Consider the following 555,000-nt stretch of genomic DNA (forward strand, 5'->3'; position numbering starts at 1 on the left):
CCAGCTCATTAGCTACTAGCTAGTAGTCAGCTAACCACTGCTAGCGGTCATCAGCTAACCTTTAGCTCGGAACCGGAATCCCCCGACAGAAGCTAGCCAGCTCATTAGCTACTAGCTAGTAGTCAGCTAACCACTGCTAGCGGTCATCAGCTAACCTTTAGCTCTGAAAGCTCTCGCCAGTTTGTTCAACGCGACTCAAACCAGAGCATACCGGACCTATTTCCTCTCCATATCCCTGGATTCCTATCGCAAGCTCTGAAACTTTTCACCTGGATCATCGCAGCTAGCCAACTGCTATCCGTGTGACTACTCCTGGCTAATGTCTGTCCCAAAGCAAGCACCAATTAGCCTGGAGCTAGCCCATGCTAGGCCCATTCTCCCAGCTAGCTGAAAAGGCCCATCAGCCACTCCTGGGCTACAATACCGGGCCCCTTCTACTGCCGGTAGACTACGACGTAATCTGCTCGAGAGGGTACTCAACTGGACCCTACGTTGTGACGTCCCCTGAATGCCCATCTGCTAGCTGCTAGCCGTGGCCAACTAGCTGTCTAGAGCATATTGGGCTGTTAGCTGAATAGATCCATCGGCCAATTTCTTGGGCCACTATACCAATTGGATTTGGACCCCTCTGCTACTTGGAACCCTACTAATCCATTACAACTGGTCTATTGACGTCACCGCACGAGGAGGCTAAAACGAACTTTCCTCCGTCGTGAAGTCCCTCTAAGGCCCTTCTGCTAGTTTGCTATCCCCGGCCTGCTAGCTGTCTGAATTTAAACCAGGTGGTGTCTCCAGGCAGCCCAACCACTCACTGGACCGCTATGATCACCCGGCTCACTAACATCAATATGCCTTGTCCATTACTGTCCTGGTTAGTCTTATTTCACTGTAGAGCCTCTAGCCCTGCTCAATATGCCTTAACCAACCATTTAGTTCCACCTCCCACATATGCAGTGACATCACCTGGTTTAAACGTCTCGAGAGACAATATCTCTCTCATCATTACTCAATGCCTATGTTTACCTCCAATGTACTCACATCCTACCATACCTTTGTCTGTACATTATGCCTTGAATCTATTCTATCGCGCCCAGAACCCTGCTCCTTTTACTCTCTGTTCTGAACGTACTAGACGACCAGTTCTGAAAGCCTTTAGCCGCACACTTATTCTACTCTTCCTCTGTTTCTCTGGTTAATCCAGGCCCTGCAGTGCCTAGCTCCACTCCTACTCCCCGGGTGCTCTCATTTGTTGACTTCTGTAACCGTAAAAGCCTTGGTTTCATGCATGTTAAACATTAGAAGCCTCCTCCCCAAGTTAGTTTTTTCACTACTTTAGCACACTCTGCCAACCCGGATGTCCTAGCCGTGTCGGAATCCTGGCTTAGGAAGACCACCAAAACCCCTGAAATTTCAATCCCTAACGATAACATTTTCCGACAAGATAGAACTGCATAAAAAGGGGGCGGAGTTGCAATCTACTGCAGAGATAGCCTGCAGAGTTCTGTCTTTACTATCCAGGTCTGTACCCAAACAATTTGAGCTTCTACTTTTAAAAATCCACCTTTCCAGAAACAATTCTCTCACCTTTGCCGCTTGCTATAGACCACCCTCTGCCCCCAGCTGTGCCCTGGACACCATTTGTGAATTGATTGCCACCCATCTATCTTCAGAGCTCGTGCTGCTAGGTGACCTAAACTGGGACATGCTTAACACTCCGGCCATCATACAATCTAAGCTTGATGCCCTCAATCTCACACAAATGATCAATGAACCCACCAGGTACAACCCCAAATACGTAAACACGGGCAACCTCATAGATATCATCCTAACCAACTTGCCCTCCAAATACACCTCTGATGTTTTCAACCAAGATCTCAGGGATCACTGCCTCATTGCCTGCATCCGTAATGGGTCTACGGTCAAACGACCACCCCTCATCACTGTCAAACGCTCCCTAAAACACTTCAGCGAGCAGGCCTTTCTAATTGACCTGGCTTGGGTATCCAGGAAGGATCTTGACCTCATCAGTAGAGGATGCCTGGTTATTCTTTAAAAGTGCCTTCCTCGCCATCTTAAAAAGTGCCTTCCTCACCTCACCATATACACAGGCAGTTAGGAAAGCTACGGCTAGTTTTTCAAGCAGAAATTTGCATCCTGTAGCACAAACTAAAAAAAGTTCTGGGACACTGTAAAGTCCATGGAGAATAAGAGCACCTCCTCCCAGCTGCCCACTGCACTGAGGCTAGGAAACACTGTCACCAGCGATAAAGCCACTATTATTGAGATTTTCAACAAGCAATTTTCCACGGCTGGCCATGCTTTCCACCTGGCTACCCCTACCCCGATCAACAGCCCTCCACTCCCCACAGAAACTAGCTGATAGCTGATGTTCTGAGAGTTGCAAAATCTGGACCCCTTCAAATCAGCCGGGCTAGACAATCTGGACCATATCTTTCTAAAATTATCTGCAGAAATTGTTGCAACCCCTATTACTAGCCTGTTCAACCTCTCTATCGTATCGTCTGAGATTCCCAAAGATTGGAAAGCTGCCGCAGTCATCCCCCTCTTCAAAGAGGGAGACACTCTAGACCCAAACTGTTACAGACCTATATCTATCCTACCCTGCCTTTCAAAGGTCTTCGAAAGCCAAGTTAACAAACAGATTACCGACCATTTCGAATCCCACCGTACCTTTTCCGCTATGCAATCTGGTTTCAGCAGGTATATATCACTGGTCACCCCCAAAGCCAATTCTTCCTTTTGCCACCTTTCCTTCCAGTTCTCTGCTGCCAATGACTTTAACGAACTGCAAAAATCACTGATGCTGGAGACTCATATCTCCCTCACTAGCTTTAAGCACCAGCTGTCAGAGCAGCTTACAGATCACTGCACCTGTACATAGCCCATCCAACTACCTCATCCCCATACTGTATTTATGTATTTATCTTGCTTCTTTGGACCCCAGTATCTATACTTGCACATTCATCTTCTGCACATCTACCATTCCAGTGTTTAATTGCTATATTGTAGTTACTTCGCCAACATGGCCTATTTATTGCCTTTACTTCCCTTATCCTACCTCATTTGCACATTCTGTACATATACTTTTTCTACTGTATTATTGACTGTATGTTTGTTTATTCCATGTGTTACTCTGTGTTGTTGTATGTGCATTGCTTTATCTTGGCCAGGTCGCAGTTGCAAATGAGAACTTGTTCTCAACTGGCCTACCTGGTTAAATAAAGGTGAAATAAATAAATCAATACAGTTTTGAGCAAGTGTACAGTGAGCTGGGTGTGGGGGAATCATTGATCTCTCAGACAGGCTGATGAGGGAATGGTCTGGCCTGGTATGAGACACAGGCTATAGAGGCTGTTACTGAGTGACCCTGACTCTGTAGGTGGCTGACCTGGCTCAGTAGGTGGCTGACCTGGCTCAGTAGGTGTCTGACCTGGCTCAGTAGGTGTCTGACCTGGCTCAGTAGGTGTCTGACCTGGCTCAGTAGGTGTTTGACCTGGCTAAGTCGGTGTCTGACCTGGCTCAGTAGGTGTCTGATCTGGCTCAGTAGGTGTGCTGATCTGGTTCAGTAGGTGTGCTGATCTGGTTCAGTAGGTGGCTGACCTGGCTAAGTCGGTGTCTGACCTGGCTAAGTCGGTGTCTGATCTGGCTCAGTAGGTGTCTGACCTGGCTCAATAGGTGTCTGACCTGGTTCAGTAGGTGTCTGACCTGGCTCAGTAGGTGTCTGACCTGGCTCAGTAAGTGTTTGACCTGGCTCAGTAGGTGTCTGACCTGGCTAAGTCGGTGTCTGACCTGGGTAAGTCGGTGTCTGACCTGGCTCAGTAGGTGTCTGACCTGGCTCAATAGGTGTCTGACCTGGCTCAGTAGGTGTGCTGACCTGGTTCAGTAGGTGGCTGACCTGGCTCAGTAGGTGTCTGACCTGGCTCAGTAGGTGTCTGACCTGGCTCAGTAGGTGTGCTGACCTGGCTCAGTAGGTTGCTGACCTGGCTCAGTAGGTGTCTGACCTGGCTCAGTAGGTGTCTGACCTGGCTCAGTAGGTGTCTGACCTGGCTAAGTCGGTGTCTGACCTGGCTCAGTAGGTGTCTGACCTGGCTCAGTAGGTGTCTGACCTGGCTCAGTAGGTGTCTGACCTGGCTCAATAGGTGTCTGACCTGGCTCAGTAGGTGTCTGACCTGGCTCAGTAGGTGTCTGACCTGGCTCAGTAGGTGTCTGTGGCTGGGGGAGGTATTGACTAGGACATTGGCATTAACAATTCAGGTCAAATGCTTCCTCTCTCAGGAGGCACATCAAATCACATCAATATTTATTGGTCATCAACACATATTTAGCAGATGTTATTGTAGGCGTAGCGAAATGCTTGTGTTCTTAGCTCCACCACTGCAGTAGTATCAAAAAACGATTCAACACAATACACACAAATCTAAAAGTAAAAGAATGGAATTAAGAAATATATAAATATTAGATTGAGCAATGTCTGAGTGGCATTGACTACAATAAAGTATAATAGAATACATTATATAAATATGAGATGAGTAAAGCAGCTGTGGTGTAAAGCCCCTAAGTAAAAATCCTTTAAAGTACTACGTAAGTCATTTCATGGGGTATCTGTACTTTACTATTTATATTTTTGACTACTTTTACTTTTACTTCACTACATTCCTAAAAATATAATGTACTTTTTACTCCATACATTTTCCCTGACACACAAAAGTACTAGTTACATGAATGCTTAGCAGGACAGGGAAATGGTCCAATTCACGCACTTATCAAGAGAACACGTGGTCATCCCTCCTGCCTCTGATCTGGCAGCCTCACTAAACACAAATGCATCTTTTGTAAATAATGTCTGAGTGCTGTAGTGTGCCCCTGGCTGTCCATACATTTTAAAGACAAGAAAATGGTGCAGTCTGCTTTGCTTAAAATAAGGAATTTGAAATTATTTATACTTTTACTTTTGATACTAGTAGATTTTAGCAATTACATTTACTTTTGATATTTAAGTATATTTAAAACCAAATACTTTTCAAGTAGTATTTTACTGGGTGACTTTCACTTTTACTTGAGTAACTTTCTATTAATTAAGGTATCTGTACTTTTTCTCAAGTATGACAATTGTCTACTTTTTCCACAACTGTAAAGCAGTATGTAAACATTGATACAAATTAATACTATTCACTGTTTATTCAAACTATAGATCCTCAAACCACTTACACTACATCAAAAATCAAATCAAATCAAATCAAATTTATTTGTCACATACACATGGTTAGCAGATGTTAATGCGAGTGTAGCGAAATGCTTGTGCTTCTAGTTCCGACAATGCAGTAATAACGAACAAGTGATCTAACTAACAATTCCCAAAAAAAACTACTGTCTTATACACAGTGTAAGGGGATAAAGAATATGTACATAAAGATATATGAATGAGTGATGGTACAGAGCAGCATAGGCAAGATACAGTAGATGATATCGAGTACAGTATATACATATGAGATGAGTATGTAAACCAAGTGGCATAGTTAAAGTGGCTAGTGATACATGTATTACATAAGGATGCAGTCGATGATATAGAGTACAGTATCTACGTATGCATATGAGATGAATAATGTAGGGTAAGTAACATTATATAAGGTAGCATTGTTTAAAGTGGCTAGTGATATATTTACATCATTTCCCATCAATTCCCATGATTAAAGTGGCTGGAGTAGAGTCAGTGGCATTGACAGTGTGTTGGCAGTAGCCACTCAATGTTAGTGGTGGCTGTTTAACAGTCTGATGGCCTTGAGATAGAAGCTGTTTTTCAGTCTCTCGGTCCCAGCTTTGATGCACCTGTACTGACCTCGCCTTCTGGATGACAGCGGGGTGAACAGGCAGTGGCTCCGGTGGTTGATGTCCTTGATGATCTTTATGGCCTTCCTGTAGCATCGGGTGGTGTAGGTGTCCTGGAGGGCAGGTAGTTTGCCCCCGGTGATGCGTTGTGCAGACCTCACTACCCTCTGGAGAGCCTTACGGTTGAGGGCGGTGCAGTTGCCATACCAGGCGGTGATACAGCCCGCCAGGATGCTCTCGATTGTGCATCTGTAGAAGTTTGTGAGTGCTTTTGGTGACAAGCCGAATTTCTTCAGCCTCCTGAGGTTGAAGAGGCGCTGCTGCGCCTTCCTCACGATGCTGTCTGTGTGAGTGGACCAATTCAGTTTGTCTGTGATGTGTATGCCGAGGAACTTAAAACTTGCTACCCTCTCCACTACTGTTCCATCGATGTGGATGGGGGGGTGTTCCCTCTGCTGTTTCCTGAAGTCCACAATCATCTCCTTAGTTTTGTTGACGTTGAGTGTGAGGTTATTTTCCTGACACCACACTCCGAGGGCCCTCACCTCCTCCCTGTAGGCCGTCTCGTCGTTGTTGGTAATCAAGCCTACCACTGTTGTGTCGTCCGCAAACTTGATGATTGAGTTGGAGGCGTGCGTGGCCACGCAGTCGTGGGTGAACAGGGAGTACAGGAGAGGGCTCAGAACGCACCCTTGTGGGGCCCCAGTGTTGAGGATCAGCGGGGAGGAGATGTTGTTGCCTACCCTCACCACCTGGGGGCGGCCCGTCAGGAAGTCCAGTACCCAGTTGCACAGGGCGGGGTCGAGACCCAGGGTCTCGAGCTTGATGACGAGCTTGGAGGGTACTATGGTGTTGAATGCCGAGCTGTAGTCGATGAACAGCATTCTCACATAGGTATTCCTCTTGTCCAGATGGGTTAGGGCAGTGTGGTTGAGATTGCATCGTCTGTGGACCTATTTGGGCGGTAAGCAAATTGGAGTGGGTCAAGGGTGTCAGGTAGGGTGGAGGTGATATGGTCCTTGACTAGTCTCTCAAAGCACTTCATGATGACGGATGTGAGTGCTACGGGGCGGTAGTCGTTTAGCTCAGTTACCTTAGCTTTCTTGGGAACAGGAACAATGGTGGCCCTCTTGAAGCATGTGGGAACAGCAGACTGGTATAGGGATTGGTTGAATATGTCCGTAAACACACCGGCCAGCTGGTCTGCGCATGCTCTGAGGGGGCGGCTGGGGATGCCGTCTGGGCCTGCAGCCTTGCGAGGGTTAACACGTTTAAATGTCTTACTCACTTCGGCTGCAGTGAAGGAGAGACCGCATGTTTTCGTTGCAGGCCGTGTCAGTGGCACTGTATTGTCCTCAAAGCGAGCAAAAAAGTTGTTTAGTCTGCCTGGGAGCAAGACATCCTGGTCCGTGACTGGGCTGGGTTTCTTCCTGTAGTCCGTGATTGACTGTAGACCCTGCCACATGCCTCTTGTGTCTGAGCCGTTGAATTGAGATTCTACTTTGTCTCTGTACTGGCGCTTAGCTTGTTTGATAGCCTTGCGGAGGGAATAGCTGCGCTGTTTGTATTCAGTCATGTTACCAGACACCTTGCCCTGATTAAAAGCAGTGGTTCGCGCCTTCAGTTCCACACGAATGCTGCCATCAATCCACGGTTTCTGGTTGGGGAATGTTTTAATCGCTGCTATGGGAACGACATCTTCAACGCACGTTCTAATGAACTCGCACACCGAATCAGCGTATTCGTCAATGTTGTTGGCTGACGCAATACGAAACATCTCCCAGTCCACGTGATGGAAGCAGTCTTGGAGTGTGGAGTCAGCTTGGTCGGACCAGCGTTGGACAGACCTCAGCGTGGGAGCTTCTTGTTTTAGTTTCTGTCTGTAGGCAGGGATCAACAAAATGGAGTCGTGGTCAGCTTTTCCGAAAGGGGGGCGGGGCAGGGCCTTATATGCGTCGCGGAAGTTAGAGTAACAATGATCCAGGGTCTTTCCACCCCTGGTTGCGCAATCGATATGCTGATAAAATTTAGGGAGTCTTGTTTTCAGATTAGCCTTGTTAAAATCCCCAGCTACAATGAATGCAGCCTCCGGATAAATCGTTTCCAGTTTGCAGAGAGTTAAATAAAGTTTGTTCAGAGCCATCGATGTGTCTGCTTGGGGGGGGATATATACGGCTGTGATTATAATCGAAGAGAATTCTCTTGGTAGATAATGCGGTCTACATTTGATTGTGAGGAATTCTAAATCAGGTGAACAGAAGGATTTGAGTTCCTGTATGTTTCTTTCATCACACCATGTCACGTTGGCCATAAGGCATACGCCCCCGCCCCTCTTCTTACCAGAAAGATGTTTGTTTCTGTCCGCGCGATGCGTGGAGAAACCCGCTGGCTGCACCGCTTCGGATTGCGTCTCTCCAGTGAGCCACGTTTCCGTGAAACAGAGAACGTTACAGTCTCTGATGTCCCTCTGGAATGCTACCCTACATCACCAAAAGTATGTGGACACCTGCTCGTCGAACATCTCATTACAAAATTGCCCCTTTGCTGCTATAACAGCCTCCACTCTTCTGGGAAGGCTTTCCACTAGATGTTGGAACATTGCTGCTATAACAGCCTCCACTCTTCTGGGAAGGCTTTCCACTAGATGTTGGAACATTGCTGCTATAACAGCCTCCACTCTTCTGGGAAGGCTTTCCACTAGATGTTGGAACATTGCTGCTATAACAGCCTCCACTCTTCTGGGAAGGCTTTCCACTAGATGTTGGAACATTGCTGCTATAACAGCCTCCACTCTTCTGGGAAGGCTTTCCACTAGATGTTGGAACATTGCTGCTATAACAGCCTCCACTCTTCTGGGAAGGCTTTCCACGTGATGTTGGAACATTGCTGTGGAGACTTGCTTCCATTCAGCCACATGAACAGGTCGGGCACTGATGTTGGGCGGTTAGGCCTGGCTCACAGTCAGCGTTTCAATTCATCCCAAAGGTGTTCCATGGGGTTGAGGTCAGGGCTCTGTGCAGGCCAATCAAGTTTTTCCACACCCACCTTGACAAACCATTTTTGTATAGACCTCGCTTTGTTTATGGGGGCATTGTCATGCTGAAACAGAAAAGTGCCTCCCCAAACTGTTGTCACAAAGTTGGAAGCACAGAATCATCTAGAATGTCATTGTATGCTGTAGCGTTAAGATTTCCCTCCACTGGAACTAAGGGTCCTAGCCTGAACCATGAAAAACAGCCGCCGACCATTGTTCCTCATCCACCAAACTTTACAGTTGTTACTATGCATTTGATCAGGTTGCGTTCTCCTGGCATACATTAAACCCAGATTTGTCTGTTGGACCGCCAGATAGTGAAGCGTGATTCTTCACTCCAGAAAATGTGTTTCCACTGCTCCAGAGTCCAATGTCGGCGAGCTTTACACCACTCCAGCCAACGCTTAGCATTGCACATGCTGATCTTTAGCTTGTGTGGCTGCTCGACCATGGAAACCCATTTCATGAAGCTCCCGACAAACAGTTATTGTGCTGACATTGCTTCCAGAGGCAGTTTGGAACTCGGTAGGGAGTGTTGCAACTGAGGAGAGATTATTTTTACACGTTACAACCTTCAGCCTTCGGCGTTCTCGTTCTGTGAGGATGTGTGGCCCACCACTTCGTGGCTGAGCAGTTGTTGCTCCTAGACGTTTCCACTTCACAGTAATAGCACTTACAGTTGACCGGGGCAGCTCTAGCAGGGCAGAAATTTGATGAACTGACTTGTTGGAAAGGTGGCATACTATGACGGTGCCACATTGAAAGTCTAAGGCCATTCTATGTTTCTCTATGGAGATTGTATGGCAGTGTGCTCAATTTTATACACCTGTCAGCAACTGGTGTGGCTGAAATAGGGGTGTCCACATACTTTTGTATGTATAGTTTACGTTAGGGTGTATGTGTGTGTGTGTGTGTGTGCGTGTGTGCGTGTGTGCGTGTGTGCGTGCGCTGCGACGCATGTGTGTGCCAGTCCCTGGTGCTCATTGTGTTCCAGACCACCTGTTGGTGCCTCAGTTCTCCTGCTGGGCCTCTCGGTACCACCAATCACCCTGCTCTCTGATGGCACCGTAGGCACCAGGAGAGGGGCCAGCACGCCATGCTGGAAGGACAGATAGATATAAAATATAAAGCATGTTTGATGTGGTGTGGATAAGCTGCGGAGGCTGCAGTGGCAGTACCTTTGATGCTAGCATGCAGTAAACATCAATTGTATTCTCTCTGTACATTTCTTGTATAATCTCTGTTAAAATCTGAAAATCAGAGGGATGGAGAGAGAGAGCGGGGTGATGGATGGTAAGAGATAGCGAGATCAGTTCTCTCATTACTTCCATCTAGCTTTATTGCTACACGGCAGCCGTTTCTAAATCATTTTCATGCACAAGGTCATTAGGAGAACAACTCCCTGCTTGTAAAGGAGAGTCATTTGGAGAACGACTCCCTGCTTGTAAAGGAGAGTCATTTGGAGAACGACTCTGTGCATGTAAAGGAGAGTCATTGGGAGAACGACTCCCTGCTTGTAAAGGAGAGTCATTGGGAGAACGACTCTGCTTGTAAAGGAGAATCATTGGGAGAACAACTCTCTGCTTGTAAAGGAGAATCATTGGGAGAACGACTCCCTGCTTGTAAAGGAGGGTCATTGGGAGAATGACTCTGCTTGTAAAGGAGAGTCCTTGGGAGAACAACTCTCTGCTTGTAAAGAAGAATCATTGAGAGAACGACTCTGCTTGTAAAGGAGAGTCCTTGGGGGAACAAATCCCTGCTTGTAAAGGAGAGTCCTTGGGGGAACAACTCTCTGCTTGTAAAGGAGAGGCATTGGGAGAACAACTCTCTGCTTGTAAAGGAGAGTCATTGGGAGAACAACTCTCTGCTTGTAAAGGAGAGTCGTTGGACGAACGGATATCTGCTCGTAAGGGGGAGTTATTAGGAGAACAACTCTCTGTTTGTAAAGGAGAGTCATTGGGAGATCGACTTTCTGTTTCTAAAGGAGAGTCATTGGGAGAACAACTCTCTGCTTGTAAAGGAGAGTCGTTGGACGAACTGATATCTGCTTGTAAGGGGGAGTTATTAGGAGAACGACTCTCTGTTTGTAAAGAAGAGTTATTGGGAGATCGACTCTCTGTTTGTAAAGGAGAGTTATTAGGAGAACGACTCTCTGTTTGTAAAGGAGAGTTATTAGGAGAACGACTCTCTGTTTGTAAAGCAGAGTCATTGGGAGATCGACTCTCTGTTTGTAAAGGAGAGATGGGAGTGCTGCATTGTTTCAACTCTAGCTCTTCAAGCTATACAGCCCCTGCAGAGTCCAGACAGAGTTTATGAATCTCAGTGTTTCTGTAATAATACTGAATCATTGGAAAGATAACTGATTTGTGTGTGCAATTATTAAAGGGACATGTAACAGTATTGTCAAGTCCAGAGACACTTCAAGTGGCTCTGAATGATGCTGCATTGACATTGTATGGAAACTGGTTACTAGAAAATATATGACATTTTCTTTATTCAATATAAGAACAACCACATACTGTATTGCAGGATGGACCGGTTGCATAGTAACTGTATTATGATCAGAGTTGATGATGTTTGATTTACCTTGGCAGAGGAGAATGTTCCTGGTTGACTTATTTTCCCCACGAGGGGCTTTACCCTTGTCTGACCATAGGTAAACAGTGAGATAATATCCTCCAGCCCAGTGTGTGTGTGTGTGTGTGTGTGTGAGGTATAGAGAGAGCCGTCAACTGTCTATACTCTCTGAAGAAGCAGAGGCTCCTCTCACTCCTCTCCTGTCACACACAAAGCCCTTACCATCAGACTGATATACCTGGGATTCAAACTGTCCATTCCAACAGTACTTCTACTTTCTAGATTGCCTTTGACTTTTCACCTACAGTTAACTTTGTTCCACTTCAAGTGATTGCATTAACTGCGCCATTGACTGTCAAGAGGGTGTGACTGCATGGAGTTCTGGAGGGCTGTGAGCGTTGCAAACGCCTGCGCTCTATCTGTGCCTTCTCTGCACTAGTAATCATTCCCAAGGCCTAATCATTACAGGCTAGTTCTAATCAGAGCTTTATCAGAGTTTAATGTACAGGGGTTAATTATATCAGCAGGAGAGCAGCCCCTCAGGACCAGAACCTGGCTGACCAATAGGAACACTGTCGTTAGGCCTAGGAACACTGTCGTTAGGCACTCTGTTATTCACACAACTCATGAGGAAGGACACTGTCGTTGGGGGGGGGGGGGGGGGGGGTAGCTGCTGACACCTCCAGTCTCCCATGTTCCCCTGCTCTCACCTGCCTCCTGACAGACCGGGCCGCCGGAGGAAACAAGTGGTGTAACTCAAAACCCACAGTTGCTGAGCACGCTTTGTAATGAAATATACTGTGATTGTGTGTGTGTGTGTGTGTGTGTGTGTGTGTGTGTGTGTGTGTGTCTGAAACATATTCAAGGAAAAGCTCTTACAGCTTATGCGTGTTGTGTTACGTTTGTTCACTCCCTTTCTGGCTATTTGTAGGTCACCTCTTCTCCATAGTGTCACTGCCAGACTGACAGAAGTAGAACCCGTTTTGTGGTGCACATGGTTGCCTGTCTGCCTGTCTTCCTGTCTGCCTGTGAGCCTGTCTTCCTGTCTGCCTGCCTGTCAGCCTGTCTGCATGGCTGTCAGCCTGTCTTCCTGTCTGCCTGTAAGCCTGTCTTCCTGTCTGTCTGCCTGTGAGCCTGTCTTCCTGTCTGCATGCCTGTCAGCCTGTCTTCCTGTCTGCCTGTAAGCCTGTCTTCCTGTCTGTCTGCCTGTGAGCCTGCCTTCCTGTCTGCATGCCTGTCAGCCTGTCTTCCTGTCTGCCTGTGTGTACAGGTGTGTGTCGGGTAGGACGGCAAGCTGCTGCAGGAGATGTTTGCTCTCAGAGAGCACTGGATTAATCTGCTTGTGAGAACACACACACACACACACACACACACACACACACACACACACACACACACACACACACACACACACACACACACACACACACACACACACACACACACAGGTCATAGTTGTAGATAGATGGAGGATAATCCAGACGGAGAGCATCACAGAACAGACGACAGGACAAGAGATTCAGCACTTGTGAAATATCCATTCACAGCCCCCGCTCTAGTCTCTCTCTCTCTCTCTCTCCCTCCCTGTCTCTCTTTCTCTCCCTCCCTCCTTTCCTCTCTCTGTTACTCGTGGTGGTTCTCCCTCCCTCAGAGTCTCTGTTTGCAGTGTCAAGGCTGCTGTGTTGAGAATGCTCTCTCTCTCTATTGGCTCTCTCTCTCATGTATTTCTTATATTCATATCAACACTGTCTCCTGTGATGTAAGAAGAGGTGGGTGCTGTACGGAGGGGGAGGAGGGACACACAGACTGTTAGCCGTGGCCAGTAACTGCCTGAGAAAGAGCTGTCGGATCAATTGATGTGTCACTATCACTGTCACCGGACCTGACCGTCGCCGAAGTGTCTCTGCTCTGCTACTGCTCTCAGCAACTTGTCCATAGCAAGAGGAAAACACTTCTCTCCAGCACTCCTTGGGAAGTGTCTCTGCTCTGCTACTGCTACTGCTACTGCTCTCAGCAACTTGTACATAGCAAGAGGAAAACACTTCTCTCCAGCACTCCTTGGGAAGTGTCTCTGCTCTGCTACTGCTACTGCTCTCAGCAACTTGTACATAGCAAGAGGAAAACACTTCTCTCCAGCACTCCATGGGAAGTGTCTCCGGTGAAGCTGAGCCTATAAGCATTTCAGCAGGACTCCAATAAATACTCCACCAACTCTGAGAGGCAGAGAAAGAAGAGGAAGAGGGAAGAGAGAAGATGGATAGAAAAAAGCGGGATCAATATTTCAGAGCATAGTTGCAGAAATCCAGACTTTAATCTGCCTGTGTGCCCATGCTGGAATTATAGTCGGCCTTCCCAGCCACCTCGCCTCCCCAGCCAACTCGCCAACACTGCTGCTGCCTTCAAAGGAATCAGTCCAGTCCTGCAGGAAGAGGGGGGCTGTCAAGGTTGGCTGTGGATGGTGTGACCTGGGCTGAAACTGTGAAGGAGGAGGAGGAAGGGGAGGTGGTGTTGTTGTTGTACTCTGGTTCCCCCCCCCCACAGCTGTGTGTGATATGAGAGAACCAGGCACGTCTCTCCCTTCGGCCCTCTCCTCTGTTCTCTAACCCCAATGAGAGCTGTGGAGGCAGGCATGGCTGCAAGGCGGATGCCCCTGCTGCTGCTGCTGCTGCTGGAGGTGCTGAGTGGAGCATGTATGCCAGGGGATGGACAGGGGAGGTACAAGAGTGGCTGGAGGTGGAAAGGTGACAGGACCCGTGAGTAACCCCTCCTCCTCCAGCTCCCAAAACTACTACACTCCCTCTCTCTGTATCTCTCTTTCCCTCTGTCTGTCGCACACCCTCCCATGCACATCTCTCTCCCTCTTTTGCTACATTTTTCTCTCTCTCTTTGATATCAGTTTGATGAAGTTGAGCTCTAAGCTTCGTGTTCATTCAGACGTGTCGTCTCCGTCCTCTGCTGACAGACAGCTGCAAATGGGAGGCAAATAATTTATCAGTGAAAAGATGAAAGAACTGGCATTACCTGCCAGGCTTAGAATAGCAATGTGTGTGGTTCTGAGCTTTGTTAGCAGTTATTTAACTTTTTGTTATGACTACTTCTAGACATACTTTACCCTCACTCTCTTAATCTCGCTCACTCTAATTTTCTCTACACCTCTCTCCTACTGTATTTCCAACATGACTATTTCTCAGCCACTCCATCTCAGACAGTCATTAGTTGATCAGTGTTGAGTTGTTAAAAGCTGTTGAGCGAGGCCCGACTGGCAATTTCCTTCCTAGTAAAAAGCTGAGTGTCTCTCTTCAGGCGTGAGTGCATTATAGATGCTGAGATGTGGTCTGTCTGGAGGGAGGGAGGGATAGAGAGACCCCAGTAATGAGCAGGGAGAGCTATGGTTCACTGTGGCTACCAGCACTGTCTGTCCCTCAGCTTTTAGACTGCAAGGCTAATGTGATTGTTTGGCATGCGATCGCTGTTTGACACTGAGCGATGAACTGGCAGAGTGTCCCTAACTGTCCTGTCCCCTTCTGGAGGTTGAAGGGAGATAGAGAAGCCTTGATACTGTTCCAAGATTAAATGACTGACTGTGAAACGTACAAAGTCATGTAAGGTCTTCTGTCTTCTCCAAGGAGACCAGTTCAGTGTGTTTTAGCATCACTAGACAAGGCACACTTTTTAGTTACTTGTCTGAGCTTGTAAAATGTGAGTTTTTCCCTCCAATGTATTGGCACTGGTTTCTCTCTGTATGTAAGGAAACATTCAGAGGTTACACCTTAGCCAAATACATTTAAACTCAGTTTTTCACAATTCCTGGTAGAAATTCCCTGCTTTAGGTCAGTTAGGATCCCCACTTTATTTTAAGAATGTGAAATGTCAGAATAATAGTTGAGAGAATTATTTATTTCAGCTTTGATTTCTTTTGTCACATTCCCAGTGGGTCAGAAGGTTACACACACTCAATTAGTACTTGGTAGCATTGCCTTTTAATTGTTGAACTTGGGTCAAATGTTTCGGGTAGCCTTCCACAAGAATTTTGGCCCATTCCTCCTAACAGAGCTGGTGTAACTGAGTCAGGTTTGTAGGCCTCCTTGCTCGCACACGCTTTTTCAGTTCTGCCCACACATTTTCTATAGGATTGAGGTCAGGGCTTTGTGATGGCTCACTCCAATACTTTGACTTTGTTGTCCTTAAGCCATTTTGCCACAACGTTGGAAGTATGGTTGGGGTCATTGTGTAACGGGATTCTTCCATTGAAGGAGAGGCGGACCAATACGCAGCGTGGTTGAAGTTCATGGTTTTTTAATAAGAAAAACTATACATGAACAAACTACAAAACAATAAATGTGAAAACCCGAAACCAGTCCCGTGTGGTACAAACACTGACACAGGAGACAATCACCCACAAAACCCAACACCAAACATGCTACTTAAATATGGTTCCCAATCAGAGACAATGACTAACACCTGCCTCTGATTGAGAACCATATCAGGCCAAACACAGAAACAGACAAACTAGACATACAACATAGAATGCCCACTCAGATCACACCCTGACCAACCAAAACATATAAACATACAAAGCAAACTATGGTCAGAGCGTGACACATTGTCCATTTGGAAGACGCATTTGCGACCAAGCTTTAACTTCCTGACTGATGTCTTTAAATGTTGCTTCAAAATATCCACGTATTTTTCCTCCCTCGTGATGCCATCTATTTTGTGAAGTGCACCAGTCACTCCTGCAGCAAAGCACCCCCACAACATGATGCTGCCACCCCGTGCTTCACGGTTGGGATGGTGTTTGCAACCATCGTTGTTGGAAGGATGGTCGGACCAAGATGCAGCTTGGGGTAGGTTAATTATTTTTTATTTATGATAACCTGCACAAAACAAGAAAGAGTAACAAACGAAATGTACAGCTTCGTAGGGCTAAAAAGCAACAATACAAAATCAAGATCCCACACACAACAGGTGGAAAAGGGCTACCTAAATATGATCCCCAATCAGAGACAACGATAGACAGCTGCCTCTGATAGGGAACCATACCAGGCCAACATAGAAAAGAAAAGACTAGACTACCCACCCTAGTCACACCCTGACCTAACCAAAATAGAGAAGTAAAAGGTTCTCTAAGGTCAGGGCCTGACAGTGTTCTTCGGCTTGCAAGCTTCCCCCTTTTTCCTCCAAACATAACAATGGTCATGATGGCCAAACAGTTCTATTTGTTTTCATCAGACCATAAGACATTTCTACAAAAAGTACGATCTTTGTCCCCAACCGTAGTCTGGCTTTTTTATGGCGGTTTTGGAGCAGTGGCTTCTTCCTTGCTGAGCGGCCTTTCAGGTTATGTTGATATAGGACTTGTTTTACTGTGGATATAGATACTTCTGTACATGTTTCCTCCAGCATCTTCACAAGGTCCTTTGCTGTTGTTCTGGGATTGATTTGCACTTTTCGCACCAAAGTACGTTCATCTCTAGAAGACAGAAAGCGTCACCTTCCTGAGCGGTATGACAGCTGTGTGGTCCCATGGTGTTTATACTTGCGTACTATTGTTTGTACAGATTAACGTGGTACCCTCATCCATTTGGAAATTGCCCCCAAGGATGAACCAAAACTTGTGGAGGACTACAATTGTTTTATGAGATCTTGGTTGATTTCTTTTGATTTTCCCATGATGTCAAGCAAAGAGGCACTGAGTTTGAAAATAGGCCTTGAAAGACACAAAGTAGATGTCCTACCCGACTTGCCAAAACTAAAGTTTGTTAACGAGAAATTTGTGGAGTGGTTGAAAAACGGGTTTTAATGACTCCAATCTATGTGTATGTGTCACGACTTCCGCCAATGTCGGCTCCTCTCCTTGTTCATCAGTCGACGTCACCGGCCTTCTAGCCACCGCCGCTCCCTTTTTCATGTATCCATTTGTTTTGTCTTGTTCCCTGCACACCTGGTTTTCATTCCCCAATCAATCTACATGTATTTATTCCTCTGTTCCCCATCATGTTCTTTGTGTAAGATTGTTTGTGTTCCGTGTGTGTTGTTGACGCGGCTGACTGGCTTGTTTTTTCTGTGTTGTTTTTCACTAAGATGTCTATTGTTAAACTTTATCCTTGTGACTGTTTTGCGCGTTTTTCGCTTTTGCCTAAATAAAGTGTGCGCCTGTTCACAAATCTCTGCTCTCCTGCACCTGACTTCGCTACCAGTACGCACACATCTGACAGTATGTCAACTTCAGACTTCAACTGTACCTTGCTGATGACTTCTTGGTATGGTTCCAGTCCTGAAGTGTTGTGTTTCATGTCAGGTCAGTCAGTCCACCCTGTCTGATGGCCCAGTGACTAGGGCTAAGAGCTGCTGTGAGTCTGCAGTTTGGAGATATGTTAGCTGTCATGTGGTTGGAAGTAATGGGGTTTAACTTTTCATTCTGCAGGAGTTCTTTCTGTCTGAGTGGCTCACAGTCCCTAACACCTCTCCTGTGATTTCATCTTAGAATGAGAAAATAGTTTTTGCTGTGGCTGTAACACCAAGAGTTTGTTCAAAAGTGAATTCTCACAGGTTCTGTCTTTCACTTCACTTCACACACACACACACACACACACACACACACACACACACACACACACACACACACACACTAAAAGTAGGTGTACATTCTCTCTGCCAGTCAAAGCTATTGGTACCATGTGGGTTTTATAGTAGTAAATTAGGGACCCTGGTCTTGTCTGGTGTGATTTATCAGTCTGTGTTTCATATCTTATCTGACCCCTCACCTCTCTGACCAGAGACAGAAGACAATCAAACGCCTCTCACTGACCTGAGACAGAAGAGAATCACATACCGATGAATATTAATGCACATGTGCAAGACTAATTCTGCTAACTCCCATCGTAAAAAGTACAGATGGCTGCATTTGGGGATTACAACGATGTACTGAGAAGGGCAGGCCTATGTTTCATACCAAGGTTTAAAGTTTCACTGTGTTCTGTTGTCGCTACACACTTAAATATTGACATCTCTATAGGTAACTGCAATAACCATGGTCCTGCAGAATGTCTTTCAGTGTCCATGGGTTTGTCTCTTCATCATTTAGTAGCTGGATGTGTAAAGATAAACATGAATAAACGTTCCATTTGGCAGTGCCCTGTGAAAGACGCCGGTAATGATATGCATGATCACAGCTTGCCCATAAAAGTGATAATGTCATTCGAGAAACTCAGCCATTATTACCTGGGAGTAAATCTTCTCTGACTGGGCAGAGAGGAGCTCTCAGCTGGCAGGGCAAGGCACACACACACACTATAGCAGATACACACACACACACAAACAGGCACACACACAGGCACACACACACACAAACAGGCACACACACAGGCACACACAGGCACACAAACACACACACAGGCACACACACACACACAGGCACACACACACACAGGCACACACACACACACACACACACACACACACACAAACAGGCACAGACACACACTGCAGGCCTAGACCCAGAGTGCGCTGGAGGCCAGGAAGCGAGAGGATGTTAGTGTGTGTGTGATAAATAAAACACAGCTTTGTTTCTGGTGACTGAGTTGTCTCCTCTTGTTCTGTTCCACAGTAGATTGCTATTCCACACATTTTGCCATGAGGCTAAGAGAACATTTAGCAGTTTGAAAGCTAATTTATTGTCATTCAAAAAAAGAAATCATGGCTTATGGTGTGTTCATATGATATCTGGGGGGCCCGACCTTCAGAGTGTTGGGGCCCCCAAAGCTGTGGGGATGAGTGCAATAGGCTGCATCCTATGGAGAAGGGAGAGAGGACGTCTTTGTTTCCACAGCAGGGCTATTTCTACTGCGTGACACCACCTCATCCCTGTGATGGACCAGCCAGATTAGGGGATTTAGAGCAGATTTACACTGTTCTTTCCCACCATGCCAATAAGAGACAGATATACCTGTCTGGCCTGGCGAGCACTCCGAGGAGGAGGAGAGATAGAGGAGGAGAGATAGAGGAGGAGAGATAGAGGAGGAGGGATAGAGGAGGAGGGATAGAGGAGGAGAGATAGAGGAGGAGGGATAGAGGAGGAGGGATAGAGGAGGAGGCATAGAGGAGGAGGGATAGAGGAGGAGGCATAGAGGAGGAGGGAAAGAGGAGGAGGGATAGAGGAGGAGGGATAGAGGAGGAGGGATAGAGGAGGCATAGAGGAGGAGGGATAGAGGAGGAGGGATAGAGGAGGAGGGATAGAGGAGGAGGCATAGAGGAGGAGGCATAGAGGAGGAGGCATAGAGGAGGAGAGATAGAGGAGGGATAGAGGAGGAGGGATAGAGGAGGAGGGATAGAGGAGGAGGGATAGAGGAGGAGAGATAGAGGAGGAGGGATAGAGGAGGAGGGATAGAGGAGGAGGGATAGAGGAGGGATAGAGGAGGAGGGATAGAGGAGGAGAGATAGAGGAGGAGGGATAGAGGAGGAGGGATAGAGGAGGAGGGATAGAGGAGGAGAGATAGAGGAGGAGGGATAGAGGAGGGATAGAGGAGGAGAGATAGAAATATAGAAGAGAGAGAGAGAGAGTCTTATGAAAGTCAACTGATGTACCACAGATGGGAATGGCTTTTTACGAGGAAGGGAAGCAGAGTTGAGGAATGGAGCCTGTGTGGCTTTTATGAGCTGATATCTCTCCTCTCTCCTCTCCCCTTTCTTCCTACAGGGAGGGTTAACATTCTGCTAAAGGACTGAGAGATAATTGCTGTAAGCTGGAGTGGACTCTTCTCTTGGTTTATGACACCTGTTGTGAAGGGTGCTGGGTCCTCCAGACTGGCCTCTTCAATGGTGAAAGCTGGGCTGGACAGTGCTTTGTGTTGCTGCTAAAGAGGCAGTTCACAGTCTTTCTGTGTGTGCGTGTGTGTGTGTGTGTTTGTGTGTGTGTGTGTGCGTATGTGCGGGTGAAAATTGAGCCTTGACAGCCTGGCTCAGCAGGCAGTGAAATTTTTCTCCAAGGACATTTATCCAGGTCAGTATGAGACTCTGGCACTTGTCCACTATCAGACATGTTCGTGTCACATTGCTACTGCTTGATGTTAGTGATGCTCTTTTAATAGACTTTTAAATAGACCCTCTGTTCAATTAGCTGGATATGTATCCAATTCAACCCCATCACAGTATATGTACCAGATACTTTATATTTCACATTATTATTATTTTGTCCATCAATGCCTTACATACACTCTATAAGACACAGGTAGACAACCCTGTTCCTGGAGTGACGCAGCTACTGCAGGATTTGTTCCAACTAAATCAAATCAAATTGTATTTGTCACATGCACTGAATACAACAGGTGTAGACCTTACTGTGAAATGCATACTTACAAGCTCTTAATCAACAATGCAGTTTTAAGAAAATAGAGTTAAGAAACGATTTACTAAATTGACAGGGGGTACCGGTACCGGGTCATTTAATTAATTGTTCAGCATCTTATGGATTGAGGATAGAAGCTGTTAAGGAGCCTTTTGGACTATCTGGTACCACTTGCTCTGCGGTAGCAGTGAGAACAATCCATTACTTGGGTGACTAGAGTCTTTGATCATTTTTTGGGCCTTCTTCTGACACTGCCTAGAATATAGGTCCTGGATGGCAGGAAGCTTGGCCATAGTGATGTACTGGGCTGTGCGCACTACCCTCTACAGTGCCTCACGGTCGGATGCTGAGCAGTTGCCATACTAGGTAGTGATGCAATCAATCAGGATGTTCTAGATGGTTCAGCTGTAGAACTTTTTGAGGATCTGAGGACCCATGCCAAATCTTTGCAGTCTCTTGAGGGGGACAAGGCGTTGATGGTCCCTCTTCACAACTTTCTTGGTGTTTTTGGACCATGATAGTTTGTTGGTGATGTGGACACCAAGGAACTTGAAACTCTCGACCTGCTTCACTTCAGCCCCATCGATGTTAATAGAAGCGTGTTCGGCCCTCCTTTTCCTGTAGTCCGCGATCATCTACTTTTTCTTGCTCAGGTTGAGGGAGAGGTTGTTGTCCTGGCATCACACTGCCAGATCTCTGACCTCCTCCCTATAGGTTGTCTCATCGTTGTCGGTGATCAGGCCTAACACTGTTGTGTCGTCAGCAAACTTAATGATGGTGTTGGAGTCAAGCTTGGCCACGCAGTCATGGGTGAACAGGGAGCGCAGGAGGGGACTAAGCATGCACACCATAGGGGCCCCGGTGTTGAGGATCAGCGTGACAGATGTGTTGTTGCCTACCCTTACCACTTGGGGGCAGTCTGTCAGGAAGTCCAGGATCCAGTTTCAGAGGTAAAAGTTTAGTCCCAGGGTCCTTAGCTTAGTGATGACCTTGGTGGGCGCTATGGTGTTGAACGCTGAGCTGTAGTCAATGAACAGCATTCTTACATATGTGTTCCTTTTGTCCAGGTGGGAAAGGGCAGTGTGGAGTGCGATTGAGATTGTGTCATCTGTGGGTCTGTTGGGGCGTTATGCAAAATGGAGTGGTTCTAAGGTTTCCGGGAGGATGTTGTTGATGTGAGCCATGACCAGCCTTTCAAAGCACTTCATGGCTACTGACGTGAGTGCTACGGGGCGGTAGTCTTGTATGCAGGTTACCTTCGCTTCCTTGGGCACAGGGACAATGGTGGTCTGCCTCAAGGATATAGGTATTACAGACTCGGTCAGGGAGAGGTTGAAAATGTCAGTGAAGACACTTGCCAGTTGGTCCGTGCATGCTCTGTGTACACGTCCTGGTAATCAGTCTATGAATGTTGCTCACATCGGCTACGGAAAGCGCGATGACACAGTGCTAGCAAAACAGTTGTGTAGCTTAGTATCCGCGGCATCTGAACACTTAGTTTAGTTTTTGCTTGTAAGCAGGAATCAGGAGGATATAATTATAGTTAGATATTACAAATAGAGGGTGAGGGAAAGCTTTGTATATGGAGTAAATGTTGTCTAGATAATTTTTTCCTCTTGTTGCACATGTGACATGCTGGTAGAAATGAGGTAAAACGGATTTAAGTTTGCCTGCACTGAAGTCCCCCGCCACTAGCAGCTCCACTTCTGGATGAGCATTTTCTTGTTTGCTTATGGCCTTATACACCTCAATGAGTGCGGTCTTAGTGCCAGTGTCGGTGTTAAATAGATAACTCTCAAGGTAGATAGTGTGTACTACAGCTTATCATGAGGTACTCTACCTCAAGCGAGTAATACCTCAAGACTACCTTAATATTAGACATTGTGTACCAGCTGTCCACCACAAATACACACACAACACCACCCCTCATCTTACCGGACTAGGCACCACACCTGACCAACCAAGCTAATTGATCAGTTCAGTGATTGCCTAAATTCAACACCTGGTCTTCCAAGTCAGTTGAATCAAAAACATGAAGTGCCTTTGGCACTCCAGGACCAGGACTATTTAACAACATTATCAAATGGCACTGCCATACTATATACAGTGGGGCAAAAAAGTATTTAGTCAGCCACCAATTGTGCAAGTTCTCCCACTTAAAAAGATGAGAGGCCTGTAATTTTCATCATAGGTACACTTCAACTATGACAGACAAAATGAGAAACAAAATCCAGAAAATCACATTGTAGGATTTTTAATGAATTTATTTGCAAATTATGGTGGAAAATAAGTATTTGGTCACCTACAAACAAGCAAGATTTCTGGCTCTCACAGACCTGTAACTTCTTCTTTAAGAGGCTCCTCTGTCCTCCACTTGTTACCTGTATTAATGGCACCTGTTTGAACTTGTTATCAGTATAAAAGACACCTGTCCACAACCTCAAACAGTCACACTCCAAACTCCACTATGGCCAAGACCAAAGAGCTGTAAAAGGACACCAGAAACAAAATTGTAGACCTGCACCAGGCTGGGAAGACTGAATCTGCAATAGGTAAGCAGCTTGGTTTGAAGAAATCAACTGTGGCAGCAATTATTAGGAAATGGAAGACATACAAGACCACTGATAATCTCCCTCGATCTGGGGCTCCACGCAAGATCTCCCCCCGTGGGGTCAAAATGATCACAAGAACGGTGAGCAAAAATCCCAGAACCACACGAGGGGACCTAGTGAATGAGCTGCAGAGAGCTGGGACCAAAGTAACAAAGCCTACCATCAGTAACACACTACGCCGCTAGGGACTCAAATCCTGCAGTGCCAGACGTGTCCCCCTGCTTAAGCCAGTACATGTCCAGGCCCGTCTGAAGTTTGCTAGAGAGCATTTGGATGATCAAGAAGAAGATTGGGAGAATGTCATATGGTCAGATGAAACCAAAATATAACTTTTTGGTAAAATCTCAACTCGTCGTGTTTGGAGGACAAAGAATGCTGAGTTGCATCCAAAGAACACCATACCTACTGTGAAGCAAGGGGGTGGAAACATCATGCTTTGGGGCTGTTTTTCTGCAAAGGAACCAGGACGTCTGATCCATGTAAAGGAAAGAATGAATGGGGCCATGTATCGTGAGATTTCATCAGCAAGGGCATTGAAGATGAAACTTGGCTGGGTCTTTCAGCATGACAATGATCCCGAACACACCGCCCGGGCAACGAAGGAGTGGCTTCGTAATAAGCATTTCAAAGTCCTGGAGTGGCCAACAGCCCCAAAACACCACTGCCCTAGAGGAGATCTGCATGGAGGAATGGGCCAAAATACCAGCAACAGTGTGTGAAAACCTTGTGAAGACTTACAGAAAATGTTTGACCTCTGTCATTGCCAACAAAGGGTATATAACAAAGTATTGAGATAAACTTTTGTTATTGACCAAATACTTATTTTCCACCATAATTTGCAAATAAATTCATTAAAAATTCAATGTGATTTTCAGTTTTTTTTTTCTCATTTTGTCTGTCATAGTTGAAGTGTACCTATGATCAAATTTACAGGCCTCTCTCATCTTTTTAAGTGGGAGAATTTGCACAATTGGTGGCTGACTAAATACTTTTTTGCCCCACTGTATGACAACATTGATGTATGTATGGGGAAGTTGTATCTGTTGTAGCAGTGTTGGTTAAATAAGAGAGCGATGATGATGAGCTGTGCTCTGAGTATTGTGGTTGTGTTAGGGTCAGAGGCCAGCTGGGGCTTAGATGTTGGGACCACAGATCCTCTCTCATCACTGTTAGTTGCTCTGCTCACAGCCCAGCCCTCAGCCCTGAATCTGGCTGTTATTTTAAAAGGCTGAAGGCCTCTCTGTGTTCGGTGCAGAGGAGCATGCAAAGTAATGACAAATGTTGTACATAGCAATTATCATTGATTGAATCAGTATGATGATCCTCTGTATTTGGAAATAAGTTGGTTCTGTTCTGCCAATGGCTCACACACACACACACACACACACACACACACACACACACACACACACACACACACACACACACACACACACACACACACACACACACACCACACACGCACACACACACACACACACACACACACACACACACACACACACACACACACACACACACAGTGACTAATACAGCTGGTAATTAGAATTGGGAACCAGATGCTTTCTATATTTTCCTGTAGAGGTCATATTTCAAGTCCACTGCTTTCTCTCCACTCTCTCTCTCTCTCTCTCTCTCTCTCTCTCTCTCTCTCTCTCTCTCTCTCTTGCTCTCTCTTTCTCTCCCTCTCTCTCCTCAAGGCTCCAGAAGGTTTAAACACTTTTTAATTAGGTAACAATGAGCTGAAAATCTCAATTACTGTACCTCCCACAAGGTCAAAGGGGCGGGCGGTCGAAGGGATGGGTGGACTATCATGGGCCAGGGGTGGAGGAGGGGGGAAGGGGTTTGCAGGCATCCATCCTGGTAGATGATATCTGCATCTTTAATTTACTGCAGTGTACAGAATTGTAGACACCGTATTCCCTCTTTCTCTCTAACTCTGTCCATCCCAATGAACATGTGCAAACCTGTATCTAATTAATGCTGCAGCTCAGAATTAGAGTCTATTTGTACGCGGCTGTTTTGCTTCATATTGTTCATTATAGATTATTGTCTCCGTTTGAATGTTTTTCTGAGAAAGGCTCTTTTGAGTATCAAGGTTTTATTGGGTGGAAAAGGACATTGCAGGTTGTGAATTATGAGAGGAATTGAAACTTTTTTGCCAGGGGAAGTGAAAAAGCAGGTGGACAGCGCAGATCGGACACAGAACATAAACACTAGGCTCTGAAAGGCCTCAGGGCGGAGCTGAAGCTGTGTTTTCTGGGATTCTCAGGAACTCTAGAGGTCAGGGGACATTCAAGGTCTTAAGAGGTTAAAAATCAGATGAGACCGTCCCTTGAAGTTTAAGTCTCTTATTTGCATGCTACTTAGTTTGCTCTGGTGACATCATTTTAAACACTCAGACTAGCAAACATTTGCACACATAAACATTCTGGTTTCCACATCTGGAATCAAACATTATACGTTTCCCGTGACCTATAAAATTCTCTTGTGCTTCTTCTCATGCATTTCTCAGTTTCTAACACTAGGGACAGTAGTGGTCTTAACAAAGAACCTGGTGTAGACCTGGGTTTCTGGGACATGGGATACTGTTGTCTTTCCGACTGCTGTCAAATTTCGAGTGACTAAAATTAAACTTGAGAGGGAAATATTTTGTGTGAGTAAATAAGAAATGAGCCAGAGTGGTGTCGCCCTAGAACAGACAGATGAGATGGCTAAAAAGAGCCTAGGTGAACTAGAAAATTAGTTAGAAAAGGGTGATAATGGTATGCTAATGACTGACACTCCCTCTGATTTGAGACTTATTGAAGATGACAGTTGGATATCCTGTCGAGAAACAGTCCTGAACTAATTACCAGAGGCTGGGTGGATGGGGCAGAAGGGCCAGAGTCACAGCTGTGACAGTGATAAACATTCTAACTGACTAGGCTATACCAGTATCATTATCATTACCACCTTATTTCAATCAATTGACATCTATGATGTCTTAGAAGGAATATAACTTGTGACTATTACCATATACATTTAAACTTTAGTTCATTACATATGCCACAGCTATTTGGGGTCATTACTGTTGAAGAGCAGGCTAAATGTGAAAATCTCAGTAGAAGTGTTTGTTCTTCTCCTTAAAAGACAGGATGTCAGTTCTTTCATTACCACTTGAGCAGATGAAGCGCTGAGTTTATCCTCAAATATACCACCATTGCGTGGGCTCTCCAACAGGCCGACAGCAGCTGACAGCAGAGCTCCATCCAACCACACCAAAGCCAGGACAGACTGTTCAGCATCACAGGCACAATGTGCTGTGGCCCTGCTATGGCCACAGGGCCCTGCAGCGCCATATTTATCCCCTGATGAAGTGATAATTGGTCAGAGAGGCCTCACACCTCCCCTAACCAGAGGACTTTACACTTTACGATAGGCTGTTGTTAACCAACAGTGACACTGCTGGTCACGCTATTTGTACACATGCATCCCACAGATGTGCCCACGTAGGTTAGACCCAGTGAATCTCTGTGACACAGCTTTATATGTAACAGCATGGATACGGGGCCTGTAACAGCCTATTCATTTTGGTCTAGATGTTGACAGTATGGCTTCCTTGTGTTTACTCCAATGGCGTCCTGTGTTGTACAAAGGCCCAGTCTAGCTGTGTGAGAGGTTGCCTGGTGATGTAGTGAACCAGGGAGGTCTGTGCGTCATCAGCCAACCCGTACGCTGACACAGTATCTACACACAACATTTCCTCACAACAATCCCCCCTGCTGCCTCGACCATCAGCACCGGCACCGGCACACTAACCACACTCTTCACACTCCCAACAATCCCCCCTGCTGCCTCGACCATCAGCACCGGCACACTAACCACACTCTTCACACTCCCAACAATCCCCCAAATGCCTCGACCATCAGCACCGGCACACTAACCACAATCTTCACACTCACAACATACCATGTTAACTCTGAGTCGGCTATTCGTTTTTTGCCCCTGTGCCACATGTCAGGGGAGATATTAAACACAGCTGTTTCCAAACAACATATAAACAGAGTGGAGAATTTGTTTCCGCTTGAAGTCAATGTGTTCTGACATTACAAAAGGGGAATAAGCGATGAAGAAATCAGTATGGAGCATAGGACACAACCCTAATGCTAAACAGTCCTGCATCCTCACCACTACTATCACACCTCTCCTGAGGGGTGTAGTCTAAGGCCTGTCATCATGTGTACATGTTCTTGATTCCTCTCTTTTGTGGTTCCTGATGTTTTCAGAAAGATATTTCTGGAAAAGCCAGTGAGAACACCATGGAGGTAACTATATATGATCAAATATGTGGTTTATAAGTACTATGAATTTCCTGCACTGTGCAGTCTCAATCTGGACACACAAAACCATCTCTGACACTGCGATCTGTACAAAAGATGGAGCTGGCTGCAAGGTACTGGAGTGTACTGGAGAGTACTGAAGGGTGCTGGAGGGGGATGGAGGGTGCTGCAGCAAACTGCAGGGTGCTGAGGGTGGGTGCTGAAGGGTACTGGAGAGTACTGAAGGTTGCTGGAGGTTGCTTTTCAGGGTGCTGAAGGGAGATGGAGGGTGCTGAAGAGTGCTGCAATGTGCAGGAGGGTGCTGGAGGGTGCTGCAGCGAACTGCAGGGTGCTAGGGGTGGGTGCTGAAGGGTACTTCAGGGGATCATGGAAAGTATAAGTCAGAGTTGCCAGAGAGTGTAGTGGAACCAGAGCCAAATCTGGTGAGGACAACAGTGGTGCTGCGCTGAGGCTAATCATAGTTGATGAAGACTGGCAGTGGAGCTGCAGACTCAAACACAAATTGCCCTCTTTAATTAATCTACTAATTGGAAATCTGGAAAGAGACAAGGCTTCTGTTATTGTGCCCCACTCTCCCTTTGTGTCTTAATTTTGAAAAGAGGCTAAATTGAATGAGGCTTTTGTTTTGGCCAATCTTCCCTGCAGTTGTGTGGCTAATGAAATTACGAGTGTGAATAAACAGATGTATGATCATTCAGAGTGCGATCAAAAGCGTGGCACAGGAAGTTGAAATACAAAGGACCAAACAAACAAAATGATTATTTCATGTATTTGTTTGCCAAAATCAGCAGCACTATACTAGCAACACTATACTAGCAACACTATACTAGCAACACTATACTAGCACAGCTAATGTTGGACGCTGTGAAGATGCATCATCCAATCACATTTCTTCTTCTCTCCATCAGTTGTATGTTACTCAAATATCCGTTAGTTGCAGCTCCAGCTGAGAAGCCCCATGTGGTAACGTCACCTATGGAACCAGATGTAATGCTTCATACATATACTGGTATGCTTCAGCAGTTTCCCATCATTTTAACAGTGCATTTTTATAAGGCCAAGCTAAGCATGTTTGTCTAGTTCCATGTTATTTTCCTGCTGGCTGTGTGTCCTCTAGTCCCACGGCCACATCCCTAATGCTACTACCAGACTTGCATGGCGTGGATAATATACTACTGCTGTAGGATAAAAGTGGAAACAGGACTAAAATAGTCCCACACCACATAAAGGCAGTACTGGACATATTAGCACCAGATGTGTAACACCGTGACATGCATTTTCCTCTCCTAAAGCCCTTCTCGTTAAATACATGAATGTAACAAAATGTTGTCTATGTCTCATATGCTATACTGATTTACTGCAACAAAGTATGAAGGATTGCATTAGAGACAGTATGGTGCGTGACCCATTTTGACGCTCTCTACTTTCAAGGACGGCATGGTGATTTTCCTCAAAAAATGCACTTGATTTGGTTCGTTTTGTCTCGATGTGTTGAGACCTAGCAGATGGTAATGCAATATCCCTCGGCATGTTAGTACTCTGCCTCCATCCATCCAGTCACCTGCCACTAATACATTTGGGTGATTCAGTAGGGTGGTTCTGTAGGGTCTTTATGTGGGGTGATTATGTAGGGTGATTCTATGGGGTGAGTCTGTAGGGTGATTCTGTGGGGTGATTCTGTGGGGTGATTGTGTGGAGTGATTCTGTCATGTGATTCTATGGGGTGATTCTGAAGGGTGATAATGTGGGGTGATTATGTAGGGTGATTCTGTAGAGTGGTTCTGTAGGGTCTTTATGTGGGGTTATTCTGTAGGGTGATTCTATGGGGTGATTCTGTGGGGTGATTATGTGGGGTGAGTTTGTAGGGTGATTCTGTGGGGTGATTCTGTAGGGTGATTTTGTGGGGTGACTCTGGGGTGATTCTGTGGAGTGATTCTGTGTGGTGATTGTGTGGAGTGATTCTGTAGTGTGATTCTATGGAGTGATTATGTAGGGTGATTCTCTAGGGTGGTTCTGTAGAGTGGTTCTGTAGGGTCTTTATGTGGGGTGATTCTGTAGGGTGATTCTGTGGGGTGATTCTGTATGGTGATTCTATGGGGTAATTATGTGGAGTGAGTCTGTAGGGTGATTCTGTAGGGTGATTCTTTGGTGTGATTCTATAGGATGAGTCAGTAGGGTGAATCTATGGGGTGATTATGTGGGGTGATTGTGTGAGGTTAATCTGTAGGGTGATTCTGTAGGGTGATAATGTGGGGTGATTGTGTGAGGTGATTCTGTAGGGTGATTATGTGGGGTGATTATTTTGGGTGATTTTATGGGGTGACTTTGTGGGGTGATTGTGTGGAGTGATTCTGTAGGGTGATTTTGTGGGGTGATTCCATAGGGTGATTGTGTAGGGTGATTCTATGGGGTGATTATGAAGGGTGATTATGTGAGGTGATTCTGTCGGGTGATTCTGTAGGGTGATTATGTGGGGTGATTATTTGGGGTGATTTTATGGGGTGACTTTGCGGGGTGATTGTGTGGAGTGATTCTGTAGGGTGATTTTGTGGGGTGATTCCATAGGGTGATTGTGTAGGGTGATTCTATGGGGTGATTATGAAGGGTGATTATGTGAGGTGATTCTGTAGGGTGATTCTGTGGGATGATTGTGTGGCAGAGGGGGAGGGATCTGTGAGGCCTTGATAAGGGTGTGTGGAGAGACCCACTTTGTCTTTTGTTGCATTTCATGCCTTGGTTGAATTTGTGACCTGGCCCCTGGCCCCCTGATGACTCACAACTCACATCATGTTTCAAGTTATTGTTCTTTGGTAAACACAAACTATAGGCTGAAGCTTTAGCAACTCCTTCAGATGTTTTGGCTGAAATGTAACCATTTGTGCTGATAATAGGGTTCAGCCATCTTTGTTTATTGGCATCAGGATAAGAGAAGGAAGCAAGCCTTAGGCGTTGGTCCATGGAACAACCTGTATTTATATCTGGGCCAACTGTGTCAGGTTTAATATCAGACACTGATTTCACATAGAGCTGCATCAACCTGAAGATGAATGTCAAGAGTGTCAAATAATTATAATAATTATTTTAATAATTCCTCTCTGTTTTCTCTACTGCTTCTGTGTCTATCTGACACATGATCCATTGAGAGTGTCTATCTGACACTTGATCCATTGAGAGTGTCTATCTGACACTTGATCCATTGAGAGTGTCTATCTGACACTTGATCCATTGAGAGTGAAAACTGAGATGAGCTTGCCAAGTAATAAAGTGAAACTCAGCGGGTTGCACAAGTGCTGGACAGACGCCTGTGGAATAATGGTGATATTGTCAGGGAAAAGTAGGCTGCTATTTAAGGTTCACTAAGACATTAGATTAACACCAGATATGATTTCCATATGAGTTATATGAAATGCATGAATTTCAATGTGTATCGTTTTGGGTTCAGTAGTTCAGTAGTATATCATTGAGTAATGATGCTGTCAGAAGAAAATAGCTGCTTGATAGTTGCATGAATGATAGATATCTCTGTGAAAGCCAGTAGGATTGGACAGGAAATCCCTCTCTGACAATATTATATGGTTAAATGAGTTACAAGGAAAACCGTATGAAACTTTCTGAATAGTTTTATGGCCTATAATTACCCTGACATTAGTCTGAGGGCCCTCTGGCAGCATATCAAGTGAAAACAAGTCTTGATTTGGTCATGTGACAGAGTTGGACAGAGTGAGGTGATCTTATTCTTCAGGTTTACACAGGGTCATATAGTCATCAGACATGTTTAGAGTTGAGGGAGGATTGCCTAACATGGGACAACCTCTATTCCATGTAGATGGGTGGAAAGGAGATGTATCACAACAGAGTCACAGAGGTTATCCTTAAATGCTTTACCATTGATTCTACCAGTGGATGCAGCTCAAAATAATGTCTGGAACGGAGAAAATGGAATGGCATCAAACACATGGAAACCATTGGTTTGATGTATCTGATACCATTCCACTGATTCCGCTCCAATCATTACCACGAGCCCATCCTCCCCAGTTAAGGTGCCACCAACCTCCTGTGCAATCTACGCATTCCATGGGGACAGTGTAAACATATGATTTATCGGTCAAAGTGGGGAGATACTGAATTCTCACATTGTAAATCTTTCAGGATTACTTTGGAATTTTTACTCCCACTCACTCCTTCCCTCAGGTGAAATAGGTTTATTTTCTCACAACCCTCCAATTTCGTCAAAATCCCTCAATCCATCAAATGTGATTTGTACAGCGTTACTATTTTCTTACCAATACATTCGTCACCCAGTGCTTTACACAATCTAAACTTAAAATCCCTAAATAGTAAACCAAGGAGACAGTGCCAAGGGCAAGCTTGTAGGAAGAAACTCTGAAAGGGAATCCCATCCTCCTCTTGCTGGCAAAGAAGATTAATTTTCCTTTTTAGTGAGATAGTGTTGTCTTGAAACACTGATCCATAACTAACTTGTTTTAGCCAAACATGATGATACCACAAATAATCCACACAGTCATTTGAAGCACTTGTACAGAGCCCAGTGATCTCCTTTCAACGCCACTCTGGGGAACTCAAAGCAATTCCAAGGACAAAGCGAACTCTTCCCTAACTGTGTGTGAACCAATGTTCCCTGCCTAAAGTTAATCCAGTGAGAGAACATGGCTAGTTGTGTAAGACTGACGATTTAGCCTGTCTCTTTATGGCCCCTTTGTGGTTGCACCATCTATCTGTGGACACGTTGTAGCAGACATCATCAAGGTGTTGGCACAGCCTCTGGTAACTAAGCTATGGTATTGATCCACTCCTACACAGAGAAGATCATTAGAGAAGTTGGCCAGACGCCTGCCATGTTTTTTTTTCAGTCTTCACACAGGCTCATTTCCATCTCCTCTAAACAATGTTGTACAGATTGAGGACGTGAGTTGGTTTATCTGAGGACTCTCATCTGACTGTGAATATTCAGTCTGTGTTCCTCAGATTTGCATACACGTGTCCCCCAAACGACAAGCACAGATCTGTGGGAGCGAGAGAAGGTGCAGAGGGAGAGAAAAGTCTGGAGAGGGGTGATAGTGTCTGCTGTGCTGTTTGTTTCAGCCTGACTCCAGATCAGATGGTGACTGACATACAAGCAAAACAACTTGTCTGTGTGTTTTCCAACTGGAAATGATGGAGAGGTTCCTAGCAAGTACATGTTTATTGGCCATATTTGAATATTAGTCATTAGGTTTTGGTTCACAGGAATGTATGTAGAAATAACCACGGCCTGTGTAAACACTATAAGAGTCATATAATGGGTATACCATTAACTCGGTTACACAAACACCATCAGACCAACAACATTGCTTAACGATTGCGTGAGTATTGAAACAATTTTTTCTAGACATTGAAAATCTGAACATAGAAATGACATTGTGTTTGACATTGTGGTATTGTGGCATATTAGTCGAGTCATGACCCATGGACAAACAAATTACTTTTCCAGAAAATAAATGTTTATAGACCAACACATTTTGGGAGAGAACTGGGAATGAGAAAGCACACTTGTGGTATAGAGTTGGATTACACTTCTTTGAACAGCCCAGTAATTTGAGTTTGAGGACATGTCTGACACTCACTATGATATTAGCACACACATGGAAGTCTGGTCATCTGTGTTGGCCGACTGCAGTCTATGGAAAGGCTATGCTCCAGTTAAGACCACGATTATCCCGTTAAACTCAAGTCAGGAATTAACATACATTTGTCTGCCTCAACTAGAATAATGACCAGTTTGTTTTCATTCAAAGGTTGAGAGGAGCCACGGTGCAGTTCATGGACAAATACACGTCGACACTATTATTTACCCAACACTGCCCAATCAACGTACAGTACATGTGGTGATTCCTCATTTGTTTGCACCATAACACAGCCTCTCAGAAGTGGGAGATGTTTGTGCCAGCTTCACGTCATCACATCAGACAGATGAGGTTGTTTTCTCTTACTGCCTAATTAAAAGCTGTAGAGTTCCCCCAGATCCATCGTGGTCTTGACAGCAGCAGCTCCAGGGCATGGAGGTGGTGAGAGGCGGCTGTAGTACACCTATTTTATTTGTATATATATTTTTTAAATCTAACCTTTATTTAAGAACAAATTCTTATTTACATAACAGGCCTACTCCTGCCAAACCCTAAGCTGCATGACGCTGGGCCAATTTAGTGGCACCCTATTCTTTGTGCAGTCTTTGGTACATACACACCCTAAAAATGTGTCATTTAGCAGACACTCTTATCCAGAGCGATTTACAGGAGCAATTAGAGTTAAGTGCCTTGCTCATGGGCACATTGGCAGATTTGTCACCTAGTCAGCTCGGCGATAGAAACTGCAACCGTTAGGTAACTGGCCCAACGTTCTTAACTGCTAGTCTACCTGGTGCCCATTTACAAAAATCAACACCTTCATGGACATAGACATAGATTTTTGAACTCCTTTGACTCTCAGAGAGTTGTATGTGAGTCCGTGTGTGCATTCACGTCTGTGTTTGCCTGCAATGTCTGGCCGTCTGGCCCTTAGTTTGACAGTAAACAGGTAAAGAGACCATATGATGCAGAACTGCTAAATGCGGTTATCGTAGTTTGTCACAACGGGTGCCACAGTCCTGAAACGAGGTCTGAATGACACGCTCCACTGCCCCCTAAACTCATTTAATGTAGCAGGAAAAACCATGACTACACTTTCCCCTTCACGTGGGATCTACTGATTGGTTTACCGTAAGGAGGTTGGCAGTTCGCAGTTTGAAGAAAAATGAGGCACCCAAAGGGAATATTTATGAACTCCTGAAAAAAACTGGAACTTTTCAAAGCTGAGATGAGGTGGTGTTAATCCCATATATTGTGTGTGTGTGTTGGAAAGTAAGAGAAGGTCAGTGATTTGTCAGCTGTGGTGGAGTCTACGCTCTGCGACAAGCTGCACATTTGTCATGGTGCCTAGCTGTAACGCTGGCCGGCCGGCCGGCCGCCAAGATAGGACAGGCTAACGGACTGCAAGCTCTATTTTTACCACACCCCTCCAATCTCCTCGTCCCTGACGGCCCCCATCTGTTCCTGTTGAAGTATTCTCTATGGAATTCTCTCTCTTTCTCTCACACCAGTGCATGTTTAAACTGTGATGGGACATGTCATGTGGTATCACAGAGATGGACATATGTGGCTTTTGGCAGGACGTGCTTGTCTCAGCTTCCCAGCCTTGTCAGAGCAAGACCCCTGACACTAGTCACAGTGGTGTTTCAGTTCTCCGTAGACAGAGATACTCTTGAACTCAAGTGGGTCAAGAACATAACTGCAGTTTGGTTGGTTGGATATTGGCAAAATATGGAAATTATAAATATCTTCTTCAACTCACAGATGGTTATTACTGTAGTACTGTCAAAACTGTAGCACGGAAGACAAAACTGTTATTATGTGCTACTGTGGTGTCTGGCACTGGTATTTGAGTGAAAAGAGGTATTGCACTGTAGTGATCCTTAAACATCATGTACCACTCCACAAGCCAATCAGCTTTGTTTGTTCTGCAGGTTGACGTTTACTTTCATGAGTTTTGCCCTGGAGACAAACTGAGTGATTTCCCCTTAGATTGGGCAGCTGCAAAGTCAAAATTGTCTATATTGTAAAAACTCTGGAATACTAATATTTGCCGTTTGGTCTTAATCTAAGGTCAGGTTTAGGCGTCAGGGTTAGCAGTGTGGTTAAGGTTAGTGTTAGGATTAAAATGTTATGGTTTTATGACTTTGTTGCTGTGCTAGCTAGTGACCACTGCAGAACTGCCTCCAGAACAAGATTCATGATGAAAAACGCTAACCTGTATTATTCTTTCTGTGGTTACTGGATGCGCTCTGGAACAATCTGTCAGCAACACACAATTACATATTTTTCTTCCCTGGCACTTGTGCTTTTATTTAACCACAATTATCAACACATATTGTGAGAGGAAAGGAGTCAACTCCTCTGCCAACTTGGAAAACAGAGTGTGACAGGTTTATTCAGTTCTCTGTAATCCAAGTGATTCTGAATTAGATGAGAGGGAGCACAAAATTGCTCTATAACTGTCAGGACAGGAGAAACAACTGTCATGACAGGAGAAACAACTGTCAGGACAGGAGAAAACAAATGTTAGGGCAGGAGAAACAACTGTTAGGGCAGGAGAAACAACTGTTAGGACAGGAGAAACTACTGTTAGGACAGGAGAAACATCTGTTAGGACAGGAGAAACAACTGTCAGGACAGGAGAAAACAAATGTTAGGGCAGGAGAAACAACTGTTAGGACAGGAGAAACAACTGTTAGGACAGGAAAAACAACTGTTAGGACATGACAAACAACTGTTAGGACATGACAAACAAGTGTTAGGACAGGAGAAACAACTGTTAGGACAGGAGAAGCAACTGTTAGGACAGGAGAAACAACTGTTAGGACATGACAAACAACTGTTAGGACAGGAGAAAACAACTGTTAGGACAGGAGAAACAACTGTTAGGACAGGAGAAACAACTGTTAGGACATGACAAACAACTGTTAGGACAGGAGAAACAACTGTTAGGACAGGAGAAACAACTGTTAGGACATGACAAACAACTGTTAGGACATGACAAACAAGTGTTAGGACAGGAGAAACAACTGTTAGGACAGGAGAAGCAACTGTTAGGACAGGAGAAACAACTGTTAGGACATGACAAACAACTGTTAGGACAGGAGAAAACAACTGTTAGGACAGGAGAAACAACTGTTAGGACAGGAGAAACAACTGTTAGGACATGACAAACAACTGTTAGGACAAGAGAAACAACTGTTAGGACAGGAGAAACAACTGTTAGGACAGGAGAAACAACTGTTAGGACATGACAAACAACTGTTAGGACATGACAAACAACTGTTAGGACAGGAGAAACAACTGTTAGGACAGGAGAAACAACTGTTAGGACATGACAAACAACTGTTAGGACATGACAAACAACTGTTAGGACAGGAGAAACAACTGTTAGGACAGGAGAAACAACTGTTAGGGCAGGAAAAACAACTGTTAGGACAGGACAAACAACTGTTAGGACAGGACAAACAACTGTTAGGACATGACAAACAACTGTTAGGACAGGATAAACAACTGTTAGGACAGGAGAAACAACTGTTAGGACAGGAGAAAACAAATGTTAGGACAGGAGAAACAACTTTCAGAACAGGAGAAACAACTGTCAGGACAGGAGAAACAACTGTTAGGACAGGAGGAACAACTGTCAGGACAGGAGTTACAACTGTTAGGACAGGAGGAACAACTGTTAGGACAGGAGGAACAACTGTTAGGACAGGAGAAACAACTGCCAGGACAGGAGAAAACAACTGTTAGGACAGGAGGAACAACTGTCAGGACAAGAGAAACAACTGTCAGGACAGGAGAAAACAAATGTTAGGACAGGAGGAACAACTGTCAGGACAAGAGAAACAACCGTCAGGACAGGAGAAAACAACTGTTAGGACAGGAGGAACAACTGTTAGGACAGGAGGAACAACTGTCAGGACAGGAGGAACAACTGTCAGGACAGGAGATACAACTGTCAGGAGAGGAGAAACAACTGTCAGGTCAGGAGAAAACAACTGTTAGGACAGGAGGAACAACTGTCAGGACAAGAGAAACAACTGTCAGGACAGGAGAAAACAAATGTTAGGACAGGAGGAACAACTGTCAGGACAGGAGAAAACAACTGTCAGGACAAGAGAAACAACTGTCAGGACAGGAGAAAACAAATGTTAGGACAGGAGGAACAACTGTCAGGACAGGAGGAACAACTGTCAGGACAGGAGGAACAACTGTCAGGACAGGTGATACAACTGTCAGGAGAGGAGAAACAACTGTCAGGACAGGAGCACAACTGTTTGTACAGGAGAAACAACTGTCAGGACAGGATATACAACTGTCAGTACAAAAGAAACAACTCTCAGTACAGAAGAAACTACTGTCGGGACAGGAGGACAAATGTCAGGACAGGATAAACTACTGTCAGGACAGGAGAAACAACTCAGGACAGGAGAAACTACTGTCAGGACAGGAGAAACAACTGTCAGGACAGGATATACAACTGTCAGTACAGAAGAAACAACTCTCAGTACAGAAGAAACAACTGTCGGGACAGGAGGACAACTGTCAGGACAGGAGAAACTACTGTCAGGACAGGAGAAACAACTGTCAGGACAGGAGAAACAACTGTCAGGACAGGAGAAACAACTGTCAGGACAGGAGGACGGACAACTGTTAGGACAGGAGAAACAACCATCAGTACAGAAGAAACAACTGTCAGGACAGGAGAAACGACAGCCAGGACAGGAGAATCAATCTGGCCATTGAGCAATGAAGCAGTGACAAAACAGGAGTGTTTTGGAAAACATGATGTGAAATATTTTAATGTGAACTTTTCTGGTGCATTTTCCTTTACATTCCAGTAGGGTTTTCTCATTGGAAACCATTGGAACCAAATTACTTGTCAGCCTAAATACACTATATATACATACACACACACATATATATATATATATATATATATACTATACACTATACACTATATATACATACATACACACACTATATATACATACATTCACACACTATATATACATACAAATACAGTGGGGCAAAAAAGCATTTAGTCAGCCACCAATTGAGCAAGTTCTCCCACTTAAAAAGATGAGAGAGGCCTGTAATATTCATCATAGGTACACTTCAACCATGACAGACAAAATGAGAGAAAAAAAATCCTGAAAATCACATTGTAGGATTTTTAATGAATTTATTTGCAAATTATGGTGGAAAATAAGTATTTGGTCACCAACAAGCAAGATTTCTGGCTCTCACAGACCTGTAACTTCTTCTTTAAGAGGCTCCTCTGTCCTCCACTCGTTACCTGTATTAATGACACCTGTTTGAACTTGTTATCAGTATAAAAGACACCTGTCCACAACCTCAAACAGTCACACTCCAAACTCCACTATGGCCAAGACCAAAGAGCTGTCAAAGGCAGCTTGCAATCTACTGCAAAGATAGCCTGCAGAGTTCTGTCCTACTATCCAGGTCTGTACCCAAACAATTTGAATTTCTACTTTTAAAAATCCACCTCTCTAAAAACAAGTCTCTCACCGTTGCCGCCTGCTATAGACCACCCTCTGCCCCCAGCTGTGCTCTGGACACCATATGTGAACTGATTGCCCCCCATCTATCTTCAGAGTTCGTGCTGCTAGGCGACCTAAACTGGAACATGCTTAACACCCCAGCCATCCTACAATCTAAACTTGATGCCCTCAATCTCACACAAATAATCAATGAACCTACCAGGTACCTCCCCAAAACCTTAAACACGGGCACCCTCATAGATATCATCCTAACCAACTTCCCCTCTAAATACACCTCTGCTGTCTTCAACCAAGATCTCAGCGATCACTGCCTCATTGCCTGCATCCGTAATGGGTCAGCGGTCAAACGACCTCCACTCATCACTGTAAAACGCTCCCTGAAACACTTCTGCGAGCAGGCCTTTCTAATCGACCTGGCCGGGGTATCCTGGAAGGATATTGATCTCATCCCGTCAGTAGAGGATGCCTGGATATTTTTTTTAAATGCCTTCCTAACCATCTTAAATAAACATGCCCCATTTAAGAAATTTAGAACCAGGAACAGATATAGCCCTTGGTTCTCCCCAGACCTGACTGCCCTTAACCAACACAAAAACATCCTATGGCGTTCTGCATTAGCATCGAACAGCCCCCGTGATATGCAGCTGTTCAGGGAAGCTAGAAATCATTATACACAGGCAGTTAGAAAAGCCAAGGCTAGCTTTTTCAAGCAGAAATTTGCTTCCTGCAACACTAACTCAAAAAAGTTCTGGGACACTGTAAAGTCCATGGAGAATAAGAACACCTCCTCCCAGCTGCCCACTGCACTGAAGATAGGAAACACTGTCACCACTGATAAATCCACCATAATTGAGAATTTCTATAAGCATTTTTCTACGGCTGGCCATGCTTTCCACCTGGCTACTCCTACCCCGGACAACAGCACTGCACCCCCAACAGCAACTCGCCCAAGCCTTCCCCATTTCTCCTTCTCCCAAATCCATTCAGCTGATGTTCTGAAAGAGCTGCAAAATCTGGACCCCTACAAATCAGCCGGGCTAGACAATCTGGACCCTTTCTTTCTAAAATTATCTGCCGAAATTGTTGCCACCCCTATTACTAGCCTGTTCAACCTCTCTTTCGTGTCGTCTGAGATTCCCAAAGATTGGAAAGCAGCTGCGGTCATCCCCCTCTTCAAAGGGGGGGACACTCTTGACCCAAACTGCTACAGACCTATATCTATCCTACCGTGCCTTTCTAAGGTCTTCGAAAGCCAAGTCAACAAACAGATTACCGACCATTTCGAATCTCACCATACCTTCTCTGCTATGCAATCCGGTTTCAGAGCTGGTCATGGGTGCACCTCAGCCACGCTCAAGGTCCTAAACGATATCTTAACCGCCATCGATAAGAAACATTACTGTGCAGCCGTATTCATTGATCTGGCCAAGGCTTTCGACTCTGTCAATCACCATATCCTCATCGGCAGACTCGACAGCCTTGGTTTCTCAAATGATTGCCTCGCCTGGTTCACCAACTACTTCTCTGATAGAGTTCAGTGTGTCAAATCGGAGGGTCTGCTGTCCGGACCTCTGGCAGTCTCTATGGGGGTGCCACAGGGTTCAATTCTTGGACCGACTCTCTTCTCTGTATACATCAATGAGGTCGCTCTTGCTGCTGGTGAGTCTGTATACTTCCGGCCCTTCTTTGGACACTGTGTTAACAACCCTCCAGGCAAGCTTCAATGCCATACAACTCTCCTTCCGTGGCCTCCAATTGCTCTTAAATACAAGTAAAACTAAATGCATGCTCTTCAACCGATCGCTACCTGCACCTACCCGCCTGTCCAACATCACTACTCTGGACGGCTCTGACTTAGAATACGTGGACAACTACAAATACTTAGGTGTCTGGTTAGACTGTAAACTCTCCTTCCAGACCCATATCAAACATCTCCAATCCAAAGTTAAATCTAGAATTGGCTTCCTATTTCGCAACAAAGCATCCTTCACTCATGCTGCCAAACATACCCATGTAAAACTGACCATCCTACCAATCCTCGACTTTGGCGATGTCATTTACAAAATAGCCTCCAATACCCTACTCAACAAATTGGATGCAGTCTATCACAATGCAATCCGTTTTATCACCAAAGCCCCATATACTACCCACCATTGCGACCTGTACGCTCTCGTTGGCTGGCCCTCGCTTCATACTCGTCGCCAAACCCACTGGCTCCATGTCATCTACAAGACCCTGCTAGGTAAAGTCCCCCCTTATCTCAGCTCGCTGGTCACCATAGCATCTCCCACCTGTAGTACACGCTCCAGCAGGTATATCTCTCTAGTCACCCCCAAAACCAATTCTTTCTTTGGCCGCCTCTCCTTCCAGTTCTCTGCTGCCAATGACTGGAACGAACTACAAAAATCTCTGAAACTGGAAACACTTATCTCCCTCACTAGCTTTAAGCACCAACTGTCAGAGCAGCTCACAGATTACTGCACCTGTACATAGCCCACCTATAATTTAGCCCAAACAACTACCTCTTTCCCAACTGTATTTAATTTTTATTTATTTATTTATTTTGCTCCTTTGCACCCCATTATTTTTTATTTCTACTTTGCACATTCTTCCATTGCAAAACTACCATTCCAGTATTTTACTTGCTATATTGTATTTACTTTGCCATCATGGCCTTTTTTTGCCTTTACCTCCCTTCTCACCTCATTTGCTCACATTGTATATAGACTTGTTTATACTGCATTATTGACTGTATGTTTGTTTTTACTCCATGTGTAACTCTGTGTCGTTTTATCTGTCAAACTGCTTTGCTTTATCTTGGCCAGGTCGCAATTGTAAATGAGAACTTGTTCTCAACTTGCCTACCTGGTTAAATAAAGGTGAAATAAAAAATAAAAAATTAAAAATAAAAAAAGGACACCAGAAACACAATTGTAGACCTGCACCAGGCTGGGAAGACTGAATCTGCAAGTTGTAAGCAGCTTGGTTTGAATAAATCAACTGTGGGAGCAATTATTAGGAAATGGAAGACATACAAGACCACTGATAATCTCCCTCGATCTGGGGCTCTACGCAAGATCTCACCCCGTGGGGTCAAAATGATCACAAGAACCACACGGGGGGACCTAGTGAATGACCTGCAGAGAGCTGGGACCAAAGTAACAAAGCCTACCATCAGTAACACACTAATCCGCCAGGGACTCAAATCCTGCAGTGCCAGACGTGTCCCCCTGCTTAAGCCAGTAAATGTCCAGGCCTGTCTGACGTTTGCTAGAGAGCATTTGGATGATCAAGAAGAAGATTGGGAGAATGTCATATGGTCAGATGAAATCATAATATAACTTTTTGGTAAAAACTCAACTCGTCGTGTTTGGAGGACAAAGAATGCTGAGGTGCATCCAAATAACACCATACCTACTGTGAAGCATGGGGGTGGAAACATCATGCTTTGGGGCTGTTTTTCTGCAAAGGGACCAGGACGACTGATCCGTGTAAAGGAAAGAATGAAAAGAATGAAAGAATTGGGCCATGTATCGTCAGCAAGGGCATTGAAGATGAAATGTGACTGGGTGTTTCAGCATGACAATGATCCCGAACACACCGCCCGGGCAACGAAGGAGTGGCTTCGTAAGAAGCATTTCAAGGTCCTGGAGTGGCCTAGCCAGTCTCCAGATCTCAACCCCATAGAAAATCTTTGGAGGGAGTTGAAAGTCCGTGTTGCCCAGCAACAGCCCCAAAACATAACTGCTCTAGAGGAGATCTGCATGGAGGAATGGGACAAAATACCAGCAACAGTGTGTGAAAACCTTGTGAAGACTTACAGAAAACATTTGACCACTGTCATTGCCAACAAAGGGTATATAACAAAGTATTGAGATAAACTTTTGTTATTGACCAAATACTTATTTTCCATCATAATTTGCAAATAAATTCATTAGAAGTCCTACAATGTGATTTTCTGGATTTTTTTTCTCATTTTGTCTGTCATAGTTGAAGTGTACCTATGATGGAAATTACAGGCCTCTCTCATCTTTTAAGTGGGAGAACTTGCACAATTGGTGGCTGACTAAATACTTTTTTGCCCCACTGTATATATATACACTATACACTATATATACAAAAATATGTGGACGCCCCTTCAAATTAGTAGATTCGGCTATTTTATTCCACGCCTTTGCTGACAGGTGTATCTCCATAGACAAACATTGGCAGTAAAATGCCATGACTGAAGAGCTGAGTGACTTTCAACGTGGCACTGGCATAGGATGCCACCTTTTCAGTTTGTCAAATTTCTGCCCTGCTAGAGCTCCTCCGGTCAAATGTAAGTGCTGTTATTGTGAAGTGGAAATGTCTCAGCTGCGAAGTGGTAGGCCACACAAGCTCATAGAACAGGACTGTCGAGTGCTGAAGCGCATAGCCCATAAAAATCATCTGTCCTCGGTTGCAACACTCACTACCGAGTTCCAAACTGCCTCTGGAAACAACATCTGCACAATAACTGTTCGTCGGGAGCTTCATCAAATGGGTTTCCATGGCCGAGCAGACGCACACAAACCTAAGCTCACCATACGCAATGCTAAGCGTCGGTTGGAGTGGTGTAAAGCTTGCCACCATTGGATTCTGGAGCTGTGGAAACGCATTCTCTGGAGTGATGAATTACGCTTCACCATCTGGCAGTCCGACGGACGAATCTGGGTTTGGCAGACGCCAGGAGAACGCTACCTGCCCGAATGCATATAGTCAACTGTAAAGTTTGGTGGAGGAGGTTCATGGTTCGGGCTAGGCCCCTTAGTTCCAGTGAAGGGAAATCTAAGTCTACAGCATACAATGACATTATTGATGATTCTGTGCTTCCAAATTTGTGGAAACAGATTGGGAAAGGCCCTTTACTGTTTCAGCATGACAATACCCCTGTGCACAAAGCGAGGCCCATACAGAAATGGTTTGTCGAGATTGGTGTGGAAGAACTTGACTGGTGTCGTGTCTTGACTATCATTAATGTGCTTGACTATTATTTTCTATACTAATTACATATCACGTTAAATCATTACGCAATTAAATTACTCATGTAACAATTAATTAAGTAGTAATTTGGGACACAACAGAAGAAGTTATTTAACGAGTTACTATCTCCCTACTAAACTCTAAAGATATGAATATCTCTTATATTAGTCACAGTCAATTCATTCATTCTTATTTAACTTTAGTCTCATTGTGAATGTCGCAAAATCCTTGGATATCTGCACGAACCCTAGCATAAATGAAGAATCAGCGATATACAAATTGGCTTAATTATTTATTTACTAACTAACTAAATAATCACACAGAATTACATAAACACACAAACAGAATAGCTTACACACTGATTACTACATCATGCAATGGAAAGTCCCTAGTGGATTAAACACGATATGATGGCTTGGTAGACAATGGAAAGGGGTAGGGTTGATAAAGAGTGGGAAAGACAGAATGGACCCACTATATAGAGTTGATAACAATGCTCATGGAAATGCTAATACTTTGCACATGAACGGCCGCTCATTTGAAAATAATTGCAATTGTCACGCCCTGACCTTAGAGAGCCTTTTTATGTCTCTATTTTGGGTTGGTCAGGGTGTGATTTGGGTAGGCATTCTATGTTCTGTTTTCTATGTTTTTGAATTTCTATGTTTCGGCCAGGTATGGTTCTCAATCAGGTACAGCTGTCTATCGTCTCTGATTTGGAATCATACTTAGGCAGCCTTTTCCCCTTTTGTCATTGTGGGAGGTTGTCTTTGTTAGGGGCACTATAGCCCTTGTAAGCTTCACGGTCAGTTCTGGTATTTCTTGTTTAGTTGGTGACCTTTTACAAAATGTCACCATTTTGTAAAAAGCCCACCACGCTGCACCTTGGTCTTCCTTGAACGACGCCCGTCTCAGCAATGTACATATTTACACTTGTATGTCTTGTCGCCTCTTTCTGTTGAAATCGCAAGGTCCATTTACTCTGGAGAGTAATTCATCAGAAGACTCTGGTTGTGTTCCCCAGAGATCAAATCAAATTTATTTATATAGCCCTTCTTACATCAGCTGATATCTCAAAGTGCTGAACAGAAACCCAGCCTAAACCCCGAACAGCAAGCAATGAAGGTATAGAAGCACGTTAGCTAGGAAAAACTCCCTAGAAAGGCCAAAACCCAGGAATAAACCTAGGGAGAAACCAGGCTATGAGGGGTGGCCAGTCCTCTTCTGGCTTTGCCGGGTGGAGATTGTAATATAACATAGCCAAGATGTTCAAATGTTCATAAATGACCAGCGTGGTCAAATAATAATAATAGTAATCACAGTGAACAGGTCAGGATTCCATAGCCGCAGGCAGAACAGTTGAAACTGGAGCAGCAGCACAGCCAGGTGGACTGGGGACAACAAGGAGTCATCATGCAAGGTAGTCCTGAGGCATGGTCCTAGGGCTCAGGTCCTCCAAGAGAGAAAGAGAGAATTAGAGAGAGCATACTTAAATTCACACAGGACACCGGATAAGACAGGAGAAATACTCCAGATATTACAGAGCCCCCCGACACATAAACTACTGCAGCATAAATACTGGAGGCTGAGACAGGAGGGGTCAGGAGACACTGTGGCCCCGTCCGATGATACCCCCGGACAGGGCCAAACAGGCAGGATATAACTCCAACCACTTTGCCAAAGCACCTACTGAAGAGATGAGTCTTCAATAAAGACTTAAAGGTTGAGACCGAGTCTGCGTCTCTCACATGGGTAGGCAGACCATTCCATAAAAATTGAGCTTTATAGGAGAAAGCCCTGCCTCCAGCTGTTTGCTTAGAATTCTAGGGACAATTAGGAGGCCTGCGTCTTGTGACCATAGCGTACGTGTAGGTATGTACGGCAGGACCAAATCGGAAAGATAGGTAGGAGCAAGCCTATGTAATGCTTTGTAGGTTAGCAGTAAAACCTTGAAATCAGCCCTTGCCTTAACAGGAAGCCAGTGTAGGGAGGCTAGGACTGGAGTAATATGATCACATTTGTTGGTTCTAGCAGCCGTATTTAGCACTAACTGAAGTTTATTTATTGCTTTATCCGGTTAGCCGGAAAGTAGAGCATTGCAGTAGTCTAACCTAGAAGTGACAAAAGCATGGATGAATTCTTCTGCATAATTTTTGGACAGAAAGTTTCAGATTTTTGCAATGTTACGTAGATGGAAAAAAGCTGTACTTGAAACAGTCCTTCACAGTTTTATTTGAGACGACTGTACAACCATCAAGATTAATTGTCAGATTCAACAAGAGATCTCTTTGTTTCTTGGGAGCTAGAACAAGCATCTCTGTTTTTTCCGAGTTTAAAAGTAGAAAGTTTGCAGCCATCCACTTCCTTATGTCTGAAACACAGGCTTCCAGCGAGGGCAATTTTGGGGCTTCACTATGTTTCATTGAAATGTACAGCTGTGTGTCATCCGAATAGCAGTGACAGTTAACATTATGTTTTCGAATGACATTCCCAAGAGGTAAAATACATAGTGAAAACAATAGTGGTCCTAAAACGGAACCTTGAGGAACACCAAAATTTACATTTGATTTCAGACAAACTGATATCTTTCCGACAGATAAGATCTAAACCAGGCCAGAACTTGTCCATGTAGACCAATTTGGGTTTCCAATCTCTCCAAAAGAAAGTGGTGATCGATGGTATCAAAAGCAGCACTAAGGTCTAGGAGCACAAGGACAGATGCAGAGCCTCGGTCTGACGCCATTCAAATGTCATTTACCACCTTCACAAGTGCAGTCTCAGTGCTATGATGGGGTCTAAAACCAGACTGAAGCATTTCGTATACATTGTTTTTCTTCAAGAAGGTAGTGAGTTGCTGCGCAACAGTTTTTTTTTTTTTTTTGAGGAATGGGAGATTTGATGTAGGCCGATAGTTTTTCAAATATTTTCTGGGTCAAGGTTTGGCTTTTTCAAGATAGGCTTTATTACTGCCACTTTTAGTGAGTTTGGTACACATCCGGTGGATAGAGAGCCGTTTATTATGTTCAACATAGGAGGGCCAGGAAGCAGCTCTTTCAGTAGTTTAGTTGGAATGGGGTCCATTATGCAGCATGAAGGTTTAGAGGCCATGATTATTTTCATCATTGTGTCAAGGGATATAGTACTAAAACACTTGAGTGTCTCTCTTGATCCTAGGTCCTGGCAGAGTTGTGCAGACTCAGGATAACTGAGCTTTGAAGGAATACGCAGATTTAAAGAGGAGTCCGACATTTGCTTTCTAATGATCATGATCTTTTCCTCAAAGAAGTTCATTAATTTATGAAAGCCATCCTCTCTTGAGTAATGTTGCTTTTTAGTTAGCTTTGTGACAGTATCAAAAATACATTTCAGATTGTTCTTATTTTCCTCAATTAAGTTGGAAAAATAGGATGACCGAGCAGCAGTGAGGGCTCTTCGATATTGCACGGTACTGTCTATCCAAGCTAGTCGGAAGACTTCCATTTTGGTGTGGCGCCATTTCCGTTCCTATTTTCTGTAATCTTGCTTCAGAGCTCAGCTATTTTCTGAATACCAGGGAGCTAGTTTCTTATGACAAATGTTCTTAGTTTTTAGGGGTACAACTGCATGTAGGGTATTGCACAAGGTTAGATTGAGTTCCTCAGTTAGTTGGTTAACAGATTTTTGTCCTCTGACGTTCTTGGATATGCAGAGGGAGTGTGGAAGGGCATCAAGGAATTTTTGGGTTGTCTGAGAATTTATATCATGACTTTTGATGCTCCTTGGTTTGGGTCTGAGCAGATTATTTGTTGCAATTGCAAACATAATAAAATGGTGGTCTGATAGTCCAGGATTATGATGAAAAACATTAAGATCCACAACATTTATTCCATGGGACAAAACTAGGTCCAGAGTATGACTGTGGCAGTGAGTAGGTCCAGAGACATGTTGGACAAAACCCACTGAGTCGATGATGGCTCCGAAAGCCTTTTGAAGTGGGTCTGTGGACATTTCCATGTGAATATTAAAGTCACCAAAAATTAGAATATTATCTGCTATGACTACAAGGTCCGATAGGAATTCAGGGAACTCAGTGAGGAACGCTGTATATGGCCCAGGAGGCCTGTAAACAGTAGCTGTAAAAAGTGATTGAGTAGGCTGTAAAGATTTCATGACTAGAAGCTTAAAAGACAAAAACGTCTTGGGTTTTTTGTATATTGAAATGTGCTATTGTAAATGTTAGCAACACCTCTGCCTTTTCAGGATGCGCGGGGGGATATGGTCACTAGTGTAACCAGGAGGTGAGGCCTCATTTAACACAGTAAATTCATCAGGCTTAAGCCATGTTTCAGTCAGGCCAATTACATCAAGATTATGATCAGTGATGAGTTAATTGACTATAACTGCCTTTGAAGTGAGGGATCAAACATTAAGTAGCCCTATTTTGAGATGTGGGGTATCACGATCTCTTTCAATAATGGCAGGAATGGAGGAGGTCTTTATTCTAGTGAGATTGCAAAGGCGAACACCGCCATGTTTAGTTTTGCCCAACCTAGGTCGAGGCACAGACACGGTCTCAATGGGGATAGCTGAGCTGACTACACTGTGCTAGTGTGCTAGTGGCAGACTCCACTAAGCTGGCAGGCTGGCTAACAGCCTGCGGCCTGGCCTGCACCTTATCTAATCGTGGAGCTAGAGGAGTTAGAGCCCTGTCTATGTTGGTAGATAAGATGAGAGCACCCCTCCAGCTAGGATAGAGTCCGTCACTCCTCAATAGGCCAGGCTTGGTCCTGTTTGTGGGTGAGTCCCAGAAAGAGGGCCAATTATCTACAAATTCTATCTTTTGGGAGGGGCAGAAAACAGTTTTCAACCAGCGAATAAGTTGTGAGTCTCTGCTATAGAGCTCATCACTCCCCCTAACTGGAAGGGGACCAGAGACAATTACTCGATGCCGACACATCTTTCTAGCTGATTTACACGCTGAAGCAAAGTTGCGCTTGGTGACCTCTGACTGTTTCATCCTAACATCGTTGGTGCCGACGTGGATAACAATATCTCTATACTCTCTACACTCGCCAGTTTTAGCTTTAGCCAGCACCATCTTCAATTAGCCTTAACGTCGGTAGCCCTGCCCCCTGGTAAATAGTGTATGATTGCTGGATGATTGACTAGGGTTTTCAATTTGTCAGAGCTAATGGTGGGAGGCTTCGGTGTCTCAGACCCCGTAACGGGAGGAGTAGAGACCAGAGAATGCTCGGCCTCTGACTCCGACTCGCTGCTTAATGGGGAGAACCGGTTGAACGTTTCTGTCGGCTGAATGAGCGACACCGGTTGAACATTCCTATATCATTTCCCTCCAGAAGCCATGAGAAAGTTGTCCGGCTGCGGGGACCGTGCGAGGGGATTTATACTACTATCTGTACTTACTGGTGGCACAGACGCTGTTTTATCCTTTCCTACACTGAAATTACCCTTGCCTAACGATTGCATCTGAAGCTGGGCTTGCAGCACAGCTATCCTCGCCGTAAGGCGATCGTTCCCCTGTATATTATGAGTACAGCGACTGCAATTAGAAGGCATCATGTAAAGGTGAAAAAGTTTAATGAAAAAAAGTTGAGTGAGGGAAAAACAAAAAATATAAACGGTAATTAAAACGTAAACACCGTAAAGTTGTCAGGTAGCAAAGTAAGGTTAGCAACAGAACGCACAGCAGTAAATAAGTCTGCAAGTTGTGACCGGAAATTGAAAGATCAAAGTCAAAGTTCAAAGTCTTTCGTAGTCGTAGCTCTGTTATAATGGGTATGTCAGACGTACCAACGGTCGTTTGATAGGGAAATGTTTTTTAGATTGGATCTTTCAGAGTACTACCCAGTGGTTCTTGGTCGAGCTTATACTAAAGTACTTAAACAGCTGCAGACTGAATGTTCCCGTGTAGCCTTCATCTTCTTCACTCAAGAAAGAATTTCAAACCATTTTGTACCTTTTTAGCTCACGCTGTCCGTGTACTGGTCTTGTAGAGTCTAACCATTTGTGATGTCCGGTTTACACCGTCCGCCTGCTTGGTCTATAGTTTTAAACCATTTCTCAGCCATGTAGCCACCGCTTCACGCTGTCTGGTCTATAGAGATTTTCTTCTTCTCTGTTGAAAGTTTCAGAGTGCCTAACCATCTTGTACCTTCCAGCTCACGCTGTCGGTCCGCTGGTCTCTAGAGACTGCGTCCTCAAGTTCTCTGGTCTAATGTTAATTGTTCACGAGGGGTTTTATGCACTCTGGAAAAAGGGGCATTACATGACGCCGACATAATGTCTGTGCTCACGTGGGTGAGGTCACTGACTGGTTAAGACTTCATGTAAAAATCAATTCTCTCATTTAGAAGGCTAATATCACATTACGTCTTCTCACAAATAGTAGTCAGAGAGGGGAGGGATCTGGGGCCTATGATCCTCACCCAAAAGGGCAAGTCATGACACTGGCCTGCACAGAGCCCTGACCTCAACCCCATCGAACACCTTTAGGATGAATTGGAACGTCGACTGCAAGCCAGGCCTAAACACCCAACCTCACTAATGCTCTTGTGGCTGAATGGAAGCAATGTTCCAACATCTAGTGGAAATCCTTCCTAGAAGAGTGGAGGCTGTTATAGCAGCAATTTGTGGTCATGTTTGTGTATCTCATTATCATCACTCAAATCTTTATCTCGTGAAAACATCATCAGTTTAACGCTCTATGTAATGTCCCCGCTCCCACACACACACACACACACACACACACACACACACACACACACACACACACACACACACACACACACCACACACACACGTTTTGTTTGTAAAATACAAACAAAAAAATATCTTGACAAAATGTTACTCGTGTAGAGAATATATTGGTGTCTCAGTGTTTATCTCAAATGACTTGCTGATTTTGGTCAGAATAGAGAGAATCAAAGTTAAGTTCCCATCCACTTTCTCATCAAAACTGGCTTGATGATATTTGTCTCAGAAATATCCCATCTACTGTGTGATTACATTTTTTCTGCAATGAAGAGTAAAGAGGTCAGGATAGCATCTCTGTAGGGATGGAGAGAAAGTGGAGAAGAAGAGGATTCGTTAGGGGTGGCCTGGGGGAGTCCTCATAGACAGCACATCCTTCAGCCTGGGTCCAGACTACTCTGCTCTCTATTCACTCAGCACCTGGAAACTAGCTCTGCAAATACACTATAGACAATATACACCCATAGTATGTGTGCTGTAGATATACACACTTTGCACATTTCTAAGTTTAAAGACAGATACATTATTACAAATCCTTATGGTGCTTTCCTGTCCCAATTTAGTGTGTCCCAATCTGAGTTTTGCATTAGCCATACTGTTTACCAGTTGCTAACCACTCCACGGTCGCTGCCTCTCAGCAAACCATTTGATCCCTCTTGTGCGTTCTTTCTCACCGACTGTTTCCATAGATAACAGGGACACAAAAAGTATTCCCTAGCGACCCCTGCAAAATCCTCATTGTGGTAATTAATGGCGGACACACTGTGTGGTTTTGAGGTGGGCCAGAGACGCTTTCATATGCATAATCCTGAGTTGACAGGGTTATGGCTGGTGTGAGCCCCTCCCTCCTCCACAGGCCACACACTAGGATCCACAAGGGACAGACAGGGGCTACAGTGGTCTCAGTCCCTTAAACCATCTCTGGGTGATCATTGTCTGTCTTATTGTCTCTGCTAGGCCTTTACCCTGGGCTGACCCCTTTCAGTTATTCTCATAGTGAAATGACACACCTCTTTTACTCAGGAATTCTTCATTTCTAGTCTGGGCTTTGAAAGGTCTAAGTAGGTATGATGTTGGGGTTGATACATTGGAGTACAGTATGTGTGTTTATGATTTGTGTAAGACAGAACATATGTAGTCTAATGGCTGTCATTTGAGCTACTATCTTTCATTTGCACATTTGTCTATCAAGACAGGTAAACCTATCGTTTTTGCTCACGTGCTTTTCTTTATCTCTCTCTCTCTCTCCCTCCATCCCTCTCTCTATCCCTTCATCCCTCTCTCTCCCTCCGTTCCTCTCTCTCCCTCCGTTCCTCTCACTCTCTCTCCTTCCATCCCTCCTTCCATCCCTCCCTCTATCCCTTCATCCCTCTCTCTCCCTCCGTTCCTCTCACTCTCTCTCTCTATCTCCTTCCATCCCTCCCTCTATCCCTTCATCCCTCTCTCTCTCCCTCCGTTCCTCTCACTCTCTCCCTCTCATTCAGCGGTGTGTGCTCTTTGTGTGTTTCCTATCTCCAGGCTTGATTAAAAGTCCATTAGCGATGCATGGCCCTGGGTAAAACACAGAAAGTGTCATCAAAATGGAAATGAGAGAGACAGTGTGTAGAGGAGGGGTTTGGAGAGAGATGAAGCGAGCAGCGACTGTCTTCACCACAAAGTCTTTTCCACATTTTCTCTTTTGCCTCTATTGTTTTTGTAATACAGTAAGGCAGACATGATTGAACTGAGGCTCAGCATAAAGAGAATAAATCCTATCCAGAAACCTTCAGTTGACAGCTGTGATTGGGCTCTGTACAAAGCAAATAGATAGAGAGGAAGAAAGAAGTGAAAGAGAAAATGACGTTGTGTTTGGTTTTCAGTTAGCAGCTATAAATATCCCCATCCAACATTCCTCTCTTTAGTTTGCTTCTTGTCAATTCTTGTCAACCTACCTACACTTTAAGAAGACAAATATTTGTCACAAAGCAAATGTTGACAGTGTTGTTGCTAATGACAGCCTGATTCATCACTTCCTGTCAGACAGCGTGAAGGAACTCATCTAACTGCAAACAAGCATCCCTGCAGTTAACAAGCTCAGGGCCTGAAGTCAGACTCCACATACACAATCATCATTTAAACACCATCCATCACCTCCACTGTCTAGGCCAAACCACTGCTGCCAATTCACAACAAGATAACAATGACGCAGCAGCCAGCTCCTCCATTCACATCAACTACCTGCTCCTCCTCGTTTGTCGGCCTAAGCAATGAGAAACAATGAGAAGCACAAGGGCAATAACAAAGGCAATCAGGCTGACTGGGCTGCCATGTTTCACTATGTATGATCTGCTCTACAGCTGATCATTGCTGTTTGAGGGAGAAAGGGATTGTAAGTAGCAAAAATGTGTTTTGTAAAGTTTCTTAAGCTCTATTTAGTTGTTCAAAGTTGCAGAAAAAATGGTATAATTTAGAGCAGTATGATTGGTGAGTGCTGGGCACTGGGTTGAGGCCATCAGCTACAAAGAGATCCTATTGTCCAGCGCCCTGTGGCCAGGTCCATGTAGAGTGGAGACTGACCCAGAAAACAGACTGCTCTTTTGGTGTTAGACTGTGGAGATGACGACGAGAGGCTGGGGGATGAGAGGCTGGGGTACGAGGGCTGGGTACAAGAGGCTGGGGGATGAGTGCTGTGGGGATGAGAGGCTGAGGGATGAGAGGATGGGGGACAAGGGGTTGGCCGGGGAGGAGCAGGCTTGTCTTTGTATCTGTTTGAGAGCCATCGGTTATCAGCACATGGGCCATAGTAATTAGCCAACAGGGGAGATGAGATACGGCACAGCTCTGTGACTGGAGGGGTTGGAGGGGTCCAGAGGGCTCCTGTGTTTTTGTCCAAGAGCCCCGGGGCAGCTGGGTACACCACCTGTTAATTAACTCTGAAGTGGCCTTTAATTGGAGCCTGGCTATGGACCACCCATAGAACCACTGAGCGAGGAGGCCAAAAAAGAAAACAGGTGTACTACAGAGTTAGCAGGACGAGACCGAAAGCACATGGAAATGGACAATATGAGAATCCAGAACCTCTTGAAATGAAAGACCTACTGTACCCTGTTTTAAACAGTCAAGGTGTCTGGGTGACAGTGCTCTCTATAGGTAGTGAAATCACCTCTGGGTCTCTGCTGTTGTATGGGGCCTTCTCTTGCATATTCCTGGGGAACATATCATTATATAACCCTTTACTGGTGTTATGTTGACCTGAAACTGTTTCCTTTTTAAGGTCGAAGATGGTTAATGCTATTTAGAACAGATTGAACAAATGATTTGTTATGTTTTTTTCATTAGGTTATAAATGCCACCCATGTCTTTTGCTACATTCGCTGTCATTTTCCAAATGAAGATTTGCCAGAGGCAGGGTGTAATTAATCTGCTTTAGAAGTGTTGATGACAATGCAACAACAACGTCAGAGATCTTGTTTATCCTGGAACTGGTGCCATAATACAGTGTTTCCCAACCCTGGTCCTCGAGTACCTCTTACAGTAAACAGCTTCGTTGGAGCCCCTGAGAAACACACCTCATTCAACTCATTGAGGGCTTGATGATTCGTTCACAAGTTGAATCAGGTGTGATTGTCCAAGGTTACAATAAAAATGTGTAATGTTGGGGATACTGGAGGACCAGGTTTGGAAAAACACTGTCATAATATGTGTCATAATCTAAATCAGACAGACAGACAAGGAAACTCGTTCTGTTTTCCTGGATGTCTGTGTTCCATTCTGTGTTGAACATGCTTCAGAACCTTGTCTGTGTTCCATTCTGTGTTGAACATGCTTCAGAACCTTGTCTGTGATCCATTCTGTGTTGAGCCTGCTTCCGAACCTTGTCTATGTTCCATTCTGTGTTGAGCCGTGTCTGTGTATATATGTGTGTGGTTCTGTGTGTGTTGTTGCCTCCCCTCCTCTCTCCAGTAGTGTTGTCAGTTGGAGCAGAGCAGAGACACTTGTTTGCGTAAACAGTAGAGAGAGAAGTGTCTGATAATAGGATGGTTCCAGCATGGGGCCATTAAACTGTCCTAGTGTTGCTCTAACTACAACACTACAGGACTGGTAGTGAGCAGGACCACTCCATTCATGTGGAACGCCTCTCCAACATGTCTCTAGTATGTTGTTTTCTTGTCGTCAATTTGTCAAAACTGTTTTGAAGCCTTGTCATACTGTGCTGTATATATCGTGTTATTCAAAATGCTATGTTTCTTAATGCTGTCAGACTTCTGTAGAAATAGACAAAGGGAATAGGGGTCATACTGTTACACAGTCTAGTGATCCAAAGTGCTCTCCAATGATCTATTCAGTCACCCCGTCTGCTATTTATCCCCACTGATGCCAGATCCCATTGAGGATTCAGACACTTCCGACAGACTGCCTTTCAGTCAGCTGGGTGGTTTAGACCTCCTTTCATTAACCCCCCTCACCTCCCCCCAGCCCAAATTAACCCCCTGTCAGCGGCCCACAATGAGAGTGGGCATGTCCCGGGCTGATTTATCCCACGCCTACCCATCATGAGGGCACAGTGGCCCCCAACGGCCTCCATCTCCCCCATTAGCCATACGCCCAGCCCCCTTGGCCTCCCTAACCCCCTCCCCTCTCTCCTCCCCCCATCTGTCCCACCCTCACACAGCCTGTCACACAGCCAAAACCTGTCACCCTGTCTGCTGAGGAGACTGTCAGCCACAATATGATGTGATGGGAGAGGGACCACAATCAAAAGGACTGATTAGCAGTTAATTGGCTGTAAAAAGAAGTTTCAGCATCAGTATGTGTGTCTGCGAGTGTGTGTGTAGGTGTGTGTATGGTGGAGTCCTGAATCAGGGTAGGAGTGCCCTAATCCTCCCTACTCTGCCCTGCCCATATGGTCCCACAGGAGTGCAGCCAGTCATGGCTTTTGGGAGGATAGAGGGACTCCCATTCTGCACACACACCATAACCACCACAACGCAGCATGGGGACACACCAACCGAGATCCTAGGAGATAACAACCCTTCAGTCTCACAGCTCTCTCCCATTGAGGCTGACAGCCTGTGATTGACACACTGTGGCACTACTGTCCAGGTTTATAACTGTCTCAGTCAGAGTCTCACTGGATATTATTTTGAAGACTGTTGGATCTTGGATACAGCCAGGGATGTGGGTGGGTGGGCAGTGGCACCCTCTGAGCCTGGCACTGCTGAGTGCGTGGTGCTGCCTGTGCCAGATGGGCATAGGGTCATGGGCACTGGCGGTGTCCGGTGATGAGAGTGTGCCAGTGGTCTCAGTCCCTGTGGTGTTATTTCCGACAGACACGGGCGCGGCCACTCAGGAAGGGGCCAGTGAAGGGGCCACGCCGGCCCCCACCTCAGAACACGAGGATGACAACTCCCTGGGCTACACAGGTACTGATACTGCTGCTGTTTCCTGTTACTATGGTCAACTATTTCTACTGTGCGTGTGTGTGTGTGTGTGTTGTTAGTGAGTGTTACGGACAGGTTGGAGCTTTGGGAAAGTGAGTTCAGGAAGGGAATTGAAAGCAGTTCATGAATAATTCGGGATTCATGAATTGCTCTTCAAATCATCCCCTGAATTGACTGAGTTAAATGTTTCCAATTGCTCTGTCATGTCCAGTTGTCTTTCTCATTGCAACACATACCTTTCTGTCATAGGGTCTCTTGTCTTTTCAAATGTTCTCTCTATCCTATCCAGCCATCTGTTAGTCTTTATGCTGCTCAAAGTTGTCTTTGTAAAACGTTAGTCATGCATAATGTGAGGTTGGAGGAAATGATTACACTGGGTGAGGCACAATGGTGATTAATGGAAGGACGTGGGTTTGAACGTTTTAATCATGAGGTTATTTTCTGCATAGCAACTGTCACATTCATTCTAAACCTGGAGTGAATAAATGGCAGATCATATGAAATATGTTATGTCACACCTGGTATATAAATCTCCTATTCTCTATAGTAGGGATTACAATATGCATTTTTTGGGAAGATTTCAGTGCAGATATCTTCTATGGGGATGTAGAATTCCCCTGTTAGCTGTATACCATGTTAATACACAGAAAACAGAGAGTAACTGAATAAAGCAAACTTCCTGTGTCTCCCTCTGAGCTTCATCACAACATAAAGGAAATGTAATAAAACATGTTGTGAATATATCAGCAGAGACTACAGATTAAGTTCACATTCATGATTACAGAAAGAGGAGAATTGTGGGAGACGTAGGCTCGGTGTGCGGAGTGGGGTTTCAGTTGACATAGACAGTGTCTCCCAGGGCTAGAGGGCTCTGCGGAGAGATGAGGAACAGTACAAAAGCACATCCAGCTACTTACCTCAGCTGCTGGAGTTGTAGGCAAACTCATGGAAAATAAAAGGAAATGCTGCACACTGCTGCTCATGCTCCCTGGTGATATTTATTTACCACGTTTTGACCCTCAGGTTAGGCATCCATCTCCCAGGTGGAGGTGGAAGGTCCTACAGTTGAAGTCAGAAGTTTACATACACTTAGGTTGGAGTCATTAAAACTCGTTTTTCAACCACTCCACAAATTTCTTGTTAACAAACTATAGTTTTGGCAAGTTGGTTAGGACATCTACTTTGGACATGACACAAGTAATTTTTCCAACAATTGTTAAGAGACAGATTATTTCAGTTACAGTGAATTGTATCACAATTCCAGTGGGTCAGAAGTTTACATACACTAAGTTGACTGTGCCTTTAAACAGCTTGGAAAATTCCAGAAAATGATGTCATGGCTTTAAAAGCATCTGATAGGCTAATTGTCATCATTTGAGTCAATTGGAGGTGTACCTGTGGATGTATTTCAAGGCCTACCTTCAAACTCAGTGCCTCTTTGCTTGACATCATGGGAAAATCAAAATAAATCAACCAAGACCTCATAAAAAAAATGGTAGACCTCCACAAGTCTGGTTCATCCTTGGGAGCAATTTCCAAATCGCTGAAGGTACCACGTTCATCTGTGCAAACAATATGTGGCAAACCTCTTCAAGGTTAGGAGCATTTGTCACAAGTTAAGTGGTAAACTGTCACCAAATCACCCAAGAATAAGAGTTATTTCGAACAGGAAAGTACCTGTGTGTTTGTTTCTCCGTCCTGGTCCACCCAGGCCGTAGGGAAGGTCACACATAGCAGGGTTCGGTACATGAATCGGGTTCTCGGTAGGTCCAGGTCCAAACACCAACAGGTAAGTTCAAAACAGTCCAGCTCATACACGGTTAATCCAGCCAATCTCTATTGTCTCTTTCTCTATTGTTCATAGATCCTTCCAGCCCTCTCTCTCTCTTTCTTCCTAGTTTTTCTTGACCCTTTATCTGTTCACCTTGCTTCTGGGACTTGTAGTTTTGGTGGTCGCCCATTTTGTGATCTGTAGTTCTGATAGAGGTGGCCATTTTAGTGATCGGGCAGAGCCCGTTTATTAGTTCTGCTCTCACAAATCTGCCATTTATCACTCGACCCCCTTCTTTGCCACACATAGTACGCAAGTATAAACACCATGGGACCACGCAGCAATCATACTGCTCAGGAAGGAGACGTGTTCTGTCTCCTAGAGATTCTTTGGTGCGAAAAGTGCAAATCAATCCCAGAACAACAGCAAAGGACCTTGTGAAGATGCTGGAGGGAACAGGTACAAAAGTATTTTTATCCACAGTAAAACGATTCCTATATCGACAACCTGAAAGGCTGATCAGCAAGGAAGAAGCCACTGCTCCAAAACCGCCATAAAAAAGCCAGACTACTGTTTGCAACTGCACATGGGGACAAAGATCGTACGTTTTGGAGAAATGTCCTATTGTCTGATTAAACAAAAATAGAACTGTTTGAACATGATGACCATTGTTATGTTTGGAGGAAAAAGGGGGCGGCTTGTGTAACCGATGTGAAATGGCTAGCTATTTAGCGGTGGTGCGCGCTAATAGTGTTTCAATCGGTGACGTCACTCGCTTTGAGACCTTGAAGTAGTGGTTCCCCTTGCTCTGTAAGGGCTGCGGCTTTTGTGGAGTGATGGGTAACGATGCTTCGTGGGTGTCAGTTGTTGATGTGTGCAGAGGGTCCCTGGTTCAAGCCCAGGTTGGGGCGAGGAGAGGGACGGAAGCTATACTGTTACACTTGCAAGCTGAAGAACACCATCCCAACTGTGAAGCACGGGGGTGGCAGCATCATGTTGTGGGGGTGCTTTGTTGCAGGAGGGACTGGTGCACTTCACAAAATAGATGGCTTCATGAGGCAGGAAGATTATGTGGATATATTGAAGCAACATCTCAAGACATCAGTCAGGAAGATAAAGCTTGGTTGCAAATGGGTCTTCCAAATGGATAATGACTCCAAGCATACTTCCAAAGTTGTGGCGAAATGGCTTAAGGACAACAAAGTCAAGGTATTGGAGTGGCAAAGCCCTGACCTCAATCCTATATAAAATTTGTGGGCATAACTGAAAAAGTGTGTGCGAGCAAGGAGGCCTACAAACCTGACTCAGTTACACCAGCTCTGTCAGGAGGAATGGGCCAAAATTCACCCAACTTATTGTGGGAAGCTTGTGGAAGGCTTCCCAAAACGTTTGACGCAAGTTCAACCATTTTAAGGCAATGCAACCAAGTACTAATTGAGTGTATGTAAACTTCTGACCCACTGGGAATGTGATGAAATAAATAAAAGCTGAAATAAATCCTTCTCTCAACTCTTATTCTGACATTTCACATTCTTAAAATAAAGTGGTGATCTTAACTGACCTAGAAAGGGAATTTTTACTACGATTAAATGTCAGGAATTGTGAACAACTGAGTTTAAATGTATTTGGCTGAGGTGTATGCAAACTGCCTACTTCAACTGTGTATATAGTGACATCACTTCCTGAAACAGGAGGCAAAATTAGTAATATGAAATGGGACGAACCTGAGGGACTGAGCTAACACACACACACACACACACACACACACACACACACACACACACACACACACACACACACACACACACACACACACACACACACACACACACACAGGGACATGGTCTGGAGCAGATTACAAATGAGGCGTGTGTTTGGTTATATTCTGGATCTTCTTCCTGACATGAGGGGAATAGAATAGTGTCTCCACTGTGTTGTCGCTGTGTGTGAGGGGCCCTGGTTTCACAATTCCCGTGGTGATTTACTGGACCTCACACACAGCCTCTCTCAGCTCCAGGAAATCTTCTGCAGAAACAATAAGTTCAATATGAACTGCTAGAGCCATTACCAGGGTCCATCACTGTGTGGTGGAGAGAAGGATAGGATCCCGAGAAGGAAAGGTTTTTGTACCCCAGTAAATATGTGGATCTCTGCCAGTGTCACAGATGTAATCTAAAAATGATATAGCTTGCTATATCTGTATTGCTTCACAGTTTCTGTACCTTGACACACAGAACATGGACTAGCTAAAATCCACAGTTTCTGTACCTTGACATACAGAACATGGACTAGCTAAAATCCACAGTTTCTGTACCTTGACATACAGAACATGGACTAGCTAAAAATCCACAGTTTCTGTACCTTGACGTAGAGAACATGGACTAGCTAAAATCCCCAGTTTCTGTACCTTGACATACAGAACATGGACTAGCTAAAATCCCCAGTTTCTGTACCTTGACATACAGAACATGGACTAGCTAAAATCCCCAGTTTCTGTACCTTGACATACAGAACATGGACTAGCTAAAATCCCCAGTTTCTGTACCTTGACATACAGAACATGGACTAGCTAAAATCCCCAGTTTCTGTACCTTGACATACAGAACATGGACTAGCTAAAATCCCCAGTTTCTGTACCTTGACATACAGAACATGGACTAGCTAAAATCCCCAGTTTCTGTACCTTGACATACAGAACATGGACTAGCTAAAATCCACAGTTTCTGTACCTTGACATACAGAACATGGACTAGCTAAAAATCCACAGTTTCTGTACCTTGACATACAGAACATGGACTAGCTAAAATCCACAGTTTCTGTACCTTGACATACAGAACATGGACTAGCTAAAATCCCCAGTTTCTGTACCTTGACATACAGAACATGGACTAGCTAAAATCCACAGTTTCTGTACCTTGACATACAGAACATGGACTAGCTAAAATCCCCAGTTTCTGTACCTTGACATACAGAACATGGACTAGCTAAAATCCCCAGTTTCTGTACCTTGACATACAGAACATGGACTAGCTAAAATCCCCAGTTTCTGTACCTTGACATACAGAACATGGACTAGCTAAAATCCCCAGTTTCTGTACCTTGACATACAGAACATGGACTAGCTAAAATCCCCAGATTCTGTACCTTGACATACAGAACATGGACTAGCTAAAATCCCCAGTTTCTGTACCTTGACATAAAGAACATGGACTAGCTAAAATCCCCAGATTCTGTACCTTGACATACAGAACATGGACTAGCTAAAATCCCCAGTTTCTGTACCTTGACATAAAGAACATGGACTAGCTAAAATCCCCAGTTTCTGTATTGTTGTGTCTCTATTAGATTGTAACGGAATACAAATCAGAGTTATATTTTCTCCTTCAAAACATCCTGTTTTTCCGGATATATGTGGAGATTTAATCTGGAAAAATCATATAATTTCTACCTCGCTGCATATGGCTTCATGGCCACGGTGGGGGGCATTTAAATGTTTGAGTGCCCCCTCATTAATCTGCTATAATGACAGATCCAGGAATTCATCTTTAATCTGGCCTTTTAATCCCATCTGTGCATGGAATGAGGGAAATCGATCTGGCCCAGCCAGGGAATTGGAAATGAAGCTATTAGGTGACCTGGTGATACTTCAGTCTGCTGCTGATAGGACAGAGTGGGCTGCAACCAAGGACTCCATTTACACACAGCCTGCCTGGGTGGGACTGCAGATTAGTTTGACAGCTGCCACTTTTAGCAGAAGTAAAAATGAAGTTCACCTTGTGAAGGCCGCACGGTAAAGTATAGGATTCTTTTTGTGGTTCACTGCTTTTATTTTTGCCATTGAACCCCCTTGCGATCATTGTGTCCTTGATGGAAAAACAAGTTAATTGATTAAGAGGTAATTCTCACCATGTGGCTGAGGTAAGTGGCTGATCACAGCGGAGGACAGAGGACATTGAGCTGAATGAGGGCAGGGTGATATCTGTCCCCAGGGTCCCTTACATTACTGTGTCCCCTCAGGGGGAGGATGCATTTCCCTGTGACACCACTTCATACGGGGCCCCACTGAAGTATCATGTGGTCTGACCTTTGTGTTAAGGGTCTATCAGAGTACCAAATGTGTGTGCTTACACACAGCAGTGTATTGGACCGTTGGTTTGAATACTTTTCGAATTCTCAGTACATTTCCAAAAAGTTATCCAACAGTCAACGCATTCAAATGAATAGAGACGCGTATTGGAGACACGTTGTTTGGGAATTGTGGGGAGGTGTGTGTTCAGGCTGTGCATCCAGAGCCACGCTGTATGCATTAGGGTTACTGGATATAAATAACACCTTACTCATAGTTATAACACATATCTATCTAATATGAGCAGGTTGTATGTTCATTGTTACATGTCCACGGTTATAACTACTAGGATAATAACACAATGAACTTTCGTTGTATAATGCAGATTAGAATCTCTTGATATGATGAAGAATGACTATAAAGCCTTTCTTATGAGCCTAATTGTCACGAAATTATAAAGGCTCTTGGATTATCTCAAAACACCATAATATAACTTTCAATCTATGGCACGCTCTTGACCTGAAGTTTAGTTGGGTGTTAAGATAAGTGTTTTTTATGCTCCTCCAACAGACTCGCTTATTACTCTCAGCACCCAGGCAGCCAGCCAGGCGGCCAGCCAGGCAGCCAGCCAGGCAGCCAGCTCTCACAAATTGCTTCCTGAAATCAAAGTGGATTGCAAATGTATGTCCATAATAAATGAGAGCGACCGGTTTCAAAGCCGGTTTAACCTCTCTGGGATATGTGGGATGCTAGCGTCCCACCTGGCCAAAATCCAGGGGAAATGCATCACACATGCAAGATAGCAAATTAAAGCTACACTTGTTGTGAATCCAGCCAACATGTCAGATTTCAAAAAGGCTTTTCGGCGAAGGCATGCTATTATCTGAGGATAGCACCTATGTAAACAAAGAGAGAAAGCATATTTCAACCCAGCAGGCGTGACACAAAACGCAGAAATAAAAATATAATTCATGCCTTACCTTTGACGAGCTTCTTTTGTTGGCACTCCAATATGTCCCATAAACATCACAAATGGTCCTTTTGTTCGATTAATTCTGTCTATATATAACCAAAATGTCAATTTATTTGGCGCGTTTGATCCAGAAAAACATCGGTTCCAACTTGAGCAACGTGACTACAAAATAACTCAAAAGTTACCTGTAAACTTTGCCAAAACATTTCAAACTACTTTTGTGATACAACTTTAGGTATTTTAAATAAATGATCGATAAATTGAAGACGGGATGATCTGTGTTCAATACAGGAGGACAACAAACTGTAGCTAGCTTTCTGGTCACGCGCCTTTATCTAACAGTACACTTCAAGTTACCCTCGTTCAAGATGGCCGTACTTCTTCGAAAACCCATTGAAAAGAGAGTGACCTAAAAAAAAATCTGAATGGTTTGTCCTCAGGGTTTTCGCCTGCTAAATAAGTTCTGTTATACTCACAGACATGATTCAAACAGTTTTAGAAACTTCAGTGTTTTCTATCCAAATCTACTAATAATATGCATATCTTATCTTCTGGGGATGAGTAGCAGGCAGTTGAATTTGGGCATGCATTTCATCCAGATGTGAAAATACTGCCCCCTGTCACCAAGAAGTTGCATGCTAAACACCCAGCATCACTTACAGTATGTTAGCTCCCACACTGCACTGTAGTTGGCAGTGACAGACACCCAGACAGAGAAAGGAGAGGAGACAGGTCTGTGGTTCTCCTGCTGTAGCATGAAAGGCTGAGCATAACTTCAGAGCAGTCCATCTCAGCTCATCTGCCCCCTCACTGTGGACAGCTACCACTGTGTCTGTCACACATAACAAAGGATGACAGCGATCACAGCGCCGCCTGACAATCTATTTTTCAGTTTATGGAGATAAAGACACACAGGAAATTGAAGGTCGCCGTACTGCCTCTGTTGATTGGCTGTAGAACAGAATTGGTCTAGACAGCCACTATATTTCATATTCTCTCCATGCGTGTGACCCTCAATGTCTAGTGTCGGCCATTTACTGTAATGACCTATGGGCTGATAGGAAATAGAGTGCTGATGGTCTGAATGAGAAACAGTAGCTGCTTTTCTGACTGAATAGATTTAGATGGAGGAGGACAGGCTAGGCAAGCCTTCTCTACCACTGTACTTTTCCACCCTTACCTTTCTGGATCTAATATTTTATTGCAAGTGATCAAGGTAACGGCCCAGTGTCCTATGTTGTGTCCAAGGGGTCTGTGTTGGTATTCATGGTCCAATGTGTGTGGGTGGGGACCTTGCCTTGTTTATCCCTTATTGATGTGGGGGTGGAGTGGCTCTGTGCGGCTGGCTGGCTGCGTGGGCCTGGCTGACAGCTTAACCATGAGAAAGATGGAGAGCTCTATTCTCTGTCTGTCCTCTCCTCCCGTTAAAGGCCCTGCTCTGGCCTTGAGTCCCCACCCTGCAAACCAATCAGCCTACCTGCCTGTGTCACCCCACCCACATACATTACACCAGAGCGCTGTTGCTACGGTGCTACGTCTCAACACCGTCACTCGCTCATGCTCATCAGTGCAAGTGCCCCCCAAATGATGCAAGGAGAGAGAGGGGTGTAGCCGTACGTGTGTAGTCAGCCGCTCTCTCTCACGTCCCACTCGATTCAGAGCACCCATTTCCCCTCCAGAGTGACAACATAGCTGCAGAGCTGACGTAGCCTGGAGGAGTGAGCCCACTGCCTCTAACCTCAAATCAAATCAAATCAAATCAAATTTTATTTGTCACATACACATGGTTAGCAGATGTTAATGCGAGTGTAGCGAAATGCTTGTGCTTCTAGTTCCGACAATGCAGTAATAACGAACAAGTAATCTAACTAACAATTCCCCCCAAAAAACTGCTGTCTTATACACAGTGTAAGGGGATAAAGAATATGTACATAAGGATATATGAATGAGTGATGGTACAGAGCAGCATAGGCAAGATACAGTAGATGATATCGAGTACAGTATAACATATGAGATGAGTACGTAAACAAAGTGGCATAGTTAAAGTGGCTAGTGATACATGTATTACATAAGGATGCAGTCGATGATATAGAGTACAGTATATACGTATGCATATGAGATGAATAATGTAGGGTAAGTAACATTATATAAGGTAGCATTGTTTAAAGTGGCTAGTGATATATTTACATCATTTCTCATCAATTCACATTATTAAAGTGGCTGGAGTTGAGTCAGTGTCATTGACAGTGTGTTGGCGGCAGCCACTCAATGTTAGTGGTGGCTGTTTAACAGTCTGATGGACTTGAGATAGAAGCTGTTTTTCAGTCTCTCGGTCCCAGCTTTGATGCACCTGTACTGACCTCGCCTTCTGGATGACAGCGGGGTGAACAGGCAGTGGCTCGGGTGGTTGATGTCCTTGGTGATCTTTATGGCCTTCCTGTAGCATCGGGTGATGTAGGTGTCCTGGAGGGCAGGTAGTTTGCCCCCGGTGATGCGTTGTGCAGACCTCACTACCCTCTGGAGAGCCTTACGGTTGAGGGCGGTGCAGTTGCCATACCAGGCGGTGATACAGCCCGCCAGGATGCTCTCGATTGTGCATCTGTAGAAGTTTGTGAGTGCTTTTGGTGACAAGCCAAATTTCTTCAGCCTCCTGAGGTTGAAGAGGCGCTGCTGCGCCTTCTTCACGATGATGTCTGTGTGAGTGGACCAATTCAGTTTGTCTGTGATGTGTATGCCGAGGAACTTAAGACTTGCTACCCTCTCCACTACTGTTCCATCGATGTGGATAGGGGGGTGTTCCCTCTGCTGTTTCCTGAAGTCCACAATCATCTCCTTAGTTTTGGTGACGTTGAGTGTGAGGTTATTTTCCTGACACCACACTCCGAGGGCCCTCACCTCCTCCCTATAGGCCGTCTCGTCGTTGTTGGTAATCAAGCCTACCACTGTTGTGTCGTCCGCAAACTTGATGATTGAGTTGGAGGCGTGCGTGGCACGCAGTCGTGGATGAACAGGGAGTACAGGAGAGGGCTCAGAACGCACCCTTGTGGGGCCCCAGTGTTGAGGATCAGCGGGGAGGAGATGTTGTTGCCTACCCTCACCACCTGGGGGCGGCCCGTCAGGAAGTCCAGTACCCAGTTGCACAGGGTCTCGAGCTTGATGACGAGCTTGGAGGGTACTATGGTGTTGAATGCCGAGCTGTAGTCGATGAACAGCATTCTCACATAGGTATTCCTCTTGTCCAGATGGGTTAGGGCAGTGTGCAGTGTGGTTGAGATTGCATCGTCTGTGGACCTATTTGGGCGGTAAGCAAATTGGAGTGGGTCTAGGGTGTCAGGTAGGGTGGAGGTGATATGGTCCTTGACTAGTCTCTCAAAGCACTTCATGATGACGGATGTCGGTAGTCGTTTAGCTCAGTTACCTTAGCTTTCTTGGGAACAGGAACAATGGTGGCCCTCTTGAAGCATGTGGGAACAGCAGACTGGTATAGGGATTGATTGAATATGTCCGTAAACACACCGGCCAGCTGGTCTGCGCATGCTCTGAGGGGGCGGCTGGGGATGCCGTCTGGGCCTGCAGCCTTGCGAGGGTTAACACATTTAAATGTCTTACTCACCTCGGCTGCAGTGAAGGAGAGACCGCATGTTTTCGTTGCAGGCCGTGTCAGTGGCACTGTATTGTCCTCAAAGCGGGCAAAACAGTTATTTAGTCTGCCTGGGAGCAAGACATCCTGGTCCGTGACTGGGCTGGATTTCTTCCTGTAGTCCGTGATTGACTGTAGACCCTGCCACATGCCTCTTGTGTCTGAGCCGTTGAATTGAGATTCTACTTTGTCTCTGTACTGGCGCTTAGCTTGTTTGATTGCCTTGCGGAGGGAATAGCTGCACTGTTTGTATTCTGTCATGTTACCAGACAACTTGCCCTGATTAAAAGCAGTGGTTCGCGCTTTCAGTTTCACACGAATGCTGCCATCAATCCACGGTTTCTGGTTAGGGAATGTTTTAATCGTTGCTATGGGAACGACATCTTCAACGCACGTTCTAATGAACTCGCACACCGAATCAGCGTATTCGTCAATGTTGTTATCTGACGCAATACGAAACATCTCCCAGTCCACGTGATGGAAGCAGTCTTGGAGTGTGGAGTCAGCTTGGTCAGACCAGCGTTGGACAGACCTCAGCGTGGGAGCCTCTTGTTTTAGTTTCTGTCTGTAGGCAGGGATCAACAAAATGGAGTCGTGGTCAGCTTTTCCGAAAGGGGGGCGTGGCAGGGCCTTATATGCGTCGCGGAAGTTAGAGTAACAATGATCCAAGGTCTTTCCACCCCTGGTTGCGCAATCGATATGCTGATAAAATTTAGGGAGTCTTGTTTTCAGATTAGCCTTGTTAAAATCCCCAGCTACAATGAATGCAGCCTCGGGATAAATCGTTTCCAGTTTGCAGAGAGTTAAATAAAGTTCGTTCAGAGCCATCGATGTGTCTGCTTGGGGGGGGGTATATACGGCTGTGAATATAATCGAAGAGAATTCTGGCACGGCTGTCCTGCAGAAGGCTTCCCCACAGCCTGCTTTTTGTAGGGCCACAGAGCCTGGATGTGTGCCTGTTCCCTGTCCAATCTCTTTTCATCTCATTGATCCTCACAGCTTCATTTACCGCTGTCCCAGGAAATATCTGTAATAGTTATTCCACTCAGATTGGGTAAAATAAAGAGAGAGACATGGGGTTTGAAAAGAGAGAGAATGGGGTTATTATTCAAATCCAAATATCAAGTCTAAGTATTGGTCACGTACATAGTTTAACATAGCGTGTGTAGCAAAATGCTGGTGTTACTAACTCCTAACAGTGCAATAAAAATGTCAAACAGGTACACAAATAATCATCAAAAAGAAAATCCATGTTTGAGGTTTGATGAGAGGAATTAGATGTTATAATTCTCATGGAATAATCTCATGGATTATGATTCTCATGGAAGGAAAATACTAAAGTGGGTGGGATTTTGCTAAATGCTAATAACCAGCCACGCCTTCTGCCCTCCCTAACACCCCTCTCATATCCAAACAGAGAGACTCCTGGATAATCACAATGTAAATGGGCTACAATCTGCACCAGCTGTGTGGAGAGAGAGAGGGAGGAGGGCGTTTAATGTCTCCCTTTGTATTGTGCCTGGATGTCCATATGGTGTCTTCATGACTGTCAGCAGGTGCATTTTAATTACCCAAATTGAATGGGACAGCTTGTAATATTAAGCAAAGTAATCCGGTGATGAGGAATAAGAACTCTTTGTCCATATTGTTCTTAGTACATGACTGTCACTGCTGATTTCATTAGCTAGGTAGTTGCCATGGGTGGCATGTTCGTTCCCCGCCCTGTGTGGTCCTCTACCAAGATCTCCACTCTGACAGGAGGATTGTGGGGTGGGAGAGGATACCGCCTGTAGCCTCATCCGTAGCGTGAAGTTGTGCTGGTTGTATATTACTATATTTCATTATATTAGCTGATAAACTGGGTGGTTCGAGCCCTGAATGCTGATTGACTGACAGCCGTGGTATATCAGACCGTATACCACGGGTATGACAAAACATTTATTTTTACTGCTCTAATTACATCGGTAACCAGTTTATAATAGCAGTAAGGCAACTTGTTCTTTTTTGGTGTATGTCCAATATAGCACGGCTAAGGGCTGTATGCAGACACTCCACATTGTGTTGTGATAAGAACAGCCCCACGGCCGGTTGTGATATAGCCCGGGATCGAACCAGCATAGTATATTATAGTAACGTATATTACAGTTTATTACAGTTTAGTATATTGAAGTCTATTATAGTATAGTAAAGTATATTATAGTATAGTATTGTATTGTATTGCATAGTATATTATAGTATAGGGGTTGGTGTGGTGAGGCAGATGAGGCATGTGTTAGATCCCTGGCTGGCAGCAGTGAGACACAAGGAAGCCTCCAGAGACTGTAAAGATAGGCCCCGCCTCCTCAGGTTAGTACATACATGAATGGACTGTACAGGTGCAAGTATCCACCCACAAACCTGAGCCAGGTGTGTATTATGCAGGTAACACTGCTAGTGGAGTCGTCAGGGAGCCCCTTTCACACAGACTCACAGCTACATGGAAACAGGGCTGTACAAGTTGTAGCACTCAAAGCTCTCTGCCAGTATATGTGACAGTAAAGGACATAGTAAAGCTCTGAGAGTGCGGGGTGTATCAGCCAGTGTCACGCCCTGACCTTAGTATTCTTTGTTTTCTTTAATATTTTGGTTAGGTCAGGGTGTGACATGGGTGATATGTGTGTTTTTGTCTCATATAGGGTGTTTGCACTGTCTAGGGGTTTTTGTAGATTTATGGGGTTGTTTCCATCTAGCTGTTTATGTTGGTCTATGGTTGCCTTGATTGGTTCTCAATTAGAGGCAGGTGTTTATCGTTGTCTCTGATTGGGAACCATATTTAGGCAGCCATATTCTTTGGGTATTTTGTGGGTGATCCTGTTTCCTGTGTCAGTGTTTGTGCCACACGGGACTGTTTAGTTTCCATGTCACTTTGTTATTTTGTATTTGTGTCATGTTCAGTCTTTTCTATTAAAACATGGACACTTACCACGCTGCATATTGGTCCGATCCTTGCTACACCTCTTCAGACGAGGAGGAAATCCGTGACAGCCAGGGCTGGGATAAAGGACATGGTAAAGCTCTGAGAGTACGGTGTGTATCAGCCAGGGCTGGGGTCAATTTGAATAAATAAATAAAAAGCTTCTACTCCTCAGTTATTGAGAAGTTATTTAAAATAAATTCAGTTTTTTTTAAATGGTGAAGTGTTATTTAAGTTTACTTTTGAATTGACTGCCTTCAATTCGAATTGACCCCAGTCCTGGTATACGTAACTTGTCTGAAGTCCCAGCCGTCGGAGCACATGTCTGCTTAGCCTCCTGGTCAAAAGGGCCTGTTTATGAGTCCACACACACCCTTCATCTCTCCTCTGCCTTAAAGCTAGCATTACAGGAGAGATGAGTCCCATAACTGCTAGCTTCATGATTAGGACAACTGTTACTCATTTGAATGGATACTGTATGTATGACTCGCAGGGCACGACTTGTGCTAAGCTCAGATGAACACTGTACTCTATGTCTATGGCTCTCTGTCTGAGTGCTCTTGGGATGTAGGAGTCCTGGGAGAGGGGTGTCAGTGGTCACTGGCTGGGGTTCAGCAGATCTCTGTGTGACAGAGAAGGGGGTAGTCCATAAATCTGAGCAGCACCTGTTCTCAGGACATTGGCACGTGGTGTGAGGTCAACAGCACCAGATCTCCCATCGATAATATTTATTACGTTCATCACAGCGCCAGTTTGTTTTGGCAGCTGATCACAACAGGGAGAGAGAGAAGAGGCGTTCTATTTGAGAAATGGAGGGAATGCTTTTAGTATGAAGCACTGTGTTTGCGTTCTCTGCTCTGGGTCCATAGAGAGAGATCAGTCACTGTGCTTGGTCCCAGCCTTCCCCCAAACCATTCCCACAACCACTGAACAATGATATTATAAGTATGCAATTGGAAACATTCAAGGAGCAGTATAAAATCAATTGTAAAATCACAAACATAAAATGTTGCTTTCATTTCTCTTACTGTGGTAGAATAGGTCATAGGTTATTGATGTCATTTTGTTTTATATAATGGAAGAGACTTAGATTTTTTTTATGAAACCATGAGAAAACAAACACCAGGAAGGAAACAAAGTGAGTGGTTTGAATATTTGCTTTACACATTTGAGTTCCTTGGTCATTTGGAGGATAATGTGTCCCTATCCATTCATTCGTCCTTATGACTGGAGGTAGCTGAAGGGCATTAATCAAAAGGTACCCACTGGGCACAGACGTCAATTCAATGTCTATTTCACTTTGGCTCAACATCATTTTATTGAAATTACGTGGAAACCACGTTGATACAACCAGTGTGTGTGCCCAGTGGGTAATATTAAGTCCTGTCCTCCTAGTGGACACATTGAGAACGTGTCTTTATCCAACTGACCTTGACAAGCAATGGCTATGCCGCCGCACTCACAACATTTTAGTATCTCTTATCAAGGCTAGTTGATTGACAACCGATGCTGAATTTAAAAAGTATACTGCATATCTTCATTTCTGCACACACAGAACATGTAGAGCATGAATCAGCAATAGCAGAGGAATAACCTCATTGAGCACTAGCATTGTTTGCACACACACACTCCGCGCCCTCACACCAGGGTGGAGGCTACCCTGACAACATTATCATGAAGTTGTGGGGTTTTGTCTGAATAATTGACTTTTCCTCCTCTCCCTTCTCCTCCTCCCCCTTCTCCTCCTCTCCCTTCTCCTCCTCCCCCTTCTCCTTCTCCTCCTCTCCCTTCTCCTCCTCCCCCTTCTCCTCCTCCCCCTTCTCCTCCTCCCCCTTCTCCTCCTCTCCCTTCTCCTCCTCCCCCTTCTCCTCCTCTCCCTTCTCCTCCTTCCCCTTCTCCTCCTCTCCCTTCTCCTCCTCTCCCTTCTCCTCCTCCCCCTTCTCCTCCTCTCCCTTCTCCTACTCCTCCCATTTTACTGCCCATTCTCCTCATCCCCCTTCTCCTCCTCCCCCTTCTCCTACTCCTCCCATTTTACTGCCCATTCTCCTCATCCCTCTCTTCCTCCCTCACCACATGGCCTTTCAATTCAATTTCAATACAATTTAAGGGGCTTTATTGGCATGGGAAACATATGTTTACATTGAAAAAGCAAGTGAAATAGATAATAAACATAAGATAAATAAATAATAAAAAATGAACAGTAAACATTACACTCACAAAAGTTCCAAAATAATAAAGACATTTCAAATATCATATTATGTATATACAGTGGAAGTCAAAAGTTTGCATACACCTTATCTAAATACATTTAATCCTAGTAAAAATCCCCTATCTATTTTAGGTCAGTTAGGATCACCACTTTATTTTAATTAAGTGAAATGTCAGATAGTTGAGAGATTAGTTGAGAGAATTATTTATTTCATCACATTCCCAGTGAGTCAGAAGTTTACATACACTCAATTAGTATTTGGTAGCATTGCCTTTAAATTGTTGAACTTGGGTGAAACATTTTGGGTAGCCTTCCACAAGCTTCTCACAATAAGTTGGGTGAATTTTGGCCCATTCCTCCTGACAGAGCTGGTGTAACTGAGTCAGGTTTGTAGGCCTCCTTGCTCGCACATGCTTTTTCAGTTCTGCCCACACATTTTCTATAGGATTGAGGTCAGGGCTTTGTGATGGCCACTCCAATACCTTGACTTTGTTGTCCTTAAGCCATTTCGCCACAACTTTGGAAGTATGCTTGTGGTCATTGTCCATTTGGAAGACCCATTTGCGACTAAGCTGTAACTTCCTGACTGATGTCTTGAGATGTTGCTTCAATACATCAACATAATTTTCCTTCCTCATGAGGCCATCTATTTTGTGAAGTGCACAAGTCACTCCTGCAGCAAAGCACCCCCACAACATGATGCTGCCACCCCCTTGCTTCACGGTTGGGATGGTGTTCTTCAGCTTGCAAGGCTCCCCCTTTTTCCTCCAAACATAACGATGGTCATTATGGCCAAACAGTTCTATTTTTGTTTCATCAGACCAGGGGACATTTCTCCAAAAATTATGATCTTTGTCCCCATGTGCAGTTGCAAACAGTAGTCTGGCTTTTTAATGGCAGTTTTGGAGCAGTGGCTTCTTCCTTGCTGAGTGGCCTTTCAGGTTATGTCAGTATAGGACTCGTTTTACTGTCGATATAGATACTTTGTCCCTGTTCATTCCAGCATCTTCACAAGGTTCTTTGCTGTTGTTCTGGGATTGATTTGCACTTTTCGCACCAAAGTACGTTCATCTTTAGGAGACAGAACGCATCTCCTTCCTGAGCGGTATGATGGCTGTGTGGTCCCATGGTGTTTATACTTGTGCACTATTGTTTGTACAAATGAACGTGGTACCTTCAGGCGTTTGGAAATTGCTCCCAAGGATGAACCAGACTTGTGGAGGTCTACAATTATTCTACAATTTCTTTTTATTTTCCCATGATGTCAAGCAAAGAGGCACTGAGTTTGAAGGTAGGCCTTGAAATACACCAACAGGTACACCTCCAATTGATAGATATGATGTCAATTAGCCTATCAGAAGCTTCTAAAGCCATGACATAATATCTGGAATTTTCCAAGCTGTTTAAAGGCACAGTCAACTTAATGTATGTAAACTTCTGACCCACTGGAATTGTGATACAGTGAATTGTAAGTGAAATAATCTGTCTGTAAACAATTGTTGGAAAGATTATTTGTGTCATGTCCAAAGTAGATGTCCTAACTGACTTGCCAAAACTATAGTTTGTTGACAAGAAATGTGTGGACTGGTTGAAAAACGAGTTGTATTTGTGTATGTAAACTTCTGACATCAACTGTATACAGTGTTGTAATGATGTGCAATTAGTTAAAGTACAAAAGGGAAAATAAATCAACATTAATATAGTTTGTATTTACATTGGTGTTTGTTCTTCACTGGTTGTCCTTTTCTCGTGGCGACAGGTCACAAATCTTGCTGCTGTGATTGCACACTGTGGTATTTCACAAAATAGACCTGGGAGTCTATCAAATGTTTTTTTTTCTTAATTCTTTGTGGGTCTGTGTAATCTGACGGAAATGTGTGTCTCTAATATGGTCATGCATTACATTTGGAAAGAGGTTAGGAAGTGCAGCTATCAGCTATCCAACTAATTTTGTTGGCAGTGTGCACATAGCCTGTTTTCTCTTGAGAGCCATGTCTGCCTTCGGCAGCCATTCTCAATTGCAAGGCTATGCTCACTGAGTCTGTACATAATCAAAGATTTGCTTAGTTTTGGGTCAGGCACAGTGGTCAGGTATTCTGCCTCTGTGTACTCTCTGTTTAGGGCCAAATAGCATTCTAGTTTGCTCAGTTGTTTTGTAAATTCTATCCAATGTGTCAATTAATTATCTTTTTGTTTTCTCATGGTTTGGTTGGGTGTAATTGTGTTGTTGTCCTGGGGCTCTTTGGGATCTGTTTATGTTTGTGAACAGAGTCCCAGGACAAGCTTGTTTAGGGGACTCTTCTGCAGGTTCATCTCTCTGTTATGGCAGGTTTGGGAATCTCTTCCTTTTAGGTGGTTGTAGGATTTAACAGCTCTTTTCTGGATTTGGATCATTTGTGCATATCGGACTAATTCTACTCTGCATGCATTATTTGGTGTTTTACGTTGTGCACAGCGGATATTTTTTGCAGAATTCTGCAAGCAGTCTCAATTTGGTGTTTGTCCCATTTTGTGAATTCTTGGTTGGTGAGTGGACACCAGACCTCACAACCATAAAAGGCAATAGGTTCTATAACTGATTTTTAGCCAGATCCTAATTGGTATGTCGAATTTTAAGTTCCTTTTGATGGCATAGAAGGCCCTCTCAGATCGTTCACAGCTTTGTGGAAGTTACCTGTGTCACTCATGTTTAGGCCAAGGTATGTATAGTTTTTTGTGTACTCTAGGGCAATGGTGTCTAGATGGAATTTGTATTCGTGGTCCTGGCAACTGGACCTTCTTTGGATGACCATTATTTTTTTCTTACTGAGATTTACTTTCAGGGCCCAGGTCTACCCGAATCTGTGCAGAAGATCTAGGTGCTGCTGTAGGCCCTCTTGGACTTCAGATTCTAGTAGGCTGGATGCTGCAGACTGTTCTAGTGCCCTCGCTAATTCGTATATACAGTATATACATATTGAAGAGGGTGGGGCTTAAGCTGCATCCCTGTCTCACCCCCCGGCCCTGTGGAAAGAAATGTGTGTTCTTTGCCAATTTTAACTGCACACTTGTTTTTTGTGTACATATATTTTATAACGTCCTATGTTTTTCCCCCAACACCACTTTCCATCAATGTGTATAGCAGACCCTCATGCCAAATTAAGTCGAAAGCTTTTTTGAAATCAACAAAGCATGAGAAGACTTTGCCTTTGTTTTGGTTTATTTGTTTGTCAATTAGGGTGTTCAATTAGAATATGTGGTCTGTCGTATGATAATTTGGTAAAAAGCCAATTTGACATTTGCTCAGTACATTGTTTTCACTGATGATATGTACGAGTCGGCTGTTAATGATAATGCAGAGAATTTTCCCAGGGTTGCTGTTGACACATATCCCCCGGGAGTTATTGGGGTCAAATTTGTCTCCATTTTTGTCTCTAAATGCTAAGAGTGTGCAAAGATGTCATCAAGTCAAAGGGTGGCTACTTTGAAGAATCTCAAATGTAAAATATATTTAGATTTTTGTAACACTTTTTTGTTTACTACATGATTCCGTATATGTTATTTTATAGTTTTGATGTCTTCACTATTATTCTACAATATAGAAAATAGTAAAAATAGAGAACAACCCTTGAATGAGTACAAGCATCCAAACTTTTGACTGGTACTGTAGCACACATGAGGAAACGTTTCTCTGTTGAGATCATTTCCTTATTCATTTTTAGCCAGATGTAAAATGTTCCTGTTTTGACTAATTTAATAGAGTGGGTTAGGTCTGCTCTATACCAAATTAGCATACCCACTGAGTCTCTTTCCTGTTTCACACCTGGTAGTTTGGTGGATGGGACTAGCAGCTCTCTGTAACCTAGAGGGCAACCAGTAGGTCCATCTCCTCTATACCACCCACCTGGTAGTTTGGTGGATGGGACTACCAGCTCTCTGTAACCTAGAGGGCAACCAGTAGGTCCGTCTCCTCTATACCACCCACCTGGTAGTTTGGTGGATGTGACTACCAGCTCTCTGTAACCTAGAGGGCAACCAGTGGGTCCGTCTCCTTTATACCATGTTTCTTGTAGGATGACAATGTCTGTATTTCCAATTTCTTTGATGAAGTCTGGGTTCCTGCTCTTTATGCCAAAGACAGATGACCTCAGACCTTGTATATTCCAGTAGGAGATAGTAAAAGCTTTGTGTTCCGTAGTGTCTGGTGTTATTGTTCGTGTGATTTAGGCCAGGACTGTCACAGTAGGTGTGAGCAGAGTATGTTCTCTCTCTCTCTTTCCTCCTCTTCCAACCTTCTCCCCCACCCCCTCTTCCTCATCATATGGCTATAATCTCTCTCACTCTCGCTTTCTCTTTCTCTCTCCTTCTCTCTCTATTCCTTTCAGTCTGCTGGCCTGGCAGGAAACTCAGCTCTTTTGTCACAGATTTAAGATGTCAACGTTTCCTCAATTGTCTTTACATTTTTCTGACAATCTGGTAAAATGAATAACAATGCTAAGCTTAATCACAGGCTTCCAAAGCTAATCTATTCTTTAGCCCAATGTGCTGTAAAATCCATCTTTATAGTGAGATTATAAAATAATGAGTTGCTGGCAGACATTAAATAACATTTTTCCTGACAAAAAAAACAACAATTTGGTGTTGCTGCTACAGCAACCTGTTTCTATGTGTCAGCATAGTTAGTAATAACAACTTACTTGACTGTTACAAAGTACTGAAAAGAACAGAACACCGGTAATTGATGAATCATCAATGTAACTAAGAGGTAAATGACCAACGTTGTGACATCATTCACCATGAGGAAACTGGGTGTGTTTTTCTTATAGAGCTCCACTGCTGGTCAGGTTCTTGTCCAGCAGCTTGCCATGCTCTGATTGGCTGAGGAGGCCATTGTGACGAGGGCCCAATAAAGGTGAAGACAAAAAGCATCCTTGACTCAGTTACTGCTCTCCCTCTCTCTCTGTCATTAAAACCTCTCCAGCCACTAAACCGATTAAGCCAATTAAGCATGAAAACTCAATGCTACTTGTTTCTGCCACCATGCTTCTCTATGTGGGAGAGAGAGAGGAGACAGGAGCAGGGCGTCGGCCATTCAGCAAGCTGTGACATGACAAAGAGAGGAGAGAGAGTCCCAGGGAGAGTCAGAGGAGACACGGTTGTTTCTTGTCAGCCTGTTCTGCCAGTGCAGCCATGCATGACAACATACAAATTGGCTACTGTGGACTAGAGTACAGTCAGAGTGGAGATGTGGAGCATATCAATCTGTAATGTTGAACACCTTTATTCAGTACCCGGCAGTGTCTCGTAGTATTCATAACTCACACTGCGCAATGCACAATTGTATTCCTGATGCGTGAAACTAAATCTCTCCTTAGTGGGACACAAAAGTCTTATGAATAAACAAATACAGATGATAAAGGAATGACAGGGCCTGTAGCCTGGCCACAATAACAGGAGACTGACTGTGTTTTGTTGTTGTTTCCAGGACCTTCCATGATAGCAGGCTTATTTGAATCATTCTCCACAGGCCATGCGGGTGCTGATGCTAAACAGAAGCTAATGTGAGCCCCATTAAAAGACCCTGGGAGAGGGGGATTCAGTCTGCGCAGGCAAGCGGAAAAGCAACAGCCTGTTTATCACCCTATTGTGCTCCTAACCTCACTGTGGTGTCCCCCTCTCTCCCTCTCTCTATCCTCTCACCCTCTCTCTATCCTCTCCCCCTCTCTCTATCCTCTCCCTCTCTCTATCATCTCTCCCGCTCTCCCTCTCTATTCTCTCCCTCTCCCCCCTTTCTCTTTCTATCCTCTCCCCCTCTCTCTCCCTCTCTCGCTCTCTCTATCCTCTCCCTTACTCCCTCTCTCTGTTACTCCCTCTCTCCCTCTCTCTATCCTCCCCCTCTCTCCCCCCTCTCCCTCTCCCCCCCCTCTCTCTCTCTCTCTCTCTCTCTATCCTCTCCCTCTCTCTATCCTCTCCTTCTCTCTCCCTCTCGCTACCCTCTCACTCTCTCTCTCTGTCCTCTCCCTCTCTCTCCCTCTCTTTCCTGTCTGCTTTCTCTCTCTCTCTCTCTCTTTCTCCCAGTTCTTCGCAGTGGCATCATGCATGAGGGTACTCCTTGAATAACAAAACAGAAACAGATTTGTTTAGCTTGCCGTTGTGTCCTCTCTGAAGAGACCCTGTCTTTTTGTCTTCATGGTGAGGGGAGGAATGTCTTCACTGAGCTGTTTGTCTTTTCTTTCTCTCTGCTGTGCATCCTTTCCTTTATGTATCCCCCTCTTCTCTGGTGTTTACTCAATGTGATGTTGCATTTTTAAAACACTTTTTTGGCTTGTTTGTGCTGTGTACTTGTGCATGTTTACTGTATTCTGACCGGGCTGGAGCCCAGATGGCTAGCCTTCTTGGGTTGTGACACAGAGAGCTGGGAGACCAGAGAGTTGTCCATGGAGGAGAGAGAGATAGAGTCTGGCAGTCACTGTGAAGCTTTCTGCTCTGTGTCCAGAGAGATAACAGGACTACATTTAGTATTTCACATCCACTCCCTACTGAATCCCTGTCCATAACTCTCTCTATCTCTCTCTATGTCAGGGTTAGAACCCTCTGCCTGAGGCCTTAGACCTTCAGCATATCTTGTGTATCTCCTTGCCATATCTTCATTTAAGCCTATTAGAACGTGTGTGCCCTCGGGCATGGAGGGAAGCAAAAGCCATTCCTCTACCTAAGAATAGCAAAGCCTGGCTCAAATAGCCGACCAATCAGGCTGTTACAAACCCTGAGTAAACTTTTGGAAAGAATTGTGCTTGACTAGATACAATGCTATTTTACAGTAAACAAATTACCAACAGACTTTCAGCATGCGTATAGGGAAGGACATTCATCAAGCACAGCACTTAAACAAGTGAAATTGATGATAGAAAGATTGTGGGGGCTGTTTTGTTAGATTTCAGTGCGGCTTTTGATATTATCGATCATAGTCTGCTGCTGGAAAACGTATGTGTTATGGCTTTACAACCCCTGCTATATTGTGGATAAAGAGTTATCTGTCTAACAGAACACAGAGGCTGTTCATTAATGGAAGCCTCTCTAACATAATCCAGGTAGAATTAGGAATTCCCCAGGGCAGCTGTCTAGGCACCTTTCTTTTTCCAATTTTTAATAACGACATGCCACTGGCTTTGAGTAAAGCCAGTGTGTCTATGTATGTGGATGACTTAACACTATACATGTAAGCTACCACAGCAACTGAAATTTCAAAATTGGAGGCAAGGAATAACTTAGTCCTAAATATTTCAAAAATTAAAAGCATTGTATTTGGGACAAATCATTCACTAAACCCTAAACCTCAACTAAATCTTGTAATTAATCATGTGTAAATTGAGCCATTTGAGGTGACTAAACTGCCTGGAGTAACCCTGGATTGTAATCTGTCATGGTCAAAACACATTGATACAACAGTAGCTAAGATGGGCAGAGATCTGTCCATAATAAATCACCTTCTAAACAGCACTGTCAACAGTGTACATGTGGCGCTAACATGAATGATATGCCTGTCAATCTCTCGTGGCTCAAAGTGGAGGAGAGATTGACTTCATCACAACTTGTTTTTGTAAGAAGTGGTGACATGCTGAATGCACTGAGGTGTCTATTTAAACTACTAGCACACAGCTCAGACACCCATGCATACCCCACAAGACATACCACCAGAGGTCTCTTCACAGTCCCCAAGTCCAGAACAGACTATGGGACATGCACATTACTACATAGAGCCATGACTACATGGAACTCTATTCCACATCAGGTAACTGATTCAAGTAGAAGAATCCAATTTAAAAAATAGATACAAATACACCTTATGGAACAGCGGGGACAGTGAAGAGACACACACTCAGGAACAGACACACACACAGGAACAGACACACGTAGACACACGCTAGCACACACTCTCTACACCAACGAACGTTGTAATATTGTTGTATGGTGGTATATACATTTTGTATTGTAGATATGTTGTGGGGTAATAATGATGTACTGTTATATATTTTGTTTTATGTGTAATGTAAGTGTCTTAATGTGTTTGGACCCTAGGAAGAGAAGCTGCTGCCTTGGCAGGAACTAATGGGGATCCATAATAAACCCCAGGAAGAGAAGCTGCTGCCTTGGCAGGAACTAATGGGGATCCATAATAAACCCTAGGAAGAGAAGCTGCTGCCTTGGCAGGAACTAATGGGGATCCATAATAAACCCTAGGAAGAGAAGCTGCTGCCTTGGCAGGAACTAATGGGGATCCATAATAAACCCTAGGAAGAGAAGCTGCTGCCTTGGCAGGAACTAATGGGGATCCATAATAAACGCTAGGAAGAGAAGCTGCTGCCTTGGCAGGAACTAATGGGGATCCATAATAAATAGAAATACAAACTGTATGTGTCAGACTGTCAAGCGGTGGTGAAAGCTCAACGTCATGTTTCTGTGATTTACTATGTGCCTGAGAGATAAATCTTTACCATAACGACATGTTACTTCTACATAGTTCACACCAGTATGTTCTGATGTACAGGTATTAACAGATTGATTGCACAGTTGTTGCTTTTAAGAAACAAATGGAATGCATTTATACTGTTCACATGCCGTTTGTACATTTCTGAATTCTGAAATATTTAATTAGATCTAGTACGTTAGTGTTGCGTGATGTGAGCATCGATAGTCTCATAAGGATGGTTATAGTCTGTGTTGTGTGTTTAGAGCCGCAACGCTCCCTCAACGTCCAATCAGAGATGATTTGCGGGCTCCCATTGCACCTGGAGGAGTACAGTGACATCAGTATGATTTGTTACTTCCTCATGACCCCAGGTCATCTTGCTCTGAGTACAAATACTTAAGTCTAAGACAGCCTGAGATGTAGTCTGTCCTCCTCCATCACCCCACTTCCTACTCTGTCCTCCAGCTAATGCTAAGTACTGTATCTGTCATGCCACTGGATTCTGTATATCTCTCAAGAGGACCACAACGTAGAATAAATAAACCCACTGTGTGACACATGATGTACAGTATCTCTGTGAGTCATGTCACCAGCATGATATCACGTATCAATCATACAGTAGTTACCGCCTACAGGAAGTAGGGGAAAAGAGAGGAAGATCTGACATGATGGAATGTACGTAATAGGACAAGGGTAATCCTATCAGTCTGCACCACTGAGCTTCTGCTCATCCACTGGTCTAGTGTCTACAGAGAAGAGAGAGGAACCTGTACTAGGAGATGATGCTGATGTAAATTGATACTGTCAGCCAGACAGTCTACTCATTCCAGTCTCCCAACCTCTCTATCCCTCTACATTCCAGTCTCCCAACCTCTCCATCCCTCTACATTACATTCACTCAACCTCTCTATCCCTCTACATTCCAGTTTCCTAACCTCTCTATCCCTCTACATTCCAGTTTCCTAACCTCTCTATCCCTCTACATTCCAGTTTCCTAACCTCTCTATCCCTCTACATTCCAGCGTGTCCGTGAACATAAGAGGATCCTCTTTCCTTTAAAACTTCTTAGGGCTGAGATCCCGTTAACGGGATCGATATGACAACAGCCAGAAAGTGCAGGGCGCCAAATTCAAAACAACAGTGTCCAATTTCAAATAGGCTTTACAGTGAAAGCACCACAAACGATTATGTTAGGTCACCACCTACTCACAGAAAAACAGAGCCAATTTTCCAGCCAAAGAGAGGAGTCACAAAATAAATAATAGAGATAAAATGAATCACTAACCTTTGATGATCTTCATCAGATGACACTCGTAGGACTTTATGTTACACAATACATGTATGTTTTGTTTGATAAAGTTCATATTTATATAAAAAAAGTTTACATTGGCGCGTTAAATTCACTAGTTCCAAAAACATCCAGGAATTTTGCATAGCCACATCAATTTTACAGAAATACTCATCATAAATGTAGATGAAAATACAAGTGTTACACATGGAATTATAGACCTCTCCTTAATGCAGCCGCTGTGTCAGATTTCAAAACAACTTTCTGGAAAAAGCAAACCACGCAATAATCTGAGAACTGCTCTCAGAAGAAAAAAAAAATGATCCGCCATATTGGAGTCAACAGAAATCAGAAATAACATTATAAATATTCCCTTACCTTTGATGATCTTCATTAGAATACACTCCCAGGAATCCTAGTTCCACAATAAATGTTTGATTTGTTCGATAATGTCCATTATTTATGTTCAAGTAGCTACTTTTGAAAGGGCGTTTTGAAAGGGCGTACACAAATCCAAACGCCTGTGCAGGTCCAGCCAAACATCGGACAAAAAGTTCAAAAAGTTATATTACAGGTCGTAGAAACATTTCAAACTAAGTATAGTATCAATCTTTAGGATGTTTTTATTATAAATCTTCAATAACGTTCCAATCAGAGAATTCCATTGTCTGTAGAAAAGCCATGGAACGCAGGTCGCTATCATGTGAAATGCGTGTGACCAGGACCTGGCTCTCTGCCAGACCACTGACTCAAAGAGCTCTCATCCGGCCTCACATCACAGTAGAAGCCTCATTGAAGTTTCTAAAGATGGTTGACATCTAGTGGAAATGCAACATAACCAATATCCCACTGTGTATTCAATAGGGGCCGGGTTAAAAAACTACAAACCTCAGATGTCCCACTTCCTGGTTGAATTTTTCTCAGGTTTTTGCCTGCCATATGAGTTCTGTTATACTCACAGACATCATTCAAACAGTTTTAGAAACTTCAATACTACTAATAATATGCATATATTAGCAACTGGGACTGAGGAGCAGGCCGTTGACTCTGGGCACCTTTCATCCAAGCTACTCAAAACTGCTCCTGCAGCCATAAGAAGTTAAGGAGTTGTACCATCAGTCAGCTCAGATAGAGGCTCACATATCTGATGTACTTCCTTTGCCTGTAAACTGGTACACAGCCCCCAAGCGGACACAGAGACACATAAACCCTCCAGACATTTTGGAATTGTTTGGAAACCGTTGAAAGGCCTCTATCAAACACAAACCCTGGCTCTGACTCATAAACATATGTGTGTTTATCTCCTCTAAACACCTTGGAGACCCATCACCGCTTGACAAAAGCCAGGGAATTAGAATTCCTGTTTTGAAAAAAGAAAGAAAAGAAGCCTCTCTAAATAAATAAATGGATAATTCCTCCACCGAGGACAGAGTGTGAATGATAAAAAGATGAGAGGAGTGAGCAGGGTGAAGTATGGTCACGATCCAGAGACTCCTGTGCTTCAGTCAGCCCAAGGTGATTCTGCAACTGCTTCTTCACAACCTTTATTCTCATATTATACATTCCCAAGATGCATTGCTCTCTGGGGAGGAAGATAACTTTCTTGTATTTCTGTGTTTGGGCAGTGGCTCTGTTAGTCAGGGGGAAGAGAATGTGGACTCTCTCGCCAGGCCCCGCCTGTGTGTGACCCCTCCAGTCACCTCTGGGGTGGCCCGGGCTTTATGAAGGCTTCAACACGCCTGAAAGGGACAATCAGCATGCGGTCTGCAGGGCCCGCTCCACACACACACACACACACACATCACACACACACATCACACATCACAAGAAAAGAAGAAATGTCCACAAACTGGATTTGAATATTAAAAAGAAAAGCGAGTTATCAGGAAGAATAGGACGGAACGAGGAGAGGAGAGAGGAAGGACTGTCCATTGAGCTGGCTGGGGAGAGAGAGGGAGAGAGAGGAGAGAAGGCCTGTCCATTGAGATGGCTGGGGAGAGAGAGGGAGAGATAGAGGGAGAGAGAGGGAGAGAGAGGAGAGAGGAAGGCCTGTCCATTGAGCTGGCTGGGGAGAGAGAGGGAGAGAGAGGAGAAAGGAAGGCCTGTCCATTGAGCTGGCTGGGGAGAGAGAGGGAGAGAGAGGAGAGAAGGCCTGTCCATTGAGCTGGCTGAGGAGAGAGAGGAGAGAGGAAGGCCTGTCCATTGAGCTGGCTGGGGAGAGAGAGAGAGAGAGAGAGAGAGGAGAGAAGGCCTGTCCATTGAGCTGGCTGAGGAGAGAGAGGAGAGAAGGCCTGTCCATTGAGCTGGCTGGGGAGAGAGAGGGAGAGAGAGGAGAGAAGGCCTGTCCATTGAGCTGGCTGGGGAGAGAGAGGAGAGAAGGCCTGTCCATTGAGCTGGCTGAGGAGAGAGAGGAGAGAGGAAGGCCTGTCCATTGAGCTGGCTGGGGAGAGAGAGAGAGAGAGAGAGAGGAGAGAAGGCCTGTCCATTGAGCTGGCTGAGGAGAGAGAGGAGAGAAGGCCTGTCCATTGAGCTGGCTGGGGAGAGAGAGGGAGAGAGAGGAGAGAAGGCCTGTCCATTGAGCTGGCTGGGGAGAGAGAGGGAGAGAGAGGAGAGAAGGCCTGTCCATTGAGCTGGCTGGGGAGAAAGAGGGAGAGAGAGGAGAGAAGGCCTGTCCATTGAGCTGGCTGGGGAGAGAGAAGGCCTGTCGAGAGAGAGAGAGAGAGAGAGAGAGAGAGAGAGAGAGAGAGAGAGGAGAGAGAGAGAGAGAGAGAGAGAGAGAGAGAGAGGAGAGAGAGAGAGAGAGAGAGAGAGAGAGAGAGAGAGAGAGAGAGAGAGAGAGAGAGAGAGAGAGAGAGAGAGAGAGAGAGAGAGAGAGAGAGAGAGAGAGAGAGAGAGAGAGAGAGAGAGAGAGAGAGAGAGAGAGAGAGAGAGAGAGAGAGAGAGAGAGAGAGAGAGAGAGAGAGAGAGAGAGAGAGAGAACTGAGCAGCAGAATCACAGGACGGCGAATGAACTACACCATACACATTGTATGTGTGTTGATCACAGTGAGCTCCTCACTCAGATCCCATCGTACACTGGGGGAAACACTAGCTGTGAATGTGGAGATGGGGTTTGAGGAGAATGTGGTGTTACCAGAAGGTGATACTGATAGTCTAATTTGCTGTCCAGGGATACTTTGGAGCCTTTTCATCTCTCAGTTTAACCCTGAAATGCCATTGGATCATCTCTTTGAGTTTATCCCTGAAATACCATTTGATCATCTCTTTGAGTTTATCCCTGAAATACCATTGGATCATCTCTTTGAGTTTATCCCTGAAATACCATTGGATCATCTCTTTGAGTTTATCCCTGAAATACCATTGGATCATCTCTTTGAGTTTATCCCTGAAATGCCATTTGATCATCTCTTTGAGTTTATCCCTGAAATGCCATTGGATCATCTCTTTGAGTTTAACCTGAAATAGCATTGGATCTCATAGTTCTCTCTGCATGGTGCTTCATGATAGTTTTCTCAAGCTGAGCCTGTATTTGGAAGAATAGGCCTATCACAAATTAAGCCAAGGTGGATTCTTCTCTTTGTATTTAAAGTGGCAGGTGATGAAATGGATAGTGAACCGTATTTTGCATACTGGTACTGGATACATTGCTTGACATTGGGACATTAAACTACTGCTGGACTACTCATATTTGGGAATATCAGACTGGGACCTGGATGTGAGTTGTTGCTGATGACGTGGCTGTGAAAAGGATCTATCCCAGTGGGATTGGTCTGGTTCTGTGTTATTACAGCAGACACCATGCAGTCTGTATCTCTACTGGTGGTGGTACTGGCCATGCTGGGGGTCTGCCCTCATAAGGGTCCTCATCATTGGGCCCCTCGCCACACTGGTCTGCGGAGATCTCAATCCCACTGGTGTAAGAGACAGCAGGGGAAGACTCAGGGGCCCCACCAAGACCACTTGCCTCTGAGGTACCACAGCAGCAAGACAAACAAATGTAACCACTTCTTCCACAGTAAGTCTAATTAAATTATCTGTGCATTCTATCGAAAGGTGGAGAAGCCTGGAGCTTTGACAAATGAACGGATCCCAAACCTCTTCGGCTTGAATGTACTGACAACATTTGCATCCCTTTTCCTAGTAATTGGGGACAATGTTTGAGTTATTGTAATCATCACAAGTTGATAGTCTCCTGGAGTGGGATGCAGGGAAGGGTGGAAAAGTTGTCTGTACTTTCATGCTATATTTTCTCTTCATGGAGGCTGTGCCAAGGAAAGGAGAAATGGCTGTGGTGTTAAAAGCACTCTACTGTCTCCTCTCTTCTCACAGCTCGCAGCTGTCACAGTCAAGACAAATATGTTATTTTCTCTGCCTCTGTGCTGCTCTGATCAAGGCAACAACTCACATCCAGGTCCTCGCCTGCTCTGCGATAGAGAGGCGATATGCTCAGCTATTGAGAGGAGGATAGAGAGGAGATATGCTCAGCTATTGAGAGGAGGTAGAGAGGAGATATGCTCAGCTATTGAGAGGAGGATAGAGAGGAGATATGCTCAGCTATTGAGAGGAGGTAGAGAGGAGATATGCTCAGCTATTGAGAGGAGGATAGAGAGGAGATATGCTCAGCTATTGAGAGGAGGTAGAGAGGAGATATGCTCAGCTATTGAGAGGAGGTAGAGAGGAGATATGCTCAGCTATTGAGAGGAGGAGGATAGTGAGGAGATATGCTCAGCTATTGAGAGGATATAGCTCAGCTATTGTTATCTGATACTGCATGGATGGCTGTCGTAGGCAATGGAGAGGAAGCCGACTAAAACAGGCAACTGTTTGTATTCCTCAGGTCCAAATTCAATAGAAAAACAAAGAGAAAGATAGTGAAACCAAACAAAGATCTTTTCAGTATTTGTTTTAATAATATCTGAGCTATTTATTGGGGGATGTATTCATCCACTTGCTTTAGTCTGCTTGTGTTGTGAATGGTTCTGTACTTCTCAGAATGAAGCTCAAATCTTTTAAATCAGAGTTGTGTTCATACTCTGTTGGTCCCTCAAATTCAAATATGGACCTCAAAGACAGTTCCACTGATGTTTTTCATTCTTCCCCTCCAGTCAGGGACTGGTTTAGACCTGGGACATCAGGTTGGTGATGCTCGGAGGGAGTAGGGGGTGATGATGCAACATAGTAGACACAACATCACATTGTTACTGTAGCTACCTCTGTTTTGTAGGTTGATCCTTCTCCACTTTCTAAAAGAATGTACAACACATCTGCCTGCAGCCAGTGAATGCTTTCCACATGCCAGACCTCTCAGTCAGACCCCATGTTGCTTGTCTCAATGAGGCCAGGGTCCATAATCGCCCGTATGTTTCAGTCTTGTACTGTTCTCTCCTGTTGGTTCCAAGAAAAGTATAATTCCATTTGGAAGTATTCAGCTGACTAGCCATGGGCAGAACCAGGGCAATTAAAGGATTGGTGACAGCCTGGCAGGAGCGACACCTTGTAGAACACTGAGACACAGAGGCTGGTTCAAGAAAAGAGCAGAATCACATTTGAGACCTAAATGGAGAGGAATGAATGAGACTGAGAAATAGGGGAGATAATGCGATTGAATGACGTTTACCATAATCTGTATGTCAGTGTGACCTCCTGATCATTCTATTCCTCATCCTACATACAATGAGGCATAACTAATGAAGATCAACACATTGTACAAAAAAGGGTGGATAGGTGACAGTTTTTCTTATGGTATGATAATACATTTAGATTTTCAGGATTTATTTATTTGGCCTGTGTGTTGTCAATAACATCTCCATCGCAGATAAAGATGGCGATATGCCCATGATGGATGAGTTCCACTTACTCTCACTGGAGGGCGCTGTTGGGTAACTAATACAGCCTCAAAGGACAGGGCCTGAGCTGAAATTATAGGCTCTTTGTATGGGCTATGATATTACTTTTTATCAAGATTCTTATTTCATGTAATCAATGTCATTTTTTAATGAACCTTTTACATAAAACATTTACTCATAAAATTAATCAAATTCAACCATCTTTTTTAATGAATACCTGTCATTGCTGGAGTATTGTCTAAAATCACAGACTAGACATTTTTTTTAAACTAGAATTGATTAAATGCAAAAGAACTGCATTGAAAAGACAATGACAAAAGTTTTTCTCGTTTAGCAAATCTTACACATTTTAAAGTAGATTAGCATCTTTGATCATGGTTAAGAGAAACCTAGTTCCAAGATAATCGCCCCTAAAGTGAATTTGAATTGACTGATTAAGATTTGTATCTCACTCCAGCAGAAAGCCAAAGCATGAGCTTGGGAGTATAGAACAGATACACTACATGACCAAAAGTATGTGGACACCTGCTCGTCAAACATCTCTACCCAAAATCATGGGCATTAATATGAGGTTGGTCCCCCCTTTGCTGCTATAACAGCCTCCACTCTTCTGGGAAGGCTTTCCACAGATGTTCAAACATTGCTGCGGGGATTTGCTTCCATTCAGCCACAAGTCCATTAGTGAGGTTGGGCATTGATGTTGGGCAATTAGGCCTGGCTCGCAGTCGGCATTCCAATTCATCCCAAAAGTGTTTGATGGGGTTGAGGTCAGGGCTCTGCGCAGTCCAGTTCAGTCAAGTTCTTCCACACTGATATTGACAAAAGATTTCTGTATGGACCTCGCTACCTACCTCATCCCAATATTTGTTTTTGTTTTTCTGCTCTTTTGCACACCAGTATTTCTTCTTGCTATATTGTAATTACTTTGCCACTATTGGCCTATTTATTGCCTTACCTCCTTACTTCATTTGCACACACTGTATACAGATTTTTCTATTGTGTTATTGACTGTACGTTTGTTTATCCCATGTGTAACTCTGTGTTGTTGTTTGTGTCGCACTGCTTTGCTCTATCTTGGCCAGGTCGCAGTTGTAAATGAGAACCTTGCCAACCTGGTTAAATAAAGGTGAAATAAAAATAAAAATAAATAAAAATGCATGGTGAACTTAGGCTTGTGAGCGGCTGCTCGGCCATGGAAACACATTTCATGAAGCACCTGATGAACAGTTCTAGTGTTGACATTGCTACCAGAGGCAGTTTGGAACTTGGTAGTAAGTTTTGCAACCGAAGACAGAAGAATTTATACGTGCGGTGCGCTTCAGCACTCGGCGGTCCCTTTCTGTGAGCTTGTGGCCTACCACTTCGTAGTAACAGCACGTACAGTTGACCGGGGCAGCTCTAGCTGGGCAGACATTTTATGAACTGAAAGTCACTGAGCTCTTCGGTAAGGCCATTCTATTCAATGTTTTCTATGGAGATTGCATGGCTGTGTGCTCGGTTTTATACACCTGTCAGCAACGGGTGTGGGTGAAACAGCTGAATCCACTCATTTGAAGGGGTGTCCACATACCTTTTGTATAAATAGTGTAGTTCTGTTGCCACTAAAATAGGTCATTACTTGATATCCTATGGCTTCTGTGCATTGATTTTGAGAAAACATCTTATTCTATAGGTTGTAGGTTAATAGTTGTCATATTGTTTTTTTCTCTTCTAGAAGATGTTACATTTTTGGGAAACAGAAATTACTTTAAGTCAACCAAAACAGGGCTTGTGTTATTTTCAACTCTATATTCTATTCTATTATTATTATTACCATTATTATTATTGCATACTATTGCTTAGTATAACATCGGAATGTGTAAGAACAGGGAAAAGTCTAACGCGTGGCCTGTCTATCCTTCACACACATAGGCTACCTATAGGTTTACCACGTGGCCTGTCTATCCTTCACACACATAGGCTACCTATAGGTTTACCACGTGCATGGGGATTGTGAATAACAAACATAACTGTATTGTGGTAGGCAACATACATAAATGTTACCAGTCACCTCCGTAACTGAAAAGATTTGATCGCTCATCTGCGCTGCGCTCACCAATCCAGCCTGTAAGAGGTTAAATTTATTCTATGGAAAAACCAATTGTAAGCTTCTTGAAGGGGGGAGAATGGCACATACCATTTGACGAGGCATTCAACTCCAGTGAATGAAGGGCTGTGAATGTGAATTCGAATCCCCCCTGCCCGAGGTGAAGGGGTCCGCGGTGCACACAGGGGATTCGAAAACCCAAATACGCTTTTGTGGGTTGAAACTTTGGTAACCCAAAGGGCCACTGAATTGATGGAAAAGTAGTAGTGATCCACGACCGATGGATCCGGGTTACAAAGTGTCCAGCCTTTTGCCTATCTAAACCCGGAGAAAAGAAACTTCTGAAGTTCCCGTTGTCAAGTGACAGATTCAAAAACGGACCTAAATGATGTGACTGCAAGCATCGATTCTCTAGGAGGGGTTTACAACGGACCTCCACTGGTTTTTTGTTTCACAAATTACTTTGTGGTGTTTTCTCTCTGGATTGTTGCCTGTGATTTCCTTACTTTATTATCCATATAAATGGGAAGAGGATTATTTGAATTGGATTATACAGTTACCCGTTAAACGAGAACGCACGACTGAGACGTGATGACAAACTCCAAGAAGCGATAGAACTATTCTAAACGTGCCTAAATAACATGTAAAACATTTTTTTTTTAAAGATCGAAACTTGCTTCCATAGCTTTTGGATATCACGTCAGTTTATTACTATTGATACACCGCAGAGCAAGCGTCCTATTCCCATTTTGCGGGCAGTTTGTTCTCGGTAGATTTTTATATTCTCCACAATTCATGGAATACAACTTTTGAGACGAGATATTGGACTAACATTTTAAATATTAAAAAAAACATTATTTTATTTCGTAATTTTCTCGGTATTCTAAAACCAGTTTTGAAATTGACATCAAGATTATGAAGGAGTGGATTGTTGAAGTATTTCACGAATAATTTGGATTAATTAAGCAATATTCTCAGACGAGAGACGTTGAATAATGTCACCAACTTCTATTGGGATGTCGGTTTTACTTGGAATTCTCCATGTGTGCTCAGGTAGGCAACTGATCATTCACTTGATGCTTTGCATTTGGACACACCTGGGTTGGACATTTGGTATGAATATAAGATGTACCATTCAATTGCATATAGTAATGTACTTTTACTGCACAATCTATGCATTATATTCTATAATGTATGATAATACATTGTACCATCCCTCACTGTACTTACATAGCCAAGTAATTCGTTGCTAAGAAAAGTAGCCTAGATCTATACTTTTTCAATAGCAGGTCAATTATGAAAGTGTGAAACTGAGACCTGTGAACCTAAAAATGTATAATCAGTGCTGGGGCAAAATGTTTCGTTTTGTTTGCAAGGCTATACAATGTGAAGTACGACTACACATTTTAATATCAATTAGAGAATCCAGGAATAAATAGTCAATTCCTTTATTGTACAGAAGTGACAGTTAAATACACTTCAAACAACAAGAGCTTCAGAAGGTGTTTTCAAGTACAGTAGTACCTGTTCTTAATCCTCTTTAAGACTCCTGAGTGGTGCAGCGGTCTAAGGTGTCACTACAGTCCCTGGTTCAAATCCAGGCTGTATCAAATCTGGCCGTGGTTGGGAGTCCCATAGGGCGGCGCACAATTGGCCCAGCATCATCCGGGTTTGGCCGGGGTAGAATTTGTTCTTAACTGACTTGACTAGTTAAATAATTGAATAAAGACCAACTAAATCATGCAATAACATGCGAAGGGCTGAGAGGCCTATTGGACTACTTCTCCTGACATGAACAGCATGATCAATCAAAGGGTACTGAGAGTGCATCAGTATACTGTAAAAAGTACTTCTGCTGTTTTTGACTGCAAAAAGTCTACTTTCAGGGATGGGTGAGGGGGCGGACTAGCTTTCTAACCCGGAAATGCTTGAACAGTGCAGAGTGCAGTATGCAGGCCTATCACAGTGATTCCTGTGGGAGGCTTGGAGGGAGCTGTCCTCATCACTCAAACAGACAGTGGTGGACCCTGTGGATATTGGGCTGCAGTGTTTGTCCTGGTGATAGCGTGGTCCATTTCCAGTGGTGTAAAGTACTTAAGGAAAAATACTTTATAGTACTACTTAAGTATACTTTTTTGGGGGGGGTATCTGTACTTTACTTTACTATTTCTATGTTTGACAACTTTTAGTTTTACTTCACTACATTCCTTAAGGAAATATTGTACTTTTTACTCCATACATTTTCCCTGACAACCAAAAGTACTAGTTACATTTTGAATGCTTAACAAAACAGGAACATTGTCTAATTCACACACTTATCAAGAGAACATCCCTGGTCATCCACTGCCTCTGATTTGGCGGACTCACTAAGCATAATGCATCTTTTGTAAATAATGTCTGAGTGTCAGAGTCTGCCCCTGGCTAACAGTACATTTTTTAAACAAGAAACTTGTGCCGTCTACTTTGCTTAATATAAGGAATTGTAAATGAGTAATACTTTTACTTTTGATACTTAAGTATAATTTAGCAGTTGCATTTACTTTTGATATTTAAAATCAAATACTTTTAGGCTTTTACTCAAGTAGTGGGTGACTTTCACTTTAACTTGAGTAACGTTCTATTACCGTGTCTTTACTTTCTGTTAAGGTGTCTTTTCTTGTACTCAAGTACTGTATGTTTTCCCACCACTGTCCATTTCTAGAACAGGTGTGGTTTCCACTAGTTACCACAGCCACAAAGTCAAAATAGTCTATCTTAAAAATTCATGAAAACAAACCATGCTTGTTGGTCTTAATTTAAGCCTAAAGTTAGCACTGTGACAAAGCCCTGTCCTGAAGGTTAGGGTTAGGGTTAGGAGGATTAGGTTTAAAATCCCATTTTAAGAAGAGACATTTGAGAAATTGGCAGGGTTTATGACTTTGTCGCTGTGGTAACTACTGACAACCCAACACCAGCTCATCTGTGTTCTGTTTGGACATGAAAGAGATTGGTTCCCAGTTTTACATTCTGACGTATAACTACTCTTACTGTGTTGCAACTACTGTGTAGCTTTGTGTGGTGCTGTGGGAACTTGTTCTACTTGTCAAAATGGAAATGCATATACAATGTGGCATTCATTTCAAACATACACCATTTTGCTGGTGGCATTTTGGCATCAAAGACATTGTTCAGCAATCCATTACTCAGACGTAATCATTTTGTGGCTAATTTTCTTCCTCTATTGCGTGCTGTTTGGTTCGTGTCTCGCCAGACTCTCTCAACGTTGTGATGTACTAAAGGAGTGAACTCAGGAGTGTAATGCCAGAACAGCCACAACAACACTGCTGGGTTAGCTGAATGTACAAAACCAATATACTCTAAATCTACTTGTATTTTCTCTCTCTCTCCTCTCTCTCGCTCTCTCAATTCAATGGGCTTTATTGGCATGGGAAACATGTGTTAACATTGCAAAAGCGAGTGAGGTAGATAATATATAAAGTGAAATAAAAATGAACAGTAAACATTACACGTACAGAAGTTTCAAAAGGATAAAGACTTTACAAATGTCATTATGTATATAAAGTGTTGTAATGATGTGCAAATGGTTCTCTCTCTGTCTCTCTCTCTGTCCATTACTCTCTCACTCTCTGAGTCTCCCCCCTCTCCCTATCTCTCTATGAGTCTCTCTCTCTCTCTCTCTCGCTTTTCTTCTCTCTCTTTCTCTCTCTCTGAGTCTCTTTCTCTCTCGTTCTCTTTCTCCCCCTCTCTTTCTCTCTCTCTGAGTCTCTTTCTCTCTCGTTCTCTCCCTCTCTTCCCCTATCTTTCTCTCTCTCTGAGTCTCTTTCTTTCTCTCTCTCTCTCTCATTCTCTCTCTCTCTCTTTCTCACATTCTCTCACATCAGTGTCTTTATAGACCTGGGCCTATACTCTGGGCTTTCCAGGTCAGTTGCTCATACTCTATTATGAGGTGGCTAATGCCTGCCATCCCAGAGTGGATGTATAGCAAAAATCCACCTTATTCATTTTGACTCAACACTGATTTTAAATGTTTAGGTTCACAGTTCACAAGCTTTTCATAGCATAAAGCAGAGTTGTATGTATTGCAACTTTGATGTAATGACAGTTGATTGTAAACTCATGAAAGGTAGGTTACTATTGAAAGAAACAGTTATGACTTCCAGTCTCCTGTTGATTGCAGTGTATTATAGCTTCAGTTGGCCGATGTAATTACATCTAAGTCTCAGGGAATTGTTTTCCAGTTTAAACCTGGCAGAATATTATAGCCTACCTGTACTTAATGCTTAGTACTCTGGTTAATGTGCTTTAAAACACTTACTATTTCAGCAGATCATGAACAGAGTTAGAACAACTTAAAACTAAATGAAGAAATGATATGGCTGGGTATGATGGTGATTGACTCCATAAAACATGTATATTGTAATTGAAACTGAAATGTAAGTTGTGAAGTATGTATGTACGGGTCTAGTTGACAGAAGAGATGCCACCAACACTCTGTGAGCTGTGTCTTCTCACTCTATAGCAGGGTTCCCCAACTGGCGGCCCTCTGGTGGTTTTATTTGGCCCCCAAGAAATAAAATGTATTTATTGTTGGACAAAAAAGACTATAAAAACACCAGCACATTCAAATTATTCTCACATATAATAGAGCGAGAGAGATATACTGAGTGGACAAATCATTAGCAACACCTGCTCTTCCATGACAGACTGACCAGGTGAATCCAGGTGAAACTATGATCCTTTTTGATGTGACCTGTTAAATCAACTACAAATCAGTGTAGATGAAGGAGAGGAGACAGGTTAAAGATGAAGGAGAGGAGACAGGTTAAAGATGAAGGAGAGGAGACAGGTTAAAGAAGGATTCTTAAGCCTTGAGACAATTGAGACATGGATTGTGTATGTGTGCCATTCAGAGGGGGAATCAGTGTAGTGTAGCATCTGCAGGGATAGAGGTCAGGGGTCACATTTCAGCCTCCATGGCAGAGCAGACCAGGGCTGATCCTCCCTGGGTGGGGCTGTGTCAAGAATGCTCCTGTGTGAACTAGGAATTTGGTCAGTTACAAGTAATTCGATTTTTATTGTTTCTACATTATCAGTGAATCATCTTCATTACTTGCACTTTATGGTCATGATAAGGTGAGGCTTATCAGTGAGTGTATGAGTGAGAGGTGATCTTTACCCCTCTCAGACCTGTGATGACTTGCTGGTTTGCCGTCTGGCTCTTTCAGGGGTAGTACATTGATACCCATGTCCATCACGTGGTCCCCTGTTATCATGTGATTCATCCTGTTGCTAAACGCTAAATGGCTCCTATCTCAGCCTGCTATCGGTCCTCAGAGTTCTCCCCACCAGAACTTACTCACCTTGATGATACTGTAAACATCCTGCTGGACTGAAGGTCAAGAGCTTAATTTCCTTCATTTCAGCTGCATTGAAAACAATAAGTCGGAGTCATTTTGCACTAGGCTTATGTTGACTGAAGGGGAAGTAACCTAGTTATATTTCAATCAGTCATTATCAGTCAACTTTACTGTTTCACCAGTTGACATAAGGCCGGGTTTAAACCACATTTGTCCACGTGTACTAGTACAGGTATCTAAATGCACAAACTGTACAGGTATCTACATACACAAACTGTACAGGTATCTACATACACAAACTGTACAGGTATCTAAATGCACAAACTGTACAGGTATCTAAATGCACAAACTGTACAGGTATCTACATACACAAACTGTACAGGTATCTAAATGCACAAACTGTACAGGTATCTAAATGCACAAACTGTACAGGTATCTACATACACAAACTGTACAGGTATCTAAATGCACAAACTGTACAGGTATCTACATACACAAACTGTACAGGTATCTAAATGCACAAACTGTACAGGTATCTACATACACAAACTGTACAGGTATCTACATACACAAACTGTACAGGTATCTACATACACAAACTGAAGGTGCCAACTGCCAAGTCAAAATGAGTATTCAGTTTTAACAGACATGATGGACAGACTATAGTAGATGAATCACTCCTGCTTGCTTTCTCTCTCTCCAGTTGCCTCTCCTGTGTGATAATGTCTAGGTGTAGCCTCCCTGGTGTTTGTGTGTGTGTGTTTGTGTGTGTGTCAGAGCCAGGATGTTGGTTATAGGGCTGGGCAGTGAGAGTGAACCTCTTTTCATCAGCCTCAGCCCAGAGCAGTTGAGGTCTTGACAAATTGACTCCTAAATGTAGATAATAAATTGTAGCCCCCCCCAACTGGTGGTATGACAGGACACAGCAGGCACCACAGCCAATTAATGAGCACCAGAGCTCAGCTCACAGGTGAACCCTGTCTCCACCTCCACTCCTCTCACTTTCACATTCCTCCCTGTCTAATACCTGCAGTCATTATAGACTCTCCCACTCTGTACCAAACACACACTTTCATGGACTGTGTTTGATAGAAAAATAAAAAAACAACATCAGCACTCTGTGGTGTATAAAGGATACCTTTGTGTTTACTGCTGAGCTCAAGTAAGCACAAAGTGTGATTTAAAAAAAAAATCTAATCTGTGACACCAGTTTGAGATGACAGATTCCACACAGCTCCATGAACAGCTTTCAGACACCTAATCCCCATTACTCTAATCCTAATCAAGCACAGTTTACACCCTGAGATCCAGGATTAGTCCAACTCTGGTTTTAGCTCTATCAAACCACACTGAGTAGTTAGCAGAGGAATGCAGGAGGACGGCCCACATGATCTGTGTACATCTCGGAGGGAGGGAGGGAGGGATGGAGGGAGAGTTATGTCTAAATCACCAACTCACCCTGGTCATTAGTGACTGAGTAGATAAACATTTCATAGCGGTTTGTTTGACGGAGATAAATCTACAGTCAGTGACTCTTAATGAGCTACTTTCCCCTAAACCCTCTTCCTTTAATGGGCCTAAAATAACACTTTAATTGGATGAATTACCACATCCATTTGACATCAATAGTTGTGTAATTTGCAGACTCAGGCTGCAGCCGGACTAATAAGCACTTCTTATAGAGGACACTGAGATAGTTCTGATTGGAGGAAACGGAGGAAACCTCACTGTGCCCCTCTCTCCGTATTTTAAACCCCTGAAGAATGCAGTGGTACCTCTTCCCAGGCCGGGTTGAGGGGCGAGGGAGGGGTGTGTGGAGACACTGGGTATGTATGGTCACTGCACTGGTTAAAGGCTTAGTTAATGCATCAGTGTGCGTCAGGCTGTCTGTGGGGCTGAGCTGAGAGAAGACATAGTTAAACCCCGAGGAGAATAACAAGTCTCCAGCCCAACATGGCACTGGACTCTATAACCCCAACCCTAACCCTGTGGAGACACACTAGGAAGATATTAACAGGTCTACAACCCAACAACACTATGATGACATTAACAGGTCTACATCCCAACAACACTGTGATGACATTAACAGGTCTACAACCCAACAACACTGTGATGACATTAACAGGTCAACAAACCAACAACACTGTGATGACATTAACAGGTCTACAACCCAACAACACTGTGATGACATTAACAGGTCAACAACCCAACAACGCTATGATGACATTAACAGGTCTACAACCCAACAACACTATGATGACATTAACAGGTCTACAACCCAACAACACTGTGATGACATTAACAGGTCTACAACCCAACAACACTATGATGACATTAACAGGTCTACAACCCAACAACACTGTGATGACATTAACAGGTCTACAACCCAACAACGCTATGATGACATTAACAGGTCTACAACCCAACAACACTGTGATGACATTAACAGGTCTACAACCCAACAACACTGTGATGACATTAACAGGTCAACAACCCAACAACGCTATGATGACATTAACAGGTCTACAACCCAACAACACTATGATGACATTAACAGGTCAACAACCCAACAACGCTATGATGACATTAACAGGTCTACAACCCAACAACACTATGATGACATTAACAGGTCTACAACCCAACACCACTGTGATGACATTAACAGGTCTACAACCCAACAACACTGTGATGACATTAACAGGTCTACAACCCAACAACGCTATGATGACATTAACAGGTCTACAACCCAACAACACTGTGATGACATTAACAGGTCTACAACCCAACAACGCTATGATGACATTAACAGGTCTACAACCCAACAACACTGTGATGACATTAACAGGTCTACAACCCAATAACACTATGATGACATTAACAGGTCTACAACCCAACAACGCTATGATGACATTAACATGTCTACAACCCAACAACGCTGTGATGACATTAACAGGTCTACAACCCAACAACACTAGGATGTCATTAACAAGACACCTGCAAGTTCCCAGACATTTCTGGGGGGAATGGCCCTACCCCTCATCCTCCAATCCAACAGGTCCCAGATGTGCTCAATGGGATTGAGATCTGGGCTCTTTGCTGGCCAATGCAGAACACTGACATTCCTGTCTTGCAGGAAATCTCTCACAGAATGAGCAGTATGGCTGGTGGCATTGTTATGCATGTCAGGATGAGCCTGCAGGAAGGGTACCACATGAGGGAGGAGGATGTCATCCCTGTAACACACAGCATTGAGATTGCCTGCAATGACAACAAGCTCAGTCCGATGATGCTGTGACACACCGCCCCAGACCATGACGGACCCTGCACCTCCAAATTGATTCTGCTCCAGAGTACAGGCCTCGGTGTAACTCTCATTCCTTCGACGATAAACTTGAATCTGACCATAGCAATAAGGCACCTCTGGGTTTGTGGTATATGGCCAAAATACCACTGCTAAGAGCTGTATCCAGGCACTCCGTGTTGATTCATGCTTAAGAACATCCCTTATCCGTGGTATATATTGGTCATATACCACACTCCCTCGTGCCTAAATAAAACACACCCATAATTGGATGTGATGGAATCGTCTTTCTGAGCCGATGGATATGACACTCGTGTGTCAGTCACTATGGTTGTTTTAATAATAATTTACAAAGAAATCAAGCCTCTTCTGTTTGACCTGTGTGTGGAATGATAGATGTTGTGTCTACACTGGATGAATGATGTTGGCTGTTTCATTTTCCTTTGACAAGTCTAACATGTAGACCTCTCGGAGCTTGTAGCACAGACATATGGGATTACTTAGCAATTAATAACCAGACATTATGTGGGAAACATACAGTTGAATGTGATAAAACATTATTTCGTGGCAACTTGAAGCCATAAAAAGGTGTCCGACCACATGTTGTGTGACACATTTCTCTCCAACAGTTGTCCTGAACACAGCTGTGTTTGTTCCATTCTACTGTGTGGTTTCCTCACCAGTCCATTGGTATAAAGTGGTGTTGTTCACTCAGCAGGAGAGTACACAGCGCTCCCTTCTCCCTTTTCTCTCACCCCTATCCCCCCTTTTTGTTTGGGACCAGTTTTTAAAGACTTGTCTTTTTTAGTGTCTGGTCAGCAGAGAGCCTTGGACAGATAGAGCAGGCTGACGTGCAGAAAGGGACTGGGATGGGGAGGCAGCATTGTGTCGCCTCAACAGGGAGATTGTGAGGCGTGGAGGAGGGGAGGGGATATTTCTGAAGGACTGAGGGGTGGAGGGGGAGGTGGTACACAAAGGCTGCCCCAGGGTGTGGAAGGAAGGGGGACAGAGGGGTGGGAGGTTGAGGGGATGTGGACGGAGCAGTCACATGTACATGACAGTTGCTCGGGGACTGTTCTTGGTCTGACTCTCCTTGTTCACAGTGCGTGTTGTTTCCCCACAGCCTCATGGACAATGTGCTGAGTGGAGACTCCATGACAAGGACAGAGTTACTTTTTTATGTTTGAAGGTGGCCATATGGTGGCAGAGGAGACTGGCATTAGAACTGCTGAGTAAATGGGAGAAAGACTGGGTCTGTGGTGGTGGTCTGGCCAGGCAGCCCAACCCTGGTGGATCTAAATTCTGCCTGCTCAGGAACTAACTCCCAGTAGTCCAACCAACCCATTAAGCTTTTGTTGTGGTGAAGAAGCTGTGCTTTCATGGGGTGCTGTGCCCTGTGCATTTAAAAAAATATGTAATAATCCGTCCTCCCTCCCTTTAATTTCCTCCACTGGGGAGACTGAAAGATGGCATTGAAGACAGCCTTTATCTCTGTCTTACCATTTATTTCTCCACTTCTCCCCCCTGAGATCAGCCTGCCTCCCTGCCTTGGTGACCGCACTCCTGCTGGATGGCTTGGATACACTTTTGAAATGCTAAAACTGGTCTTTGGTTATGTCTGTCAGGGGAAAACACCATAAAGAGATTGAGTAGAAGGGATTCAATTAGCAGAAAAAAGAGAGGCCACTAATTAGTTGATTTATACTCATAGATCCTTCCCCTTACCAACTTGCCTTCTCAGACCATCCTCCATTGAGCCTTCTAAAACCTTTACATGCATTTTCTATATCCAATTAAAGCGCCTCAGCTTTTCTTCCTCTACTTCCTGAAGTGATGTTATAAACTAGCTAGACTACTTTTATGTTTAATGTTTATTGTTAATTTTTATTGTTCATTTCACTTTTAATTATTATCTATTTTTAATTTGTTTTAATTTAACTAGGCAATTTTTATTTAACTAGGCAAGTCAGTTAAGAACAAATTCTTATTTACAATGACGGCCTAGGAACAGTGGGTTCAGTTTCAGGGGCAGAACGACAGATTTTGACCTTGTCAGCTCAGGGATTCGATCTAGAAACATTTGTTTCCCATGCCAATAAAGCCCTTTGAATTGAGGGAGAGAGAGAGAGCAATAGAGAGAGAGAGAGAGAGCAATAGAGAGAGAGAGCAATAGAGAGAGAGAGAGAGAGAGAGAGAGAGATCGCTATATCTCTGGCAGACTTGCTTGAAAGCATAATTAACCACAAGGTGACCTTGAAATGTACCACTACAGACCTGCTATTGGATGGGCTCCCACCTTACAGCAGTAGCCATGGTGATGACATCTCAAGCAAATAGGTGAATTCAAACATGTAGGCCTAAGCATCTTGAACATTATTATTGAATGCCTTTCAGGGCTAAGATAACGTCCAACGCTAAGTCCCTCTCAGAGCAGCAGACAGACACAATAACCATTCACGTCTCCAGCCACAGGCAGCAGCCTGATACATTTACCCCATTACAGCTTTAGGATTTCCACATTTTCATGGAGCATTTTTACTGCAACTACCACTTTGTACTCCCCATGAAAGGCCTGTGATGTTGTTTATCACACATTACTGTCACCCCACCCAGTCTCCTTGAGCTGCTCTTAGGACTTCCTCCCCTCTACACACAGAGCTCAGAGCTGCAGCTTCCAAAGCCCTAATAGAATAACGATTCAGTTGGTGGCTATGAGCCAGATTCTTCATGCTTTTACGCTCAGTTTTTAGTGTGTCAACGTATCTGAACTATAAGCTTGACTCAATATAGGAAATGTGTAGCTGAGTTATAGAATCTTTCAACCCCTGCTGTAGATCTGGCCTCTGGTAGCTACATTAGAGTAAGCAGAGCTTCTGTCCTAGATCCCAGCGTGGCTACAGTATAACTATTCTGTCCTAGATCCCAGCATGGCTACAGTATAACTATTCTGTCCTAGATCCCAGTATGGCTACAGTATAACTATTCTGTCCTAGATCCCAGCATGGCTACAGTAGAAGTATTCTGTCCTAGATCCCAGCATGGCTACAGTAGAACTATTCTGTCCTAGATCCCAGCATGGCTACAGTAGAACTATTCTGTCCTAGATCCCAGCGTGGCTACAGTATAACTATTCTGTCCTAGATCCCAGCGTGGCTACAGTATAACTATTCTGTCCTAGATCCCAGTATGGCTACAGTATAACTATTCTGTCCTAGATCCCAGCGTGGCTACAGTATAACTACTCTGTCCTAGATCCCAGTATGGCTACAGTACAGCGTGGCTACAGTATAACTATTCTGTCCTAGATCCCAGCGTGGCTACAATATAACTACTCTGTCCTAGATCCCAGTATGGCTACAGTATAACTATTCTGTCCTAGATCCCAGCGTGGCTACAGTATAACTACTCTGTCCTAGATCCCAGTATGGCTACAGTACAGCGTGGCTACAGTATAACTATTCTGTCCTAGATCCCAGCGTGGCTACAGTATAACTACTCTGTCCTAGATCCCAGCGTGGCTACAGTATAACTATTCTGTCCTAGATCCCAGCGTGGCTACAGTATAACTATTCTGTCCTAGATCCCAGCGTGGCTACAGTATAACTACTCTGTCCTAGATCCCAGTATGGCTACAGTATAACTACTCTGTCCTAGATCCCAGCGTGGCTACAATATAACTACTCTGTCCTAGATCCCAGTATGGCTACAGTATGCTGTTACATTGCACAACCTTCAATGTTATTTCATAATTTTTACAATTCTGGCAAATTAATTGCTGTCTTTGTTAGGAAGAAATGGTCTTCACACAGTTCGCAACGAGCCAGGCGGACCAAACTGCTGCATATACCCTGACTCTGCTTGCACTGAACGCAAGAGAAGTGACACAATTTCCTTAGTTTATATTGCCTGCTTACATGAATTTCTTTTAACTACATGCAGGTTAAAAAAATATATACTTGTGTGTATTGATTTTAAGAAAGGCATTGGTGTTTATGGTTAGGTACATTGGTGCAACGACAGTGCTTTTTTCACGAATGCGCTTGTTAAATCATCACCCGTTTGGCGAAGTAGGCTGTGATTCAATGATAAATTAACAGGCACCACATTGATTATTTGCAACGCAGGACAAGCTAGACCTCTGCTCTGTATTACCGGTCGACCTCTGCTCTGTATTACCGGTCGACCTCTGCTCTGTATTACCGGTCGACCTCTGCTCTGTATTACCGGTCGACCTCTGCTCTGTATTACCCGTCGACCTCTGCTCTGTATTACCGGTCGACCTCTGCTCTGTATTACAGGTCGACCTCTGCTCTGTATTACAGGTCGACCTCTGCTCTGTATTACAGGTCGACCTCTGCTCTGTATTACAGGTCGACCTCTGCTCTGTATTACAGGTCGACCTCTGCTCTGTATTACAGGTCGACCTCTGCTCTGTATTACAGGTCGACCTCTGCTCTGTATTACAGGTTGACCTCTGCTCTGTATTACAGGTCAATCTCTGCTCTTTATTATCGGTCGACCTCTGCTCTGTATTACAGGTTGACCTCTGCTCTGTATTACAGGTTGACCTCTGCTCTGTATTAACGGTCGACCTCTGCTCTGTATTAACGGTCGACCTCTGCTCTGTATTACAGGTCGACCTCTGCTCTGTATTACAGGTCGACCTCTGCTCTGTATTACAGGTTGACCTCTGCTCTGTATTACAGGTCAATCTCTGCTCTTTATTATCGGTCGACCTCTGCTCTGTATTACAGGTTGACCTCTGCTCTGTATTACAGGTTGACCTCTGCTCTGTATTAACGGTCGACCTCTGCTCTGTATTAACGGTCGACCTCTGCTCTGTATTACAGGTCGACCTCTGCTCTGTATTACAGGTTGACCTCTGCTCTGTATTACAGGTTGACCTCTGCTCTGTATTAACGGTCGACCTCTGCTCTGTATTACAGGTCGACCTCTGCTCTGTATTACAGGTCGACCTCTGCTCTGTATTACAGGTCGACCTCTGCTCTGTATTACAGGTCGACCTCTGCTCTGTATTACAGGTTGACCTCTGCTCTGTATTACAGGTCGACCTCTGCTCTGTATTACAGGTCGACCTCTGCTCTGTATTACAGGTCGACCTCTGCTCTGTATTAACGGTCGACCTCTGCTCTGTATTACAGGTCGACCTCTGCTCTGTATTACAGGTTGACCTCTGCTCTGTATTACAGGTCGACCTCTGCTCTGTTCTAATGATAGTGATAAGGAAAGGGATCAGGATGATTTGTGTAGGTACAGTTGTCCATACCAGACATTCCACTGTCCTCTCATAGCTTGAATTCCTTCTCTCTACTGATCTAAATCATCCCTAGACTGGACCCATGCTTCTTATTCCCCTCAGCGAGGTCCACTATCAGTGACCTCTCTCTGGCAGCCAGGATCTGCCAGGATCACTGACTGACTCACTGCAGTATGACAGGCTGAGGCGGGGACAGGGACCAATGGCTATGATGCTAGATAGAAGAATGTTCTGCAATCTGTACCGTGGACCAGATGCCCCTTTTTTCATGCTCAACATACACCTGTCAGTGGTTTAGTACAGCATACTGTATGTTTATGCGTTGGGATTCTGTGTTAGTAATATAACACAAGTCTGTCACTACTATAGCCAGACTGTCTTCATGAGTGTGCCACAGCTGAACAGTAGCCTCAGTAGTGGTTATGTGTGTATGTAGAACATGTTAGAAGGGGGTCAGGCCAGAGTAAATAACAGTTACATTTCAGTGGACAGAGAGGACACGCCCCCTGGGACATATTGACATTTATGAAACACTTGTGAAGGGTTTTCCCAGGGGAAGGCTAATTACAATAATTAATATATATTAATTGACATTGCTGTGTTCTTGTGCAGAACTCCACCCACCCCCACCCTCCACTCTCCACCCACTCCATTTCTGGAAGAGAAAGAGCTTGTGTAAAGTAATGGGGCAGATGTCTGTCTGACCGTGCGTCTGCTTTCATCAAGTAGAACAGTAGGATGTCAGAACCAGATCTACAGTATGTACATGACAGGTCATTTACCATTTCTAGCGTGTTGGCTGCAGACTGGACAGGACAGGACAGTTGGTATGTGTTCATATGGTATGGTGGTTATTATAGAGTAGTCTGGCTCAGGAGCGGTCAGTTGTCAGGAGTAGGAAATTACTTTTTAATACCAGACTAGGCACACTCTCACTGCTGCGGATGTCTAGAAAAAGCCTCTTGGCAGAATTTTCCCCGTCATTAATTTGGACAAAATATTTACTGTGCATCACAAGGCAAGCCTTACATTCTGGTTTAGTTTTTCCAGACCAGGTTCCTTTGTTTTTTGGGGCTTTATTCCACTCTGCTGGAGTCTGGTCATGCCCCACTCCCCAGACCCATACTGGTGCCTTTGAGGCTTTGCCACAGGAGTTGTGGTTCCTCCGAGACTGAATCACATTCAGTTACCATAAATAAGACCTATAACTATATCCCTTTATGCATGCATATGCACACACACACACACACACACACGTCGCACACACACACGTCGCCCATACACACATGCACACCCTCACACTATCACACTGTTATGCCTTTGTGCCAAGTTATTACACCTTAACTTCTTGGCATCGATGGAGACGTGTTGAGATTCTTCACTCAGACATTACCGTTGAACCATTGACCAAACGCTGTAGCTGAAATTCCCCCTCAACGCCCAGCTGTCCAGAGATTTGTTTCAGAATGTGTTTGGCTGAACATTTAGAATAGCTAGGAGCTGTTACGGTCATCAGCTCAGCAGACAAATACTGAAACGTAACACGGCTCTAAACAGTTGAGCATATCTGTCTCTGCCATCTTCTAAATAACATTTAAAAAGCATTAGGTGTTTTCTGGCCTCCCTGACTGTCTGGCAGCCCTTCAGAGCTTTCTCTTGTTCTTGGCTCTCTGCCTAAGTGCCATACTCTCTGTGGCGGGCTGTGCCAGCTGAGCGTACTGGTCATGCCTGTCCCCCTCATCCTCCTGTCCCCTCAGACCCCCCTACCTCATCCCCTCACAGCGTGTCACAGGAACAGAAATACTGCCGGGAGGGAGGAGTGTGCTTGACCTTGGGGAGAGAGAGCACCAATACTGCCCCTCTATCAAGGTGTCATTGATCGTCCTGTAGTGAACACTGGCCAGGTCATGTCAGATAGATATAGGATACCCTGAACCAGCTACTGTACACCGCAGCATTATGTAGTGGTTAAGAACGTTGGGCCAGTAGCCGAAAGGTCGCTGGTTCGAATCCCCCGACTGGGTGAAACATCTGTCGATGTGCTCTTGAGCAAGGCACTTAACCCCAATTGCTCTTGTAAATTGCTCTTGATAAGAGAGTCTGAAAATGACGAAAATATATTTTTTTATTCAGCCCTCTGCACTTTTACAGTCAGTATGGCTAGAACACTACCGGGTATAATTGGCTAGAACACTACCGGGTATAATTGGCTAGAACACTACCGGGTATAATTGGCTAGAACACTCCCGGGTATAATTGCTAATCCCTGAAAGATATTTGTATTTTTTGTCCATTTGTTAAATCAGTCCTATGAATTTTCCTTTTGGGAATATTTGTTCTCTATCTACCAGTACATGAGAGCAGAATTCAGTGGAGAGAGCATTACGGTTGTGTTCAGTCAGAGAAGAGTTACTGTGACTGTAGTACTGGGGTTGTGTTCAGTCAGAGAAGAGTTACTCTGACTGTAGTACTGGGGTTGTGTTCAGTCAGAAGAGTTAGTTCTGACTGTAGTACTGGGGTTGTGTTCAGTCAGAGAAGAGTTACTCTGACTGTAGTACTGGGGTTGTGTTCAGTCAGAGAAGAGTTACTCTGACTGTAGTACTGGGGTTGTGTTCAGTCAGAGAAGAGTTACTCTGACTGTAGTACTGGGGTTGTGTTCAGTCAGAAGAGTTAGTTCTGACTGTAGTACTGGGGTTGTGTTCAGTCAGAGAAGAGTTACTCTGACTGTAGTACTGGGGTTGTGTTCAGTCAGAGAAGAGTTACTCTGACTGTAGTACTGGGGTTGTGTTCAGTCAGAGAAGAGTTACTCTGACTGTAGTACTGGGGTTGTGTTCAGTCAGAGAAGAGTTACTCTGACTGTAGTACTGGGGTTGTGTTCAGTCAGAGAAGAGTTACTCTGACTGTAGTACTGGGGTTGTGTTCAGTCAGAGAAGAGTTACTCTGACTGTAGTACTGGGGTTGTGTTCAGTCAGAGAAGAGTTAGCTCTGACTGTAGTACCGGGGTTGTGTTCAGTCAGAAGAGTTAGTTCTGACTGTAGTACTGGGGTGATGTTCAGTCAGAAGAGTTAGGTCTGACTGTAGTACTGGGGTTGTGTTCAGTCAGAAGAGTTAGCTCTGACTGTAGTACTGGGGTTGTGTTCAGTCGGAAGAGTTAGCTCTGACTGTAGTACTGGGGTTGTGTTCAGTCAGAGAATAGTTAGCTCTGACTTTAGTACTGGGGTTGTGTTCAGTCAGAAGAGTTAGTTCTGACTGTAGTACTGGGGTGATGTTCAGTCAGAAGAGTTAGCTCTGACTGTAGTACTGGGGTTGTGTTCAGTCAGAAGAGTTAGGTCTGACTGTAGTACTGGGGTGATGTTCAGTCAGAAGAGTTAGTTCTGACTGTAGTACTGGGGTGATGTTTAGTCAGAAGAGTTAGCTCTGACTGTAGTACTGGAGTGATGTTCAGTCAGAAGAGTTAGCTCTGACTGTAGTACTGGGGTGGTGTTCAGTCAGAAGAGTTAGCTCTGACTGTAGTACTGGGTGGTGTTCAGTCAGAGAAGAGTTAGCTCTGACTGTAGTACTGAGGTGGTGTTCAGTCAGAGAAGAGTTCGGTCTGACTGTAGTACTGGGATGGTGTTCAGTCAGAAGAGTTAGCTCTGACTGTAGTACTGGGGTGGTGTTCAGTCAGAGAAGAGTTCGGTCTGACTGTAGTACTGGGGTGGTGTTCAGTCAGAGAAGAGTTCGGTCTGACTGTAGTACTGGGGTGGTGTTCAGTCAGAGAAGAGTTCGGTCTGACTGTAGTACTGGGGTGGTGTTCAGTCAGAGAAGAGTTCGCTCTGACTGTAGTACTGGGGTTCTGTTTTAGTTACAGCTGTTTTAAAAGCACCTGTCTCTGCTGAATGAATGATATGCATATCTCCTATACCCTGCATTACTGTTGTCCCTGGATCAGACCTGTTTTCTCACCCTTCCACTGGCTCCAATCAGAGCAGTTATTAATATACATGTAAATGCAACGTTTGGGAGCTTGTTGTCAGACAGACATAGATGGTTGGAGAGAGTGACAGCTCTTCTGTCTCCCCACCCAATAGTCTGAACGTCCCTCCCATCTTCCTGTAATCCACACAGACCCATCATGACAGGCTGCTTCCTCTAACAAGGCTCTCATCAGTTAGTCAGTTCTGTTTCAGGGAATGTACATGACTAATAAAGAAGATGAACTGTATTTACCCTCCAGGAATCAGATGAGGTGGCCCTCGTGGCCCTTTGTGAATTTGACAGGTTTTATGAGTGTCTAATGACGTGTACTAGGGCAGCTTGACAAGGGGTACAGGAGAGCCACAACTCATCCTGAATGGAGTCACTTGGGCCTCGACAGAAAATTCATTGTTTTCCCATTTTCTCATTTTCCATTGTGCGGCTGACATACTTTATCAAGCTCACAATTGAAGACAGTGTTATAGGCCTTCCCCTTTGGGAAACACCTTGCTTGTATGTTCATGGTCTTTCCTCACATTTAGTGATGCACTTGAGAAAATTGCAATAAGAAGGAAAACCACTTCAAATAATTGAAAGGTATATTTAATTGAGCTCCTCTTCCCCCTGACTTACCACATGCCCTATCACACACCCCTCACCCTCACCTCCATGTTGTCATGCTTCCATCTGGATCGGCCCTGTGTGGAAAAAGCCTGGAGCCAGAGGGGGAAATACTGCTGCCATTGTTTTTTGCTCCAGACTGTGGCCCAAGAGCAGGATGGGCCCCAGCCTCCCAGAGGAACACTGTCCTGGGCCGCTTCACTCCCAACCTGGCCTCCATCGCCAGGGGAGCGCCAGGGATGGCTTTCCCAGCTGACAGAGTGAGGAGCTGGGGCTGGTGCTCCTGGCCTGAGGGTCTCCTCTGTGTCCTCTCCTGATGAGTGATAAGGATTATGCCAGCACCCTGGAGCCTCTACTGGCACCCTACGACCCCCCTGCTGAGTACTAGCTAGGGCAGCATGGTTTGAGTTCTGTCACCTGGATGTCTCACATCCAGACAGGCATCACATCAACATTCTGCTGAAAGGCTAAGGCCAGGATAATATTGTGATGACCATGGATGTTGTTGTTACGCTTAGTTAACATGAATGAGTGACATACTGTATGTGGCAAATTACATGAGAAGCCATTTTAACACCTGTAAACACACAGTACACACTAGTCTCTGTCATATCAACTACCCAACACATCAACCAAAGGAGCTAGACTTCTAGACGGTTCATTTGGGGCGATAGTAGTGTTGAGTTTCAGCTGTGTGTCTAAACCCTGAGGTAGGACTTTTAATGTTTGCTTCAATAAAAGTGGCAGTAATTTTAATGGTGGCTACATTTTTCGATCGGTTAGTGATACCTGCTTTTTTAAAGCGCTACAGTTGTATCACCACAATAACGGTAGCACTCTGTTTGGTCAAATGAAACAAAGGGAGCAGGATGAAAAGAGACCATTGAGAAATCAATCCTACTGTCCTCCTCCTCCACCCAGCCTCCCTATACGCACTCACACAGGGAGCCTTAATCCTGGCTCTCAGCGGTGTAAACGATAGCCTTGTGTGACATTAAAAACAGGCCCCTGATTTGATACAACTGGCAGAGTCATTTACACTGTGCATTCCAGGGTGGGATCCTAGCCATGAAACGACATTAAGATTCTGTTTCACTTTCCTGCCTGTAATTTCACCTCATCTGCAGGGCACAGGGTACCTGTCCTGTCTTTTCCCCCGTATTACTCCCTCTCTATTAGCCTGGGAATGTATCACATAGTCTTTAATCTAGTGGTATCTGTATCCTCCTTTTCCTGCCTCAGTTGGACCCATGTTCTCTTCATATTTCCTGTTTCTCAGCTCTTTAGAAAGCTCTTCCTATTCCTATTGCCTCTGTACATGCTGTCATTGGCTGGTGTGGTGTGGGCACAGTGGGTAAGGGCATTTCTCCCAGTCTCCTCCCAGCCTCCCCAGGGCCACAATCCTGCTGTTATCTCAGCCGTAAATCCCCCTGCAGTCCCCTAATCACACATTAATGGGCTGGCTGATAGGGAGAACCCCGCCACACTGTGCCTCGCTCTACCTGTATTATATCACAGCCGTAGCTCATATCACACTACAACTCCACAGCCCTCCTCTGCTGGAGGTCTGGAGGGACAGGCTCAGATTCTATAACAACATGGCCGACCCTTCAACTTTAACATCACTGTTTATGAGTTGATAGACCTTGAATGATAGTGTGAATTATGGTGGTCTACCCGTTATTACAGGTTTAAAGGGTAATGACACACACACACCTCGCTGGGTCATTAGGTTCCGAGGTGAGATTAGTTATGACCTGTTAAGGTCATAGCATTATCATATTTAGCTAGAGGCACAAACATGTCTATCATTGTCCCAATCTGGCCCAGAGGACAAATGGTAGTGACAACAGATCTAAATGTGCCTGTGTTGCTTCACTGTCCCTCCTGTAAGGTCTCTGGGGGAGAGGGCAGGCAGGCGGCTGGCTCTCCTCTTCCTCATTCCTTGCCAAGGCAGCAGCAGTGAAAATGACAGGAAGCGATGTGAAAGGCATATTTCCATTTCAAGTTAGGGAAGTCACTGGAGCTGAGCTTATTATACAGATACTGTAGGATCTTAATTTGATCACTATTTTCTTGCTGAGAATTTCCTGCAGTAACACGGTTAAATGATCAGTATTTCACTTTTCATGTATCCTACTTTTGTCCAGCTAATAGCCTAACCACTGATCAAACAACATTATGGACTAAGCATTCAAATCCGGTTGCTGAAGGATTATTTTACTACGACAATACTGGTGAAATTAAGATCTTACACCTGTAGCTGCTGGGTGATACTTTTTAATTCTCTCTCTTTTTCTCAATTCAATTCAAATGGCTTTATTGACATGGGAAACATATGTTTACATTGCCAAAGCAAGTGAAATACATAATAAACAAAGTGAAATAACTTATCTGTCATGGTTTGCAGATAGAGGTCTTGAGTATGGAGCGAGAGATTCAGTGATGAGATTTCTTCCTCTTGCTTAGAAATCAAGATTTCCATCTTCATCACCCGAGTTCTCTCATCTTTCATTTGGTCAGCGACTTCAATGAGTTCTGCTGATTTGTCATCCAACTTAGTCATTGTGTTCATCATTGATTGTCTTTGGTCTGTAGAATTTTGAGTAGAACTGTGTTACTCTCAAATTGCGCGCTCCTGTTTGTAGATAACTCAACAGATTTATCTAGTTTGGAGTGGACTACATCGTATTTAGTTTTGGCTAAATCGAGTTGTTCCTGGAGACAACGGTTTTGTTGAAGAGTTTGTGCTCGTTCATCGTCATCGTTCATAAGTATTTGCAATTACTTTTAATTGTTCAGATTTCAAACGCAGTTCCTCGACTAGCAGAATGTTTTCATTTCCTGCTTTTGTCAATAGTTTCACAGTTCTCTCCACCTGTCCCCTCATGCTAGCCATGTCTGGTACTGTGGTATTGGACCGATGCCACATTTTTATGGCGATACATCAGTGCAAAAGTGGGGAGAACCGTCACAAAGCCTGTGTTTGATGGTTGATTTTGGAGAGCGTTCGCAATTTCGGCTGTTTTTTCGCTAATGGCATAATTAGGGTTGGTATATAATGATTATTCCTACCTGGGTAGGCTATCTGGGTATTACACTTTAATTAACCCGAGATGATGCTTCATCCAGGTTAATAGGAGAAGATTAAATGTGTCTAATTTGATTGGAAGAACATTAAGGTATGTTCAACAATTTAATTTATTCAATTGAATGAGACGATAATCCATACATTCTCCATTGATTGGATATCATAAGTGTAAACAGTAAATCAAATGTTGGGAACATTCAACACTGGTGCACTTCTCCCTAAGGCCGAAACCACATGGGATTCCCGCTGGGGCGGGGCTTCTGTCAGTACTGGATTACTGAATGGTTTTGCAAAAACAAATTTTACTTGATTGATCAATTTAATGATAAATCAGACCTGTATAGGCTATTTGGGAATTCAACTTTAATTAACCTGAGAAGTTGCTTAATCTAGGTTAGTTTGGAAAAAAGTAAACTGTAAGCTTCCTCGCGTGTAGACCACGGCACATTTTGTTGTTACCGTGTGTTCCGGTTAAAACATCGTAAAAAAAAAACCCGGAAAGGGTTTGAACATAATATATTATGAGTAAAACCTTTCCATCTCCAAGTGCTGCATTTTCAGGCACAAATGAGGGTTTAGCTTGCATGCTAAAGCTAACAAGGGAAAATAGCCATTTTGTTTTCTTGTGCTACATTGAAATTCCTCCGCCTTGCGGAACGGAAGTCCCTCCCCGGGTAGTTCCGTTTGATTTCAGCATGTGAAATCATTGACCGCTGAAGTGTGCCTACTATATTCGTTCATGAAGAATTATTCAGGTCACACTCAAGTCATTACTTATGGTGTCCAGACGGATATCAATGTCTTATCCAATTGAACTAATAAGTGTAAATCTGGCAATTTACATTCTGAAATAGATATTTTAAATAATATCCAAATTGATGAGTTTTCTAAATAAGACATTTTAAGGGAAAGGTTTTTACTTATAACGTATTATGTTCAAACCCGGCAACAACGAAATGCACCGTGGTCTACTCACGAGGAAGCGCAAGAGAGACAGAGATATATATCGCTGGTCAAGCTTACATCTCCTCATTTCAATCTGCTGGCTCTTTGTCCTCGCTCGAGAAATTAATAATGACCGAGCCTACCTGCGTCTGAAACGCGCCAGGCAGAAATAGCGGCCAAACGCTCTATTTCTCAGATTTCTATAATTAGCTTTCTCAGCCCTCCTCCTGAAATGTATTCACTTCCGTTACCCACTGACTACGTCAGGGAACAACACGGTGGCGGGGAATCTGCAGCACACACACACACAATAATGCTTGTCTTTAACACTCCAAAAATGTGTACAATAACTTGGTATATTATGTCATCTGTTTTTCAATTTTATACAGGCTGAATCAAAATGAAAGCGTCATTCTATTTTAGATTCTGGTCAGGGGGCTCCAATAATGTTGTGTCTTTGGCTATGCCGGATTAAGTGATATGACATGCTATTCTATAAAATAATTTATCCATAATTAATATTACCTGATTGAGCTAATCATGTAAATGTAATTAACTAGAGAGTCGGCCACCACAAAATAATATTTATAGAGCTGTTATCTTCCGAATAAACTCTTAAAGACCTAGTAATATTTTACATGAATAGCAGTCAATATTAATTGTCATCTTAATTCAGTCTCATCTGAAAGTTGGAAATTCTTGGTTATCTTCACGAACCCTGGCTAACAAGTTGAATCAACAATACAAAATTGGGTTTAATTATTACACATGCACATATTTAAATCATAACTTGATTACAAATTACGTCATAACGGAAAACGACCCTAGCGGGCGGAACAGATATGACAGCTGGTTACACAAAAGAAAAGGGGCTGGGTTTGAGTAAAAGCGCGGGAAGACTGAGGAACAAATGGCAAAGCTGTGCTATCGTAAATACAGTATCTTATGCATTCTAAATTATCGCCCATTTGGAAAAGGAAAATGCAATAAATATTTACTCTGAGCTGCGCTTCGGTAGGTTGGTGGTAGATGGAAGGCCGGGTTGCCAAACCGAGTCCTTTGTCCTTTGAAGAATGTCTCTGCTGGTAAATTGAATACGTTGTAGTAACGTCATTGGATGGTAGACGGGATACTCTGTCTGTTCCTTCCTAAGCCTCGTTTGCAGCGGCTGTTGCTAACTCAACGGCTAGGAGGTATCACTTCTGTAGTGAATAAGAGTTCAAAGTTCATACCATTCGCAATCAAAGTTCTTATCTTAACCATTCTGACATCGGACCGTCGTCCTTATGTCCTCGGTACAGGAGGTTACATTGTCGTCAAGGCTTTATATAGGAAGGGAGAGGAGGGCGTGTTTGAAAAGTTTTATAGCCCATGTCTCTTCATAAGGTCGGGCCACTGATTGAGCAGAGCACTACCTTATGAAAACCCAAATCTCACATTTTAGAAGCTAAAATCACATTTCATCCCATCACGAATAATTTTATATTCAAAACATTTAAATTGAACAACAATTCCATGTGAATCCGATAACTCTGATGTGTAGACTTTCCACTGTAGTGTTTATGTCATCTTATCATTGATGAGAAGGTCTCAGATGACAACTGAACTGACATCATATTCATTAAGTAGCACCGCATATGTTCAATTGGTCGGATTACCAGAATATAGTTCACCCCACCCACCTTCTGATGTTCCCAGAATCTCTATGTTAACCAAAGGGTTTTGCAAATGTAATATCAGTAGGGTAGAGAGAGGAAAAAGGGGGAAGAGGTATTTATGACTGTCATAAACCTACCTCCAGACCAACGTCATGACAACAGCTATTTTCAGGTCTCACCAGAAATGTTTGAACGGGTTCATGTCCAGGCTCTGGCTGGGCCACTCAAGGACATTCAGAAACCTGTCCTGAAGCCACTCCTACATTGTCTTGGCTGTGTGTTTGCTGTTGGAAGGTGAACCTTCACCCCAGTCTGAGGTCCTGAATGCTCTGGAGCAGGTTTTCATCAAGGATCTCTCTGTATTTTGCTCCGTTCATCTTTCCCTCGATCCTGACTAGTCTCCCAGTCCCTGCCACTGAAATAAAACCATGCTTACCCTTAGGGATGGTGCCAGGGTTCTTCCAGACGTGTCGCTTCAGTCTTGGTTTCATCAATGTGTAAGACAGGACAGCCAACTTTATATGAATCAATAATATGCAGCCTTTTACTAGTTTGTTTTGTATTATTCCCATTGAGAGAGAAACACCATAGGAGTTACTCAGAGACTACTGGTGAGCAGAGAGTGTTTGAGGAAAGGTCTAGTAGACTGGGGCATGTTAGATCAGAAGGGGTTCAGACTGCTCTCTTCTCTGGGTGGATCTGGTAACAGTTACTGCTGGGTTCGTTGGTGTGTTGGTCATTACCAAGGAACTTTTTAAGTTAGAGAGCAGGATCATCACAGAGGATTTGAGTGTTTTTTAATTACCTCCATGTTGAGCCCCAGCCTCCCTCAAGCTCATCTCTAGTGTGTTAAATGTGTGTGTGCATGTGCGTGCGTAGGGTGTGTATGTGTTTGTGTGTGATTAGAGTAGAGTGTGTGCCAGAAAAAGAGAGTGTCAAAACAAAGAGAAGAATCTAGCCTGAGGCACCAATCGATCAGATGCTAGCAGCAGAATTCCCAGAAGCCCACTGGTGAAGCTGTGGATCAAATTAGTTCATCTCACATTCTATGTCAGGAGAGAGGAGAGGAGTAGGGGAAGAATGAAAGGAGGGGGGTAAGATGAAGGGAGAGGAGAGTAGAGGAGAAGAGGGTGGAGGAGAGAGGAGGAGAGAGGCGAGGGGAGGTATCCTTAAGAAAGAGCTGAATTGGCTGCACACACACACACACACACACACACACACACACACACACAGTGTTCACCCCTGGGGAGGGATTAGTGACGCCACCTCCCCCTCACCAAGGTGTCTGTCAAACATCTTTCCAACACTAATACTGTGTAACTGATATGTGAACAAACATACATGCACATGCACGTTCACACAGATGCTAATGGCCTCACTCACATCTCACTTGAATGCCTTTAGTCCAAGCATGAGTATACTCATGTTATCTTCCATTCAAATATCCCGAAAACAACTTGTTATTAAAAACATCAGATCAATTCTAAGCCTTAATCAAGAAGATTGAAAGTGAACTGCAGCTGTAAACAGCCAGGAAGCAAGGAGAGAAAAACACTAACTACCACACAGCTCTGTCCCACAGTTTGGCCAATCTAAATGGTTAATAGTACACCCTCAAACCCCTTGCTTCGGATGGCTCTAAATTAAGCAGGAAATAAATCAATGGGGGAGGGGAGAGCAGGCAGATAGACTGCAGAGCTCTTCAAAGGCCTGTTTAATAAAACATACTGGCATGCCTGTGTTCTCTGGTGAAGGGCTGTGCTGGTTGTTGGGCGGCGGCAGAGTCTTGGATGTATAGCCTAGCGAGGGGTGTTAGCGTACCGCTTACCCCTGATTATGTGCTGTCTGACCAAAGGGCTAGGCTGCGCTAGCCTGGTTAGCCACGCTGTCCTGGTTAGCATGCAGGCTGCAGGATCAAAGGGCTGCGATGGGAGCAGGTTACTAATGGTGGATAATTAGGAGTGGCTCAGACAGAAAGATGCAACGGTCTTAAACATCTGAGACGGACGCTTACATGTTTTACAGTGGGCTTCATAAAATGTGAGATGGAGGAATAGATTAGCTTTTTGCTCTGGATGTGGGTGTTTCTCTCTCTCTTCTCTCTGTATCTCTCTGTAACACCCACACACAGACATGCAGTAATAACTCCCTGAGCATCTCTTTAGAAGTGAAACTCTCTAATAATTACAGTAATATCCACTCATCAGTAAGAAACCAGTGTAGGAATTAGAGAACGACCGATAATTGACCGAGCCGATATGTTGGGCCGATATTGGCCTTTTCAAGTCTATCAGCTATCGACTCTTCAGCTTTCCCGATAGACCCTCTACGTAGCAGAACTGCAGCAGTAGCAAGCTAGTTCACTCTTAAACAGAAAGGTGTAGTATTGAGGGATTTATGAATTGACACAATGTCCAAAATCAAACTCCTGTTGCAAATATGATTTTATTGAATTCACTAATAAGGCTCATGTTGACCTGCCCAGACATGTTGACCTGCCCAGACATGTTGACCTGCCCAGACATGTTGACCTGCCCAGACATGTTGACCTGCCCAGACATGCATGCAATAAATAAGATAGCTAGTTAGCAGATAGCTATGTGACCTGTTAGCAGATAGCTATGTGACCTGTTAGCAGATAGCTATGTGACCTGTTAGCAAAGATTATGATAACTAACCTTTTTACGCCAATAAATGACATTTATCCAGCCGGTAATTTGTGTGACCAGACCTTCTCAAATAGTACTTAAGTACTCTGGCCTATATCATGTCCTTCCATACAAGCGTGACATGCTGAAGTGATGCTTCTATGCAAATGTTGTTGATCGGTAGGCTAATATAAGTCCCAAATGGAAGTCAAACATATTGTTTGTCACCTGTAGCACCGTAGACTGCACTGATCAGCCAAAACAAGCTCAATAATTCAATGCATGCACACACTCCTACCTGTATTGTGAATAGGGCTATGCTATCTTCATTTGCCCAATTCATCAAGAGATTTACCATTCAAACAACATTATTACCATTATGTTGGTGTATAGTTAAATAACAGACAAAAAGTCCAATCTATTGTTTGATTTTAAAATGTATGCATTAATGCGTACACGGCTGTCTGTGGGAAATTCCATCATCGGAATTTTCAAATGTAATGGTATTGACTATCGGCATAAAGTATCGGCCTCCTTGACTCCCAAAAATCGGTATAGGCATCCACCCTAACAAATCCATATTGGTCATTCTCTAGTAGGAATTACTTTCACAACACTGTTATAATGATATTGCTTCACCTTACTGCCTCATTATACAGACTTCACTATCACCATTTCCTCCTCCACTGTGGACAACCAATATTCCACATAAACATGAACAATAAAGACATAGTAGAAACAACATAGCACCATAATAAAGTCTGTGGTAAGGGAGTGACAATGAGTGAATGGGGTATAGTGAGTCTACTCTGTATTTTTGGGGTAGCGTGTTAATGATGTTCCATTGGCTCCTCTCCCTGTTTGAGTTGTAGTGGTTCATATTGACCCGGCATCGCCTGCCTCCAATTCTGCTGACTTCCCTCATGGCCCACCGCACGAAGATGCTCTCTCAGCACCATGTTCTAGGGGGAATGGGGGGATGAATGGGGGATGGGTGGAGTAGAGAGGGCACAGATGAGGCAGTGTGGCAAGTCCACGGGATGCTGGGTTAATTAATTGTGGCCCTGTACCACCAATTAGTCCCAGCTCCCTTTAATTGGTGCTGAATGGGTTCCAAAGGCCGATGTGGGGAGATACGGGGTGCAGGGTTGGAGACACACACAGACGTGCCATCTTCTATCCCTCAGGCATTATGACACCATGCTCATTTGCATTTAAAGCAGGTCTGATAACCACAGCTCACTGGTCTCAGAGCAGCAGTAAAGACCTGACATGTCATTAGCAATTATAGCCACTGGCTGCCATGTTGCTGCCTCATGTATTAGCTTCTAGTGGGTTCTACTGGGTCTCTACTGATGTGGTCCTGTGTGGCTCGGTCTGTAGAGCATGGTGTGTGCAACACCTTGGATTGTGGGTTCTGTTCCCACTGCTGCCATCCATTCATTTTGATAAAAGTTTCTGCTAAATGGATGTTGATTGACACAAAGCTGTAAGGTGTGTCTGTTCTTGCTCTTCTTATCTCTCCCCCTCTCATTTCTGCCTCATGTCTTTGATGTGGGAAATGACAGGGGTACATAGCTGGAGCATTGCGTTGCTCAACAGGAGACATTACTGTATGTAATGAAAGGCTTTAAAGGAGAAGTTACTGTATGTAATGAAAGGCTTTAAAGGAGATGTTACTGTATGTAATGAAAGGCTTTAAAGGAGATGTTACTGTATGTAATGAAAGGCTTTAAAGGAGATGTTACTGTATGTAATGAAAGGCTTTAAAGGAGATGTTACTGTATGTAATGAAAGGCTTTAAAGGAGACATTACTGTATGTAATGAAAGGCTTTAAAGGAGAAGTTACTGTATGTAATGAAAGGCTTTAAAGGAGATGTTATTGTATCATTGCTCAGCTCTTAAGGACAAGTTATTGTAGCATTGCTCAGCTCTTAAGTTACTGTATTATGTAATGACAGTGTGACATCACTCTGATACTGGTTGTTGAACTGCTCTCTGCTGCTGTGCGTATAATCAGCACCTGTCTAGGATTACTTACTTACATAACCTGCTACCGTTTCTCTCTGTTCCTATGCATCACAATTAATTTGTTGTCGTGTCATCTTCAGAGTTACACATACACATACAGATGATGTAATAGTGTTAAGGATAGTGGTGGAAAAAGTTCCCAATTGTCATACTTGAGTAAAAGTAAATCAAATTTGATGTAATTTGTCACGTGCCGAATACAACAGGTGTAGAACTTACTGTGAAATGCTGAATACAACAGGTGTATAAATTACTGTGAAAGGCTGAATACAACAGGTGTAGAACTTACTGTGAAAGGCTGAATACAACAGGTGTAGAACTTACTGTGAAAGGCTGAATACAACAGGTGTAGAACTTACTGTGAAAGGCTGAATACAACAGGTGTCGAACTTACTGTGAAAGGCTGAATACAACAGGTGTAGAACTTACTGTGAAAGGCTGAATACAACAGGTGTAGAACTTACTGTGAAGGCTGAATACAACTGGTGTAGAACTTACTGTGAAAGGCTGAATACAACAGGTGTAGAAATTACTGTGAATGGCTGAATACAACAGGTATAGAACTTACTGTGAAGGCTGAATACAACTGGTGTAGAACTTACTGTGAAAGGCTGAATACAACAGGTGTAGAACTTACTGTGAAGGCTGAATACAACAGGTGTAGAACTTACTGTGAAAGGCTGAATACAACAGGTGTATAAATTACTGTGAAAGGCTTAATACAACAGGTGTAGAACTTACTGTGAAAGGCTGAATACAACTGGTGTAGAACTTACTGTGAAATGCTTACTTGCAAGCCCTTAACCAACAATGCAGTTTTAAGAAAAATAAGAGTTAACAACATATTTACTAAATAAACCAAAGTTTAAAAAAGTAACACAATAAAATAACAATAACTGAGGCTATATACAGGTGTTACTGGTACCGAGTCAATGTGCGGGCTACAGGTTAGTCGATGTAATTGATGTAATATGTACATGTAGGTAGAGGTAAAGGGACTATGCCGCCCTAGAGCTTTGGACTAGTAATCAAAAAGTTGCACATTCAAATCCCTGAGCTGACAAGGTACAAATCTGTCATTCTGCCCCTGAACAAGGCAGTTAACCCACTGTTCCCAGGCCGTCATTGAGAATACGAATTTGTTCTTAACTGACTTGTCTACTTAAATAAAGGTAAAATAAATAAAGATAATGAACAGAGAGTCGCAGCAGTGTAAAAAAAGGGGGCCAATCCAAATTATCCAGGTAGTCCTTTGATGAACTGTTCAGGAGTCTTTTAGCTTGGGGATAGAAGCTGTTAAGGAACCTTTTGGTCCTAGACTTGGCCCTCCGGTACTGCTTGCCATGCGGTAGCAGAGAGAACAGTCTATGACTAGGGTGGCTGGAGTCTTTGACAATTTTTTGGGCCTTCCTCTGACATCGCCTGGTATAGAGGACCTGGATGACAGGAAGCTTGGCCAAGGTGGTGTACTGGGCCGTACACACTACCCTCTGTAGTTCCTTGCAGTCGGATACCGAGCTGTTGCCATACCAGGCGGTGATGCAGCCAGTCAGTCAGTCAAAGATCAGTCAGTCAAAGATACCTTCATAGAAAATGACTCAAGTAAAAGTGAAAGTAACTTTCACTACTTCAGTAAAGGTATTTGGTTTTAAAAATTAAAAGTATAAATGATTTCAAATACCTTATATTAAGCAAACCAGGCAGCACCATTTTCTTGTTTTTCTTATTTGACTGATAGCCAGAGGCACACTCCAACTCTAAGATATCATTTACAGTGAAGCATGTGTGTTTAGTGAGTCTGCCAGATCAGAGGAAGTAGGGTTGAACTGGGATGTTCTCTTGATAAGTGTGTGAATTAGACCATTTCCCTGTCATTCTAAGCATTCAAAATGGCTGTCAGGGAAAATGTATGGAATACAAATGACATAATAAATATAAAAGTTGTCAAAAATATAAATATTATAGAAAAGTACAGAACCCCCCAAAACGCCTTCAGTAGTACATTCAAGTATTTTAATTGAAGAACTTTACAGCACTAGTTAAGGATAGGGGGTAAAGAGTCCTAGCTGGCCTGTTGACCCCTAAAATATAGTGTTCTCAACTCTCTTTCCTCTTCTCTTCCCAGGATCCCGTCTGCGCCAGGAGGACTCCCCACCCCGGATCGTAGAGCACCCCTCTGACCTGATCGTGTCCAAGGGGGAGCCCGCCACCCTCAACTGCAAGGCGGAGGGGCGGCCCAGCCCCACGGTGGAGTGGTACAAGGACGGGGAGCGGGTAGAAACGGACCGGGACAACCCTCGATCTCAACGCATGCTGCTGCCCAGCGGCTCCCTCTTCTTCCTACGTATCGTCCACGGACGACGCTCCAAACCGGATGAGGGCTCCTACGTCTGCGTCGCCCGCAACTACCTGGGAGAAGCTGTCAGCCACAACGCCTCGTTGGAAGTAGCATGTAAGTGCAGCTCATGTTGGGGCTTTTCTTATTTCCTCTTGGGCCTCTGGGCCTCTGGGCCTCTGGGTTCGGTGTGAATGGAAGAGAAGGGGGTTTAGACTGGAGCTGGGGTTGAATATAAGACTCCAGTTTCCTACTCTATTTCCCCCTCAATGTGCTCATTGAGTTGGATAATCTCACAGGAGATGGTTCAGGATGTGTTTGGCCCATTTGCCTCAGTAGGCCTGGGGAGGCCTGGGGGCAGATTGGCCCGAGCATCCCAGGGGGGGGGGGGGGGGGTGCTCCTGTAAAGGGCCCTTGGTAGGGGGTCAGGAGCTACAATAGGAAGAAAGTGCTTTCTGTTGTCCTTCTAGCTCTGGTGTTTGTCAGGGAGATGGATCAGAGTTTTTATACACAAACCAGTGTTTGGTCATCTTTTAGTAGAGAGAGTTACTTACCTCAGTTGTGTCCTTGGTTGTAGACTAGACTAGTGGAGCTCCTCTTTATTGCCTGCTAGACGGTCTTAATGATGGACCTGCTTTGATGTGGAGGGGGCATTCCATCATTGTGAGGGTCAGTGACGACGCTGAAAGGTTTGGGACTAAAAGCTTTCAAACAAATAGACATTGAATAATATACAGTACATAGAAAGAGGACGGACACCGCTGCTTAGTCATTTCACTCTTAGCATAATGATTGTTGCTCTGTGTTGACAAATTTGTCCTCAAGGCTGGTTGGTTTCTGAGGTCAGATCTTAGACATGTTATCTGTACTGTGTCTCTACTGGCTGGTCTGAGGTCAGCTCTTAGACACATTATCTGTGCTGTTTGGAGAGGGAACGTTGAGAAGAGGATCTCAGATATCAACCGCTTCTCAAGCATGTCTAGGAGCTGTCACCAAGGCCCTCATTGTAATCTAATCGAAAGAGAGGGGTTCGGGGGATGGGCGGTGGTCTTTTTTAGGGTGCTGGTGACTGGCTGGGGCTGGAGGGGAGGATCTGATGGTGTGTAGGGAAGTGGGGATGAATACTAAAGGCCACATGAGCAGGCAATATACATTCTGTATGTCAGCTGTGGAGTTACTATACCTTCTTAGTATTTGGTTGTGGATGATGTGTATAGTTATAACTCTTGATGTACCATCAGGTGTGTACTACAACAGAGCAGTATTTCAAGATAATTGAAATAGCCATAATTAAAAAGATGAATAAAAAATGATTCAATTGTTGCTTTCAAGGCCTCTGCCTTTGAAATGAGAGAGCCTGGTACCATGGGAGGACCATGGGAATATAGTAGCAGTGGGTTGGTCACAGAAGACCGCAGCTGAAACCATACCCTGTGTGTTGGTGGTGGTGGGGACAGTGTCATGTCCTCATCTCTTAGATCTCACCCCAGAGTCAGGCTCTGCTGCCCCAAACTGATGACTGTTCCTCTGCTGTCTTTTATTCACTCAGGCACTCACCCTGCATGGTTAGAGGCCTGCCTTCAGAAAGACTGAAGGCCTCCCAATGAATACATCAAATAGAAATATCAAGGAAAATAAACAGAGAGTCAAACAGGGCCTCAGTTTCCATAAATTAGAATGCTAAAAATATTCCCCCCAAAAGTGGACGATATGGGATATTTATTTCAGAGGTGGGTTCTTCAAGTAGAAGAACAAGAGGTTTGGCTGGAGCAGGATGGTAGCAGGACTGGAGCGGTGCAGGCCAGAGTAGAGACAGTGGCTGGCCTGGCCCTGCCCACAGTACTGGGCTGCTTATTCTGGACCAGGTTCAGAAGGACCCATAATGACAAGGTTCTGAGAGCCCTCTCTCGCTGTCTCACTCTGTTTCTCTGACCCCCATTCTCTACCACTCACACTCCCCCACATATCATTTTGTTGTCGGAGCAGCCAGGATAGAACGCTGCAGGAGAGAGAAGGAGAGAGCAGAGAAAACTAAGCACTGAGCTTTTACAAGACCTTGTTTAAACTTCAGGACAGGGACAGAGTAGCCTACGTGCCATGGCCTGAGTATACAGGCCTTTTAAAAACATTATTTGGACTTTGTATGCTTGTGTTTGCTTAAAAATGTTAGCCGAATCTCAAATGTATCCTAGTTTATCCATTTGACATTTTAGCGTTTTATTCCAAGGATTTTTTGGCTAATTCCACGGTGAGTTCATGAAACTCCAGAGAAGGAAGTTAACGCATTAACAGTGTTTACTCTACCAAGCTCTCAGAGCCCTGCAAGAACACTGTTATTCTGACGACCTGGCTTTTACAGTTCTCCTACACTCGAGCGACTGTAAACATAAGTTACAACAAGTCATGTTTTGCCAGGTTGGGGCGAGCTAACCCAGTTTGTTTGGTTTATCATTAATGACACACAGTACAGAGCCGCAATCTCTCCATCCGACCCTCTTAATATAGACAAGGTTAATGCATTCACAATGAATCATGGTAGTCGTGTTTATTCTATACTATATTACTGTATACTATACTATACTTAAACAATAAGGCACGAGGGGTGTGGTATATGGCCAATATACCAGGGCTAATTGCTGTTCTTATGGATTGTTTTATTCTTTTTTTAATTAACCTGTATTAAGGGATACAGCCCTTAGCCGTGGTATATTGACCATATACCACAAACCCCTGAGGTACCTTATTGCTATTAAAAACTGGTTGCCAACATAATTAGAAGTAAAAATAAATGTTTTGTCTTACCCATGGTATAAGATATGATATACCACTGCTTTCAGCCAATCAGCATTCAGGGCTTGAACCACCCAGTTTATAATATACTGTAATTGCCTAGTTAAATAAGGTTAAATCCAAATAAATAAACAAGTATTTATACTATATATACTATATACTATATAATACTCTACTATAGTGTGCTGTACTACAGTACTATACTATATGTTCTATACTATACCATACTGTACTATAATATAATATACCGTACTATACTATACTATACTGTACTATACTATAGTGTACCGCAATGTACTGTACTATACTATACCATAGTGTACGCTACTGTAGTGTACTATATTATACTATACTGTGCTATACTATAATGTGCTATACTATACTGTACTATACAGTACTGTACTATACTATAGTGTACTATACTATACTGTGCTATACTATAGTGTACTATAATAAATAGTTATATACTATACTGTGCTATACTATAATGTACTATACTAGTATGTGCTATGCTATACTGTACTAAACTATACTGTACTATACTCTGCCTTGCTATACTATAATATACTATACTATGCTGTACTGTACTATGCTGTACTATACTATGATGTTCTATACTATAGTGTACTGTACTATACTATACTGTGATATTCTATAATGTACTATTCTATAATGTACTATACTATAGTGTAATATACTATACTGTACTGTACTATACTATAGTGGACTATACTATGCTATAGTGTACTATACTAGACTATACTGTACTATACTATACTGTACTGTACTATTCTATAATGTACTATTATCTCATGTACTATACTATAGTGTACTATACTACTATACTGTACTATACTATACTGTACTATACTATACTGTACTATACTATACTGTACTGTACTATTCTATAATGTACTATTATCTCATGTACTATACTATAGTGTACTATACTATACTATACTGTACTATACTATACTGTACTATACTATACTGTACTATACTGTACTGTACTGTCTATACTCAAACAGGGACAAGGTTGGATTAATTCTCTCTCTATTGATGTTTGCTTTGTATTTGTAATGGAGACGCCAAGTATTGAGACAGCTTTGTTCCTATTTAATAGCATGGAGAGCAAAGAGAGATAGAGATGTACTGTTTAACTACAGAGAGGACTGACTGACTGACTGGTTGGCTGACTGGCTGACTGACTGACTGGCTGACTGACTGGCTGACTGGCTGACTGGTTGGCTGACTGGCTGACTGACTGGCTGACTGACTGGCTGGCTGACTGTCTGACTGACTGGCTGACTGGCTGACTGGCTGACTGGCTGACTGGCTGACTGACTGGCTGACTGGCTGACTGGCTGGCTGACTGGCTGACTGACTGGCTGACTGGCTGACTGGCTGGCTGACTGGCTGACTGGCTGACTGGCTGACTGAACCTGCTCTCTAGCCGAGAGTCCTCTGACTGCACTGCAGGCTACATTAAGTCATGTACAGTATCCAGCTGCCTTTCAAAGAATGACAAAAATTCCCCACCCCAGTTTTTTATGCTTTCTTTACTCAAAACATAGAACTCTGGGATTTTTTAAACTGCAGCTGTTAAAACAAGGATCAAAGCCAGAAACAGTTTTAGACTTAACGAAATAGAAAACAAAGGTATTCTAGAGACAGTCTTCCAAAGGGCCGACCATTATCCTCATCTCTCACTTTTTACTGTGTGTTAATGTGTTAACACTGTGTAGGTGCCACTGTGTAGGTCTCCCTTTTCTCTCCTTCTCTGCCCTCTCTCTCTCTCTCTCTCTCTCTCACTCTACTTTCTCTCTCTTCCACTCACACACTAACACACACATGCAGTGCTGTGTACAGTTGACTATCAACCTTGGCTGTATCAAAGTAGTTTCCTCTTACCCATTGTACAGTACAGACTACAGAGTGCTGAGAGGCACTAAGAATAGCTTCCTGCTTGCCTGGAGGGTCGGTGGGTGAGATAGTGAAGTGAGGTAATGGACGGCACGCTGCTCCACTTGACAGAGATATAACCCTGGGGTCTGCTGTTTGTCTAGTGGCCTAGCTGGCTGGCTGGCTGGCTGCACAGAGCTACTGATCACACAAGCACAGCACAGCACAGGGCTCACTGCTGGGCTCATGAACACATGGATAGACATGGCTCTCTGGAGTTCTGAGTCACTCCATTGAGAAAGAGAACGAGAGATGTACAGTTGAAGTCAGAAGTTTAATTACACTTAGGTTGGAGTCATTAAAACAAATTTTTCAACCACTCCACAAATTTCTTGTTAACAAACTATAGTTTTGCAAGTCGATTAGGACATCTACTTTGTGCATGACGCAAATCATTTTTCCAACAATTGTTTACAGACAGATTATTTCACTTATATTTCACTGTATCACAATTCTAGTGGGTCAGAAGTTTACATACACTAAGTTGACTGTGCTTTTAAAAATATTTGAAAATTCAGGAAATTATGTCATGGCTTTAGAAGCTTCTGATAGACTAATTGACATCATTTGAGTCAATTGGAGGCGTACCTGTGGATGTATTTCAAGGCCTACCTTCAAACTCAGTGCCTCTTTGCTTGACAAGATCTCAGTACGCAAGTATAAAACACCATGTGACCACGCAGCCGACATACCGTTCAGGAAGGGAACGTGTTCTGTCCTAGAGATGAACGTACTTTGGTGTGAAAAGTGCAAATCAATCCCAGAACAACAGCAAAGGACCTTGTGAAGATGCTAGAGTGAACAGGGACAAAGTATCTATATCCACAGTAAAACGAGTCCTATATCGACATAATCTGAAAGGCCGCTCAGCAAGTAAGAAGGACACTGCTCCAAAACCGCCATAAAAAAGCCTACGGTTTGCAACTGCACATGGGGACAAATATCATACTTTTTTTGAGAAATGTCCTCTGGTCTGATGAAACAAAAATAGAACCGTTTGGCCATAATGACCATTGTTATGTTTGGAGGAAAAAGGGGGAGGATTGCAAGCCGAAGAACCCCATCACAACAGTGAACTGAACTGAAAAAGCACGTGCGAGCAAGGAGGCCTACAAACCTGACTCAGTTACACCAGCTCTGTCAATGGGCCAAAATTCACCCAACTTATTGTGGGAAGCTTGTGGAAGGCTACCTGACACGTTTGACCCAAGTTAAACAATTTAAAGTCAATGCTACCAAATACTAATTGAGTGTATGTAAACTTCTAACCCACTGGGAATGTGATGAAAGAAATAAAAGCTGAAATAAATCATTCTCTCTACTATTATTCTAACATTTCACATTCTTAAAATAAAAGTAGTGATCCTAACTGACTTAAAACAGGGAATTATATTAGGATTAAATGTCAGGAATTGTGAAAAACTGAGTTTAAATGTATTTGGCTAAGGTGTATGTAAACTTCTGACTTCAACTGTACATATACATTTATAGTATGACCATATTAGAGGCATATATTTCATTCAGATTTCCATATTTATGTTTTTTTATTTTCCCTTTTGTACTTTTGCACATTGTTACAACACTGTATATAGACATAATATGACATTTCACATGTCTTTATTCTTTTGGAACTTCTGAGAAAGTTGGATGGAGGGAGAGAGGGAGAGAGAGAGAGATCCTGTCAAGCTTATATTTGAATAGATCTCTTTTATAACACTTATGTAACATACTTGATATAGTCCTAGACACAATGTCAAGCTATCCTGCTCCTGAGTGGGGGAAGGTTATGACCCGGGGTGCATAGAGAGAGGGTTGATCCTGGAAGACACAGGGCCGTGCCTGGGGCTCATCTATGGAGCGGGGTGGGGTAGAACAGGGGGGGACAGTTGGCAAGTGCCAGTGTAAAGACTCCCACTGCTCTGAGTACCCGCCTGTCTCCCGAGCAGGAAATCCCTTGTACTACATCTGTTGGCCCTCAAAGAGCCAGGGTCTTTATGTTAACCCCCACACCCACTACCCAAATCCCAACGTATGAAATCCATCAGGATTCTGTTTCATACCGCTGTCCTCGCTCAGTCAGTGTCTTCTCTTCCCTGCCCCCTCATTTCTCCCCTCCTTCCCCTTCCCCTCTCTCTCTTTGCCACACATTGAAATATAATTAGTCTCAGTCCACTCCTGGCCTTCCTTCAACTACATTAATTATTTATTTGCTACAGTGTTTCATGAACTAGTTTTGACCCAGGGATGGCAGCTCTTGTCTGGTCTTCTTCTCACAGAGTTCCAGGAGAACCCTCTCACATCTTGTTCTCTCTTGACGTTGTTGTATAAATTCATTTTATCCCTCTCTTTTTTTCTGATGCATAAGAGTTGTACAATTTTAAGTTCTGTTAATTCCAATGACGGGGGAGAGGGAGAGAGAGAGAGAGAGAGAGAGGGAGGGAGGGAGGGAGGGAGGGAGGGAGAGAGAGAGAGGGTGGGTGGGATAGGGAGAGAGAGGGTGGGTGGGATAGGGAGAGAGAGGGAGAGAGGGAGGGAGGGATAGGGAGGGAGGGAGAGAGAGAGAGAGAGAGAGAGAGAGGGAGAGAGAGAGGGAGGGAGTGAGAGGGAGGGAGAGAGAGGGAGGGATAGGGAGGGAGAGAGGGAGGGAGAGAGAGGGTGGGAGAGAGAGGGAGGGAGAGAGAGAGAGGGTGGGAGAGAGAGAGAGGGAGAGAGAGGGAGAGAGAGAGAGAGAGAGAGAGCGAGAGGGAGAGAAGAAGAAGAAAAGAGCAGCCCAGTGGGTGTTGGTGTGTTGCAGCTCTGTAGCAGTTATTTGTCTCAGGGAGGTTCATGGCAAATTGGTGAAAACAGCCGAACCAGGGTCTGCTCTGTTAGTCAACATGAAGCTGAGATGTGGGTGAAATACCACAGTGTGCATCACAGCAGCAAGATTTGTGACCTGTTGCCACAAGAAATGGGCAACCAGTGAAGAACAAACACCATTGTAAATACAACCTATATTTATGTTTATTTATTTTCCCTTTTGTACTTTAACTATTTGCACATCACTACGACACTGTATATATACATAATATGACATTTGAAATGTCTTTATTCTTTGGAACTTTTGAAAGTAATTTTGTTCATGATCTATTTCACTGTAAACATGTGTTTCCCATGCCAATAAAGACCTTACATTGAAATTGAGTAGGTGAGTGAAGTGAGTGAGAGAGTGACGTGAGTGAACTTTGAACTCCAAGAAACCAGTAGTCTAAAAATGACTTAAATGTACCTCTCTACGCTATGGGTTTTACAGCATGTCCCTATTAGCCATGACATCATACTGTATGTTCCTGGAAGACTGTTGGCTTGTTTTAATTGGCTGTTGGGTGTGGATGTAGTTCAAGGCTTTTTCTCTGAAATACTCTTAATCCTTTAATGACATGGGAAAAAAACCATATAATTACGCTCCCCATAGTACATCACTGTCAGTCCTATCTCCGTTCTGTCGCTATGTATCCATAGTACATCACTGTCAGTCCTATCTCCGTTCTGTCGCTATGTATCCATAGTACATCACTGTCAGTCCTATCTCTGTTCTATCACTATGTATCCATAGTACATCACTGTCAGTCCTATCTCCGTTCTATCACTATGTATCCATAGTACATCACTGTCAGTCCTATCTCTGTTCTATCGCTATGTATCCATAGTACATCACTGTCAGTCCTATCTCTGTTCTATCACTATGTATCCATAGTACATCACTGTCAGTCCTATCTCCGTTCTATCACTATGTATACATAGTACATCACTGTCAGTCCTATCTCCGTTCTATCACTATGTATCCATAGTACATCACTGTCAGTCCTATCTCTGTTCTATCACTATGTATCCATAGTACATCACTGTCAGTCCTATCTCTGTTCTATCACTATGTATCCATAGCACAGGGTAGAGATGGAGGATAGAGGGGCTGGCCCATGGTATGACCAATCACTCTATGGCTGACCTGCGTCTGCTCTGACAGCCTGCTGGGTTAGCCAGCCAAGCCATTTTCACTTCATCCATCTCTCTATTCACTTCATCCATCTCTCTATTTTCACTTCATGCATCTCTCTATTTTCACTTCATCCATCTCTCTATTCACTTCATCCATCTCTCTATTCACTTCATCCATCTCTCTATTCACTTCATCCATCTCTCTATTCACTTCATCCATCTCTCTATTCACTTCATCCATCTCTCTATTCACTTCATCCATCTCTCTATTCACTTCATCCATCTCTCTATTCACTTCATCCATCTCTCGTTTCACTTCATCCATCTCTCGTTTCACTTCATCCATCTCTCGTTTCACTTCATCCATCTCTCGTTTCACTTCATCCATCTCTCGTTTCACTTCATCCATCTCTCGTTTCACTTCATCCATCTCTCTATTCACTTCATCCATCTCTCTATTCACTTCATCCATCTCTCTATTCACTTCATCCATCTCTCGTTTCACTTCATCCATCTCTCTATTCACTTCATACATCTCTCTATTCACTTCATACATCTCTCGTTTCACTTCATACATCTCTCGTTTCACTTCATCCATCTCTCGTTTCACTTCATCCATCTCTCTATTCACTTCATCCATCTCTCTATTCACTTCATCCATCTCTCTATTCACTTCATCCATCTCTCGTTTCACTTCATCCATCTCTCTATTCACTTCATCCATCACTCTATTCACTTCATCCATCTCTCGTTTCACTTCATCCATCTCTCGTTTCACTTCATCCATCTCTCGTTTCACTTCATCCATCTCTCGTTTCACTTCATCCATCTCTCGTTTCACTTCATCCATCTCTCGTTTCACTTAATGTATCTCTCTTTTCCTCTGAAATGAGAGGCATATGAAAGGGAGAAAGTCAGACAGTGGAAGATTTCTGTACCACCGACTGCAAAAATGCAGAATTTGCTCAGGATTATTTTCAGTGTGTATCCCACTCCAAAATCTGATTTCTCATGGTGGATTCCATCTCATTTCCACTGTCAACCTAGTATTCAACAGTGGATCCATCCACTATCTTCTCTAATCTATTATCAGATTGAGCAGGGTGAGGTTTAGGAGGAACCACAACCATAAAACAATGAAGAGACCATTGTTGGTTATAAAACAACCTCATAAATGATGGAATGATTTTGTCTACAGGATGAATTAAATCTCTTCAGCCCGATGGCCTTGCTGGTGTTTGATCGTGCTTGTAGGCAGGCTGTAAAGAGATGTAGAGCTAAATGTACTAGATGAGACAGGATGGAGTACTCCAGCCATAGTCAATCCCCCTCCATATCCATGCCTCGCGGCTCTACTTTGATAGAATACTTATGTAGGAAATGGCTTATTTCCTCAGACGAGGGTGGATAAATTGACTGGTATTCTGAGTCTGCTTAACACATTTTGTGTCCTTGGGTGTTTTCGTAGTCTGTCTTGGCTCCTCTGCAGGGTGACATTACACAGACATCCAGTGATCTGCTTTGAGAAACGACAGGGCTCATTCAGCTTTCCGGCTGAGTGCCTGTACACTCCTCTGAGCCCCTCTGTGTCGCACCCGGGTCTCTCGTCACCAGGGTGACCGCTGATTCATCACAAAGTAATCCCTGCCTGGGGTTGCTGGGGTCTGAGATGAGGAGGAGAGGATCATGGGTAGGATGGGTCCCACAGAGACCAGGAAGTGTCTGTGTGATATGACGATGACGTGTCTGAGCCAGGTCAGGCTAACCCAGGGGGCCAGGTCAGGCTAACCCAGCCTTCTGATTGGAGGAGGAAAGATTAGGTAATGCCAGGAGGCCTATAACCTCATAGCAGGCAGTACTATATAAGAGATGTGTGTGCTTGAGTCAAATGCCCCAGGCTAAGCCCTGATAGTAGAGTAGGTACTTCAACATGCATCCTTTTAGCAGGAGAGAGTGTGTGTGCATTTCCATGTTCTGTATGTGTGTCTATGTTTGGGTGTGTGACCCTATGTTCTTGAGCCCAATGTGTGTCTATGTGCGTGTGCGTGTGTGTGTGTCTCTCAGTGAGGGCCTGGTGAGTCTGTGTTATGGGGTCTAATGTCTGGTCCTCTCCAGTGGAGGGCTGCTGGTGTTAGTCTTGATGTGGGGTTTAATCCCCCTCTTGGTCTCTCCTGTGGGTTGGAGTAGAGTCTGTCTCCCTGGTGTCTGGATGCTGTTCTGCTGCTGTTCTGATGCTGTTCTGCTGCTGTTCTGACGCTGTTCTGATGCTGTTCTGCTGCTGTTCTGATGCTGTTCTGCTGGTGTTAGTCTTGATGTGGGGTGTAATCCCCCTCTTGGTCTCTCCTGTGGGTTGGAGTAGAGTCTGTCTCCCTGGTGTCTGGATGCTGTTCTGCTGCTGTTCTGATGCTGTTCTGCTGCTGTTCTGCTGCTGTTCTGCTGCTGTTCTGTTGCTGTTCTGCTGCTGTTCTGCTGCTGTTCTGCTGCTGTTCTGCTGCTGTTCTGATGCTGTTCTGCTGGTGTTCTGACGCTGTTCTGATGCTGTTCTGCTGCTGTTCTGATGCTGTTCTGCTGGTGTTAGTCTTGATGTGGGGTGTAATCCCCCTCTTGGTCTCTCCTGTGGGTTGGAGTAGAGTCTCTCTCCCTGGTGTCTGGATGTATGATGCTATTCTGCTGCGGTTCTGTTGCTGTTCTGCTGCTGTTCTGATGCTGTTCTGACGCTGTTCTGACGCTGTTCTGATGCTGTTCTGATGCTGTTCTGACGCTGTTCTGCTGCTGTTCTGCTGCTGTTCTGCTGCTGTTCTGCTGCTGTTCTGACGCTGTTCTGACGCTGTTCTGCTGCTGTTCTGCTGCTGTTCTGCTGCTGTTCTGATGCTGTTCTGCTGCTGTTCTGATGCTGTTCTGATTCTGTTCTGCTGCTGTTCTGATGCTGTTCTGCTGCTGTTCTGATGCTGTTCTGATGCTGTTCTGATGCTGTTCTGCTCTGCTGGAGTAGTCTGTTAATTAAACCTGGGCTAAGCCTTCACTTCACGTCTTCTATCGGAACTTCTCATTGCAAGACGATGGGGGCTAGAGAGGATTAAGATGTTTAGAATGTAGGAACATATGGATACTACTTCAGGATTTTGGCAAGGAACATATGATATTTAAAGGGATACTTCAGGATTTTGGCAATGAAGCCCTTTATCTACTTCCCCAGAGTCAGTTGAACTCGTGGATAATATTTGTATGTCTCTGTATGCAGAAGTTACTAACTAGTGTTAGTGCAAAGACAGGAAGTCTGTAATAACTGCTAGTATGCTAGTGGATGCCATAGACTTCCAGTCATTGCACCAGCGCTAGTTACCATTGGCTCGTGAAACTTCTTACTCTAACTTCTGTCATACAGAGACATAACATTTTAATACATGAGTTCATCTGACTGGGGAAATAGATAAATGGCTGTAAAAAACTGAATTATCCTGTTAAGTCAACATTTGGTCAAATAGGGATGGAAAACCCAAGGTGAACTCTCATTGAACTTGTGTTGCCATAGTTTTCTTGGCCACCTGCTATCATTATTAACTGACAAACTAGTTATATACTTCCTTCAGACTTTTCAGTGATACAAAACTTGGAAGATGGTACTGAGCAGATGTTTCCTATATTTAATTTAATTCCATTTGATGTAAGGATGGCTGGTTTGCATGCTGTGTGTTGTATGTGACTCTGGGGACAGTATGGGGTGTTGAAAGGGACAGTATTGGGAGATCATTGGGCTGTCCAGAGGTGCAGGCTGACTGAGTCTCTCCTTCTGTTCCATAGACAGATAAAGCAGGAAGCAGCTGCTTCTGGATAACTGCTGCTGATACCTACCTTACCCCCTATCTGATGTCTCTCTGCTTTCTATCCAACATTCTCTCTCTCTCTCTCTCTCTCTCTCTCTCTCTCTCTCTCTCTCTCTCTCTCTCTCTCTCTCCTCTCTCTCTCTCTCTCTCTCTCTCTCTCTCTCTCCTCTCTTTCTCCTCTCTCTCTCTCTCTCTCTCTCTCTCTCTCTCTCTCTCTCCTCTCTCTCTCTCTCTCTCTCTCTCTTTCTCCTCTCTCTCTCTCTCTCTCTCTCTCCCTCTCTCTCTCTCTCTCTCTCTCTCTCTCTCTCTCTCTCTCTCTCTCTCTGTCTGTCTGTCTGTCTGTCTGTCTGTCTGTCTGTCTGTCTGTCTGTCTGTCTGTCTGTCTGTCTGTCTGTCTGTCTGTCTGTCTGTCTGTCTGTCTGTCTGTCTGTATGTCTGTCTGTCTGTCTGTCTGTCTCTCTCTCTGTCTGTCTGTCTGTCCATCTGTGGGAATGAGGCTTCCAGGTGGCCAAGAGAGAGCAAGGGGGGGGACAGGGCCGGAATCTAGGGAAGGTATGAGAGAGAGATTGCATTTGACATAGTGCCTTTGTCACTGAGCCAAGTTGTCTTTCAAGGTGCATTGCAGAGCCTTGGGCTGGGGGGATGGAGGGAGTGCGAGGAAACTTTATCACAGATGTAGCATGTTGCACTGCCTGGAGTGTGACAGACAGGGAAAGGAGATGGTGAGGTAAGCAAGAAACACAGATACAGATCAGGCCTCTGTAAGATACATACAAATACATTCTCCTGTTAGTCTTCTAGTGTCTACTGAAATAGTCTCTCCTGTTAGTCTTCTAGTGTCTACTGAACAGTCTCTCCTGTTAGTCTTCTAGTGTTTACTGAAATAGTCTCTCCTGTTAGTATTCTAGTGTCTACTGAATAGTCTCTCCTGTTAGTCTTCTAGTGTCTACTGAATAGTCTCTCATGTTAGTCTTCTAGTGTCTACTGAAATAGTCCCTCCTGTTAGTCTTCTAGTGTCTACTGAAATAGTCTCTCCTGTTAGTATTCTTGTGTCTACTGAAATAGACTCTCCTGTTAGTCTTCTAGTGTCTACTGAAATAGTCTCTCCTGTTAGTCTTCTAGTGTCTACTGAAATAGTCTCTCCTGTTAGTATTCTTGTGTCTACTGAAATAGTCCCTCCTGTTAGTCTTCTAGTGTCTACTGAAATAGTCTCTCCTGTTAGTATTCTTGTGTCTACTGAAATAGTCCCTCCTGTTAGTCTTCTAGTGTCTACTGAAATAGTCTCTCCTGTTAGTCTTGTGGTTTCTACTCAAATAGTCTCTCCTGTTAGTATTCTTGTGTCTACTGAAATAGTCCCTCCTGTTAGTCTTCTAGTGTCTACTGAAATAGTCTCTCCTGTTAGTCTTCTAGTGTCTACTGAAATAGTCTAATCTCTCCTGTTAGTCTTCTAGTGTCTACTGAAATATTCTCTCCTGTTAGTCTTCTAGTGTCTACTGAAATAGTCTCTACTGTTAGGCTTCTAGTGTCTACTGAATAGTCTCTCCTGTTAGTCTTGTGGTGTTTACTGATATAGTCTCTCATGTTAGTCTTCTAGTGTTTACTGAAATAGTCTCTCCTGTTAATCTTATAGTGTCTACTGAAATAGTCTATCCTGTTAATCTTCTAGTGTCTACTGATGTAGTATAGTCTCATCTTAGTCTTCTAGTGTCTACTGAAATAGTCTATCCTGTTAGTATTCTAGTGTCTACTGAAATAGTCTCTCCTGTTAGTCTTCTTGTGTCTACTGAAATAGTCCCTCCTGTTAGTCTTCTAGTGTCTACTGAAATAGTCTCTCCTGTTAGTCTTCTAGTGTCTACTGAAATAGTCTCTCCTGTTAGTCTTCTAGTGTCTACTGAAATAGTCTCTCCTGTTAGTCTTCTTGTGTCTACTGAAATAGTCCCTCCTGTTAGTCTTCTAGTGTCTACTGAAATAGTCTCTCCTGTTAGTCTTCTAGTGTCTACTGAAATAGTCTCTCCTGTTAGTCTTCTAGTGTCTACTGAAATAGTCTCTCCTGTTGGTCTTCTAGTGTCTACTGAAATAGTCTAATCTCTCCTGTTAGTCTTCTAGTGTCTACTGAAATAGTCTAGTCTCTCCTCTTAGTATTCTAGTGTCTACTGAAATATTCTAGTCTTTCCTAATAGTCTTCTAGTGTCTACTGAAGTAGTATAGTCTTCTCTTAGTCTTCTATTGTCTACTGAAGTAGTATAGTCTTCTCTTAGTCTTCTAGTGTCTACTGAAATAGTCTATCCTGTTAGTCTTGTAGTTTTTACTGAAATAGTCTCTCCTGTTAGTCTTCTAGTGTCTTCTGAAATAGTATATCCTGTTAGTCTTCTAGTGTCTACTGAAATAGTCTCTCCTGTTAATACGCTGTGTGTACTGAAATAGTCTAGTCTCTCCTGTTAGTCTTCTGGTGTCTACTGAAATAGTCTATCCTGTTAGTCTTATTGTGTCTACTGAAATAGTCTCTCCTGATAGTCTTCTAGTGTCTACTGAAATAGTCTCTTAATCTTCTGGTATCTACTGAAATAGTCTCTCCTGTTAGTCTTCTAGTGTCTACTGAAATAGCCTCTTAATCTTCTGGTATCTACTGAAATAGTCTCTCCTGTTAGTCTTCTAGTGTGTACTGCAATTGTCTCTCCTGTTAGACTTCTAGTGTCTACTGAAATAGTCTATCCTGTTAGTCTTCTAGTGTCTACTGAAATAGTCTCTACTGTTAGGCTTCTAGTGTCTACTGAATAGTCTCTCCTGATAGTCTTCTAGTGTTTACTGAAATAGTCTCTCATGTTAGTCTTCTAGTGTTTACTGAAATAGTCTCTCCTGTTAATCTTCTAGTGTCTACTGAAATAGTCTATCCTGTTAATCTTCTAGTGCCTACTGAAGTAGTATAGTCTTGTCTTAGTCTTCTAGTGTCTACTGAAATAGTCTATCCTGTTAGTCTTGTGGTTTCTACTCAAATAGTCTCTCATGTTAGTATTCTAGTGTCTACTGAAATAGTCTCTACTGTTAGTCTTTTTGTGTCTACTGAAATAGTCCCTCCTGTTAGTCTTCTAGTGTCTACTGAAATAGTCTCTCCTGTTAGTCTTCTAGTGTCTACTGAAATAGTCTATCCTGTTAGTCTTGTAGTTTTTACTGAAATAGTCTCTCCTGTTAGTCTTCTAGTGGCTTCTGAAATAGTCTATCCTGTTAGTCTTCTAGTGTCTACTGAAATTGTCTCTCCTGTTAGACTTCTAGTGTCTACTGAAATAGTCTCTCCTGTTAGTCTTCTAGTGTCTACTGAAATAGTCTCTCCTGTTAGTGAACTTTCAGTGCTCTACTACTTCACTCACTGGTAATGGGTTTAGCCTAGAGGAGCAATACCTCGGGACATTCTATTGTCTTCTAATTGCCCTTGGTTGCTAATGCTAGCAGTGACCTATCTTATCATGGTGGTGCTATTTGAGAGAAGATGCTGCCGGACACTAGTGACAGACATTGGAGCCTCTGGCTGGTTGTACTGGAGCCTGGTCTAAATCAGGCCTGCTGGTATGAGAGAAATGGCTGCTGATTAACATTATGTTACTCTGAGGCAAACCTGTTATTCTAACCTCTCTGTCATGACGGGGGTCTACCTCTAAGCCCCATATACCCTACATGGGGGTAGGATTATTGGTACATGCCCAGCTCATTAGACCAAGTACTACTACTAGACCACTACAGTAATTCTCTCACAAAGCTGCTTACCATAAAATCAGTAGATGAAAGTTAAGGTATGTAATTGTAGCCGGGGCAAGGCAGGGTTTGGACTGTAGTGAACAGTGTCTTTGTTTGACCTATTATTATAAAGAATGTTATTTATGCCCCCACTGGCTTCAATGTAATCCATATATGTGTACTGTAGTGATTGTGCTTGAAGCTAGAGCAAGTCTCAAGGGACTCTATAGAAACTAGTCCCATAATAAGAACAGTTGCAAGAGAAGAGATATACCTCTACTTCCCCTTTGTCTCTCCGTGACCTTTCTGGAGAGGGTGTGGCTGAACCACAATAATCTCTATGTAACCAAACACTGCATAGCCTTACATAAAATAAGAGAGAGAGAGAGAGAAAGAGAAAGGGGAGAGATAGAGATAAAAGAAGGGGGTGATGGGCGTGTGGTGGTGTCTGTGTTGGTGTGTGTTTGGAGATGTGAGGGCCTGTCAGATGTCTGACCTCCTCCCGGGCTAGGGGTGGAATTCCCCCTTTCCACAGTCTCCGCTCATCCCTCTCCGCTCCTCCCTCTCATCTCATCCATCTCTGCTCCCCCTCTCCGCTCCCCCTCTCCGCCTTCCCTCTCCGCTCCCCCTCCCCACTCTTCTCTCTCCGCTCCTCCTCTCCGCTCCCCCTCCCCACTCTTCCCTCTCCGCTCCCCCTCCCTGCTTCCCCTTCCCCACTCTTCCCTCTCCGCTCCCCCTCTCCGCTCCCCCTCCCCACTCTTCCCTCTCCGCTCCCCTTCCCACTCTTCCCTCTCCGCTCCCCCTCTCCACTCTTCCCTCTCCGCTCCCCCCCTCCACTCTTCCCTCTCCACTCTTCCCTCTCTGCTCCCCCTCTCCGCTCCCCATCTCCACTCTTCCCTCTTCCCTCTCCGCTCCCCCTCCCCACTCTTCCCTCTCCGCTCCCCCTCTCCGCTCCCCCTCTCCGCTCCCCCTACCCACTCTTCCCTCTCCGTTCCCCCTCTCCGTTCCCCCTCTCCACTCTTCCCTCTCCGCTCTCCCTCTCCGCTCCCCCTCTCCACTCTTCCCTCTCCGCTCCCCTCCCCACGCTTCCCTCTCCGATCCCCCTCTCTGCTCCCCCTCCCCACTCTTCCCTCTCCGCTCCCCCTCTCCGCTCTTCCCTCTCCGCTCCCCCTCTCCGCTCCCCCTCTCCGCTCCCCCTACCCACTCTTCCCTCTCCGTTCCCCCTCTCCGTTCCCCCTCTCCACTCTTCCCTCTCCGCTCCCCCTCTCCACTCTTCCCTCTCCGCTCCCCTCCCCACGCTTCCCTCTCCGATCCCCCTCTCTGCTCCCCCTCCCCACTCTTCCCTCTCCGCTCCCCCTCTCCGCTCTTCCCTCTCCGCTCCCCACTCTTCCCTCTCCGCTCCCCCTCCCCACTCTTCCCTCTCCGCTCCCCCTCTCCGCTCCCCCTCTCCGCTCTTCCCTCTCCGCTCCCCCTCCCCGCTCTTCCCTCTCCGCTCCCCCTCCCCACTCTTCCCTCTCCGCTCCCCCTCTCCACTCTTCCCTCTCCGCTCCCCCTCTTCCATCCCCCTCTCCACTCTTCCCTCTCCGCTCCCCCTCTTCGCTCCCCCTCACCGCTCCCCCTCTCCACTCTTCCCTCTCCGCTCCCCCTCTCCGCTCCCCCTCTCCACTCTTCCCTCTCCGCTCCCCCTCTCCGCTCCCCCTCTCCACTCTTCCCTCTCCGCTCCCCCTCTCCGCTCCCCCTCTCCACTCTTCCCTCTCCGCTCCCCCTCGCCGTTCCCCCTCTCCACTCTTCCCTCTCCGCTCCCCCTCTCCGCTCCCCCTCTCCACTCTTCCCCCTCCACTCCCCCTCTCCGTTCCCCCTCTCCACTCTTCCCTCTCCGCTCCCCCTCTCCGCTCCCCCTCTCCACTCTTCCCTCTCCGCTCCCCCTCCCCACTCTTCCCTCTCCGCTTCCCCCCTCTGCTCCCCCTCTCCGCTCCCCCTCTCTACTCTTCCCTCTCCGCTCCCCCTCCCCACTCTTCCCTCTCCGCTCCCCCCTCTCTTAGCATCAAGTTCTAATGTGTATTTAGTGCCATGGTTCTATTTGTCAGATTGGCTCACCTGATTGATGGGCTAGTCAGTCTGTAGGTGTGAGTGTCTGCCCCAGTCCCCTTCACAGCCCCTGCCCTCTATACCTCTCCGTTCCATTTATTTTATTCCAGCCATTACAATGAACTTGTCCTCATTTAGCGTCTCCCACCAGCCTCCTCTGCTCTACACTGCACTTTCTCTACTATAATGAGGACAGACCAAGCCCCTTCAGTGGGACAGTTCTATCCACCTCATAGTGGACTGGTCTACTGGTCCTCATAGTGGACTGGTCTACTGGTCCTCATAGTGGACTGGCCTACTGGTCCTCATAGTTGACTGGTCTACTGGGCTACTGGTCCTAAAAGTGGACTGGCCTACTGGTCCTCATAGTGGACTGGCCTACTGGTCCTCATAGTGGACTGGTCTACTGGTCCTCATAGTGGACTGGCCTACTGGTCCTCATGGTGGACTGGCTTACTGGTCCTCATAGTGGACTGGCCTTCTGGTCCTCATGGTGGACTGGATTACTGGTCCTCATAGTGGACTAGCTTACTGGTTCTCCATGTTGGGGCAGGACCAGACCAGACATTGGTGTTGTGTTATTGAGATGATCCCTGAACCTCTCCTAGGCCCCATGTCTTTTTGGGCCCTGCCAATGGGATTAGGACAGAGTGCTGACTCTGCAGGTGGTGGCATAAGTTAATTTGGCCCACTGTTTAGAGCTATAATAGCTTATTGATTGGCTGACAGAGATGCAAGGAGCTGCATGGAAGGCCATAGAGAGAGGAGAGAATAAGTTAACCATCACTGAAAGTGCTGCCACAATTTAATCACTTTACCCAGGGTTCACCACTGCCATGTAAATTGTGTTCTTCCCTCTGATGTGTTTGACTGACATGGCTGAGAGTGAGACAGGGAGTAACTTGCTGATTCTTGCAAACCCTTCCTGTACTCCAGTCTGCCATGTTCCTGAGGGAGACAGGTATCCAGCCCCAGGGGCTGTGGCTAATTCATGCTAAGTGTGGGGTTAATTTCAGCCATGCTGCACAGTGGTGATCTCCATCTGTTTGTTCTGGTCAGGACGTCTCAGTCGCCCTCTCCAGCTCCACTGGCCAGACCCTGGCAACACCTGACAGCTGGTCAAGCCATCACTCCTTCAGTCTGCTCCAGTGTGTGTGTATTCTCAGAGGAACCCCGGCCCATTAACGTTGATGTCACATGCGCTGCGGACCGGTTACCTGGAAACTGCACGTTTCTTTCATTTGACTGGTGGCACTTTGGCTCTGCATGCTGCATGTAGTCCTACCATCAGCAGCGAGACGGAAAGAGAGCGAGAGTAAAGGGGCTCCCCTCTTCCAATGCGTGAAATGAGCCTATATCAACACAAATGTGTTTTAAGGCTATTATCTCCATTGGCCTTATTCTGACCATGTGGTGAAGCTCTTGTACTATGGCCTTTCTTGGTTGTGCTGTGTAGGAGAGCTGTGTGTTTAAAAATCAAATCAAATCACATTTTATTTGTCACATGCGCCGAATACAACAGGTGTTGACCTCACAGTGAAATGCTTACTTACAAGCCCTTAACCAACAATGCAGTTTTAAGAAAATACCCCCAAAAAAGTAAGAGATAAGAATAACAAATGATTAAAGAGCAGCAGTAAATAACAATGTGGAGGCTATATACATGGGGGTACCGGTACAGAGTCAATGTGGAGGCTATATACAGGGGGGTACCGGTACACAGTCAGTGTGGAGACTATATACAGGGGGTACCGGTACAGTGTCAATGTGGAGGCTATATACAGGGGGTACCGGTACAGAGTCAATGTGGAGGCTATATACAGGGGGTACCGGTACAGAGTCAATGTGGAGGCTATATACAGGGGGTACCGGTACAGAGTCAATGTGGAGGCTATATACAGGGGGTACCGGTACAGAGTCAATGTGGAGGCTATATACAGGGGGTACCGGTACAGAGTCAATGTGGAGGCTATATACAGGGGGTACCAGTACAGAGTCAGTGTGGAGGCTATATACAGGGGGTACCAGTACAGGGTCAATGTGGAGGCTATATACAGGGGGTACCAGTACAGGGTCAATGTGGAGGCTATATACATGGGGTACCGGTACAGAGTCAATGTGGAGGCTATATACAGGGGGTACCGGTACAGAGTCAATGTGGAGGCTATATACAGGGGGTACCGGTACAGTGTCAATGTGGAGGCTATATACAGGGGGTACCGGTACAGAGTCAATGTGGAGGCTATATACAGGGGGTACCGGTACAGAGTCAATGTGGAGGCTATATACAGGGGGTACCGGTACAGAGTCAATGTGGAGGCTATATACAGGGGGTACCGGTACAGAGTCAATGTGGAGGCTATATACAGGGGGTACCAGTACAGAGTCAGTGTGGAGGCTATATACAGGGGGTACCAGTACAGGGTCAATGTGGAGGCTATATACAGGGGGTACCAGTACAGAGTCAATGTGGAGGCTATATACAGGGGGTACCGGTACAGAGTCAGTGTGGAGGCTATATACAGGGGGTACCGGTAAAGAGTCAATGTGGAGGCTATATACAGGGGGTACCGGTACAGAGTCAATGTGGAGGCTATATACAGGGGGTACCGGTACAGAGTCAGTGTGGAGGCTATATACAGGTGGTACCGGTACAGAGTCAGTGTGGAGGCTATATACAGGTGGTACCGGTACAGTGTCAATGTGGAGGCTATATACAGGGGGTACCGGTACAGAGTCAATGTTGGGGGCACCGGTGTCGAGGTAATTGATGTAATATGTACATTTAGGTATAGTTATTAAAGTGACTATGCATAGATAATAACAGAGAGTGTAGCAGCAGCGCTCCAGAGGGTGGAGGGTGGGGGTAGAAGCTATTTAGGAGCCTCTTGGACCTAGACTTGGCGCTCCGGTACCGCTTGCCACGCAGTAGCAGAGAGAACAGTCTATGACTAGGGTGGCTGTAATCTTTGACAACTGACACCTCCTGGTATAGAGGTCCTGGATGGCAGGAAGCTTGGCCCCGGTCATGTACTGGGCCTTACACACTACCTTCTGTAGTGCCTTGCGGTCGGAGGCCGAGCAGTTGCCAAGCCAGGCAGTGATGCAACCATGCTCTCCATAGTGCAGCTGTAAGGTTTGAGGTTCTGAGGACCCATGCCAAATCTTTTCAGTCTACTGAGGGGGAATTGGTTTTGTCATACTCTCTTCACGACTGTCTTGGTGTGCTTGGACCATGTTAGTTTGTTGGTGATGTGAACGCCAATGAATCTCTCAACCTGCTCTACTGCAGTCCCGTCGATGAGAATGGGGGCGTACTCGGTCCTCCTTTTCCTGTAGTCCACAGTCATCTCCTTTGTCTTGATCACGTTGAGGGAGAGGTTGTTGTCCTTGCACCACACAGTCAGGTCTCTGACCTCATTCCTATAGGCTGTCTCATTGTTTTCAGTGATCAGGCCACTGTTGTGTCATCAGCAAACTTAATGATGGTGTTGGAGTTGTGCCTGGCGTGCAGTGAACAGGGAGTACAGGAGGGGACTGAGCACGCACCCATGAGGGGCCCCCGTGTTGTGGATCAGCGTGGCGGAAGTGTTGTTACCTACCCTTACCACCTGGGGGTGGCCCATCAGGAAGTCCAGGATCCAGTTGCAGAGGTAGGTGTTTAGTGCCAGGGTCCTTAGTTTAGTGATGAGCTTTAAGGGCACTATGGTTTTGAATGCTGAGCAGTAGTCAATGAATAGCATTCTTACATAGGTGTTCCTTTTGTCCAGGTGTGAAAGGGCAGTGTGGAGTGCAATAGAGATTGCATCATCAGTTGATCTGTTGGTGTGGTATGCAAATTGGAGTGGTTCTGAGGTTTCTGTTATAATGGTGTTGATGTGAGCCATGACCAGCCTTTCAAAGCATTTCATGGCTACAGACATGAGTGCCATGGGTCGGTAGTCATTTATGCAGGTTAAAGCCAGTGACTAATGTGGTGTACTCCTCAATGCCATCGGAAGATTCCCGGAACATGTTCCAGTCTGTGCTAGCAAAACAGTCCTGTAGTTTAGCATCTGCTTCATCTGACCACTTCTTTGTAGACCGAGTCACTGGTGCTTCCTGCTAAAAAATGTTCTTGTTTATTCAGGAATCAGGAGGATAGAATTATGGTCAGATTTGCCAAATGGAGGGCGAGGGAGAGCTTTGTACACATCTCTGTGTGTGGAGTGAAGGTGGTCTAGAATTTTTTTTTTCTGGTTGCACATTTAACTTGCTGATAGAAATGATGTAAAACTGATTTAGGTTCCCCTGCATTAAAGTTTTCGGCCACTTAGAGCTCCGCCTCTGGATGAGCGTTTTCCTGTTTGCTTATGGAGGTATATAGCTCATTGAGTGCGGTTTTAGTACCAGAATCGGTCTGTGGTGGTATGAAGACAGCTACGAAAAATACAGCTGAAAACTCTCTAGGTAGATAGTGTGGTCTACAGCTTATCATGAGGTAAAACCTTGAGATTTCCTTAGATGTTGTGCACCAACTGTTGTTTACATAAATGTATTGGTCACCGCCCCATGTCTTTCTGCTGTTCTGTCCTGCCGATAGAGTGTATAACCCTCCACCTGTATGTTCTTAATGTCGACATGCAGCCACAACTCTGCCGGGGCGGCAGGGTAGCCTAGTGGTTAGAGCATTGGACTAGTAACCGGAAGGTTGCAGGTGTGTGTGTGTATTATATCCCTCCTGTCCGACTCATTGAAAAATAACTCTCTGTCCAGTTTGAGGTGAGCAATCGCAGTTCTGATGTCCAAAAGCTCTTTTCGGTCATAAGAGACGGTAGCAGCAATGTTATGTACAAAACAAGTTACGAACTACGTGAAAAAACAAACAAAATGCATGGTTGGTTAAGAACTGATAAGACGGCAGCCTTCCCCTCCACGCCATTTTACGTAGGATCCCTCTCTCTACTGCCCACACTCCCCTACCCTGTGAGGGAATCACATGTCCTGCTGGGAGATATTCAGGGGGGAGAAGGCGTGAGCCCCATCCTGAGTTTTGGCTTCAGATAGGCTCACCTCAAATCCGGTCTGGCAAGTATCAATCTGTCTGCACTCCAACACTCAGTTATACCAGAGACAAACAGTCGCTGGGGGTGGAGAGAAAATGAGAGGGATAGTGTAAACAGAGAGACAAGAAGTAGTGACCTTGTCCTCCACACACACACACACACACACACACACACACACACACACACACACACACTGACCTGGTGGATGAGCCCTTATCTGGCATTTGGGAGACAACCGGGACAACATTGGGCATAACCTTCTCCTCACCCCTGGTCCTCCAAGGCCTCTCCTGACAGGCTTTGTCTGAAGACCCTGCCAAGGCCCTACTCAACCACTAGATTATTCCTTTGTCAGGAAGTGCCATGCTGCTGGTTAAAATAGCTTTTGGTCTCAGTGACATTAAGATCAGAGGAAGAAGAGGAAGGGAGAAGAAAGGAACGACAATTAAAGAGAAGTGTTAAAAAGGAGATGGGAAACAAGCTACTGCTAGAAGACGGGAGGAGAGAGAAGACTATAGAGGAGGTTACAGTTGGACAGGGAGCCTCTCTCTCTCTCTCGCTCTCTCTCTCTCTCTCTCTATCTCTCTCAGCTTGCATGGTGGAGATAAGAGGGACAGGTGGTTTTCTGTTCTCTTAAACAACTCAGACAGCTGGCAACTCTCTGGCTATGCACACGTTGGAGAATTTGTGTATGTATGTGCGTGTGCGTGCGTGCAAGTGTTTCTAGATCCATGTGTTTGTGTGTGGTAGTGCTCTGAGCCTGTGCCAGCTGAGACATCTCCCTGTAGTCTGTCTCAATTTTGCTACCCATGTTTTTCTTCTCTTCCTCCTTTCTTCTCTTCCTCATTTCTTCTCTCTCTTGCAGCAGTTGGCAGAGGTCCAGATTATGCCACTCTTCTGGAAGGTTTTTCTTCTTGTCACAGGACTCAGTAGTGTAAAAACTGTTCTGCTTTACAGCCTGACAGAGTATTTAGTGTTCTGGCCCAACACTCATGTTAATGAAAGTGTACCGTTTATTTTTCCATGGCATTTACCTACTTCTCCCTCTCGTTCCTGACTTTGGACTTGCTACTGATGTCTGTTAATATTTGTGTCATTACTTCAGTCTTGTAGAGTGATACAGTATCTTTAAACTGATATACAGAGTACGCATATAGGCATATGGCCTGGAATGTTCAGGTAACCTACTCAAAATGTAGCCTAAACAATCCATGGTATTCATTTGTGTAAGATGTTTGTGTAGTAAACTATTTACAACCAGTGAATACAGTATATTTCCATTCCAGGAAGATTATGAACGGCCCCCTCTCTCTCCACGAGGCATGGCAGACTGTTTTATTCATGTTCTCTGGTTAGTTTGTAGTGTGGGGCTTGTTTCACACACAGGCCTGTGTTTAATGGGATTGTGTAGTAGTGAGTGAAGAAGGCCCGTGTCCCCTGTGGCAGCGTGTTTTGTTTGCAGAAAAGAGGTACTAAATGGGCCAGAGGCGTTTATTTGCTACTGGCAAACATACACTGTCCTCTGTGGTTCAAACATACACTGTCCTCTGTGGTTCAAACAGACACTCTCCTCTGTGGTTCAAACAGAGCAGGCCTTTCTAATAGACCTGGCCCGGGTATCCTGGAAGGACATTGACCTCATCCCGTCAGTTGAGGATGCCTGGTCATTCTTTAAAAGTAACTTCCTCACCATTTTAGATATGCATGCTCCGTTCAAAAAATGCAGAACTAAGAACAGATACAGCCCTTGGTTCACCCCAGACCTGACTGCCCTCGACCAGCACAAAAACATCCTGTGGCGGACTGCAATAGCATCGAATAGTCCCCGTGATATGCAACTGTTCAGGGAAGTCCGGAACCAATACACGCAGTCAGTCAGGAAAGCTAAGGCCAGCTTCTTCAGGCAGAAGTTTGCATCCTGTAGCTCCAACTCCAAAAAGTTCTGGGACACTGTGAAGTCCATGGAGAACAAGAGCACCTCCTCCCAGCTGCCCACTGCACTGAGGCTAGGTAACACGGTCACCACTGATAAATCCATGATTATCGAAAACTTCAATAAGCATTTCTCAACGGCTGGCCATGCCTTCCGCCTGGCTACTTCAACCTCGGCCAACAGCTCCGCCCCCCCCGCAGCTCCTCGCCCAAGCCTCTCCAGGTTCTCCTTTACCCAAATCCAGATAGCAGATGTTCTGAAAGAGCTGCAAAACCTGGACCCGTACAAATCAGCTGGGCTTGACAATCTGGACCCTCTATTTCTGAAACTATCTGCCACCATTGTCGCAACCCCTATTACCAGCCTGTTCAACCTGTCTTTCATCTCGTCTGAGATCCCCAAGGATTGGAAAGCTGCCGCAGTCATCCCCCTCTTCAAAGGGGGAGACACCCTGGACCCAAACTGTTACAGACCTATATCCATCCTGCCCTGCCTATCTAAGGTCTTCGAAAGCCAAGTCAACAAACAGGTCACTGACCATCTCGAATCCCACCGTACCTTCTCCGCTGTGCAATCTGGTTTCCGAGCCGGTCATGGGTGCACCTCAGCCACACTCAAGGTACTAAACGATATCATAACCGCCATCGATAAAAGACAGTACTGTGCAGCCGTCTTCATCGACCTTGCCAAGGCTTTCGACTCTGTCAATCACCATATTCTTATCGGCAGACTCAGTAGCCTCGGTTTTTCGGATGACTGCCTTGCCTGGTTCACCAATTACTTTGCAGACAGAGTTCAGTGTGTCAAATCGGAGGGCATGCTGTCCGGTCCTCTGGCAGTCTCTATGGGGGTGCCACAGGGTTCAATTCTCGGGCCGACTCTTTTCTCTGTGTATATCAATGATGTTGCTCTTGCTGCGGGCGATTCCCTGATCCACCTCTACGCAGACGACACCATTCTATATACTTTCGGCCCGTCTTTGGACACTGTGCTATCTAACCTCCAAACAAGCTTCAATGCCATACAACACTCCTTCCGTGGCCTCCAACTGCTCTTAAACGCTAGTAAAACCAAATGCATGCTTTTCAACCGGTCGCTGCCTGCACCTGCATGCCCGACTAGCATCACCACCCTGGATGGTTCCGACCTAGAATATGTGGACGTCTATAAGTACCTAGGTGTCTGGCTAGACTGCAAACTCTCCTTCCAGACTCATATCAAACATCTCCAATCGAAAATCAAATCAAGAGTCGGCTTTCTATTCCGCAACAAAGCCTCCTTCACTCAAGCCGCCAAGCTTACCCTAGTAAAACTGACTATCCTACCGATCCTCGACTTCGGCGATGTCATCTACAAAATGGCTTCCAACACTCTACTCAGCAAACTGGATGCAGTCTATCACAGTGCCATCCGTTTTGTCACTAAAGCACCTTATACCACCCACCACTGCGACTTGTATGCTCTAGTCGGCTGGCCCTCGCTACATATTCGTCGCCAGACCCACTGGCTCCAGGTCATCTACAAGTCTATGCTAGGTAAAGCTCCGCCTTATCTCAGCTCACTGGTCACGATGGCAACACCCATCCGTAGCACGCGCTCCAGCAGGTGTATCTCACTGATCATCCCTAAAGCCAACACCTCATTTGGCCGCCTTTCGTTCCAGTACTCTGCTGCCTGTGACTGGAACGAATTGCAAAAATCGCTGAAGTTGGAGACTTTTATCTCCCTCACCAACTTCAAACATCAGCTATCTGAGCAGCTAATCGATCGCTGCAGCTGTACATAGTCTATTGGTAAATAGCCCACCCTTTTCACCTACCTCATCCCCATACTGTTTTTATTTATTTACTTTTCTGCTCTTCTGCACACCAATATCTCTACCTGTACATGACCATCTGATCATTTATCACTCCAGTGTTAATCTGCAAAATTGTAATTATTTGCCTACCTCCTCATGCCTTTTGCACACATTGTATATAGACCCCCCCTTTGTTTTCTACTGTGTTATTGACTTGTTAATTGTTTACTCCATGTGTAACTCTTTGTTGTATGCTCACACTGCTATCCTTTATCTTGGCCAGGTCGCAGTTGCAAATGAGAACTTGTTCTCAACTAGCCTACCTGGTTAAATAAAGGTGAAATAAAAAAAATAAAAAAACAGACACTGTCCTCTGTGGTTGAAACAGACACTGTCCTCAGTGGTTGAAACAGACACTCTCCTCTGTGGTTCAAATAGACACTGTCCTCTGTGGTTCAGACAGACACTGTCCTCTGTGGTTCAGACAGACACTGTCCTCTGTGGTTCAAACAGACACTGTCCTCTGTGGTTCAAACAGACACTGTCCTCTGTGGTTGAAACAGACACTGTCCTCTGTGGTTGAAACAGACACTCTCCTCTGTGGTTCAAACAGACACTCTCCTCTGTGGTTCAGACAGACACTGTCCTCTGTGGTTCAGACAGACACTGTCCTCTGTGGTTCAAACAGACACTGTCCTCTGTGGTTCAGACAGACACTGTCCTCTGTGGTTCAAACAGACACTGTCCTCTGTGGTTCAAACAGACACTGTCCTCTGTGGTTCAAACAGACACTCTCCTCTGTGGTTCAAACAGACACTGTCCTCTGTGGTTCAGACAGACACTGTCCTCTGTGGTTCAGACAGACACTGTCCTCTGTGGTTCAGACAGACACTGTCCTCTGTGGTTCAAACAGACACTGTCCTCTGTGGTTCAAACAGACACTGTCCTCTGTGGTTCAAACAGACACTGTCCTCTGTGGTTCAGACAGACACTGTCCTCTGTGGTTGAAACAGACACTGTCCTCTGTGGTTGAAACAGACACTGTCCTCTGTGGTTAAAACAGACACTGTCCTCTGTGGTTGAAACATACACTGTCCTCTGTGGTTGAAACAGACACTGTCCTCTGTGGTTGAAACAGACACTGTCCTCTGTGGTTCAAGTAGACACTGTCCTCTGTGGTTCAAACAGACACCGTCCTCTGTGGCTCAAACAGACACCGTCCTCTGTGGTTCAGAGTTGGGTTGCCGCTGTGGCCAGTCTGGATGACTGCAGAATGTGTTTTTTCTCATTGGTCAGTGGGGGTCACACAACTTTTAACCCTTTGTGTCCACCCTGTTCTGAAGGGAACATGAGAATAAAGTACAGATCACCCTCCCCTCCGGCCCTGCCACGCCCTGACAGACACCGGGATCTGAATAGAGAAGCATCTAAAACCCAGTGATTTACATCAACAGTAGATTTTCTATTCTCTCCCTCTCTGTTGTCTATCAATGCTTTCTTTGAACTTGGAGGCCTTTCCTTTCAACCTCCCCTTCCTCCTCTTCAATAGGACAGGAGGCCCTCACCTGTTCCATTGATGTTTCACGCCCTCAGGGGGTCTCCTTGTATGGGACAGCTTCCTCTTCTTTTGGGGAGAGATCTTTCATATGCAAAGCTGCATTGTTTTAGATGAAAGCAGTCTTTTGTGATCTCCAACACCACACCACCTGTCATTAATATTTCATTCTTTTCTTCTCAATATATTAGTCATCTGTAGTCCTCCATTCTTTTTCTGAGTTGATGAAACTGTTTTCCATACACTAATCTGCTGTTTAAGCAGGACCGTAATGGCACTGATTATCTCCTTAACACCACAATTACACTGTGATATATTTTATAATAATATATGCCATTTAGCAGGCGCTTTTATCCGAAGCGACTTATTGTCGTTTGCTGGTACATTTACGTGCATACTTGTTATGCTCCAGTCCACTGGATACACTCATTCTATCGTTTATACCCATAGACTGATAGTTTATACCCATAGACTGATAGTTTATACCCATAGACTGATAGTTTATACCCATAGACTGATAGTTTATACCCATAGACTGATAGTTTATACCCATAGACTGATAGTTTATACCCATAGACTGATCCTTTATCCTGTCAGGCTGATTGTCTGTCTGTGCTGTGCTGGGATTTCATCAGACCATCATTTAGACTTGAGCCCTCCTTAATGAACTAATGTATGCCTGGCTCTGGAGATCAATAACTCCTGATTGGTTGAGAGACGTTTGCACCCCCCACACCACTTTCATCTGTCAATTAGATTTTGGTGTGAAAATGAGGCCCTTCTAAACAAAATTGTAGATGAGAGTTTGACTTGCTACTCTGACTATTTCACAGCACAGTGGTTATGGCCAGAAAGTCTCTATCCAAGCATCTCAACATAAGCCCTTGTTACATTGTTGTGTGCATAAGCAAGTAGCCCCATTATCAGGCACAATAGAGAGTAGATAAACATTTTGAAATATGGGGGGTGGGGGTGCAACTCAATATTACCAAGTTGTTCTCAGTGTATATTGCAATGTGGCCTTAATGATCTGGTTGTGTAACACATAAATATGTCGGCTAGCTATATGCTCTCAGATGTTATACAGTCTTTTCCCATTCATCAATAATTACTACAGACACACACTCAGGTGTACATAGTGTTATACCTAGGCATCTCTTCCTAGCCGTCGCTCCACATAGGAGCTCTAAAGCACTTAATGTGTGTGTGTCCTTGTGTCTGTCCAGGGCATTTGGACAGCAGCACACACAGTCTATAGTTAATGATATTGGCTAAGCAAAGCTCTGAGGAAATACTCTCGCCTGAATGAACGGATTTCAAAATACAGAAGGGACCCTGTTCTGTTATGGTCATTTTTCAGACCCCCCCCCCCCCCCCCCCCCCCCCTAGTTGTTATAGGGATTTCTGCAGCCGAGATTACATCAACAATTCAGAAATATTGGGTTCTTTCATCCCACACAGTTTCGATTTTCGTTTTCTCCCCCAGGGCCTGGGCACTTAGAGCCAACTTTGTTCCCCTAAGACATTTCTCTTCCCAAGACTAAAGTTATTGCAGCTGTCTACGGGTCTAATAAATGCCCATTTGTTGGTCCTGTTATAACGGTTTAAGCAGAGCATATGCGATGGACTTTGTCATTTACTAGGCAGGGAAAAAAAGATCATCTCATGAAATGTTGTATTAGTCATGACAAGTAATAAGTAGTTATACTGCATGCTTTACATCGCATTGTCATCTCTTTGTTTAGTCGTTTACTGGCGCGATGCTGGCATCTTTCTAAGAGGATTCCTCATCTCTGCTCACCTGCTATAGATTAGCTCTATATTGTCGACTAGGCCAGTTTTAATCCGGTTTTGTCTGGATCTGAACGGTTTATTTGTTCATCTGGACAATCACATGTTGTTGTACTCTATCTCATCCTGTCTGGCGAACACAGCAGGTTGACTGATTGTATTTAGACCATAGCACAGCCACTGAGGCCCATGAGAAGCACTCTGGAAGAACCAGAACATCAGCCATGGTCAAACAAAAGAAGCAGGCACCCTTTGTCTCACGGTGTCTGGGAATCATCACGGGAGACAGGATCAAGGTGACCATTCTCGACAACCTTGGAGTTGTTGGTCGTTGGCGGCTGGCTAGTTCCTGGGTGCAGACAGACCAGAGCAGAGAGTAGTGAAGTGGGTGTAGCAGCCATACAGAAGGATCAGAACAAACAGTCTGGTTAAGAGCCTCTCTCTCTGTCATCTCTGTCTGTCTGTTCCTCTGTCTGTCTGTTCCTCTGTCTGTCTGTTCCTCTGTCTGTCTGTTCCTCTGTCTGTCTGTTCCTCTGTCTGTCTGTTCCTCTGTCTGTCTGTTCCTCTGTCTGTCTGTTCCTCTGTCTGTCTGTTCCTCTGTCTGTCTGTTCCTCTGTCTGTCTGTTCCTCTGTCTGTCTGTTCCTCTGTCTGTCTGTTCCTCTGTCTCGTCTGTTCCTCTGTCTGTCTGTTCCTCTGTCTCGTCTGTTCCTCTGTCTGTCTGTTCCTCTGTCTGTCTGTTCCTCTGTCTGTCTGTTCCTCTGTCTCGTCTGTTCCTCTGTCTGTCTGTTCCTCTGTCTGTCTGTTCCTCTGTCTGTCTGTTCCTCTGTCTCGTCTGTTCCTCTGTCTGTCTGTTCCTCTGTCTGTCTGTTCCTCTGTCTCGTCTGTTCCTCTGTCTGTCTGTTCCTCTGTCTGTCTGTTCCTCTGTCTGTCTGTTCCTCTGTCTGTCTGTTCCTCTGTCTGTCTGTTCCTCTGTCTCATCTGTTCCTCTGTCTGTCTGTTCCTCTGTCTGTCTGTTCCTCTGTCTGTCTGTTCCTCTGTCTGTCTGTTCCTCTGTCTGTCTGTTCCTCTGTCTGTCTGTTCCTCTGTCTCGTCTGTTCCTCTGTCTGTCTGTTCCTCTGTCTGTCTGTTCCTCTGTCTGTCTGTTCCTCTGTCTGTCTGTTCCTCTGTCTGTCTGTTCCTCTGTCTGTCTGTTCCTCTGTCTGTCTGTTCCTCTGTCTCGTCTGTTCCTCTGTCTGTCTGTTCCTCTGTCTGTCTGTTCCTCTGTCTGTCTGTTCCTCTGTCTGTCTGTTCCTCTGTATGTCTGTTCCTCTGTCTGTCTGTTCCTCTGTCTGTCTGTTCCTCTGTCTCGTCTGTTCCTCTGTCTGTCTGTTCCTCTGTCTGTCTGTTCCTCTGTCTGTCTGTTCCTCTGTCTGTCTGTTCCTCTGTCTGTCTGTTCCTCTGTATGTCTGTTCCTCTGTCTGTCTGTTCCTCTGTATGTCTGTTCCTCTGTCTGTCTGTTCCTCTGTCTGTCTGTTCCTCTGTCTGTCTGTTCCTCTGTCTGTCTGTTCCTCTGTCTGTCTGTTCCTCTGTCTGTCTGTTCCTCTGTCTGTCTGTTCCTCTGTCTGTCTGTTCCTCTGTCTGTCTGTTCCTCTGTCTGTCTGTTCCTCTGTCTGTCTGTTCCTCTGTCTCGTCTGTTCCTCTGTCTGTCTGTTCCTCTGTCTGTCTGCTCCTCTGTCTGTCTGTTCCTCTGTCTGTCTGTTCCTCTGTCTGTCTGTTCCTCTGTCTGTCTGTTCTATAGACTGTGCTATCTGGGCCGTCCATTCCCCTACAGAGCAGAGTGGTGTTATGAGCAGCTCTTTATGTCCCTGGTTGATTTATCACTGTGAGGTGAGATAAGGCTGTCTGCTAATCCCTCCAGATGAACCATGGCCCTCCACTCTATCTATCTATCTATCTATCTATCTATCTATCTATCTATCTATCTATCTATCTATCTATCTATCTATCTATCTATCTATCTATCTATCTATCTATCTATCTATCTATCTATCTATCTATCTATCTATCTATCTATCTATCTATCTATCTATCTATCTATCTATCTATCTATCTATCTATCTATCTATCTATCTATCTATCTATCTATCTATTCAATTCAAAAGAATAAAGACATTATAAATGTCATTATGTATATATACAGTGGTGTAGCGATGTACAAATGGTTATAGTACAAATGGGAAAATAAATAACATAAATATGGATTGTATTTACAATGGTGTTTGTTCTTCACTGGTTGACCTTTTCTTGTGGCAACAGGTCACACATCTTGCTGCTGTGATGGCACACTGTGGAATTTCACCCAGTAGATATGGGAGTTTATCAAAATTTGTTTTCTAATTATTTTGGATCTGTGCAATCTGAGGGAAATATGTGTCTCTAATATGGTCATACATTGGGCAGGAGGTTAGGAAGTGCAGCTCAGTTTCCACCTCATTTTGTGGGCAATGTGCACATAGCCTGTCTTCTCTTGACAGCCAGGTCTGCCTACGGTGGCCTTTCTCAATAGCAAGGCTATGCTCATTGAGTCTGTACATAGTCAAAGCTTTCCTTAAGTTCGGGTCAGTCACAGTGGGTTAGGTATTCTGCCTCTGTGTACTCTCTGTTTAGGGCCAAATAGCATTCTAGTTTGCTCAGTTTTTTTGTTAATTCTTTCCAATGTGTCAAGTAATTATCTTTTTGTTTTCTTTCTTTGTGAAGTCTTGGTTGGTGAGCGGATCCCAGACCTCACAACCATAAAGGGCAATAGGTTCTATAACTGATTCAAGTATTTTTAGTCAGATCCTAATTGGTATGTTGAATTTGATGTCCCTTTTGATGGCATAGAATGCCTTTCTTGCCTTGTCTCTCAGATCGTTCACAGCTTTGTGGAAGTTTTTGAACTCTGAGATTTTCAGGCAGCACAGGCTGGCTCACAGGCAGGCATATGTGTCTCTAATGTGTCTCTAGTGTGTCTCTAATGTGTCTCTAGTGTGTCTCTAATGTGTCTCTAGTGTGTCTCTAATGTGTCTCTAGTTTGTCTCTAATGTGTCTCTAGTGTGTCTCTAATGTGTCTCTAGTGTGTCTCTAGTGTGTCTCTAGTGTGTCTCTAATGTGTCTCTAGTTTGTCTCTAATGTGTCTATAGTGTGTCTCTAGTGTGTCTCTAGTGTGTCTCTAATGTGTCTCTAGTTTGTCTCTAATGTGTCTCTAATGTGTCTCTAGTGTGTCTCTAGTTTGTCTCTAGTGTGTCTCTAGTGTGTCTCTAGTGTGTCTCTAGTGTGTCTCTAGTGTGTCTCTAATGTGTCTCTAGTGTGTCTCTAGTGTGTCTCTAATGTGTCTCTAATGTGTCTCTAGTGTGTCTCTAGTGTGTCTCTAGTGTGTCTCTAATGTGTCTCTAGTTTGTCTCTAATGTGTCTCTAGTGTGTCTCTAGTGTGTCTCTAGTGTGTCTCTAATGTGTCTCTAGTGTGTCTCTAGTGTGTCTCTAATGTGTCTCTAGTTTGTCTCTAATGTGTCTCTAGTTTGTCTCTAATGTGTCTCTAGTGTGTCTCTAGTGTGTCTCTAGTGTGTCTCTAATGTGTCTCTAGTGTGTCTCTAGTGTGTCTCTAGTGTGTCTCTAATGTGTCTCTAATGTGTCTCTAGTGTGTCTCTAGTGTGTATCTAATGTGTCTCTAGTGTGTCTCTAATGTGTCTCTAGTGTGTCTCTAATGTGTCTCTAGTGTGTCTCTAGTGTGTCTCTAGTGTGTCTCTAATGTGTCTCTAGTTTGTCTCTAATGTGTCTATAGTGTGTCTCTAGTGTGTCTCTAGTGTGTCTCTAGTTTGTCTCTAATGTGTCTCTAGTGTGTCTCTAATGTGTATCTAATGTGTCTCTAGTTTGTCTCTAATGTGTCTCTAGTTTGTCTCTAATGTGTCTCTAGTTTGTCTCTAATGTGTCTCTAGTGTGTCTCTAGTGTGTCTCTAGTGTGTCTCTAATGTGTCTCTAGTGTGTCTCTAGTGTGTCTCTAGTGTGTCTCTAATGTGTCTCTAATGTGTCTCTAGTGTGTCTCTAGTGTGTATCTAATGTGTCTCTAGTGTGTCTCTAATGTGTCTCTAGTGTGTCTCTAATGTGTCTCTAGTGTGTCTCTAGTGTGTCTCTAGTGTGTCTCTAATGTGTCTCTAGTTTGTCTCTAATGTGTCTATAGTGTGTCTCTAGTGTGTCTCTAGTGTGTCTCTAATGTGTCTCTAGTTTGTCTCTAATGTGTCTCTAATGTGTCTCTAGTGTGTCTCTAGTTTGTCTCTAGTGTGTCTCTAGTGTGTCTCTAGTGTGTCTCTAGTGTGTCTCTAGTGTGTCTCTAATGTGTCTCTAGTGTGTCTCTAGTGTGTCTCTAATGTGTCTCTAATGTGTCTCTAGTGTGTCTCTAGTGTGTCTCTAGTGTGTCTCTAATGTGTCTCTAGTTTGTCTCTAATGTGTCTCTAATGTGTCTCTAGTGTGTCTCTTGTGTGGCCCCCATTGGAGACTATGAAGAATGAAGAAAACATGCATAGGAAGAAAAGATATATAAGAACAGCATTAGTGTAGTATAGTGTCATATTCTATTCACAGGTCATTTTATTATCATCTTTCCTGTTAGTCCTATTCCCAAAGTGGATGAGTGACTTTTCAGTGTTGAGTAGGGGTTATGCATTGGTTGTCCAAAGGCAACCAGTTTGATGTTAAGTCAGAGGAGTGCTGAATTGCAGCTTGTTCAGCACTAAGTTAAACAGACAGGGATTATTTCTGCAAACGGTCGAAGACGAGTTTGTTGACCGAAGTGAGACGAATGAGACCCTTGGGGAAATCTCAGCCTGGACAGAAGTGAATGGTATTGTTGTGTGTGTGTGTGTGTGTGTGTGTGTGCGTGTGTGTGTGTGTGTGTGTGTGTGTGTGTGTGTGTGTGTGTGTGTGTGTGTGTGTGTGTGTGTGTGTGTGTGTGTGTGTGTGTGTGTGTGTGTGTGTGTGTGTGTGTGTGTGTGTGTGTGTGTGTGTGTGTGTGTGAAAAGTACAGGCATGGTCATTGTGTTAATGAGATTGTGTTGTGCTCAGGGTGAAATTACCCTTGCCTCAGTGAAGGGTGAGAAGAGAACAGGGTAAATGCTGTACAGCTGTCCTGGGTACTGTCATTAGAGCGTAAATCTGGCAGGATATCATCAAGGTAATCAAATGAACCGTGTGATATAGCAGAGGCCGAATGAAAATGTTATTGTGTTATTGCCTGTCTTTTTCCATTCGGAAGGAATATATGGTTTCACCAGGCACTTCACCAGGCACAATTACTTATGGATTTCAACTTTGCCACATGTGTATGGCTTGATAGTCTAGATATGAAAAACAGGAAAGTTCATATAGTGTCACCCATCCAAGTAGACATCCTCCATTTAGACAGGCCTACCAATGTGCATATGTTTGGTTAGCTTCAGACAGTTAAACTTGCAACCTCAATAGACCTACTTACTCAAAGCAGTACCACGCAATGTACTTGAAGCCATGGAAATCACAGCACTTATCTGTTTGATGTGCCAGCCAGAATGCAGGGATAGGATCCCTGAAGAGCACTTATGTTCGGGCCACATCTCTCCAATTGGCTCAGCCACTCTCACATGTAAAACCTGTCTTTTATTATACAATAGCCATCATTTATATGATAATGTAAATGTCCCAGGGCATGAACACCACCACTCAAAATGCTATGCCTTTGTTGCTTGTTATTATTTGACCTTCAACAGTATAATATTTCAAACCAAAATAAATGAAGAAAATGTGTTTATTTTTTCTTGTCAACAAACTGAAACAAATGTCGCCTTTAGGTATAATTCCTCTCTAAGTATATTTCTCTAAAGAAGTGTGTCTTTGTGAACCACTTCATCTTTCAGCGGTCTCCGCTCCGTAGCGACTGGTATCTGTCAACAGGAGAGTTGGGGGTCCTCCATCTCCCCGTCCCCTCCTCTGTGACCTCCCTTCTCGCACCTTTTAACCCTGCATGTCTCTGTATATAAACTTTATACATCTTGACAACCGGTGCAGAAGGGAGGAGGGGAGGGGCAAATCCAGGTTTTATTCGGAAAGAGCCCCTCTTCTCTGTCAGCGGGGAGAGAGATGTTAAAGGCTTTAAAATAATCACAGGCCTTTTCACTGGGGGGTTCTCTAATTGAGCCTGGGCTGACCCCTGACCCTAGCATGCCGTCTGTTTTCTATCGCCAGGCTAGATTGAAATGGGAACAGTGGGTAGAGACCAGGAGAGACCAGGACTCATTCTTATTTATGAATGCAGGATTAGCACACTGAAGGTGGATCCACTGTGGAGGGGCCTACAATCTATCCTCCTGAGACCCGGGGAAAAAAACATGTTACAAAAATAAAATATGGAAAAGGTTGTTTACATGTTTTATTGTATTTACACTGTAGTGCCCATTATGACTCAGTTGATAGTATATATGAAACATGTAACATTGCAGTAAATGGGGACAGTAGGTAAACATCCTAGTTGATAGTATATATGAAACATGTAACATTGCAGTAAATGGGGACAGTAGGTAAAACACCTAGTTAGTGCATGATGAGGTCCACTACAGAGGACATGTATTTACTATCTCTTATTTGGCTCTTATTTAATGTAAACAAATATATATATATATTACACTGATATGAAAACTCACCAAACTATTCCTGAGATATTTACCTGTAAGAAACAATTAGTATTATAAATCTCACAAAAATGATAATTACACAATTATACACACTATCAAATGTTCTAATTGTGATGGTAGCCAAAAAATGGTAAAAAAATAAAAATACTGAAAGAAAGAAGGTGGCACCCCCACACACCCCCACACACCCCCACACACCCCCACACACCCCCACACACCCCCACACACCCCCACACATGTGATGTCATTGAAAAGCCCCGGATGTCCTCTCAAAGGTACAACAGGACCTTACACAGTGGTATGTATGGCCTTAGAGATACGGATCAACAACGAATGTCCATTAGAGAGGAAATAAATGAATTGTTGGGTCTCACGAGGCTATGAGACAAACAAAAGGGGAACAGGGGCAGTAGCTGGAATGTGCAACACAGAGGCCAGGATAATATAATCTGAGAGGTAGGGTGTATGACCTGTCCACATTAATATACCTCTGTTTGGGGACATTTTAATAATTTAGCAAATACTCTTATCCTGCGTGACTTACATGAGGGTTAAGTGCCTTGCTCAATGGCACATCGTGAGATTTTTCACTGAGTCGGCTCAGGGATTCGAACCAGTGACCTTTCACTCTACTGGCCCAACACTCTTAACTGCCTCATTCACTGGCTGGGGGGCTTTGTTTAGGATATGTGTCCCCTACTTCCTCACCTGGACACCGTAAAACGATCAGTGTAGCACCTAAACATCTCAAACAATGAATGTTGTTGTTTTTCCATCTTGAAAGACTAACACTGACAGTCTCTCAGAGCCTCTCAGGGCCAATCTATCAATGTGATATAGAGAAGTCGTCTGTAGATATTGACCAGTGCGTGTGGGAGAGGAAGTATTTTGACTGGTGCATTAGACGTCATGTAAACAAGGTTGACAGCATGCTTGTGTACCTGGAAATAGAGGCAGGATACACGATCTGTGTCACTCAAACTCGTCTCCTGAATACAACACAGGACCCATTTAGTTCTCCGTGATGTGGTACATGTTATCAAGCATGGGCTTTGTTCACCGAAATCTGTCAAGCTAGCCAGAGACTTCGCAGCCTGACATAGTGAACCAATGTGAACTGAATACCGATAATACCATGCTATTGTCAGAACAAGAAGCTTACAGTGACTTGCGAAAGTATTCACCCCCATTGGCATTTTTCCTATTTTGTTGCCTTAAAATTAAAATGTATTTTTGGGGTGTTTGTATCATTTGATTTAGACAACATGCCTACCACTTTGATGATGCAATACATTTTTTATTGTGAAACAAACAAGAAATAAGAGAAATAAAGAAGAAATAAAGAAGAAGAAATAAAACATAACTCTTGAGCATGCATAACTATTCACCCCCCAAAAAGCCAATGCTTTGTAGAGCCACCTTTTGCAGGGTTTACATCTGCAATTCTCCTGGGGTAGGTTTCTATAAGCTTGGCACATATAGCCACTGGGATTTTTACCCATTCTTTAAGGCAACACTGCTCCAGCTCCTTCAAGTTGGAAGGGTTCCGCTGCTGTATAGCAATCTTTAAGTCATACCACAGATTCAATTGGATTGAGCTCTGTGCTTTGACTAGGCCATTCCAAGACATTTAAATGTTTCACCTTAAACCACTCAATTGTTGCTTTAGCAGTATGCTTAGTGTCATTGTCCTGCTGGAAGGTGAACCTCTGTCCCAGTCTCAAATCTCTGGAAGACTGAAACAGGTTTCCCTCATGAATTACCCTGTATTTAGCGCCATCCATCATTCCTTCAATTCTGACCAGTTTCCCAGTCCCTGCCGATGAAAAAGATCCCCACATCATGATGCTGCCACCACCATGCTTCACTGTGGGGATGGTGTTCTCGGGGTGATGAGAGGTGTTGGGTTTGCACCAGACAGTGTTTTCCTTGATGGCCAAAAAGCTCAATTTTAGTCTCATCTGACCAGAATACCTTCTTCCATATGTTTGGGGAGTCTCCCACATGTCTTTTGGCAAACACCAAACGTGTTTGCTCATTTCTTTCTTTAAGCATTGGCTTTTTTAGCCACTCTTCCATAAAGCCCAGCTCTGTGGAGTGTGTGGCTTAAAGTGGTCCTATGGACAGATATTCCAATCTCCGCTGTGGAGCTTTGCAGCTCCTTCAGGGTTATCTTTGGTCTCTTTGTTGCCTCTCTGATTAATGCCCCCCTTGCTTGGTCTGTGAGTTTTGATGGAAGGCCCACTCTTGGCAGGTTTGTTGTGGTGCCATATTCTTTCAATTTTTTAATAATGGATTTAATGGTGCTCCATGGGATGTTCAAAGTTTCTGATATTTTTCTATAACCCAACCCTGATCAGTACTTCTCCACAACTTTGTCCCTGACCTGTTTGGAGAGCTCCTTGGTGGTGCCCCTTGCTTAGTGGTGTTGCAGACTCTGGATCCTTTCAGAACAGGTGTATATATACTGAGATCATGTGACACTTAGATTGCACACAGGCGGACTTTATTTAACTAATTATGTGACTTCTGAAGGTAATTGGTTGCAGCAGATCTTATTTAGAAGCTTCATAGTAAAGGGGGTGAAACAAGTACTTTTTTTCATTTCACTTCACCAATTTGGACTATTTTGTTTATGTCCATTACATGAAATCCAAATTAAAAATCCATTTAAATTCCAGGTTGTAATGCAACAAAATAGGAAAAACACAGAGGGGGTGAATACTATTGCAAGTCACTGTATATAAAAATGTGCAGTATGGTCAAAGTGGTCAGGTTCATTGACAGGTTCAGAGGTATTTTCTTCAGTCTCTCCAGAGAAAGTCTCTTTTAATAAGGACAAGGTAAGAAGTGCTGTCTTCATTGCTGAAGTTAATAAGCAAAGAAAAGTGTGGAAGTGTCATTCATTTCTAGTACCCCGTGGAGAATGCCACTTTAGACATCTCTCCTGTGTAATCTACCACTACAGTAGGCTGGATGATTTATGCAGTGGGGTATTTAAGAGGCACCGTGGAGGACACAGTCTGGAACTACTGAGGAGTTGTTTAATGAACATTCTCTAATTAGAATCTGTTTTCCTCCCTTTTGTTCTTTGTATATATTCTACATTTTTCTCCTCCGATCTCCGTGGAGCAAAGATAAATTACATGAATTAAGTTCTGCTCCAACTCGTTCAAAACGCCAGGAGGAAAGTTTTCATGAAAATAGCTTCACTTCCTCATCTATCCAAACGTCTTCTTCCCAAAGGATAGTTTGTATCTGTTTAGTGCTGTTTGTTGCTTTTTCTGTGGACTGCCAAGTAGTGCTAATTGAAAGGCTTGGCAGACAGGTAACAGCCAAACAGACGGTTTGAAAACCCCCATCTCTGCTATTCTGCACATCCCAGTCACTGTACTGTACAAATGTCCATGCGTTGTCCTCTGTTGGTCTGCAGAGGTATGTGTCCTTCAGCTTCTGCAGTGACGCAGGTACACAGGTCAGTGGTCTAAGCCCGCCTCCGGCTGCAGCGATAGGCCCAGCTCACCTGAATCCCTGTGGGTATGTGGGTGTGTGAGGGGGCAGGGGTAATGGAGGAGAATCGGTCACTGGAGCTAGTGGTAGTGATGGGGACTTTTAATCATTTTCTTATGTACCCTAGAGCGCCACAGCTCGATAGGGCCTCCCTGCGGACCCCTCTAGGACACTATAACCCCCCTACTCCCTCCTCTATTGCTGCCTCCTACCCTGCCCACGCTCTCCTGACTCAACCCTCTCTGCAGTAGTAAATTATACACTACAGCACGTTGATAGGATCTCACGGCTCACTGCAGTCTACTGGGTGTTGAGGAGCCACAGAGGAGAGATACTGGAGGGTAAGAGGAGGAGGGTGTAGAAGTAGTGGAGGGAGAAAGGAGAGAGAAAAAGACAGACAGACAGACAGACAGACAGACAGACAGACAGACAGACAGACAGACAGACAGACAGACAGACAGACAGACAGACAGACAGACAGACAGACAGACAGACAGACAGACAGACAGACAGACAGACAGACAGACAGACAGACAGACAGCAACAGTAGAATGAGACTCAATGAGCCATTCAGGTAATTTCGTGTGCTCTGTGTTAAAGAAGAAGTGAGGGGAGATGAAGTAAGAGAGGCAAGGTTTCATCTTAACTCTCAGCAGGGGAGCCAGATAATGCAGGCCACTTATGAACAGAACATGACACAAAACTGTTGTGTTTTTTCTATTGTTCAGTGATTCCCATCTGTTACAGTCACATTACTGAAGCGCTGGGTGCCATTACTCAGCATCCAGATTGGATTAACCAAAATAAGTGGCAAACTAAATGACAATAAAAATACAAATATTTACTGAAATATAGAAAAGTAAGGAAGATAAGAGGTATGATTAATAATTTAGTGGTGTGTCAAGTGGAAGCTGTAAAAAACATGGTAATGGAATGGAAGTCTCTGTATCCAAATCTCAATCTCTATACATTTCAAAAACATGGTATGGAATAGAAGTCTCTCTTTACAAATCTCGATCTCTATACATTTCTCTTCCTCTCTGTCTATCTCTGCCTCCCCCTGTCTGTCTCCACTGTCTCCCTCGATCCTTCTGGCTCTCTCTGGGCCCTGTCTGTCTCTCTCTGGGCCCCATCTGTCTCTCTCTGGGCCCTGTCTGTCTCTCTCTGGAACCTTTTTGTCTGACTCTGGAACCTGTCTGTCTCTCTCTCTCTCTCTCTCTCTCTCTCTCTCTCTCTCTGGAACCTGTCTGTCTCTCTCTCTCTCTCTCTCTCTCTGGAACCTGTCTGTCTCTCTCTCTCTCTCTCTCTCTGGAACCTGTCTGTCTCTCTCGCTCTCTCTCTCTGGAACCTGTCTCTCTCTCTCTCTCTCTCTCTCTCTCTCTCTCTCTCTCTCTCTCTCTCTGGAACCTGTCTGTCTCTCTCTCTCTCTCTCTCTCTGGAACCTGTCTCTCTCTCTCTCTCTCTGGAACCTGTCTCTCTCTCTCTCTCTCTCTCTCTCTCTCCCTCTCTCTCTCTCTCTCTGGAACCTGTCTGTCTCTCTCTCTCTGGGCCCCATCTGTCTCTCTCTGGGCCCTGTCTGTCTCTCTCTGGGCCCTGTCTGTCTCTCTTTGGAACCTGTCTGTCTCTCTCTGGAACATGTCTGTCTCTCTCTGGAACATGTCTGTCTCTCTCTGGAACATGTCTGTCTCTCTCTGGGCCCTGTCTGTCTCTCTTTGGAACCTGTCTGTCTCTCTCTGGAACATGTCTGTCTCTCTCTGGGCCTGTATGTCTCTCTCTGGAACATGTCTGTCTCTCTCTGGGCCCTGCCTGTCTCTCTCTGGAACATGTCTGTCTCTCTCTGGGCCCTGTCTGTCTCTCTCTGGAACATGTCTGTCTCTCTCTGGGCCCTGTCTGTCTCTCTTTGGAACCTGTCTGTCTCTCTCTGGAACATGTCTGTCTCTCTCTGGGCCTGTCTGTCTCTCTCTGGAACATGTCTGTCTCTCTCTGGGCCCTGCCTGTCTCTCTCTGGAACATGTCTGTCTCTCTCTGGGCCCTGTCTGTCTCTCTTTGGAACCTGTATGTCTCTCTCTGGAACATGTCTGTCTCTCTCTGGGCCTGTCTGTCTCTCTCTGGAACATGTCTGTCTCTCTCTGGGCCCTGCCTGTCTCTCTCTGGAACATGTCTGTCTCTCTCTGGGCCCTGTCTGTCTCTCTCTGGAACATGTCTGTCTCTCTCTGGGCCCTGTCTGTCTCTCTTTGGAACCTGTCTGTCTCTCTCTGGAACATGTCTGTCTCTCTCTGGGCCTGTCTGTCTCTCTCTGGAACATGTCTGTCTCTCTCTGGGCCCTGCCTGTCTCTCTCTGGAACATGTCTGTCTCTCTCTGGGCCCTGTCTGTCTCTCTTTGGAACCTGTCTGTCTCTCTCTGGAACATGTCTGTCTCTCTCTGGGCCTGTCTGTCTCTCTCTGGAACATGTCTGTCTCTCTCTGGGCCCTGCCTGTCTCTCTCTGGAACATGTCTGTCTCTCTCTGGGCCCTGTCTGTCTCTCTCTGGAACATGTCTGTCTCTCTCTGGGCCCTGCCTGTCTCTCTCTGGAACATGTCTGTCTCTCTCTGGGCCCTGTCTGTCTCTCTTTGGAACCTGTCTGTCTCTCTCTGGAACATGTCTGTCTCTCTCTGGGCCTGTCTGTCTCTCTCTGGAACATGTCTGTCTCTCTCTGGGCCCTGCCTGTCTCTCTCTGGAACATGTCTGTCTCTCTCTGGGCCCTGTCTGTCTCTCTCTGGAACATGTCTGTCCAGGCTAAGCACTGGCTGAACTGGCAGTCCCCCCTTCCCCCAACAAAGCAAACTGGCAGAGTGATTGTGGAATAGAAGGGAATAGAAAGCAGCTCTAGAAACTCTAGGCTGGGGCACAGGGCACATGGATTAGCTTGAAAAGCATGGTATTGTCAACCAAATTTAAATGAATCCTGTTTTTGTGTCCCCCTGAAGGAACAATGAGGGACTTTCCTGTGTGTCCCTGTGGGCTGCTAGGGGAGGTTGAAGCAGAGGGGAGAGTCAGGCCTTCTCCACATCACATTCATCCCTCTATTCACACCACTGATCTCAATTACCTGCACAGCGCTTTGACAATATTGTTGAAAATTGCATCGCATAATACGCAAAATAAACTGAATCCATTTGAATATTAATTCACAAGACACACATCACATTGCAAAGTAGTGGATAAACCAGAAAACAGATTTAATTAACTATCCGCTGTATATGGATTTCTGGTCTGAGTGTTGCATTTTAATGGAATCCTGTTATATGAGGATTTGCATGTGAAGTAGTTGCCTGACCATTCATGACAGCTTACTAGGGCTGTCCCCTGTGTTGGCTCCCCTATGGCATGTGACTCATGTACCTCCTGTGTCCCTGGTTTGCAGAGAGGGGTGAGGGGGGTCGGAGGGACTCTCACAGCCTCCTGCTAGCCACACTGAGCCCATCATCAGAGTTGACTCTCACAGCCTCCTGCTAACCACACTGAGCCCATCATCAGAGTTGACTCTCACAGCCTCCTGCTAGCCACACTGAGCCCATCATCAGAGTTGACTCTCACAGCCTCCTGCTAGCCACACTGAGCCCATCATCAGAGTTGACTCTCACAGCCTCCTGCTAGCCACACTGAGCCCATCATCAGAGTTGACTCTCACAGCCTCCTGCTAGCCACACTGAGCCCATCATCAGAGTTGACTCTCACAGCCTCCTGCTAGCCACACTGAGCCCATCATCAGAGTTGACTCTCACAGCCTCCTGCTAACCACACTGAGCCCATCATCAGAGTTGACTCTCACAGCCTCCTGCTAGCCACACTGAGCCCATCATCAGAGTTGACTCTCACAGCCTCCTGCTAGCCACACTGAGCCCATCATCAGAGTTGACTCTCACAGCCTCCTGCTAGCCACACTGAGCCCATCATCAGAGTTGACTCTCACAGCCTCCTGCTAGCCACACTGAGCCCATCATCAGAGTTGACTCTCACAGCCTCCTGCTAGCCACACTGAGCCCATCATCAGAGTTGACTCTCACAGCCTCCTGCTAGCCACACTGAGCCCATCATCAGAGTTGACTCTCACAGCCTCCTGCTAGCCACACTGAGCCCATCATCAGAGTTGATTCTCACCATCACCCATTTTCCCCATGGAGCTCCTTTTACCTTCCAGAAATGTTATTGTGAGGTTGTCTCTGACTGCCACTTGTTATCTGACTGTGGCTGTTCTCTGCTGTTCTTCGTGTCCTGCATGGCCTCAGATCAGTGTTTGCCTGTAGGCATTGTTAAGACAACGTTTCTGGGTAATGTACTATTAGGCGCCTCTGGGAGCTTCTGTTTGAATCTCTCCTTTCACGGCTGTGTGTGTGTGTGTGTGTGTGTGTGTGTGTGTGTGTGTGTGTGTGTGTGTGTGTGTGTGTGTGCGTGTTTGTGTGTGTGTTTGTGTGTGTGTGTGTGTGTGTGTATGTTTGTGTGTGTGTGTGTGTGTTTGTGTGTGCGTGTGTGCGTGTGTGTGCGTGTGTTTGTGTGTGTGCGTGTGTTTGTGTGTGTGTGTGTGTGTGTGTGTGTGTGTGTGTGTGTGTTTGTGTGTGTGTGTGTGTGTGTGTGTGTTTGGAGGGGGGGGGGGTATAAAGTCATATTCAGCAGAAGTAGGACTAGAGGTCCTGCTGTTGGAGTTTGTATTATCTCAGGCAGCCATTCATTAATTATCTTCCCTCCACAGTCTCTTATCTCCCTTTGTTCCCTCTTTCTGTTATTGCTTCAAGCACCTTGTTTCACGCTGCTTTACCACGCTCTTTTCTTCAATCATTTGTCGATGCTATGGCCTGGGGAAGAAAAGGAATATACAGAGCTGTGTGTGTGTGTGTGTGTGTGTGTGTGTGTACGCACGAGTGTATGTGTGTGTGGGTAATATTAGGAGTCATGTTAGGCACCAACTAAGCTGCACATCCATTCCCCTCTACATGAAGCATTATCATTACATCTTTATCCTGATTCTCACTGGGATGTGGCCATAGGTCAGTTTCCAGGGACCCATGGCCACACACACATGCTGTACAATAGACAGTATAATATCATCTGACTGCTTCAGAGACATAAACAGTGGTTCTTACAGCATTAGATGACGTGACACATCCAGGCCAGAACAGATAGCTGGCTGCCCCCTTCTCCCCTTTGTGTTTACCCACCTCCCTGAGTCTGCCTGCCGAAGCGCTCAAACGTTACGTTCATGTTGTGTTCTAGTTGGCCAGAAGTGTTTGTATTTATCACAACTGCAGGCTTCTGGATGAGCTGTTCAACTGTGTCTATACACACACAACACGTCCTCCCTCCCTGGCGTTTAGGAGAGCACACTAGGCCTTTCGTCTGCTGTCCCAGTGCTGCTGGCCTGCACTGTTGGGTTAAATGGTGCATGGACTCTGGATATGGGTCGCACCTCTGCTCACTGTCTGGTCACAGACAATTGGCTTTAATGTGGTTCCATAACCGTGTCGTTACAGTGCACCAGGGAGGGAGACAAGATGCTTATCCAGGTTTGACACCTCCCGTCCCCTTTCAACCCTTCCTCTACATTGCAGGCAGTCCTGCCATCCCTTCCTAGTTGCCCCCTGTTCTGTTCCCATGCTGCATGCCTGGCACTGCCCTGTAATGGAGTCATAGTGGAATAGTCTGGGGCATGGCCAGTCCCTTGTCCCAGAGGTGCCCCCTCAGGCATCCAGCCCCCCCCCCCCTACACAGTGTGGCATTACAGTAACCCTCTAATGGTTTAACCACACAGCTATTAATACAACCTTCATTGACAAGCAGGGGAGTGACAGTGGTGTAGAATGCATTGTAGCAGGAGACGATGTACAGCTAGTGAGGAAGAACATTTTATAACGACAGGCTTGTCGCTGGTGCAATGTTAATATTCACACCCATGCTGAGCTGTGGCTTGTGATGGATGGTGTTGTGTCCAGTTGTACTGCCCCATACATTCCTGTGTCTGTGGGTTTACACAGTTACTATGCCTTCTCACCCTCTAATTGTCCCTCTGTGTCCCACTGTGTCCCTTTGTGCCCCCTGACGGTAGAGTCAAGCGAGGCTCTGTGACTGGCTGGCTGGAGCGAGTGACACATGGCCAGGACTATGGCCGTTGCATTCCCGCACCGCTATTCTTACTCCTTTCAAACCAGTTTAACTGCGGATGCCTGCAGTCACATACCAGCGGCTTAGCTTCATAGCACAAAGCACAAGAGTTAAACAGGGAAAAACAAACCCCTGATCTATCTGCAGCTGCACTAGAGGATCAATGGATGGAACATTCAAACATGACAGGATGGATTAATTGTCCAGTAGCAGTATTTGACAGATTCTGCTCCCAACTCACTACTGGACTGTGTCTCTGGCCACAGCTAGGAGCTGGAGCTGCTGTTTCTGTCATACAGATGATGTGCAGTGTTAGTGGGGCTTTAGGAGCAGTAAATCCACATTACTAAGCAGGGGAACACTGGGCCCTTCCAACAGTAATTAGACAGGGAACCAGCTCCAAATCCCTGCTTCAGGAACAGACACAACCATGGCCTCCAGGCCCAGAGTGTGGAGATCAGGCTGATTGGTAGGGGACAGGTGGGGATGTCACCACGACGATGAAGTGTTTGTGTTTGTATGTATGTGTGCCCTCCTCAGTGGCCCCTGAGCCCCTTGACTGGGCTAATCTGGCATCTTAGAGGGCCTCTTGTCTTGTTAGCGAGATGTTAATTGCTGTAAAATGTCAGGTGAAGGACACAGGCTGCTGTGGCCCTGCCTCTGGCCAGCTGACGGAGGGACATCCATGCTATCTGCTTAGGGGACAGAGACAGGACTGTTAACTAAAGCACTGTGGAGAATGCTAACACCCGTTAGCAGAACTTTTGGCGGTTTGAAAGACGCAGGCCTTGTTTCTTCTCCCTGGATGCCATGTTGGCATCGACCCTAGTTAACACTCAGGGAAAGAAAGAGGAAGTTCACTGTTCAATGACAACTGTGAAATCATCTGAGATGGAGCTGAAGTGGTGCATTAGGCTGGGCCTGGGCCTGGGCCAGGGGAGAGGACTGAGAGAGGGAGAGGAAGAGGGAAAAAGTGTTTCCCAGAAAATTGGAATGAATAGATTTTGGAGAGCCACTGTAATTGTTTTCCCTCTTTGTAATGCATCCCGGAAAACCATCAGCAACTCCACTCTCTATCCCCCTCTCTCCCCCTCTCCACCCCTGTCTCTCCGTCCCCTCCCCATCTCTCCCCCTTTGTTGTTCTCTCCCCCTCTCCACCCCCCTCTCTGGTCCCCCCTGGGGTTGTGTGGTATTGCTATACTCTCTCTACTTTATCATGTATGGACCTGTGTGGATCCAGATACAATCTTCTCAGTTCTGCCTTGATTTGTACTGCTATGCTACAAGATCCCTATGCCCCTATGTTCGGAGGTTCTACAGAGGTATTGATGGGAACAGTGTTCTGGACGAACTGCAGGTGTTTGTATGTCCCTGCCTCTCATGTCACTCCATTAGGCTTTCCCCTTTCTTCCCTGTGTTCCCTCTCCCTTCCTCCTCCATCCCTCTGTTCCCACTCTTCCTCCTCCATCCCTCTGTTCCCACTCTTCCTCCTCCATCCCTCTGTTCTCACTCTTCCTCCTCCATCCCTCTGTTCTCACTCTTCCTCCTCATCCCTCTGTTCTCACTCTTCCTCCTCCATCCCTCTGTTCCCACTCTTCCTCCTCTATCCCTCTGTTCTCACTCTTCCTCCTCCATCCCTCTCTTCCCACTCTTCCTCCTCCATCCCTCTGTTCCCACTCTTCCTCCTCTATCCCTCTGTTCTCACTCTTCCTCCTCATCCCTCTGTTCTCACTCTTCCTCCTCCATCCCTCTGTTCTCACTCTTCCTCCTCTATCCCTCTGTTCTCACTCTTCCTCTTCCATCCCTCTGTTCTCACTCTTCCTCCTCATCCCTCTGTTCTCACTCTTCCTCCTCCATCCCTCTGTTCTCACTCTTCCTCCTCTATCCCTCTGTTCTCACTCTTCCTCTTCCATCCCTCTGTTCTCACTCTTCCTCCTCTATCCCTCTGTTCTCACTCTTCCTCTTCCATCCCTCTGTTCTCACTCTTCCTCCTCCATCCCTCTGTTCTCACTCTTCCTCCTCTATCCCTCTGTTCTCACTCTTCCTCTTCCATCCCTCTGTTCTCACTCTTCCTCCTCCATCCCTCTGTTCTCACTCTTCCTCCTCTATCCCTCTGTTCTCACTCTTCCTCCTCTATCCCTCTGTTCTCACTCTTCCTCCTCTATCCCTCTGTTCCCACTCTTCCTCCTCTATCCCTCTGTTCTCACTCTTCCTCTTCCATCCCTCTGTTCTCACTCTTCCTCCTCCATCCCTCTGTTCTCACTCTTCCTCCTCTATCCCTCTGTTCTCACTCTTCCTCCTCTATCCCTCTGTTCCCACTCTTCCTCCTCTATCCCTCTGTTCCCACTCTTCCTCCTCTATCCCTCTGTTCTCACTCTTCCTCTTCCATCCCTCTGTTCTCACTCTTCCTCCTCCATCCCTCTGTTCCCACTCTTCCTCCTCTATCCCTCTGTTCTCACTCTTCCTCCTCTATCCCTCTGTTCCCACTCTTCCTCCTCTATCCCTCTGTTCTCACTCTTCCGCTTCCATCCCTCTGTTCTCACTCTTCCTCCTCTATCCCTCTGTTCTCACTCTTCCTCTTCCATCCCTCTGTTCTCACTCTTCCTCCTCTATCCCTCTGTTCTCACTCTTCCTCCTCCATCCCTCTGTTCTCACTCTTCCTCCTCTATCCCTCTCTTCCCTCCTGCTTTCAGAGCCCTTGACCTCCCCCTCGCATTCAGCTGTGGCAGCATTTCTTCTTCTTCTCCTTGTTCTAATTGATGACTGAGGCCCTTGTTGTGGTTTTGTTGTTGTGCCTGTTGGTCGGAGCCATTTCACAAAGGTCTCCTTCCTCCTGCCTTTCCTCTCTGAGTGTCTGTCTGTGGCCCCTACTCCCTCATCACTCTCCTCCTCTCTTCCTCTCCCTCCGCCACAAAGCTGCTTCCAGTCCACAGAGCCACACATGTCACATATGTCACCCCTCAGGCCCTGATTTAGAGCCCGGGGTTTGCCTCCTGTACCGCACGGCTTTAACAGCGTAGAGGCCAGGATAAAAGAGAGCGAGTGGGTAGCCATTCACCAGCCAGCCCAGAAAGAGGAGGAAAGAAAGTGAGAGCTCTCTCCCTGAAACAATATCTCCTAGCCCATCTGACATAATGAACTGTTACAAAGATGTGTGTGAAGAGAGAGAGTGACTTTTCACCCACACAGAGAGGCCTCAGTTCATCAGCCTTTATTAACAGTGTGAATGTGTTAGTTTGGCTGGAGTGAACAGTGGAACAGAGCCAGCCAGCCAGCCCCACACAACTTCCCTTCTGTTTCCACCTCTCTCTCTCTCTCTCTCTCTCTCTCTCTCTCTCTCTCTCTCTCTCTCTCTCTCTCTCTCTCTCTCTCTCTCTCTCTCTCTCTCTCTCTCTCACTCTCTCTCTCTCTCTCTCTCTCTCTCTCTCTCTCTTTCTCACTTTCTCCCACTCTATCTTTATTTATCTTTCTCTTTATTTCTCTCTCTTTTTCTCTGCTCAGACACATTAACAATACGAGCCTCTATAAAACACCACTCCTGGACAATGTTCTGACTAGACTTCCAGTGGGCTGAGTGGTTGTATACTGGGCATAAAAGTAATGCCATTCATTCCATTGTAGCCTATTATTGGTCTATTTTCTCTTTATCATGGTTTGGTTTAATATTGATGACTCATGCTTTTTCTCTGAATGAGCTAATGTGTGTTTTCAACTGTGAAGTCTTACTGTTTCTGAACACCTCACTCTGCTTTGTCCACGCAGCTATAATCACCTTACCCAGTTTGGACATTAAATTGGTTCAGCTCCTACAACACTGACTGATGATCACCTCAGTAGAGTGGGATGTTTTTTGGATGACACACACTCCACCCAGCACCCCCCAGCACCCCCACTGTGACTAACCAGGTACAGACGAATGAGCCTGTCAACAGCTACTTAGTCGCTGCTCCTGAGAAGGCCCATTGGGGTCACAGCAGAGAGACAGCTAGGGACTATAATTGACAGTCAGTGAGGAGTGTCCAAACAGGCCGTTAGGCGAGGCTGTCCTCTCCTCCCAGTGACTGGGCCTTGATCACACAGTGTGGAGAGACAGGCTGGTCGCAGATAGCTGGAGGGGCAGTCAGATAACCACATAAACAACAGCATTACGCTATGTACATATGGCTCTGTGGCAAAACATTAGCACTAGCTAATAACATTTTTAGCATTCCAGGTCAAAACTACTAAAACAAGTGTTATTATTTCCTGAATCGCTATGTTAAGAAATGACAACGGGCTGTTGAATGCTCCTGAGTGCTGCAAACCCAGACATTGTGTTTATTGAGTGTGTTTAGGATGGCCAGGGGTCCAGGGGGGTGCGGCTGAGGATGGAGGGCCTCTGTGGCAACACGCTGGCATGTGGCTGGGCCACAGAGAGACGCCACATTCTTCTGTCTGTGCGTGTTTGTGTCTCTGGGGAGCTGGGCTGCTTTTGTTCCTCCTGGTGGGGAACGAGGGAGGAGGAGGAGGCAGGGGGAAGGGAGCGGAGGATAATTGCTGTACAAACAGCCATGCAGGATAGAGATGGAGAGGGAGAGAGCGATAAAGAAAGGAGTGTTTGCCCCAACAGAACAGCAGACAACAACCACAGAGAGAATGAGGGAAGGACAGGCAGGGACAACCAAAGACCCGTCCTGACCACTATTTCCGCCAGGGAACCATTTTACTGGCTGTGTTTAGGTATCCTGCTGTGTACAGGAGACACTTCTGGACAGGGTTTCTGAACAACAGAGATGTTTCCATTGAATATCAACAGCATGTCCTCTAAGAATAGATTCAAGCAAATTGATTATTAATGTGAATAATACAAAATAAATAGAGAGAAATTGTCCCAAAACGAAAGCCTTGTTATTGTATTAATTGTGTTTTTCTGTGATAATTTTTCATTCCCTCTCCCTCAGTGTAATTGTCCAGGGGCCCCGTCATGAAGTGGCCCTGTCTGGTGTTTACTCACTCTAGCTGTAATTAAAAGTGCTCCTGGTTCCACTGCCTCTCACGCATAGTTCTTATTGGCTAATTATTTGGTCATTATAGCAAACATAATCTAATTGTATTTACGAGTACACCACTTTTATACTGTCGATCCACCCATTTGTGGATGCACTTTAAAGAGATTCTCCGGTACTTTTTAGCCATTAGGTCTACTAGTAGATTGGGTACTACGTCACATATATGCAGATATGTGCTCCAAGTCGTTGCTCTCTCTCTCTCTCACTCTGCTGTCTGTGCATCTTGCTAGCAGTCCCTCATATGGCGAAGGGCTGTAGCTCATTGGTTAAACTGGAATTGCTAGGGGGCTGGCCCACATGGGGGAAAATCTAGGGAACATGGTGCTGCACAGCTTCCAGAAAAACAGTCGCTTTCAAACTAGGGATTTTGTGGCTAATTAAGGTAAGCCAGTAATTCTGCTGAAAGATTGTGCATGTATGAACTACACATTGACACATCCAGTTCAAAGCTATTAAAAATGACTTAGTAGTCTCCAAAATTCCTGAGAATGTCTTTAATGTACCCAATTCACTTGATGTTCTTATAGGCTACCGGTTTGTTTGGTGGTTTTAATGCTAACCTTAGCTATGGTGTCAGAGGGTGTGCGTCTTATCAGCCTGTGTATTATTTTACGAGGAGAAGTATAACATTACAAGGCCATTACAAAATCTGTTGATTTTTTCCATTATCCCCCTTAATTAATGACTGCATCTCCCTGGATGGTGTGTCATTAATGTCTGCATCTCCCTGGGCAGTGTGTCATTAATGTCTGCATCTCCCTGGGCAGTGTGTCATTAATGTCTGCATCTCCCTGGGCAGTGTGTCAATAATGTCTGCATCTCCCTGGGCAGTGTGTCATTAATGTCTGCATCTCCCTGGGCAGTGTGTCATTAATGTCTGCATCTCCCTGGGCAGTGTGTCATTAATGTCTGCATCTCCCTGGGCAGTGTGTCATTAATGTCTGCATCTCCCTGGGCAGTGTGTCATTAATGTCTGCATCTCCCTGGGCAGTGTGTCATTAATGTCTGCATCTCCCTGGGCAGTGTGTCATTAATGTCTGCATCTCCCTGGATGGTGTGTCATTAATGTCTGCATCTCCCTGGGCAGTGTGTCATTAATGTCTGCATCTCCCTGGACAGTGTGTCATTAATGTCTGCATCTCCCTGGACAGTGTGTCATTAATGTCTGCATCTCCCTGGACAGTGTGTCATTAATGTCTGCATCTCCCTGGGCAGTTTGTCATTAATGTCTGCATCTCCCTGGGCAGTGTGTCATTAATGTATGCATCTCCCTGGACAGTGTGTCATTAATGTATGCTTCTCCCTGGGCAGTGTGTCATTAGGGCATATTTACACTCAAGGTCAATAGAGTCATTAATGTATCTGTTCATGTATTCGGTCATTAGACTACGTCACAGTAATCCACCTCATCTATCTCTTCACCTCTGTAATCACAGGCCTCTATTTTCGCCTCATTCCCCCAGTCTTCTCTCTGAGTTAAGTTCACTCTCTCCTCAGAATCATCTCTCTTCCTGTCTCTCTCTCTCTCCTCAGAATCATCTCTCTTCCTGTCTCTCTCTCTCCTCAGAATCATCTCTCTTCCTGTCTCTCTCTCTCTCTCTCTCTCTCTCTCTCTCTCTCTCTCTCTCTCTCTCTCTCTCTCTCTCTCTCTCTCTCTCTCTCTCTCTCTCTCTCTCTCTCTCTCTCTCTCTCTCTCTCCTCAGAGTCATATTTCTTCCCCAGTCTCTCTCTCCTCAGAATCATCTCTCTTCCTCAGTCTCTCTCTCTCTGCTCAGAATCATCTCTCTTCCTCAGTCTCTCTCTCTCTCTCCTCAGAATCATCTCTCTTCCCCAGGCTCTCTCTCCTCGGAATCATCTCTCTTCCTCAGTCTGTCTCGCTCTCCTCAGAATCATCTCTCTTCCTCAGTCTCTCTCCCTCTCCTCAGAATCATCTCTCTTCCCCAGTCTCTCTCTCCTCAGAGTCATCTCTCTTCCTCAGTCTCACTCTCTCTCCTCAGAATCATCTCTCTTCCTCAGTTTCTCTCTCTCTCCTCAGAATCATCTCTCTTCCCCAGTCTCTCTCTCTCTCCTCAGAATCATCTCTCTTCCTCAGTCTCTCTCTCTCTCCTCAGAATCATCTCTCTTCCCCAGTCTCTCTCTCATCAGAATCATCTCTCTTCCTCAGTCTCTCTCTCTCTCCTCAGAATCATCTCTCTTCCCCAGTCTCTCTCTCTCTCCTCAGAATCATCTCTCTTCCCCAGTCACTCTCTCCTCAGAGTCATCTCACTCTCCTCAGAATCATCTCTCTTCCTCAGTCTCACTCTCTCTCCTCAGAATCATCTCTCTTCCCCAGTCTCTCTCTCTCTCCTCAGAATCATCTCTCTTCCCCAGTCTCTCTCTCCTCAGAGTCATCTCACTCTCCTCAGAATCATCTCTCTTCCTCAGTCTCACTCTCTCTCCTCAGAATCATCTCTCTTCCTCAGTCTCTCTCTCCTCAGAATCATCTCTCTTCCTCAGTCTCTCTCTCTCTCCTCAGAGTCATCTCTCTTCCCCAGTCTCACTCTCCTCAGAGTCATCTCCCTTCCCCAGTCTCTCTCTCCTCAGAGTCATCTCTCTTCCTCAGTCTCTCTCTCTCTCCACAGAATCATCTTTCTTCCCCAGTCTCTCTCTCCTCAGAGTCTCTCAATTCAATTCAATTAAATGCAAGGGCTTTATTGGCATGGGAAACATATATTAACATTGCCAAAGCAAGTGAAGTAGATAACTAACAAAAGTGAAATCTACAATAAAAATGAACAGTAAACATTACAATCACAGAAGTTCCAAAATAATAAAGACATTTCAAATGTTATGTATATATACAGTGTTGTAACGATGTGAAAATAGTGAAAATACAGAATTGTAAATAAATAAACATAAATATGCGTGGTATTTACAATGGTGTTTTACTTTTTTTTTATTTCACCTTTATTTAACCAGGTAGGCTAGTTGAGAACACCTTTATTTAACCAGGTAGGCTAGTTGAGAACACCTTTATTTAACCAGGTAGGCTAGTTGAGAACACCTTTATTTAACCAGGTAGGCTAGTTGAGAACACCTTTATTTAACCAGGTAGGCTAGTTGAGAACACCTTTATTTAACCAGGTAGGCTAGTTGAGAACACCTTTATTTAACCAGGTAGGCTAGTTGAGAACAAGTTCTCATTTACAACTGCGACCTGGCCAAGATAAAGCAAAGCAGTGTGAACAGACAACAACACAGAGTTACACATGGAGTAAACAAACATACAGTCAATAATACAGTAGAAAAGTCTATATACAGCATGTGCAAATGAGGTGATATAAGGGAGGTAAGGAAACAAATAGGCCATGGTGGCGAAGTAATTACAATATACCAATTAAACAATGGAATGGTAGGATGTGCAGAAGATAAATGTGCAAGTAGAGATACTGGGGTGCAACTGAGCAAGATAAATACATAAATACAGTATGGGGATAAGGTAGTTGGATGGGCTATTTACAGATGAGCTATACACAGGTGCAGTGATCTGTGAGCTGTTCTGACAGCTGGTGCTTAAAGCTAGTGGTGGAGATAAGAGTCTCCAGCTTTAGTGATTTTTGCAGTTCGTTGCAGTCATTGGCAGCAGAGAACTGGAAGACGAGGCGGCCAAAGGAAGCATTGGCTTTGGGGGTGACCAGTGAGATATACCTACTGGAGCGCGTGCTACGGGTGGGTGATACTATGGTGACCAGTGAGCTGAGATAAGGCATAGATTTACCTAGCAGAGACTTGTAGATGACCTGGAGCCAGTGGGTTCGGCGACTAGTATGAAGCAAGGGCCAGCCAACGAGAGCATACAGGTCACAGTGGTAGGTGGTATATGGGGCTTTGGTGGCAAAACAGATGGCACTGTGATAGACTGCATCAATTTGTTGAGTAGAGTGTTGGAGGCTATTTTGTAAATGACATCGCCGAAGTCAAGGATCGGTAGGATGGTCAGTTTTATGAGGGTATGTTTGCTAGCATTGTTGCGAAATAGGAAGCCAATTCTAGATTTAATTTTGGATTGGAGATGTTTAATGTGAGTCTGGAAGGAGAGTTTACAGTCTATCCAGACACCTGGGTATTTGTAGTTGTCCACATATTCTAAGTCAGAACCGTCTTGAGTAGTGATGCTAGTCGGGCGGGGGGTACGGGCAGCGATCAGTTGAAGAGCATGTATTTAGTTTTACTAGCATTTAAGAACAGTTGGAGGCCACAGAAGGAGAGTTGTATGGCATTGAAGCTTGTTTGTTCTTCGCTGGTTGCCCTTTTCTTGCGGCAACATGTAAAAAATTGTGCTTCTGTGATGTCACACTGTGGTATTTCACCCAGTAGATAGGGGAGTTTATCAAAATTGGGTTTGTTTTAGAATTCTTTGTGGATTTGTGTAATCTGTGGGAAATATTTGTCTCTAATATGGTCATACATTTGGCAGAAGGTTAGGAAGTGTGCACATAGCCTGTCTTCTCTTGAGAGCTAGGCAACGTTTCTCAATAGCAAGGCTATGCTCATTGAGTCTGTACATAGTCAAAGCTTTCCTTAAGTTCGGGTCAGTCACAGTGGTCACGTATTCTTCTACTGTGTGCTCTCTGTTTTTTGCCAAATATCATTCTAGTTTGCTCAGTTTTTTAAATTCTTTCCAATGTTTCAAGTAATTATCTTTTAGTATTCTCATGATTTGGTTGGGTCTAACTATTTTGCTGTCCTGGGGCTGTGTGGGGTCTGTTTGAGTTTGTGAACAGAGCACCAGGACAATCTTGCTTAGGGGACTCTTCTCCAGGTTCATCTATCTGTAGGTGATGGCTTTGTTATGGAAGGGTTGGGATTCACTTCTTCTCTTTCTCCACAGAGTCCTCTCTCTTTCCCAGAGTCTCTCACTTACCCAAGAGTCTCTCTCTCTCTCTCCCCAGAGTCCTCTCTCTCTCCCAAGTCTCTCACTTACCCCAGAGTCTTCCTCTCTCTCCCCAGAGTCTCACTCTCCCTAGAGTATCTTTCTCTCCCCAGAATCATCTCTCTCTCCCAAGTCTCTTACTTACCCCAGAGTCTCACTCTCCCTAGAGTATCTCTCTCTATGAACTGAGTACTTACACATTACCAACACTGACCCTGGGGTTTAAACACCACTATGAACTGAGTACACACACATTACCAACACTGACCCTAGGGTTTAAACACCACTATGAACTGAGTACACACACATTACCAACACTGACCCTGGGGTTTAAACACCACTATGAACTGAGTACTTACACATTACCAACACTGACCCTGGGGTTTAAACACCACTATGAACTGAGTACTTACACATTACCAACACTGACCCTAGGGTTTAAACACCACTATGAACTGAGTACTTACACATTACCAACACTGACCCTGGGGTTTAAACACCACTATGAACTGAGTACTTACACATTACCAACACTGACCCTAGGGTTTAAACACCACTATGAACTGAGTACACACACATTACCAACACTGACCCTGGGGTTTAAACACCAATAAGAACTGAATACACACACTCCGCTGTTAGATCCATACACACAACACACACACATGCAAACATAAAGAAATGGCCTAACAGACAGACAACCCCACTGCCCCAGCCTGCTGAGAGAGGTTGTGGTGCCCACCTTGGCTGGGTCATGTTTTCCATATAAAAGTGTTGGCTTGGTGCTCTCCTGCTGGTGGCTGGGTATAGGGCTGTCCCAGGGCTCTGCATGGGGGCCTAATCCCCTCAGTAAGTCATGCTGGTAGTGTGACACCCTTCTTCCTCTCTGTACCCCTGTCAGACACACATCCAACCAGCCCCGCTCACGTGATGCTCATTACTTCTAATGGATCCCTAATGTATCGGCTTTCACTGGCTTTGTGGAGGCTTTGCTGTAACTGGCACAGCTGTGTGTGTGTGTGTGTGTGTGTGTGTGTGTGTTGTTTTGTTTGGGGAGTTGACTGCGCTCACTTCAGTTATCTTCAGTTGTTGTAGCAGTGGGTTTATTTTGAAGCCTTATGTAAAACTCCCCATCTGATATGCAGAGCTTTGTGCCTGGACTTTTTCTCAAGGCTTTTTCATCATGAAATAAATGGTTCAGCAGTGATTAATAGGAAATGATGAAACAATAACAGTAGATGAATGGTACCTCATTATATTTCCATTAGGAGACAAGGAGAGACTGCTCTGAAGAGGAAGAGGAAGTCACAGCACACACACACATTACATTACATTCCTCTCTCCTTTAAACCAGGAAGTCCTCTACTGGGTTTACCTGTACTCTGTCTGTATGATAGATTACTGGAAAATCTCTCTCTCACTCGTTCTCTCTCTCTCGTTCTATCTCTCTATCTCTCTCTCACACACTCTATCTCTTGCACTTTCTCTCTCTGTTTCGTTATCTTTCTCTCTCTCTATTTCTCTCTCTTCCATGTCCTCCCTGTCCCTCCCTCTGTTTCGTTCTCTTTCTCTCTCTGTTTCTCTCTCTTCCATGTCCTCCCTGTCCCTCCCTCTGTTTCTCTCTCTTCCATGTCCTCCCTGTCCCTCTCTCTGTGAAGTGCCTGTAGTCGTTGTGACTGGAAGCTCTAAAGACATGTACAAGATTTTGGTGGACAATCAGCAAAGCTGCCTCTGTCAGCCCATGAAATAACAAATCGATAAAAGTACTCTCGTAGGCCTCCCGATTGGTGCTGCGGTCTAAGGCACTTTTAATTTGACCTTCATTTTACTAGGCAAGTCAGTTAAGAACAAATTCTTATTTTCAATGTCGGCCTAGGAACAGTGGGTTAACTGCCTGTTCAGGGGCAGAATGACAGATTTGTACCTTGTCAGCTCGGGGATTCGAACTTTCAACCTTTCGTTTACTAGTCCAACGCTCTAACCACTAGGCTACTCTGCCACCCCCTGCATAGCAGTGCTTGAGGTATCACAACATACCCGGGTTCGTCGCCCAGCGTCGTCAGGGTTAGGGGGGGGGGGGTTTGGCCGGCTGAAGGTCCAGAGCAATGCGTCCATGCCCCATTGCGCTCTAGTGACTCCTTGTGGCGGGCCGGGCGCCTGCTAGCTGACAAAACGGTGTTTCCCATGACACATTGGTACGGCTGGCTTCCGGGTTAAGCGAGCAGTTTGTCAAGAAGCATGGCTGCTTGGCATGATCGTGTTTCGGAGGACGCATGGCTCTCGACCTTCGACTCTCCCGAGTCCGTAGGGGAGTTGCAGCGATGATACAAGACTGTAACTACCAATTGGGGAGAAAAAGGTGTAAAAGTACAAAAAATGTAATAAAAAATCATGTGTACTGGATGACTCTTCAGTTTGCTAAAGCCAGGTCTGGAGCAGACGTTTAAGGCCAGATGAGAGGCTGCAGTGTGTCTGGCTGCCACGTCTTGTGTTTGCCAGACCCATGGAGGCAACCTCGACTCAGGGGTAGACATAGTAAATATAAATCTGGGACACCACAATTAGTATGATATGTTACGTATTAATTTCTGGATGTCCATCATCCATTTCATATGATATGTTACAAATTGCAATTTGTACATTAGATTAAGAATTTGCAAAATGTATGATATGTTGCGAATTCCGCATAATTCCAATCTGTGACTAACATTAGCTAGGTGGTTAATGTTAGATTGCCTAGGAGTTAAAGTTAGGTTAAAGGTTTAGGGTTAAGGGAAGGGTTAGGTAACATGGTATGTAGTTGCAAAGTAGCTAAAAAGTAGTAAGTAGTTGCAAAGTTCCTAATTAGCTAAAATGCTAAAGTTGTGAACACACAACCTTTGTGTTGCTAGATGTTCGTATTATATGCCAAGCCATCTACCCTGACCAACCATCCTACTCCTACTAGAACCACTAAAACAGTCATTTTGACTGCTCTTGATTCATTTATCTGTATTACTGTGCCATTGTTTTAGTCATGCCCTTCTCCATCCTTGACTTTTCATAAATAAGTCGATATAACACACTGCCGTTGTTAGAATCTTAATATCACAAACAGAACTGAAGCTATAGCCAGTTTTAGGAGGGCATGTCATTTTTTTATGGTGTTCCCCCGTTGCCCCTCCTTCTCCCAACAGTAGGGCCTGCTCCACTCCTTCTCCCAATAGTATGGCCTGCTCCACTCTTTCTCCTAACAGTAGGGCCTGCTCCACTGCTTCTCCCAACAGTAGGGCCTGCTCCACTCCACTCCTTCTCCCAATAGTAGGGCCTGCTCCACTCCTTCTCCCAATAGTAGGGCCTGCTCCACTCCTTCTCCCAACAGTAGGGCCTGCTCCACTCCTTCTCCCAACAGTGGGGCCTGCTCCACTCCTTCTCCCAACAGTGGGGCCTGCTCCACTCCTTCTCCCAATAGTAGGGCCTGCTCCACTCCTTCTCCCAACAGTAGGGCCTGCTCCACTCCTTCTCCCAATAGTAGGGCCTGCTCCACTCCTTCTCCCAATAGTAGGGCCTGCTCCACTCCTTCTCCCAATAGTAGGGCCTGCTCCACTCCTTCTCCCAACAGTAGGGCCTGCTCCACTCCTTCTCCCAACAGTAGGGCCTGCTCCACTCCTTCTCCCAACAGTAGGGCCTGCTCCACTCCTTCTCCCAACAGTAGGGCCTGCTCCACTCCTTCTCCCAACAGTAGGGCCTGCTCCACTCCTTCTCCCAACACTAGGGCCTGCTCCACTCCTTCTCCCAATTGTAGGGCCTGCTCCACTCCTTCTCCCAACAGTAGGGCCTGCTCCACTCCTTCTTCCAACAGTAGGGCCTGCTCCACTCCTTCTCCCAACAGTAGGGCCTGCTCCACTCCTTCTCCCAACAGTGGGGCCTGCTCCACTCCTTCTCCCAACAGTAGGTTCTGCTCCACTCCTTCTCCCAAAAGTGGGGCCTGCTCCACTCCTTCTCCCAATAGTAGGGCCTGCTCCACTCCTTCTCCCAACAGTGGGGCCTGCTCCACTCCTTCTCCCAATAGTAGGGCCTGCTCCACTCCTTCTCCCAATTGTAGGGCCTGCTCCACTCCTTCTCCCAACAGTAGGGCCTGCTCCACTCCTTCTCCCAATTGTAGGGCCTGCTCCACTCCTTCTCCCAACAGTAGGGCCTGCTCCACTCCTTCTCCCAATAGTAGGGCCTGCTCCACTCCTTCTCCCAATAGTAGGGCCTGCTCCACTCCTTCTCCCAACAGTAGGGCCTGCTCCACTCCTTCTCCCAACAGTAGGGCCTGCTCCACTCCTTCTCCCAACAGTAGGGCCTGCTCCACTCCTTCTCCCAACAGTAGGGCCTGCTCCACTCCTTCTCCCAACAGTAGGGCCTGCTCCACTCCTTCTCCCAACACTAGGGCCTGCTCCACTCCTTCTCCCAATTGTAGGGCCTGCTCCACTCCTTCTCCCAACAGTAGGGCCTGCTCCACTCCTTCTCCCAACAGTAGGGCCTGCTCCACTCCTTCTCCCAACAGTAGGGCCTGCTCCACTCCCTCTCCCAACAGTAGGGCCTGCTCCACTCCTTCTCCCAACAGTAGGGCCTGCTCCACTCCTTCTCCCAACAGTAGGGCCTGCTCCACTCCTTCTCCCAACAGTAGGGCCTGCTCCACTTCTTCTCCCAATAGTAGGGCCTGCTCCACTCCTTCTCCCAACAGTAGGGCCTGCTCCACTCCTTCTCCCAACAGTAGGGCCTGCTCCACTCCTTCTCCCAACAGTGGGGCCTGCTCCACTCCTTCTCCCAACAGTAGGTTCTGCTCCACTCCTTCTCCCAAAAGTGGGGCCTGCTCCACTCCTTCTCCCAATAGTAGGGCCTGCTCCACTCCTTCTCCCAACAGTGGGGCCTGCTCCACTCCTTCTCCCAATAGTAGGGCCTGCTCCACTCCTTCTCCCAATTGTAGGGCCTGCTCCACTCCTTCTCCCAACAGTAGGGCCTGCTCCACTCCTTCTCCCAATTGTAGGGCCTGCTCCACTCCTTCTCCCAACAGTAGGGCCTGCTCCACTCCTTCTCCCAATAGTAGGGCCTGCTCCACTCCTTCTCCCAACAGTAGGACCTGCTCCACTCCTTCTCCCAACAGTAGGGCCTGCTCCACTCCTTCTCCCAACAGTAGGGCCTACTCCACTCCTTCTCCCAACAGTAGGGCCTGCTCCACTCCTTCTCCCAACAGTAGGGCCTGCTCCACTCCTTCTCCCAATAGTAGGGCCTGCTCCACTCCTTCTCCCAACAGTAGGGCCTGCTCCACTCCTTCTCCCAATAGTAGGGCCTGCTCCACTCCTTCTCCCAACAGTAGGGCCTGCTCCACTCCTTCTCCCAACAGTAGGGCCTGCTCCACTCCTTCTCCCAATAGTAGGGCCTGTGCTGCTTCTTCTTGCGACATTTGAAAGTGCAGTGCCCAGTTGATAATCCCCCTGACAATAGCCTCAAAACTGAACCTAAACTTGTGCCGAAACTAATTTCACACATAACAGATGACTTAAACGAAGTAAAGTATGATGTGAGTTGATGAGCGAGTCGATGCGTAAGAAGCATCGTTATGTCATCACCAATTGTGAATGAAGAACAGCTCCATTCTATTGAACTGATCCATTGTAATTCTAATCTTAAAATGGTATGTACCCTGCATCAGTTCACCAAATCAAAGCAGTCTTATCAGTCTACTCTGGGCTGTTACTCTGTAGACTATACATCGAGAGCATGCGTAATTGTACATGCTGAATGGCTTTCAATCTCTTCGAAAATATCCACATCGTGCACTAGTGTCAGAGAATGTAGTGATGAGGTTTGTGTTACCTTGTGATTTCAAGGGAAGCAATGTCACCATGGACAATTTCTTCACTTCACTTCATTGGCAAACAAGTTGCTTGCAAAGAAAACAAGTCTGGCCGGGCACTATGAACAAACGGGAGCTCCCTCCCTCTGGGCAAAATAAGGCACCTGCACAACCGTTGTCCTCCACAATGGTGCTGAAGAATGATAAGGTGACGGGACACAATCAAGAGAAACCCGGATACTATTATTGTCACGCCCTGGTCTAAGTATTTTGTGTTTTTCTTCATGTATTGGGTCAGGCCAGGGTGTGGCATGGAGTTTTTGTATTGTGGTGTGTTTTGTCTTGGGGTTTTGGTGTGTATGTATTTGGGATTGTAGCTAGTGGGGTTTTCTAGCAAAGTCTATGGCTGTCTGGAGTGGTTCTCAAACAGAGGCAGGTGCTTATCGTTGTCTCTGATTGGGAACCATATTTAGGCAGCCATATTCTTTGAGTTTGTGGTGGGTGATTGTCCTTAGTGTCTTTGTTCCTGTCGCTGGGATAGTTGACAAGTATAGGCTGTTTCGGTTTTCACATTACGTTTATTGTTTTGTAGTGTTTGTGTTATTTTGTGTTTGCGTTCCATTTTTTAATCAAACAATCTACACGCTGCGTTTTGGTCCGACTCTCCTTCACCACACCTAGAAAGCCGTAACAGAATCACCCACCACCAACGGACCAAGCAGCGTGTTAACAGGCAGGAGCCACAGGAGAGGTAACAGAGGCAGCAGCAGCAGGAGCAGCAGCAGCTGCAGTGGGAGAGGCTGCACCACCTGGAGAAATGGACATGGGAGGAAGAACTGGACGGTAAAGGACCCTGGGCTCAGCCTGGAGAATATCGCCGCCCCAAGGAAGAACTGGAGGCGGAGAAAGCTGAGAGGCGCAGATATGAGGAGGCAGCACGGCGTAGCGGATGGAAGCCTGAGAATCAGCACCAAAAATGTATTTTTGGGGGGGGGCTCAGGGAGAGTGTGGCAGAGTCAGGAGTCAGACCTGAGCCAGGTCCTGAGAAATGAGGGAGTTGCTGTGTTGGTGCTTTTTGCATGGAATTCGCCCGACGGAACGTGTTGGGGATTTGATGGCACCTGGGTTAGCGCTCCATACTCGTCCTGAGGTGCGTGTTATGTTAGTCGGCTGGTGAAGTTGGTGCCAGCCTCACGCACCAGGCCTCCTGTGCACATCCCTAGCCTTGCACGTCCTGTGCCAACACTGCTCTCAAGATCTCCAGTACGCCTTCGCGGTCTAGCCCATCCTGTGCCACCTCCACACTCCAGTCCTCCGGTAGCAGCTCCCCGCACCAGGCTTCCTGTGCGTGTCATCGATCCAGTACCACCAGTTCCAGCACCACGCACCAGGCCTTCAGTGCGCCTCGCTTGTTCAGCGCAGCCAGCGCTTTTCTCCTCTCCTGCGCTGCTGGAGAATCCCGCCTGTTTAGCGCAGCCAGAGCCTTTCTCCTCTACAGCGCTGCCGGAGCCTCCCGCCTGTTCAGCGCAGCCAGAGCCTTCCTCCTCTACAGCGCTGCCGGAGCCTACCGCCTGTTTAGCGCAGCCAGAGCCTTTCTCCTCTCCTGCGCTGCCGGAGTCTCCCGCCTGTTCAGCGCAGCCAGAGCTGCCAGCCTGCATGGAGAAGCCAGAGCTGCCAGCCTGCATGGAGAAGCCAGAGCTGCCAGCCTGCATGGAGAAGCCAGAGCTGCCAGCCTGCATGGAGAAGCCAGAGCTGCCAGCCTGCATGGAGAAGCCAGAGCTGCCAGCCTGCATGGAGAAGCCAGAGCTGCCAGCCTGCATGGAGCAGCCAGAGCTGCCAGTCCGCATGGAGCAGCCAGAGCTGTCAGTCCGCATGGAGCAGCCAGAGCTTCCAGTCCGCATGAAGCAGCCAGAGATGTCAGTCTGCATGGAGCAGCCAGAGCTGTCAGTCTGCATGGAGCAGCCAGAGCTGTCAGTCTGCATGGAGCAGCCAGAGCTGTCAGTCTGCATGGAGCAGCCAGAGCTGTCAGTCTGCATGGAGCAGCCAGAGATGTCAGTCTGCATGGAGCAGCCAGAGCTGTCAGTCTGCAAGGAGCTGCCAGTCTGCAAGGAGATGTCAGTCTGCAAGGAGCCGCCAGTCTGCCCAGCGCCGCCAGTGCCGCCAGTCTGCCCAGCGCCGCCAGTCTGCCCAGCGCCGCCAGTGCCCCCAGTCTGCCCAGTGCCCCCAGTCTGCCCAGCGTCGCCAGTCTGCCCAGCGTCGCCAGTCTGCCCAGCGTCGCCAGTCTGTCAGGATCAGTTAGATCCACCAGTCAGCCAGGATCCACCAGTCTGCCAGGATCCGCCAGTAGTGCCAGTCGGCCAGGATCTGCCAGTCGGCCAGGATCTGCCAGTCGGCCAGGATCTGCCAGTCAGCCAGGATTCGCCAGTCTGCCAGGATCCACCAGTCAGCCAGGATCCACCAGTCTTCCAGGATCCGCCAGAAGTGCCAGTCAGCCAGGATCCGCCAGAAGTGCCAGTCGGCCAGGATCTGCCAGTAGTGCCAGGATCTGCCAGTCGGCCAGGATCTGCCAGTCAGCCAGGATCTGCCAGTCAGCCAGGATTCGCCAGGATCCACCAGTCTTCCAGGATCCGCCAGAAGTGCCAGTCAGCCAGGATCCGCCAGAAGTGCCAGTCGGCCAGGATCTGCCAGTCGGCCAGGATCTGCCAGTCGGCCAGGATCTGCCAGTCAGCCAGGATTCGCCAGGATCCACCAGTCAGCCAGGATCCGCCAGTCAGCCAGGATCTGCCGGAACCACCAGCCAGCCAGGATCTGGTAGATCCGTCAACCTTCCTGAGCTTTCTCTCACTCCTGAGCTTTCTCTCACTCCTGAGCTTTCTCTCACTCCTGAGCTTTCTCTCACTCCTGAGCTTCTTCTCACTCCTGAGCTTCTTCTCACTCCTGAGCTTCTTCTCACTCCTGAGCTTCTTCTCACTCCTGAGCTTTCTCTCACTCCCGAGCTTTCTCTCACTCCCGAGCTTTCTCTCACTCCCGAGCTTTCTCTCACTCCGAGCTTTCTCTCACTCCCGAGCTTTCTCTCACTCCCGAGCTTTCTCTCACTCCCGAGCTTTCTCTCACTCCCGATCTGCTCCTCAGTCCAGTGGGGTTCTGGGTGAGGACTACTAGGCCATGGTCGGCGGCGAGGGTGGTCTATCCAGGGACGCGAGGAGAGGGGACTAAGACATTGACTCAGTGGGTTCCACATCCCGCGCCGGAGCCGCCACCATGGACAGACGCCCACCCGGACCCTCCCTATTGTTTTGAGGTGCGTTCGGGAGTCCGCACCTTAGGGGGGGGTTTCTGTCACGCCCTGGTCTAAGTATTTTGTGTTTTTCTTCATGTATTGGGTCAGGCCAGGGTGTGGCATGGAGTTTTTGTATTGTGGTCTGTTTTGTCTTGGGGTTTTGGTGTGTATGTATTTGGGATTGTAGCTAGTGGGGTTATCTAGCAAGGTCTATGGCTGTCTGGAGTGGTTCTCAAACAGAGGCAGGTGCTTATCGTTGTCTCTGATTGGGAACCATATTTAGGCAGCCATATTCTTTGAGTTTGTCGTGGGTGATTGTCCTTAGTGTCTTTGTTCCTGTCGCTGGGATAGTTGACACAAGTATAGGCTGTTTCGGTTTTCACATTACGTTTATTGTTTTGTAGTGTTTGTGTTATTTTGTGTTTACGTTTGTTTGATTAAAAATGGAACGCAATCTACACGCTGCGTTTTGGTCCGACTCTCCTTCACCACACCTAGAAAGCCGTAACAATTATGCACTACAACCAAACAAAGTTATGTCAAAGTGTGTCAAGCAAGTGAAAGTTATGAAAATTGTGTCCACTGTTAGGATAAGGGAATGTAGCGAAACTAAATCCAACTGAAGCCATGGCATGAAGATGCGCACAAGCAGGAGCTGACAATAATTGACCATTTTTGACTGCTGTCATAATCAACACTTATATTCATTATAATGCCATTATTGATTTTGTGCCGAGTTTCACTATTTATCAAGGCCACTTGGCACGGATAATGATGTTTAAGCTACTGATGTTTTCATCATTTGACCGTGCCTCTTGGGGGTTGGGGTATTTTATATTTGATTTTGTCTTTATAAAAATAAGCTGTTATCATGATCCAAGCATGTGCTTTCTGTTTCACAGTTGTTACAAAGGCACCCCACAAATAAAATGGATTCAACACTGGAATTTTGGCTTTTTAATGTATACATTTTTTACATATAGCCTACTAATGAAAATGCTAATATGTTATTTGAAATAAAATAAAAAATCATATTCTAATGTTACCCAAGGGCTTCATAAACACAATCAAATGATTATGTTTGTGATAGTTTATATGAAATGTATTAATTACACTGTTAGAATGTTGCAGTCAGAATAACTGCTCATTAGCTTGAAGGGGGTCCATCGATGCCCATTGGTTCTAGTGTTAAGTAACGCTCTATCTTATGTAACCATACCAAATGTAACATATCGTACTGATGTGAGTGGCACAAATGTACGTTTACTATGTTATGTCTAGTCTATGAGACCAGGAGGTCACTCTGGGCTTCCTGTTGCAGTAGGCTGAGCTGAGGGCCGTTTTACTTTACAGCAGTTGCTCAGGGCTCCGCTCTTCAGTTTATGTTGGACCACATATCCACATCGCTATTTATGGGCAGGGTATTTGTCAAGCTCTTTATACATGTGCAGGTAGGATAAACTACTCCTAGAGGGCTCATAAAATGGACCGGTGTCCACGTTCCATATGTTCTGTTGTCAGTGTGCTCATGCTGGGGAGGTGTATCTTGGTTGGATGCCCTCATTACCAAACAAGCACAGGAAGACATGGTTGGTTTCTCTCCACCACAGGGAGCCCTGATCTTACAGAACACCACAATGGAGTCATTGTGACATCCCAGCGCCCTCTTTCATCCTCTGCGTCCTCCTCTCTGTGCCTCCCGCCCGCTTTCCCTTCATCCTGAAGTTCTGCTCAACGTCTCTCCAATGTGATGTAACACATAATTTGTATCTGTGTCGTAGATACTGTGAATGAGGACAGAGCTGTTTTTTCTCAGGCGATGAGAGAGTGAGCCTGTCCATGGCTCTGACTCTGGCTTTATGTTCATAATTGGGCCATGGAGGCTGGCACTGAACATGTGGCCCTAGAGACTGAAGGAAAATGTCTGGACTTCCTCAGGTATAATATCAGTGTGTTTCCATAGTGGAGCCCTTCTCCAAGTCAAACAACTTCAGATAGAGTCAATAATATGATACTTCTCTCTCTCTCTCTCTCTCAATTCAAATGGCTTTATTGGTATGGGAAGCATATGTTTACATTGGAAAAGCAAGTGAAATAGATAAACAAAAGTGAAATAAACAATAAAAAATGAACATTACACTCACAAAACTTTCAAAGGAATAGAGACATTTAAAATGTCGTATTATGTCTTTATGTTGTGTTGTAATGTGCAAACAGTTAAAGTACAAAAGGGAAAATAACATAAATATGGGTTGGATTTACAATGGTGTTTGTTCTTCACTGGTTACCCTTTGCTTGTGGCAACAGGTCACAAATCTTGCTGCTGTGATGGCACACTGTGGTATTTCATCCAATAGACATGGAAGTTTATCAAAACGAATTCTTTGTGGGTCTGTGTAATCTGAGGGAAATATGTGTCAAATATGGTCATACATTATATATCCTCTCTTCTTTTGAGAGCCAGGCCAGTCTCAATAGCAAGTCTATCTCTCTCTCTCTGTCTCTCATTCTCTCTCAATAGCAAGTCTATCTCTCTCTCTCTCTCTCTCTCTCTCTCTCTCTCTCTCTCTCTCTCTCTCTCTCTCTCTCTGTCTCTCATTCTCTCTCAATAGCAAGGCTATCTCTCTCTCTCTCTCTCTCTCTCTCTCTCTGTCTCTCATTCTCTCTCAATAGCAAGGCTATCTCTCTCTCTCTCTTCGATGAGCCTGGTTGCTTGCTACAGGATCTCAGTATTCTCCTCACTGAACTGAGAGAAGTTGAACCACTCACAGACTGACTCCCAGTCCCTCGAGGACCTAGCTGAGTGACTTATGGATTTGTGCTGTATGTGTTGGCAGCCAGAAACGAGAGGCCCATATCCAAACAGAACACAGGACCTTGACCAGAGCTAAACCAAGGGACGGCAGCCGACGGCCAAACGTGGAAATATGGGCTAGTTTGGTTAGCAGTAAAAAGATACATGCCACAAACAGCCTGTCTCTATTCTAAACACAGGCAAACTAACTACAGTGGGCAGTTCCATAGAGGAAAGAGAGGTTATAAGATTGAGGTAAACTATTCTGGGACTGGCTTGGTGTTTCATTCAATGATGATTGCCCAAGTACTGTAAGCTAGGTTATTGTAGGTTAGTGTGGGTTAGTGTAGGTTAGTATAGGTTAGTGTAGGTTAGTGTAGATTAGTATAGGTTAGTGTACGTTAGTGTAGGTTAGTGTAGGTCAGTGTAGGTCAGTATAGGTCAGTGCAGGTTAGTGCAGGTCAGTGTAGGTTAATGTAGGTTAGTATATGTTAGTATACGTTCGTGTAGGTCAGTGTAGGTCAGTGTAGATTAATATAGGTCAGTGTAGGTTAGTGTAGGTTAGTATAGGTTAGTGTAGGTTAATATAGGTAAGGCCCTGATCTCTGCAGGGTACAGGGATTCCATTTCATCGCTGAAACATGTAATACTTATGTCTCTGTCTGTGCTTCCTATGTATTTGCCAAGGCACAAGGGATGACATTGTACAAGAGGGACATATCTGTGTTTTCTTCTCCTTGTAAAGGGCTTCAGTGCTTCAATGCTGCAGTGGGACAGATACCATTTCTCTTTATACACACAACAATCACTGGTCTATTGTTCCCAGAAGGCCGTCCTGGTTTCTAGCTCTTGTCAAGAGAAGTGATGAACAGAAGAAAACAAGTTAATTGCAGTGTAACAGTAAACCAACATGACATGCCGGAGTCTGCTCATTTATTCCCTTGCTACTGCCTCAACTTCCTCAAATACAAATCCTTTTAATGTTTTGGCTTGTTCTACCACTCCTTTTATCTTCTGATGTTAAAAGTGCACTGGTCCACCAGAAGTTACCACTGTAATCAAATCTAGGTTTATTTCAATTTGTGGTAGAGTGTGCGTGTGCGTGTGTAGGCTGTACTGTGTATGGGTTGGTTTGGTGATGTTGTAAAGCCATTAGTACCCTCCATTCAGGCAATCAACATCAACAAGAGTAAACAGCCTATATACTGTATTTCAAATCAAATCAAATCAAATTTTATTTGTCACATACACAAGGTTAGCAGATGTTAATGCGAGTGTAGCGAAATGCTTGTGCTTCTAGTTCCGACAATGCAGTAATAACGAACAAGTAATCTAACTAACAATTCCAAAAAACTACTGTCTTATACACAGTGTAAGGGCATAAAGAATATGTACATAAGGATATATGAATGAGTGATGGTACAGAGGAGCATAGGCAAGATACAGTAGATGGTATCGAGTACAGTATATACATATGAGATGAGTATGTAAACAAAGTGGCATAGTTAAAGTGGCTAGTGATACATGTATTACATAAGGATGCAGTCGATGATATAGAGTACAGTATCTACGTATGCATATGAGATGAATAATGTAGGGTAAGTAACATTATATAAGGTAGCATTGTTTAAAGTGGCTAGTGATATATTTACATCATTTCCCATCAATTCCCATTATTAAAGTGGCTGGAGTAGAGTCAGTGTCGTTGACAGTGTGTTGGCAGTAGCCACTCAATGTTAGTGGTGGCTGTTTAACAGTCTGATGGACTTGAGATAGAAGCTGTTTTTCAGTCTCTCGGTCCCAGCTTTGATGCACCTGTACTGACCTCGCCTTCTGGATGACAGCGGGGTGAACAGGCAGTGGCTCGGGTGGTTGATGTCCTTGGTGATCTTTATGGCCTTCCTGTAGCATCGGGTGGTGTAGGTGTCCTGGAGGGCAGGTAGTTTGCCCCCGGTGATGCGTTGTGCAGACCTCACTACCCTCTGGAGAGCCTTACGGTTGAGGGCGGTGCAGTTGCCATACCAGGCGGTGATACAGCCCGCCAGGATGCTCTCGATTGTGCATCTGTAGAACTTTGTGAGTGCTTTTGGTGACAAGCAGAATTTCTTCAGCCTCCTGACAACAAGGTTGATGAAATCCGAGCAAGGATTTCTTTGAACTGTGGGTCGATAGAAAACGTACCATTTTTTGGGGTGGCTGTGTGAGAGATGAGAAAGACAGGACATAGGCCTACAGAACAGGGTACATGGTAAATGAAAGCCTGGCTGTCTTGTGTAAGCCCCGTGGGGTTAGTGGTGTTGACGAACAATATCCTGAACACTCTGTTCCAGATCCCTTCATGGCTCCTAAGTGGCTTTCTGCCATATAACCTCTTTTCTCCCTGCGTCTCTCTGTCAACCAACTACTTACACAGGTTCCCCGCTATGACAGCTGTCCATTCATCACACATGACCGGCTCAGACAGATGGAGGACAAATAAAAGTGCCTTGTCTCTGTTGACTATAGTAAGGAAGAATGGTTTTAGCTTCAGGCCCTGTTGACTATAGTCAGGATGAATGGTTTTAGCTTCAGGCCCTGTTGACTATAGTCAGGATGAATGGTTTTAGCTTCAGGCCCTGTTGACTATAGTCAGGATGAATGGTTTTAGCTTCAGGCCCTGTTGACTATAGTCAGGATGAATGGTTTTAGCTTCAGGCCCTGTTGACTATAGTCAGGATGAATGGTTTTAGCTTCAGGCCCTGTTGACTATAGTCAGGATGAATGGTTTTAGCTTCAGGCCCTGTTGACTATAGTCAGGATGAATGGTTTTAGCTTCAGGCCCTGTTGACTATATTCCGGATGAATGGTTTTAGCTTCAGGCCCTGTTGACTATAGTCAGGATGAATGGTTTTAGCTTCAGGCCCTGTTGACTATAGTCAGGATGAATGGTTTTAGCTTCAGGCCCTGTTGACTATAGTCAGGATGAATGGTTTTAGCTTCAGGCCCTGTTGACTATAGTCAGGATGAATGGTTTTAGCTTCAGGCCCTGCAGGCTCGGGGCAGTAGGTTTTGCTAAGCAGGCCGAGGGCTCTTTTTTTTTTGCCACGTTTGTATCTGAAAGCGTCTGAAGGCTCTTTTAGGTCTCTGTTTTTATCTGAAAGCATCTGAAGGCTCTTTTTGGTCCCTGTTTTTATCTGAAAACATCTGAAGGCTCTTTTTGGTCCCTGTTTTTATCTGAAAGCATCTGAAGGCTCTTTTTGGTCCCTGTTTTTATCTGAAAGCATCTGAAGGCTCTTTTTGGTCCCTGTTTTTATCTGAAAGTGTCTGAAGGCTCTTTTTGATCCCTGTTTGTAGACCCACAACCATACACAGGATATGAGCTCATCGATGTATGAATCAGAGTGACAGGAAAGTACCACATTGTTCTCTTTACTCTTCCCCTCCTCTACTCCTCCCCTCCTCCCTCTACTCCTCCCCTCCTCCCTCTACTCCTCCCCTCTTCCCTCTACTCCTCCCCTCCTCCCTCTACTCCTCCCCTCTTCCCTCTACTCCTCCCCTCCTCCCTCTACTCCTCCCCTCCTCCCTCTACTCCTCCCCTCTTCCCTCTACTCCTCCCCTCCTCCCTCTACTCCTCCCCTCCTCCCTCTACTCCTCCCCTCCTCCCCTCTCAATCATTTATTTCACTCCTTATCATGTTGGAGTAGTCTAATATTGACCTAGTGGGAGAGGCCTTAGTCAGCGCCCAGTGGCCCACAGTACAGAGACTAGATCCTGACTGCAGGTCATTGTTAGCTGCTCTCATTAGTCCCTTAGCTGACTCCATGGCCAGAGGGTAAACGTCCTAAGGCTGGGCAGACTTGACTAATGCATTCTCTACTAATGACTAGGGAAGTACCCTTTTAACACTTGTGAGACAAGACAGATTAGTTCTGAACTGTCCTGGAAAACAATAAAGAGACATATCTCCCTTAGCCTCTAGTTTCAAACACTGACTGACTTTTTATTTTACCTTTATTTAACTAGGCAAGTCAGTTAAGAACAAATTATTACTTACAATGACGGCCTACCCCAGCGAACACTGGGCCAATTGTGTGCCGCCCTATGGGGCTCCCAATCATAGCCGGATGTGATGTAGGATGGATTCGAACCAGGGACTGCAGTGAAGCCTCTTGCACTGAGATGCAGTGCCTTAGACTGCTGCACCACCCGGGAGCCCCAAAAAATATCCTATTTTTGCTGCTATCAGTATTATTGAGGAACATGTTGTGTCTGAGCTGTGGGTACTTGGCATCAGCTCTCTATTTTCTAAAAGGAAGTCCAGCCCCCCCCAGCTTTACTATAATGAGCAGAATTTAAATTTCTACCCAGACAGTCAGTCAGATGGGACACAGATAATTGAAACGTGTTCCAAGACGGCCTGTCAAGAAATACCTGTAGAAAATAAAAGGATGTCCGTTGAATGTGATGAAGCCCTCTGAGGTGCAAGTGTATATCCAGCTGTAGTCTATGCAGGGGACTATGTGTTTTACTTACAACAGTGTTGAAGATTTAGGGTACCAGTGTATTTGTTTATTCTGATCCCTGCCCTCCAAAGACTGTCTGTGTGTGTGGCTGTATGTAATCTAACGTAGCAGGCATGAAAAGACGCTTGAGCGGAGGAAACAGAAGATATGTTGAAAATACTGTATCCCTGGAAACCGGAAACAACCACTTTCTTCTAACCCTGCAGAGAGTGATCTCTATGTTACCTGTAGTTGGAGCTGAGCATCTCAGTGTCTGACTGATGTAGAGAGAGAGGGAAAGAGAGAGAAGGACTGGCCCATGTCAGAGAAATAGAGAAATAGAGAAATAGAGAGAGAGAGAGAGAGAGAGAGAGAGAGAGAGAGAGAGAGAGAGAGAGAGAGAGAGAGAGAGAGAGAGAGAGAGAGAGAGAGAGAGATAAGGACTGGCCCATGTCAGAGAAAAGAGAAATAGAGAGAAAGAGAAAGAGAGAGAAGGACTGGCCCATGTCAGAGAAGAGATTCACTCTGGTGCCTTATTGATTTTCTCCCTCCCTCCCTCCCTCCCTCCCTCCCTCCCTCCCTCCCTCCCTCCCTCCCTCCCTCCCTCCCTCCCTCCCTCCCTCCCTCTCTTCAGTCTATCCATTCATCCAGCCCTCGCTCTCTCAGTTAGACATGAGATGAGCATGCTCCCCACAGACCAGCCACGAGGCTGCAGTCAGTCTGTCCGTCTCCAGCTGGGCTTGGCAGTAAGAGGCGTAGATTTCTCCCGGGGCTGGAGAACACGGTAGATACTGTTACAAGAGGAAGACAAAACGTGGTGTTACTAGATACGAGTGAAATCTAATCTGTTTGACTTGCCTTTGGGCTATAATATATTTTCCACTGCAACAGAGAATGTCGGAATTGTAATTATACAAAGCCCAGCAGTTAGATGTATAGGTATTTTGGTGCTTCATAAGTAGCCTATATGATATGTTTTTACAAGGACCAGCTTGCTAGCTGGAGCACTTAACATGTTACACTGCTAGCACTTTACACTGCTAGGTTTCAGACATCATGTTTTACTGTTAATGTTTTCATCAGTGACTTACAGTAGGGTATGTACTTAGGTCTGTTAGCTCTATTCACACACTCAGGGCAGTGATGTTATGGGGTTTGAGTCATATGGTCAGCAGTGTATGGGGTTTGAGATATGGTCAGCAGTGTATGGGGTTTGAGTCATATGGTCAGCAGTGTATGGGGTTTGAGTCATATGGTCAGCAGTGTATGGGGTTTGAGATATGGTCCGCAGTGTATGGGGTTAGAGTCATATGGTCAGCAGTGTATGGGGTTTGAGTCATATGGTCAGCAGTGTATGGGGTTTGAGTCATATGGTCGGCAGTGTATGGGGTTTGAGTCATATGGTCAGCAGTGTATGCGGTTTGAGTCATATGGTCAGCAGTGTATGGGGTTTGAGTCATATGGTCAGCAGTGTATGGTAAAGTGCCTCTCATACAGTATAGTTACCCTTCTGTCAGAGTGTGTAATGTGTGGCAGCGTCCTGGTGTGTTGCAGTGTCCTGGTGTGTGGCAGCGTCCTGGTGTGTGGCAGCGTCTTGGTGTGTGGCAGCGTCCTGGTGTGTGGCAGCGTCCTGGTGTGTGGCAGCGTCCTGGTGTGTGTTTGTGGCAGCATCCTGGTGTGTGACAGCGTCCTGGTGTGTGTGTGTGGCAACGTCCTGGTGTGTGGCAACGTTCTGGTGTGTGTGTGTGGCAGTGTCCTGGTGTGTGTGTGTGGCAGCGTCCTGGTGTGTGTGTGTGGCAGCGTCCTGGTGTGTGTGTGTGGCAGCGTCCTGGTGTGTGTGTGTGTGTGGCAGCGTCCTGGTGTGTGTGTGTGTGGCAGCGTCCTGGTGTGTGTCTGTGGCAGCGTCCTGGTGTGTGTGGCAGCGTCCTGGTGTGTGTGTGTGGCAGCGTCCTGGTGTGTGTGTGTGGCAGCGTCCTGGTGTGTGTGTGTGTGGCAGCGTCCTGGTGTGTGTGTGTGTGTGTGTGTGTGTGTGTGGCAGCGTCCTGGTGTGTGTGTGTGTGGCAGCGTCCTGGTGTGTGTGTGTGTGGCAGCGTCCTGGTGTGTGTCTGTGGCAGCGTCCTGGTGTGTGTGGCAGCGTCCTGGTGTGTGTGTGTGGCAGCGTCCTGGTGTGTGTGTGTGGCAGCGTCCTGGTGTGTGTGTGTGTGTGTGTGGCAGCGTCCTGGTGTGTGTGTGTGTGGCAGCGTCCTGGTGTGTGTGTGTGGCAGCGTCCTGGTGTGTGTGTGTGTGTGTGTGGCAGCGTCCTGGTGTGTGTGTGGCAGCGTCCTGGTGTGTGTCTGTGGCAGCGTCCTGGTGTGTGTGTGTGGCAGCGTCCTGGTGTGTGTCTGTGGCAGCGTCCTGGTGTGTGTGGCAGCGTCCTGGTGTGTGGCAGCGTCCTGGTGTGTGTGTGTGGCAGCGTCCTGGTGTGTGTGTGTGGCAGCGTTCTGGTGTGTGTGTGTGTGGCAGCGTCCTGGTGTGTGTGTGTGTGTGTGTGTGTGGCAGCGTCCTGGTGTGTGTGTGTGGCAGCGTCCTGGTGTGTGTGTGTGGCAGCGTCCTGGTGTGTGTGTGTGTGTGGCAGCGTCCTGGTGTGTGTGTGTGGCAGCGTCCTGGTGTGTGTGTGTGTGTGTGTGGCAGCGTCCTGGTGTGTGTGTGGCAGCGTCCTGGTGTGTGTGTGGCAGCGTCCTGGTGTGTGTCTGTGGCAGCGTCCTGGTGTGTGTGGCAGCGTCCTGGTGTGTGTCTGTGGCAGCGTCCTGGTGTGTGTGGCAGCGTCCTGGTGTGTGGCAGCGTCCTGGTGTGTGTGTGTGGCAGCGTCCTGGTGTGTGTGGCAGCGTCCTGGTGTGTGTGTGTGGCAGCGTCCTGGTGTGTGTGTGTGTGGCAGCGTCCTGGTGTGTGTGTGTGGCAGCGTCCTGGTGTGTCTAGCAGACGGCCGGGAGCACAGGCCATCTAAAGCAGCTCTCAGATGTCCAAACCAACATTCCCTCTGCACATCAAAGGCGTGTGGGCATTGACACAGTGCCTTTAAGTTGGTGGGTATCTGAGTCAATCTAAAACGAGCAGAGGAGCGAGGCGAGAAAACAATGTCCTTAAATTAACCTGGAATTAGGAGTCCACAGCTTCTGCTGGTTCCCCGTGAGGCTCCCCTGGTGTTTGCTCCAGCAGTGGGACAGATGTAAGACCCACATCAGGTTTTATTGCACTGGGGGATGTGTGTAGTGTAATGTAGTGTAGTGTGTAGGGTAGCTGAGGGTAGGATAGTGTAATGTAGGGTAGCTGAGGGTAGATTATAGTAGGGAGAGGTAGGGTATCTTAGGGTAGCTGAGGGTGGTGTAGGGTAGAATAGTTAGGGTAGGGTAGTGTAGGGTAGAATAGTTAGGGTAGGGTAGTGTAGGGTAGAATAGTTAGGGTAGGGTAGTGTAGGGTAGAATAGTTAGGGTAGGGTAGTGTAGGGTAGAATAGTTAGGGTAGGGTAGTGTAGGGTAGGGTAGTGTAGGGTAGAATAGTTAGGGTATGGTAGTGTAGTGTAGGGTAGAACAGTTAGGGTATGGTAGTGTAGTGTAGGGTAGAACAGTTAGGGTAGGGTGGTGTAGTGTAGGGTAGAATAGAATAGTTAGGGTAGGGTAGAATAGTTAGTGTTGGGTAAAATATTTAGGGTAGGGTAGTGTAGTGTAGGGTAGAATAGAGTAGAATAGTTAGGGTAGGGTAGTGTAGGGTAAAATATAATAGTTAGGGTAGTGTGGTGTAGGGTAGAATAGAATAGTTAGGGTAGGGTAGTTTAGGGTAGAATAGAATAGTTAGGGTAGGGTAGTGTAGTGTAGGGTAGAATATAATAGTTAGGGTAGGGTAGTGTAGTGTAGGGTAAAATAGAATAGTTAGGGTAGGGTAGTATAGGGTAGAATAGTTAGGGTAGTGCAGTGTAGGGTAGAATAGTTAGGGTAGTGTAGTGTAGGGTAGAATAGAATAGTTAGGGTAGGGTAGTGTAGGATAGAATTGAATAGTTAGGGTAGGGTAGTGTAGTGTAGGGTAGAATAGAATAGTTAGGGTAGGGTAGTGTAGGGTAGAATAGTTAGTATTGGGTAAAATATTTAGGGTAGGGTAGTGTAGTGTAGGGTAGAATAGAATAGAATAGTTAGGGTAGGGTAGTGTAGGGTAAAATAGAATAGTTAGGGTAGTGTAGGGTAGAATTGAATAGTTAGGGTAGGGTAGTGTAGGGTAGAATAGAATAGTTAGGGTAGGGTAGTGTAGTGTAGGGTAGAATAGAATAGTTAGGGTAGGGTAGTGTAGTGCAGGGTAAAATAGAATAGTTAGGGTAGGGTAGGGTAGAATAGTTAGGGTAGTGCAGTGTAGGGTAGAATAGTTAGGGTAGGGTAGTGTAGTGTAGGGTAGAATAGAATAGTTAGGGTAGGGTAGTGTAGGGTAGCATAGAATAGTTAGGGTAGGGTAGTATAGTGTAGGGTAAAATAGAATAGTTAGGGTAGGGTGGTATAGGGTAGAATAGTTAGGGTAGTGCAGTGTAGGGTAGAATAGTTAGGGTAGTGTAGTGTAGGGTAGAATAGAATATAATAGTTAGGGTAGGGTAGTGTAGGGTAGAATAGAATAGTTAGGGTAGGGTAGTGTAGGGTAAAATAGAATAGTTAGGGTAGGGTGGTATAGGGTAGAATAGTTAGGGTAGTGCAGTGTAGGGTAGAATAGTTAGGGTAGTGTAGTGTAGGGTAGAATAGAATAGTTAGGGTAGGGTAGTGTAGGGTAGAATAGAATAGTTAGGGTAGGGTAGTGTAGGGTAAAATAGAATAGTTAGGGTAGGATAGTGTAGGGTAGAATAGTTAGGGTAGTGCAGTGTAGGGTAGAATAGTTAGGGTAGGGTATTGTAGTGTAGGGTAGAATAGAATAGTTAGGGTGGGGTGGTGTAGTGTAGTGTAGGGTAGAATAGAATAGTTAGGGTAGGGTAGTGTAGGGTAGGGTAGATTATAATAGTTAGGGTAGGGTAGTGTAGGGTGGAATAGTTAGGGTAGTGCAGTGTAGGGTAGTATAGTTAGGGTAGGGTAGGGAGGCAGGCAGGCAGGCCTTCTAATTGAATGGTGCTGTGTGGATCTGAAAGCCTCTCAGTCTACAGGCAGACAGACAGGACCTCTAATTGCATGGTGATGTGTGGATCTGAAAGCCTCTCAGTCTACAGGCAGACAGGCAGGCCCTCTAATTGAATGGTGCTGTGAGGATCTGAAAGCCTCTCAGTCTACAGGCAGACAGACAGGCCCTCTAATTGCATGGTGCTGTGAGGATCTGAAAGCCTCTCAGTCTACAGGCAGACAGACAGGCCCTCTAATTGCATGGTGATGTGTGGATCTGAAAGCCTCAGTCTACAGGCAGACAGACAGGCCCTCTAATTGCATGGTGCTGTGAGGATCTGAAAGCCTTCCAGTCTCTCTCTTCCATCTGGGCAGATGTGTGCTGGGGATATTCGATGTGTTATTTCACAGATCATTCTCGTCCTGCTCTGGTTATATCTTGTTATATTCCTGTTATATCCCTGTTATATCAATGCAATAGTCATGTTATATCCCTGTTCTGTTGTATCTCTGTTACAGCCATGTTATATCCCTGTTCTGTTGTATCTCTGTTACAGCCATGTTATAGCCCTGTTCTGTTGTATCTCTGTTACAGCCATGTTATATCCCTGTTCTGTTGTATTTCTGTTACAGCCATGTTATATCTCTGTTCTGTTGTATCTCTGTTACAGCCATGTTATATCCCTGTTCTGTTGTATCTCTGTTACAGCCATGTTATATCTCTGTTCTGTTGTATCTCTGTTACAGCCATGTTATATCTCTGTTCTGTTGTATCTCTGTTACAGCCATGTTATATCCCTGTTCTGTTGTATCTCTGTTACAGCCATGGTATATCTCTGTTCTGTTGTATCTCTGTTACAGCCATGTTATATCCCTGTTCTGTTGGATCTCTGTTACAGCCATGTTATATCTCTGTTCTGTTGTATCTCTGTTACAGCCATGTTATATCTCTGTTCTGTTGTATCTCTGTTACAGCCATGTTATATCCCTGTTCTGTTGTATCTCTGTTACAGCCATGTTATATCTCTGTTCTGTTGTATCTCTGTTACAGCCATGTTATATCCCTGTTCTGTTGTATCTCTGTTACAGCCATGTTATATCCCTGTTCTGTTGTATCTCTGTTACAGCCATGTTATATCTCTGTTCTGTTGTATCTCTGTTACAGCCATGTTATATCCCTGTTCTGTTGTATCTCTGTTACAGCCATGTTATATCCCTGTTCTGTTGTATCTCTGTTACAGCCATGTTATATCGCTGTTCTGTTGTATCTCTGTTACAGCCATGTTATATCTCTGTTCTGTTGTATCTCTGTTACAGCCATGTTATATCTCTGTTTTGTTGTATCTCTGTTACAGCCATGTTATATCTCTGTTCTGTTGTATCTCTGTTACAGCCATGTTATATCCCTGTTCTGTTGTATCTCTGTTACAGCCATGTTATATCTCTGTTTTGTTGTATCTCTGTTACAGCCATGTTATATCTCTGTTCTGTTGTATCTCTGTTACAGCCATGTTATATCCCTGTTCTGTTGTATCTCTGTTACAGCCATGTTATATCTCTGTTTTGTTGTATCTCTGTTACAGCCATGTTATATCTCTGTTTTGTTGTATCTCTGTTACAGCCATGTTATATCCCTGTTCTGTTGTATCTCTGTTACAGCCATGTTATATCTCTGTTCTGTTGTATCTCTGTTACAGCCATGTTATATCTCTGTTCTGTTGTATCTCTGTTACAGCCATGTTATATCCCTGTTCTGTTGTATCTCTGTTACAGCCATGTTATATCTCTGTTTTGTTGTATCTCTGTTACAGCCATGTTATATCTCTGTTTTGTTGTATCTCTGTTACAGCCATGTTATATCCCTGTTCTGTTGTATCTCTGTTACAGCCATGTTATATCTCTGTTCTGTTGTATCTCTGTTACAGCCATGTTATATCTCTGTTCTGTTGTATCTCTGTTACAGCCATGTTATATCCCTGTTCTGTTGTATCTCTGTTACAGCCATGTTATATCTCTGTTCTGTTGTATCTCTGTTACAGCCATGTTATATCTCTGTTCTGTTGTATCTCTGTTACAGCCATGTTATATCCCTGTTCTGTTGTATCTCTGTTACAGCCATGGTATATCTCTGTTCTGTTGTATCTCTGTTACAGCCATGTTATATCCCTGTTCTGTTGGATCTCTGTTACAGCCATGGTATATCCCTGTTCTGTTGTATCTCTGTTACAGCTATGTTATATCCCTGTTCTGTTGTATCTCTGTTACAGCCATGTTATATCCCTGTTCTGTTGTATCTCTGTTACAGCCATGTTATATCTCTGTTTTGTTGTATCTCTGTTACAGCCATGTTATATCCCTGTTCTGTTGTATCTCTGTTACAGCCATGTTATATCTCTGTTCTGTTGTATCTCTGTTACAGCCATGTTATATCTCTGTTCTGTTGTATCTCTGTTACAGCCATGTTATATCCCTGTTCTGTTGTATCTCTGTTACAGCCATGTTATATCCCTGTTCTGTTGTATCTCTGTTACAGCCATGTTATATCTCTGTTCTGTTGTATCTCTGTTACAGCCATGTTATATCTCTGTTTTGTTGTATCTCTGTTACAGCCATGTTATATCTCTGTTCTGTTGTATCTCTGTTACAGCCATGTTATATCTCTGTTCTGTTGTATCTCTGTTACAGCCATGTTATATCTCTGTTTTGTTGTATCTCTGTTACAGCCATGTTATATCCCTGTTCTGTTGTATCTCTGTTACAGCCATGTTATATCTCTGTTCTGTTGTATCTCTGTTACAGCCATGTTATATCTCTGTTTTGTTGTATCTCTGTTACAGCCATGTTATATCCCTATATATATATATATATCTTTTTTTGAACCTTTATTTAACCAGGCAAGTCAGATAAGAACAAATTCTTATTTTCAATGATGGCCTAGGAACAGTGGGTTAACTGCCTTGTTCAGGGGCAGAAAGACAGATGTTTTACCTTGTCGGCTCTGGGATCTAACCTTTCAGTTACTGTTATATTTCTGTTTTATCCCTGTTTTATCCCTGTTATATCCCTGTTATATTGATGTTATATTGCTGTTATTTTCATGTTATATTGATGTTATATTCCTGTTATATTGATGTTATTTTCCTGCTATATTCCTGTTAAATTGATGTTATTTTCCTGTTATATTGATGTTATTTTCCTGTTAAATTGATGTTATTTTCCTGTTATATTGATGTTATTTTCCTGCTATATTCCTGTTATATTCCTGTTATATCCCTGTTATATTCCTGTTATATTGATGTTATTTTCCTGTTATATTCCTGTTATATTGATATTATATTCCTGTTATTTTCCTGTTATATTGATGTTATTTTCCTGTTATATTGATGTTATTTTCCTGATATATTGATGTTATTTTCCTGATATATTGATGTTATTTTCCTGATATATTGATGTTATTTTCCTGATATACTGATGTTATATTCCTGTTATATTCCTGTTATATTGATGTTATTTTCCTGATATACTGATGTTATATTCCTGTTATATTCCTGTTATATTGATTTTATTTTCCTGTTATATTGATGTTATTGTCCTGATATATTAATGTTATTTTCCTGATATATTAATGTTATTTTCCTGATATACTGATGTTATATTCCTGTTATATTCCTGTTATATTGATTTTACTTTCCTGTTATATTGATGTTATTGTCCTGATATATTAATGTTATTTTCCTGATATACTGATGTTATATTCCTGATATACTGATGTTATATTCCTGTTATATTGATGTTATATTGCTGCCCACACCATAATACTAGATGGGACTTTCTCTCTCTTTCTTCCTGACCATGGCAGCCTCCGACTAGAGGAGGAGAGATGAGAATGAAAGGGGATGAGGAGTGAAGAAGTCCTGTCTGGGTCTTGATTCTACCCATCTGGATGCCAGGGCTCCTGCCTCCTGCCTCCTCCTCCCTCCCCCTCCTCTCCTCTGCCACCATAATGATGATGAATTGATCTCTCACAGCGGAAATTACTTTTTAACACCCACACTTTTGGGGGGTGCAGGGTTTGGGGTCACGTATGGCATTAGTGTGGGTTACACTGGGGCTGTTTGTGTTTGTGTGTGTGCGTGTGTGTGGAGGTATTGATCTGACTTGCGATCAGAGTGCAACACCTCAGTCTCATAAAGCCCGCTCTAGGAGTTTCTGAGCAACTGTGACAAATCAACCATATTGCGTGATATTTTGGATAGCACAAAAAAAACAATACAAATGTGTGTATGTGTGTGGTGCTGAGAACGTACTATCAGCATACGCGTCTGTGTGTGATGTACATATGGATGGAGGGTGTGTGATGTACATATGGTTAGAATGTGTGTATGTGTGTGGTGCTGAGAATGTACTATCAGCATACGCGTATGTGTGTGATGTACATATGGATGGAGGGTGTGTGATGTACATATGGTTAGAATGTGTGTATGTGTGTGGTGCTGAGAACGTACTATCAGCATACGCATCTGTGTGTGATGTACATATGGATGGAGGGTGTGTGTGTGTGATGTACATATGGTTAGAATGTGTGTGTGTGTGTGTGTGTATAACAATGGGTAGAGGGTGTGTGATGTCCATATGGGTGGAGGGTGTGTGTGTGTGTGATGTGCATATGGGTGGAGGGTATGTGCCCTATAAGAGGCAGCTGACACAGAGCTAATTAAAAGGCATTCTGTAGGACAGAACCATTCATCTTCATGATGACCCAGAGCCCTCTACAGCACAGCTCTCCCTGTGGGGGATTGTACTGCTGCTGCTGCTGCTGCTGCAGAGGGAATACAGGACACACTGGTATGTGTGTGTGTGTGTGTGTGTGTGTGTGTGTGTGTGTGTGTGTGTGTGTGTGTGTGTGTGTGTGTGTGTGTGTGTGTGTGTGTGTGTGAGCGTGTGTTCCCCTAAGGGGGGCAGATATGCATTTCAATTCAATAAAATGTTATTGCTTCGCATTAAAATATCCTCCTCTCCACTCTTTCCCTTGATGAAAACCAGTGCCCACCCTTCTCCATCTGCCCCCCTAAAGTTGACGAGCCATTAATGTTGAGGGGGGCCTCCTGTGATTAAGATATGCATGGTTCCCATTTTAGAAGTCCTGTCCTCAGCAGGGACCAGAGGGCACTTTTATTGGCTGTGACGGGACTGACATGTAATGCTGGCACTAGAATTCCCAATGGCTGCTTCCATAGCATGGACCTCTGACCCCTGTTTCTCTGGTGTACCCATAGCATGGACCTCTGACCCCTGTTTCTCTGGTGAACCCATAGCATGGACCTCTGACCCCTGTTTCTCTGGTGAACCCATAGCATAGACCTCTGTGCCCTGTTTCCCTGGTGAACCCATAGCATAGACCTCTGACCCCTGTTTCCCTGGGTGAACCCATAGCATGGACCTTTGGCCCCTGTTTCCCCTGGGTGAACCCATGGCATGGACCTTTGGCCCCTGTTTCCCCTGGGTGAACCCATAGCATGGACCTCTGGCCCCTGTTTCCCTGGGTGAACCCATAGCATAGACCTCGGACCCCTGTTTCCCCTGGGTGAACCCATAGCATAGACCTCGGACCCCTGTATTTTTTGATGGTGATGGGTGAGAGGTCAGTTATAATACACACAGGGCTCAAACTGCATGACACACTCTGAGGCCATACTTTGTCACCTGTCAGGAGATGGCCCATGCACTGAAACCACTGGTGATTTAAACACATTGTGACTCGCTGACTGATGATGTTGACTACAGCACAGGGTCATCTCAGGTTTTCAACTCCCCCTCTCCTCACCCCATCTCCCCTCTATCCCTCTTCATCCAATCAACAGAGGAATAGTACCTATTGCTCTCCAGACAGATACCTGAGCCTCCTACCTCTCCTACTTTATTAAAGCTGTCAACAGACAGAATCACCATAGAGCTAGATGCATCAGTAGTAACATAACAGCTCAGCATCTCTCAGCTGTGTCAAGTCCTACTGTAGTTGTGACAAGGATGTGGACTAGACTGCTGTTGTTTTCCCCCACAAGATCAACAGTAGTTATTGTCTAGTAGTCGTACTGTTGTAAAACACATGTAAGAGCACTGCAGTGTCAAGTCCTCTCTGGTTCTATTCGTAGAGAGGGCAGAATAGCGTGCGTTCATGTTTGTGTGAGTGTGTGTGTGAGTGTGTGTGTGAGTGACACCTGCAGGGCCTAGACTTGGGGTGTGAGTGTGTTTTTGTTTGTTAGGGATCGAGGTCAGGTCCCCAGGGGCTGTGGTTGTGAGACACATTAGGGGCAGGGGGTCAGCAGAGAGGGAGGGGGAGGCCCGGGACCCTCACCTCCACGTGAACCATGAACCACAGAGAGCCATAGAGCGAGGGGGTAGCCTATAGTGAATAGATTAAGGCTTGAGCTTGAACATACGTCTGCAGGGCCCCAGACTAATGATAGGGATTTCCTCTGCCTTAGTGACACGACCTGACCGTCTGAGCCCTTATCTACCATTTACTGAATGTCTGTCTGTATTCTATAGGAATGAGCTACCAAAGCTCCTGGGTGGTACAGCGGTCTAAGGCACTACATCTCAGTGCTAGAAGCGTCACTACAGAACTTGGTTCGATTCCAGACTGTATCACAACCGGCTGTCATTGGGAGTCCCATAGCGTGGCGTACAATTGGCCTAGCATCATCCGGGTTAGGGTTTGACTGGGTAGGCTGTCATTGGAAATAAGATTTTGTTCTTATCTGACTTGCCTAGTTAAATAAAGGTTCAATTTGAAAAATAAACAAAATGTTTTACCTTCCTAATGCTCTGTCTCCACCCCAGTGACTGTGACTGGGGGTCAGTCAGGGACATAGACTAGAACAGAAGCACAGAGTACAGAGACGATTACTGGTAACTCTTTTTCAATCTCTTGAGATGTTTCTCTGTTCATTTTATACTGCTCTTTTAAAGGTTTTATGGACTGTTTTGCTAAAGACAATACCTTAGATGGTGAGAAGTATTTTTGGACATCTTGGAAGTTGAGAGATATTATAGTGGAGCCATGTGTTTTAACAGAAGATTAGTTCTATTTCTCCTCTGTTAATGACCAGGTGGAAAGCTGTTTAAATCTGTTTTTAGAAGATAACGTTTTATTATGTCTAAAACCATAGCAGCAGAGTTCAGTTTCAAACGTTTACACCTGACTTGATCAGAGTGTCTAACCCTGCTAGGAAGGAGGTGTTCTGTTAGATTACTCACCATGTGAGACTGTGTGTAGTAACCATTAATCTACTGGAGCAGCATGGGTCTCTCTACAGGCTGTCCTCGTGTTGACAGGCCTGAGCTGTGGGCCTCTGTCACTGTGTGTGTGTGTGCAGACTGCAAGGTGATAGATGGGTAAGGACAGGGTGAAAGCGGGGTCACACTGTTTGTTTTGCAGTGTTAAGGTGGGGATGGGGAAAGGGACAGGGTGAGCTGAGCTCCAGTGATTTAGACTGTGTTAATAAGGCACACTGTTTGTTTTGCAGTGTTAAGGTGGGGATGGGGAATCCCCAAAAAGCCTCTCAGAGCTGAGCTCCAGTGATTTAGACTGTGTTAATAAGGCACACTGTTTGTTTTGCAGTGTTAAGGTGGGGATGGGGAATGGGACAGGGCGAGCTGAGCTCCAGTGATTTAGACTGTGTTAATAAGGCCTGTTTGTGACACTTCATCACCATTCCTCACAGTCTATGGTGGGAGGTACTCCCAGGAATATTACCAGGCTATAACAGGGCTATAACAGGGCTATGACAGGGCTATAACAGAGATATAACAGGGCTAGAACAGGGATAGAACAGAGCTATAACAGGCCTATAACAAGGATATAACAGAGCTAAAACAGGGATATAACAAGGATATAACAAGGATATAACAGGGCCATAACAGGGATAACCTGTGAAATAGCACATTAACATCAAACATCCCGAGCACACATACAGCATCTGCCCAGATGGAAGAGAGAGACTGGAAGGCTTTCAGATCCACACAGCACCATGCAATTAGAGGGCCTGTCTGTCTGCCTGTAGACTGAGAGGCTTTCAGATCCACACAGCACCATGCAATTAGAGGGCCTGTCTGTCTGCCTGTAGACTGAGAGGCTTTCAGATCCTCACAGCACCATGCACTTAGAGGGCCTGTCTGTCTGCCTGTAGACTGAGAGGCGTTCAGATCCACACATCACCATGCAATTAGAAGGCCTGTCTGCCTGCCTGTAGACTGAGAGGCTTTCAGATCCTCACAGCACCATGCAATTAGAGGGCCTGTCTGTCTGCCTGTAGACTGAGAGGCTTTCAGATCCTCACAGCACCATGCACTTAGAGGGCCTGTCTGTCTGCCTGTAGACTGAGAGGCTTTCAGATCCACACATCACCATGCAATTAGAAGGCCTGTCTGCCTGCCTGTAGACTGAGAGGCTTTCAGATCCTCACAGCACCATGCACTTAGAGGGCCTGTCTGTCTGCCTGTAGACTGAGAGGCTTTCAGATCCACACATCACCATGCAATTAGAAGGCCTGTCTGCCTGCCTGTAGACTGAGAGGCTTTCAGATCCTCACAGCACCATGCACTTAGAGGGCCTGTCTGTCTGCCTGTAGACTGAGAGGCTTTCAGATCCACACATCACCATGCAATTAGAAGGCCTGCCTGCCTGCCTGTAGACTGAGAGTTGAGGGTTTTAATGCTAGAGAAATAGAGATAAGAACTGAGATGAGAACAGTATCTAATCTCTTCATAAATTAAATTAGAAAGTTTCAGTAAAGAAAGACAAAAAGTCTCTCCCTCTCTCTCTTCTCCTTCTCCTTCTCCTTCTCCTCCCTCCTCCCCCCTGTCTGTCTGAAGTGGAGAAGGAATTGTTGACGCACTACAAAACACTTAATGATTTTTTTGAACCGTAATGATTAGGAATTTGGTCCCATTTGGTTTTAGCAGTGAGCAGTTTACCAACAGGGCACCACCCTGTGCCTGTATATCTGAGCTTAGAGATGAATTTGTTCTGTTTTATTGCCTTTGGTGAAGTCACTGTGTCTAGTAAGATGGGAAATACATATGTGGAAGGAGAGATGAGTTATGTGTGCAACAATGGTTCCACGGAGGAAGAGAAAAGATAGCCTAACCTTTTAGCCTGTTATATTGTGCATTCCATCAGTAGGCTCTGTGTTATGTGGTGGTGACATCAGTCCCAAGGTCAGCCTTATGACCCAGGCTGGACCCAGTAAGGGACAGCAGCAGTATCTGTTATCTGTAATTGGGTAATAATTCACTGCTGCTACAGTAGGGTGACCTGTTGTATACTTCCAATCACATAAGTCAGCAGGGACAACCCTACCCCAGGCCCCAACCCAGGCTCATAACCCCAACCCCCGGCCCAGGCCCCAACACCAGGCTCTAACCCCAGGCCCAGGCCCCAACACCAGGCTCTAACCCCAGCCCCAGGCCCAGGCCCCAACACCAGGCTCTAACCCCAACCCCAGGCCCAGGCCCCAACACCAGGCTCTAACCCCAACCCCAGGCCCAGGCCCCAACACCAGGCTCTAACCACAACCCCAGGCCCAGGCCCCAACACCAGGCTCTAACCCCTGCCCCAGGCCCCAACACCAGGCTCTAACCCCAGCCCCAGGCCCTAACACCAAGCTCTAACCTCAGCTCCAGGCCCAGGCCCCAACACCAGGCTCTAACCCCAGGCCCAGGCCCCAACACCAGGCTCTAACCCCAGGCCCAGGCCCCAACACCAGGCTCTAACCTCAGCCCCAGGCTCCAACCCCAACACCAGGCTCTAACCCCAGCCCCAGGCCCAGACCCCAACACCAGGCTCTAACCCCAGCCCCAGGCTCCAACCACAGGCTCTAACCCCAACCCCAGGCTCCAACCCCAGGCTCTAACCCCAACCCCAGGCTCCAACCCCAACCCCAGGCTCTAACCACAACCCCAGGGTTTAACCCCAACCCCAGGCTCCAACCCCAGGCTCCAACCCCAGCCCCAGGCTCTAACCCCAACCCCAGGCTCTAACCACAACCCCAGGTTCTAACCACAACCCCAGGCTCTAACCCCAGTCCCAGGCCCCAACACCAGGCTCTAACCCCAGCCGCAGGCTCTAACCACAATCCCGGGCTCTAACCCCAACCCCAGGCTCCAACCCCAGGCTCTAACCCCAGGTCCAGGCACCAACACCAGGCTCTAACCCCAACCCCAGGCTCCAACCCCAGGCTCTATCCCCAGGCTCCAACCCCAACCCCAGGCTCTAACCCCAGGCCCAGGCTCCAACCCCAACTCCAGGCTCCAACCCCAGGCTCTAACCCCAACCCCAGGCTCCAACCCCAGGCTCTAACCACAACCCCAGGCTCCAACCCCAGGCTCTAACCCCAACCCCAGGCTCTAACCACAACCCCAGGCTCTAACCCCAGGGCCCAGGCTCCAACCCTAAACCCTTGCTCCAACCCCAGGGCCCAGGCTCCAACCCCAACCCCCGGCTCCAGCCCCAGGCTCCAACCCCAGGCCAGGTAGGAACAGCTGACCCATCATAATGATGACAGCTAACCCCTGTCTGCCCTAGAGCATCATGGATGGACTGGTCAAATGGAGGACTGTGTGGACATGTTAACTTTCTTTTCTGAAGATTTCATTGGAATTTTGACATAACATAATGTCTGGTCTCATTATGTCTGGTCTTTATGGGGACACGGAGTTGGTCGATTTACAACATCAGAATTCTCTGTATTGTTAGACTGGGTGATGCTCCTGTCTAGTCTGACCGAGGGTGTCAGCTGCAGCAGTAATTGAAGCAAATTGCAATCCCTCGACCCCTCACCCGGAACAGGGAAGTTCACTGTGCCATATCTACACTTTCACGCCACACTGCCCCCAAATAAACTCTATATGTGAGCAGTTAGTCTCCTGCTACATTTATCACACTTATCTAGTTTCCAGAATGTCAACAGCAGCTAATTATCATAGAAAGGGAGATGGCCACAGCATTTTATATATTGTGGGGGGTGTCGTTTTGTTTGTGCATCTGTGTGTTATTGTGGATGTGTGTGCGTGTGTGCGTGTGTGTGTGTGTGTGTGTGTGTGTGTGTACAGGAAAGAGGGACATACAGTGAGAGAGCATGTTTGAGCACATGTGTGCACTTTGTGTAGTTCGTCTGTCATTTCTTTTAAGGATGGGATGGCTCATGTCTGCATTGCAGCCAGTGTGGGGACAATGAAGATGAATATGTCTGAGGCTGTGGCCCAGATAGACCAATAAATAAATAAACAAGTGTGGTGTGTATTTGTCACTGAGGCATCTGGGATCAGGACTCTCCAATAAAGCTCATGTCAAACACAGCAGTATAATTAATAATGTAATAACACTCCTCTCATAGCCTTTAACAGCTGAGGAATGGAGGGAGGAAGAAGGGAGATATGGAGAAGAAGATAAATGAGATATGAATTGATTCAGCCCAGTCATTATGGATAGTGACTTGATGGGACAGGCTTTTATGTCTTAGTACAGTTACCTGTAACACAGTCCTCTTGGTGTATTCAACACTCAGTCACCCTGTCTGAACACATGGACCTCCTATCTAAACGTGCATCCTATCCTAGCCAGGTTGTTTTGATAAACTCATTACAGAAACTCCGACTGCTGATGAAATCATTCCCATCATACATTTCCGTGGAGATGTGGTCGGTCTGTCTAAGCCCTCCTGCTGGGAGAGATTTGGGAGATTCCAGAATGACCTTTAAACATCAATGAGAAATGAGGATGAGGATGAGGGAGAGTAATGGAAGACATCCATAACCAGCATAAATATGTTCCCATCAAAGTGAATGTTTCCCTTTTTCTTCTCCTCTCTCTCATCTTTTCTGTATTTTCCCAGACAGAAGTGTCTTTGAGGCCGTAGTTCTGGCGATAATTAACTTTAGGATAACAGAGAGGACATGCAGGATGATGTTGTCCCTCCTTTAAAGGAATATTTAGGAAGAGACGCTTTACCTGCTAGAGATGCTTAGATCACCCCTCTGTCTAGGGATCATTTTATTTGACACGTGCTGAATAACGTGAAATGCCTACTTACAAGACCTTAACCAACAACGCAGTTCAAGAAATATATGTATATTTGTATTTATTTCTTTGAACCATTATTTAACTAGGCAAGTCAGTTGAGAAGAAGAACTAACTCTTGTTTTACAATGACGGACTACCCAACTTAAGAAAATATTTACTACAAACTAAAGTAAAAACTTCAAAAACTAAAAGTAACACAATAAAATAACAATAACGAGGCTGTATGCAGGGGTCCCGGGACCGAGTCAATTTACAGGGGTACAGGTTAGTACCTTGGAATATACAAGTGTGGTGCTGAGTCAATTTACAGATTTACAGGGGTACAGGTTAGTACCTTGGAATATACAAGTGTGGTGCTGAGTCAATTTACAGGGGTACAGGTTAGTACCTTGGAATATAGAAGTGTGGTGCTGAGTCAATTTGCGGGGATACAGGTTAGTACCTTGGAATATAGAAGTGTGGTGCTGAGTCAATTTACAGGGGTACAGGTTAGTACCTTGGAATATAGAAGTGTGGTGCTCAGTCAATTTACAGGGGTACAGGTTAGTACCTTGGAATATAGAAGTGTGGTGCTCAGTCAATTTACAGGGGTACAGGTTAGTACCTTGGAATATAGAAGTGTGGTGCTGAGTCAATTTACAGGGGTACAGGTTAGTACCTTGGAATATATAAGTGTGGTGCTGAGTCAATTTACAGGGGCACAGGTTAGTACCTTGGAATATAGAAGTGTGGTGCTGAGTCAATTTACAGGGGTACAGGTTAGTACCTTGGAATATAGAAGTCTTCTTATTTTTTCTTCTTTCTCAGCATGTTGCTCATTAGTCTGTTACCATCGTCACACCCTTTCATTTGGGAGGTCTAGTGCTCTGTCATTACCTGAGAGAGAGAGAGAGAGAGAGAGAGAGAGAGAGAGAGAGAGATAGTAGTTATGCCCCACTTCTTCTCATATACTTACCCCACCAGACATGCCACCAGGGTTTTTTTCATACTCCCCCAACCCAGACCAAAGTCAAGAAAGCGTACAGTATTACATAGAGACATTATTGCATGGAACTCCCATGTTATATTGCTCAGGTGAGCAGCAAACCTGTTTTTAAAAAACAGATAAAGCAACACCTCATGGCACAACACCTCTCCTATCTGACCTAGATAGTTTGTGTGTATGTATTGATATGTAGGCTACGTGTGCCATTTTCAAATGGATGTATTTCAGTCCTTGAGCGGTTCTTGTATACAAATGTTCTGTATTATGTCATGTTTTGTGTGGACCCCAGAAAGAAACAGCTAATAAACATGCTAATAAAATACCAAATGCCACGAATGCAAATGGCTGCCACACCAATGGAGGGCTTTCTTTCTGCCATCAGCGCCTAGCCATTTTGTTAGTGCTCTCTTTACCTCTAGTGCCTCAGCCTATAGAGGGAAACAGACAGGGCTGAGAGCTGCTCTAATGCCTCAGCCTATAGAGGGAAACAGACAGGGCTGAGAACTCCTCTAGTGCCTCAGCCTATAGAGGGAAACAGACAGGGCTGAGAACTCCTCTAGTGCCTCAGCCTGTAGAGGGAAACAGACAGGGCGGTGAGCTCCTCTAATGCCTCAGCCTATAGAGGGAAACAGGCAGGGCTGAGAGCTCCTCTAATGCCTCAGCCTATAGAGGGAAACAGACAGGGCTGAGAGCTCCTCTAGTGCCTCAGCCTATAGAGGGAAACAGACAGGGCGGTGAGCTCCTCTAATGCCTCAGCCTGTAGAGGGAAACAGACAGGGCTGAGAGCTCCTCTAATGCCTCAGCCTGTAGAGGGAAACAGACAGGGCTGAGAGCTCCTCTAATGCCTCAGCCTATAGAGGGAAACAGACAGGGCTGAGAGCTCCTCTAATGCCTCAGCCTATAGAGGGAAACAGACAGGGCGGTGAGCTCCTCTAATGCCTCAGCCTGTAGAGGGAAACAGACAGGGCTGAGAGCTCCTCTAATGCCTCAGCCTGTAGAGGGAAACAGACAGGGCTGAGAGCTCCTCTAATGCCTCAGCCTGTAGAGGGAAACAGACAGGGCGGTGAGCTCCTCTAATGCCTCAGCCTGTAGAGGGAAACAGACAGGGCTGGGAGCTCCTCTAATGCCTCAGCCTATAGAGGGAAACAGACAGGGCTGGGAGCTCCTCTAATGCCTCAGCCTGTAGAAGGAAACAGACAGGGCGGTGAGCTCCTCTAATGCCTCAGCCTATAGAGGGAAACAGACAGGGCGGTGAGCTCCTCTAATGCCTCAGCCTATAGAGGGAAACAGACAGGGCGGTGAGCTCCTCTAATGCCTCAGCCTATAGAGGGAAACAGACAGGGCTGAGAGCTCCTCTAATGCCTCAGCCTGTAGAGGGAAACAGACAGGGCGGTGAGCTCCTCTAATGCCTCAGCCTATAGAGGGAAACAGACAGGGCTGGGAGCTCCTCTAATGCCTCAGCCTATAGAGGGAAACAGACAGGGCGGGGAGCTCCTCTAATGCCTCAGCCTATAGAGGGAAACAGACAGGGCTGAGAGCTCCTCTAATGCCTCAGCCTATAGAGGGAAACAGACAGGGCTGAGAGCTCCTCTAATGCCTCAGCCTATAGAGGGAAACAGACAGGGCGGTGAGCTCCTCTAATGCCTCAGCCTATAGAGGGAAACAGACAGGGCGGTGAGCTCCTCTAGTGCCTCAGCCTATAGAGGGAAACAGACAGGGCGGTGAGCTCCTCTAATGCCTCAGCCTATAGAGGGAAACAGACAGGGCGGTGAGCTCCTCTAATGCCTCAGCCTATAGAGGGAAACAGACAGGGCTGGGAGCTCCTCTAATGCCTCAGCCTATAGAGGGAAACAGACAGGGCGGGGAGCTCCTCTAATGCCTCAGCCTATAGAGGGAAACAGACAGGGCTGAGAGCTCCTCTAATGCCTCAGCCTATAGAGGGAAACAGACAGGGCTGAGAGCTCCTCTAATGCCTCAGCCTATAGAGGGAAACAGACAGGGCGGTGAGCTCCTCTAGTGCCTCAGCCTATAGAGGGAAACAGACAGGGCGGTGAGCTCCTCTAATGCCTCAGCCTATAGAGGGAAACAGACAGGGCTGGGAGCTCCTCTAATGCCTCAGCCTATAGAGGGAAACAGACAGGGCTGGGAGCTCCTCTAGTGCCTCAGCCTATAGAGGGAAACAGACAGGGCTGAGAGCTTCTCTAATGCCTCAGCCTATAGAGGGAAACAGACAGGGCGGTGAGCTCCTCTAATGCCTCAGCCTATAGAGGGAAACAGACAGGGCTGAGAGCTCCTCTAATGCCTCAGCCTATAGAGGGAAACAGACAGGGCTGAGAGCTCCTCTAATGCCTCAGCCTATAGAGGGAAACAGACAGGGCGGTGAGCTCCTCTAGTGCCTCAGCCTATAGAGGGAAACAGACAGGGCGGTGAGCTCCTCTAATGCCTCAGCCTATAGAGGGAAACAGACAGGGCTGGGAGCTCCTCTAATGCCTCAGCCTATAGAGGGAAACAGACAGGGCTGGGAGCTCCTCTAGTGCCTCAGCCTATAGAGGGAAACAGACAGGGCTGAGAGCTCCTCTAATGCCTCAGCCTATAGAGGGAAACAGACAGGGCGGTGAGCTCCTCTAATGCCTCAGCCTATAGAGGGAAACAGACAGGGCTGGGAGCTCCTCTAATGCCTCAGCCTATAGAGGGAAACAGACAGGGCTGGGAGCTCCTCTAGTGCCTCAGCCTATAGAGGGAAACAGACAGGGCTGGGAGCTCCTCTAGTGCCTCAGCCTATAGAGGGAAACAGACAGGGCTGGGAGCTCCTCTAGTGCCTCAGCCTATAGAGGGAAACAGACAGGGCTGGGAGCTCCTCTAATGCCTCAGCCTATAGAGGGAAACAGACAGGGCTGGGAGCTCCTCTAATGCCACAGCCTGTAGAGGGAAACAGACAGGGCTGAGAGCTCCTCTAATGCCTCAGCCTATAGAGGGAAACAGACAGGGCTGAGAGCTCCTCTAATGCCTCAGCCTGTAGAGGGAAACAGACAGGGCGGTGAGCTCTTGGTATTTAAACTCATCTCATCGGTGTAGTCTGCTCTCCCTGAACAGGTCCATAGCGGACACTCATTACATGAAAATACTACACTTAACCAAGACCTTCAGACTGGAAAGTCAGTCATTTACACTCTACAGTACATAGATTCTGTTTTATAAACATTAATTAATACTTAGTTAATGAAGGAGTAGCTTAAGTAAGAGGTTTGACTTTTACACTTTGTCATTTAAATGGGGAAGGAGATTGTCCACTTGGTTTGTTTTGATGAAAAGCTTGACATGTTGATGTCTAAAGGTGACAGTTCGTCTCTTAAAATAGTCTTGTCAGTGCTGGGTGTTGTTTCTGCACATCGATGCTAGCTAGCTAGCTCCCCTCAAAGAGCAGGGCCAGGAGGTTATTCAGATTTACAGCCAGTGATCATACATGGCTGAACACTGCATTCTATTTGAAACGCAGTAGAGGACAAATCGAGGGCAATGGCCGTGCCATGCTTAGCTCTGTGTGTAGACTGGTGTTAAAGAGGCTAAATGATCTTACTGATGTTTAAACTACGTGTTCCTGCATACTGCCCACCTCGTTACATGTGTATACTCAGGTCAATCATCAACTGCTTTTTCCTACAAAATATTCCACTTGTTTTGTTATGCTAATTGGTGTGTGCATGTGTGAGTGAATGTGTCCATTGCCAACATAGCTTTGTGTGGTGTTACTCTCACTGTCCATCTCTACTCTCTACCTTTCTATTCCCTCAATTCTAGAGCAATCTTCTGAAACAGTGCTTTTGACTTTTAACGCCGCAGTTCAAGACAAAGTGACAAAGTAATGGCGTGTATTAAAGGCTGTCAGAGGGAGCTTGAGTGAGGTGGTAGAGATCAGCATTTCATTTGGGTGGATTAGCAGGCCCTTTCTTCTCGCCTCTTCTTTCAGAGCCTTTTAAGGATTGGATACACTTCCCTCCCCTACTCTGTTCCTTCTAGAACCACACCTGTCATGTGGAGGGGCTAATATAGAACCAGGCCTGCCATGTGGAGGTGTTTCTAGAACCATGCCTGCCATGTGGAGGGGTTTATAGAACCATGCCTGCCATGTGGAGGGGGTTTATAGAACCATGCCTGCCATGTGGAGGGGTATATAGAACCATGCCTGCCATGTGGAGGTGCTTTATAGAACCATGCCTGCCATGTAGAGGTGTTTCTAGAACCATGCCTGCCATGTGGAGGGGTTATATAGAACCATGCCTGCCAGGTAGAGGGGTTTATAGAACCATGCCTGCCATGTGGAGGGGGTTTCTAGAACCATGCCTGCCATGTGGAGGGGGTATATAGAACCATGCCTGCCATGTGGAGGTGTTTCTAGAACCATGCCTGCCATGTGGAGGGGGTTTATAGAACCATGCCTGCCATTTGGAGGTGTTTCTAGAACCATGCCTGCCATGTGGAGGGGGTTTCTAGAACCATGCCTGCCATGTGGAGGTGTTTCTAGAACCATGCCTGCCATGTAGAGGTGTTTCTAGAACCATGCCTGCCATGTGGAGGGGTTATATAGAACCATGCCTGCCAGGTAGAGGGGTTTATAGAACCATGCCTGCCATGTGGAGGGGGTTTCTAGAACCATGCCTGCCATGTGGAGGGGGTATATAGAACCATGCCTGCCATGTGGAGGTGTTTCTAGAACCATGCCTGCCATGTAGAGGTGTTTCTAGAACCATGCCTGCCATGTGGAGGGGTTATATAGAACCATGCCTGCCAGGTAGAGGTGTTTCTAGAACCATGCCTGCCATGTAGAGGTGTTTCTAGAACCATGCCTGCCATGTGGAGGGGTATATAGAACCATGCCTGCCATGTGGAGGTGCTTTATAGAACCATGCCTGCCATGTGGAGGGGTATATAGAAACATGCCTGCCATGTGGAGGGGTTTATAGGACCATGTCTGCCATGTGGAGGGGGTTTATAGAACCATGCCTGCCATGTGGAGGGGGTTTATAGAACCATGCCTGCCATGTGGAGGGGGTTTATAGAACCATGCCTGCCATGTGGAGGAGGTTTCTAGAACCAGGCCTGCCATGTGGAGGGGGTTTATAGAACCATGCCTGCCATGTGGAGGGGGTTTATAGAACCATGCCTGCCATGTGGAGGTGTTTCTAGAACCATGCCTGCCATGTGGAGGGGGTTTCTAGAACCATGCCTGCCATGTGGAGGGGGTATATAGAACCATGCCTGCCATGTGGAGGTGTTTCTAGAACCATGCCTGCCATGTAGAGGTGTTTCTAGAACCATGCCTGCCATGTGGAGGGGTTATATAGAACCATGCCTGCCAGGTAGAGGTGTTTCTAGAACCATGCCTGCCATGTAGAGGTGTTTCTAGAACCATGCCTGCCATGTGGAGGGGGTTTCTAGAACCATGCCTGCCATGTAGAGGGGGTATATAGAACCATGCCTGCCATGTAGAGGTGTTTCTAGAACCATGCCTGCCATGTGGAGGGGGTTTATAGAACCATGCCTGCCATGTAGAGGTGTTTCTAGAACCAGGCCTGCCATGTAGAGGTGTTTCTAGAACCATGCCTGCCATGTGGAGGGGTTTATAGAACCATGCCTGCCATGTGGAGGGGGTTTATAGAACCATGCCTGCCATGTGGAGGTGTTTATAAAACCATGCCTGCCATGTGGAGGGGGTTTATAGAACCAGGCCTGCCATGTGGAGGGGGTTTATAGAACCATGCCTGCCATGTGGAGGGGTTTCTAGAACCAGGCCTGCCATGTGGAGGGGTATATAGAACCATGCCTTCCATGTGGAGGGGTTTATAGAACCATAGTGTAGAAGGTAAATATAGACCATAGTGTAGAAGGTAAATATATCCCATAGTGTAGAAGGTAAATATATCCCATAGTGTAGAAGGTAAATATATCCCATAGTGTAGAAGGTAAGTGTATCCCATAGTGTAGAAGGTAAATATATTCCATAGTGTAGGAGGTAAATATATCCCATAGTGTAGAAGGTAAATATATCCCATAGTGTAGAAGGTAAATATAGACCATAGTGTAGAAGGTAAATATATCCCATAGTGTAGAAGGTAAATATATCCCATAGTGTAGAAGGTAAATATATCCCATAGTGTAGAAGGTAAATATAGACCATAGTGTAGGAGGTAAATATAGACCATAATGGAGGAGAAAGAGACTTAGAGGGTAGAGAGGGGGAGGTAGGAGTGGGAGACAGAGAGGTTAGAGAGGGGGAGGTAGGAGTGGGAGACAGAGAGGTTAGAGAGGGGGAGGTAGGAGTGGGAGAAAGAGAGGTTAGAGAGGGGGAGGTAGGAGTGAGAGACAGAGAGGTTAGAGCGGGGGAGGTAGGAGTGGGAGACAGAGAGGGTGGAGAGGGGGAGGTAGGAGTGGGAGAAAGAGAGGTTAGAGAGGGGGAGGTAGGAGTGGGAGACAGAGAGGTTAGAGAGGGGGAGGTAGGAGTGGAAGACAGAGAGGTTAGAGAGGGGGAGGTAGGAGTGGGAGACAGAGAGGGTAGAGAGGGGGAGGTAGGAGTGGAAGACAGAGAGGTTAGAGAGGGGGAGGTAGGAGTGGGAGACAGAGAGGGTAGAGAGGGGGGGTAGCAGTGGGAGAAAGAGAGGTTAGAGAGGGGGAGGTAGGAGTGGGAGAAAGAGACATAGAGGTTAGAGAGGGGGAGGTAGGAGTGGGAGAAAGAGACCGAGAGGTTAGAGAGGGGGGGGTAGGAGTGGGAGAAAGAGACAGAGAGGGAGAGGTAGGAGTGGGAGACAGAGAGGGAGAGGTAGGAGTGGGAGAAAGAGACTTAGAGGGTAGAGGGGGGGAGGTAGGAGTGGGAGAAAGAGACAGGGAGGGGGAGGTAGGAGTGGGAGACAGAGAGGGAGAGGTAGGAGTGGGAGAAAGAGACAGAGAGGGAAGAGAGGGGGAGGTAGGAAAAAGAGACAGAGAGGGTAGAGTGTGAGAAAATATAGACCATAGTGTAGGAGGTAAATATAGACCATAATGGAGGAGAAAGAGACTTAGAGGGTAGAGAGGGGGAGGTAGGAGTGGGAGACAGAGAGGTTAGAGAGGGGGAGGTAGGAGTGGGAGACAGAGAGGTTAGAGAGGGGGAGGTAGGAGTGGGAGAAAGAGAGGTTAGAGAGGGGGAGGTAGGAGTGAGAGACAGAGAGGTTAGAGAGGGGGAGGTAGGAGTGGGAGACAGAGAGGGTAGAGAGGGGGAGGTAGGAGTGGGAGAAAGAGAGGTTAGAGAGGGGGAGGTAGGAGTGGGAGACAGAGAGGTTAGAGAGGGGGAGGTAGGAGTGGAAGACAGAGAGGTTAGAGAGGGGGAGGTAGGAGTGGGAGACAGAGAGGGTAGAGAGGGGGAGGTAGGAGTGGAAGACAGAGAGGTTAGAGAGGGGGAGGTAGGAGTGGGAGACAGAGAGGGTAGAGAGGGGGGGTAGCAGTGGGAGAAAGAGAGGTTAGAGAGGGGGAGGTAGGAGTGGGAGAAAGAGACATAGAGGTTAGAGAGGGGGAGGTAGGAGTGGGAGAAAGAGACCGAGAGGTTAGAGAGGGGGGGGTAGGAGTGGGAGAAAGAGACAGAGAGGGAGAGGTAGGAGTGGGAGACAGAGAGGGAGAGGTAGGAGTGGGAGAAAGAGACTTAGAGGGTAGAGGGGGGGAGGTAGGAGTGGGAGAAAGAGACAGGGAGGGGGAGGTAGGAGTGGGAGACAGAGAGGGAGAGGTAGGAGTGGGAGAAAGAGACAGAGAGGGAAGAGAGGGGGAGGTAGGAAAAAGAGACAGAGAGGGTAGAGTGTGAGAGGTCGGAGTGGGAGAAAGAGACAGGGAGGGGGAGGTAGTAGTGGGAGACAGAGAGGCAGAGGTAGGATTGGGAGAAAGAGACAGAGAGATTAGAGGCGGAGGTAGGAGAAAGAGACAGAGAGGGTAGAGAGGGGGAGGTAGGAGAAAGAGACAGAGAGGTTAGAGAGGCGGAGGTAGGCGAAATAGACAGAGAGGGTAGAGAGGGGGAGGTAGGAGAAAGAGACAGAGAGGTTAGAGAGGGGGAGGTAAGAGACAGAGAGGTTAGAGAGGGGGAGGTAGGAGAAAGAGACAGAGAGGTTAGAGAGGGGGAGGTAGGAGAAAGAGGGAGAAAAATGAGAAGGTGAAAAAATAGAGAAATAAAATAGCTGTGTTTAGATGTAGTGAGAAGTAGAGCAGCACAGATTGACTGGCTGTGTGTGTGTGTGTGTGTGTGTGTGTGTGTGTGTGTGTGTGTGTGTGTGTGTGTGTGTGTGTGTGTGTGTGTGTGTGTGTGTGTGTGTGTGTGTGTGTGTGTGTGTGTGTGTGTGCGAGAGAGCGAGTGCGTGCCTGCCTGCGTACATGTGTGTGAAATACTGTAGGTGTGTGAGCATTATTGCATGTGTGTCTTTGTGTCCGGTGACACACACACTAAAGAGTGCTTCACACAGCTGGAACAGCTGCGCGTCTCAGGAATCCTCCCCTCCAGTGGTGCACACACATTCAAACAAAAATACACATTCTCTCTCTCATACACACATCTCTCACTTCTCTTTCTCTCACACGCATCTCTCACATCTCTTTCTCTCACACGCATCTCTCACTTCTATTTCTCTCAGGCTGTGGAAATGACTGGTTGTGTTATGTGTGTAGCAGGCTGTAGAAATGACTCGTTGTGTTGTGTGTAGCAGACTGTATAAGTGACTGGTTGTGTTCTTTGCAGCAGACTGTAGAAGTGATTGGTTGTGTTGTGTGTAGCAGACTGTAGAAGTGACTGGTTGTGTTATGTGTAGCAGGCTGTAGAAGTGACTGGTTGTGTTATGTGTAGCAGGTTGTAGAAGTGACTGGTTGTGTTCTTTGCAGCAGGCTGTAGAAGTGACTGGTTGTGTTATGTGTAGCAGGCTGTAGAAGTGACTGGTTGTGTTATGTGTAGCAGGTTGTAGAAGTGACTGGTTGTGTTCTTTGCAGCAGGTTGTAGAAGTGATTGGTTGTGTTATGTGTAGCAGGCTGTAGAAGTGACTGGTTGTGTTCTTTGCAGCAGGTTGTAGAAGTGATTGGTTGTGTTATGTGTAGCAGGCTGTAGAAGTGATTGGTTGTGTTATGTGTAGCAGGTTGTAGAAGTGACTGGTTGTGTTCTTTGCAGCAGGTTGTAGAAGTGATTGGTTGTGTTATGTGTAGCAGGCTGTAGAAGTGATTGGTTGTGTTGTCTGTAGCAGGCTGTAGAAGTGACTGGTTGTGTTCTTTGCAGCAGACTGTAGAAGTGACTGGTTGTGTTATGTGTAGCAGGCTGTAGAAGTGACTGGTTGTGTTGTGTGTAGCAGGCTGTAGAAGTGACTGGTTGTGTTCTTTGCAGCAGGCTGTAGAAGTGACTGGTTGTGTTCTTTGCAGCAGACTGTAGAAGTGACTGGTTGTGTTGTGTGTACCAGGCTGTAGAAGTGACTGGTTGTGTTCTTTGCAGCAGGCTGTAGAAGTGACTGGTTGTGTTCTTTGCAGCAGACTGTAGAAGTGACTGGTTGTGTTCTTTGCAGCAGACTGTAGAAGTGATTGGTTGTGTTATGTGTAGCAGGCTGTAGAAGTGACTGGTTGTGTTCTTTGCAGCAGGCTGTAGAAGTGATTGGTTGTGTTCTTTGCAGCAGGCTGTAGAAGTGACTGGTTGTGTTCTTTGCAGCAGACTGTAGAAGTGACTGGTTGTGTTCTTTGCAGCAGACTGTAGAAGTGACTGGTTGTGTTCTTTGCAGCAGGTTGTAGAAGTGACTGGTTGTGTTCTTTGCAGCAGACTGTAGAAGTGACTGGTTGTGTTCTTTGCAGCAGACTGTAGAAGTGACTGGTTGTGTTCTTTGCAGCAGACTGTAGAAGTGACTGGTTGTGTTATTTGCAGCAGACTGTAGAAGTGACTGGTTGTGTTCTTTGCAGCAGGTTGTAGAAGTGACTGGTTGTGTTCTTTGCAGCAGACTGTAGAAGTGACTGGTTGTGTTCTTTGCAGCAGGCTGTAGAAGTGATTGGTTGTGTTGTGTGTAGCAGGTTGTAGAAGTGATTGGTTGTGTTCTTTGCAGCAGGCTGTAGAAGTGACTGGTTGTGTTCTTTGCAGCAGGTTGTAGAAGTGATTGGTTGTGTTGTGTGTAGCAGGCTGTAGAAGTGATTGGTTGTGTTATGTGTAGCAGGCTGTAGAAGTGACTGGTTGTGTTGTGTGTAGCAGACTGTAGAAGTGACTGGTTGTGTTGTGTGTACCAGGCTGTAGAAGTGACTGGTTGTGTTCTTTGCAGCAGGCTGTAGAAGTGACTGGTTGTGTTCTTTGCAGCAGGCTGTAGAAGTGACTGGTTGTGTTCTTTGCAGCAGGTTGTAGAAGTGACTGGTTGTGTTCTTTGCAGCAGACTGTAGAAGTGATTGGTTGTGTTATGTGTAGCAGGCTGTAGAAGTGACTGGTTGTGTTCTTTGCAGTAGGCTGTAGAAGTGACTGGTTGTGTTCTTTGCAGCAGGCTGTAGAAGTGACTGGTTGTGTTATGTGTAGCAGGCTGTAGAAGTGACTGGTTGTGTTATGTGTAGCAGGCTGTAGAAGTGACTGGTTGTGTTGTGTGTAGCAGGCTGTAGAAGTGACTGGTTGTGTTATGTGTAGCAGGCTGTAGAAGTGACTGGTTGTGTTCTTTGCAGCAGGCTGTAGAAGTGATTGGTTGTGTTCTTTGCAGCAGGCTGTAGAAATGACTGGTTGTGTTCTTTGCAGCAGACTGTAGAAGTGACTGGTTGTGTTCTTTGCAGCAGGCTGTAGAAGTGACTGGTTGTGTTCTTTGCAGCAGACTGTAGAAGTGACTGGTTGTGTTCTTTGCAGCAGACTGTAGAAGTGACTGGTTGTGTTCTTTGCAGCAGACTGTAGAAGTGATTGGTTGTGTTCTTTGCAGCAGGCTGTAGAAGTGACTGGTTGTGTTCTTTGCAGCAGACTGTAGAAGTGACTGGTTGTGTTCTTTGCAGCAGACTGTAGAAGTGATTGGTTGTGTTCTTTGCAGCAGGCTGTAGAAGTGACTGGTTGTGTTCTTTGTTTAACAGGTGATAGTGTAACCTGTCTTAGGGACAGAAGACTGATGATTTTGTCCTTTCCTCATTGTCTGTTAATCCCCCCTGGGACATTATGTAAATTTCACTGCCCCCCTACAAAGCCAACCAGACCCCTCACCCCTCCTCCCCTAGCTGAGCCTCCCTCTAACATTGAAGATGCTTGATAGCCTCTGATCACTGATCAAGCACCAAGGCCCTTCCCAGGCCACAGCAGAGCACCTCTTGACCTCAGCCTGGTTACCTCAAAATGATGATGTATTAGAGGACAAAGACCCATTATACTTCTGGGCTGCTCTTTGATCATTGGCCGTCTGCGACACGAACCTCAATACGGACACAGGAAGTGGTGGTGAACAGAGGTCAGAGTTAAAAGTTTAGCGTGTGAAGTGGAACTGTGAGTAATTATTGGCTTGCTTTGGGCCTTTGTACTGGTAACCAGCTGTAATACTGTGCGGCTGGAGGGACTGAGCTCTTTAATATCCTGCATGGTCGCCATGTTTCCTAAATGTTTCCTCATTGTTTTCTTTTATCGGAGAGGAGAGGAGCATTCCTGGAGGACAGAACTGCAGGCTGGGTCTTTGATGCTGATTGGGCATGTCCCTCTGAGCCCTGAGAGCAGATGCTATCTGTCGGCCAGGTTGGAGGAGGGAATGCTGTGGTTTTCATAGCATTCAGCTCTGTTGTCTAGTTCCTCCATAGACTGGAGCGGTGTCCTGGACTGGCTTTGGCGCAGACAGAATTCCGACCGGAGCGGTAGTCCCATCTATTGACGGGTGGGAGAGAGCATGGTGCTCTGTCTGTGCACAGAGCCGTGTCTCCATTCCTGTGGTAGACATAAATTATACAGCCAGACTGAAACCAGAGAATCCACTGTTTTCACGAGTCTTGGCTGGGCAACATGGTGCACTTTGTATCAGAAACCCTTCGATTTTGTATTGACTTAAATGAGACATTGAAAAGTCAACAGACATTCCTAGAGTTATTGAAATAGGCCTAGTCTTTATTATTTAGAAACAGATACTGTAGGGTTGAAGAGATTCATCAGACGATGAGGATGGTGATGATAGTTAGGGTGGGGTACAGGTGTGGATCACTACAAATATGAACCACTTTCATTTGAAGTTTGAGGTTCTTCCAGGAACTGAAGTGTTACATTGCTTGGGAACTTGGAGGCTTTCTATTCGTATTGTCTTGTGGATGAATGACTAAGGACTTGTTTGTTCTATTCGTATTGTCTTGTGGATGAATGACTAAGGACTTGTTTGTTTTAATTTTATTCTCAGGCAGATGAATGACTAAGGACTTGTTTGTTTTCATTGTATTCTCAGGCAGATGAATGACTAAGGACTTGTTTGTTTTCATTGTATTCTCAGGCAGATGAATGACTAAGGACCTGACTGTGAATGTTGTTGATTGTGAATGTTGTTGATTGTGAATGTTGTTGATTGTGAATGTTGTTGATTGTGAATGTTGTTGATTGTGAATGTTGTTTGATTGTGAATGTTGTAGAGTTTTCTGTCAGTGCCAGGTTTTGACCACAGGCTACAGTCAGACAAAGAACAGTTAGTTATACAATGAGTCACACTAAACATACTGTATGCCTATAGTAAAACAAAATACGTCTCCCAAAAATGCTTGAATAAATAATGACATACTTAGCTTTCAAAAACCCAGCATATATGTCATAACTTTATTCAAAATGACCAGCAACTGTTCATGGAGTTCTGGATGACAAAACAACAAACTGTCAACCTGAACAATTAGTTGAGGTGAGAACGCCAAGTATAAACAATATATATAAGTAGATAATTTGGAAGGAGGATTCATAATTGCTCCTCCATCCGTATTTTAACAGGGAGCTATATTTTATCTGATGCCCCAGAAGGCTTGTATTACAACACCAATTCTCTGTGTCACTTCAGAGGGGATAAAGAGCTTTAGAGGGAGAGGTTGACTTGACTCCAGCTCAGTGAAAAGTGACATATATTCAACCCCACAGTAAATAACTGTAAACCTCACCAAGATTGGCAAAGGCATAGAGAGATATTTTAGGATGGATACATTTCATTCTTTATTAAGTAATATCTCATTAAGTGTAATTCAGCCCGGGTTTCTGGGATGGTTTGTATTATTCAAGGTTACAATCATCATCAGTCCTTTAAGCTCACTGTCGACACAGATTGTCAGACAATACTAGTTGTACACTAATATATATATATATACAGTATCTGTCCTTCAACTCGAGAAATAGTCTCTCCTGACTACCAATGGGGAGGATTGATTTGGATGTCAGAGGGTGGTCATTAGTAATGCGGTTGACATGAGGCTTGGTGATGTGGCTGGCTGTGCAGTAGTGAGACAGGGTGTGACCCCTACCCATTATCTCTCCATCTCTCCCAGTCTCTGTCGCTCTCTTTTTTCCTGTCTGTCTGTCTGTCTGTCTGTCTGTCTGTCTGTCTGTCTGTCTGTCTGTCTGTCTGTCTGTCTGTCTGTCTGTCTGTCTGTCTGTCTGTCTGTCTGTCTGCCTGTCTGTCTGTCTGTCTGTCTGTCTGTCTGTCTGTCTGTCTGTCTGTCTGTCTGTCTGTCTGTCTGTCTCCCTCCCTCCCTCCCTCCCTCCCTCCCTCCCTCCCTCCCTCCCTCCCTCCCTCCCTCTATGTTGGCGGTATACCAGGCCTGTGGCATGGTTCTCTCCCTTACTCCATGCTGCTCCCAATCTAATTGGCTCAGTGTTAAGCTATGGTGCTCACAATGGACTATGGTGCTCACAATGGAAAATGGTATGCTGTCTCCCAACCCCTCCCTGGTCTCTCCGGCACCCCGCTGCATTCCCAACACTTCCCAACCCAGCCAGGATCAGCCCATGGAGCTTGATTTGACCGCTGGATCAAAGGGAATAGACTATCCCAGACAGACGGGACTCACCCTGCTCCACGCTCTCACACAGACACATAGTAAATATCATTATAAAACCAAGCATGATATGTGTTTTTATTCTCAATATATTGGCAAATCCCAAGCTACTTCATCTCCTTCCTGTGCAGGCAACCTCCTGCAGAAAGAAAGACACCTCTGTAGCTCCCACCTCTAATGCATGGAGGTCAGGGGAATCAATTTTTTCAGGGGAGGCCTCCCTGGAATGATTCATTATGGGGTTCGATAACAAAATATTCCGGGCATCAACCCCCGCCATGGCCCTTAATAATGCATGCTCCACATTGGTCTTCTCTACTATGGGGAGCACAGGAGTCATCCGTCACCTCACAGAACGAAGGGAGGGAAAGAAAACAGGAGGGATGGTGGAGGTGTAACCAGAACACAGACCAAGCCCTGGCTGTCAGGGTCCAAGGAGAGAGATGGAGGGAGGGAGAGAAAACAGGAGGGATGGTGGAGGTGTAACCAGAACACAGACCTAGCCCTGGCTGTCAGGGTCCAAGGAGAGAGATGGAGGGAGGGAGAGAAGGAAGGAGAGGGAGAAATCTGGCTAGTAGCCTGCAGTAAAGGAACCATCCTGTTGACCTTTGGGAATGACCCATTGACTCTAGACTGAGCGACGGTTTCAGCTGCCAGTGTAGAACACCTGTATTAGGTGCTATGAAGAATGCAAAACAAGAGACAGGAGAGCTGTGCTGAGGTTCCAATCACACTATGCTATACAGCCTTGCTCAGTCATAGCCACTGCTCTGTGTGGCCCGGCTCACACATACCATACAACCACACACACAGCTCAGTCGCATTCCGTGTCACATTCCGTGTGTGTGTGTGTTGCATGTATACCAGTCTGAGACAGATTGTTGGCTTTCTTTACAGTCATGTGCCACTGATGGCAGTTTTTTTTTTACATGATTTTGTATATTCCCATTTTTTATTCTTTACGTGAAAATGTCTTCTACTGTACATGGCTTAGCAGCTAGAATAGTAAGTGTGACGCTGTTGTTAGCTAAGTGTAGTAAGAACAGTAAGCAGCCGAAAGCCTCATTGTTGAAGTATAGTAATTAACGCCACTTGGCTTACACTAACTGAGGTGGGGCTCAAACTGTCTCTGGAGTCTGTCTAACAAGCAGCTGAGGAGAAGCCAAGATCCAGAAACCAAAGAAAAAGAACCCAACATTTGCTGGTCTGTAAAAAACGGCCAATGACACAAGCCATCTGTGTGCAATTTAGCCAGACTGTGTTGTCATACCGTTCGCTGTGAGGCAGTCCTCTGAGAGAGAGGTAATATTATCAGCCCAGTCTCACACAGCTACCGTACAGAGGGGGAGAGAAGGGGAGAGAGGGGGAGAGAAGGGGAGAAAAGGGGAGAGAGGGGGAGAGAAGGGGAGAGAGGGGGAGAGAAGGGGAGAGAAGGGGAGAGAGGGGGAGAGAAGGGGAGAGATGGGGAGAGAAGGGGAGAGGGAAGGGACCCCAGAGATTTGACCACTGAGAGATGGAGGTCAACAGCGGAACACAGATAGGCTTTTATTTCCCGGCTGGAGCTGTGACGGAGTGAGACAGACAACCTTGATGTCCCCTACCCTGCCTGTCTGACCAGTAGATGAAAAATGAACTGAGCTCATTAGGTGAGACTTGAGGGAGTCACTGGAGCAGTGGAGAGACCAGCACAGAGGAGAGGTAGAGAGATGGAGTTGTCCTGAGAACTAAGCTCTAGGTTGTGTTCTCAGAGCAGCAGGGATCCTGATGGTTTAAATGTGGATCTAGGAATGCATGGCATAGAATTCTCCCTCATGTCATGGTCTCGGCGCTATAGATGATGAACCATTTCTAGACGCTCCTATAAGTGTCATCACCCGACCCTTGGCTCAACAACACCTCCACACCCTACCCTGTGTGAATGTGAATATCCACGACACCCCACTATAAAACATCCTTCATGTATCTAGTGGCATCCAAGCATGTCTCAGTTCACAGTCACAGCAGCTACATTTAGGATGCATGGAGTTCTGTTTGCGCTGCAACACTTCATAGAGACTGTTATTATGGAGAGGCAGAAAGGCCTATTCCTCATCTCCACACCAGAATAGATAAAACCCTGTCCATTCAGGTTGTCTGTCTGTCTGTCTGTCTGTCTGTCTGTCTGTCTGTCTGTATGCATGTGATGATATTGTAGAAATATCTGGCGTCTGGATGACAGAGGGAGACTTATACTCTGTCTCCTCTCTGCTGAATGGAACATCCTTGAGGCCCAGTAACCTTGAGTCTAATGGATAGGGTCAATCTGAATGGAGTCGCAAACGAGGGCCAGGTGTGTGGCCAATCAATGTCATGGTGCCTGGTTTTGCAAGGCTGCCTGCTGAAGGAGACTGTCATAATTGGGACGCCATTCCACACAGGTAATAGGTTTACTGCCATCATTCATTTTAGGACACACAGACACACAAACACAGACAAATGCCACACACACAACCCATTACATGCCATTGGGCACAATGAATACAGATAGGCGATGTGATGGGGCATCTCTTGGTAGCCCCCAGTGTTTCAATGACTCCTTTACCTTTCCCATCCATCACTAGGTGAGCAGAAACTGGTCAGATTTATCACTGGCCCCGCCTCCCTACAGCTTATTTACGTCACTCGAGGTGTTGGCTGCTGCAGTCAGAGATAAAGGGTGAAAGGGTACAGTTATTTAGGCTAAACTGTTCAGGGCCTCACTCCACTGCCCACAGTGTCCATGTATAGATAGGTGAGTGAACAGTCAGCAGGAGGGGGATCTCCATTTCATCATCCCCTCAAGCACAATGTCTCATACAGAACAGCAGTATCATTACCATTGTTTAAACCAGAGGGAGAACAGACTGGTTTGACAGCCACTACAGACTTAGGCTTCCATGAAGGTCACACTGTATGTGTGATTACTGTAATATATTCCTTACTCTGGTAGGGCCTGTACATAAATAATGTATGTGTGATTACTGTAATATATTCCTTACTCTGGTAGGGCCTGTACAAGCTTGTCTGAACAGTACAGCAGGACACACAACACTAATGTCTTCTATTCTACACCCCTCCCTTCCGTCAAACCATTTGATCAGGGTTTTTTCTGCCGTTCTGAAGTTGAGCTGGATTGATCTAGTCGATAGGTCTATAGACAAGGCTTGTATAGTCTATAGGTCAACACTGAGGTGACATGTGGATAAGGAGCCATACAGTACCACGTTGTCTTGTATTCAAATTACTGTACACTTACAGCACAGCCTCCATTGTATCTCTCACACAGTTCTAGTTTAGACACAGATTTACTGTATTCTGTGTCTTCCAGCAGCTGTGTCTGTATTACAAAGACCTTGGAATTAGAATATGTATGAACTCATGGGATCTCATTACCACAGATCCGGAACACATGGTTTCAGTTCATCAAAAACATTTACAGGATTTTCTCAATGAGATCGTTGGGAGGCAGTTTAATTCTGTATGTTTAACATGTATATTGAATGAGCTTGTCCACTACATGTGTTGTGTGTCTCACATAGATACAGCCATCAACTCTCTAGAGGGGTGTGTTCAGTCAGTCAATGGTGTTTTTCAGTGATTAATTAATTAATTAAAATTATTATTTAACCTTTATTTAACTAGGCGAGTCAGTTAAGAACAAATTTTGATTTACAATGACGGCCTTCACCGGCCAAACCCGGACAACGCTGGGTCAATTGTGTGCTGCCCTATGGGACTCCCAACCACAGCCGGTTGAGTTACAGTCTGGATTCAAGCCAGGGTCTGTAGTGACGCCTCTCGCACTGAGATGCAGTGCCTTAGACCGCTGCGCCACTCGGGATGAAGGGATGTGTGTCATCTACAGAGGAACATTGTGCCTCCACTTTATTGAGTCCTACTGAACTGTTACTAGCCCATCCTTCATTTCATATGCCCTAGGAAATCTGTATTGAGTGACAGGAGCCATCTGAATGGCACAACCCTCTCTTCTATAGGCAAAGCATACTACTCAAGACTAAATACTAATGGATTGATTGTCCTCTCAACAAAAAAACTCTAAATAATTACCCAACGTAGACATTGAGAAGGCGAGAGTAGCATAACCGGGTATATCAAATTACCGGTAAGCATGGTTCTCTAAATGGGGTAAATCCTTAGGTGTTAATACACAGAGAGATACCTTGCATTCACATTCACAAACTCACATTCAATAAGACTTCCTCTTTACTTAATGGAGCCAATTACTATCTGAAACGTCAGCGTCTCGGCGCTGTATAGCGAGCTCATTGAAATGGTAATTCTGTTTTAAATAGCAGCTCTCTCCATAATGAATTGCTGGGTTGAATTTTTCCAGACAAATTGCGACTCACGTGGGTAGATTATTTAAATGTGATGTGTAGGAGGGGTGGCCATGTCTGAGTAGGTTGATAGGTGGGGGTCGTATTGACTCGGTATATAATTGGGCAGTCTCATCTATGATTGGCTCTAGTTTGACTAGTTTGGTTCATTAATGGGCAGGGTGAGGGGTTTTCTCTACGGGGGTAATGAGGAACAGTGTGTTAAAGTGCTACTGAGGTACTGACATGACTGTACACACCACAGGAGGCTGGTGAGGGGAGAACTGTTCATAATAATAGCTGGAATGGAGTGAATGGAATGATCTCAAATCTAATCAAATGCATTTATAACACCCTTTTTACATCAGCAGATGTCACAGAGTGCTTCAACAGAAACCCAACCTAAAGCCATGTGTTTGATGTGATTGGAACCAGTCTATTGATACCATTCCAGCCATTACTATGAGCCTATCCTCCTCAATTAGTGTACCAGCAGGTGCCTGTGTTACCCACCCAACCCAACCCCCAATAGAGAGATAACATGTTTCACCAATGAGCGTTGTTCATTATTGTTGGCTGAACGTGCCATTTAGAAGGCCCTCTACTGCATTGCTTGTGTACCATCTGTTTAAACCTAGACAGAAGCAAACCCTCTCTAGACCAGGGGTCTCTAACCTTTCTGGCATGAGAGCTACTTTAAATGAAACATGCTGTGAGCTAGTCATTTTTTTCTAGAGAGGAAGTCGTGTTTTCTGTCAATATCTCTGGTAAAATAATGGTTAATAAACAACTCTAAGGTGGGGCTATAATATATGTTAATTGTTTTCTCCAAAATTCTCTTTTATATTTTCCAAAATTCTGTTTTCTGTGTTTTATTTTTCCTGGTTTCAGATTGTTTTGTTTTTCACTCTCAAAATAAAATTGTTCACAGAGAAATCACGAAATGAGATGTTTATGCTTAAATCAACCAGGATACCATTTTGGGGTGGGCCTGGAAGAAAAACAACACATTTAGATTTTTGAGTGTATTTCCCCTTTAATTTCCCATCTAGTGAGTGAGGAATTTGCTGTCTAATGTGCCGGTCTAGCAATGGTTTTGTACTGCTGAAGCTCATGTCATGGCAAAGTTAGCAAATAACAAATCATACTTAGATACAACTGATTTCCAGTACTTACATGATGTACTTCTGCTCAGTAAGCCTACTTTGAGTTAACATTTAATTGAGAAGGATTTGAGGAGTGTGTTCCTGTCAACCCACAAGATGGTTATCACATCAACTAGCTACACACAGAGTGATAAACAAACACACACACCACACAGACAGACAGTGGCAATACTGCTGGAAATGTATTGGCAGATGTGCTTTTTAGATTTGGGTATGTCAAAAAAAGAGTCCGATCCTTAAGCCAATAGGGGCTAACCAGGAATTGGGATAATGTCAATGTTATGTTGATTAGATAATAGCTGGGAGCTTGAAGTGTTTGTGAGCTTTCTTAATGACAGTTTGCAGTGGAACATGTGAAAATTGCATGTACTTTCAGAATTGTTTGGCGAGCTACTCATATGTGGGCTGCTAGCTACTGGTAGCTCACGATTGACCTGTCGGAGACCCCTGCTAAAGACTCTGGTGGGGAAATCTGATCACAACCACTGGACCCTCTCTCTCTCTGACATATTCCTCCTGGTCCATTCACAGAGATCCAGTATCTCTCTTCAATCAGTCTCATGTTCTAGCCCTGTCTCCCTGACATCCTTTCTTCTGGGCCCAGACAGGACACTGACCAGGGCTCCTGAGTGACGCTGCGATCTAAGGCACTTTATATCAGTGCTAGAGGCTTCACTACAGACCCTGGTTCGATTCCAGGATGTATCACAACCGGCCGTGATTGTCCGGGTTAGGGTTTGGCCGGGGTAGGTTGTCATTGTAAATAATAATTAGTTCTTAACTGACTTGTCTAGTTATATAAAGGTTAAATAAAAAAAGACAGCCAGCCTCTCCAGGGTGCGACAGCCGGACAGAGAGGGGTCACAATCTACATCTGTTACAGCAGAGAGAGTTCCACAGAGTCAGGGACAACCCAGTGCACCTCTCCAGACTGTCCAGGGCATGGGAGAGATGCATGGAAGAGACGAAGAAGGAGGGAGAGAAGAAAGAAAGAGTAGAGTGCATTCCTGGGAGGAGGAAAGGGGGACTGAATGACGCAGGAGAACAGGAGGGCTGCTGGTGACACGGCCAATCCCTGGGATCAGGTTGTGCTCCCTAAAAGCTTTGCTGAACAGCCTGGGAGTGACAATGGGTTTGACATCTGTCTGGAGAAGCAAGCTGATATTGGGATCATGTTGCCATGCCAGGTTCTTGGTGATGGCTGGATGGATGAGGGTTCACTGGAATGTCTTTAATGTAATTCAGCCCCAGCTCTCATCTGATACTTCACAGTTCTCATCTTAGAAGGAGGTTACACAAAACAAAGTTTATCGTTACATCAATTAAAGCAGCACATCACTCTTTACTGAGATTGGCTCTTGAAGACAGGGAGCCGGAGCGTTGTGAATGAGTGGATTACAGTGAATAGAGGATGTCCTCCCTGGGCCAAGTCGACTCATCATGTCCCCAGCCCATCTCTGTGAAGAGAGACCCATCAGCACATCTCAGTTCTACAGATGTAGGTCATGTATCCAGTGCTGCTGAACAGCATACAGGTCATCTTCAGTTGTTTTATCACCCATCGTTGTGGTGTGTTTCAACCGTTCGTACTCAAAGATCAAATGAACTGGAGAAGGAGCAGAGAGATATATACCATATTTATGCTTATTTATTCATGTTTACTGTTCATTTGTATTGTTTAGTTCACTTTATATATTCACTTTATATATTATCTACCTCACTTGCTTTGGCAATGTTAACACATGTTTCCCATGCCAATAACGCCCTTGAATTGAATTGAATTGAGAGAGAGAGAGACAGAGAGAGACAGAGAGAGAGAGAGTGTGAAGAGGGCTGGGATTGGCTGTAATTATATGCTGTTTTTGATCAGACCAAGCCCTTATTCAGGTCATTTTCCAATCTCTCCATCAGGCAGACTCTCAACAGACCAAGCCCTTATTCAGGCCATTCTCCAATCTCTCCATCAGGCCACACATCTAGCTATCAATGGGCCTGCCTACAGGAAGTGAGATGGGACATACAGAATGACCTCATCCCTGAGACACCCCAGACCTCTGTTTCTGGCTCAGAATGGGTGTGTTTTGTGTCTGTGTCGGTGACACGGAGTGTGTGTGTGTGTGTGTGTGTGTGTGTGTGTGTGTGTGTGTGCCCTGGTCGGTGAATAAACGTCATGCTCCATCTATCTCTAAACTTTACTTCTCATTACTGTAGTTATTACAGAGAAAGAAAAGCATCTTGGGAAATGAACTTTTATCCTGGTGTTTTCTGCTTGGATGTGTGCCTGTGTGAGAGAGCTGTGTGAAAGCTTTGTGTACAGCTTGTACAACTCAGCAGAGGTCACCAAGGTCAGGAATATTAACCTCCACAGACTATCTCTATGGGCCTTGGTGATGGACACCTGACACTGCACTCTGTTGACGTACATGTTTATATTGTGTGAGAGAAAACAGAGTAGCCAGTTCTACATAACATGTGTCAGTTACAGGTGCCAGGTTGGTTTTCCAGCAGAGCTGGTTGGGGGAAAGTGGCACTGAGAGATATAGGATAAGACATGCATGGTGCCTAACAACATTCTGCTGACTTGCTGAGACCACCAGGGAGATTGTTAGAGAGGATGGTTCAGCTGGGGGGACTTAATGTCTTATTCCCCCTAGTCTCATAGCTCTCCTCTTCCAGGTACATACACACACACACACACACACACACACACACACACACACACACACACACACACACACACACACACACACACACACACACACACACACACACACACACACACACACACACCAAGAACAGACTGTAACAATATATGGAAACTATTATTCTAAGATGCAGATGAGGGGCAGACAATGTAGTCATGGCAATACAGTACTGTAGAAGAGGAGGGATTTTTTTCTTTTTTAAGGAACTCTTGAAAGTTGTAAGTTGTAGAATACACAAGGGGTGTTTTCTAAATTGGGTCGTGCATCAGCAGTTTTCCGCTTGTCATGTCATTTCAGACCTTAAAGAGCTATTTCTAACTTATAACAGAAATGTTCAGATCAACTAGCCCTTGTCAGCTAGGTTTCTCGGCCCATCTGATTTTGTTGTGATGTTTGAGTCACGCAGATGTGACTGGAACACAGGAGGCGTGGCGGGGGGGATGTTCACCAATAATGGAAGAGGAGCCTGAGTGAATCAGTTTGGGAACTTGAACATTTATATATATTATTTAACCTTTGTTCAAGTCAGTTAAGATTAAATTCTTATTTACAATGTTGGTCTACCCTGACCAAACCCCTATCCCGGACCACACTGGGCCAATTGTGCGCCGCCCTATGGGACTCCCATGCCTCTAGCACTGAGATGCAGTGCCTTAGACCGCTGTGCCACTCCGGGGCCCCCTGCATTAGAGGGATCCTGCCCTGCCTCTGATGTGTTCGTCATTAGTGAGGTATTCCACTCACTTAACTGTGTGTAAGCAGGACAATGAGCACCAGTGGAGAGGTGAGGAGTCCACTTTAGCACCTGTATTTCTCTGAGATGCAGTCCCTTATTTTCCAGGCGCCCTCCTCTGCTCCTCCCTCTCTCTCCTTTCACCCTCCTTGGTCATTTCTTCGGGAACAGCACTTTTATTTTCATCCCTTCTCCGTAAGCCGGGTGGTCGTCTTGTCCCTGGAAAGTGATCCCACAAGACGGAGAGAGAGGTCTGCCGTCGTTACAGTGTTTTGAATAATTCATGGGTTCCTCATAATGGAACAATCCACAGCGTTTTATGATACCATATTTCATGGTTAGTTGATGGTTAGGAGGGCTGGGAGACAGGCCAATAACAGCCATGGTGTAGGAATGGGAGGTGTGGTGGTGATATTCAGGGGGTGTGTGTTCAGTGTCTATGTAGGGTGCTGAGAGCCCCCCCCCCCCCTTCTCTTTATTTCCAACACAAACATGGCTGAGATCATATCTCCCATGGAGCCCTAGTCCAGCCAGCCAGCCAGCCAATCAAAACAGCCGTCCTGCCCTCTGACAGTCTGTGTATTTACACCCTCTCCAGTATGACACCTGAGCCCAAACCCTCTCCAAACCAATTAAGTAGACTATGTAGTGACCATACTATGTAGTGACCAGACTGTGTAGTGACCAGACTATGTAGTGATCAGACTGTGTAGTGACCAGACTGTGTAGTGACCAGACTATGTAGCGATCAGACTATGTAGTGACCAGACTATGTAGTGATCAGACTATGTAGTGACCATACCATGTAGTGACCAGATTGTGTAGTGACCAGACTATGTAGTGACCAGACTATGTAGTGACCAGACTATGTAGTGACCAGACTATGTAGTGACCAGACTGTGTAACGACAAACTATGTAGCAATCAGACTATGTAGTGACAGACTATGTAGTGATCAGACTATGTAGTGACCAGACTGTGTAGTGACAGACTGTGTAGTGGCAGACTGTGTAGTGACAGACTGTGTAGTGACCAGACTATTTTGTGACCAGACTGTGTAGTGACCAGACTGTGTAGTGACCAGACTGTGTAGTGACCAGACTATGTAGTGACAGACTGTGTAGTGACCAGACTATTTTGTGACCAGACTGTGTAGTGACCAGACTGTGTAGTGACCAGACTATGTAGTGACCATAGTGACCAGACTGTGTAGTGACCAGACTATGTAGTGACCATAGTGACCAGACTGTGTAGTGACCAGACTGTGTAGTGACAGACTGTGTAGTGACCAGACTATGTAGTGACAGACTGTGTAGTGACCAGACTATTTTGTGACCAGACTGTGTAGTGACCAGACTGTGTAGTGACCAGACTATGTAGTGACCATAGTGACCAGACTGTGTAGTGACCAGACTATGTAGTGACCATAGTGACCAGACTATGTAGTGACCAGACTGTGTAGTGACCAGACTATGTAGTGACAGACTGTGTAGTGACCAGACTATGTAGTGACCATAGTGACCAGACTGTGTAGTGACCAGACTATGTAGTGACAATAGTGACCAGACTATGTAGTGACCATAGTGAACTGACTATGTAGTGACCAGACTATGTAGTGACCAGACTATGTAGTAACCAGACTGTGTAGTGACCAGACTGTGTAGTGACCAGACTATGTAGTGACCAGACTGTGTAGTGACCAGACTGTGTAGTGACAGACTGTGTAGTGACCAGACTATGTAGTGACAGACTGTGTAGTGACCAGACTATTTTGTGACCAGACTGTGTAGTGACCAGACTGTGTAGTGACCATAGTGACCAGACTGTGTAGTGACCAGACTATGTAGTGACCATAGTGACCAGACTGTGTAGTGACCAGACTGTGTAGTGACAGACTGTGTAGTGACCAGACTATGTAGTGACAGACTGTGTAGTGACCAGACTATTTTGTGACCAGACTGTGTAGTGACCAGACTGTGTAGTGACCAGACTATGTAGTGACCATAGTGACCAGACTGTGTAGTGACCAGACTATGTAGTGACCATAGTGACCAGACTATGTAGTGACCAGACTGTGTAGTGACCAGACTATGTAGTGACAGACTGTGTAGTGACCAGACTATGTAGTGACCATAGTGACCAGACTGTGTAGTGACCAGACTATGTAGTGACAATAGTGACCAGACTATGTAGTGACCATAGTGACCAGACTATGTAGTGACCAGACTATGTAGTGACCAGACTATGTAGTAACCAGACTGTGTAGTGACCAGACTGTGTAGTGACCAGACTATGTAGTGACCAGACTGTGTAGTGACCAGACTGTGTAGTGACAGACTGTGTAGTGACCAGACTATGTAGTGACAGACTGTGTAGTGACCAGACTATTTTGTGACCAGACTGTGTAGTGACCAGACTGTGTAGTGACCATAGTGACCAGACTGTGTAGTGACCAGACTATGTAGTGACCATAGTGACCAGACTATGTAGTGACCAGACTGTGTAGTGACCAGACTATTTTGTGACCAGACTGTGTTGTGACCAGACAGTGTAGTGACCAGACTATGTAGTGACCATAGTGACCAGACTGTGTAGTGACCAGACTGTGTAGTGACCAGACTATGTAGTGACCATAGTGACCAGACTATGTAGTGACCAGACTGTGTAGTGACCAGACTGTGTAGTGACCAGACTATGTAGTGACCATAGTGACCAGACTATGTAGTGACCATAGTGACCAGACTGTGTAGTGACCAGACTATGTAGTGACCAGACTATGTAGTGACCAGACTATGTAGTGACAGACTGTGTAGTGACCAGACTATGTAGTGACAGACTATGTAGTGACAGACTATGTAGTGACCAGACTGTGTAGTGACAGACTGTGTAGTGACAGACTGTGTAGTGACAGACTGTGTTGTGACCAGACTATTTTGTGACCAGACTGTGTAGTGACCAGACTGTGTAGTGACCAGACTGTGTAGTGACCAGACTATGTAGTGACCAGACTGTGTAGTGACCAGACTGTGTAGTGACCAGACTGTGTAGTGACCAGACTGTGTAGTGACCAGACTATGTAGTGACGAGACTGTGTAGTGACCAGACTGTGTAGTGACCAGACTGTGTAGTGACCAGACTATGTAGTGACCAGACTATGTAGTGACCAGACTATGTAGTGACCAGACTGTGTAGTGACGAGACTGTGTAGTGACCAGACTGTGTAGTGACCAAACTGTGTAGTGACCAGACTGTGTAGTGACCAGACTGTGTAGTGACCAGACTGTGTAGTGACCAGACTGTGTAGTGTGGGTTTATTAGATATGTTTCTGCATTAACCCCGAAGCTCAGTAGAACATATAGAACAGCCCCCCTAAGATGGATCATGGTTCCGTCTCAGGTTAACACTGTCTGATGTGGGGACTGTCTGGTTGGCCAAACCTCTTGAATGTCCTTCAAAACTGACCGACTCTTCACAAAGTCAGGTCTGAGGTCTGTTATAGGAGACAGCCTGGGGTATAGAGCTTCTATCCGTTGCCACTGCAAACTACAATGTCTATAGAAGATGTTCCCATTGTCTGCTGTGCAGGTGTGCTCTCTCCCACAGAAAGACACAAAAAAACACACACCTCAATGGAGAACCCGGTCTGCAGACATGCTATCTCTCTCTGTCATCAGAGATGCTATCTGTCTCTGTCATCAGAGATGCTATCTCTCTCTGTCATCAGAGATGCTATCTCATCAGAGATGCTATCTCTCTCTGTCATCAGAGATGCTATCTCGCTCTGTCATCAGAGATGCTATCTCTCTCTGTCATCAGAGATGCTATCTCGCTCTGTCATCAGAGATGCTATCGCTCACTGTCATCAGAGATGCTATCTCAATAGAGATGCTATCTCGCTCTGTCATCAGAGATGCTATCTCGCTCTGTCATCAGAGATGCTATCTCATCAGCGATGCTATCTCGCTCTGTCATCAGAGATGCTATCTCTCTCCGTCATCAGAGATGCTATCTCGCTCTGTCATCAGACATGCAGGCTACCGGGGAGGGGCTTAGGAAATACATGCAGTATACCATTTTACTGTGAGTAGCTTCACAATTTTTTTATTAATTTTTTATTTAACCTTTATTTAAATAACCAGGTAGGCAAGTTGAGAACAAGTTCTCATTTACAATTGCGACCTGGCCAAGATAAAGCAAAGCAGTTTGACACATACAACAACACAGAGTTACACATGGAGTAAAACAAACATTCAGTCAATAACACAGTAGAAAAATAAATCTATATACAATGTGAGCAAGTGAGGTGAGATAAGGGAGGTAAAGGCAAAAAAGGCGATGGTGGCGAAGTAAATACAATATAGCAAGTAAAACACTGGAATTGTAGATTTGCAGTGGAAGAATGTGCAACGTAGAGATAGAAATAATGGGGTGCAAAGGAGCAAAATAAATAAAAAGATATAGTAGGGGAAGGGGTAGTTGTTTGGGCTAAATTATAGATGGGCTATGTACAGGTACAGTAATCTGTGAGCTACTCTGACAGTTGGTGCTTAAAGCTAGTGAGGGAGATGTGTTTCCAGTTTCAGAAATGTTTGTAGTTCGTTCCATAAGAACCTAATAATTGGTTTTGGGGGTGACTAAAATGATATACCTGCTGCAGCACGGGCTACAGTTAGGTGCTGCTATGGTGACGAGCGAGCTGAGATAAGGGGGGACTTTACCTAGCAGGGTCTTGTAGATGACCTGGAGCCAGTGGGTTTGGCTATGAGTATGAAGCGAGGGCCAGCCAATGAGAGAGTACAGGTCACAGTGGTGGGTAGTGTATGTGGCTTTGGTGACAAAACGGATGGCACTTTGATAGACTGCATCCAATTTATTGAGTAGGGTTTTGGAGGCTATTTTGTAAATGACATCACCGAAGTCGAGGTTCGGTAGGATGTCAGTTTTATGAGGGTATGTTTGGCAGCATGAGAGAAAGATGCTTTGTTGCGAAATAGGAAGCCAATTCTAGATTTAACTTTGGATTGGAGATGCTTAATGTGAGTCTGGAAGGAGAGTTTACAGTCTGACCAGACACTTAGGTATTTGTAGTTGTCCACATATTCTAAGTCAGAACCGTCCAGAGTAGTGATGCTGGACTGGCGGGCAGGTGCATGCAGCGATCGGTTGAAGAGCATTCTTTTAGTTTTACTTGTATTTAAGAGCAGTTGTATTTAAGAGCAGAGTCCATGGAAGGAGAGTTGTATGGCACTGAAGCTCGTCTGGAGGGTTGTTAACAGAGTGTCCAAAGGCCCAGAAGTATACAGAATGGTGTCGTCTGCGTAGAGGTGGATCAGAGACTCACCAGCAGCAAGAGCGACATCATTGATGTATACAGAGAATAGAGTCGGCCCAAGAATTGAACCCTGCGGCACCCCCATAGAGATTGCCAGAGGCCCGGACAACAGGCCCTCCGATTTGATACACTGAACTCTTTCAGAGAATTAGTTAGTGAACCAGGCGAGGCATCATTTGAGAAACCAAGGCTATCGAGTCTGCCGATGAGGATGTGGTGATTGACAGAGTCGAAAGCCTTGGCCAGGTCAATGAATACGGCTGCACAGTATTGTTTCTTATCGATGGCGCTTAAGATATCGTTTAGGACCTTGAGCGTGGCTGAGCTGCACCCATGACCAGCTCGGAAACCAGATTGCATAGCGGAGAAGGTGCGGTGGGATTCGAAATGGTCGGTAATCTGTTTGTTGACTTGGCTTTTGAAGACCTTTGGAAGGCAATGACAGACAAATGTTTGAGGTTCTCAGAGATGTATGCTGGTTTGTTTTCCAGTTGCTACTATTTGTTTTCCCAGTCTATTGTAGAGTTCTTAGTTATGTATTCAGGTTCAGGTCTGTTTTCAGAAACATTGTTTTCAGCAGCACTATCTTTTGTTGTTTGTTTCATCTCTGCCTGGGAGGAGTGCTTCAAGGCAGCCACCACCCCTAGCCTGTTCTTCCAGCCAAATCTAACCAGGCATGTCTAATCCGCATCCAGGCAGATTTAATCCGCATCCAGGCAGGTTTGATCCGCATCCAGGCAGGTCTAATCCACAACCAGGCATCTCTAAACCGCATCCAGGCATATCTAATTTGTATCCAGGCAGGTCTAACCCACATCCAGGTAGGTCTAATCTGCATTATGGCAGGTCTAATCCGCATCCAGGCCGGTCTAATCTGCATTCGGATAGGTCTAATCCGCATACAGGCAGGTCTAATCCACATTCAGGCAGGTCTAATCCATATCCACGCAGGTCTAATCTGCATTCGGGTAGGTCTAATCCGCATACAGGCAGGTCGCATCCACATTCAGGCAGGTCTAATCCGTATCCACGCAGGTCTAATCCACATTCAGGCAGGTCTAATCCGTATCCACGCAGGTCTAATCTGTCTGCCATTCTGTTTTATTTTGCTTTCACTCAGCAAACTATGAACATCCCCTCTTCAACACTGCTCCCAAGGTCAACAAGTCCCATCTCATCCTCGCCCTGATCCGTTTGTCCCTTTGTTGAACACAATGTAGCTGTTTAACTCCACCCTGCCTTACATTGGCCTTGTTGTCATATTTGGGTCTGGTAAACTCATGTGCTGATTGGAGCAGAGCAGTGCTGTGTTGTGGAAGGGGGAATCTGTTTCCTGTGCTGTGAGGAACACTAGGCATGTGTTATCTGTAGAGCCTGGGGAGTGTGGAGGTGGGAGGGAGAGTTTATCTGTTCACTTACTTCTGACCTCTCTCTCCATGTGAATTGTTGTTATGGAGATACTGTAGAGGGAGGGAGAGGAAGGGTGGGAGAAGGTGGAACACTCACATACCTGCCTCTGGCTGAGAGGCTCTCTTAGGTCTCATTCTCTCAATTCAATTCAATTTAATTCAAGGGCTGTTTTGGCATGGGAAACATGTGCTAACATTGCCAAAGCAAGCGAGGTAGATAATAAACTAAATTGAAATAAACAATAAACATTAAAAGAAAACATTACACTCACAGAAGTTCCAAAAGAATCAAGACATTACAAATGTCATATTATGTCTATATATGTCTGTCTTTCTCGTTCTCGCTGTCTGTCTCTCACTCTCTGTCTCTTTTTCTATCTGCCTGTCTCTCACTCTCTGTCTCTCTGTCTCTCTTTCTCTCTGTCTGTCTCTCACTCTCTAATCTCTTTCTCACTGTCTGTCTCTCACTCTCTGTCTCATTCAATTCAATTCAATTTCAATTCAAGGGCTTTATTGGCATGGGAAACATGTGTTAACATTGCCAAAGCAAGTGAGGTAGACAACATACAAAGTGAATATATAAAGTGAAAAACAACAAAAATTAACAGTAAACATTACACATACAGAAGTTTCAAAACAGTAAAGACATTACAAATGTCATATTATATATATATACAGTGTTTTAACAATGTACAAATGGTTAAAGGACACAAGATAAAATAAATAAGCATAAATATGGGTTGTATTTACAATGGTGTTTGTTCTTCACTGGTTGCCCTTTTCTCGTGGCAACAGGTCACAAATCTTGCTGCTGTGATGGCACACTGTGGAATTTCACCCAGTAGATATGGGAGTTTTTCAAAATTGGATTTGTTTTCGAATTCTTTGTGGATCTGTGTAATCTGAGGAAAATATGTCTCTCTAATATGGTCATACATTGGTTAGGAGGTTAGGAAGTGCACCTCAGTTTCCACCTCATTTTGTGGGCAGTGAGCACATAGCCTGTCTTCTCTTGAGAGCCATGTCTGCCTACGGCGGCCTTTCTCAATAGCAAGGCTATGCTCCCTGAGTCTGTACATAGTCAAGGCTTTCCTTAATTTTGGGTCAGTCACAGTGGTCAGGTATTCTGCCGCTGTGTACTCTCTGTGTAGGGCCAAATAGCATTCTAGTTTGCTCAGTTTTTTTGTTAATTCTTTCCAATGTGTTAAGTAGTTATCTTTTTGTTTTCTCATGATTTGGTTGGGTCTAATTGTGCTGCTGTCCTGGGGCTCTGTAGTGTGTGTTTGTGTTTGTGAACAGAGCCCCAGGACCAGCTTGCTTAGGGGACTCTTCTCCAGGTTCATCTCTCTGTAGGTGATGGCTTTGTTATGGAAGGTTTGTGAATCGCTTCCTTTTAGGTGGTTGTAGAATTTAACAGCTCTTTTCTGGATTTTGATAATTAGTGGGTATCGGCCTAATTCTGCTCTGCATGCATTATTTGGTGTTCTACGTTGTACACGGAGGATATTTTTGCAGAATTCTGCGTGCAGAGTCTCAATTTGGTGTTTGTCCCATTTTGTGAAGTCTTGGTTGGTGAGCGGACCCCAGACCTCACAACCATAAAGGGCAATGGGCTCTATGACTGATTCAAGTATTTTTAGCCAAATCCTAATTGGTATGTTGAAATTCTCTGTCTATCTCACTCTTTCTGTCTGTCTCTCTCTGTCTCTCTGTCTCTCTGTCTCTCAATTCAATTCAATTCAAGGGGCTTTATTGGCATGGGAAACGTGTTAACATTGCCAAAGCAAGTGAGGTAGATAATATACAAAAGTGAAATAAACAATAAAATGAACAGTAAACATTACACATTCAGAAGTTTCAAAACAATAAAACTTACACATGTCATATTATATATATTTACAGTGTTGTAACAATGTACAAATGGTGAAAGTACACAATGGTGTTTGTTTTTCACTGGTTGCCCTTTTCTTGTGGCAACAGGTCACACATCTTGCTGCTGTGATGGCACACTGTGGAATTTCACCCAGTAGATATGGGAGTTTATCAAAATTGGGTTTGTTTTCTGAGAGATGCACTGTATGTGTCTCTAATATGGTCATACATTTGGCAGGAGGTTAGGAAGTGCAGCTCAGTTTCCACCTCATTTTGTGGGCAGTGTGCACATAGCCTGTCTTCTCTTGAGAGCTAGGCAACCTTTCTCAATAGCAAGGCTATGCTCACTGAGTCTGTACATAGTCAATGCCTTCCTTAAGTTTGGGTCAGTCACAGTGGTCAGGTATTCTGTCACTGTGTACTCTCTGTTTAGGGCCAAATAGCATTCTAGTTTGCTCTGTTTTAAAAAAAAATCTTTCCAATGTGTCAAGTAAATGTCTTTTTGTTTTCTCATGATTTGCTTTGGTAAAATTGTGCTGCTGTCCTGGGGCTCTGTGGGGTGTGTTTGTGTTAGTGTCTCTCAAATCAAATTTTATTTGTCACGTGCGCCGAATACAACACAATGCAGATAGCCCGGTTAGCTAATGTGCAGGAGCACTGGTTGGTCGGGCCAATTGAGGTGGTATGTACATGAATGTATAGTTAAAGTGACTATGTATATAAGATAAACAGAGAGTAGCAGCAGCGTAAAAGAGGGGTTGGGGGGGCACACAATGCAAATAGTCCGGGTAGCCATTTGATTACCTGTTCAGGAGGTAAAATCTGTTGGGGGTAAAATCTGTTGAGAAGCCTTTTTGTCAGAAACTTGGCACTCCGGTACTGCCATGCGGTAGTAGAGAGACACAGGACAGGTTGTTTGGTTTGGAACTGTTTTGGGGGAGTTGTTTAGTTACAAATGGTCCTGTATAGGTCTGGTGAGAGAGTGGTCCTGTATAGGTCTGGTGAGAGAGTGGTCCTGTATAGGTCTGGTGAGAGAGTGGTCCTGTATAGGTCTGGTGAGAGAGTGGTCCTGTATAGGTCCGGTGAGAGAGGGGTCCTGTATAGGTCCGGTGAGAGAGGGGTCCTGTATAGGTCCAGTGAGAGACTGGTTCTGTATAGGTCCGGTAAGAGAGGGGTACTGTATAGGTCCGGTGAGAGAGGGGTCCTGTATAGGTCCGGTGAGAGACTGGTTCTGTATAGGTCCGGTAAGAGACTGGTTCTGTATATGTCCGGTAAGAGAGGGGTCCTGTATAGGTCTGGTGAGAGAGTGGTCCTGTATAGGTCCGGTAAGAGAGGGGTCCTGTATAGGTCTGGTGAGAGAGTGGTCCTGTATCGGTCCGCTAAGAGAGGGGTCCTGTATAGGTCTGGTGAGAGAGTGGTCCTGTATAGGTCCGGTAAGAGAGGGGTACTGTATAGACCCAGTGAGAGAGGGGTCCTATATAGGTCCAGTGAGAGAATGATTCTGTATAGGTCTGGTGAGAGAGGGGTCCTGTATAGGTCCGGTGAGAGAGGGGTCCTGTATAGGTCTGGTGAGAGAGTGGTCCTGTATAGGCCCAGTGAGTAAGGGGTCCTGTATAGGTCCGGTGAGAGAATGGTTCTGTATAGGCCCAGTGAGAGAGGGGTCCTGTATAGGTCCGGTGAGAGAATGGTTCTGTATAGGCCCAGTGGGAGAGGGGTCCTTTATAGGTCGAGTGAGAGAATGGTTCTGTATAGGCCCAGTGAGAGAGGGGTCCTTTATAGGTCCGGTGAGAGAATGGTTCTGTATAGGCCCAGTGAGAGAGGGGTCCTTTATAGGTCCAGTGAGAGAGAGAGAGAGAGTGAGAGAGAGAGAGAGATGTCAGGAAATGAGAGTGAGAGAGCTATGTCAGGAAAATTAATATGCATTACATTTTTTATGACTTTGCATGCAAAGAATGCCTTCGATCGGCATCAAACGTCAAAATGCATGTTTGATTAATTGATCAATTTAGCATAGAGATGAGAATTTAATAGTTATATGGGTGATTTGACTTTCAATACACATGAATGTTAGGAGATGAAAGTTGTGGGAATAAACAGGGTAAGGAGACTTTTTCAGCTTGTAGATTTAGAATGATAAGCTTGGTGAAAGGGGTTGCCAGGTCCAGGTCAGGATAGATAGATAGATAGTGTAAAGCTTGGTGAAAGGGGTTGCCAGGTCCAGTTCAGGGTAGATAGATAGTCTAAAGCTTGGTGAAAGGGGTTGCCAGGTCCAGTTCAGGGTAGATAGATAGTCTAAAGCTTGGTGAAAGGGGTTGCCAGGTCCAGTTCAGGGTAGATAGATAGTGTAAAGCTTGGTGAAAGGGGTTGCCAGGTCCAGGTCAGGGTAGATAGATAGTGTAAAGCTTGGTGAAAGGGGTTGCCAGGTCCAGGTCAGGGTAGATAGATAGTGTAAAGCTTGGTGAAAGGGGTTGCCAGCTCCAGGTCAGGGTAGATAGATAGTGTAAAGCTTGGTGAAAGGGGTTGCCAGGTCAGGGTAGATATATCGTGTAAAGCTTGGCGAAAGGGGTTTCCAGCTCCAGTTTAAGGTAGATATTTAGTGTAAGCTTGGTGAAAGGGGTTGCCAGCTCCAGGTCAGGGTAGATAGATAGTGCGTGCGTGCTTGTGTGTGTGTGTGTGTTAGCCTTACATCTCAGTGGGGATGACTCTGAGCCCTGGGGAGTAGAATCATGAATCAGGTACATGGGATGTTTCAGCCGTGTTCACAGTAGCAACGCAGGCTATAAAACAAAGCAGAAGAACTAGGAGGAAGCTTTGTCATTTTCTTTCCTTCTCTGTGCCCCCACTATCGAAATATAAAGTCTAAAAATCCATAGGTTAACATCACTCTACATATCCCCATGTTGTATCAAATCCATAGGTTAACATCACTCTACATATCCCCATGTTGTATCAAATCCATAGGTTAACATCACTCTACATATCCCCATGTTGTATCAAATCCATAGGTTAACATCACTCTACATATCCCCATGTTGTATCAAATTCATAGCGCTCAGGGTCATTTTTGTCACACTTTCAAAACACGTCTCTGGCTTGGAAGCCTTTGGTATATTATAACAAAGGTGATAATCCGTAATGCTTACATTATTTGGCAATAATAAGGCCACTATAAACCAATAGTCTCTTTCTCTCTCACTCTTTCCTTCTCTCTCTCCTTTATCTATTCCCTGTGTAACATATACCTTACAGATAGGGATATGGTCATCTTTTCATCTCCCCGGGTACATCTGGGCCAGTTTAGAGGCCATGTGGAAGCCATTGGGACAGGGACTCTGAGCCTATTGATCAGAGAAAGATGTGCCTCTCTGGAGCCAGCATGGTTGAATCCCAGGACCCCTGTTTGCTTTGTCTCGCCCTCTTTAACATTCCTAGGCTCTCTATCTCTTTAAGACCCCCTCTGCACTTAACCCCCAATCACTCTCCTCGTTCTCCGGTTCGTGCTCTCTCTTGCTCAATCTCTCTCTCCTCCTATGTTATTCACTCTCGCTCTCTTCTCTCTGCTCTCTACCTTCTCTCTCTCTCGCTCTCTCTCTTTTCTTTTCTTTCTTTCTTTCTTTCTTTCTTTCTTTCTTTCTTTCTTTCTTTCTTTCTTTCTTTCTTTCTTTCTTTCTCTTTCTCTCTCCCCCCTCTCTCTCTCCATCTCTCCTGAGTCTGGTGAAGTGATTGGAGAGTCAGCAGCAGTGTGGTGAAATGAAAGTGGCCATGATGAAAGGCTTAAGGATATGGCTGTAGGGTTGAGTTTGCATCCGCTTGTATTTTCCTGTGTTTGAAATGTCTCTCTTTCCTTCTCTCTTCCACTGTTTTCATGTCACTCTCTTTCCTTCCACACAGCCTGCCTCAGGTTCTCTCCCTAGCCAAGTCACATCTCCAACACACACTGATGTAATGCCGCTCTCTCCATAACAATCTACTCTCTCCTACTGTTTCCCCTTCCTAAACCTCTGTCAAATGATACTTTCATTGGAGACTACGTGTATTACGTTAAGATTTAAAGTAGGTCAAATGAAGATGAAAGGGAGGATGTCTGCTCTGAATTAGAATCGTTTGTCAGAGAGAGTTTCAGAAAGGACATTCATGAACTAACGTCAACGTCAACCCCCACCGGATCTCATTTAGATGTGTTTAATCATGCATAGTTGCGTACAGTAGACACCCCCCCCCCCCCCACACACACACACACACACAGACAGAAAGGTGCTGTACTGTACAGTTCAGGGGGAACTGTTGATATCTCCTAAATCAGACATGAAACACTTCCAGGCCAGGCAGGTCAAATCCTCTACAAACACTGCAGGAGGATCCCTGTCTATCTGCCCTGGCTCTATTTACTCAGCACTGATCTACAATAACAATTTCTGTCTCCATACTTGTCTGTAAAAGATCTGTGTTTTTGGAAGATGAGTGAGAGACCTGAGAAGTGATACTAATCTCCCGGAGTCTCAGGCCAACAGATAAATGTATGAATGGAGATGTTTTTCTTCCAGTACACTGGGATAGAGGGATGTTTTTCTTCCAGTACACGGGATAGAGGGATGTTTTTCTTCCAGTATACTGGGATAGAGGGATGTTTTTCTTCCAGTACACTGGGATAGAGGGATGTTTTTCTTCCAGTACACGGGGATAGAGGGATGTTTTTCTTCCAGTACACTGGGATAGAGGGATGTTTTTCTTCCAGTACACTGGGATAGAGGGATGTTTTTCTTCCAGTACACTGGAATAGAGGGATGTTTTTCTTCCAGTACACGGGGATAGAGGGATGTTTTTCTTCCAGTACACTGGGATAGAGGGATGTTTTTCTTCCAGTACACTGGGATAGAGGGATGTTTTTCTTCCAGTACACAGGGATAGAGGGATGTTTTTCTTCCAGTACACTGGGATAGAGGGATGTTTTTCTTCCAGTACACTGGGATAGAGGGATGTTTTTCTTCCAGTACACTGGGATAGAGGGATGTTTTTCTTCCAGTACACGGGGATAGAGGGATGTTTTTCTTCCAGTACACTGGGATAGAGGGATGTTTTTCTTCCAGTACACTGGGATAGAGGGATGTTTTTCTTCCAGTACACTGGGATAGAGGGTGAATGCAGGGTCAAATGGTGCTCAGTGAGGAAGCGGGCTGTCTTTGTGGAGGTCATTTCTCCAGCAGCGTCAGTGATACAGCTGTCAGACTCTTACAGTTTCCCTGCTCTGGATCACAGGCTGTCTTCCCCAAACCAGTGACACTACAGTAAATCACTGTGTATCCAGTCCCGTTATGACTGCACAGAACACTAACCATAACACACTCTTCCTGTACTACTAACTCATATTATACACCTTCCATCGAGACACAGGTATGCACGCGCAGACACACACACAATCTGCCCTGCGTTCCCCCTCTACTTCCCCAATACTATACACACCTTCCTATCTCCTGTTTCCCAGGAACAGGTAGGGAATAAACCCCCTCCTTCTCTCCCTCCGTCTGCCCTAGCCACATCCAGGGGTCTGATGGTTGCTCCGGGCCTTTCACAGCTGTGCTCTCTGTGCTGTGGTTATGGGGGTGAGAGGGCTGGGGTGGAAGAGGTAGTTAGGTGGGATGGAGGGGTCGGCGGGATGGAGGGGGTCGGTGGGATGGAGGGGCTCGGTGGGATGGAGGGGGTCGGCGGGCGGGAGGGGGTCGGCAGGCGGGAGGCAGGTCGGTGGGATTGAGGGTGGCGGGAGGGGGGTTGAGAGTTGGGATCTCGGGGCCAGGAATGTTAATTGGGAAGATTGTTTTAATAAGGCCCTCATTGCAGATGCTGAATGGTGGATGGTGCTGGGGCCACACAGACAGACAGGCAGGCATCTGGGGGACTCATGCTCACAAACAGCACCGGCAGCAGGGAGAGAGAGACTCTCTCCCTGCTGGGTAGAGAGCTAGAGGGCTAGAAGTCTACAATATCTGGGCTGGGTAGAGAGCTAGAGGGCTAGAAGTCTACAATATCTGGGCTGGGTAGAGAGCTAGAGGGCTAGAAGTCTACAATATCTGGGCTGGGTAGAGAGCTAGAGGTCTAAAAGTCTACAATATCTGGGCTGGGGAGAAGAGTCTAGAGGGCTAGAATACTACAGTCTATATTGTTGGCATATCCATGTACAGTCAGGCCTCCAGCCACTGAAGACCTTTACTGTTTAACACTGGATCGGGTCCAACGCAGTCAACATATTCTGTCATTATGTTTATCAGGAATGTCCATGCCCTTTCTGGCAGCAGTTATGTGAAATCGGTATAGTAATCCCGCCCCCCAAAAGTGATGTAGTATTTATGTTTGACCTTAGAAGACACATTTACCTAGATTTACTGGTAAACTGAGGGTTTCAAGCTACCAAACTCCCCTGAGGGCCGTCAGGAGGAATTCTACTTGATCAAGTTGTGTAAACAAGTATTGGATTCACCTCAGCCAATCCCTGATGAGGAAAGTGCTGTATACAAATGAATGAGAGCGGGGTGGTAACCATAGTGCCTGATGGGGTGATTCCACAACATGTAACTAATGGTAACAGGTTTCCTTCCAGCTCCAAACTGCCTGTTAATCACTTGCATATGCAGATATGTACTGTAGGAGCTGACTGTTCAGTAAATGGCCCGTAAACTGTTTCTCTTGTGTTTTTTCTATCATAAAATGGAAATGTGATAATCTGCTGCAGATGTTTGTTATGTAGTTTGTCTGGTGGCAGGTCTTCTTACTGTGATGCTGTTGCTGCGTACTAAATTAAATTATCTTTCAGGGGAGAGGGTTGTAAGGGGGGGGGGGTGCTCTAGGCTCCTGCCAGTACCTCGGCCCTCGAAAAACAAAACGCTTTCTTTATTTTAGTCCAGCTACCACTCCCCAGCACTCCAATCAAACAGCCTCTGTTTATTGAACTAAAAGGTGCCAAGTCACTCAGTCATTCATATAAACCTGCCTCCCCGGCCCTCTGCCCTCGCTAAATCTCCCCATGTCCACCCAGCACAGTCTCTCCCTGCCTCTCTCCATGTCCACCCTACCCAACACCATCACTGTCTCTCCCCATCTCCACCCAACCCAACATCATCACTGCCTCTCCCCATGTCCACCCAACCCAACACCATCTCTCCCTGTCTCTCCCCATGTGCTCCCAACCCAACACCATCTCTCCCTGCCTCTCCCCATGTCCACCCAACCCAACACCATCTCTCACCGTCTTTCCCCATGTCCACCCAACCCAACACCGTCCCTGTCTCTCCCCATGTCCACCCAACCCAACACCATCTCTCCCTGCCTCTCACCATCTCCACCCAACCCAACACCATCTCTCCCTGCCTCTCACCATCTCCACCCAACCCAACACCATCTCTCCCTGCCTCTCCCCATGTCCACCCAACCCAACACCATCTCTCACCGTCTTTCCCCATGTCCACCCAACCCAACACCGTCCCTGTCTCTCCCCATGTCCACCCAACCCAACACCATCTCTCCCTGCCTCTCACCATCTCCACCCAACCCAACACCATCTCTCCCTGCCTCTCTCCATGTCCACCCAACCCAACACCGTCCCTGCCAATCCCCATGTCCACCCAACCCAACACCATCTCTCCCTGCCTCTCCCCATGTCCACCCAACCCAACACCATCTCTCCCTGCCTCTCCCCATGTCCACCCAGCCCAACACCGTACCTGCCAATCCCCTTTTCCACCCAACCCAACACCGTCCCTGCCAATCCCCATCTCCACCCAACCCAACACCATCTCTCCCTGCCTCTCCCCATGTCCACCCAACCCAACACCATCTCTCACCGTCTTTCCCCATGTCCACCCAACCCAACACCGTCCCTGTCTCTCCCCATGTCCACCCAACCCAACACCATCTCTCCCTGCCTCTCACCATCTCCACCCAACCCAACACCATCTCTCCCTGCCTCTCTCCATGTCCACCCAACCCAACACCGTCCCTGCCAATCCCCATGTCCACCCAACCCAACACCATCTCTCCCTGCCTCTCCCCATGTCCACCCAACCCAACACCATCTCTCCCTGTCTCTCCCCATGTCCACCCAACCCAACACCATCTCTCCCTGCCTCTCCCCATGTCCACCCAGCCCAACACCGTACCTGCCAATCCCCTTTTCCACCCAACCCAACACCGTCCCTGCCAATCCCCATGTCCACCCAACCCAACACCATATTTCCCTGCCTCTACCCATGTCCACCCAACCCAACACCATCTCTCCCTGCCTATCTCCATGTGCACCCAACCCAACACCATCTCTACCTGTCTCTCCCCATGTGCACCCAACCCAACACCATCTCTCCCTGCCTCTCTCCATGTCCACCCAACCCAACACCATCTCTCCCTGTCTCTCCCCATGTGCACCCAACCCAACACCATCTCTCCCTGCCTATCTCCATGTGCACCCAACCCAACACCATCTCTCCCTGCCTCTTTCCATGTCCACCCAACCCAACACTATCTCTCCCTGTCTCTCCCCATGTGCACCCAACTCAACACCGTCCCTGCTTCTCCCCATGTCCACCCAACCCAACACCGTTCCTGCTTCTCCCCATGTCCACCCAACCCAACACCGTCCCTGCTTCTCCCCATGTCCACCCAACCCAACACCGTCCCTGCTTCTCCCCATGTGCACCCAACCCAACACCGTCCCTGCTTCTCCCCATGTGCACCCAACCCAACACCGTCCCTGCTTCTCCCCATGTGCACCCAACCCAACACCGTCCCTGCTTCTCCCCATGTCCACCCAACCCAACACCGTTCCTGCTTCTCCCCATGTGCACCCAACCCAACACCGTCCCTGCTTCTCCCCATGTGCACCCAACCCAACACCGTCTTTCTGTACCACCAGCCGGAAGAGAACACTTATGACCATTTAAACAAACACAGTCCCTCAATGGCCTCTCTGTCTGTCTGCAGGACCATGGGGCAGGGCTTCCTCTCCTCTGTATGTGTGTGTGTGTGTGTGTGTGTGTGTGTGTGTGTGTGTGTGTGTGTGTGTGTGTGTGTGTGTGTGTGTGTGTGTGTGTGTGTGTGTGTGCGGTGTGTGTGTGCTTGCGTTGTAATTATAAAGACATGAAGTGGTCTGAGCCAGGTTTGCAGTCTGCCAGTCCCCTCCTACCTGGACTCTCCCCAGCCTCGCTGTTTGCCTGACTAGTGTGGAGATATCCTCTGTTGTGTGACAGAAAGGCAGCCATCTTCCATGCAGGGTACAAGCCCTAGGCTTGGACTGGAAACACTTTCACAACACATTCCAGGTGCCCATACCGCTCTCATAACCATCACCACACTCACAGCAGAGAGGGAATGATGCCAGCTTCACTCCTCTCCCTTCAGCAGCAGATGGCTTGACTGAGGATGTGTATATCTGCTAGCTAGCCCCACATGTGTAGCTCAACCTCTGGATTAGGATCAAAACAGACTGTCAAACTTTCACCCTCAAACTAATTACCAAATGTTGAAATGCTTAGACATAGATGGATGCTTGGAAGATGACAGATGAGTTTGTCCATTCAATACATTATTATATCAATATGGATATGTATGCTTGTCAAAATATTGACGGTAACATAATATTTTGGGTCACATTTACCCATGGCTTGTTTATTTACAAAGGGATCTACACAGTTTATTGTCATGGCTTAGATTGTTTAACATAGTTCATTTGGAAATCCTGTCCCCTCTCTATGACATCACTTCTCAGTCTGCTCGCACAGTGGTTTTGGTAAATGCTAAGAGGGATCCTTGGGCTGACTGAACCCTTACCATAACCCTAACGCTAATATTAACACTAATCAACTTCAAACACACAGAGGTTATGTCTCATCTCAATGACCTCACAGTATTCAGAGTATACAGTACAGGAGGTTGGTGGCAGCTTCATTGGGGAGGACAGGCTCATGGAATAGGTGGTATGGTAACAAATACATTCACACATATGGTTTCCAGGTGTTTGATGCCTTTCCATTTGCTCCATTCTGGACATTATTATGAGCCGTCCTCCCCTCAGCAGCCTCCTGTGGTCTACAGGTGCAGAGCCTAAAGGCTTGTTGATGCTCCATGTCTTCATCTGCTCACTGTGACATATTTACTGTCAGTCTGCGGGGGTCTTGTGGTAGACTGCTCACCTGGGCCTTTGAAAGTCTGTAACCAATGCCACTCTGTGGACCAGATTCATTCATGGACAATATAGTAAGGAAACATGTTGCATAATCTCTTGGGAACTGATGTTGAAAGTTGAAACTTTATTAAACCTAAGACCACTTTAAGCAACCCACTCGCTCAACCATATGTAGTATCCATACATCATGGGTTCACTCCCCTCCCACTCTGCTGGAGATCTCTATTCCTTCCGTCGAAGGAGAGGAGGACCAAAATGCAGCGTGGTTATTATTAAACATCTTTAATAAAGATGATAACAAACAATACAAAACTGTAACGTGAAAAACCTAAACAGCCTTATCTGGTGCAAACAAACACAGAGACAGGAACAACCACCCACAAAACCCAACAGGCTACCTAAATATGGTTCCCAATCAGAGACAATGACTAACACTGCCTCTGATTGAGAACCATATCAGGTCAAACATAGAAATAGACAAACTAGACACATTACATAGAATGCCCACTCAGATCACACCCTGACTAAACAAAACATAGAAACATACAAAGCAAACTATGGTCAGGGTGTGACATATTCTCTCGTCCTGTCTGTTTGTATCTATTCTACATAACCTCAGCATACTGCCCTGTCTATAACACCAGGACCCCTAGCCATGTATATAACACCGGGACCCCTAGCCCTGTCCATAACACCAGGACCCCTAGCCCTGTCTATAACACCAGGACCCCTAGCCCTGTCTATAACACCAGGACCCCTAGCCCTGTCTATAACACCAGGACCCCTAGCCCTGTTCATAACACCAGGACCCCTAGCCCTGTCTATAACACCAGGACCCCTAGCCCTGTCTATAACACCAGTACCCCTAGCCCTGTCCATAACCCCAGGACCCCTAGCCCTGTCTATAACACCAGGACCCCTAGCCCTTACTTATCTACTGGTCATGCTCCCTGGGACCTGAGCACTGTGTATAGGGTGTCTGTGAGAAGGGAGAGAGGAGAGAGGGCATGAGCTCACAGCATAGGAATGAGATAAATAGAGAGAGAAAGAAGAAGCTGCCATGTCCAATCTCATCTCTCTGGTGGTGGGGTCAGTAGGGAAGGAGGGAGAGGGATGGAGGGAGGAAAGGAGGGAGATAGAAGGAGGAGAAGACAGACGTGGTGCTGTGAGAGGGGTTTAACACACACACACTTACACTCACACTGAGCCTTTGGCAAATTTACTGGATCCGTACTGCCCCAACCAGCCTGGGGTTTGGGGGGGCAGGGCTTAACACGCCATGGGTGGGGGCCTATCTTTGATGTGAACTTTTGGGAGAATGGGAGCTGGGGGCAAGGAAATGACATCAGCAGCTGAGGGGGGAGAGAGAGGGATACATATATAGATAAATACAGAGTGAAAGAGCAGGAAAGAGCAGGAGGTGTAGGGCAGTGCTGGAGGGGAGATGGAGAGTTTCTATATGGGAGCTCTCACTACGTATCACAGCCTAGCAGAGAACAGCCTAGCAGAAAACAGCCTAGCAGAAAACAGCCTAGCAGAGAACAGCCTAGCATAGAACAGCCTAGCAGAAAACAGCCTAGCAGAGAACAGCCTAGCATAGAACAGCCTAGCATAGAACAGCCTAGCATAGAACAGCCTAGCATAGAACAGCCTAGCAGAGAACAGTCTAGCATAGAACAGTCTAGCAGAGAACAGCCTAGCAGAGAACAGCCTAGCAGAGAACAGTCTAGCAGAGAACAGCCTAGCAGAGAACAGTCTAGCAGAGAACAGCCTAGCATAGAACAGCCTAGCAGAGAACAGCCTAGCAGAGAACAGCCTAGCAGGAAACAGCCTAGCAGGAAACAGCCTAGCAGAGAACAGTCTAGCAGAAAACAGCATAGTAGAGAACAGCCTAGCAGAGAACAGTCTAGCAGAAAACAGCCTAGCAGAGAACAGTCTAGCAGAAAACAGCCTAGCAGAGAACAGCCTAGCATAGAACAGCCTAGCATAGAACAGCCTAGCAGGAAACAGCCTAGTAGAGAACAGCCTAGCAGAGAACAGCCTAGCATAGAACAGCCTAGCAGAGAACAGTCTAGCAGAAAACAGCCTAGCAGAGAACAGCCTAGCAGAGAACAGTCTAGCAGAAAACAGCCTAGCAGAGAACAGTCTAGCAGAAAACAGCCTAGCAGAGAACAGCCTAGCATAGAACAGCCTAGCAGAGAACAGTCTAGCAGAAAACAGCCTAGCAGAGAACAGCCTAGCATAGAACAGCCTAGCAGGAAACAGCCTAGCAGAAAACAGCCTAGCAGAGAACAGCCTAGTAGAGAACAGCCTAGCAGAGAACAGTCTAGCAGAGAACAGCCTAGCAGAGAACAGCCTAGTAGAGAACAGCCTAGTAGAGAACAGCCTAGCAGAGAACAGTCTAGCAGAAAACAGCCTAGTAGAGAACAGCCTAGCAGAGAACAGTCTAGCAGAAAACAGCCTAGCAGAAAACAGCCTAGCAGAGAACAGCCTAGTAGAGAACAGCCTAGCAGAGAACAGTCTAGCAGAAAACAGCCTAGCAGAGAACAGTCTAGCAGAAAACAGCCTAGCAGAGAACAGCCTAGCATAGAACAGCCTAGCAGGAAACAGCCTAGCAGAAAACAGCCTAGCAGAGAACAGTCTAGCAGAAAACAGCCTAGCAGAAAACAGCCTAGCAGAAAACAGCCTAGCAGAGAACAGCCTAGTAGAGAACAGCCTAGCAGAGAACAGTCTAGCAGAAAACAGCCTAGCAGAAAACAGCCTAGCAGAGAACAGCCTAGTAGAGAACAGCCTAGCAGAGAACAGTCTAGCAGAAAACAGCCTAGCAGAGAACAGTCTAGCAGAAAACAGCCTAGCAGAGAACAGCCTAGCATAGAACAGCCTAGCAGGAAACAGCCTAGCAGAAAACAGCCTAGCAGAGAACAGCCTAGCAGAGAACAGTCTAGCAGAAAACAGCCTAGCATAGAACAGCCTAGCAGGAAACAGCCTAGCAGAAAACAGCCTAGCAGAGAACAGCCTAGCAGAGAACAGCCTAGCAGAAAACAGCCTAGCAGAGAACAGCCTAGCAGAGAACAGCCTAGCAGAGAACAGCCTAGCAGGAAACAGCCTAGCAGGAAACAGCCTAGCATAGAACAGCCTAGCATAGAACAGCCTAGCAGAGAACAGTCTAGCAGAGAACAGCCTAGCAGAAAACAGCCTAGCATAGAACAGCCTAGCAGAGAACAGCCTAGCATAGAACAGCCTAGCATAGAACAGCCTAGCAGAGAACAGCCTAGCATAGAACAGCCTAGCATAGAACAGCCTAGCAGAGAACAGTCTAGCAGAGAACAGCCTAGCAGAGAACAGTCTAGCAGAGAACAGCCTAGCATAGAACAGCCAAGCAGAGAACAGTCTAGCAGAGAACAGCCTAGCAGAGAACAGCCTAGCAGAGAACAGACTAGCATAGAGCAGCCAAGCAGAGAACAGCCTAGCATAGAACAGCCTAGCAGAGAACAGCCTAGCAGAAAACAGCCTAGCATAGAACAGCCTAGCATAGAACAGCCTAGCAGAGAACAGCCTAACAGAGAACAGCCTAGCAGAGAACAGCCTAGCAGGGAACAGCCTAGCAGAGAACAGCCTAGCATAGAGCAGCCAAGCAGAGAACAGCCTAGCAGAGAACAGCCTAGCAGAGAACAGTCTAGCAGAGAACAGCCTAGCAGAGAACAGTCTAGCAGAGAACAGCCTAGCATAGAGCAGCCAAGCAGAGAACAGCCTAGCATAGAACAGCCTAGCAGAAAACAGCCTAGCATAGAACAGCCTAGCATAGAGCAGCCTAGCATAGAGCAGCCTAGCAGAGAACAGCCTAGCAGAGAACAGCCTAGCAGAGAACAGCCTAGCAGAGAACAGTCTAGCAGGAAACAGCCTAGCAGGGAACAGCCTAACAGAGAACAGCCTAGCAGAGAAGAGTCTAGCAGAGAACAGCCTAGCATAGAACAGCCTAGCAGAGAACAGCCTAGCAGGAAACAGCCTAGCAGAGAACAGCCTAGCAGAGAACAGTCTAGCAGAGAACAGCCTAGCAGAGAACAGCCTAGCATAGAACAGTCTAGCAGAGAACAGCCTAGCATAGAACAGTCTAGCAGGAAACAGTCTAGCAGAGAACAGTCTAGCAGAGAACAGCCTAGCAGAGAACAGCCTAGCAGAGACCAGCCTAGCAGAGAACAGCCTAGCAGAGAACAGCCTAGCAGAGAACAGCCAAGCAGGAAACAGCCTAGCCGGAAACAGCCTAGCAGAGACCAGCCTAGCAGAGAACAGCCTAGCAGAGAACAGTCTAGCAGGAAACAGCCTAGCAGGAAACAGCCTAGCAGAGAACAGCCTAGCATAGAACAGCCTAGCAGGAAACAGTCTAGCAGAGAACAGTCTAGCAGAGAACAGCCTAACAGAGAACAGCCTAGCAGGAAACAGCCTAGCAGAGAACAGCCTAGCATAGAACAGCCTAGCAGAGAACAGTCTAGCAGAGAACAGCCTAGCAGAGAACAGCCTAGCAGAGAACAGCCTAGCAGGAAACAGAATGAGCTCAATAAGACTTAGTTAGTTATTTTTGTCTTTATTTTGAGAGAGAGAGAAATTGTAGTACAGAGAAATATATAGAGAGATGTTTGCCTGCTGTGTCCACATGAGGCCAAAAGTATCCCACTCTTAAGTAACAGCATGCACATCTGGGAGCGATTACTCATTTAATATTTTCTCATTGTTTGCTGTGGAGTCTCTCACTCCTCTCCTCCTCTCTCCGTTGCTCCACCTCTAATCCCTCTGTTATTTATGGGCTGCCATGTTTGGAGAGCGACGTATAGCCGTGCCTTGTGGCTCCTCGCCTTCCCCAAATCAAGACCATTTGTTAACTTTAACAGGAGCAATACTATCCTTGTGAAGACAAGAGGGGAAGAGGGGGGACCAGCACTGTACAACACATTCACTTCCCTTCCAGGACATGCAACAAAACACTTCTGTCCTCCTCCCCTTCCTCCTCCCCTTCCTCCTCCCCTCTCCAGTTGCTCTCAGACACTTTTCCTTTTCTGTCTTTCTTCTTCTGTGTTTAGTCATGTTCACTCTGACTATTGTTTATTCTTCTGTGTTTAGTCATGTTGACTCTGACTATTGTTTATTCTTCTGTGGTTAGTCATGTTCACTCTGACTATTGTTTATTCTTCTGTGGTTAGTCATGTTCACTCTGACTATTGTTTATTCTTCTGTGGTTAGTCATGTTCACTCTGACTATTGTTTATTCTTCTGTGGTTAGTCATGTTCACTCTGACTATTGTTTATTCTTCTGTGTTTAGTCATGTTCACTCTGACTATTGTTTATTCTTCTGTGGTTAGTCATGTTCACTCTGACTATTGTTTATTCTTCTGTTGTTTAGTCATGTTCACTCTGACTATTGTTTCTTCTTCTGTGGTTAGTCATGTTCACTCTGACTATTGTTTATTCTTCTGTGTTTAGTCATGTTCACTCTGACTATTGTTTATTCTTCTGTTGTTTAGTCATGTTCACTCTGACTATTGTTTCTTCTTCTGTGTTTAGTCATGTTCACTCTGACTATTGTTTATTCTTCTGTGTTTAGTCATGTTCACTCTGACTATTGTTTATTCTTCTGTGGTTAGTCATGTTCACTCTGACTATTGTTTATTCTTCTGTGTTTAGTCATGTTCACTCTGACTATTGTTTATTCTTCTGTGTTTAGTCATGTTCACTCTGACTATTGTTTATTCTTCTGTGGTTAGTCATGTTCACTCTGAATATTGTTTGAGGAAATGCTGCAAACCAAAGGCAGATCAATCCAGCTTCCTGTGTTTCTTCCAGGTTTGTTTTTGTATGCTTTTGGACAAATCTTCAGTTCCCCAATGGGTCTTTTTTAATACTGGTGAAGATTTGTGGGGGGGAGCTTACTGTAATCCCTTTAATTTCCTCTGAACAAAGCTCATTTGATCATCCCGTTCAGGCTTGTGTGCCACATTAAGTCTTCATTTTCATTAATGTCGAAAGCGCACTGGAATCTCATTTTAATTTGACATTTCAGCATCTGGTTTCAATTTCCCAGGGGGGGGGGGGGGGGGGGGGGGGTAGAGAGGGCTGGTGGTTGAATAGGAGAACCCATAGTTTGAGGAGCAGAGAGGGCTGGTGGTTGAACAGGAAAACCCATGGGTTTGAGGAGCAGAGAGGGCTAGTGGTTGAACAGGAAAACCCATGGGTTTGAGGAGCAGAGAGGGCTAGTGGTTGAACAGGAGAACCCGTGGTTTGAGGAGCAGAGAGGGCTAGTGGTTGAACAGGAGAACCCATGGTTTGAGGAGCAGAGAGGGCTAGTGGTTGAACAGGAAAACCCATGGGTTTGAGGAGCAGAGAGGGCTAGTGGTTGAACAGGAAAACCCATGGGTTTGAGGAGCAGAGAGGGCTAGTGGTTGAACAGGAGAACCCATGGTTTGAGGAGCAGAGAGGGCTAGTGGTTGAACAGGAGAACCCATGGGTTTGAGGAGCAGAGAGGGCTGGTGGTTGAACAGGAGAACCCATGGGTTTGAGGAGCAGAGAGGGCTAGTGGTTGAACAGGAAAACCCATGGGTTTGAGGAGCAGAGAGGGCTAGTGGTTGAACAGGAAAACCCATGGGTTTGAGGAGCAGAGAGGGCTAGTTGAAAACCTTCTCTTAGGGAGTCTCCACTATAAGAGATGATCATAGTTATTTGAGGTAGCCTGTACTCAGCCCTAGTGTGCTACTGTGGACCTGGGCAGTGATTGGTCAGGTCTGTACAGTTACGTTAGAGACAGATCCAGACCCAGGCAGAGCCTTGAAGATGTTTCCCACTGGAGAGCCAGGCAGAGCCTTGAAGATGTTTCCCACTGGAGAGCCAGGCAGAGCCTTGAAGATGTTTCCCACTGGAGAGCCAGGCAGAGCCTTGAAGATGTTTCCCACTGGAGAGCCAGGCAGAGCCTTGAAGATGTTTCCCACTGGAGAGCCAGGCAGAGCCTTGAAGATGTTTCCCACTGGAGAGCCAGGCAGAGCCTTGAAGATGTTTCCCACTGGAGAGCCAGGCAGAGCCTTGAAGATGTTTTCCACTGGAGAGCCAGGCAGAAGCCTTGCAGCGTCATACCAATGGCTGCACTGCAGCATCCTACCAATGCCTGCTCTCTCCTCAGCCAGCTGTCTGTCAAAATGATAGGGAGGAGCCCTGATAAGATGAGAGTTTTCTCTTTAATCAGCAACGCAGCAATGCATCTAATTGAACCTTTATTTCACTAGGCATTTATTTAACTATTGATACACCATTCTTAAAAGGTAAAGATAGTAGATTGATTATCACACACTATTTATGTGGCATATCAGGAAGCTGATTAACCAGCATGATCATTACACAATAAAAAGCTAATTCTACAATGTGCAGTTTTGTCACACAACACAATACCACAGATGTCTCAAGTTTTGAGGGACTGTGCAATTGGCATGCTGACTGCAGGAATGTTCAGCCGAGTTGTTGCCAGATAGTTGAATGTTAATTTTTCCACCATAAGCCACCACCAACTTCATTTTAGAGGATGTGCTGAGGAGTATGTCTGTCTGTAACAAAGTCATTTTGTGTGAAAAAACAAATTATTATTGGCTGGGCCCCTGCCCAATCATGAGAAATCCATAGATTATGGCCTAATGAATTTATTTCAGTTGACTGATTTCCTTCTATGAACTGGACAATCTATGAAATATATATTTTTGTTCGGTATAGATAGTTTATAACTATAGAGAATATCTTCCAAGGCCCTTAGAAAGACACTGTCTGACTGACAGTCATTCTGTTGCCTCCCATCATCACATCAGCAGCACAGTTAGTAAAGCCAGGAAGGACAAAGATGTGTCTTCATGCTGGAACCTGTGTGACCCACATATTAAGACAGGCAAGGCACACACAAATACACACCCATTCACACTGTGCTTGGTCTTTCTGTTAAGGGCCCATGAAACATTATCTGGTAGGGGACAGCTGAAGGTTCACGGCAGGGAGGGAGGGAGGGAGGGAGGGAGGGAGGGAGGGAGGGAGAATGGTAGTGGAGGCTCATTATCCAAAAAACATGCAGGACAGCACACAGCAGGGCCCTCCATCCTGTCCTCCCTCACATAGAGTCCAGGAGACCAGAGGCAGCCTCTCTTGGCAAGGCTACGGATCTGACTGTGATTCTGGTGAAGAGTTAGAGGTTGGCTCCAGTCCCTCATCCATCATTCTCTCTCTTTCTTTCTTTATTTCCACTTCTCCAATTCTCTCTCTCATAAGATTATGTTTCTCCCCATGCAGGTGGCCAGGGTTGCCTGCTGCACTGTGATGTGAGGTAGTCAGCTGTGCTTGTGGAGGAAAGGTGTCAGGGGGAGGACAGAGAGCCAAGCGGGGGACTGAGGGATGTAGAGGAGGAGTGGAGGTCATTGGGTTGTGCTGCTATAAACACTAGAGGATGCCAGCTCTCACCCGCCTTCCCCTATCCTTCTCTCCCTCTCTCTCTCCATCTCTATCCATCCCCAGGGATAATCCAGTTCTAAATTTCTATATTCTCCTCTCCTCTAGTGTTCTCTTGTCTCCTCTCCTCTAGTGTTCTCTAGTGTCCTCTCATCTAGTGTTCTCTTGTCTCCTCTCCTCTAGTGTTCTCTTGTCTCCTCTCCTCTAGTGTTCTCTAGTCTCCTCTCCTCTAGTGTTCTCATGTCTCCTCTGGTGTTCTCTTGTTTCCTCTCCTCTAGTGTTCTCATGTCTCCTCTCCTCTAGTGTTCTCTAGTCTCCTCTCCTCTAGTGTTCTCATGTCTCCTCCAGTGTTCTCTTGTCTCCTCTCTTCTAGTGTTCTCTTGTCTCCTCTCCTCGAGTGTTCTCTTGTCTCCTCTCCTCTAGTGTACTCTAGTCTCCTGTCCTCTAGTGTTCTCATGTCTCCTCTCCTCTAGTGTTCTCTTGTCTCCTCTCCTCTAGTGTTCTCTTGTCTCCTCTCCTCTAGTGTTCTCTAGTCTCCTCTCCTCTAGTGTTCTCTTGTCTCCTCTCTTCTAGTGTTCTCTTGTCTCCTCTCCTCCAGTGTTCTCATGTCTCCTCTAGTGTTCTCTTGTCTCCTCTCTTCTAGTGTTCTCTTGTCTCCTCTCCTCCAGTGTTCTCATGTCTCCTCTAGTGTTCTCTTGTCTCCTCTCCTCTAGTGTTCTCATTTCTCCTCTCCTCCAGTGTTCTCTAGTGTCCTCTCCTCTAGTGTTCTCTAGTTCCCTCTCCTCTAGTTATATCTAGTGTCCTCTCCTCTAGTGTTCTCTAGTGTCCTCTACTGTGGTGTTCTTTAGTCTCCTCTCCTCTAGTGTTCTCTCCTCCAGTGTCCTCTTGTCTCCTCTCCTCTAGTGTGCTCCAGTCTCCTCTCCTCTAGTCTGACTTGCCTAGTTAAATAAAGGTTAAATAAATAACAAATAAAATAGTATCCTCTCCTCTCCTCCAGTGTTCTCTAGTGTCCTCTCCTCCAGTGTTCTCTAGTGTCCTCTCCTCCAGTGTTCTCTAGTGTCCTCTACTGCAGTGTTCTTTAGTCTCCTCTCCTCCAGTGTTCTCTAGTCTCCTCTCCTCTAGTGTTCTCTAGTCTCCTCTCCTCTAGTGTTCTATAGTCTCCACTCATCCAGTGTTCTCTAGTCTCCTCTCCTCCAGTGTTCTCTAGTCTCCTCTCCTCCAGTGTTCTCTAGTCTCCACTCATCCAGTGTTCTCTAGTCTCCTCTCCTCTAGTGTTCTATAGTCTCCACTCATCCAGTGTTCTCTAGTCTCCTCTCCTCTAGTGTTCTCTAGTCTCCTCTCCTCCAGTGTTCTCTAGTCTCCTCTCCTCCAGTGTTCTCTAGTTCCCTCTCCTCTAGTGTTCTCTAGTCTCCTCTCCTCTAGTGTTCTCTAGTTCCCTCTCCTCTAGTTATATCTAGTCTCCTCTCCTCTAGTGTTCTCTAGTCTCCTCTCCTCCAGTGTTCTCTAGTTCCCTCTCCTCTAGTGTTCTCTAGTCTCCTCTCCTCTAGTGTTCTCTAGTTCCCTCTCCTCTAGTTATATCTAGTCTCCTCTCCTCCAGTGTTCTCTAGTCTCCTCTCCTCTAGTGTTCTATAGTCTCCACTCCTCCAGTGTTCTATAGTCTCCTCTCCTCCAGTGTTCTTTAGTCTCCTCTCCTCTAGTGTTCTATAGTCTCCACTCCTCTAGTGTTCTATAGTCTCCACTCCTCTAGTGTTTTATAGTCTCCACTCCTCCAGTGTTCTATAGTCTCCACTCCTCTAGTGTTCTATAGTCTCCACTCCTCTAGTGTTCTATAGTCTCCACTCCTCTAGTGTTCTATAGTCTCCACTCCTCCAGTGTTCTATAGTCTCCTCTCCTCCAGTGTTCTATAGTCTCCACTCCTCCAGTGTTCTATAGTCTCCTCTCCTCTAGTGTTCTCTAGTCTCCACTCCTCTAGTGTTCTATAGTCTCCACTCCTCTAGTGTTCTATAGTCTCCACTCCTCTAGTGTTCTATAGTCTCCACTCCTCCAGTGTTCTCTAGTCTCCTCTCCTCCAGTGTTCTATAGTCTCCACTCCTCTAGTGTTCTATAGTCTCCACTCCTCTAGTGTTCTATAGTCTCCACTCCTCTAGTGTTCTATAGTCTCCACTCCTCTAGTGTTCTATAGTCTCCTCTCCTCCAGTGTTCTCTAGTCTCCTCTCCTCCAGTGTTCTATAGTCTCCACTCCTCTAGTGTTCTATAGTCTCCTCTCCTCTAGTGTTCTATAGTCTCCTCTCCTCTAGTGTTCTATAGTCTCCACTCCTCCAGTGTTCTCTAGTCTCCACTCCTCTAGTGTTCTCTAGTCTCCTCTCCTCCAGTGTTCTCTAGTCTCCTCTCCTCTAGTGTTCTCTAGTTGAGAAGAGTGTCTCTCTGTATGTAGCCTTGCTTCCTTAATGTTTGGAATGTGAATAGCTATCTTTCAGTGGGAGGACATTGCCGCACTTTTCAAGGCTTTGACTCACACAACATCTCTGATCAGGATATTTCGATCCGGCTGGCCTTGCCTGTACAGATGGAGCCAGTGTTCTAGTGAAGCTGATGTTTATGTTTATATCCTCCTCTTTCTCAGCGGCACGACCCTGTCTGTTTTGACCTGCGCTCATGAGCACAGCTTGTTAGGCTTTGTGGAGGAGTAGGAGTATTTTGCCTAATTAGAAATAAATAAATACTTGAAATCACTTTTGCACATCTGCGTTTCCATGGAGGATGTCATGTTGTTATAACAATGCTTCTGCCTAGCAACAAGAGATAAGAAAAACACAAATCCCATTGCTTTAGAGTCAGGTAAAGCACATATGGAGACCTGCATTGTGATGGGGGTCATACAGTGTTCTGCTGCTGTACGTGACAAGGTGTTGGGTCTGATTAGCTAGAGAAGCCTGGAGAAACCATTACTTCCTATAGATCTCCCTCTTAAAGCCATTTCCTACAGGGGGATTGGGTTCCCCTCCACTCTGCTGTACATGAACCCACTCCCTCATGCTGGGAAGTTACAAGAGGCAGGCAGAGAGAGAGAGGGGTATCTCAGCTTGGTGCAGCGATGGTCAATTAAGTGCTTAAAGGATTTTGTTGGCTTTCAGGAGGTTGGGGTTTCCTGGTGTGAGCCTGTCTTTGATCTGTGTGGGGCGGAGGGAGGTGTAGGAGGTGACTAGAAGCATGTTTAGAGGGAGTTGCATCCACACTCTCTGCACACGTCTCGTGTGGATGCACGCTATCACCCTTGGTATAGAGCACATTGTCAACAAGGCCTTGTGGGTAGGTGTATGACACACATGCTGTGGCCGGTGGTCCAGACAATCTTGGTATGACAATCCCTGGTTATTTATAGTCTACTCTGATAGAAGTGGTCACCATGTCCACGTTGTGACGGATCGGTGACAGTCCCCAATTATAGGAGTTGGGAGGTGGAGGAGGTGCACCATGGTGACTAGGAGCAGGTTTAGGGGAGTGAGACAATGAGATAGTGGAGAGGAGAAGGTAATATTCCACACACACATTCACATGTGTGCATACACATGCTCACACACAGACAAACACACATACACACATACACACCTTCACATGTGTGCATACACATGCTCACACACACACAGACACACACACATACACACACCTTCACATGTGTGCATACACATGCTCACACACAGACAAACACACATACACACACACACACACTTTCACATGTGTGCATACACATGCTCACACACAGACAAACACACATACACACACACACCTTCACATGAGTAGAGACACGTACACACACATGCATGGCTCACATGCATAAACACTCATAAACACTGTCATACATAGACACACATTGTGTCGACCTTGCGTACTTGAGGCTGACTAGGATTTCAGCCTTTAGTTTATGAGAACATATTTTTTCTGTGTGTACAGACAGATACACCCGAGCTGGGAAAGTGATTACTGGCACGCCGTCTAAAGATGGAGGGTTGTTGGTTTTTCATTACCTTCTGTCCTCTCGTAAATCTCTCCAGTTTATCTTCAACACTACCACTGGGGAGGCAGAGAGGAATTAGCTAGGCTCTGACCCTCTGATAGCAACCCACAACCATCCTGCCTCTCAGCTTTTACAATACTGCTGTGACATACTTTTCCAAATTGTTACTGGACTGAGTTACTGGGGTATACATTTCATAGAGTCCTTAGTGCACTACTTTTCATGAGAACTCTAGTCAAAAGTAGTGCACTTTGTAGAGTATAGTATGTGGTTTGTGTTCTCCTCATTTAGTCTAGATAAAGAACACTGTCTCTAATGTCCGTAGTGTTTATATGATGCTGCGGTACTATGATGTTGTAGTCAGGCTGAATGAGATCATTTGTTCCCGTAAAACGCCATTTCCCTCTGTCACATTAGTTCGGCCCTGTTGTCCTTATCTATTAGACAGACGGCTTCTATACCCCCATACTAATGGGCCTTTTATCTGGGAAAATGCGTCTCTGACTGTTTATAAGAGGGGGTTTGATTCCAGCGATGGGAGTGGTTACATTACAGAAAATCAATACAGATGGAAATCCTGTCCAAAGGTGGTGGGAATAACTGTTGACGAGTTGTAATACTACTACACGATACATTAGCCACTGCCAGGGTTATAGGTATAAACAGGAAGTGAAAGCGATATGTGATGAAGGGGCGATGAGGAGGGGATGATGTGTGTGTTCGGAGGCATGTCTTATACCCCATGTCTTTAGGCTGACACAGAGAGACAGTGTGATGTGATAAAGAGGGGAGATGGTTGGTCAAAGCCATTCTCATGTGTGGATGCATAATATCACCCTTGGTATAGAGCACATTGTCAACAAGGCCTTGTGGGTAGGTGTATGACGCACATGCTGTGGCCAGTGGTCCAGCCAATCGTGGTATGACAATCCCTGGTTATTTATAGTCTACTCTGATAGAAGTGGTCACTGCGGCCTTGTCCAAGTTGTGACGGATCGGTGACAGTCCCCAATTATAGGCTATGGGAACACTGTGGCGGTTTCCTCTTGTCATTATGTTGTTGCTGTATATCAGTGTTGTGGTCTGTAGATGACACAATGCATGTCATATCTACGTTCCTGTCTAACTGGAGGGAATGGTTTTGGTGTTATTATGCCCTTTGTGTCAAAGCTAATCTCTGCCAGTGCTGACCTCACGTTAACCCTTTCTCTTCCTCTCTTTCTGCAGTACTACGTGATGACTTCAGACAGAACCCTGCTGATATAATGGTGGCAGCGGGCGAGCCTGCAGTCCTAGAGTGTATGCCCCCTCGCGGCCATCCTGAACCTAGCATATCCTGGAAGAAGGATGGTGCCAACATTGATGACAGAGATGAACGAATCACTGTGAGTGGAACTGGTTATATGTGTGTATATGTGTGTGTTTTGCATGTGTGAGTGAGATTGTGCAGTTATGTTCATCAAAGTATGTGATACTATATCAGTGTTTGTTTAAACCTCACATTGATTGATTTGGCCCCTGTTGTTTCAACAATAGCGATGTATAACTCCAAATGAGCAAACTGCAGTTGTTGCAACATTTAATGTGAAAGACCCAGAATTAGTCTTGGTTCATTAGTCAAGCAGCAGACCATTGATTAGGATCCTGCTGAGTAACATCAGCCAGTAGAACAAACACTCACTACTATGATGAAATGAAAAAGTTTGTGAAAAAGAGGAAAGTTGGTCTCTGCAGCACAGAGAGAGTGGGAACGTTCCCTCTATATCTGATTTATACAGCATTCGAGGCCAGCCACCAATTCGTGTGTTTTATTTCAGAGTGTAGTGAAGGGATCAGCAATATCAATCACCCCCATGCTGCTGCTGAGTAGAGCAGTAGAGAGCTGACCTTGATGGGCCTACTGCCTCCACCACACACCTATCTGCACTTTCCCCATAGGTAGTTACAGTATGTGCTGGAGAAAGTGATTGTGTGTTTGATATCTCTGACTGGCTGAGTGTGTAGGGTGGATGGAGCTTCAGTCACTTTATTTGAATTTTTTATTTCACCTTTTTTTAAGCAGGTAGGCAAGGCGAGAACAAGTTCTCATTCACAACTGTGACCTGGCCAAGATAAAGCAAAGCAGTGCGACAAAAACAACAACACAGAGTTACACATGGGATAAACAAACGCACAATTAATAACACAATAGAAAAATCTATATACAGTGTGTGCAAATGTAATCGGTATTCAGAAAATAGGCCATAGTGGCAAAATATGAACATTATAGCAACTAAACATGGGAGTGATAGATGTGCAGATGATGATGTGCAAGTAGAGATACTGGGGGAATAATAGAGCAAAAACTTAAAATCACAATATGGGGATGAGGTAGTTGGGTGGGCTATTTACAGATGGGCTGTGTACAGGCACAGTGATTAGTAAGCTGCTCTGACAGCTGATGCTTAAAGTTAGTGAAGTGAAGTCATCACGTAGTACTGCAGAAAGAGAGGAAGAGAAAGGGTTAACGTGAGGTCGACACTGGCAGAGATTAGCTTTTGACATAAGTCTCCAGCTTCAGTTAGTTTTGTAATTCATTCCAGTCATTGGCAGCAGAGAACTGTAAGGAAAGGCGGCCAAAGAGGTGTTGGCTTTGGGGATGACCAGTGAAATATACCTCCTGGAGCACGTGCTACGGGTGGGTGTTGCTATGGTGACCAGTGAGCTGAGTGTTGGAGGATATTTTGTAAATGACATCATGTGGACAACTACAAATACATAGGTGTCTGGCTAGACTGTAAACTCTCCTTCCAGACTCACATTAAGCATCTCCAATCCAAATTAAATCTAGAATCGGCTACCTATTTCGCAACAAAGCATCCTTCACTCATGCTGCCAAACATACCCTCGTAAAACTGACCATCCTACCGATCCTTTACTTCAGTGATGTCATTTACAAAATAGCCTCCAACAGTCTACTCAGCAAACTGGATGCCATCCGTTTTGTCACCAAAGCCCCATATTATACCCACCACTGCAACCTGTATGCTCTTATTGGCTGGCCCTTGCTTCATATTCGTCGCCAAACCCACTGGCTCCAGGTCAGCTCACTGGTCACCATAGCATCACCCACCCATAGCACACGCTCCAGAAGGTATATCTCACTGGTCACCTCCAAAGCCAATTCCTCCTTCGGCAGCCTCTCCTTCCAGTTCTCTGCTGCCAAGGACTGGAACGAACTGCAAAAATCACTGAAGCTGGAGACTCATATCTCCCTCACTAGCTGTAAGCACCATCTGTCAGAGCAGCTCACAGATCACTGCACCTGTACATAGCCCATCCAACTACCTCATCCCCTTATTTTTATTTTTTGCTATTTTTCACCCCAGTATCTCTACTTGCACACTCATCTTTTGCACATCTATCACTCCAGTGTTTAATTGCTATATTGTTAATATTTCGCCACTATGGCCTATTTTTTTGCCTTACCTCCCTTATCCTACCTCATTTGCACACACTGTATATAGACTTTTTCTATTGTATTATTGACTGCATGTTTGTTTATCCCATGTGTTACTCTGTGTTGTTGTCTGTGTCGCACTGCTTTGCTTTATCTTGGCCAGGTCACAGTTGTAAATGAGAAGTTGTTCTCAACTAGCCTAGCTGGTTAAATGAAGATGAAATAAAACCTTTTTTTTATACACGGGACAAGACAAACACATGTCCGACTGCTACGCCATCTTGGTTTGATAGGGATGGACAGAGAAGAGGATAGTTAAAGCATAGGTCTGTGTTGGTTATGATGAGATGTTGACTCATGTTTAACTAGCTCTTCAGTTTCTACCATCTGCCAACAATATCACATTGAACATTTGGCCAGTAGGGTGATGATTTACCAGGCCCTGAAGGGATCAGTAAGGATGATTAACCAGGCCCTGAAGGGATCAGTTAGCCCTGAAGGGATCAGCAAGGATGATTGGCCAGGCCCTGAAGGGATCAGTAAGGATGATTAGCCAGGCCCTGAAGATATCAGTAAGGATGATTAGCCAGGCCCTGAAGGGATCAGTAAGGATGATTAACCAGGCCCTGAAGGGATCAGCAAGGACGATTAACCAGGCCCTGAAGGGATCAGTAAGGATGATTAACCAGGCCCTGAAGGGATCAGCAAGGATGATTAACCAGGCCCTGAAGGGATCAGCAAGGATGATTAACCAGGCCCTGAAGGGATCAGTAAGGATGATTAGCCAGGCCCTGAAGGGATCAGTAAGCCCTGAATGGATCAGTAAGGATGATTGGCCAGGCCCTGAAGGGATGAGTAAGGATGATTAGCCAGGCCCTGAAGATATCAGTAAGGATGATTAGCCAAGCCCTGAAGGGATCAGCAAGGATGATTAACCAGGCCCTGAAGGGTTCAGTAAGCTCTGAAGGGATCAGCAAGGATGATTGGCCAGGCCCCAAAGGGATCAGTAAGGATGATTAGCCAGGCCCTGAAGAGATAAGTAAGGATGATTAGCCTGGCCCTGAAGAGATCATCAAGGATGATTAGCCAGGCCCTGATGGGATCAGTAAGGATGATTAGCCAGGCCCTGAAGAGATCAGTAAAGATGTATAGCCATGCCAAGAACAGATCAGTAAGGATGATTAGCCAGGCTAAGGAAGAGATCAGCAAGGATGATTAGCCAGGCCCTGAAGGGATCAGTAAGGATGATTAGCCAGGCTAAGGAAGAGATCAGTAAGGATGATTAGCCAGGCCCTGAAGAGATCAGTAAGGATGATTAGCCAGGCCCTGAAGGGATCAGTAAGGATGATTAGCCAGACTAAGGAAGAGATCAGTAAGGATGATTAGCCAGGCCCTGAAGAGATCAGTAAGGCCAATGTTTCAGTATCGTCTGATTAGGACAGTTAACAGCAAGCTGCAACTATGTTTACTTAAAGACAATTAGCTGTAATTAGAAGCATTTTCCTACTCTGTATGTTATCATGACACTGTGTTCTTCTCTGGGTTGTTTCTGGTACATGCACCTTATACAGCATCATTCTCAGCCCAGAACACCCAGCGATGGATGTGTTCAGCACTATTGACATGGCTGAACACTGGCTGGGGGTGTTGGTCTATTTATTCACAGCTCTAACTGATAAACAGCGTGAGAGCTCATCCCCCGCCCCTCAGACACCCGCTAGTTGCACTGGGGGAAGATTAAATAAGAAGCGCCTGGCAGTTTCACAGCATAATTGAAAGAGCATAATCTAGTGGAAATTGAATCAAATCATATCTTTCTCTGAATTCAGCCAGCAGTTACTGATAAGCACACAGACTCTGCATCAACCTTGGAGCCAGTTTATTGGCTGTGGTTGCGTGTGCAAAACATGCTTGTGTGCGTGTGTGTTTTGTGTGTGTGGGCGCTTGTGTGTCATGTTTGTGTGTGTTTGTGTGCGTGTGTGTGTGTGCTCGTGTGTCTGTGCACCACTGTAACTTTGTTGGGACCTGTCATTAATCCCTGTTTGAGAACAAAGCCTGCTCTCTCCTGTCATCAGGGTTGCTTCACTCACAGACACCTGGCCCATAATGCCCCTCCCCTGACCCTGTCCCAGCTACACACTCACTCTCAGGCTCATTCAGGCTGACACACACACACACACACACACACACACACACACACACACACACACACACACACACACACACACACACACACACACACACACACACACACACACACACACACACACTGTTCAACAACCTGGAAACAATAACTTCATCAATCAGAGGCCCTGGAGAGGTGGTTTGAGGACAGAGCGGAGCAGGTGCGTATTACTGCTCAGTGATCATAGCTGTGTATAACTGTCCAGTGATTATAGCTGTGTATAACTGTCCAGTGGTCATAGCTGTGTATAACTGTCCAGTGATCATAGCTGTGTATAACTGTCAGTGATCATAGCTGTGTATAACTGTCCAGTGTTCATAGCTGTGTATAACTGTCCAGTGATCATAGCTGTGTATAACTGTCAGTGATCATTGCTGTGTAGAAAGCTGTCCAGTGATCATAGCTGTGTATAACTGTCCAGTGATCATAGCTGTGTATTATTGTCAGTGATCATAGCTGTGTATAACTGTCCAGTGATCATAGCTGTGTATTATTGTCAGTGATCATAGCTGTGTATAACTGTCCAGTGATCATAGCTGTGTATAACTGTCCAGTGTTCATAGCTGTGTATAACTGTCCAGTGATCATAGCTGTGTATAACTGTCAGTGATCATTGCTGTGTAGAAAGCTGTCCAGTGATCATAGCTGTGTATAACTGTCCAGTGATCATAGCTGTGTATTATTGTCAGTGATCATAGCTGTGTATAACTGTCCAGTGATCATTGCTGTGTATAACTGCCCAGTGGTCATAGCTGTGTATAACTGTCAGTGATCATTGCTGTGTAGAAAGCTGTCCAGTGATCATAGCTGTGTATAACTGCCCAGTGATCATAGCTGTGTATTATTGTCAGTGATCATAGCTGTGTATAACTGTCCAGTGATCATAGCTGTGTATAACTGTCCAGTGATCATAGCTGTGTATAACTGTCAGTGATCATTGCTGTGTAGAAAGCTGTCCAGTGATCATAGCTGTGTATAACTGTCCAGTGATCATAGCTGTGTATAACTGTCCAGTGATCATAGCTGTGTATAACTGTCAGTGATCATAGCTGTGTATAACTGTCCAGTGATCATAGCTGTGTATAACTGTCAGTGATCATTGCTGTGTATAACTGCCCAGTGGTCATAGCTGTGTATAACTGTCCAGTGATCATTGCTGTGTATAACTGCCCTACCTACAGATGGCCTTTCCCATAATGAGGTTTCACTCTGTTTAAACAGGACACATTTTGCTAGCCCTGCTGTTTATAAGCTGTTTGTACAACAACATCCTCTCTGTGTTGTGTTTTTGATTTTTTGCAGTGATGTGTGAAATATTAGTGTAAACCAGTATTTGCTGTAAACACAGGCTCAGTGACTGTTGCTGTCCATAGCCGGTATTCTGCAGAGCTGGGCCTTGGGAGGGAATTACAACGCACAGCACCTGTCTGGTTAGGGAGAGATTTAACAGTTCAGTGTGGGATGTGTTCCTTCCTTTAAAGTGCCTGGGTAGGACGAGGACTCACAGAATGAATAAAAACAGCTCTACACATACACCAGGACCATCCATGTGTAATGGACTGTGCTGACAGATTGGAGAATGGATGGGCCGATATGTGAATGCCAATCGAAAGCAGAGCAATGCCCGGTGCTGTATTTTAAGAGGGCTGCGTCACAGTGTGTGAGATGGGCTGGACTGGGATGGGATGGGCTGAGCTGGGATGGGCTAGACTGGGATGCGATAGGCTGGGCTGGGCTGGGATGGGATGGAATGGGCTGGACTGGAATGGGCTGGGCTGGGATGCGTCACAGTGTGTGGGATGGGCTGGGATGGAATGGGATGGTATGGTATGGGTTGGACTGGGATAGGCTGGGATGGGCTGGGCTGGGATAGGTGGCGATGGGCTGGACTGGGATGGGCTGGGCTGGGATGAGATGTGCTGGACTGGGATGGGCGGCGATGGGCTGGACTGGGCTGGGATGAGATGGGCTAGACTGGGATGGGATGGACTGGGATGGGCTGGGATGGGCTGGGATGGGATGGACTGGGATGGGATGGGATGGAATGGAATGGGCTGGGCTGGACTGGGATGGGATGGAATGGACTGGGATGGGATGGGATGGAATGTGCTGGACTGGGATGGGCTGGGATGGGCTGGATTGGGATAGGCTGGGATGGGATGAGTGTGAGTTAAAAATGAGAGACATGAAAAGTGGGAGGCTAATAAACACCAGAGAGTTAGAGACTCTCAGAGACGAAGAGAAAAGAGCAGCCGGCCTTGGCTCCTCCTGTCTATGTTAGCCATGCCCCCTGGCTCCTCCTATCTATGTTAACACTGTCTTCCCTGTCTCCTCCTGTCTATGTTAGCCCTATCATCCCTGGCTCTTACTATCTATGTTAACCCTGTCATCCCTGGCTCCTACTATCTATGTTAGTCCTGCCCCCTGGCTTCTCCTATCTATGTTAGCCCTGTTATCCCTGGCTCCTACTATCTATGTTAGCCCTGTTATCCCTGGCTTCTCCTATCTATGTTAGCCCTGTTATCCCTGGCTCCTACTATCTATGTTATCCCTGCCATCCCTGGCTTCTCCTATCTATGTTAACCCTATCATCCCTGGCTCCTACTATCTATGTTAGCCCTGCCCCCTGGCTTCTCCTATCTATGTTAACCCTATCATCCCTGGCTCCTACTATTTATGTTAGCCCTGCCCCCTGGCTTCTCCTATCTATGTTAGCCCTGTCCCTGGCTTCTCCTATCTATGTTAGCCCTGCCCCCTGGCTTCTCCTATCTATGTTAGCCCTGCCCCCTGGCTTCTCCTATCTATGTTAGCCCTGCCCCCTGGCTTCTCCTATCTATGTTAGCCCTGCCCCCTGGCTTCTCCTATCTATGTTAGCCCTGCCCCCTGGCTTCTCCTATCTATGTTAGCCCTGCCCCCTGGCTTCTCCTATCTATGTTAGCCCTGCCCCCTGGCTTCTCCTATCTATATTAACCCTATCATCCCTGGCTCCTACTATCTATGTTAGCCCTGCCCCCTGGCTTCTCCTATCTATGTTAGCCCTGTCCCTGGCTTCTCCTATCTATGTTAGCCCTGCCCCCTGGCTTCTCCTATCTATGTTAGCCCTGCCCCCTGGCTTCTCCTATCTATGTTAGTCCTGCCCCCTGGCTTCTCCTATCTATGTTAGCCCTGCCCCCTGGCTTCTCCTATCTATGTTAGTCCTGCCCCCTGGCTTCTCCTATCTATGTTAGCCCTGCCCCCTGGCTTCTCCTATCTATGTTAGCCCTGCCCCCTGGCTTCTCCTATCTATGTTAGCCCTGCCCCCTGGCTTCTCCTATCTATGTTAGCCCTGCCCCCTGGCTTCTCCTATCTATGTTACCCCTGCCCCATGGCTTCTCCTATCTATGTTAGCCCTGCCCCCTGGCTTCTCCTATCTATGTTAGCCCTGCCCCATGGCTTCTCCTATCTATGTTAACCCTATCATCCCTGGCTCCTACTATCTATGTTAGCCCTGCCCCATGGCTTCTCCTATCTATGTTAGCCCTGCCCCCTGGCTTCTCCTATCTATGTTAGCCCTGCCCCCTGGCTTCTCCTATCTATGTTAACCCTGCCCCCTGGCTTCTCCTATCTATGTTAGCCCTGCCCCATGGCTTCTCCTATCTATGTTAACCCTATCATCCCTGGCTCCTACTATCTATGTTAGCCCTGCCCCCTGGCTTCTCCTATCTATGTTAGTCCTGCCTCCTGTGATGACACAGCCACCAGTCAATAGACAGATGACAGCAAGTGTCTTTTTCTTGTCAAACCACTACTCCGCTGAGAGCAGATGGAGGCATTTGTAACTCCTGTGCACAACAGGTCTGTTCAGGGTGTTGAGGGCCTTGATAATGGAACTGAACAAAAAGGCATCCAGCTCAACAGTTTCAGGCTGAACTTAACCGATGTTGGTGTGTGGAGGGAATCAGTCAGCACTGGGACAGACTGCAGACATGCTGTGTGTTGTCTTCTCCTTCCTTTGTTTAGTAGTTGAGAGTGATTAACAGCCTGGAAAATGAAATGCAGCATGAATGCCACCACAACATGTGCTGAATGGGGTTTCACACTATCAGCATTACCAAATGACGGGAGACAGAAGATGGTGTTGGGATAGAGCCATCCTGTGATGGAGGATAATGGTCAGATTGTTGCTGCCTTCAGCAGCCACCTGTGTTGTGGAGGTGATAGACACAGAGACACAGAGAGGTGCAGAGAGAAAGGAAGGCCTCTCCATTCAGACTGGGCCCTTCAAATATTCCTGAGCAGAATGGTGAAGTGCCACCTCCACACTGAGGTGGGAAACCTGAGTGCTTTGGCCCTAAAGTGGATCCTCATGTCGAAGACCTATGGGACCACCAGTCCACCTCCCTCTCCCTGCCCTGCGTGGTCTGACCTGGCCTGACCTTGGGCCTTTGTGAGTGGTCAAGTGCTTTAGCTGTTAAGCCGTCCCTCAAACAAACAGTAACATAATGACAGTTCACACTCCCTGGGTCTCTATAGTGCCAATGTGACCCTTTTCATTACCCTTCCTCTCACTTCACCTTGTCTTCTATTTAAAGGCTGTTTTAATGATTCATATTAAACTAGCAGTGAGGGCGTGAGGGGCCCCAGAATGCCTCAGAACCCAGAGGAATGTGTCCGGTGGGGGAGTAGGGTGGAGGTGAGGTGTCCCTGGAGGAGCCTTGTCTTTCCTCTGGCTGGCTTAGTTAAATTGGAGGGTTGTGGCATTTAGACGACCTCTCCCTGTCTCTACTCCTCCCAGATGAACTGTTAGACCACATAACACCGATGTGATGGGTTGGGTTGTTCCACTGAGAACCTTCTGACATTCTTTTTCTATATTCCCCTGTTCTTAGAACCTGTCATTCCCCTACCTAGCAGATGTCATGTGGATTGTTTTGCTAATGAACAAGGTGTCACTCTTCATTAGGCTGCTGTGTCATAATAAAAGTGAGGCTCTGTTCTCCACATGCCAGTCATACCTGTTTTTAGATCACCTACAGTGCAGAGCGTAGGCACACATGGAGTGTTGACCACAGTAAATTAGATTTAGTGAGATGTTACATGGTGTGTCATAAATTGAATACATGTGTAGCAGTGTGTTTGACTGAAGTCAGCCAGTGAAAGGCAGCAGGTTTGGGGCTGTTTCGCAAAGCTGTGTGGGACTACCCCCTTCAACTCCTCCCTATGTACACACACCCCCAACGTACACACACACACACACACACACACACACCTAAACACCTACACACACACCTAAGTCTAATGAAGGTATCTGTTACAGACCTGGGGGTGGGGGTCCGGAGTCTTCCAGCTTGTGGGCTGAGGTGTGTAACCCTTAAACCCTTAAGCCCCCTTGGAACAGGCAGATCAGTGGTTCCCCCTTCTATTGTGTGCTGCTACTCTGACTGGCATGGCTGTCAGAGAAGGGCTGGGGGCCTGACAAGGACCTGAGAGGGGCCGGCTGCCTCACCCAGTGCCCGAGAACAAAGCACCCCCCTGGCCTGTAATCAAAGCCCTGGGAAATAACAGCCATCACGCTCACCTGGTCCTGGACACGAAACACAACTTTTAGAGAGGGAGAGAGAGAGAGTGTGTGTGTGTGTGTGTGTGTGCGCGCGCACGCGCATTCTTTTGTTCTTCTTGTCTGGAACCCTCCACTATTACAGTACTGGAGATTGTTGTGCTGGAGGTCATTTGTAGCTGCAGTAATGCTTCCAATCGACCCTGCCTCAGGTTTTCTCTTAGGGGCCTTGTAGGTTTGGGGAAGTGATTTTCGGCCAGGCTAGCCCTGTGAAGGAACAGACATTCTGATAAAGCCATACAAACCACAGGTGGAATGAGAATAGCATAGAATGGTTGGACAGGTACTGCAGTCAGTGGTGGAGAAAGTAGCGATTTGTAATACTCCATTAAAAGTAAGGAAACCTTAATAGAAAATGGCTCAAGTAAAAGTGAAAGTCACCCAGTAAATTATTCCTTGAGTAAAAGTATAAAAGCATTTGGTTTTAAATATACTTAAGTATCAAAACTAAATGTAATTTCTAAAATATACTTAAGTATCAAAAGAAAAAGTATGAACAATTTTCAATTTCTTATATTAAACAAACCAGACGACACAATTTTTGTGTTTTTGATTGATCTACTTATAGCCAGGGGCACACTCCAACACTCAGACATTTACAAACGAAGCATCTGTATGTAGTGAGTCTGCTAGAACAGAGTACTTTTGGGTCTCAGGGAAAATGTATGGAGCAAAAAGTATATTATTTTATTTAGGAATGTAGTGAACTAAAAGTAAAACTAAATAGCAAAGTAAAGTACAGCCACTTCTTAAGTAGTACTTTAAAGTATTTTTACTTAAGTACTTTACACCGCTGGCTGCAGTTAGTACAGTATTACAGTACTTTGGTTTTCTATCACTTGGACCACAGGACATACATGGCTCGCTAAGATTAATTTGTGAGTTTATACTCCCAACAAACATGACAGATGAAGTTTTATTGAACTCTGCCGTTGGTCATGGTTGTGGAAAAACTCATAACTCCATGGGTGAGGAAATACAATGCTTTTAAACTGAGAGAATGATTTGCAATGCTAGAAGTGGTGTTTTGTGTCCCCTCTGACACCCCAATGCCCTCTGTCTCTGGTTGATTACAGTATGTCCCCTCTGACACCCCAGTGCCCTCTATCTCTGGTTGATTACAGTATGTCCCCTCTGACACCCCAGTGCCCTCTGTCTCTGGTTGATTACAGTATGTCCCCTCTGACACCCCAGTGCCCTCTGTCTCTGGTTGATTACAGTATGTCCCCTCTGACACCCCAGTGCCCTCTGTCTCTGGTTGATTACAGTATGTCTCCTCTGACACCCCAGTGCCCTCTGTCTCTGGTTGATTACAGTATGTCCCCTCTGACACCCCAGTGCCTTCTGTCTCTGGTTGATTACAGTATGTCCCCTCTGACACCCCAGTGCCCTTTGTCTCTGGTTGATTACAGTATGTCCCCTCTGACACCCCAGTGCCCTCTGTCTCTGGTTGATTACAGTATGTCCCCTCTGACACCCCAGTGCCCTCTGTCTCTGGTTGATTACAGTATGTCCCCTCTGACACCCCAGTGCCCACTGTCTCTGGTTGATTACAGTATGTCTCCTCTGACACCCCAGTGCCCTCTGTCTCTGGTTGATTACACTATGTCCCCTCTGACACCCCAGTGTCCTCTGTCTCTGGTTGATTACAGTATGTCTCCTCTGCCCTCTCAAGGTCTAACCTCTCATCTCTCTCTTTTCTCTCATTCGTCAGATCCGGGGAGGAAAGCTGATGATAACCAATGCCAGAAAAAGCGATGCTGGGAAGTATGTGTGTGTCGGGACCAACATGGTGGGAGAGAGGGAGAGTGAGATTGCTGAGCTGACTGTGCTCGGTAAGTAACCTTCCTCATACACACACACCCACCCTGTTTATTTACCCCCCCCCCCCCCCCCCCACACACACTCTCATTATCTTTCTCTCTCTCTCTCTCTCTCTCTCTCTCTCTCTCTCTCTCTCGCTCTCTCTCTCTCGACAGTACACCGTAGTTAGCCACAGTGTACTGTTGATTTAGGGCCAGATAGCACTGCATTTTGTTTTGTGCTTGTGTTTCCCAATAAGCAATGTAGTTTTGTTTTGACTGTGTTGTAATTTGTTTTATTCTGATTGATTGGATGTTCAGGTCCTGAGGCTTCAGTGTGCTAGTAGAACAGGTTTATAAACTCAGCACCACGACCAGCTTCTCTTTTTTGAGTTTTTATTAATAGTGGATATTGGCCTAATTCTGCCCTGCATACATTGTTTGTAGTTTTCCTCTGGACATGTAGGAGAATCTTACAGAACTCTGCATGCAGGGTTTCAATGGGGTGTTTGTCCCATTTGGTGAAATCATGTTTTGCAAGTGGACACCACACCTCGCTGCCATAAAGTGCAATTGGTTCAATGACACATTCGATTAGTTTTAGCCAAATTTTAATAGGTATTTCAATTTGAATTTGTTTTTTAATGGTGTAGAACGCCCTGCGTGCTTTCTCTCTCAGTTCAGTCACTGCATCATTAAGGTGTCCAGTTGAGCTTGTTTTTAAACCTAGGTAATTGTAGTGTGTGCAGTACTCTATATATTTTCTACGAATTGAGAACTTTGGTCTAATTCTCTGAGATTTGGATCTTCTCTGGAAAAATCATTATTTTAGTATTTTTGGGGTTTACTGCCAGGACCCAGGTCTGGCAGTATTGCTCTAACAGGTCCAGGCTCTGCTGTAGGTCGTGTGCTGTGGATGACAGCAGGCATAGGTCATCTTTGAAGAGCAGGCATTTAACCTCTGAATTGTGGAGACTAACACTAGGAGTCTCTCGCTCTGTCTCTCCCTCTCTCTCTTACACACACACACTCACCATCTCTCTTTCTCTCTCTATTTCTCTATTTCTCTCTCTATTTCTCTCTCTCTTTCCCACACACACACTCACTCACTCACCATCTCTCTTTCTCTCTCTCTCTATTTCTCTCTCTCTATTTCTCTCTTTCTCACACACACTCACTCACCATCTCTCTTTCTCTTTCTCTTTCTCTTTCTCTTTCTCTTTCTCTTTCTCTTTCTCTTTCTCTTTCTCTTCCTCTCACACACACTCACTCACCATCTCTCTTTCTCTCTCTCTCTTTCTCTCTCTCTTTCTCTCTCTTTCTCACACACACACACACACACACACACACACACACACACACACACACACACACACACACACACACACACACACACACACACACACACACACACACACACACACACACACACACACACACACACACACACACTCACTCACCATCTCTCTTTCTCTCTCTCTCTTTCTCTCTCTCTTTCTCTCTCTTTCTCACACACACACACACACACTCACTCACCATCTCTCTTTCTCTCTCTCTCTCTCTCTCTCTCTCTCTCTTTCTCTCTCTCTCTTTCTCTCTCTCTCTTTCTCACACACACACATTCTCTCTCTCTCTGTCTCACTGTTTGTTTGTGTACAGCAGTGAAGAGGGTCCAGATGTTTCTGTTTGTGTGTGTCTCCAAGGAGACTAAACGGTGTCATTGACCCCTTCAAGAGGAGTGTGACCTGGCCTTCACTCTACCAGTTAACCATGAACTCCCCCAGGAACCCCCCCCCCCCTCTACTGACCCCCTTTTCTCCCCGCTGGACCCCTTCCCCTACTGACCCACCTCAGCACCTCTCTTCTGGCCAGCTGTGCCCCATTCCACCATGACTGGCCTTTGAACCCACAGCTCTCCGGTGCCTCAGTTTATAGTGTCAGTATAGACCTCTGTATTGACCTCAGTGGGCTGAACTTCTGACTGTCCTCTCCACTTCCTCTACTTCCTATCCCACTAGACCTCTCATCATTCCCTCCGACAGGGCCCACGTATTCTTCTGTCCAACGTAAGATATATCATTATATATGGAAATCATACTGAGAGGGCTTCAAAGAGCTCAGCTCATTGCTATGGCTTTGCCTGTTTGAGTAAACATCACAACAGAAAAACTCACGACAGCCCCAGGCACTTACCGAGCACGTTTTCAAGCCAAGTCTGAAGAGGATGTGAGGAAGGAGGGAATGTGCAGAGGGAGGGGAGAGAGCAGAGAGGGGAGAAAGTAGAGAGAGGGGAGGTAAGAGAGCAGAGAGGAGGGAGGTCAAACTATTGAACTGCAATTGTTGAGCTGTGGGAAATATTAAAAAACAAATGTTGGAGGAGAGGGATATTAAAGGTATTAGGAAATCTGCTAAGTGTTCCGTATGGAGATGTGCGTTGTTGTGTGTTTCTACTGAGGGGATAGGGTCCGCAGAGGGAGTTGAGCTGAGCTGGACCTGAGGGACCAGGGTTGCTAGATGGCTATCTGTTTTCATTTCACAAGCTTTTTCCAAAATGTATTTTTATTTCAATCCCTGCTGGAAGGCTAGGGGGGATGGAGTGCAACAGCAAGCTTTTACAGAACCTCTCAGATCATCAGGATAAAGAGCAACGAGGGTAGATGTGATTACTTAAACACACTGCTAATGTTAGCACTGAGACTGCTGCTACAGACTGATCGGCAAGATGATTCAATTCCCATACAGTGCTAAAGATACAGTATAGTCACACACTACGATACTATATTATGCTATGCTATACTATTCAATTATATAATATGCTATACTATACTATACTATGCTATGCTGTACTATGCTATACTATTCAATGATATAATATGCTATGCTATGCTATACTATACTATACTATACTATACTATGCTTTACTATACTATGCTATACTATGCTATGTTATACTATGCTATAATATACTATTCAATGATATAATATGCTATGCTATACTATACTATGCTATGCTGTACTCTGCTATACTATTCAATGATATAATATGCTATACTATACTATACTATGCTGCACTGTGCTATACTATGCCATGCTATACTATGCTATACTATACTATTCAATGATATAATATACTATACTATACTATACTATGCTGTACTATGCTATACTATGCCATGCTATACTATGCTATACTATACTATTCAATGATATAATATGCTATGCTATACTATACTATGATGTACTGTGCTATACTATGCCATGATATACTATGCTATACTATACTATTCAATGATATACTATGCTATGCTATACTATACTATGCTTTATTATGCTATACTATACAATGTTATACTATGCTATGCTGTACTATGCTATACTATGCCATGCTATACTATGCAATGTTATACTATGATATGCTGTACTATTCAAAGATATAATATTCTATGCTATACTATACTATACTATGCTTTACTATGCTATACTATACTATTCAATTATATAATATGCTATGCTATACTATACTATGCTTTACTATGCTATACTATACAATGTTATACTATGCTATGCTGTACTATGCTATACTATGCCATGCTATACTATGCTATGCTATGTTACACTATACTATACTATACTGAGTATACAATACATTAAGAATACCTGCTCTTTCCATGACAGACTGATCAGGTGAATCCAGGTGAAACTATGATCCCTTATTGGTGTCACTTGTTAAATCCACTTGAATCAGTGTAGATGAAGGGGAGGAGACGGGTTAAAGAAGGATTTTTAGATAACTGAGACATGGATTGTGTATGTGTGCCATTCAGAGGGTGAATGGGCAAGACAAAAAATGTAAGTGCCTTTGAACCTTAAATGCATATGAATTTAACCTTTAATTGAGTTAAAATTGTTCAAAAGAAAAATAATTGTAATCAAGAATTTTTTTTTTTTTCAAAAACATGTTTCACAATGATGGGCAACCTTTCATTTAGAACTTTGTGCACCCTCCCTTTGCCTAGATAACAGCTCTGAGTCGTCTCCTATAATGTTTGATGAGGTGGGAGAGCACATCCTCCATTTGCCAAGATAACAGCTCTGAGTCGTCTCCTATAATGTTTGATGAGGTGGGAGAGCACATCCTCCCTTTTCCTAGATAACAGCTCTGAGTCGTCTCCTATAATGTTTGATGAGGTGGGAGAGCACATCCTCCCTTTGCCTAGATAACAGCTCTGAGTCGTCTCCTATAATGTTTGATGAGGTGGGAGAGCACATCCTCCATTTGCCAAGATAACAGCTCTGAGTCGTCTCCTATAATGTTTGATGAGGTGGGAGAGCACATCCTCCCTTTTCCTAGATAACAGCTCTGAGTCGTCTCCTATAATGTTTGATGAGGTGGGAGAGCACATCCTCCCTTTTCCTAGATAACAGCTCTGAGTCGTCTCCTATAATGTTTGATGAGGTGGGAGAGCACATCCTCCCTTTTCCTAGATAACAGCTCTGAGTCGTCTCCTATAATGTTTGATGAGGTGGGAGAGCACATCCTCCCTTTGCCTAGATAACAGCTCTGAGTCGTCTCCTATAATGTTTGATGAGGTGGGAGAGCACATCCTCCCTTTGCCAAGATAACAGCTCTGAGTCGTCTCCTATAATGTTTGATGAGGTGGGAGAGCACATCCTCCCTTTGCCAAGATAACAGCTCTGAGTCGTCTCCTATAATGTTTGATGAGGTGGGAGAGCACATCCTCCCTTTGCCAAGATAACAGCTCTGAGTCGTCTCCTATAATGTTTGATGAGGTGGGAGAGCACATCCTCCCTTTTCCTAGATAACAGCTCTGAGTCTTCTCCTATAATGTTTGATGAGGTGGGAGAGCACATCCTCCCTTTGCCAAGATAACAGCTCTGAGTCGTCTCCTATAATGTTTGATGAGGTGGGAGAGCACATCCTCCCTTTGCCAAGATAACAGCTCTGAGTCGTCTCCTATAATGTTTGATGAGGTGGGAGAGCACATCCTCCATTTGCCTAGATAACAGCTCTGAGTCGTCTCCTATAATGTTTGATGAGGTGGGAGAGCACATCCTCCCTTTTCCTAGATAACAGCTCTGAGTCTTCTCCTATAATGTTTGATGAGGTGGGAGAGCACATCCTCCCTTTGCCAAGATAACAGCTCTGAGTCGTCTCCTATAATGTTTGATGAGGTGGGAGAGCACATCCTCCCTTTGCCAAGATAACAGCTCTGAGTCGTCTCCTATAATGTTTGATGAGGTGGGAGAGCACATCCTCCATTTGCCTAGATAACAGCTCTGAGTCGTCTCCTATAATGTTTGATGAGGTGGGAGAATACAGGAAGGGAGTTGAGATCATTCCTCCATACATAAACTCTCCAGAATTCACCCCATAGCTTTTCAATCGGGTTTTGGGGACTGGAATGGCAAAAGCTTGATTACATAGTCAATGAAAAAATGTTTTGTGTGGATTTAGGAGTGTGCTTTGAATCATTGTCCTGCCAGATGATCCAACAACGACCCAGTTTTTGCCTAAAATCTCCTGGTTATTGATGAAGTCCATGATGCCATGTATCCTAACAATGTTCCCAGGGCCTTTGGAAGTTAAACAGCACCACAACATCACAGATCCACCACCATACTTCACAGAACCACCGCCGTACTTCACAGATCCACCACCATACTTCACAGATCCACCACCATACTTCACAGGTCCACCACCATACTTCACAGGTCCACCACCATACTTGACAAATCCACCACCATACTTCACAGGTCCACCACCATACGTCACAGGTCCACCACCATACTTCACAGATCCACCACCATACTTCACAGGTCTACCACCATACTTCACAGGTCCACCACCATACTTCACAGGTCCACCACCATACTTCACAGATCCACCACCATACTTCACAGGTCTACCACCATACTTCACAGGTCCACCACCATACTTCACAGGTCCACCACCATACTTCACAGGTCCACCACCATACTTCACAGATCCACCACCATACTTCACAGGTCCACCACCATACTTCACAGGTCCACCACCATACTTGACAAATCCACCACCATACTTCACAGGTCCACCACCATACTTCACAGATCCACCACCATACTTCACAGGTCCACCACCATACTTCACAGGTCCACCACCATACTTCACAGGTCCACCACCATACGTCACAGGTCCACCACCATACTTCACAGGTCCACCACCATACTTCACAGGTCCACCACCATACGTCACAGGTCCACCACCATACTTCACAGATCCACCACCATACTTCACAGGTCTACCACCATACTTCACAGGTCCACCACCATACTTCACAGGTCCACCACCATACTTCACAGATCCACCACCATACTTCACAGGTCCACCACCATACTTCACAGGTACACCACCATACTTCACAGGTTAACCACCATACTTCACAGGTCCACCACCATACTTCACAGGTCCACTACCATACTTCACAGGTCCACCACCATACTTCACAGGTCCACCACCATACTTCACAGATCCACCACCATACTTCACAGGTCCACCACCATACTTCACAGGTCCACCACCATACTTGACAAATCCACCACCATACTTCACAGGTCCACCACCATACTTCACAGATCCACCACCATACTTCACAGGTCCACCACCATACTTCACAGGTCCACCACCATACTTCACAGGTCCACCACCAGTAGGGATTATTTTATTTTCTGCATGACCATGGCTCTTCTGCATGACCATGACTCTTCTGCATGACCATGGCTCTTCTGCATGACCATGGCTCTTCTGCATGACCATGGCTCTTCTGCATGACCATGACCATGACTCTTCTGCATGACCATGACCATGACTCTTCTGCATGACCATGGCTCTTCTGCATGACCATGACTCTTCTGCATGACCATGACTCTTCTGCATGACCATGGCTCTTCTGCATGACCATGGCTCTTCTGCATGACCATGGCTCTTCTGCATGACCATGACCATGACTCTTCTGCATGACCATGAGCATGACTCTTCTGCATGACCATGGCTCTTCTGCATGACCATGACTCTTCTGCATGACCATGACCATGACTCTTCTGCATGACCATGGCTCTTCTGCATGACCATGACTCTTCTGCATGACCATGACCATGGCTCTTCTGCATGACCATGACCATGACTCTTCTGCATGACCATGACTCTTCTGCATAACCATGACTCTTCTGCACGACCTTGGCTCTTTTGCATGACCATGACCATGGCTTTTTACACCAACCTCTGGTGTTTGTTTCTAAAAAGCTCTATTTTAGTCTCATCAGACCATAGATCCTGGTTCCAATGAAAGGTCCAATGACATGTATCAAACTCCACATGTTCACATTTGTGGTTTGGGGACAGCAGTGGCTTTTTTCTGGCAACCCTTACAAATAAATTGTTGGCATGAAGGTGCCGTCTAATTGTAGTTTTGGAGAATTGGTGACCCCAAGATGTAAACCATTTCTGCAATTCTCCAACTGTGATCCTTGGATATTTGTTTGCCACTTGAAACATCCTTCTCACTGTGTGTGGAGGCAAAATACACTTGTGTCTCTTCCAGGCAGGTTCGTCACAGCTCCAGTTGTTGAACATGTCATAGTTATTGCCCTAATAGTGGAGATGTGTTTTTTCAGCCGTGTAGATATCTCTCTTTTTATAGCAATTTCCTGGTTTGTGAAGGTCAATATCATTTTGTCTCATTTCGTAGTTTTTTAAGAGTTCACAGAAATCTTAATCGGAATACACATCAATTCGATTGTTTTGTTCATCAGAATTTCTAGGGGTGCCAGTAATTGTGGCACGCATGTTTCTGAAGAAATAAAAACATTTCTTGTTGATATTATTTTTTTCTTTGAACAATTTTAACTCAATTAAAGGTTCGATGCATATGATATTTTGAATGTAAGGTCAAGCTGATAAACAACTGACAACTGTATATTATACCATACTATGCTATACTATCCTGTATAACTGCAGATACAGTGTACTGACATATTGTAGACCAAGTACTGAATAGTCCCGTGCTATGTCATCTCTCTCTGCAGAGCGACCCAGCTTTGTGAAGCGTCCCGGCAGCCAGGTGGTGCTGGTGGACCAGAGCGTGGAGTTCAGGTGTGAGGCCCGGGGCGACCCGGTTCCCACCGTCCGCTGGAGGAAAGAGGACGGAGAGCTGCCTAAGGGAAGGTACTGTACTGTATGACTCATCTTCTGGCCACCTTTATTACAGCACAATCCCTATATCGCTCTATTTCATCCCTCACTCCCTTTTGTCTGTCTGATGATCAGCATGTGTGCATTTACAGTAAGGTATGAGTGTGTGTGTGTGTGTGTGTGTGTGTGTGTGTGTGTGTGTGTGTGTGTGTGTGTGTGTGTGTGTGTGTGTGTGTGTGTGTGTGTGTGTGTGTGTGCGCGTTTGACTGACTACCTGTGTGTATTCCAGATATGAGATCCGTGAGGACCACACCCTGAAGATCCGTCGTCTGACCTCTGCAGACATGGGTTCTTACACCTGCGTGTCAGAGAACATGGTGGGCAGGGCAGAGGCGTCGGCCACCCTCACCGTCCACGGTAAGACCACACAACTATGTTACTTACTCTAGTAAAATACTTTACATCAGCATTTCCCAAACTTGGTCCTCGGGACACCAAGGGGGGCACGTTTAGCTTTTTGCCCTAACACTACACAGCTGATTCAAATGATCAAAGCTTGATGATGAATTGTTTATTTGAATCAGCTGTGTAGTGCTAGGGCAAAAACCAAAACGTGCACCCCTTGGGGTCCTGAGGACCGAGTTTGGCTAACTCTGCTGTACATGTTTACCAAGGAGAGGCCAATGCACCAGCTATCTTGAAAATATTGTACATTGTTACGGTACTTAGCCCTGTTGTTGAGCCTCTATTGCTGAAAGGTATATTGATTGTTCCATATGTTTCAGTCTCTCTAGTTGTATTGGTTACGGGGAGTTTTAGCACCTTAGATGTAATTTAGCTCAACCGCACTGCTATTATACACCCAATTCTGGAGCCTGAAAGGTTATTACTTTCACCCGTTCTCTCTCAATTAGCTGATTGATTTCTAATAAAGGTCATCTGAAAATCCATAGATCCTCTTACACTTTACACATGGGAGCTCAATGATAATCAATTCCATTTGCGGCACCCATAGGAGCGAGGACATTCCTTTAGAGGCAGCTCTCGGGTCATGTTTAAGATATGCTGTATCAGTGGTAGGCCTGTGGGAAGCCTCTGTGTGTCTCTCTCCATTGTACATCCTACTAACACAGTGAGAATAGAAAGCAGTTGGTCACAGAGTGTGAACACTCAGAAAGGAGTCATTCAGTAGAACAAGGGGGCCTGGATCCCCCCATCCCTAAACCCTCCTGGGAGGCAAGCAGGGGGAACACTGGGGTCATTTAACAACACGGTAATGGGAATATTGGGGTGCAGGGGAGGAGGAGGAAAGGGGGTAGGGGATAGAAGGTGGTTCAGTGCACAGGGGATGGGGGATGGGGTAAGGAGGGTGGGGAGGTGTATAATTAAGGGGTTGAAGTGACTCAACACTGGAGCAGAACAAGATGGGAATTGAGGCTGGATGAGGTAGATAAGGGGTGGAGGGTGTGTGTGTTGGGGGGAGAGGGGGGGGGGGACAAATGTTTGTATGGTGAGGTCAGATGTATAAAATTGTATTCCCAGCAGTCCTCGAGCGCTATGAAGAGACTGGACATTTGAATTTGACCCTTCTATTCTGTATGACCTCATAAGCAGCATATTATCTCACATGCTATACATGTATTAGAGGAGGCATGCAGGGTGAGGTAAGACCCTGTATTAGAGGAAGCATGCAGGATGAGGCATGCAGGATGAGGTTAGACCCTGTATTAGAGGAAGCATGCAGGATGAGGTTAGACCCTGTATTAGAGGAAGCATGCAGGGTGAGGTAAGAGCCTGTATTAGAGGAAGCATGCAGGATGAGGTTAGACCCTGTATTAGAGGAAGCATGCAGGGTGAGGTAAGAGCCTGTATTAGAGGAAGCATGCAGGATGAGGTAAGAGCCTGTATTAGAGGAAGCATGCAGGGTGAGGTAAGAGCCTGTATTAGAGGAAGCATGCAGGATGAGGTAAGAGCCTGTATTAGAGGAAGCATGCAGGATGAGGTAAGAGCCTGTATTAGAGGAAGCATGCAGGATGAGGTAAGAGCCTGTATTAGAGGAAGCATGCAGGATGAGGTTAGACCCTGTATTAGAGGAAGCATGCAGGATGACGTTAGACCCTGTATTAGACCCTGTATTAGAGGAGGCATGCAGGATGAGGTTAGACCCTGTATTAGAGGAAGCATGCAGGATGAGGTAAAACCCTGTATTAGAGGAAGCATGCAGGATGAGGTTAGACCCTGTATTAGAGGAGGTTAGACCCTGTATTAGAGGAAGCATGCAGGATGAGGCATGCAGGATGAGGTTAGACCCTGTATTAGAGGAGGCATGCAGGATGAGGTTAGACCCTGTATTAGAGGAGGCATGCAGGATGAGGTTAGACCCTGTATTAGAGGAGGCATGCAGGATGAGGTTAGACCCTGTATTAGAGGAAGCATGCAGGATGAGGTTAGACCCTGTATTAGAGGAAGCATGCAGGATGAGGTTAGACACTGTATTAGAGGAGGCATGCAGGATGAGGTTAGACCCTGTATTAGAGGAAGCATGCAGGATGAGGTTAGACCCTGTATTAGAGGAGGCATACAGGATGAGGTACGAGCCTGTATTAGAGGAGGCATGCAGGATGAGGTTAGACACTGTATTAGACCCTGTATTAGAGGAGGCATGCAGGATGAGGTTAGACACTGTTTTAGACCCAGTATTAGAGGAGGCATGCAGGATGAGGTTAGACCCTGTATTAGAGGAAGCATGCAGGGTGAGGTTAGACACTGTATTAGAGGAGGCATGCAGGATGAGGTTAGACCCTGTATTAGAGGAGGCATGCAGGATGAGGTTAGACCCTGTATTAGACTAGGCATGCAGGATGACGTTAGACCCTGTATTAGAGGAGGCATGCAGGATGAGGTTAGACCCTGTATTAGAGGAGGCATCCAGGATGAGGTAAAACCCTGTATTAGAGGAAGCATGCAGGATGATGTTAGACCCTATATTAGAGGAAGCATGCAGGATGAGGTTAGACCCTGTATTAGAGGAAGCATGCAGGATGAGGTTAGACCCTGTATTAGACCCTGTATTAGAGGAGGCATGCAGGATGAGGTTAGACCCTGTATTAGAGGAAGCATGCAGGATGAGGTTAGACCCTGTATTAGAGGAAGCATGCAGGATGAGGTTAGACCCTGTATTAGACCCTGTATTAGAGGAGGCATGCAGGATGAGGTTAGGCCCTGTATTAGAGGAAGCATGCAGGATGAGGTTAGACCCTGTATTAGAGGAAGCATGCAGGATGAGGTTAGACCCTGTATTAGAGGAGGCATGCAGGATGAGGTTAGACCCTGTATTAGAGGAGGCATGCAGGATGAGGTTAGACCCTGTATTAGAGGAGGCATGCAGGATGAGGTTAGACCCTGTATTAGAGGAGGCATGCAGGATGAGGTTAGACCCTGTATTAGAGGAGGCATGCAGGATGAGGTTAGACCCTGTATTAGAGGAGGCATGCAGGATGAGGTTAGACCCTGTATTAGAGGAGGCATGCAAGACGTGGTAAGTTATCTCCCCCAAAAAGTAATGAAATCAACAGATGTGTGACTGTGGTTTGTTTGTGCCGATAGGATCAAAGCCTCCTTTTACCAAGCCCGGTCCTCATTTTACCAAGCCCGGTCCTCATTTTACCAAGCCCTTTCTGACCTCTCGATGAAGTCCTCCAAACAGCCAGTTCTTCCCTACCATATAATACCATCAGGAAATCTCTAGACCGTAGTTATATATACAAATATAAAAAACCTTAGTCGTAGCTCTCCATGCCAAGCTTCATTTAGTGTGGGGTGTGAGTCACAGAGCCTCTGGCACTGATCTCTGATCTCCAGTCAGCCTGACCAGGGACATGGTGAGGCCAGCTCGGATGGCAGAGAGACCAGGGAGGGCCTGGACACTGATGGAGGGAAGGAGAGAGGATAGCTAGTTAAAGACAAGCAGGCCACCGTCCAAGCCAGGAAATTGTATGCTCCTAATTGCAGGACATGGGCAAGCTTAAGGAATGAAAAGCTGGGTAATTGTAGGTCTGAATAGGGCAAGACAGGAGTAGATGGCAAATGAAAGAGAGAGAGAGAAAAAAGAGAAGCAGAACAGTGGCAGATTCCGTCATGTTGTATTTGCAACCGGCCTGATGCTTGTCAGGAGAGCTAGCACATGGAATGACTGATCTGTCATACATGTTATCGATTCTAGAATCATGTGTCCCATCAGATCACTGAGGACCACAAGATGGGGGGAAGAAAAACAAAGGGATAGATTAAGACACAAGTAACATGTTTTTTAACAACAGTCAGGATAGGAAGGTTGCTAATGCATTGCGTAAGATTTCTTAGACAGTTTAATGTAATTTCAGTGGTAGTGAATGGTTGGCTCAGACGGTGTGTTACACTGGAGTAAATCAGATTGTCTGCTTCTATGTGGAATTCATGTAAATGTTCTGATAATTCAATGCTCTGCCAGTAACTCCCAGATGAGGGTACCGAAGGGCCATTTAAACATGGCTTGCATCGAGAAGGAAAGTTCACAGCATCACAGTATTGCGAGCTGTAGCATGAAACATGATTCAATATTTTTGTGATTACAGTATGTTATGTGAACAGTATATTCATTTGAATCGTTTTTGCTTGAATCGAAAGTGTTTAAATAATTTATCACGACTCTAAAGTGAAATGTTAAAAGAGTTTTGTGCTGGTTCGTTTGGCCCATTCATTCCAGAATGGACAGACAGAGGTTTTGTTCTTCACACCTCTCATGGCCAGATCGTCAGTGAACAATGTCAGCATTGTGCCGTGGCGCCCAGAGATATTTATCTTTCTCACTGCTCTGCTCTCATTACTAACTTAATCAGTGAATTATTGTTTTACACACGTGTTTGCCTGTCTGTTACACCTCATATAAACACGGCAAGTCAAATATTCCATTTATTGATGTAAGAAACACATAAATGTCCAGGCCATGGGCTTGGTTAGATTTACTGTTTCATTGTAAAAATCATTTATCTACACCAGATGAGAATGTGTAGCTTTAGTCATTCAGTACTGAGATATCAGATATAGGTTCTGTGGTTGTGTTTGTGTTTTGTTAAGGAAACTACATGGGGATATGGGGATATTCACCATTAGAATGTGAATACTGTATGCTAGTATCACTGGTAAAACAATGCAGAGGACCAGTGGGCTTCTCTTCGCTGGTCATTTTGCCATTAGTTGTGATTTATTTGTGGAAAAGACTTGAATGGAATGGAAGCACCAAAAGTGGCTTTACTAACAACCCATGGAAAGGGACTGGAATAGGAGAAGTGTTGCCTAAACTACCGGAGAGAGTTAGAAAGAGGAACCTACGTCATACACCCACTACAATGTGCACAGCAGAGCCTTCTCCTAATCAGCTGTTCTCATATGAATGAAGTAAGCAGGATGATGATATACTGTAAACCCAGAACAAGCTGTTAGAGACCAGACCACACAGTCAATACTCTCACTGTCTCTCTCTACCAGACCATACAGTCAATACTCTCACTGTCTCTCTCTACCAGACCACACAGTCAATACTCTCACTGTCTCTCTCTACCAGACCACACAGTCAATACTCTCACTGTCTCTCTCTACCAGACCACACAGTCAATACTCTCACTGTCTCTCTCTACCAGACCACACAGTCAATACTCTCACTGTCTCTCTCTACCAGACCACACAGTCAATACTCTCACTGTCTATCTCTACCAGACCACACAGTCAATACTCTCACTGTCTCTCTCTACCAGACCACACAGTCAATACTCTCACTGTCTCTCTCTACCAGACCACACAGTCAATACTCTCACTGTCTCTCTCTACCAGACCACACAGTCAATACTCTCACTGTCTCTCTCTACCAGACCACACAGTCAATACTCTCACTGTCTCTCTCTACCAGACCACACAGTCAATACTCTCACTGTCTCTCTCTACCAGACCACACAGTCAATACTCTCACTGTCTCTCTCTACCAGACCACACAGTCAATACTCTCACTGTCTATCTCTACCAGACCACACAGTCAATACTCTCACTGTCTCTCTCTACCAGACCACACAGTCAATACTCTCACTGTCTCTCTCTACCAGACCACACAGTCAATACTCTCACTGTCTCTCTCTACCAGACCACACAGTCAATACTCTCACTGTCTCTCTCTACCAGACCACACAGTCAATACTCTCACTGTCTCTCTCTACCAGACCACACAGTCAATACTCTCACTGTCTCTCTCTACCAGACCACACAGTCAATACTCTCACTGTCTCTCTCTACCAGGCCACACAGTCAATACTCTCACTGTCTCTCTCTACCAGGCCACACAGTCAATACGCTCACTGTCTCTCTCTACCAGACCACATAGTCAATACTCTCACTGTCTCTCTCTACCAGGCCACACAGTCAATACGCTCACTGTCTCTCTCTACCAGACCACACAGTCAATACTCTCACTGTCTCTCTCTACCAGACCACACAGTCAATACTCTCACTGTCTCTCTCTACCAGGCCACACAATCAATACTCTCACTGTCTCTCTCTACCAGGCCACACATTCAATACTCTCACTGTCTCTCTCTACCAGACCACACAGTCAATACTCTCACTGTCTCTCTCTACCAGACCACACAGTCAATACTCTCACTGTCTCTCTCTACCAGACCACACAGTCAATACTCTCACTGTCTCTCTCTACCAGACCACACAGTCAATACTCTCACTGTCTCTCTCTACCAGACCACACAGTCAATACTCTCACTGTCTCTCTCTACCAGACCACACAGTCAATACTCTCACTGTCTCTCTCTACCAGACCACACAGTCAATACTCTCACTGTCTCTCTCTACCAGACCACACAGTCAGGACTCATTACCTCTCTCTACCAGACCACAGAGTCAATACTCTCACTGTCTCTCTCTACCAGACCACACAGTCAATACTCTCACTGTCTCTCTCTACCAGACCACACAGTCAGGACTCATTACCTCTCTCTACCAGACCACAGAGTCAATACTCTCACTGTCTCTCTCTACCAGACCACACAGTCAGGAATCTTTTTTTATCCTATAAATATCAACATCATATCAATCTTAATCATGTTACAAATGTAACCAAATAGAAGCATTCCTTTCTGTTTTCCATAATAATCACATACAGCCTTGTGATGGTTACAGCATGCCAATGCACATACAGCCTTGTGATGGTTACAGCATGCCAATGCACATACAGCCTTGTGATGGTTACAGCATGCCAATGCACATACAGCCTTGTGATGGTTACAGCATGCCAATGCACATACAGCCTTGTGATGGTTACAGCATGCCAATGCACATACAGCCTTGTGATGGTTACAGCATGCCAATGCACATACAGCCTTGTGATGGTTACAGCATGCCAATGCACATACAGCCTTGTGATGGTTACAGCATGCCAATGCACATACAGCCTGCTTATGGGCTTGTTGTGGAGTATCAGGGCAGGCCTAAGCAGCCAGTGAATGAGAGTTTACAGACCTACACACACGCTAACACACACACAGTCCTCCTAGTGGGAGCTCCTATTAATCAGACTTAGCATGTATTTCTCTCCCAGGGCTAATATGAGCCCTATGAACAGCAGCAGGCCTACTCCAATCCCTATGAACCACTCTACACGGGTTCCTGGCACACAACAGACCCCCCAGTGGGCAGGGGGCTACACTGCTCTCTGGTCCCCTCCCCCCAACTCCCTCTGATCACAACACAGATAGAGCCTGACACACACAAACACACACACGCCCCAGCACTGCATGGCTTCCTATCCCCCACACAGTTGTGACCCAGACAGGCTTAGAGCTGACCTCTCCCCCCTGGTTCCAGGTCCACCACTGTGATCACAGCAGCATGGTAGAGGTAGGGTTACCTCATTAAAGGCTTAGACACATATGAATGGAGGTGAGTGAGGGTGTGTATCTTTATGGGTGTGTTTGCTGAATGTGGTCTTGTGTAGGTGTATGGGTGGGTGTGTGCATGCGAGTGCTTGTGCTCATGTGTGTGTGAGATACAGCGATTCCTCCTTGGTCCGACACACAGATACCCTCTTCCTCTGGAACCTTTTCAAGTAAGGATTATCTGCATTTTACAGCATGTGATAGGTGGGGAAGGATCATTACTCTGATTGACAGCGTTATGTTTCTGTGGGAGCCGTTTGAGGCAGACAGATTAGATAAGGTTTCTGATTGGCTAGGGAAGATTTATGGCCAGAGAGTAACAGTTAACATTCACCTTGTGTTTTTATGGCATAGTTGTCCATATGCAAGGCTATACCCTTAGTGGTTGGAGAGGGGCTGTGCGAAGTTGCTGGCCCTCAGGAGACTCTAAAACCTCATTAGTCAAGAGATAGAGAGGAGAGGAGAGGAGAGGAGAGGAGAGGAGAGGAGAGGAGAGGAGAGGAGAGGAGAGGAGAGGAGAGGAGAGGAGAGGAGAGGAGAGGAGAGGAGAGGAGAGGAGAGGAGAGGAGAGGAGAGGAGAGGTTAATGATGTTTTTGTTTAGTTGTTCATGTTTCTTTTTAATATGTGCTCCTGAGGAGACATGGGTAAACACAGACGCTTTGAACAGCGTCATGCTGAGAGTACTGTTGAAAAGTGTCTGGGTGTAATGATGTACATCATGATGTACTGTTGAAAAGTGTCTGGGTGTAATGATGTACATCATGATGTACTGTTGAAAAGTGTCTGAGTGTAATGATGTACGTCATGATGTACTGTTGAAAAGTGTCTGGGTGTAATGATGTACATCATGTTGTACTGTTGAAAAGTGTCTGGGTGTAATGATGTACGTCATGATGTACTGTTGAAAAGTGTCTGGGTGTAATGATGTACATCATGATGTACTGTTGAAAAGTGTCTGGGTGTAATGATGTACATCATGATGTACTGTTGAAAAGTGTCTGGGTGTAATGATGTACATCATGATGTACTGTTGAAAAGTGTCTGGGTGTAATGATGTACGTCATGATGTACTGTTGAAAAGTACATGGCCAGAGAGGGGGGTACGTCATGATGTACTGTTGAAAAGTGTCTGGGTGTAATGATGTACATCATGATGTACTGTTGAAAAGTGTCTGGGTGTAATGATGTACATCATGATGTACTGTTGAAAAGTGTCTGGGTGTAATGATGTACGTCATGATGTACTGTTGAAAAGTGTCTGGGTGTAATGATGTACATCATGATGTACTGTTGAAAAGTGTCTGGGTGTAATGATGTACGTCATGATGTACTGTTGAAAAGTGTCTGGGTGTAATGATGTACGTCATGATGTACTGTTGAAAAGTGTCTGGGTGTAATGATGTACATCATGATGTACTGTTGAAAAGTGTCTGGGTGTAATGATGTACGTCATGATGTACTGTTGAAAAGTGTCTGGGTGTAATGATGTACGTCATGATGTACTGTTGAAAAGTGTCTGGGTGTAATGATGTACATCATGATGTACTGTTGAAAAGTGTCTGGGTGTAATGATGTACTTCATGATGTACTGTTGAAAAGTGTCTGGGTGTAATGATGTACGTCATGATGTACTTTGAAAAGTGTCTGGGTGTAATGATGTACATCATGATGTACTGTTGAAAAGTGTCTGGGTGTAATGATGTACATCATGATGTACTGTTGAAAAGTGTCTGGGTGTAATGATGTACATCATGATGTACTGTTGAAAAGTGTGTTTGTTGTTGCTATTCATTGGTTGTTTGCATTATTTTGACATAATGTAATGAGTCACCAATGTTCTTCATTTCCCACTGGACTGGTCCCACATGCCATGTCTCAAATTCATTCAGTGACAATGCCATTACTATTTTAACCCATGAAACATCCTATTGTTGCCTTCCTTATCTGTTGTCTTTGTGTCATGTTCATTTATTTCATGGTGTTGTTTATGATTTATTTATTCATCTCTGGCCTTGTGTGTTGTTCTGTCGTCTTTCTGTTTCCTTCCAGTCCTTTCTGGTAAGTTGAAATGTCACCTGTCACCTATTCACCCTGATGCCCTGACAGAGACAGGAAGCTGTCACAGCACCACCCCCCTCCATCCTCCTCCCATCACCCTCCACCCACCAATCAGCACTCATGTTTCACTTGTCAATGGCAACAGTGACAAAAGGACATTAATGGGTAAAAATCTGTTATCCAAGGTAAAAGCAAATCATTTCATGATATTATTTTTCTACACCTTGTTGTGTTACTTTATGCATTACCAAATATCCCATTTTAACTGTGGACAAATTGTGTCTGAATGTGGAGTGACAGGCTGCAGATTTCTTTAATGGATGTATTACGTGGTCCGTATCAGCGTTAAGATGTTTGGAGCGTAGTAATATTCTGTTACGTACCTGCTGTCCTCAGAGATGAAGGTGTAATTCACACGGCCGCTGGCCCTCAGCATTCAGGCTGTGTCCCTCCACACAGGCCTATTAGCACAGCGAGGCCCGATGTCACTGTGTGTGGCGTTGGGAGGCAACACAAGCGCTTCACTCTGAAACAGTTTGTCATTAAGATGGCTGGGCCTGGTCCAGGATGCTCCTACAGATCCCCCATGTCCATGTAAATATTATTGGTCTGTGTCCTTGCCCATGCTAATGTAGAGACCCACATGGGGCCACACTCCTGTTTTCTCTATTCATTAGCTGTTAATATATACACGGCCTGCATTATGGATTGGACTGACTTTCAGTCCACATACGAGCAACCAGAAAAGTCTACTCTAAAAAGAGACAACCTGAATCCTTAACCACAGCTCATTTGAATACAGAGCCCATAACTGTAACATTCAAATTCCTTTGTTTTCCATTCAAATGAGCCAGACCAGGATATTAATTGTAATGTCTGATATCTCTGTCTGATGTATGTGATATGCGATGCTGTGTCAGTATGTTAGCTAACTGTCCCCATGCCTGTCCTCTAGTGCCCCCTGTGTTTGTGGTGCGGCCCAGGAACCAGGTGGTGGCAGTGGGGAGGACCGTCACCTTCCAGTGTGAGGCAACAGGAAACCCTCAACCTGCTATCTTCTGGCAGAGAGAGGGCAGCCAGGTGAGAGGCTCTGGGGGACCTACAGTACACCAGGAACCCAACATGAGCACATGTTGAGGAATGCTTATGGAACAAAAAAGAAAGACAACCAAGTAGTAAATCATAGTCTTCATTTTTTTATTATTTGATATTCCCATATGCTCTTTACACATTTTATGATTGCACCTATAAACCAGCCATACAATCAGTGAACTTCACTGACCTTCACACTGATGCTTCAGTTGGACCGTTCCATTCCATCACCCTTCAGGTCTTCCATAGCCTACTGTCTTTATCTGATCTGCTTCTCTATATGTGTCCTGTCTTCTCTCTTCTCTGTCTATATCTGTCCTGTCTTCTCTCTTCTCTGTCTTCTCTCTTCTCTATCTATATCTGGCCTGTCTTTTCTCTTCTCTGTCTATATCTGTCCTGTCTTCTCTCTTCTCTGTCTATATCTGTCCTGTCTTCTCTCTTCTCTATCTATATCTGTCCTGTCTTCTCTCTTCTCTGTCTATATCTGTCCTGTCTTCTCTCTTCTCTGTCTATATCTGTCCTGTCTTCTCTCTTCTCTATCTATATCTGTCCTGGCTTCTCTCTTCTCTGTCTATATCTGTTCTGTCTCCTCTCTTCTCTGTCTTCTCTCTTCTCTGTCTATCTGTCCTGTCTTCTCCTTTCTTTGTCTATATCTGGCCTGTCTTATCTCTTCTCTGTCTATATCTGGCCCGTCTTCTCTCTTATCTGTATATATATGGCCTGTATTCTCTCTTCTCTGTCTATATCTGGCCTGTCTTTTCTCTTCTCTGTCTATATCTGTCCTGTCTTCTCTCTTCTCTATCTATATCTGTCCTGTCTTCTCTCTTCTCTGTCTATATCCGTCCTGTCTTCTCTCTTCTCTGTCTATATCTGTTCTGTCTCCTGTCTTCTCTGTCTTCTCTCTTCTCTGTCTATATCTGTCCTGTCTCCTCTCTTCTCTGTCTATATCTGTCCTGTCTTATCTCTTCTATGTCTGTATCTGGCCCGTCTTCTCTCTTCTCTGTATATATATGGCCTTTATTCTCTCTTCTCTGTCTATATCTGTCCTGTCTTCTCTCTTCTTTGTCTATATCTGTTCTGTCTCCTCTCTTCTCTGTCTTCTCTCTTCTCTGTCTATCTGTCCTGTCTTCTCCTTTCTTTGTCTATATCTGGCCTGTCTTATCTCTTCTCTGTCTATATCTGGCCCGTCTTCTCTCTTCTCTGTATATATATGGCCTCTATTCTCTCTTCTCTGTCTATATCTGGCCTGTCTTCTCTCTTCTCTGTCTATATCTGGCCTGTCTTCTCTCTTCTCTGTCTATATCTGGCCTCTATTCTCTCTTCTCTGTCTATATCTGGCCTGTCTTCTCTTTTCTCTGTCTATATCTGGCCTGTCTTATCTCTTCTCTCTCTATATCTGGCCCGTCTTCTCTCTTCTCTGTATATATATGGCCTGTATTCTCTCTTCTCTGTCTATATCTGGCCTCTATTCTCTCTTCTCTGTCTATATCTGGCCTGTCTTCTCTTTTCTCTGTCTATATCTGGCCTGTCTTATCTCTTCTCTCTCTATATCTGGCCCGTCTTCTCTCTTCTCTGTATATATATGGCCTGTATTCTCTCTTCTCTGTCTATATCTGGCCTGTCTTCTCTTTTCTCTGTCTATATCTGGCCTGTCTTCTCCTTTCTTTGTCTATATCTGGCCTGTCTTATTTCTTCTCTCTCTATATCTGGCCCGTCTTCTCTCTTCTCTGTATATATATGGCCTGTATTCTCTCTTCTCTGTCTATATCTGGCCTGTCTTCTCTTTTCTCTGTCTATATCTGGCCTGTCTTCTCTCTTCTCTGTCTATATCTGGCCTGTCTTCTCTCTTCTCTGTCTATATCTGGCCTCTATTCTCTCTTCTCTGTCTATATCTGGCCTGTCTTCTCCTTTCTTTGTCTATATCTGGCCTGTCTTATCTCTTCTCTCTCTATATCTGGCCCGTCTTCTCTCTTCTCTGTATATATATGGCCTGTATTCTCTCTTCTCTGTCTATATCTGTTCTGTCTCCTGTCTTCTCTGTCTTCTCTCTTCTCTGTCTATATCTGTCCTGTCTCCTCTCTTCTCTGTCTATATCTGTACTTTCTTCTCTCCTCTCCCTCCTCTAGAACCTGCTCTTCTCCTACCAGCCCCCCCAGCCGTCTAGTCGCGTCTCCGTCTCCCAGACGGGGGACCTGACTATCACAGATGCAGAGCGCTCAGACGTGGGCTACTACAGCTGCCAGGCCCTCAACATCGCTGGCTCTGTCATCACCAAGGCCCTGCTGGAGGTCACTGACGGTGAGTTCCGCCAATCAGTGACTCCCAGAATTAGATCTTGGAGGCATCTTGGTGGTATTGTCACACCTTGGCACATAGATATTTAGGGGTTTGAATAAACACATAATAATATACATGAGCTGTATTTAAGTGTCTAAAGTACATATTGAGGTCTGTGGAGTTTTGATCAGACTGTGTTCCAAGTCTGGCCCGGTTTCTGTGCTCCTGTCAGAGTTGGAGACTCTGTGGTGACTCATCTTCTCCAGGAGCCTGGCTTGCCTCTTGGCTCTGGGCTGTTGGCTCCTGGCAGTGTATCATTTATGCTGGCTGGTGTCTCCTCTAGGAGTCTCCTCTCATTAACAGACTAGCCTGCTGGTGGAGGGATCTGTCTTTGTGGGGAGGCGTGGTTCAGACCTCTAATCACTCTCAGTCAATGCAGCCAGCCTGGTAGTGTAGTCACCTTGGCTTTAGTCCCAGCGTTCCCATAGCGACTCACTCAGTCTCTCTGGTCACTATTATTTTGTTTACCTCTCACCTAGATTCAACCCTCTCTAACCAGACACCTCTCACCTAGATTCACTCCTCTCTAACCAGACACCTCTCACCTAGATTCAAACCTCTCTAACCAGACATCTCTCACCTAGATTCAAACCTCTCTAACCAGACACCTCTCACCTAGATTCAAACCTCTCTAACCAGACACCTCTCACCTAGATTCACTCCTCTCTAACCAGACATCTCTTATCTAGATTCAACCCTCTCTAACCAGACACCTCTCCCCTAGATTCAACCCTCGCTAACCAGAAACCTCTCATCTAAATTCAAATCTCTCTAACCAGACACCTCTCATCTAAATTCAACTCTCTCTAACCAGACACCTCTCACCTAGATTCAAACCTCTCTAACCAGACACCTCTCCCCTAGATTCAACCCTCGCTAACCAGACACCTCTCATCTAAATTCAAATCTCTCTAACCAGACACCTCTCATCTAAATTCAACTCTCTCTAACCAGACACCTCTCACCTAGATTCAAACCTCTCTAACCAGACACCTCTCACCTAGATTCAACCCTCTCTAACCAGACACCTCTCACCTAGATTCAACCCTCTCTAACCAGACACCTCTCACCTAGATTCAACCCTCTCTAACCAGACACCTCTCACCTAGATTCAAACCTCGCTAACCAGACATCTCTCACCTAGATTCAACCCTCTCTAACCAGACACCTCTCACCTAGATTCAACCCTCTCTAACCAGACACCTCTCACCTAGATTCAACCCTCTCTAACCAGACACCTCTCACATAGATTCAATCCTCGCTAACCAGACATCTCTCACCTAGATTCAACCCTCTCTAACCAGACACCTCTCACCTAGATTCAGTCCTCGCTAACCAGACATCTCTCACCTAGATTCAATCCTCTCTAACCAGACACCTCTCACCTAGATTCAACTCTCTCTAACCAGACACCTCTCACCTAGATTCAACCCTCTCTAACCAGACACCTCTCCCTCTACCTTTGTAGCTGGGCCTGCTCTCTCTCTCTCCCTCTCTCTTTGGTGTGGCAGGTCCTGGTAGACAGTAGAAGGAGAAGATAATAACAGTTATTAAAGGGAGCAGGCCTCCTCATCTCCGTAGGCAAATCTGGTAATTACAGATCACAGTAACAATGTTTTAGTAACTCCACCAGCACCAGAGCCAGCACCAGAGCCAGCACCAGAGCCAGTCTCCCATGTATGATACCAGACTGAGTGTGTGTGTAAATGTACAGACGTCCTACATTATGTGTATTTAAAAGGGGATACACATACTGCATGTTTACAATAGATTTGCTATTCCTTTGAACCAAACAACCTTGTGCTTCTGACTAAATCAGCTGCGCTGGCAGAATTGGTTATCAATAGCAGTATTAACAGCATTAATGATAACAGCCTCAGTAGCACTCTACAGTAGCACTCTACAGTAGCACTCTACAGTAGCACTCTGCAGTAGCAGGAACATGATGGACACCGTTCTCCGGTCACATGATGGAAATGACATGGAGACAAAGCACGTTTAATTGAATCTGTGCGTGTCGACTGGTGAACGCCCACTGAGAGGGGGATGACGAGGAGGAAGATGGGGAGAGGGGACAGAGGGAGGGAAAATGATTCATGCTAATAACATTGTCTGTGCTGCTAGGTATTTAGAAGCGTTTTCTTCCAAGTTCTGTGTTTTATAGACTGGAGGTGTGGTTTCATGAGGGGGGTGTGGTTTAAGGAGGTGGAGAGGGGATGGGGGGGTTTGGTTGGCTGTGAATGTTAACGTCTCCATTGGAGTCTGGATCTACAGAAAGAGGACTTGTATGTTAGCCTGTTTTATTTTAATTACACCTCATTTGTTTGGCTAAGGTCAACTCCTACTGCTGAATGATTATAAAATTTCTCTCTCTCTCTGTCTACCACACAGCTACCTTGTGTTTATTGTTGAATTTCTCTCTCTCTCCGTCTACCACACAGCTACCTTGTGTTTATTGTTGAATTTCTCTCTCTCTCTGTCTACCACACAGCTACCTTGTGTTTATTGTTGAATTTCTCTCTCTCTCCGTCTACCACACAGCTACCTTGTGTTTATTGTTGAATTTCTCTCTCTCTCCGTCTACCACACAGCTACCTTGTGTTTATTGTTGAATTTCTCTCTCTCTCCGTCTACCACACAGCTACCTTGTGTTTATTGTTGTATTTCTCCCTCTCTCCGTCTACCACACAGCTACCTTGTGTTTATTGTTGAATTTCTCTCTCTCTCCGTCTACCACACAGCTACCTTGTGTTTATTGTTGAATTTCTCCCTCTCTCCGTCTACCACACAGCTACCTTGTGTTTATTGTTGAATTTCTCTCTCTCTCCGTCTACCACACAGCTACCTTGTGTTTATTGTTGAATTTCTCTCTCTCTCCGTCTACCACACAGCTACCTTGTGTTTATTGTTGAATTTCTCTCTCTCTCTCTCCGTCTACCACACAGCTACCTTGTGTTTATTGTTGAATTTCTCTCTCTCTCCGTCTACCACACAGCTACCTTGTGTTTATTGTTGAATTTCTCCCTCTCTCCGTCTACCACACAGCTACCTTGTGTTTATTGTTGAATTTCTCTCTCTCTCCGTCTACCACACAGCTACCTTGTGTTTATTGTTGAATTTCTCTCTCTCTCCGTCTACCACACAGCTACCTTGTGTTTATTGTTGAATTTCTCTCTCTCTCCGTCTACCACACAGCTACCTTGTGTTTATTGTTGAATTTCTCTCTCTCTCCGTCTACCACACAGCTACCTTGTGTTTATTGTTGAATTTCTCTCTCTCTCCATCTACCACACAGCTACCTTGTGTTTATTGTTGAATTTCTCTCTCTCTCCATCTACCACACAGCTACCTTGTGTTTATTGTTGAATTTCTCTCTCTCTCCGTCTACCACCCAGCTACCTTGTGTTTATTGTTGAATTTCTCTCTCTCTCCGTCTACCACACAGCTACCTTGTGTTTATTGTTGAATTTCTCTCTCTCTCCGTCTACCACACAGCTACCTTGTGTTTATTGTTGAATTTCTCTCTCTCTCCGTCTACCACACAGCTACCTTGTGTTTATTGTTGAATTTCTCTCTCTCTCCGTCTACCACACAGCTACCTTGTGTTTATTGTTGAATTTCTCTCTCTCTCCGTCTACCACACAGCTACCTTGTGTTTATTGTTGAATTTCTCTCTCTCTCCGTCTACCACACAGCTACCTTGTGTTTATTGTTGAATTTCTCTCTCTCTCCGTCTACCACACAGCTACCTTGTGTTTATTGTTGAATTTCTCTCTCTCTCCGTCTACCACACAGCTACCTTGTGTTTATTGTTGAATATCTCTCTCTCTCCGTCTACCACACAGCTACCTTGTGTTTATTGTTGAATTTCTCCCTCTCTCCGTCTACCACACAGCTACCTTGTGTTTATTGTTGAATTTCTCTCTCTCTCCGTCTACCACACAGCTACCTTGTGTTTATTGTTGAATTTCTCTCTCTCTCCGTCTACCACACAGCTACCTTGTGTTATTGTTGAATTTCTCTCTCTCTCCGTCTACCACACAGCTACCTTGTGTTTATTGTTGAATTCTCTCTCTCTCCGTCTACCACACAGCTACCTTGTGTTTATTGTTGAATATCTCTCTCTCTCCGTCTACCACACAGCTACCTTGTGTTTATTGTTGAATTTCTCCCTCTCTCCGTCTACCACACAGCTACCTTGTGTTTATTGTTGAATTTCTCTCTCTCTCCGTCTACCACACAGCTACCTTGTGTTTATTGTTGAATTTCTCTCTCTCTCCGTCTACCACACAGCTACCTTGTGTTTATTGTTGAATTTCTCCCTCTCTCTGTCTACCACCCACCTACCTTGTGTTTACGACTTTCTCACCTTCCTCTGTTATTTACAGTGCCTTGCGAAAGTATTCGGCCCCCATGAACTTTGCGACCTTTTGCCACATTTCAGGCTTCAAACATAAAGATATAAAACTGTATTTTTTTGTGAAGAATCAACAACAAGTGGGACACAATCATGAAGTGGAACGACATTTATTGGATATTTCAAACTTTTTTAACAAATCAAAAACTGAAAAATTGGGCGTGCAAAATTATTCAGCCCCTTTACTTTCAGTGCAGCAAACTCTCTCCAGAAGTTCAGTGAGGATCTCTGAATGATCCAATGTTGACCTAAAAGACTAATGATGATAAATACAATCCACCTGTGTGTAATCAAGTCTCCGTATAAATGCACCTGCACTGTGATAGTCTCAGAGGTCCGTTAAAAGCGCAGAGAGCATCATGAAGAACAAGGAACACACCAGGCAGGTCCGAGATACTGTTGTGAAGAAGTTTAAAGCCGGATTTGGATACAAAAAGATGCAGCCAAGAGGCCCATGATCACTCTGGATGAACTGCAGAGATCTACAGCTGAGGTGGGAGACTCTGTCCATAGGACAACAATCAGTCGTATATTGCACAAATCTGGCCTTTATGGAAGAGTGGCAAGAAGAAAGCCATTTCTTAAAGATATCCATAAAAAGTGTCGTTTAAAGTTTGCCACAAGCCACCTGGGAGACACACCAAACATGTGGAAGAAGGTGCTCTGGTCAGATGAAACCAAAATTGAACTTTTTGGCAACAATGCAAAACGCTATGTTTGGCGTAAAAGCAACACAGCTCATCACCCTGAACACATCATCCCCACTGTCAAACATGGTGGTGGCAGCATCATGGTTTGGGCCTGCTTTTCTTCAGCAGGGACAGGGAAGATGGTTAAAATTGATGGGAAGATGGATGGAGCCAAATACAGGACCATTCTGGAAGAAAACCTGATGGAGTCTGCAAAAGACCTGAGAATGGGACGGAGATTTGTCTTCCAACAAGACAATGATCCAAAACATAAAGCAAAGTCTACAATGGAATGGTACAAAAATAAACATATCCAGGTGTTAGAATGGCCAAGTCAAAGTCCAGACCTAAATCCAATCGAGAATCTGTGGAAAGAACTGAAAACTGCTGTTCACAAATGCTCTCCATCCAACCTCACTGAGCTCGAGCTGTTTTGCAAGGAGGAATGGGAAAAAATGTCAGTCTCTCGATGTGCAAAACTGATAGAGACATACCCCAAGCGACTTACAGCTGTAATCGCAGCAAAAGGTAGCGCTACAAAGTATTAACTTAAGGGGGCTGAATAATTTTGCACGCCCAATTTTTCAGTTTTTGATTTGTTAAAAAAGTTAGAAATATCCAATAAATGTCGTTCCACTTCATGATTGTGTCCCACTTGTTGTTGATTCTTCACAAAAAAATACAGTTTTATATCTTTATGTTTGAAGCCTGAAATGTGGCAAAAGGTCGCAAAGTTCAAAGGGGCCGAATACTTTCGCAAGGCACTGTATGTGTTTCTCTACAATCCCACTGTATATTCTCTCCATTTATTTGATTATTCTCATCAAATCCACTCAATATTGTTCTCTCATCGTCCACTCAAATGATATATATTCTCTCCCACACAGTCTCTAACTCTCCCTCTCTCTCTTTCTCTCTAGTTGTGTCTGATCGCCCACCTCCAGTTGTCCGCCAGGGTCCGACCAATCAGACAGTCTCTGTGGACGGGACGGTGGTTCTGAGTTGCCTAGCAACGGGTAAGCCCACCCCCACCATCATGTGGAGGAAGGATGGTGTGTTGGTGTCCACTCACGACTCCCGGGTCAAACAGCTGGACACGGGCGCACTGCAGATCCGCTACGCCAAGGTAACACACAACACACTCAAACATGTACACACACGCATACACACACACATTCACATGCACACTCGCACGCACACACAAAGAAACTCTCATCTTCACTGAATACACAGTATAAACACATGGAATGGTAGACCTTCTCTCCAAGCTTTTCAAAGCATAAAGATAAAACAATGTATTGATGTACCTCTCTGGTTCAGAGTACTAGTACTGAGAAAATACATCAAACTGCAGGCGGACTGTGTATGAAGCCTTTATACTACAGGACTGTCTGATGTACAGAGCAACATGTAGGTCTACTGTAGTGTACCAGCTCACATGAAATATCTTACTGAGGCAGTTGGCTGTCCAACCATATGCCCCATTATCCTAATATATGGAAATAAGAACTTCATTGAATGGAATTCTGTTCTCAATGTAGAACAGTTTGGCTGTTTGAAAACTTCCGAATTGACCTCCTTCATATGTTTACATTCCCAATTAGCTCTTCCATTAGCCGAGACATTAATAACGCATTCCCCCAATCACTTTTAAAGCTGTCCTGAATAACGTCTATATGGAGGAGCGGCTGGCTGACTGGCTGGCAGAATAACTCCTGCTGCTCCATCAGTAAATAAAGCATGTGATCAGTTCCCTCCTAGGGTCCAGCCATGCCTCTCCTCTCCTCAGTGAGCCGTCAATCAGCTGTCAGGGGTTTGAAGTGAATTCACACACACTATTGTCCTGTCACTCAACAGAGTGTGATTGGGAGCTGTGTGAAGCAGAACACTGAGGGAGAGACCAGGGGGGTACCGATGCTTTCTCCAGATGGAGACATCAAGGGGTCAGAGTTCGCGTTAGACTGTTGCTGTGTGTATGCGTGTGTGTTGTGATGACTGCAGGCAGGTTGTGTGTGGTGACAGGGCTGTGGTGAATGGACAACACTGTGAGAACAGTGTGATGTGTTTCCAACCCAAACCTTACGTAAGGCAATTTACATGAATGAACATTTAGTTTATGTTTGGAGGTAACCCACCATGTCTTTTTTAATGCATTTTAAGGAGCTGGATGACTTGTCTTACCTGTCAGGTTGAGCTTAGATGGACCCAACCTGGAGGCTGATCTACAGGGCACAAACACTCTCCCTCTCTCAAACACACTGAGACACACACTCTCCCTCTCACACACTAGAGAGTGTCACCATATCTGTTCTGTAAAGCACTCCTTTCCCTGACGGGAGGGTGAGAGGAGTGATGAGGAGGAGGAGAGGAGGGGAGAGGGAGAGGAGGTCTCCAATTAGTCTTTGTTCCTATGGAAATATTTTCAATTTGACTGGTACAATCCTGCCACTTGGCCTTCCCAGCTGCTTTTCCCACTTTCTAGAAGGAAATATAATAGTGAGATTACCAGGCACTGATGGCTGGCTGCTAGGGACCACAGCAGCGTGTCAATGAGAGACAGAGACAGAGACAGAGAGACAGAGAGACAGAGAGACAGAGAGAGAGAGAGAGAGAGAGAGAGAGAGAGAGAGAGAGAGAGAGAGAGAGATATTGGGGAGGAAGCAGCACTATTTCAGTCCAATTCCACTGATGTCCAGACAGTACCTTGTCATTTGCATTTGAACCCAGAGCGATCACTAATCTAGTCCCTCTCCCCTCTATTTCCTGTCCTCCTGTCTTCCTGTCCCCTGTCTTATAGCTGGGTGACACAGGCATGTACACATGCATCGCCTCCACTCCCAGTGGCGAAGCCTCGTGGAAGGCCTATCTGGATGTTCAAGGTAAGCCACTGGGCTGCTGCCTACTGTCACTGTGGCTACACTCCATAATCAATTAAATACATTCAGTCTGTAATTGCTTTTTTAGTTGGAATGTCACAATCTTGCCACCAGCCCAGGGAGTGTGCGTGAGTCTGTGTGTGTGAGTCTGTGTGCGTGAGTCTGTGTGCGTGAGTCTGTGTGCGTGAGTCTGTGTGCGTGAGTCTGTGTGCGTGAGTCTGTGTGCGTGAGTCTGTGTGCGTGAGTCTGTGTGCGTGAGTCTGTGTGCGTGAGTCTGTGTGTGTGAGTCTGTGTGTGTGTGTGAATGTGCTTATGTGTGAGTCTGTGTGTGTGTGTGAATGTGCTTGGTATGCATTCCATAGTCTGGCGTTACTGATAAAGTATTCATTTAGCTTTATAGAAAATGTCTCATGATACTCTCCTCATCTTCAGAGTTTGGTGTTCCAGTGCAACCGGCCAGACCCACTGACCCCAACCTGATCCCCAGCGCCCCCTTCAAACCTGAAGTCACTGACGTCACCCGCACCTCCGTCACTCTGTCCTGGAAGCCCAACTTCTCAGGAGCCACGCCCACTTCCTACATCATAGAGGCCTTCAGGTAAGAGCAGAGGACATAGGAGGTCACTTGTGACCAAAATAAATAAAGTGATGTCACAGTGTATTTGTATTTATTATGGATCCCCATTAGTTCCTGTCAAGACAGCAGCTACTCTTCCTGGGGTTTATTATGGATCCCCATTAGTTCCTGTCAAGACAGCAGCTACTCTTCCTGGGGTTTATTATGGATCCCCATTAGTTCCTGTCAAGACAGCAGCTACTCTTCCTGGGGTTTATTATGGATCCCCATTAGTTCCTGTCAAGACAGCAGCTACTCTTCCTGGGGTTTATTATGGATCCCCATTAGTTCCTGTCAAGACAGCAGCTACTCTTCCTGGGGTTTATTATGGATCCCCATTAGTTCCTGTCAAGACAGCAGCTACTCTTCCTGGGGTTTATTATGGATCCCCATTAGTTCCTGTCAAGACAGCAGCTACTCTTCCTGGGGTTTATTATGGATCCCCATTAGTTCCTGTCAAGACAGCAGCTACTCTTCCTGGGGTTTATTATGGATCCCCATTAGTTCCTGTCAAGACAGCAGCTACTCTTCCTGGGGTTTATTATGGATCCCCATTAGTTCCTGTCAAGACAGCAGCTACTTTTCCTGGGGTTTATTATGGATCCCCATTAGTTCCTGTCAAGACAGCAGCTACTCTTCCTGGGGTTTATTATGGATCCCCATTAGTTCCTGTCAAGGCAGCAGCTACTCTTCCTGGGGTTTATTATGGATCCCCATTAGTTCCTGTCAAGGCAGCAGCTACTCTTCCTGGGGTCCAGCAACATTAAGGCAGTTATATACCATTTTAAAAACATTACATTTCACAACAGATTTCACAACACATTAAATGTGCTCCCCCAGGCCACTTCTCTACTACCACATATCATATGCCTATGGTCTGAGTGTGTGTATGAACTTTAAACCTGATGTGTAACATCCTGTTCTGTCTTCTCTCCTAGTCATGCGTCAGGCAGCAGTTGGCAGACCCTGGCAGAACATGTGAAGACTGAGTCGTATGTACTGAAGGGCCTGAAGGCCAGTGCTGTCTACCTCTTCCTGGTCCGAGCTGCTAACGCCTATGGCCTGAGTGACCCCAGCCCCATCACTGACACCGTCAAAACACAAGGTGGGTCTCTGCTCTCTCTTAATGACTTGATATGGGCCGCTTTACGGTAGGTCCCTGTCTGGACCTTGTCCCTGTCTGGACCTTGTCCCTGTCTGGACCTTGTCCCTGTCCCTGCATGGACCTTGTCCCTGCATGGACCTTGTCCCTGTCTGGACCTTGTCCCTGTCTAGACCTTGTCCCTGTCTAGACCTTGTCCCTGTCTGGACCTTGTCCCTGTCTGGACCTTGTCTTTGTCTGGACCTTGTCCCTGTCCCTGTCTGGACCATGTCCCTGTCTGGACCTTGTCCTTGTCCCTGTCTGGACCTTGTCCCTGTCTGGACCTTGTCCCTGTCTGGACCTTGTCCCTGTCTGGACCTTGTCCTTGTCCCTGTCTGGACCTTGTCCCTGTCTGGACCTTGTCCCTGTCTGGACCTTGTCCTTGTCCCTGTCTGGACCTTGTCCTTGTCCCTGTCTGGACCTTGTCCTTGTCCCTGTCTGGACCTTGTCCCTGTCTGGACCTTGTCCCTGCATGGACCTTGTCCCTGTCCCTGTCTGGACCTTGTCCCTGTCCCTGTCTGGACCTTGTCCCTGTCCCTGTCTGGACCTTGTCCCTGTCCCTGTCTGGACCTTGTCCCTGTCCCTGTCTGGACCTTGTCCCTGTCCCTGTCTGGACCTTGTCCCTGTCTGGACCTTGTCCCTGTCCCTGTCTGGACCTTGTCCCTGTCCCTGTCTGGACCTTGTCCCTGTCCCTGTCTGGACCTTGTCCCTGTCCCTGTCTGGACCTTGTCCCTGCATGGACCTTGTCCCTGTCCCTGCATGGACATTGTCCCTGTCTGAACTCTGTCCCAGTCTGAACCCTCTGCTGTTCATACTGGACAGGAATTTATTGTGTGTTTGTGTGTGTATGTGTGTGCAGATATCCCCCCCACCAGTCAGGGAGTGGACCACCGTCAGATCCAGAGGGAGTTAGGAGAGGTGGTCATCCACCTTCACAACCCCACCATCCTCTCCTCCTCCTCTGTCAGAGTGCAGTGGACAGTGAGTGTTTTTCTCTGCTTCAAAACACGACTTTAGGGATGACATTCCCAATGAGTGTCTCTTGTCATGTATGTACATTACCGCTCAAAAGATTGGGGTCACTTAGAAATGTCCTTGTTTTTGAAAGAAAAGCAACAAAAAAAAGTCAATTCAAATAACATCAAATTGATTCTGATCAATTACAGTGTAGACATTGTTAATGTTGTAAATGACTATTGTAGCTGGAAACGGCAGATTGTTTATGGAATATCTACATAGGCGTACAGAGGCCCATTATCAGCAACCATCACTCCTGTGTTCCAATGGCACGTTGTGTTAGCTAATCCACGTTTATCATTTTAAAAGGCTAATTGATCATTAGAAACCCCTTTTGCAATTATGTTAGCACAGCTGAAAACTGTTGTTCTGATTAAAGAAGCAATACAACTGGCCTTCTTTAGACTAGTTGAGTATCTGGAGCATCAGCATTTGTAGGTTCGGTTACAGGCTCAAAATTAGCCAGAAACAAACAACTTTCTTCTGAAACTTGTCAGTCTGTTCTTGTTCTGAGAAATGAAGGCCTTTCCATGCGAGAAATTGCCAAAAAACTGTACATAACACTGTACTACTCCCTTCACAGAACAGTGTAAACTGGCCCTAACCAGAATAGAAAGAGGAGTGGGAGGCCCCGGTGCACAACTGAGCAAGAGGACAAGGTCATTAGAGTGTCTAGTTTGAGAAACAGACGCCTCACAAGTCCTCAACTGGCAGCTTCATTAAATAGTACTCGCAAAACACCAGTCTCAACATCAACAGTGAAGAGGCGCGACTCCAGGATGCTGGCCTTCTAGGCAGGGTTCTCTGTCCAGTGTCTGTGTTCTTTTGCCCATCTTAATCTTTTCTTTTTATTGGTCAGTCTAAGATATGGCTTTGTCTTTGCAACTCTGCCTAGAAGGCCAGCATCCCGGAGTCACCTCTTCACTGTTGACGTTGAGACTGGTGTTTTGCCAGTTGAGGACTTGTGAGGCATCTGTTTCTCAAACTAGAAACTCTAATGACCATGTCCTCTTGCTCAGTTGTGCTCCGGGGCCTCCCACTCCTCTTTCTATTCTGGTTAGAGCCAGTTTACGCTGTTCTGTGAAGGGAGTAGTACACAGCGTTATACGAGATCTTCAGTTTCTTGGCAATTTCTTGCATGGATTTGCCTTCATTTCTCAGAACAAGAACAGACTGACAAGTTTCAGAAGAAAGGTCTTTGTTTCAGGCCATTTTGAGCCTGTAATCGAACCCACAAGTGCTGATGCTCCAGATACTCAACAAGTCTAAAGAAGGCCAGTTTTATTGCTTCTTTAATCAGGACAACAGTTTTCAGCTGTTCTAACATAATTGCAAAAGGGTTTTCTAATGATCAATTAGCTTTTTAAAATAAGAAACTTGGATTAGCTAACACAATGTGCCTTTGGAACACAGAAGTGATGGTTGCTGACAAGGTATTTTACTTTCAAAAACAAGGACATTTCTAATTGACCTCAAACTTTTGAACGGTAGTCTATATGGTTTATGTATTATTTTAATATCTATTGTGTATTTTGTATGTTTTAGCATTAATTTTAAAACTTAAATGCATCATTTTTATTGTTCTCTCCAAAGTCACCATAGAGAGTAGCTAGGTCTGGAGCACTCTGTGCTCACGGTCGATTTGTTTGCCCACTCAGCAGTGCTAATGTGCTAGCGTCCTGTAGAGGACAGACACTGCACTGCGGAGATGGACAGAGCAGAGAACAGACTGGAACCCTGTCAAAACTCTCTAAGTATCCATCTGGTCAGGGCCAGTCACGTTGGCCAGCACTGCTGCTGTAAGACCTGTCTTTCTGCTTGTCTGTCTGTCTGCCTGTCTTTCTGCCTGTCTTCAATCAGAGCTAAACCAACCCACAGCGGCCCACTCACAACACTCTACAACACACAGTCCACTGCCATAAGCCGCCCAGCAGCGCAGCGTGCCAGCCTGTGCCTTCCCAGATTGAAAACACTTGACTGCTGTTAAAACAAGTGAAAAGGAAGAGGTGTCCAACTAGTGCTCTCAGGCTGAAATGGATTGCAGATGTGGGAGGAGAGAGGGAGGAGGAGAAGGAGAAAAGAGGATTATAAAGGAGGGGTAGAGATTAAAGGGCAGCATGCAGAGGTATTAGGACCTCTATGTTGTTAGATCGTGGATATCTTATTAAACACTGTTTGGCTACCATGATTCCACTGGCTCCCATGTCGATCTATTCCAGGTTATGTTGAATAGAAGTATAACTGTACACCTCCTCACTAGTTGCATAAGACATACTGTATTCTATAAAACTGGCTTCTTATACAGTGCCTTCGGAAAGTATTCAGACCCCATGACATTTTATTTTCCACAGCCTTATTATAAAATGTAATAAATATATACTGTTCCTCATCAATATACACCCAATACCACATAATGACGAAGAAAAAACAGTTTTTTATTGAAAATGTAAAAAATAAATACCTTATTTACATAAGTATTCAGACCCTTTGCTATGACACTCGAAATTGAGCTCAGGTGCATCGTGTTTCCATTGATCATCCTTGAGATGTTTCTACAACTTCATTGGAGTCCACCTGTGGTAAATTCAAATGTTTGGAAATTCTTTGGAAAGGCACACACCTGTCTACATAAGGTCCCACAATTAACAGTGCATGTCAGAGAAAAATACAAGCCACGAGGTCGAAGGAATTGTCCGTAAATTGTGTCGAAGCACAGAACTGGGGAAGGGTACCAAATAATATTTGCAGCATTGAATGTCCCCAAGAACACAGTGGCTTCCTTCATTCTTAAATGGAAACGTTTGGATCCACTAAGACTCTTCCTAGAGCTGGCCGCCTGGCCAAACGGAGCAATCGGGGCAGGGGCCTAGGTGGCCAAGAACCCTATGGTCACTCTGACAGAGCTCCAGAGTTCCTCTTTGGAGATGAAGAACCTTCCAGAAGGACAACCATCTCTGCAGCATCCACCAATCAGGCCTTTATGGTAGAGTGGCCAGATGGAAGCCACTCCTCAGTGAAAGGCATATGACAGCCAGCTTGGAGTTTGCCAAAAGGCACCTAAAGACTCTCAGACCATGAGAAACAAGATTTCCTGCCCTGATGAAACCAAGATTGAACTTTTTTGCCTGAATTCCAAGCGTCATGTCTAGAGGAAACCTGCTGTGGGGATGTTTTTCAGCGGCAGGGACTGGGAGACGGAGCAAAGACGGAGCAAAGAACAGAGGGATCCTTGATGAACACCTGCTCCAGAGCGTTCAGGACCTCAGACTGGGGTGAAGGTTCACCCTCCAACAGGACAACGACTCTAAGCACACAGCCAAGACAGCACAGGAGTGGCTTTGGGACAAGTCTTTGAATGTCATTGAGTGGCCCAGCCAGAGCCTGGACTTGCACCCGATCGAACAACTCTGGAGAGACCTCTGGACGCTCCACATCCAGCATCATACCCAACAAGACTTGAGTCTGTCATCGCTGCCAAGGGTGCTTCAACTGAATAAAGGGTCTGAAAACGTATGTAAATGTGATATTTCCGTTGCACAGTTCTGAGCCTAATGAGACCACTTGAGCCGGCATCATTTTTTTAGTGGAGGATTAACAAAGTGCTGCCTACCTTTCCCAGAGACCTTGCTGGATAGTACAGTACAGTAGTACAATACACTACAGTACAGTACAGTAATACAATACACTACAGTACAGTACAGTAATACAATACACTACACTACAGTACAGTAGTACAATACACTACACTACAGTACAGTAATACAATACACTACAGTACAGTACAGTAATACAATACACTACACTACAGTACAGTAGTACAATACACTACAGTACAGTACAGTAATACAATACACTACACTACAGTACAGTAGTACAATACACTACAGTACAGTACAGTAATACAATACACTACACTACAGTACAGTAGTACAATACACTACACTACAGTACAGTAATACAATACACTACAGTACAGTAGTACAATACACTACAGTACAGTACAGTAATACAATACACTACACTACAGTACAGTAGTACAATACACTACAGTACAGTACAGTAATACAATACACTACACTACAGTACAGTAGTACAATACACTACACTACAGTACAGTAATACAATACACTACAGTACAGTAGTACAATACACTACAGTACAGTACAGTAATACAATACACTACACTACAGTACAGTAGTACAATACACTACACTACAGTACAGTAATACAATACACTACACTACAGTACAGTAGTACAATACACTACACTACAGTACAGTAATACAATACACTACACTACAGTACAGTAGTACAATACACTACAGTACAGTACAGTAATACAATACACTACACTACAGTACAGTAGTACAATACACTACACTACAGTACAGTAATACAATACACTACACTACAGTACAGTAGTACAATACACTACACTACAGTACAGTAGTACAATACACTACACTACAGTACAGTAGTACAATACACTACAGTACAGTACAGTAATACAATACACTACACTACAGTACAGTAGTACAATACACTACACTACAGTACAGTAATACAATACACTACACTACAGTACAGTAGTACAATACACTACAGTACAGTACAGTAATACAATACACTACACTACAGTACAGTAGTACAATACACTACACTACAGTACAGTAATACAATACACTACACTACAGTACAGTAGTACAATACACTACAGTACAGTAATACAATACAATACAATACACTACAGTACAGTAGTACAATACACTACAGTACAGTAATACAATACAATACAGTACAGTACAGTAATACAATACACTACAGTACAGTAATACAATACACTACAGTACAGTAGTACAATACACTACAGTACAGTAATACAATACAATACACTACAGTACAGTCATACAATACACTACAGTACAGTACAGTAGTACAATACACTACAGTACAGTAGTATAATACACTACAGTACAGTACAGTAGTACAATACACTACAGTACAGTACAGTAGTACAATACACTACAGTACAGTACAGTAGTACAATACACTACAGTACAGTAATACAATACAATACACTACAGTACAGCACAGTAGTACAATACACCACACTACAGTACAGTAGTACAATACACTACAGTACAGTAGTACAATACACTACAGTACAGTAGTACAATACACTACAGTACAGTAGTACAATACACTACAGTACAGTACAGTAGTACAATACACTACAGTACAGTACAGTAGTACAATACACTACACTACAGTACAGTAGTACAATACACTACAGTACAGTAGTACAATACACTACAGTACAGTAGTACAATACACTACAGTACAGTAGTACAATACACTACAGTACAGTAGTACAATACACTACAGTACAGTGCTGTACAGTACCATTCTAGTGCACACCAATAGGTTGTATTGTAGAGTTCACACATACAGTAGAGGCACATGCATAGATGATCCGTGACTGACAGCACAGAGGCTCTCTAAATCAAGATCCACCTTTACCAATGCTCTATTATACGAAATGATCTCTGTCATCATGGCTCTCTCTGTACCCTCAGCATATCCTGTCCCCTGGTGTGTGTGAGTCAGTCAGTATCATAGACTAGAGTTCCCAGTAAGTCAGGAGGAGACGGGCCGGGCTGTTCTGGGTGCCCTGTTCTAGCCCCCTGTAACCAGGACCAGACTCTCGGAACCTCTGGGCTATGACCTCATGGTGCGCTGTGGTTTCCAGACATCGCTGCCGCTCCAAATGGAACCGCTCTGCTGGCCCACACACAGACGGAGGGATGGATGGATAGATGGATGGATAAGTGGATGGACCATGTGATGAGTTAACACTCCGGACCCCGCTAGCCAGCCAGCCAGAGATAGCCACATTAGTAAAACTGGCCTACAGCTACAACTGAACTGTCCATTGATAATGTTCCAGAATGATGCTGAGAGACTTTCCACTGTAGAGTCACTCTGAGTGCCTAAATGGAGTCAAGTTGACGGTGTGTGTGAATGTGTGTTATTGTCTCCCCTGGCCACTAGGTGGAGCAGCAGTCTCAGTACATCCAGGGTTATAAGGTGATGTACCGTGCCTCTCCAGAGGGCCAGCAGAGGAGTGACTGGGCTGTGTTTGAGGTGAGAACCCCAGGGGAGGACAGTACTGTGGTGCCCCAGCTCAGGAAGGGAGTCACTTACGAGTTCAAAGTTCGCCCCTTCTTCAACGAGTTCCAGGGAACAGACAGTGAGGTCAAGATAGCCAAGACTCTGGAGGAAGGTGGGTGGACAAGTCTGTGTGTGTGTGTGTGTGTGTGTGTGTGTGCGCGCACAGAGTTTGTCTGTGACTTTTGTAACTGTGTATGTGTGTGAGAACAGCAGCTGTTCCCAGCGGGCGTAGAGAGTAAAGGATGATTGTGTGTTCTGTGGTGTTTCTGTGTGTTAGGCCAGATGTTGTAGTGTTGGAAAAAGTCCCGTGAAACCCAGAGGATGATGAACCCAAATACTATTTGTCACCTAGGTGCTGTGTTAATTATTGAAAAGGATGTGGTTGTGTGGTTGTGAAAATCTTCCAGGGTTTGGGTGCAACCCAGAGCTCATATAGGCCATATGAAAGAGAGAAGCGTTGTGAAAAGTTATGTGGAATGAATGAGAGAGGAGCTGACTGAAAAAAAGACTGTTAGCCAACATGTGTGTGGGTGTGTGTTTTCCTTCTTCCTTGTTGTATTCAGCAAAGCTTTGTTGCTAATTGTGTTGCTAATTGTTTTCGTAGTTCAAACACGATGGCCTCACTCCCGTGAGCAGGAATGCCTGATTTCATTACAGTCAACCAGAGTGTTATGTTGTATGTTGTCATAATAAATGAACTTGAATTAAACTCATCAGGGTAGAATCATCACAGAACACACAGGTGTAAACATTGCAATCAGAATTCTCTCTCTTTGTTTGAATAAACAGTGATTTAAAAAAAAAAGATTTGTAAACACTTTCTCTGAACAAAGAAAAATAGTCATTTTAGTACAGACCCCTAGTGAATAGAGACAGTCCAACTGTGACTGTTCTACTTCTGTTCTCTTCTGGATAGGATCCATGTATGAGAGCAGTAGAAGTGAGGAGAGAGCAGACAGTGTGTGTTACTGTTGTAACAGTGTGTGGGGACAGACAGCTGGGGACAGACAGTGTGTGTTACTGTTGTAACAGTGTGTGGGGACAGACAGCTGGGGACAGACAGTGTGTGTTACTGTTGTAACAGTGTGTGGGGACAGACAGCTGGGGACAGACAGTGTGTGTTACTGTTGTAACAGTGTGTGGGGACAGACAGCTGGGGACAGACAGTGTGTGTTACTGTTGTAACAGTGTGTGGGGACAGACAGCTGGGGACAGACAGTGTGTGTTACTGTTGTAACAGTGTGTGGGGACAGACAGCTGGGGACAGACAGTGTGTGTTACTCTTGTAACAGTGTGTGGGGACAGACAGCTGGGGACAGACAGTGTGTGTTACTGTTGTAACAGTGTGTGGGGACAGACAGCTGGGGACAGACAGTGTGTGTTACTGTTGTAACAGTGTGTGGGGACAGACAGCTGGGGACAGACAGTGTGTGTTACTGTTGTAACAGTGTGTGGGGACAGACAGCTGGGGACAGACAGTGTGTGTTACTGTTGATGGTGTATTACATTTACATGTGTTGTTGTGTCTGTCTATCTGTCTGTCCCCAGCTCCCAGTGCAGCCCCTCGTGGGGTTACCGTCACAGAGAGCGGGGACAATGGGACCGCCATCATGGTCTCCTGGCAACCGCCTCCAGAGGAGGAGCAGAACGGGGTGGTCCAGGAGTACAAGGTGAGAACACTGGCAGGGACCCCCAAATTACCCACATATACTCTGAGTTTGGTCAAAGGTAGTGTACTACGGTAGTGTACTACTATGGAGGCAACCCCTGGCCTCTGGTCTGCAGGGTATATCTACTGTAACAACATGTCATTATTTGTAACACAGAGCGAGACAAAGGAGAGACAGACTGTAAGGTAATACATGGTTAGAGGTTATCATCTTCCTCTGTGCCTAGTCATCTCAGAGCTGAAAGAGACAGTAGGATGTTACTGTGTGGTGGCGGGTAGAAATGGTTGTGAAACAGTGCCATCTGGTGGACTAGATAGATGTACACACTTTCTGAGTTGTCCTGGGAGGCTCTCTGTTCCTTAGTGCAGTCTACTGAAGGTCTAGAATAACTGATGTATTATCTATACAGCCATTCATTATATCCATACGTTATAGTCATACATTATATCCATACATTGTAGTCATACATTATAGCCACATATTATAGCAGACAAACATTTTAGCAGCCATACATTTTAGCTATATATTACAGCCATACATTAGACTCATATATTGTATCCATTCATATAACCATATATTATACCCATTCATTACATTATAAACATACACTGTATCCATACATTATAGTCATACATTATAGGCATACATTATAGCCATACGTTGTATGCATACATTATAGGCATACATTACAGGCATACCTTATAGGCATGCACTATAGCCATACATTGTAGCAACACATTGTATATTCATCCTGCTGATTAATAAATCTAATGATGAGAGGTCTGCAGGCTAAACATCTAGATAACGATATATTTTCTGAACATCTATTGGCGCTTGGCCATTGGCCCACAAGCTACTCTTATGAGCCTCGTAAATCATTTGGAAGGGATTTCTTTGACTCTGCTCTGCTGGAAAGAGGGTTATGAATGGGAAAGACAGACAGAGAATCCAATCAAGGTGAAGACCACGGGAGAGTGAGATTATAGCAGGGAAAATAGAGCGAAGCTTGTGAGATATTTTTGGGAAGGTTTCTCTTGTTAAACCGTTTCATCTTTTATGACAGTGGGCTAAATCAGGGTCCCACAGAGTGATTCTTGGTAGTCTTAAACAAATCTACTTTGAAACAAAATACACCTCAGAAATACAGTATGGTTATGGGCTTAAAAAAATAAGACACCTGTACCATGTCAGATATAGAGTTGAAATGTATTCAATTTGGATCCCAATATTTCACTTTATATACATCATATCAGACTGAAAGATAACAAAACTGTTTGACATAGAAAACACCAGATTTTCGTTGTTAAAAAATAAAAATGAAATTATATTAATAACGTTCCACCCATGAGGCCAAAGGGGGAGCTTTTGGTCATTGACTTCAGGAAAGGGCTACTCCACTCCATCTTTTTTTGGTACAGGTCAGCCTAATTTTGTAGTTGAGCCATAGCATTCCTCTCTCCTCCCTCTGCTCCACTCCCCCCTCTCTGTGTTCACTCATAAGTATTCTCTTTGTGTAACCCCCTCGCTGTGGCCAGCACACTCCTCATATAACATGCAGTGTGAGTACTGACATTTTAATTGGAAAATTCTTTTTTGTCACACGGATTGTAGGTTAGTGTTGGAGGGGAGACACAGCAAAGTCATTTTAAAAGTTAAGCCACTGTTAATTTTCCAGGTAAATGTTTTCTGCCGATAGGGTTTATAGTAATTTCATGGTTGTTAAATCCGGTGCGGGGAGCGTTCCTTGGTCATTACTGCATATGGTCCCTAGTGGCGCTTCTTCCCACCACGACTCCTAAAGCAGCCCCTCAGGCTTCTGGGGCTTTCTAACACTACCCCCTACCTCCAAACACACACACACACACACACGTCTGTGTGTGAGGGATGTTAACATACGGTGGTGGGGGTAGAGAAAGCAGAGGCGGCCAGGTTCAGGATGCTGGGGTTATCCAGGTTCAGGATGCTGGGGTTATCCAGATTCAGGATGCTGGGGTTATCCAGGTTCAAGATGCTGGGGTTATCCAGGTTCAGGATGCTGGGGTTATCCAGGTTCAGGATGCTGGGGTTATCCAGGTTCAGGATGCTGGGGTTAGCCAGGTTCAGGATGCTGGGGTTATCCAGGTTCAAGATGCTGGGGTTATCCAGGTTCAGGATGCTGGGGTTAGCCAGGTTCAGGATGCTGGGGTTATCCAGGTTCAAGATGCTGGGGTTATCCAGGTTCAGGATGCTGGGGTTAGCCAGGTTCAGGATGCTGGGGTTATCCAGGTTCAAGATGCTGGGGTTAGCCAGGTTCAAGATGCTGGGGTTATCCAGGTTCAAGATGCTGGGGTTAGCCAGGTTCAGGATGCTGGGGTTAGCCAGGTTCAGGATGCTGGGGTTAGCCAGGTTCAAGATGCTGGGGTTATCCAGGTTCAGGATGCTGGGGTTAGCCAGGTTCAAGATGCTGGGGTTAGCCAGGTTCAGGATGCTGGGGTTATCCAGGTTCAAGATGCTGGGGTTGGCCAGGTTCAAGATGCTGGGGTTATCCAGTTTCAAGATGCTGGGGTTAGCCAGGTTCAGGATACTGGGGGTAGCCAGGTTCGGGATGCTGGGGTTATCCAGGTTCAAGATGCTGGGGTTATCCAGGTTCAAGATGCTGGGGTTATCCAGGTTCAAGATGCTGGGGTTAGCCAGGTTCAAGATGCTGGGGTTATCCAGGTTCAAGATGCTGGGGTTAGCCAGGTTCAGGATGCTGGGGTTAGCCAGGTTCAAGATGCTGGGGTTAGCCAGGTTCAGGATGCTGGGGTTATCCAGGTTCAAGATGCTGGGGTTATCCAGGTTCAGGATGCTGGGGTTAGCCAGGTTCAGGATGCTGGGGTTATCCAGGTTCAAGATGCTGGGGTTATCCAGGTTCAGGATGCTGGGGTTAGCCAGGTTCAGGATGCTGGGGTTATCCAGGTTCAAGATGCTGGGGTTAGCCAGGTTCAAGATGCTGGGGTTATCCAGGTTCACGATGCTGGGGTTAGCCAGGTTCAGGATGCTGGGGTTAGCCAGGTTCAGGATGCTGGGGTTAGCCAGGTTCAAGATGCTGGGGTTATCCAGGTTCAGGATGCTGGGGTTATCCAGGTTCAAGATGCTGGGGTTAGCCAGGTTCAGGATGCTGGGGTTAGCCAGGTTCAAGATGCTGGGGTTGGCCAGGTTCAAGATGCTGGGGTTAGCCAGGTTCAAGATGCTGGGGTTATCCAGGTTCAAGATGCTGGGGTTGAGTTTGAGTTTATTTTTATTTTTACAGGGACAGTGCACATTAATCAACATTTCAGTAAAAGTGCCGGTTTTAGCCAACCGGCTAATTTTCAACTGCAGTCCCTGGGCAGGTTATTAAAAACAATTACAATATAGACAATAGCAACATAGAACAAGCAAGACATAGCAACATAGGACAAGCAAGACACAGCATACAGACAGAGCAACATAGGACAAGCAAGACGTAGCATACAGACAGAGCAGCATAAAACAAAAAGCAGCAAGACAAAATTCATAAAAGCAACAAAGTGTTTCCACACCTCACAAGCTACAGACAACAGACAACATGGAGTGGCAACACACAGCTAGGGACCATGTTCACAAATCTGATTGACCTTTAGCCATGTCTTCAAGCATTTTGTGAAAGTGTGATATGTGGTGCAGTTATGTGTGTCTGATGGCAGTGTATTCCAGACATGGGAAGCTCTCACAGAGAATGCAGATTTACTAAAGGTGCTTTTCCTTAGGGGAACTATACAGTCACCTCTCATGGCAGACCTTGTGGATCTGCTGCCATATGACTGGGTTTTCTGTTTAACAAAAATATTGAGTGGAGGGGGAGCCAGGCCATTGAGGATCTTGAATACAAGACATGCGTCGGTGTATTGCACAAGATTTTCCCAACTCAAGAGCTCATGCTTTCTAAGGATGTGACAATGATGATGGCTATTGGGCTTCCTATCAAGCACTTTGAGAGCCTGTTTGTAGACAGACTGAATAGGTTTTAATGTTGTACAGCAAGCTTGGGCCCAACTAGTCAAGCAGTATGTTAAGTGGGGGAGTATCATAGATTTGAAGTACAGTTTTGCTACCTCTGTAGTCAAACAATTTCGTATAAATCGGAAATTAGCTAGGTTGAATTTGGTTATTTGAATTACCTTTTTCACATGCTTTTTAAAAGAGAGGTTGGAATCAAGTATGATGCCAAGGTACTTAAAATCGGATACCACCTGGAGCTTCTCCCCTGACACATAGACATCTGGCTCAGTAGCATCTGTTGCCCTCTTTGTGAAGAACATGCAAACAGTTTTTTTCACATTGAGATGCTTAGCCTGGCTGATGTTAGCCAGGTTCAGGATACTGGGGGTAGCCAGGTTCGGGATGCTGGGGTTAGCTAGGTTCAGGATGTTGAGGTTAGCAGCCCTCATGCTGAGAAGAATGAATGAAGCACTTTGTGACCCTGGATTGAGAGAGCCCTGGATTGAGTTAGCCTGAGAGAGCCCTGGATTGAGTTAGCCTGAGAGAGCCCTATCTCCTCCATGTGAGTCTTCTGATAAACCTGCGCTGCTGCAGTAGGGTTATGGAGGTGAGTACTGACCCACACTTAGCTTTTCATGGGGTTCGGTTACACTCACTCAGACAGGGGGACATGGCTACCACAGCTAATATAGACTCTGTGTGGAACACACCCAGAAACACAGAAAAATGTGTCCCAGTGTTTTTATATGTGGAATACCTGGGTGGAATAATTCAATCTGCGCTGAAATGATACATTAGCATCAACCAGAAGTAGCTAACTTGCTGTACATGTCACACCACCATCAGAACACTGTTATATTGTCTTCTCTCTCTGTCCTGTCAGATCTGGTGTTTGGGGAATGAGAGCAGATACCATATCAACCGTACGGTGGACGGCTCTACCTTCTCCTTGCTGATCCCCAGCCTGGCTCCAGGGATCCGTTACAGTGTGGAGGTCGCAGCCAGCACTGGGGCAGGCCCAGGGGTCAAGTCTGACGTCACCTTCTTCCAGATAGGTGAGTGGAGGAGAACTCTGACCTGCATTTCTCTGCACCCAGCAGAAGGTTCAAATAACATTATTTTCCATCGGGTGGAAGAGGAGGAAGAGCAGGGACATGTCCTTCTTCTATGTGTCCTCATTGTTAACTTCGTACAGCGTGGATTCCAAGGCTTACTGCCTAATAACTTCACCACCTGCTTTAACCTCAATAGCTGGCAAATAGTCAATGGACATTTTGTAGCATTGACTTCCCTTTAATCTTATTCTGAAGGGTTTATTCATCTACGTTTACAGCTGTCATATTAACATTAAAGTAGTGGTATGACATCGTTTTACAATGAAGCAAATCCCTGAATTCCTCTGTTCCCCTGTCTGCTCACCTGTTCTTGGTCTATAATAGTGGTTAGATGTGTCATTGAAATGATTACCGTAGCAATTATAGCCACGTCAGACCTCATAAACAGTGTGTGATGAGCATGACTGGCAGTGACATGTTATTCTATCTTAATGCCGTGTTGACCACTGTCACTGTACAGCCTCAATGGTTTTTACCTGACTGACAGTGACATGTTATTCTATCTTAATGCTTTGTTGACCACTGTCACTGTACAGCATCAATGGTTTTTACCTGGCTGACATTGTGATAAAACGGTTCATGAAATTCTTACTAGGCAGCAGTTCATTTCTTGAAGCTTGTGTCGTGTCTTTACTATCATTAAACTGAAGATTTATAGTTTTTATCAAAGATTCTCTGTAATTAGTATTACGCGATTAGACTGATTAATCATGTAACTAATTAACTAGGAAGTCGGGGCACCAAGGAAAAATATTAAGATTACAAGGTTATAATTTCCTAATATAACCTTTCAGATATTTTCATTTACGCTCAGTGTGTCGTCTTGATCGCTGGTGAAAAGTTTGATTCTTTTGTAGAATTGTCCGTCTCTCTCACTCTGACATGGTTAGAATGGGTAGTTCAGTAACATTCATTCATGTTGTTATGGATAGATGTTTCAGCGGATGTCGTTCTTCGCGTTCAATGATACCGAATTCCTAGCTGCAGACTAGTAATTAATATCAAAGACTTGTTCTTATTCTGTCGGTATCGATAGTCTAAGAGTTTAACCACGTGGTATGGTTAAAAGATTCAGCAATGGTCCACAACCTGGTCTGGTGATCATTTCTCAAAGTTGGGTTTTATTCAGAATGGCAGAAAAGGGCTGTCCCAGGATGTCTGACCCTAACTGGGCTCAGGGCTGTCTGACCCTAACTGGGCTCAGGGCTGTCTGACCCTAACTGGGCTCAGGGGAGGTCCTCTGATTTAGTTAACTCCAATCCCCTTTTTGAGTTTTCCTTCATTAAACAGTCCAAAATGACATTGTAAAATTGTGTAAACAGTATCATACTCACTCATTCATCTTATACAACAATATCTGAGGCTATTATATAAACAGCGTTATGGTAATGTGGCCACACTGTCTCCCATAAGCTTCCCCAAGTTGTAACAAACGGACCAGTTCGTAGCTGGATTCTTCACCGATCTTTTATACTTTCTCCTGAACATGAAATTTGTTCGTACCTCAAGTTCTGTGAGGTGGAAGGAATTCCTTTGTTCTCTATGAAAATGTACTCTCTCTATACTGTGTGTCCATGAGGAGATCCTCAGGAATTTACGACGTCTCTCTGACCACAGCAGCCTAGTTGAAGGAGGCAAGGGGGAGGCAGGGAGAGGGGGATGGGGCTTGCTATACCCAAAGAGGCCAACGTCATGACACTTGGCTGCCCCACCCTGCTCTGCTCTGTTCTGTTCTGCTCTGCCCTGCTCTTCCCTGTTCTGTTCTGCCCTGCTCTTCCCTGCTCTGTTCTGCTCTGCCCTGCTCTGTTCTGCTCTGTTCTGCACCGCTCTGCCCTGCTCTGTTCGGCTCCGTTCTGCCCTGCTCTGTTCTGCTCTGTTCTGCTCTGCCCTGCTCTGCTCTGCCCTGTTCTGCTCTGTTCTGCCCTGCTCTGCCCTGCTCTTTTCTGCTCTGTTCTGCTCCGCTCTGCCCTGCTCTATTCTGCTCTGCCCTGCTCTGTTCTGCTCTGCTCTGCCCACTTTGTTCCGCTCTGCCCTGCTCTGTTCTGCTCTGTACCGCTCTGCCCTGCTCTGTTCTGCTCTGCCCTGCTCTGTTCTGCTCTGTTCTGCTCCGTTCTGCCCTGCTCTGTTCTGCTCTGCCCTGCTCTGTTCCGCTCTGCCCTGCTCTGTTCTGCTCTGCCCTGCTCTGTTCTGCTCTGCCCTGCTCTGTTCTGCTCTGCCCTGCTCTGTTCTGCTCTGTTCTTCTCTGCTCTGTTTTGCCCTGCTCTGTTCTGCTCTGTTCTGTTCTGTTCTACCCTGTTCTGCTCCATTTCTATCCTGCTCTGTTCTGTTCTGCCATGTTCTGCTCTGATCTGCTGTGCCTTGCTCTGCTCTGCTCTGTTCTGCTCTGCCCTGCTCTGTTCTATTCTGCCATGTTCTGCTCTGTTCTGCCCTGCTCTGCTCTGTTCTGCTCTGCCCTGCGCTACTCTGCTCTGTTCTGCCCTGCTCTGCTCTGTTCTGCTCTGCTCTGCCCTGCTCTGTTCTATTCTGCCATGTTCTGCTCTGTTCTGCCCTGCTCTGCTCTGTTCTACCCTGCTCTGCTCTGTTCTGCTGTGCCTTGCTCTGCCCTGCTCTGCTCTGTTCTGTTCTGCATGTTCTGCTCTGTTCTGCCCTGCTCTGTTCTGCTGTGCCTTGCTCTGCCCTGCTCTGTTCTGTTCTGTTCTGCCATGTTCTGCTCTGTTCTGCCCTGCTCTGTTCTGCCCTTTCCTGCCCTGAACTGCTCTGCTCTGCTCTGCTGTGTTCTACCCTGCTCTGCTCTGTCCTGCCATGTTCTGCTCTGTTCTACCCTGCTCTGCTCTCTTCTGCTGTGCCTTGCTCTGCCCTGTTCTGTTCTGTTCTGCTCTGCCATGTTCTGATCTGCTCTGTTCTGCTGTGCCTTGCTCTGCCCTGTTCTGCCCTGTTCTGCCATGTCCTGCTCTGCCCTGTTCTGCTCTGCCCTGTTCTGCTCTGCTCTGCCCTGTTCTGCTCTGCCCTGCTCTGCCCTGTTCTGCTCTGCTCTGCCCTGTTCTGCTCTGCCCTGTTCTGCTCTGTTCTGCCCTGTTCTGCTCTGCCCTGTTCTGCTCTGCCCTGTTCTGCTCTGCCCTGTTCTGCTCTGCCCTGCTCTGCCCTGTTCTGCTCTGCCCTGTTCTGCTCTGCTCTGCCCTGTTCTGCTCTGCCCTGTTCTACTCTGCTCTGTTCTGCCCTGTTCTGCTCTGCCCTGCTCTGCTCTGCCCTGTTCTGCTCTGCTCTGCTCTGCCCTGTTCTGCTCTGCCCTGTTCTACTCTGCTCTGTTCTGCCCTGTTCTGCTCTGCCCTGCCCTGCCCTGTTCTGCTCTGTTCTGCCCTGTTCTGCTCTGCCCTGCCCTGCCCTGCCCTGCTCTGCTCTGTTCTGCCCTGTTCTGCTCTGCCCTGCTCTGCCCTTTTCTGCTCTGCCCTGCTCTTCCCTGTTCTGCTCTGCCCTGTTCTTGCATGCTCTTTTCTGTTCTCTTCTCCAGTCAAAGAGGCAATGTTCTAGTGCTTAACAAGAGCAATAAACCATGATCTCTGGCACAACTGTGTGTTTTGAGATGATGTTTTTATTAACCCTTTATTAGCTTACCTGTCAAGATTACGATACTGGAGGGGCTGTAAACCCAATGTAGCAAGTTATTTTCCAGACAAATTCCTTCTCTCTCCATTTGTCATGTGGAGTGTCAAGATCAGCTACAGTGCACTATGTATGTACAGTATAGTACTGTTGATACCTGGCACATCAGTCAGTCATGAATTATAGCTACCTGGGATGAATATAATTCAGTCTTCACTCATATAGCCCAGGCTGTTTAAGATCCTCTGTTAGAATACTCCACAGATCTGAGCTACGACAAATCTGCTCACGGTAAAGTGAATAAATGATAACAACATGGAACAGCGTTGCTGTGTGCTTGGTAGAGGGACAGCTGTGTGTCTGTGTGTGTTATAGTGGGCTGGGATGGGCATGGAGAAGCAGGAAGCTGGGTGCTTGGTAGAGGGACAGCTGTGTGTCTGTGTGTGTTATAGTGGGCTGGGATGGGCATGGAGAAGCAGGAAGCTGGGTGCTTGGTAGAGGGACAGCTGTGTGTCTGTGTGTGTTATAGTGGGCTGGAATGGGCATGGAGAAGCAGGAAGCTGGGTGCTTGGTAGAGGGACAGCTGTGTGTCTGTGTGTGTTATAGTGGGCTGGGATGGGCATGGAGAAGCAGGAAGCTGGGTGCTTGGTAGAGGGACAGCTGTGTGTCGGTGTGTGTTAAAGTGGGCTGGGATGGGCATGGAGAAGCAGGAAGCTGTGTGCTTGGTAGAGGGACAGCTGTGTGTCGGTGTGTGTTAAAGTGGGCTGGGATGGGCATGGAGAAGCAGGCAGCTGGGTGCTTGGTAGAGGGACAGCTGTGTGTCTGTGTGTGTTATAGTGGGCTGCAATGGGCATGGAGAAGCAGGAAGCTGTGACTGATACAATTTCTCTCACTTGAGGGCTTTCAGCGGCGCCTGTTGCCATGTTCCAACACTGGAGTGGAAAAACGCGACCAGCGCTTCACCCTAATGCATTTGTCACACTATAGGCTTGTTTGCGTCATGGCATAGCAGCCTAGATACCTGTACAATCCCTGAGGACTGTTTAGTCACATCGCTACTCTGCTTCCATCCTCACAGAAACACTCATGAAATCCACATAGTAGTGGGGAAGGAGAGAAAAGAGAGAGAGAGGGCTCCCCAACTCGACAAAGAGAGAGAGAGAGATGGGTAGAGGTAGCACCACTGGAATTTGGGGAAACCTGTTTGCCTCTGGCTGAGTGAGTCTGTAAAGATAAAAATGGTTGCAACATGAAACAAGAGAGATTTAAAAAAAAAAAAAAATTAAAAGATGAAGAAAATTAGATAAGCAAGCTGACATGAAGACAATTCTTAGGGGGACAACACTTTCATGTGAGGCACAGGGAGACTAGACACATGAAGAAAACAGGCTTTTGTAGTGTGATCACTCGTTCTGACGGTTCATTTTGACTAGTAGAACAGTTGCAAAAGCTAACAGAAAGACAAACCCAAGCTGCACATTAAAGGGCTATAGTGTGCTGGGTGTGTGGAACATTCAGGTAGTGTGCTTCCTGGTTCAATTCTGATACGAATATATTATGCTTAAATCTCCTGGGTTGAGACCTTTTGTCTGATTACCTGCCATTGTTGACTGGGATCAGTTCTGGGATCAGCTCTTTTGTAATAGAGAGAGCGTTCCATCTCTGCTGCTCCACAGCCCAGGCCCAGCCTTACACTCACCTGCAGAGATGAAAGAAGTCTTTTGTATGTCAAAAGAAAAGACAACGTTCATATGTATGCCCTTTCCTGACTTCATTTAGCTTTTTCTAACTTCAAAATCATTCCCCGTTTCAGGCTTTTCCACATGGTTGGACTTTTGTGTTTAAAATAAATCAAATGAAATAAAATGGTATTTGTCACATGCACCGAATAGAACAGGTGTGGACCTTACAGTGAAATAAATGCTTACTTACAAGCCCTTAACCAACAATGCTTTAAGAAGTTAAGGAAAAAAGTGTCAAGAAAAGAATAGATAAGTAAAAAGTTGAAAATAACAAATAACATTTCCTTTCTTCTCTCTCTTTCTCCCCTTTTTACTACTTCCCATGTCCTCCCTCCTTGCTCCTCCTTTGCTCATTCCTGTGTACTTTCTGCCTCCTCTGACACTCGACCTGCTCTGGCCCGCTGACATTCCTGACCGTCTCCTTTCATCCTTCCTAATCCCTTCTTTATGTCTTCACCATCTCTTACTTTCCCCTCTGCCTTTATCTCCCCATTCCATCACTCTTCTATCGCTACCTCACCTTCTCACCCCTCACCTCTCCTCTCATCTCCTCACCCTGCACCCCTCTCTCATCTCCTCACACTGCACCCCTCTCCTCTCATCTCCTCACCGTGTACCCCTCTCCTCTCATCTCCTCACACTGTACCCCTCTCCTCTCCTCTCATCTCCTCACACTGTACCCCTCTCCTCTCCTCTCATCTCCTCACACTGTACCCCTCTCCTCTCATCTCCTCACCCTGTAACCCTCTCCTCTCATCTCCTCACCCTGTACCCCTCTCCTCTCCTCTCATCTCCTCACCCTGCACCCCTCTCCTCTCATCTCCTCACCCTGCACCCCTCTCCTCTCATCTCCTCACACTGTACCCCTCTCCTCTCCTCTCATCTCATCTCTTCAACCTGTACCCCTCCCCTCCCCTCTCCTCTCATCTCCTCACCCTGTACCCCTCTCCTCTCATCTCCTCACACTGTACCCCTCTCCTCATCATTCTATCCCCTCTCTTTGCTCTTACTCTTTCCTGTTCCTGCCCCCTCTCCTCTCACCTCCTCATCCTCCGCCCATCTCCAATCCTATCCTCTCTCCCTCTATCATCTCTCCCCCTATCCTCTCTCCTCCTATCCTCTCTCCCCCCTCTAGACTCATCAGGACATGTGACGGAGGGTGTGTTGGAGCCAGAGAACACCCTGTCCCAACAGATCAGTGAGGTGGTGAAGCAGCCGGCCTTCATAGCAGGGATAGGAGCGGCATGTTGGATCATCCTCATGGTGTTCAGTATCTGGCTCTACCGACAGCGTAAGAAGAGGAGTGGCCTCAGCACTAACTACGCAGGCATCCGCAAGGGTCAGTACAACATGCCTCACCTAATCGCAGCACACTGGAATCACTAGCTCAAAGTGTCCTCAAGCACTGATCTAGGATCAGGTAACTTTATTCTCAACCCTTAATGTAACAGTTAATAGGATGAAAAATAGCTGAGATTGTATCAGTGGTTAAGGGTCATTGTGTGATTCCTACGCCTACTCTCATATCAGCTCTCAATTAAGCCGCTCTTAGTTTTCAATTAATTTATCCTTAAAAACTCCAGTTACTGTATCAAATCCCCCCCAGCAATCCCTCGATCCCCCCCAGCAATCCCTTCATCCCCTCAACAATCCCTTCATCCCCTCAACAATCCCTCCATCCCCTCAACAATTCCTCCATCCCCTCAACAATCCATCTATCCCCTCAACAATCCCTCCATCCCCTCAACAATCCATCTATCCCCTCAACAAACCCTCCATCCCCTCAACAATCCCTCCATCCCCTCAACAATCCCTCCATCCCCTCAACAATCCCTCCATCCCCTCAACAATCCATCCATCCCCTCAACAATCCCTCCATCCCCTCAACAATCCATCCATCCCCTCAACAATCCCTCCATCCCCTCAACAATCCCTCCATCCCCTCAACAATCCCTCCATCCCCTCAACAATCCATCCATCCCCTCAACAATCCCTCCATCCCCTCAACAATCCCTCCATCCCCTCAAAAATCCCTCCATCCCCTCAACAATCCCTCCATCCCCTCAACAATCCATCTATCCCCTCAACAATCCCTCCATCCCCTCAACAATCCCTCCATCCCCTCAACAATCCCTCCATCCCCTCAACAATCCCCTCAACAATCCCTCCATCCCCTCAACAATCCCTCCATCCCCTCAACAATCCATCCATCCCCTCAACAATCCCTCCATCCCCTCAACAATCCCTCCATCCCCTCAACAATCCCTCCATCCCCTCAACAATCCCTCCATCCCCTCAACAATGCCTCCTCTTACATGAAAGTCTTGTATAGTGCTGTATCATTTGACTTGAGGTGAGGTCTACCGTCTGAAAATGGTCCCTAGTACTTTGAGAAAGTTAAAAGCCCTTGAACATCTGCAGGTGAAAATGGATCTGTCTCCTGCAGTGATGTCTTTCTATTCTGTTTCATATTTCCCTCTCTCTGATCCTACCAGGGTGTTTTTGTGTGTGTAGTTCTTCTTTTGAAGTGCGTCTTCCGGTCGCACCAGTTTCTGTTAGCAGTTCCCACCTGAATATGTCTGGAAAGACAGAACAACTTGCTATGATGAGCATGAATCAAGGAGAAACTAACATTTCTCTAGCTTGAAGTATACTTATGGAATAGTTTTGAGTGAAAGCTTATGATGCAAATGAGAGTTTGAAACATTGTGTCATACTGTTGCATAAGATTCCTTACCATACCATTGTGCTTTTCACTCTCTGTCAGTGTCAGATTCTATGTGCTCTCTAGTAGTGGACACGGCCTACCTAACCTGCAGGGAGTTTACCTGACTGGATCCGATGTGACAGGGTTCAGTACATGCCCAACCTCTGCCCACAATAGTTTACGGAGTATGAAGGAGTGCTATTGGCTTTCTGTGTAGCTCTTTCCTGTGCTGCCTGGTTTAATATGCGGCTGTAGGCGCTGTAGGCGTTGCAGCTGCTGCCTGCCTGCCCTCCCCATGCCCTCCCCATGCCCTCCCCACGCCCTCCCCATACCCTCTCCATGCCCTCCCCATGCCCTCTCCATGCCATCCCCATGCCCTCCCCATACCCTCACCATGCCCTCCCCATGACCTCCCCATGCCCTCCCCATACCCTCCCCATGCCCTCCCCATATCCTCCCCATGCCCTCCACATACCCTCCCCATGACCTCCCCATACCCTCCCCATACCCTCCCCATACCCTCCCCATGCCCTCCCCATACCCTCCCCATACCCTCCCCATACCCTCCCCATGCCCTCCCCATACCCTCCCCATGCCCTCCCCATGCCCTCCCCATACCCTCCCCATGCCCTCCCCATACCCTTCCCATACCCTTCCCATGCCCTCCCCATGACCTCCCCATGCCCTTCCCATACCCTCCCCATGCCCTCCCCATGCCCTCCCCATGACCTCCCCATGCCCTCCCATGCCCTCCCCATGCCCTCCCCATACCCTCCCCATGACCTTCCCATACCCTCCCCATGCCCTCCCCATGCCCTCCCCATACCCTCCCCATGCCTCCCCATACCCTCCCCATACCCTTCCCATACCCTCCCCATATCCTCCCCATGCCCTCCCCATGCCCTTCCCATGCCCTCCCCATATCCTCCCCATGCCCTCCCCATGCCCTCCCCATACCCTCCCCATGCCCTCCCCATGCCCTCCCCATATCCTCCCCATGCCCTCCCCATGCCCTCCCCATACCCTCCCCATACCCTCCCCATTCCCTCCCCCACCCTCCCCGTGCACTCCCCGTACCCTCCCCGTGCCCTCCCCGTACCCTCCCCGTACCCTCCCCATGCCCTCCCCATGCCCTCCCCATGCCCCCCATACCCTCCCCATACCCTCCCCATACCCTCCCATGCCCTCCCCATACCCTCCCCATACCCTCCCCATACCCTCCCCATGCCCTCCCCATACCCTCCCCATGACCTCCCCATGCCCTCCCCATACCCTCCCCATGCCCTCCCCATACCCTCCCCATTCCCTCCCCGTACCCTCCCCGTGCCCTCCCAGTACCCTCCCCGTGCCCCCCCCCGTACCCTCACCGTAACCTCCCCATGCCCCCCATACCCTCCCCATACCCTCCCCCATGCCCTCCCCATACCCTCCCCGTACTCTCCCCGTACCCTCCCCATGCCCCCCATACCCTCCCCATACCCTCCCCATACCCTCCCCTCCCCTCCCCATACCCTCCCCATACCCCTCCCCATGCCCTCCCCATGCCCTCTCCATGCCCTCCCCATGCCCCCCATGCCCTCCCCATGCCCTCCCCATACCCTCCCCATACCCTCCCCATGACCTCCCCCATACCCTCCCCCATGCCCTCCCCATGCCCTCCCCATGCCCTCCCCATACACTCCCCATATCCTCCCCATGCCCTCCCCATGACCTCCCCATACCCTCCCCATGCCCTCCCCATACCCTCCCCAATACCCTCCCCATGCCCTCTCCATGCCCTCCCCATGCCCTCCCCATGCCCTCCCCATGCCTCCCATGCCCTCCCCAAGCCCTCCCCATGCCCTCCCCATGCCCTCCCCATACCCTCCCCATGCACTCCCCATGCCCTCCCCATACCCTCCCCCATGCCCTCCCCATACCCTCCCCATGCCCTCCCATGACCTCCCCATGCCCTCCCCATACCCTCCCCATGCCCTCCCCATATCCTCCCCATGCACTCCCATACCCTCCCCATACCCTCCCCATTCCCTCCCCATGCCCTCCCCATGCCCTCCCCATACCCTCCCCATGCCCTCCCCGTACCCTCCCCGTACCCTCCCCGTGCCCCCCCCGTACCCTCCCCATGCCCCATACCCTCCCCATACCCTCCCCATGCCCTCCCCATACCCTCCCCATACCCTCCCCATGCCCTCCCCATGCCCTCCCCATGCCCTCCCCATGCCCCCCATGCCCTCCCCATGCCTCCCCAAGCCCTCCCATGCCCTCCCCATACCCTCCCCATGCACTCCCCATGCCCTCCCCATACCCTCCCCATGCCCTCCCCATACCCTCCCATGCCCTCCCATGACCTCCCCATGCCCTCCCCATTCCCTCCCAATACCCTCCCCATGCCCTCCCCATGCACTCCCCATGCCCTCCCCATACCCTCCCATGCCCTCCCCATACCCTCCCCATGCCCTCCCATGACCTCCCCATGCCCTCCCCATACCCTCCCCATGCCCTCCCCATATCCTCCCCATGCACTCCCCATACCCTCCCCATACCCTCCCCATTCCCTCCCCATACCCTCCCCATGCCCTCCCCATGCCCTCCCCATACCCTCCCCATGCCCTCCCCATGCCCTCCCAATACCCTCCCCATACCCTCCCCATGCCCTCCCCATACACTCCCCATACCCTCCCCATACACTCCCCATGCCCTCCCCATGACCTCCCCATGCCCTTCCCATACCCTCCCCATGCCCTCCCCATGCCCTCGCCATATCCTCCCCATGCCCTCCCCATGCCCTCCCCATACCCCCCCATGCCCTCCCCATACCCTCCCCATGCCCTCCCCATGCCCTCCCCATACCCTCTCCATGCCTCCCATGCCCTCCCCGTACCCTCCCCGTACCCTCCCCGTGCCCCCCCCGTACCCTCCCCATGCCCCCATACCCTCCCCATACCCTCCCCATGCCCTCCCCATACCCTCCCCATACCCTCCCCATACCCTCCCCATTGCCCTCCCCATGGCCCTCTCCATGCCCTCCCCATGCCCTCCCCATGCCCCCCATGCCCTCCCCATGCCCTCCCCAAGCCCTCCCATACCCTCCCCATGCACTCCCCATGCCCTCCCCATACCCTCCCCATGCCCTCCCCATACCCTCCCCATACCCTCCCCATGCCCTCCCCATGCCCTCTCCATGCCCTCCCCATTGCCCTCCCCATGCCCCCCATGCCCTCCCCATGCCCTCCCCAAGCCCTAGAGCCCTCCCATGCCCTCCCCATACCCTCCCCATGCACTCCCCATGCCCTCCCCATACCCTCCCCTGCCCTCCCCCATACCCTCCCCATGCCCTCCCATGACCTCCCCATGCCCTCCCCATACCCTCCCCATGCCCTCCCCATATCCTCCCCCATGCACTCCCCATACCCTCCCCATGCCCTCCCCATGCACTCCCCATGCCCTCCCCATACCCTCCCCATGCCCTCCCCATACCCTCCCCATGCCCTCCCATGACCTCTCCATGCCCTCCCCATACCCTCCCCATGCCCTCCCCATATCCTCCCCCATGCACTCCCCATACCCTCCCCATACCCTCCCCATGCCCTCCCCATGCCCTCCCCATACCCTCCCCATGCCCTCCCAATACCCTCCCCATGCCCTCCCCATGCACTCCCCATGCCCTCCCCATACCCTCCCCATGCCCTCCCCATACCCTCCCCATGCCCTCCCATGACCTCTCCATGCCCTCCCCATACCCTCCCCATGCCCTCCCCATATCCTCCCCATGCACTCCCCATACCCTCCCATACCCTCCCCATTCCCTCCCCATACCCTCCCCATGCCCTCCCCATGCCCTCCCCATACCCTCCCCATGCCCTCCCCATGCCCTCCCCATACCCTCCCCATGCCCTCCCAATACCCTCCCCATGCCCTCCCCATGCACTCCCCATGCCCTCCCATACCCTCCCCATGCCCTCCCCATACCCTCCCCATGCCCTCCCATACCCTCCCCATTCCCTCCCCGTACCCTCCCCGTGCCCTCCCAGTACCCTCCCCGTGCCCCCCCCCGTACCCTCACCGTAACCTCCCCATGCCCCCCATACCCTCCCCATACCCTCCCCCATGCCCTCCCCATACCCTCCCCGTACTCTCCCCGTACCCTCCCCATGCCCCCCATACCCTCCCCATACCCTCCCCATACCCTCCCCTCCCCTCCCCATACCCTCCCCATACCCTCCCCATGCCCTCCCCCATGCCCTCTCCATGCCCTCCCCATGCCCCCCATGCCCTCCCCATGCCCTCCCCATGCCCTCCCCATACCCTCCCCATACCCTCCCCATGACCTCCCATACCCTCCCCATGCCCTCCCCATGCCCTCCCCATGCCCTCCCCATACACTCCCCATATCCTCCCCATGCCCTCCCATGACCTCCCCATACCCTCCCCATGCCCTCCCCATACCCTCCCCATACCCTCCCCATGCCCTCTCCATGCCCTCCCCATGCCCTCCCCATGCCCTCCCCATGCCTCCCATGCCCTCCCCAAGCCCTCCCCATGCCCTCCCATGCCCTCCCCATACCCTCCCCATGCACTCCCCATGCCCTCCCCATACCCTCCCCATGCCCTCCCCATACCCTCCCCATGCCCTCCCATGACCTCCCCATGCCCTCCCCATACCCTCCCCATGCCCTCCCCATATCCTCCCCATGCACTCCCCATACCCTCCCCATACCCTCCCCATTCCCTCCCATGCCCTCCCCATGCCCTCCCCATACCCTCCCCATGCCCTCCCCGTACCCTCCCCGTACCCTCCCCGTGCCCCCCCCGTACCCTCCCCATGCCCCCCATACCCTCCCCATACCCTCCCCATGCCCTTCCCCATACCCTCCCCATACCCTCCCCATGCCCTCCCCATGCCCTCCCCATGCCCCCCATGCCCTCCCCAAGCCCTCCCCATGCCCTCCCCATACCCTCCCCATGCACTCCCCATGCCCTCCCCATACCCTCCCCATGCCCTCCCCATACCCTCCCCATGCCCTCCCATGACCTCCCCATGCCCTCCCCATACCCTCCCCATGCCCTCCCCATATCCTCCCCATGCACTCCCCATACCCTCCCCATACCCTCCCCATTCCCTCCCAATACCCTCCCCATGCCCTCCCCATGCACTCCCCATGCCCTCCCCATACCCTCCCCATGCCCTCCCCATACCCTCCCCATGCCCTCCCATGACCTCCCCATGCCCTCCCCATACCCTCCCCATGCCCTCCCCATATCCTCCCCATGCACTCCCCATACCCTCCCCATACCCTCCCCATTCCCTCCCCATACCCTCCCCATGCCTCCCCATGCCCTCCCCCATACCCTCCCCATGCCCTCCCCATGCCCTCCCAATACCCTCCCCATACCCTCCCCATGACCTCCCCATACCCTCCCCATACCCTCCCCATGCCCTCCCCATGCCCTCCCCATACCCTCCCCATGCCCTCCCCATACACTCCCCATACCCTCCCCATGCCCTCCCCATGCCCTCCCCATGACCTCCCCATACCCTCCCCATGCCCTCCCCATGCCCTCCCCATACCCTCCCCATGACCTCCCCATACCCTCCCCATGCCCTCCCCATGCCCTCCCCATACCCTCCCCATGCCCTCCCCATACACTCCCCATACCCTCCCCATGCCCTCCCCATGACCTCCCCATACCCTCACCATGCCCTCCCCATGCCCTCCCCATACCCTCCCCATGCCCTCCCCATACCCTCCCCATGCCCTCCCCATGCCCTCCCCATACCCTCCCCATACCCTTCCCATACCCTTCCCATGCCCTCCCCATGACCTTCCCATACCCTCCCCATGCCCTCCCCATGCCCTCCCCCATACCCTCCCCATGCCCTCCCCATACCCTCCCCATACCCTTCCCATACCCTCCCCATGCCCTCCCCATGACCTCCCCATGCCCTTCCCATACCCTCCCCATGCCCTCCCCATGCCCTCGCCATATCCTCCCCATGCCCTCCCCATGCCCTCCCCATACCCCCCCATGCCCTCCCCATACCCTCCCCATGCCCTCCCCATGCCCTCCCCATACCCTCTCCATGCCCTCCCCATGCCCTCCCCGTACCCTCCCCGTACCCTCCCCGTGCCCCCCCCGTACCCTCCCCATGCCCCCCATACCCTCCCCATACCCTCCCCATGCCCTCCCCATACCCTCCCCATACCCTCCCCATACCCTCCCCATGCCCTCCCCATGCCCTCCCCATGCCCTCTCCATGCCCTCCCCATGCCCTCCCCATGCCCCCCCATGCCCTCCCCATGCCCTCCCCAAGCCCTCCCCATACCCTCCCCATGCACTCCCCATGCCCTCCCCATGCCCTCCCCATGCCCTCTCCATGCCCTCCCCATGCCCTCCCCATGCCCCCCATGCCCTCCCCATGCCCTCCCCAAGCCCTCCCCATACCCTCCCCATGCACTCCCCATGCCCTCCCCACACCCTCCCCATGCCCTCCCCATACCCTCCCCATGCCCTCCCCATGCACTCCCCATGCCCTCCCCATACCCTCCCCATGCCCTCCCCATACCCTCCCCATGCCCTCCCATGACCTCTCCATGCCCTCCCCATACCCTCCCCATGCCCTCCCCATATCCTCCCCATGCACTCCCCATACCCTCCCCATACCCTCCCCATTCCCTCCCCATACCCTCCCCATGCCCTCCCCATGCCCTCCCCATACCTCCCCATGCCCTCCCAATACCCTCCCCATGCCCTCCCCATGCACTCCCCATGCCCTCCCCATACCCTCCCCATGCCCTCCCCATACCCTCCCCATGCCCTCCCATGACCTCTCCATGCCCTCCCCATACCCTCCCCATGCCCTCCCATATCCTCCCCATGCACTCCCCATACCCTCCCCATACCCTCCCCATTCCCTCCCCATACCCTCCCCATGCCCTCCCCATGCCCTCCCCATACCCTCCCCATGCCCTCCCCATGTCCTCCCCATACCCTCCCCATACCCTCCCCATGACCTCCCCATACCCTCCCCATACCCTCCCCATGCCCTCCCCATGCCCTCCCCATACCCTCCCCATGCCCTCCCCATACACTCCCCATACCCTCCCCATGCCCTCCCCATGCCCTCCCCATGACCTCCCCATACCCTCCCCATGCCCTCCCCATGCCCTCCCCATACCCTCCCCATGACCTCCCCATACCCTCCCCATGCCCTCCCCATGCCCTCCCCATGGCCTCCCCATGCCCTCCCCATACCCTCCCCATGCCCTCCCCATACCCTCCCCATGCCCTCCCCATACCCTCCCCATGCCCTCCACATACCCTCTCCATGCCCTCCCCATGCCCTCCCCATGCCCTCCCCATACCCTCCCCATACCCTCTCCATGCCCTCCCCATGCCCTCCCCATACCCTCCCCATGCCCTCCCCATACCCTCCCCATACCCTCCCCATGCCCTCCCCATACCCTCTCCATGCCCTCCCCATGCCCTCCCCATGCCCTCCCCATGCCCTCCCCATACCCTCCCCATGTCCTCCCCATGCCCTCCCCATGCCCTCCCCATACCCTCCCCATACCCTCCCCATGCCCTCCCCATACCCTCCCCATGCCCTCCCCATGCCCTCCCCATATCCTCCCCATGCCCTCCCCATGCCCTCCCCATGCCCTCCCCATGCCCTCCCCATATCCTCCCCATGCCCTCCCCATGCCCTCCCCATACCCTCCCCCATGCCCTCCCCATGCCCTCCCCATGCCCTCCCCATACCCTCTCCATACCCTCCCCATACCCTCCCCATGCCCTCCCCATGCCCTCCCCATACCCTCCCCATGCCCTCCCCATGCCCTCCCCATACCCTCTCCATACCCTCCCCATACCCTCCCCATGCCCTCCCCATGCCCTCCCCATACCCCTACCTCCTTCAGCTGGGCTCAGGTACGCTGCTGAGTGCCAGGGTCAGGAGAGGTACACCATTCAACCTGGAGACACAAACAATATACTGGCTTAGGTCTGAATCCACCTCTGGCATATTGCCTATTGTGAGTCATGGAAAAGAGAGAGAAACCTGGATGAACCTAAAACACCTATCATTGCTTTGGAAAAGCCTTAGTTTCCATGGTACCTCAGAGCTCTATCATGGTTGAACATTAATGGTTGAACATTAATGTTGGTTTATAGTGAACATAATAGCCTTTGATATCTCTATAGACTATAGAATTGACATTGTACATCTTGGAGGTTGACTGCATCGTGTGCTAGTGTGCTTTAAACTCTAATCTGTGTTGCTATGGTTAGACAGATGCTAAAATCACAGGGTTGGTCTTCTTCATGGAAAAGGGTTGTGTGGTATGTTCAAAATGATGCCATGCCCACACGCTATGCCCACATACAAGACTTTTAACACTAGAGAAAATCATCAAGGGACCCCAATTTGAGCCAATCAGAAGTCATTCTGACTGCAACATTCCAACAGCTTAGTACATATATTTAGTATATATTTGTGCAAAAATGATCATTTTGTTGTGTTTATGAAGGTCTTGGGTAACATTAGAATATAAAGATATATTTTTTTCGGGGTGCTGAAATCAAAGGGCGGAACTTGTGGCCAATCAGTAGGACCTCTGAAGACTTTGTGAGTACAGTTATCTGCTCGGAGGCTGGAGAGAGAGAGGTTAGTGGAGAAGCTGAGTTTGGCTCCAGAGACCCCTTCCTTTTCTTCCAGAGGAGCTAAGCAGTGCGTCAGTGTTTCCTCACATTAACTCTAACTCTCTGAGTTAGGCAAATATCTCTCTCTCCCCCCCTCTCTCTCTCTCACCCACTCTCTCTCTATCTCTCTCTCTCTCTCTCTGTCTCTCTCTCTCTCTGTCTCTCACTGTCTCTGTCTCTGTCTCTCTCTCTCTCACCCACTCTCTCTCTCTCTATTTCTCTCTCTCTCTTTATCTCTTTCTCAACCCCCTATTTCTGCTATTTAAAACCACAAGAGGCCATGGTCTTTGTTGGAAGTGGTAACCAAGAATGTTTTGAGAGAAGAAGAGTATAATTGCAACCACATGAAGCAACAAGCTGGACTCAGTGTGAAGTGGGTTGAACTGGAGCTGTAGGAGGAGACAGAGTGTCCGTGTGTCCGTATGTGTCTGTGTGTCCCTGCGGTCTGTGTGTGTCTGTGTGCGTGCGCCTGTGTTTGTTTATTCGTGCATGCGTGTGTGTGTGTGCGTGAGTCTGTGTGATATGATGTCTCGTCCAGCCAGTGAATAAGCTGTCTCTGACAGTCTCATCTCATTGTGGTAATTTGATTGAGTTTTTCAATCACGTTAATATTTCTCACCGAGCACCTCACATGTCAAGTGTCAATCTCTCTCCTCTTCAAAGCCGAACCGCAGACAGATTAAACCTTCCAAATAGACCAATCTATTCAGCTGCTCTGAGCTTCAAGGAGAGCAGAGCAGGAATCCAAACAAGAGGGAATAATTGTGGCATTAAAGGTAGTGTTTACATAAATAAAAGGAGATGAAGAGGTGAGGACAGCTGTACCTCAGTGATAGCTACAGCACCTTCAGAAAGTATTCATACCCCTTGACAACAGCCCAAATTCAAAATGGATAAAACATTTCTCACCCATATACACAAAATACCCTTTAATGATAAAGTGAAAACACATTATTTAACATTTTTACTAATTAATTGAAAATGAAATACAGAAATATCTCATTTATATAAATATTCATAGCACCTTGTCAATACTTTGGCTGTGATTAAATCTGTATTTCTGGGAAAGTTTATATGATCTTTCCACACCTGGATTGTGCGATATTGGCCCATGTATTACCTTCAAAGCTCTGTCAAATTGGTTGTTGATCTTAGTTTGACAACCATTTTCTGGTCTTGCCATAGATTTTCAAGTAGATTTAAGTCTTAACAGTAACTCGACCACTCAGGAACATTCACTGTGTTCTTGGTAAGCAACTACATTGTAGATTTGGCCTTGTGTTTTAGGTTATTGTCCTGCTGAAAGGTGAATTCATCTCCCAGTGTCTGGTGGAAAGCAGACAAACAGGTTTTCTTCTTGGATTTTGCCAGCGCTTAGCTCCAGTCAGTTAAATTGCTTTATCCTGAAAAACTCCCCAGTCCTTAACATAACCTATGTTTGAAAATAATGTGGAGAGTCGTACTCATCAATTTGTTGTTTTGGATTTGCCGCAAACATAACACTTTGTATTCTTTGCCACCTTTTTTGTGGGTTTACTTTAGTGCCTTGTTGCAAACAGGATGCATGTTTTGAATATGTTTATTCTGTATAGGCTTCCTTCGTTTCACTCTGTCAATTAGGTTAGTATTGTGGAGTAACTAGAATGTTGTTGATCCATCCTCAGTTCTCTATCACAGTCAATAAACGTTTAAAGTCACCATTGGCGTCATGGGGAAATCCCTGAGCGGATTCCTTCCTCTCCGGTAAAGGAGTTAGGAAGGACACCTGTATCTTTGTAGTGACTGGTGTATTGATACACCATCCAAAGTGTAATTACTACCTTTACAATGCTCAAAGGGAGATTCAATGTCTGCTTTTTTATTTTTACCCATCGGCCAATAGGTGACGTTCTTTGTGAGACATTGAAAAACCTCCCTGGTCTTTGTGGTTGAATCCGTGTTTGAAATTCGCTGTTGGACTGAGGGACCTGACAGATCATTTTATGTTTGGAGTAGATAGATAAGGTCATTCAACATGTTTTACTTCTGAAAGGTTTGTCATAACAAAGGGCTTGAGTACTTATTGACTGTTATTGACTTTCAGCTTTTCATTTTGAATTCATTTGTTAAAATGTCTAAAAACAATTCTCAATTTCAGTCTGTAAGAAAACAACAATTGGAAGAAGTCAAGTGGTGTGAATAGTTTCTGAAGGCACCTTCTGTGTGGTGGGCTGAGGGCTGGGAGAAATGCAATGGTTTATAGCCTAAATATTGGTTGATGATAAGGGAGAATATATTTTGTGAATTGTTTAGACAGATTGGAAACAGGAGGAAACAGAGGAGTGAAAGTTGGACTTCTGGGACAGTAAGATGGCACATTTCATTTGAATGTTACACACTAAACCACAGAGACACACTGTAAAAAAAAAATCTGGGGTGAATTGAAATAGACTCAAAAAAACACCAAGATGTACTTAATATAAATGTATTCAATGATTCAATGATTTTATCTCCAAAAATGAAGGATCAATAGAACTGAATCTCTTTCTTAAAATGTAGGTGTACTTTATAAGAGGATAACCAACTATAGAGAAAATCAAGTGATTGAACTCATTTGAAGTCTGTTTTTTATCTCCTTGCAATCTCCTATCTTCCCACAGTGGCTCTGTTTTTAGAGGATTGTGGGTAATTCAACATTTTTAGATTGTATGATTATTTTACAACCCATTCCCACAACTCTTAATACTAGAGGGAAACACAGTATCCTGCAATGTTGGCTGTAACACCACCAGTTAATGCTGGTGAATTGAGCACTGTGCTCAACAATGTCTCTCAAAATGGGTTAAACTGTTATAACACAGTGCCATGTTTCAAACATCCTCAGGATGATGTTTTTCAGCACTCTAGTAAAGTTAAGGATTCATCTCCTTGAATTTGGTGGCAGCATAGTTGCCACTAGTCTTAGTGTCACAAAGCACTTCATTTTAACAGCGTGGAGTAAAGAGAACCCTGTTGTGTGTGGAGTAAAGAGAACCCTGTTGTGTGTGGAGTAAAGAGAACCCTGTTGTGTGTTGAGTAAAGAGAACCCTGTTGTGTGTTGAGTAAAGAGAACCCTGTTGTGTGTGGAGTAAAGAGAACCCTGTTGTGTGTGGAGTAAAGAGAACCCTGTTGTGTGTGGAGTAAAGAGAACCCTGTTGTGTGTGGAGTAAAGAGAACCCTGTTGTGTGTTGAGTAAAGAGAACCCTGTTGTGTGTGGAGTAAAGAGAATCCTGTTGTGTGTTGAGTAAAGAGAACCCTGTTGTGTGTTGAGTAAAGAGAACCCTGTTGTGTGTGGAGTAAAGAGAACCCTGTTGTGTGTGGAGTAAAGAGAACCCTGTTGTGTGTGGAGTAAAGAGAACCCTGTTGTGTGTGGAGTAAAGAGAACCCTGTTGTGTGTGGAGTAAAGAGAACCCTGTTGTGTGTTGAGTAAAGAGAACCCTGTTGTGTGTGGAGTAAAGAGAACCCTGTTGTGTGTGGAGTAAAGAGAACCCTGTTGTGTGTTGAGTAAAGAGAACCCTGTTGTGTGTGGAGTAAAGAGAACCCTGTTGTGTGTGGAGTAAAGAGAACCCTGTTGTGTGTGGAGTAAAGAGAACCCTGTTGTGTGTGGAGTAAAGAGAACCCTGTTGTGTGTTGAGTAAAGAGAAACCTGTTGTGTGTGGAGTAAAGAGAACCCTGTTGTGTGTGGAGTAAAGAGAACCCTGTTGTGTGTGGAGTAAAGAGAACCCTGTTGTGTGTTGAGTAAAGAGAAACCTGTTGTGTGTGGAGTAAAGAGAACCCTGTTGTGTGTGGAGTAAAGAGAACCCTGTTGTGTGTGGAGTAAAGAGAACCCTGTTGTGTGTGGAGTAAAGAGAACCCTGTTGTGTGTGGAGTAAAGAGAACCCTGTTGTGTGTGGAGTAAAGAGAACCCTGTTGTGTGTGGAGTAAAGAGAACCCTGTTGTGTGTGGAGTAAAGAGAACCCTGTTGTGTGTTGCTCTTTGGATTCAAGATAAATATATGTGTTGCTATGTTATGTTATATTAATGGTGTTTTTCTCTCTCGTTCCCCTTTCGTGGGCCTCTGCTTGGACCAACAGTACCATCTTTTACCTTCACTCCTACAGGTAAGAACTTTTGATAATGCTTGACTTAAAATCTCATAACTGTCAATTTATCCACCTTTCAATGCAAGACTGCACTCACTGAGTTACACACAGCTGGCCTGAACAGGCCCAGTAGTCATTCTAGTCAGTCAGAAGATACACTCTTTGGTTAAAAGTACACAGCCACCAGAAAGGGAGCAGTGAGGTTTATGGTTCTACAAAGTGGTGTAGGTAATGTGTTCAGAGGTAAACTTTGAAAGAGGAGCGAGCCGTGCCGTGCCATCCGTGCTGCTAAGAAGCTGTTAAAACTGGCTGGGACTTGATCAAAGGGCTGCTGCTGCCCGCCTCTCTGCCTCTGATAGGATTTAGGATGATGACATGGTCAGTGACATGGACCAATCAGACAGAGCTGTGGACACAGTGTGATGATGTGGAGGCCCATCTCTCTCTCAGTTCAATTCAATTTAAGGGCTTTAGTGGCATGGGAAACATATGTTAACATTGTCAAAGCAAGTGAAGTAGATAATTAACAAAAGTTAAATAAACAATAAAAAGTAACAGTAAACATTACACTCACAAAAGTTCCAAAATAATAAAGACATTTCAAATGTCATATTAAGTGCAAATAGTTAAAGTACAAAATGGAAAATAAATCAACATAAATATGGGTTGTATTTACAATGGTGTTCTTCACTGGTTGCCTTTTCTTGTGGCAACAGGTCACAAATCTTGCTGCTGTGATGGCACAATGTGGTATATCACCCAATAGCTATTCTTTGTGGGAATTCTTTGTGGGTTTGTGTAATCTGAGGGAAATATGTCTCTAATATGGTCATACATTTGGCAGGAGGTTAAGTAGTGCAGCTCAGTTTCCACCTCATTTTGTGGACAGTGAGCACATAACCTGTCTTCTCTTGAGAGCCAGGTCTGCCTACGGTGGACTTTCTCAATAGCAAGGCTATGCTCATTGAGTCTGTACATAGTCAAAGCTTTCCTTAAGTTTGGGTCAGTCACAGTGGGTTAGGTATTCTGCTACTGTGTACTCTCTGTTTAGCGCCAAATAGCATTCTAGTTTGCTCAGTTTTTTTGTAAATTATTTCTGTAAATTCTTTCTCATGATTTGGTTTAGTCTAATTGTGTTGCTGTCCTGAGGCTCTGTGGCGTCTGTTTGTGTTTGTGAACAGAGCCCCAGGACCAGCTTGCTTAGGGGGCTCTACTCTGGAATAATTTCTCTGTAGGTGATTGCTTTGTTATGGAATCGCTTCCCTTTAGGTGGTTGTAGAATTTAACAGCTCTTTTCTGGATTTGGATAATTAGCTGTTATCGGCCTAATTCTGCTCTGCTTGCATTATTTGGTGTTTTTACGTTGTACACAGAGGATATTCTGCATGCAGAGTCTCAATTTGGTGTTTGTCCCATTTTGTGAATTCTTGGTTGGTGAGCCAGATCCTAATTGGTATTTTAAATGTCATGTTCCTTTTGATGACATAGAAGGCCCTTCTTGCCTTGTCTCTCAGCTCATTCACAGCTTTGTGTTAAGTTAACTCAGCCTACACATCAGTGCCACAGATATGTATAGTTTTTTGTGTGTTCTAGGGCAACAGTGTCTAGATGGAATTTGTGTTCCTGGCAACTGGACATCTCTCTCTCTCTCTCTCTCCTCTCTCTCTCTCTCTCTCTCTCTCTCTCTCTCTCTCTCTCTCTCTCTCTCTCTCTCTCTCTCTCTCTCTCTCTCTCTCTCTCTCTCTCTCTCTCTCTCTCTCTCTCTCTCTCTCTCTCTCTCTCTCTCTCTCTCTCTCTCTCTCTCTCTCTCTCTCTCTCTCTCTCTCTCTCTCTCTCTCTCTCTCTCTCTCTCTCTCTCTCTCTCTCTCTCTCTCTCTCTCTCTCTCTCTCTCTCTCTCTCTCTCTCTATATATATATATATATATATATATATATATATATATATATATATACATATACAGTGCCTTGCGAAAGTATTCACCCCCTTGAACTTTGCGACCTTTTGCCACATTTCAGGCTTCAAACATAAAGATATAAAACCATATTTTTTTGTGAAGAATCAACAACAAGTGGGACACAATCATGAAGTGCAACGACATTTATTGGATATTTCAAACCTTTTTAACAAATCAAAAACTGAAAAATTGGGCGTGCAAAATTATTCAGCCCCTTTACTTTCAGTGCAGCAAACTCTCTCCAGAAGTTCAGTGAGGATCTCTGAATGATCCAATGTTGATCTAATGATGATAAATACAATCCACCTGTGTGTAATCAAGTCTCCGTGTGTAATCAAGTCTCCGTATAAATGCACCTGCACTGTGATAGTCTCAGAGGTCCGTTAAAAGCGCAGAGAGCATCATGAAGAACAAGGAACACACCAGGCAGGTCCGAGATACTGTTGTGAACAAGTTTAAAGCCGGATTTGGATACAAAAAGATTTCCCAAGCTTTAAACATCCCAAGGAGCACTGTGCAAGCGATAATATTGAAATGGAAGGAGTATCAGACCACTGCAAATCTACCAAGACCTGGCCGTCCCTCTAAACTTTCAGCTCATACAAGGAGAAGACTGATCAGAGATGCAGCCAAGAGGCCCATGATCACTCTGGATGAACTGCAGAGATCTACAGCTGAGGTGGGAGACTCTGTCCATAGGACAACAATCAGTCGTATATTGCACAAATCTGGCCTTTATGGAAGAGTGGCAAGAAGAAAGCCATTTCTTAAAGATATCCATAAAAAGTGTCGTTTAAAGTTTGCCACAAGCCACCTGGGAGACACACCAAACATGTGGAAGAAGGTGCTCTGGTCAGATGAAACCAAAATGGAACTTTTTGGCAACAATGCAAAACGTTATGTTTGGCGTAAAAGCAACACAGCTCATCACCCTGAACACACCATCCCCACTGTCAAACATGGTGGTCGCAGCATCATGGTTTGGGCCTGCTTTTCTTCAGCAGGGACAGGGAAGATGGTTAAAATTGATGGGAAGATGGATGGAGCCAAATACAGGACCATTCTGGAAGAAAACCTGATGGAGTCTGCAAAAGACCTGAGACTGGGACGGAGATTTGTCTTCCAACAAGACAATGATCCAAAACATAAAGCAAAATCTACAATGGAATGGTTCAAAAATAAACATATCCAGGTGTTAGAATGGCCAAGTCAAAGTCCAGACCTGAATCCAATCGAGAATCCGTGGAAAGAACTGAAAACTGCTGTTCACAAATGCTCTCCATCCAACCTCACTGAGCTCGAGCTGTTTTGCAAGGAGGAATGGGAAAAATGTCAGTCTCTCGATGTGCAAAACTGATAGAGACATACCCCAAGCGACTTACAGCTGTAATCACAGCAAAAGGTGGCGCTACAAAGTATTAACTTAAGGGGCTGAATAATTTTGCACGCCCAATTTTTCCGTTTTTGATTTGTTAAAAAAGTTTGAAATATCCAATAAATGTCGTTCCACTTCATGATTGTGTCCCACTTGTTGTTGAAATACAGTTTTATATCTTTATGTTTGAATCCTGAAATGTGGCAAAAGGTCGCAAAGTTCAAGGGGGCCGAATACTTTCGCAAGGCACTGTATATATATATATATATATATATATATATATATATGTGCCAATCCTTGTAAATCAGAGAGAGAGGGAGAGAAGAAAAGAGAGAAGAAGAGTCCGAGAGGGGGAGTTATGTGAATCTTGTGGTTGTGGTGACTAATCCCATCTGTGCAGAGCAGAGTCTTTATCTAAACTGTGAGAGTTGTTTTTCTCCTCCTCGTCAGCCACAGGGCTTGGTGGGATCACACCTTTTCTCCTCCTCGTCAGCCACGGGGCTTGGTGGGATCACACCTTTTCTCCTCCTCGTCAGCCACGGGGCTTGGTGGGATCACACCTTTTCTCCTCCTCGTCAGCCACAGGGCTTGGTGGGATCACACCTTTTCTCCTCCTCGTCAGCCACGGGGCTTGGTGGGATCACACCTTTTCTCCTCCTCGTCAGCCACGGGGCTTGGTGGGATCACACCTTTTCTCCTCCTCGTCATCCACGGTGCTTGGTGGGATCACACCTTTTCTCCTCCTCGTCAGCCACAGGGCTTGGTGGGATCACACCTTTTCTCCTCCTCGTCACCACGGGGCTTGGTGGGATCACACCTTTTCTCCTCCTCGTCAGCCACGGGGCTTGGTGGGATCACACCTTTTCTCCTCCTCGTCAGCCACGGGGCTTGGTGGGATTTGTTGACTTCAAAAAAGCTTATGAATTAATTTGGCATGTGGGTCTGCTATACAAATTGATGGAAGGTAGTGTTGGGGGAAAACATAAAATAAAAAATCTATGTATACAAAGTGTGTGGTTAAAATTGGCAAAAAACACACACATTTCTTTTTATAGGGCCGTGGGTTGAGACAGGGATGCAGCTTAATCCCCACCCTCTTCAACATATATATCAATAAATTGGCAAGGGCAGTAGAACAGTCTGCAGCACCTGGACTCACCCTACTAGAATCTGAAGTCAAATGTCTACTGTTTGCTGATGATCTGGTGCTTCTGTCCCCAACCAAGGAGGACCTACATCAGCATCTAGATCTTCTGCATAGATTCTGTCAGACCTGGGCCCTGACAGTGAATCTCAGTAAAACAAAACGAATGGTTTTCCAAATAAGGTCAATTTGCCAGGACCACGAATACAAATTCCATCTAGACACTGTAGCCCTAGAGCACACAAAAAACGACACATACTGTACCTCGGCCTGAAGATCAGCGCCACAGGTAACTTCCACAAAGCTGTGAACGATCTGAGAGACAAGGCAAGAAGGGCCTTCCATGACATGAAATGGATTAGGATCAATTAGGATCTGGCAAAAAAATACTTGAATCATATAAAACCTATTGTCCTTTATGGTTGTGAGGTCTGGGGTCTGCACACCAACCAATAATTCACAAAATGGGAAAAACACCAATTTGAGACTCTGCATGCAGAATTCTGCAAAAATATCCCCCATGTACAACGTAAAACACAAAATAATGCATGCAGAGCAGAATTAGGCCGATACCCGCTAATTATCAAAATCCAGATAAGAACCGTTAATTTCTACAACCACCTAAAAGGAAGCAATTCCCCAAAATTCCATAACAAAGCCATCACCTAGAGAGAAATTAACTTGGAGAAGAGCCCCCTAAGCAAGCTGGTCCTGGGGCTCTGTTCACAAACACACCCCACAGCGCCCCACGACAACAACACAATTAGACCCATCCAAATCATGAGAAAACAAAAAGAGAATTACTTGATACATTGGAAAGAATCAAACTAGAATGCTATTTGGCCAAACAGAGAGTACACAGTAGCAGAATATCTGACCACTGTGACTGACCCAAGATTGAGGAAATCTTTGACTATATACAGACTCAGTGAGCATAGCCTTGCTATTGAGAAAGGCCACCGTAGGCAGACATGGTTCTCAAGAGAAGACAGGCTATGTGCACACTGCCCACAAAATGAGGTGGAAACTGAGCTGCACTTCCTAATCTCCTGCCCAATGTATGACCATATTAGAGACACATATTTCCCTCAGATTAAACAGATCCACAAAGAATTCAAGAACAAATCCAATTTTAATAAACTCACATATCTATTGGGTCAAATATCACAGTGTGCCATCACAACAGCAATATTTGTGACCTGTTGCCACAAGAAAAGGGCAACCAGTGAAGAACAAACACTATTGTAAATACAACCTATATTTATGGTTATTTATTTTCCCTTTTGTACTTTAACTATTTGCACATCATAACAATACTGTATGTAGACATAATATGACATTTGAAATGTCTTTATTATTTTGGAACTTTCGTGAGTGTAATGTTTACTGTTCATTTTCTATTTCACTTTAGTTTATAATCTATTTAACTTGCTTTGCCAATGTAAACATGTGTTTCCGATGCCAATGAAGCCCTTAAATTGAAAAATGTAATTGGAGAGAGAGAGAGAGAGAGAGAGAGAGAGAGAGAGAGAGAGAGAGAGAGAGAGAGAGAGAGAGAGAGAGAGAGAGAGAGAGAGAGAGGCTCTAAACCTTTCCTCAGAGAAGAGTTTGTAATTAAAGTTTGAGTTTATCTCTCCTTCACACCGGCAGCTTAAAGCTCCATGAAAGAGTCCAACTTCCAGCGCGCTGAGCTTCAAACACATGCCAGGCCTGCCAGGAGACCAAAGCACTGTGCAGCGCCCTAATCCTCTTACACACATACCCTGTCACAGTGACTCAGTCTCCACCCAGCTACACAGGGGATGTAGTAAACACACACATACATGCGTAAACACATACACATAAACACACACTGTCAAAAATATCACACACTGCACACATACAAACACAGGCTTACAGGAGAGACAAACACAGTCCATGTTATTGTGTTTTGATAAGCCTGTTACTCTGATGACGATTGTGATTATGGTATTCATGTCTGTACCTTTCTCTGTCTCTCTGTTCTCAGTGGCGTACCAGAGAGGTGGAGAGGCTGTCAGCAGTGCTGGAAGGTAAGAATACATGTCTCCTATGAGAGGGAGTGTTGTCTACATGTCTACTATGAGAGGGAGTGTTGTCTACATGTCTACTATGAGAGGGAGTGTTGTCTACATGTCTCCTATGAGAGGGAGTGTTGTCTACATGTTTAATAAGAGAGGGAGTGTTGTCTACATGTTTCCTATGAGAGGGAGAGTTGTCTACATGTCTCCTATGAGAGGGAGTGTTGTCTACATGTCTACTATGAGAGGGAGTGTTGTCTACATGTCTCTTATGAGAGGGAGTGTTGTCTACATGTCTCTTATGAGAGGGAGTGTTGTCTACATGTCTCCTATGAGAGGGAGTGTTGTCTACATGTCTACTGTGAGAGGGAGTGTTGTCTACATGTCTACTATGAGAGGGAGTGTTGTCTACATGTCTCTTATGAGAGGGAGTGTTGTCTACATGTCTACTATGAGAGGGAGTGTTGTCTACATGTTTACTATGAGAGGGAGTGTTGTCTACATGTCTACTGTGAGAGGGAGTGTTGTCTACATGTCTACTATGAGAGGGAGTGTTGTCTACATGTCTCTTATGAGAGGGAGTGTTGTCTACATGTCTCCTATGAGAGGGAGTGTTGTCTACATGTCTACTGTGAGAGAGAGTGTTGTCTACATGTCTACTGTGAGAGAGAGTGTTGTCTACATGTCTACTGTGAGAGAGAGTGTTGTCTACATGTCTACTGTGAGAGAGAGTGTTGTCTACATGTCTACTGTGAGAGAGAGTGTTGTCTACATGTCTACTGTGAGAGAGAGTGTTGTCTACATGTCTACTGTGAGAGAGAGTGTCGTCTACATGTCTACTGTGAGAGAGAGTGTTGTCTACATGTCTACTGTGAGAGAGAGTGTTGTCTACATGTCTACTGTGAGAGAGTGTTGTCTACATGTCTACTGTGAGAGAGAGTGTTGTCTACATGTCTACTGTGAGAGAGAGTGTTGTCTACATGTCTACTGTGAGAGAGAGTGTTGTCTACATGTCTACTGTGAGAGAGAGTGTTGTCTACATGTCTACTGTGAGAGAGAGTGTTGTCTACATGTCTACTGTGTGAGAGAGTGTCGTCTACATGTCTCCTATGAGAGGGAGTGTTGTCTACATGTCTACTGTGAGAGAGAGTGTTGTCTACATGTCTACTGTGAGAGAGAGTGTTGTCTACATGTCTACTGTGAGAGAGAGTGTTGTCTACATGTCTACTGTGAGAGAGAGTGTTGTCTACATGTCTACTGTGAGAGAGAGTGTTGTCTACATGTCTACTGTGAGAGAGAGTGTTGTCTACATGTCTACTGTGAGAGAGAGTGTCGTCTACATGTCTACTGTGAGAGAGAGTGTTGTCTACATGTCTACTGTGAGAGAGAGTGTTGTCTACATGTCTACTGTGAGAGAGTGTTGTCTACATGTCTACTGTGAGAGAGAGTGTTGTCTACATGTCTACTGTGAGAGAGAGTGTTGTCTACATGTCTACTGTGAGAGAGAGTGTTGTCTACATGTCTACTGTGAGAGAGAGTGTTGTCTACATGTCTACTGTGAGAGAGAGTGTTGTCTACTGTGAGAGAGAGTGTTGTCTACATGTCTCTTATGAGAGGGAGTGTTGTCTACATGTCTACTATGAGAGAGAGTGTTGTCTACATGTCTACTGTGAGAGAGAGTGTTGTCTACATGTCTACTGTGAGAGAGAGTGTTGTCTACATGTCTACTGTGAGAGAGAGTGTTGTCTACATGTCTACTGTGAGAGAGAGTGTTGTCTACTGTGAGAGAGAGTGTTGTCTACATGTCTACTGTGAGAGAGAGTGTTGTCTACATGTCTACTGTGAGAGAGAGTGTTGTCTACATGTCTACTGTGAGAGAGAGTGTTGTCTACATGTCTACTGTGAGAGAGAGTGTTTTCTTACATGTCTACTGTGAGAGAGAGTGTTGTCTACATGTCTACTGTGAGAGAGTGTTGTCTACATGTCTACTATGAGAGGGAGTGTTGTCTACATGTCTACTGTGAGAGAGAGTGTTGTCTACATGTCTACTGTGAGAGAGAGTGTTGTCTACATGTCTACTGTGAGAGAGAGTGTTGTCTACATGTCTACTGTGAGAGAGAGTGTTGTCTACATGTCTACTGTGAGAGAGTGTTGTCTACATGTCTACTGTGAGAGAGAGTGTTGTCTACATGTCTACTGTGAGAGAGAGTGTTGTCTACATGTCTACTGTGAGAGAGAGTGTTGTCTACATGTCTACTGTGAGAGAGAGTGTTGTCTACATGTCTACTGTGAGAGAGAGTGTTGTCTACATGTCTACTGTGTGAGAGAGTGTCGTCTACATGTCTCCTATGAGAGGGAGTGTTGTCTACATGTCTACTGTGAGAGAGAGTGTTGTCTACATGTCTACTGTGAGAGAGAGTGTTGTCTACATGTCTACTGTGAGAGAGAGTGTTGTCTACATGTCTACTGTGAGAGAGAGTGTTGTCTACATGTCTACTGTGAGAGAGAGTGTTGTCTACATGTCTACTGTGAGAGAGAGTGTTGTCTACATGTCTACTGTGAGAGAGAGTGTCGTCTACATGTCTACTGTGAGAGAGAGTGTTGTCTACATGTCTACTGTGAGAGAGAGTGTTGTCTACATGTCTACTGTGAGAGAGTGTTGTCTACATGTCTACTGTGAGAGAGAGTGTTGTCTACATGTCTACTGTGAGAGAGAGTGTTGTCTACATGTCTACTGTGAGAGAGAGTGTTGTCTACATGTCTACTGTGAGAGAGAGTGTTGTCTACATGTCTACTGTGAGAGAGAGTGTTGTCTACTGTGAGAGAGAGTGTTGTCTACATGTCTCTTATGAGAGGGAGTGTTGTCTACATGTCTACTATGAGAGAGAGTGTTGTCTACATGTCTACTGTGAGAGAGAGTGTTGTCTACATGTCTACTGTGAGAGAGAGTGTTGTCTACATGTCTACTGTGAGAGAGAGTGTTGTCTACATGTCTACTGTGAGAGAGAGTGTTGTCTACTGTGAGAGAGAGTGTTGTCTACATGTCTACTGTGAGAGAGAGTGTTGTCTACATGTCTACTGTGAGAGAGAGTGTTGTCTACATGTCTACTGTGAGAGAGAGTGTTGTCTACATGTCTACTGTGAGAGAGAGTGTTTTCTTACATGTCTACTGTGAGAGAGAGTGTTGTCTACATGTCTACTGTGAGAGAGTGTTGTCTACATGTCTACTATGAGAGGGAGTGTTGTCTACATGTCTACTGTGAGAGAGAGTGTTGTCTACATGTCTACTGTGAGAGAGAGTGTTGTCTACATGTCTACTGTGAGAGAGTGTTGTCTACATGTCTACTGTGAGAGAGAGTGTTGTCTACATGTCTACTGTGAGAGAGAGTGTTGTCTACATGTCTACTGTGAGAGAGTGTTGTCTACATGTCTACTGTGAGAGAGAGTGTTGTCTACATGTCTACTGTGAGAGAGAGTGTTGTTTACTGTGAGAGAGAGTGTTGTTTACTGTGAGAGAGAGTGTTGTTTACTGTGAGAGAGAGTGTTGTCTACATGTCTACTGTGAGAGAGAGTGTTGTCTACATGTCTACTGTGAGAGAGAGTGTTGTTTACTGTGAGAGAGAGTGTTTTGTTCGTCTGTGTTTGTCTCCTCTGTATGAATATGAAACCTGAAATAATAGAACTTAACATATGGATCATAATACCGTATTCCAAGAGACAGATGTACTTTTCATTTGCGGAGGAGTGGGTACCTGGGTTGTTTTACGTGTGTGGGAGTGAAGGTGTACCTTCCTCTGAAGGACACTAGGGGGAGGACTTTAACTTCCTAATGCTTACAGCCCCGGCAGAGGAGGGGAAGGGGGGATGGGAGGAAAAGGAAAGGGAGGAGAGGAGAGTGGAAGGGAGGAGAGGAACAAAGGATTATCTCATCTGCCCAAACCCCCATCCTCTGCATCCCACAGAGAAGAGCACCATGTCTGGCCACAAGGCCGTGCCATAGCATTTAATTTAACAAACTCAGAGATGGCGATAGTTGTGTATGCACACACCCTACTCTTTAGAATGGATGGCCCTATGGAACGAGATGGGAGGAGTGACACAGAAGAGGGTGTGACAGAGACCAGTAGCCTATGTGTTGTTTTCCAGACTACCTGCTAGTCACCCATACTGAGACACTCATACATTCAGACACGGATCTTAGAGTCTCCTCACTCATCTAGAACACACATTAATGCTAATGTATCTACAGACTTGTTTGAAGTAAGCAGTGTTTTGGTATTGTCCTCCCTTTGTGCTCAAAGTATCTATATGGTTGGCTGTTGTTCCATAGCCGTTATGTGTCTGTCTATATGGTCGTGTTATTACCGTGTTATGTGATTGAGTCAGTTCTACAACCTGGATATGGGAGCTCTGCTCAAAGACAATCACCATTCTCTATCTCCACTGAACCACTCAGGTGATTGAGGAGCCATTTGGAGATTGGATTAATGTGTTCATTACTCAAAATGAATGACTGGAAACACTGAATAAGTCATTTGAAAAGGACACGAAAAAGAAAACTCAATACAATGTGAATATCTGCCAGGTTGGATTGTTCCAGTGGAAGTGGTGGGAGAGAATTACCAGTTAAAACCGTTTGTTAAGTAGTGGTAGTGATGGGAGAGAATTACCAGTTAAAACACACCGTTTGTTAAGTAGTGGTAGTGGTGGGAGAGAATTACCAGTTAAAACCGTTTGTTAAGTAGTGGTAGTGATGGGAGAGAATTACCAGTTAAAACACACCGTTTGATAAGTAGTGGTAGTGATGGGAGAGATTTACCAGTTAAAACCGTTTGTTAAGTAGTGGTAGTGATGGGAGAGAATTACCAGTTAAAACCGTTTGTTAAGTAGTGGTAGTGATGGGAGAGATTTACCAGTTAAAACCGTTTGTTAAGTAGTGGTAGTGGTGGGAGAGAATTACCAGTTAAAGCACACCGTTTGTTAAGTAGTGGTAGTGGTGGGAGAGAATTACCAGTTAAAACCGTTTGTTAAGTAGTGGTAGTGATGGGAGAGAATTACCAGTTAAAACCGTTTGTTAAGTAGTGGTAGTGATGGGAGAGATTTACCAGTTAAAACCGTTTGTTAAGTAGTGGTAGTGGTGGGAGAGAATTACCAGTTAAAGCACACCGTTTGTTAAGTAGTGGTAGTGGTGGGAGAGAATTACCAGTTAAAGCACACCGTTTGTTAAGTAGTGGTAGTGATGGGAGAGAATTACCAGGTAAAACCGTTTGTTAAGTAGTGGTAGTGATGGGAGAGAATTACCAGTTAAAACCGTTAAGTAGTGGTAGTGGTGGGAGAGAATTACCAGTTAAAACCGTTTGTTAAGTAGTGGTAGTGATGGGAGAGAATTACCAGTTAAAGCACACCGTTTGTTAAGTAGTGGTAGTGATGGGAGAGAATTACCAGGTAAAACCGTTTGTTAAGTAGTGGTAGTGATGGGAGAGAATTACCAGTTAAAACCGTTTGTTAAGTAGTGGTAGTGGTGGGAGAGAATTACCAGTTAAAACCGTTTGTTAAGTAGTGGTAGTGGTGGGAGAGAATTACCAGTTAAAGCACACCGTTTGTTAAGTAGTGGTAGTGATGGGAGAGAATTACCAGTTAAAACCGTTTGTCAAGTAGTGGTAGTGATGGGAGAGAATTACCAGTTAAAACCGTTTGTTAAGTAGTGGTAGTGATGGGAGAGAATTACCAGTTAAAGCACACCGTTTGTTAAGTAGTGGTAGTGATGGGAGAGAATTACCAGGTAAAACCGTTTGTTAAGTAGTGGTAGTGGTGGGAGAGAATTACCAGTTAAAACCGTTTGTTAAGTAGTGGTAGTGATGGGAGAGAATTACCAGTTAAAACCGTTTGTTAAGTAGTGGTAGTGATGGGAGAGATTTACCAGTTAAAACCGTTTGTTAAGTAGTGGTAGTGGTGGGAGAGAATTACCAGTTAAAGCACACCGTTTGTTAAGTAGTGGTAGTGATGGGAGAGAATTACCAGGTAAAACCAAGTATAGCCTTTGGGCCCTAGTAGATCGCCACATTTAATTATAAGGCTATTTAATCTGGCTGCTTCAAATGTAACATGTCAGCCCTGGGTTCACGATGTGGAAGTTTAGACAAGCAGAGAGCTGCTATTCTGTTCAGACAGCAGAGAGCTGCTATTCTGTTCAGACAGTAGAGAGCTGCTATTCTGTTCAGACAGTAGAGAGCTGCTATTCTGTTCAGACAGCAGAGAGCTGCTATTCTGTTCAGACAGCAGAGAGCTGCTATTCTGTTCAGACAGCAGAGAGCTGCTATTCTGTTCAGACAGTAGAGAGATGGTAGTCTGTTCAGACAGTAGAGAGATGGTAGTCTGTTCAGACAGTAGAGAGATGGTAGGCTGTTCAGACAGCAGAGAGCCTGTATTCTGTTCAGACAGCAGAGAGATGGTAGTCTGTTCAGACAGTAGAGAGATGGTAGGCTGTTCAGACAGCAGAGAGCCTGTATTCTGTTCAGACAGCAGAGAGATGGTAGTCTGTTTAGACAGTAGAGAGATGGCAGTCTGTTCAGACAGTAGTGAGATGGTAGTCTGTTCAGACAGTAGTGAGATGGTAGTCTGTTCAGACAGCAGAGAGATGGTAGTCTGTTCAGACAGTAGTGAGATGGTAGTCTGTTCAGACAGTAGTGAGATGGTAGTCTGTTCAGACAGCAGAGAGATGGTAGTCTGTTTAGACAGTAGAGAGATGGCAGTCTGTTCAGACAGTAGTGAGATGGTAGTCTGTTCAGACAGTAGTGAGATGGTAGTCTGTTCAGACAGCAGAGAGATGGTAGTCTGTTCAGACAGTAGTGAGATGGTAGTCTGTTCAGACAGTAGTGAGATGGTAGTCTGTTCAGACAGCAGAGAGATGGTAGTCTGTTCAGAGAGATGGTAGTCTGTTCAGACAGTAGTGAGATGGTAGTCTGTTCAGACAGCAGAGAGATGGTAGTCTGTTCAGACAGCAGAGAGATGGTAGTCTGTTCAGACAGCAGAGAGATGGTAGTCTGTTCAGACAGCAGAGAGATGGTAGTCTGTTCAGACAGCAGAGAGATGGTAGTCTGTTCAGACAGCAGAGAGATGGTAGTCTGTTCAGACAGTAGATAGATGGTAGTCTGTTCAGACAGTAGATAGATGGTAGTCTGTTCAGACAGTAGAGAGATGGTAGTCTGTTCAGACAGTAGAGAGATGGTAGTCTGTTCAGACAGCAGAGAGCCTGTATTCTGTTCAGACAGCAGAGAGATGGTAGTCTGTTCAGACAGTAGTGAGATGGTAGTCTGTTCAGACAGCAGAGAGATGGTAGTCTGTTCAGACAGCAGAGAGATGGTAGTCTGTTCAGACAGTAGTGAGATGGTAGTCTGTTCAGACAGTAGAGAGATGGTAGTCTGTTCAGACAGCAGAGAGATGGTAGTCTGTTCAGACAGCAGAGAGATGGTAGTCTGTTCAGACAGTAGAGAGATGGTAGTCTGTTCAGACAGTAGAGAGATGGTAGTCTGTTCAGACAGTAGTGAGATGGTAGTCTGTTCAGACAGCAGAGTGATGGTAGTCTGTTCAGACAGCAGAGAGATGGTAGTCTGTTCAGACAGCAGAGAGATGGCAGTCTGTTCAGACAGCAGAGAGATGGTAGTCTGTTCAGACAGCAGAGAGATGGTAGTCTGTTCAGACAGTAGTGAGATGGTAGTCTGTTCAGACAGCAGAGAGATGGTAGTCTGTTCAGACAGCAGAGAGATGGTAGTCTGTTCAGACAGTAGAGAGATGGTAGTCTGTTCAGACAGTAGAGAGATGGTAGTCTGTTCAGACAGTAGTGAGATGGTAGTCTGTTCAGACAGCAGAGTGATGATAGTCTGTTCAGACAGCAGAGAGATGGTAGTCTGTTCAGACAGCAGAGAGATGGCAGTCTGTTCAGACAGTAGATAGATGGCAGTCTGTTCAGACAGTAGAGAGATGGTAGTCTGTTCAGACAGTAGAGAGATGGTAGTCTGTTCAGACAGTAGAGAGATGGTAGTCTGTTCAGACAGTAGAGAGATGGTAGTCTGTTCAGACAGTAGAGAGATGGTAGTCTGTTCAGACAGTAGAGAGATGGTAGTCTGTTCAGACAGTAGAGAGATGGTAGTCTGTTCAGACAGTAGAGAGATGGTAGTCTGTTCAGACAGTAGTGAGATGGTAGTCTGTTCAGACAGCAGAGTGATGGTAGTCTGTTCAGACAGCAGAGAGATGGTAGTCTGTTCAGACAGCAGAGAGATGGCAGTCTGTTCAGACAGCAGAGAGATGGTAGTCTGTTCAGACAGCAGAGAGATGGTAGTCTGTTCAGACAGTAGTGAGATGGTAGTCTGTTCAGACAGTAGAGAGATGGTAGTCTGTTCAGACAGCAGAGAGATGGTAGTCTGTTCAGACAGCAGAGAGATGGTAGTCTGTTCAGACAGTAGAGAGATGGTAGTCTGTTCAGACAGTAGAGAGATGGTAGTCTGTTCAGACAGTAGTGAGATGGTAGTCTGTTCAGACAGCAGAGTGATGATAGTCTGTTCAGACAGCAGAGAGATGGTAGTCTGTTCAGACAGCAGAGAGATGGCAGTCTGTTCAGACAGTAGATAGATGGCAGTCTGTTCAGACAGTAGAGAGATGGTAGTCTGTTCAGACAGTAGATAGATGGCAGTCTGTTCAGACAGTAGAGAGATGGTAGTCTGTTCAGATGGTGTAAAGGAGATAGAAACCTGGACAGGAGATGATATCCTACTGCGTTGGTGGTGGTTGTTTGGGGGAACATTGGTGGCTCAGTGAGTGTTGGTGGTTTGGGGAAGCATTGGTGGTTCAGTGAGTGTTGGTGGTTTGGGGGAACATTGGTGGCTCAGTGAGTGTTGGTGGTTTGGGGAAGCATTGGTGGTTCAGTGAGTGTTGGTGGTTTGGGGCAGTGTTGGTGGTTCATTGAGTGTTGGTGGTTCAGTGAGTGTTGGTGGTTTGGTGGAGCGTTGGTGGTTCAGTGAGTGTTGGTGGTTTGGTGGAGCGTTGGTGGTTCAGTGAGTGTTGGTGGTTTGGTGGAGCGTTGGTGGTTCAGTGAGTGTTGGTGGTTCAGTGAGTGTTGGTGGTTTGGTGGAGCGTTGGTGGTTCAGTGAGTGTTGGTGGTTTGGGGGAGTGTTGGTGGTTCAGTGAGTGTTGGTGGTTTGGTGGAGTGTTGGTGGTTCAGTGAGTGTTGGTGGTTTGGTGGAGCGTTGGTGGTTTAGTGAGTGTTGGTGGTTTGGTGGAGCGTTGGTGGTTTAGTGAGTGTTGGTGGTTTGGGGGAGTGTTGGTGGTTCAGTGAGAGCATTTTCCATCACTGGGAGTGAGTTCTGTCTGGCTTTCTAACGCTCAGTGAAACAGTGTCATTGGCCATGGACAAGTCAAGTGCACATCATCTATTTATCTGAGCTTTCCTCTAATGCAAGGCCAATGGAGATGGGAGCAGGAAGGAGAGGGAGAGATCATTTCTGTAAAACAACAACCTAACTATAGGGATCATTTCAGTATACCAGTCTGGAAATGAGTGAATCCCCATCGATCTGCCTAAAACCCCATTCATTACATGTTCTTGTTAGACATATCAATATGAATTCTTGCTGTGCTATAGTGGTGAAGCATTTTCCATTGTTAGTCAGCGTTGGCTGTTTTGTACTCCATCCTTCCAGGCCAGGTTTGCTGAACATTGGGGAGTCTGCTACCCAGCCCTGGTTGGCTGATACCTGGCCCAACTCCTGCTCCAATCACAACGACTGTAGCATGAACTGCTGCACTGCAGGACAGGGCAACAGTGACAGCAACCTGGCTACATACAGCCGCCCAGGTGAGTACGCTACGCACTGGAACAACACACCCAAACATAAACTGGACTAAAACAGTTATCCATAGGGGCAAAGGGGCACATGCCCCCTCAGATTTGTCCTGTTAAATATAAATAAATAAATAAAAAATAAAAATATATATATATATATTTATGTTTTGTTTTAGTTTGTTCTGTGTAATGCTACTAGCCACTTAGCAATTTTATGAAGTTGGCTTTAGCCCAGATAGATTCCGAATCTCATAACCTGCTACCAAGAAGAATCAGTTTGGTAGACTTCTGATAAGTAAGCAATTACTAAATGTACTGAATAAGACTCACATTCCTTTCAAGATTTTAGCAGCGATGCAGAGAAGCATATATATATATATATATAATTGTTTTAAAGAACTACCAGTCAGGAGGATACAGACAGCTCAAGCGGTATGCTTAGATATGCAGGAAAATATGCATAATGATTATGGTTGCAGGAAAAAGCTGTTTCAGGTGTTTGAAAAATGCAAAATTCTAGTCCCCCTCTGGACCAACACCCAGCCATTCTCACGTACTTTGTGCCCCCTCAGATTTTTGGGGTACATGTGACACCCTGCACTCAAAGCAAAGCATGGATAAGAATCATAAAAACGAGCGGACCTAGTCGGTAGAAAACAGAGAGAAGTGAAGTGAAATCCCAAATCTGGGTTAGCTCCCTTGAGACTTCTCTCTCTTACCTCTCTCCTCGCGAGGTCTCTATAACAAAAAACCTTAAGGGAGGCTTAGGAGTAGAAGTATGTGTGTTTGATTTATTTCAGGTTAAAGCGGGGCGGTTTCAGGCAGGAATTAAAAGGAGCATGCTGGATGAGCCTTATGGGTTTACTCTGCTGCAAATCTAATTGCTCTGCCAAATTCCATACTGTTGTTATAGCCTGCAATGTCATTTCCACTAAGTGCTCAGTTATTTAAGAAATGTGGAGCAGTGGCAGAGATCAGGGCAGGACTGCAGACTGCAGCCAACACCGGATGTAGAGATGGAGAGAGAGAGGTACCTGGAAGAGTGCATAGATAGAAAGGGAACGAAGGAGGAAAAAGAATGATGAGGGAGGATATGTAGCATACACAGAGATAAATGGAGAGAGAAAGTAGAGGGGAAGTAAATTGGACAGAGAAAGAGAAAGAATGAGGGAGTTGGGAGGAAAGTAAAGAGAGCAGAAGAGATGGACAGTAACGGAGGGTGGGAGGGTTATGGTACACCTCCAGGTGGCCTCTCAGTCAGCAGTACTTTCTATAAACAATAGGGATTGAGTTTGGCTCTGAAGTCAAAGGGACACACACACACGCACACACACACACACACACACACACACACACACACACACACACACACACACACACAAAAGAGCGCTATAAGTACTCACACTCTACAGAGAAAGAGGGTCAACAGCTGCTAGAGGAGGGAGATGTATGTCTCTTGGTGCAGGGTGGGGACAAAGGATTTGAGGTTATACACACATAGGTAGGACTTAACTACAAAACGTGGACCCCAGCCCTGAACCTCCCTTTGAGATACAGTAGGCTTAGAAGTTGAACTAAAGGAAAAAGCGATGTGAGTATACAGTAGTCGTTTGAACAATCGTTTGGACACGCGGCAGGCGTCTCTCCAGCTGTAGCGTCTGACAGATAGTACAGTAGTGTACCGTCTCCTACCCACTCATTGACTCATTTACATTGTTGGCCTCGACCGTCTCCCCAACCAGGCTGACACACAATCCTAGTGTAGCAGATGTTCTGCTGTACTAAGTGCTGTGCTTCCCCTGGGTTAAGCAAATGACTCAAGGACAAAGAAACACTGTACCCATAAAATACCATCTTGTAAAGTTACCCATCACAGTCAACACATCCGACTGTTCATTCCATGGTGTGTTTAACTTTTCCCTAACATTGGTTCTGATGACAATCTGGGAGTTTGTTTGAGAAGGGATGAAATGCTAAAAGCACTTCTCACTCACTGCATGTTCAAGACATTTAGGAGCATGCCTGGTGCTGGCTGCTTTGTGTGGCCAACCTAAACCCTGTGAAGGTTTAACTTCTTATGTTATAGGGGATGCTTGCGTCTCACTTGGCAAAAAGCCAGGGAAAATGCAGTGCGACAAATATAATGATATAAAAATCAAACCTTCATTAAATCACACATGAAAGATACTAAATTAAAGCTACACTCGTTGTGAATCCAGCCAACATGTCCGATTTTAAAAAGGCTTTTCGGTGAAAGCATAAGAAGCTATTATCTGATGATAGCACAACAGTAAACAGAGGGAAGAATATTTCAACCCTGCAGGCGCAACACAAAACGCAGAAATAAAATACAGTATAAAACATGCCTTACCTTTGACAAGCTTCTTTTTTTGGCCCTCTGATTAATTCCGTCCATATATATCCAAAATGTCCATTTATTTGGCGCTTTTGATCCAGAAAAAAAACAGATACCAAATTGCGCAACGTCACTACAAAATATTTCAAAAGTTGCCTGTAAACTTTGGCAAAACATTTCAAACTACTTTTGTAATCCAACTTTAGGTATTTTTAAACCTTAATAATCGATCAAATTGAAGATGGGTCAATCTGTACGAGAGGAATCTAACGCTACTTTTCAAGTCTTGCGCAACTCTCAACAGTGTTACCCATTTCCTAGATGGTCGTACTTCTTCATTGCACAAAGGAATAACCTCAACCAAATTCCAAAGACTGGTGACATCCAGTGGAAGCGGTAGGAACTGAAAACAAGTTCCTAAGAAATATTGTTTCCCAATGAACAGACAGAGACCTAAAAAAAACAATTCTGAACGGTTAGTCCTCGGGGTTTTGCCTGCTACATAAGTTCTATTATACTCACAGACATGATTCAAACAGTTTTAGAAATTTCAGAGTGTTTTCTATCCAAATCTACTACTAACATGCATATCTTATATTCTTGGCATGAGTAGCAGGAAGTTGAAATTGGGCACGCTATTTATCCAAAAGTGAAAATGCTGCCCCCTATACCTTAAGAAGTTTTAACAGGATCAGCGGCTGGGTGACAGAGCAGAGGGATACGAGTTAATGTCCCTTTATCTAACACATAGGGGCCCTTTCTACACATCTACCTCTGAAGTGCCTCAGATAACCCTCGGTTCTTGGAAATGTAAGATTCACGTGCGCTCGGTTGTTCTACCTGTAGCCGTCCTTGATATTTACCGCAAGGCTGTCTCTCAGATCTGCTGGAGGATTTGAATATTTTATGAGCCAGAGAAAATTGGATCTGTCAGTGGAGCTCTGCTCTTTGCTGCATGCTTCCTTCCAACCTTCTGATACAGACATGTTCCACTGTCCTACTCAATGAGCAAAGCCTCCTTGCCTGGCTTCTGACAGGGAGAATAGACATGACAAACACGCTGTGGATGAGACAAAGACATTATCGAGACAGTAAGACAGAGAGAGCAGACAGTGGAAGTATAATACAGCTCCACTCACCTGAACCAGATGGGGATAGTTGACATACATAATGAACTGTAGTTTGCACTGAAATATATACACCTGTCTAAACTGAGGGCACAGTGATCTGTTGAAAGGTACAAATGACTCGGGCTGATTTATTTCTGTGTCATTCTGAAATCTTAATCTTTTCAGCTTATTTTTTTCCGGAGTATGATGCCAGTGAATACAACTGAATACAATGCCATTTGTGCCATTCATGCACTTGGCAAACCTCTTCTTCTGAACCTAGCTATAGGAGCTAGCCCGGTCTTTGACTAAACCTTTCACCCTCCACCCGCTCCCCATGTTATCCAGCCGACTGCATCGCCAACTATAACAACCAGATGGAGAGCAAGCAGACCAACCTGATGGTGCCTGAGGGAGGAGTGTACGGAGACGTGGACCTCTCCAACAAGATCAACGAGATGAAGACCTTCAACAGCCCCAACCTGAAGGACGGACGCTTCGTTGGGCCAGGGGGACAGCCCACCCCGTACGCCACCACACAGCTCATTCAGTCTTCTATCCTGGGAAACAACATCAACACAGACAGAGGGGTAGGAGGGGGAGGGGAGACAAACGAGAAACACGGCTGGAAACCCAACCCTGTTCAGGGGCAGAAGCAACAGGAAATGACCTCACATCTCCACCAATATAACATCATGGAGCAGAACAAGCTGAACAAGGGTGAGTGTGTGGTGGGAATCAGTGGAGGTTAGGAGGTCAAACCATAGCCGTCTTCCATCTTTCTTTCTTCCCTTCTTTATTTCCTGTTCTCCCTGTGGATGGGCCCACCATGCTGAAGAATGTTCCTTTTTCACTGTCTTCCCTGCTGCCCCCATTCAGTCATATGAATAGAGAGCATCATCAGTCTCCCTCTCATTGTCTACTATGCATTTTCCTAACTCCTCTTTCCTCTCTGTGTTCATTTCAAATCTCTGCACTACATTCTGGGTCAGGCCTGAGTTTCTGTCTTTACTGTCTGGGTTGGTCTTCATTGGTCAAGTCTCATAGCTACAGCTGTAAGGATTTTCTCCATGTGTCAGGTATCTGAAGGAGAGATAACCACTTCTGTTGGAACTGACAGGGACTGAACTAAACTGTCGCCACCTTCTTCTTACCTGCAGAAAATAGCTGCTACTTTAGTGACACCGTTTTCAGTTTCATCATGTTCTCTTGTATGGAACAGAAATTGCATGTATTCTCTCTCAGCACTCTTAGGAAGACAGCATCCACCGGACTGTTTATTGAGACAGTTTCAACTTACATTTCAACTTATTAGAGGTGTATGACACACATTTTAACACATTGCTGGTTCAGATCATCATTTAGATGTGTTACTAGATTGTTAGCTCTTATGTTAGCCTAACTGTGATCATTAGTCAGTTAAACTCAGTCTCTATGGATCTTTTTATATCATAATGTCCCCCTCTGTCCTTCATTTCCATGCACTTTTCTAATGCGGTAATATAGTGTATGCTGCCCACCTTCCTCGTGCTTACCATCCTCCTCCTCTCCCTTACCAGACCACTACAGAGGAGGGGACAGTCCCATGGCTACCACCATCCCCTATAACCAGGCCCACGAGGCCCACACCGTGGGCTCCCACAACAGCTCTGACCATGGCAGCAGCAGCACCTCCGGTGAGAGAGTGGGGAACGGGGGGGGGGGGGGTGGTAATCAGTATCCACAGCCATATGGCTGGTGTTTTACTGTGTGGATGTTTAGTGAATCACTTTTGTTGTTGTTTCCCATCCTTATTTTCCTCAAGAGCAATACATTGTAGTGGGACTAATAATGTAATGCTTTAAAATTGTTATTTTGATTCATTTCCATGTCAGTATCTTGAAGAGAAATTAAAATGCCTTCAGTGGAGGGAAAATGTAAAACATCCCAGGCATCAGTTTCCAGTCTGTGTGTGTTTCCAGTCAGTTTCCAGTCTGTGTGTGTTTCCAGTTAGTTTCTAGTCTGTGTGTGTTTCCAGTCTGTGTGTGTTTCCAGTCTGTGTGTGTTTCCAGTCTGTGTCCGTTTCCAGTCTGTGTCCGTTTCCAGTCTGTGTCCGTTTCCAGTCTGTGTCCGTTTCCAGTCTGTGTTTGTTTCCAGTCTGTGTCCGTTTCCAGTCTGTGTGTGTTTCCAGTCTGTGTCCGTTTCCAGTCTGTGTCCGTTTCCAGTCTGTGTCCGTTTCCAGTCTGTGTCCGTTTCCAGTGTGTGTCCGTTTCCAGTGTGTGTCCGTTTCCAGTCTGTGTCCGTTTCCAGTCTGTTTTTGTTTCCAGTCTGTTTTTGTTTCCAGTCTGTGTTTGTTTCCAGTCTGTGTCTGTTTCCAGTCTGTGTCCGTTTCCAGTCTGTGTCCGTTTCCAGTCTGTGTCCGTTTCCAGTCTGTGTCCGTTTCCAGTCTGTGTCCGTTTCCAGTCTGTGTCCGTTTCCAGTCTGTGTCCGTTTCCAGTCTGTGTCCGTTTCCAGTCTGTGTCCGTTTCCAGTCTGTGTCCGTTTCCAGTCTGTGTCCGTTTCCAGTCTGTGTTTGTTTCCAGTCTGTGTCCGTTTCCAGTCTGTGTTTGTTTCCAGTCTGTGTCCGTTTCCAGTCTGTCTGTTTCCAGTCTGTGTTTGTTTCCAGTCTGTGTCCGTTTCCAGTCTGTGTCCGTTTCCAGTCTGTGTCCGTTTCCAGTCTGTGTCCGTTTCCAGTCTGTGTCCGTTTCCAGTCTGTGTTTGTTTCCAGTCTGTGTCCGTTTCCAGTCTGTGTCCGTTTCCAGTCTGTGTCCGTTTCCAGTCTGTGTTTGTTTCCAGTCTGTGTCCGTTTCCAGTCTGTGTTTGTTTCCAGTCTGTGTCCGTTTCCAGTCTGTCTGTTTCCAGTCTGTGTTTGTTTCCAGTCTGTGTCCGTTTCCAGTCAGTGTCCGTTTTCAGTCTGTGTCCGTTTCCAGTCTGTGTCCGTTTCCAGTCTGTGTCCGTTTCCAGTCTGTGTTTGTTTCCAGTCTGTGTCCGTTTCCAGTCTCTGTCCGTTTCCAGTCTGTGTGTGTTTCCAGTCTCTTTCTTTTTCCTGTCTCTTTCCGGTCTTCGTCAGTTTCCAGTCAGTTTTTTCAATCCCATGTGCTTCTAACAGAAAATGAAAAACCTAGTTAGACTAGTTGGACTGTTCCTGTTGCTCAGACAAAACATTAATTAAACAAACATGAATTACCGTCCCCTTCATTCCTGCAAAGAGGAGGATAATGTCATCAGATATGCAGTGTTTGTTTCTGGACAAGGACTAATGACACACATTCCAGAGGGCATGCAACACTGCCTCCATAACGCCCAGGATTCATTCTGATATTGTATATGAAGTTCAGCTCGTTAAAGAGCAGCCCTCTGTGCTCGCTGAGCTCACAGCTCATTGGCTTCTCATTCTTATTGGCTGCTGTTAATTGGCTTCAGATGTTTTGTAATTTCTTTCACATTTTCTATTTTCTCTTGGCAATGGGGAACATTACAGTTGAAAAATGACAGCGTTTTTGATGGCATGACTGGCATGAATTACAAATTGAGAGGTAATGTACGTGGTGCGTTTTCGTGGTGTCCACAATGAGAGGGGATGCTACTAGCCGACATGCTCTCATGTATAAAATTATATATTTTTTTATCCGTGTCAACCTTTCACTGAAATTAGCCCTGTTTGTTCCTACATTTTGATCTGCTGTTGATGTATTAATTTCTCTGTTGATTTAACGAGCGTCAATAATGTAGTTGGTTGAGAGACAGAGAACGATGTGAGAGTGGGGATGTGTTTCTACATGTTTCTGACTGAAGGAGTTCTTTGTTCATGTTTTTGCAGGGAGTCAAGGTCAAAAGAAGGGAGTACGCACCCCCAAACTACCCAAACAGAGTGCAATGAACTGGGCTGACCTTCTGCCTCCTCCCCCTGCTAACCCACCTCCCTGCCGCAACATGGAGGAGTACTCCCTGTCTATGAACGAGAGGTGGGACATGTCTACACACACACACACACACACACACACACACACACACACACACACACAACCTCCCTGCCACAACATGGAGGAGTACTCCCTGTCTATGAACGAGAGGTGGGACATGTCTACACACACACACACACACACACACACACACACACACACCTCCCTGCCACAACATGGAGGAGTACTCCCTGTCTATGAACGAGAGGTGGGACATGTCTACACACACACACACACATACACACACACACACACACACCTCCCTGCCACAAAATGGAGGAGTACTCCCTGTCTATGGATGAGAGGTGGGACATGTCTACACACACACACACACACACACACACCTCCCTGCCACAACATGGAGGAGTACTCCCTGTCTATGGATGAGAGGTGGGACATGTCTACACACATACACACACACACACACACACACACACACACACACACCTCCCTGCCACAACATGGAGGAGTACTCCCTGTCTATGGACGAGAGGTGGGAAAGGTCAACACACACATATACACACACACACACACACACATATACACGCATACACACACACACACACACACACACACACACACACACTCACACACACACACACACCTCCCTGCCACAACATGGAGGAGTACTCCCTGTCTATGAACGAGAGGTGGGACATGTCTACACACACACACACACACACACACACACACACACACACACACACACACACACACACACACACACCTCCCTGCCACAACATGGAGGAGTACTCCCTGTCTATGGACGAGAGGTGGGAAAGGTCAACACACACACACACACACACACACATACAAACACACACACCACCCTGCCACAACATGGAGGAGTACTCCCTGTCTATGGACGAGAGCTGGGAAAGGTGGACACACACACACACACACACACACACACACCTCCCTGCCGCAACATGGAGGAGTACTCCCTGTCTATGGACGAGAGCTGGGAAAGGTCAACATACACACACGCACACACACACACACACACCTTCCTGCCACTCTATTCTTTCCTTCAATTTACTGAAAGAGTCAAATCTACCCTAAGGGTTTTTGTTCTATTGTGTATCAATGCTAGGTACATGTCAAACCTTTTCCTTTCCATGTCTACCTTGGTAGCAGCACAACATGAATATGTACTAGCTACATTGTTCAAGATATGAATGTTATTATCACATTGAGTGACATCCAAATAACCAGCGTGTTTCCCTGTGTTGACAGTTATGACCCAGATATGCAGTGCTCCCTGCCCCCCTCCCGCATGTACCTGCAGCCAGACGAACTGGAGGAGGAGGAGGAGATGGAGAGGGGTCCCACTCCACCCGTCAGAGGTGCTGCCTCGTCCCCCGCCGCAGTGTCCTATAGCCACCAGTCCACAGCCACCCTCACCCCCTCGCCCCAGGAGGAGCTGCAACCCATGCTCCAAGACACAACAGACATCATGGTCTCTGGACACGAACGCAGGTACTGGAAGGCATTATACTGGATGAAATGGACTTTGATTGGCTGATATACAGTGGGTATAATAAGTATTCACCAACAAATAATATTCTACAAATGTAAACTCAAATACAAGTAATAACAAAATAAAATATCAAATAAATTAGTTAAATTGGATGTAAATGACAGAATCAAATATACAGAATAAAACTATTCCAAAACATGCATCCTGTACTTAACAAGGCACTAAAACATGCATCCTGTACTCAACAAGGCACTAAAACATGCATCCTGTACTTAACAAGGCACTAAAACATGCATCCTGTACTTAACAAGGCACTAAAACATGCATCCTGTACTTAACAAGGCACTAAAACATGCATCCTGTACTCAACAAGGCACTAAAACATGCATCCTGTACTTAACAAGGCACTAAAACATGCATCCTGTACTCAACAAGGCACTAAAACATGCATCCTGTACTTAACAAGGCACTAAAACATGCATCCTGTACTCAACAAGGCACTAAAACATGCATCCTGTACTTAACAAGGCACTAAAACATGCATCCTGTATGCAACAAGGCACTAAAACATGCATCCTGTACTCAACAAGGCACTAAAACATGCATCCTGTATGCAACAAGGCACTAAAACATGCATCCTGTACTCAACAGCACTAAAACATGCATCCTGTACTCAACAAGGCACTAAAACATGCATCCTGTACTCAACAAGGCACTAAAACATGCATCCTGTACTCAACAAGGCACTAAAACATGCATCCTGTACTCAACAAGGCACTAAAACATGCATCCTGTACTCAACAAGGCACTAAAACATGCATCCTGTACTCAACAAGGCACTAAAACATGCATCCTGTACTCAACAAGGCACTAAAACATGCATCCTGTATTCAACAAGGCACTAAAACATGCATCCTGTACTCAACAAGGCACTAAAACATGCATCCTGTACTCAACAAGGCACTAAAACATGCATCCTGTACTCAACAAGGCACTAAAACATGCATCCTGTACTCAACAAGGCACTAAACATGCAACCTGTACTCAACAAGGCACTAAAACATGCATCCTGTACTTAACAAGGCACTAAAACATGCATCCTGTACTCAACGAGGCACTAAAACATGCATCCTGTATTCAACAAGGCACTAAAACATGCATCCTGTACTCAACAAGGCACTAAAACATGCATCCTGTACTCAACAAGGCACTAAAACATGCATCCTGTACTCAACAAGGCACTAAAACATGCATCCTGTACTCAACAAGGCACTAAAACATGCATCCTGTACTCAACAAGGCACTAAAACATGCATCCTGTACTTAACAAGGCACTAAAACATGCATCCTGTATGCAACAAGGCACTAAAACATGCATCCTGTACTCAACAAGGCACTACAACATGCATCCTGTGCTCAACAAGGCACTAAAACATGCATCCTGTACTCAAAAAGGCACTAAAACATGCATCCTGTACTCAACAAGGCACTAAAACATGCCTCCAGTACTCAACAAGGCACTAAAACATGCATCCTGTACTCAACAAGGCACTAAAACATGCATCCTTGTCACGTTTGTTTAATGGAGGAGACCAAGGTGCAGCGTGATGTGAATACATTATATTTTAATGAAGACGAAGAACACTTAACAAACTATACAAAACAACAAACCCGAACGTGAAGCTATATAAAACTAGTGCAGACAAAGGCAACTAGACATAGACAGACAATAACCCACGAAATACCCAAAGAAGATAAAATGGTTCCCAACTAGAGACAACGATAAACAGCTGCCTCTAATTGAGAACCAATCTAGGCAACCATAGACATACATAAACACCTAGATAGGAAACGACCCCATAAACCTATAAAACCCCTAGACAGTACAAAAACACATACATCACCCATGTCACACCCTGACCTAACCAAAACATATAAAGAAAACAAAGAATACTAAGGTCAGGGCGTGACAATCCTGTATGCAACAAGACACTAACACATGCATCCTGTAAACAAGGCACTACAACATGCATATTGTATGCAACAAGGCACTACAACATGCATATTGTATGCAACAAGGCACTAAAACATGCATCCTGTACGCAACAAGGCACTAAAACATGCATCCTGTATGCATCAAGGCACTAAAACATGCATCATGTACGAAACAAGGAACTAAAATATAAATCCTGTATGCAACAAGGCACTACAACATGCATATTGTATGCAACAAGGCACTACAACATGCATATTGTATGCAACAAGGCACTAAAACATGCATCCTGTACTTATCTCATCAAGGTCTATTAGTGTTTTATTTGTCTGTAATCTTTTGTCAAGATCATTGACAAGATCTTACAATAAATCAATTTTAATCTTACTCTGCAAAACAATAAAAAGTGAAGAAATCCAAGAGGGATTAGTACTGATGGGTCCCACTGTAGTAATGATTTTAAAAGTCTGTGCAAAACATTCTGTCGTGATTTATAATTGAATTTATTGAATTGATTTGGTATACCCTACATTAAGAACATGTCTCCCGCTGTTTCAGACGCCATGTAGTGAGCCCCCCTCCCCTCTCCCCCTCACACACCTACGGCTACATCTCCAGCCCCATGTCTCTGGACACAGATGGCATGGAGGAGGAGGAGGAAGAGATGGAGGAGGAAGAGGAGGAAGGGGACAAGACAGACGCGGAGGTGGCCAAGGTGCACCACCACCACACCCACCCTCACCACCCCCACCACCCCCAGCAGATGCACAGCAGGAGGCTGCTGCTGCGGGGCCTGGAGCAGACGCCAGCCTCCAGCGTGGGGGACCTGGAGAGCTCTGTGACGGGCTCCATGATCAACGGCTGGGGTTCAGCCTCCGAGGAGGACAACGCCTCATCAGGACGCTCCAGTGCCGTCAGCTCCTCAGATGGATCCTTCTTCACAGACGCCGACTTTGCCCAGGCCGTGGCGGCTGCTGCGGAGTACGCAGGCCTCAAGGTGGCCAAGTACCCCAACCCCACGCAAGGCCAGGAGGGAGGCCCCGGAGGTAAGCACATATATTGTGATGTCACTTTATCAAGAACAGTAGAAAACAAGATCATGAGCACATTAACTTTGAATCAATATGATTCCCTTATTCTGCGAGCCCTTTGATAGGGGGAAAACCTTTTCATGGTTTCATGTGCCTTACCAAATGTGTCTTTCCCTTCAGCGCGAAAGTACCAAATGACCCCCTCAGGCCACCGTCCGGGCAGCCCCCCTTCCACAGACAGTAACATGAGCACGGCCAACATGCATAAGAGGCCTCCTAAGAAGCAGAAACAGCACCCTGCAGCGAGCCACCCAGGGCTCCAGAGACGAGAGGCCTACGCTGAAGGTACAGTACAGAACCACACTCTGCTCATTCATCACTAAAGTACTGTATGAGGTGGAACGTCATAATGAGTACTGGAGCTGTACCATGGATCCATCTGTATTCTAGTGGTCTAATACTGTAATACCTCATAATGAGTACTGGAGCTGTACCATGGATCCATCTGTATTCTAGTGTTCTACTACTGTAGTACCTCATAATGAGTACTGGAGCTGTACCATGGATCCATCTGTATTCTAGTGGTCTAATACTGTAATACCTCATAATGAGTACTGGAGCTGTACCATGGATCCATCTGTATTCTAGTGGTCTAATACTGTAATACCTCATAATGAGTACTGGAGCTGTACCATGGATCCATCTGTATTCTAGTGTTCTACTACTGCAATATCTCATAATGAGTACTGGAGCTGTACCATGGATCCATTTATTTATTTTTTTATTTTTTTATTTTACCTTTATTTAACCAGGTAGGCAAGTTGAGAACAAGTTCTCATTTACAATTGCGACCTGGCCAAGATAAAGCAAAGCAGTTCGACAGATAAAACGACACAGAGTTACACATGGAGTAAAAACAAACATACAGTCAATAATGCAGTATAAACAAGTCTATATACAATGTGAGCAAATGAGGTGAGAAGGGAGGTAAAGGCAAAAAAGGCCATGATGGCAAAGTAAGTACAATATAGCAAGTAAAATACTGGAATGGTAGTTTTGCAATGGAAGAATGTGCAAAGTAGAAATAAAAAATAATGGGGTGCAAAGCAGCAAAATAAATAAATAAATAAAAATTAAATACAGTTGGGAAAGAGGTAGTTGTTTGGGCTAAATTATAGGTGGGCTATGTACAGGTGCAGTAATCTGTGAGCTGCTCTGACAGTTGGTGCTTAAAGCTAGTGAGGGAGATAAGTGTTTCCAGTTTCAGAGATTTTTGTAGTTCGTTCCAGTCATTGGCAGCAGAGAACTGGAAGGAGAGGCGGCCAAAGAAAGAATTGGTTTTGGGGGTGACTAGAGAGATATACCTGCTGGAGCGTGTGCTACAGGTGGGAGATGCTATGGTGACCAGCGAGCTGAGATAAGGGGGGACTTTACCTAGCAGGGTCTTGTAGATGACATGGAGCCAGTGGGTTTGGCGACGAGTATGAAGCGAGGGCCAGCCAACGAGAGCGTACAGGTCGCAATGGTGGGTAGTATATGGGGCTTTGGTGATAAAACGGATTGCACTGTGATAGACTGCATCCAATTTGTTGAGTAGGGTATTGGAGGCTATTTTGTAAATGACATCGCCAAAGTCGAGGATTGGTAGGATGGTCAGTTTTACAAGGGTATGTTTGGCAGCATGAGTGAAGGATGCTTTGTTGCGAAATAGGAAGCCAATTCTAGATTTAACTTTGGATTGGAGATGTTTGATATGGGTCTGGAAGGAGAGTTTACAGTCTAACCAGACACCTAAGTATTTGTAGTTGTCCACGTATTCTAAGTCAGAGCCGTCCAGAGTAGTGATGTTGGACAGGCGGGTAGGTGCAGGTAGCGATCGGTTGAAGAGCATGCATTTAGTTTTACTTGTATTTAAGAGCAATTGGAGGCCACGGAAGGAGAGTTGTATGGCATTGAAGCTTGCCTGGAGGGTTGTTAACACAGTGTCCAAAGAAGGGCCGGAAGTATACAGAATGGTGTCGTCTGCGTAGAGGTGGATCAGGGACTCACCAGCAGCAAGAGCGACCTCATTGATGTATACAGAGAAGAGAGTCGGTCCAAGAATTGAACCCTGTGGCACCCCCATAGAGACTGCCAGAGGTCCGGACAGCAGACCCTCCGATTTGACACACTGAACTCTATCAGAGAAGTAGTTGGTGAACCAGGCGAGGCAATCATTTGAGAAACCAAGGCTGTCGAGTCTGCCGATGAGGATATGATGATTGACAGAGTCGAAAGCCTTGGCCAGATCAATGAATACGGCTGCACAGTAATGTTTCTTATCGATGGCGGTTAAGATATCGTTTAGGACCTTGAGCGTGGCTGAGGTGCACCCATGACCAGCTCTGAAACCGGATTGCATAGCAGAGAAGGTATGGTGAGATTCGAAATGGTCGGTAATCTGTTTGCCATCTGTATTCTAGTGTTCTACTACTGCAATATCTCATAATGAGTACTGGAGCTGTACCATGGATCCATCTGTATTCTAGTGTTCTACTACTGCAATATCTCATAATGAGTACTGGAGCTGTACCATGGATCCATCTGTATTCTAGTGTTCTACTACTGTAATACCTCATGATGAGTACTGGAGCTGTACCATGGATCCATCTGTATTCTAGTCCCCTAATACTGTAATAACTCATGAGTACTGGAGCTGTACCATGGATCCATCTGTATTCTAGTCCCCTACTACTGTAATACCTCATAATGAGGACTGGAGCTGTACCATGGATCCATCTGTATTATAGTCCCCTAATACCTCATAATGAGGACTGGAGCTGTACCATGGATCCATCTGTATTCTAGTCCCCTAATACCTCATAATGAGTACTGGAGCTGTACCATGGATCCATCTGTATTCTAGTCCCCTAATATCTCATAATGAGGACTGGAGCTGTACCATGGATCCATCTGTATTCTAGTCCCCTACTACTGTAATACCTCACTACCCAGCCCCACCCATGTGATATATGATATGGTGCCTGTCTGAGACGCAGTGTCCATGAGTGAGTGAGTGTGAGTATGTCATAAGTCAGAGCTTTAATCATTCTCCTCTTGTGTGTGTGCATGCACGCCAAGCATCGTTCACAATCTGCAGCTGTGCAGAGCAGAGCAGACTGGGGTAGAATGGAGGGGGTCTGTTTCAGGGGACTACGGTCCAGCTCCAGCCCGTTCTGCTGCTGCTGACACTGGGATGTCTTCCTCTCCAGCTAGCCACTAATGAAATTAACCCAGGTGCTTATTGAAGTGGCCCCCTGTCCTCCACTCCAGGAGCCAGGAATAAACAAGGCAGGGACCAACTACAGAGTAACAACGCACAGCACCAGGAATATGCTTATCCTTGTCAAAGTGAAGTATGTCAACTTTAAGGTTATTGATTGTTTAATGTGTGCCCACGTGTTACAACAAAACTGGACATTTTAGTTATGTACTCCTCTGGGATTTAGCTTTTGCAAATGGAATTTGTGTGTGTGTGTGGATAGATGTGTGTGGGTAGATGTGTGTGTTCGTGTATGTGTGTTTGTGTGTGTGTGTGCGTGCATACGTGCATATGTGTGTCTGTGTGTGTGTTGTGAGTGTGTGTGTGTGTGTGTGTGTGGAGCTGGCTCTCCTCTTACTGTGAGGTGTCCTTGTGTGTTGGAAGCACTTGACAGGGAGATTTAATATCCAGCCCCTCTCTGAGCCAGACCAGCTATCACTGCACCAAATTCTAGCCCCTCCTCCTCTCCTCCCCTCCATCCCTCCATCCTGCCTTCCACCCCAACCCATCCCTTTGAAGTAATCTCTCCACCCCTCACTCTGCTCTCCTCCAGCTCCCTCCATCTCCTCCCTCCTCCCTCACTCCCCCTCTTTGTTCCTTATGTGTGTCTGAGAGGAGTAAGGAGGAGAGGAGACAGACAGTTCTCCAGCCCTGGCTGTCTGTCTATCAGTCTGGTTTGGTCACAGATTGGATTTGATCTGAATGGTTTTTCATTTTCATTTGGAAGTTATTGCCGTGTCCTGTAGTGAGGGAGCGGGGTGAGTGACGGAGAGGTGATTGGGGTGGAGAGAGGTGATAAGGGAGGAGAGAGGTGATACGGGAGGAGAGAGGTGATAGGGGAGGAGAGAGATGATGGGGGAGGAGAGAGACGATGGGAGATGAGAGAGGTGATGGGGGAGGAGAGAGGTGATACGGGAGGAGAGAGGTGATGGGGAGGAGAGAGGTGATGGGGGAGGAGAGAGGTGATGGGGGAGGAGAGAGGTGATAAGGGAGGAGAGAGGTGATAGGGGAGGAGAGAGATGATAGATGAGGAGAGAGGTGATGGGGGAGGAGAAAGGTGATGGGGGAGGAGAGAGGTGATAAGGGAGGAGAGAGGTGATAAGGGAGGAGAGAGGTGATAGGGGAGGAGAGAGGTGATGTGGGACGAAAGAGTTGATGGGGGATGAGAGAGGTGATAGGGGAGGAGAGAGATGATAGGGGAGGAGAGAGATGATGGGGGGAGGAGATAGATGATGGGGGAGGAGATGGGTGATGGGGGAGAAGAGAGGTGATGGGGGAGGAGAAAGATGATGGGAGATGAGAGAGGTGATGGGGAGGAGAGAGGTGATAGGGGAGGAGAGAGGTGATAGGGGAGGAGTGAGATGATGGGGGAGGAGAGAGATGATGGGAGATGAGAGAGGTGATGGGGGAGGAGAGAGGTGATGGGGGAGGAGAGAGGTGATAGGGGAGGAGAGAGATGATAGATGAGGAGCGAGGTGATGGGGGAGGAGAGAGGTGATAAGGGAGGAGAGAGGTGATAGGGGAGGAGAGAGATGATGGGGGAGGAGAGAGATGATGGGAGATGAGAGAGGTGATGGGGGAGGAGAGAGGTGATACGGGAGGAGAGAGGTGATGGGGAGGAGAGAGATGATAAGGGAGGAGAGAGGTGATGGGGGAGGCTAGAGGTGATGGGGGAGGAGAGAGGTGATGGGGGAGGAGAGAGGTGATAAGGGAGGAGAGAGGTGATAGGGGAGGAGAGAGATGATAGATGAGGAGAGAGGTGATGGGGGAGGAGAGAGGTGATAGGGGAGGAGAGAGGTGATGGGGGATGAAAGAGTTGATGGGGGAGGAGAGAGGTGATAGGGGAGGAGAGAGATGATAGATGAGGAGAGAGGTGATGGGGGAGGAGAGAGGTGATAGGGGAGGAGAGAGATGATAGGGGAGGAGAGAGATGATAGGGGAGGAGAGAGGTGATGGGGGAGGAGATAGATGATGGGATATGAGAGAGGTGATGGGGGAGGAGAGAGGTGATACGGGAGAAGAGAGGTGATGGGGAGGAGAGAGGTGAAAATGGGAGGAGAGAGGTGATGGGGGAGGAGAGAGGTGATAGGGGAGGAGAGAGATGATAGATGAGGAGAGAGTTGATGGGGGAGGAGAGAGGTGATAGGGGAGGAGAGAGAGGTGATGGGGGAGGAGATAGATGATGGGGGAGGAGATAGATGATGGGGGAGGAGATAGATGATGGGGGAGGAGATAGGTGATGGGGTGGAGAGAGGTGATAGGGGAAGAGAGAGGTGATAGGGGAAGAGAGAGGTGATAGATGAGGAGAGAGGTGATGGGGGAGGAGAGAGGTGATAGGGGAGGAGAGAGATGATAGATGAGGAGAGAGGTGATGGGGGAGGAGAGAGGTGATAGGGGAGGAGAGAGGTGATGGGGGATGAAAGAGTTGATGGGGGAGGAGAGAGGTGATATGGGAGGAGAGAGATGATAGGGGAGGAGAGAGGTGATGGGGGAGGAGATAGATGATGGGGGAGGAGATAGATGATGGGGGAGGAGATAGGTGATGGGGTGGAGAGAGGTGATAGGGGAAGAGAGAGGTGATGGGGGAGGAGAGAGGTGATGGGGAAGGAGAGAGGTGATGGGGGAGGAGAGAGGTGATGGGGGAGGAGAGAGGTGATGGGGAGGAGAGAGGTGACGGGGGAGGAGAGAGGTGACGGGGGAGGAGAGAGGTGACGGGGAGGAGAGAGGTGACGGGGAGGAGAGAGGTGATGGGGAGGAGAGAGGTGATGGGGAGGAGAGAGGTGATGGGGGAGGAGAGAGTCGATGGGGAGGAGAGAGGTGATGGGGAGTAGAGAGGTGGAGAGAGGTGATACGGGAGGTGAGAGGTGATAGGGGAGGAGAGAAATGAGATGAGAGGTGATGAGAGAGTTGGGGTCTAGGGTCTAGGAGTTAGGGTCTAAGGGCTAGGTTCTAGGAGTTAGGGTCTAAGGGCTAGGGTATAGAAGTTAGGGTCTAAGGGCTAGGTTCTATGAGTTAGGGTCTAAGGGCTAGGGTATAGAAGTTAGGGTCTAAGGGCTAGGGTATAGAAGTTAGGGTCTAAGGGCTAGGTTCTAGCAGTTAGGGTCTAAGGGCTAGGGTCTAGGAGATAGGGTCTAAGGGCTAGGGTATAGAAGTTAGGGTCTAAGGGCTAGGTTCTAGGAGTTAGGGTCTAAGGTCTAGGGTCTAGGAGATAGGGTCTAAGGGCTAGGGTATAGAAGTTAGGGTCTAAGGGCTAGGGTCTATGGGCTAGGGTATAGATGTTAGGGTCTAAGGGCTAGGTTCTAGGAGATAGGGTCTAAGGGCTAGGGTATAGAAGTTAGGGTCTAAGGGCTAGGTTCTATTAGATAGGGTCTAAGGGCTAGGGTATATAAGTTAGGGTCTAAGGGCTAGGATCTAGGAGATAGGGTTTAAGGGCTAGGGTATAGAAGTTAGGGTCTAAGGGCTAGGGTATAGAAGTTAGGGTCTAAGGGCTAGGGTATAGAGGTTAGGGTCTAAGGGCTAGGTTCTAGGAGTTAGGGTCTAAGGGCTAGGGTATAGAAGTTAGGGTCTAAGGGCTAGGGTATAGAAGTTAGGGTCTAAGGGCTAGGTTCTAGCAGTTAGGGTCTAAGGGCTAGGGTCTAGGAGATAGGGTCTAAGGGCTAGGGTATAGAAGTTAGGGTCTAAGGGCTAGGTTCTAGGAGTTAGGGTCTAGGGTCTAGGAGATAGGGTCTAAGGGCTAGGGTATAGAAGTTAGGGTCTAAGGGCTAGGGTCTAAGGGCTAGGGTATAGATGTTAGGGTCTAAGGGCTAGGTTCTAGGAGATAGGGTCTAAGGGCTAGGGTATAGAAGTTAGGGTCTAAGGGCTAGGTTCTAGGAGATAGGGTCTAAGGGCTAGGATCTAGGAGATAGGGTTTAAGGGCTATGGTATAGAAGTTAGGGTCTAAGGGCTAGGGTATAGAAGTTAGGGTCTAAGGGCTAGGGTATAGAAGTTAGGGTCTAAGGGCTAGGTTCTAGGAGTTAGGGTCTAAGGGCTAGGGTATAGAAGTTAGGGTCTAAGGGCTAGGGTATAGAAGTTAGGGTCTAAGGGCTAGGTTCTAGCAGTTAGGGTCTAAGGGCTAGGGTCTAGGAGATAGGGTCTAAGGGCTAGGGTATAGAAGTTAGGGTCTAAGGGCTAGGTTCTAGGAGTTAGGGTCTAAGGTCTAGGGTCTAGGAGATAGGGTCTAAGGGCTAGGGTATAGAAGTTAGGGTCTAAGGGCTAGGGTCTAAGGGCTAGGGTATAGATGTTAGGGTCTAAGGGCTAGGTTCTAGGAGATAGGGTCTAAGGGCTAGGGTATAGAAGTTAGGGTCTAAGGGCTAGGTTCTAGGAGATAGGGTCTAAGGGCTAGGGTATATAAGTTAGGGTCTAAGGGCTAGGATCTAGGAGATAGGGTTTAAGGGCTAGGGTATAGAAGTTAGGGTCTAAGGGCTAGGGTATAGAAGTTAGGGTCTAAGGGCTAGGGTATAGAAGTTAGGGTCTAAGGGATAGGTTCTAGGAGTTAGGGTCTAAGGGCTAGGGTATAGAAGTTAGGGTCTAAGGGCTAGGGTATAGAAGTTAGGGTCTAAGGGCTAGGTTCTAGGAGTTAGGGTCTAAGGGCTAGGGTCTAGGAGATTGGGTCTAAGGGCTAGGGTATAGAAGTTAGGGTCTAAGGGCTAGGTTCTAGGAGTTAGGGTCTAAGGTCTAGGGTCTAGGAGATAGGGTCTAAGGGCTAGGGTATAGAAGTTAGGGTCTAAGGGCTAGGATCTAGGAGATAGGGTTTAAGGGCTAGGGTATAGAAGTTAGGGTCTAAGGGCTAGGGTATAGGAGTTAGGGTCTAAGGGCTAGGGTATAGAAGTTAGGGTCTAAGGGCTAGGGTATAGAAGTTAAGGGCTAGGTTCTAGGAGTTAGGGTCTAAGGGCTAGGGTCTAGGAGATAGGGTCTAAGGGCTAGGGTATAGAAGTTAGGGTCTAAGGGCTAGGGTATAGAAGTTAGGGACTAAGGGCTAGGTTCTAGGAGATAGGGTCTAAGGGCTAGGGTATATAAGTTAGGGTCTAAGGGCTAGGTTCTAGGAGATAGGGTCTACGGGCTAGGTTCTAGGAGTTAGGGTCTAAGGGCCAGGGTATAGAAGTTAGGGTCTAAAGGCTAGGGAAGTTAGGGTCTAAAGGCTAGGGTATAGAAGTTAGGGTCTAAGGGCTAGGGTATAGAAGTTAGGGTCTAAGGGCTAGGGCTAGTCCTCTTACCAGGAATGAACAGAGGAAGATGAAATACTGTATGTGAAGGTCCCCCCACATATTAATATATACTATAGTGTACCCCCCACATGTTGATATATACTATAGTGTACATGTTGATATATATGGTAGTGTACCCCCCACATGTTGATATATACTATAGTGTACATGTTGATATATACTATAGTGTACCCCTTACATATTGATATATACTGTAGTGTACCCCCCACATATTGATATATATGGTAGTGTACCCCCTACATGTTGATATATACTATAGTGTACCCCCACATATTGATATATATGGTAGTGTACCCCCCACATATTGATATATATGGTAGTGTACCCCCCACATATTGATATATACTGTAGTGTACCCCCTACATGTTGATATATATGGTAGTGTACCCCCTACATGTTGATATATATGGTAGTGTACCCCCTACATGTTGATATATATGGTAGTGTACCCCCTACATGTTGATATATATGGTAGTGTACCCCCTACATGTTGATATATATGGTAGTGTACCCCCTACATGTTGATATATATGGTAGTGTACCCCCTACATGTTGATATATATGGTAGTGTACCCCCCACATATTGATATATATGGTAGTGTACCCCCTACATGTTGATATATATGGTAGTGTACCCCCTACATGTTGATATATACTATAGTGTACCCCCTACATGTTGATATATACTGTAGTGTACCCCATACATGTTGATATATATGGTAGTGTACCCCCTACATATTGATATATATGGTAGTGTACCCCCTACATGTTGATATATACTGTAGTGTACCCCCTACATGTTGATATATACTATAGTGTACATGTTGATATATATGGTAGTGTACCCCCCACATGTTGATATATACTATAGTGTACATGTTGATATATACTATAGTGTACCCCTTACATATTGATATATACTGTAGTGTACCCCCCACATATTGATATATATGGTAGTGTACCCCCTACATGTTGATACATACTATAGTGTACCCCCCACATATTGATATATATGGTAGTGTACCCCCCACATATTGATATATACTGTAGTGTACCCCCCACATATTGATATATATGGTAGTGTACCCCCCACATGTTGATATATACTATAGTGTACCCCCCACATATTGATATATACTGTAGTGTACCCCCCACATATTGATATATATGGTAGTGTACCCCCCACATATTGATATATATGGTAGTGTACCCCCCACATATTGATATATATGGTAGTGTACCCCCTACATGTTGATATATATGGTAGTGTACCCCCTACATGTTGATATATATGGTAGTGTACCCCCTACATGTTGATATATATGGTAGTGTACCCCCTACATGTTGATATATATGGTAGTGTACCCCCTACATGTTGATATATATGGTAGTGTACCCCCTACATGTTGATATATATGGTAGTGTACCCCCTACATGTTGATATATATGGTAGTGTACCCCCTACATGTTGATATATACTGTAGTGTACCCCTTACATGTTGATATATATGGTAGTGTACCCCCTACATGTTGATATATATGGTAGTGTACCCCCTACATGTTGATATATACTATAGTGTACCCCCCACATGTTGATATATATGGTAGTGTACCCCCTACATGTTGATATATACTATAGTGTACCCCCACATGTTGATATATACTGTAGTGTACCCCCTACATGTTGATATATACTATAGTGTACCCCCTACATGTTGATATATATGGTAGTGTACCCCCTACATGTTGATATATACTATAGTGTACCCCCTACATGTTGATATATACTATAGTGTACCCCCTACATGTTGATATATATGGTAGTGTACCCCCTACATGTTGATATATACTGTAGTGTACCCCCTACATGTTGATATATATGGTAGTGTACCCCCCACATATTGATATATATGGTAGTGTACCCCCTACATGTTGATATATATGGTAGTGTACCCCCTACATGTTGATATATACTATAGTGTACCCCCTACATGTTGATATATACTGTAGTGTACCCCCTACATGTTGATATATATGGTAGTGTACCCCCTACATATTGATATATATGGTAGTGTACCCCCTACATGTTGATATATACTGTAGTGTACCCCCTACATGTTGATATATACTATAGTGTACATGTTGATATATATGGTAGTGTACCCCCCACATGTTGATATATACTATAGTGTACATGTTGATATATATGGTAGTGTACCCCCTACATGTTGATATATACTATAGTGTACATGTTGATATATATGGTAGTGTACCCCCCACATGTTGATATATACTATAGTGTACATGTTGATATATACTGTAGTGTACCCCCTACATATTGATATATACTGTAGTGTACCCCCCACATATTGATATATATGGTAGTGTACCCCCTACATGTTGATATATACTATAGTGTACCCCTCACATATTGATATATATGGTAGTGTACCCCCCACATATTGATATATATGGTAGTGTACCCCCCACATATTGATATATACTGTAGTGTACCCCCCACATATTGATATACATGGTAGTGTACCCCCCACATGTTGATATATACTATAGTGTACCCCCCACATATTGATATATACTGTAGTGTACCCCCCACATATTGATATATATGGTAGTGTACCCCCCACATATTGATATATATGGTAGTGTACCCCCCACATATTGATATATATGGTAGTGTACCCCCCACATATTGATATATATGGTAGTGTACCCCCCACATATTGATATATATGGTAGTGTACCCCCCACATATTGATATATATGGTAGTGTACCCCCCACATATTGATATATATGGTAGTGTACCCCCCACATATTGATATATATGGTAGTGTACCCCCCACATGTTGATATATATGGTAGTGTACCCCCCACATATTGATATATACTGTAGTGTACCCCCCACATATTGATATATATGGTAGTGTACCCCCCACATATTGATATATACTGTAGTGTACCCCCTACATGTTGATATATATGGTAGTGTACCCCCCACATATTGATATATACTGTAGTGTACCCCCTACATGTTGATATATATGGTAGTGTACCCCCCACATATTGATATATATGGTAGTGTACCCCCCACATGTTGATATATATGGTAGTGTACCCCCCACATATTGATATATACTGTAGTGTACCCCCCACATATTGATATATATGGTAGTGTACCCCCCACATATTGATATATACTGTAGTGTACCCCCCACATGTTTTTATTTATTTTTTTATTTTTATTTTACCTTTATTTAACCAGGTAGGCAAGTTGAGAACAAGTTCTCATTTACAATTGCGACCTGGCCAAGATAAAGCAAAGCAGTTCGACAGATAAAACGACACAGAGTTACACATGGAGTAAAAACAAACATACAGTCAATAATGCAGTATAAACAAGTCTATATACAATGTGAGCAAATGAGGTGAGAAGGGAGGTAAAGGCAAAAAAGGCCATGATGGCAAAGTAAGTACAATATAGCAAGTAAAATACTGGAATGGTAGTTTTGCAATGGAAGAATGTGCAAAGTAGAAATAAAGTAGAAAATAATGGGGTGCAAAGCAGCAAAATAAATAAATAAATAAAAATTAAATACAGTTGGGAAAGAGGTAGTTGTTTGGGCTAAATTATAGGTGGGCTATGTACAGGTGCAGTAATCTGTGAGCTGCTCTGACAGTTGGTGCTTAAAGCTAGTGAGGGAGATAAGTGTTTCCAGTTTCAGAGATTTTTGTAGTTCGTTCCAGTCATTGGCAGCAGAGAACTGGAAGGAGAGGCGGCCAAAGAAAGAATTGGTTTTGGGGGTGACTAGAGAGATATACCTGCTGGAGCGTGTGCTACAGGTGGGAGATGCTATGGTGACCAGCGAGCTGAGATAAGGGGGGACTTTACCTAGCAGGGTCTTGTAGATGACATGGAGCCAGTGGGTTTGGCGACGAGTATGAAGCGAGGGCCAGCCAACGAGAGCGTACAGGTCGCAATGGTGGGTAGTATATGGGGCTTTGGTGATAAAACGGATTGCACTGTGATAGACTGCATCCAATTTGTTGAGTAGGGTATTGGAGGCTATTTTGTAAATGACATCGCCAAAGTCGAGGATTGGTAGGATGGTCAGTTTTACAAGGGTATGTTTGGCAGCATGAGTGAAGGATGCTTTGTTGCGAAATAGGAAGCCAATTCTAGATTTAACTTTGGATTGGAGATGTTTGATATGGGTCTGGAAGGAGAGTTTACAGTCTAACCAGACACCTAAGTATTTGTAGTTGTCCACGTATTCTAAGTCCGAGCCGTCCAGAGTAGTGATGTTGGACAGGCGGGTAGGTGCAGGTAGCGATCGGTTGAAGAGCATGCATTTAGTTTTACTTGTATTTAAGAGCAATTGGAGGCCACGGAAGGAGAGTTGTATGGCATTGAAGCTTGCCTGGAGGGTTGTTAACACAGTGTCCAAAGAAGGGCCGGAAGTATACAGAATGGTGTCGTCTGCGTAGAGGTGGATCAGGGACTCACCAGCAGCAAGAGCGACCTCATTGATGTATACAGAGAAGAGAGTCGGTCCAAGAATTGAACCCTGTGGCACCCCCATAGAGACTGCCAGAGGTCCGGACAGCAGACCCTCCGATTTGACACACTGAACTCTATCAGAGAAGTAGTTGGTGAACCAGGCGAGGCAATCATTTGAGAAACCAAGGCTGTCGAGTCTGCCGATGAGGATATGGTGATTGACAGAGTCGAAAGCCTTGGCCAGATCAATGAATACGGCTGCACAGTAATGTTTCTTATCGATGGCGGTTAAGATATCGTTTAGGACCTTGAGCGTGGCTGAGGTGCACCCATGACCAGCTCTGAAACCGGATTGCATAGCAGAGAAGGTATGGTGAGATTCGAAATGGTCGGTAATCTGTTTGTTGACTTGGCTTTCGAAGACCTTAGAAAGGCACGGTAGGATAGATATAGGTCTGTAGCAGTTTGGGTCAAGAGTGTCCCCCCCTTTGAAGAGGGGGATGACCGCAGCTGCTTTCCAATCTTTGGGAATCTCAGACGACACGAAAGAGAGGTTGAACAGGCTAGTAATAGGGGTGGCAACAATTTCGGCAGATAATTTTAGAAAGAAAGGGTCCAGATTGTCTAGCCCGGCTGATTTGTAGGGGTCCAGATTTTGCAGCTCTTTCAGAACATCAGCTGAATGGATTTGGGAGAAGGAGAAATGGGGAAGGCTTGGGCGAGTTGCTGTTGGGGGTGCAGTGCTGTTGTCCGGGGTAGGAGTAGCCAGGTGGAAAGCATGGCCAGCCGTAGAAAAATGCTTATTGAAATTCTCAATTATGGTGGATTTATCAGTGGTGACAGTGTTTCCTATCTTCAGTGCAGTGGGCAGCTGGGAGGAGGTGTTCTTATTCTCCATGGACTTTACAGTGTCCCAGAACTTTTTTGAGTTAGTGTTGCAGGAAGCAAATTTCTGCTTGAAAAAGCTAGCCTTGGCTTTTCTAACTGCCTGTGTATAATGATTTCTAGCTTCCCTGAACAGCTGCATATCACGGGGGCTGTTCGATGCTAATGCAGAACGCCATAGGATGTTTTTGTGTTGGTTAAGGGCAGTCAGGTCTATTGATATATACTATAGTGTACCCCCCACATATTGATATATACTGTAGTGTACCCCCCACATATTGATATATATGGTAGTGTACCCCCCACATATTGATATATATGGTAGTGTACCCCCCACATATTGATATATATGGTAGTGTACCCCCTACATGTTGATATATACTGTAGTGTACATGTTGATATATACTATAGTGTACATGTTGATATATATGGTAGTGTACCCCCTACATGTTGATATATACTGTAGTGTACCCCCTACATGTTGATATATATGGTAGTGTACCCCCTACATGTTGATATATATGGTAGTGTACCCCCCACATATTGATATATATGGTAGTGTACCCCCTACATGTTGATATATATGGTAGTGTACCCCCCACATGTTGATATATACTATAGTGTACATGTTGATATATATGGTAGTGTACCCCCTACATGTTGATATATACTGTAGTGTACCCCCTACATGTTGATATATATGGTAGTGTACCCCCTACATGTTGATATATACTATAGTGTACCCCCCACATGTTGATATATATGGTAGTGTACCCCCTACATGTTGATATATATGGTAGTGTACCCCCTACATGTTGATATATATGGTAGTGTACCCCCCACATATTGATATATATGGTAGTGTACCCCCTACATGTTGATATATACTGTAGTGTACCCCCTACATGTTGATATATACTATAGTGTACCCCCTACATGTTGATATATACTATAGTGTACCCCCCACATGTTGATATATACTGTAGTGTACCCCCTACTTGTTGATATATACTATAGTGTACCCCCCACATGTTGATATATATGGTAGTGTACCCCCCACATGTTGATATATATGGTAGTGTACCCCCTACATGTTGATATATACTATAGTGTACCCCCTACATGTTGATATATATGGTAGTGTCCCCCCTACATGTTGATATATATGGTAGTGTACCCCCCACATGTTGATATATATGGTAGTGTACCCCCTACATGTTGATATATACTGTAGTGTACCCCCTACATATTGATATATATGGTAGTGTACCCCCTACATATTGATATATATGGTAGTGTACCCCCTACATGTTGATATATATGGTAGTGTACCCCCCACATATTGATATATATGGTAGTGTACCCCCTACATGTTGATATATACTGTAGTGTACCCCCTACATATTGATATATATGGTAGTGTACCCCCTACATGTTGATATATATGGTAGTGTACCCCCCACATGTTGATATATATGGTAGTGTACCCCCTACATGTTGATATATATGGTAGTGTACCCCCTACATGTTGATATATATGGTAGTGTACCCCCTACATGTTGATATATACTATAGTGTACCCCCTACATGTTGATATATATGGTAGTGTACCCCCCACATGTTGATATATATGGTAGTGTACCCCCCACATGTTGATATATATGGTAGTGTACCCCCTACATGTTGATATATATGGTATATATATATCCCTATCACATTATTACAAATATCAGAATTCCACTTAACAACCTTTATACTGCATGATTCATTGCATTATCCCTATCACATTATTACAAATATCAGAATTCCACTTAACAACCTTTATACTGCATGATTCATTGCATTATCCCTATCACATTATTACAAATATCAGAAATGGTTAAAAAGAAAGAAAAGGTTACGCATGCAAACATATTAATCAAGAATTAGGCAGAGTGATCATGTCAGGCGAAAATGATATCAAACGTTTTACCATGGCAACATTTGATGTACAGTCACATTCACTGTGTTTGTCTCACACGTGTTATAGAGTTCACAGCGTGATTGGTTATTCCCAATAATTTACGAGTTGGTCAATGACTATCTGTCATTGGGGCGGCAGGGTAGCCTAGTGGTTAGAGCATTGGACTAGTAACCAAAAGGTTGCAAGTTCAAATCCCCGAGCTGACAAGGTACAAAATCTGTCGTTCTGCCCCTGAACAGGCAGTTAACCCACTGTTCCTAGGCCGTCATTGAAAATAAGAATTTGTTCTTAACTGACTTACCTAGTAAAATAAATTAATAAAAATCACTATCCTTCCTTTGCGTTACCTCAATCTGTGGTGAATAGCTGAGAAACGTTTCTGATTTGATTTTACTCCTGGCTCAGGATTTGTCTGAGCGCTGTCTTAACATCCTCCTAAAACCCACTCTGAGCTGGGAGTTTCTGAAGTCTTATAACAGGTTTTAACAGAATTCCTAGGACCTTTTCGGAGATGCTTTGTGGATACGGGCCCTGCCATTGAAACCTGGCCTCTTTCCTCACCTCCATGTGTCCATAAATCTGCCTGGCTGTCCTCTCCTCTCCTCCTCCTCCTGTAGTGGGCTATATCTCACAGACAGTGGCATTGATCAGATCCTGACGGAGGTAGCAGGCAGGGGAGAAATGAAAGAAGCTTTTCCACCCTATGATATTGACTGACCCACTGTGTATTCAGGAGGTGTGTGTGTGTTGTGTGTATGTGTAGGGGAGGGGGGATATTCAGGAAAGTGTATTAGACCTTCCAGATTTGGTCAAAGCGACACAGACAAAACACACCGCCAACCCCTTTAGCCCCCGAGTGTGTAAAAAGTTCCTACAGTGTGTGATTCAGGGATGCTGGGTGTGAGCGGTGTTGGGATGCTGGGTGTGAGCGGTGTTGGGATGCTGGGTGTGAGCGGTGTTGGGATGCTGGGTGTGAGCGGTGTTGGGATGCTGGGTGTGAGCGGTGTTGGGATGCTGGGTGTGAGGGGCGTTGGGATGCTGGGTGTGAGCGGCGTTGGGATGCTGGGTGTGAGGGGCGTTGGGATGATGGGTGTGAGCGGGGTTTGGATGCAGGGTGTGAGCGGTGTTGGGTGTGAGCGGTGTTGGGATGCTGGATGTGAGCGGTGTTGGGATGCTGGGTGTGAGCGGTGGCAATGGCTGGTTGCTATGTTTATTAACTTTGTAATCCTGTGTGGATTATGGACCGTGCCGGCCCACAGAGCTGAGCCATCCCTCAAATGGGCCTCTGATTAAAAGATGAAAAGATATCGATCGCAAGCGGAGCAGACAAGGCTTTTCTCAGGCAGCGTGTTTTGTTTGTGTGTGTGTGTGTCTGTAGAGGTGTGAGCGCTTAGGCAGCCCACCAGTCAGGCTCATATGAATAATGACTCAAGGACAGACAGCATTGATTCATCGACAGGGGAAATGGAGCGGGACAGAGAGCCAGCTGCTGACCGTCACGCTCGCCTCTGCTAACCCTCTCCTCCATCTCTCTCCATCTCTCTCTTCTCCATCACTCTCTCTCCTTCATCACTCTCTCTCCTCCATGTCTCTCTCCATGTCTCTCTCCTCCATCTCTCTCTCCTCCATCTCTCTTTCTCCTCTATCTCTCTCCTCTCCCTCTTCCATCTCTCTCTCTCTACTCCATCTCTCTCCTCCATCTCTCTTTCTCCTCCATCTCTCTCCTCTATCTCTCTCCCTTTCCTCCATCTCTCTCTTTCTTCCATCTCTTTCTCCTCCATCTCTCTCTCTCTCTCTCTCTCTCCATCTCTCTCTCCTTGTTTCCCTTTTTTCTTATCTCTTTCCCGTCTCCCCTCTCTCACTTATTCCCCTCTCTCACTTTGTCCCCTCTCTCACTTATTCCCCTCTCTCACTTTGTCCCCTCTCTCACTTTGTCCCCTCTCTCACCTTGTCCCCTCTCTCACCTCGTCCCCTCTCTTACCTCTTCCCCTCTCTCACTTCCCCCCCTCTCTCACTTTGTCACTTCTCTCACCTCGTCCCCTCTCTCACCTTGTCCCCTCTCTCACTTCCTCCCCTCTAACACATCTTTCCCTTCACTCCTCCCTCCCCTCCATGTTCCATGTCTCCCTCTCTGCCTGCCATTACCCCTTATCTCCCCACTGTCTCCCATCTGTCATCCCAGGCTGTGTGTACACAGTACAGTCCAGAGTGCTTCTGCTTGGTCAGTATGTGTATACACAGTAGGCTCTAATGGCTGGGCTCTAATGTCTAGGCTCTAATGGCTAGGCTCTAATGTCTAGGCTCTAATGTCTAGGCTCTAATGGGTAGGCTCTAATGGCTAGGCTCTAATGGCTAGGCTCTAATGGGTAGGCTCTAATTTCTAGGCTCTAATGGGTAGGCTCTAATGGCTAGGCTCTAATGGCTAGGCTCAAATGGCTAGGCTCTAATGGCTAGGCTCTAATGTCTAGGCTCTAATGGGTAGGCTCTAATGGCTAGGCTCTAATGGCTAGGCTCTAATGGGTAGGCTCTAATGTCTAGGCTCTAATGGCTAGGCTCTAATGGCTAGTCTCTAATGGCTAGTCTCTAATGGCTAGTCTCTAATGGCTAGGCTCTAATGTCTAGGCTCTAATGGCTAGGCTCTAATGGCTAGGCTCTAATGGCTAGGCTCTAATGGATAGGCTCTAGTGGGTAGGCTCTAATGGGTAGGCTCTAATGGCTAGGCTCTGGCTCTAATCCAGAGCACATAGACTCATTATCTTCCATCTCACACCCTAACACAAGTTTTCAACTGAGTAACTAATGTCCTCCTCTTCCTTTGTTTATCTTCCAGATCTGCCTCCTCCTCCCATCCCCCCTCCAGCAGGGCTCAAGTCCCCCACACATCCCTTCAAGACAGCCCTGGAGGCCCGGGGGATGATGTCTCCCAAGGCAGGCGAGGGCAGGGACAGGAGAGGGGACTCAGGAGGAGGGTACCGGCCACGGGAGGGATCGGACCCCCGTACCAGCTCCTCAGAGCGCCGGGAGACCCAGGACAGACAGAAGATCCCCCGTGCAGGGAAAGGGAACAAACAGGAGGGGGGCAGCACCAAGGCACGCCAACACCCAGGTACAGAGAACACCTAGTGACATGGAACTAGTGGCATTTAATCTAGCAGTATATTGTTCTTTCTGCTCTGTAGACATGCCGCTCTGACAGTGCAACTTTAGATTGGGAATAGCTGTATGTATTGTGTTGAAGGACATAAGTTCTCAGTGTGTCCTCTCTCCTCTTTTGTCCCAGGACCAGAGGACATCCTGCCCTACAGCCGCCCCTCCTTCCCCACGGTCCACAGTCCCAGAGACAGGGACCCCAGCTCCTCCAGCTCTATGTCCTCCCGGGGCTCAGGGGGGCGACGGAGAGGAGAGGGGGGGCCGGGGGCCCGCAGGAACCCCAACGACATTGGGGCCTTCCAACCAGGAGACGATGACTTAGAGGTACAGTGCTTGCCGACTGGCCAACTCATGGTGTTACTGCAGATTCAATATTGGCCGATTAGATTAAATGCTGTGTATATATTTTGATGCTTGTTGAAATGCTGTGTATATATTTTGATGCTTGTTGAAATGCTGTGTATATATTTTGATGCTTGTTGAAATGCTGTGTATATATTTTGATGCTTGTTGAAATGCTGTGTATATATTTTGATGCTTGTTGAAATGCTGTGTATATATTTTGATGCTTGTTGAAATGCTGTGTATATATTTTGATGCTTGTTGAAATGCTGTGTATATATTTTGATGCTTGTTGAAATGCTGTGTATATATTTTGATGCTCGTTGAAATGCTGTGTATATATTTTGATGCTCGTTGAAATGCTGTGTATATATTTTGATGCTCGTTGAAATGCTGTGTATATATTTTGATGCTTGTTGAAATGCTGTGTATATATTTTGATGCTTGTTGAAATGTCTGTTGTGTTGTCCTTCTCCTTAGATGGTGGAGACCTGAACTACTAGAAGGGATGAACAGGAAGTTGTGTCCAGAATGAAGTTTCCGAGAAGAGGAAGGCTGTGATCGTTCCTCTGTCAATTTTAAATATCTCAGTATCTCACCATCATGTTTGCTGACAAATACTGTACATCAATTGTGTTTCTAAACACCTGGAAAACAGACCAATTGTTTTTCTAATTGATCATTTTCTATGTCCATTTTACAGAAGAAAAATGCCAGAGGATAAAAGAATGGTACTTGAATCCAAAGCAAAATACTCATTAGCAGATACACTATATACTCTACCAGTCAAAAGTTTGGACACACCTTCTCATTTCAGAGTTTTTCTTTATTTTGACTATTTTCTGCATTGTAGAATAATAGTGAACACATTAAAACTATGAAATAACACGGGAATCATGTAGTAACCACAAAAGTGTTCTATTTTAGATTCTTCAAAGTAGCCACCCTTTGCCTTGATGACAGCTTTGCACACTCTTCGCATTCTCTCAACCAGCTATCATGACCTGTAATGCATTTCAATTAACAGCTGTGTCTTGTTAAAAGTCCATTTGTGGAATTTCTTTCCTTCTTAATGCATTTGAGCCAATCAGTTGTGTTGTAACAAGGTAGGGTTGGTATATAGAAGATAGCCCTATTTGGTAAAATACCAAGTTCATATTATGGCAAGAACAAGTCAAATAAGCAAAGAGAAATGACAGTCCATCATTACCTTAAGACATGAAAGTCAGTCAATCCGGAAAATTGCAGTTGCAAAAACTATTATGCGGTATGATTAAACTGGCTCTCATGAGGACCGCCACATGAAAGGTAGACCCAGAGTTACCTCTGATGCAGAAGATAAGTTAATTAGAGTTAACTGCACCTCAGATTGCAGCTCAAATAAATGCTTAGGTGAGTTCAAGTAACAGACACATGTCAACATCAACGTTCAGAGGAGACTGTGTGAATCAGGCCTTCATGGTTGAATTACTACTAAAGGACTGCAATAAGAATAAGAGACATGCTTGAGCTAAGAAACACAAGCAATAGACATGAGTTCCTACCGCAGAGTCTTTGTGAGATGCAGAGTAGGTGAACGGATGATCTCTTCATGTGTGGTTCCCACCATGAAGCATGCAGGAGAAGATGTGATGGTGTAGGGGTGCTTGCTGGTGACACAGTCTGTGATATATTTAGAATTCAAGGCAGACTTAACCAGCATGGCTACCAAAGCATTCTGCAGTGATACACTGTCCCATCTGGTTTGCGGTTGGTGGGACTATCATTTGTTTTTCTACAGGCCAATTACCCAACACACGTCCAGGTTGTGGAAAGGGCTATTTGACTAAGAAGGAGAGCAATGGAGTGCTGCATCAGATGACCTGGCCTCCACAATCACCGACCTCAACACAATTAAGATGGTTTGGGAAGAGTTGGACCGCACAGTGTAGGAAAAGCAGCCAACAACTGCTCAGCATATGTTGGAACTCCTTCAAGACTGTTGGAAAAGCATTCCAGGTGAAGCTGGTTCAGAGAATGCCAAGAGTGTGCAAAGCTGTCATCGAGGCAAAGGTTGGTTACTACATGATTCCATATGTGTTATTTCATAGTTTTTATGTCCTCACTATTATTCTACAATGTAGAAAATAGTCAACAGAAAGAAAAAGCGTTGAATGAGTAGGTGTGTCCAAACGTTTGACTGGTACTGTAGATACAGCAGTATGTGGACACCCCTTCAACTTAGTGGTTTCTGCTATTTCAGCCACACCTGTTGCTGACAAGTGTATAAAATCAAGCACACAGCCATTCAATCTCACCAAAGAGCTCAGTGACTTTTAACGTGGCTCCGTCTTAGGATGCCACCTTTCCAACAAGTCAGTTTGTCAAATTTCTGCCCTGCTAGAGCTGCCCCGGTCAACTGTAAGTGCTGTTATGTTTAAGTGGAAACGTCTAGGGAGCAACAACGGCTCAGCCGTGAAGTGGTAGGCAACAAAAGCTCACAGAACCGCTGAAGCGTGTAGAGGGTAAAAATCATCTGTACTCGTTTGCAACATTCACTACCGAGTTCCAAACTGCCCCTGGAAGCAATGTCAGAACAAGAACTGTTCGTCGGGGGCTTCATGAAATGGGTTTCCATGGCCGAGCAGCCGCACACAAGCCTAAGATCACCATGCCCAATGCGAAGCATCGGATGGAGTGGTTTAAAGCTTGCCGCCATTGGACTCTGGAGCAGTGGAAACGCACTCTCTTGAGTGATGATTCACGCGTCACCATCTGGCATCGGATGCCAGGAGACCACTACCTGCCCTAATGCATTGTGCCAACTGTTAAATCTGGTAGAGGAGGAATAATAGTCTGGGGCTGTTTTTCATTGTTCAGGACCCTTAGTTCCAGTCAAGGGATACATTAACGCTACAGCATACAGTTACAATCTAGACGATTCTGTGCTTCCATCTTTGTGGCAACAGTTTAGGGAAGGCCCTTTACTGTTTCAGCATGACAATGCCCCCATGAACAAAACAAGGTACATACAGAAATGGTTTGACGAGATCGGTGTGGAAGAACTTGACAGGCCTGCACAGAGCCCTGACCTCAACCCCATCAAACACCTTTGGGATGAATTGGAATGCCAACTGCGAGCCAGGTCTAATTGCAGAACATCAGTGCCCGACCTCACTAATGCTCTTGTGGCTGAATGGAAGCAAGTCCCCGCAGCAATGTTCCATCATGTAGCAGAAAGCCTTCCCAGAATAGTGGAGGCTGTTATAGCATCAAACTCCATATTAATAACCATGATTTTGGAATTAGATGTTCAACAAACAGGTGTCCACGTACTTGTGATCATGTAGTGTATGTTTTATTCAAAGGCAATAGGGAGTAATAGTGGACTCTAGGTATTGACCCGATCGGCTTGCCTCTGTACGATCTGTGGGAAGCCTTGCCCATACAGCAAGGTGTTACTGTAATAAAATGAGTTACAAGCAGAGGGGTGGACTGTCTTGTAAATATACCTGTACACATAATGTCCTTTTGTATAGCATCCATTGTCGTACTTCAAATTTGTCTTCCTTGTTTTATTTTGCGAATTATAATTTCATTATGCCAGTAAATATAATTATTTTATCGTTTTCCATCCATGTTGTAAATCGCTATATTATTTAGCCGCCCCAAGAAAGTGCTACTTTGGGATCGTTCTTTTTCTAATGCACTGTTATATTTTTGGGTCATTGTCAATGTTTGTTATTTGTTTTACTTTGGTTTTAAAAGCACAATCACTAAACTTTATTTCAAACCATTTTATCTATGAACCTTTTTGTCTTACTGGAGGAAAACAGGTATGACTAAAGAGTTGTTAACCCTGATGATGATGTTGGTAAAGGTGATAAGCTGTTTACGATGGCTGTGGTTTGACAGACTCCCTGTGTCATGATTGGCTCATTTCAGATTCTGACGCTAGCTCATGTGATGACCCCCAACACAGACACAGTTATTGTGGGTCATAGCAGCAATGTAAATGTCTTTTTGAATTGACCGTAGTTCCAGTCATTGCACATTATTTCAAATGGTTACATTGTCTATTAATGCACTTAAAAGAATGTAACATACAGAAAATGGGCGACACCTTGTGAATCGGGAGAGGCCGCCATTGGACAAGAAGAATCTATTTTCCAGAGAAGGGATTGGTTGGTGGATCCCTTCTCTGAGGAGAGAGGGTTCTGTTGTTTATTCATAGGACATCTGCAAACATTTGTTTCGTAAAGCGAAAATGCAAAATAATATTTAAAAAAAATATGAATAAAAAATGTTCAAACTGCTAGTGCTCCCTCCTTTTTTTCTGATATCAGAAGGACATGGGGTGACTGGGATGTTCCCTAAGATGTCCTCTGGGGCCTCTCTCTCACTGAAGCTCTCCTCGCTACACTTGAAGATCAAATACAAACAGAAAGGCCTGAGCTCTGGAGTGGATGTGACGCCTGAGTCGGCCACTGCTACTGCTAACACAGGTTCTTAGCTGCACTACAGGCCAGACCACATTGAGTGGCATCATTTGAAGGCAACTTTTGTGCTGTTCATTCAGCTGTTTGGATGCAGTTTAGTTGAAGGGTAGTGAGCAGGCTGTGTTCTCTAAGGGACATGAGTGTTGTTGTTCTGCGTATTGGTTGTATCTCATTAAAAAGGCTATTACTCTATTGTTAGCCCTACATACCGAGGATTCACTAATCCCAAAATGTCATTTTTCCCCACATTATTTATCAAAAATATCCTTTAATAACAATAACAATGAGTCTCTTACTGTTGCTGTAAGTTGTTAATTCATTTGATTGTTATGTGTTTATCTTTCGGATGCAGCTGTTATAACTCAACAGGAGGCAGCAGACGCAAACATATTATTTTGATTCAAAATTGTAGGATTAATTCAGTTAATACCATGAAACCAATAGTTTAGCATATTGTCCAACCTACTGTATTACCAATGAATTCAGATTTCTGACTAAAACTAAAGACTAAAACACACTAAACAGAACATTCCATGTCTTTCCCAATATGGAATGTTCCAGTACACAGGAGTATTACTAAAGGTGTACAGTATAGACCAGGTAAAGCATCATAAACAAGAGACATACAATACTATTCATCAAAGTAATAGGAAAATAATATTCTGACAGATGACACTACTTTTATTGACATTTTTTCATAGGTATAATGAAAAAGCAATACCACTATAAAGCTCAATACCACTGTAAAGCTCAATACCACTGTAAAGCTCAATGCCACTATAAAAAATACATTGAAATCCATTAGAGTCATGCTTGTCTCAAAGGCTACAATATACTGAAGGATTAGAACTCGACCCAGACAATATGCTACAATATACTGTAGGGTCAGAACACCACCTAGACAATATGCTACAATATACTGTAGGGTCAGAACACCACCTAGACAATATGCTACAATATACTGTAGGGTCAGAACACCACCCAGACAATATGCTACAATATACTGTAGGGTCAGAACACCACCTAGACAATATGCTACAATATACTGTAGGGTCAGAACACCACCTAGACAATATGCTACAATATACTGTAGGGTCAGAACACCACCCAGACAATATGCTACAATATACTGTAGGGTCAGAACACCACCTAGACAATATGCTACAATATACTGTAGGGTCAGAACACCACCCAGACAATATGCTACAATATACTGAAGGATTAGAACTCGACCCAGACAATATGCTACAATATACTGTAGGGTCAGAACACCACCTAGGCAATATGCTACAATATACTGTAGGGTCAGAACACCACCTAGACAATATGCTACAATATACTGTAGGGTCAGAACACCACCTAGACAATATGCTACAATATACTGTAGGGTCAGAACACCACCTAGACAATATGCTACAATATACTGTAGGGTCAGAACACCACCTAGACAATATGCTACAATATACTGTAGGGTCAGAACACCACCCAGACAATATGCTACAATATACTGTAGGGTCAGAACACCACCTAGACAATATGCTACAATATACTGTAGGGTCAGAACACCACCTAGACAATATGCTACAATATACTGTAGGGTCAGAACACCACCTAGACAATATGCTACAATATACTGTAGGGTCAGAACACCACCTAGACAATATGCTACAATATACTATAGGGTCAGAACACCACCTATACAATATGCTACAATATACTGTAGGGTCAGAACACCACCTAGACAATATGCTACAATATACTGTAGGGTCAGAACACCACCTAGGCAATATGCTACAATATACTGTAGGGTCAGAACACCACCTAGACAATATGCTACAATATACTGTAGGGTCAGAACACCACCTAGACAATATGCTACAATATACTGTAGGGTCAGAACACCACCTAGACAATATGCTACAATATACTGTAGGGTCAGAACACCACCTAGACAATATGCTACAATATACTGTAGGGTCAGAACACCACCTAGACAATATGCTACAATATACTGTAGGGTCAGAACACCACCTAGACAATATGCTACAATATACTGTAGGGTCAGAACACCACCTAGACAATATGCTAAAATGTGACCAACCGTCTTATGTAGCAACATTTGAAATGGTGTTTTTTACATTGGATAAAAGTAGAGACTCAGAGCTACAAAATGGTATATCATACACTACAGTTGCGTCAATGGGAAAGTAGTTTTGCTTTGAAGTTGATAATCTTGTAGACTCACTTTTGAGAAAATGGCCTTTGAATATTTTGGTACCTACTCGGGAGCTCCTCTTTGTCTACACCCATTCAGCATCGTTCACACCCTTTTAAAGCTTTAACCCCACACATCTCTTTAGGTGTTGATTTGAGCGTTCTGTCATAACAGTCAAGCACCCAAGTTACTTGCTAGCTACATCCAGACATCTAAGTGAGAGAGAACAGCTGACTGAACATTGCTCACCCTAGCAGAGCTGGTTAGGATGTTTTCATGTAAGCCAGAGCGTTGGTAACTGTAACTGTGCTGCTGGAAACAATTTAATTACGCTTATTTGCCGACGTTTACTGACACCGGCCATATTCAACGGGTGTTGAGAGTTCGTAAATTCATCAGTTATTCTGCGCTCTGGCAGACTTTATGTCAAAATTAGAAATGTGTAATATCTCAAAATGTTGCTAGCTAGACTATCCATACATCATGGTTGGATGCGTCTCCTGTCGGATGCCATGGTTGCCCTTAGTTTGAAGATTAAATCCGAGCTATCATGCTCGAATGCAACTGATTTTCAAAACTCGGTCCCCCAGAAAGTGGAGAGCATACACAAAACATTACCTAGCGAGCCAGCCAGCTAACGTTAGCTAGCTAACAGTACACTTTAACTTAACATGACATACACCTAGTTTCCTGAAATGGGTCACAAATGTCACGAACCGGCTCAAAGCCCGTAACAAAAGGGAGACAACGTGGAGATAAGGAGTAACAAAATATATATTTATTAAATAAGTAACTAAGTATAATATACAATGGTGTGTGTAATCAGTAGTGTAAGTGAGTGTTTTGCATGCATGAATGTGATAATGCAGGGGGTTGAAAGATGCTAAAGCAAACAACCAAAAAACCACCAAGAAACACAACAAAATCTATAAAGGTGTCTGCATGGAGAGAGTCTCTTCCATGAATGTGGAAGAGGTCTATTTATCCTGGGACACACCTGGCCCAGGTGTTTCCCATGTAGCTGACGACCCTCCCAACTCCGCCCACCGGCATCCTAATAAGGAAACAAGAACAAAGAGAGAATACGGCAGACAGAGTGGGAGGGTCATCACACAAATACACTGCAGGATCAGAACACGAGCCAGAAAATATGTTACAGTATACATTAGCATCAGAACACCACCCAGACCTACAATATACTGTAGGATCAGAACACCACCCAGACCCACAATATACTGTAGTATCAGAACACTACCCAGACCTACAACATACTGTAGGATCAGAACACCACCCAAACCTACACAATACTGTAGGATCAGAACACCACCCAGACCTACAATATACTGTAGGGTCAGAACACCACCCAGACCTACAATATACTGTAGGATCAGAACACCACCCAAACCTACACAATACTGTAGGATCAGAACACCACCCAGACCTACAATATACTGTAGGATCAGAACACCACCCAGACAATATGCTACTGTGAAAGTGAAACTATTAAAAACAGAGCTAAAAAATGTAATTTTCTTACAACACATTAATACAAATATATGCCAATTCCATGAGTCCATTCCATTATTTGTGCTATCACTTTCCTCATGACATATAATAAATAAACATATAGTGAGCCATAGATAATATCTAAAACTAATAACGAGGAGAAGATGGCCAATATTGACAAGTTTACAGTGTTTTCAATTAGGCATATTGTAGGTCTGGGTGGTGTTCTATTACTTTCATGAGGTTGTATAATAAGTACCTACCTACAGTACTAGCCTTCCCATTGAGTCTCACTGATCTCATCTCCCCATCACATGCTTTAGCACTCTGGTCTCATAGAGAATACGTAACATAGTAAAAACTAAACAAAAACTTCTAGCAACCCAATGGTTCAAATCTCATCAAGGACAACTTTAGCTAATTAGCTACTTGATTTTTTTTAAAAATAGTGTAGGTTTTTCAAACTCATAACATATTGTACATTTAGCAAATTTGTAACATATTGTATGCCTTGCTAATCCGTAACATATCGCATGCCTTGCTAATTCGTAACATATTGTATGCCTTGCTAATTCGTAACATATCGTATGCCTTGCTAATTCGTAACATATCGCATGCCTTGCTAATTCGTAACATATCGTATGCCTTGCTAATTCGTAACATATCGCATGCCTTGTTAATTCGTAACATATCGCATGCCTTGCTAATTCGTAACATATCGTATGCCTTGCTAATTCGTAACATATCGCATGCCTTGCTAATTCGTAACATATTGTATGCCTTGCTAATTCGTAACATATCGTATGCCTTGCTAATTCGTAACATATTGTATGCCTTGCTAATTCGTAACATATTGTATGCCTTGCTAATTCGTAACATATCGTATGCCTTGCTAATTCGTAACATATCGCATGCCTTGCTAATTCATAACATATCGCATGCCTTGCTAATTCGTAACATATTGTATGCCTTGCTAATTCGTAACATATCGTATGCCTTGCTAATTCGTAACATATCGCATGCCTTGCTAATTCGTAACATATCGTATGCCTTGCTAATTCGTAACATATCGCATGCCTTGCTAATTCGTAACATATTGTATGCCTTGCTAATTCGTAACATATCGTATGCCTTGCTAATTCGTAACATATCGCATGCCTTGCTAATTCGTAACATATCGTATGCCTTGCTAATTCGTAACATATCGCATGCCTTGCTAATTCGTAACATATTGTATGCCTTGCTAATTCGTAACATATCGCATGCCTTGCTAATTCGTAACATATCGCATGCCTTGCTAATTCGTAACATATCGTATGCCTTGCTAATTCGTAACATATCGCATGCCTTGCTAATTCGTAACATATTGTATGCCTTGCTAATTCGTAACATATCGCATGCCTTGCTAATTCGGAACATATTGTATGCCTTGCTAATTCGTAACATATCGCATGCCTTGCTAATTCGTAACATATTGTATGCCTTGCTAATTCGTAACATATCGCATGCCTTTCAAATTCGTAACATATTGTATGCCTTGCTAATTCGTAACATATCACATGCCTTGCTAATTCGTAACATACTGTATGCCTTGCTAATTCGTAACATATTGTATGCCTTGCTAATTCGTAACATATCGCATGCCTTGCTAATTCGTAACATATTGTATGCCTTGCTAATTCGTAACATATCGTATGCCTTGCTAATTCATAACATATTGTATGCCTTGCTAATTCGTAACATATCGTATGCCTTGCTAATTCATAACATATTGTATGCCTTGCTAATTCGTAACATATCGTATGCCTTGCTAAATTGGAACCTATAATGTGAATTGTAATTTGTAACATATCATACAAAATAGGTGATGGACTTCCACAAATTAATACATACCATGCAAAACTTAACATATTATACTAAATGGAGTGTGTCAGATTCACTTACAGAATAATATGAAATGCTCTGAGACCACGTTGGGTTTAGCTGCTGACTTAGCCAAACAAAGTGTCCATAAAGATGAAAGATGCCAGTGTCTCCATTGTGTGACTATGGATAGTGGTTTAGACTAATTGGAGAGGGAAATGGATTTGTTCCAGTTTATAACACCTAAACCTAGCTTCTCCCTGATCGCACGGTGGCTATAACCTCACCATTGGGACTCCTGTAACGACTACTTTCTCTGTCTGCGGTTATTTAAATACCATTCACTGAATTGATAGGGACTCATGTCAACTTAACACGCTCCCTCCTGGGCTTGGCAAAATCGGAATGGAAGTTGTGTTTTCATAAGTTAATGATCAGTCCTGCCCACCTCAGCTGGAGGATTCTCAGGGGGCCTCTATAACTCCTAACAGAAACCAATCAAAGAGAGAAGTGGATTCTACAGCTATCTCCAACAGACTGATTCAGGTAAATGTACAGGTAATAATACTATGGTAAGATGTGCATGATTAATAGTGTGATCATAAACATGTAAATAACTAAACAACACTACATCAATCCAAAGCACAATGTGAGTCTACTGTATATTCTGAATGCACTGCTCAGTGGTTTTCATGTAATTATTCGTAGTCAATATTTTTTTCTTGATCTCAAAACAAATATTACTGTGTTTTAACTATATTTTCTTACAACAATATGAACATTTTAAAGTCAGGTAGGTATAGTTTGAAATGTAATCTGTTGAGAAGTGTTATAGTCTCCAGTATATTTCTCCCCCTCCTCCTCCTCCGCCTCCTCCTCCTCCTCCTCCTCCTCCTCCTCCTCCTCCCTGTTAGTCTGTGCTCTAAGCCAGCCACTCCCCCTCCATTTCCCCAGGTGTTCCCTAATAAGCACCTTTCTAAACGATAACTAATTTTGAATGGGGGAGGGCATCCCCTATGCCACCATCCATCATTCTAATGAGCAGAGGGAAGCAGGGAGGAACGTGTCCGCACCTCTCAATGAGATGCAGGTGATTACGGACATTAGGCAGATAGATACACGTACAGGCTGACTGGGCCGGGTTACACTGCAGACCACAACTTCCATAAGGACATGAATATGCAGCAGGCGATAGAGGTGAGGCACGACTAGACAGAGCAGTCGTATATCCTGCTTGAGCATTATGAGTTTGTACAGGGGTTTTCAAAGCTGTCCTCTAGGGCTCCCAGACGTTTCATGTATTTGAACTATTCCACAGCTTTTTAACTTATTATCTAATCATCAAGCCCTTCAATAGGTATACCAGATGAGCTAGTTCAGGGCTACAACTAAACTGTGAGGAGATGTTTGCTAACCACGGAGTTAGTACATAGAGTCTGTCTGTCTGTCTGTCTGTCTGTCTGTCTGTCTGTCTGTCTGTCTGTCTGTCTGTCTGTCTGTCTGTCTGTCTGTCTGTCTGTCTGTCTGTCTGTCTGTCTGTCTGTCTGTCTGTCTGTCTGTCTGTCTGTCTGTCTGTCTGTCTCTGTCTCTGTCTCTGTCTCTGTCTGTTGGTGAGGGATCAGGACTGATCTTCAGGACCCAGTTTTTCAAAAGGTAAATAAATGTAATGAATATAACCATTCAAGACAATGCTGTTCTATTCCATGTATTTTTATGCATGTAATCCTATCTGATAGTTGAAGTCCAAATCAAATCAAATTTTATTTGTCACATACACATGGTTAGCAGATGTTAATGCGAGTGTGCTTCTAGTTCCGACAATGCAGTAATAACGAACACTTAATCTAACTAACAATTCCAAAAACTACTGTCTTATACACAGTGTAAGGGGATAAAGAATATGTACATAAGGATATATGAATGAGTGATGGTACAGAGTAGCATAGGCAAGATACAGTAGATGATATCGCGTACAGTATATACATATGAGATGAGTATGTAAACCAAGTGGCATAGTTAAAGTGGCTAGTGATACATGTATTACATAAGGATGCAGTCGATGATATAGAGTACAGTATCTACGTATGCATATGAGATGAATAATGTAGGGTAAGTAACATTATATAAGGTAGCATTGTTTAAAGTGGCTAGTGATATATTTACATCATTTCCCATCAATTCCCATTATTAAAGTGGCTGGAGTAGAGTCAGTGTCATTGACAGTGTGTTGGCAGTAGCCACTCAATGTTAGTGGTGGCTGTTTAACAGTCTGATGGCCTTGAGATAGAAGCTGTTTTCCAGTCTCTCGGTCCCAGCTTTGATGCACCTGTACTGACCTCGCCTTCTGGATGACAGCGGGGTGAACAGGCAGTGGTTCGGGTGGTTGATGTCCTTGATGATCTTTATGGCCTTCCTGTAGCATCGGGTGGTGTAGGTGTCCTGGAGGGCAGGTAGTTTGCCCCCGGTGATGCGTTGTGCAGACCTCACTACCCTCTGGAGAGCCTTACGGTTGAGGGCGGTGCAGTTGCCATACCAGGCGGTGATACAGCCCGCCAGGATGCTCTCGATTGTGCATCTGTAGAAGTTTGTGAGTGCTTTTGGTGACAAGCCGAATTTCTTCAGCCTCCTGAGGTTGAAGAGGCGCTGCTGCGCCTTCCTCACGATGCTGTCTGTGTGAGTGGACCAATTCAGTTTGTCTGTCTGTGATGTGTATGCCGAGGAACTTAAAACTTGCTACCCTCTCCACTACTGTTCCATCGATGTGGATGGGGGGGGTGTTCCCTCTGCTGTTTCCTGAAGTCCACAATCATCTCCTTAGTTTTGTTGACGTTGAGTGTGAGGTTATTTTCCTGACACCACACTCCGAGGGCCCTCACCTCCTCCCTGTAGGCCGTCTCGTCGTTGTTGGTAATCAAGCCTACCACTGTTGTGTCGTCCGCAAACTTGATGATTGAGTTGGAGGCGTGCGTGGCCACGCAGTCGTGGGTGAACAGGGAGTACAGGAGAGGGCTCAGAACGCACCCTTGTGGGGCCCCAGTGTTGAGGATCAGCGGGGAGGAGATGTTGTTGCCTACCCTCACCACCTGGGGGCGGCCCGTCAGGAAGTCCAGTACCCAGTTGCACAGGGCGGGGTCGAGACCCAGGGTCTCGAGCTTGAAGACGAGCTTGGAGGGTACTATGGTGTTGAATGCCGAGCTGTAGTCGATGAACAGCATTCTCACATAGGTATTCCTCTTGTCCAGATGGGTTAGGGCAGTGTGCAGTGTGGTTGAGATTGCATCGTCTGTGGACCTATTTCGGCGGTAAGCAAATTGGAGTGGGTCTAGGGTGTCAGGTAGGGTGGAGGTGATATGGTCCTTGACTAGTCTCTCAAAGCACTTCATGATGACGGATGTGAGTGCTACGGGGCGGTAGTCGTTTAGCTCAGTTACCTTAGCTTTCTTGGGAACAGGAACAATGGTGGCCCTCTTGAAGCATGTGGGAACAGCAGACTGGTATAGTTTTTCCAGATAGAAAAACAGTTTCGAACAACAGTGACCAGGACCCAGCTCTCTGTAACGTTGACTCTCCTTTGGACACTGAAAGATACACACACACACACACAGACACACACACACACACACACACACACACACACACACACACACACACACACACACACACACACACACACACACACACACACACACACACACACACACACACACACACACACACACGCCATCAAATGATAAATAATGATCTTCCTCTTGTGGTACTTTTTCATATTTAGCTACCTTTTAAACTTATACAAGTTCAACTTTTTGATTTCACATTTCCCCCCCAAAAATGTACCAGGAGATTTTTGAAACTAGTCGCTCCCCAACTACTTCCACTAATGGGAAAGTAATTCCTTTGTGTAAAATCAGGACATATTTCTCTTTTTGATTTCCAAACTGCTTCATTAACCTTGTTCCCAACCTGCTAGGTAATTAGCTGAACAGCTGTACACTGTCTGTCAACTCTTCCTCCAGTTTTCCCTCCGCCCTCCAGTCTCCCCTCCGCCCTCCAGTCTCCCCTCCACCCTCCAGTCTCCCCTCCACCCTCCAGTCTCCCCTCCGCCCTCCAGTCTCCCCTCCGCCCTCCAGTCCCCCCTCTACCCTCCAGTCTCCCCTCCGCCCTCCAGTCTCCCCTCCACCCTCCAGTCTCCCCTCCGCCCTCCAGTCTCCCCTCCACCCTCCAGTCTCCCCTCTGCCCTCCAGTCTCCCCTCCACCCTCCAGTCTCCCCTCCACCCTCCAGTCTCCCCTCCCCCCTCCATATTCCAGTCTCCCGTCCACCACCATGCCAGGGAAGAATCCATCACATGTTCACTGTTTAGACAGCTTTTAGCAGTATTCATACACAACCATTCACCATGCAGCTGGAGGGTACGACCCAGTCTCAATGGCTGCTTCGCAAGCTAATCAATCAGAGCTCATAGAAAATTAGTTTGCCTTCACACACCCATCTCCTCATCAATATTTTTATGGATTTACACACTGAAGAATATTTCAACATAACTTCTGAAAGTGAAGTTTGAGTAAATGTAAAAGATAGCCGTCAGTTTCCTTCATGTAATGGAGAGTGTGATTCTGGAAGAGGGCCAGATCCCATTTATTTTAATAACTGAAGTAATCTCAGTAATTTGTACATCCATTTGTCACTTAGCCAGTCATTCTAACCATCCTTATTTAGTGCCCACGGGGTCCACACAATTAACCCAGAGCTATATAGTTTCCCTGGCCTGTCCTCTGCTGAGAGAATCTTCTCTCTCTCTCTCAGCTCTTTCCCTGCTATCCCATTGCTGTCTCCCTGCATCTGTAGGCTGACGTCACCCTTAGTCCTACTTTTAAAGGCTAAGTGAGCCATGGGTACACTCTTCGTCAATATTCTTATGAGATTCATTCTTTATGTTATAAACTGCCTCTCTTTTCCAATCCGGACAACATATGAAGTGATTAGTGATATCAACTAGTGATATCAACTAACTCTGCTGCCTAAGATCTGTATGTACCAACCTAAACTTCCATGGATTGACAACCGCTATATCATCTTTATTTTTTTAAGAATAGGGATGAATCATCAAGTAGAGACCGTTCCTCCCTGAATCATAAAATAAATGTAATGTCAGAACATCATTTCACTTCAATCATTGTACATACAGGGGGTAGGTAGCTATCGTCATAGTGCCAGAATTGAAGTAACCCTTGAACCCGTACAACTCATCTGGGCTGGGAATGTCCAAAGCAAACATACAATCAAGCCACTGAAAATGCTCTGTTTTTGTAACAACATCGTCAAACGTGCCTAGCGAGACCTTGACACAACCAATCAGGGAGATGTAGCATAATGATGACAGACAAAGGCCTGGTAGGCCTTGATGTTGAGTGCTGAGTGTGTCTACATAATAGGGCTCAGTTAGTGTTCCCTCAGTCAGACGACCTGGGAGAGGCGGTGGGGATGTGAATGTCAGGTTGTTCTCCAGGCACGGACAGATGTGGGGTGTGGACAGGGGTGTTACAGGTTTCAAGAGGTGCCTCTAATTCAATTCAATTTAACGGCTTTATTGACATGGGTAACATATGTTTACATTGCCAAAGCGAGATAAATAGATAATAAACAAAAGTAATATTTAACAATCAAAAATGAACAGTAAACATTACACTCACAAAAGTTTCAAAGGAATAGAGACATTTCAGATGTCATATTATGGCTATGTACAGTGTTGTCACGATCAAATCTCTCTCTCTTTTGTCTCTCTGATAGGTTGCTGACTGACAGGGAGAATAGACAGCCACCGCACGCTTTGTTTGGCCTTGGAGATGTTTTCTCTGTATGTAAAATGGCTGCCATTTCTCACAGATTCCCTCACTGCTTTTCTTCACATCCTTGTTTCACTAGTTGGGACATAATTCATAATTCTGACCTACTTCAGAGTAGCAATGCTATTCTCTCTCTCATTTATCCTTTCATGTGATATTGTCTGTCTGTATGGTAACCTAAGGTAATGCGGAACATGTGAATAATTGCTTAGGGCAGTACAATGCCTTATCATCAACGACTAAAGGATGTGCACTAACAGACTTCAGTGTATTTCAGACAATGTCCAGAGCTTGTTATATCGATTATTATTTTTCTCCCCCTCAAAAAAGACTAATGAGGCTCAGGATTTCCACTAGAAAGGTTAATACAATATTGAAATATCAGGAGATTAATGATGCTCATGCTCCCGCAGAAGAGGGTGACAAATGTCTTGCCCTTTTCATTCTGCGCCTCCACCTATTTGTGATCTCTCTGTCTCTCCCTCTTTTTGTTTTTATTTCTGTCCTTCATTCAATTCCATTCAAGGGCTGTATTGACATGGGAAACATATGTTAACATTGCCAAAGCAAGTGAAATATATGATAAACAAAAGTGAAATAAATAATACAAATGAACAGTAAACATTACACCCCAAAAAAGTTCCAAAAGAATAAAGTCAAATGTCATATTATATATATATACAGTGCAAATAGTTAAAGTACAAAAAGGAAAATAAATCAACATAAATATGGATTGTATTTACAATGGTGTTTGCCCTTTTCTTGTGGCAACAGGACACAAATCTTGCTGCTGTGAAAGCACAGTGTGATATTTCACCCAGTAGATATGGGAGTTTATCAAAATTGGGTTTGTTTTCAAATTCTTTGTGGATCTGTGTAATCTCAGGGAAATATGTGTCTCTAATATGGTCATACATTTGGTAGGAGGTTCGGAAGTGCAGCTCAGTTTCCACCTCATTATGTGGGCAGTATGCACGTAGCCTCTCTTCTCTTGAGTTCCAAGTCTTCCGACAGCGGCCTTTCTCAATAGCAAGGCAATGCTCACTGAGTCTGTACATAGTCAAAGAGTGTGCAAGGCTGTCATCAAGGCAAAGGGAGGCTAATTTGAAGAATCAAAAAAATGTCATATATTTGTATTTGTTTAACACTGTTTTGGTTACAACATGATTCCATATGTGTTATTTCATAGTTTTGATGTCTTCACTACTATTCTACAACGTAGAAAATAGTAAAAATAAAGAAAAACTTGTGAATGAGTAGGTGTGTCCAAACTTTTGATTTTAGTGCCTTCGGAAAGTATTCAGACCCCTTGACTTTTCCCACAGTTTGTTACGTTACAGCCTTATTATAAAATGGATTCAAAAAAAAATTCCTCAGCAATCTACACACAATACCCCATAAAGACAAATTGAAAACAGGTTTTCAAACATTTTTGAAAATGTATTTAAAAAATTTGGAAATTGAAATACTGTACTGTATTCAGACCCTTTGCTGTGAGACTCGAAATTGAGCTCAGGTGCATCCTGTTTCCATTGATCATCCTTGAGATGTTTCTACAAATTTATTGGATTCCACCTGTTGTAAATTCAATTGATTGCACATGATTTCGAAAGGTGCACACCTGTCGATATAAGGTCTCACAGTTGACAGTGCATGTCAGAGAAAAAAACTAGGAATTGTCCGTAGAGCTCCGAGACATGATTGTGTTGAGGCACAGATCTGGGGAAGGGTACCAAAACATTTCTGCAGCATTGAAGGTCGCCAAGAACACAGTGGACTCTATCATTCTTAAATTGAATAAGTTTGGAAGCACCAAGACTCTTCCTAGAGCTTGCCTCCCGGCCAAACTTAGCAATCAGGGGAGGTTGTCAAGAACCCGATGGTCACTCTGACACTCTGAAACAAGATTCTCTGGTCTGATGAAACCAAGATTGAACTCTTGAATGTCAAGCGTCATGCCTGGAAGAAACCTGGCACCATCCCTAAGGTGAAGCATGGTGGTTGCAGAATCATGCTGTGGGGATGTTTTTCAGTGGCAGGGACTGGGAGACTAGTCAGGATCACGGCAATGATGACCGGAGCAAAGTACAGAGAGATCCTTGATGACAACCTGCTCCAGAGCTCCTAGGATCTCAGACTCCTGCGAAGGTTCACCTTCCAACAGGACAACAACCCTAAGCACAGAGCCAAGACAACACAGGAGTGGCTTCGGGACAACTGCTATAGACCACCCTCTGCCCCCAACTGTGCTCTGGACACCATATGTGAACTGATTGCCCCCCATCTATCTTCAGAGTTCGTGCTGCTAGGCGGCCTAAACTGGAACATGCTTAACACCCCAGCCATCCTACAATCTAAACTTGATGCCCTCAATCTCACACAAATAATCAATGAACCTACCAGGTACCTCCCCAAAACCTTAAACACGGGCACCCTCATAGATATCATCCTAACCAACTTCCCCTCTAAATACACCTCTGCTGTCTTCAACCAAGATCTCAGCGATCACTGCCTCATTGCCTGCATCCGTAATGGGTCAGCGGTCAAACGACCTCCACTCATCACTGTAAAACGCTCCCTGAAACACTTCTGCGATCAGGCCTTTCTAATCGACCTGGCCGGGGTATCCTGGAAGGATATTGATCTCATCCCGTCAGTAGAGGATGCCTGGATATTTTTTTTAAATGCCTTCCTAACCATCTTAAATAAACATGCCCCATTTAAGAAATTTAGAACCAGGAACAGATATAGCCCTTGGTTCTCCCCAGACCTGACTGCCCTTAACCAACACAAAAACATCCTATGGCGTTCTGCATTAGCATCGAACAGCCCCCGTGATATGCAGCTGTTCAGGGAAGCTAGAAATCATTATACACAGGCAGTTAGAAAAGCCAAGGCTAGCTTTTTCAAGCAGAAATTTGCTTCCTGCAACACTAACTCAAAAAAGTTCTGGGACACTGTAAAGTCCATGGAGAATAAGAACACCTCCTCCCAGCTGCCCACTGCACTGAAGATAGGAAACACTGTCACCACTGATAAATCCACCATAATTGAGAATTTCAATAAGCATTTTTCTACGGCTGGCCATGCTTTCCACCTGGCTACTCCTACCCCGGACAACAGCACTGCACCCCCAACAGCAACTCGCCCAAGCCTTCCCCATTTCTCCTTCTCCCAAATCCATTCAGCTGATGTTCTGAAAGAGCTGCAAAATCTGGACCCCTACAAATCAGCCGGGCTAGACAATCTGGACCCTTTCTTTCTAAAATTATCTGCCGAAATTGTTGCCACCCCTATTACTAGCCTGTTCAACCTCTCTTTCGTGTCGTCTGAGATTCCCAAAGATTGGAAAGCAGCTGCGGTCATCCCCCTCTTCAAAGGGGGGGACACTCTTGACCCAAACTGCTACAGACCTATATCTATCCTACCGTGCCTTTCTAAGGTCTTCGAAAGCCAAGTCAACAAACAGATTACCGACCATTTCGAATCTCACCATACCTTCTCTGCTATGCAATCCGGTTTCAGAGCTGGTCATGGGTGCACCTCAGCCACGCTCAAGGTCCTAAACGATATCTTAACCGCCATCGATAAGAAACATTACTGTGCAGCCGTATTCATTGATCTGGCCAAGGCTTTCGACTCTGTCAATCACCATATCCTCATCGGCAGACTCGACAGCCTTGGTTTCTCAAATGATTGCCTCGCCTGGTTCACCAACTACTTCTCTGATAGAGTTCAGTGTGTCAAATCGGAGGGTCTGCTGTGCCACAGGGTTCAATTCTTGGACCGACTCTCTTCTCTGTATACATCAATGAGGTCGCTCTTGCTGCTGGTGAGTCCCTGATCCACCTCTACGCAGACGACACCATTCTGTATACTTACGGCCCTTCTTTGGACACTGTGTTAACAACCCTCCAGGCAAGCTTCAATGCCATACAACTCTCCTTCCGTGGCCTCCAATTGCTCTTAAATACAAGTAAAACTAAATGCATGCTCTTCAACCGATCGCTACCTGCACCTACCCGCCTGTCCAACATCACTACTCTGGACGGCTCTGACTTAGAATACGTGGACAACTACAAATACTTAGGTGTCTGGTTAGACTGTAAACTCTCCTTCCAGACCCATATCAAACATCTCCAATCCAAAGTTAAATCTAGAATTGGCTTCCTATTTCGCAACAAAGCATCCTTCACTCATGCTGCCAAACATACCCTTGTAAAACTGACCATCCTACCAATCCTCGACTTTGGCGATGTCATTTACAAAATAGCCTCCAATACCCTACTCAACAAATTGGATGCAGTCTATCACAGTGCAATCCGTTTTATCACCAAAGCCCCATATACTACCCACCATTGCGACCTGTACGCTCTCGTTGGCTGGCCCTCGCTTCATACTCGTCGCCAAACCCACTGGCTCCATGTCATCTACAAGACCCTGCTAGGTAAAGTCCCCCCTTATCTCAGCTCGCTGGTCACCATAGCATCTCCCACCTGTAGCACACGCTCCAGCAGGTATATCTCTCTAGTCACCCCCAAAACCAATTCTTTCTTTGGCCGCCTCTCCTTCCAGTTCTCTGCTGCCAATGACTGGAACGAACTACAAAAATCTCTGAAACTGGAAACACTTATCTCCCTCACTAGCTTTAAGCACCAACTGTCAGAGCAGCTCACAGATTACTGCACCTGTACATAGCCCACCTATAATTTAGCCCAAACAACTACCTCTTTCCCAACTGTATTTAATTTTAATTTATTTATTTATTTTGCTCCTTTGCACCCCATTATTTTTTATTTCTACTTTGCACATTCTTCCATTGCAAAACTACCATTCCAGTATTTTACTTGCTATATTGTATTTACTTTGCCATCATTGCCTTTTTTGCCTTTACCTCCCTTCTCACCTCATTTGCTCACATTGTATATAGACTTGTTTATACTGCATTATTGACTGTATGTTTGTTTTTACTCCATGTGTAACTCTGTGTTGTTTTATCTGTCGAACTGCTTTGCTTTATCTTGGCCAGGTCGCAATTGTAAATGAGAACTTGTTCTCAACTTGCCTACCTGGTTAAATAACGGTAAAATAAATAAATAAATAAAAAAAGTCTCTGAATGTCCTTGAGTGGCCCAGCCACAGCCTGGACTTAAACCTGATCGAACATCACTGGAGAGAACTGAAAATTGCTGTGCAGCAACACTCCCCATTTAACCTGACAGAGCTTGAGAGGCTCTGCATAGAAGAATGGGAGAAACTCCACAAATAGGTGTGCCAAGCTTGTAGCATCATACCCAAGAACAATCAAGGCTTTAATCGCTGCCAAAGTTGCTTCAACAAAGTACAGAGTAAAGGGTCTGAATACTTATGGAAATGTGTTATTTCAGTTTAATATTTTTTATAAATTAGGAAACATTTCTAAAAACTTGTTTTTCCTTTGTCATTATGGGGTATTGTGTGCAGATTGATGATTGAAAAAATATCTAATTGAATCCATTTTAGAATAAAATGTAATCGCACAAAATGTAGAAAAAGTCAAGAGGTCTGAATACATTCCTGAAGGCACTGTATATAATTTATTTATCACTCTTTCTCTCTTTCTCTTTGTCTCTGTCTCTCACGATCTCTTTCTTTTTCTCTGTCTCTGTCATTCTCTTCTTCTCCTTTATAATAACGATCCCGTACCGACAGAGTCCAGGATTCAATCCAAGTCACATTATAAAGCAGTCAACTAGACAGCCAGCATTTCCCGGCAATGTGCTTGAAAGTAATCTCTAAAAACGTCTGGAAAAATGCCTGTATAATGCACAATGTCTGATGTTCAGTGCTGTATAACTGTGCAGTCAACCTTTCTACCTGTTTTTGATGATGGTGATACTATTATCTAAGTACAGCTCCCTCTATTCTTAAACCCCTGGAGGCTGTTTTTCATAGCAGCCTTCATTTTATGACATGAGACAGTTTTATTACTCATCACTGTATTCTTTACCAAAAGGTTGGCTGTACCTCTTTGAAGTCACCTACTGTAGATCACATCATTGTGCTCTTTTTGTTTACAAAGCACTGCTCCACAAGGTTCTGACTTATTTAACATCACTGTTAAGATTTAAAATGTCAAGTTATCAAACCCGTTCACAGGGGTTTCTCTTAATAAGTCAGGCTTTATTTTTCTTGCTCCACATGTTTGGAATGACCTCAGATTCTGAATAAGTGCGTTCGTGTCCCTAGCAGTGGCGATTTTAGCATGGAAATCTTGGTGGGGCAAAACAAAAAAAAGGTGTGATGCATGCCATCAAAGCCACAACACAACATTAAACAATACATTAACTGCACTATAACGGTGACAAACGGTGCCCACAAACTGTTAGGGCCTACATAAAGCTGTCCCAACAGCAGAGTCCCAACAGCAGTCACAACACCTTACCACTGCTACACCTGGCTATCAGCAGAGCCTTGTCTGTCAGTAAAACAGTTAATTCAGCCTATTTTACTGACTTTAAAAAAAAACATAGCTGATATGGCTAACTTGTTTAAACAAATGTGGTTTCTACTGACAATTTAGATGTACAAACTATGGCATAAGGGGACGACAAGCGGATAAGAGGCCATCTGTACATTTGATTAAGACATAAATGAGCTAGCTAGAACGGACGTAGTCAATATAACTATTTGTTCAGCACTTTCTAAATGTATAGTGATAGAATTCAGAACATGGGCCGTTCTTACAGTGTTCTCCCTCTACACCAAATCAGAACCGTAGGATAAATAAAGGGGGCATATAAGCAGACGATGAAAGCTCTTACAATATTCGATGATTACATTTCTCAAAAACAGGTTATAGGCTACATGTGCACCACCAAGTCAGAACACTAGGTGAAATTAAGAGGTGAAAATAGATACAATTATTAGGGTGAGGCACATCTGCTACTAACAGCTTACTACACAACATACACTTAGTATTACTTTCTTAGATACAGTATACATATCTCCCTGGCATATTAGATCATTTATGCAGCAGTATACAACACATTTTTGGACTCACCTTGTTGTGCTGTGCTTATTTGAACAGGAAGGTGGCATGGTCCTTCATGGGTCCTTTGTGGGTAAAATTTGTTATCAAATTCTCTGTCATTCTCTGGATTTATGGTGCTTACAAGACAACTGGGAACTCAACAACAACAAAACAGTTTAATCATGATGACATCAGTGATCTTGAGTTGGATGACCGTTCAAAACGTATTTTCCCAGTCGTAGCTAGTCTTTTCCCGAGATCCCAGTTGTCTTGAACTCACTAAAGTCAGATTTTAGGTTCAGAGTTAACAGTTGTTTTGAGAGTGGCACAAATCATGCTTCATTGACAGCATGGCCAATGTTGAATGTTTATCATTTAAAACTAGGAAAAGACACCCTTATTCTCAGACTTGGGACTACACAGCCACTCCACTGAATAGCATGCTAATGATTGCTTTGCAATGCTGGCAGTCAGCCACTGATTCCTTCCAAACCACTCACTGTTGAATTTGAGATTTCCAACTTGTTGCGTAATGTTTATATCCAATGGCTGATGAGCACCGATATGTTTCATCTATAATTTCTCCTCAATATTTATCTTCATATGACAAGGATTAAAACGGATTTGCCAGTATATTGTCGGCTTGATTCATGATGATGACTGTTCAATCGAAGCTACTGTAGATATAACGTGATTTGATGTTCATTTATCTGTGGCCAATGACCTCGAGCCTTCTTGGATGGGCACTTCTAATGTAACTCTATGGCAGCACCCAAGGTGCTTGAATTTTCAAGCTCTACCCTTAGACTTGGCGGTGATGTAGTGTTCCCATGAGTGACAGAACACTTAGCCAATCATGGCGCAACGCTCTGTATTGTCTGCTGGCTTGCCCCACCACCACAGAAAGCACTGAGCTAGGCTGAAATGCCTGCATTTTGGAGCTCCCTTACTCAAGAAAACAAAAAAAGATGTATCTTTGTATGCAGCTTTAATACTCAATACTCAATGATATATACATGTTTTTACATTGTTTGCAAACTGATATGTGACACATATTATGGCCAACATATCATGCAAAACAGGTAAGCCCTCCCCCACAAAATATATATTTTAATGTTCTTATTTTTTGCAAAAAATGTTTGTCTGTACAATATGTGTTGTGCTGTATTTTACTTGGCTCATATTGTATTTGATGTTTGATGAATTTTATTAAATGGTATATGCATTGCTCCCTCGTAAAAGAGACACTGGTCTCCATGGTGAGTCCCTGATTAAATAAAGGTAAATAGCAATGCGCCTTGGATTGAATCCTGGCCTTTTGCCAAAATGTGCTTAAAGCCCATGGCACTGAGACAATAGAGAAGATGGGTTTGCATGCCTCTCGTGTTAATGTCAGTAAATTAATAGCATTCATCTATCTTCATTAGTGGGCTTTGAGATTGGAACCACAAGGACTCTGTTGGTGGAGAGAAGTGATGTGTCTTCCGGCTCCACCAGTCTGAATGTTGTGATTCTCCTCTGTCTCAGGTTGGAGGTCATGGCCATAGAGAGCCTCAACCTCCTGTCTCAGGTCGGAGGTCATGGCCATATAGAGCCTCAACTATCCTGTCTCAGGTCTGAGGTCATGGCCATAGAGAGACTCAACCTCCTGTCTCTAGTCGGAGGTCATGGCCATAGAGAGTCTCAGTCTCCTGTCTCTGGTCGGAGGTCATGGCCATAGAGAGTCTCAATCTCCTGTCTCACTAGTACCACATTGTTGTTGTTTTCTTGTATCATGCAGTCTACAGTGTAGTAATGGTCCGGTTCCTGTCTGTAAGAGAGGACTCCTCCCAGTTCCTTCCCAGCGTTCCATGGAGTGGGCTCCAAGTTTCAATCAACTTGGCATAATTGGAGTGATTTCCTGTCTTACTGTATATTTCAATCCATCTGTATAATCAGGCTGAATTAACGCCTATCAGATGGAGCATAGAGGGAGAGGGCTACGGTAGACCCTCCCCTGCCCATTCACCCTCTATCTGTCCCACACACAATTACACGCCAGCTTGAGAGAAAGAGGAAATTACCTTCTTTGTCATCTCATTTTTCACTGGGGGGCTCAGCACGCAAAGCGCTGTTCACTGTTACTTAGCGTCAACTGTAATTAATGCATTGCAACCTGGGCTTGTGAATGTCTCCCATGTCCATTTTAATATGACACATAAGACAATTATCACCACACTTTTAGCAAACCACTCACAGATAATGTATTGTGTTAAGATCATCTACATTGTCTGAGGACCAGTGTGTTAGGGAATAGGGAAGACAAGCATCACACTGCACGTGAACACATGTCTTCATTTCTCTGGGTGGGTAACAGCTCTTGTGTGAGCCATTACTGTGATATGTCAACGTCAATAGTTGATGCTGTCAAATACCACTGTTGGACTTCATGGTATCCTGGTATCATGTGCTCACTTCCTACCTCCATAAATATGCAACAATTTATTTGATTAGTTTAACTTATATTTTTAGTGTGGGTAAACTTTTTTTTGTAAGGTAAACATATTTTTGAATTGTGTAAAGGTATTTATTTTTTAGTTAGGTAAAAGTATATATTTTTTATCGGGTAAACAATTTAGGGAGTGGCTGCTTGTCGAATTCTCCGGAAGCCTCTGCCCGATAGCTAAACAATCAAATCTTCTGAGCATGTGTGGGATTGTCTACTTTACACACAGCTGCTGCTCCCTTGGCTGCCGGTTAGGGTTAGGGTTAGGGTTGAGGGTTGAGGGTTATGTTTGAGGGTTGAGGGTTATGGTTATGGTTATGGTTGAGGGTTGAGGGTTATGGTTATGGTTAGGGTTATGGTTATGGTTGAGGTTAGGGTTATGGTTATTATGGTTGAGGTTATGGTTATGGTTATGGTTATGGTTGAGGGTTGAGGTTATGGTTATGGTTGAGGTTGAGGGTTGGGGTTAGGGTTATGGTTATGGTTATGGTTGAGGGTTATGGTTAGGGTTAGGGTTATGGTTATAGTTGAGGGTTGAGGGTTATGGTTAGGGTTATGGTTATGGTTGAGGGTCGAGGTTGAGGTTGAGGGTTGAGGTTAGGGTTATGGTTATGGTTGAGGGTTGAGGGTTGAGGGTTGAGGGTTGAGGGTTGAGGGTTATGGTTAGGGTTATGGTTATGGTTATGGTTGAGGGTTGAGGGTTGAGGTTATGGTTATGGTTGAGGGTTGAGGTTATGGTTATGGTTGAGGTTTGAGGTTATGGTTAGGGTTATGGTTGAGGGTTGCGGTTATGGTTATGGTTGAGGGTTGAGGTTATGGTTATGGTTATGGTTGAGGGTTGAGGTTATGGTTATGGTTATGGTTGAGGGTTGAGGTTATGGTTATGGTTGAGGGTTGAGGTTATGGTTATGGTTATAGTTATGGTTGAGGGTTGAGGTTATGGTTAGGGTTATGGTTGTGGTTATGGTTGAGGGTTGAGGGTTGAGGGTTGAGGTTATGGTTATGGTTGAGGGTTGAGGTTATGGTTGAGGTTATGGTTATGGTTGAGGTTGAGGGTTGAGGGTTATGGTTATGGTTGAGGTTATGGTTATGGTTGAGGGTTGAGGTTATGGTTATGGTTGAGGTTATGGTTATGGTTATGGTTGAGGTTTGAGGTTATGGTTATGGTTGAGGGTTGAGGTTATGGTTATGGTTGAGGTTATGGTTATGGTTATTGTTGAGGGTTGAGGTTATGGTTATGGTTGAGAGTTGAGGTTAGGGTTATGGTTGAGGTTATGGTTATGGTTATGGTTGAGGTTATGGTTGAGGGTTGAGGTTATGGTTATGGTTGAGGTTATGTTTATGGTTATGGTTGAGGTTATGGTTATGGTTATGGTTGAGGGTTGAGGTTGTGGTTATGGTTGAGGTTATGGTTATGGTTGAGGTTATGGTTATGGTTGAGGGTTGAGGTTAGGGTTATGGTTATGGTTGAGGGTTGAGGGTTGAGGGTTGAGGGTTGAGGGTTATGGTTAGGGTTATGGTTATGGTTATGGTTGAGGGTTGAGGTTATGGTTATGGTTGAGGGTTGAGGTTATGGTTATGGTTGAGGTTTGAGGTTATGGTTAGGGTTATGGTTGAGGGTTGCGGTTATGGTTATGGTTGAGGGTTGAGGTTATGGTTATGGTTGAGGGTTGAGGTTATGGTTATGGTTGAGGTTTGAGGTTTGAGGTTATGGTTATGGTTATGGTTGAGGGTTGAGGTTATGGTTATGGTTATGGTTGAGGGTTGAGGTTATGGTTATGGTTATGGTTGAGGGTTGAGGTTATGGTTATGGTTGAGGCTTGAGGTTATGGTTATGGTTATGGTTGAGGGTTGAGGTTATGGACAGGGTTATGGTTATGGTTATGGTTGAGGGTTGAGGGTTGAGGGTTGAGGTTATGGTTATGGTTGAGGTTATGGTTATGGTTGAGGTTGAGGTTGAGGGTTGAGGGTTATGGTTATGGTTATGGTTGAGGTTATGGTTATGGTTGAGGGTTGAGGTTATGGTTATGGTTGAGGTTATGGTTATGGTTATGGTTGAGGGTTGAGGTTATGGTTATGGTTGAGGGTTGAGGTTATGGTTATGGTTGAGGTTATGGTTATGGTAATGGTTATGGTTGAGGGTTGAGGTTAGGGTTATGGTTGAGGTTATGGTTATGGTTGAGGTTATGGTTGAGGGTTGAGGTTATGGTTATGGTTGAGGTTATGGTTATGGTTATGGTTGAGGTTATGGTTATGGTTATGGTTGAGGGTTGAGGGTTGAGGTTGTGGTTATGATTGAGGTTATGGTTATGGTTGAGGTTATGGTTATGGTTATGGTTGAGGGTTGAGGTTATGGTTATGGTTGAGGTTGAGGTTATGGTTATGGTTGAGGTTATGGTTATGGTTGAGGTTATGGTTATGGTTATGGTTGAGGGTTGAGGTTATGGTTGAGGTTATGGTTATGGTTGAGGGTTGAGGTTATGGTTATGGTTAAGGTTAAGGTTATGGTTATGGTTGAGGGTTGAGGTTATGGTTGAGGTTATGGTTATGGTTGAGGGTTGAGGTTATGGTTATGGTTAAGGTTATGGTTATGGTTGAGGGTTGAGGTTATGGTTATGGTTATGGTTGAGGGTTGAGGTTGACACGGGACCAGGATTCCCATGGGTCTTACGGGTCAGGTGGGATTCCTGCTGGAATGGGAGTGAAATTCTTGTCAAGTTTGGGACAGGACAGGATCAACAGTCCACAGGAACTGGCGCTACAGGAATTATTATTTTTGTTTGTTTTAAGCAGTTCTAGTAGGTCATTCTAGCTAACAGTCAAAAGCAAGCTAACAGCTCGCTCTCCTGTCTCTTCTCTAGAGCAGCCCAAAATGGGTCCGTTGCTATGGAAACTCACCCGTGCAGCACAGTGCAGGTACTGGGGAGAGACCGAGAAGTGCAGCTAACAGAGAAAGGCATTTCTGATTTCTGCGGTTAAATTGGGCACCCGACAGACAGGAATGTTGATGTGTTATATAACTGTTGTGTTCAGCTAGTGTTAAATCCAAGTCTGGTCCTTTCTCCTGAATTTTTGTTAATCCTTAACACCATAAACAGATAAAATGAAAATGAACCGTTAAATGGTACTTCGAGGTCCAATCTTCAGAATTTTGATTTAAGATATTGCCAAAATAGAGAAGAGAGTGCATGCTAAATGCTTTGATTTTGGGCAGTGAGAGAGCAGTTTCAGAGCATTTTGAAATAGGAAACAGGAAACCATTTTGATAGCAGCATGAACACAACTCCCAGAGGCCCTCGCTGATGAAAAGCTTTTTGTGTTAGCACAGCACTTCTGACAAGATGTAAAGTGGGTCATGCCTCAAAAAGGAGAGGAAAAATCTCAAGTCCATGCCAGACCAATTCCCTTTTTAGGTGTAGCCTAATGCACGGTGACAAAAATTGGTTGTTTAAGTTTGAAAATTCCTTTTTAGTAATTGTATGCTACCTTTTAGTGCAGATCCTTGCTTCCTAAAACCTGCCATTCTCTATACAGAGTGAACCTCAGTTTATTGTTGAACATGTTAGAATGGAATAAGTTGGATGTTTCTCTCTTCATTCTCAGTCAGTCCTCCAGCTACACTCAGCTCTCAGGGTAGAAGCAGCCATTGGATGTGACTCCCAGTTCACACACATTAGTGTCCTACTCAACCTCACTGGTCCACACCTCAGCCTCACCACAATTTGTCCTGACTTCTTGGCTACCCAAGCGCCCCTCTGTTACTCCATGCATGACATTTGTGCTGCCTCATAAACAGAGAGCTGTAGTGAACTAGCAGTACTGCTGCTGTACTGCTACTGCAGTACAACACAAACCAAAGTGCAATGGTCAGTTTACACTACAGTCTAACAACTCTAAGCAATCTAAGGCAGTGTTATCTCAACACTTTTATTTCTGTATTCTTTGATCCTCTTTTATGATGTGATGATGTAGGCCTATTGTTATGATGTAGGCCTATTGTTATGATGTGATGATGTAGGCCTATTGTTATGATGTAGGCCTATTGTTATGATGTGATGATGTAGGCCTATTGTTATGATGTAGGCCTTATGTTATGATGTACGCCTATTGTTATGATGTAGGCCTTATGTTATGATGTGATGATGTAGGCCTATTGTTATGATGTAGGCCTTATGTTATGATGTGATGATGTAGGCCTATTGTTATGATGTAGGCCTTATGTTATGATGTGATGATGTAGGCCTATTGTTATGATGTAGGCCTTATGTTATGATGTGATGATGTAGGCCTATTGTTATTATGTAGGCCTTATGTTATGATGTGATGATGTAGGCCTATTGTTATGATGTAGGCCTTATGTTATGATGTGATGATGTAGGCCTATTGTTATGATGTAGGCCTTATGTTATGATGTGATGATGTAGGCCTATTGTTATGATGTAGGCCTTATGTTATGATGTGATGATGTAGGCCTATTGTTATGATGTAGGCCTTATGTTATGATGTGATGATGTAGGCCTATTGTTATGCTGTGATGATGTAGGCCTATTGTTATGCTGTGATGATGTAGGCCTATTGTTATGATGTGATGATGTAGACCTATTGTTATGCTGTGATGATGTAGGCCTATTGTTATGCTGTGATGATGTAGGCCTATTGCTATGATGTGATGATGTAGACCTATTGTTATGCTGTGATGATGTAGGCCTATTGTTATGCTGTGATGATGTAGGCCTATTGTTATGATGTAACAATGTAGGCCTATTGGATATCAGAAATAAAAGACCCAAACCAAACAGAAACATGTAATTAACTGTCACATATTACATGAAGATGAATTAAAGTTCAGTTTAATTAGGGAGACTGATGCTTGAGTTTTTATCTGGCCGTTAGAGCAATGCAAAGATCAGATAACCTGGGCACTAATAGTACATCATAAAATAATGAAAACAGGAACATATTTTCAATAAGAAGAGTTCAGTTATCTTGGCGGCTACACACAGACAGGGTAAATGAGTGTAAATATTTTCAGAAGAAAGGGGACAAGTCAAGTTTTAAAAAATTGTCACATGAAGCATTTTTCCAATTAGTGTTAGTTATTGGGGTGTGTGTGAAGGCAGCGCCCAGACACACAGAGGATCATCTGGCCTTTCTGTATTAGATGAGAAGTGGACCGTGAAAGTAATTGGTGAGTGTAGCACAAATTGGATCTTAGTGTGATGTGGTTTTTATTCCTCTGAGGCAATATTTGCAAAATGATTAGAACAATGTTGCTGCTGCTGCACATTTTCAAAACGGTTTATTACATACTTGTAACGTTTATGATCAAATTCTTGGCAGGCTTAGTAATCAACTCCTGAGTGGGAGGTGTTTTATATATTGACAGGGTGGTGGTAAGGAGGACAGAAGAAAAGCCCAGGTTTATATCCATAGCCTCAAGTCCTTTTAAACCAGCAGATAAATAAATAATACCAATACAATCCAAATGGTTTTCATCACTCAACTGTTTCCAATTAGAATTCAGATTAGACTGCTCTGAAATAAACAGGCAAATCAAGCATAACTAAAACGGATGGCAGGGTTGTTTTACAAGATGTCCCACAGAGACTAAAAGGGCTTATTTCTATACCAGGGGTTCTTGTTAGGGACGTGGGTGAGAGAGAGCAACAACATGTTTTAACCGACAAACGCTGTGTGAGGCACTTACAAATAACATGATTAGAGACAGATTCATTAGGCGGTATCACCGCCGTAACACCGCTGGGTAATGAGCTGTGGTGCTGGAGCAGTAACCACCAGGGGTTTGGTAAGCCTGCCTGGCTGACACTTTTGTGACCCTGGGATCAAAATACCTGATATATTGGAATATCTGCAGCCCACGGAACACCATGGAACACCAAGGAACACCATGGAACACCAAGGAACACAGAGGAACACCACAGTACGTCTCCAGCTGATACATTTCCGTTTTATCACCTGGTCAAACCAACCCATAGCCAGCAGACATATCTGGCTGAATACTGAACAGCCTTCTTGTGATGGTGGCTTAGCTGTTATGTTATCATGTAATAATGTAGGCTTATTGTTATGATGTGATGTTGTAGACCGATTGTTAAGACTCCCGAGTGGCACAGCGGTCTAAGGCACTGCATCTCAGTACTACAGGTGTCACTACAGACCCTGGTTTGAACCCAGCTGTATCACAACCGGCCGTGATCGGGAGTCCCATAGGGCGGCGCACAATTGGCCCAGCGTCGCCTGGGTTAGCGGAGGGTTTGGCAGGGGTAGGCCGTCATTGTAAAATAAGAATTTGTTCTTAACTGACTTGCCTAGTTAAATAATGGTTAAACAGCCATGTACTGTTTAACATGGTGTTCACCCTCAGAGAGAGAAAGTTGTGTTGTATCTGGATTGAGATGTGGATGTTGTCTGGAGTGGAGCTGTTGAACATGCTGGTACCTTCAGAACAGGAATGGGTCTCTGAGTTGAGAGCTGAACTACAGACACCACACAAGAAGAGACTGTAGGGTTAAGGATGAGATGGCTAACCACAGCAGACATATTTAGTGCAATCCTCCTGTCACACAGCACACAGGGCAGTCTCCTGTCACACAGGGCAGTCTCCTGTCACACAGGGCAGTCTCCTGTTACACAGGGCAGTCTCCTGTCACACAGCACACAGGGCATTCTCCTTTCACACAGGGCATTCTCCTGCCACACAGGGCATTCTCCTGTCACACAGGGCAGTCTCCTGTCACACAGGGCAGTCTCCTGTCACACAGCACACAGGGCATTTCCTGCCACAAAGGGCATTCTCCTGCCACACAGGGCATTCTCCTGCCACACAGGGCAGTCTCCTGTCACACAGGGCAGTCTCCTGTCACACAGGGCAGTCTCCTGTCACACAGGGCAGTCTCCTGTTACACAGGGCAGTCTCCTGTCACACAGCACACAGGGCATTCTCCTTTCACACAGGGCATTCTCCTGCCACACAGGGCATTCTCCTGTCACACAGCACACAGGGCAGTCTCCTGTCACACAGGGAAGTCTCCTGTCACACAGGGCAGTCTCCTGATACACAGGGACGTCTCCTGTCACACAGGGCAGTCTCCTGTCACACAGCACACAGGACATTCTCCTTTCACACAGGGCATTCTCCTGCCACACAGGGCATTCTCCTGTCACACAGGGCAGTCTCCTGTCACACAGCACACAGGGCAGTCTCCTGTCACACAGGGCAGTCTCCTGTCACACAGGGCAGTCTCCTGTCACACAGCACACAGGGCATTCTCCTGCCACACAGGGAAGTCTCCTGTCACACAGCATACAGGGCAGTCTCCATTCACACAGGACAGAGAGGAAAACAAAGGGAGAGAGGTAGGGAACGAAAGAAGGGAAAATGTAGATAGAGATGGTGGACAGAATGGGAGAGACACCCAGCTATCGAATAACATTCTGAGAACCATATGTTTCTCAGAGCTTGGTGAGAGCGTGGTTGTCCTATGGTTATTTTGCACACAACCTTCCGGGAATGGTGCAGGATAGTGCTTGGCTTTGGACAGTTCACAGCATGGGTGCTTGAAATGTCAGGGTTGTGGGTTCGATTCCCACGGGGGACCAGCACGAAAATATATGCACTCACTACCTTAGGTCGCTCTGGATAAGAGCCACTGCTAAATGACTGATATATAAAACAGGCAGGGGAATCCTCCAGTATTGGAGACAGTCTTGTGGCAAGTCAACAGGCAGGGGAAGCCTCCAGTATTGGAGACAGTCTTGTGGCCAGTCAACAGACAGGGGAAGCCTCCAGTATTGGAGACAGTCTTGTGGCCAGTCAACAGGCAGGGGAAGCCTCCAGTATTGGAGACAGTCTCTTGACCAGTCAACAGGCAGGTGAAGCCTCCAGTATTGGAGACAGTCCCTTGGCCAGTCAACAGGCAGGGGAAGCCTCCAGTATTGGAGACAGTCTTGTGGCCAATCAACAGGCAGGGCTAGCCTCCAGTATTGGAGACGGTCTTGTGGCCAGTCAACAGGCATGGGAAGCCTCCAGTATTGGAGACAGTCTTGTGGCCAGTCAACAGGCAGGGGAAGCCTCCAGTATTGGAGACAGTCTTGTGGACAGTCAACAGGCAGGGGAAGCCTCCAGTATTGGAGACTGTCTCTTGGCCAGTCAACAGGCAGGGGAAGCCTCCAGTATTGTAGACTGCTGTTGCCAGTCAACAGGCAGGGGAAGCCTCCAGTATTGGAGGCAGTCTCTTGGCCAGTCAACAGGCAGGGGAAGCCTCCAGTATTGGAGACAGTCTTGTGGCAAGTCAACAGGCAGGTGAAGCCTCCAGTGTTGGAGACAGTCTCTTGGCCAGTCAACAGGCAGGGGAAGCCTCCAGTATTGGAGACAGTCCCTTGGCCAGTCAACAGGCAGGGGAAGCCTCCAGTATTGGAGACAGTCTTGTGGCCAGTCAACAGGCAGGGGAAGCCTCCAGTATTGGAGACAGTCTTGTGGCCAGTCAACAGGCAGGGGATGCCTCTAGTATTGTAGACAGTCCCTTGGCCAGTCAACAGGAAGGGGAAGCCTCCAGTATTGGAGACAGTCTCTTGGCCAGTCAACAGGCAGGGGAAGCCTCCAGTATTGGAGGCAGTATCTTGGCCAGTCAACAGGCAGGGGAAGCCTCCAGTATTGGAGACAGTCCCTTGGCCAGTCAACAGGAAGGGGAAGCCTCCAATATTGGAGACAGTCTCTTGGCCAGTCAACAGGAAGGGGAAGCCTCCAGTATTGGAGTCAGTATCTTGGCCAGTCAACAGGCAGGGGAAGCCTCCAGTATTGGAGACAGTATTGTCGCCAGTCAACAGGCAGGGGAAGCCTCCAGTATTGGAGACAGTCTCTTGGCCATTCAACAGGAAGGGGAAGCCTCCAGTATTGGAGACAGTCTCTTGGCCAGTCAACAGGCAGGGGAAGCCTACAATATTGGAGACTGTCTCTTGGCCAGTCAACAGGCAGGGGAAGCCTCCAGTATTGGAGACTGCTGTGGCCAGTCAACAGGCAGGGGTAGCCTCCAGTATTGGAGGCAGTCTCTTGGCCAGTCAACAGGCAGGGGAAGCCTCCAGTATTGGAGACAGTCTTGTGGCCAGTCAACAGGCAGGTGAAGCCTCCAGTGTTGGAGACAGTCTCTTGGCCAGTCAACAGGCAGGGGAAGCCTCCAGTATTGGAAACAGTCTTCTGGCCAGTCAACAGGCAGGGGAAGCCTCCAGTATTGGAGACAATCTTGTGGCCAGTCAACAGGCAGGGGAAGCCTCCAGTATTGGAGACAGTCTTGTGGCCAGTCAACAGGAAGGGGAAGCCTCCAGTATTGGAGACAGTCTCTTGGCCAGTCAACAGGCAGGGGAAGCCTCCAGTATTGGAGGCAGTATCTTGGCCAGTCAACAGGCAGGGGAAGCCTCCAGTATTGGAGACAGTCCCTTGGCCAGTCAACAGGAAGGGGAAGCCTCCAATATTGGAGACAGTCTCTTGGCCAGTCAACAGGCAGGGGAAGCCTCCAGTATTGGAGACAGTCTTGTGGCCAGTCAACAGGCAGGGGAAGCCTCCAGTATTGGAGACAGTCTCTTGGCCAGTCAACAGGCAGGGGAAGCCTCCAGTATTGGAGACAGTCTTCTGGCCAGTCAACAGGCAGGGGAAGCCTCCAGTATTAGAGACAGTCTTTGGCCAGTCAACAGGCAGGGGAAGCCTCCAGTATTGGAGACAGTCTCTTGGCCAGTCAACAGGCAGGGGAAGCCTACAGTATTGGAGACTGTCTCTTTGCCAGTCAACAGGCAGGGGAAGCCTCCAGTATTGGAGACTGCTGTGGCCAGTCAACAGGCAGGGGAAGCCTCCAGTATTGGAGGCAGTCTCTTGGCCAGTCAACAGGCAGGGGAAGCCTCCAGTATTGGAGACCGTCTTGTGGCAAGTCAACAGGCAGGTGAAGCCTCCAGTGTTGGAGACAGTCTTCTGGCCAGTCAACAGGCAGGGGAATCCTCCAGTATTGGAGACTGTCTCTTGGCCAGTCAACAGGCAGGGGAAGCCTCCAGTATTGGAGACTGCTGTGGCCAGTCAACATGCAGGGGAAGCCTCCAGTATTGGAGGCAGTCTCTTGGCCAGTCAACAGGCAGGGGAAGCCTCCAGTATTGGAGACAGTCTCTTGGCCAGTCAACAGGCAGGGGAAGCCTCCAGTATTGGAGACAGTCTTCTGGCCAGTCAACAGGCAGGGGAAGCCTCCAGTATTGGAGACAATCTTGTGGCCAGTCAACAGGCAGGGGAAGCCTCCAGTATTGGAGACAGTCTTGTGGCCAGTCAACAGGCAGGGGAAGCCTCCAGTATTGGAGACAGTCCCTAGGCCAGTCAACAGGAAGGGGAAGCCTCCAGTATTGGAGACAGTCTCTTGGCCAGTCAACAGGCAGGGGAAGCCTCCAGTATTGGAGACAGTCTTCTGGCCAGTCAACAGGCAGGGGATGCCTCCAGTTTTGGAGACAGTCTCTTGGCCAGTCAACAGGCAGGGGAAGCCTCCAGTATTGGAGACAGTCTCTTGGCCAGTCAACAGGCAGGGGAAGCATCCAGTATTGGAGACAGTCTTCTGGCCAGTCAACAGGCAGGGGAAGCCTACAGTTTTGGAGACAGTCTCTTGGCCAGTCAACAGGCAGGGGAAGCCTCCAGTATTGAAGACAGTCTCTTGGCCCATCAACAGGCAGGGGAAGCCTCCAGTATTGGAGACAGTCTCTTGGCCAGTCAACAGGCAGGGGAAGCCTCCAGTATTGGAGACAGTCTCTTGGCCAGTCAACAGGCAGGGGAAGCCTCCAGTATTGGAGACAGTCTCTTGGCCTGTCAACAGGCAGGTGAAGCCTCCAGTATTGGAGACAGTCTCTTGGCCAGTCAACAGGCAGGGGAGCCTCAAGTATTGGAGACAGTCTCTTGGCCAGTCAACAGGCAGGGGAAGCCTACAGTATTGGAGACGGTCTCTTGGCCAGTCAGCAGGCAGGGGAAGCCTCCAGTATTGGAGACAGTCTCTTGGCCAGTCAACAGGCAGGGGAAGCCTCCAGTATTGGAGACAGTCTTGTGGCCAGTCAACAGGCAGGGGAAGCCTCCAGTATCGGAGACAGTCTTGTGGCCAGTCAACAGGCAGGGGAAGCCTCCAGTATTGGAGACAGTCCCTAGGCCAGTCAACAGGCAGGGGAAGCCTCAAGTATTGCCTTCCCATAACACTGTGGTGGTATACAGGAAGTAAAAATAGCCCTCAGTCCTTATGGTTGGGGAGAAGAAGATAAACTATGGTGGTAGTGTGAGGGAGAGGAGCACTAGATCTACGTGATGAGGGCTGTGGTTGGATCCTTCTCCCAGAGCAGAGCCCAGCCAGGCATCATTAATCACAACAGGAACATGTAGAGCTCATGAACAGATTAGGCATTGCTTAGTCAAAGCCCCAAGTGAATCTGCACTGGAGCTCACCCTACAAAGAAACCCAAAATAACAATGCATCTACCTAAATGTTACCCTGCTCCCATCTCTCCTTCTCCTTTTCTCCCCCATCTCCCTCTCTCTCTCTTTACCGCTCTCTCTTTCTCTGATCCTCTTAACGTGCTGCCGTCTCCTCGTGTTAATTTTCTGCTTCAGTGACACGCATCATTGAGGGAGTTCTTTCTAACAACCCCACCACCCTTCATGCAGAAGTCTTTGAGTCGTGCACAGAGGTGTCAATCAAATTATTAACCATAATGGTGACCAGGATGCGTTTTTAAAACCCGGCTTCAATGTGACATCACTGCGGTTTGCCCACTAATCCCCCACCTCTCCACTTCTCACGCTTCCCAGAAATGAGCCCCTGTCCCTATCATGACTCTGTAAGGAGGGAAGAACACATACCGGGCTACTCTTTAGGCTTGAATCATTTAATTTCCCTGAGCGGCTTTTTCATAAATAACAACCAAAATCCTTAATTTCCAAGGATCTTGACATGTAGCGGCCTTCTCAATGGCATCGTCTTATCGCAATTTGTGATGTAGGGTTTTTCATTTGAAGGGGGCTGAAGGATGGAGAGAGTTAAAGGGTTTTTCTCTCTTCTTGACTGAAGGAGTCAAAGTAATTATTCATTGTTCTAGCGCCGTCAGGGATGATGTCTGACATTTCCTCTCTTCTGCTTTGTTGCAGAGTCGAGCCAGGGAGCCCAGGCAGGGAGCCCAGGCAGGGAGCCCAGGCAGGGGACCCAGGCAGGGAGAAGAGGCAGGGAGAAGAGGCAGGGAGCCCAGGCAGGGAGCCCAGGCAGGGAGCCCAGGCAGGGGGCCCAGGCAGGGAGAAGAGGCAGGGAGAAGAGGCAGGGAGCCCAGGCAGGGAGAAGAGGCAGGGAGCCCAGGCAGGGAAAAGAGGCAGGGAGCCCAGGCAGGGGGCCCAGACAGGGAGAAGAGGCAGGGAGAAGAGGCAGGGAGCCCAGGCAGGGAGCCCAGGCAGGGGGCCCAGGCAGGGAGAAGAGGCAGGGAGCCCAGGCAGGGAGCCCAGGCAGGGGGCCCAGACAGGGAGAAGAGGCAGGGAGAAGAGGCAGGGAGCCCAGGCAGGGAGCCCAGGCAGAGGGCCCAGGCAGGGAGAAGAGGCAGGGAGCCCAGGAAGGGAGCCCAGGCAGGGAGAAGAGGCAGGGAGCCCAGGCAGGGAGCCCAGGCAGGGAGCCCAGGCAGGGAGCCCAGGCAGGGGGCCCAGGCAGGGAGAAGAGGCAGGGAGCCCAGGCAGGGAGCCCAGGCAGGGGGCCCAGGCAGGGAGAAGAGGCTGGGAGCCCAGGCAGGGAACCCAGGCAGGGGGCCCAGGCAGGGAGAAGAGGCAGGGAGCCCAGGCAGGGAGAAGAGGCAGGGAGCCCAGGCAGGGAGAAGAGGCAGGGAGCCCAGGCAAGGAGCCCAGGCAGGGGGCCCAGGCAGGGAGAAGAGGCAGGGAGAAGAGGCAGGGAGCCCAGGCAGGGAGAAGAGGCAGGGAGAAGAGGCAGGGAGCCCAGGCAGGGAGAAGAGGCAGGGAGCCCAGGCAGGGGGCCCAGACAGGGAGAAGAGGCAGGGAGAAGAGGCAGGGAGCCCAGGCAGGGAGCCCAGGCAGGGAGCCCAGGCAGGGAGAAGAGGCAGGGAGCCCAGGCAGGGAGAAGAGGCAGGGAGCCCATGCAGGGAGAAGAGGCAGGGAGCCCAGGTAGGGAAAAGAGGCAGGGAGCCCAGGCAGGGAGGAGAGGCAGGGAGGAGAGGCAGGGAGCCCAGGCAGGAAGAAGAGGCAGGGAGCCCATGCAGGGAGAAGAGGCAGGGAGAAGAGGCAGGGAGCCCAGGCAGGGAGAAAAGGCAGGGAGAAGAGGCAGGGAGAAGAGCCAGGGAGCCCAGCCAGGGAGCCCTGGCAGGGAGAAGAGGCAGGGAGCCCATGCAGGGAGAAGAGGCAGGGAGCCCAGGTAGGGAAAAGAGGCAGGGAGCCCAGGCAGGGAGGAGAGGCAGGGAGCCCAGGCAGGGAGAAGAGGCAGGGAGCCCAGGCAGGGAGAAGAGGCAGGGAGAAGAGGCAGGAAGCCCAGCCAGGGAGCCCTGGCAGGGAGAAAAGGCAGGGAGCCCAGGCAGGGAGAAGAGGCAGAGAGCACAGGCATGTAGAAGAGGCAGGGAGCCCAGGCAGGGAGATGAGGCAGGGAGCCCAGCCATGGAGCCCAGCCATGGAGCCCAGCCAGGGAGCCCAGCCAGGGAGCCCAGGCAGGGAGAAGAGGCAGTACAGGGAGGAATGTCAGAGCCCTGCCCCTTCCTACTCTGGGTCCAAGAAAGGGACTCATACAGACCCAGGGAGGTACGGTGTGTGTGTCTGTGCGTGTGTGCACGCATGTGTGTACTTGGAATAGGATATTTCATGTGCTATAGAAAGGTTCTGGACCTACACAACGATGTGATATGCGTGAGTGACATATCCTTCTATCTAAACATACAAAGTAACTGTAATATATTTACTGATGTTAGCTTTTACTGTAGAAGCAAATAGCTCATCTACTGTTGTGGTAACATACAGATTACAACTTCCTTCCTGAAAGAAACATCTGAGAGGTGGCTGAATGTACTAGTACTGTAGAGCCCAAACCCATAAAGTGGGGAATTGCTGCATTCCATTTCAGAACCAGCCATATCCAACAACTGCCTTTGTACTCATTTATTTTGTCTGTTTACTTCGTATCATATAAAATTGACTTGGATGGCCTGGATGGTGTTTTTGATTAGAAAAGCAGAAAACAGATGCCTTGGTAATAAAGACAATTGTACAGGCAGCTGCACCATCTGTTGTTCTGGGTGACCAAAGTAATGAGAGGAGTTATGGGAGGAAAGTTATAGGTTAGTTATCATTGTTTTAGTTTACAATGGAGCCCCTAGTTCCACTCTTCATACCCCTGATACCTCCTTTGTCCCACATCCCATACATGCGGTGACCTCACCCATTACAACCAGCATGTCCAGAGATACAACCTCTCTCATCATCACCCAGTGCCTGGGCTTACCTCCGCTGTACCCGCACCCCACCATACCCCTGTCTGCGCATTATGCCCTGAATATATTCTACCATGCCCAGAAATCTGCTCCTTTTATTCTTTGTCCCCAACGCTTTAGGCGACCAGTTTTGATAGCCTTTAGCCGCACCCTCATACTACTCCTCCTCTGTTCCGCGGGTGATGTGGAGGTAAACCCAAACCCTGCATGTCCCCAGGCACCCTCATTTTTTTACTTCTGTGATCGAAAAAGCCTTGGTTTCATGCATGTCAACATCAGAAGCATCCTACCTAAGTTTGTTTTACTCACTGCTTTAGCACACTCTGCTAACCCTGATGTCCTTGCCGTGTCTGAATCCTGGCTCAGGAAGGCCACCAAAAATTCTGAGATTTCCATACCCAATTATAACATTTTCCGTCAAGAAAGAACTGCCAAAGGGGGAGGAGTTGCAGTCTACTGCAGAGATAGCCTGCAAAGTAATGTCATACTTTCCAGGTCCATACCCAAACAGTTCGAACTACTAATTTTAAAAATGTACTCTCTCCAGAAATAAGTCTCTCACTGTTGCCTCCTGCTACCGACCCCCCTCAGCTCCCAGCTGTGCCCTGGACACCATATGTGAATTGATCGCCCCCATCTAGCTTCAGAGTTTGTTCTGTTAGGTGACCTAAACTGGGATATGGTTAACACCCTGGCAGTCCTACAATCTAAGCTAGATGACCTCAATCTCACACGAATCATCAAGGAACCCACCAGGTACAACCCTAAATCTGTAAACAAAGGCACCCTCATAGACGTCATCCTGACCAACTGGCCCTCCAAATACACCTCCGCTGTCTTCAACCAGGATCTCAGCGATCACTGCCTCATTGCCTGTATCCGCTACGGAGCCGCAGTCAAACGACCACCCCTCATCACTGTCAAACGCTCCCTAAAACACTTCTGTGAGCAGGCCTTTCTAATCGACCTGGCCCGGGTATCCTGGAAGGACATTGACCTCATCCCGTCAGTTGAGGATGCCTGGTCATTCTTTAAAAGTAAATTCCTCACCATTTTAGATAAGCATGCTCCGTTCAAAAAATGCAGAACTAAGAACAAATATACCCCTTGGTTCACTCCAGACCTGACTGCCCTCGACCAGCACAAAAACATCCTGTGGCGGACTGCAATAGCATCGAATAGTCCCCGCTATATGCAACTGTTCAGGGAAGTCAGGAACCAATACACGCAGTCAGTCAGGAAAGCTAAGGCCAGCTTCTTCAGGCAGAAATTTGCATCCTGTAGCTCCAACTCCAAAAAGTTCTGGGACACTGTGAAGTCCATGGAGAACAAGAGCACCTCCTCCCAGCTGCCCACTGCACTGAGGCTAGGTAACACGGTTACCACCGATAAATCCATGATTATCGAAAACTTCAACAAGCATTTCTCAACGGCTGGCCATGCCTTCCGTCTGGCTACTCCAACCTCGGCCAACAGCTCCGCCCCCCCGCAGCTACTCGCCCAAGCCTCTCCAGGTTCTCCTTTACCCAAATCCAGATAGCAGATGTTCTGAAAGAGCTGCAAAACCTGGACCCGTACAAATCAGCTGGGCTTGACAATCTGGACCCTCTATTTCTGAAAATATCCGCCGCCATTGTCGCAACCCCTATTACCAGCCTGTTCAACCTCTCTTTCATATCGTCTGAGATCCCCAAGGATTGGAAAGCTGCCGCAGTCATCCCCCTCTTCAAAGGGGGAGACATCCTGGACCCAAACTGTTACAGACCTATATCCATCCTGCCCTGCCTATCTAAGGTCTTCGAAAGCCAAGTCAACAAACAGGTCACTGACCATCTCGAATCCCACCGTACCTTCTCCGTTGTGCAATCTGGTTTCCGAGCCGGTCACGGGTGCACCTCAGCCACGCTCAAGGTACTAAACGATATCATAACCGCCATCGATAAAAGACAGTACTGTGCAGCCGTCTTCATCGACCTTGCCAAGGCTTTCGACTCTGTCAATCATCATATTCTTATCAGCAGACTCAGTAGCCTCGGTTTTTCTGATGACTGCCGTGCCTGGTTCACCAACTACTTTGCAGACAGAGTTCAGTGTGTCAAATCGGAGGGCATGCTGTCCAGTCCTCTGACAGTCTCTATGGGGGTGCCACAGGGTTCAATTCTCGGGCCGACTCTTTTCTCTGTATATATCAATGATGTTGCTCTTGCTGCAGGCGATTCCCTGATCCACCTCTATGCAGACGACACCATTCTATATACTTCCGGCCCGTCCTTGGACACTGTGCTATCTAACCTCCAAATGAGCTTCAATGCCATACAACACTCCTTCCGTGGCCTCCAACTGCTCTTAAACGCTAGTAAAACCAAATGCATGCTTTTCAACCGTTCGCTGCCTGCACCCGCACGCCTGACCAGCATCACCACCCTGGATGGTTCCGACCTTGAATATGTGGACATCTATAAGTACCTAGGTGTCTGCTAGACTGTAAACTCTCCTTCCAGACTCATATCAAACATCTCCAATCGAAAATCAAATCTAGAGTCGGCTTTCTATTCCGCAACAAAGCCTCCTTCACTCACGCTGCCAAACTTACCCTAGTAAAACTGACTATCCTACCGATCCTCGACTTCGGCGATGTCATCTACAAAATAGCTTCCAACACTCTACTCAGCAAACTGGATGCAGTTTATCACAGTGCCATCCGCTTTGTCACTAAAGCACCTTATACCACCCACCACTGCGACCTGTATGCTCAAGTCGGCTGGCCCTCACTACATTATCGTCGCCAGACCCACTGGCTCCAGGTCATCTACAAGTCCATGCTAGGTAAAGCTCCGCCTTATCTCAGTTCACTGGTCACGATGGCAACACCCACCCGCAGCACGCGCTCCAGCAGGTGTATCTCACTGATCATCCCTAAAGCCAACACCTCATTTGGCCGCCTTTCGTTCCAGTTCTCTGCTGCCTGTGACTGGAACGAATTGCAAAAATCGCTGAAGTTGGAGACTTTTATCTCCCTCACCAACTTCAGACATCTGCTATCTGAGCAGCTAACCGATCGCTGCAGCTGTACATAGTCTATCGGTAAATAGCCCACCCATTGTTACCTACCTCATCCCCATACTGTTTTTATTTATTTACTTTTCTGCTCTTTTGCACACCAATATCTCTACCTGTACATGACCATCTGATCATTTATCACTCCAGTGTTAATCTGCAAAATTGTAATTATTTGCCTACCTCCTCATGCCTTTTGCACACAATGTATATAGACTCTCTTTTTTTTCTACTGTGTTATTGCCTTGTTAATTGTTTACTCCATGTGTAACTCTGTGTTGTCTGTTCACACTGCTATGCTTTATCTTGGCCAGGTTGCAGTTGCAAATGAGAACTTGTTCTCAACTAGCCTACCTGGTTAAATAAAGGTGAAAGAAAAAAAACAAAAAACAATAGTCCACAGTAGAGGAACTGAAAAGCGTTACTCATCATAAACAGGTAACTACATAGAATCTCATCAACTCAACTGAGAAAGTGAGAACTGAGTCTTAATACTGCAGTGGGCTAAATCAGGGTCACAGAGGGATTCCTGCTAGTCTTAAACCAATCTACATAGAAACAAAAGTATACACCTCACACACATGGTTATGTGCTTAAAAAAAGAAGACACCTGTATCTTGTCAGATATAGAGTTGAATGTATTCCATTTTGAGTTTGCATCCCAATATAACATTTTATTTACATCACAGAAGAATGAAATTTAACAAAACTGTTTGACATAGAAACAGCGGATTTTCATCGTAATAATACAAAAGATATGTATTAATTATGAAAAATGTTAATAACATTCCACCCATGAGTTCAAAAAGGGTGCTTTTGGTCATTGACCTCAGGAAAGAGCTACATGTTTTATATTCATTTATATATTACTGACGCATTGACAGCCTTCTGACCTTCATTAGTTGGGCTCAGCAGGAGTCTGAAACACAGACTCACAGCTACATGTTAAGAAATGGCCCACATTCCCTCTGGAAAAACCACATCTGTATTCCTAGAACAGCCTCCATGCACTTTTGTAATCATTTTCTCTCTCTCTCTCTCTCTCTCTCTCTCTCTCTCTCTCTCTCTCTCTCTCTCTCTCTCTCTCTCCCCATGGTGTGTGTGTGTGTGTGTGTGTGTGTGTGTGTGTGTGTGTGTGTGTGTGTGTGTGTGTGTGTGTGTGTGTGTGTGTGTGTGTGTGTGTGGTGTGTGCGGTGTGTGTGTGTGTGTGGTGTGTGTGTGTGTGTGTGTGTATGTATGGTGTGTGTGTGTGTGTGTGTGTGTGTGTGTGTGTGTGTGTGTGTGTGTGTGTGTGTGTGTGTGTGTGTGTGTGTGTGTGTGTGTGTGTGTGTGTGTGTGTGTGTGTGTGTGTTTGTATGTATGTATGTATGTATGTATGGTGTGTATGTATGTGTGTGTGTGTGTGTGGTGTGTGTGTGTGTTTGTATGTATGGTCCGACTGTGATTGTGTCATTCCTTCCCATTGCCCTTCCATCGGTACTGTTAACAAAAGCTGGCCTTGACAAACTAAATGTGTTCTCCTTTTCCCTGACAGCTTTTCTAAAGGAGAGGATGGGATGTGGAGGTAGGAATGTGTTTCTCTGACAGCACAATGGACACATGCGCTTACTGTACACACGCACACACACACATATACACACACACACACCTCAGAGGGATTCATTGTCGTGTAGTCACGGTCTGACAGAGCCTCTCATGTATGAGTTTCAGAGACAGACAGAGAGACAGAGAGACAGACAGACAGACAGACATGACTAATAAAGACAGACAGACAGACAGACAGACAGACAGACAGACAGACAGACAGACAGACAGACAGACAGACAGACAGACAGACAGACAGACAGACAGACAGACAGACATGACTAATAAAGACAGACAGACAGACAGACAGACAGACAGACAGACAGACAGACAGACAGACAGACAGACAGACAGACAGACAGACAGACAGACAGACAGACAGACAGACAGACAGACAGACAGACAGACAGACCCAACAAGAGACAGACAGTGCCTACAGGGTGTCAGAGGTCTTGTGTAGAGGAGTTAATGACACCAATATGGAATATGTCTTTATCTCCATCCAGTTGCTCTACTCTTTATTTATGCATGGCTGAATTGTTACATGTGAACATTCCTCTACCTCTATTGTCAAGCAGTAAAAATACAGTCAAAAAACCAAACAGTCAAAATACAGCCATTCAAACAAAAAAGTTTACAGGTGAATTCATCTCTCACCATCCTGTAACTCTCTATTCATATACAAGTACTAAAGTCACTGGAAAACAGAAGCCATGTGTATAAATGGAGGATGGCTCATAATAATGCTGGAATGGAGTAAATGGAATGGCATCAAACACATGGAAACCTTGGAAACCAACAAAATATCTGATGTGTTGGATACCGTTCCATTTATTTCCTTCCAGCCATTACAATTAGCCCATCCTCCAAACATAAAGGTGCCATCTGCCGCCTGTGGTCTAGTGGTACAGTAGCCTACATACCCTCCTGTAATTAACACAAGGAGAAAGTGTGTGGTGGTTTCTGTGTGTCCTGGTGTCCCACTGGGAACCACTTCTTAAGGATCGGCGTTACGTTAACGGGACAGTTGTAAATCATGCAGTGTGTTATGTCAAGATCACAGATTTTAGAGAAACAACAAATGTCATTACATATAAGTGTCTTATATTGGTTGAAAGATAAACGTCTTGTTAATATAACTGCACTGTCCAATTTACAGTAGTTATTACTGCGAAAAGATGCCATGCTATTGTTTGAGGAGAGCTCCTGACAACAAAACACTTTTTTCACAATGGTTTGATAAATTCATCTCTGAAGGTGAAATGTTTACTTACATTCTGAAATCTTGCTCTGATTTATCATTCAAAGGGTCCCAGAGATAACATGAAGTGTCGTTTTGTTAGATAAAATCATTTTTAATATCCTAAAAAGGTCCATATAGCATGCACAACCGATTTTGTAATTCCACTCTTTCAAATTGGAAAGAAGGGATCTGTGAAAATCTCACACAAAACATTTTTTCAACGAGTCAAATCACATTCGTATGTATTCCTCAGAGATCCTAGAAGGTAACAAGACTTCACTATATCATTAGGGATGTAGTATACCCTATAGGACACCATATTTGGTCAGAGAGCGATGCCTTCGGGGTCAAGCAAAGCTAGCGAGATAGCCAATGAGCTAAGCTTTACAGGATCATCCAGAAACACTGTATCTGTTGGAAAATGTAGCTGCTAACCTTGTACGACAGCATGCCGTTTAATTTTGGACAAAAATTATAAGGATATTCAGAGTCATGAAAACTGGTTGTTGTGCAAATATTGAACTTATAATATGGCTACTAATACTTGGAAAGCTAAATCAAAGTCCAAGTATACATATATGACGATATTCTTGCAGAATTGTTTAAAATATGAGTGCGAATGTCTCCTTCATGATTTGCCCAAACGTAGCTGGGGACTTCACACTAAAACTATTGTAGTTCACTCATACTTCAAGTTTTCCATCTGAAACTTTGCACATACACTGCTGCCATCTTGTGGACACTATCGGAATCACCAGAGTGATGGCTGGAACTAGAACCTTTCTCTTGTATTTCAAAGATGGTGGTAGAAAAAAAATTGTTTTTTTTTCTTTGTATTTTCTTCTACCAGATCTATTGTGTTATATTCGCCTTCATTTAATTCACAGTTCCACAAACTTCAACGTGTTTCCTTTCAAATGGTACCAAGAATATACATATCCTTGCTTCAGGGCCTGAGCTACAGGCAGTTAGATTTGGGTATGTCATGTAGGTGAAAATTGAAAAAAAGGGGGCTATCCCTAAGAAGTTGTTACACACATCGTTAATCAGGGAGGTGTCCATTAAGCAGGTCATTCAGGATCATGCTGAACAATTAAGGCGTGATTAAGAGATGTTCATCAGCCCATCCCTCTGGAAGGAGACAATAGATGGGGAAGGGATGGATGGATAGAGGATGAGAAGAGGATCAATGGTTTTAGACAAGCTAAACACCTAATTCACCTGCTTTGAGGATAGCACAGTGCCAACGACGCGGCCCGCTCCAAAGGACTGTGGTATCTCGTTCTCCGTGGCCGACGTGAGTAATACATTTAAACGTGTTAACCCTCGCAAGTCTGCCGGCCCAGATGGCATCCCTAACCGCGTCCTCAGAGCATGCGCATACCAGCTGGCTGGTGTGTTTACAGACATATTCAATCTCTCCCTATACCAGTCTGCTCTCCCCACATGTTTCAAAATGTCAACCATTGTTCCTGTACCCAAGAAAGCAAAGGTAACTGAACTAAATGACTATTGCCCCATAGCACTCACTTCTGTCATCATGAAGTGCTTTGAGAGACTAGTCAAGGATCATATCATATCACCTCTACCTTACCTGTCACCCTAGACCCACTTCAATTTGCTTGAAGCCCCAATATGTCCACAGACGATGCAATCGCCATCGCACTGCACACTGCCCTAACCCATCTGGACAAGAGGCTTACCTACGTCAGAATGCTGTTCATCGACTACAGCTCAGCCTTCAACACCATAGTACCCTCCAAGCACCACTACAGTACCCTCCAACACCATAGTACACTCCAAGCTCATCCAAGCTCGGGGCCCTGGGTCTGAACCCGCCCTGTGCAACTGGGTCCTGGACATCCAGACAGGCCACCCCCCAGGTGGTGAAGGTAGGAAACAACACCTCCACTTCGCTGATCCTCAACACAGGGGCCCCACGTGGGTACGTGCTCAGCCCCCTTCTGAACTCCCTGTTCACCAATGACTGCATGGACATGCACGCCTTCAACTCAATCATCAAGTTAAAAAAAAAATTGTATTCTTATTTCACCTTTATTTAACCAGGTAGGCCAGTTGAGAAGAAGTTCTCATTTACAACTGCAACCTGGCCGTGCAACAAAAACAACAACACAGATTTACACATGGGATAAACAAACGTACAGTCAATAACACAATAGAAAAATCTATATATATATATCTGTATATCAATGATGTTGCTCTTGCTGCGGGCGATTCCCTGATCCACCTCTACGCAGACGACACCATTCTATATACTTTCGGCCCGTCTTTGGACACTGTGCTATCTAACCTCCAAACAAGCTTCAATGCCATACAACACTCCTTCCGTGGCCTCCAACTGCTCTTAAACGCTAGTAAGACCAAATGCATGCTTTTCAACCGGTCGCTGCCTGCACCTGCATGCCCGACTAGCATCACCACCCTGGATGGTTCCGACCTAGAATATGTGGACGTCTATAAGTACCTAGGTGTCTGGCTAGACTGCAAACTCTCCTTCCAGACTCATATCAAACATCTCCAATCGAAAATCAAATCAAGAGTCGGCTTTCTATTCCGCAACAAAGCCTCCTTCACTCAAGCCGCCAAGCTTACCCTAGTAAAACTGACTATCCTACCGATCCTCGACTTCGGCGATGTCATCTACAAAATGGCTTCCAACACTCTACTCAGCAAACTGGATGCAGTCTATCACAGTGCCATCCGTTTTGTCACTAAAGCACCTTATACTACCCACCACTGCGACTTGTATGCTCTAGTCGGCTGGCCCTCGCTACATATTCGTCGCCAGACCCACTGGCTCCAGGTCATCTACAAGTCTATGCTAGGTAAAGCTCCGCCTTATCTCAGCTCACTGGTCAAGATGGCAACACCCACCCGTAGCACGCGCTCCAGCAGGTGTATCTCACTGATCATCCCTAAAGCCAACACCTCATTTGGCCGCCTTTCGTTCCAGTACTCTGCTGCCTGTGACTGGAACGAATTGCAAAAATCGCTGAAGTTGGAGACTTTTATCTCCCTCACCAACTTCAAACATCAGCTATCTGAGCAGCTAACCGATCGCTGCAGCTGTACATAGTCTATTGGTAAATAGCCCACCCTTTTCACCTACCTCATCCCCGTACTGTTTCTATTTATTTACTTTTCTGCTCTTCTGCACACCAATATCTCTACCTGTACATGACCATCTGATCTTTTATCACTCCAGTGTTAATCTGCAAAATTGTAATTATTTGCCTACCTCCTCATGCCTTTTGCACACATTGTATATAGACCCCCCCTTCGTTTTCTACTGTGTTATTGACTTGTTAATTGTTTACTCCATGTGTAACTCTTTGTTGTATGCTCACACTGCTATGCTTTATCTTGGCCAGGTCGCAGTTGCAAATGAGAACTTGTTCTCAACTAGCCTACCTGGTTAAATAAAGGTGTTCTCAACTAGCCTACCTGGTTAAATAAAGGTGTTCTCAACTAGCCTACCTGGTTAAATAAAGGTGAAATAAAAAAAATAAAAAAAAATAAATATACAGTGTGTGCAAATGTACAGTAGTGAGAGTAGGGACATAAAGGCAATAAATAGGCCATAATGTCGAAATAATTACAATTTAGCATTAACATTGGAGTGATAGATGTGCAGATGATGATGTGCAAGTAGAGATACTGGGGTGCAAAAGAGCAGAAGAAATAACAATATGGGGATGAGGTAGTTGGGTGGGCTATTTACAGATGGGCTGTGTACAGGTGCAGTGATCGGTAAGCTGCTCTGATAGCTGATGCTGAAAGTTAGTGAGGGAGGTATGTCTCCAGCTTCAATGATTTTTGCAAGTGACCTAGCAAAGACTTACAGATGACCTGGAGCCAGTGTGTTTGGCGATGAATATGTAGTGAGGGCTAGCCAACGAGAGCATACAGGTCGCAGCGGTGGGTAGTATATGGGGCTTGGTGACAAAACGGATGGCACTCTGATAGACTAAATCCAATTTGCTGAGTAGAGTGTTGGAGGCTATTTTGTAAAATCATCAAAGTCGAGGATTGGTAGGATGTCAGTTTTACGAGGGTATGTTTGGCAGCATGAGAGAAAGATGCTTTGTTGTGAAATAGGACGCCGATTCTAGATTTAATATTGGATTGGAGATTCTTAATGTGAGTCTGGAAAGAGAGTTTACAGTCTAACCAGACACCTAGGTATTTGTAGTTGTCCACATATTCTAAGTCAGAACCGTCTTGAGTAGTGATGCTAGTCGGGCGGGGGGTACGGGCAGCGATCAGTTGAAGAGCATGCATTTAGTTTTACTTGCATTTAAGAACAGTTGGAGGCCACGGAAGGAGTGTTGTATTAAAGCTCGTTTGGAGGTTTGTTAAAACACAGTGTCCAAAGAAGGGCCAGATGTATACAGAATGTATACAGTTTACAGACGACACAACAGTAGTAGGCCTTATTAATAACAATGATGAGACAGCCTGTAAGGAGGAGGTGAGGGCCCTGGCAGGGTGGTGCCAGGAAAATATCCTCTCCCTCAATGTCAACAAAACGAAGGAGCTGATCGCGGACTTCAGGAAACAGCAGAGGGAGCACGCCCCAATCCATATCGACAGAACCTCAGTGGAGAAGGGGGAAAGCCTCAAGTTCCTCGGCATACACATCAATGACAATCTGAATTGGTCCACCCACACAGACAGCGTGGCGAAGAATGAGCAACAGCGCCTCTCAAGAAATCTGGCTTGGCCCCTAAGACCCTCAGAAACTTTTACAGATGCACCATTGAGAGCATCCTGTCGGGTTGTATCAACGCCTGGTACAGCAACTGCACCGCCTGAAACCACAGGGCTCTCCAGAGGGTGTTACGGTCTGCCCAACGCATCACCGGGAGCACACTGCCTGCCCTCCAGGACACCTACATCACCCGATGTCACAGGAAGGCCAAAAAGCTAATCAAGGACATCAACCACCCGAGCCACTGCCGGTTCACCTCGCTATCATCCAGAAGGCGAGGTCAGTACAGGTGCATCAAAGCTGTGACAGAGAGACTGAAAAACAGCTTCTATCTCAAGGCCATCAGAATGTTAAATAGCCATCACTAGCCGGCTACCGCCCATGCCACTTAGAGGCTGCTGCGCAATATACATAGACATGGAATCACTGGCCACTTAATGTTTACATACTGCTTTACTCATATCATATGAATATACTGTATTATATTCTGCTGTATTTAGCCAATGCCACTCTGACATTGCTCCTCCTAATATCTATATATTTCTTAATTCCATTATTTTCTTTTATATTTGTGTATTGTTGTGAATTGTTAGATACTACTGCATTGTTTGAGCTCGGAACTGCTAAATATGTATATATTTTTTTAACCTTTATTTAACTAGGTAAGTCAATGCTAATTAATTACTTAAAAATCATACAATGTGATTTTCTGGATTTTTGTTTTAGATTCCCTCTCTCACAGTTGAAATGTACCTATGATATAAATTAAAGACCTCTACATGCTTTGTAAGTAGGAAAACCTGCAAAATCGGGAGTGTATAAAATACTTGTTCTCCCCACTGTATGTATACTGTTAGTTGCCCATGTGCGTCACCCGAAATTTTTTGTCTATTTACCCTCTTAATTTGGCCTTCTGTTATGACTTGGTGGTGCACATGTAGCCTATAACCTGTTTTGAATGTAATTATTGAATATTGTAAGAGCTTTCATTCACAGTGCAGGGTGGGAAAAGGCAGCAATAACCACAACCAAATGTTTTCTGTAGTTGCGGATCAGACCGAGGGGCAGCTCGGGACAAAGGGGCAGCTCGGGACAGAGGGGCAGCTCGGAACAGAGGGGCAGCTGCTCGGGACAGAGGGGCAGCTGCTCAGGACAGAGGGGCAGCTGCTCGGGACAGAGGGGCAGCTGCTCGGGACAGAGGGGCAGCTGCTCGGGACAGAGGAGCAGCTGCTCGGGACAGAGGGGCAGCTGCTTGGGACAGAGGGGCTCTGGCGCCTCTGGGCTGAGGGGCTTTGGCGCCTCTGGGCTGAGGGGCTCTGGTGCCTCTGGGCTGAGGGGCTCTGGCGCCTCTGGGCTGAGGGGCTCTGGCGGCCCCTGGCTGACTGGCGGCACTTGGCTGACTGGCGGCACTGGCGGCCCCTGGCTGACTGGCGGCACTGGCGGCCCCTGGCTGACTGGCGGCACTGGCGGCCCCTGGCTGACTGGCGGCACTGGTGGCCCCTGGCTGACTGGCGGCACTGGCGGCCCCTGGCTGACTGGCGGCACTGGCGGCCCCTGGCTGACTGGCGGCACTGGCAGCGCTGGGCAGACGGGTGGCTCAGGTGGCGCTGGGCAGACGGGTGGCTCAGGTGGCGCTGGGCAGACGGGTGGCTCAGGCGGCGCTGGGCAGACGGCTGGCTCAGGCGGCGCTGGGCAGACGGGTGGCTCAGGTGGCGCTGGGCAGACGGCTGGCTCAGGCGGCGCTGGGCAGACGGGTGGCTCAGGCGGCGCTGGGCAGACGGGTGGCTCAGATGGTGCTGGGCAGACGGGTGGATCAGGCGGCGCTGGGCAGACGGGTGGCTCAGATGGCGCTGGGCAGATGGGAAGCTCCGGCAACACTGGAGAGACGGGTAGCTCAGATGGCGCTGGGCAGACGGGAAGCTCCGGCAACGCTGGAGAGGAAGGTTCTGTCAGCGCTGGACTTAGGAGCTCTGGCACCTCTGGAATGAGGGGCTCTTGCGCCTCTGGACTGAGGGGCGGGAGCTCTGGGAGCGCCGAACAGGCAGGAGACTCCGGCTGTGCTGGAGAGGAGGAAGGCTCTAGCAGCGCCGGAGAGGCGGGAGACTCTGGCAGCGCTGGAGAGGAGGAAGGCCCAGGCAGCGCTGGACAGGCGGGGCGCACTGTAGGCCTGATGCGTGGTGCTGGCACTGGTGGTACTGGGCCGAGGACACGCACAGGAAGCCTGGTGCGGGGAGCTGCCACCGGAGGGCTGGTGTGTGGAGGTGGCACTGGATGGACCGGACCGTGAAGGCGTAGTGGAGATCTTGAGAGCAGGGCTGGCACCAACCGCCCTGGCTGGATCTTCACCCTAGCCTGGCAGATTTGGGGAGCTGAGATGTAGCGTACCGGGCTAAGCACGCGTACTGGGGACACCGTGCGTTCCACCGCATAACACGGTGCCTGACCAGTACCACGCCCGTCACGGTTAGCACTGCTAGGCGCACTGTAGCGCTGAGCTGGCACAGGACTTGCAAGACTAGGGAGGTGCACAGGAGGCCTGGTGCGTGAGGCTGGCACCATCTTCACCAGCCAACTAGCAGGCACCTCAGGACGAGTATGGAGAGCTGACCCAGGTGTCATCAAATCCCCGACACGCTCCGTCGGGCGAATTCCGTGTCTCATGCACCAACACAGCAACTCCCTCATATCTCTCTCCTCCAATCTCCCCATTAACTCCTTCACCGTCTCTGCTTCGCTCACCTCCAACACCAGCTCTGGTTCTGAGCTCTTCTTTGGCTCCTCACGACAAACAGGGGGAGTTGGCTCAGGTCTGACTCCTGACTCTGCCACACTCTCCCTGTGCCCCCCCCCAATACATTTTTGGGGCTGACTCTCGGGCTTCCGTCCGCGCCGCCGTGCTTGCTTCGCCAACCTCATTCTCCTGTAACCTTCCGCGCACTGCTCCATCGAATCCCAGGCGGGCTCCGGCACTCTCCCTGGGTCGACCGCCCACCTGTCTATCTCCTCCCAAGTTGTATAGTCCATATTCTTGCCATCCAAACCGTCCTCCCATGTCCATTCCTCTTTTCGCTGCTGTTGCCCGTTACCACGCCGCTTGGTCCTGTTGTGGTGGGTGATTCTGTAACGGTTCTCTTGGGGTGAAGTAGAGGCGGACCAGAACGCAGCGTGATTATATTGATTCATGTTTAATAAACAAAGATAAACATGAACACTACAAAACAATAAACGTGGAAAACCAAAAACAGCCCTATCTGGTGCAAAACACAGAGACAGGAACAATCACCCACAAACACACAGTGAAACCCAGGCTACCTAAATATGGTTCCCAATCAGAGACAATGACCTCTGATTGAGAACCATATCAGGCCAGACATAGAAATAGACAAACAAGACATCCAACATAGAATGCCCACTCAGATCACACCCTGACCAACCAAAACATAGAAACATACAAAGCAAACTATGGTCAGGGTGTGACATATCCGAAGATCATCAAAGGTAAGCGATTTAATTTATTGCTTTTCTGAATTTTGTGACCAATCTACTTGGCTGCTAGCTGCTTGTAATATTTTGTTCTAAAATAAATGCTTGTTAAGCTTTACTGAAATCTGACATGTCAGATAGATTAACAACAAACTAAACTGTGTTTTTCTATATTGCACTTGTGATTTCATGAAAATTTAATATTGTTAGTAATTTAATTTGAATTTGGCGCTCTGCAATAAAGCGGCCGTTGATGAAAATGATCCCGCTAACGGGATAGGTGCGTCAAGAAGTTTTAAATGATGTACTCAATATATATATATATATACATAATTTATGTGTTATTAGCACACTATGTTGGTCTATTGTTGTGTCTTAGATGAAGATCAGATCAAATGTGATGACCAATTTATGCAGAAATCCAGGTTATTCCAAAGGGTTCACATACTTTTTCTTGCCACTGTATGTTATATTCATGTCAGTTATAGGTATATTCATGCCAGTGTAAGGTATGTTCAAGTCAGTGTAAGGTATAATCATGTCAGTGGCCTGTGTAGGAAGTCAGCTGTGGCATGTAGGAAGGGCCTGCCTGGCCACTAAGCTCTGGCAACATATGGTAAAAGTGTTACACTCCACACTGCTTACTAACCTATCCATTATCATCCCTGCAGCCTGTCATTAAGAACCATTGATCCTCCCAAGACACCACACTGAACACAATGCTATGTTATAATGTGGGGATCACACGAAACCATCTACTGCTTCCCTGGAAGAGCAATTCAAGGGAAAGGAAGTGGTGGAACATTTACAGTGAGCTCCAAAACTAGAGTGACACATGTATGTTTTTATTTTGTCTCTGTACTCCAGCACTTTGGATTTGAAATGATACAATGACTATGAGGTAGAAGTGCAGACTGTCAGCTTTAATTTGAGGGTATTTTCATCCATATTGGGTGAACTGTTTAGAAAATAAATGTTGGGACAAATTCACTTCTACATAGGTGTATTAAAGTAGTCAAACGTTCAGTATTTGGTCCTATATTCATACCACACAATGATTACATCAAGCTTGAGACTCTACAAACTTGTTGGATGCATTTGTTCTATTTCCTGTTGTTGTTGTGTGTTTCAGATTATTTTTGTGTCTAATAGAAATGAATGGTAAATAATGTAGTGTGTCATTTTGGATTCACTTTAATTATAAATACGAATATAATATGTTTGTAAACACATCTACATCAATGTGGATGCTACAATGATTACGGATAATCCTGATTGAATCGTGAATAATGATGAGTGAGAAAGTTACAGAGGCAGAAATATAATACCCCCCCAAAATGCTAACCTCTTGTAATGGTGAGAGGCTAGTCTTTGGGGTATGATACTTTTGCATCTGTAACTCATAATTATTCACGATTCATTCAGGACTAAGCGTAATCATAGACACATATTCTATGTACAAAAAGTGCTGTAAACGATCCACCCAATATTGATGAAAATACCCTCAAATTAAGGCTGACAGTCTGCAATTTAACCTCAACATTGTATAATTTCAAATCCAAATTGCGAATATGTTTGGAGCACACTGTATGTTCTATGCAAACATTGCATGAGAGAAAGAGAGTGAGAGAGAGAGAGAGAGAGAGAAAGAGAGAGTAAGAGAGAGCAAGAGAGAGAGAGAATTAACAAAGAAAATTATTAACAAAAAAACAGCGCAAACTAGAATGCTATCTGGCAGAATACCTGACCACTGTGACTGACCCACACTTAAGGAAAGCTTTGACACTGTACAGAATCAGCATAGCCTTGCTATTGAGAAAGGCCACCGTAGGCAGACCTGGCTCTCAATAGAAGACAGGCCATGTGCACACTGCCCACCAAATGAGGTGGAAACTGAGCTGCACTTCCTTACCTCCTGCCCAATGTATATTAGAGACACATATTTCCATCAGATTACACAGATCCACAAAGAATTAGAGAACAAACCCGATTTTGATCAACTCCCACATCTACTGGGTGAAATACCACAGTGTGCCATCACAGCGGCAAGATTTGTGACCTGTTGCCACAAGAAAAGGTCAACCAGTGAAGAACAAACACCATTGTAAATGCAACCCATATTTATGCTTATTCATTTTCCCTTTTGTCCATTGTTATAACACTGTATATATACATAATATGACATGTATATATGTAATGTCTTTATTATTTTGGAAATTCTGTGAGTGTAATGTTTACCATTCATTTGTATTGTTTATTTCACTTTGGTATATTATCTACTTCACATGCTTTGGCAATGTTAACATATGTTTCCCATGCCAATAAAGCCCCTTGAATTGAATTGAGAGAGAGAGAGAGAGATGGTGCTGAAATGCTAATGTTCCCTGCTTGTCCCCAGCAGCTGGCCTTTGCTGTTTGACATGTGTGATGAATGGTGTAGAATTGGTACTGCTGCCCTCTCGCCTCCACTCATTGTCAGCAGTCCAGAGACAAAGAGGAGGAGAAAGACAAGAGGGAAAACCCAGCAGCACCAGCAATGGATGCTTCCTTTAATTAACACAAACCAGCAGCTCCCTTCCCTCTGCACACAGACACACCCTCATCGCTGCTCATATCTCACTACAGTGTCGACGGGTATCTGCTGAGCACAGCTTATTTCCCTCTGCTCTGATAGCCACTGTGCGTTTCTAATCTCCCCACTTGCCTCTAGTCACCCGCGTCTCACGTGGCAATTACTACAGACACATGGAGGTGTAGAGGCTTCTAGGGTGTGGAGAGGCAAAGGACAGAAGAAAACACATCGCTAAAGCGACAGGTGAAAAATGATGGGAAAAGGGAACAGAAAAACAGCCAAGGAAACGGATGGAAATAAAGGATGGGGAAAGAGGAAAAAGACGTTTAGTAGGCAAAGAGCAGGGCAGTCATTATCCCCAGGCTGGGGCTGAGTCTGAGGCTGGGGCTGAGACTGAGGCTGGAGCTGAGGATGAGACAGAGGATGAGACTGAGACTGGGTCTGAGGATGAGACAGACTAAGACTGAGGCTGAGGATGAGGATGAGAATGAGACAGACTGAGAATGGGCTGAGGATGAGATTGGGACTGAGACCGGGGCTTAGGATGAGACTGGGGCTGACGATGAGACAGACTAAGATTGAGGCTGAGGATGAGACAGGCTGAGGATGAGATTGGGACTGAGACTGGGGCAAAGGATGTGTCTGAGACTGGGTCTGAGGATGAGACACTAAGAATGGGCTGAGGATGAGACTGGGGCTGAGGATGAGACTGGGGCTGAGGATGAGACAGACTAAGATTGAGGCTGAGGATGAGACAGGCTGAGGATGAGATTGGGACTGAGACTGGGGCAAAGGATGAGACTGAGACTGGGTCTGAGGATGAGACACTAAGAATGGGCTGAGGATGAGACTGGGGCTGAGGATAAGACAGACTGAGAATGGGCTGAGGATAAGACTGACACTGGGGCTGAGGATGCGTCTGAGACTGGGGCTGAGGATGCGTCTGAGACTGGGGCTGAGGATGAGACGGGCTGGGGCTGAGGATGAGACTGACACTGGGGCTGAGGATGAGACTGACACTGGGGCTGAGGATGAGACTAAGACTGGGGCTGAGGATGAGGCTGAGACAAGAGGCTGAGGCTGAGTCTGGGGCTGATGATGAGACTGAGACAAGAGGCTGAGAATGGGGCTGAGACTGAGGCTGGGGCTGAGACTGAGGCTGGGTCTGGGGCTGAGACTGAGGCTGGGGCTGAGGCTGGGGCTGGGGCTGAGTCTGAGACTGAGGCTGAGGCTGAGACTGAGACTGAGACTGAGGCTGGGGCTGAGACTGAGGCTGGGGCTGAGACTGAGACTGGGGCTGAGACTGAGGCTGGGGCTGAGACTGAGACTGGGGCTGATAATGGGGCTGAGACTGGGGCTGAAACTGAGGATGAGGCTGGGGCTGAGACTGAGTCTGGGGCTGGGGCTGAGGCTAAGGCTGGGGCTGAGGCTGGGGCTGAGTCTGAGACTGAGGCTGAGACTGAGGCTGAGGCTGAGACTGAGACTGAGGCTGGGGCAGAGACAGAGGCTGAGACAGAGGCTAGGACTGAGACTGAGGCTGAGACTGGGGCTGAGGCTGGGGCTGAGACTGAGACTGATACTAAGACTGGGGCTGAGACTAAGGATGGGGTTGAGACTGAGACTGGGGCTGAGACTTAGACTGAGACTGAGCCGGAGACTGAGACTGAGACTGGGGCTGAGGCTGAGACTGGGGCTGAGACTGGGGCTGAGACTGAGACTGGGGCTGAGACTGAGACTGGGACTGAGACAGAGACTGAGACTGAGGCTGAGACTGAGACTGAGACTGGGGCTGAGACTGAGACTGACACTGAGGCTGAGGCTGTGGCTGAGACTGGGGCTGAGACTGAGACTGAGACTGGGGCTGAGTCTGGGGCTGAGACTGAGACTGGGGCTGAGTCTGGGGCTGAGACTGAGACTGGGGCTGAGACTGGGGCTGAGGCTGAGACTGGGGCTGATAATGGGGCTGAGACTGAGACTGAGACTGGGGCTGATAATGGGGCTGAGACTGGGGCTGAGACTGAGGATGAGGCTGGGGCTGAGACTGAGACTGAGGCTGAGACTGAGGCTGGGGCTGAGACTGAGGCTGGGGCAGAGACAGAGGCTGAGACAGAGGCTAGGACTGAGACTGAGGCTGAGACTGGGGCAGAGGCTGGGGCTGAGACTGAGACTGATACTGAGACTGGGGCTGAGACTGGGGCTGAGACTGAGACTGATACTGAGACTGGGGCTGAGACTGAGGCTGGGGTTGAGACTGAGACTGAGACTGGGGCTGAGACTGAGCCTGAGATTGGGGCTGAGACTGAGGCTGAGACTGAGACTGGGGCTGAGTCTGGGGCTGAGACTGAGACTGGGGCTGAGACTGAGACTGGGGCTGAGACAGAGACTGAGACTGGGGCTGAGACTGAGACTGAGACTGGGGCTGAGGCTGAGACTGGGGCTGAGACTGGGGCTGAGGCTGAGACTGGGGCTGAGACTGAGACTGAGACTGGGGCTGAGACTGAGACTGAGGCTGAGACTGAGGCTGGGGCTGAGACTGAGGCTGGGGCAGAGACAGAGGCTGAATCAGAGGCTAGGACTGAGACTGAGGCTGAGACTGGGGCAGAGGCTGGGGCTGAGACTGAGACTGATACTGAGACTGGGGCTGAGACTGGGGCTGAGACTGAGACTGATACTGAGACTGGGGCTGAGACTGAGGCTGGGGTTGAGACTGAGACTGAGACTGGGGCTGAGACTGAGCCTGAGATTGGGGCTGAGACTGAGGCTGAGACTGAGACTGGGGCTGAGTCTGGGGCTGAGACTGAGACTGGGGCTGAGACTGAGACTGGGGCTGAGACAGAGACTGAGACTGGGGCTGAGACTGAGACTGAGACTGGGGCTGAGGCTGAGACTGGGGCTGAGACTGGGGCTGAGGCTGAGACTGGGGCTGAGACTGAGACTGAGACTGGGGCTGAGACTGGGGCTGAGTCTGAGACTGGGGCTGAGACTGAGACTGAGACTGGGGCTGAGACTGGGGCTGAGTCTGAGACTGGGACTGAGACTGAGACTGGGGCTGAGACTGAGACTGGGGCTGAGACTGAGACTGAGACTGAGACTGGGGCTGAGGCTGAGACTGGGGCTGAGACTGGGGCTGAGGCTGAGACTGGGGCTGAGACTGAGACTGAGACTGGGGCTGAGACTCAGACTGGGGCTGATTCTGAGACTGTGGCTGAGACTGAGATTGAGACTGGGGCTGAGACTGAGACTTGGGCTGAGGCTGAGACTGAGACTGGGGCTGAGACTGAGACTTGGGCTGAGACTGAGACTAAGACTGGGGCTGAGACTGAGACTGGGGCTGAGGCTGAGACTGGGGCTGAGTCTGGGGCTGGGCCTGAGACTGAGACTGGGGCAGAGACAGAGGCTGAGACAGAGGCTAGGACTGAGACTGAGGCTGAGACTGGGGCTGAGGCTGGGGCTGAGACTGAGACTGATACTAAGACTGGGGCTGAGACTAAGGCTGGGGTTGAGACTGAGACTGGGGCTGAGACTTAGACTGAGACTGAGCCGGAGACTGGGGCTGAGACTGAGGCTGAGACTGAGACTGGGGCTGAGACTGGGGCTGAGACTGAGACTGGGGCTGAGACTGAGACTGGGACTGAGACAGAGACTGAGACTGAGGCTGAGACTGAGACTGAGACTGGGGCTGAGACTGAGACTGACACTGAGGCTGAGGCTGAGACTGGGGCTGAGACTGAGACTGAGACTGGGGCTGAGTCTGGGGCTGAGACTGAGACTGGGGCTGAGTCTGGGGCTGAGACTGAGACTGGGGCTGAGACTGGGGCTGAGGCTGAGACTGGGGCTGATAATGGGGCTGAGACTGAGACTGAGACTGGGGCTGATAATGGGGCTGAGACTGGGGCTGAGACTGAGGATGAGGCTGGGGCTGAGACTGAGACTGAGGCTGAGACTGAGGCTGGGGCTGAGACTGAGGCTGGGGCAGAGACAGAGGCTGAGACAGAGGCTAGGACTGAGACTGAGGCTGAGACTGGGGCAGAGGCTGGGGCTGAGACTGAGACTGATACTGAGACTGGGGCTGAGACTGGGGCTGAGACTGAGACTGATACTGAGACTGGGGCTGAGACTGAGGCTGGGGTTGAGACTGAGACTGAGACTGGGGCTGAGACTGAGCCTGAGATTGGGGCTGAGACTGAGGCTGAGACTGAGACTGGGGCTGAGTCTGGGGCTGAGACTGAGACTGGGGCTGAGACTGAGACTGGGGCTGAGACAGAGACTGAGACTGGGGCTGAGACTGAGACTGAGACTGGGGCTGAGGCTGAGACTGGGGCTGAGACTGGGGCTGAGGCTGAGACTGGGGCTGAGACTGAGACTGAGACTGGGGCTGAGACTGGGGCTGAGTCTGAGACTGGGGCTGAGACTGAGACTGAGACTGGGGCTGAGACTGGGGCTGAGTCTGAGACTGGGACTGAGACTGAGACTGGGGCTGAGACTGAGACTGGGGCTGAGACTGAGACTGAGACTGAGACTGGGGCTGAGGCTGAGACTGGGGCTGAGACTGGGGCTGAGGCTGAGACTGGGGCTGAGACTGAGACTGAGACTGGGGCTGAGACTCAGACTGGGGCTGATTCTGAGACTGTGGCTGAGACTGAGATTGAGACTGGGGCTGAGACTGAGACTTGGGCTGAGGCTGAGACTGAGACTGGGGCTGAGACTGAGACTTGGGCTGAGTCTGGGGCTGAGCCTGAGACTGGGGCTGAGACTGAGACTAAGACTGGGGCTGAGACTGAGACTGGGGCTGAGGCTGAGACTGGGGCTGAGTCTGGGGCTGGGCCTGAGACTGAGACTGGGGCTGAGACAGAGACTGAGACTGAGGCTGAGACTGAGACTGGGGCTGAGACTGAGACTGACACTGAGGCTGAGGCTGAGACTGGGGCTGAGACTGAGACTGAGACTGGGGCTGAGGCTGAGGCTGAGACTGGGGCTGAAACTGAGACTGAGACTGGGGCTGAGTCTGGGGCTGAGACTGAGACTGGGGCTGAGTCTGAGACTGGGGCTGAGGCTGAGACTGGGGCTGAGTCTGGGGCTGGGCCTGAGACTGAGACTGGGGCTGAGACAGAGACTGAGACTGAGGCTGAGACTGAGACTGGGGCTGAGACTGAGACTGACACTGAGGCTGAGGCTGAGACTGGGGCTGAGACTGAGACTGAGACTGGGGCTGAGTCTGGGGCTGAGACTGAGACTGGGGCTGAGTCTGGGGCTGAGACTGAGACTGGGGCTGAGACTGGGGCTGAGGCTGAGACTGGGGCTGATAATGGGGCTGAGACTGAGACTGAGACTGGGGCTGATAATGGGGCTGAGACTGGGGCTGAGACTGAGGATGAGGCTGGGGCTGAGACTGAGACTGAGGCTGAGACTGAGGCTGGGGCTGAGACTGAGGCTGGGGCAGAGACAGAGGCTGAGACAGAGGCTAGGACTGAGACTGAGGCTGAGACTGGGGCAGAGGCTGGGGCTGAGACTGAGACTGATACTGAGACTGGGGCTGAGACTGGGGCTGAGACTGAGACTGATACTGAGACTGGGGCTGAGACTGAGGCTGGGGTTGAGACTGAGACTGAGACTGGGGCTGAGACTGAGCCTGAGATTGGGGCTGAGACTGAGGCTGAGACTGAGACTGGGGCTGAGTCTGGGGCTGAGACTGAGACTGGGGCTGAGACTGAGACTGGGGCTGAGACAGAGACTGAGACTGGGGCTGAGACTGAGACTGAGACTGGGGCTGAGGCTGAGACTGGGGCTGAGACTGGGGCTGAGGCTGAGACTGGGGCTGAGACTGAGACTGAGACTGGGGCTGAGACTGGGGCTGAGTCTGAGACTGGGGCTGAGACTGAGACTGGGGCTGAGACTGGGGCTGAGTCTGAGACTGGGACTGAGACTGAGACTGGGGCTGAGACTGAGACTGGGGCTGAGACTGAGACTGAGACTGAGACTGGGGCTGAGGCTGAGACTGGGGCTGAGACTGGGGCTGAGGCTGAGACTGGGGCTGAGACTGAGACTGAGACTGGGGCTGAGACTCAGACTGGGGCTGATTCTGAGACTGTGGCTGAGACTGAGATTGAGACTGGGGCTGAGACTGAGACTTGGGCTGAGGCTGAGACTGAGACTGGGGCTGAGACTGAGACTTGGGCTGAGTCTGGGGCTGAGCCTGAGACTGGGGCTGAGACTGAGACTAAGACTGGGGCTGAGACTGAGACTGGGGCTGAGGCTGAGACTGGGGCTGAGTCTGGGGCTGGGCCTGAGACTGAGACTGGGGCTGAGACAGAGACTGAGACTGAGGCTGAGACTGAGACTGGGGCTGAGACTGAGACTGACACTGAGGCTGAGGCTGAGACTGGGGCTGAGACTGAGACTGAGACTGGGGCTGAGACTGGGGCTGAGACTGAGACTGAGACTGGGGCTGAGTCTGGGGCTGAGACTGAGACTGGGGCTGAGTCTGGGGCTGAGACTGAGACTGGGGCTGAGACTGGGGCTGAGGCTGAGACTGGGGCTGATAATGGGGCTGAGACTGAGACTGAGACTGGGGCTGATAATGGGGCTGAGACTGGGGCTGAGACTGAGGATGAGGCTGGGGCTGAGACTGAGACTGAGGCTGAGACTGAGGCTGGGGCTGAGACTGAGGCTGGGGCAGAGACAGAGGCTGAGACAGAGGCTAGGACTGAGACTGAGGCTGAGACTGGGGCAGAGGCTGGGGCTGAGACTGAGACTGATACTGAGACTGGGGCTGAGACTGGGGCTGAGACTGAGACTGATACTGAGACTGGGGCTGAGACTGAGCCTGAGATTGGGGCTGAGACTGAGGCTGAGACTGAGACTGGGGCTGAGTCTGGGGCTGAGACTGAGACTGGGGCTGAGACTGAGACTGGGGCTGAGACAGAGACTGAGACTGGGGCTGAGACTGAGACTGAGACTGGGGCTGAGGCTGAGACTGGGGCTGAGACTGGGGCTGAGGCTGAGACTGGGGCTGAGACTGAGACTGGGGCTGAGGCTGGGGCTGAGACTGGGGCTGACACTGAGACTGGGGCTGAGATTGAGACTGGGTCTGAGACTGAGACTTGGGCTGAGGCTGAGACTGAGACTGGGGCTGAGGCTGAGACTGGGGCTGAGACTGAGACTGGGGCTGAGGCTGAGACTGGGGCTGAGACTGAGACTGGGGCTGAGACTGTGACTGGGGCTGAGACTGAGACTGGGGCTGAGACTGAGACTGGGGCTGAGACTGAAACTGGGGCTGATACTGAGACTGAGACTGAGTCTGGGGCTGAGTCTGGGGCTGGGGCTGAGACTGAGACTGAGACTGAGACTGGGACTGGGGCTGAGATTGAGACTGGGTCTGAGACTGAGACTTGGGCTGAGGCTGAGACTGAGACTGAGACTGGGGCTGAGACTGAGACTGAGACTGGGGCTGAGACTGAGACTTGGGCTGAGTCTGGGGCTGAGACTGAGACTGGGGCTGAGACTGAGACTGAGACTGGGGCTGGGGCTGGGGATGAGACTGAGACTGAGACTGGGGCTGAGACTGAGACTGAGACTGGGGCTGAGACTTGGGCTGAGTCTGGGGCTGAGACTGAGACTGGGGCTGAGACTGAGACTGAGACTGGGGCTGAGACTGGGGCTGAGGCTGAGACTGGGGCTGAGACTGAGACTGAGACTGAGACTGGGGCTGAGACTGGGGCTGAGTCTGAGACTGGGGCTGAGACTGAGACTGAGACTGGGGCTGAGACTGGGGCTGAGTCTGAGACTGGGACTGAGACTGAGACTGGGGCTGAGACTGAGACTGGGGCTGAGACTGAGACTGAGACTGGGGCTGAGACTGGGGCTGAGGCTGAGACTGGAGCTGAGACTGAGACTGAGACTGGGGCTGAGACTAAGACTGGGGCTGATTCTGAGACTGTGGCTGAGACTGAGACTGTGGCTGAGACTGAGCCTGAGACTGGGGCTGAGACTGAGACTAAGACTGGGGCTGAGACTGAGACTGGGGCTGAGGCTGAGACTGGGGCTGAGTCTGGGGCTGGGCCTGAGACTGAGACTGGGGCTGAGACAGAGACTGAGACTGAGGCTGAGACTGAGACTGGGGCTGAGACTGAGACTGACACTGAGGCTGAGGCTGAGGCTGAGGCTGAGACTGGGGCTGAGACTGAGACTGAGACTGGGGCTGAGTCTGGGGCTGAGACTGAGACTGGGGCTGAGTCTGGGGCTGAGACTGAGACTGGGGCTGAGACTGGGGCTGAGGCTGAGACTGGGGCTGATAATGGGGCTGAGACTGAGACTGAGACTGGGGCTGATAATGGGGCTGAGACTGGGGCTGAGACTGAGGATGAGGCTGGGGCTGAGACTGAGACTGAGGCTGAGACTGAGGCTGGGGCTGAGACTGAGGCTGGGGCAGAGACAGAGGCTGAGACAGAGGCTAGGAATGAGACTGAGGCAGAGACTGGGGCAGAGGCTGGGGCTGAGACTGAGACTGATACTGAGACTGGGGCTGAGACTGGGGCTGAGACTGAGACTGATACTGAGACTGGGGCTGAGACTGAGGCTGGGGTTGAGACTGAGACTGAGACTGGGGCTGAGACTGAGCCTGAGATTGGGGCTGAGACTGAGGCTGAGACTGAGACTGGGGCTGAGTCTGGGGCTGAGACTGAGACTGGGGCTGAGACTGAGACTGGGGCTGAGACAGAGACTGAGACTGGGGCTGAGACTGAGACTGAGACTGAGACTGGGGCTGAGGCTGAGACTGGGGCTGAGACTGGGACTGGGGCTGAGACTGGGGCTGAGTCTGAGACTGGGGCTGAGACTGAGACTGAGACTGGGGCTGAGACTGGGGCTGAGACTGAGACTGGGGCTGAGACTGAGACTGGGGCTGAGACTGAGACTGAGACTGAGACTGGGGCTGAGGCTGAGACTGGGGCTGAGACTGGGGCTGAGGCTGAGACTGGGGCTGAGACTGAGACTGAGACTGGGGCTGAGACTAAGACTGGGGCTGATTCTGAGACTGTGGCTGAGACTGAGATTGAGACTGGGGCTGAGACTGAGACTTGGGCTGAGGCTGAGACTGAGACTGGGGCTGAGACTGAGACTGGGGCTGAGACTGAGACTTGGGCTGAGTCTGGGGCTGAGCCTGAGACTGGGGCTGAGACTGAGACTAAGACTGGGGCTGAGACTGAGACTGGGGCTGAGGCTGAGACTGGGGCTGAGTCTGGGGCTGGGCCTGAGACTGAGACTGGGGCTGAGGCTGGGGCTGAGACTGGGGCTGACACTGAGACTGGGGCTGAGATTGAGACTGGGTCTGAGACTGAGACTTGGGCTGAGGCTGAGACTGAGACTGGGGCTGAGGCTGAGACTGGGGCTGAGACTGAGACTGGGGCTGAGGCTGAGACTGGGGCTGAGACTGAGACTGGGGCTGAGACTGAGACTGGGGCTGAGACTGAGACTGGGGCTGAGACTGAGACTGGGGCTGAGACTGTGACTGGGGCTGAGACTGAGGCTGAGACTGGGGCTGAGACTGAGACTGGGGCTGAGACTGAAACTGGGGCTGATACTGAGACTGAGACTGAGTCTGGGGCTGAGTCTGGGGCTGGGGCTGAGACTGAGGCTGAGACTGAGACTGAGACTGGGACTGGGGCTGAGATTGAGACTGGGTCTGAGACTGAGACTTGGGCTGAGGCTGAGACTGAGACTGAGACTGGGGCTGAGACTGAGACTGAGACTGAGACTGAGACTGGGGCTGAGACTGAGACTTGGGCTGAGTCTGGGGCTGAGACTGAGACTGGGGCTGAGACTGAGACTGGGGCTGGGGCTGGGGATGAGACTGAGACTGAGACTGGGGCTGAGACTGAGACTGGGGCTGAGACTTGGGCTGAGTCTGGGGCTGAGACTGAGACTGGGGCTGAGACTGAGACTGAGACTGGGGCTGAGACTGGGGCTGAGACTGAGACAGAGACTGAGACTGAGGCTGAGACTGAGACTGGGGCTGAGACTGAGACTGACACTGAGGCTGAGGCTGAGGCTGAGACTGGGGCTGAGACTGAGACTGAGACTGGGGCTGAGTCTGGGGCTGAGACTGAGACTGGGGCTGAGACTGGGGCTGAGGCTGAGACTGGGGCTGATAATGGGGCTGAGACTGAGACTGAGACTGGGGCTGATAATGGGGCTGAGACTGGGGCTGAGACTGAGGATGAGGCTGGGGCTGAGACTGAGACTGAGGCTGAGACTGAGGCTGGGGCTGAGACTGAGGCTGGGGCAGAGACAGAGGCTGAGACAGAGGCTAGGAATGAGACTGAGGCAGAGACTGGGGCAGAGGCTGGGGCTGAGACTGAGACTGATACTGAGACTGGGGCTGAGACTGGGGCTGAGACTGAGACTGATACTGAGACTGGGGCTGAGACTGAGGCTGGGGTTGAGACTGAGACTGAGACTGGGGCTGAGACTGAGCCTGAGATTGGGGCTGAGACTGAGGCTGAGACTGAGACTGGGGCTGAGTCTGGGGCTGAGACTGAGACTGGGGCTGAGACTGAGACTGGGGCTGAGACAGAGACTGAGACTGGGGCTGAGACTGAGACTGAGACTGGGGCTGAGGCTGAGACTGGGGCTGAGACTGGGGCTGAGGCTGAGACTGGGGCTGAGACTGAGACTGAGACTGGGGCTGAGACTGGGGCTGAGTCTGAGACTGGGGCTGAGACTGAGACTGGGGCTGAGACTGGGGCTGAGACTGAGACTGGGGCTGAGACTGAGACTGGGGCTGAGACTGAGACTGAGACTGGGGCTGAGGCTGAGACTGGGGCTGAGACTGGGGCTGAGGCTGAGACTGGGGCTGAGACTGAGACTGAGACTGGGGCTGAGACTAAGACTGGGGCTGATTCTGAGACTGTGGCTGAGACTGAGATTGAGACTGGGGCTGAGACTGAGACTTGGGCTGAGGCTGAGACTGAGACTGGGGCTGAGACTGAGACTGGGGCTGAGACTGAGACTGAGACTTGGGCTGAGTCTGGGGCTGAGCCTGAGACTGGGGCTGAGACTGAGACTAAGACTGGGGCTGAGACTGAGACTGGGGCTGAGGCTGAGACTGGGGCTGAGTCTGGGGCTGGGCCTGAGACTGAGACTGGGGCTGAGGCTGGGGCTGAGACTGGGGCTGACACTGAGACTGGGGCTGAGATTGAGACTGGGTCTGAGACTGAGACTTGGGCTGAGGCTGAGACTGAGACTGGGGCTGAGGCTGAGACTGGGGCTGAGACTGAGACTGGGGCTGAGGCTGAGACTGGGGCTGAGACTGAGACTGGGGCTGAGACTGAGACTGGGGCTGAGACTGAGACTGGGGCTGAGACTGAGACTGGGGCTGAGACTGTGACTGGGGCTGAGACTGAGGCTGAGACTGGGGCTGAGACTGAGACTGGGGCTGAGACTGAAACTGGGGCTGATACTGAGACTGAGACTGAGTCTGGGGCTGAGTCTGGGGCTGGGGCTGAGACTGAGACTGAGACTGAGACTGGGGCTGAGACTGAGACTGAGACTGGGACTGGGGCTGAGATTGAGACTGGGTCTGAGACTGAGACTTGGGCTGAGGCTGAGACTGAGACTGAGACTGGGGCTGAGACTGAGACTGAGACTGAGACTGGGGCTGAGACTGAGACTTGGGCTGAGTCTGGGGCTGAGACTGAGACTGGGGCTGAGACTGAGACTGGGGCTGGGGCTGGGGCTGGGGATGAGACTGAGACTGAGACTGGGGCTGAGACTGAGACTGAGACTGGGGCTGAGACTTGGGCTGAGTCTGGGGCTGAGACTGAGACTGGGGCTGAGACTGAGACTGAGACTGGGGCTGAGACTGGGGCTGAGACTGAGACTGAGACTGAGGCTGAGACTGAGACTGGGGCTGAGTCTGAGACTGGGGCTGAGATTGTGACTGAGACTGGGGCTGAGACTGAGACTGAGACTGGGGCTGAGGCTGAGACTGGGGCTGAGACTGAGACTGGGGCTGAGACTGGGGCTGAGACTGAGACTGAGACTGAGACTGAGACTGAGTTGTGACATAGTGAATTTGTCCCTGCTTCACCAGCACTGATGGATTGTTTGCTGAATCTTTGTCATTATGACGACAAATATTTTCCAACCGTTTCCAATATCACGTATGTGGAGGGAAGGAAGGCCTTGGGAAAACACACTGCTCTGAGACAGGACAGAGATCTGTCTCTAACCTTCTCACACTCTCTGCTTCAATCATTCACATTGATCAGAGAGAGAGAGAGAGAGAGAGAGAAAGTGAGAGAGTAGTGATTTAGGGAGTTGGAGGACTGGTAAATGTAACTAGTTCTTAACTTACTTTCTCTTACTAACGCATTGTAGGTTTGGTTTGTTAGTGGAGAGTGAGGGGAGCTGTTTGGAATGCTGTTCCTCGAGCTGTTGGCTTGAAAGACGTGAGGTGCTGTTTTAAAGCCCCAGACAGAGAATTCAGAACAGAGAGGGAGAGAGAAAAAGAAAGGAAGAAAACGAGTGAGTGGGGTGAGAGAAAACAAGAGTGAGAGAGAGGGAGAGAAATGTAGAGAGAGATCAAAGATATTAACATGAATAATTGCTGTCATTTAGGTGGAGCGGAGAGCAGGAATGGGATAATGAAATAATTGAACAAACTATAAAACAGCCTTTTATTGGTTTTCATTACGTGAGCCATCGTTCCTTAAACTCCATCAGACTAGCTGGCTTTCACATTACAAATCAGATGGAGGTATGTATAAAAGCCTCTCTATGCTCAGAAGAACATCACCCAAAGCAGTCTGTAAGTACACATAGACATACCAAATGACAGGGACACAGTGCAACCTAACATTCAGATGAGACATCTGCTAATAAAGTCATAGCAAACTAAGTTGCTCTGATCGACTTGTTAAGGAGAAAAGCAAGTTTTCCCTCCAAGCAGTTATCAACGCCTCATTCTGCCTCGTTTGCTGACTCTATTTTGTCACATCCTGGTGTTCAAAAAGGAAAAATATAAAATGCACTATCTGAGCAACATTTCTGTCTCAAGTTATTTTAAGTGTTATTCAAAGCGCGGGTCTCATTGAGGGATTTGGCGTTCTGTTTGATGTTGGCACTCTCTGAGAGGAGCAGCATGTCAACTGGTTTGACACAAAAAGCACAGCTGAGTCAGACACCCTCTCAAACACATACAGTACACACAGGCACGACCACACACACATGCACGCACGCACGCACGCACGCACGCACGCACGCACGCACGCACGCACGCACGCACGCACGCACGCACGCACGCACGCACACACACACACACACACACACACACACACACACACACACACACACACACACACACACACACACACACACACACACACACACACACACACACACACACACAGGACAGAAGGAAACAATATTATTTTTAGAGGAGACTTCAGAGGTTTTGTCTTTCTCTTAGAACAAAATACTGTATGTCCAAAAATCCATACTCAAGATGTCAGCCAATGAAACCATGGTACAGAAATTTTCCAGCCGACTTTGAAAGATACTGATATTGTGTAAAACACCTTGTCAATCAACGGAGCGAAAGACAAGGGTTCACATTTTTCAAAAATATTTTATTTGTTGATAGTGATCCAGGTACAAGGAAATAAAATAACTTGGATTGATTCTTACAGGACATGGGAATGAGAATTGAATTTCTTGCTCCACTATTTTCCTCTTCTTGGACAAGGACATGCAAGGGAATACAGAAGGTTGTACAGAATGTAGAAATGGCATTGGAGAGATGGCATCACCTTGCCCGACACTGTACAGAAAGACTTCACCCAACAACTTGTCCTTTTTCTCTTTTTTTAATCCTCTTTTTTTGTTGCAAAAAGACGAACACACAGATCCAACAATACTGAGAAAAGGAACCAAAGAGACGGAAAGCCAAAGTACTTTCCAACCTTCCAAAAAATACACCTGTATCTATTGTATTGTCAAGCAAATGAGGAGCATATCGCTGTTTGTGTTTGGAAAAAGTTTGAGTTTCTTTCGTTTTGAGATGAGACGGAGCAGAGTTGTTAACATGCAGGACCCAGTGACTCCATTGTCTCTGACAACTAATGACTCAGCTTTGCAACTTGCTGTGGACCTGGAGAGTCAATCAAGTCCTTATGGCCCAGCTCAGGGATGGGCAATTTCAGTCCTCGGTGGGCCTTATTGATGCCACATTTTTGCCCCAGCTAACTCACCTGACTCCAATAATCAACTAATCATGATCTTCAGTTAAGAATGCAATTAGTTTAATCAGCTGTGTTTGCTAGGGATGGGGACAATGTGTAACAGCACTCTGGCCCCTGAGGACTGGAGTTGCCCATCCCTGGCCTTCTCCGACAGCAAAGCTTACAAAAAAAAAACATTTTATATTCCACAAATCTTTATGCATATTTCACAATATACCTTTTTATTATCATTTTAATAAATACAAAACAACAACACTGTGATTTAAAAGAAAACCATGATTATTAAAAAGACACAAAAACACATTAGAAGTATCAATATTAATTTGGTATGTTCTGTTCCTGACATCTTGTCTTAAGGTGGATGGACCAGCACGTTAAACGTGGAATTAAAACCACTGGCGAAAATAAATGAAACAGGACAGCATCGGACATAAACGAGGGATATCTTTCAGCAATGAAACTGGACAGCATCGGACATAAACGAGGGATATCTTTCAGCAATGAAACTGGAATGAAATAACCGAGTGGAGATGCATATGAATATATACACACATACATGAACACCGCCAGAATGTACAGTAAAATAACCTGAGACACTCCTTGCACCTCATTTCCAGAACACTGGCCACTAGGTTGATGATATGAAATGACAGTGACATGAACACAACAGTACAACAGCATATCTGGCAAAGCCTTCCGTTTGCTTTCCAACTATCCTTTTATCAACATTAAGCAGTACAAAAGAAGACTAAATAAACATTTTACCGGTAAAATCCTGAACGTTGATATCGAACACATCGTTAAGCAACATTTTTGACTTCATAAAAGGCATACAAAGAAACAGGCTTTAAAAAATGATAAGAACATTGTTTGAGAAGATACAAATTGAATATCTGAGGCTGAATAGTTCCATGCGGCAGAAGGAAAACACGTTGTGACAGGCAGATAGAAAGTAGTGCTATATGCTGTAGAGACAGAGGCAGTGTGATCTCCTACTGCAGGTGGCTCTTCTCCATTCTGACTGTACCTGTATCTGCTTCACTATCTAATGCATTCTGGGAATTGGAGTCCCAATAGGGAGTCTAGTTAATGTTCTACTGTGTGCTAATTATAACATAGTACCATACTTCAAGGCAGGGACTGCAGTGCTCGGACTGAAACAGATACACAACAGTTGAGGCAGAAGCAGGCCATTGTTGTTTTTCATGGGATGCCATGGATGTGGAGTACATTTTACATTTACATTTGAGTCATTTAGCAGAAGTTCTTATCCAGAGCGCCATACGGAAGCAATTAGGGTTAAGTGCCTTGCTCAAGGACACACTGACAGATTTTTCACCTAGTTGGCTTGGGCATTCGATCCAGCAAACTTTCAGTTACTGGACAACGCTCTCAACCAAGTACATTGGCGGCAGGGTAGCCTAGTGGTTAGAGTGTTGGACTTGTACAAAGTTCAAATCCCTGAGCTAACAACGTACAAATCTGTCATTCTACCCCTGAACAGGCAGTTAACCCACTGTTCATAGGCCGTCATTGAAAATAAGCATTTGTTCTTAACTGACTTAAATAAAGGTAAAAAATAAATTAAGTGCTCTAAATTACGCAAAATAAAGTGAAAATGGATGACAAAAGAAATGTTTGACTCTCATAACAAAGGAGACAAAAGAAGGACCTATCCTAAAGCCTCTTTCCTGGTAATAGAGTGGCTTTAGCATCAATATTACTGTTTGTTCTTACTACAACTGGGTTCGACCCAATCCAGAGTTTAACAGTGGGATGATTAAAAGGAAGCAAGTCTTATGTCAGTTTTAGATTTAAGCAATAAGGCACCTCGGGGGTTTGTGGTATATGACCAATGTACCATGCCTAAGTGCTGTTCGCGGAGTGCCTCGATTCAGCCCATAGCCGTGGTATATTGGCCATATACCACAAACCCCCGAGGTGCCTTATTGCTATTATGAACTGGTTACCAATGTAATTAAAGCAGTAGAAATAAATGTTATGTCATACCTGTGGTATACGGTCTGATATACCACGGCTTTCAGCCAATCAGCATTAAGGGCTCGAAAACACCCAGTTTATAATATATATTACACCTATTGAACTATGGCTTTGAGGCTCCTCATAGTGTATTCTAAGTGCTACTCTATGGTTTCAGTGCCTAGATTCTAGATGTTCACTTTGTCCATATTGCTCGACGCATTATATAAATGATCTTCAGATGAAAACAAAAACTCTAGAATTCAATGAAGATAGAATCAAAGAAGATGAGATGAAGATCAAATAAATTGTATTTAAACGCTGACATGAAGATGAGGGCCCAGCTAGACATCCATTGTAATGTGGCTGTGTTATGTTCTGAAAACAAGACAATGCCTGGACTACCTCACAACTGCCAGCTCTAACAAGTCTATAGCAGTCCATTTGTAGGACTATAAGATTGCAATAGAATCAGATGACGTTAACCCAATAATCAACGAATACATTTTTTTTTTTTAAGTAACCTTTATAGAACAAGGCAAGTCAGTTAAGATCAAATTCTTACTCACAATGACGGCCTAGGAACAGTGGGTTAACTGTTACCTTATCAGCTTGGGGATTCGATATAGCAACCTTTCAGTTACTGGCCCAATGCGCTAACCATTAACACCTCCTCTCTCTGTCTCTACTCTGCCCCTTCTCTGCCCCCAACCTCAAAGACACAACAACAAAAACCATCTGCTTTCTGATTAGCCCTAACTTGGGAATGGGTATCCATTTAGTTGCTGTCCATAAGCAACCTCTTACTCTTTAATATCTCTCTGTACATTAGTATATATTTTCTCATCTTTCTAGAGAAACTCCTCTTCACATGTTCTTCCGGTACTTCCTGTCAGTAGGAGCTATGCTTTTGTGCTTATCACCAAAAATCGCAGTGCAAAAAAACAATAATTAATAATAATAATGATAATAATTAATCAATGATAAGTATTAACAAATGATGGATCGTAAAAACAATTATTTTATGGCACACCAGCCTATCAATTCACGTATAATACAAATGAGTAGATATAACCAACAGTATGAAATGAAGAAGCTCAAACTGAAGTAGGCTTGCATAGCAATGCAACAACAAGGTAAATCATCTATTTACAGGAAACAAGATTCACTTTTTTCCCCAAGGACAGTTACTTTGAAAATGTGTTTTCTCATAAAGGTGTTTTCATTATTTTGTTAACTTGCTCTTTTCTGACTGAAAAAAATGAAGGTGGAAGGTGGGAAATCATTTTCTTGAGGACAACAACATAGTGGGATGTACAGTATGTATGTCTGTGTTTATACATCACATTTACAGTTCTGTTATGGTGGTCATCATCGTCATCTTCCTGCTCCTCTCCTCTGATAATACACAAAGAAGGACAAAGTTCATTGCACCAACAGGTGAGGCGTAATTCTGATGAGGACGACGAGGCTTACTCCAGTTCAGTTCAGATCCTACAGCAGGCAGGTCACTCTGTGAGAGAGACAGAGAGAACAGCAATGTCAAGACATAGCTAAATCTTTGCCAAAATGATATACATTTGGGGTGGGTCATACATTTACTCTTGTTATCTACTCAGATTTCAGAGCACTCTAGTCTGAGTGTGCCAGAGCGCAGGGAGGAGGTCAGAGACCTGGTTGTGTGGTGCCAGGGCAACCATCTCTACCTTAATGTGATCAAAACAAAGGAGATGATTGTGGACAACAGGAAAAGGAGGGTTGAGCATGCCCCCATTCTCAGCGACGGGGCTGTAGTGGAACAGGTGGAGAGCCTGTTGGTGTCCACATCACCAACAAACTATCATGGTCCAAACACACTAAGACCGTTGTGAAGAGGGCACGACAAAACCTATTCCCCCTCAGGAGACTGAAAAGATTTGGCTTGGGTCCTCAGATCCTCAAAAGGTTCTACAGCTGCAACATCGAGTGCATCTTGACGGGTTGCATCACTGCCTGGTATGGCAACTGTTTGGACTCCGACTTCAAGGCACTATAGAGGGTAGTGCGTACGGCCCAGTACATCACTGGGGCCAAGCTTCCTGCCATCCAGGACCTCTATATCAGGTGGTGTCAGAGGAAGGCTTAAAAAATTGTCAGACTCCAGCCACCATGGTCATAGACTGTTCTCTCTGTTACCGCACGGCAAGCGGTATTGGAGCGCCAAGTCGAGTTCCAAAAGGATTCTGAACAGCTTCTACACCCAAGCCATAAGGCTCATGAACAGCTAATCAGACCCTTATTTTATGCTGCTGCTACTCTCTGTTTATAATCTATGCATAGTCACTTTAACTCTCCCGACATGTACATATTACCTCAATTACCTCAAGTAACCGGTGCCCCTGCACATTGACTCTGTACTGGTACCCCCTGTATATAGCCTCACTTGTTGTTTTACTGCTACTGTTAAATTACATGCTACTTTTGTTTTCTATTTTTTACAGAAAAAAAATCTTAACTTTTTAAAGCATTGTTGGGCTTGTAAGTAAGTTGTATTCTGCGCATGTGACAAATAACATTTGATTTGATTTGAATAACTGCCAAACACTCAACACCTGTTGATTATGACCGGTATCAGTAAACGTTGGCAACATTTTTAAAATTAAATTGTTGCCAGCTGCAGTTACAGTCACCAACACTCTGGATAATAACAGCCTAACCAGACCTGCTTTGATTTGATTTGATTTGCTAGGGGAAGTAAAATGTTCAGAGTGAGGTGTTCTCTCATTTGTGTCTGGAAGTAGCTAGCACAATAGCCAACGTTAACCAGTTAGCTTGGGTGCTTGACTGCCGTTGTGAGGTCAGAACGCTCGGATCAACCCTACTCCTCAGCCAGAGCATTCAGTGTGCGCTCTGAACACTCAGAGAGCAAAACGCTCTGATTTTACAAACGGACAATCTGACAGCGCTCTGAATTTACCAATGACCAGAGGGCACTTTGAGCGTACTCTGGCACTCCCGATTGAATTTACGAACGCATAATCAATATAGTCAATATAATCAATATAGTTGCTTATGACATCAAAATGCCTTCTTGTGATAAGACAGTAGACAAAATGGTGTGATACTTACATAACTCGCCTGAGTACTGTCCCTGTCCGTTGGTCCCCAGGAAGTCATTGTGGTCTGTGGCAGTCCGTTGGTGTGGCCCTCGAGGTCCCTCTCCCTTGCGTGGCCCCGTGGAGCCCTTGGAGGAGGCTGTCCCAGAGGAGCTGTGGCCCCCAGGGGAGGGGAATGAGGGTTTATTGTAGGGGGGCAGGCACCCCTCTTCTGGACAAACACACAGAGGGAAACATTCAGATTGTTACTACTAACCCTGACTGCAGTTGAGAGTGTTTTATTTATTTTAAATTATATTAAACTTTATTTTACCAGGCAGGTCAACTAAGAACACATTGCTATTTAAAATGACGGCCTGGCAAGAGGAAAAAGGGCTCCTGTGGGGCAGAGGGTGAGGAAAACGCATTCTCATTTACAGAAATGACATGGGGAGGGACAACAAAAGTGTTCAACAACATGGCTGTTTGTCGATTCATTTTGGGGGGCTAGGTAAATTTGGGCAGCCGTAGGTGGATTGGCTGGGTGGTGGTGGTTGCAGAAGGAACTATAGTGAGACAGAAAGCCCGTTGGCAGACCTCCCTCCTAATGACATCTGCAGTGTGTTGGTGCCAGTGGGCAGTGTGGGCTCACACATGGGTCCCCCAGCTAACGCCCTTATGAAGAGGGGAAAGGCAACTACAGAGTTGTTAGTGTCTGCTGTGGCATCCCCTGCTGCAGATCAGTATATTGTAGTGTTGACCTGCTGTGGCACCCCCTGCTGCAGGTCAGTATATTGTAGTGTTGACCTGCTGTGGTACCCGCTGCTGCAGATCAGTATATTGTAGTGTTGACCTGCTGTGGCACCCCCTGCTGCAGATCAGTATATTGTAGTGTTGACCTGCTGTGGCACCCCCTGCTGAAGATCAGTATATTGTAGTGTTGACCTGCTGTGGCACCCCCTGCTGCAGATCAGTATATTGTAGTGTTGACCTGCTGTGGCACCCCCTGCTGCAGATCAGTATATTGTAGTGTTGACCTGCTGTGGCACCCCCCGCTGCAGATCAGTATATTGTAGTGTTGACCTGCTGTGGCACCCCCTGCTGCAGATCAGTATATTGTAGTGTTGACCTGCTGTGACACCCCCTGCTGCAGCTCAGTATATTGTAGTGTTGACCTGCTGTGACACCCCCTGCTACAGGTCAGTATATTGTAGTGTTGACCTGCTGTGGCACCCCCTGCTGCAAATCAGTATATTGTAGTGTTGACCTGCTGTGGCACCCCCTGCTGTGGCAGATCAGTATATTGTAGTGTTGACCTGCTGTGGCACCCCCTGCTGAAGATCAGTATATTCTAGTGTTGACCTGCTGTGACACCCCCTGCTGCAGGTCAGTATATTGTAGTGTTGACCTGCTGTGACACCCCCTGCTGCAGCTAGGTATATTGTAGTGTTCAAATCAAATCAAATGTATTTATATAGCCCTTGGTACATCAGCTGATATCTCAAAGTGCTGTACAGAAACCCAGCCTAAAACCCCAAACAGCAAGCAATGCAGGTGTAGAAGCACGGTGGCTAGGAAAAACTCCCTAGAAAGGCCAAAACCTAGGAAGAAACCTAGAGAGGAACCAGGCTATGTGGGGTGGCCAGTCCTCTTAGTGTTGACCTGCTGTGACACCCCCTGCTACAGGTCAGTATATTGTAGTGTTGACCTGCGGTGGCACCCCCTGCTGCAGATCAGTATATTGTAGTGTTGACCTGCTGTGGCACCCCCTGCTCCAGGTCAGTATATTTTAGCACTGACATGCTTTGGCACCTTCTGTGTATCAGTCAACTTGGAGAGCCTTCTGAACTCTGCTGTGTATCAGTCAACTTGGAGAGCCTTCTGATCTCTGCTGTGTATCAGTTAACTTGGAGAGCCTTCTGAACTCTGCTGTGTATAAGTCAACTTGGAGAGCCTTATGAACTCTGCTGTGTATCAGTTAACTTGGAGAGCCTTCTGATCTCTGCTGTGTATCAGTTAACTTGGAGAGCCTTCTTATCTCTGCTGTGTATAAGTCAACTTGGAGAGCCTTATGAACTCTGATGTGTATCAGTCAACTTGGAGAGCCTTCTGATCTCTGCTGTGTATCAGTTAACTTGGAGAGCCTTCTTATCTCTGCTGTGTATAAGTCAACTTGGAGAGCCTTATGAACTCTGATGTGTATCAGTCAACTTGGAGAACTTTCCGTACTCTGCTGTGTATCAGTCAACTTGGAGAGCCTTCTGAAATCTGATGTGTATCAGTCAACTTAGAGAGCCTTCTGAACTCTGATGTGTATCTGTCAACTTGGAGAGCCTTATGAACTCTGCTGTGTATCAGTCAACTTGGAGAGCCTTATGAACTCTGATGTGTATCAGTCAACTTGGAGAGCCTTCTGAACTCTGCTGTGTATCAGTCAACTTGGAGAGCCTTCTGAACTCTGCTGTGTATCAGTCAACTTGGAGAGCCTTCTGATCTCTGCTGTGTATCAGTCAACTTGGAGAGCCTTCTGAAATCTGATGTGTATCAGTCAACTTAGAGAGCCTTCTGAACTCTGCTGTGAATCAGTCAACTTGAAGAGCCTTCTGAAATATGATGTGTATCAGTCAACTTAGAGAGCCTTATGAACTCTGCTGTGTATCAGTCAACTTAGAGAGCCTTATGAACTCTGCTGTGTATCAGTCAACTTAGAGAGCCTTATGAACTCTGTTGTGTATCAGTCAACTTAGAGAGCCTTATGAACTCTGCTGTGTATCAGTCAACTTAGAGTGCACTTCTTATTGTCTTCTGAAGAAGAATCTGATAAATGTGATACCTCTCTGTATCTCCGGGTCTGTCTGTCTGTTGTTCTGTCTGGCTCTCTGTCTGCCTCTCTGTCTGTTGCTCTGTCTGTCCTGGCACAGACAGGACAGGAACACAGCATGGTGAGGTCTAATGACTCCACACACAGACAGATGGGTGGAGTGGTGGAGTGGCCGCTGTTTGTCTGAGAGGAGAAAGCTGGGGTGATTAGACTGCATCTGTCTGGCTAGAGCCTTCTGCCTGGACTGGGCTGGAGCCGGACACCATTGGCGATGCCTACAGGCTGTGTGTGTGTGTGTGTGTGTGTGTGTGTGTGTGTGTGTGTGTGTGTGTGTGTGTGTGTGTGTGTGTGTGTGTGTGTGTGTGTGTGTGTGTGTGTGTGTGTGTGTGTGTGTGTGTGTGTGCGTGCGTGCGTAGGGGGGAAATTCTGGAAGACAAGTACAAGTGGCAGACAGTGCAATCTGTTCATGGGAGCTCAGTCTCCTCTCAGCAGGAGATTGAACACCAGGGTTTAGTAAAGGCTCTGGTCTGCCAAGGCACCGCGGCCATCAGGACCCTGCTGTCACACAGTTAAGGGCTCTGGATCTCTCTTTGTACAGCAATGGCTGCTGACCTAACCACATATCTACTGGCTCCATACTGTGGTGCGGAATATGAGTTATTGTTCTAAAGTAATGTTCGCTATTACAAGAAATTGGCATCTGCAAATTAGATAGAACACTATACTAATGTTTGGATCGGGTCGAGTCTTTCAGACAGCGTGCTGGCATTTTCACTTGCTTTTACCCTCCAGTCCAGTACCTGTTTTGTGTCCCCTGCGTGGGTCGTCTCCTCGGTCCATTGATGCTAGTCTGTCCTGGGCCTGGCGGTGCCGCTCCAGAGAGGTGCGTGTCTGTCTGTCCATGCAGCTCTTCATCTCCTCCAGCCCAGACAGGGGCATGGCACCACACATGGGCTGGCGCTCCAGGGACGAGGCCTTCTTCTCGGTTGGGGGGCATACACCGCCTACACTACGGGCTCCCTGGATAGGCCCTGGTCCCTGGATGGGCGGGGGGTCAGGGGGAGGAGGTAGGTCTGGGAGGGAGGGGTGATGTGGTTAACTACATGGTAACAGTCTGGTGATATATCAGTAATCAGTCAATCAGTATTAATCAGTAATTGTATTATTGTCCAAGTCCTTATAGATTAGGGCTCTCCAACCCTGTCACTGGAGAGCTATCCTCCTGTAGGCTCCAACCCTGTCACTGGAGAGCTATCCTCCTGTAGGCTCCAATCCTGTCACTGGAGAGCTATCCTCCTGTAGGCTCCAATCCTGTCACTGGAGAGCTATCCTCCTGTAGGCTCCAACCCTGTTACTGGAGAGCTATCCTCCTGTAGGCTCCAACCCTGTTACTGGAGAGCTATCCTCCTGTAGGCTCCAATCCTGTCACTGGAGAGCTATCCTCCTGTAGGCTCCAACCCTGTTACTGGAGAGCTATCCTCCTGTAGGCTTCAACCCTTTTACTGGAGAGCTATCCTCCTGTAGGCTCCAATCCTGTTATTGAAGAGCTATCCTCCTGTAGGCTTCAATCCTATTACTGGAGACCTATCCTCCTGTAGGCTCCAACCCTGCCACTGGAGAGCTATCCTCCTGTAGGCTCCAACCCCAGTTGTAACTATCCTGAGTCAGTATTTTAACCAGCTAATTATTCAAATCAGGTGCGCTAGATTGAGGTTGGAGTGAAAACCTACTGGACAGTATCTCTCCAGGAACAGGGTTGGAGTGAAAACCTACTGGACATTATCTCTCCAGGAACAGGGTTGGAGTAAAAACCTACTGGACAGTATCTCTCCAGGAACAGGGTTGGAGTGAAAACCTACTGGACAGTATCTCTCCAGGAACAGGGTTGGAGTGAAAACCTACTGGACAGTATCTCTCCAGGAACAGGGTTGGAGAGCCCTGGTATAGATGATGAGTAATTTGTGTCAGAGGTAAGTCTCCGCTTATACAAAGTTCTGGGAAAGTTCTGGTTAAAGCACCAAGCCATCCAGGATCCCTCTCTTACCGTCTGCACTGGCGTCTCTCTTGTGGGGCGCGGTGCCCTGTCCCCGGGGCTTGCGGGTGGGCCGGGCAGCCCTCTGGTGGCCCAGGCTGTGTGTGCCCACCATGCTGCCATCTGTAGAGAAGGGACTGCTGGGCCGGGCCCGGTGGGACAGCCCTTTACCTGGAGGAGGAAGGAGAGAAGTGGAGAGAGAGGCCACTAGGTTAATGGAGGTACTGAGAGGAACATGGAGAGAGGCGGGTTAAAGAGCATGCCTGGGATGAGAATGTTGATTTCCAAGCAGGAAGCTCGCAGGATCCCATGGAAGGTTCAGTTAGTTCATCAGTCACCAGAAATCCTCAAAATCACTCCATTATTTTGACAATGAGAAAGTACAGGCAGTGTTAGAAGCCTGCAAAGAAATCACCAGTGAGTTCACCCAGAAATCTTTCCTCTATCCCAATTTGGTAGGAGTCAGAGTGCAAAGCTGGAGGAAAGTTAGAGTTGAATCAAGGTTTGTATCCTTTGTTCAGCCACATATTGTAGAGCCATGCAGATTCTCCACCAAACAGCAGTAGAGAGGAGAAAACACCAGCCAGCAGATGGCAGGAAGTAGATCAATCACTGCATCTCTTTCTGAGTCATACAGAGGTTCCAGAGAGAACAGGCTGGAGGGGCTCCACTCCTCATATACCAACCTCTCTTGGCCAGGCTGGTGCCCTCCAGGTGGTAGCCTGCCTTGTCAGCGGCTGCCACCAGGGCCTGGGCGAAGCTACACTGGGTGTAGAGGGACCCGTCAGAGGAGCTGCCCACACTGGACCTGTGGCTGGAGTAGTGACGGTCATCTTCCTCTGAGGCTGACCCCCAGCCGTTAACCATGGACCCTAAGGGACACCACCAGCTAGACCATCAGAGCACTGCACAGGGTGTGTGTGTGTGTGTGTGTGTGTGTGTGTGTGTGTGTGTGTGTGTGTGTGTGTGTGTGTGTGTGTGTGTGTGTGTGTGTGTGTGTGTGTGTGTGTGTGTGTGTGTGTGTGTGTGTGTGTGTTTGTGTGTTCACAAATCAAGTAAGAGTCTCTTTAATATCCAACCGCATCATTTTTATAGCCTCCAGACCCCAAGCGAGGAAATTCCACAGACACAAAAGGCCTCTCCATATTGAACATCTGCGCTGTGGCTGTAGGTTTCAATGGATTCATGTGTTGTGGAATCTTGTAATGAGGGTTAATATCAGGTTGTTAGGGCTCCATCTCAGGTTTCTCTGTGCTGCAGGGCCTCAGTGTTGTGGCAGGTCAGTAGTGATTTACTACACTCATTCTGTTCTGCCCATCATTAAACACACGCTCACACACACGCTCACACACATGCTCACACACACACGCTCATACACACACACTCACACACACGCCACATATACAGAGGCCTCTTGAGTTTGGCCTGCTTTTGATAAAGAAAAACAACACACCTGTCCAGAGCTGAGCTCCAGTATTACCTGAGGTGACACTCCTGTCCAGAGCTGAGCTCCAGTATTATCTGAGGTGACACTCCTGTCTAGAGCTGAGCTCCAGTATTACCTGAGGTGACACTCCTGTCCAGAGCTGAGCCCCTGTATTACCTGAGGTGACACACCTGTCCAGAGCTGAGCTCCAGTATTACCTGAGGTGGCAGACCTGTCCAGAGCTGAGCTCCAGTATTACCTGAGGTGGCACACCTGTCCAGAGCTGAGCCCCTGTATTACCTGAGGTGACACAGATGAAGCAGCTCACTAAACACTGTGTTGAGTCAAACACCTAATGGTGTCGCTGTTATAAACACCTGTCTCTCTTGCCAAGCCTTGTTAATGCACTTCACGATCTGTGGAATGTCCTGCAGCATTGACTTGTTATATAGTAGGAATACCAAATCCTTGAAGCTCAATTATATCACTAAACCAAGGCAGCAGAAATATGCAGCCTGTTGTATCACCGTCAGGAAGATTTAAAGAGAAAAAGGGGAAAATGTCACATGCTGTTACGGCTCTCGTTTGTGGAATGACTGGACCAAGGTGCAGCGTGGTAGGCGTACATCGTTCTTTTTATTGATGACACTAAAAGCTAGATAACAACGACAAAAACAAAAGCGCACAGTTCTGTAAGGCAAAATAAACTATACAGAAAACAAGATCCCAGCCTCCCGGGTGGCACAGTGGTTAAGGGCGCTGCACAGCTGCACAGCTGCACAGCTGCAGCTGTGCCATCAGAGACTCTGGGTTTGCGCCCAGGCTTTGTCGTAACCGGCGGCGCCTGGCGTCATCCGGGTTAGGGAGGGCTTGGCCGGTAGGGATGTCTTTGTCTCATCGCGCACCAGCAACTCCTGTGGCGGGTTAACTAAGGTTGCCAGGAGCACGGTGTTTCCTCCGACACATTGGTGCGGCTGGCTTCCGGGTTGGATGCGCGCTGTGTTAAGAAGCAGTGAGGCTTGGTTGGGTTGTGTATCGGAGGACTTTCAACCTTCGTCTCTCCCGAGCCCATACGGGAGTTGTAGCGATGAGACAAGATAGTAGCTACTACAACAATTGGAAACCACGAAATTGGGGAGAAAAAGCGGTAAACAAAAAAAGAATTGTCGAAAAGAAAAGAAAACAAGATCCCACAAAACCCAAAAGGAAAATGACAACTTATATATGATCCCCAATCAGAGACAACGATAGACAGCTGCCTCTGATTGGGAACCAAAAACACAAAGAAAACATCAATTTTCCCACCCGAGTCACACCCTGACCTAAACAAACATAGAGAATAATAAGGTTCTGACACATGACACATGCAAAATAATCAATATCTAGATTTCGCAGAAATACTGTAAGCTTATGGAAACCCATAAGTGTTTTTCCTATCTGTGTTACTGTTAGTATGTCTAGATCCTTTAAGATACTCCTAAATAAATCCTTTCCAGTACTTGCAATAAAAAGTTTCATCGTGCCAACAAAAATATGCCACTCTGGCAGGCGAGATTACAGTCCGCTTATACGACAGCTTTCTGTCTGCTTGCTTGGCAGACACATTGAAGTGGCACTTACCCAAACACACACACACACAAAATCCTGTGGTTCGCAGACAAGCAGATGAGACAAAAATGAAAAGCAGAGTGCGGATGGTGTGATGAAGAAAATCGGGAAATATGGTAAGGAGCTCAGATGGAGGAGTAAAGGTCATGGGGACAGAGGGATGAGGGCAAAGACGGAGCAGCAGGGATGAGAGGGGTACTGAAAGGGGGGGTCAATAGGAAACAGAGGGGAAGAGGGGAACAGTGTAGAACAGAGGGGATGAGATGGGTGAAGAGAGGGGGGCTGAGATGAGGGGTTCAGTGTGGAACAGAGGAGATGAGAGGGGTGAAGAGAGGGGGGCTGAGATGGGGGGGTTCAGTGTGGAACAGAGGGGGTGAGAGGGGTGAAGAGAGGGGGGCTGAGATGGGGGGTTCAGTGTGGAACAGAGGGGATGAGATTGGTGAAGAGAGGGGGGCTGAGATGGGGGGTTCAGTGTGGAACAGAGGGGGTAGGATGGGTCAGTGGAAACAGAGGGGATGAGAGAGGTGAAGAGAGGGGGCTGAGATAGGGGCAGTGTGGATCAGCCTCCCATCTCAGAGAGGTACTGAGATGGGAGTCAGTAGGGTGACAGAGGGATGAGAGGGGTGAGGAGAGGGGGTCAGTAGGGAGTAGAGGGGATGAGAGGGGTACTGAGATGGGGTAAGTGAGAACTGAGGGTGACAGACAAAAGTCTGGCCAAGGCAGGCCCATAGAGGAGCAGGCATACCAGACGTCTGGCCAAGGCAGGCCCATAGAGGAGCAGGCATGCCAGAGGTCGGGCCAAGGCAGGCCCACAGAGGAGTAGGCATGCCAGAGGTCTGGCCAAGGCAGGCACAGAGAGTGACAGGAGAGGATCAACTAAAGCCAACCACACACATGCACCAGCTGACTGAAAATACCCAAGACACTAACTACTTTCTGGCCTTTATCTTACCAGGCTATTTTCTCTCTGAGTTTTGATTCTAAGAATAAAAATGTAAAAAGTGAGAGTGCAATTCTTCTGGGTCCAATCCTCCCACAAAGACTCAGATATTGTAGTAAAATCAGAGCAAGAGACAGCCAAACCAAGGCACTGAGGCTTCCTTCCGAATCCTCTCCTTCAGCTCAGAACCACTGCCTCAGCACATCACATCACAAAGTGAGTTTCCAGCCACACTAACTGCAACTCTCTACTACTCCAGTGTGTCTTTGGGACACTGCTATAACTGAGACGTCAAGCAAACTTTGGTCTTGTTGTCATAATGTACTAACAGTAGAATCTAGCTTTCTTTTTGTGGTCTTGAATTCTGAAACAAATCGTGCATAATCAACTCTGCATGAGTGCAATTGTATTCTTTTCCATAGGATTCAGATGAAGGTTCCATGCAATTTTCAAATTACAGGGATTAGTAATTACAAATAACCATCTCTCACCTGCTATGCTCCCTGTGCTAATGGTTCAGGCCAGTAAACAGAAGCTAGGCACTAGCCAGGGGCAGTAAACAGGAGCTAGCCACTAGCCAGGGACAGTAAACAGGAGCTAGCCACTAGCCAGGGACAGTAAACAGGAGCTAGCCACTAGCCAGAGACAGTAAACAGGAGCTAGTCATTAGCCAGGGGCAGTAAACAGGAGCTAGCCACTAGCCAGGGACAGTAAACAGGAGCTAGCCACTAGCCAGGGGCAGTAAACAGGAGCTAGCCATTAGCCAGGGGCAGTAAAGGGGAGCTAGCCACTAGCCAGGAACAGTAAACAGGAGCTAGCCACTAGCCAGGGACAATAAACAGGAGCTAGCCACTAGCCAGGGACAGTAAACAGGAGCTAGTCACTAGCCAGGGGCAGTAAAGGGGAGCTAGCCACTAGCCAGGGACAGTAAACAGGAGCTAGCCACTAGCCAGGGACAATAAACAGGAAAAACCACTAGCCAGGGACAGTAAACAGGAGCTAGTCACTGGCCAGGGGCAGTAAACAGGAGCTAGCCACTAGCCAGGGACAGTAAAGGGGAGCTAGCCACTAGCCAGGGACAGTAAACAGGAGCTAGCCACTAGCCAGGGACAGTAAACAGGAGCTAGCCACTAGCCAGGGACAGTAAAGGGGAGCTAGCCACTAGCCAGGGACAGTAAACAGGAGCTAGTCACTAGCCAGGGGCAGTAAAGGGGAGCTAGCCACTAGCCAGGGACAGTAAACAGGAGCTAGTCACTAGCCAGGGACAGTAAACAGGAGCTAGCCATTAGCCAGGAACAGTAAACAGGAGCTAGCCTCTAGCCATGGGCATTAAAAGGGAGCTAAAGTAGCCACTAGCCAGGGACAGTAATGGGAGCTAGCCACTAGCAGTAACAGCAGCAACAGTAGCCACTAGCCAGGGACAGTAATGGGAGCTAGCCACTAGCAGTAAACAGCAGCAACAGTAGCCACTAGCCAGGGACAGTAAATGGGAGCTAGTCACTAGCCATGGGCATTAAAAGGGAGCAACAATATTCGCTAGCCAGGGGCAGTAAAAGGAGCTACAGTATTCACTAGCCAGGGGGCAGTAAAAGGAGCTACAGTATTCACTAGCCAGGGGGCAGTAAAAGGAGCTACAGTATTCACTAGCCAGGGGGCAGTAAAATGAGCTACAGTTTCACTAACCAGGGGGCAGTAAAAGGAGCTACAGTTTCACTAGCCAGGGGGCAGTAAAAGGAGCTACAGTATTCACTAGCCAGGGGGCAGTAAAAGGAGCTACAGTATTCACTAGCCAGGGGCAGTAAAAGGAGCTACAGTTTCACTAGCCAGGGGGCAGTAAAAGGAGCTACAGTATTCACTAGCCAGGGGGCAGTAAAAGGAGCTACAGTATTCACTAGCCAGGGGGCAGTAAAAGGAGCTACAGTATTCACTAGCCAGGGGGCAGTAAAATGAGCTACAGTAGCCACTAGCCAGGGGGCAGTAAAAGGAGCTACAGTATTCACTAGCCAGGGGCAGTAAAAGGGGCTACAGTATTCACTAGCCAGGGGGCAGTAAAAGGAGCTACAGTAGCCACTAGCCAGGGGGCAGTAAAAGGAGCTACAGTATTCACTAGCCAGGGGGCAGTAAAAGGACCTACAGTATTCACTAGCCAGGGGCAGTAAAAGGAGCTACAGTATTCACTAGCCAGGGGGCAGTAAAAGGAGCTACAGTATTCACTAGCCAGGGGGCAGTAAAAGGAGCTACAGTATTCACTAGCCAGGGCGCAGTAAAAGGAGCTACAGTATTCACTAGCCAGGGGGCAGTAAAAAGGGGCTACAGTATTCACTAGCCAGGGGCAGTAAAAGGAGCTACAGTATTCACTAGCCAGGGGGCAGTAAAAGGAGCTACAGTATTCACTAGCCAGGGGGCAGTAAAAGGAGCTACAGTAGCCACTAGCCAGGGGGCAGTAAAAGGAGCTACAGTATTCACTAGCCAGGGGGCAGTAAAAGGAGCTACAGTATTCACTAGCCAGGGGCAGTAAAAGGAGCTACAGTATTCACTAGCCAGGGGGCAGTAAAAGGAGTTACAGTATTCACTAGCCAGGGGGCAGTAAAAGGAGCTACAGTATTCACTAGCCAGGGGGCAGTAAAAGGAGCTACAGTAGCCACTAGCCAGGGGGCAGTAAAAGGAGCTACAGTATTCACTAGCCAGGGGGCAGTAAAAGGAGCTACAGTATTCACTAGCCAGGGGGCAGTAAAAGGAGCTACAGTATTCACTAGCCAGGGGGCAGTAAAAGGAGCTACAGTATTCACTAGCCAGGGGGCAGTAAAAGGAGCTACAGTAGCCACTAGCCAGGGGGCAGTAAAAGGAGCTACAGTATTCACTAGCCAGGGGGCAGTAAAAGGAGCTACAGTATTCACTAGCCAGGGGCAGTAAAAGGAGCTACAGTATTCACTAGCCAGGGGGAAGTAAAAGGAGCTACAGTATTCACTAGCCAGGGGGCAGTAAAAGGAGCTACAGTATTCACTAGCCAGGGGGCAGTAAAAGGAGCTACAGTAGCCACTAGCCAGGGGGCAGTAAAAGGAGCTACAGTATTCACTAGCCAGGGGGCAGTAAAAGGAGCTACAGTATTCACTAGCCGGTGGGCAGTAAAAGGAGCTACAGTATTCACTAGCCAGGGGGCAGTAAAAGGAGCTACAGTATTCACTAGCCAGGGGCAGTAAAAGGAGCTACAGTATTCACTAGCCAGGGGGCAGTAAAAGGAGCTACAGTAGCCACTAGCCAGGGGGCAGTAAAAGGAGCTACAGTATTCACTAGCCAGGGGCAGTAAAAGGAGCTACAGTAGCCACTAGCCAGGGGGCAGTAAAAGGAGCTACAGTAGCCACTAGCCAGGGGCAGTAAAAGGAGCTACAGTATTCACTAGCCAGGGGGCAGTAAAGAAGCTAGAGTATTCACTAGAGAATGATCACTGAGGATGTTATCTGAGATCACTGAGGATGTTATACTGCAGCATTAGTAACCCTGGGATATAGTACCTCTGTGTTTTCATATCAGCCCAGCCATGGGCATTTAATACAGCCGCAGGTGGATTCACTTTTGTCTTTAGAAAAATATGATGTATTACAGTGCGCATGACATATTATTAAAACAATAACAAGCTCCTGCACTCCTCTTTCCACAGCCTCAAAATGGTGGCCACGATAAATCCCCCCTTCCTCCTCCTTACTCTCTCTGCCCTTCCCACTAGCTCTGGAGCTGGGACCGTGTCTGTGCTTTCAAACGGTGGGGAGCAGGGAGAGACTTGTGGAGAGATAAGAAGAAATAGTGGTGTCTTCAGAGTAATACAGTGCAGGAGAGATGCAGCAGATTAGGGCCCAGTCGCAGCTTTATATTCCTCTAAATATATCAACAGCAGCATGTGTCACAGCCGCCACAGCCCCTGTTCCATCATCCCACAGAAAAACGAGACTCTGGGGCTACAGTCGACAGACCAGCCAAGCAGCCGTGTCAACCCTCTCTCCCTCGTTTCATGCCCCTCTTTTTATAGATACACTATATATCTCTCTCTGTCTCTCTCTAGATATCTCTTCCTCCCTCTCTTTGTCTCTCTCTCTGTCTCTCTCTAGATATATATCTTCCTCCCTCTCTCTTTCTCTCTCTCTGTCTCTCTCTAGATACATCTCTTCCTCCCCTCTCTCTGTCTCTCTCTAGATATATCTCTTCCTCCCTCTCTCTGTCTCTCTCTAGATATATCTCTTCCTCCCTCTCTCTGTCTCTCTCTAGATATGTCTCTTCCTCCCTCTCTCTTTGTCTCTCTCTCTAGATATATCTCTTCCTCCCTCTCTCTGTCTCTCTCTAGATATATCTCTTCCTCCCTCTCTCTCTGTCTCTCTCTAGATATATCTCTTCCTCCCTCTCTCTGTCTCTCTCTAGATATATCTCTTCCTCCCTCTCTCTCTGTCTCTCTCTAGATATATCTCTTCCTCCCTCTCTCTTTGTCTCTCTCTATAGATATATCTCTTCTTCCCTCTCTCTTTGTCTCTCTCTCTAGATATATCTCTTCCTCCCTCTCTCTCTGTCTCTCTCTAGATATATATCTTCCTCCCTCTCTCTCTGTCTCTCTCTAGATATAGCACTTCCTCCCTCTCTCTTTGTCTCTCTCTATAGATATATCTCTTCCTCCCTCTCTCTTTGTCTCTCTCTCTAGATATATCTCTTCCTCCCTCTCTCTGTCTCTGTCTAGATATATCTCTTCCTCCCTCTCTCTCTGTCTCTCTCTAGATATATCTCTTCCTCCCTCTCTTTGTCTCTCTCTCTGTCTCTCTCTAGATATATATCTTCCTCCCTCTCTCTTTCTCTCTCTCTGTCTCTCTCTAGATACATCTCTTCCTCCCCTCTCTCTGTCTCTCTCTAGATATGTCTCTTCCTCCCTCTCTGTCTCTCTCTCTGTCTCTCTCTAGATATATCTCTTCCTCCCTCTCTCTGTCTCTCTCTAGATATATATCTTCCTCCCTCTCTCTGTCTCTCTCTAGATATATCTGTTCCTCCCTCTCTCTGTCTCTCTCTAGATATATCTCTTCCTCCCTCTCTCTGTCTCTCTCTAGATATGTCTCTTCCTCCCTCTCTCTTTGTCTATCTCTCTAGATATATCTCTTCCTCCCTCTCTCTGTCTCTCTCTAGATATATCTCTTCCTCCCTCTCTCTCTGTCTCTCTCTAGATATATCTCGTCCTCCCCTCTCTCTGTCTCTCTCTAGATATATCTCTTCCTCCCTCTCTCTCTGTCTCTCTCTAGATATATCTCTTCCTCCCTCTCTCTTTGTCTCTCTCTATAGATATATCTCTTCCTCCCTCTCTTTGTCTCTCTCTAGATATATCTCTTCCTCCCTCTCTCTCTGTCTCTCTATAGATATTCTCTTCCTCCCTCTCTCTCTTTGTCTCTCTCTCTAGATATATCTCTTCCTACCTCTCTCCTCTCTGTCTCTCTATAGATATATCTCTTCCTCCCTCTCTTTGTCTCTCTCTATAGATATATCTCTTCCTCCCTCTCTTTGTCTCTCTCTATAGATATATCTCTTCCTCCCTCTCTTTGTCTCTCTCTATAGATATATCTCTTCCTCCCTCTCTCTTTGTCTCTTTCTATAGATATATCTCTTCCTCCCTCTCTCTCTGTCTCTCTCTATAGATATATCTCTTCCTCCCTCTCTCTCTGTCTCTCTCTAGATATATCTCTTCCTCCCTCTCTCTCTGTCTCTCTCTAGATATAACTCTTCCTCCCGCTCTCTTTGTCTCTCTCTATAGATATATCTCTTCCTCCCTCTCTCTTTGTCTCTCCTCTAGATATATCTCTTCCTCCCTCTCTCTGTCTCTCTCTAGATATATCTCTTCCTCCCTCTCTCTCTGTCTCTCTCTAGATATATCTCTTCCTCCCTCTCTCTCTGTCTCTCTCTAGATATATCTCTTTCCTCCCTCTCTCTTTGTCTCTCTCTATAGATATATCTCTTCCTCCCTCTCTTTGTCTCTCTCTAGATATATCTCTTCCTCCCTCTCTCTCTGTCTCTCTATAGATATATCTCTTCCTCCCTCTCTCTCTTTGTCTCTCTCTCTAGATATATCTCTTCCTCCCTCTATCTCTGTCTCTCTATAGATATATCTCTTCCTCCTCTCCTCTCTTTGTCTCTCTCTCTAGATATATCTCTTCCTCCTCCTCTCTCTGTCTCTCTATAGATATATCTCTTCCTCCCTCTCTTTGTCTCTCTCTATAGATATATCTCTTCCTCCCTCTCTTTGTCTCTCTCTATAGATATATCTCTTCCTCCCTCTCTCTTTGTCTCTCTCTATAGATATATCTCTTCCTCCCTCTCTCTTTGTCTCTCTCTATAGATATATCTCTTCCTCCCTCTCTCTCTGTCTCTCTCTATAGATATATCTCCTTCCTCCCTCTCTCTCTGTCTCTCTCTAGATATATCTCTTCCCTCCTCTCTCTCTGTCTCTCTCTAGATCTAACTCTTCCTCCCTCTCTCTTTGTCTCTCTCTATAGATATATCTCTTCCTCCCTCTCTCTTTGTCTCTCTCTCTAGATATATCTCTTCCGCCCTCTCTCTGTCTCTCTCTAGATATATCTCTTCTCCCTCTCTCTCTGTCTCTCTCTAGATATATCTCTCCTCCTCTCTCTCTGTCCTCTCTCTAGATATATCTCCTTCCTCCCTCTCTCTTTGTCTCTCTCTATAGATATATCTCTTCCTCCCTGCTCTTTGTCTCTCTCTAGATAGAGCTCTTCCTCCCTCTCTCTCTGTCTCTCTATAGATATATCTCTTCCTCCCTCTCTCTCTTTGTCTCTCTCTCTAGATATATCTCTTCCTCCCTCTCTCTCTGTCTCTCTATAGATATATCTCTTCCCTCCCTCTCTTTGTCTCTCTCTATAGAGATAATCTCTTCCCCCCTCTCTCTGTCCTCTCTATAGATATATCACTCGTCCGCGTCCTCCTCTCTCGCCGTCTCTCTCTAGATATAGCACTTCCTCCCTCTCTCTTTGTCTCTCTCTATAGATATATCTCTTCCTCCCTCTCTCTTTGTCTCTCTCTCTAGATATATCTCTTCCTCCCTCTCTCTGTCTCTCTCTAGATATATATCTTCCTCCCTCTCTCTCTGTCTCTCTCTAGATATATCTCTTCCTCCCTCTCTCTTTGTCTCTCTCTATAGATATATCTCTTCCTCCCTCTCTTTGTCTCTCTCTAGATATATCTCTTCCTCCCTCTCTCTCTGTCTCTCTATAGATATATCTCTTCCTCCCTCTCTCTTTGTCTCTCTCTCTAGATATATCTCTTCCTCCCTCTCTCTGTCTCTCTCTAGATATATCTCTTCCTCCCTCTCTCTCTGTCTCTCTCTAGATATATCTCTTCCTCCTCTCTCTCTGTCTCTCTCTAGATATATCTCTTCCTCCCTCTCTCTGTCTCTCTCTAGATATATCTCTTCCTCCCTCTCTCTGTCTCTCTCTAGATATATCTCTTCCTCCCTCTCTCTGTCTCTCTCTAGATATGTCTCTTCCTCCCTCTCTCTTTGTCTCTCTCTCTAGATATATCTCTTCCTCCCTCTCTCTGTCTCTCTCTAGATATATCTCTTCCTCCCTCTCTCTCTGTCTCTCTCTAGATATATCTCTTCCTCCCTCTCTCTGTCTCTCTCTAGATATATCTCTTCCTCCCTCTCTCTCTGTCTCTCTCTAGATATATATCTTCCCCCCTCTCTCTTTGTCTCTCTCTATAGATATATCTCTTCCTCCCTCTCTCTTTGTCTCTCTCTCTAGATATATCTCTTCCTCCCTCTCTCTCTGTCTCTCTCTAGATATATCTCTTCCTCCCTCTCTCTCTGTCTCTCTCTAGATATAGCACTTCCTCCCTCTCTCTTTGTCTCTCTCTATAGATATATCTCTTCCTCCCTCTCTCTTTGTCTCTCTCTCTAGATATATATCTTCCTCCCTCTCTCTGTCTCTCTCTAGATATATATCTTCCTCCCTCTCTCTCTGTCTCTCTCTGATATATCTCTTCCTCCCTCTCTCTTTGTCTCTCTCTATAGATATATCTCTTCCTCCCTCTCTTTGTCTCTCTCTAGATATATCTCTTCCTCCCTCTCTCTCTTTGTCTCTCTCTCTAGATATATCTCTTCCTCCCTCTCTCTCTGTCTCTCTATAGATATATCTCTTCCTCCCTCTCTTTGTCTCTCTATAGATATATCTCTTCCTCCCTCTCTCTTTCTCTCTCTATAGATATATCTCTTCCTCCCTCTCTTTGTCTCTCTCTATAGATATATCTCTTCCTCCCTCTCTTTGTCTCTCTCTATAGATATATCTCTTCCTCCCTCTCTTTGTCTCTCTCTATAGATATATCTCTTCCTCCCTCTCTTCTCTGTCTCTCTCTATAGATATATCTCTTCCTCCCTCTCTCTTTGTCTCTCTCTATAGATATATCTCTTCCTCCCTCTCTTTGTCTCTCTCTAGATATATCTCTTCCTCCCTCTCTCTCTGTCTGTCTCTCTCTAGATATATCTCTTCCTCCCTCTCTCTTTGTCTCTCTCTCTAGATATATCTCTTCTTCCCCCCTCTCTCTGTCTCTTCTAGATATATCTCTTCCTCCCTCTCTCTCTGTCTCTCTCTAGATTATCTCTCTCCTCCCTCTCCTCTCTCTCTGTCTCTCTCTAGATATATCTCTTCCTCCCTCTCTCTCTGTCTCTCTCTAGATATATCTCTTCCTCCTCCCTCTCTCTCTGTCTCTCTCTAGATATATCTCTCTTCCTCCCTCTCTCTGTCTCTCTCTAGATATGTATCTCCTCCTCCCTCTCTCTTTGTCTCTCTCTCTAGATATATCTCTTCCTCCCTCTCTCTCTGTCTCTCTCTAGATATATCTCTTCCTCCCTCTCTCTCTGTCTCTCTCTATATATATCTCTTCCTCCCTCTCTCTGTCTCTCTCTAGATATATCTCTTCCTCCCTCTCTCTCTGTCTCTCTCTAGATATATCTCTTCTCCCCCCTCTCTCTTTGTCCTCTCTTAGATATCTCTCTCCCTCTCCTTTCCTCCCTCTCTCTTTGTCTCTCTCTCTAGATATATCTCTTCCTCCCTCTCTCTCTGTCTCTCTCTAGATATATCTCTTCCTCCCTCTCTCTCTGTCTCTCTCTAGATATATCACTTCCTCCTCTCTCTTTGTCTCTCTCTATAGATATATCTCTTCCTCCCTCTCTCTTGTCTCTCTCTCTAGATATATCTTCCTCCCTCTCTCTGTCTCTCTCTAGATATATATCTCTTCCTCCCTCTCTCTCTGTCTCTCTCTCTGATATATCTCTTCCTCCCTCTCTCTTTGTCTCTCTCTATAGATATATCTCTTCCTCCCTCTCTTTGTCTCTCTCTAGATATATCTCTTCCTCCCTCTCTCTGTCTCTCTATAGATATATCTCTTCCTCCCTCTCTTTGTCTCTCTCTCTAGATATATCTCTTCCTCCCCTCTCTTTGTCTCTCTCTATAGATATATCTCTTCCTCCCTCTCTCTCTGTCTCTCTCTCTAGATATCTCTTCCTCCCTCTCTCTTTGTCTCTCTCTATAGATATATCTCTTCCTCCCTCTCTCTCTGTCTCTCTCTATAGATATCTCTTCCTCCCTCTCTCTCTGTCTCTCTCTAGATATATCTCTTCCTCCCCTCCCTCTCTCTTGTCTCTCTATAGATATATCTCTTCCTCCCTCTCTCTCTTGTCTCTCTCTCTAGATATATCTCTTCCTCCCTCTCTCTGTCTCTCTCTAGATATCTCTTCCTCCCTCTCTCTCTGTCTCTCTCTAGATATCTCTTCCTCCCTCTCTCTCTGTCTCTCTCTCTCTAGATATATCTCTTCCTCCTCCCTCTATCTCTGTCTCTCTATAGATATATCTCTTCCTCCCTCTCTCTTTTGTCTCTCTCTCTAGAATATATCTCTTCCTCCCTCTCTCTCTCGTGTCTCTCTATAGATATATCTCTTCCTCCCCTCTCTTTGTCTCTCTCTATAGATATATCTCTTCCTCCCTCTCTCTCTCTCTCTCTATCTATATATCTCTTCCTCCCTCTCTCTTTGTCTCTCTCTATAGATATATCTCTTCCTCCCTCTCTCTTTGTCTCTCTCTATAGATATATCTCTTCCTCCCTCTCTCTCTGTCTCTCTCTATAGATATATCTCTTCCTCCCTCTCTCTCTCTCTGTCTCTCTCTAGATATATCTCTTCCTCCTCTCTCTCTGTCTCTCTCTCTCTAGATATAACTCTTCCTCCCTCTCTCTTTGTCTCTCTCTATAGATATATCTCTTCCTCCCTCTCTCTTTGTCTGTCTCTCTCTAGATATCTCTCCTCCCTCTCTCTGTCTCTCTCTAGATATATCTCTTCCCCCCTTCTCTCTGTCTCTCTCTAGATATATCTCTTCCTCCCTCTCTCTCTGTCTCTCTCTAGATATATATCTTCCCTCCCTCTCTTTTGTCTCTCTCTATAGATATATCTCTTCCTCCCTCTCTTTGTCTCTCTCTAGATATATCTCTTCCTCCCTCTCTCTCTGTCTCTCTATAGATATATCTCTTCCTCCCTCTCTCTCTTTGTCTCTCTCTCTAGATATAGCACTTCCTCCCTCTCTCTTTGTCTCTCTCTATAGATATATCTCTTCCTCCCTCTCTCTTTGTCTCTCTCTCTAGATATATCTCTTCCTCCCTCTCTCTGTCTCTATCTAGATATATATCTTCCTCCCTCTCTCTCTGTCTCTCTCTAGATATATCTCTTCCTCCCTCTCTCTTTGTCTCTCTCTATAGATATATCTCTTCCTCCCTCTCTTTGTCTCTCTCTAGATATATCTCTTCCTCCCTCTCTCTCTGTCTCTCTATAGATATATCTCTTCCTCCCTCTCTCTTTGTCTCTCTCTCTAGATATATCTCTTCCTCCCTCTCTCTGTCTCTCTCTAGATATATCTCTTCCTCCCTCTCTCTCTGTCTCTCTCTAGATATATCTCTTCCTCCCTCTCTCTCTGTCTCTCTCTAGATATATCTCTTCCTCCCTCTCTCTGTCTCTCTCTAGATATATCTCTTCCTCCCTCTCTCTGTCTCTCTCTAGATATATCTCTTCCTCCCTCTCTCTGTCTCTCTCTAGATATGTCTCTTCCTCCCTCTCTCTTTGTCTCTCTCTCTAGATATATCTCTTCCTCCCTCTCTCTGTCTCTCTCTAGATATATCTCTTCCTCCCCTCTCTCTCTGTCTCTCTCTAGATATATCTCTTCCTCCCTCTCTCTGTCTCTCTCTAGATATATCTCTCCTCCTCTCTCTGTCCTCTATCTAGATATATATCTTCCTCCCTTCTCTCTTTGTCTCTCTCTATAGATATATCTCTTCCTCCCTCTCTTTGTCTCTCTCTAGATATATCTCTTCCTCCCTCTCTCTCTGTCTCTCTATAGATATATCTCTTCTCCCTCTCTCTCTCTCTCTTTTATCATCTCTCCTCCCTGTCTCTTCTCTCTCTAGATATATCTCTTCCTCCCTCTCTCTCTGTCTCTCTCTAGATATATCTCTTCCTCCCTCTCTCTCTGTCTCTCTCTAGATATATCTCTTCCCTCCCTCTCTCTGTCTCTCTCTAGATATATCTCTTCCTCCCTCTCTCTGTCTCTCTCTAGATATATCTCTTCCTTCCTCTCCCTCTCTCTGTCTCTCTAGATATGTCTCTCTCTTCCTCCCTCTCTCTTTGTCTCTCTCTCTCTAGATATATCTCTTCCTCCCTCTCTCTGTCTCTCTCTAGATATCTCTTTCCTCCCTCTCTCTCTGTCTCTCTCTAGATATATCTCTTCCTCCCTCTCTCTGTCTCTCTCTAGATATATCTCTTCCCTCCCTCTCTTCTCTGTCTCTCTCTAGATATATCTTCCTCCCTCTCTCTTTGTCTCTCTCTATAGATATATCCTCTTCCTCCCTCTCTCTTTGTCTCTCTCTCTAGATATATATCTCTTCCTCCCTCTCTCTCTGTCTCTCTCTAGATATATCTCTTCCTTCTCTTCCTCCCTCTCTCTCTGTCTCTCTCTAGATATAGCACTTCCTCCCTCTCTCTTTGTCTCTCTCTATAGATATATCTCTTCCTCCCTCTCTCTTGTCTCTCTCTCTAGATATATATCTTCCCTCCCTCTCTCTGTCTCTCTCTAGATATATATCTCTTCCTCCCTCTCTCTCTGTCTCTCTCTAATAGATATATCTCTTCCTCCCTCTCTCTTTGTCTCTCTCTAGATATATCTCTTCCTCCCCCCTCTTTGTCTCTCTCTAGATATATCTCTTCCTCCCTCTCTCTCTGTCTCTCTATAGATATATCTCTTCCTCCTCTCCTCTCTTTGTCTCTCCTCTCTAGATATATCTCTTCCTCCCCTCTCTCTCTGTCTCTCTATAGATATATCTCTTCCCCCCTCCCTCTCTTTGTCTCTCTCTATAGATATATCTCTTCCTCCCTCTCTTTGTCTCTCTCTATAGATATATCTCTTCCTCCCTCTCTTTGTCTCTCTCTATAGATATATCTCTTCCTCCCTCTCTCTTTGTCTCTTTCTATAGATATATCTCTTCCTCCCCTCTCTCCCTCTATCTCTGTCTCTCTATAGATATATCTCTTCTCTTCCTCCCTCTCTCTGTCTCTCTCTAGATATATCTCTTCCTCCCTCTCTCTCTGTCTCTCTCTAGATATAACTCTTCCTCCCTCTCTCTTTGTCTCTCTCTATAGATATATCTCTTCCTCCCTCTCTCTCTGTCTCTCTCTCTAGATATATCTCTTCCTCCCTCTCTCTGTCTCTCTCTAGATATATCTCTTCTCCCTCTCTCTCTGTCTCTCTCTAGATATATCTCTTCCTCCCTCTTCTCTGTCTCTCTCTAGATATATCTCTTCCTCCTCTCTCTTTGTCTCTCTCTATAGATATATCTCTTCCTCCCTCTCTTTGTCTCTCTCTAGATATATCTCTTCCTCCCTCTCTCTCTGTCTCTCTATAGATATATCTCTTCCTCCCTCTCTTTGTCTCTCTCTATAGATATATCTCTTCTTCCCCCTCTCTCTGTCTCTCTATAGATATATCTCTTCCTCCCTCTCTCTCTGTCTCTCTCTAGATATATCTCTTCCTACCTCTCTCTTTGTCTCTCTCTATAGATATATCTCTTCCTCCTCTCTCTTTGTCTCTCTCTCTAGATATATCTCTTCCTCCCTCTCTCTGTCTCTCTCTAGATATATATCTTCCTCCCTCTCTCTCTGTCTCTCTCTAGATATATCTCTTCCTCCCTCTCTCTTTGTCTCTCTCTATAGATATATCTCTTCCTCCCTCTCTTTGTCTCTCTCTAGATATATCTCTTCCTCCCTCTCTCTCTGTCTCTCTATAGATATATCTCTTCCTCCCTCTCTCTTTGTCTCTCTCTCTAGATATATCTCTTCTTCTCCCTCTCTCTTCTCTCTCTAGATATATCTCTTCCTCCCTCTCTCTCTGTCTCTCTCTAGATATATCTCTTCCTCCCTCTCTCTCTGTCTCTCTCTAGATATATCTCTTCCTCCCTCTCTCTGTCTCTCTCTAGATATATCTCTTCCTCCTCTCTCTGTCTCTCTCTAGATATATCTCTTCCTCCCCTCTCTGTCTCTCTCTAGATATATCTCTTCCTCCCTCTCCTTGTCTCTCTCTCTAGATATATCTCTTCCTCCCTCTCTCTCTGTCTCTCTCTAGATATATCTCTTCCTCCCTCTCTCTCTGTCTCTCTCTAGATATATCTCTTCCCTCCCTCTCTCTGTCTCTCTCTAGATATATCTCTTCCTCCCTCTCTCTCTGTCTCTCTCTAGATATATATCTTCCCCTCTCTCTTTGTCTCTCTCTATAGATATATCTCTTCCTCCTCTCTCTCTTTGTCTCTCTCTCTAGATATATCTCTTCCTCCCTCTCTCTCTGTCTCTCTCTAGATATATCTCTTCCTCCCTCTCTCTCTTGTCTCTCTCTAGAATATATCACTTCCTCCCTCTCTCTTTGTCTCTCTCTATAGATATATCTCTTCCTCCCTCTCTCTTTGTCTCTCTCTCTAGATATATATCTTCCTCCCTCTCTCTGTCTCTCTCTAGATATATATCTTCCTCCCTCTCTCTCTGTCTCTCTCTAGATATATCTCTTCCTCCCTCTCTCTTTGTCTCTCTCTATAGATATATCTCTTCCTCCCTCTCTTTGTCTCTCTCTATAGATATATCTCTTCCTCCCCTCTCTCTGTCTCTCTATAGATATATCTTCTTCCTCCTCTCTCTCTTTGTCTCTCTCTCTAGATATATCTCTTCCTCCCTCTCTCTCTGTCTCTCTATAGATATATCTCTTCCTCCCTCTCTTTGTCTCTCTCTATAGATATATCTCTTCCTCCCTCTCTTTGTCTCTCTCTATAGATATATCTCTTCCTCCCTCTCTTTGTCTCTCTCTAGATATATCTCTTCCTCCCTCTCTCTTTGTCTCTTCTATAGATATATCTCTTCCTCCCTCTCTCTGTCTCTCTCTATAGATATATCTCTTCCTCCCTCTCTCTCTGTCTCTCTCTAGATATATCTCTTCCTCCTCTCTCTCTGTCTCTCTCTAGATATATCTCTTCCTCCCTCTCTCTTGTCTCTCTCTATAGATATATCTCTTCCTCCTCTCTCTTTGTCTCTCTCTAGATATATCTCTTCCCTCCTCTCTCTGTTCTCTCTAGATATATATCTTCTTCCTCTCCTCTCTCTGTCTCTCTCTAGATATATCTCTTCCTCCCTCTCTCTCTGTCTCTCTCTAGATATATCTCTTCCTCCCTCTCTCTTTGTCTCTCTCTATAGATATATCTTCTTCCTCCCTCTCTTTGTCTCTCTCTAGATATATCTCTTCCTCCCCTCTCTCTGTCTCTCTATAGATATATCTTCCTCCCTCTCTTTGTCTCTCTCTATAGATATATCTCTTCCTCCCCTCTCTCTGTCTCTCTATAGATATATCATCTTTCTTCCTCTCTCTCTGTCTCTCTCTAGATATAGCTCTTCCTCCTCTCTCTTGTCTCTCTCTATAGATATATCTTCCTCCCTCTCTCTTGTCTCTCTCTCTAGATATATCTCTTCCTCCCTCTCTCTGTCTCTCTCTAGATATATATCTTCCTCCCTCTCTCTGTCTCTCTCTAGAATATATCTCTTCCTCCCTCTCTCTCTTTGTCTCTCTCTCTATAGATATATCTCTTCCTCCTCTCTTTGTCTCTCTCTAGATATATCTCTTCCTCCTCTCTCTCTGTCTCTCTATAGATATATCTCTTCCTCCCTCTCTCTTTGTCTCTCTCTCTAGATATATCTCTTCCTCCCTCTCTCTGTCTCTCTCTAGATATATCTCTTCCTCCCTCTCTCTCTGTCTCTCTCTAGATATATCTCTTCCTCCCTCTCTCTCTGTCTCTCTCTAGATATATCTCTTCCTCCCTCTCTCTGTCTCTCTCTAGATATATCTCTTCCTCCCTCTCTCTGTCTCTCTCTAGATATATCTCTCCTCCTCTCTCTGTCTCTCTCTAGATATATCTCTTCCTCCCTCTCTCTTTGTCTCTCTCTCTAGATATATCTCTTCCTCCCTCTCTCTGTCTCTCTCTAGATATATCTCTTCCTCCCTCTCTCTCTGTCTCTCTCTAGATATATCTCTTCCTCCCTCTCTCTGTCTCTCTAGATATATCTCTTCCTCCCTCTCTCTCTGTCTCTCTCTAGATATATCTCTTCCTCCCTCTCTCTTTGTCTCTCTCTATAGATATATCTCTTCCTCCCTCTCTCTTTGTCTCTCTCTCTAGATATATCTCTTCCTCCCTCTCTCTCTGTCTCTCTCTAGATATATCTCTTCCTCCTCTCTCTCTGTCTCTCTCTAGATATATCTCTTCCTCCCTCTCTCTTTGTCTCTCTCTAGATATATATTCTTCCTCCCTCTCTCTCTGTCTCTCTCTCTAGAGATATATCTCTCTCCTCCCTCTCTCTCTTTGTCTCTCTCTAGATATATCTCTTCCTCCCTCTCTCTCTGTCTCTCTATAGATATATCTCTTCCTCCCTCTCTTTGTCTCTCTCTATAGATATATCTCTTCCTCCCTCTCTTTGTCTCTCTCTATAGATATATCTCTTCCTCCCTCTCTCTTGTCTCTCTCTATAGATATATCTCTTCCTCCCTCTCTCTCTTGTCTCTCTCTATAGATATATCTCTTCCTCCCTCTCTCTCTGTCTCTCTCTAGATATATCTCTCCTCCCTCTCTCTCTGTCTCTCTCTAGATATATCTCTTCCTCCCTCTCTCTCTGTCTCTCTCTAGATATCTTCTTCCTCCTCTCTCTTTGTCTCTCTCTATAGATATATCTCTTCCTCCCTCTCTTTGTCTCTCTCTAGATATATCTCTTCCTCCCTCTCTCTCTGTCTCTCTATAGATATATCTCTTCCTCCCTCTCTCTCTTTGTCTCTCTCTCTAGATATATCTCTTCCTCCCTCTCTCTCTGTCTCTCTCTAGATATATCTCTTCCTCCTCTCTTTGTCTCTCTCTATAGATATATCTCTTCCTCCCTCTCTCTCTGTCTCTCTCTAGATATATCTCTTCCTCCCTCTCTCTTCTGTCTCTCTCTAGATATATCTCTTCCTCCCTCTCTCTTGTCTCTCTCTCTATAGATATATCTCTTCCTCCCTCTCTCTGTCTCTCTCTCTAGATATATATTCTCTTCCTCTCCTCTCTTTGTCTCTCTCTATAGATATATCTCTTCCTCCCTCTCTCTGTCTCTCTCTATAGATATATCTCTCTCCCTCTCTCTCTGTCTCTCTCTAGATATATCTCTTCCTCCCTCTCTCTTTGTCTCTCTCTATAGATATATCTCTTCCTCCCTCTCTTTGTCTCTCTCTAGATATATCTCTTCCTCCCTCTCTCTCTGTCTCTCTCTAGATATATCTCTTCCTCCCTCTCTCTTTGTCTCTCTCTCTAGATATATCTCTTCCTCCCTCTCTCTCTGTCTCTCTCTAGATATATCTCTTCCTCCCTCTCTCTCTGTCTCTCTCTAGATATATCTCTTCCTCCCTCTCTCTGTCTCTCTCTAGATATATCTCTTCCTCCCTCTCTCTGTCTCTCTCTAGATATATCTCTTCCTCCCTCTCTCTGTCTCTCTCTAGATATATCTCTTCCTCCCTCTCTCTGTTCTCTCTCTAGATATATCTCTTCCTCCTCTCTCTTTGTCTCTCTCTCTAGATATATCTCTTCCTCCCTCTCTCTGTCTCTCTCTAGATATATCTCTTTCCTCCTCTCTCTCTGTCTCTCTCTAGATATATCTCTTCCTCCTCTCTCTGTCTCTCTCTAGATATATCTCTTCTCCTCTCTCTCTGTCTCTCTCTAGATATATCTCTTCTCCCTCTCTCTTTGTCTCTCTATAGATATATCTCTTCCTCCCTCTCTCTTTGTCTCTCTCTCTAGATATACTCTTCCTCCCTCTCTCTCTGTCTCTCTCTAGATATATCTCTTCCTCCCTCTCTCTCTGTCTCTCTCTAGATATATCTCTTCCTCCCTCTCTCTTTGTCTCTCTCTATAGATATATCTCTTCCTCCCTCTCTTTGTCTCTCTCTCTAGATATATCTCTTCCTCCCTCTCTCTGTCTCTCTCTAGATATATATCTTCCCTCTCTCTCTGTCTCTCTCTAGATATATCTCTTCCTCCTCTCTCTTTGTCTCTCTATAGATATATCTCTTCTCCCTCTCTTTGTCTCTCTCTAGATATATCTCTTCCTCCCTCTCTTCTGTCTCTCTATAGATATATCTCTTCCTCCCTCTCTCTCTTTGTCTCTCTCTCTAGATATATCTCTTCCTCCCTCTTCTCTGTCTCTCTATAGATATATCTCTTCCTCCCTCTCTTTGTCTCTCTCTATAGATATATCTCTTCCTCCCTCTCTTTGTCTCTCTCTAGATATATCTCTTCCTCCCTCTCTCTGTCTCTCTCTAGATATATCTCTTCCTCCCTCTCTCTTGTCTCTCTCTCTAGATATATCTCTTCCTCCCTCTCTCTGTCTCTCTCTAGATATATTCTTCCTCCCTCTCTCTCTCTGTCTCTCTCTAGATATATCTCTTCCTCTCCTCCCTCTCTTTGTCTCTCTCTCTAGATATATCTCTTCCTCCTCTCTCTCTGTCTCTCTCTAGATATATCTCTTCCTCCCTCTCTCTCTGTCTCTCTCTAGATATAGATTCCCTCCTCTCTCTTTGTCTCTCTCTATAGATATATCTCTTCCTCCCTCTCTCTTGTCTCTCTCTCTAGATATATCTCTTCCTCTCTCTCTGTCTCTCTCTAGATATATCTCTTCCTCCCTCTCTCTCTGTCTCTCTCTAGATATATCTCTTCTCCCTCTCTCTGTCTCTCTATAGATATATCTCTTCCTCCTCTCTTTGTCTCTTCTCTAGATATATCTCTCCTCCCTCTCTTCTGTCTCTCTATAGATATATCTCTTCCTCCCTCTCTCTCTTTGTCTCTCTCTCTAGATATATCTCTTCCTCCCTCTCTCTCTGTCTCTCTAAGATATATCTCTTCCTCCCTCTCTTTGTCTCTCTCTATAGATATATCTCTTCCTCCCTCTCTTTGTCTCTCTCTATAGATATATCTCTTCTCCCCTCTCTTTTGTCTCTCTCTATAGATATATCTCTTCCTCCCTCTCTCTTTGTCTCTCTCTATAGATATATCTCTTCTCCCTCTCTCTCTGTCTCTCTCTATAGATATATCTCTTCCTCCCTCTCTCTCTGTCTCTCTCTAGAATATCTCTTCCTCCCTCTCTCTGTCTCTTCTAGATTATAACTTCCTCCCTCTCTCTTTGTCTCTCTCTATAGATATATCTCTTCTCCCTCTCTCTTTGTCTCTCTCTCTAGATATATCTCTTCCTCCCTCTCTCTGTCTCTCTCTAGATATATCTCTTCCTCCCTCTCTCTCTGTCTCTCTCTAGATATATCTCTTCCCTCTCTCTCTGTCTCTCTCTAGATATATCTCTTCCTCCTCTCTCTTTGTCTCTCTCTATAGATATATCTCTTCCTCCCTCTCTTTGTCTCTCTCTAGATATCTCTTCCTCCCTCTCTCTCTGTCTCTCTATAGATATATCTCTTCCTCCCTCTCTCTCTTTGTCTCTCTCTCTAGATATATCTCTTCCTCCCTCTCTCTCTGTCTCTCTATAGATATATCTCTTCCTCCTCTCTTGTCTCTCTCTATAGATATATCTCTTCCTCCCTCTCTTTGTCTCTCTCTATAGATATATCTCTTCCTCCCTCTCTCTGTCTCTCTCTAGATATGTCTCTTCCTCCCTCTCTCTTTGTCTCTCTCTCTAGATATATCTCTTCCTCCCTCTCTCTGTCTCTCTCTAGATATATCTCTTCCTCCCTCTCTCTCTGTCTCTCTCTAGATATATCTCTTCCTCCTCTCTCTGTCTCTCTCTAGATATATCTCTTCCTCCTCTCTCTCTGTCTCTCTTAGATATATCTCTTCCTCCCTCTCTCTTTGTCTCTCTCTATAGATATATCTCTTCCTCCTCTCTCTTGTCTCTCTCTAGATATATCTCTTCCTCCCTCTCTCTCTGTCTCTCTCTAGATATATCTCTTCCCCTCCTCCCTCTCTCTCTTCTCTCTCTAGATATATCTCTCTATATTCCTCCCTCTCTCTTTGTCTTCTATAGATATATCTCTTCCTCCTCTCTCTTTGTCTCTCTCTCTAGATATATATCTTCTCTCTCTCTGTCTCTCTCTAGATATATATCTTCTCCCTCTCTCTCTGTCTTCTCTAGATATATCTCTTCCTCCCTCTCTCTTTGTCTCTCTCTATAGATATATCTCTTCCTCCCTCTCTTTGTCTCTCTCTAGATATATCTCTTCCTCCTCTCTCTCTGTCTCTCTATAGATATATCTCTTCCTCCCTCTCTCTCTGTCTCTCTCTCTAGATATATCTCTTCCTCCCTCTCTCTCTGTCTCTCTATAGATATATCTCTTCNTCTATAGATATATCTCTTCCTCCCTCTCTCTCTGTCTCTCTCTATAGATATATCTCTTCCTCCCCTCTCTCTGTCTCTCTCTAGATATATCTCTCCCTCCTCTCTCTCTGTCTCTCTCTAGATATATCTCTTCCTCCCTCTCTCTTTGTCTCTCTCTAAGATATATCTCTTCCTCTCTCTCTTGTCTCTCTCTTAGATATATCTCTTCCTCCCTCTCTCTGTCTCTCTCTAGATATATCTCTTCCTCCCTCTCTCTCTGTCTCTCTCTATAGTATATCTCTTCCTCCCTCTCTCTGTCTCTCTCTAGATATATCTCTTCCTCCCTCCTTTGTCTCTCTCTATAGATATATCTCTTCCTCCTCTCTGTCTCTCTCTAGATATATCTCTTCCTCCCTCTCTTTCTGTCTCTCTATAGATATATCTCTTCCTCCCTCTCTCTTGTCTCTCTCTAGATATATCTCTTTCCCCCTCTCTCTCTGTTCTCTCTATAGATATATCTCTTCCTCCCTCTCTTGTCTCTCTCTATAGATATATCTCTTCCTCCCTCTCTTTGTCTCTCTCTATAGATATATCTCTTCCCCTCTCTCTGTCTCTCTCTAGATATATCTCTTCCTCCCTCTCTCTTTGTCTCTCTCTCTAGATATATCTCTTCCTCCCTCTCTCTGTCTCTCTCTAGATATATCTCTTCCTCCCTCTCTCTCTGTCTCTCTCTAGATATATCTCTTCCTCCCTCTCTCTGTCTCTCTCTAGATATATCTCTTCCTCCCTCTCTCTCTGTCTCTCTCTAGATATATATCTTCCTCCCTCTCTCTTTGTCTCTCTCTATAGATATATCTCTTCCTCCCTCTCTCTTTGTCTCTCTCTCTAGATATATCTCTTCCTCCCTCTCTCTCTGTCTCTCTCTAGATATATCTCTTCCTCCCTCTCTCTCTGTCTCTCTCTAGATATATCTCTTCCTCCCTCTCTCTTTGTCTCTCTCTATAGATATATCTCTTCCTCCCTCTCTCTTTGTCTCTCTCTCTAGATATATATCTTCCTCCCTCTCTCTGTCTCTCTCTAGATATATATCTTCCTCCCTCTCTCTCTGTCTCTCTCTAGATATATCTCTTCCTCCCTCTCTCTTGTCTCTCTCTATAGATATATCTCTTCCTCCCTCTCTGTCTTCTCTCTAGATATATCTCTTCCTCCCTCTCTCTCTGTCTCTCTATAGATATATCTCTTCCTCCCTCTCTCTTTGTCTCTCTCTCTAGATATATCTCTTCCTCCCTCTCTCTCTGTCTCTCTATAGATATATCTCTTCCTCCCTCTCTGTCTCTCTCTATAGATATATCTCTTCCTCCTCTCTTTGTCTCTCTCTATAGATATATCTCTTCCTCCCTCTCTTTGTCTCTCTCTATAGATATATCTCTTCCTCCCTCTCTCTTTGTCTCTCTCTATAGATATATCTCTTCCTCCCTCTCTCTGTCTCTCTCTATAGATATATCTCTTCCTCCCTCTCTCTCTGTCTCTCTCTAGATATATCTCTTCCTCCCTCTCTCTCGTCTCTCTCTAGATATATCTCTTCCTCCCTCTCTCTTTGTCTCTCTCTATAGATATATCTCTTCCTCCCTCTCTCTTTGTCTCTCTCTCTAGATATATCTCTTCCTCCCTCTCTCTGTCTCTCTCTAGATATATCTCTTCCTCCCTCTCTCTCTGTCTCTCTCTAGATATATCTCTTCCTCCCTCTCTTTGTCTCTCTCTAGATATATCTCTTCCTCCCTCTCTCTGTCTCTCTCTATAGATATATCTCTTCCTCCCTCTTTGTCTCTCTCTAGATATATCTCTTCCTCCCTCTCTCTCTGTCTCTCTATAGATATATCTCTTCTTCCTCTCTCTTGTCTCTCTCTCTAGATATATCTCTTCCTCCCTCTCTCTGTCTCTCTCTAGATATATCTCTTCCTCCCTCTCTCTCTTGTCTCTCTCTAGATATATCTCTTCCTCCCTCTCTCTCTGTCTCTCTCTAGATATATCTCTTCCTCCCTCTCTCTGTCTCTCTCTAGATATATCTCTTCCTCCCTCTCTCTGTCTCTCTCTAGATATATCTCTTCCTCCCTCTCTCTGTCTCTCTCTAGATATGTCTCTTCCTCCCTCTCTCTGTCTCTCTCTCTAGATATATCTCTTCCTCCCTCTCTCTGTCTCTCTCTAGATATATCTCTTCCTCCCTCTCTCTCTGTCTCTCTCTAGATATATCTCTTCCTCCCTCTCTCTGTCTCTCTCTAGATATATCTCTTCCTCCCTCTCTCTCTGTCTCTCTCTAGAAATATATCTTCCCCCTCTCTCTTTGTCTCTCTCTATAGATATATCTCTCCTCCCTCTCTCTTGTCTCTCTCTCTAGATATATCTCTTCCCCCCTCTCTCTGTCTCTCTCTAGATATATCTCTTCCTCCCTCTCTCTCTGTCTCTCTCTAGATATATCACTTCCTCCCTCTCTCTTTGTCTCTCTCTATAGATATATCTCTTCCTCCCTCTCTCTTTGTCTCTCTCTCTAGATATATATCTTCCTCCCTCTCTCTGTCTCTCTCTAGATATATATCTTCCTCCCTCTCTCTCTGTCTCTCTCTTAGATATATCTCTTCCTCCCTCTCTCTTTGTCTCTCTCTATAGATATATCTCTTCCTCCCTCTCTTGTCTCTCTCTAGATATATCTCTTCCTCCCTCTCTTTCTGTCTCTCTATAGATATATCTCTTCCTCCCTCTCTCTTTGTCTCTCTCTATAGATATATCTCTTCCTCCCTCTCTCTTTGTCTCTCTCTCTAGATATATATCTCCTCCCTCTCTCTGTCTCTCTTAGATATATATCTTCCTCCCTCTCTCTCTGTCTCTCTCTAGATATATCTCTTCCTCCCTCTCTCTTTGTCTCTCTCTATAGATATATCTCTTCCTCCCTCTCTCTTTGTCTCTCTCTCTTAGATATATCTCTTCCTCCCTCTCTCTGTCTCTCTCTAGATATATCTCTTCCTCCCTCTCTCTCTGTTCTCTCTCTAGATATATCTCTTCCTCCCTCTCTCTCTGTCTCTCTCTAGATATATCTCTTCCTTCCTCTCTCTTTTGTCTCTCTCTATAGATATATCTCTTCCTCCCTCTCTTTGTCTCTCTCTAGATAATCTCTTCCTCCCTCTCTCTCTGTCTCTCTATAGATATAATCTCTTCTTCCCTCTCTCTTTGTCTCTCTCTCTAGATATATCTCTTCCTCCCTCTCTCTGTCTCTCTCTAGATATATCTCTTCTCCCTCTCTCTCTGTCTCCTCTAGATATATCTCTTCCTCCCTCTCTCTCTGTCTCTCTCTAGATATATCTCTTCCTCCCTCTCTCTGTCTCTCTCTAGATATATCTCTTCCTCCCTCTCTCTGTCTCTCTCTAGATATATCTCTTCCTCCCCTCTCTCTGTCTCTCTCTAGATATGTCTCTTCCTCCCTCTCTCTTTGTCTCTCTCTCTAGATATATCTCTTCCTCCCTCTCTCTGTCTCTCTCTAGATATATCTCTTCCTCCCTCTCTCTCTGTCTCTCTCTAGATATATCTCTTCCTCCCTCTCTCTGTCTCTCTCTAGATATATCTCTTCCTCCCTCTCTCTCTGTCTCTCTCTAGAAATATATCTTTCCTCCCTCTCTCTTTGTCTCTCTCTATAGATATATCTCTTCCTCCCTCTCTCTTTGTCTCTCTCTCTAGATATATCTCTTCCTCCTCTCTCTCTGTCTCTCTCTAGATATATCTCTGGCCTCCCTCTCTCTGTCTTCTCTCTAGATATAGCACTTCCTCCCTCTCTCTTTGTCTCTCTCTATAGATATATCTCTTCCTCCCTCTCTCTTTGTCTCTCTCTCTAGATATATATCTTCCTCCCTCTCTCTGTCTCTCTCTAGATATATATCTTCCTCCCTCTCTCTCTGTCTCTCTCTAGATATATCTCTCCTCCCTCTCTCTTTGTCTCTCTCTATAGATATATCTCTTCCTCCCTCTCTTTGTCTCTCTCTAGATATATCTCTTCCTCCCTCTCTTTCTGTCTCTCTATAGATATATCTCTTCCTCCCTCTCTCTTGTCTCTCTCTATAGATATATCTCTTCCTCCCTCTCTCTTTGTCTCTCTCTCTAGATATATATCTTCCTCCCTCTCTCTGTCTCTCTCTAGATATATATCTTCCTCCCTCTCCTCTGTCTCTCTCTAGATATATCTCTTCCTCCCTCTCTCTTTGTCTCTCTCTATAGATATATCTCTTCCTCCCTCTCTTTGTCTCTCTCTAGATATATCTCTTCCTCCCTCTCTTTCTGTCTCTCTATAGATATATCTCTTCCTCCCTCTCTCTCTTTGTCTCTCTCTCTAGATATATCTCTTCCTCCCTCTCTCTCTGTCTCTCTATAGATATATCTCTTCCTCCCTCGCTTTGTCTCTCTCTATAGATATATCTCTTCCTCCCTCTCTTTGTCTCTCTCTATAGATATATCTCTTCCTCCCTCTCTTTGTCTCTCTCTATAGATATATCTCTTCCTCCCTCTCTCTTTGTCTCTTTCTATAGATATATCTCTTCCTCCCTCTCTCTCTGTCTCTCTCTATAGATATATCTCTTCCTCTCTCTCTGTCTCTCTCTAGATATATATCTTCCTCCCTCTCTCTCTGTCTCTCTCTAGATATATCTCTTCCTCCCTCTCTCTTTGTCTCTCTCTATAAGATATATCTCTTCCTCCCTCTCTTTGTCTCTCTCTAGATATATGCTCTTCCTCCCTCTCTCTCTGTCTCTCTATAGATATATCTCTTCCTCCCTCTCTCTCTTTGTCTCTCTCTCTAGATATATCTCTTCCTCCCTCTCTCTCTGTCTCTCTATAGATATATCTCTTCCTCTCTCTTCCTCTCTCTGTCTCTCTCTATAGATATATCTCTTCCTCCCTCTCTCTGTCTCTCTCCATAGATAAATATATTCCTCCCTCTCTCTCTTTGTCTCTCTCTCTAGATATATCTCTTCCTCCCTCTCTCTGTCTCTCTCTATAGATATATCTCTTCCTCCCTCTCTCTGTCTCTCTCTATAGATATACTGTTTCCCTTTTCTCTTCTATTCTTTGTTCTATCCCTCCCAACTCAAAACAAACAGAACTGCTGCTTCATCCTGTCTATAGTATCAGCCATGTCCAGTATAGAGGACTTGTATGTCCTGTTCAGTCAATATGAGCAGTAGGATGCAGCCGTGCTGTTTCTGCCTCTCCAATGTCATGCCCTTCACATGTCTCTCTCTCCGACAGACAGACGGCTGTAAAAGCTTTCAGTGAGTTGTAAAAATTGAAATGGTGCCTCCAGTCTGGAATGGAATATTCCGTACGTGAAATGTATTCTAAATCTCTTATGGACATGGCACTCGCATGATGCTTTGTGTGAGATAAATCTCTGTCTGTCTGTCTCTCCCTCTCTCCCTCTCTCTCTCTCTCTCTAAAATGAATGAACTTTCTTATCTCTTTTGGGTATGATAATTATAGTACCACAGTCTGGCAAAACCACTTGAACAAACTGGGCTTAAGCTACATTCAATACATTCATCAGATGAGGTGCAAATTACCACACTATAGAGACACATAGCTATGTCATAAACAGTACATATACAGGACATCATTATGAATCAATAGTCAAAATGCAGTCTGTAACTGTAGGCAAACATAATTGTAAGACGTATTTATTATACTGAACAAAAATATCAACGCAACATAGAACAATTTCAACAATTTACTGATTTACAGTTCATATAGGAAATCAGTCAATTTAAATAAATGAATCTATGGATTTCACATGACTGGGCAGGTGCACAGTCAGTTGGAAGTACTGACAAATTGGAGGTGGCTCTGGCAACAGCTCTGGTGGACATTCCTGCAGTCAGCATGCCAGTTGCACGCTCCCTAAGAACTTGAGGCATCTGTGGTATTTTGTTGTGTAATTCTATCACTTTTTAACCTCGTTTCCATTATCTCCAGTGCAATACAAGTGAAAACATTGTGAAAACAATGTGAAAACAATGTGAAAACAATGTGAAAACAATGCATTTTTAAGTTTTGTAGAAAAACATATGAGGTTACAAAGTTTACCCGATGCCATCAAAGTCAAATATTTTAAAAACATTGCTTTTCAAACACTATGAGATTTGCAGTTACGTGGGGAGCAAAAACCACCCTCCCTTGGGCTAGCAGGTCAGAGAGATTGTTTTCACATAGACGGTGGCAGAACTGCCCTTTACATTTGATAGGTTACCTGATAAGGGGTCTGTGATCTTTTTAAATGACTGTGGAATGACAACTGAACATGCTTTTGTATTTCACATCTTTTTGTTTTGGAGAGCGATTGATTTCTTTGTAATATCCAAACCATTCCTCCGAGAGTGGCAGGAAACTGCATAAAATCAGGCAGATTTGAATACTAATGAAGGGTGGAAGAAGTTCCAATACCTTCTGTTCTGTCCACATGTCATTGTATCGGTGCAGTATCTCACCTGATACGGAGCTGTCTAGGTTGTCCATGCTGGACCCTGGCGTCTGCTCAATACCATAGAGAGGCCTGGACATCTCATAGCTGTCATCCTCTTCCTCTTCCTCATCCTCGTCAGGGATGTCAGTCTCCAGGTCAGACACCAGGGTGCTGGACACGTACCCCACCGGAGGTGCGGGAGCCTGGGGAGGGAGGGGGGGGAGGGAGCCACCCTGCATGAGCCTGTCAGAGAGTCAGAGTAATATGGGTTATCACCATGCTGCAGGTACACACCAAAACACAGACACAGGAGAGGATGGGCTGCTGGTGGGGGGCCAGCAAGAGCAGGGAAGAGAACGAATGTCAAAAGACATCAAGAAAGACAAAGCTGGTGAATGAAAGACAGGAGGACATAAAGAAGGAATCCAAGATAGACGAAAGGAACTGTCAAGCTAAATTTAGAAATTCTTTCAGATTCTGCCGGCTTTGAATGAATTGGGACAATTCCACTAATTCTACGTCTCTCCTCCTTCCATGCCAACACAATGACCCTGTAATTGCAGTTGAAGAGGGTACAATGGGCCCGCTCTCTAGACCTGTCGACACGAGGCTGTCACCCCTCAAGCAGCCCGCTCCGCTCACGTCGCTGACAGCCCCGTTTGTTTAAGGAGCGGCGTAGTGTCTTTGAGACAGTCTGCGGTGAGATGGATTCTGATTCTGATGTAATTACTGGCTCCTTCCTGTTGTCAAAAGATGCTCTCAAACCCAATGCAGTCATTACCGGCTAACACCACAGCTCCTTCCTGGCAAGTCTTCCCTATTCCCTCTACTTTAATGAATGGATGCCATTCTCTCCCTCTTTCCCTCCCTTTCTCCTTCGCTCTCTCCCTCTCTTCATCCTTTGTTCTCTCCCTCTCTTCTAACAGGAAGAAACACGGCCTTCATCTGCCGTGCGTGACCACCACAACAACGGCATGTGTAGCAGCATGGGTGTGGGATGCAGCCTAAACAAGTCAGAAGGGACAGTCATGTAAGTGGCAACACTGGCCCATTCAAATGACATGATTCTGTTCTGCGCAACGCTGTCACTGTGCAGCTAAAATAACACCTAAATAAAACATTGAAGTGAGAAATAAATAGATCATCAAAGAAAAACACATTCAGCACAATATCCATAGTAGCCGTTCTCATATCACCCCATTTGAACCTTGTACTGCTTCTGTAGTCTTCCCCTCCAGTGGGAGTACGTACCATGTCTGTTTGGCCTTGTCCAGTTGGTAGGCACGGGTGATCTCGTCTAGGTGGGCCTGGAGCATGGGCTGCAGCTCCTCCCGGGGAGAGGGGGTGAGGGTGGCCGTGGACTGCTGACCGAAGGACACCGCTGCTGGGGACGAGGCCACTCCACGCATGGGTGGGGTGGGGACCCTCTCTTCCTCCTCCTCTAGCTCATCCTCCATTCCCTGGTGGAGGTAGGTCTGCACGGGCATGGGAGGACCCCAGCCATCACTCTCATACCTGGGGTGGCCACAGAGAGAGCGAGAGAGAGAGAGAGAGAGAGAGAGAGAGAGAGAGAGAGAGAGACAGACAGACAGACAGACAGAGAGAGAGAGGGAGAGGGGTAAGATAACACTAGTCTGAAGAGACTAGACTGTCTTTCTTTTGGTAATGTGCCAGACTAGTGTGACCTTGGCAAACATTCTAAAGGACTTCAGACTAGTGTGACCTTGACAAACGATCTAAAGGACTTCAGACTAGTGTGACCTTGGCAAACATTCTAAAGGACTTCAGACTAGTGTGACCTTGTCAAACGTTCTAAAGGACTTCAGACTAATGTGACCTTGTCAAACGATCTAAAGGACTTCAGACTAATGTGACCTTGACAAACATTCTAAAGGACTTCAGACTAATGTGACCTTGTCAAACATTCTAAAGGACTTTGTACATACGAGTAATGAGCAATGGAGGGAGTGAGGTTTTAATTCCCCATAACGGCGTTTATACATGCTGAAATAACACTAGTCGTAAAGAAAATGTTAATTAAAGGAATTTGTCAGTGCACACTCCATAGGACATAACTGTTTAAATCTGTGGTCATTAAGAGGCTCAGATTTACAGTGCAGAGGACTCCTCATTTGCCAGATAGCCTATTAAACCAGATGAGTGTCCCAGACTGAAGATGAAGGTTAGAGGACAGCACACCTCAACTAGGGAGACACACAGTTAAATGAGATACTATGTGTGAGTGAATCTATTTTGGGATATAACTAACATTTTTAGCTTACACCTCCCCTGACTAAAGGCAGACTTTACATGAAGGAACGCCTGGCAGTCCACTAACAATAACAGTTGCGTGAGGGTCATTTGGTGGGAAAAGAGCTGAGAGAGGCTAGGCAACATGGAAAAGAGAAAATAGTTTATGAGTAAAACGCTTCCCTCATACTCAGTTAGTGGAGAGAGCTCACTGTGGAATCTCTCTCTTTTTGTCTCTGTTTTGGGTCTTTCCCACTCTCCCAGCTTGAAACAACGTAGTCCTGACATTCTTTCCCTCAGAAAGAGAATCAGCAGAATAGATGGATTTGTCAGTCCCGCTTGCCGCAGGAGACTGCAATGGTGAAACAATGCACTCATGAAGTTTCTCCCTCAGATAAAAATATGGGATGAGCAGATAGATTGATGTGAAACCATCTCTGTCCATCCTGCGTGTCTGGGGAGACAGTAACATACAGATCCCTCTACTTCTTTCCAGATGTACTGGTGTAATTAGCCACAGAGAGGAACAGCTAGCCAGGAGCACAACAATGTCCTATAATAACACACAGCAGTTGGTTGGGTTCTACTTCAACTCAACAGTCTACTGTATATACATGTAAAAGCTAATGTTTTCCCCTGATCCCCTATTAGGAGTAACTGTCTCACTTTCGGCAAAGCCTGAATGAAGGATCAGACAATGGTAGATACATATAATTGTTCTAATTAGTGTGGTAGAATCCAATTGGACTGTATGGGCAGATTGTGGACTGTTCTGCATCTCCATGGATGTATGGAGTGGATGTTATGGTGGATGTGGCTCATACCCTCCTCCTTCATAGTGCTCGTTGGGGTAGTGGTCCATCTCGGTGCCAGGGAGAGGGTGTACAGGTGGAGGGGGCAGGGGCACATTGGCCCAGCTGGAGCCGTTAGCCTTGGTGGGTTTGGCGCCAACCTTGGCCTTCTTCTTCTTACCCCCCTTACCACCTATGGACAGCAGAGATGGAGCGAGTTAGAGAGATTGACTCAGACAACATGAAGAATTCAATTACTAGAAAAATCTATAAAACCATATAACATGGGTGGCTATGTGAAGTATTCACTGTCAGTCTAACAAACAGATGTTGCCAACAGAAATCGATTGAACATATAAAGCTGAACATTCCTTCATTTCGAAACAGGTCATTTCAAACAGGTCATCTCCTTCTAAAAGTCACCCACATTCTCAAACAAACAGATTTAATGAGCCATGCCTGTCAGCAGCCTCATATAGAAGAAGCTCAAGGCCAAGTAATGAAAGTGTGCTTCCATTGATTGATCTGCTGAAAGCCCTCAAATCTCCATAGAAACAGGGAGAGAGCAGCAGTAAAGAAGCCAGAAATCTCAAAGTAGACCCCGGTCCTCCAGCCATCCCTTAGTGTCCCCATTTCACTAGAGGTGTGGGTCCACAATGAAATCTCTCACTTCAGAACATCATCATAATGAATGGGTCCGTGGCGTCTGTGTGGCCATAATGGAATTCACTGAGAGTCTATTACACTGTCATTGATTTGATTACGCAAGAGAGAGAGAGAGAAAGGGAGAGCTCCCCTTCCCCATCCATTTCCCCTCACACCCCTCTGAGACTAGATTCTCCTCTGCTCTGCCCCATCCATCTTTATAAATCTGCCAGCCAGGCCTACGTCTAGATTGGGGTTTAAATTATTTGGTGACAGTGAAGATAGGGTGGGGGGGGGGACTGTCTTTATCTCAGGTGATCTTTGACATCTAAAGCCCACTGTTATCTTTCTCAGTTGTCCCCAGTGTGGTCCGCAGGCCTCAGATCACTTGTCCTAGACAGGAAAAGGCTGCAGGCTCTGTGTTTTCTCTATATAGAGGACATACGAGCATGAGTCCCCTATATAGAGGACATATGAGCATGAGTCCCCAATATAGAGGACATATGAGCATGAGTCCCCAATATAGAGGACATATGAGCATGAGTCCCCAATATAGAGGACATATGAGCATGAGTCCCCAATATAGAGGACATATGAGCATGAGTCCCATATATAGACGACACATGAGCATGAGTCCCCTATATAGAGGACACATGAGCATGAGTCCCCTATATAGAGGACATATAAGCATGAGTCCCCTATATAGAAGACATATGAGCATGAGTCCCCAATATAGAGGACACATGAGCATGAGTCCCCTATATAGAGAACATATGAGCATGAGTCCCCTATATAGAGAACATATGAGCATGAGTCCCCTATATAGAGAACATATGAGCATGAGTCCCCAATATAGAGAACATATGAGCATGAGTCCCCTATATAGAGAACATATGAGCATGAGTCCCCTATATAGAGAACATATGAGATGAGTCCCCTATGTAGAGAACATATGAGCATGAGTCCCCTATATAGAGAACATATGAGCATGAGTCCTCAATATATGTGTAAATATAAATGTGTATTTGTGATATGAGCATTGCATGTGTGTCTGAGGTCTGAGAGAACTGGGAGATAAACTGAGTTTGGAGTCCTTTCTAGGAATCCACATTTGTGGCAGACTCCACTATCAGTCTGCCAATGGACACCTCACATCTCAATCCAGAAAATACTCCCCAGTTGACATCGCCAGCCACACATACAGGCTAGTGAAAACCATCCTTGGAGGCCTCTTGTGTACATTTGTATCTGTCATCTGTTGGTTAACCCTCACTGCCAAAGGCCTATAATCACGTTGCTCAGAGCCACAAAAAAAGCTACATTTCAGGGAACCCTGCATCTTGTGCCATGCAACACCATGTAATCTAATAGACTGTCCAGACAAGGACATGGCTACAAATTAGCTCAATGTCATCAAAAAAGACTGTCCATCAACACTCAGGGATATTTTGGGAAATGCATCTCTATGATCCAGTAAGGATGAGGTCAGAAGCATATTGCTTTAGCAGTAGATGAAGAATTTAGTAATTTCACCATTTTCCCTATAAGATTTTAGCTGTTCCCGGGCAGAAATGCTCCCGTCAAAGATGATTGGATTGCAACAAGATATTAGGACTGGGAGGAGGATAGTCTGATAAAGACTGGGAGTAATAAAATAACAACAGTAAGCCCAGTCCAGGAAGTACACTCTGAAAGTAATTGGGTTTCCTAATCGTTCCTCTGGGCGACGCTCGACTTTTCCCAATAAATGGCAAGCTGGCATGATTGCTCAATCACCCAGAGTCCCTCCTCACCGGAGCAGGCATCAATACTGTAAATGAGCCTCTGCCATGGAGGGAAGGACGGCTGACACTGATGTTACAATCAGAAGCACCAACATATGAAAAATACAAAGAAAGCTTTGTCTAGGAGCTACACAGGAAGTAGACATCAGACCCATCTATCGCTGACAAACACTGGGCCTGTCTTCAAAAGGAACTACCACCATATTTAGATGTGGAGCTGGGTATTTATACCGCCTGGTTTGGGCGCTTCCTCCCAGCATATAACTTTGGGGCCAAGCAGACTTGAGCTGCCTCTGTTTTTATTGGGTGCCTCAGCGCTGAGTGAGAGACACAGGCAGAGCCTCAGAATGGAGTCCAGAAGGAAGGACTCCACATCCAGATTTAAACATAGCACTGAGAGAATAGATCAGACTGGGTTTTCAGGGAACGAGGTGGATGGGGGTTTCTTAGAAAACCTGAGTAACACTGTATTATGGGCTTATAATAATTGTAGAGAGGAGAGTCATGCTATCTGATGTAAGACACATGGGGGTTACCTGGCTGGACAGATAAATAGCAAGTGTGCCTATTTGTGAAATCATCCCAATATATTTGGTATGTGGGTGGAGGATGCAGCAGACTAGATCATCAACACTGACCCCCCTACAGCCCTGAGCCATGTAGCTCATTAGGAGTGGGGTAGTCTATAATTGGAGGAGAGGGGGGGAAGTAGGTATGGATGACACCACTCCAAGAACAGTGAGAACATAACCCTTCTCCTGGGCTCCGGAATGAGATAATACAGGGATCATGGAGCTCACTAGCCAGCTATCTCCTCCAGCTAAGCCCCTCCTGTCTCAGCCTCCAATATTTATGCTGCAGTAGTTCATGTGGCAAGGGTCAGTTTGTTATATCTGGAGTACTTCTCCTGTCCTATTCGGTGTCCTGTGTGAATTTACGTGTGCTCTCTCTAATTCTCTCTTTCTCTCTTTCTTTCTCTCTCTCGGAGGACCTGAGCCCTAGGACCATGCCTCAGGACTACCTGACATGATGAACATCTTGGCCATGTTCTGTTATAATCTCCACCCGGCACAGCCAGAAGAGGACTGGCCACCCCACATAGCCTGGTTCCTCTCTAGGTTTCTTCCTAGGTTTTGGCCTTTCTAGGGAGTTTTTCATAGCCACTGTGCTTCTACACCTGCATTGCTTGCTGTTTGGGGTTTTAGGCTGGGTTCCTGTACAGCACTTTGAGATATCAGCTGATGTACGAAGGGCTATATAAATAAATTTGATTTGATTCGATTGATTCTCCTCTCCTCCTCTTTCCTCTCTCCCCTCTTCCTCTCTCCGTTCCTTCTCTCTCCTCTCCTCCTCTCTCCGCTCCTCCTCTCTCCTCTCCTCCTCTCTCCGCTCCTCCTCTCTCCTCTCCTCCTCTCTCCCCTCCTCTCTCCTCTCCTCTTTCCTCCTCTCTCCTCTCCTCTTCTCTCCTATCCTCCTCTCTCCGCTCCTCCTCTCCTCCTCTCTCCTCTCCTCCTCTCTCCGCTCCTCCTCTCTCCTCTCTCCCCTCCTCCTCTCTCCTCTCCTCGCTCCGTCTCTCTCCTCTCCTCCTCTCTCCTCTCCTCCTCTCTCCTCTCCTCCTTTCTCCGCACCTCCTCTCTCCTCTCTCCCGTCCTCCTCGCTCCTCTCCTCCTCTCTCCTCTCTCCCCTCCTCCTCTCTCCTCTCCTCCTCTCCTCCTCTCTCCGCTCCTCCTCTCTCCTCTCCTCCTCTCTCCCCTCCTCCTCTCTCCTCTCCTCCTCTCTCCCCTCCTCCTCTCTCCCTCTCCTCCTCTCTCCTCTCCTCCTCTCTCCGCTCCTACTCTCTCCTCTCCTCCTCTCTCCTCTCCTCCTCTCTCCTCTCTCCGCTCCTCCTCTCTCCTCTCCTCCTCTCTCCGCTCCTCCTCTCTCCTCTCCTCCTCTCTCCCCTCCTCTCTCCTCTCCTCTTTCCTCCTCTCTCCTCTCCTCTTCTCTCCTATCCTCCTCTCTCCGCTCCTCCTCTCCTCCTCTATCCTCTCCTCCTCTCTCCGCTCCTCCTCTCTCCTCTCTCCCCTCCTCCTCTCTCCTCTCCTCTCTCCGTCTCTCTCCTCTCCTCCTCTCTCCTCTCCTCCTCTCTCCGCACCTCCTCTCTCCTCTCTCCCGCCCTCCTCGCTCCTCTCCTCCTCTCTCCTCTCTCCCCTCCTCCTCTCTCCCCTCCTCCTCTCTCCTCTCCTCCTCTCCTCCTCTCTCCGCTCCTCCTCTCTCCTCTCCTCCTCTCTCCCCTCCTCCTCTCTCCTCTCTCCCCTCCTCCTCTCTCCCCTCCTCCTCTCTCCTCTCCTCCTCTCTCCTCTCCTCCTCTCTCCGCTCCTACTCTCTCCTCTCCTCTCTCCTCTCCTCCTCTCTCCTCTCTCCGCTCCTCCTCTCTCCCCTCCTCCTCTCCTCCTCTCTCCTCTCCTCCTCTCTCCGTTCCTCCTCTCTCCTCTCCTCCTCTCTCCGCTCCTCCTCTCTCCTCTCCTCCTCTCTCCGTTCTTCCTCTCTCCTCTCCTCCTCTCTCCGCTCCTCCTCTCTCCTCTCTCCCCTTCTCCTCTCTCCGTTCCTCCTCTCTCCTCTCCTCCTCTCTCCGCTCCTCCTCTCTCCTCTCTCCCCTCCTCCTCTCTCCGTTCCTCCTCTCTCCTCTCCTCCTCTCTCCGCTCCTCCTCTCTACGCTCCTCCTCTCTCCTCCTCTCTCCTCTCTCCCCTCCTCCTCTCTCCTCTCCTCCTCTCTCCATTCCTCCTCTCTCCTCTCCTCCTCTCTCCGCTCCTCCTCTCTCCCCCCTCCTCTCTCCCCTCCTCCTCTCTCCTCTCCTCCTCTCTCCTCTCCTCCTCTCTCCGTTCCTCCTTTCTCCTCTCTTCTCCTCCTCTCCTCCTCTCTCCGCTCCTCCTCTCTCCTCTCTCCCCTCCTCCTCTCTCTTCTCCTCCATTCTCCATTCCTCCTCTCTCCTCTCCTCTCCTCCTCTCTCCTCTCCTCCTCTCTCCTCTCCTCCTCTCTCCTCCCCTCCTCTCTCCTCTCCTCCTCTCTCCCCTCCTCCTCTCTTTTCTCCTCCTCTCTCCCCTCCTCCTCTCTCTTCTCCTCCTCTCTCCTCTCCTCCTCTCTCCTCTCCTCCTCTCTCCTCTCCTCTCCTCCTCTCCTCCTCTCCTCCTCTCTCCTCTCCTCCTCTCTCCTCTCCTCCTCTCTCCTCCCCTCCTCTCTCCTCTCCTCCTCTCTCCGCTCCTCCTCTCTCCTCTCTCCCCTCCTCCTCTCTCCGTTCCTCCTCTCTCCTCTCCTCCTCTCTCCGCTCCTCCTCTCTACGCTCCTCCTCTCTCCTCCTCTCTCCTCTCTCCCCTCCTCCTCTCTCCTCTCCTCCTCTCTCCATTCCTCCTCTCTCCTCTCCTCCTCTCTCCGCTCCTCCTCTCTCCCCTCCTCCTCTCTCCCCTCCTCCTCTCTCCTCTCCTCCTCTCCTCCTCTCTCCGCTCCTCCTCTCTCCTCTCCTCCTCTCTCCCCTCCTCCTCTCTCCTCTCTCCCCTCCTCCTCTCTCCCCTCCTCCTCTCTCCTCTCCTCCTCTCTCCTCTCCTCCTCTCTCCGCTCCTACTCTCTCCTCTCCTCTCTCCTCTCCTCCTCTCTCCGCTCCTCCTCTCTCCCCTCCTCCTCTCCTCCTCTCTCCGCTCCTCCTCTCTCCTCTCCTCCTCTCTCCGTTCTTCCTCTCTCCTCTCCTCCTCTCTCCGCTCCTCCTCTCTCCTCTCTCCCCTTCTCCTCTCTCCGTTCCTCCTCTCTCCTCTCCTCCTCTCTCCGCTCCTCCTCTCTCCTCTCTCCCCTCCTCCTTTCTCCGTTCCTCCTCTCTCCTCTCCTCCTCTCTCCGCTCCTCCTCTCTACGCTCCTCCTCTCTCCTCCTCTCTCCTCTCTCCCCTCCTCCTCTCTCCTCTCCTCCTCTCTCTTCTCCTCCTCTCTCCTCTCCTCTCCTCCTCTCCTCCTCTCTCCTCTCCTCCTCTCTCCTCTCCTCCTCTCTCCTCCCCTCCTCTCTCCGTTCCTCCGTTCCTCCTCTCTCCTCTCTTCCTCTCTCCCCTCCTCCTCTCTCCTCTCCTCCTCTCTCCTCTCCTCCTCTCTCCTCCCCTCCTCTCTCCATTCCTCCTCTCTCCTCTCTTCCTCTCTCCCCTCCTCCTCTCTCCTCTCCTCCTCTCTCCAATCCTCCTCTCTCCAATCCTCCTGCAGTACTGTAGATTTTAATGATCAACACCCCCACATCCCCAGTGGAGACCCACGCAACCATGAAAGCTGCTCTACTTCTGTTCCTCTTGATGTCAGACCTAACGTTCATTATTTCCTCCTGAGCTTGTTGAAGCGAAGCACTGTGCTGTTGTACCTACCTCTTTTAACTTCTTTCCTTTTCAAATGTCTTGTGATTCATTAGTTGACCTCAAAACATGAAGTGTAGTAAAGTTTCCTTCATTGTCACCCAAACTCTGGCCATTGTAGTTCTATAGTCCGTTGTAGTTCTATAGTCCATTGTAGTTCTATAGTCCGTTGTAGTTCTATAGTCCATTGTAGTTCTATAGTCCGTTGTAGTTCTATAGTCCATTGTAGTTCTATAGTCCATTGTAGTTCTATAGTCCATTGTAGTTCTATAGTCCATTGTAGTTCTATAGTCCGTTGTAGTTCTATAGTCCATTGTAGTTCTATAGTCCATTGTAGTTCTATAGTCCGTTGTAGTTCTATAGTCCATTGTAGTTCTATAGTCCATTGTAGTTCTATAGTCCATTGCAGTTCTATAGTCTGTTGTAACTCAGTTGGTAGATCATGGGTCTTGCAACACCAAGGTTGTGGGTTTGATTCCCATGGCGGACCAATATGAAAATGTACGCACTCACTACTGTAAGTCACTCTGGATAAAAGCGTCACTAAACGACTAAAACGTCAAATGTATAATTATAGGGTCAGAACTCTGTTGTGTATTTCTCTAGGGTTTTAGTCCTCGTAGAGAAACATGTTGGCATATAGAGAGATAAGCCACAGACGGATAGAGATAAGTCAACTAAACAAGATAAATGCATATTTAATAAGATGCTGTTTCACTTAAACCAGGGCAGTTGTGTACAGCATGCCTCACAGTACATGCAATACATCTCTGTAATTATACTATTTCTTAAGGCCTACCACGGAGGGGGAAGTGCAAGGGTACAGTCCCAATATAATTCCTATACAGGTGAATCCAGTTAGTAGGACATATATGCTTTAAATCTCAGACATTTCAATTAAAAATATCCTGAGGTTACCAAATGAAATACACATTAGGTTAACATAATCAACAGCTTCTTGTCCCCTGCCCTCTCTGTGTTGATCAACAGCTTCTTGTCCCCTGCCCTCTCTGTGTTGATCAACAGCTTCTTGTCCCCTGCCCTCTCTGTGTTGATCAACAGCTTCTTGTCCCCTGGTCTCTCTGTGTTTATCAACAACTTCTTGTCCCCTGCCCTCTCTGTGTTTATCAACAGCTTCTTGTCCCCTGGTCTCTCTGTGTTGATCAACAGCTTCTTGTCCCCTGCCCTCTCTGTGTTTATCAACAGCTTCTTGTCCCCTGCCCTCTCTGTGTTGATCAACAGATTCTTGTCCCCTGGTCTCTCTGTGTTGATCAACAGCTTATTGTCCCCTGGTCTCTCTGTGTTGATCAACAGCTTCTTGTCCCCTGGTCTCTCTGTGTTTATCAACAACTTCTTGTCCCCTGCCCTCTCTGTGTTGATCAACAGCTTCTTGTCCCCTACCCTCTCTGTGTTGATCAACATCTTCTTGTCCCCTGGTCTCTCTGTGTTGATCAACAGCTTCTTGTCCCCTGCCCTCTCTGTGTTGATCAACACCTTCTTGTCCCCTGGTCTCTCTGTGTTGATCAACACCTTCTTGTCCCCTGGTCTCTCTGTGTTGATCAACACATTCTTGTCCCCTGCCCTCTCTGTGTTTATCAACAGCTTCTTTTCCCCTGGTCTCTCTCTGTTGATCAACAGCTTCTTGTCCCCTGGTCTCTCTGTGTTGATCAACAGCTTCTTGTCCCCTGCCCTCTCTGTGTTTATCAACAGCTTCTTGTCCCCTGTCCTCTCTGTGTTGATCAACAGATTCTTGTCCCCTGGTCTCTCTGTGTTGATCAACAGCTTCTTGTCCCCTGCCCTCTCTGTGTTTATCAACAGCTTCTTGTCCCCTGCCCTCTCTGTGTTGATCAACAGCTTCTTGTCCCCTGGTCTCTCTGTGTTGATCAACAGCTTCTTGTCCCCTGCCCTCTCTGTGTTGATCAACAGATTCTTGTCCCCTGGTCTCTCTGTGTTGATCAACAGCTTATTGTCCCCTGGTCTCTCTGTGTTGATCAACAGCTTCTTGTCCCCTGGTCTCTCTGTGTTTATCAACAGCTTCTTGTCCCCTGGTCTCTCTGTGTTGATCAACAGCTTCTTGTCCCCTGCCCTCTCTGTGTTTATCAACTGCTTCTTGTCCCCTGCCCTCTCTGTGTTTATCAACAGCTTCTTGTCCCCTACCCTCTCTGTGTTGATCAACAGCTTCTTGTCCCCTGGTCTCTCTGTGTTGATCAACAGCTTCTTGTCCCCTGCCCTCTCTGTGTTGATCAACACCTTCTTGTCCCCTGGTCTCTCTGTGTTGATCAACAGCTTCTTGTCCCCTGGTCTCTCTGTGTTTATCAACACCTTCTTGTGCCCTGGTCTCTCTGTGTTGATCAACACATTCTTGTCCCCTGGTATCTCTGTATTGATCAACAGCTTCTTGTCCCCTGCCCTCTCTGTGTTTATCAACAGCTTCTTGTCCCCTGGTCTCTCTGTGTTGATCAACAGCTTCTTGTCCCCTGCCCTCTCTGTGTTGTTCAACAGCTTCTTGTCCCCTGGTCTCTCTGTGTTGATCAACAGCTTCTTGTCCCCTGGTCTCTCTGTGTTGATCAACAGCTTCTTGTCCCCTGGTCTCTCTGTGTTGATCAACAGCTTCTTGTCCCCTGGTCTCTCTGTGTTGATCAACAGATTATTGTCCCCTGCCCTCTCTGTGTTTATCAACAGCTTCTTATCCCCTGGTCTCTCTGTGTTGATCAACACATTCTTGTCCCCTGCCCTCTCTGTGTTTATCAACAGCTTCTTGTCCCCTGCCCTCTCTGTGTTTATCAACAGCTTCTTGTCCCCTGGTCTCTCTGTGTTGATCAACACATTCTTGTCCCCTGCCCTCTCTGTGTTGATCAACAGCTTCTTGTCCCCTGGTCTCTCTGTGTTGATCAACAGCTTCTTGTCCCCTGCCCTCTCTGTGTTGTTCAACAGCTTCTTGTCCCCTGGTCTCTCTGTGTTGATCAACAGCTTCTTGTCCCCTGGTCTCTCTGTGTTGATCAACAGCTTCTTGTCCCCTGCCCTCTCTGTGTTTATCAACAGCTTCTTATCCCCTGGTCTCTCTGTGTTGATCAACACATTCTTGTCCCCTGCCCTCTCTGTGTTTATCAACAGCTTCTTGTCCCCTGCCCTCTCTGTGTTTATCAACAGCTTCTTGTCCCCTGGTCTCTCTGTGTTGATCAACACATTCTTGTCCCCTGCCCTCTCTGTGTTGATCAACAGCTTCTTGTCCCCTGGTCTCTCTGTGTTTATCAACAGCTTCTTGTCCCCTGCCCTCTCTGTGTTGATCAACACCTTCTTGTCCCCTGGTCTCTCTGTGTTGATCAACAGCTTCTTGTCCCCTGGTCTCTCTGTGTTTATCAACACCTTCTTGTCCCCTGGTCTCTGTGTTTATCAACACATTCTTGTCCCCTGCCCTCTCTGTGTTGCTCAACACCTTCTTGTCCCCTGGTCTCTCTGTGTTGATCAACAGCTTCTTGTCCCCTGGTCTCTCTGTGTTTATCAACAGCTTCTTGTCCCCTGGTCTCTCTGTGTTGATCAACAGCTTCTTGTCCCCTACCCTCTCGTTGTTGTCCAACAGCTTCTTGTCCCCTGGTCTCTCCGTGTTGATCAACAGCTTCTTGTCCCCTGGTCTCTCTGTGTTGATCAACAGCTTCTTGTCCCCTGCCCTCTCTGTGTTTATCAACACCTTCGTGTCCCCTGGTCTCTCTGTGTTTATGCAAATACTCAGCCTCTATCTGCTCTTCTCTGAGCACAACACTGTCTCTCTTTGTCTCTGTCTCTCTTGTGCTCTCTCTCTCTCTCTGTCTCTCTCTGTCTCTCTCGCTCTCCTCTCTCTGTCTCTCTCTTTGTCTTCGTCTCTCTCTGTCTCTCTCTGTCTCTCTGTCTCTCTCTCTCTCTCTGTCTCTCTCTGTCTCTCTCTCTCTCTGTCTCTCTCTCTCGTTATGAAACTGGTGCCATCCCTCTACTGTGCCATCTCTCCCTCTCTACCTCCAGCATAGTGACTGACTGTTGACCTGGCTGAAGATGTGACCACTCCAGACTGCCTCACCTTTCCAGCCTAATGTCTGCCAGCCCAGTGCATTGGATAAGAGACCAGATGGGAGGTAAGGGGAGAGGATAAGAGGGGAGATAGAGAGTGCCCTATAAAATTATCACGACATGGGTTTTACTGTGGTCAGTAACCAATAGAAGAAGAGGGAAAATGGGAGGCAATCTCACCACTTTAGTCAGCCAAGCGTCTCAGATGGTGTGTGTGTGTGTGTGTGTGTCTCACAATGCACCACTCCAACTGTCTGAAGGAGTCCCCTTGCCTCAATTCTCATCTGAATTTGAAATGAGTTGTGAGTATTAGCAGCAGGAGCAAAGTAACAGTGGTGAGGGTGAGGAGTGGGATAATAAAGACCTCCCTTAGTCGTTGGGTTTTGCACATGCAAAAGAGATCAATAAAGCAATTAACAAGTCAATCAATGATACAGTCGATTAAATGGCAGTCATTGAGTTATCCCAGAATGTTAAGGGGAGAAGGAAGAACAGTCAGATCCCTGCCTGCCACATCAGAAACCAACCTGATAGGCTGCCGCTTCGCTCTGAGCTGGTGGTGCTGAAATCTTGTGATTGGTTGTGTGGCATTCTATTAGACAATCCCTCGGCCAATCGGTAGTCAGGAATGAAAAGGAGTGCTAGTGGGGTTAAAGGGCAAAAATATACAGTGGCATCAGGTGATTGGCTGAAGCACATGCAGGACATGCAGTTAGAGGATCAGGCAAGCAGTGGACACATCTCAATCACCCACACCACTTCTATCTATCTGGACACATCTCAATCACACACCTCTTCTATCTATCTGAACATATCTCAATCACCCACACCTCTTCTATCTATCTGAACATATCTCAATCACCCACACCTCTTCTATCTATCTGAACACATCTCAATCACCCACACCTCTTCTATCTATCTGAACACATCTCAATCACCCACACCTCTTCTATCTATCTGAACACATCTCAATCACCCACACCTCTTCTATCTATCTGGACACATCTCAATCACCCACACCTCTTCTATCTATCTGAATATATCTCAATCACCCACACCTCTTCTATCTATCTGAACACATCTCAATCACCCACACCTCTTCTATCTATCTGAACACATCTCAATCACCCACACCTCTTCTATCTATCTGAATATATCTCAATCACCCACACCTCTTCTATCTATCGGAATATATATCAATCACCCACAACTCTTCTATCTATCTGAACAATCACACACATCTCTTCCATCCACCGGGACACATCTCAATCACACACACCTCTTCTATCTATCTGGACACATCTCAATCACACACACCTCTTCCATCCATCCATCTTGACATTCTCTCTCTCCCAATCACCCATACCTCTTCTATCTATCTGAACATATCTCAATCACCCACACCTCTTCTATCTATCTGAACATATCTCAATCACCCACAACTCTTCTATCTATCTGAACAATCACACACACATCTCAATCACACACATCTCTTCCATCCACCTGGACACATCTCAATCACACACACCTCTTCCATCCACCTGGACACATCTCAATCACACACACCTCTTCCATCCATCCATCTTGACATTCTCTCTCTCTCAATCACCCATACCTCTTCCATCTATCTGAATATATCTCAATCACCCACACCTCTTCTATCTATCTGAATATATCTCAATCACACACACCACTTCTAACTATTTGGACTAGAGCGTTGGACTAGTAACCGAAAGGTTGCAAGTTCATATCCCCGAGCTGACAAGGTACAAGTCTGTCGTTCTGCCCCTGAACAGGCAGTTAACCCACTGTTCCTAGGCCATCATTGAAAATAAGAATTTGTTCTTAACTGACTTGCCTAGTTAAGTAAAGGTAAAAAATTCAAAAAATGACACTTCCATCTATCTGGACACATCTCAATCACACACACATCTCAATCACCCACACCTCTTCCATCTATCTGGACACATCTCAATCACACACACATCTCAATCACCCACACCTCTTCTATCTATCTGGACACATCTCAATCACACCACACAGATCTCAATCACACATACCTCTTCTATCTATCTGGACACATCTCAATCACACACACCTCTCAATCACACATACCTCTTTTATCTATCTGGACACATCTCAATCACACACACATCTCACTCACACATACCTCTTCTATCTATGTGGACACATCTCAATCACACACACATCTCAATCACACATACCTCTTCTATCTATCTGGACACATCTCAATCACACACACCTCTTCCATCCATCCATCTTGACATTCTCTCTCTCTCTCTTTCTCCCTCCCTCCCTCCCTCCCTCCCTCCCTCCCTCCCTCCCTCCCTCCCTCCCTCCCTCCCTCCCTCCCTCCCTCCCTCCCTCCCTCCCCTCCCTCCCTCCCTCCCTCCCTCCCTCCCTCACCCACCCACCCATGGTCAGATTCACTCAGTGAAACATTTAGCCTTTGTTTGTGATGCATAACTTTATTAAAATACGAGTGCATGTTTAATATTGGAAGAAGGAAAAATTATTATTCATTCTTGAGATGGGAGAGATAAATCCACTTGCAGCAGGAGCAAGTCATTTATTGTAGCATTTTCTACAAATATAATCACATTTAACTTTTTAAAATAATGCAAGACAGAGCAAAGGATCGGGAATTCAGTTTCTATTAGTTATTACATCATGGGCACATTGTAAAAAATGATATAATGAATCTACTTTAAATCTCTAGAGAATGAGACCATGAATATGTATAAACAGCACCAGAAAACTCATTAGGAAACTCCACAAGGCTTTTAGAAAAGTCTTCTATCAAATCCATTATAATTGAGTTGGATTATTTTCTTAAATATTAGTTGTGCTAAAGAGGATAAGAAATTAGTTAGAACAGAGAGAGGGAAGTAACTTAATCCAAGGCTGGAGGGAACAGTGCATTATTCTAGCTCCCTAGCCCTTCATCTGGTGTTTATTTAACCTTGGAAAGTGACCAAGACTGGATGGCAGCGAGGGGAAAATTTGTCCTTAAAACAGAATCAGGCAGTCATAGTGGAGCTGGAATGGGCTTCAGAAACAGATTGTGAAATAGTGAGTATTAGAGAACAAACTGCTGTCAGGTCACAGTAAACCAATGGCTTGTAAACATGTGTCACGACTTCTGCCGAAGTCGGTCCCTCTCCTTGTTCGGGTGGCGTTCGCAGGTCGACGTCACAGGCTTTCTAGCCATCGCCGAGCCACTTTTAATTTTCCATTTGTTTTGCCTTTATATTTGAGGAGGTGTTTACGGGTTTCCTTGGGTGCTACTACGGTGGAAAGTCCAGACCAGGTCACTGTGCTTCTGTAAGAAGAAGGCGACTCAATTACCACCCCATCGACGGGGGGATTGTGCGATAAATCTCCTGGTAGACGCAGCAATTACCACCCCATCGACGGGGGGATTGTGCGATAAATCTCCTGGTAGACGCAGCACTTCCCAGGAGTCACGTGTATCCCCTGTCACAGGAGGAGACGGCGGCTATGGAAACATATGTCTCCGAATCCCTGGGTCAGGGGTACATTCAGCCCTCCACTTCACCTGCCTCCTCTAGTTTCTTTTTTTGTAAAGAAGAAGGATGGAGGTCTGCGCCCGTGCATTGACTATCGAGGTATCAATCAGATCACTGTGAGGTACAGCTACCCGCTGCCTCTCATAGCCAGTGTGACAGAGTCAATGCACGGTGCGCGCTTCTTCACAAAATTGGATCTCAGGAGAGCTTACAACCTGGTGTGTATCCAGGACGGGGGCGAGTGGAAGACGGCATTTAGTTCCACCTCAAGGCACTATGAGTACCTTGTCATGCCGTATGGGTTGATGAATGTTCCATCAGTTTTCCAGGCATTTGTAGATTAGATTTTCCGGGACCTGCACGGGCAGGGTGTAGTGGTGTATATCGACGACATTCTTATATTCTCCGCTACACGCGCCAAGTATCCCTGGTGCGCAGGGTGCTTGGTCGACTGTTGGAGCATGACCTGTACGTCAAGGCTGAGAAATGTCTGATCTTCCAACTGTCCGTCTCCTCCCTAGGGTACCACATTTCCACTTCAGGGGTGGAGATGGAGAGTGACCGCATTTCAGCCGTGCGTAATTGGCCGACTCCCACCAAGGTAAAGGAAGTGCAGCGGTTTCTAGGGTTTGCCAACTACTACCGTAGGTTTATCCGGGGATAAACAGCGCTTGGGTACCACCAAAGCTCCGCCCCTGTATTTTCTTTTCAAAGAAGCTCAGCCCGCCGGAGCGAAGCTATGATGTGGGGGACCAGGAGCTGTTGGCTGTTGTCAAGGCTCTTTTCTCATCTGGACTGACCACCGCAATCTGGAGTACATCCGGATGGCGAGGAGACTGATCCCTCGCCAGGCAAGGTGGGCCATGTTCTTTACCTGTTTTTTTCACCCTGTCCTACAGACCAGGTTCCCAGAACACTAAGGCAGATGCACTGTCCCGGATGTATGACACAGAGGAGCAGTCCATGGAACACACTCCCATACTTCCGGCTTCTTGTCTGGTGGCACCGGTGGTGTGGGAGCTGGACGTGGACATCGAGCGGGCGTTACGTACAGAGCCCACTCGTCCCCAGTGTCCAGCTGGGCGTCTGTACGTTCTGTCTATTGATCTATTGGGCCCACATGCCACCCTCCTCTGGTCATCCTGGCATTGGTCAGACAGTGCGTTGTCTTAGTGGGAAGTACTGGTGGTCCACCTTGGCCAAGGATGTGAGGGTTTATGTTTCCTCCTGCTCGGTGTACGCCCAGTGCAAGGCCCCTAGGCACCTGCCCAGAGGGAAGTTACAGCCCTTACCTGTTCCACAACGGCCATGGTCGCACCTATCGGTGGATTTCCTCGCGGATCTTCCTCCCTCACAGGGTAACACCACGATCCTGGTTGTTGTGGATCGGTTCTCCAAGTCCTGCCGTCTCCTTCCTTTGCCCGGTCTCCCTACGGCAATACAGACTGCGGAGGCCCTGTTTACACATGTCTTCCGGCACTATGGGGTGCCTAAGGATATAGTGTCTGATCGAGGTCCCCAGTTCACATCAAGGGTCTGGAGGGTGTTCATGGAACGTCTGGGGGTCTCTGTCAGCCTTACCTCGGGTTTTCACCCCGAGAGTAATGGGCAGGTGGATAGAGTAAACCAGGATGTGGGTAGGTTTCTGCGGTCTTATTGCCAGGACCGGCCGGGGGAGTGGGCGGCGTTCATTCCCTGGGCAGAGATGGCCCAAAACTCGCTCGCCACTCCTCCACTAACCTTTCTCCATTCCAGTGCATACTGGGGTATCAGCCGGGTTCTGGCACCTAGGCATCAGAGCCAGATCTATGCTCCTGCGGAGGACGAATGGTTTAAGCGCTCAGAGGAGACCTGGAACGCCGCTCATGTGCACCTGCAACAGGCTGTGAGGCGTCAGAATACGAGCGCCGATCGCCACCACAGTGAGGCCCCGCTGTTCGCACCGGGGGACCGGGTCTGGCTCTTGACCCGAAACCTGCCCCTGCGCCTGCCCTGCCGGAAGCTGGGCCCGCGGTTTGTGGGGCCATTCAAAGAGGAGAACGAGGTTTGCTACAGGTTACAGCTTCCCCCAGATTACCGTTCCATGTGTCTCTCCTTAGGCCGGTGGTGGCTGGTCCACTCCAGGAGTCTGAGGTGCGGGAGGTTCATTGCCCTCCACCCCTTCTGAATATCGAGGGGGCCCCGGCGTATGCTGTTCGAGCCATACTGGACTCGAGGCGTCGGACGAGGGGCCTTCAGTACCTTGTGGAGTGGGAGGGGTACGGTCCGGAGGAGAGATGCTGGGTGCCGGTGGAGGACATTTTGGACCCTTCGTTGCTGCGGGAGTTCCACCGTCTCCATCCGGATCGCCCTGCGCCTCGTCCTCCGGGTCGTCGGGGAGGGGGGGGGGGGGGGGGTACTGTCACGACTTCCGCCGAAGTCGGTCCCTCTCCTTGTTCGAGCGGCGTTCGGCGGTCGACGTCACCGGCCTTCTATCCAGTGCCTGCCCACTTTTCATTTTCCATTTGTTTTGTCTTTGTTTTACACACCTGGTTTCAATTCCCCAATTACATGTTCAATATTTAACCCTCTGTTTTCCCCATGGTTTTTGTGCGTGTTTGTTTTATGTATTTTGGTCCTATTGTGTGGGCTTGGTATTACTACATGTATTTGGTAATACACTTCCGGCGCCGACAGAGATGGCCGCCTCGCTTCGCGTTCCTAGGAAACTATGCAGAATTTTTTTTTTTTACGTGTTATTTCTTACATTGGTACCCTAGGTAATCTTATGTTTTATTAAATACAGTCGGGAGGAACTATTGGATATAAGAGCAACGTCAACTCACCATCATTACGATCAGGAATACGACTTTCCTGAAACAGATCCTCTGTTTTTCCCACCACCCAGGACAATGGATCGGATCCCAGCCGGCGAACCAAACCAACGACGCCGTAAAAGGGGCAAACGAAGCGGTCTTCTGGTCAGGCCCCGGAGACGGGCGAATGTCCAGTCTCTTGACAACAAGGTAGGAGAAATCCGAGCAAGGGTAGCATTCCAGAGAGACATAAGAGACTGTAACGTTCTTTGCTTCACGGAAACATGGCTCACTCGAGACACACTATCGGAGTCGGTAGGGCCTGCTGGTTTCTTCACGCATCGCGCCAACAGAAACAAGCATCTTTCTGGTAAGAAGAAGGGCGGGGGGGGGGGGGGTGGGTATGCCTTATGATTAACGAAACGTGGTGTGATCATAACAACATACAGGAACTCAAGTCCTTATGTTCACCTGACTTAGAATTCCTCACAATCAAATGTCAACTGCATTATCTACCAAGAGAATTCTCTCGTTCTCGATTATATTCACAGCCGCATATATTCCCCTCCAAGCAGAGTCATCGATGGCCCTGAACAACCTTAATTTGACATTTGACTATGTAAACTGGAAACCACATATCCTGTGGCTGCATTCATTGTAGCTGGGAATTTTAACAAGGCTAATCTGAAAAAAAGACTCCCTAAATTCTATCAGCATATCAATTGTGCAACCATGGCTGGTAAAACCCTGTATCATTGTTATTCTCACTTCCGCGATGCATTTAAGGCCCTCCCCCGCACTCCTTTTGGAGAAGCGGCCCAAGACTCCATTATGTTGCTTCCAGCCTATAGACGGAAACTAAAACAGGAAGCTCCCGCGCATAGGTCTGTTCAACGCTGGTACGACCAATCTGAATCCACGCTTCAAGATTTCTTCGATCACGTGGACTGGGTTATGTTCCACATTGCATCAAACAACAACATTGACGAATACGCTGAGCGAGTTCGGTGAGCGAGTTTATTAGCAAGAGCATCTGTGATGTTATACCCACAGCAACTATTAAAACATTCCCAAACCAGAAACCGTGGATTCATGGCAGCATTCGCACGAAACTGAAAGCGTGAACCACTGCTTTAAATCAGGGCAAGGTGACCGGAAACATGACTGAATACAAACAGTGTAGCTATTCCGTCCGCAAGGCAATCAAACAAGCTAAGCGTCAGTATAGAGACATAGTAGAGTCGCAATTCAACAGCTCAGACACAAGAGGTATGTTTTATTTGACCTTTATTTTACTAGGCAAGTCAGTTAAGAACAAACTCTTATTTTCAATGACGGCCTAGGAACAGTGGGTTAACTGCCTGTTCAGGGGCAGAACAACAGATTTGTACCTTGTCAGCTCAGGGATTTTAACTTGCAACCTTTCGGTTACTAGTCCAACACTCTAACCACTAGGCTACCCTGCCGCCCCAGGGTCTACAGTCAATCACGGATTACAAAAAGAAAACCAGCCCCGTCGCGGACCAGGATGACTTCTTTGCACCAGCTACACCCAGACCTTTTACAACAGGGGTGAACTGGGGTATCATATGAAACATTCCGTGCTGATCTGTCACTCAGCAGTGATTTGTCCTGGGGTCATACACTCACAGTAGGAGGAGTGTGTCCATTATGGTTAGGGTTAATATAACACAGACAATGTGTCTGTGTGTATGGCCATGTATCATAGGGCTGTGTTGAGCTGTGGGTATTTAGCATTTCAGGGAAATATGAGAAGTCTCAGCTTCTGTGTGACACACACACACAGACACACACACAGATACAGACACACACACACACACACACACACACACACACTCTATCCACTCACTGTTGTTGCAGGAGTTCTTGTCGGGCAGGGAATACCCCAGGTTGGCCATCTCCTGTTTGGCCTGGATGGAGGCCTTCCACTGGGCCTCGGGGAGGTCCACAGCCAGCTCATGGATACTACTGGAGTGGAGGATCTGTGTGGTGGCATAGGGGGTGGCTCCCTGGGAGCCCTGGCTGGGGCTGTTGTAGTTAGCCTTGGTGGTGAAGTCTATGCTGCTATAGATGGCTCCATCAGAGAGCATGGTGCCAGTCTTATCCCCATTACTACTGGTGTCTAGAGGAGACACAGGGAGAGAGAATAGGGGTCCGTTTAGGTGTGCGCTTCAATGACAAATACTGTATTCACATCAACTATAAACCCATTGTATTTTAATAAAAGGTAGAAAGGTAAAGTGATGTTAAGAGTAATTGATGAACAAGGCTGCATTACAGATCAGGAGTGGAGAGGTGTCTAACTATGCATCAGGACAGAGTGACCCTGGGTTCAGTCAGGAACTGTCCCCGGGGTGTGAGGGGATTACCCTGAGCAGCTCAACACTTTGACATTAGCTCAGCTCTTAACATCCAGTTAAACACATTCATCTCATTGAAAAATCCATCCCCACTTATTCATGCATTCTAATTCCAGCCACTGACTCCTAACCCTGGGCCCCTCCCCCCACTCTCTCAATTCAACGTCAATTTATGTGCTTTATTGGCATGGAAAACATGTTAACATTGCTAAAGCAAGTGAAGTAGATAAAACAAAAGCGAAAATAAACAATAAAAATGAACAGTAAACATTACACTCACAAAAGTTCCAAAAAAATAAAGACATTTCAAATGTCATATTATGTGTAAATAGTTAAAGTACAAAAGGGAAAATAAATAACATTGTTGTATTTACAATGGTGTTTGTTCTTCACTGGTTGACCTTTTCTTGTAGCAACAGGTCACAAATGTTGCTGCTGTGATGGAACACTGTGGTATTTCACCCAGTAGATATGGGAGTGTATCAAAATTGGGTTTGTTTTCTAATTCTATGTGGGTCTGTGTAATCTGATGGAAATATGTGTCTCTAATATGGTCACACATTTGCCAGGATGTTAGGAAGTGCAGCTCAGTTTCAACCTAATTTTTTGGGCAGTGTGCACATAGTCTGTCTTCTCTTGAGAGCCAGGTCTGCCTACGGCAGCCTTTCTCAATAGCAAGGATTTTCTCACGAACGCTGGCACCTAGTCAAAACGTTCCTATCTCTCCTATCTCTTTTGTCCTATCTCTCCATCTCTTCTCTCTCACCTATTTCTCTCTCTCCTTTCTCTCTCCTCTCTCTCCTTTTTCTCTCTCTCTCTCTCTCTCTCTCTCTCTCTCTCTCTCTCTCTCTCTCTCTCTCTCTCTCTCTCTCTCTCTCTCTCTCTCTCTCCTCTCCTCTCTCTTAGTTCTTTCCACTCTTTTCTCTCTCTGCTCTCCCCCAGTCTAGTACATATACAGGCCCATAGAGACTATATTGTTGGACAGGCCCTGATATCTCACCTCCTCGTCCAAAGTTACTAAGGTCATTGGGTCCACCGGAGCCACTGTTGACAGGAAGGCTGGTTGCAGGCCAGGAGTCAGCCAGCCACGGGTAGCCTGGATCACCGGCATTCAGTAGGCCTGGTCGGCTAGGAGGAAACACAGGGTTGTTAGATATGGAAAATATTCATAGTGTAGTTGGTAATAGGTTATAGTTTTCTATGAATACTATACATCTTGGAATGAATCTCTGTTTAGTTTTATAAACGAGGCTCTCGTCAGCGAAAGTCAACCCTCACACTCTATCAAATATGTAACGTATATTTTTGAATTATGTAAGAATTTCATGTTTCCTGACTAGATTGAGAAATAATGAATTAAAACATGACAGGGAATCAGCAGGGAGCCAATATGAAAACATAAGTTCCAACATATGTTCTAATGTTAGCGTGTGTGTGTGTGTGTGTGTGTGTGTGTGTGTGTGAGTGTGTGTGTGTGTGTGTGTGTGTGTGTGTGGGGGGGGGGGGGGGTGAGCCTGTAGTACTAATGAGATCATTCAAAGACAGGATGTATGTGTAGCATGTGCCTCTCCCATAAAGTTGGATTTCCTTCAGGCAACACTGCTCTGTATCTTTCCTTTCTCTTGCTGTGACTTTGTCTCACTCTGACTCACACACATTAATACCCTCACACACATTAATACACACACACACATTAATACACACACATGCATTAATACACATACACGCATTAATCCACATACACGCATTAATACACACAAACACATTAATACACACACACACACATTAATACACATACACACACAAACACATTAATACACTCACACACATTAATACACACACACACACACATTAATACACACACATGCATCAATACACATACACACATTAATACACGCACACAAATTAATACACACACACATTAATACACACACACACATTAATACACACACATGCATTAATACACATACAAACACATTAATACACGCACACATTAATACACACACACACACACACATTAATAGACACACATTAATACACACACACATTAATACACACACATTATTACACACACACATTATTACACACACATGCATTAATACACACACACACATTAATACACACACATGCATTAATACACACACAAGCATTAATACACACACACACATTAATACACACACATGCATTAATACACACACACACACACACACACACACACACACACACACACACACACACACACACACACACACACACACACACACACACACACACACACACACACACACACACACACACACACACACACACACACACGTGCTGGATAAACACGTCATTATCCCTCCCCGACACAGACTCACACATAACCTTGTTCATTAACATCCATTGCTCTCTGCTGTACTATCCCATCAACCCCTTCTGATGATGCCCAAACTGCCCTGGCCTGAGTTGATTAGCTATCCTCCAGTCCCAGCCCTGAAACCTCTCCCCTTTCCCTCCCCTACCAGGTCAACTCGTGGGCTGCTGCAGCCTGTGGATGGATGGATGTATGTATGGATGGGGACTGGCTCCATTTAACAGGTGTTGGGAGTCACTCCCACAGGTGTGGGGGCCATAAAAATCTCCCAATAGGACTTGAACCTGTCACGGGTGACTGCTGGGAGGCCATTAGGGCCACTTTACTGTACAGTCACATCTCAGCCTCGTTACCACGGGCAACACAGACAGAGCTACTGTAGATGAGAGATGGAGCTAAAATGCCTTTGTTTGTGTGTCAGTTCATTGGTACCACACTAGTTTCCAATGGCTGAACCATAGAGATGGATTTATATTTCATACTGTGTGTACTGTAGTCTAGAAATGTATCAATGTGTTATCCTGTCCAAGGTAAAGAGAGGATGTAAAAGCAGTGCTGTGTGTCTACAGACAGAGGCATCTGGCAGAGTGTGGAATGAGAGGTTGAACTGAGCTTTTCATCGTTCTGTTCAAGGTCTCCACAGCAGCAGCAGCAGCAAGCCTTTCTTCTCTTAACCCTGAGAAATAGCTGGCTGCCGCGGTCTGTCAAACAGGCAGTATCATGTGATCAACCGGATGGCTTCTGCTAGAGGGAACATGGCACAAGAACACCTCACTGCTAGTGCCCTGCAGTCTCTATCCCTGTCTCAGACACGCTCAGTGCTACATCCTAGCACCCTTTAAAGCCTCGGTGTGCCTCCTGCCTAACCAGACTTTTGTCTCTGCTTCAGTGAGGGGGAGGGGAGAGCCCCAGGACATGGTCAGGTAATGGGCGCTCTGCAGTCAGTCTGTCCCTCAGCCACAGAGCCACAGGTTCTAATGAGAAGAGCTGTTCCATGGAGGGCGACACCAAATGAACTGCAGCGCTGCAGAGACAGGAGGGAGGCGGGAGGCCCTGACAAGCTAAGAGCCCTCGTCGTGGTTCCTGAATGCCAAAACAGGCCCTCGGGGGCGAAGGAGTCATTCATATTGATGGATGTGCATCAGACACTTTTTATAGGGTAATACATCTCTTCCCCTACCACCTCCCCTTCTGTTTCTCACTGATACATTCCCCCACTCCGCTCCTTTCTTTCTCTCTCCCCAACCCATCTCTTTCTAAACCCCATTTTCTTTTATTCCCCCCCACCCCCATATACCTCCTGCTTTCACCCCTCCTTTCCTCCCTCGCTCTCAACATCTGTCAGCCTACAGTTTCCTGGCATTTGACAAAGAAAGAGAGAAATGGAGAGGGAGGGCCATGTTCTCTCTTGTCGACTGCAGCTACACTGCACCACGGAATACCTTGTATATAGAGAAGTACTATACTACTGTCCCAGTACCAGACCTACACACCCCTAATAACCATCCACCATGCAGCACGGTACAGAGACCAGAAAAACCATTTGGAAGACAAGGTGTTGACACCGGAGATGGCTGCCTCGATAATTAGAATAAGAATGATTTATATTGGGAGTATTTGGTATATGGGTTCTATTGGGAGTATTCTGTACTGTATATGGGTTCTATTCTGAGTATTTGGTATATGGGTTCCATTGGGAGTATTTGGTATATGGGTTCTATTGGGAGTATTTGGTATATGGGTTCCATTGGGAGTATTTGGTATATGGGTTCCATTGGGAGTATTTGGTATATGGGTTCTATTGGGAGTATTTGGTATATGGGTTCTTTTGGGAGTATTTGGTATATGGGTTCTATTGGGAGTATTTGGTATCTGGGTTCTATTGGGAGTATTTGGTATATGGGTTCTATTCGGAGTATTTGGTATATGGGTTCTATTGGGAGTTGTGGTTATATGGGTTCTATTGGGAGTATTTGGTATATGGGTTCTATTGTGAGTATTTGGTATATGGGTTCTATTGGGAGTTGTGGTTATATGGGTTCTATTGGGAGTATTTGGTATATGGGTTCCATTGGGAGTATTTGGTATATGGGTTCCATTGGGAGTATTTGGTATATGGGTTCTATTGGGAGTTGTGGTTATATGGGTTCTATTGGGAGTATTTGGTATATGGGTTCCATTGGGAGTATTTGGTATATGGGTTCCATTGGGAGTATTTGGTATATGGGTTCTATTGGGAGTTGTGGTTATATGGGTTCTATTGGGAGTATTTGGTATATGGGTTCTATTGGGAGTATTTGGTATATGGGTTCTATTGTGAGTATTTGGTATATGGGTTCTATTGGGAGTTGTGGTTATATGGGTTCTATTGGGAGTATTTGGTATATGGGTTCCATTGGGAGTATTTGGTATATGGGTTCCATTGGGAGTATTTGGTATATGGGTTCTATTGGGAGTTGTGGTTATATGGGTTCTATTGGGAGTATTTGGTATATGGGTTCCATTGGGAGTATTTGGTATATGGGTTCCATTGGGAGTATTTGGTATATGGGTTCTATTGGGAGTTGTGGTTATACGGGTTCCATTGGGAGTATTTGGTATATGGGTTCCATTGGGAGTATTTGGTATATGGGTTCTATTGGGAATATTTGGTATATGGGTTCCATTGGGAGTATTTGGTATATGGGTTCTATTGGGAGTATTTGGTATATGGGTTCCATTGGGAGTATTTGGTATATGGGTTCCATTGGGAGTATTTGGTATATGGGTTCTATTGGGAGTATTTGGTATATGGGTTCTATTGGGAATATTTTGTATATGGGTCCCATTGGGAGTATTTGTTATATGGGTTCCATTGGGAGTTGTGGTTATATGGGTTCTATTGGGAGTATCTGGTATATGGCTGTTGTGACTGTAGGGTGGGACGGTAATACGTCTTCTGGATCCTTGACAAGTTTACTTTTAATCCTAGTTGAGTTCGGGGATTTATTGCAGCCTTGGCAAAGAAATGGTTTGAATTTGTGCTATTTTCCTGTCAGACTATTTGGCTGTTTGTTGTGAAAGGTAGCAAACCTGAGTAACCACCCAGGATGCCTGACGCGCGACGAGCCATAAACAAGCCAGACCAGAGATATTAATCCCAATACAACTACATAAATAAGATGTGTTCACGCTCCCCATGCCTACTGCTCAATACTACCCCCACTAAAAGCCTGCACATGAAATTACACTTAAGGCATGTTGAAACATGTATTTCCATTTGAGATTTCCGTTCATAGAGGATTCTGTCACTTAGCTCCTGAGTCCTGTGATGTAAAGGAATCTCCATAGCAACAGTGTTGGCAGAACCCATTGGCAGCAGTGCTTAGTCCATTCTCTATAGCTCAGAATCTGCTCTGGCTAAAATATTGATCAGCGCTGAGATAGTTATTACTAGCTACTAATTAGCATCTCTCTAGTGACAGGGTGAGAAGGAATGGGTCCTTATCGCCTTTTATCAATTTCACATGAGCAACCAAAGTCAAGCCATCCAGGTCTACCAATCTGCAGCCTATTCATCTTCCATGAATCATTTATTCTGTGATCGATTAAGTGATTTGTTCAGTCAGGACAATTTGGCAGCAGCCAATGAGGAGCTAGGAACAGACGTGACTCCATTTGCTATTGTCTAATTAATGCAATAAACATCCCAGGCAACAAATGAACACATTTCACTGTGATACTGGGCGGGTCACTCTCACTCTGCAGGGACAGATGGGGAAGCTGCAACATCTGGGCTTTGATGTGACCACAGGGACCAGGATCAGGTCTTTGATGTGACCACAGGGACCAGGATCAGGGCTTTGATGTGACCAGAGTGACCAGGATCAGGGCTTTGATGTGACCACAGAGACCAGGATCAGGTCTTTGATGTGACCACAGGGACCAGGATCAGGGCTTTGATGTGACCAGAGTGACCAGGATCAGGGCTTTGATGTGACCACAGTGACCAGGATCAGGGCTTTGATGTGACCACAGTGACCAGGATTAGGGCTTTGATGTTACCACAGTGACCAGGATTAGGGCTTTGATGTGAACACAGTGACCAGGATCAGGGCTTTGATGTGACCACAGTGACCAGGATCAAGGCTTTCTGCTACTGTAGAAGCAGAGCTAGCTCCCGACTTAGTGCATCCTACCAATCTGGTGCTGTGTTGAAATGTCTCCCCTACTATGTCCTACCAATCTGGTGCTGTGTAGAAATGTCTCCCCTACTATGTCCTACCACTCTGGTGCTGTGTAGAAATGTCTCCCCTACTATGTCCTACCACTCTGGTGCTGTGTAGAAATGTCTCCCCCACTATGTCCTACCACTCTGGTGCTGTGTAGAAATGTCTCCCCCACTATGTCCTACCACTCTGGTGCTGTGTAGAAATGTCTCCCCTACTATGTCCTACCACTCTGGTGCTGTGTTAAAATGTCTCCCCTACTATGTCCTACCACTCTGGTGCTGTGTTAAAATGTCTCCCCCACTATGTCCTACCACTCTGGTGCTGTGTTAAAATGTCTCCCCTACTATGTCCTACCACTCTGGTGCTGTGTTAAAATGTCTCCCCTACTATGTCCTACCACTCTGGTGCTGTGTTAAAATGTCTCCCCCACTATGTCCTACCACTCTGGTGCTGTGTTAAAATGTCTCCCCTACTATGTCCTACCACTCTGGTGCTGTGTTAAAATGTCTCCCCCACTGACTTAAGCTATAGCAAATATAGTGCCACAGATACAGACCCCTCCAATCCCATCCGCCGGGGTGAGAATCAGAACCACTTATGTGGAAAATTAAAGGAAAAACACTACAGCCTAAAATAGATGAGAAAAGACATGGCAAGTGGTGGTTAATTCTTTGAGTGCTTGGCGGCTCTCGCAGAAATACACTCTATACACACTATACACACTATACATACTATACACACTATACATACTATACACACTATACACACTATACACACTATACACACTATACACACTATACACACTATACACACTATACACACTATACATACTATACACACTATACACACTATACATACTATACACACTATACACACTATACACACTATACACACTATACACACTATACACACTATACACACTATACACTCTATCCACACTATACACACTACACACACTACACACACTATCCACATACTATACACACACTATACACTATACACACACTATACACACACTATACACACACTATACACACACACACACAAACACAGGCACACACATAAACACACAGACAATATACACACAAACAGAAAAACTAACTCACATACAGATACACAAAGTAGACTAAATACTGGAAAAACACACTCAGACAAACAGACTGAGTGTGATTCTAGTTTAGAATCTCAGACGAAGTGTGTGAGCTCTGTGTGGATTTACCTATTTACTCAGTTGTGATAGATCAGTAGAGAGACAGAAGCCCTGGCTTCTCTGGGGAGCCTCCTGAAAGGCTCAGTAACTGGTGTCATTGAGATGGCCCCACTCTCTGTAACCCCCCCCCCCCCCCCCCCCCCCCCCCCACACACACACACACAGGGCGAGCAGGCTGTGTGGGGTGCAGCAGAGGTACCTCCACACCTCTCCCCTGGGTAATTATTTGTACATTATTACATGTGCTCGGATCCCAGTCGCCTTGGCAAAGTGACAGGCAAATTTATCACTCCAGGGGGCTTCTGGGTTGCCGGCAGGGGAAGATAAATGATAAAATAAAAGCACTCTCTGCTTAAATTGTTTCTGCTAATTCTGTTGAGGAGATTTATGAGTCTGTCTATTGATGTGTGAACGGAGAAGTGTTAGGAATGTATGTTTGCACACAGGTCTGTGTGCGACGTAAACACGCAGGTAGGGCCTATCAGTTATCTATAGATCCATCAGTCATCTATCAGCGTTAGAGCAGGCTTGCTCAGTGCAGTGAAGACATAATGCATATTTTATGAAGATGAGCCAAGGGCACTATAGTGAAGATGTGTAAAGCCCAGGATAGAGGACAGCACAGCTTTAGATGCAGGTTGTTGATAATAATACCATTGAGATAGCCTAATGTTATAGTCTCATCTCATTCACCTTATTTAACACTTGTGTGGTGTTCGGGTCTGTGGGACCAATTTTCTATGTTTACTAAAATTAACATGATAAAAGGAATTATTTTTTCAACCTGAGATTCATTGGCCTTGGCTCATTTTCTGCGAAGAACATATAAAATAACACATTTTCATTGAGTGCCCACTATGCACCCCCCTACACATTTATATTACAGTGGACCCGAACACCACAAAAATAATCTCTGCTCAGAGGGCCTTAGAAATCATTTTTGCAGAGAGAGAAGCTAGTGTTGAAGGAGCGTCTTCCACTTTAGAAGATGAGGATCATGTCTCTGTCAATTCAGAGTCTGACATTGAGTTGGAAGAAGAGGATGAGATTGACCCTCAGCCAGCCCCAGGACCGGCCCTTTAGCAACCAGCTCATCAGCAGCCTGCAGGAGGAGAAATATAGATGTCCAAAAATTGTGAAATTGAATGGTTTTCTTGCCCAAGGAATGAGCCATGCCGCATGGCTGCCAATGTGATAAGGATGCGACCAGGGCCGAGCAGGCTGTGTGGGGTGCAGTGGTTACTCAACCAGGGCCGAGCAGGCTGTGTGGGGTGCAGCGGTTACTCAACCAGGGCCGAGCAGGCTGTGTGGGGTGCAGTGGTTACTCAACCAGGGCCGAGCAGGCTGTGTGGGGTGCAGCGGTTACTCAACCAGGGCCGAGCAGGCTGTGTGGGGTGCAGCGGTTACTCAACCAGGGCCGAGCAGGCTGTGTTGTGGGTTGCAGCGGTTACTCAACCAGGGCCGAGCAGGCTGTGTGGGGTGCAGCGGTTACTCAACCAGGGCCGAGCAGGCTGTGTGGGGTGCAGCGGTTACTCAACCAGGGCCGAGCAGGCTGTGTGGGGTGCAGCGGTTACTCAACCAGGGCCGAGCAGGCTGTGTGGGATGCAGCGGTTACTCAACCAGGGCCGAGCAGGCTGTGTGGGGTGCAGCGGTTACTCATGTGCAGGACATAAAGTCTTATTTTGAATTGCCCCTTCAGGCAGTACATACCGTCTAAACCCACCAAATATGGAATCAAGATCTGGGCTGCCTGTGATGACTTAGACAAGCTGTTGACTGGCTACAGCTGGCAAAGAAGAATCCTTCGCTGGCCACTTGTGATATTCTTCAAGATCTTGGACATCTCGGCGTACAACGCGTTTGTCATCTGGATGCCGTTGAACTCATATTGGAACAGAGGGAAGCTCTGGTACAGAATCATGGTGAGTTTTACAATCAAATAGGAAATGACCAACACAACCTAAACCTACTAGTTAAAAGGGAACTGTGTAAAATAGTAAACTGTGAATACCATGTAAACTAGTGTGCTGTACTGTAATTGACTATTCTAACAGTAGTGTTTTGTTGGTGGTGCAGAATGCTGTGTATGGAGGATTGACAGGGGTGTTCTGTACAGATTAACATTGCCAATGGAACTCTGCGACACAGCGGAATTTATCTCCAAAAAGGTTGAGCGAGATCTGTTTCAAACATCACAAACAAAGTGAAGAGTTCTCTGACAGCACCCCGGCCACATCTCCATCTCTACATCCAAATCCTGCGTACCACTCCCACAATGCACTTAAGAAGAAGGGGCCAAGTTTGGAAAGGGCCAAGGATCGAGTAGGGAGCTTTCTGTACAAGTACATCAAAGCTAAACCAAACAGTCATCAAGTTCCAGCCGCAGCATCACAGCTACATCAGCCTCATGTTGAACACGGCATGAACCATGCAGTGTCAGAAACGCTTGTCATTTTATGACATTTATGTTAAGCTGTAGTATAAATGAGCCAGCTTGGAGGACTTCACTAATCCACAGAGTGCCTCCCAATCGTGGTATGACGCTCGTAAACTTCCCACCACTGCTAGCTCAGCAAAGAAGGTTCCTGTGCGCATCTCAACATGTCCCGACAACTTTGTGCGTGAGCATTTCTCCCCCCAGTTCCATGGGAACTCAGCAACCACATATGGCAAGGAGAATGAGCAGGTGGCCTACACATGGCTGGAGAGTAGAGGCACAGTAGTGAGTGTCAAGGAGACATGTCTTTCTGCAAGCCCAGACGGAGTGTTAAACTCTCAAGAACTTCTAGAAATCAAATGTCCTGTTCTGAGTAAGAAGTGTGAGTCTCTGACTGAAGTGTTCTCTGGCAAACTCACTGATGTGAAGCTGGCGGATGGGGTTCCTCAGCGGAAACCTAATGGAACCCGTGGGTACTACATGCAGATGCAAATGGGCATGCTCTGCACAGGACTGGAGAGATGCAAACTGCTGATCTAGGGTCCATCCGAGCAGGTTGTTATTGATGTGACTTTTGATGTGAAGTTCTGTGCTGATGTTATCCCTAAACTGAAGGCATTTTATTTCACACATATGCTGCCAAGGATAGTAGACGAGTTCCAGTCAGGTAGACTAACTCTGTGCTCCAAATATGTTCATCTATGTGGTATCAAGGCTCGGGCCTAATAACTTGTGTTTTGAAATAGTTTTTTTTTGTCTTGCCTTGTACAGCTCTCTTTATACATGCTCTCTTTACAGCTCTCTTTATACATGTTTATCTAATGCCTACAGATAACTCCTCCTGATGTATTAATATTTTAATTGTACCTTGTATGGCTCTTAATTTTCATATGGCACTTCATGAACTTACCTAAGCATACCATAACTCATCTTGCACTTGGCAAATTATGGTGTTAATGAAAACACTATGAAATTCCACTTACTTGACATTTTCTTTTGAAATGAAGGATGAGGAGACATGTCTAAGGGTTTCAAATGTGTTTTCAGTTTGATTCTGGGTTTGATTTTCAGTGTGGCACTTGATAAACAGTCTTCCCTCTTGGTCTGCAAGAGACATTTTGATGTTGATTTTTTAAATGTTTAAATAGATTGAAGAAGGCATGATAACAGCACCGATTGGATGACTGTAATTATCAGGAACAGGCAAAGCTACAGTATATTTAAAATGTATGAACATTAAAATTATTCAGATTAAATAGGAAACTATATATACAGTTGAAGTCGAACGTTTACACACACCTTAGCCAAATACATTTCAACTCAGTTTTTCACAATTCCTATCATTTAATCCTAGTAAAAATCTGCTTTAGGTCAGTTAGGATCACCACTTTATTTTAAGAATGTGAAATGTGAAACCTATACAGACAATATCTTCATCAAACAACACAGTGTCACGATGAACCATGCAGTGACACTGACACTGACTCAACTCCAGCCACTTTAATAATGGGAATTGATGGGAAATGATGTAAATATATCACTAGCCACTTTAAACAATGCTACCTTATATAATGTTACTTACCCTACATTATTCATCTCATATGCATACGAATATACTGTACTCTATATCATCGACTGCATCCTTATGTAATACATGTATCACTAGCCACTTTAACTATGCCACTTTGTTTACATACTCATCTCATATGTATATACTGTACTCGATACCATCTACTGTATCTTGCCTATGCTGCTCTGTACCATCACTCATTCATATATCCTTATGTACATATTCTTTATCCCCTTACACTGTGTATAAGACAGTAGTTTTGGAATTGTTAGTTAGATTACTTGTTGGTTATTACTGCATTGTCGGAACTAGAAGCACAAGCATTTCGCTACACTCGGATTAACATCTGCTAACCATGTGTATGTGACAAATAAAATTTGATTTGATTTGATTTGCATCAGTGACATGGCAGGAGATGTTTTGAAACAATTACTGCTTTGCATACAAACCAGTGAATTACAGTGCCTTGCGAAAGTATTCGGCCCCCTTGAACTTTGCGAACTTTTGCCACATTTCAGGCTTCAAACATAAAGATATAGAAATGTATTTTTTTGTGAAGAATCAACAACAAGTGGGACACAATCATGAAGTGGAACGACATTTATTGGATATTTCAAACTTTTTTAACAAATCAAAAACTGAAAAATTGGGCGTGCAAAATTATTCAGCCCCCTTAAGTTAATACTTTATAGCGCCACCTTTTGCTGCGATTACAGCTGTAAGTCGCTTGGGGTATGTCTCTATCAGTTTTGCACATCGAGAGACTGACATTTTTTCCCATTCCTCCTTGCAAAACAGCTCGAGCTCAGTGAGGTTGGATGGAGAGCATTTGTGAACAGCAGTTTTCAGTTCTTTCCACAGATTCTCGATTGGATTCAGGTCTGGACTTTGACTTGGCCATTCTAACACCTGGTTATGTTTATTTTTGAACAATTCCATTGTAGATTTTGCTTTATGTTTTGGATCATTGTCTTGTTGGAAGACAAATCTCCGTCCAAGTCTCAGGTCTTTTGCAGACTCCATCAGGTTTTCTTCCAGAATGGTCCTGTATTTGGCTCCGTCCATCTTCCCATCAATTTTAACCATCTTCCCTGTCCCTGCTGAAGAAAAGCAGGCCCAAACCATGACCAGAGCACCTTCTTCCACATGTTTGGTGTGTCTCCCAGGTGGCTTGTGGCAAACTTTAAACGACACTTTTTATGGATATCTTTAAGAAATGGCTTTCTTCTTGCCACTCTTCCATAAAGGCCAGATTTGTGCAATATACGACTGATTGTTGTCCTATGGACAGAGTCTCCCACCTCAGCTGTAGATCTCTGCAGTTCATCCAGAGTGATCATGGGCCTCTTGGCTGCATCTCTGATCAGTCTTCTCCTTGTATGAGCTGAAAGTTTAGAGGGATGGCCAGGTCTTGGTAGATATACAGTGGTCTGATACTCCTTCCATTTCAATATAATCGCTTGCACAGTGCTCCTTGGGATGTTTAAAGCTTGGGAAATCTTTTTGTATCCAAATCCGGCTTTAAACTTCTTCACAACAGTATCTAGGACCTGCCTGGTGTGTTCCTTGTTCTTCATGATGCTCTCTGCGCTTTTAACGGACCTCTGAGACTATCACAGTGCAGGTGCATTTATACGGAGACTTGATTACACACAGCTGGATTGTATTTATCATCATTAGTCATTTAGGTCAACATTGGATCATTCAGAGATCCTCACTGAACTTCTGGAGAGAGTTTGCTGCACTGAAAGTAAAGGGGCTGAATAATTTTGCACGCCCAATTTTTCAGTTTTTGACTTGTTAAAAAAGTTTGAAATATCCAATAAATGTCTTTCCACTTCATGATTGTGTCCCACTTGTTGTTGATTCTTCACAAAAAAATACAGTTTTATATCTTTATGTTTGAAGCCTGAAATGTGGCAAAAGGTCGCAAAGTTCAAGGGGGCCGAATACTTTCGCAAGGCACTGTATATGTGTTGCAGCTGGATGAGTCAACAGACGTGGGGGGCATGGCACAGCTCCTGGTATATGCCCATTATGTTAAAGATGGGTCAATTATGGAAGACATCCTCTTCCGCAAACCACTGGAAACCAGGAAAGCAGGAAATTATATTTTTAAAGTACTGGACAGCTTTGTGACATCAAATAGAGTTTGTTGGTCAAGATGAGTTGGTATCTGTACTGATGGCACAAAAGCCAAGACAGGGAGACATGGTAGAGTGGTAACGCACGTGCAAGCAGTTGCTCCTGACGCCATTTGGGTAACACTGCAGCATCCACCAAGAGGCTCTTGCTGCCAAGGGAATGCCTGACAGCTTGAAACACGTTTTGTACACTACAATGAAAATGGTTAACTTTGCTAAAGCAAGGCCCCTGAACTCTCGTGTATTTTCTGCACTATGCAATGATATGGGCAGTAACCATGTAATAATTTTACAACATAAAGAAGTGCGCTGGTTATCAAGGGTCAAAGTATTGATGCGTTTTTTTTAATAGAGACGAGCTTAAAGTTTTCTTTACTGACCATAATTTTCACTTGTCTGACCACTTGCATGATGACGAGTTTCTCATATGACTGCCCTACCTGGATGATATTTTTCTCACCTGAATGTTAATCTAGCACTGAAAGCATAAGCTACAGCTGGCTAGCACAGCAGTGTATAAAATGTGGTGAGTGGTTGACTCAAAGAGAGAGAAAGACACTAGTTGAACAAATACATTTCTTCCAAAATGAAGGAGAAGAAAGAGAGAGTGTAATTTTTTCCACTTTCAGTTTCACACAAATGCAGTTAGCTAGTTCAGCCTACTGAAACACCCTGCTCAGAGCGATGCTATGTTAACCAGCTGGCTATGCCTTTCCAACACAACACTGGAACTCTTCCAAGTCAAGGTAAGCTTTCGGTATTCGATTATAATTTATTGCCACCGTGGCCCGCCGGTGTAACTGCTTACTGACTGTACACTGTAACATTACTGCATGATTGTAGCAGGTTTACCAACACGTTATTCATAAAAAAAATATATTTAACCTTTTTTTAACTAGGCAAGTCAGTTTACAATGATGGCCTACCGGGGAACAATGGGTTAACTGCCTTGTTCATTGGCAGAACAACATATTTTTACCTTATCAGCTCGGGGATTCAATCCAGCAACCTTTTGGTTACTGGCCCAACGCTCTAACCACTAGGCTACCTGCCGCTCCACTAGGGTACCTGCCACCCCACTAGGCTACCTGCCGCCCCACTAGGGTACCTGCCACCCCACTAGGCTACCTGCCGCCCCACTAGGGTACCTGCCGCCCCACTAGGGTACCTGCCGCCCCACTAGGCTACCTGTCACCCCACTAGGGTAACTGCCGCCCCACTAGGGTACCTGCCCCCCCAGTCAGCTATCAGGGTAGCCTAGTGGTTAGAGCGTTGGACTAGTAACCGGAAGGTTGCAAGTTCAAACCCCCGAGCTGACAAGGTACAAATCTGTCGTTCTGCCCCTGAACAGGCAGTTAACCCAATGTTCCTAGGCCATCATTGAAAATAATAATGTGTTCTTAACTGACTTGCCTTAACTGACTTGTAAAAAATATGGTGAAAACGATGTAGGCTGTGTGTAGCGGTTCGGCTTGGAAAGTTTTTTTTTACCTGGTCACATACAGCTGATGTGTTGTGCATTGATGTCCACAAGCAAAGGGAAGAGGTGAGAGGAGGAGAGATGTCGAGAAGAAATACCACGTGGCTGCTATGAAAGTGAACTGTGTTTATGCATGATCAGAGGTGTATTCATACTGCCAAGTCTGTTGAAAATGTTTCTTAAATGGAAGCATATGGAACAATACATGGGATAAACGTACCTGCATTTGTCAAATATAAAATCTTGTTTGCAACAGTTGGTCTAATGATTACACCCTATAGCAGCTAGATGCAGGCTAGAGTCTGCAAGGTGGTATTGAATGTCACTGTCTGTTCATGTGTCACTGTCTGTCACCTTGAATTTGTCTCTCAACCTGTGTGCATCTACATTGTAAACTTTAATTCATAGGCTAGGTTGTAGCAATGTGTATAGGGAAAATTAGAGTATCATGTAGTAGCCTAAACCTATTGCTGTTACATTGATCTGGGTCAATTGACTATGAATAAGAGCCATCCAATATTGCTAAAATAGTAAATAAGGCCATGCTCATGAAAAAATAAATAGTCCTCCCTCATCTTAAATGGCACTGACAGCCACTGGAACACACAGAGCCGGTTTGGTAGTTTCTTCAAGTTCAATGCTTTGAGCCAAATCCGAAGAGACCCATCGTCCTTAGAGGTGGGTGCAAATCAAAAGGCGCCTCACAACTGCACTCGCTCCTCACAAAAGTCAGGTGGCCAAAACACTCCTGCTCCATGAACAGCCTCCGTTCATGCCAGTTATTTTGGCATCCCTTTACCAAACAAAAAAGGCCAGTTTTGTATGAATCCATGTTTAGGCAGTTGTGAGAAGCGATAGCAAGTGAGTTAGCTAGCTAGCTGCGAATTATTGGCCTGAAGTGCTTAACCGGAAGACCCCCACAATAAAACCAAAACAGACCCTGCCCAGATTTCTGTTGAAAATGAGATGAATAGCCTAATGTTATAGCATAATGTTATAGTCTAATGTTATAGCATTATGTTATAGCATAATGTTTGACTGGGTTGCTGGGTGTTAGGGAGTTGGTTTGAAAGCCCTTCAGAATAGAGGTGATGTGTTGTGTATGTTGTGGGTTTTAATTGGCAGACTGATGATAGGTGTGGAGTTGTTCGGCTCTGCGTGTGGAGAGAAGGGCTCTCTGTCCCTGATGGAACACTGACGGGAACAACACTCACCTTCCATTGCTCATCAGACCTCCGTCAACACGCTGGAACGTCACTGGGGTCAGAGCGGAGGAGAGGAAAGAGGGGGTGCCAAGACATAAAAAGGACGAGAGAAAAGACAAAGCAATACGTTGAGTTTTCACATAGTTTCAATGACATTGATGACCACATGAAGGCTGTATTACCAACACTAATACCAGTTGAACAGAGAGGGTACTGATGATTTTAGCACCCAATCATTATAAGGAATTCTCCTTGTGAACGATCAGACCACTACACCCCATACTCATGTGTCCTCCCAATGTCTTCTGCAGCTGGCTGGATATTGATGGCTTCACTACGGAATGCAGAGGCCTCACAGTGTCCATTCTTATCATGGAAATTTGAAAAAGATGCTGTGAATAAGATAGCAGATTGCATTTGTTTGCATAAAGTGACACGTAGTGTATTTCTCCCAAGGACAAGATGCTTGATCAGAGCAGAAACTAATTTGATTTAAAAAAATGTTGGTTTGAGTTATTATCGGATTTGTGATTAGAAAAACAAAATGATTAGAAAAGGCAGAGGGCTCATTAGTCAGGTAGAATTAGATGTGTGGGGGCTGGATGGGAGTGAGTTACAGATCCCTCTAGTAGCAGGGTACTCTGACTAGCATGACTCTCAGAAGCCATGATGTGGCCTGTTCCATTACAGTGATCTATAGATAATAAATACGGGTCTTTGTCAGCAGCTAGTAAAACTTTAGCAGCTCAGAGTAAGAGACCGTTTCATCTCTGCTCAACACGGATGATGACAAGAATACATCAGAAGACTGAGAATGTAAAACTTCAATGGATCACAGGAAATAGGAAGAAAAGAGGTAAAGAAGCCCAGAGTTTTGGAAATCACCCTGTGCAGATGACAGGGGGGAAGGACAAAAGAGAACCCTGCTTGAGTTGAGGAGCTGATAGTATTTTGGCTCATTTGTTGTCTAGATGGAGATTAAAGGGAGGAGGAGGGCTGAACATTTCTTCTCTCCTCTCCCTCACTCAGGTTTATTTCCCGACAAGCCCAGGCACGGGCTAAATAAAGTCCTCAAAGAAAACAAGAAGAAAGGAGGAGAGGAGATGGGGTTTTCTAAATGAAGGAAGTGGCTTGGGTGTGACACAGAAAGGGGCTGCTGGTAGGATAACCTCTCCACTGTGTCATCAACCACTATAGATTCAACCAACCAAAACATCTTTACCATGATCATTCTTGAACGGTACATGAGCATGTTGCAGTATGAGAGTAAAACAAACCACAACACAGGATAATGATTAAAATAAGAACTCCCTTCTTAAACATTTACTGTTCTTCAGTCATACCACACTGGTTTATTTGCATTCAGCTTTGACAACTACTCTATAGCTACTTCTCTTTGTTCCACTACCAATAAACGATTCTCTTTCTCTCTCTCTCCATTTACTAGGAGAAGAAGAAGAGGAGGGAGAAGGGAATACGGAGGCTGATACTGTGCTCTGCCGTGGGGAGGCCTCTGATGTCCATATCTGTGCTCAGACACATTTCTGCTCTGCTGTGGAGGACTTTAATGTTAGCCAGCCTGACGTGGCTGTGCCCAGATAAGCACTTTCTCCAATATGAATACAGATTAATCCCCTTTAATAACCATTAAAGGGGGGAGGACATAATCAGCATATACAAATTCCATCAAATCTTCTCCCCTGCTGGCCGCGTGCCTCCACAAACCCGTGATTTACTCTCCTGTATGACTGCTTTACTGTAGGAGACAGACGGGAGGAAACTGTGTGGGCATCACCTCATCTCCTAGCTCCTAGCTAGCGAACACACTAAAATGACACACCACTAAAATACAACCACCATTGTTTTCATATTAAATCTATCTAAACCAGTCCTATTCGTCCCTTTTAGTCCTTGACTCAAATGTCACCTTCCAGTGGACACCACCCTGATCCTCTAGCCTCAGTGCAGTGTGCTTACAATCTAATACACACACACATACACTCTTCAGTTTCACTAGTATGTTTGAGTGGATCACTTATCTCCCAGCGGCCAGAGCACCAGGTGAGAATAGGGAGATCGGGGTGAGAAGCAGGTGTCACACCCTGATCTGTTTCACCTGTCCTTGTGATTGTCTCCACCCCCTCCAGGTGTCGCTTATTATCCCCGGTGTAGTTATCCCTGTGTTTCTCTATACCAGTTTGTCTTGTTTGCCAAGTCAATCAGCATTTTTCCTTTTGGTTCTAGCCCTCCTGGTTTCGACCCTTGCCTGTCCTGACTCCGAACCCACCTGCCTGACCATTCTACATGTTCTGACTCCGAACCCACCTGCCTGACCATTCTACCTGTTCTGACTCCCAACCCACCTGCCTGACCATTCTACCTGTTCTGACTCCCAACCCACCTGCCTGACCATTCTACCTGTTCTGACTCCCAACCCACCTGCCTGACCATTCTACCTGTTCTGACTCCCAACCCACCTGCCTGACCATTCTACCTTTTCTGACTCCCAACCCACCTGCCTGACCATTCTACCTGTTCTGACTCCCAACCCACCTGCCTGACCATTCTACCTGTTCTGACTCCCAACCCACCTGCCTGACCATTCTACCTGTTCTGTCTTCAAGCTTGCCTATCCTTTTGTACTGTTTGGACTCTGTTCTGGTTACTGAACCCCTTGCCTGGCCAGACCTCGAGACTGCCCTTCGTCTGGTACTGTTTTGGACTGGGATCTGGTTACTGAACCCCTTGCCTGGCCAGACCTCGAGACGGCCCTTCGTCTGGTACTGTTTGGACTCGGATCTGGTTACTGAACCCCTTGCCTGGCCAGACCTCGAGACTGCCCTTTGTCTGGTACTGTTTTGGACTGGGGTCTGGTTACTGAACCCCTTGCCTGGCCAGACCTCGAGACTGCCCTTCGTCTGGTACTGTTTTGGACTCGGATCTGGTTACTGAACCCCTTGCCTGGCCAGACCTCGAGACTGCCCTTCGTCTGGTACTGTTTTGGACTGGGATCTGGTTACTGAACCCCTTGCCTGGCCAGACCTCGAGACGGCCCTTCGTCTGGTACTGTTTGGACTCGGATCTGGTTACTGAACCCCTGCCTGGCCTAACCTCGAGACTGCCCTTCGTCTGGTACTGTTTTGGACTGGGATCTGGTTACTGAACCCCTTGCCTGGCCAGACCTCGAGACGGCCCTTCGTCTGGTACTGTTTGGACTCGGATCTGGTTACTGAACCCCTGCCTGGCCTAACCTCGAGACTGCCCTTCGTCTGGTACTGTTTTGGACTCGGATCTGGTTACTGAACCCCTTGCCTGGCCAGACCTCGAGACTGCCCTTCGTCTGGTACTGTTTTGGACTCGGATCTGGTTACTGAACCCCTTGCCTGGCCAGACCTCGAGACTGCCCTTCGTCTGGTACTGTTTTGGACTCGGATCTGGTTACTGAACCCCTTGCCTGGCCAGACCTCGAGACGGCCCTTCGTCTGGTACTGTTTTGGACTCGGATCTGGTTACTGAACCCCTTGCCTGGCCAGACCTCGAGACTGCCCTTCGTCTGGTACTGTTTTGGACTCTCACCTGTCCCTAGACCTACCTCTTGCCTACCCCTTGGATTAATACATATCGGAGCTCAACCATCTGCTTCCTGTGTCTGCATTTGGGTCTCGCCTTGTGTCCTTATAGCAGGGGGTGTATCACAGAGAGGATGTGTTGACTGGAGTGGCAAGACTACAGCCAGGACCCCCAGCCAGCCTCCCTGCACAGGCTTTATCTCAGTCACACTGCTGGTACTGGACCAGTAGAGAGGAACCCCAGTCTGAGGGACTCATTTAATCTGTAATGGACTATGTTCTCCTCCATTCTCCATCCCATCCCTCTCTTTCTCCAGGAGAGTACACTGAGCAGACAGAGGCTTTTCTCTCCTGTATTTACAGATTATTCCATCGAGAGACCGAGACTGATTCCTTGATTGCTCAACATTGGTTCCAGTCATGTCCACTTTGGGAGAGCATGTACTGTGAATGCTTTACAATATAGGGATAACATTGTTACAGTTATCAAACTAACTGCAATTAACATATTAGTCCAGGACATATAGAGTAGGGGAGCAACTTAACACTAGGAAGAGGGATAAAGAAAACTACCATCAAAAATACAAATAAGTAGCCATTGAGGATATTTCAGAGGGGGAACATAATCACATATAACTACCAATCAACACCAACACCTGTAGAATGAGAAGGACCCCTACAAGCCCAATGCATACATCTCACAGGAACATCAAGAGGGGAGTCAAGCATCTTAAGGAGGAATAGAGAGACGCAACAGAGATACCAGACAGACGGATGTTCATTGAAACATTGAGGGTCAAAACACCCATACATAGACACACAGCAACACAGTACAGTATGACAACCAGGCTGATGACTCAGCTGGGATAGGGACAGTTGTTTGCAGTGCTCAGGCCCTGCCCAATTAAAAATCCAGAACATTTTCAAAGTTTGAATTTAGGCAGGAGCTATTTCAATCAATCTCTTCCAGTGGGAAAACAGGTGTGAAATATGGGGTTTTGTCACCTCAAGGTAGGGATTTGATTTGTTTTGGGCAAGGCCTGGAGTCTGTCAAACATACAGTATATAATGTAGGCAGGAGAGGAGAGGAGAGTTGAGGGACCTGTGGCAGGAGGTGAGGAGGGGGGGGGGGGGGGGGGGGGCGGACAAATGAACAGTACCTGCAGGGGTGAAGGTGAAGGACTGAACTGCAAAACAAGAAGACAGAAAAGTAGTGTGTTAAAAACCTGCAGAGGTGCTGTAAGCAGTGCATTGGGGGGAGCTCTGCACACTGGGGCTGGGGGAGAGGGAGGCCAAAGGGGGGCAGAGGCGGGGGCCCATCAACATGACCCAAAAAGCAGCTCAGAAGCCACAGAGATGTAGAGACAGCACCAAAAAGATAACACAACATACACAAAATGTAACAAACAGAAATGAAGAACAGGTTACAGCCATTTGACTGACTGTGGCAACATCATGAAACTGTTCAGGTTCTAAAGTCAAATTGCTGAAGGAATTAAATTAGAGATGTGAAAGAAGAAAAAATAGAGACTATTGAGAGAGAGAGAGAACTATTTTTCTTGTACTGTTGATTTAAAGTCCTAAAGCCATTGTTGAATAACATTACATGCATTGCTAATGTGCCATCTACTTCCCACTCTCTAATTAAATAGGCTGGCAGAGGAAGGCTGTCCATGGTGGTTGACTGTCCTGACTGGGGTCGAGCACCCACACTCAGTCTGAAATGTCAGGGTCGGTGTGTAGGAGGATGGATGGACTGGGTCCAGCTCCAGCATGGCTCAGTCCTGAGTGACCGGCCAGACCAGCAGAGTCAGTTATACCAGCGACCCACTCAGGCCATGCCACCCTAGGCTAGTATCAACACCGTGGGAGGATGTGTCAAACATCACAACTTGATTCGCGCCAAGACTCTGCTCTGCTTCAAGATATTCCATCTGAGCCTCACCATCTCAGACAATAGAAATATCCCCTCACAATAGAGTCAATAAATAAGTATTTTAAGCATAGTGATGCTAATGAGGAAGTTTGTTGAGTATTCTGCATTGGTGGCAAGAAAACATGCTCCCAGAGGTAGGGTGTGTATTTGCGCAAGTTCAGTACAGTTTGTATGTTGAGTGCAGAATTGGTGTCTGTGTGCACTCTCCAGTCTGCCTGTCTAACCTGCATAGTTGCTGTGTGTACTCTCCAGTCTGCCTGTCTAACCTGCGTAGTTGCTGTGTGCACTCTACAGTCTGCCTGTCTAACCTGCGTAGTTGCTGTGTGTACTCTCCAGTCTGCCTGTCTAACCTGCGTAGTTGCTGTGTGCACTCTCCAGTCTGCCTGTCTAACCTGCGTAGTTGCTGTGTGTACTCTCCAGTCTGCCTGTCTAACCTGCGTAGTTGCTGTGTGTACTCTCCAGTCTGCCTGTCTAACCTGCATAGTTGCTGTGTGTACTCTCCAGTCTGCCTGTCTAACCTGCGTAGTTGCTGTGTGCACTCTACAGTCTGCCTGTCTAACCTGCGTAGTTGCTGTGTGTACTCTCCAGTCTGCCTGTCTAACCTGCGTAGTTGCTGTGTGCACTCTCCAGTCTGCCTGTCTAACCTGCGTAGTTGCTGTGTGCACTCTCCAGTCTGCCTGTCTAACCTGCGTAGTTGCTGTGTGCACTCTCCAGTCTGCCTGTCTAACCTGCATAGTTGCTGTGTGTACTCTCCAGTCTGCCTGTCTAACCTGCGTAGTTGCTGTGTGCACTCTCCAGTCTGCCTGTCTAACCTGCGTAGTTGCTGTGTGTACTCTCCAGTCTGCCTGTCTAACCTGCATAGTTGCTGTGTGTACTCTCCAGTCTGCCTGTCTAACCTGCGTAGTTGCTGTGTGCACTCTCCAGTCTGCCTGTCTAACCTGCGTAGTTGCTGTGTGCACTCTCCAGCCTGCTGGTCTAACCTGCGTAGTTGCTGTGTGTACTCTCCAGTCTGCCTGTCTAACCTGCGTAGTTGCTGTGTGTACTCTCCAGCCTGCTGGTCTAACCTGCGTAGTTGCTGTGTGTACTCTCCAGTCTGCCTGTCTAACCTGCGTAGTTGCTGTGTGTACTCTCCAGTCTGCCTGTCTAACCTGCATAGTTGCTGTGTGCACTCTCCAGTCTGCCTGTCTAACCTGCGTAGTTGCTGTGTGTACTCTCCAGCCTGCTGGTCTAACCTGCGTAGTTGCTGAGCCCCTTCCTCTTCTTCCTCCTCCAGTACAGCCAGATACTGAAGCCCATGAGGATAACCCAGCAGGCCCCTCCGATCCCCGCTATGAACGCTGGCTGCTTCACCACGTCTGTGATCTGCTCCGTGATGCTGTTGTTCCTGTTCCCACTTATGATCACGTCACGGAAGTCCTTACCTGGGGTGGGAGGGACAGGAGGGACAGGGGGGACAGGAGGGACAGGGGGGACAGGAGGTGCAAGGGGGGACAGAAGGAACAGGGGGGACAGGAGGGACAGGGGGGACAGGGGCGACAGAAGGGACAGGGGGGACAGGAGGGACAGGGGGGACAGGGGCGACAGGGGGGACAGGAGGGGCAAGGGGGGACAGGAGGGACAGGGGGGACAGGGGCGACAGAAGGGACAGGGGGGACAGGGGGGGCAAGGGGGGTCAGGAGGGACAGGGGGGACAGGAGGGGCAAGGGGGGACAGGAGGGACAGGGGGGACAGGAGGGACAGGGGGGACAGGGGCGAGAGAAGGGACAGGGGGGACAGGAGGGGACAGGGGGGACAGGAGGGGCAAGGGGGGACAGGAGGGACAGGAGGGACAGGGGGGGGACAGGGGGGACAGGAGGGGGACAGGAGGGACAGGAGGGACAGGGGGGGGACAGGGGGGACAGGAGGGGACAGGAGGGACAGGAGGGACAGGGGGGACAGGAGGGACAGGAGAGACAGGGGGGGACAGGGGGGACAGGAGGGGACAGGGGGGGACAGGGGGGGCAGGGGGGGGGCAGAGGGGACAGGAGTGGACAGGAGGGACAGGAGGGACCAGTGTGAGGGTGTGTATGCCAGGTTGATTGTTTAAAAAACAATGCGGAAAAAGTATTCAGCATTGTAATAAACCATGTTGTAATAAACCATGTTGTAATAAACCATGTTGTAATAAACCATGTTGTAATAAACCATGTTGTAATAAACCATGTTGTAATAAACCATGTTGTAATAAACCATGTTGTAATAAACCATTTTGTAATAAACCATGTTGTAATAAACCATGTTGTCCCCCCCACATATTCACTAAGAGCTCAATTCTACCTCAAGATATGCCTTCGACCTCAACAGGAAAATGTGAATTCTATGCACAGACTTGTAGTTAGGATTGGGCTCCAGGTATAGAGCAGTAGATACGATAAGATACAGAGGCAATACCAAAGTCTTGTCAATTACAGCTAACATATTGACTGAGAGAGTAGAACATGGGTGTGCAGACAGAGAGAGGGGAGGGAGGTGAAATCCTAAAAGCTCAGGTGATCCTGCTGTTTGCTTAGCTCAGACTCTAATTTTCTTCAGTAAAATAGACCATGTGAGATGAGAGGCACACACCCTGTTCCGGATCGATCTTCCAATCGAAGCTCACTCTGACTTGTCTGCCTGACACTATTTCATGGAGTGCAATAAGAATTGGTTCTCAGAAGAGCACACATGACAATATATGTGCAATCTTTGGCTTGGACAACTGAGATGGATTATAGGAGTGACATTGGGGAAATAAGAGTATGCTACAGGCCAAGCCATCAGTTATGGGTGAAATCAGACAATCTGCCCCTGGTCCACATAAATCACACAAAACTACACCACAGCCCGGCAGCTACATATCAAAATAACAGAGGTATGGTTTAAATACAATCAGTCTGACTGATCATTCATGTCACACACTCTCTGATAGTAAATACTTTTGCCCCAATCAGTGATAATATTGAGCATTTTGTGTTCACTGCCTAGAGGCCATGTTAATTGCAGTAATGTTTCATTTATTTTTTTATTTTTTACGATATCTGTCAAAAGTGAAATGGGCTTTTCTGTAATTATGGATGAGTAATCAATAGACCACTTTTACATTCCTACATCATTCTACTATAAATCTCCCTTTAGCTAACCCCCTCCCCTTCCCTGTCTCTTACCGATGACGATGGGCTGAGGTTCACTCTTGACCCCCACACCTGCGCTGGTGCTGGCGGCAACCTCCACCCGATACAGCACCCCCACCTGAAGCCCCCCCACAACCACCGACCGGATGGCTGCATCCACCGTCTTATTCACGTGGAAGCGTGTCTCATTCCCTAGGCACCAGATCTGAAGAGAGGGAGAGGGAGAGGGAGAGGGAGAGGGAGAGCGGGAGAGGGAGAGGGAGAGAGAGAGAGAGAGAGAGAGGGAGAGGGAGAGGGAGAGAGGGAGAGGGAGAGGGAGAGGGAGAAGGAGAGGAGAGGGAGAGGGAGAGGGAGAGGGAGAGGGAGAGGGAGAGGGAGAGGGAAGGGAGAGGGAGAGGGAGAGGGAGAGGAGAGGGAGAGGGAGAGGGAGAGGGAGAGGAGAGGGAGAGGGAGAGAGGGAGAGGGAGAGAGAGAGAGAGAGAGAGAGAGAGGGAGAGGGAGAGGGAGAGAGGAGGAGAGAGATGGAGAGGGAGAGGGAGAGAGGAGAGAGAGAGGGAGAGGGAGAGAGAGAGAGAGGAGAGAGAGAGGGAGAGGGACAGAGGAATAGAGCGTCCTGTCACAGTGGCGTCAGGTAGAGTATTATATTGATTCTGATGGCATCTCAGTAAGCCAGAGTCATCAGGTTACATCCAGTCTATCTTCTCACAGTAACCTGCCTTGTACTCCTGGATGATGCCGTTCTGGTGGTCTGGAGGAGGGGGGTCCCAGGAGATGCTGATGGAGGTGCTGTTCTGATTGCCCACCATCAAGACTGTAACCTGCAGGGGAGGGGCACTGGGAGCTGGGGTTGAGGGGAGACAGGTAGGGGGGGGTCAGTAGACTGGTCAGGGAAGAGGGATAGCATTCCATTCTCTGATACACACACAACCTCACTCACACACACACACGCAAGACATTCATACTCTCTCACACTCATCTTTATTGTGTTGGGAGTGTGTGTAGTTGTTAGCAGGTGGAAGACACAGGTGGCTGTGGGGAGAGCAGCAGCTCATTAGAAGGGGATTTACATGGAGAACAGGCAGGTCTGACATGTCCATCTTTAACATTTCACTATGATTTAATATCCCAGCTCTTGCTCCTGATCCAACACAGAGGGATTCACACACAGAATAGTGCTATTGATTTTCAGAGTAACAGCCAGGCAGAGTCAGACAAGTATCCTCAGTCAAGCTATGACTCCCACATTGACTCAGCCAGGGTGGCATGTGGGTCAACAGGCTTATAGGATGAGCCGTACAGCAGTGCAGTCATACGTGAGGAAAATATGAAGACATTTATTTTTGAGAGAATTGAAACACGAGGCTAGGTAAACATATTGACTGGTTTCATCGATCAGCCAGGTGGAACTAAAGCCAGTGGGGTAGAGAGCGGGGGTGAGGGGGGGGGGGTCTCTAAAGTGAGGAACAGCTCTATAGATGGGGTTTGTACATGGCCTGAGAGACAGGGCCCAGAGCACACAGCAGACACCAGCCCCTGTGAGACAGAGCCCAGAGCACACAGCAGACACCAGCCCCTGAGAGACAGGGCCCAGAGCGCACAGCAGACACCAGCCCCTGTGAGACAGAGCCCAGAGCCCACAGCAGACACCAGCCCCTGTGAGACAGAGCCCAGAGCCCACAGCAGACACCAGCCTCTGAGAGACAGGGCCCAGAGCCCACAGCAGACACCAGCCCCTGAGAGACAGGGCCCAGAGCCCACAGCAGACACCAGCCCCTGAGAGACAGGGCCGACAGCCCACAGCAGACACCAGCCCCTGAGAGAGAGGGCCCAGAGCCCAAAGCAGACACCAGCCCCTGAGAGACAGGGCCCAGAGCCCACAGCAGACACCAGCCCCTGAGAGACAGGGCCCAGAGCCCAAAGCAGACACCAGCCCCTGAGAGACAGGGCCCAGAGCCCACAGCAGACACCAGCCCCAGGTTTCATTATTAACCTCACATCGTTGTCATCACATAGAAACTCACTGACCAAGCGTGCGCACGGGTAAACGAATAACAACGAAGCAAACTGAAAATAAAGTTTAAAAAAATAATGTATTTCTCATTTCCGCTGCGACTGGCAAGGGAGTCAAACCACAGCAGAATGCTGACAGGTCAATTACTCTGAGGCTGCCTCTCTCTCACCTTCCCCAGCTAGCCCACACCCCTTTCCAAAATGGCACGTGTCATGCTGCAGATCAACGCTCATCCCTCACTGGAGTCATACTGAAAAGGCCAAGAGAGGACCAGGCATGGAGGAAGAAGACAAACGGCTCCAATGATGAACACCATATTAGAAACCCCCACCAACGGAGCAGCACATCTCCCACCATGCTTAGAGGCCTCCGCCGCCCTCCGCAGCTGTGTTAGATTACACAAAGGTGACAAAACGCTAAGTAGCAGCAGCCATCAGAGACAATGTCGTTCAAAGTTAACGTTATGAATGATTTAACAGCTTATGAATATGCATATTTGCACTAAACAATACACAGTTCTCGTTAGGAACAGTGGCGGCTGCTCTAATATAGCCATTAACCTAGTGATGTATGGCTGGCAGGAATGTGACCCTCTGTCTCCACACGTACACACACACACACGCACACACGCACGCACGCACGCACACACACACACACACACACACACACACACACACACACACACACACACACACACACACACACACACACACACACACACACACACGCACACACACACGCACGCACACACACACACACACACACACGCACACACACACTGCCATCACTCCCATACTAAACAGTGGAGTGCTAATCTGGGCCTCAGAGCTATTGAGATATGCAGTAACTAATTTTCTATGCTGGGAAAAGACAGACAGCAGGCGGTAGATACTGTACTGTTGACCTCCTACCCCCACTGACTACTGATTCTAACTCCCCCCAAGAACCAGGCAGGCTGGCTGGGTGTTTATCATACTAGATGGGCCTCTCTGGTCC

The 555,000-nt window shown here is 46.0% G+C and overlaps 2 protein-coding genes across 9 annotated transcripts in view; one reads left to right on the forward strand and one right to left on the reverse strand.

The window, feature by feature from the left end:
* Positions 1–13,145: 13,145 nt before the first annotated feature.
* On the forward strand, positions 13,146–397,322 carry robo1 (roundabout, axon guidance receptor, homolog 1 (Drosophila)). Of its 3 annotated transcripts, none has more exons than XM_031791145.1 (30): positions 13,146–14,211; positions 120,362–120,688; positions 267,317–267,474; positions 279,024–279,144; positions 287,197–287,335; positions 287,592–287,719; positions 297,326–297,334; positions 298,290–298,414; positions 300,553–300,724; positions 306,790–306,995; positions 308,667–308,748; positions 309,178–309,343; positions 310,300–310,466; positions 311,362–311,483; positions 317,571–317,802; positions 319,239–319,360; positions 324,225–324,396; positions 330,934–331,137; positions 345,297–345,323; positions 351,788–351,830; positions 361,514–361,668; positions 365,470–365,841; positions 366,681–366,797; positions 368,960–369,104; positions 370,338–370,580; positions 373,133–373,620; positions 373,786–373,950; positions 392,366–392,641; positions 392,816–393,009; positions 393,508–397,322. In XM_031791145.1, exons 1-30 carry the CDS (start codon positions 14,067–14,069, stop codon positions 393,520–393,522), a joined length of 5,037 nt encoding a protein of 1,678 aa, XP_031647005.1. In that variant the 5' UTR covers positions 13,146–14,066; the 3' UTR covers positions 393,523–397,322. The 3 variants fall into 3 exon arrangements, with proteins under 3 accessions (XP_031647005.1, XP_031647006.1, XP_031647007.1); XM_031791147.1 differs by lacking the exon at positions 13,146–14,211 and adding an exon at positions 89,488–90,401; XM_031791146.1 differs by lacking the exon at positions 297,326–297,334.
* A 66,006-nt stretch (positions 397,323–463,328) lies between these two features.
* The window catches only part of robo2 (roundabout, axon guidance receptor, homolog 2 (Drosophila)), a 375,041-nt gene continuing 283,369 nt past the window's right edge, over positions 463,329–555,000 (reverse strand). For 2 of the 6 annotated variants that reach the window (XM_031791154.1, XM_031791152.1), the window contains 14 exons: positions 552,710–552,834; positions 552,027–552,198; positions 550,077–550,265; positions 543,349–543,391; positions 527,727–527,854; positions 526,216–526,488; positions 507,204–507,363; positions 505,381–505,644; positions 504,155–504,372; positions 474,416–474,601; positions 473,742–473,900; positions 472,498–472,770; positions 468,911–469,108; positions 463,329–467,315 (listed from right to left, as the gene is read on the reverse strand). In XM_031791154.1, coding sequence (XP_031647014.1) covers positions 467,314–467,315; positions 468,911–469,108; positions 472,498–472,770; positions 473,742–473,900; positions 474,416–474,601; positions 504,155–504,372; positions 505,381–505,644; positions 507,204–507,363; positions 526,216–526,488; positions 527,727–527,854; positions 543,349–543,391; positions 550,077–550,265; positions 552,027–552,198; positions 552,710–552,834 — 2,390 coding nt within the window. In that variant the 3' untranslated portion in view covers positions 463,329–467,313. Of the gene's footprint in view, positions 467,316–468,910; positions 469,109–472,497; positions 472,771–473,741; positions 473,901–474,415; positions 474,602–504,154; positions 504,373–505,380; positions 505,645–507,203; positions 507,364–518,526; positions 518,641–526,215; positions 526,489–527,726; positions 527,855–543,348; positions 543,392–548,068; positions 548,096–550,076; positions 550,266–552,026; positions 552,199–552,709; positions 552,835–555,000 lie in introns of all 6 variants that reach the window. The other 4 variants (XM_031791148.1, XM_031791149.1, XM_031791150.1 and 1 more) reach the window with 4 other exon arrangements.

This window comes from Oncorhynchus kisutch, linkage group LG15 (genome assembly GCF_002021735.2).
Source record: "Oncorhynchus kisutch isolate 150728-3 linkage group LG15, Okis_V2, whole genome shotgun sequence".
In the NCBI taxonomy this organism is placed as follows: Eukaryota; Metazoa; Chordata; class Actinopteri; order Salmoniformes; family Salmonidae; genus Oncorhynchus; species Oncorhynchus kisutch.

Bases quoted from the DNA above. Each gene is read 5' to 3' on its own strand.
- robo1 (XM_031791145.1), top strand. From the start codon at position 14,067: ATGAGAGCTGTGGAGGCAGGCATGGCTGCAAGGCGGATGCCCCTGCTG. The intron at 267,475-279,023 runs GTGAGTGGAACT...CTCATTCGTCAG, and splicing joins ACAGAGATGAACGAATCACT to ATCCGGGGAGGAAAGCTGAT. The intron at 392,642-392,815 runs GTACAGAGAACA...CTTTTGTCCCAG, and splicing joins CAAGGCACGCCAACACCCAG to GACCAGAGGACATCCTGCCC.